Genomic DNA, 569,681 nt, shown 5'->3' with positions numbered 1-569,681 from the left:
GACCGTTCCAAATGCAGATTTAATTAAATTTTAATTTTTAAATAATTGTTTAATTTCATGTACGGTGCCAGCCTACGGTGGGACTGCACCGTGGGGTTGGCATCGATGCGCCGTGAGATGCACCTGGCTGCGATTAACGGCGATAATGGGTTTTTGTAGCCTGGGCTTGATTCGTGCTTTCAGCCATGCAGTCCCGTTCCGCGAACGGACCCGTATAAGGATACGGATGCGCTGCACCTGGTGACGGGTGAGGCGACGTGTCAACAGATCGCGAGGCAAGGGATTGCCGACTAAAAGATTTTTAATGTTTTGTGGCGGGAGTAGGTGTTTTTTTCCCCTCTCCCTCCCATCCCCGCGTGCTTCCTCTTTCACGCGATGGTTTCTTTTTTTTTTATTATTCCATTGCACAACCATCCCTGCAACGGTGATTCAATTTTAATTGATAATTGATCCATTGTCAATTGAGCGGTTTATGCGTGATCGGTTCTTAATGATTCGCGATTGATTTTCAACCCATGCACTCGCGCTTAACACGTTGCAGCTGACATCCTGTTGTATCGGTAGGCTTGCGAAGTAGATCTGGACAAACTATATACCTCTAACCACCCGGGGAAGCTTATCTTCCTCCTGAAGGAGTTCCTAGCGCACGCGGGTTCCCGATTGCCAGTGATTAAATCCCGGGCTATTCCTGGCACCCATCGTACATCGCCCTCCGGCAGTCCAGCAAAGTCCCATCCATTACATTATTGTATTACAATCCGATTGCGCCATTTAGCTGATCGTTCGGTTTATCGTTTGATCGCGCGGGCTGGCCATTTGGGGCCACCGATTCGGGCGGGTAAACTTTCCCCTAGTCATTACGGGCGCCCGCTGGGAAAAACTTTCACGGCGCACAAGTGTCAGCAGAACTTGATACTTTCATTCCAACCCCCCGCTTTGCTGGCGAGAGGGGGAAAATTGTTATTCCGAGAAAATCCACCTCCGCTTCGCTTCCCCGAGGGCCGGGGCAGAAAGTTTAAAAGTATTTCTTTTCCATTCCGATTGTTTGCCCCTCCCACCCCGGTCAGGTTTGGCTTGGACGCGGTGGACGCTACTGACGCGGCCGGTTTTACCTTTCCGCCTCCGAGAGCCCCCGGTCACCTCCGGGGGCTTAGTCGATAATAGAAATTATTTGATTATAATCAGCTTAATTTGATTGGGTAATAATCGTACGTTCTTCGGTCATCCGGGTTCCTGGGGGGACCCGTAAGGCCTTGGAAGTGGGCGGAAAAGTTTTCCCTTTTCCGGCCCTCCAGGAGGCAAGCAATCGGTCAGCTTACGGCACGGCTGGTGATGGGGACGCAAGAGACGATGGAAAGTGTAAGTTTACGAAAGAAATCTACCACCTTGGGCGCCGAAGGAAACGCATTACCGAGAAGGTACCCTAGCTGGGTGGTAGAAAGGACTCCCACGCCGCAAATAACAGTAACCGATCGATCGGTGCCGGCCGGAAAAACCCCGCCCCCATGTTTGCGAGGCGACGGAGGGAAACCGATTTGCATTTAAAAGTATCGGAAACTTCACCAATTGGTGGTTGAATTCAATTAGTGTAATGAACGAATGGGATTGCTTTCCCAGGCTTTACCCTTTTTTCCCGTCACCCGTTACCAAACCCGCCCGCCAACTGGACCGATCCGATCGGCCCCGGTGTGATTGGCCAGCGAGAGCGTTGTGCCAGGGGCTGCGCAGTTTATGCGTTGAGGAATGGGGCGAAAAGTTGGAAAGAATCAAAATTTGATTAGAGAAGGGAAAAGTTGCGCCCGAGATTCCACCATCTCTGGGACGGGAAGGCCAGCTGCTGTCGGGTTGTTGGCTTGAACGGCGAACGGATGCAAATGACAGGACCGGCTTAGGTTTCGCCAAAGTTTAGCCGATGTTTGGGGAAATATCTATCTTCTCTTACAGAAGAGTTTTCCACCGAGCTTGGAAAGAGTTTAATGGGAAACCTATGAAAAATAAAAAATACATGCCACCTTCGGGCGTGGGAAAACCTTATTACGGTGGCATTGATAAATCTGTTCCAAAGAAAATAAAAATACCGCAATGCATGAACTTGAGGAGCGATTTAACTTTACCAATTGGATTTTGAAGGAAATTCCTGAAACCGGAACTGGGTTCGAAACACGAAGCTGTAAAAAACGGGATATTGCTTTATTTTCAACCAACAAGATTGAACGTGATTATCACTCACACTGGAATATTGTTCATCTTTAAAACTATAAAATACTATAATTTTAAGAAATCACTAGATAAAACTAACTCATTAGAGTTTTAAGAACCAAACATTTGACCATTTGATCATCCAAATAAGAATAGTATTTACAATCCGCAAATGTTATTTGCAAAAATTGCTTAACTGAGTATTCTAATTTATATATTTCTTATCTTTTATCAAACATCTTTTGGAGCCCGAGAATATACTTTTGAACAACGAGATAATTATTATATTTAACTTCTTTCATCATGATTATCTTAACATTATTACAGCACCTCTCCATTTTTTCCATTGTTTGGTTTGTTTTGTTTCCGAAAGACAACGTTACTTTGTAGAATACAACATATTCAGTTGATGACCTTGTACACGAATAGATTGATTAATGATTGTGATAACGAAAAAGATCGTCGTAGAGCTTAAATTTGTATAAGATGAAATCCTTACCCATCTCACCCTATCCAGTTACAATCTAAATAATTGCAATCATACGACAAGAGAACAACTTGTAACAACTGCTAAGTGAATCTCAGAAACCACCTTAATCCAATTGCTCGTCTGTGTTTTTGAAAGGAAACTTTTCAAACACAAATGGCTACACGTGCGTGTGATTGATTGCGCGTGTGTTCGAGCACCCTATTGATAGATTCACTTTTCGTTGTTCGTTAAACACGAAAATCAATTCAAATCTCCTGCTTTTTTCCATTTTCCTGGACGCTTACTTCCTACTCTCCGGCAAGACGCGTGGGTGGAAAAAAGATAGGAAAAACAACAGGTAACACGTTTGGCTGGTACCTACCTACCGTTTGCGACTTATCTTAAATCCCGTGGAATTCAATTTCATTCGGCCCCGTCTCCGCGGCCCACACGCCAAGAACCGTAATCCGATCAGGGCGTCCAGGATCTCCGCACTCGTTACACACACTTGCGTACGGAGACCGGCTCAAGTACGCCCGGAGGCGCACATTATTTCGGGGTCTCCGGACCGGCGTCCCGTCGAGGGTAAGGTCGAGAAATCGGCCGCGCCTCGACGCGCACCATACCGATGGCTTGCGGGCACAACCGGCTTCTGGTTGCCCAGCCCCGGCATCGGGGTCGGGTTTTGCTGCGTATGTTTATGTTATGCCTACCCCATCCTCCCGCTCGCTCGCCCCATAAACCCACCTCTCCTACACCGGCGGGACCGTCGTAGAACGCCGTGTTTATGTTTCATTTTCGTATTCTTCCCAGTGTCCCATTCGGCCCGCGGGACACATCGCGACGAGAAGCATCCGCATCGCGCGCGCGCCCCGCGATAATCTTCAAATCTCGTTTTGTGACCTTCGAAGCAGCTCTCGGCTGTTCTCGTTTTGGGAATGGGTTTTTCGGGGGCCTTGCAGTCGATTTTCCTGCGGCGCACATCTACCTCCTCTCCCGAGGTCATGGTGACAGCGCAGGTCGGCGTCCCAGCGCCGACCCACCGCCGAGGTGTTCCAGAATAATATTTAGAATGACGTGAGCGGGCACGCGGCGCTGATGGAAGTTTATCCTTCTCGGGGATAACATTCCGCCCGCGCTGGTGGGAATGGACCTGTAATCGCTTCTATCCGATTCCGGTGCCACTCGAGGCCCGTGAGAGGTATGTTTTCTTAGGGGTGGATGAAAATCGTTTCAGGCACCACGTGGAACCGTGTTTGTGGAAGCGGAATTATTTTCGCTAGATCATTTGCCTCTATGTTCTAAGTAGAAGTAGTGTTGAGATATTGAAATTTAAAGCAAATGAATTTAAACACTTCATTTTCTATAGTTTTTGTTATTAAATGGATCCTAGATGATGAACGATGCTAAAACATTTACTTCCAATATCACTTTTCATGATCATGAACTTTAAATCCTTTGACTTTATACAACACACCAACAGTTTATACTATTTGTACTGTTAATCGTATCCTAAAATAAATCATCACCGTAGGAAAAATCTCCCCTAAACCTCTAGGTAACATCAGCCGCCTTCGATTTGACTACATTCTTTGGGGAATAAAAATTTATCAGACCGTTACCACCTTCACCGATCGCCAAGTTGTTATTCTAGCGTCTCATGCGTGATGCGCGTGTTAACATCTTCATCGTTTCTCCCTTCGACGATTTTCCGAACGGGACGGGAACGGGCTTTTATTCTAACCGATTTTTGAGGAAAACCTCCGTCTGCGTTGGCTAGAATGGGGCCGACGAAAATACCGGAGAAAACCGATTATACTACGTGCTATGCGCTCATCAGACCGAAGGGATGAGTCGTCTTCTGGATGGCTGGTCCCTCTCCTCATCCCTTTTCCGTCCCCCGGACCGGGATTCGGTACGGATTCGATCGTCAAACGACGCATTCAATCACGAGGTGAGACGTTCCGGCCCATCTAGGGTGCCGTGCGGGACACGTTGTACTCCGATTAGCGTGAAATGTTATTAAAATTGTTTACAAGACACAATACACCGCTCGACGGACATGTGCCCGGGTGCTGCTGCACTGGAAGGTTTATCGAAACGACCGAACACCGCAAGGGAAACGGGCAACCATTTCCATCGGCTCCTCGGCCCGTTTTGTGGTGCGACGACGTGCATGACGATACCGGGCAGGATTAGTGTCCAACAGCATGCGAGTACTGTTCGAGACTTGCCTGCGAGTCTCGCTTCTTAGGACGGGAAAAGGGTTGACGGCAACCGAACCGACCGATGATGGTTTCGGGGATTTTCACTTTCGGAAGATGCTCTTAATTGGTCACCACCGAGAAGACGGTGGTTACGGGATGGCAAGAGGGATCAGCTCTATTGCTGGCTTGCGGGAAAATGGGATGGGGTTATTTTTACCACCAGCAATCAGCGGTTCGTAGTGAATCACCAGACACTGATTTGGCGGCGTCCGATCGTTCAGGTTAATATGTGCAATAAATTGTATATCCCTTTAAGCGTAAGGACATTATGCTACAATGTGTTCTGTTGGGAAAATTAAAAGTTTTTGCTGGTAAAATGTATTATTCTATGTAGTCAAACGTGGTTTACATCGTATTTGAAAATTAAATGACTTGCGCATATAGTGACAAAATAATATTTTTTAAAGCATTTTTTTTTCAACAAACATACGGAAGCAATATTTTTTATAATATTTTGTTTGGTGTTTTATTCAAATTTTTCTCAAACTAAACATAAAACTTTTATTTTGTTAACATTTTTTTTATTTCTTATTGATTTGTTTGACATCAAGTAGATTTTAATCAATTGCCTAAGATTTTTCTTTTAAAACCGAGAGTGTATACAGTATTTAATACGTAATTTTACCAAAGAGTTGAGAATTAAAGACTGCTCACTAGTGTAAGTAATTTATATTGTAGACCATTTTACCTGTAAATCTAAATTCATAAATGAAACACAAAACTATATTTACCTGTATAAATGTCTTGTTTGCTATCAATCATTTTAACATACATGCAATCTTAAATCCTTTGAATCTTGCATAAATCTGCAAATAAAACGTAGCATCCAAAAAATTATCGCTTTTGGAAAAATTTTAAGGAATGGGGCCTAAAACTAACCGAAATATCGATACACTCAGCAATTCTAAACTGTATCTTTACTGCAAAATGATGTATTTTTATGATTAACCATAGGATTTCATAATTAAAATACAGCAGCTTATGAAAATCTGACATTAAATATGAATGTTTAAATCTATCCCCGCGACAAGAAACAAAAACCAAACGGTATTCCTTTCAAACCCACCTTCTAAACTTAATTATTCGACACTTCCTTTATATTAGCTTTCAGCAACTCGATTCCCATCCCGAATCAAACCACCAACCCGGATTTACGGGCAGTGACAAAAAGCAGCCTAGAATCCTAATCCTACCGGATCTTGGGAAAATTTGCACCGATCGTGCCACCCTCCGTGTTTGCCGCGCTGAAGTCAAGATAAATGTCAAGCGAGTGTCAGTGGCGAAGGTGCGCGGGCCGAAATGGGCAAAGCAAGAACAGGAGTAAAAATAACACCCCCGGCTTAGTCTTCCGGAAACAGACAAGCGAGAGAGAAAAAAACCCCCATAAACCCCTTAAGCACCATTTTTGCTTTCACTTTCCAAAACGCTTGCTAAAAGGTGGGAAAACCGCCGCATCAATTATTTATTTCGTAATAACACCGATCGCATTGCATAAATTACGCCAATGAATAATAAACAGGTGCGGAGGCCAACGAAGTACAGCAGGGGATTCGGTAGCGGTGAAAATGGAAAGCCCGCACACAGGACCCCACGCTTCGAATCCTAAGACAACGCGACGCGGTCGAAGGATTAGAAAGGTATTCAGGTGGACATCCGGCATTTGGTGTCCGCTGTTTTCGGCGAATTGTCATCCGCCGCGGCGTCAGATCAACAACACCGCACCGGAATGCTGTTTTTCGCACGGTGCCGGCCAAAAAGCTTTCCCCTCTCAGCATCCCCTTGGAACAGAGGGAAATTAGTGCTATCACCCTACTTTTCGACGACTTTCCGCGTGCTCCAAAAGTTCGGGCTTGCTGAGGGCTGAGCAGAATATAAGCTGGGTGAAATAATTTCGCCGCATAAATTAGGCCACCATCCCGAGGGGTCGCACTTTTCGCGGGTGGTGATGATTTGCGCCAACGTGCGCTTTCAAAAGGAAATCGGAAGCAGGACACGCCAGCACGAAATCTTCGAAAAATCCCCAAACGTCAAACGGTAATCTGCTTTTCCAACTCCCTAATGAGCGGCTCAGGGCAGGTATGCGAATGGTTCGGTTGTTCGGCTCGCTGGCTTTCACAAAAGAAGAAAATGGATTAAATCCGGAGGGGTCCGTAGACTTCCAAGTATCTTCCTTGGGCCTGTATTATGTGTATAGGTTAGGGGTTTGCATCGTCTTCAATGGGTTGATTCGATTAATCTTTCATTAATTTTGGCTTTCCCCCGCTCATGTGCTTTGTTATTCGTTGAGGCTTACACATCATTAGTCATAATCATGGGGCCAAAAGTTTGTTTGTTCCTTCACCGGAAAACTCCCACCCCGGAAGGGCTGGTCAGTGAAACAAACCGGTGCTCGATGCCCACCACTCGAGGGGGCTCAAATCGATCGTTTCGGCCTCTGCTTGGCGGAGGAAAAACTGACCCATCGACAAGACAGCATCGATCCATCTTACAGCAGTTCGGAGGAACTGGAAGTGAATCGTTTGCTCTTCTCCACCGGTTTAGCTAGAGAGTATCCTGCTGCGAACCGGTGTAGCATTCGTTCGAAAGCGCACCATTTTAGCATGTTTTTTTCTTCTGCCTTTTGGCATCCTCTTACACTTGAGTGTTAACCTAGAAGCGCATTTGTGTCGAGTGGGAGTTGGCGTCTTGATTTGAAAACTTAATACAAAAAAAGGATAGAAAAATAAAACCCTTACCGAAACAACGCCGTTCCTTCACGAGAAAGTGAAAGAGAGAAAGGTTTTATGTGTAATTTTTCCTCATTTTTTCCATTTTCTAGTTCACTTTCATTTCCATTTGTACTGGGTTTTTTTTGCTGCCTTTCCTCTGGTTACCGATTTTTCCATTTCATCTCTTGCTTTTATCGGTACGATTCCGTTCCTCGGAATAAAGGAAGCTCTTTTTCCACCACCATCGACGGATCACTCCCAGCATCGGTACAGTCAGGGTGCAAAAGGATTGGAGTCCACTTTCGGGCAATGGCCGGTGGCCCAGTTCAGCGCATCGTCCAGCGTTGTTTTTTTTTCTTTTTGTTTGTGTGTATATGTAGGAGCTGGTTCAAAGCACCAAAGATAAAAAGCCGGCACCACAAGCAGCAGATTAGTATCGGTCGGAAGGGAAAATGGTCAATTTACTTGTGCGATGGCTAACCGTCGGTAAAAAGGATAATGGCGGTCGTGTGGTATGCGTGTGTGTGTGTTCATGGATAAAATGGATCGCAAAATTCCAATCACACACCTACACACACACATGCAGGGTGGTCAGAAGCCGACCCGAAACGTTGGTAGTGGGCAGCCGGTGGGGAAAGATTTTCATTTTCCATCTCACAGTAAACAAAACGGGAGCCTTCCTCGCTCGCCCTGCAAAAAAAAAACGAAAACACACCCTTTCACCGCTAGGCTATAGCACCCCGTCCGTGGGAAGGCACACGTACCAACCCACCCGGAGCGCCAGTACGAAGTAATTTCAATGGAACGGATTCCATCTCCGGACTCCGTTGCGGCTCCGATAGTGAACGCTAGCACGCTTTTATCTATCGCGCACTCGGACTTGGGAGATGGAATTTTATTTGAATTTTGATAAGTGAAATGTTGTTCTTCGCCTTTTGCACAGGAAAGCATTCGGGGTAGCGCCAGCACCTGTCTGGGATCGGACCGGACATGGGGCGGTGTGCGTAAGAACTGGACGAAATTGAAACAAACAGAGGCAGGATAGTGGGTTGGGGGGAGAGGGCTTGGGGTTTGCACGTTGGGATTCCTTTCCAGGAGTGAAGCAGTCGGCGATATTGCACTCGTGCGTTGCACTGCGTTTCATGTTTTAGCAAATGCACAACGAGTGCGACGTGTTAATGATGGTCAAAGATCAGCTTAGCTAAATGTTGAAAATTACCTATGTTTATATATATTTTTTCATAATTTTTTAGTGAGAATAAAATGCAGAAAACAGCAAGAGAATCAAGATCAAGATTTTTGTCAATGGATGTTATTTACTGTAAGCATCAACTTCTTAGACATTTTTTTAGCTTAATTTCCTACAATTATTATTCGTTGAAACATTCTTGGGTTAAATATTACTATCTTCCTTAAAAAACAAAATGCTTTTTATATGATTATGATGTTAATCTTATGTTCTTTTTCTTCTAAACAACATTGATTTTGAACAAAACCGTCAGGGTAAAAAAATTAAAATGTTCGAAATCTTCATAGTGAATTGTGGGAATATTGAAACTGTAATAACTGTAAATTAAAATTTTCAAAATTTTCATAGTAAATTGTGGGAATATTGAAACTGTAATAACAATGTATGACCCTATTTGACAAACGTTAAGAGGTTTCCTTAGGTTTTCCAACATTCTTTCTGCTACTAGCAGAAAAATATCATACAATTTCTTGGTAAATTCATGTAAAATTACATTTTTATATAATGGCGCTTCTAATAGATCAAATTTAAAATTCAGATTCTCAAATGTTTCAACTTTTTGAACGCCGGAAAATGTCTAACTACATGTTTACAGCAGTCTGTTCTCAACCGTAAACCGATGTATGATTTCTATCCTGTCGTATTCGTGTATCTGCCCACCATGCTCATTGGACCCGAATAAAACTGATGAGGACTCTGATTGCTCGTCGAGTGTAATGGTTCAATGGCATTGTGCACAGGTGAGACACCACTCAACGGAGGATGAGATCTAAACCGGTAGCAGCCTCACGGGATGCCCAAGAATCTGCTGCCACCGTTTTAGGGCACCGAAGCTGATCATCAAACGCGCACCTTGGCCGGCGAGTTTACGCAATGCACAGCGCTCGCACCGACGATGCATTGTGCAGTGCATGTGGGCTGTTTGCAAAACAGTCCCCCCACGGGCGACACTATTTATTTTCCTTCCACCCACCGGCCGCTGTGCACGCATACACGCAAAAAGAGATAGAAATCTTTTTTGCAATGCTGCTTAGGCGCACTCATGGGAACTCCATTAAAAGTCCTTGATAAAGGCTGCACTTCACGCAGACATCCACATGCAGCACGCAACTGTATAAATGAGATTTTTATCTGATTTCAGTAGATACGGTTCATGATTTTTCTTTCCACAACGCTTGCCGAATACTTTCAATTCAGGATTACCTTTGAACTCGACACGCCAACACATACGAATGACCATAGCAGTGATGCGTTTCTTCGCGAACCCGTTGGGTGTTGAGTAAGGACAGTTTTCCATGCGAGTGTTATATACGGTTCCATTTTACTAAATTGGCCAACCGAAAACGAATTTATTTGAAAAGATTTACGATCAAAAAGAAGTTTTCCTGTGAATGTTTAACATTTCGCCCTACACGTGACATAGGTGTCCACTCTTGCACAGACATATGTCAAAGTACTTTCTGGGAAACGCCACGCATTCGAGATAGGAAGAGAAAATAGGTTTTCATCGAGCAGAAACGATTCGAGTGAGAATGTACTATACACGTACAAAATAAAACACTTCGTTTGAACTGACATTTAACAAATTGTGCAGCTTAATATAGTGACGAACAGAAAGCTCATCGCACCCAGTATTTTTTTACGAATAGCTCTGGGTGCATCACCAGGATCATACGCTGGTAGCAGCATTTCGGGTTGATTTTTACCACCGTACTCCACTGTGCGCAATTGGTTCTAGGAAAACTGCACCGTACCGCACGTAAATGAATGATAAACCCACAGCCGAACACCAGGGAAGCTACTCATCAGAACGGGCAAAGGAAAAAGATACCGCTTTCACCAGCCACCACTTGAGCGTTGGCAGAACTTTATGAACTTATGGATTTTTCGGTTGTTGATAAATAATGTATGGGGAAAAGTTACTCCGAAGCGAAACCCACCTGCACTCACCACCCCCCAGCTAGTGGGGCACAACCGCTGGTGTAAACCAAATGTACGGCACTAAACCATTTTATTGCCTCTCAAGCAGAACGCGAATTTTCCGACGATTTATTTATTGCTCCCCGGCTCGCGGGCCAGCAAGCCGGAACCGGGATGAAAAACACATTTTGCCAAAATATTTCCCAAACCAGGAATGAATGGCAGGCCCGCCGGCTCGGGAAGCTGCACGGGAGGGGTCGAGGCGCTCAAAGGACGTGTTGCTTGTTGCCTGTGTGGGAAGTGTTGGTGAGGAAATGGAAACCAACCAATGGAACTGCTACCGTTGATTTCCGGTCTCCGGTCGAGTACGCGCATACGCGGATGGCGGTGTTGTTTAGCTCTGGAGGTAAGATCATATAAACTTGCGCTCACTCTTTCATAAGTAAGTCGAGCGGTAACCGCGAATTCTATAGGCCGTAAAATAACAATAAAAAAAAATGCCTCGTAAACTCACGTTCGCTCGCATTCGCCCCGGTGTCGATGATTTTATTTGCGTGCCGATGCGAAACCGAACGAATGCGCCCACACGGAGACCCCGTCGGAGGCTGGGGGCGTCTGGGGAGGGGGGTTTAATTGAAATGCTTCAGGTACTCGAGCGCGGCCCTAAAGTGAAAGCCAAACACCACACGAATGTCCGCCCAAATTGGATGACTGATGGTGCGTGGGAGGGAGGGATTCTGCCCCGGGGTAGTGCGTGTATGTGTGTGTGTGTGTGTGTAGACTGTGTGGCACCGCCCTGTGATATCGCAATTAATTTGAGTTTTCGAATGAAATGGAAAGGAAATTGGTGGTCGAATTGGGGAGCAGGTCGGAGAGGTTGGTGGGTGCGCCGGATGGCGGTGGTTTAAAAAGCCGCACGATGTGGTAGCGCGTTTGAATCCATCACAGCGGGGGAGCGGGAAGCTTGGTGGAAAGCCACTCGGAGGTAGCTAAATTTCAAGTATCCTTGTATTCGATTCGAACACCCATCGCCATGTGCACGTTTGACTTCACCCCGAGAGCGCCTGTGAAGGAGCGTATCGGATGGTCTTGAATACGAAGGAACACTAGAACCGACCCCAAAAGCCTGCCTTGCGTTCTTAGCAACAAGCACCCAACGCCCACATTCCCACGGAGCTGAGTCAACGGCTCAAATTAAGAGGCTTTGCCGGCACTGTCGGGGAGCAAAAAGCCCGTACCGGTTTTCAACCGGTTGTTGCGTCCTCAAAAATCATTCGACAGGAAAATCTGTTCCTTTGAGAAAGAAACGATCGCTCGGGCTGGAGGCTCGCTTCCGGAAACCGGAAGCCGGGCAGCTGAGTTGAGCAAATACATGCAGCATTACGGTTAATTATGGATGGGCAACATGTCGATACCGGGAGCGCGTGTGGGTGCGAGGGTCACCGGTACAATTTGATGCCTGAATATTTGATGGCATTTTATTATTCCAGCCCCCGAGCCGGCATGGTCAAAGGTGGTCGGAGTGGTCCGGACCAGACTTCCAGAGATTGTGGTTCTTCGCCTTTTGTGGAATTGTGAGTGTACCTCGTCTTGGCAGCAGTTATGGATGTATTTTGACATTTTTCAGCGATTGTTGGAAAATCGTAACAATTCTTTTCTGTGATACAAAACTTTTCAAATTAAAAAAAAATCTTTTTCTTTTTTATTTTTGGCGTATTTTCCTTTTCTCTTTTTCTTTCTTCTTTCTCTCTCTTTTTTCTTTTTTTTTAGAAGCTACGTAAAATTTAAAAGAAAACCGGTTCTATATCTTCTAATTCGTAAATGAAGTTTAAACATACTCAATGGGAGTTTATCTTTTGCACCAAGGTTCAACAAGGTGTTTATGGAAGTTTTCGAAGTACCATACAGAACTGTCAAATTTATCTGAATATTGTGACACAAAGAAGAGAAACAATTTGTCCAAATTTGCGACACAAATTAGTCACGCATCCTGTAATTCAGGGGTTACAAAAGAGATGTTTTGTAAGGCCTGTGTATCATGTTTAAACCCTCTGCCACGTTGATGTGTAATATCAAATTATTGAAAATGTACCGTAGGTTTTCGTGTTGTGACTCCCTTTTAGTTCAAAAACGATCAAAGTTCGATTAAGAGGGTTGTTATACACGGGTAGTAACTTTTCGATTCGATCATAGAGTGGAGGTTATAAAATGTATAACATTATAACAACTGATGCAAATTAGAAGAAAAAAATTTGTTGTACATCGCCAATCCATTTTTCTAACACACGTTCCACCCCTAATCCGCAGCTGTGACACTGTTCAAAGAAATGTCACAAAAATGTCGAAAAGAGTAATTGTTCATCCCACCGGCGGGTGAAGTAGAGCAAATTTTTCATTCTAATTCCTAGAAGAACACCGCCAACGCTTGAGACACCCGGATCACAGTTTTCCGATCCCACAAATGCTATCGACTGTGGGCTCTCATAGGCGAATGTGCCAAAATGGGCACACCGGCACATGCGATCAATCCCTGTGTGCACGTTCTAGCACACATGAACCATCGATCACATAACCGATTCGGCTTCCGAGAAACCGGTAACCTTTCCAGCGTCCCATCTCCAAGACTCAAATATCCATTTTCTGCCCGACACAGACGAGAACGTTTGTGGATTATTCCGTTTGCAGCGGGTGATATTCGAGTTACGTCCAGACTTCGAGCCTTACAGCTTCTTCCGTTCGGTTAACGTTGCCTTGGCCCCGAGTGGTCCCGAACTTGCCGAACCCATCTGTATTCCGAGCTCGCTCCAAAAACACGTTGGTAATTATAATCTAAATATTTTTATGCTGATAGATTTATTTATTCTCCTTGTTGGCCATATTTTGTTGGCCTACCAGTACACAGCGCAGTTTCCAGCATCTGCCTTACCACCCCCCCCCCCCCCCCCCCCCCCCCTGGCCACCAAGTGAGCGTGCCGGTGTGGACCCTTTTGCGCCCCGGCCTGTTCGTTCGGAAAGGTTGAAAAGGTTCATGGCTTCGTCAACCGTGTTTCCTATTTCCCACCCACACATACACACACACACACACGCATCCTCATGAAACGGCCAGCGGGGCTCGTGCTCGTTCAAAAATAGAGCAGACCCAAACCAAAGCACACGGATCGGTTTTCCCAACGTTTTTCAAGACAAATCACTGTCATAAATAACGAGCACCATCACCACCGCCGAAGAGGCTAACGGCGGACCCAATCTCCGAGGCGTACTAGCCTCTCCGGGCGAGGGTTGGGAAATGTTCGGGGCGGTGCGAGGCAACCGAAGAAAAAATACACAATCCTCGCACGCGGACAAAAAACAGATACCACACGCGCCCCGCCCGGGGTGGAGGTTTTCGTTGCGGGTTTGCCGAATCCGATCCGATCTGATTTGAAACCAAATTTCCCGCGCTGCTCGTCGAAAAGTGAAGGATTCACTTTTTATGGGCACGTCTTCAACAACGATCTTGATGTTCCACCTACGTCCTACGGCACTCCACACTCCCAAGCTGCTTCCAAGGGTTGAGGTTTTCGTCGACTTTTCCAACACCCAAACCACACGCGGGACGTGCTGGAAACACGCGTGAAAATGGATATGGGAACCAATTTGAATACAAATGACATCTGTTAATTAAACACTAATTAGAGCATGCGCTTGGGCCAGGATGGGCCAGGACAGTCGCGGCTAAATGAGTCGACAGTCGGATGGAAAATGCAAATCGTCCACGACCGGCTGCAGCGAGCATCGAAGGGCTGTACGTGGTTTGGTTTTCTTACTCCATCGTTTCTATTCCGGGGCCGCATCTTTCGGTTATTTGTTTGCCCATGCATCCGGGAACGATATTCGATATCCCGCGTGGCCCGAGTGATCGTTCCGACACCCGATGGACGGTGATTCAGCGTGGCAAGAGGTCATAAAATAATTGGTTTTACTTTTGGGAACCTTTTTTTTCCACCACGAAAGCCAAACGACATGGGGTTTGTTTAAAACACGGAACATCGGTCCATCGTTGGCCTGTTCAGCAACACGGACGCGGGTTTGAGGAAAAGCGAATAGGAAGAGGAATGGTAAGGTACGGCAGTAAAAGTTTGTCGATAATTTCCACAACTGCTCTGCTCAACCCACCGAAAACCGGTTCGGCGCGTGGCTCATCTTACGGCGCCCTGAATTTAGGGGGAAGAGAAACGCTGCGGTACCTGCTGTCCGGAGCCAGAAAGGTTAGGAACTGCGCGATCGACCGAAGATCGTATGGTGTAAATTGATTTCCACACATCTCGTAGTTTATGGCACCCTGGAGAAGTATGCAACGATCCAGCAGTTCCATCTCGATCGGTTGTACGGTTGTCCGAGAAGTCATAAATGCAGCAAGCTGCCCCACAGTTGTACCTTAACATACGAGTGGACAGCATGTGTTTGGTTTTAAGTAGCCAACATATGCTAACGAGTTGCCATCTGCCACTGAAAAGGCGTTTCCTTGCCAACAGGCCTTTCCAGCGTCATAACCAGTTGCAGTTGGAAAAATAGCAGCAGTTGGAAAAATAATAAACGCAAATAGAGCATACTGAATATGGTTAAGACAATGGTCAAGAATAAGATATGAAAAATTTCGAATAAAGTTATTAAATCTATGTATGAAGTCGTTAGAATGGTAATGGTATTAAGTTATGCAAATCGAACTTTGTTATTTTACAGAATCTTTTTTATAATCTGTTTGTACACTTTTCATTATTATTTTGAACAAAATAGTTAGTCGTTTTTATATATTTTTAATGTCAAGATAGCTATTCTTGTTTATTCTACACACTACGTCTCACTAATCTTATTACTTTTGTTGTTGCAATTATTCAATTAAAACTAAGATAAAAGTTGCTTTTTGTTAGCTTAAAAGTTAGGTAAAAGAATTTATCATTCTTTAGTTGGATAAAAAAACGTAATCATTGCTTCTTTTGATACTATTTTTTGGTGTAACAGATATTCTGAAGGTAAATTGAAGTAATCAATTCAGGTAAGCAGGCAGCAGGAAAGAGATCCAACCGTCATTTGGAACTATTAATTTGGTAATATTTATTGCCCTTTATTCAATCAAAACTATTTTGAATCCCCTTTTAAATTAATAGTTGTAGGTTATTTACAAAATTAATAGTTCTACCTAATGCTGCCAGGGAAACAATAATTAATACGAATTGTAAAACACGTCAAATAAAACAAAGCTAGGTTCTTGGTCTGCTCAAAACTGTGTAAATAAAATTTGGAAACACATTGTTAATAACAGGAAAGTTAATCTTGTTGGTATAATTTTGCGGGTTTGTTTGAACACATAAATGTTCAACGATATCTTTAAAGCCGTTCGGACATAAAAACACTCAATTCTGTAAAGCCAACGGAATAGTTCGGTGTTCATCCATGGACGAAACACTTTCGAAACAAACATCTTCATTTGATGATGATTTACCTTGTTCTACGGTGCGTTTAATCCATCGTAAACACATAAATTGCCGCCACGATGACGAACGGATACAGAACCCGAAAAACACTTTCGAAACAGTACAACCCAGCCCGACACGATGACCGTCTCATCTTCGTCGCGGCTAGGAATGCAATCGGTACGATAAAAACCATTCGATCGAGAGAACCTCTCTATCCATTCCCTTTGGCCTTTGGCCGATTCTTTGAGTGATCCCCCTCCCAAACGGCTAGATTGATCTCTTGGGATGACGTAGGGGGGATTTGGTTTTTTTTTTTTCATTCGGTTGTTGTGTCCCTTTTTCCTGTCGGTCATAAAAATTCCATGCGACACCGACAATGTGGCGACGATGGCGCGATATCCGATCGGACGGTTGGGCGGCGATAAGACGATTCTAAAAACATGCTTACCCTAAAGTGCGGGCCGAAGGTTCGCCGGGTGGAAAAGCGAGCCCTCTTTTGAGGCCGGATTTTAATTGCTGCTTGATGGCCACCGGGGTATTTGATAATTGACTCCTAAATCAATCCGCCAGCCGTTAAACCACGGCGCTCTAAAACAGTGCTCTTTTTGATGTGGAACCATTTTTTATGAGCATGAGGCATTCTTTTGCGACATCGAACTTCGGTGGCGATGCACTTACGCTTCGAGCTGGGGCGCCGTCTCGTTTTCCGCGAAGCGTTCTGCCCTGCTGCCCAAACTCTGGTCAGCGACTGTGATGAAGAAGTTTTCGATGAGCAGCTTCATTGCATTCCACTTCGGGATGAGATGTGACGTGACATTAATTGATGGTTACTGCGAGGATGAGCTTCGCCTTGAAGTTCCACTTGCTGGCCGACGCTGATTGATCCGGACTGACAATTAGTTTCAATGCAATTTCAACCAACCGCACACCTCGATGGGTGCTGCTACCTGCCGGTGTCACGCTCCATTAGCGATGGCTTTCCACCGTTTGCACCCGCACACGCGCACAATTTATGCGAACGCGCACAAATCATACGCCATCGTGACAATCATAAGGCATCCTGTCGTGGACGGACGAGCTAATAGTTCTCTTCCCACATGGGATGGGAAAATCGAATCATACTCGGCCACCACCACCACCTCCCCTGTCCTCTGCGGTTTCGATCCAACCCCAATGGCCACCCACGTGCAACCACATGGTGTACGTACCGTCGCCTTACATATTTCAGCTTCCGTCGACACCTTCCCCGAACGACCGGGTCCATCCGAGGCAGGTCGTAAATATGCGGCGGATAAACTAGCCTCGCCTGTCGGTTGCGATTGTTTTGTCAGAAAATAAAGCCGGCACCCCGCGGTGAAATGTGAACCCCTTCGTTCGATGGCTGATTGCGTGGTTCGATTTGTTTTGGCTGCCTTGAATGGGGGTTTCGGCCGGTTGTTGATGTTGTTTCGCGCTCGTGCTCCATCCGGCACGTGTGCATCGGATGGGTGTTGATTCGCGGGGCTGCCTTAAAAACCGAGGCTAATGCATCGACCGGATGGGCAATTTCAAGGCATCCTCCACGGGATCCCCAAACGGTTCATAACTCAATCCCTCTCTCGTCCCACCCAATTCGGACAATTTCCAGTCAATACATCATCCACCGGGGGTATCCGGAACATGGAACACTGGAATATGCCTTGTGGAAGGCAGATAAAGCCAAGAAAATGCTACAGCTCCAATGAAATCCTACTCGGATATCCACGCAGCTGTTGCAGTGCAATCGTTGCCTTTCTGAGCCAGTTTTTGTTTATTTAAATCTCACATTTCGGTTCAAGTATCTCATTTCCGGTGAACGTAATGTTTTAACATACTATCACGTCCTTGTTATGCACCATTTCGGAGAATAATAAGCATCGAAAATTGATTTGGATTCACTGATGCGTGAGTTAACGCTTTACACGAAATGCAACGGAATCCAAAACAATGTGTATTTTAAAGACAAAGTCGACTCGCAGGGCATAATTTTATGAAAAATATTTATCTTCTTTATCTTTATTTTTTATACTTATTTTTATATTAATTTTTATCAAGCTAAATTTACTTCATTTCATGAAAAACCTTGACCGAAGTATAAGTAGTAGTATTGAAGTATAAATTATTCCTACCAAGGTTTTGGTGCGTGAAATGGAAAATATCAAACAATTTTCAAAAGTATCTTTACACATACAGAAGCTTCCAAAAGTGAAGGTACAGTAGCTTCCAAAAGTGAAGTGTCGATTTGCTCGTTTAACTCCAATTATGTTGGTCAATCCTCATCGCAGCCGTAAAATTCTACAAGCATATAATAGAGTTAATATGAAACGCTACAAATATGCCTCTAACGATTTTGGCAGTCCGTGCAATGTTTTCCTTGACCAAGGCATATGTAAATAATACGGTAATCCACGACTTATCAATATTATTTCAGATATGAAAGGTCTCTTTCATGCTATCCTCCCATTTAAACCCTTCTTTCCCAATACTCTTCGGACAGTTTCAGTAGCAATTTATCTTCAAATAGTGCCAATAGTACTTTTTGGACTATTATTCTTTCAACATTCGCCAATATTATTCTTTTTCCCCCAGTTCATGGACTATTCTTCATTCTTCATTTGTATTACCATCAGTCGATGACATTCTGGACTGAAGAATGTGTCCGCTCAGCTATGTCACTAACTTTGCGCAGTACAGTGAAATCGTTCGTTTCCTCAATTCAACGCCAGTTTCCTTTCTTGACTCCTCCATTTCGCAACAGAAATGAAAAATCCGGGAAAGTAACGTGTGAAACAAATTTGCAAGCTGTTCTGAACCCTGTATGTCATAATTACCTAAGCCTTGATCAGTGATCTTGTCAAGAAATTCCCTGAGAATCTAAACGCTGTGCCATGACTTTTGTGAGTTCTCAATATGGTGTTTTATGTGGTAATGGCTTAAAACTAAGCCAATTTGATCTATAAAAATCTCGTTAGAGGCTTATTGGAAGCGTTACAAGTTCCTCTATCATACGTTTGTAGAATTTTCCGGCTACGATGAGAATTGGGCAAGATAATTGGGATTGAACGAGCAAATTGACACTGTACCTTTACTTTTGGGAGCAGCTGAGTCTCAGATAACTCAGTGGACTTCGAACATATTTTAGAAATATTAAATCTTGCTGCCTACGTCGCAACATGAAACAACCATCAGGAAAGCACCTTTTGAAACATAAATCTTCAAAAATAAGTTTTATGGAGCACGTGCATTTTATGCTTAGGTTATACATCACTCAAATGGAAGTTGTTGCCATGTATTAATCATCGAGTAACAAATTATAGTCAAGTTAACTAATGAGTGTCGTGAACATATCTTCATCTTAAATCTGGTTGTTCTCACAGTTGTTTCAAGCATACCGTTCTCGTGTACACCTTCGGAACGTTGTTGTGTGCTCGAGCAGTCATCATAAATCGGCTCCAAGTCACCTTTTTTGCTGTTGTCTTTACCTTCCCAACAGACCAGGGTGAAGTCACCCCCCAAAACACGACAAATCACCGAAAACAACCGCTCACTGTCACGGTCGATTGGTCATCCACCACTGGGAGATAATTGAATTACCGATCACACTGCGTAGCACCAGCGAAGAAAAAACCGCGAAAGGAAAACAAAAAACCATCCCCAATCGTGTACGCGGGCATGATTTCACACTTTGATTAGAGCCAGATCGCGACCTTCGTCCGGCGCGAATCGAACCAAAGCGAAAAAAAAATACATGAAAAGGTGAACTCGAAACGCCACTCGAACATAACCCACCCATTGTGTCCACCGAACTCGGTTGCCCTTCGGTCATCGGAAGGCGGTCAAAGTGTCATTCGGATCACGGTGGGATCGGCGGGAAAAGAGGCGGTCCCACGACCCGGTAGCAGCCACCGTGCGCACACAGCATGCGGTCAGTGTCCGGGTGCCCGAAGCTGATCCACTTCACTAAACGCCATCCACTTGACTTATGGTTGCCGCATGATTAATGGACCCACCAGGACTAAAGCCTGCCTTACAAGTGGGCGACACCGGATCGATCTCCCGGATCCGGATCACGGACCGCGATTGTTTAGCATCGACCCTTCCCTTCCGGAGGGGGGCAAGAGAAGACAATGGGTGAATAATAATCGCTTTTGATTGATTAATTATAAAGCCGCGAGCGAGCCAGGTCAGGTCTGACCGGGGGGCGGCCAATCGACCGAAGGCCCCCGAGCCGAATTGGCTCGCACTTCGGTGACTATTAAATTATCTCATCATCTCCCGGACTCTCCCGGTGCAATATTCCTTCCGCTGGCCGACGATCCCATCCGTCTTCCCATCGGCATCGGGTACGACACAAACCATCCGTTCGTTGCAGGTGGCCGAACCCATGGGGTGCCCTACTGACCGCGAACCACCCGGCGGGTCGGCCGATAATCCTGGCGATTACCTCGCTCGCTACGATGCGCTAATCTCGGCCGACAAGGTCTGAAGGTTCCACGGTGAAAAAAGCAATCCGAAGCATTGCCGGAAATCTTCCCACCGTTTCGGGGATGGAATGATTTACATCCTCCCCCCACAAAAGGGAACTATCCGGGAATGGGCTTCGGAACATGGCACGAGGGGACACTCTGGAGATGACTCTCCGTCCAGCCCTCGCCCATGCCGGAGGACGTTACTCCGCCAGCCTGATAAACGGCTTTTCCAGATAGATTAATCAAAAAACGCCTCCATCGTCCGAAGAAAACCCGAAGGCTGCCTGGAGGCAAAATTACAAGTACATTTAGCCCTGTGATCACTTCCACCGGGCTGCAAGCCGACCTCCTGCCTACTCCGGCCCTTCCCTGTGGCTGGCTTCAACTATCTCCGCGTTCATTAATCTACCAGCGCGCTCTCGATATCCCATCGCCCGCAACCGTACCATAACTCATCGTTATTTATTTATCGGGATCTTGTAAACAAGATGTCTTATATGGAAATGCTCCGCACCGCGAGCAAGAGTGCTGCCATCGGGCGCGCACTGCTTCCGGTGGCCGAAAACCGAAACAGCTGGCCAACTTCGTCCCGAAACGGGGTTGGATGGATGCGGTTCCATTTTGGATCCTCCGTTGTTGTTGTTTTCATTTCTTTTGCCTCTTTTTAATCGACGTCGATCAGCTTCAGAGCGGAGTGGAATGGAAGACAACATCTTTGCGACCATGCGACTGGAGAGCATTTGGTCATAATCGGGCTAATGATAAAAACTGACATCGATACCATACGCTAGCGCGTCTTCGTCATGGGAGGGAGTATGCGAACATCTTTCGTGAAATCTTGCCGCACTCCGCATCGCCGGCACCGTGAACGATGGGACCCTTTTTAGCTGATGAACATTGTTTACAGTTTTTCGACATCTTTCTCGACATAGAGAGAGTGTGTGTGTGTGTGTGTTTTTTTTTCTTGTGCTTGATTCCCTTTTTCGGCTTTGTACTCGCTTGCGTTCCCTATCATCAGCATCTAATGTTTCTAGTGCCTGGGTTGAGTCAACAAGCGTCCGGGCTCGGGGGACATGCTGAATCAATAAATCATGAAGCGCAGCCCGACGAGTTGGGGCGACGAGTTTTATCCATCGATTTTAACCTGGTTCTTGTCAGTCGAACACTTTTTCTATCATCTTTTCTTCGCCCCGAAACCCACTCGGATCCCTTTCGCTAGCTGCTGCTCAAAGAACTAGCAATCGGCGGATCGGTGTTTAGGTTAGACGAAGATGCATCTCCCTCGAACGATCCATCTACATGTGAAGACAAGATGGAAGAACGCTTCTGGCGTGCGGAGATCAATGACTGCGACTTGTTTACGGTACGAAATTGGAGTAGCTTACCGCCCCAGGGCGTTCCTTCATTCCAGGTAGAAGGAACAGTTGGCCCGGAGCTGCGGCAGCGCCAAAAATAAACCAACCGTTGGCGTACCTAAAAGTGTACATAAAATTACCGTTTATCGAAATATTATATTCAGGTTGTTCGCCGAACCAAATCACTATCAAACATGAGGTTTGTGTGGCATAGTTTATGCTTGGGAGGGCTATCAATTTCATATCCCATATTTTTGTTTATGTTCTGTGGTAAATCGTGAACAATGTGTGGGACAAATTTGGATAAAATTTAGTTAACTCGTAGGTGCAAATGATTTCTGAATCTCGCCCACTGTTTGTATGACGGTCATACCCTGAGGCGGATTAACGGTTCAAGGGGCCCCAAGCAGCTACGACTTAAAGGTACCAAAAACATATGATACATTCATCACGCAATTTTTATGGCAAAAATTTATAAAATTTCAATTTAGACGAAACCACACAGTAATAATTTTTCCTTAATCTTATTCCGTTGAAAAGTTTTCATTCCCAAAAGACTGATTTTCATAGCCTTATTTAATGCGAAGCCATCAATAACTTTCCAAGTGACTCATTAAACTGCAACTAGTTGTTTTGGTGCTTGTACTTTTTGTAATTGAATATTTTTAAGTCGATTTAAAGTCGGCAATCGTGAAATGTTATAAAAAAGAGAAAGTGAGAATAACGTTAAGCAGAATCAGTATATCTGGAAACGTGCAAGACATTACTTTTGCGCATCCATGTCCATTATCCTTAAACTATTCTGAGAATTTTCTCCATCTTTATTAAAATCTTTACCCTGATCTTTTCAATATGTGTTAGTGCATAAATCTCATATTTTTGCACAAAAAACCACGGCTTTTCTGCATCAAAGCACAATTCAGATAAGTTGGATTACTCTCACATTTTCATTTTCATCATTTAATTTCATTCAAAAGTAAATTCTCAAACTTATGACATATCCGATAAAACAACCAATATTGTCACAAAATAATAAAAATAATTCCAATATTAACATATAAAAAAAGATGGGCCAAAAAGACGTGGCCATTGAAACCTGGGGTTTGCATACCATATGATCCGCCTCTGAGCATATCATATCTCAAGCATTTCAATATATTTTTGTTTGGTTATTTTTGTAACAATCCTCATGCTATTTTGGGGGTAATTTTGCAATAACAGCGTCCCTTAAAAAAATCAACATTATTTCAAAGGAATATCGAAATGTGGCACTTCAAATAAGTTACATTCACACAAGCGATTATTTCTTCGTACAAAACAATCACACAACGTGAAATCTGATATTTTTCATCATTCTTAAATTATTACTCATCGATAGCATTACTCGGGCGGCCAGTTTACAGTAGAGTGGCAGTTCCAAACGCACAAATAGACAACCCGCCGTAACCGATCGGCACATAATGAGCATAAATTGAATTTACTAAAGCCGATACAAACGCGATGATGCGAACACAATTCAAACAGCTTCCATCATATCACATCGCTTCAAACGATTTACCTGTCACATCACATGAATAAGTGCTAATTAACTACGAGTCGTCAGTCGGTGCGCGTCAAAGTTGGGAGAAAAAACTGAGCCCGGGCTCTCACGCTAGCATTTCCATACCAGCATGTTGGAAAGAGTCAAAACCGAAACCGTATTTCATGCCACCAGACGTCTTGCTAGAAGCGGAAGATTCAAATCTAGCCACAATGCGTCCAACAATCGGCGAGCAATTACCAAATGATGCCAATCTAGTTGTCCGGTCCGGTGCCGAAAAAGGTGATGTTGCAATAATAATTGGCCATCATTGTCCCCGGCTACTAGTCCGCTTTTTATCTCGCTGACGAAAAGACGTTAATGTGCTTCCATTGCCTGAGCACGTAAGCTTTTACTCGGGAGATGCTGCTAGCTGATCCGCGATCTACAGATCTTCAGCGCGCAACAATACTCCACGGGATGGACCCCGAGGGGCGGTGGCGATGGGAGGTGGCCTTTTTTCTCACCGCCTCTGCCACCCATTTATCATTCTCGCACCCGGCCCCTTCCGCTGCGAGACATCCCGAGCTATTTATTTTACGGATTAAGCGGCCCTGCCTGTCAGCGGTCGGATTCGATGCTAATGAGCGGCATCGACACCAGCACCAGCGTTGGTCGGTCAAGGGAGGGTGGAGGAAAAAAAACAGCGTTCCCCGAAAAAGAAATGGAGGGCCGGAAGAAGCCCGGAACCTTCCTTTCCATGGCGATGTTTTTCAACACTCTTCAAAACTGAATCCAAACACAGAAAGCCGACTTCGGAAGGCGAGCAAATATGGAATGATTTAAGGTCTTTCCACTGCATTTTTTTTACTCTATCTCTCTTTCTTTCTTCCCTTCCCTCCACCGCCCGGTCCCTTGACGGAACTCTGTTCTGTCTATCCTTGCCCCCGCGTCCGCAAGAGGATGTAATACGCTAATGGTTGTTTGTTTTGGGGGGTACGAGTATTTAATGATTTCCAAACAATTGAATTTGGATAAGCACTGTTTGCCGATGCGGCTGGGAGAAGATTCCGGTAGTTTATCCACTGGTTTCGGGACGATGCCCGGCCCCTGCCCCGTACACTTGCAAACAAACAGTACAGTAGCTAATTGTGGTCACCCTCTTGGCGTCGGGATGACGCCAGCAAACACTTATAGCAAGCGGCGGCAAGCAAAAGTAAACTCGTAAGGTTGAAAAAGTTGACCACGGACGGGTTTAAAAAAAGGCATTCTTCCAACCCAACCGATGAAATCATTTTCCACTCCCATCGCTCGGTTTGCAAATAGAAATGGATCTTGAATGAGGTGTCGAAACCCGTATAATGTACGGCTTGGAAGAAGGTGGCTGTTCACTGGGAAAGGTTAAGCATTGTTCGAATCGGAGTCTGATTTTTTTTAACCTTACCTTTGACGAGTTTATAATTTGACAAACAATGACTCCAAGAACCATTGGGAGATAATTTTTATAAAACACACTATTTTTAAGGCACAAAAACAGTGCACAATGGGTAAGTATAAATATGGCATAAGGTACCACAAAACAAATTTTAATAAAATGATTGCACACATAAATCATACCGGATAACGTGCAAGAAATATGTTGATTAAACTCAGCTTTAACCGCGTGTCGGCGCTCAAAAATAAACCGGCACCAAAAACTAATAAGTCACCGCGGAACGTACGGGCCATGTGTCACGCGGTCGCTTTTCCCATGGGCCACTCTTCCATTCAATAACTTTACTTCACTTCGATAACGGCACGATAAGACACGTTCAACAAGGATCTCGCGCATTCCGCCGGCGAGCGCTGCTCGAACCGCGAAACGGTTGGGCTTTACAAAATCTACCCTTTCGAACGAACATGACGAAAAAAACAGGGAAACAATACAAGGACGAGAAAAGGAAAAACATTCTGGGCTTCGGCAACACATCGCGATGATGAACCCATAAGTCATCCCATTTGGCGCCACGTGCTGGTACTTTGTTCGCTCGCAACGGCGGAAGCTGTACGTAGGATGTCACGATAAATCGTGGTTGCCCATGCCCATTTTCCTGTCTGCCCTGCCATGGACCAGGCCGCGGACCTCGATGGACAGTGCCACACCACAGAGCGCAGCGGGAAAAAGAAAGCTGAAAAAATCGCACGAGGAAACAGAAAGACACACATTGGCCCCAAAACGGGCCTTTGTAAATCGCGTCCCACGAAAATCCACTTCCTGCGAGGCCATTTTCAACTTCAACACGTACCGGAAGCCGGGCAATGCTATCGTTACGCTGAATTATCGTTCGGGATCGCGCAACGTTTCGCGCTTGTTAATATTCCCGCCAACCAGCCGCGATGCGAAGGTCCCTGGACTGGCGTTCGATGTTCCGGGGGTGGTTTGTGTTTGTTTTTTGCTTGTTTTTTCTTCACCCCGACCGTTCCAGCTTTCACTCCATGCTGATGCGGAGCGGGGGGTTTTTTAGCGATTCCTCGTGGGCAGCGTGCGCCTACTCTCCCCCCGGGAACTCGTTCAGTTCGACAATGCCACGATCACGCATCGAAACGCACCGGAGGAAACAGGATGCGTTTTTACTGGCCTCAGCTGCGTTAAATTGCAAATGGCGTGCTCGTTCTTTTTTCGTAAATGGGCAGGGCGTTTTTTCCCTATTTGTTTCGGTACCATTTTGACCCTTTTTTTTAATTTCTGGCCGATTTTGTAATCTTCAAAGGCAAATTGTTTTCCGAACTGTACAAACAACGTCCGCCAAAAAGGGTACGCTTTTAATGAATTCACAATTGTACTCAACTGCACCCGGATGGCAAAATCAATGTTAGTGCTTGCGTTGCCTTTCATTGGATTTAGTTTTTCGCCACGAAGCGGCACAAATTTGCATTCTACGGAAGGTGAATATTGTTTTACATTTTATTTTTGTTTTTGAATACACATTCATAATTGTTTCACTACAACAAAGTTATTTGTTCGGATGAATACATGTGAATGTGTATAAATATGCACAATCATATCAATTTTTCGCATAATTACATAACTGAAATACTAGGAAGTTACTTGGTCTGTTACTGCTAATATATGACTCTTGCAACTGATTTTGCGACACATAATTTTTGAAACCTTTCGTATATTACATCGTTTTTTCAATTCAGAAAAGACAGTACAATATCTAAACCTCCAGTGTTGTTCGGTTGATTGAAATTCATCATCGTTCAATATTGTCGATGCAATTCAACCGTCGGTGAAATACCGCGCACCAATTCGTCGCTTCAACCGTCGGAAGATAGACGTTTGGAGACGCATGTAAAGTGCAACCACCCACGAGGTGATGGTAATGTGAAAAAGGAAAATACGGTGAAGAAAATCTGGAGCACAAAAGCGGAAGCATTACGCCCACCAATCTGCCCAAAACGCTTCTCGAAACGGTGGCACCGAATTCGCCCCCCCCCCCCCAGGCCGTAGACCAATGTAATTCGGCTTGCCCTGGAAAACTGACCGTTCATCAAAAATAGGAACCGTGGGTTCGTTTTTCCTCCGGTTTTCTTTTTTCCCTTTATGTCCTCTCCTCTCGTATGCGGTTTCCGCTACGCTTGATTCACGTCCTAGTCACGTGTGGCCGGCTGGCTTTTTTCTGCTTCTATTTTTATTCGCCTCACGGATATCCAAATGTACATCGCACCCGCCACGCGGCTGGTGTCACGGGTTGGCCCTTTAGCTCGGCGAAAGATGGAAGGCTCCACTGATTGAACGCAACGTGGGATGAAAATGGCAGAAAATTATCGTTTTCCAACCACCGCACGGCGATTTTTTCTCGCTGGTGGTCAACTCGAGGACGCGGGGAAAACCCATGTAACCATTTTCCGACCCTCACCGGACGAGCTAAAACGGCCGCCGAAAAAAAAACCGTTGGCTTGAAAGAGAGCGAGCGGGTAGGTACAAAAAGCCGAATGAAAAGGAAAACAGATGGATGGAAAAAATGGACGACCAACGAAAACTCCTGTGACCGATGATGTCATTAAGGACGCCGGGTGAACGTTCGGCGGGGCCTTTCCGACCGTCCGGTACGTGCGATGTAATCTGTCGCAAATTTTTCGGTTAAATATTTGATAGATTAAATCTAACAACCATCCCCGCCCGCCCGGTTTCACCGGCCGTGTCCCCGAACGTCGGCACCGGACGCACCGAACCAATCAGGAATCATTTATGCTCTCCGGTGGTTGCGTGGGAATTGGGAATACGAATTATGATAAGCATAATGGGGAACCGGGTGTACACGAGACTAACCACCGTCGATGGTCGTTTGAAACGATGGGAAATGTTGTTAGGCTATTCGGTAAAGCGAAACACTGTTTGATGCTTGATAAGTTTCATTCACGTAACTTTCGCCAATTTTCAAACACGCTTTTTATTTTCCCAATCACGTTCGTATTTTCACTTGATTTTTTACCGGGCCTGTTGAACACACTGGCGGTTTCATTAGCAAATCTCTATCAGATTAAATCCGTCTGGGAAGTAGCATTGAGACCCTCTGTTCCTATATCGTAAACCTCACCAAACTCTCGTCTCGTCTCCAACCACAATTTAATTAAATCATGTTGCAAAGTTGTACTTGAATACACACACTCATACACACACTGCTGCAGGCTGATGAGCTTCCCCAGAACAATTTAGTCGCTGTCCATTTCACAATCTCTCGACGGATTTATGGTACGCGCGAGAGCGAACACATTTTGGGAAAGTTGATTTAGATTTAAATTGAAACGGTCCGACAAAGAAAACGATGAAAATAATGCACCTCACTTCACGTCTTTGTTGGGATGGTGTATTTTTTTTTTTTACTTTCTAGGTTACTCAGAAGAAACACATCCCACTCACAAGCCATACATTTCGGGTGCAATGGCTTTGTCTTGCCTGTCCGATTTATCGGAGCGTTCCACAAAGCGAAGGTATCCACCGCCTAGGGGCCTTCTGGGTGTTTTCGGTGAAGACAACACGACATCTTCGGTCGGTTTCGATTTGGCTTTTCTTTGGAACACTGCGCCTCTGGAAAGGCGTCTTATCGAAGCCGTAGTCGGCCCCTGAAGGAACCTCAGCGGCAGAAATGCGAGCAGTATTGAGGACGCGTCCAGCGCACCGGGACGGGTGGAGAAATCGAAGGTAATAGATTTCGCAACAAGATGCTATTCCCAACGCTGGGAATACCGCCGGTAGAAGATTTATTTGACACTGATTAAATCTGGAAGATGGGTTTGTTATTTTGCGCCGAGCCTGGCACGGCTCGGAAGGAGGATCCCTCCCTCGGGGGAAACGCAAAGAACTAGCAGGACCTGCTCGGCCCAGCCCGATCGAAGCCACTCACGGCGTCGCTTTTCCGCCCCGGGCAATCGAATGTGTGTCGGTTTGCGCGGAAGAAAACATGGATGCTAAATCACCGAGGAGTTGAAAACTACTACCGTGCTAGAGTGTTTGTGTCGAACGAAACGCCTGTTATCCGATATCTGTTCGGCCGGGAGAAGAATAAATTTGGTCAGTCTGTGCAGATACGGCGATGATGAAAATAGAAGCGCGAAAATAAACAATACTCTATTATCGATAAACACTTGCTGGAAATAAACATCTGAATCTGATTTCATTTTTCAATCAGCAATATTATTTCATCGCCGATTGAACCGAGCATTCACTATTTATCATGATATTCTTTTTGCAGATCGTATTTTACGGATCTTAGTTAAAAACTGAATGGGCTGTTGTTTTTCTTTGTAAATTTAGTATGAAAATAGTATTCTACCGCTTGAGTGAAAATTAATGAGGCTATTCGAACAACTTTTCGAGGCTTAATATGAACTACATAATTAGTTTGTAATAGAGTATTTCAGCTTTAAATAATGACAAAGCATTCTTTTCATTCCTTTATCTTTTAATTTAGGTAGAATCTTAACGTTTTCTACTTGTTTTCAAACATACCAGGGCTATTGGTATACAATTTGTTTGCATAATAGAAGAAGAAATATGTCTTATTTTTCAAAATAATAAATTTGATAAATTCTACATAAGTTTAACATTAATCAACAGTATTTTTTTCATTTTACTTTACTTTTTCACGATTTTTTGCTTATTTTCCGTGGGTTTTGATTTGGAATAATCGAATCAACCTGAGTTCTATAGGGTTCTTCTTTCTGCTCTATTAAAAATGGCCGATGCTCGTGACAAGTAAATTGTATTGAATTTCAATGCTCCAATTAAATAGTACAACAACCAAAAAATTTTACATCCTACTACAATCAGCCGATTTTGGTTTCCTAGAGCAATTTGCACGCTAAATGAACCAAATTTTATTGGTTTCGGCACTTGGTATAAAGAAGATAAAAAATGCGAGTGAACGAAACCAATAAATGAATGCTTAAAATCGAAATTTTTGGAACATCGCACGGCAAAAGGGGAAACAACTGAGGTGTAATCCATTTGGGGTTTTTCCTCGTATATCCAACAACCGAAAACAGACGCATAAAAATGAATGTGAAAAATCATACTACCTGCCCCACCTCCACACCCGCCGTGCCATGTAATGTACGATATATGCCCGAGCGAAGCCCGCTGGCGTCAGCTGGTGTGCCGAATACGAATAACCGCAGGGATATTAATCCTTGATGTGTAATAAATATTGCAATCATGCATTTTATTGTTCCTTTCGATCCCGAAGCCTTCCCTCGTGGACCTTGCCACAGGTCAAACGTGCCCCGCACGTTCGTTCGCATCGGGATCAGGATAACCGGTTGCCCCTTCCATCCTTTCAGCATTCGGCGGACCGCAAGGGCAGCTTCCGGAGCGACGTTGACCATACTGGGTTGGGTTTGTGTTTGCGTTGGCACCCTGGTTTGGCAGCAATCGCGAATGGCTAAATTAGAAGTATGTCACCAAACAAATGTAGCTAATTATTTTTACGTGACATTTTGTTTGTCGTAAATGAACGTTGGGGTCGGTGTTTATTGGTCACCGTCGCCACCAATTCGACGTTTAGTCCTGATGCAAACGACGACCAATCATACCACACGGAACCAACCCAAAGGGCACCTGTGCACCCGTTTATACTTGTGTGCAAGAGACCATTCACGAATGTTGTGACGGTTGAGCTTTGGCTTTCCAATCATCCATCAAACGTGAGGAACATTATAACCGCAATATCGTTTGGAGAAAAGATCGTTTACATGATTTTACCAGACCCGGTTCGTTCAGTAAAGGGTTCCAAGGGCAACGAGGGCATCATTTGTCCAAAGACAGTCTACAGTCAATCGATCGCAGTTCCACACGGTCTTGATGGTTTCCCCCCAACCAAATGTCCAACGCCCTGATTCCACAAGATAGAGTGGTCCCCGTTTACCGAAATAGATGACATGAAGAGCTACCTGCCTTTCGAAGCTGCGAGCCACGGGTTTATTCGATTGATTAATGGCGAGTATTTAAGCGCAAATAAATCATCGGTTAATTATGAACCCGAGTGCCGCGGGAAAAGGGGGGAGAAAGGCAAAGACCACAGACTAAAGATGATCGCCCGTCATTAATGTGGCCTTCGCGTGGAGTTGCTGTTCGAATAGACTCCGGTGAGCTCGTTTGGTCGTTTCTTCTCGGCAAACAAATTTTTATTAATTGTGCATCTTGTTTTGCCTCACCGAGATAGGTCGATCCGGCCGGCCACATCCGGCTAATGTTCGTTTTTGGGGAAGCGAACACCAAAAACACAAACCGGGCCCAACCATTAGACCACACCGTGACGTCGAACGGAAACCGTAAGTGGCATCGTGCGGAGCCCGAATGAATCAACCCGTGGTTCGGAGTGAAACCCCGATAAGCATCGGGCAAGGATCCGTCTAGACGGGCAGAAGTTTGATGGTGGTCGTGGCGCCAGGCGGCACGGCTATTACTGCCCAGACCCCCGGATATTTTCTACGCGTCTGCTTGACATTCGAAACATCATTCGGGGCCGATCGAGTTGAAGTGCGAGCTCTTCTGCCCAAGCCGCCAGACACATTGGGTGATGGCAAATGTCCTCATCGACATATGCTGCCATGTGCCGGAAGAAATCGTCAGCGAAGGAGAGCGTGCGATAACGGGTTTGTTTATTTACGCCGGAACGATATGTTGCTGGTTTATTTCCTATCTCCCTACCGAGCGCCGAGCGCGTTCGGCATGCTGATGAAGATGTTAATCTGAGCAATATCATCACGTCCGTGACATGCGGATGGCCTACTTGGTGGCATCAAAGTGAAGTCGGCTGGTATGTTTGGTCGAGTGAAGGGAAAGATGGTTTATTTGGATAGGATTTTGAGGAAAAACTTATTAATCATGGTGCTGTAGCAAATCAAAAGCAGCGTTGACCGGGATCTAGGCGACGGTGGAATTTAAATAAGTGATGTTTAGTGAACTCATTCAATCCAATTACACAAACATACATAAGTTTCGGGGTTATTAACATTTTCCTGCTAATACCAACAACCGAATTACCCTTTGTTTCTGGATTTTTTTGAAACCTACTATTCAATATTGCTACGGAGGTTTGAAAGAGCTGAAATGGTTCCAGAACAGACTGAAATATTGTGGATAATCGACAACGGCTACCAAGTCTGCGCAAGTACACCCAACAAACGTATAAACTCTTTTTCAAACAAAAAGAGCATCATTATAACTTTTCAAATCAGTAGAACTAAACTTAGATTACTTTTTAATTTTCCTCCATGAATTTCTTTTGGTACGTTGCTCTGAGGTCTTTTTGAATCGACATTGACTAGCAAAATTTGTTCCTTCATTTAACAAGTTGTTGCAGGTTTCTGGTATTTAACAAACATCAATACAATAACTCCATCATGATATAATCGAACAAAAACGCATATAAATAGTGAGGTTTTATACTTTTCTGCATCTAATAATCTAACTTTGAATTAATTGATCTTTTTTCTTTTTATGTTGCTATTCATATGATATTGTTCTTTCATACCAATTGACAAGCTAAATCACCTTTTACAGTTCATTTCACATTCAAAGATATTGTACTTGTTTGGCTTTGAATCAATTTTATGCACGATAGGTTCTGTTGTAACAAACAATACATATAACTTTTCTTCCTAGTAATTCTTTTGGTATCGCATTGAAAGGTATTCACATCAAGCATGGATTCCGCTAAACATCTGGAAGTATCCTACTATAATATAATGGTAATCAAGTTGAGAGCATGTGCCATTAAGGTTTATCATGCCAAGCAAAAAGTACCACACCTTCCTACTAAAATCCAGAAAACTTATTAAGAATTAAACCTCATGGAACCCCACATCACATGTACAGTCTTTATAAGCTATCACTCCAAGCGGCCGAAGATAATATCACAGATATTTTCCAAGCTGTGTCTAGCTAAAAGCAATGTTATTCAATGCTCAAGCTTTGGGATCCTTGTATTATCCCACAAATGATTCTTATTTGAGGCATGTCAATCGTTCACTTTTGTATCATTTATGTGCTTTTAAATTCTTTTGGGAAACGCCGTACCAACCGGAGTTTTATGGTACAAATTAAATTATGCTTACGTTAATGTGAAACTCTACGGAACATAATCGATGCTTGCTTTTCCGGCACTGCCTACTTCTTTAACGCTGCACTATACGCGCTATCATGAAAAGGTTTCGGCTTTCGTTCTCAACCACTCGGCCAAATTTCCGCTGAAAAGTACTCTTCAGTTTCCGAAAACGCTCATTTGCGTGTACGATTGAGGAAGAAAATCGCTCCAGCTTCACCATGCCGGTGCGTGCTGAAACTCCCCGGACGGCCCGGTAAATCTGTCCCGATAGAACAATTTCAACATCATCGCATCTAATGGAGCTGCTCGTTAGCCGTTATTAGTGCGCTTATCCGTAGTTGTGACGCAACGCAATCAACAACAGTAGGCGGAAAGAAAAATGCGCGTATATGCTGAGCGTCCGAAACGGAGATAACTTGTTTTTTTATTCGGGACTCAAATCAGATTTCATTTTTTTCCCATGTCCACCCACCGCGTGTATGTGTGCGATACTCACAATAATGCGATACTAATGGTCGATACCGCATCGCAGCCTGCGGATAAGCAGGGACCATGTTTAATGAAACATTTATAGGAAAATTTTGTATCGGCCACCTGAAAAGAGGCTCAAACGTGAGACGGGTTTCCTTCCACTCGATGGGCTTTACTTATCACCTTCCGAGAAGGAAAACCCACATCGGCCACACAATCGACCCGATTGAATGTTTGAGCGTCCTGTCGTTAGTGGCACCGAAGTCCAATCAGCATACCACTGGCGATCAATACCGGCGGCTCCACGAAAGGAACAAAGAAAACAAGTACAAACCATTGGAAAACCCTGCGAGGGGGGAAAGAGGAAAAAAGTCCTGCGAAGGTAAAATTTTCAGACAGGAGGAGAAGTTTCTCGGTTTTTTTTGCGAGATAATAGGATTAATTTTTAATACGAAGGAATTATTTTAGGATACGCATCTGAAGCAAAATTTATAAAGCAAAAGTGCCAACCGCACGACCGAAGTCCTGCTGTGGTATTCTAGTAGGGAGGAGGGGAAGAGGAAGTCGAGAGATTGTATTAAAAAAAGGAAAGGATAAAACAAACAGGATGCGATCCGCTCGAAGAGCTCAGGAGCGCTGTCCTTTTTATGGATTTTGCAGCGCTAAGCCCGATGGTCGCCTCGCAAAACCGATTTTCCATTGTAAAGTGACAGTTTCTCTGTGGCTCTCATTATCGGGCCACCCTGCACTACATCCCTATTCCCCATTATTTGCCTTATAACAAGGAACGCTGAGGACAAGAAAGCTCAGCAAAGAAGCCACAGAAATGCTTTCATAATAAAATAATTGAATATTCTGCAGGATCCGGATCGGATCCGGGGCAAAAAAGCTCGGGACCAAAGCCAGCGATCGAAGCAACACTGCCCCAACGGTCGGTTAGCCCCGTTTTGGTCACCCGCCCGGGATCCTTCGGTAGGCAGAGATTATCGAGAAAATTGACCTGTTAACGAGTTTGAAATGTTTTTCGAACGGTGGCGTACCCATTCTAATGAAGGATTATCGTTCGGAGATTGCGGTGCGGGCAACTTTTCAAACACTCGCCTTGCGGACCGACCACCTACTCGTGTCCCGAAAGCGGTCCGATACTTGTTTACTCACCGCACACGTCGAGTGCACGCCGGGCGGGGGACCATAGTCGAGAGCATTTTAAGCAACAACCTAGAGCATTCCGGGCAGGCATCCTCAATGCCATTAAAAAAAATATATATTTATATTACCATGAATCCTTCCGCCGGACAGCCGTTTTCTATTTGTTCAGGATCGGTCGGGAATGCGTCGGGACAAAGTGCGTACGTGGTTTCATGCAGCAGTCCGGCAGGTTCGACCAGACTGAAGCCAACGGAATGGTAAATATAATCTCTTCCTAGCCCAATCTAATCCAATAAGAATATTCCACCCAAGCATCTTTGTGGGGAGTTTATTTTATCCAGATTTAACTGAGCCCGGATTCTCGCCTCCCGTATGCAGCACTGGCAAACCGGATAAAGATATGGGATATTTTTTGTTTTTTTGTTGCTGCTAGTTATTGCGTAGCTGCGTGTTCGGCAGAGCGTAATTTAAATTTTGATGTCTGGATTACGTTTCAGCAAATTAAGTTAATAATGTTTATGTGATGACGACTGTTATCTACGAACCTGAAGGAGCATTTGTAGAAGGCAAACTAAAGAAAGCAATTTATATAAAATGGCAAAAAATTGTAACTTGTATCCAAGTAGGATAATTCAAAAAAAATTTTCAAACACTTCACATTCCACTAATTAAGCGCAAGGATAAAAAATAAATAATGGGTGCTTTTCTTTACATGGTTTTCCTAAGGATTTACTTCGGAGTAATTAAACCTAAGCCATTACAATATTTTTGTTTTGTTAAATTGAACTTTTCATCATTGTTTCTTTTCCAAATATATGCTAAAATTTGTGAGATGTTATCTGTTTTCATTTCGTTGATGTTACTCGTTTCTAATAATGCTTTTTTTGTTGATTTTTTTTGTGGCAGTTATGACTTAATATTCACCCAACCATGGGTGAAAGTTCTCATGAAATGGTAGTAATATTTCTATAACTCATTTTCAAACCAAACCTATCATGTTTCAACAACTTACGTGTGTTGCTGAATACAAATTTAAGGCTTTTACGACGAGAATAAATCTCCGTATCGTGGATTATTTAATTGATTGCTCATGTTAGCTCCACATCAACCGCACAGGTACCGGCCAAGTACCGGTAGCCGATGAAATAAATCACATTGCTTCCCCACGCGGTCCACCACACGGATCCATACCGACTGCACAGCTGCACGTAATTTCAAGTCGGTTTTTCCAATACAAACCCCCGGGGGGCAGGGTGATCCTCAAGCCGCTTTGGAGCGAGCATTCCGAGCGCCCGAAAACTCCGCCGGAACAATCCATGACAAGTTAATTTCTAACAAATCTACGTTCGCAACGCTTCGGCGAAAATGAAAAGTGGCAAACTTTTCCATCCACTGATGCTTCCTTCCTTCGCTCGCTACGTTCCTGCGAGTGAGTATTTCTTCTCATTTCCTGTGGCGTTCCCGGCCCCTCGACATACCTTCCGCATGAAGCTCGACGAGTGCTTGAAGCGTCTTGCTGAGGAGGGCGTTTGCTAGAAGAAAATCGAAAACGGCCAGCAGTACCGTTAAGGAGAGGAAGAATTTCAACTTCTGAAAAGCGTGAAACGGATCGCACAGGACAAGAAGGACGGCGGTGTAGAAACATACCATTGAGAAGAGCGCAAAAAAAGTCACGGAAAGAAAAACGTTTAATATTACTTTTCCAACACTTCAGTCAGTTCACCCCGTTCATCAAGTAGCACACGCTTAGGATGCTGCGTTCGCTTTCGCCATCTGGAAGACTGATTCAGGTTCTGCCAGGGATATATCTCGACCGAAAGCCTTCCGAGGCGGAGGTGCAGGTGAAACGGAACACGGAAAAAACTAGTTAGGCTGAATTGGCCTAACTGCCACAGCGCGCTTCCGTCACCTTTCCGGTAGCGAATCGCTCGCCCGGCGGAGGCCAAACGCGTCGGCGGTGGGACCATTCCGGGAATTCGCACACCGACAGGTTGGTCGGATGCTTTTCAAAGTTTTCGAAAGAATAAACAAACGCCCATCCCCCACCCGACGGTACAGTCTACGATGCCCACAAATCGACCAATGTTATCATTCGTTGTCGACGGGTGGAGGACGGGCGGTGGTGGAGGAAGGAACGGAACCCGCGCCATAGGGACAATGGGAAAACGGAAAAGGGACCGGGACGGCGGCCGAAGAAGCCGTGCGCCATCGGCGGACACACGTCGGAAGCAGTTTGCGAACAACAAACTTTCGAAATAAGCGCAACTGTGAACAACCGGAAGCCCTAAGTTATGGCAGACCATGCGCCTCCATTTCGTTCGGCTGCCAGAAGGCACTGCCGGTGTTGGGTTGGGGATTTTTGGGGGAATTTAAGGGGAGCAATGGGGAATGGGAAGGGACACCAAACAGCAAAAAAAAAACAACAGAAACTAGAAAGACTGTGCCGCTGAGCGTGTCACGAAAATCAGTTCCTTCCGTTTTGGGTTTCTGTTTTCCCTTCGGTACGGGGGCTAGTAAAGCACTACCAGAACGCAGCAACGTTCACTTCCTACCGTTCGTTCGTTCCTTCTCTTGCTAGCTCGACCGCCCGCCGACAGACAAAGGAATATCCAAATCACGGAACAATCAGAGCCGAAGGGAACACGTGAAACTTATGATTGCGTTTGCTGTTATTCAAAGTTTCATTTCGTTCGGACGGTTCCGGTAAACTCTTTCTCTATCCACGAGGTTTTCCTCCGGGAGGGCAACCCTAACGGTCGGCTGGGCCCGTTTTACTCCCGCAGGGTAGTATAGCATTGTTCTGGACCCTCCCGATAGTTCCCGAGAGCGGACACTAGGGCTGCAAATACGCGCGCACCCTTGTTGACCGGGCAGCAAACGCGGGCGGGAAGTGTTAATGCAGCTAATGCTGGCGATAAAGGAACATTCATAACGTTTGATGCGCCTATAAATCACGCAAAATATACAGGCATTATCTTGGCCACTCACTTCACTCCCCTCGGGGTGGCTTTTTTCGCCAGGGCCATCCCCGGGATCAAACCACAACTTGTGGATCGAGGTGGGGCACCGGCATGAGCCCGAGGGCACCCTTTTTCTTGTACCGACCTTGTGTTCTCTGGCGACCTCTGGCGGGTCACGGAAGCCATGCGCCCCTTTTGGGTGCAGCGATGCATCGTGCATTTATTGTTGGGCCGCTTCGTCCTGCTCATAAATTATAACTCGCTTTTCTCGTACGTACGCGCGCCGGCACTCAGTCGGCACTCCGGGGATCCGATGCACCCATTAATGTAGGGCCCACCCGTTTAGTCGTTTCGTCCTTTCCATCTTCGGTAGATCGATCTCGCAGGGCAATGTGTATGTAAGCTCGTTGTTAAGTCGCTGTTTCCCATAGTAGTATTACACTCGCCGAGCCCGATGCTAAGACCATTTGCTTTCGCACAACCTGGTTTACATCACAATTGGACACCCAATACAGTATGGTACCCATATTTGGGCATAACTTCCCGTTCAATTTAAAATGTTATCGTTCAAATAAGGAAATTATTGTATGATCTCACAAAAAACACATTCATGTGTTTGAATGCGTGCAAAACATGTATTATAATTTTTAAACATATAGATTACCAAACACCACGAATCTTTCTGATCATTCTCTTTGGCTGATTATTACAATTAACAGTCCAAATATATTTAGACAACTGTTTGAACAAGGGAAACGAAAGAACGGTGAACATAATTGCATAACTAAAACAAGGTAGATAAAAGATTTAAATTCACAAACCAAAACCAGTTTACTTTGACGATTTCATCAATTTTGATAACCCCGTAACGTATATGAATCCTACAATTTGGGTAAAATATATTTATATTTTTTTGGATATTCTCAGAAAAAAACCACAGAAATATTAAATGTTTAAAAATGCAATATGGAAATAATTTTCTTTATTCAAAACATCGATGGGTTTTAGTTTTTGACCATTTTGATAAAAAACTAAACAAGTTTAATTACAATACAAAACCATTAAAAAGGAAAAGTAAATTGGAGATTTGAAAAAAACCTCAATACTACGTGTAAATTCCAACGATGGTCTTTAAGAAAAACTCCTCATGAAAATGTTACCTTTCAAGAATGAATTCCAATTGATATTTAAGATAGCCGTTGTAGAAGTTATTGATAAATTTAACAAAAATTCGTTGATGATTTATTAAATTTATGGTGCCAAATGCATTTTCTGCTATTCATGTGTCATCAACTGTACGCTCTAATTACCGATTTCATATTTGCCACATATTCGTTGAAAGCAAACTGTCCAGCGGAGCTCACTAGCATTTCGTCTCGATGCAGACTTCCAATCTTGTGATTAAATAGTTCCATAAATTCCGACTCTTTCAGAAAGGAAGCGGGTTTTGCTTTCACCAGCCGCTACGAACTTTTCCAAGTTGACTTTCCCGGCATCATTACCAGGCTTAGATGGTGCCGTTCGCCTGCACTAGAATGCGCTCGATAGAAGTCCTCTCTATTAGGCGCATACCATTATTCCATGAACACATCGCTGGAGCTACGCAACGGTCCGTCCATCCGAACCGACCATCGTTCATATTCGTTTGTCGCCTCCGTGCAGCTTCAAATTGCAAACACTGTCCACCGATGCATCCTTTCTAGCGAAGCACCAGAACACAAGCTCCTATGCATGGTTCGCACTGATGTTGTTCGTTTGGCTCCCGAACTCCTTAAGCTGCAGTTCGGTCCGAAAAAGGCACTAGAGGTGCGCGTCAAGTGTCACCCCGAACGTTCGTTTGAGCGGATTGGGAAAGATTTTTCTTTTCATCCTTCGCCTTAGTGCTCTGGTGCTTGCAAGCAGCAGCTCTTCCGAGGTTCGCCCCATCCGGACGGACAAAAGGAAGGCTTACGCAGTAAACACCAGCGTAACCTACCGGCCCCGTTATACCTTTATCGCGACGACCAACCAAGGCCAAAGAAAGCGGGATTCACCATTCCGGTGCTCCTACGTCACGTCCCCACCGGTCGATGGAAAGCTACTCCGACCAGCCACGGTTCGAGAGCCTCGAGACGAACGGAAAGCATAAATCACAATCAGCGCTCTGCCGTACCGGAGCGCTACCTTGTAACGTGTGATTGGATTTCACGCCGGCCGTATGATTGTGGCCGACGAAAGGCTCTCCGCCGGCTTGGCACGGCGTCCACTGGAGCGTACCGGAGGTTGCGACACGGCTCGGAAACGATTTTCTCCGGCCAGCACCGTAGTTAAGGTTGATTGTTGCGCCCGAAACCGTGCCATTGATCGCACGGAGTTATTTTGCTGGCCATACTCGGTGTGGTCGGTTTTCTGCGCTCGGACAAATTGCTAGCCAAGCAAAGATACGACGGGGCTCGGATGATGATTGTTAGGTTTACCCGTCGCCGGTTGAACAATTCCAACGTAAGGTCCATTGAATAGTCGACATTTTACTTTACCGTTTTTTCCGCTATTTGTACTTTTCGATAGGCCCTAATAGTTTTCAAAGTAATTCTCTACTTTGTTGTGGAACTGTTAAAATATTTTTAACCGATCTGCTTATTCTTTCATTTTAGGACCGCCTTTCGGTTATGTATGCTGGACTTTTTCTATACCTGGATAAATAGACCCTCATCGACGTGGGGTTTTCCGTCAAGCAAGTAATATAAACATTGATGAAAAGTCTTTTCCTAAATGCATCATCAACACTGATGAAAATACTTTAACAAATTAATGGGAACGGAACATTTACTGGAAGAAAATGTATACCAGTGAAACTTAAATCAAATCAAACTATTGGCAAATCAGAAACATCTACATGATAAAAGGTGAACAAGAATAAATATGTGAGGAAATAAAACTGATACGTTAAGATGGAAATTAGCAAAAGCTTGGGCCATTGTCACAGAAAAGATCGTATGTAAATGAAATAAACACGTTGTAAAAAATTAAACCAAAACTTTGATCTTTTTTTTTACTGGAAGATAAAAACTAGCACAACTATTTCAATCCTTATTTTTTTACATCCTGATTCAATAAAAGTAAATGGAAGAAAAATCCAGACGAAGTAAGGCTTTTGAAAATTTTAAAATAATTATGCCTTTTGAGAGCTAAAACTGAAATAATGTACCCTAAAATTAACCGAATGCTATATGATGATTTGTTATTTTTGGCTGCTTAGAGCCTTTTGTGGTATTCTTCAAATTACCTATTTTAACGCATTCTTTGAGTTGTTTGAACAATCAATTTTAATCCATCGTAGGACATGTATTAAAATTTACATTTACTGTCAATCTAGAAGTGATGAATGCTTCTTACCAAAAGTCACCTAGCCCAACCTAATTTCGCTAGAAGAAGGTCTCATCTCCACGTAGCATTAATCGCTCTCAAAATAAATTATGTTTCAATTTAAAACACATCCTCCTTACGCGACTAACGCGAATGCATTTATCAAGCAAGAGGGAACCAATTCGTTCCTGGAAACGATCAAAACACGTAACCATCACTCTCCTCCAGTGTGACGCCTTTGATAGACACTGCTCAAGTTGGGCTCGGGCTTAAATTTCCCGTGCCATAATGGGCTACCGGTGCCTCCCAGCATACTTCAACATTAATGGCTCCGCTGCCCCTCAACACCACCCCTGTCTGCCGGAAAACTCCTAATTTGATTAACGTCACGTCTTAAGCAGCTTTATAATCAATATCGTGTCTATCATCAATGCTCGGTGTCACGTTTCCGGCGCCTCTTCGCTTGGCTCAATTTTCCGTCCCACTCGTAGGTGCTCCCCGACCAACGCCACTTACACAAAACGAGGATCCAATTTATCCGTCGCTTCGGTTGCCTCCGCTTTCTCATCCGGTCGCATCTCTCCGGTAAGCTCGTTTTTCACTGCGAACATCAATCTTTCGGCCAGCGGCCTTCCGGAAGGACATAATCTTCCGTTTAACCTACCGTTTTCCGCACTTGTCACGGGGGTTTTACTTTTACATTTTCCGACACTCGCACGGCACGTGCTTCGCTCGTCGCCGCGCGAAGGTAGCCGTTGGAAAGGCAGCATAGAAAGGACGGGAAAGGAAAGATAAGAAAAAAAAAAATCAACAAAAACTCACCCCGGGCATTTGTCCGGTCCGGCGTCCAAATTGGGCACCGAAGACGATGGCCGAAAGCACCGGCCAAAGCAGGAAAAAAAGAAGATCGAAACCGGCAAAAACTGGCCACCAATCGCTCCTCAACCAACGGTTACAAATGGCAGTCAATTTTTCAGATCACTGATTTTGATTGGGATTTTTCTGCTGAGAGTTGCCCCCGGAGGGATGAATCTCCGTCGGGCACCGTGTGAGAATGCGATCCGCCGGATGGAGCCATGCATCGACGCACACAATTGCGACTGACCGTGCCGCTTCCGAGCGGGAAGTTTTTCCTCCTTCGAGCTGATCGTGGCTTATCGCTAGTTCCGCTGATCCGCCGCTCGAGCAATGGCGAACGGGAGGAAGTTAAAGGCTGGAGCGTGAAGAAGCTTTGCGCCCTACAAACCGCCCAACCGAGCGCAACACTAATCCTGATAAATGCTAATAAATGTTTTAAGGCTTTACGGGCGTGCACAAGAAAAAAACACCAAGGAGGATCTAGTGAAAGCCCACGCGTTCATCCATGGCGATGGATTATTTGCAACGAAAGAAATGATTTCCTTCTTTAAAGCCACTCTGAAAAAGAGAGCTCCGATATCGATAGCATTCTTTAGAATTCGGAGTGAAAATGGCACGCACCGGTCAACTATCGTGTTTCTCAGCGATTCCGTTAATAACGTTTTTAAATTTAAGTATTTAAAACTCACTCTTTTTACCAACAATAGAATTCAAAAAGATTTTTCACACCTGCTCTATTATCTTATCAAAAGCAATATATAAAATAAATACTTATAAATGCATTCACACTCTTGACCACCTTTACAATATATTGGGAAACCAAATTATTTGTCAAGCTTCGCAACTTCTTCTTCTTCTATGCGTAACGACCCCCCGTTAAGGGCTTACGAGACTTGTTTCCCTGTTGTACGTGGATAGTCAGTCCTCTCGTACAGGGGAGGGTCCGGTCTCGGTTGGGATTCGAACCCACGCCGTCGAGGTGGTGAGCCCCGGCGGCGCTCATGGGTCGATTTTCTAACCGGTGCTACCGCTCGGCTGTCGCAAAGGAAGGAAGCTTCGCATCCTTTAGCCCGATTATTGCTGCATAGAAGAAGATTTCATGCCGTTTAAAGAAACACTATTTGACTTCTTACAAGAACGAAATATGGATGATAAACATTTAAATTAGTTGATCATATTTAACCACAGAAATATTTGAAAATAGTATGAAATTTTATTATTTTTATTCTAGTTGTTATGCATGCTACCCAAAAAGCTTGATAGTAATTTCTTTTTGTAAATAAATAATGTAAATAATAAATGAACAGCTATCTGCCTGTTCAAAATGGTAATTTTTAATGCTGTTTGGTACAACTTACTCTAACTACTTAAACATTAGTTTTTAACATCCATGTAGGATTATGTTTATTCATTCAATTCTAATCTTTCCAATACCGAACAAAAAGCTCGATACCAATGAAAATGTTTTCTAAATCATAAAGCTAGGTAGGACCACATCTACCTTAAAGTGATTTGTTCAATGGTGTGCAAATGTCATATTGCTTAAGTCTGGATAATATTTTCTCCAGTAAAACAATTAATTTCGTAGCAATTATCCGTTTTTCGATGCAGGTAGAGTTTTTCGGCTTGGAAAAACCAGCAATCAAAAAAAGCTCTATCACTGAAGTAAATAAAAAAACTTATGTTTGTAATAAAAACTGGTGCATCTAGCGTTCCTCGCAATAACCGTAATAAAATTAAAGTAACACCAGTACTCAGTCTGACGCATTGAGTGGTCGAGTCACTTTTACGACCGAACAACTCTTTGTGGTGCACATTTTATGAAGACGAATGGCACGATCGATCGCGTCCTTGCAACGTTTCCCCCGAGCGCCGTCCACCAGGGTTCATACCCCCGCGCAAACAGTCGAGATTTCTGCCCGAGAGAGCGCATCACATAACGGTAACAGTTATGGCAATGGTAAGACACGGTAATAAGGGATGATTTCGCCTCTCGTTACGACCGTCCCATCACGGTTGGCAGTTAAAACAGCATTTAAACTCCAAGATAGCAGCTGTCAAAACATTTGCTTCGCTTCACCATTTGCAAGCCGAACGCCAATCGGGACCGGTGTGGTGGTCTCCGGCCGTCAAAGACGGATACCCTTCCCTTCTCCTCAGTCGCCATCCGCATGCACCGACCACTGTGCGGCGAATGTCTGGGACCGTCTCCCTCCCACCGTTGTCCGCGTAGCCGACGACGGAAAAGCCGGTCGCACTCGAACAGTTTAGTTCCGTTTTTCGAAAAAGCAACCCGTCCAAAGTGATAGCGCTATGGGGATGGAATAGTTGATAAAGTTGAATATGCAAAGTATTTTATTATTCCTTGTTATTATGCAGTCAAAACTTTTTTTCCCTCTCACGCTAACCAGGGCAACAGCTCTCACACCGGACGCAGGGCGTGATGGTACCAGAGTGTGGCGGCTTCGCGAGGCGGAGACAAACGTTTTTTCGAAAAACTACGTTAGGGACGCGGAATGGCAGAAACAAACCGGACAAAAAAAATGAGCCGCCAAACTGCACCCAAAACGCAGCAAAAGCAGTCACCAAGGAAGAGTTAAAGCCGGCAACATTCGGGCGAGTTTTGGCGCGGGCGGAAAAAGTTCCGCCCGGTTTGCTGCACTTTAATATTTTGCGCCTGCAGAGTGATAGCACATTCCGTACGTTCCATTCGCAGTCAGCGGCTGGGTTGTTAGTTTTTCGGGATGATTTGCGTTTTTCACTGTCCTTTTTTTTTTTACTGCGACAAGCCCTTTCCTTACACTACGCGCCTCCCATGCTTTCCTTCACATTCCCATCACGTTCAAGCATATTCGAAAGCTAAAGTTTTGCAATCATCCTAGGTTTGCAAAAACAAAAAAAGCCAACCGAGAAACTATTCGGGTAGGTGCATATGCATAGCAAAACGCCAGGAGACAAATGTGTGTGTCGAAAGGAACAATAACCGAACGAGAAGTGCCGTAAAGTGAAACGAAACGATTGAGAGCAAAAAATATTTATATATATACGGTACATTGGAAACGCTTTAGTTTTGCGTCGGGAAGACAGTTTTCCGAACACAAAGAACAACGATCCCGGCATGTAACTGTAACGAAATTATACCAGCGGAGGCCACGTATCGCATGTGCAAAGGGAAAAATTAAACCATTTTCATACTCTCCTTTGTACCCATGATAAACGACATGGAAAGTATGCAAGAAAAAGTTTCTACCATGACCCATACGGGGTCGGGGTGATGCATAGCTCAGCATGTGTACGATTTTCTGACCTGGACGTGCATCGTCCGGGTGAAAATCGAAACCCTTTCTGCGATATCGCATTCAGATTGTGTTTGGGAGTTCGTTACAGAAGCGGTAATGCACACCTTTCATGAAATAATTAGGAATACACCAAAAGCAAAATAAGACCCATTTGAATGACACTACATGTACACCTTGTACTACAGATTACATTTCTGAACTGTTAGTTATAGTTAATAGTTTAATGTAAGAAAGAATGTTATTCCACATACAAAAATCGTACATCAAAATGGCAGAATTAGAATATTAAATATACACACACAAAATTCCCGAACAGCAGCATGTGATGTAAGTTGATAAAATGAACAGGATTTTATTTGCTGTGAATTTAGCAATTATTCAGAGATGTTTTGAAGCTTATCTTTTCAACAATATAATAGTGATGGGCTTGAAAAGAATGACTTCGGTATTAATTACAAAGGCTTTTATAAATAAGGCCTATAAATTGCTCTGCATTGAAAAACAAATGTCGCAAATGAATACTCATTCGAAGACAAATGTTTTTTATTTTTTAATAGTACATTAATTTGGAAAAAATGATTCGGAAAAAACCCCAACAGAAAAACTTTTTTGTGTTATCGTAACATTTCGGTAACGTGGTTAGGTACCTTGTCGTGGAATATTATTTTTTAAACTTTTGTTGAAAAATGTGAGGGAAATCACACTGTTTTTGATAGCAATTATTCATATCAAACCATGAGCTACTGCCCAGCATATCCCCGGTTGTCCACCTCTGTTCATGATTAAACTGATGCATCCATTTTGAACTGTTCATGCAAGTCAAAATTCCAAAGTTAATTTCACCATCTAAACAAAGCAGGACATATGTAAAGATCAGCATTCAAAGGAATCTTTACTATTTGTAATATCTGTAACTCGAAATATTCTGTACCCATTAAACACCATCCTAGATGGAAGCTTGTTGCTTGTTGATTGTTTTGTGAGTTATGTCATAAGATTATTCATTAGCATTTGAGTGGAAGTTAAACGATATTTGTCATCATCATAATGGAACAAGCTAAACTGCAGCCTGTCTACATATCGAGCAAGATTGTAGGTGCGTACTTAGCGAAGCACCTCACTCAAAATACCACTTACAATTATTTAAACTCATTCCCCACAAGTCCACGAAACCGCATTTGCAGCATAAAGTGAGCTTACGAAATAGAAATTGCTTCAAAATTGCTTCCATCTGGCTCTATTGGCGGCCACAGTGTAGGGTTTAGCTTCCGCTGGTGCTATTACAAACTTTCCACCATTATTTGTCATCCGAAGGAGCAGATGCAGCACCGTCAACAAGTGACGCTGATGACCCAGTGGGTTCGCACAGGAAAGGAAGCAAAGGCCCGGGGTTGGGTGGGTGCAAATAATCTTAATAATCTCCCAGCAGTTGGAAAAATGAAAAACTACCGCTCCCGATGCAGGAGGGTTCCAAAACACCGCAAAGATGACGCTGCCGTTTGCTGTTTATGAAGTGTTTGACGCAACCTTTCCGCCCTACCCCATTTTCAGCGAACGTGGCTCACCGGATGGCATTGATGCCCGGGTTGGCGTGCAGCACTGCATGCTGCAGCTCCGAACCGAGTGTCTCCGTGTCTGTGTGTGCGTTAAAACGGGGGGGGCAAAGCAAAGCCTGCAAAACGGCAATGCATTCTAAAGCGTCAGCTGTCACCGGCAGGCCTCGGGCAGGTCGGAAAAGCTCCACCCGAGGTGACACCTCACCCACTGTCGCCGGCACGGAGGAAGCCAGCACAGTTGCCACTATCCTACGGCATAAGTTAATGAACACTCGGTCGGTCCGCTCTTCGGCACTCTAATCCCGGCTGCAACGTCGCAGCGCTCGGTTTCTTGCGAACCAAAACCACAACCACAAATAAAAAGGGCGACGCCTAAGGATGCCAGCCCGACCGGTCGAAGACGACAGCAGCAGCAGCACGCAGCGTCTGCACACAGCGTGCTGCCTGCTCGATAAACGCTCGGAACGACAGGATGTCGGTCCCCCTGGCCACCCTAGTGCCTCTCTCTCTCGCTCTCTTGTCCTCATCCAGCCAACAGTATCGCTCGCCAGAAATTGCACCATTAAACAAAATGTCACTACACAATGGTAAACAATATAAGATAAATATAATTTTAAGAACATCATAAACCAAATTACTTCTGTTGTTGTCTCCCGACCGGCTACGATCGTCTGCTTCGACCGCTCGAAGATGGAATCCATTCGTTCCGTGAACCCACGACCCTCGCATTCGATGCCAGCGGCCACGAGCAGCATGAACACAAAGAACCCCAAGAATCCGGCTGCAGAACCGGGATGGAAACCCTCTAGGATGCTTCCTATCGCAGTCAGAGCTAGACTTATGGCATCTTTCCGCTTGCGCGCTGGTGTGGTCGTCGAGTGTGATTGTGTGATTTTGCATGTGCCAAACTGACCTTCGGGGAGTGTTTGCGTGCCTTTGCAGGCCGACGGGTTGTTGGTGTCTTCGACGTTGTCGGGAGCGATCCGGCAGAGGAATCCACCAAAAACCCGGTGGCCGGTCGTGTTGCTCGGGTGCAAATGGTTCGTTTTATGTTGTGCGACACATTCCACCGAGCGGTTGACAATGTGGGGCGCGCTCCTTTTGTCGTCCTGGTGCCCGCTGGACGATTCTAGCTGTAGGTTGGTGCACGATATTCATGTTTTTATTTTATATGGCACCCGGACGCGTTTGACCAGAGGCTTTTAAGCAAGGTCGCTCCGCTAAAGTCACACAAAAACCCATCGCCCATGGCCCATTTTCACGTCGGTGGAGTAAAATTCGAAAATCATCGTCAAAACAGCGGCCCGAAATGGAGGCGCCCAATACTTTACGCGCCTTATCGTGTGCTCATTCAATCGTGAGCGCGTGAGTGGGCGGAAAGCTCTCGGAGAACCTTGCAAAGAAGAAGAAAAGTGTATGGTACAGTCAAACCTGGTTAAAGTGGGCAGCACCTTCAGAGAAACTATGATATCGTAGAACTTCTACAGAATCTAAACAGTGTTTAATACTGATTCCTAGTGTTTTTTTTTTTGAGTAAAATAAAAAGATTGATGCTATAACGCATATTAAAGTAATGGTTTTATAAAAGAAGATGAAAAAAATAATCAATGTTATGTTGTGCACATTTTGAAATATAGACATAATGCCTAAAATTGTATTAGGATTTAATAAAAATGAACATTTTTAAATCTAAATTTACGGGTCCTTTGGGGGTAACAGCCGAAGTTAAATGAAATAGCTTTGAAAATCGGTAAAAGGGTAAATAAGGCCGCGGCCTTCGTTTTTTAGATCATCGCTACACCACGTACGATTTGCGTACGATTTAGCTAAATGTATGCAATATAATTAAATGATATATTAATTCGCGAATTTCGACCTATAACGAATGATCAATTTTTAACCAACTCTATTGCCCTTGTTTCGTTAATAAATTTAAGTTCGTTTCTAGGAATTGCATTTTTAAAATTACGGCATTACAGTTGCCGTTAATACCCACCAGGTACAAAACGATAAAAATATTGACTTTTAAAACCCTACCTATAACTACTTATACTGTGTATCTCTACAATAGTCCAAACGTAGCAGAATGTGTAAATGCACACACACACAAGCACACAGGTGTAGACACCATTCCAACCGGGCTCGAAAACTCAATCAACCACGCATTCGCTTCGGGAAAAGTGCTGTTGTGTAGCGGACTCTACTAGGCTGCTAGGGAAAAATGCCAATGCGAACGTAACCGCGCGGCTCGACCCTGACCCTCTCGGACGCCCACACAGCCGTCACATGGCAAGCATCCGGTGTCTGGAAGGCAACGTTCATAAATCATATTTATATACCGTAAATGATTGAGGAAATAGCTTTCCGTGTTTTTCGTCATCGCGCCGCATACCGGAAACCTGGCGGCCGGTAGTGCACCAGACGGCAGTACCGATGGGAAGATTTTCCAACCAAAGTGGACGGGGTTGGGAAAAAGTGGATGGGGTGTATTTTTTCGCCCTCCCATTTTCACACGTCACCCGGTGCCGATGACGATGATGATGATTTGTCGAACACGGGACCACCTTTAACGCCTCCTACGTGTGCGTTGTTAAGTGACTCAATCTCTGGGTGATTTCACGGCGTACGTTCGAAGAGAAGAAAATAACACAAGACCAAAGCGTTTCCAACATTCCAGTTAGTGTAAGAATGTTTTCTCCCCGTTCAAAACCAGTAAGCAGAAACTTATCAGCCGTCCTGTTAACTGTAACCTGTTCAATGGGTTATAAGAATTTATGCTAATAAAATGTAATAAAAATTTATACCGGCGAAAACTTACCCCCGTGCCATTTTGCCGACGTGCGACGAATGATGGACCGGAGAATCGGGCAGAAACAAGAGGAATAGTTCACCGCGTCGGACCGTAGCGTTCGTGGTCGGGGAAAGTAAATCCAAGTCCACGGGACGGTGAGCGGTGGGATGGGCGGGTCGTGGGATGAAGTGATCGAAATGAAAAATTCATGCCATTCACCACGCAGCGCTGCGAGGGAGTTTTCCAAGCGCCCGGACCTTCGCGGATGGCGTCCGCGCGCAGGAAAGCAGTAGACTACCGAAAACCCGTCAGTTGCGCTGGGAAATGTAAGGAAAACCTGAAGGGAACAAAAAGGACCAGACGCAGAGAAAGCTAGAGAGAAAGTAGGAACGTGCGCCCGGGATCGGTACGGTCGATTTGAGATTGTTTAAACCATACAGGATGCTTTTGCATGAATGAACTTGCCAACGCTCGGAAACTGCACCCGTCCCAGGCGAGGCGAACATCGGTAGTAAAAGTTTATAGCTTCTGCCACGTTTTGCTTTCGGGGGCAAAAAGAAACCTTTGCGAGCGTATTTGTCTTTGTGTTGGATCACCGTCACCACCACACTCTAGGTTTCTGGGTGGCGGCAATCGAAAGGATTACGAACGGTGGAAAATGGCACTACATGAGTGTAGTGATGGAATGTGTGGCACAAATTCGCTACCCAAAAATCAACGACATTCCTGTGGATCAGCGAATGTCAACGGTTGTAAGCCACCCGTAACGGGCTACTTCTTCAACCCGTCTTTGTTTGATCCGTTTTGTCACTTTCGACACTGTTTTTGCGCTCAGTGTTGCGAACGGTGCTGGATTGGTTTTTGTTGTCTTCTTTTTGCATACCGATACTTTTATAAGGAAAAATTCAAAATGTTTTTCTTTTCCAAGCTGGTGTTTATTGACATGGCTAGCGCTATCTCTTCCACCCGATGAACCCTGTGACACTCGATCCTGTAAAGGTTATGTGGAACGGTGATTTAATATTCAACAGTGATCAGCATTGTAATACATCAAGCCAGAATAAGATTTGTTTGAAAACAATTCTTCATTTTTCTATCGGTTTTGCTAGCAAATACATTTAAATAGACAAGCTTTATTTTTATTGATTTGAAAAGCATTTTTCACACGACCATGAAAAAGGATGTGAATACAAAAATGCTTTTAACAGTCGTTGGCAATAGCTCAGTAATGTATTATAATATTTTCGATATCTTCTTATCTTATTCAGTCGAACATTCCAAACAAAAGAAGTAAAATATTCATCTCTACTCAATGGTTCATGGTTAGCAATATTTTAGTAAAATTTTGACTTAATCTATAAACGAAGAATCAATCTTCTAATTTAATTTGCTTATAAACTATTTGATTTATGCTAGTTTAAACTATATGTAGAACAGGATCAATATTTTATTTTAACCAATTTAAGGCCAGGCCGTTCTTTCTGAAAAAAAAAAAAATATTTTATTTTATGAAATAAATGTAATGCAGTTGCCTTTGGTTACATTATCTATCTAATCTTAAAGCATTTAATCCGTTGATGGTGCAATGTCAACGGATTTCAAATCAAAGTATGATAATTTATGATCAAATTCCTTATTCCGACCTAGATGTTGTTGCAATTGAGTAAAAAAATAACAGCATCTTACGGAGGAGGTGTAGGAATCTTTATTGTTTCCAATGGCACCCGGAAGGAATGCAGTTTCACCCACCATCCAACCGTTCTCAGCAGCGTGCGAATGCATTATAAGCTTCCCCAGAACATCTCAGTTCCGTAATGAAATCACCAGCCAAGCACATAAAATATTCAATCCATCTAGCTTAGCTGTAATCGCATTACACGGCTCTGCGGCAGAAGGGCTGGCTGACAAACCTTTCTCTCATTCGGCCCTGGATGGAACCCTTCGACGGGGTGGCAAGCACACGCACGACGACGGGAACAAGACCGATCCTCTTGCATGGCCGGAAGTCGTCCCCCGAAATGAAAGAAAGTTATCATTAAACGAAGCATCGAATCATTGAAATTGACAAATTGAATCTTGCGCAACTGGATAAGCCCCAAGTCCGGATTTCCTGGTGCACCACTTAGGCAAGACATTCGCCTTTACTCGAAATGCAATTTGTTTGCGGCCCGCCTTCCAATACCGCCAGGAATCCGTGGCGCACGAAATGCATATCTTGGTTTCCTCAGCTCGAGGGTAAGGACCAGCTCCAAACAAAAGCAGCCCGGCAAGTTATCGGGGATACGTATTGCAATTTTCGTGCACCCATACGTGGGCTGAGGGAGCTCCTGGGATTTGGTGAGTCTGTATGTGATTGTACCAAACATGTTTGACGGTTCGATGGATGGCAAGCCGAATGAAGCCGGCGAAACCGAAGATTGCAGTTCTTGCAAGTAAAGAACCCCCTCGGAACCGGAGACCACGATGAAGGATACAAAATACCGAATGCCGAAAACTTGGACGCCCTTCCCCGGCCACGCTCGTACCGCCGCACCGTCGATTACTTGATTAGAGTAACGAACTGGAAGCGAAACTCGCATGTTCGCGATGTTTTCGAATGCCGACCACGGAATGCAACGTCTCGTATTTCGGCGGTAGCGCTGGAACCGGCGTGATGGAATCTGAAATCGATAAGCAGTCAGTTACCGATACCAGCAAATACCTCCGACCTCGGTGAAGGTCTTGCGGGAGGGAGGAAAAACGATGAAGCACCCGCGGGACTGAAGGAAGCACAAACCGGAAGTTAAATGGGATTATCGTTTCGCTCGCGATAAGACCGCACGGCTCACGTGTCCCGTGCGAGGGCCTTTGCGAGTTCGGAAGCCCCGGAAACCGGCAAAATGTACACCGGGGGGTTTCGCTCGGAACATGCCCGTGCGATGCTTCATCCGGGAAATATGAGATTTCCAGCGGGACCCATTCGGTAGGGCCGATGGTTTAGCAACTCTGCGCCATTTTTCCTCTCGATAGCCCACGAAGGTAACCCGATCACGTACCGAAATCGCTACCGGGCAACGCCTACGTCACTAAAGGATTAGTTTGGCCCGTCCTTCGCCGTCGGACATTTGGTGAATATGGATTGTTAACGAAGGAAAAATAGGATTGTTATGTTGTGGTAGTTTTTCTCAAGGACCGGGAACATGTTGCCGAAGAAATCGATGATGCTGTACTGGCGAACACATTGTTGGCCACCCGAAACATCCACCAAACGTTCGCTAAATCGTTTATTTCCATTTTATTTTCCTTCGAGTCAATTGTGTAATGTTTTCCGGCTGTTTATCTTCAGCTTTTCACACTTCCGAGTGCTTCCGGCATCCTTGAGCTGGCACGCAACGGTAACCTTTCATGTAATGACTAACCGCACACAAACGGTTGCCGATAAATTTGTCATCTTTTCATCCGCACCGTGAGCGGCGGCACGATTCCATTTCGATTTCCGACCTCAACCACCACCCCCCTGACCCGCAAACCACAAACGGAAAGAAAAATGCATGCCATGCTCGGTGGCAAAAAGAGTAATGCTTTCCCTCTGGCTGGCGATGGCTTGCGTGACAACGGCACCATATAATACTTTTATCTGCCAGGGCACACGATACTCGACTCGTGGACAACGAAAACAGACTCTCCGGCGGAGTGGGGGAGGGTATGATTTCGTGTTCTTTTTTCTTTGCCCGTAAGTTTTCCCCCGTGGTCTAATGCCCAGCTGGCACGCAGCCCAACGGGAGGGATTAAGTTGGCGGCTAAAAAGTTTTCCCCCTGTTCATCAAACACATCAAAGCGAAGCGTGGCGATGATGATAGAAGGGAAAAGAAACACGATCGATTCATGACCACCACGGTTGTTTCCGGTTCAATAAGTTCAATAGCGTTAAGCTGTCGATTGAATAGATATTAGTTACGGCGTTTTGAAATGAAGTTCAATTGGTAACACACTCTTACAATGCAACATTAATTGTTTACTAACATATAAATCTCTAACATTCTCCGTTTCTGACTTAGTGAATTACAAAAAGCATCAGTAAAAAAATTTCAAATTTGTCAACAATTTCTTCATTCAGTTTAACTCGTTGTTTATAGTGAAAACTAAACTACCCGATAGCATCATCTCAATTAGATTTACAAGCACACACACACACACTTTTTACTAGCGAGTTCTCTCTCTTATTGTGTTTCCAATAATTCTCCGAAAAAGCGTAAGGGAAATCAAGTAAGTGTAAGTAAGTGAAATACTAACACGCTAAATGTTGTGAGAAGAACATGTTAGTTTTACAAAACACTTGTGGAATGTTATGCCCCACAAAAACTCTCGACGTTCATAGCATTAAACAAATCACAATCGTTTCTGATTCTCTATTGATCTGTTTTAAATGTGTAAAATAAGTTATTGTTGAAATTAATTTTACAATTTCAATTGAATTTGATATGATAGTGTGTGGTTAACGAAATCTTAACGCTAAGTTATAAGCTAAGTTATAAGTTAGATACTGTGGATCTTTGTAAGTATTTTTTGTTTGCGTTCAACATATCTTAAAAAAACATATTTATGTTGAGTAAACATTCTACGTATCTAAACGTAATAGAGATAGAAACCTGGTAATAAAACCAATAACCTGCTAGCATCGCATTCCGGAACCAGTTAAACAATTTATTAGGAAAACAACTTCATAGATTTACTAAGTATGTTGAACATCGATCGGAAATGCTTCCTCCCTACGAGTAATCAATCAACGCAGAAAGATAAACAAACGGCAATGGAAAATAAATCCCCCCCGGGGTTGATTTTCTCCCATTCTCTTCGCGTTCCCGGAAAAACATTCCTACGTTTGCTGAAACCGTGCTGGAAAAGCGTACGGAAGACGACTTCCAATTAATGAGTTGGTGCATGCCAGTACACTGTATGAGGGTAGGTCTGGCCGTCGAACAGCATCTCTCCACACGGATTAAAGTAGCTGACGACGATGGCAAATTGAAACACACCCTGTTTTCCGTACGCCAACGGAAGCGACGCCGTAGACGACGCAGCGCAGATTGTTTGGCACACATTTTATCCTCCTGATTTGATTACAGATAAATTAACGTGAATCTGCTGGTGCTGATCACTCTTCCGCCCGGTCGTTGTTTCGTCTTTGGCTCCGGGTACCATTCAACCTCCGGCCCAGCCGGTTCAGCTTCCGCTCCGTCAATCAATGCCGCTCGCCAAACTTCAGCTGTGATTGCGCTTTTCCACCCGGTACTTTTTTCAACCTTCTTCCGTCATTCCCTTGGCAACAGTTTCCGGCGTCGGATGGTGATGGCGGTCACTTGTATTCTCTTCCTCCATCCTTTAACCTCCTAGCTTCCTCTTGCGCTCTTTTTTTCTCTTTGGAATAATCTTTGGCCAAGCGAACGCGAACAAGCTTAATTAAATTCGTTTTAACAATAACACTCCCCACTCCTGTGACGGAACGGACAAATAATGTCCGAACGAGCGAAAAAGAATTCTTCAATGGCTCCAGGATAATGGAACAACTCCAACCAATCTCCAAGGGGTGGTTGCAGAGAAATCATACCCTCGAATGAGCAAAAAAACAACCAGCGACACTTTCAACTACCGTTGACGAGCTGAACCGGAACTCGGGACCGGACGTAACCCGGGGCGACCGGGCAACTGTCGCTCCAGCGGTGGCAGCGAGTGGGTGGCAAATAAGCGCCCTGCTCAAGAAATTAACCATTCGGAACTGGCGCTTCCGGGAAAGGAACCGAACCAGACCAGCTGCTGCTCCATCGAACCGTCGATGTGTCCAGTTGCGCTTGACCCACTGCTCCGGGACCGTGACCCTCGACCCCCGATGGCGTTCTCTCTTTCTCTCTCTCACTCTCTTATGCTCTCCCCGGAAATCTTCCCGATCACGGAACACTTCTGATGGGTGGACGAGACGAACGAGCGGCCGGGGCCAACGTACGACGCTTCTCATATTCCCCGCTGGAAAATAATTAGCCAATTTTCCACCCGAGCGGCTTTCTTTCATTGCATCAAATTCAGCAATTTTCATAACAAAAGAAAAGTTTTCCTTTTCATTTCATCGCTTTGTTTGGCGCCCGAATGCGCGTTTCACTATCCTTTCCAGTTCCTCCTCCGACCCCGGTTCTGCGTATGGTTCTTTTTCCTTCCTTTGGAATTTTTGTGTGCTGACCGAATTATAACACTCCGCCGCTGCGAGCCGCATTTGTTCCGCAAATATGTTTCCTCCACTTTCCACGGCACACTGTCGTGTGGCGCGTTCGGTTCGGTTGCGTCGAAATTCCGATGTGTACCCGCTCACTCCGAAGACCGCAATAGGGGCGGTCTGAAAAGGTGGGGTGGAAAAAACGTCACAAAAATTTGCAACAAAAAGTTACCAAATCCCAGCATCGCACAGTGCAAATGGGTGTATGTCGGTGTGTATGTGTGTCTGTTTGTGTGCCCGCGCTGCCCCATGGAGCGTTGACAGTGGCGGCGTTGATTGCGCGAAGGACACCGGCGTGCCCATTCCGGGTGGATGGGAAATGAAATTTAATTTCGGCTTAACGATCGACCAAGATAAATTTGCTGCGCTAATGGCGAAGAATTTCCATCGAAAAATGGCTGGCAGGGGGTGGCTGGACGGCTGGTGGCGGATAAGGATAACATTTCCGCTAAACATACTTTGTTGCGAGCGATGCGGCAGCGACTCGGAAGGGATGAAATGAAGCTTTTTTTTAGCAAACCCCCAGATAAAGCCTATTTTGCCTATCGAAAATGATGCGCTTCATTTCTCGTTCCCAATGCCCGTTCTTTTTGGCCACCGAAAATCAACTATGCAACCGTGCAGTGCGTATGTGTTTGCGTTAGAAACTTGCCATATGCCCGAACCGCTACGGACGGATGAATGCACCGCAATGCATTTCCGAGTTTCCCGGGCCCGGATTTTGACGAACATTTGAGCCAACTAAATCGCATCGGCATAGCAAACTAGGGAGATCGGGCAACTGATGCCGGCTAAACCGAATTGCAGGACGATTAAAACCTTTTAAAGCCTTTTAATTCGATATTTCAATGATAGTCGTTGCACGAATTTCGTATGAAATAATATTTCAGTCCGGAGAATGGAAAGGATATATTTTGATTACCATTTATGAGCTTACCAAGCACGAGCTAATAATCAACCATCGAACTATAATTTGTAACAAACTTTGCTTGTCATGCACTCTATGGGCTTTAGCCTAACTTTTCCGATTGAAGTGTGGATCACTATTCTGCTATGAATGTTTGATATGAAACACTCAATGATGATTTCCAATCACATCTGTGAACTGAGGGAAATTACTACTGGAAAATTTGCAATGAATCCAAACGAGTAGTGATTTTACTTTCAAAAAACATAAATCCACTGATTAATTTTCCCAGATTTTATAATATTTATTTTTTGCTCAAAGGCTTGATTTTATTACTAAAATTTCTTTGAAATGATATAGTTCATATGCAAATAAAAGTGCGTAATGCTAGGCAATGATAAATTGGTTACGTTCTATGCTGTTCCTAGTATTTTACCGAAATATTTTCAAATGAGATTGAAATGATTTTTGTTGATTCATCCATTTAAAAAAAGGTATAGGTTTGCATTGCGTTATTTTTTATTGCAGTACATTTACTTCATTTCGCATATAATGTTTCATGTAAGTTCAGTCGCTTGCTGCGGGCTCCCGAAATATTGGATTGCTGCTTCAACTATTGCTTGTATTGTTATTGCTTGTTGAAACAAAATTTTAATCAAAACTTCAAAACTTCTGTTCTCTGAAACAGATTATTTACAGTTGAACGGCGGTGGGTAATTATTCAATATGTTGTAGGTTGGCGTGCCTAATGATATGGTTTCAAATGCCTCACCTCGGTGCAGATTTTTTGAAAAACGAAACGAACACCCAAACTCACTAATTGATTTAGTTTTTAGAAAACCATACCGAAAAGAAAAAAAATTACCAAATTTATCATTTTTGAACAAGCGTTCACTAACTTACTAAACCACCTACTTCCATATCTAAATCTGATTCAAAACAGAGTGTTTTCACTGTTTCCCACGGCCTCGTCTTTCATACATTGCATTCTATCTAATCCGAACTTTGGTCGTGGTGAATAAACTGAGTTAAATTTAAACGTGGGTAGGATGTTGCCTAAAAAGGATTCTCGAACGAGTGAATGCCAATTTCCACTTCAATTATGAACATCACGACAATGGAAACCAATTTACCTCGGTAGGACTGTATTGTTGAGCGCCCACACGCATACACCACTCCGACGATATCTAATTATCATAATTGATTGAAATTGTAAACTGAAATCGATGGGCACTTTTTGGAATCGGTTTTGAACGCGTTCCGGCGACCAGCTGAAACACACCATGGTGGGGGGGGGGGGGGGGGGGGGGAATCCTGCCATAACGTCGATACCGATGACGTCGATAATGATCATAATGATGCTGCTTATGGCGATTATTACACCAAATTCACTTAACCGCACGGGGAAGTCCGGCCCGGTCGAGTGGGAGTGAATTTTCAATTTTCAAAGCGCAAAAAAAAGAAATCCACTTGGTGGAACGTAAAAATGAACTGCAAACTAAACAAGCCAACCCCGGCGGAGTGGCAGCATATCACCTACATATCGATGCTGGGAACGCTCGTCCATCCCAGCTTCAATCCAAAGCGAATGGTTCTGGTTGTTTTTCCTCCATTGCTTCTCTTTTGCGGTACGCCGAGAGAAAAAAAAGAAAGGATTTGACGCTCCGGTTTTCGGTCTCGGTTGCAGGGCTGACCGTGGCCCTGGCGCGGAAAACCATGCTGCCCTCGTTTGCCAGCATGATTTGACCAAATCATCGACCCAATGCTCGATCACGGCGTCGACGGCCACTTCAAACGGACGACCACGACGACGACGACGTTCGATGTCGATGGTGTGATGATAGCGTTATTATAATGTCATTATTTCGTCGATTCCCTTCGACTTCCCGGGGCCAGTCGTCGAGGGTTGGGTTTTGTTATTTTTTGTTTTTTTTCTTGCTCCATCGTCCAATTACCAACCACCCCCGCTAAAGAGGGTGGCATACGGCGTTTGGAATTTACATAACGAATTGGTTCGTGCCCAAATCGGTTTCGATTGCAGACGGAAATGCGGTGTGGCTTGGGGTGCACAGCCCCACGAAATCGATTCTTAAGCGAGGTGCCGGGGGGTGGGTGATTTCCCACCGATCCTCTTAGCCCCACCGCACCGTACGCGCCACCGTTTACTCGGGTGAGGAAAAACTTTGTCGACGAAAGAAGTTCTGTCATAAATAATTGAGTAAAATGGCTGCGCTTTGGCTCACCGGCGATTGTAATGTTAATGAGCTGATTATGAGAGTGGTTTCCACTGGTTGGCTGGAGTTGGGAGTTGGGAGTTGGGCGTGAAAGAATTTTGAAACCCGTTTCTCACGCCCGAAACGATTGACCACTCAATCAACCTCAACTTAACGAACCGATTGAAGGGTTCGAGTTACATTTTTCAACATTGTCCACCTAACAAACAACATTCCTAGGCGCAAAAAATAAACCAAGAAGAAAAACGCGGACAAGTATGGACTCCACCATTTGGGCTGCTTTTCCTTCACGTGCGCAAGCAGCTTTCCATCAGTACGGATGTACTAACAATGTACTAATTGGTAGCTTACCGGTTGCCGCCTCGATCGATCGCGATAAAGAGCGTTGCATCTCGCCTGAGGAGCGGGGAGGACACTTTATTTAAAGCAGGAACTCCTACCCACTACATGGGTACAGGATTCATCGACGAGGGCCTCTGGCGAGAAAGAGAGAGAGGGAGAGAGAGAGAGAGCGATTTGGAAGGGTTGGTCGAGTACGAAGAGTATCGCCGAACAGACTTCGACCACCGGAAGCCACCACAAAGCGTCATAAATCTGTGCTCACAAATCCACCACCCGTTCCGAAAAAAACCCCCCGAGCGAAGGAAGTGGCTATGGGGAGCGTATGGCGTGGTTGTGGTAGTGCACCGAGATCGAGGGAAACGGGGGGAAAAGTGGAACGCCACCGGCCCAAAACCGGACTCGAACGGCAAAGCAATGCAACAAAGCCAGCTCCGACCCTTTGCCATAAAGCAACGGTCGGGCTTGCGGGAAAATCCCAGACGAGCTGGCCACTATTTACAGGTGCATTTTTCATTCAAGCCGGCCCTTTTTCCCCACCCCTGGCCGGCGGCAGCGATCCCGATGGTCCGAGAGCGATTTTCCGAGTGGGACCTTACACACGTCAGCCTCACTGGTTCGTTTTTCGCGTGCGAGCGTGTTGGTTCCGTTCCGCTCAGTGGTGTTTGCTTACCGGGCCGTTCCCTTTTCCGCAACTCACCCCAGCCTCGTTCCCTTTGGAACCGCAAATAGAAATAATTGTATTTTTCTTACCGCACAAACGCTTTCTACCGGGACTCTCGGTCGGTTTTCACAGTTTTCTTCTCGCTTGCTTTTCCCTCTGCCTCTGGCTGGTGCGAGAGCCCTCTTCTATCCTCTAATGCTACCTTTGCCCCGCTGAAATGGCAAAACGGGGGTGGAAGCTTCAACCGGAAGCCATGTACCTGTAAATACACAAGCCGGACCAAACACGGCTCGGGCGGCACGAATCGGGTGATCGAAAGGCCGTGCATCAGGAAGGACCTGAAAAAAACCGATGGAAAACCCGACGGCACAGGATGGTTCATTCCACACCCGTGCAGCGAGGGTGGAAAGCCGGTCCACTTCCGAGAGCGTGCCGGGAACCATGCGAAAGGATCCGGAGAGCTTTATCACATCGCCAATATTTGCTGACGGAATGAATGAAACCCGCCAGTTCATGCGATATTGCGTTTGGTCAAGCATCTCCGCCGACACGGTACCCGGATGGCCCAGGAAGCCGTGGTCTAGAATGGTCTTCGCTCCCGTTTCAGGCCTTTTATGCCCTCGAGAGAGCCAGCGAAAGGGAGGACACTCTTAAGCGTACCACTGCCAGTACGGACGAAGTGGAAAGCAACGGTTTGACCACCCTGAAGGTAAGCGTGGTGCCTGGTAAATATTGGCCCAGACCAGGAGACAGTGGCATGTGGAGGACGTGACTCACTTTGCACGTCGATCGGGGTTGTTTCTTGAACGTTGGTATTTTTTCTGTTCTTGCTACCTTGAAGGTGGATTGAACAAGATTTTTAACAATTTCCTCACATGCAATTTACTGGTGAGAACTTACCGCCGGCATTTGGCGCCATCGATTACATAGCAGGACCAAACGATGTGCTATACACATACACTATGTATACATACACTATGTATGTATACACTTTACATACAGGTTTGTCAGTTTGCCTACCGTAACCCCGTTTTGGGCCAAGAGATCCTAAAATATTGATGATAGTTTATTTTAAAACTAGCACTCTACCGATGTAACTATCGGCACACCGTTTCCTGCATATGACACACTAGTTGGTCTATAAAGTATTTTGAATGGTTATGAATTATAAAACAATGATTTCCAATAACGTACATGTAAAGGTGGGGCTTTAAAACCTTCACTGTTTTAATGCGGTGAAAGTTACAAGCAGAAATTATTTTTCTCCATTTTACTCTTTTTCCAATCGTCTTTATCTCAATAAGAAAATAAAAATATCATTGCTCACACGAATATCTAATAGGCATTTCAGTAACTAGTAACAGCCATTCTCATCAAGTTAATGTCATAATTGTTTTAGGATAAAATTACTTTCAATAATTTTAGAATATGAAACCAGTAGAGTATTCGAATGTAACATGTATCTTATCATTAATAAAATGACTAAGTTTTTCCTCAATGTTTAACCCGAGCACAATTTTTCGTATTTATTTCAACGGAATACTTGTTCCCATGGTACTTTGATAAAAAGAAGTATGACAATATCAGCTAGAAACTTAAAAAAGATTGATTGCATCTATCAAGATAAATGTTCTAAAGATAAAATAAAACTAATTTATGACCAAATTCCACACGTTAATTACTTTTCATATACACGCTCAGGTAAGAAGGCTTCAAAGCTTCAAAAGAGTATACGTTTAGGTTCAGTGCTTTCAAATGCTGAATTTTTCCTTAAAATGTCTGCAAAAACCAGCCAATGAGAGACAACTTGCCAGAACGACCCACTTTAATTCTGCTCGTCATTTAGCGTCCGCTCCCGGTATGCAAACCTACATCATATTTGCTAGAACAAATGGCTATTTCGACACCATTCCGACATCCGCTTCCGTGACCCACTGTGACGATGGCTTCCTGTCACTTAGCTGACTTGGCTCTTCTTAACCTAGCCATCCACACCTCATTTCGGGTATTATTATTTTTTCAGCTTTATGATCTTCGCCACCGTAAAGCCGCGTCACCTTCGCTCCCCAGAAGGATTCACTTAAATGTCCCCGATTTGCATAGATCAAACGAAAAGTCGGCCCCACCGGGCGACCCGGCCTCAACAGGTTGGCTACACGGTCGGTCCCTTCGAAGGGCAGCACGGTGTGGGCCTGTCGGTTTTCGTCCCACGAACGTCGCCCACATTTCAACCTTCGTTTTGCCATTTTCACCAAAAACCAGCCAATGCGTTGCGAAGTGAGGTTATACCCCATCGTTCGTGTCCTTTTGCTGTCTACCTCTTTTGTTTCGTTGGCACACGGCGGAAAAGGGTCCGGGTGTGACGATTTTGATGATTGCTGGCAACGCTCCTTCGTGGAACTTCCGCCCGGCCGAGGTTAAAAAAGATGGCAAAATGCTGAAACGGTAGAAAAATTTGCAAACAAAACAAGAAAATCCGGACACGAGGTAGCAAAAAGCCTTTTTTAATTGCACCCTCATCACCACGGATCTGTCCGACCGATGGCGATGGCAGAGTGTTGCTTTATTGTGCTCATATTTTTCCGTAACGCGCGCAGGACGTGTGGGCATCTTATGGTGCCGCCCATTTGCGATGTTGTTGATGGCGGACCGTTTTGCTCGGGCCGTGTTTTCCCACACCGTAATTGACTCACCGGGGTCAGTCTTTGGAGCTTTTCCATCATTTGCCATCATTATGACAGCGAATAAAAAATGTGATTTTGTTTTTTTACACAGCGACCATATCGTTTAAATGATGGCGTATTTTGCCTCCGCTCGGTACAACCAAGTTTAAAGGTGAATAAAACCAACAAACAAGCCAGGGCAAATTTGCAATAATTATTGATACAAAATGCACAAATCGCTCGGGGAAATGATTAATAGTAATAACTAACCATCAACAACTGATTGAAACAACACGTAACTCCCAAATTGAAGCCTTACGCGTTTGCTAACAGCTAGAGTTTATCCAATGCCATCAATTTAATCAATGCATTATCAATTAGTTCTTCATTTTACTCATCACAACACATCAAAGAAGATTCACTTAATTGGTATCATCGGTTGTAACATAAAATGTATCGGAACTGGATGATCAGAGTCAAAAATATCGTTTTGTTCGTGGATGCAGCAGCATGGAATTTCATTTACCGTTCAGAAAATATGTAAAACCCTATAAAATTGCTAGAATTCATACAATGCTTGAATTGATAACAAATCGTACGCTTTGTTACATTGCCTTACCCACGCGTTGATTCCTATTCTAATCGAATGAGATTAATTAAATGCCGTTCTTATTTAGTTAACGAACGATTCAAACGGAGGCTACACAAACCACCATCCACACAAAACCAACTGCCAAGATAAACAAAATACCAATCACCAAATGGCTTTCATCGCCGGCAGCAACAGGAATTGCTCCAGCGGGATACGTTCCAATCCGGTTTGGCCGTCTTATTTAAATCTACCGAACCAAAAGCTGGCAAACTGGTTTATAGTATACCTTCCCCCAACGTCCCGCCCGCCCGCGTCAAGGGGCAAAAGTTGTTTAGTTTTTTGAATCGCAACGATTGAAATAATTCGTTCCAGTTTCCCAGCAATGCCACCGGGAGCAATCATCGGGACTCCACTCGGAAAAGCTCACCGGTCATTTCTTCCGGAAGGAAACACAACACTTGTAGCATAGACACACGCCACACATAAACATGGAACTAGTCCTTGCGTGGGAGTGTGGGATTTATTTTTCCCACCGCTATCGAATGCTCGATCGCTGGGTTGACCCCGGAAGAGTCTAAAGTACACCCTGCACGCCGGGATGCGGAAAACCGAGGGCCGAAATGACGCAATGACAGAGCAACAACAGATAACAGCGTGATAGGAAAGGAGTGAAGCAAAAAATAAACCAGACTACGTACAATCGAACAGAACAGATTCATAACAATAACCGTAAACCGGAAAGAAAACCGAACGGAAACACTCCAGAAAAGCCAGCATATTTGATGACCCCGGAGCAATGCCTACCCTTCTTCGCGCGCTTCTTCTTGGCTGCCACGTTCATGTTCGAGAGAGAAGCAAAGTGAGAAACAGAGAGGAAAACATTCGTCGATAGGCAGCCCCCGAGCAGGATAAGTGCTCGTGTGCCCTTTTTCCGCTTTATCGTTTACCATTAGCCCCATAAAAGACTCATTTTCCGAATCGCCCTGGCGCGCCTATTCGGTCCGCTGCCGGGGCCATAAGGAAACCAGCGAAACACACACGCAGACAAAGGGGGGCCGGGTGGAGCATCTCAGCATCGACAGAACAGAAAAGCCTATATGGAAGTGCAGCATCGCCCGAAGAACATGAAAGTCAGCAAAAGCAGCTGGGAACAACTGTTCTGAAAGTGTTCGAATTTTCGATACAACCCCCATTTGCCCGGGGGTCGCACAGAATGGCACGATCTCGGGGAGGGGCGATGGATAGCATGCCCGGACAAGCGGGAAATCAAGCACACGGATGCGGAAGGAAGAGCAAAAATTCTGCAATGCCTCATAGACACGCGCCAGACAATGTTATCGCCGTCTTTCACCCACAATCTAAACCCCGGAAGCTACTAACATTGGTACTAAGGTTATATTTATGCAACGTACACTTGTACATATCCCTTAGCCTATTCCGATTGCTTCCATACGGTGTCGCTCGTTCGGTCATTTTCTCTACCATCCCATCCCCCTCAAAAACCCGAACGCTAACGGTAATGACCCACCAGTGCACTGCAATGATCCAACTTTCGCCTGTCGCCTTCAGTGGAAGACACCCGTAAAGCTATGATCCCTTTAATTTTCCCACCTCAAACGGGGGGGCAGCTGGAAGTAGATGAACGAACCAACCGCCAACGACCAAGGGAGAAAGGTAACCGAATAAGCTTGAGACGATGGTTGGCGGAATAAAGATTCCTTTAACTGTCCACCATGGACCACTCCGCACGTAATGTCGGAACGCCCGGGAACGGGCTGTGCATTAATAATTTGCACCCGTCGAACGTTTTATTACATTTCAAATTATTTCGAATGTGACTTTTGCACCGACGATGTTCTGGCAGAACTCGCACCGCTCGTCTCCTGGTCCCTTTTTTCTGCTTCCGATCTGTCCTCTGCAGCATCTGTAATCCGCAAACTTTTCTTAATTTGCGCCATCCACAGCCACACTCGATTCACGACCTGCAACGGGAGGGTTCGCCTGCATCTGCAGCAAAACCGGCGAGGGTGGGATGAGTTTTTGGTAATAGTGTCACGTACGTGTACGGTTCAGTACTTGATGCTTGTTCCGACCCTCGGCGGGTGGGTGTGGTCGTTAAAGTACTCCGAGTGGCGGTTTACCTTTTTCAAGACCGAAATAGAAAAGTGCGCCCGGGTTAGATTATAAAATTCTCTCAAATGCCAAGGGGAACGAGCTTGAGCCGATCATGATCTTCGATAACCGAGCTATCCTTTGAGGAGCTTAAAAGTAATTTTTAATTCAATGTATGACCACTGAGTCGGCGATGCTACTTAAACCGGACCAGGACCTGCCGATGGACGGCTCGAGATCAACTGAGGGCCGGTGATAAAACTCTTCTCCACGCCCGCCGAACCACACCGTCAATCAGCTGTCCGAGCCCGCACTAACACCTGCCGGCCATTCAAGTGCCTGGCGAATCAGTGGGAGTAGAACTTCCCTAAGTGCCATGGCTTTTGCACCGTTTGCTGTCCACTACAAATCGAACCCAATCCCCAAATCCCTCATCGCAACGATGTGAGTGCTCAATAAAATGCTTCAACCGAAAGCAACTTGAAACCAACTTCTTCGCAGGCCCGTGTCAGCTCGGGATTGTTGGGCGCCCCCGGCTTTTTCCACGGCTGGCCCGCTGATGAGCGATCCCGGGCTCGGCCATGATTGAAAAGGTAGACACGGAGTTTACCGTTTTTCCGACAGGCCGGCCTTTCACTTTCAGCCGCACCGGATCGGCAGCGGTGCAATCGAACGGAAAATGTTCGAACTAGCCGAGCAAGGGTGGATTGGGCAGGACGGGTTGGAGGGGGAGAATTTCCCAGCGATTGGACTCTGGGGATGGCAAACGAGCGAGAAAAATCCCTAGCTACCGTATCGACCCCACTCAACCCAGCCTGCCCTGGGGGTGGGGGTTTTCCGGCAACCATCCTAGTCCATCCCGGGGGCCCGAATAGATCGACCTGTTGTTGTTGTGTGCCTAGCGAACGCCGGCCAGCACCATCGACGCACCATTTATTCGGCCCCTTCGGCTCAACCGGTGGGCCACGGTGAACGATTTATTACATTAATAATGAAACAGAGGAAATCGATTAATGGTCCGCGCCAGCGCCGGGCAGCTTTTTTCGGCCCAAAAGGGAAAAAGGAAATGAGCAAGCACGCATCAGATAATGGTTGCCTGCGCGGAAAACACGCCGTCGGGAAAAAGAATGAAGTGGAACAAACTTACCAACATGATACATTGGCCATTTGACGAGAGAAAGAGAGAGAGCGCTTTGAGCATCCTAGAAAAGGACGAACAACCATCCGTAGAAAAACCGGGACAGTGAGTGTACATGGATCATTAGCGTGATAATTACTCGGAAAACTGTACATACCAATGGTAAAGTAAAATTAAGTAAGCTAATTCTTGTTGGCAAACTTGGCTAGAACTCGTGGAAAGAAAGAGAAACCAGTTTGACTATATTTTTGTTTTCTTATTTCTGCAAACAAGCGGTTGTAGATTTGAATATGTTTCTTTATCAACTTGCAAAATGAAGTTTTACTTATCACCACTATCTCTTTCTCTTTTCTTTCTAATAGATCTGTAAGTTCGGATAAACAAAACACATTTTTAAACATAATCAAATACTGCTGGCACAATCTAAAGTAAACTCAACAAACTTATACGCATTGTGAATCATGAGACAATTCGTATAAGTATTGCATTAAACTAATATGCCTCGTGTATTGAAAACTCAAAGTAATAAATCGTTTGCCTATAAAAATAGTACTTACTGAATAATTATTGACGTAGTACATTGTGCGCAGTGATCGATGTAAATTAACCTTTTCCCTCAAATCGTGCATATTGCCTCATCTTACCGTACAGGAACTGCGCGGTGTTTGGCATACCGATTATCGCCTTCGGCACCGTCTCCGGTGACGATCGAGCCCCAGTGACAGATCAAGTAATTGTCTCGAGTAATTAATTCTCCATTTTCTTTCTCGTCCGTTTCCCATTCGTTCATTCTACCCCCGAGGGAGGAAAAATCCTGTCACGGCCGATATTGCCACGGTTTCTCCCTATCTTTTGCTGACCACTCGCCGCATCCCGCTCGATGTTCGGAAGAGCGATTGCGTTGTGTGTCTAATGGCCCGCGGAAGAAGAAAAAACCCGAACGAGCCAAAGATACCGTCGAGACGTGGGCCAGCTCGAGATTAACACATCTTTTGCATTATGCGATTGTCATAAATCATCCGCACTCAACTTTGTGGAGTCATTTTTCCCAACGTCTCGCGGTGTCGGACGGTTGGCCTCCAATAAGGGGGAACTTGGAGTATTACCGAGCCCTAACGGGGGGGTGAAAAATAAAAAGAATGATAGTCAATGTTCATGGAAAGGTGGGCTGGAGAAAATCTGCATGGAACAGTTGAAACCGGTAGTCTGTACTCCGGAGAAAATTATATCATATTGGATTTGAAAAATTTCATTTTCCCTTCTCATATTATGTGGCTTGAATTAAAATGTCTATTTATGTTAATCTGCGCTGAGATTCATCCGTACAACTGTTTCGCACGAGTGAAGAATCCTTCTAAATCACTGCGCAACCAATCCCCGTGGGATGTACGTGAAAAATAATATCGTACGAATACGAATCCAACTTCGCGCGCTGACCAACGGACTGACAACCTACATCCCCGATGCTTTACTTCGCGAGACAGCAAATCAGATTAGGACGGCGGGAAAATCCCCCCCAAACACACACACACACACACACACACCGGGATGTGAAAATACGTTCGAACTTTGCCGACGCGCTATCTTGTACTCTGCATTCCCAGATGAACCGCTGGTTAGAAGATGAATACTCACCTGCTTCGTACTGCATGCCCGGTCATTCTTTGCCCAAACGATCGAGCGGCTTCCCGGGGACGGGTGCCGGGAAAAACTCGTGCGAACAGAATTAGATTGAGATTTATACCGCAGATTTATCCCGACAACGCCCGGCTTCCCTCTCCCGCGGTTGGGCGGCGTAATCGTTGCAACAAGCGCTCGAACGACGTGTTGCTGCAGGCCGTTTCGGGAAAGGGACTCCCACGTGCCGCATCTCCGACACTGTACTCTCATTCCCTTCCCCGCCCACCAACCCACCGTACGTCACGCACGACCACTCGAACTCGGTGAGGGAAAGAAAATCAAGTTAAAATAAATATTAATCTAAATTTAAATTAAATTGCCTATTGCTGTAACTGGCACGTTTCTTTTCTCCCCCACCCTGGGCCCCTTTTTACCTTCCCCCACACGTTGGGCAATAATGCGTCACCCAGCGCAGGTTGAAGTTGAAACGGAGTTGGCCACCGGATTGCGTGAACAAATTTCAAGTAAAAGTGAAGCGAAAGAAAAAGCAAAACTTTTCAGCTTCCCGCAACCGGTGGCACGGCTCCGGGACTGGGCAGGAATTAAAATCCTGCTCCGCTTTAGCGGTGGTTTTGCTTTTAATTTTCATCCCGTGTTGTTTATGCTACTTCGCTGGAAGCACCGTTCCATCAAAGCCCGCCTAGGTTTACGCATAGTTTTGGTGTCGTTTGTTGGTGTTTCCGAAAGGGCGGGAGTTTACTGAAAACAGTGGCATCGCGGATTCTTCCGCGGATATCAGCGTTCTTAGCGAGTGATTTATCGCTCCGTCTCGTTTGGCTCACTGTGAAGGAAGCGCGCGAAGCAGCAAAACATTAAGACACAAAAAAACAAGCAAAACATTAAGAAACACAGCGCATAACGCGAGAGTGTATGTTGATGTTTTATGAACTAGGGGTTTCCGTGCAATTGCGGAGGCGAACGGGCGTAAAAGAAATCATATTTTGTAATCAAATTGGTTACGCTGTCCGTTTGTGTGTTTTCGTTGAGTTGCCGTTTACATCTGGAGGAAAGAGGTACAACCATAAATACTTCACTACGAGGTTCAAACTTTCTTACGCTTGCGGCGTAATTGTAAAAGGTATTTTTACATCGCTCGAGCGCAAGTTGTTCAAAGCTACAACAATTCTTTATTTCTCGTTTTGCCCCATGTTCAAAGCAAACTTCTACATACATAACAGTCACTTAAACTTTTCTGCACGGAAATAGCACAGTTTATAAAATAAAATTTGTTTCGATTACGATTGAATCACACTGCATCTTCTAAAAGATACAATACTAGAACGAAATACGTTCATCTTTTGCTAATAAGATACGAATAAACAATTAAAGTAAGTATCTTTTCGTAGAACTTTCGCTTTGTTTATTTTGTCTCTCACCAAGACCGGAGGCAAGCTATTTAAAAACATGAAGTAAGCAATTAATTATTTTATCAATTTTTCATGAAAGAAAAGATGTTTTGATTGATCAGTGTAAAGAATAAAATCAAGCGTGAGTGTCTTTTTGTTGATTGCATCTAAACTTTAGTTTTGTTTTGCGACACCTCCATTCCTATTTTTGATCCCTTGAGTTTTTTTTTTTTTTTTTTGTTGTATTGAGTAGCATCTTGAAATCTGTGAGAAAGTATAAATAAAGGGCTTCTTGCAGAGTCGCACCAGAGGGGTTTCAGTTGGTTGCAGAACAGAACTACTCAAAATAATAGAGAATGTTTATGAAACTTATACAACAATTAAATAGCCCAAGGCAAAAGTTATCACGGCCAGTAACATTGATGAGATCACTCGTCCTAGGATAATATGCGCTAAGCGCTCGAATTACAGCATAGGCGATTATATCCTCACAAAAAGGATTTTAATCATATACCATTGACGTCAATGATCGGGACATAACCGCGACTATTGTTCATCAGAATTCATGGTTCAATGAAACCATTCCATCAAACCATGAACCCATACCGATAACTACGCAAATGGCGTAATAAAAAGTTTTCATCTTGCTAGACACTAAATGCATCACTTCTGATATGCAAACCTCCACATTTGCCCACCTGGTAAGATGAAAAACAAACTGCAAATTCATCAACTTTCCAAGTTCATCATCCCGTAGTGACGATGGAACAACTAATAGCCTCGGTTCTATAAATATGAGCCATCTAATTACCACCACAATGTCGTGTTCTTAAGGGCTTTGCCTGATTTGCATGTGGGTCTGCCAAACCGCACCCTTTCGGTTCGAGCAGGAACCACTTAATACCTTAATTCCTACCGGATCTTCACCCATGACGTTGGTCGATAGTGTTCTTCCAACGGGGGCTTTCACCTGCAATGACGCTGAACTGTGAGGTTTCCTTCCTCCGTTAGGGTGAGAATGCGAGTGCCTCAAAACTACCTGCCTACCTTCGTTCCAACGCTCGCGTGGGCTCCCTTTTTCACGACATTTCCCAATCAAACTAACAAGTTCTAGCACCGAACCGCTCGCTTCGGAACTCCACGACCGGAATTGGGAAAAGCTTCTTAGCGCTCCTGAATGGCACCAACTCTGCGGCATCCGAGTAGATGAAATAATACCATTTATTGCTCACAAGCCCATAATTTCGTAGGGCCAAAGTTTTAATTGGTGGGCGCCTGATGGGTGCGAGCCCCCACCACAACACCGAGCTAATTACAGACCAGGGAAGAATCAACCCACCAGCGTTCCCGGGATAGTGTGTGGCCTAGCCTGGATGGCAAGGAGCCAGGAGATGCCAACAGCCCAGTGAAGTCCTTCGAAGCCGAGAAAAAAAAGCGTCGTTCTCTTTCTTTCGATCCAATCGTTTGAGGAATCGAATTAATTTAATTGCTTCCCACGCGTGCACACCTCAGACGGACTGGTTCTAATACTTTCACTTCGATGTTCGCTGGCTGTCAAACCAGCAATGGATGAAAGAAAAAGAATGAAAGTTCGAGGCCAGAAGATCTGGCTTTTACTCGCATGAGTGCCGGTTGCCAGATTACTTTCTCGGCCATACATAAAACTTTTCCCCAACGTCCAACAATATACGAATCGCCGGAAAGAAAGATGGGCCACTTAGGAAAGTGTGGCACTGCGTTTATCCTTTCGCTGGCGTCCGGTAGGAAGTAATTTTCCATAATTCTCCATTCAGCAAAAATTTCCCTCAGCCAATGGAGACTCAATCACCACAAAGCACATTTCCACCCGAGAAAAGTGGCAAAATTGCGAAAGGGATGGGCAGGGAAAAAGTTTCGAACGAAAAGAAAAACATCTGTCAAATGTTTTTGGATCCTTGTTAAAAATGGATGCATTCCTATGTTATTAAATGACTTTTTTTTTGTCATACCATCACGTTTAGTTTGCGCCCGCTTTTACTTTTCTCCTTCCCTTATTTCATCAATATTGGTGCGGAGAGGACGTGGGAAAACGATTGAGTGACAGCATTGTGAACATCTCTGAGACCTTTTCTGTGCATTTTTTTTTCTCTTCGCCTCTACTTATTATATTCCATACTTTTCCAACAGTGCTTGAAAATCCTCAAGAAAGCTGCAATTTCGATTGAGGGGCAAGGAAAACAACACGAAGGCCTCGAGCAGCAACGCTGTCGAAAGGAAGGCGAGAAAACAAAGCCTCGTAGCCGTGTTCCCATTTTTCTGCTGGTGGCCATCGGTGGAAGGAAAATAGCTATTGAGGCGGAAAAAGTTTTTCTTTTTGCCCTGTCGATAAACGATTATAATCAACTGTCTCCGGGAGCAATCGAGAAAGGGGGAGGAAGGGGATTAGAAAAGGGACACACGATAATGACGCAGCTACGAGCTACGAGATGGGATTCGAATCGTATGGCAAGCTCCTGAATTCGTCCACCAGGCGTGAAAGGGGGGGAGTGAAAATAAAAATAAAAATAAAAAAGCGATCACACAACGAGGCCCAAATGGCAAAGACAACGGGACGACGACGACGACGAGACAACAACTTCGGCATGAATTTTCATCGACTTTTCAGCGAGAGGTTGATTTTTATCAATTGATTTTATTACTTGGAGCGTGTGCGTGAACGTGGGGAAATGGAACGGTTGGCAGCTTTTTCGTTCGATCGGTTTTTCTTTTCTTTCAAGACTCCATTTTGCTTTCCAAACTCCCTTTGCTGTAATTTGTGTTTTTTTTCCTCCGTCTTGTTTTGCGCCTCCCCAAACCCCCATCGACCTGACGCGACTGACAACGAAATGTCATTAAAAGGAATGGGTTCGAAAGAGTGCTCCGGGAAAAACATCATCAACATCCATCTCGAGGGTTCATGGGTCGTTAGGCAGAAGTTATTGAAACTGATGTTTGTCGCATGCTGTTTAAGTTGGCCCTTCATGTTCGGTTTCAGATATTCTTTTCCGCAAACCTCCCCGTGCGTTCGGTGCCGAAACGCTCTCGCTCCGAAATGTGTTACGTCGAATCGGCAAACATTCAATCGGGCAAGTTGCGAACGAGCAACCGTTCGATGGACAATCTGGTGGAAACTTTTAATAAGCTGACTTAATAAAATGTTCATTATGATCGGCGATAGAATTGTTTCGTTTTTATTTTATATCTTTCGATCAATCCTCAAAGTTGAACAACTTTTTAAGCCCATTTTGTTAATTGATTGTTGCTCATAGAACGATGGAAGAGGATCAAACACTAACCAAATTTTCCCTTTAATTATCCAGAGGCACTTTAAACGCTATGTATGTGGTTCAAAAACTTACTTCACGCATGAAAAGTAATTAAGAATCTCATACCAGGTCGGTATTTCTGTTGCACTCCAGACAAATGCGAACACACTTTTCTGCACCATTTATTCCACTCTTCCAAGCTGTCCGAGACGTCCCCGGTTCGGAATGAAAAGGAAGCAAAAGACATCTGCACAAAGGTGCCGTTTTCTGTTTGAATGGTAAACAAATTACTGCCAAGCTGTCAGGACGAAATTACTGCCCCGGCTCGCTATTCAAATAGAAAATTATGGAAAAATTTACCACCACAGCTCCATTTTTCCGGAACCGGGTTCGCTGTTCGGTGGGTAAACAATTTTGCTTCCCTCCTCCATTGGAAGCCGTTTCCCCAAAGCCGTCGCCAAACCACAAACACCGGTCCCTTGCCGGTCGACCACAACAATCTGGACGAATTTCTCTTTGTTTGATTAAGTCGTATCCAAGAAAAATACCAATCCCAAAAAATGATGAGATCGGGAAACTCGGAAAAAAGAAAAATTTCTATGCAGGTCCTAACAAAAATGGAGCGCTTTTCCAGCGATTCCCTTAGAGATGGGGGGGGGGGACCCAAACCTTCCAACCACAAACCAGCATCACCGCCCATGCAGCCAAATACGGTCCATGTTTCTTTTGAACGATTTTATTTTCCCTTCTTGTTCGAATAATCGTCCAAATCTGGAAGCAATCAGCTCGCCGCTGGCGATCGGAGAGACGGAAAAGGGAAAAACCGATGACAACCGATGATTGGTCCAAACCGAAGACCTCGGAGACCACCCGGACCAGCCCGGAGCGTTCACTTCCCGCTTCCCCGTCTCCGGGCGGACCGATTTTTCCACCCGGTGGTGACCGGTGATGAAAAATCCATTTTATTCCCTGTTCATTTTATATCTGAATAAACAAACGATCCAACCGCACACACATACACGTGCACAAACACACATACCGTCACCGGCAGACGATCCTACCGTACCTAATCTTCAATCAGGCAGCGGGCGCGTCCCGACGGTGGCTAGATTTCCCGAACGATATCATCGATCGCCACTGGAAACGCGTCCAGCGCAGGCAGAACCCGAACCGGGATGGAATCTTCAATTTTAAATATTTATTTCCACCGATCGCCAAACCAAATCAAACCAAATTTTTCTCCCCGTCGTTATATTTTTTTTTTATTCCGGCGTAAGAAGGTTCACTCTATCTGCCCGGAACAATCGCTTTCGCAGACAGGATGGCGACACGTACGACAAGGTAGGAATGGTAGAGAGTTATCACAAGAGGCTTCTCATTGAAGCATGTTGCCCGGTTTTCCATACCCAATCGACAACAATAACCTGGGGGTCCCTGTCAAGAACGCACCAAGAACCCAGCCTTGAAATGGTAGAGCACACGCAAGGATGCCTGAAATACGTTAACCTCTTTTTTCGCGTCTATGCGCAAACCTTTGGACGCCACCCATATTTTTTCTCGATGCCACCAGAATCGAACCCCGAAAGGATATGTTTTATTGATTATGACAATAATAAACAAACAAAAGGAAACCCTCCAGACGTTCCATCGCTGCGTTGTGTTGTGTGACAAATAAATTCACCCCAAAAACGGGCGCCGTCGGACGGTGCGCTGGGAAACCCGGAAACCCGGGAACGTCAAATCAAACGCCACCCGTTCGTGTACGGGATGCGAAGGCGGCGAAAAAGACAATCCATACTTGACAAACCGGTACCCGTGGCCCGGATGACAGCAATCGTATCCCCGCGCCGGGTGGATCGGAGGACAAAAAGGATTTCCCTTTTTCTTGAACGGGACTCCAGTGGCGTCCCGGTTTCGGGAAGCAACAGAAACGTACACCGGAACAAAACATCACGCGCCCGGCGATGAAAGACGACACCGGGACCCGTGGGACGGCAACAAAGAACGGGGCCATTTTTATGTCGTCCACGGTGGGTGAAATTATTGTGTGAGCACTAGAGTTGTGTCTTATGAAGATTCATTCAAATTGATTCATGCATCTTTGATTATTTGAATCTCAAAACGTTGATGTATCTTTCGAAATATTCATAGATCTTCATGATTCTCTAATTCATGAATCAGAATTCCCAAACTTTTTGACCATGTTACTTTTCTTTAATTTTTAGTTGTTATATAGAAACTGTTTTTAATTTGAATTGAATTTTCTCGTCTGTTACATCTGTTGGTAAAAAAATTGTATAGAAAAATCCTTTGCGTCAAATGAATGAATGAAACTTTAAGGGAAATAAAAACAATGGCTACCAACAAAAAAGAGCTGCCATTCAGAGCATATGGTTTAAAAATTACTTGAAATGAACTAAGACAAATTCGAAAAGATTTATTAGAGCAACAGTATAAGATTAAAAAACTGTTGTGGATAAGCTAAGTAACAAAATACCAGATTAAATCTTCTATTTTGTTGTAACAACAATCATATCTTTGAATTTAGAAACTGTTGTAAGCATGATTAAGAAAAAAAGATCCCACTCATAAGCATGTCTGCCACTGTACCCGTTAGGTGGGCAATGAAATGTTGGCATTCAAACAGATAAAACCGATGATGTCCTGCCTTCACTGCCGATGGGGAAAAATGTTTATGGGGATTTTCGGGGGGAACAAATCAAGCCTTTGAATGGGTCGCACCAAAGGATCCCGGATCCGATTTTTCCATCACTCTTCCCTTGTTGCTTCCTATATCTATTTATTCTTTTTTTTTTTTGTGCATTCGGGATCCCTATCTGATTTCCTCACTACACCGGATTCCACCACTCAAGTCCATCTGTTGGGGGCTGAGGAAGTACCGGGCGCGGGGGGATGAAGCTATGGCAATACGGGAAGATCTTACCACATTGAGTCCTTTGCATAAAGACGTATCCCCTTCGCCGGATGGAGAAATGGGGCTGCGGGGAAGAAGAAAAGCCGATTTTCCCGGAGCCGGGATACGGAGGAACGGAATGATGAACATAATGATAACAGTTGTGTATTGATGTGATGAAGACATCTCGAACGCCCCTTCCACCCCGAGCCCCGAAGTGACTCTACGCGTACCCAAAATCTCATGACGGTTGCGTGTGTGTGTATATGGGTGGGTATATGAATGGTAGGGGCGCAACAGGAACGGGTCAGCCGGGCCGAATACACACATTGCTTGATGTCTTTGACATGTTTTTGAACTCTTTTCGAACTACTCGACCCGACATTTCGGAGCCGGCCCGGTGAAAAGGCCAAATGCGGTCGCTTTCGGTTTTTCGGCAAAACCTTTCGACGTCCAACCCGCCCAAACATCGCTCACGCCGGTTGTTGAGGGATTGTTATTTCAGATAGGTCTATTTGGCAAAAGTGCTGGCCTCCGGTGTCGATGCCGGGGGGAGGTGACGAAGGGCATCGGAAGGGTTGGGGGGAGGTTAAGTAAAATAAATTGGCTTCCGCAAAGGGGCCGGCTGAACTTTTGACGGAAAAGGGATAGACTGGCGTGCGGGTGGGAAACGTTCTGCCAAACTGTTACCTTTAAAATATCTTTCCAATCGAAAACGCCAACCACCCCATTTGTCTGCCCGTGTCGGATCGAATCCGGGACCCGACTGCTTCTTGTTGATTGAGCCGGGCACATGATGGAATGATTCACTTCAACACCTTAGGACAATAAAGCCACGTAATATTTACCTACAGTTCTCTCCCGAGAGTGTTCGTCTAGTTCGAAAAATACATTTTTTTTTTGGTTTGAATTGCAGAGCTGTTCCTGGGACTACGAATTCCATTAATTCCAACAGAGCCTAAAGCTGGTAACGTAGCTCGTTAGGTCACGTTACGACATTAAAAAAACTGTGGGTTCATTTTTATCCGACGTAGTTTGTTTTTATTATCAATATTGCCCATTGGTATGTTTTAAACGAATTGCTTTCACTTTGATATCACGTATTTTATACAAGATAATTTGTTGTTACGTCTAAATATATTGTATTGACAATGAATTTCAACATAAACCTATTTTACAGTTGATAAATGTAAAAGTATAATAAATAAACATTGATAAGATGTTTTCTCGGTGAAATATTGCAGTTTTCACTCACGACCGTTTTTGTTACTAAAAAGAAACATAAGATAAATGTTGATTATTGCAAAGTAAGCAACTCCCGAGATAATTCATATACACATTTTAAAGTTACAAACGTTTCTGCGGAAGTCTTATCATTTCATACTTGCCCGGAGGCTTTTTAACGGTCTTCTTGAAAAATTTCAATTGTTAATTCAGAGGTCAACTTATGGCGTTATTTTGTTTCATCGAATCAATATGAAATTATTTTTTAAATGTTTCTCAATTTGCTTTTTAGGCACACACTATTTTCTGAATTTAAATTTCACATTTTGAAAAAAATGAAATTTCTAAAGCATTCTGATTTGATCGTTTTTGTTTTACACCAAGGCAATACAACCAATTGAATATTTTATATTGTATTTTCATTGAGCGATCCACTCAAATGATTCAATTTAACAGTAAACGCGTGCTCTCGAACTAAATTTAACATTTTAAAGACCAACGCTAGTGTGTGACAGTTTCCACAATTCCATACCGTACCCGGATTCCTCCATCGTCGGCAATCATAATTCCTCAGTCGTAGAAAAAGGAAAACCCCACCACTCGGTAAACAAACAATCCATCGAAAATCCATTGTCAAATCCGCTTTGCGCGTGCAACAATAGCGAAGTGACCGCCGTGGTGAAACAAACTGCCCAAATGAAGGATTGAAATCTTTTCAAATGAAAACCATAATCCTCGATTGCCGAAAGCAAACAACCAAATCACAATGCAACAATCAACGTGCGTAAAGATGGGTGGTGATGTGTGTATGTGTTTGCCACCCGCGGAAGCCAATGGGAGAACGAAACAAACTTGGGCCGACCGAAAATAAAAACGATCGTAAGCCGATACAGGAAAAAGAAAACACAACAATAAACCACATCAATATCGGGGCGGCCATTTCGCTTCAGCGAAAATCAAATGCCAGCGAAGCGGAACGCACCGCCAGAACGGCATCAGTAGGCGCACCCAGAAGAGTTGTGTTCCAAATTGCAAACGAGACCAACGTAAATAAACCACCGGCTAAAGGGAGAAAGGGGTACGGGTGGCATTCCTACTGAGGTGCGCATATCTCCGGTTGCTCCCGCCCACCAACCGCTGCACATCCGCACAAAACCCGTCGGCCGGATGTCGATAGTACTGGTAAACTGCCCACCGGCGGCCGAGGGGTTTGAGCCCTGGGTTTCGGCGGATCCTTCGACCCCGCCGGCAACCCAACTAACGACCACGGTCGATGCTTTCTGTGCAACGGAAAAGTGGCCGTGCAAACAGAGCCTGCATTTTTAAACAAATTTAAATTGCGTGCCACGTTCGCGGGACCGCACCCGGTAGGAGGACGTAGGAGCAGAACGGTGCATCACGGCATGGAAGCTTAATTTTTTCGTCACCCTGTTGGCGATTTTTGTTTTGTTTTGAGTGTGTGTGTTTTTTTTTTTTTGCTACGCCTCTGTTGTTGGAAAAACATTCAACCGTCAGGTGACAGGTGTTTCTCCCACCACGGGAGCGGTGTTTCGGCGATGGCGAAAACAATGGCAACAAATTCGGCTGTCGATTGCAATGGCGCCTGGACGATGATTTTGCAAACCAAAGACTGAATGAGACAGAGAGCTGGAGCGGGGCGGCAGGGTGAGAAACTCGCACAATGAAACGCGGAAAAGCTCGATTCATCATCTGATTGTCCAATCAATTTCAATGACGGGTGCGCCCGGGAACTTCCACGCCAACGGTCTCCCTCGGGAAAAGGCCGCGTGAAACGTTCGCTGCAACTGACAGATTAATGGCGTTCACCAGCCGTTCGGCCCTGATCTGTCAAACTGTAAGGGAACTCAGATGGGCGCTTCCTGCTGCTGCAGGTGCTGCCACATACGGCGCCAGGAAGGTATGCGCCGTTGTTTTTCCTCCATTCCTTTCGAACAACCTCCCGCGGGAGGAAGAAAACACAACGCGGCAGGGGGGGACGGTTCCCCCATCGAAAGGATTCGAACGGACCAGCTTCGTGTTGATATGCCAAGGTGACAATCTGCCGGAGTTATCGGATCGTTCGTTTGCGGCTCCGATGCCGACTGGTGTGAAGTTTGCCAACGGCCGTCAACGATGCACGCACGCGTTTTCCCGCCCCTTTGTAGGCACGAGAAAAGAAAATACTTGAGCGGTACCAAATTTATTCCATGAATTTTAAACAATAACGAAATGTGCCAAATAAATGTTTAAGGACACCCGAGAGCAGCCACCGTTAGTCGGCGAGTTATTAGCATTCCGAGTGTAGCACACCGAACGCCGGTCGGAGCGTACTTCGATAGACCCGTGAATGGGTCCGAAATATTGAACCATTTTATTTTTGTTCTTTTATTTGTGCGTTTGCGTCCGGCTCACGTGCTAAATCCCGTCCCCGTGCTGGTGCGAGATCGAATTAGACGACAAGGAACCCCACCGGACTTTCGATTCGATTCGGGTCAAGGGGAACATCGAAGCCTGACCTAGGCAAGACGGTTTTCTTTCGCCCTTTATCAGCATGGCGAGCAAAAAACAACAACGCTGCGAAGCACTTTCCCTTGCGCGAAGCGTGGGTGGAATTATTTTCTCCCCATTAAACTTGCCCCGGTAGAAATATATGATTGACATTGTAGCCTGAGTGTGCGATTTCTGAACGGGTTGATTTTGTTTTTCATTTTTCGCTTTCCCGTTTTGCAACCGAATCGGCGAGAGCGTTAAAGTAACGTGGGTGAGAAAAGCCGAGCGTGAGCACGCACCGCACGCTTGGTGAGCAGATGAAGTGAGCAGACGCGTGAGAGTGGCCCTACAAGCCAGTGAAGTGAGAAAGTGAATCGATGAAAACAAAATCGATGAAAGAAGGTGAACGTAAGCAACGCGAGGCCTTTTAAAGCACTTGATGCGTAAATTGCACCAGTTTTCTGCCAAGTTATATCGTTATGTTAAAAAGACCAAATATTTTAAGATCGATAAGAATATAAGAAACGGAAAAATGTCTTCATTTGACGCAAATCATGCCCTGTTTTGATTGATCGTAAATTGTTTGATAAAATTTGAAACGTTAAGGAAAAACTTGGTTTCTCTTCATTTTTATAAAGAAAGACACACAGTTTCACTATTTATTATGATTGATAACTGTAATAACAAACACAATAATTTAATTTCATTTCATTCCAACTAACTTTTTGCATGTTTAACTGCGCATTATTCGAGTATTGCCCAATTGTGAGCTAATGAGCGTCTTAATAAATAAAAAAATTATAAATCATTTATATTGAATGAATAACATGAAACGAAAAGTAAATACTTTAAAAACTCCAAGACAATTGCACGGAATGTTGGTTGTTGCCAATATATGTGTCGTAATAGTGCTATTCTCGCTGATTTTTATTATTATAACTTTTTAATCATTGATTATTCTTAAAACAATCAGAAACTGCAGAAAAACTTACAACAGTAATTCGATGCTGATTTTTTGGTAATTCAATCCATAAATGATAAAACTACTGTTTAAAGCTAATAAGCTCTCATTTGCAGACCACGAATCTGTTTAAATTTCTGAAGCACAAAAGATAATCGTTATTAGTATGATGTGTGTTGATTGTCTTGGCTATCCTTCCTTCACGTCGCACGTCTTATAACGAACGATAATAAAATGATAATGCATTTAATCCGGTGACCTTAGCGCCTATAAATGGTAATTTAATTGTGCTCCCTCACCAATCAGCCTGCATCGATTGGGAGCCGAGTCCGGCCGGTGCAAGCTCATCGTAAAGATAAATCCCATCAATTAAAACAGTCCATAATTTACGACCATCCGCGGTGACAGACATTCAAATCGCTCCCCGAAACTGAAGCGCCGATAAGGTGCCGTCTCGCTAGATTGACTCCATATGGAGGGAGGTTAGAGGGTTAAAACAACCGAAAATAAACTCCCTCCCGCTAGCGATTGCTTAGGTTCGTTGACTGAAAGCTCGTGTAATGAAACTCAGGTGATTTCAACGCAGCCACCATTGGCTGGTGATAGAGAAGCTCCCAAATCTCACCAAATGGGGGTAAAAAAACACACGACCGTTAACGTCACTAACGCAACGTGTCCACCGGTGCGCGATGACAGTATCCCGCCGGGAGTCAATTAATAAAATTTAAAACATCATAAAATTGAAGCTTTATTAACCATTTTGTCCCTCTCCCTCTGTTCTCCCCCATGCAATCGTAAAAAAACCCCTTTCGGCAAGTTTCGGTTTTATCGTTCCGCTGTCCACGGGAGGTACGGCTCCCTACCTCGAAAATCAAGTAATGCACACACACACACACACGCTGGCGCACGAATGGTTGCGTTTTACGAGTCCTACCTGCCCGCCCTACCGGGCTCCTTGAGTAGGAACTCCCGCTCGGCCTCAGAATCAGACCCAACCCTTTGTCCCGAATCAAACAACCAGCGAATTGACTGCCTGACTGACTGACCCTTTGCCACACTCACGCCCACCAAACTCACACCCCGGCGGGTTTCCCTTCCTACGGCGACGCCTGTGGGTCGTTGCCGACGATTGGAATGGACTTTGTAGTAATTATGAATGCTCTTAAAATCCATCCAGGTCGAGTCGGCAACTTGTTAATCATCCCGCGGATTAGTTCCGACACAGTGGATGAGCTTTAGGATGAGTTCCGCCCCCCGCTGACCCCAATCCCCGATGGCCCGGTTGTGCGACCATCGCCAGCTCGAGGTTTGTTTCGAGTCCGCGCTCCTTCATTTTCGCTTTCGTTCAGTCAAGGCCCGTCAACCGTCGACCAATTTAGCTTTTAATTTCTCGTCTACAATCCTGACGTCCCGGTTTCCGGCGGTCGGGAGGCCGTGCTTGCGGTAGAGACGTCGTACGGTGTTCGAACAAGTGAGCGAACGGACGATGATTAAGTCGTGGTACCGAGGTAATGAGATGAATCGCCTCTTCGTTCCGCGACGCACCACCAACCGCAAGGGTGGGAAGAAGCACAGAATGGACAGAGAATGTGAGAAACGACCCGGCGACCAGACGACGACATCACGCTTCTTCTAACGATGATCCACACACGCTTTCCAGGCGAGATTCCTCGAGATTATGAATTTCATCCCACCCGTGTCCTCGGCACAGGTCTGCGTCCTTGGCCCTTACCCAGGCCGAGGGTCCACCACCAAGGCGCTAATTCGACGGCGAAGCGATTAACGGACTCACTCGCGGTGACTTGTGAACCAAATCCCACAAAAAGCGCGAACGGAACACAACCCAAAGCCTGGCCCTTCTGTCTGCGCGGGAGATGGGCGGCCTGTCCGTTGCATACTCTGTCATCTTAATCAGCGTCCTAATCACAAGGTTCCGTGCTGCATCTTTCGGATGGTTTCATTTTCATCATTGCTATGGGGATTTACGGTGTGGATAGTGTCGGTGAGGAAGAAGGAAATTCCAACCCAGACGTGCCACATTGAGGTGTAAAAAGGGCATTCCCAAAAAACCGCGCCACGCCACCGAGAGTCACCAAAAACGGCGGTTAAAACTGGACCATTACTTGATGATTATCGTAAGGACGTTAATGACGGCAGCGTTAAGAGGTAGCTGTTTGTGGTCCTCCATCATTGTGCTCGAAAAACGCCGTCAAACTGTGGCTGGTGGCATTGACAGTACGTGATGCAACAACCAGGCTCCCCAACCGATGGCTTACCGGTTGGGTCAAGTGCCATTTGATGTTTTCGGTTCAGCGCGTTAGATTCGAGAAGTGTCGCCCCTTTCGAACGCCATTTTGCATCGAGATGCACACTCCTATCAGGACATCTAGGACTCATCATCGTCACCATATACTACATCAAAACACGCCACAGTAGTGTGGAAGGGTGATTAAAAGCGGACGAAAGAAAAACCCCGCCAACTCGCAACATCACAAGCGCACCTCTAATAGTTCGTGAAAAATCATCCCTGCGCAACGTGGTTGACGGGCGGGGCCAATGTTTCGCATCCAAAATACCGCATCATCAGAGCGCGAAGCCGTGTGCCCCACTCGCGGGTCGGTGCCACGGTTCATTATCACATAAGTGTGAACCACTTTTGCGCGCTGCTTTGGCGCTGCAAACGCCCAGCCACCTGAAGGGTTTCCCCATTTTAGTGGGTGCAGCTTGACGTGGTAGCAAGTGTGGAATTTATGCTACACCACATTTGACACGGTCATTTGCTTAGTGTTCGGAGTGCAGTTGCGGGAAATTATGGTTGGTTCGCGCTACATTGCTGTAATTTTCAATCTCACTCGACAAACTCATTCACACAGAATTAAGTCACACTCGTGGCTTGGGAATGTTCCTTTGCAAAGGTGAGTTGGACTTCAAGAGGTAAAGCCGGTTAAAAACATCCAAGCACACATTTGTGCTATGGATACAATTGAATGTTGTTTCTGTAGCTTTTCAGGAACTGCTTTTCAGTAAGTTGATGGTGAAGCATTTCGAAAACATCAAAAGTTTTCCATTCTAGCTTAAAGATATTCACACGCAGTTTGAGATAGTATTTCATATTACTTATTGTAGAGCGAGTCTTTCTAATGTTTAGTTTGAACATAAACATGAATCGATGCATTACAACAAAAACTTGATTTAAGCACAATTAAATGCATTTGGATAGATCATCAGACAAAAAAACAAAATTTGGTCCTTCATTTTAAGATCTGGTAGATACTTAGATAAGAGAGAGGGATTTTATAGTTCATAGAAAGCGTATCCCAAGGTTTACTCAATTATGTGTTCTATCGACTTAAATTATCATTTTTGGTACACCTCATAATTGGGCAACATTTAGTTTGTTATTTAACACTTGAACAAATGGTAACAGCCAAAACTACGTTGTTTATTTTTTACTTCGTCAAATTCTATGAAATTTAAATAAAATGCCCGGTTCTGAGATATGACTTTAAATTCGGATTTCTAATCTTTATCATAACCTCCAGAAAATCATCAATACATAAACCTGGTCTTAGATATTGAAAATTACCGAAACGCGGCCAACAAACGTTAGTTCTAATGTTAAGGCCAATGCAGTTTTTAAAGTATTCCGGAGAAAAATCTTCATTTTATATTATTTTCGAAAAAGAAAGAAAAATAGAATTATTGTTATTATTATTAGATTTAGAAAAAAAAACTATACGTAATTTTAAAACCGAACTCAGATAATTGGTCAAATTGACAATTGATTTAACTATATCTAGTTTGGATAGTTGTAAATTTAAATAGTACACTACTACGGAAAGGAGCAAAGTTCCATTTTCAACCATACCATGAGATAATACCTTTTTTGCGTTTTAAAACAGTGTATAAAATTTAAAAAACCTTATAGTCGGGGTGGCAATCCAAATTCAGGTCGTTAAAATGTAATGAAAAACAGAAATTAGCAAATAAATATTGTTGATTGATGCTGGTGATTGGGGTCAAAATGGTTCGGTAATTGAACCAAATGTGCATTAGTGCAATAGTCCTCCTTAATTCTTTATGTATGTGCTAATAAAATACAGCATGAAAAATTTTACGAAATCATGATTTAAACGTGAAGCATTAACTTAACACTTAGATAACATAAAAGATTGTCTTTTCTTTTTCTCCACTGGTACATGTTTGACTGCACCCCACTCATAAAACCTTGTAAAATGTGCATCCATAATAAAAAGCAGCATTCTATCAATACGTTTTACACACATCTGTTGAGTTCTTTCATTACGGGCCGTCCTTTTCCGAGCGCTCGGCGCGACAGTGGACGACTCGATAGATTTTTTATAAACCACACCGATGCTGCTCAATTTACTAGTCGAGTAGTTTATCCACCGTGCTTTGCCTGGTGGACCCTGTTGAGCACACAGCTGACGTCACCGGAGTTCGTGGCCGGAACCAGTTTGCTTGTTTAATTAAAAGCGATTGAATGGCCAACCTGCACACGGGGTTGGGACTGCCGACCGGGAATGCAACCGATGAGATGCCCTACCAAACCGGTTTCCAACACCAGTCCCGCTCCCTTACGGGAAAAACGGAAGCGACAAAATTGGTCGCCTTTCTTTTGTGCGCCTTTTTCCGTTCGGACCGAATTGACGATTTTTTTTTATTTCCTATTTTTTATTCCTTCACTCTCTCTCTCTCTCTCTCTATCTCTAGCTCAAACCAAACGGCCAGGTACGGTGAGAAGAGACTGCACCAATATCTTCCACCAATATCAAGTAGATTGCTGCGGCTGGAATGCTTCAACCTTTCTCTTGTTGCTTACCACGACTTGTCTGTGTGCTTTTTTCCGTCTTGTTTGTCGCCACTATCGTCTATTATGTAGCCCTACTGTCCTTCGCCGACCGGAAGCGCACGTACACAAGCGGGATGATCGTTGTGATGGTGTTTCGGGGAAAAAGATGGAGGCGCCCAAAAAGCGACAGTTCGTGAATTGCTTCACTGCACCGGAGGTATCCTAGCGTGGAAAACTCAAAACAGTCCCCCGTGGCTCGAGACTGTCAAAAGGAGGCATGAGGGAACAACAAAGTAGAAAACAAAAATATGGTAAAAAAAATTGATAGAAAACGAAAAATAACTTCCCGTCTAGCAGCAGCAGCATCTTGCAGGCCTTTTCAGCTGCTTGGACTTCAAACACAAGGGCGAATATGAAGAAATTAGGAAACATAATAAATTTAATTAAACTACACAACGTCCATCTTGTGTTTTCCAGCCAACGAAAACCGATGCGGGAGGGCCTGAGCCGGGTAAGTATCGGTCCGATGCGCCATCGCATCTTTTCGATCCTGAAATAACCGTTGCCCTCTTGCGGCGAACTTGCTCCAGGGCCGAAATCTCGGCGACACTCGATAGAGATAGTGCGGCCGGTTGCTAGGAAAACCTTTTCCCGCAAACCGTTGCCAGCCCGCCCGGGACTTAATTGAATACGGATGAAAAGAGCAACTTTTGCCGTGCAGGTCCTACCGATGCCAACCTCCAGCGTTCGATACTAGCGCGATCTGGAACCAGAGGCAGTGTCGTTCCGGTATTTCTCCAATAAATAAACTATCGTCAGCAGAAATATCCAGGCGAAACAGTCGACGATTGGAAGCGACTACGTTTTGCGGGTGGTGAAGGAGGGGGAGCAGCGAGGATGAGCTGGGCGCCTACGGTCTTTTCCTATCATCATTTGTGAGCGGCTTTATTATAAGTTCCGGCGTACCGGCACACTCGGAGTATCGGTCCGTCAGAGTAATGTGCCAGATGTGTGTGTGTATGTGTGTGTTCGATGGATGGCCATACTTTTGCAAAGGATTGTAGTACGCTGTGGACTGTGAAAGAATTAAGACAAGACCGGCTTCTCTCCCTTTGACTCTGGAAAGCCTGAATCCAATCCTATGACGATGAAAAGTTTTACCCTCGAGTTTTCTTTTCTCTTCGCATCTTCTTTTGTGTATTCCTTTTTTTTCTTGTGTGTTCTACCGATCTTTAAGCCGAAAGCACAATACGAGGCCACCGGCCTGCTGATGCTGCTGCCGGGAGTGGCCATAATTAAACTTCGTTCCTCCCGGAAACCATGCTGAAGCAATAGAAGAGTCTGGGCCGCCTGAAAACTACCATCGGATTGAATCGATCCCGCCGCGTCCACCGATCTGCATAGCTCCATCCGACGAACAACAGCAAGGCGCGGGACAGGGGCTACACATACACACAAATCATGGATGAGTGCGAGGGTATGAATAAAGGAACAGGGCGATCGAATTTGGTAGGGTCCGGTAATCCGATTCCGACCATTTGGAGCTTAGTTTCGGTGTATCCTTTTTTTTGCATCAGCATACTCTTTCCCTTTCTCTTTTTCAAGCAAATTTTTTTTAATACATTTTTTCACTCCCTTTAGCCCCCCCCCCCCCCCCCCCCCCCCCCATTTCCGGTCCGGTAAGGATTCACATTGTGAGGGAATTGAGCAAACTTTAATCCCGATAACGGATTGGATACCGAGTCGAACACTATCCCATAGTCCGATACTGTACCCTTTCCCGATGTCGTTTAATTAGAATAGATAACTTAAAGACGGGAAAATCTACAGAAAGGGGGGAGAGAGAGAAAGAAAGAGAGGGACGGAAAAATGGATTCGAAAAAAAATAATAATATACTGTTTTGATACCTTGGACGTCCGAAAATCATGACCACATTGAGCTGCTTTTATTACTGATTAAAAATAACCAATCCGAAAGTATATTTTATTACAATTAATAATCAGGCTTAAGTTCTCGTATGAAGCTCTAGTTTTTCTTTGTGTAAATAAAACGAACATTACAGGGCTTGGAATTGTAAATACGTCAAACTGAAAAGCGAATTTCGAACGGCTTCCCTCCACCAGGCTTCCTGATGGTTTTTGAAAATGATTATGCTTATCTTTCGTCCATCGGTTTCCATGACCGTTACATGAGTGCGTCTCCAATCCATAGAAAACGACCGCAAACGGTGGCATGTACAACAAGCGACGATTAATACAAAAAGTCCCACAGATTACACCACCCATTTCCACGTTATTCGCGTGCATGCTACGCAATGGAGTGGAAACAAAAAGGAAACAGCCAAATAAATACCTTAACCGAACGCAAAAATTGCACCGGAATCGTTCACGGACTCCGGATTACATCCATCGCCGCTCATCTATCAAAACCGTTGGGCTTCCGGCAGGTTGGGCTTCCTACCCTACCAGGGCGTAATGCGCGCCCGCAGTTCATTATGGATCCGGAATGAAGCTTAATTTTCCGGAAACGTATAATAGACAATGGTGCCGCAGCCGAAAGCTCCCTCCCCACCTCCTCGAGAGCCTCTTGAGTGTGGAAAATCTTCTCCCAGTTCGCTCATGCACTTCCGGCCATTGTCTATCCCCTTTTCCATTCCCTCCACATGTGTTTTTGTGTTTGCGTATGTAGGTGGGTGCATCCGAGCGTACTTAAAGCAAACCATTAACACTCGTGTTGTGTAGCACAGTGTCATTATGAGATTTATGATGCGGTTGCACCACACACTTGCATTGGTTTTTCGCCTGCGCATGCATGCGGTGCTGGCTGTTGCCGGTGCACTTTCGGTTTGCTTCTACCGGAACCTACCCATACAGCGGAGTAGGAGCTTAACTCCCTGCTACGGATTCTTCCGAACCAGTCGCAAATGTCGACCACAATCTTTTGGCTCAGTCGTTAAGTCGCTCCGTTCGCTTTTTAAGATCGAATGCAGGCGAAAAGTTTTCGACTCTGTTCGACCGGGACTGGTTTGCAACGCCTGGCAGGGGTTGGCAAGCAAGCTCTGTAATTCCATTTTATTCATGTATCGAGGAACAAATCGCTATCTAGGAACTGCTATTCTATATATTTCTTTTCTATCATATAAATGTTTAGTTGTTCACCGAATATCGTGTTGTTCATTGCATCCATTTATCATTTATTTAACAACCTTGATCGTGAAACAAATTACTATTGGAGGTTTCTTTTAGTAATCAATTGTACATAAAAGTGGTAAAAAGAAATAAAAACAGAAGTAAATAAATTTACTAAAACCTTTCAGGGTTTTCCAGAAGAAAACTATCGTGTTACAAAAAACATTCTTATCGATTCAAAAGCTTTAAATCGATATCAGTTACCAAGCTATCGTGTTACCTGATTTTTTCAACGAACTGCGATCGAAGGTCAAGGAATAAGATCGAATTGAAGTTTTTCGTTTCTAGAGATTTGCAAAACAGATGATGCCCGAAAGTAGCTATCATATGTTTTGGTAGTGTCATAAGTAGTGTCGTAAAAGCAAGTTTGCTAGTAGAACACCAAACACATAACAACACAATGAAATAAAGTTTGATTAAAAAGTGCTTTATGATCAATTTTGAGGGTGAATTATTTGTGCAGTATTTTTTAAATCAAGTAATATGCTATAAATATTATGTAAATCAACGTGCGAGGGCATGTTTGAAAGTAAAATGTCTCAAAAATTTTAATATCGTCATTATCATCAAAACAAAATGGGAAAAATAAAATGTCCGCTTTAATCACCTACACCCAGATTTACACCAAATTTGTTGATAAATTATATGAAGATTCAAACTTAACCATTTAGAATAGTATCTTTAGCGCTTGCTTGCAAGAAAGATTATAGTTAAATTTTGCAAAAATAAATTAAATTTCATCAACATTTGTTTTTGGAATTCAAGCTAACTGAACTACTATACTTTCAGTGACCCTGGCTCAATTTTGGCAAATTATCAATGCAGCCGTTTGCATGAAACGCACTGCGTCACCTATTAATCGATGAACCGGTTGCCCTGATTCCCTGGAAACAGCTGGAGATTTCTAGTGCCAAATTTCAAACGTCTGTCCCGAAACTCCCTCCCTCCCCCGTGCCAGAGGCAAACATCATTAATGCGCCATTTGGAATTTATTACACCCTTCGGGAAGTTCGGGCCCGGACTCGAGTGGCCATCGGGCTCCGAACGGGATCGAGTATGCCAGCATCAGCATCTGGAGTTTGGTAGTGGATTGGAAAAAAAATGGTCAAGGATCTTCACAGCCCAACGGTACAGTTTTGCCGACGAATTCCGGTGACCAGCACCAGCCACCCTTGACCGAGTCGGTCAGCGTGGGACAGGGTCAACCCGGAACCTCATTACCGCCAGCTGTCGCGTGGTCTCATTTATGGCGTGGTCCTTTATTTTATGGTTAAAGTTTGCGCGGGAACCATTTTTGCATCGTCCCGCACCGTACGGTTCACATTCCCGAATTCATCGATTTTCACTCTTGCTCTCCACCTTCGTCCTTCAATCCTTCCCTTTGATGTGTGGCTTTTAGGTGGCGTGCTATAAAAAAGGCGCAATCGGAAGAGCCAAAACAGGGATCCATAATGAAACCAGCCAACGACCCACGAATGGCGGAAAGGATCGCCATTTTTATGTTCTCCATTTGCTCGGCGCATCACGCGTCCAGCTGGAAAGCAGCAGTTGATTTGTCATGACACCGGAAGCGAACTCCGGGTGGCCTTTGTGGAGTTGTGGCTGCACGACCCCTCAACCCCGTCCGCCAATTCCTTTTCCACCATCCGGTAGATGATCGATAATATAAAAAAAAAGAAACGAACGACGTGATTTATTTCCGTCATATTTTTCTTGATGTCTCTTTTTCAGTGTCTACAAAACGAGATTTACTGTCACAATCGGTCAACGATAATGGTGGGAAAATATCTCCGTGTTTGGATATTGTGTATGTGTCACGGCATCAACGCTACCGCCCTGCCACCCTTTGCCCTTGACACCGAAGGTGCCGGCGACGACGACGACGACGACTACAATTCAAAATCCCGGTCACGTGGAATCCATTCGGTGTCATCTTGCGATAAGGATATGTGATTTATACTCTACCCTCCTTCGTATTCGCATCACATTCCCTCGCAACCGGACACGCACCCGTACTGACACGTCCTTCGACACGTTTCGCCAATATAGGCTCCCCTTTCTATCGTGGCGCCTGGTGAAAGCAACACCCAACGGTTTCCACACCATCGGCAACGAACGATGGAGTCGATGAGTTTCCGGGGTTGAGGAGGGGAAGGGAGGTGTCTTCGATGGAAATGCACAATGGAATCCTTATGAAATATCCGATATGAAAATTGATAACTAGCATATTGTTCGCCCGGCGGGTCGGATCGTTTCGTCGTAAAACTTCGTTCAATCCGGCTTTTAATAGGAGAAAGCCAATCAATAATTTTATTCGTAGAAGAGTATATGCGAATTTTTAAAGAAGTTTGAAAATGTATTTCGTCGTTTAATATCATATTTGTGGTATACAATTTATATTTTGAGGTTAACTAATTTGTTCTTGCGGAACGTTCTATTTTTGCATTACATGCGTTACATAAAATACTGGAAAGGTATAATAAATCAAATAAATTAATTTTGATCAACACACTCGTATTTTCTTTTTTAAATAGCATGTTTCATTTCTGTGTGAGTATTGAAATGTTGTTACCAAAGATCGCTATCCGAGTCGATGAAATTTGAAATAGAAATGAAAATAAATTTACATCTGTTGTAATAAAATTCACTGGTCTTTAAGCCACTCTTAAATATTAGCTTGATTCAACCTGTGTTTAATAATTAACTGTGAGTTTTGATATACTTTGCACAACAAAGGTAACTATTTTAATCTAGTTTTGACAAAGTGTCACGATGAAACTGTAACTTCTCAATTGTGAATGTTTGAGCAAAGTACATATCGTTACGCTTTTCACCTTGCGTCGCTAAAACAAATGAGGAGTCATCTCGGCACAAACAAAATCCATCCAAAATCAGTCATTGTCGGAGCTACAACAATACTATGCTACTAGAAACTTTACCAGTAGTTCGAAGCATGAAGCTTCTAAATCAATTAATTTTGGAATGTGTGCACAAAGTTGAGGCAGCAGAGTTTTTTTTTTTGTATAACAATCAAGGTCTAGAAAAAGATGCACCATAAGTCAACATAAGGTTTTCAATTCAATCCACATTCTTTTGCATTGCAAATAGCTTTCGATGGGGATACTATCTTTTAACAGTTCTACCAGATAGTTTTACCTTTTATCGCAGATGCATGTGTACAAGTTGACGATCCTGTACCGGCATGATTGAAAATGGAAAATGATTCGAACAGTAAACACAATGAAAAGGAATCCATCCCCAAAACGTAACCGAATCCCGAATGCGGAACTAAGCGAATTTATCAGTCTCACAGTAACAGCTGCCTTCTTAACAAAATTAATTCCATCTTCTATTGGTCGTTCGGTTGATGGTTGCTCTGCACTGGTTGTCCCAGTGGGATCTCTGTTTGACTGTCAACTCTCCAAGGGGCAGCCCCCTGTAGCCCTGGTGAGATGGTCCTTCCTATCCATCCTTCCAAGCGGCGAAGAAATCACGATAATTGTTTTAGCAAATTCTACTCCATCCCACCGGTTAGCCCACAGCCTCGATGTATCCGGGTGGTGTCCCGATGTGTGTGTGGGCTGCATCGTTCCTGCTGACGGCATCCGGCGCATTAGCAATAGCCCTCCACTGGGACCAAGTGCGTTTCGTTACGACGCTTCTGTATCTTGTGTGTGCTACCCCTAACGAACCGAGATCCGGGAGTTTGCGGACTAACATTCCACCCCGGCACGGGAAGGGAGAGGGCAAGGTTAGAACTGGCCTCGAATGTCTAATGAAATGCTACACGTTCCAACGTAATGGTACACATTCGTACGCAAAACGGACGCTTGTCTGGACTGGGTGGGGTGTAGCGATTACATGGGAACCCCTCACGCTGGAGGACTACAGAGAAAGGAGGGTTCACCTACAGGTACCAGGACCATCCGTGTGCTAGGTGGACCGATTGTCCAGCCATCGGTTGTGGACTGCATTTGCATTTGTTTGCCACAAGCCCGACCAACTTCACTGGACTTCATTCTTGCATTGGAGCTGCCTTGAAGGACTTTCCAAGGGTTGTGCAAACATCCCGAGACTCCTCCAAAACCCAACCCGAGCCAGCCGACCCCGATGCACCTTTCGTCCTTGGCTGGGGGGGGGGGTGGTCGTTGGGCTGCAGAAAATAAAACACGCACATTCACCATCGATACCAACAACCGGCCGGAGAGGGAGAACACTGCCAACCCAAACCCGAAGGACCCGGATTTCAAGAGCAACGGCCCAAGAAGATGAACGGCGTGTAGTAAGCCGGTCATATTCTATCCCAGTCCGTTCCGAGTTGTTTGTCGGTAGATCGGTGCAAATTGATATATTTTACGCAAATGAATCGGGGGAGTTTGCTTGTAAATTTAGATACTACCATTGAGCTGGTATACTTTACTCCGGCCAGCGCTACTCTGGCTTTGTTTGCCCAAGGGGGGGCGGCGTTCGGACGGGACAGGGTGGATGTCGTGCAGTAGGTGTAAAATGGTAAACAGGACACTTGCGATACGGACTCTTTTTGCAACATGTACCCCTTCGTATCGATTGACACCGATGCAATCGAACCGGCAGGTAAGCTTCTTCTTACATCGTCAGGCAGCCAGCTTTCCTAACCATTGCATATCGGGCAAGGAAGTACTTTTTCATACAGAGCTCCAGGTATCCAAGGAGACCGAGTTAACACAGCATGCTACCAGATATCACCATCAAGGGGGCAGATCAAAAATGTAGCAGTGACAAACCGACTTTGGAGCCCAAAAACCGCAAACGCTCCGTACCAGGCGTGGAGTGTAATTTATTTTAGCCACATTTGCCCTCCGGTCGTTTGGCTTCGCCGGAGCACCCGGTGGCAAGACTCACCTTGCGTGACGAGTCATAAATCTTGCTTCTCGACGACTCGCAGCAGCCAGCGCATTTCGAGGAAGTTCCCGTGCCAGATTCTTCCGGCGCCCCCAGCTAGCCAATCAACCCAACCACCATCACGTCGGTACGTCGTCGGTTGGCTCGGCACTTCCCCCCTCGAAAGCCACTCCTCAGCCCGTACCGCTGGAAAGATAAATAAATAAATTGGAAAAGAAGTGATTATTTGTTTTTAATTTTCATGGTTTTAATTACCTCCGCTTCGTGTTCCAGGAAATCTCACAGCAAACCCCGAGTCCTGGTCCTCGTTTGGTCCTTGGCGCGTGATTACCCAGGCCCTCCCATTTTGCCCCCCAGGGTGGTCACGGGCGTGGGTTGTGAACTTCAATATACCAGCCGGGAGTTGCAACTGACAAGACGAAATGGAGAGATAGCGAGAGAGACGAAGAGAAGTGGGAGCCAGCGAAAGAAACAAATCACATGAAAACACTACGAACTCAATCCCAATCATCTCCACCGGGGCACCGAGAGGAGCCACCGGCATCTTCCTTTCCCACCCAGCGGTGATTCATCAGTCGACTCACAGCCCCAACCCTGGCACGACCCCCGCTTCTCGTTGGAAAACACCGAACGCGCGATGCAAACCGGTGATGGTTCGAGAAAACATCACACATCAGTCTCGGAAATTATCCCACATTTCATTAATTTTAATGTGCCCTTTTGCCAAAACTCGCCACACCGGTGCCCGGCTACCGAGGGCTACCGAGGCAGCGTGGGAAACAACCTGTCGCAGGATGGACCAGCAGTTTTTCGGTGGAAATGTCGGTCCCGGTCTCTGGGAAGAGGGTCAACAAAGTTGTGAAACAACGGGACCGGGCACGGAATGTATGTCCAAGTATTGTGTGGATCAGTGCTGCCGAATGGAATTTTCTAGCTGTAATCTAAAAGTTCAAGGAAACCCCGGACCAATTTTATAACGGTACAGTGGAACCATGGTTTCGATAACTTTTCCAGACCTAGTTTTCAGCTGATAAGAGGAAAATCGTAACAATGATTAGGTTTAATGAAAATAAACCGCAGTATTAACGGTGAGTTCTTGTCATGCCGAAAACCGTATGCTCCGATATTAAATTCCTAGGAAAGGTAAGTGAAACAATGTCCAATCAAATGCCACTGTTTGTATTTAATAACTTTTTTGAGTTGCTGTTTACATTCTCCATAAGCGATGACTGACAATATTGCATATTATGATGTACAACAATATACGATTCCATAAAATAAGCGATGTCTATTTCACTTTTATGTGCTAAATATTGAATTTTCTCTATTTTTTGGCAGAATAATAATTTTGTGAAATTTTGTGTACAAATATGTCGAACTACATAATGGATGATACAGGTCAATGCTTTATACGATTTTTCTTTTGAATATCCTTCAATTCAATTGCGATGGGATGTTTTATTCAAACCCAAAATGGATGGGACGTTGATTTTCAGTACTGCTGTTAGTATATTGATTGGAATGGCCCCACCTGATATTTTGTATTCATCATGCCTTCAACACCTAGCGCAATTAAATGACAACTGAGACAACCAGTTGATCTGTGCTGGATATTGAATGTAACTTTCTGGATCGATAATGTGCTTAGTTCATTATTGGTTCGTTATATCCTTTATAGAGCGCTGAAAAGTACTAGAGATTGTTCTGTAAAATTTCCAAACGCTCCAAAACATTTCAAACAGCGTGTATCACAAATACTGCGTATTTACAATTACTTTACTGTCAAAAAATCAAGCAACGCCGTTGGTTTTATTGTTTGCCAAACGAAGAGGTATGTCTAATGCTCGGTTAGCAGTTGTTACGTTTACCCTCGTCGACTTACTTCACGTTACCTTTCTCCCATGTGGTTTCTCTACACTGGACTGCTTTTTTTTAATCTTTACAGCTGCCTCCGTTTTAGCACATTTGTGACAAAATTCCGTTTCACTTACTTTCAGCTACGCCATCTAATTTTAGTGCAAAATTTATTCACATCACCACAGTCAAGCACTTTTCCTTCCTTTTAACTTCGAAATAGATTAACGCAGCAAAACAACACACAAACCAACCGGAAGGTAAAATAAGCAATCCGCAAGGCATCTCTTTGACTCGATGGAATACCGGCTAGCCACAACCGAGCAAAGGTAGTCAACCTTGTGGTGTCCACGGGCAGAAGGCCAGGAAGGATGGAAGGAAAAGCCAAAAACAAAAAATCAACATCACACAAATAACGGAAAATGCACACGGAAAATACATGTGACGGAGCAAGTACGAAGGCTTCCAAACTGGATTTATGCTGCAAAACTATGCAGCCATGAATCTTGCCCGTTTGCTGGCCTTCGTCCTTCCGTCCCGGCATTGGCCTCCCATCAACCAGTGTCGGTCAGCCGTTCACTAATCTTACCCAGCCATGCACTTATCCACTCGCATGGTTCTCCGCCATGTTTGCAGGACGATTCGTATCGGACCAGCAGTGCTTGTGGCGCTAGAATGCTGAGGATTCGTCTTTGGTACCTTTTTTTTTGCCCTTGCTCGATCCGCACCCCACGGCCACCCAAATGACCCGCGCCCGGCCAGAAGGGTCAGGGTGCATTAAATCTTGCTTTTTAATTCCGACGGTGCAGTTGCTTGTCCGGTCCGGCCAGTCGGACTCTCTTCAATCTGCTTCGCTGCCATTATGCGGCACTCGACGCGGTACGCCTCGGACGCAAACGGATGGTGACGTGCTGTCGCCAGCCTGCTTCTGACATGTCGACGGAGGCGAACCCCGTCCCGGGGGCGGGTTTGTTTGCATTTTTAAATGCCCCGCTCGCCCCAATCAGATTTACATTTTTGTCTTTTTTTTTTTACAACCCAACAGAAAAACAGTCACACACTGGATCACTGGCCACAAGTCAGCCGGCGCCGGCCCCGGAGAATCGCACGAAAGGATAGCGTCCGAGGAGGGCCATTCATCTCCGGAGCGATTTGCATGCTCATGCGGACACACTTTTTGGACGCGCACAATCTGCAACATTGTCGTCGTTTACCGAGAATTCACTCCCCTTTTATCCGACTGGGAAAGAGAGAGTAAAAAAACAGTTCACCATAAATTCGTCAACTCAACCAACTTAGACTAAATTCTTGGGCTTTCGGTTGCATTCCGTCCGAAACCGATATCAAATGAAGTCAATGGTTAACGTCCTTTCTTTCCAACTGGTTTGGTTATTTTTTCTCTATTTTTAATTTCCTTTACCCTTTATTGTTTGAATAGAAAGAAATTTGTTTATGTTTTGTACTTACGATTCATAGCAAAATTATCCCTTCATAAGATTTATTCGAAAGCTTCTTTACAGCATAATGACATAAAAATCATGTATAATGTAAGTTTTTTTCAATAAAAAAAACAAATTTTTGCCGAAATAAAACTCAAGTACATTATTTCAAAACAATTCTTGCATTTATTTCTCTGTTAATTTTTTTTATTTTAATGTATGCGTGTTACAACGGATGAAACTTTATATCAAAACTAACCTAAAAAGTGATAATTTTACAAAGCTCACTTTCATAATTAAGATTATCTGGAGGTTTGTTTTGCCTCAAATTTGTCTTGTGCCGGATTTTCAGCGCATTTTCGGTAATGTTAATGCTTTTCGAATAAGTTATTAGGTTTATCGTATTTGTGTATCTAAATAAAACACATATCCAAAAACGTCTCCATGTTCAAACATCCAGAAATTTATGGTACGTACAAATATGGTAATGCAATAAGACATTCTGTTGAGGTCACCATTGCAGAAATCCTCAAAGATAATTGAAGACTTTTTCTCGACTTGATAACTATCGGGCGACTGCGGCCTGGAACGTTGCTGTAACGGACAGATAACTATGTACGTCGAGATTAGGAAAAAACGCTCGGAAAACTCCGCACTTCCCCTGGGATGTGTGTGCTGCTTTCGTGCAGCTCATTAAACTTTCGCTGAATTCATTATAACTTTGCCCTTGGCGTTGCCACAAGTTTTGCCATACAAGATCAGGTGCGTGTGTGTAATTTTTTAACGGGTTTTCCTACCTCAAGTGGAAAGCTGTTCGTTTGGTTAGCTATTCGCGAATTAGTTGGATCAAAGGCCCCGTACCAAGCCTTGTCGTGGGGGGAAATGCGTAATCCGTCGTATACTGCAATGGCAGTTCGGTAGAGTTTATTGCAGTTTTTTCCATTCTATTTCCTTTCTTCTGGTTTTGAAGTTCTATAAAAGGACTTCTTTGAAGTTTTCCTTATCTTTATTCGAAGCATTAGAATTTAAAAAAAAACTTACCCCCAAGCCTTTTGTGACTCACCTTTTCTACGTCACTTGTTGAATTTGTAGATTAATTATGTTCCTTGAAACTAAATTAACTATGGCAATATTTTAGACATTCCGAAACCGTGTTTTACACGACGACATGATCGGTAACAATTCTAAGCTACAACGAAGATAACAATCGTTTCCAAACGACCACCCATTACTATAAATACTCCCATGTCACACTTCAAACCACTTGTTCCGCAACAAATGGTAGATTTGTTGCGAGTTAATGAAATTATTGACAAACTAAACTGGGCTACCATCCACGGGCCGGCACAATACGAACTTCGCTTCACGCCGGCTGCCAACCACCGTATCCCTTTTCCAACCGCTTGGCAAAAGGAAAAACCGTTGTTTTTCTCCGGCAGATACATCCTTTCCCATCAACATGATAAATGAGCTTTAGAAACTTTTCCCGAAACGCATCCCGCATCGCCCGATCGGACGACCCTTCTGTTCGCGTTTCCCATCGGTTCATCTCTTTCACCCTAACTGCCCTTGCTCCCTTCCGGTCGGATGCTGCTGGTCGGTCTCGCCGGGGACGGGCGATAGACAGCCGATACCGGCTTCATCAGCACCCGGTGATGGCAATAAATAAATTTGTAAGCGATTCCATTGCGCTTTTCCTCCACGCTTCGGGTGCACGCAGGATAACAAAAATTAAAAAAAGAGCTCGGGAAAAATACTACAACAATCGTATCGATTATTTATGTGATAGAGAGCAAATTTATTGGGAGCTGTTTTGGCTTTTTTCCTTTCGCACTTTCTCGCTGGGTTTCCGATGATTTTGGTGGTTGTTTTTCCTTCCGACCGCCCGTGCCGTTGTCCGTCTGGGTAACTCCTCCCGATTGATCGACCCCCCCGGCGAAGGCTACCCACCGAAATCGGCAACCTCAACGACGGGTTGGAACCATAAATCGTGCCGCGAAGATTCCGACAACGGCCAAACAATCATCGGAAAGAAGCTCCATAAATTTCCCTCTCGCTGCCAGAGCTGAACACATTTCCGCCTCTCGATCGCGCAATTCGAACAGCGGAACGCATACGTTCCTTATCGGAAGCAAGCGGCGGATGCACTTCACCAGATCTGCCGATGCTCCCTTGCAATACTTTTCCTATAACCATGTGCTAGCTCGAAGAGCCACAACATTTTCATATGTATTTTTTCCTCCATGGACAGGCGGCAAGCAAGGTATTTGAAAACATGTTAAAAAGAGTCTGTGGTTATTTTCCATTTGACACAATTTCTATCCAATGCATTGATAATTCGCACTTCCGGGTGAGAACGAGTTATTTACCCTCTTTAATTGAAAAATTAATGGTAAAATCATACAACTAAAAGAAAAATATTTCCGGCCTGATAAAATGAAACTTTATTCATTTTTCCCTGGAAAACTGATAACCAAAACTCTTGTAGAATATCATAACCCCGGTATATATCAATGCTAAAGCCACATCTTGTGGGACCTGTGAACGAAAACATGTTCTGAAGAACAATTCCACTTGTCCAATTTGAATTGTTTTTCTTATCTATCGAACCAAACATTCAATTATCATTGTTTGATTTTACAAAATAAGAACAAAATATTCATATAAGACCACGACCAAATTCTTAAGAGTTTATGATGACGATGATGATGGGGGGGGTCCGCGACAGCCGAGCGGTAGCGCCGGTTAGAAAAATCAGCCCAGGAGCGCCGGTGCTTTCAACCTCGATGGCGTGGATTCGAATACCAACCGAGACCGGACCCTCCCCTGTACGAGAGGACTGATTATCCACGTACACATAGGGTAAAAGTCTCGTACACCCTTAACCGGGCCGGCATGATCAACAAGGTCACGCTACGCCAAGAAGAAGATGATGATGGTGATAAAGATGGGATGTTGCAACTCGACACATGAAACAAAACAAGTTTATTAGAATGGGTTTTTAAACAGCTTTATAAGGAGAATTGCTAGGAGTCGAACTTTAACTAAGGCACAAAAGAGTAAAGTTCTATACTTACCATTCATATTACGACTTGCTTACCAGAAGTTCTTCAATGATTATAAACAAAGGAAAACAATTAGGCAACATAACGCCTGTACTTCAATTGATTATTTGAAATGAAAAAAGAATGATGTGCTAGCCTAATTCGAAAGCCATTAAAAAATATGTAAATGTGAAACAATTCTGTACGGAAAAGATTTTACATCCTTCATCTTGAACATGAGTATCCTTAATAGACGACTGCAAACACAACTAGAGTTCAGGATAGTAAACCAACCTTGGGCTTTGTTTGAAATGAATGTTGAAAACAATTTAAAGACAGTTCATGTTACTCTAGGTTCAAGAAAACACATTTATATCATGGGGTTATGCTCACCTCACAGTGGTTTGAATGAGGACAATGTGCCTAATTAGTGTTTATTGACAATCGGCCGGCAGCCATGAAGCATTTGTTTAGGAAGGTGCACTTGTACTAACAATAACGTTCAATCTATTTCACTACAACCCTCGGGAATGTATTTACACATACTTTGCTACTCCCGGTTAGTATGCTTTACATACCTTTCAGCATGTTATTTCAGAGATCCCTGTTCCGTCGTCTTAAAGGCAAACATCTGCCCGTTTCGTTATTTGCAATACATCTCCCGAGACTTGTGTGTCGCTCCAGGCTCAAACCAGAATCGTGAAACAATCAGCCGGGCAGCAGCAATAAAATATACAGAACGCATTTCATTAAACATTGGCTATCGTCCCGGGAGGTGACAGGGCAATCGAGCAGTACGGTTTGCCATCCCGGGTGTGCGACCAGACGGACATGTCGGACAGTGATTGATTACAATGCACTTCCATTTGCCGGAAACACTTCGGGAACGCATTCGTCTGCTATGCTTTTACGCCTACCCCGTTTCCGACATCGAACCGCTTCCGTTTCGAACCGCTCTGACACACATACACAGACAAACATTCACTCCAATGTTAGTACTACTTGTTCCGTTATTTATGAAATGGTTTCGAAGATCAAACGAAAATATACACCGTCGTTCTACCACCTGCCCAGGTGATGCTCCCGTGACCCTGTAGACTTCAAGTGACGCCAAATTGCACATTCGTCGCAGCACTTTTGTGCAGTGAATTGATATTTATTCTTATATCTTACGAACTTGGGCAAGCGCTAGTGGCAAGTAATAAATAAATTCAAAAGAACATTGAGTACAAATTCAAGAAGCTGAATGAATAACAAAATATGCAATGCTTGTCCATATTAGATCGAAAATCTTCACAACAAGCTTGAAGATAAAATATGCAATTTCATTTCTAAATTTCCATTGCGCAAAGCTAGCCTTGGGGAACTATCTAATCGTGAATTAATTCGCTATGGGAAAATTACACTGGTTGAAGCTTATGCTGCCAACTGTTTAATATGTGACTGGCAACAAATGGAATCGTTGGTTTGGGAAATATTTTTCATTACAAACGAAACGAGCTCCGCTTCAGTGGATGGATACAGTGGACCAGATATGTTTTCTAGGTATAGTCAAAATATTCAACAGTGATAACATAAGATCTTACTTTTCATTAGGGTGTTACGGTGGCACTAACCAACTCCAATATCCAGGTATTTCATCAACATGAGTTGTAAAGCATGTTTTGTAGCCATAGACAAGTATCAAACAATATATCTAACAAACATTTCTACTCATGTGTAGCCGAAAACTTTTGATTATAACTGTCAACAGTCGGTATCTTTCATCCATCTTACTTGCACTGCAACTAATACTTAGCTTATTCATTAAGTTAGTGTTAAGCGATAAGTTCAGATGGCGTTTACAAGTCCTGTTTTGAGATTCGGAAAGTACATTAAAACACATCCAGTTTGCTGATACTTGTTCCAATTCAGATCAAAACGTCTGGTAAATGCATTTCCGATTCGAACCGCATGCTTCCTTCCGTCCAACAAACGTCGCATTAGAGATTGCCTTGTACTTCCCTCGTTACCTACTTTGATCAACACGGGTCCTTACTGGCCACTTATCGATTTTCGATCGGATTAACCTGCCGGTTCGCTACAGCGCACGGCGACGGTAGATTATTTGTCCGATGGATTCACCGGAAGTGGACCAGCTCTTCCATAAATCATCAAACCCCGGGTACGAAAAATCCACCGAACCGCACGAACGCAAACACAGTCCCACCACACGTTCTCACAAGCTGGGGTTAGCAAGGGAAGGTGGGTGAGCTTCTTCTGTCCTGTTCACTGCCGTCCACCCTTCCGCCCGTTGCCACGCGGTTCAAACCGCGATGCATCGGGCCACCCACGAAAGGCCCGAATGTGACCGGTGTGCCAGTTGTTGACAGATGCGCTCGTAAATGTAACAACAATGTTTACTCAAGAGCTTGTCCAGAATCTTCTGCTTCGCCGGCCACCTACTCCCGCTCCTAGTCGCCATTAACGTCATCCGCCATCGTCATCGTCGTCGTCGTCGTCGTCGCCGACGTCGACGTCGTTGTCGTTGAACCAAACCGCCCGGTGGCAAACCGTTGCCACCAACACTGGACTCATCATTGCCACTATTCCGTCCGTTTATTGGCTCATGAGCCAACCATCAGCCCCATCCCGCCCTCCTCACCGGGTGACGTGAAGGGTTTCGATTCTCCTTCAACGTGCCATAATCCTCCACCACTGAGTGGTTTACTTACCGTTCAATCCGTCGTTCTTACGTCCACGAACCGTGCTCTGTGCCGCAAACACTTACCCCCATTCCTCCGCTCGTGAAAACCCACCCGTCGCTTAAGTCGCTCGGGTTCGAGCGGGCTTCGCTCGGATACTCTGCCAACCGAGCCGTCGCCGACGGTTCCGATTCGATGGCAGCAACACATCGGGCGGACATTTATCGCGCTACACACTGTTGGTCCGTCCGACTTCCGGAGCTGCTCACTAAGAAGTGGCCCAATCGGTGGTCTTACCGTGCGCGGGAAGACCGCAGGAGACTAATTCGAAATAAAGGTGTACGGCCGCGTCCATCTTGCTGGCCGATCTGCATCATTTGCATCCATGGGCGGTGAGCAGGAACCGGTCGAGTGCGGCGAAGGAAGTCGGTTTGCAGTTGCCATATGTGTACGTTAGGCGAACATTTTCCTCTCCAGCAAGGGGCAGGGATGTCGAATTAGATCAATAAATGATCCGAAACGGAAGGATATTCAACGCAACGATGTTGTCAGTTTACCAAATGCATAATTTGAGATATTCAACGAGTAAAATTTTTTTATACATTGTAAGAAGAAAATTTAAGTTTCAATTTTCAACAGAATTGTTCCGTAAGGAAACGAAGTATCGAATAAAAATGCTAAAGTTTGTGAGACTCATAAAAGAAATAAAAATAAAAAGAGAACTGCGGATCCATTAAATGTGAATCTCGTGAATATGTTTAATATACCAACCAGTTTTAGTATTTCGTGTTTATTTAGCATAAGCACGATAAGAAAGTAATATATAAATAAATAAATAAAGATAAAAATAAAGTTTATTGCGGTTTCCAACAGTGGATATCACACTTTTCGAAAAATTCTGTGCCACAATCAACACAAACAACGGCAGTAAAAACTAAGCAACAATTTTGATTTACTTTAGTTGAAAGAAGACAAGATCAAACAACTATCCGTTTAAGTTACCAGAAAGTTACTCTAAGATTTCAGCTATGGATTTTACACTTTTCGAAAATGTTGTGCTACAATCAACACAAAAAAGCAGTAAGAAACAGGTAACAATGTTGTTTTAAACTTGCCTACTTTAGTTAGAAGAAGATAAGATCGAAAAGCTTTTTGTTCAAGTTATAAAAAATTATAGATTTAAAAAAATATATTTATTCTAAGATCTTATATTTTTTTACCTTACATTTGGAAAGAGGAGAAGTTCGGTTCCACTGGTGCTTTCACCTTAAACCGTACCTGAGACACTTTTCCTACCCTTAACCGTACACGGGGGTGCTGCAAGCAAAGCGTATCAGTTTTCCGGTTTATTTCCTTCTCCATCTTTCTCCCGGGAGCGTTCTCCGGCTCGAGAATTTCCGGTGGACCATAGCGTTATGATATTATGCTGTCGTGCACGCTCATGTCTACTGTCCAGTTGGTCCATTTTCACAAACACACATACACATAGCCTATGCTTGGGTACTTCACATGACCACCTGCTAACTTCTCGATTCAAGCGAATGATGATACGACGACGACGACGAACCCATAATCCGGTGACGTATGGGAATATAATGTAAACAGATGAAAACTACATCCGAAGATTAGGTTTTGCGCTTCAGCTGGACGTCCCATAAGGCACGGCATGTTGCCGGAGGGGTTGCAGGAAATATTGGTCGTAAATAAATTTGAGGAAATCATTAAGTAATGGAGAATTTTCGGTATGAAAATTGAAATTGGACACCCGACCGACCGGGGGCTGCCTGGGTAGCTCGTGCAATAGTGTCCACCAGACCGCCGGCGAAGAGGAAAGGACCGACGCTCAAGGAAACGTGGTAGATTGTGTAGAAAATTTTCTCAGATTCAATCGAGACAACCCCACGCCGCCCTCCGCCAATCCACCCGCAAGCCATTCACGCCGGTTTCAGCCATTTGCAAAATTTTAATGGCCATCGGTTGGACTGTTGATTTATCGTCTTACGCCCGAGGATTACCCCTCCTCTCAGCCCTTGCCTCACGGTCACCCGGTGCAACGTGCAAATGCTAATCCCGGGAATTGACGGTGAAAAGTTTCGCACCGGCGGAAAATGCTTTTAGATGATTTTAGATGAGACGTTTAACTTGTCATGCAGCTAGTGGCGATAGTTTGCACGAAAAGATTATGCTTGGCGGTCGGCAGAGCAGATGAGAGATCACTGATCCGCTTCCGGGCGGTTATTGCAGTGGTGCTGTATGCATAATGGCTTATAGTAGCCATTTAGCTGAAACTGTCCTGAGAGGTGGTCGAAGATTAAACTCTTCAACCATTTAAACTGTCGAGTAATCCGATAGGAATTCTAAGACCGCTGGAATGGTGTGCGCTAATTGTTCGGTTTAAGCAGATTATTCAATATAATTTATATAGCTTTTAATAAACTTGTAATATTCATAACATTCTCACTTCATATATAAATGTGGAAACAGCTTATAGAAACCCATTTGTTGACGTTTTGAAATACCAGTCTCTTATCAGTGAAACAAAGTTTCCTAATTCGCATCTAAAACATTTTCGAACGCTAGCAAAACTTCCACACAGCAGGAGTTGAGCGAAGTGAACAGAAATCCTAGACTTTTTACATGGTTTCTTTGAAAACATTTAAACAGCTCCTCAATGTATGATATTAACCAGAATTCACCCGCCTCAGAAGGAATCCATTCAAACACAAACTGGCATAGCAAACGCTGAAAGGTGCGGCAGTGGAATTTCTAAGCAAACAAGGTTCTCGCAAAACCACGCATGCATAAATGGCTGGCGGTGAAGTTCCTACAAGCGTCAGCGCGTATGAACGTTTGCGACCGGCCACCAGAATAAAGGATGTTATGTCAAGAAGCAGCCCGGCCATATTGCGCCATGTTTCTTAACAGGGGGCGGATGAAGTCCTTGCCACAGGCCGGCGTTACCTTCCGATCCGCGGGTTACATAAAAGATGCATGAGTTCACCTACCCGGCGTGCGGTTGGCTGACCCGGCTGCTGTGTGCTGGCCGACGGAAATTTCTCGCTCGGATCGCTCACCAGAAACACGGGCTCCTTCAGCCGGGCCGTCAATTTAATTTGACATCTTTCAAAACCACTACGCAACCTCGCGGTTTGTCGGTCGCCGAAGGGAGTGAATTCGCGGGTTGGCACCGACGTTTGGAAAGCCGGCATTTGCGGATGCACACCTTCTCGCCCGCGCTGCAGAGGCCGGTCCGTCCAAATCCACACAGTACCAGTGGCATCTCACAGGCATCTCCAGTTAATGTCGCACCGCGTGCAGTCTCGCGCGTTTGGCGCACGAAATGACACGTGAAATCCTTCATCCTTTCGACCGGCAGACACACCGGCCGGTCGGTTGGCGTTTCTCTGTCGACGGTTTGACGTTTGATGTGGCTCCCTGAATATGGTGGGAATGGCGGAAGGAATGGGTCAGGTGTGTCCAAGTACCCTCCAGCCAATGTGCGATTCTGTCACCTGCGCTTACATCGCCGGGTCGTGGTTTAGTTCGCTCCGTACCGTACTCTTCCCGTCGACATTATTATAATTTCATCTGTCTGCATTATTCAGATTTCTCCGCTTTTCGATTTGTCAAACAGTCCGACGCTGCGAATGGCTCGCCGTACGAAACCACTGGCACTCATTCGCAGTTGTAGTGCGATCGGTTGATGCGACTTTATGTCGAGATTATACTCTAGAACAGTGATGTCAAACTCGTTTCACCTTGCGGGCCGCATTTCCTCCCGAAATAGGTTCGCGGGCCGCATTTTCTCCCAAAATAGGCTCGCGGGCCAAACCATATAATTGATTGGAGTGATGAAAATATGTTCTTATGAATGTGGTTTTATCTTAACAGTCAATCATGTTTTACATCACATTTTTTCGTATTATATTACTTCTTATAAAATTGAAAAATTTTGAGTAAAAGAGAGGGGTTGTTGCTCAGTCGTTTTCCAAATTTTAACGAATTCAAATCAAGTTTATTGAAATATATGTTGCAGTTCAACACTATTGTGTATTTTGTTAATGATTTTAGAAAAGTAAAGGTATACAATTACAATAGCTAACTTATTGCTCCGCATTTCTTATTTTGTATGGAATGGTCTTGTAGTTCATCGCGTTTGTTTTCTATAAACACTATTTATCCACTTGTCTAGAAAAACCTGTGTAAAACCTTTGCTGCAAAGTTGCATATCACTTTCATATTGAAATTGTTTAAATTGACATTCGTTCAGTTCTCTTGCAATTCGCAGATCGTGAAAAAATTTACATTAAATATATTGGTATTTGCTATAAGCCAATACTCAAGGATCCAAACTTTCGATGTAATGTTTCAAAGGGGTCGCGGGCCGCACCCAATGTTCTTGCGGGCCGCATGTGGCCCGCGGGCCGCATGTTTGACATCCCTGCTCTAGAACTAATGAGGTTTATTTTTGATGTGACAAGTATTTTGTTTGAGAATGTTTATAATCACTACTCCTTTCGAATTAAATTTGTTAACGCTGAATTCAGTTGTTGGAAAGTAGTGTAATAAAAAAACATCAAGAACTGTCTACAATGTCAGGCTACAAGATTAAATCATTTATGAAATTCACTGAAAGGTTTCTTCTGACAACATGGCAAGAGATAGCGATGATTATTACTCATCCCATAACGTCGAACACAGTAATTAATGAGTGCAATTAAGAGCGACAACTTCCTCTTACTTTCTCTGCATTTAATTCACGTCTATTTACTCGCACATCGGAGTAGATTATCGTCGCCAATACCGGGGAACTAATCGTATCCATTTTCCAAAGTGCATTACCCTACTACTCGACGAAACTGCTTCTGCGAACCATCCCCTCCTGGAAACCAATCCTGCCAGATTGACATTTCTTTGATAGCTGTCCTGGTTGGGATGGCGTTTCAGCTGAAGGACCGTTTTTTTCTTTCCGGAACGTGAGCTTTTAGTGAGCTACTAGATTCCCAGTAAGTTGTCCGTAGCTGGTTTGCTGTACAGAGAAACACAAACCATGGAATTCAACCACAACAAGCCTGCAAGGATCTTACGGTGAACTCATACGAACCTGTCGACTGTCAACCGTTATGCGGTAACTGTGACCAATAAGCCCAACATTAATCGCATTTGATGTATCATTTCAACTGAACCAAATGTTATTACTTAGGTTTTATTCCCATTTAATGCTTAGTATTTATCGTTGTACCTTATACAAAATAGAAAATTACTACAACGTTTACCAGGAATATATTATCAATTGGAAGTAATTTATTTAAAGGTCTTAAAATTTAAATTACAACGTGAAAATGTATTAAACTGAATCATTTGAGAAGAATCCTCTGTATTCCAAACTGATAAAAAGAGAATGGTATGAAAAATGGTCATTTTCTTTTGTAAGCCACAAAAAGACTTTATAATCAAACATAAACATATGGAGCATATTCAACTAAACTAAACTTCAGAGGAGATTCAACTAAATTATTCAACTTATGATTATAGCGGTGTTTATTGCAAACAACTAACTTAAACGAAGGGACCCATTTCGACTCATTTAATCGCATTCAACTCTTTACCGAACTCGATGAAAAGTGCATTAGCTGAACTCGACGCATTTACACAGATTATTTGTAATAGCCCATTCAATGGTCGGTTCAAAATCGGTACGATCGTATTGATTTCCCTCGTCCAATTTACATTTTCAACCGAAGAGTTCAAAATTCCTTCCCCCCTAAAATTCGTTGCATTAGTCAAGCGACCTCAGCTCAACTCAACGACGGCGGAGTTCAATCGCCTCCACTGGCCGGCGTAGGATGTCCTTTACCGTTCCACCCCGCATCCAGGAGAGGCCACATTCCGATTCATTAGCTTTCATGGCCCGCCCGGGCGTTCAAGGGAGCTCGCGTTATCCTGCAGCATAACTTTTAATGTCTCGGACGGTCTGAATTGGCCGGGCGGACCAAGCCGTCGGGCTGCTGGCCTCTCCGGTCTCCCCGCCTCCGGTCGTAAATAGTCTTGAGTCATAATTTTCCCAGCAAAACGAAGGAAGAGAGAGCGAGAGAAGGAGCGATCCCAGAGCAGAGCCTGGACACGTACAACTGTAGCTTTAATTAGCAATAAGGACGCACAGTGGGGTCCGCAAGAAGCCAACCGCTTGAGGGCGGTTTTACCGATCGCTGGCTAGCTGATTGGAATCGTTAGGTGAACGAAGGCAAAAGGAAGTACGGGTGGGAGGAAAATGGTGCGCAAAGGCTCACGGTAGGCCCTCCGTTTGATGGTGGGTATCCGTAATGTAAATTTACTTACTTCCACCGGTTGATTTCTTATCGATGGAGAGGGCGTTATCGTTCATTAGCCGAGATTTATAGCGCCCGGGATGTTAAATCAACGAAGCAAACATGAACAACGGCACACAAACAGAGTCTGTATCCGCCGTCGGCCCATCGCCAATCACGCACCGACACACATACACGCGTGCCGTAGAGCTGAGGCAGGCTAGCTGTCTTCCCGGTGGGTTCTTCCACTATGTACGCCAAGCAACCCAGCAACCGGCCAACATCGGCATCATCCCTTCGAGACCTGGCTTGATGCAATCTGTGACCTTTCCTCCCGCGTGTCCGAGACTCCCAACCCGGTCCCGGTCGATGGAGGCGCCCGGTGGCGTTACATGGATTTAATTTCCATTCAATGTTTGATCAATTCTCGCTGGCGGTACACTGCACGCGGCGCTTCCCATGGCTCGCTTTCGTACGGCTCCCGTAGTAACTCGCAGCGAAATGGCCACCGTCTGCGCGTGGCCTCGGTACCGGAATGCACCGAAGGCTGATTTACACTTATCGATTCATTGAGGCAACTGCACCGGCTCGCACATTCGAACCGCTCGATGTGCACTCAATTATCGATGATTTACATGTCAATAGGCGTAATCAAGGTTTGATCAAGCGGGAAGAGAGCTTACCGTTTTAAAGGAAGGAAGCGGCAAGGGACAGGACTGGCAAGGAAGGACGAAGGAAGCTAGAGGTTAACACATGATTAGAAGCTAAACCCATCGCTTGCGCACCATAAATCTCTGGTGGAGGATGTTCTAACTATTTCGCAGAACTAGCGCAGAACCGTAGACATTTTAAACCTCCCACTCCATCTGCTCCACAAGTACACCAAAACTTCGATTTTGAAACAACAAATCTACTAAGAAATCATTTAGTTTTGTGCTTCTTAACAAACATCTTTAGCAAAATGTTAATAATTTTTCTAAAACTTTTTATTCTGCTTTATTCTGTTACGATCGCTCACCCATTGCGGTAGTGCATCGTTTAAAATCAATGCTTTAACACAACCAAACATTGTACAACTTTACACAAACATATGCCGCATTATGTATTTTTAAATGAACAACGCATCGAAACATGTGTAGTAATTTCCCTTTTAGTTGGGATGTTCCTACCTGGATGCTTTCCCATATTGGCAAAGTGTTTCAGAATGGATTTCTTTTTACATAAAAACGTATTATGTTTCTTCCGTATATGGATGGGAAAAGCTGTAGGTTATCTCATTCAAGAACAAAGTTTACATTTGATTCCGAAACTCGTGTTTTACTTACCTTGCCAGATGCGTTAAGGCTTCACATTTCATTACTAATGGCGTATTGGGTTCTCTGGCGGCTGCTAAACAAATTCTTTGTAGACCTGTTTGGCAAAGAATTACTATACCATTTGAAAAACTATTCACTTTCCAATCCCCATGTTGTACCCAGATGACAACTTCCTAGGGTTGTATAATATGAATATGAAACGAAGAAAACAAAAACTTTGCCCTACAAAAATAATTGAAAGTCCCGAACTCTGGAAGTAAAACTCTGAAAATACATCCTAGTGAACACTTCCTAGAAGCATTCCATTTTGCTGACCAGGAAAAATGGAAATATGTAAATAGAACATTCATAACGTTGAAATAGTCAAAAATCGTGAGAAAAGTTTAAAAATTAGAAGGCAAGAAAAACAACCGTTTCAGTTAATGCAACCTCACACATTAACAGTGAGACAAGGTTTACTCAAAAACTTTTGTTTTTCACTCACTTGACTGAAAGTGTGGTGAAATATTCTGTTCAAATTTCAAAAATTGCCCCTAGAGCGTCCTTTGTCCCAAGACAAACTCGATTGTCCCTTATAATTAGCTTTATCGCAAGCCGCCGCCCGGTGGGCCCTATGGAACACTGAGTTTCCACTCACAAACATGAGCACAGGTATTCGATGGGGTTGAACCGCCACATTTCGCTGGAAAATTTCATTACTGGTACGTGGGGTTTTGTACGTAAAGCACAATCGAAGCCGATCTCGGCAGACAATGACGGCGACGACCACGCGGGCACCGACCAAGATGGCATCGATGACGACGGTTCCCCGGGCGAAAGATATTTGATTATCGTAGCCAATATTTCGCTCCGTCGACAATTTCTGCGACGTCATCGGAAGAAACTTTATCCTTCCCTTTTCTACCCACACATTGGCCCCGACAAGTCCGCACCGATTCGCTTTGCGAACGCGAATGAATTCAATTATCCTACGCAGCGGAACATTCCAGCCCTACTCCCCACCGTGCAACAGGACGCCAAAGGTAACATACCGCAGGTACCGGAGGCCACCGAACCAGTCAGCTGTAACAAAATACCCTGGGAAATCATTGATCACGGACCGAAAACGTAATCGGTTTCCATTTTGGTTTCTAATAGCTTCAATAACTGGTCTCCGATCGTCGGGGAATGTTTTCGTGGGCGCGCGCTCGGGAAACACCCAAGACACTGGAATGGTGGAATCTTGTTTGGTTGGAAGATACATTCCTCTCAAAGAAAATGAATGGCAGGTATGAAGAAGCTCCGGAGCGCCGAACAGTCCAAATAGTTTCACCTCTTTTACCGTGCGGCTGGGATGGAATGGATAAAGGTGGCCTCCAGGCAACGAATTACATTCAGTTGAGCATTTCGATTCCTTAGGGCAATAAACAATGGTTCGATTGTGCTTTCATTGTTCGTTTCTAATGCCGGGTTCGATCGGTTGACGTCGACACCAGAATTAAACGTAAAAACTCTGCGAGAAGTCGTCATTCCTACCTAAAACTACTAACTTTGAGCAAAAATATCTTGTTCCTAAATGAATGATCCTAAAGCTGTGAATGTTCGTAAACCGGGTATTTCCAGTTCAAACAAATATTTTTTTAAGAAACCACAATTTTTTCATGAGTTCAGATTGTGAGTGCTAGGTTTATTTTGGTAAATATTGTAGAACTGATCCAAAGCAAGCTGTTATACCAGTTCAATTTTTGATCCAATTTAGCTCAACTTTAATGCAAACTAATGATGGCAAAAACAATGCGCTGGAAATTTTATTAGATTGAAAAGCTTCATAATTATTTATTTTAGAAATTCAGTGCGTTAAGCGACTTAGGAAGCTGATAAATTTTTGAGCGACAAATGCTGCACAAGTGAAATCCGAGAAATAAAATAAAGAAATTATACCTTCCAGACATGCGCTAAACTGGAAAGCTGGAGCAAAAACTAATCCCGGTTGGCAACACGTACGTTGATTGAAAATTAATACGGTCCGCACAGCGCTACCGGCTAGTGTTGAAAAACAGGACCAAAAAACCCGTTTTAATTTTAAAAATGTTAAACCATAAACAAAACAACTGAGCCGGTCCGGGATGAGACCTATGGACTTGGAGGAAATGCCCAACCCAAGCTTTACAAACAAATCATCGCTCGTACAACATCTTCGAAATTTTACTGCTTTGATGATCTTTTCTAAACCCATTCCATTTGAAACTTTTAAAAACACGTTTTGGGTTGTGTTTTAGACCAATTAAGTTTATCATGTATAGAACTTATATTTTATTGCCACAGAGATTTTAATTCCAAGCAAGGAATCCTAAATTGGTAGGAATGAATGGATCATTATAACAGTTACCTAGTCAGTAAAATATTTGAATTCCCAACAGATAAACATAACAGTATATCAATAATACAAACCTAAAAACAACCGCATGCTTAGTTATTGCTACTGCAAACAGATACACATTCAATACAATATCTTTTAAATAATTTCTTCCCATTTTCCATATTCGTTAGCTCAGCATATACCCTATATTTTCAAAGAAACGATAAGACAACCAATTATGGATCACGTAAACCAGATTGTCAAATCGTGTTCGTGTTTTCTCATAGCTTTCGAGTTGATCTGTTGGCAACGGAACAGCAAACTGCAGCATGAGCCAATTTCTTATTGTCTTATTTTTCTTTTGCCCCTCTAAATTTAATTAATACATAACGGCCGAATTTACAGCGTCTAGGACACTTTGTAGCACAATGATCAAATTTTGGAACATAAACGTTGTATTCATCAATTTTCCATTTCAAGAACCAGTTTCTCAAGCTACTTCTATTTGGTTACATTTTTCATATTTTTTTAACTCCCACTTTGTATGCTTTTCTCTTTGCCATATTTATTTCATGACTTTAGGTGTATAATGCTTAAGGAGTAATACAAAGTAATGGTCGCTGAATTACAAATACCAATTATGTTACGCGTGGCACGATCTTAATTAATTTCCTTCGCGTTTTGTTTATTTTCCATGAAGAAGAATACCTCCAGACACGCTGCTCCCTAAGCAATTGGAAAAAAGATCATTTACGCTTGCCTACCTTTCGTCCGAACAGTGTGTGCAAATGCAAAAGCGGTACGAAAAATGGAAATGAAGCCATGAAGCGCTATAAACGGAAAATAGCTTGTTAAAATAAAATTAAAAACATACATAAATAGCATTACCAATTATTGATACCATTGAAACATGTTAAGTAAAAGCGAAAAAACGTGATAATGATGAAAAGTATTCCTAGTAGCTCTAGTAGGCCTTTTGTGATCCGTTAGATTTATAGGGCATCGCTAGGGTTCTAGTCTTGGCTAGCACGTGTCTCGGTTAATTTCACTCATTTCTGTCTTTTACTGAATGCCGGCGTTATGAAAGCCGTGTGGACAGTAAAACAAATGTTTAAAACTTAAACAAAACGAAGCACAAAATTATTGAAAAGGGAAAAAAACGCAAAACAACGAAAGACATTCAAAATATATCACTTTGCTCCTGGAATAGACTATCCTCAAACGCGCTTATTAATCTCGTGTCACCAAATTGTTTTGTTTCTTTAAAATGGATATCGTACCTCCTACTCTACTCGTTTGGCTGGCATCTTCTGTAAATTTACCCCACTTTTGTAACACCTGCGTTTGCATCGTGAAATCCTGCCCATTATACGTTATTAGAAAAAATGGAATAAAGTTGAATGGACTACATTTCCTACCATGCACACTCCTCCTTCGTTTCCTGATTATCGTCTGTTTTCGCTTTCAAACAAACTACCACTTCCTCCCTGCGGAAGGATATCGTTCGAAATCTTACGCTTCTGTTCCCTTCGTTTACGGTCACCACCGGTGCATCAAAAATGCATCCCAAACCCTAGTTTTCCCCCTACATAAAAAACGATCAATTACCTGCCACTAACGGGCTACGATTGGCCCCTATCTTTTTCCTTCCGCTCGCTCGATCTCTCGTTCATCAATCTCTTTGAATCTTAAGCCTACCAAAAGAAATACGTTGGACTGATAGATCCCTCACTGCTGCTTCACACTCTATCGCACGAGAAAAACATCCCATTGCTCAATAACTAAAAAAACCTACCCTGAAACATCCATTGTCTAGATGAAATGTGACCGTCCTATTGAAATCGATCGCTTTTCCGGAGCTCCCGGGAAACCGCATTCAGTTTTACAAGATCTGGATTTTGTCCGTCCGATTAGTACATCATGCACTTTCTTCTACCACAAAAATCTACCACGCACAATACACTCATTACACTGTACCATCTGATCTGTCCGACACTCTGAGAAAAGGTTTCACGATCGTCAAAAGTTCCCACCAGTCCCATCAGCCCATTTCGAACTAAACCCCGCCTTTCACCTCCGTTCCCACCTCCCAATGATTTTGCTGGCCTTTCACTGGTTCCAATCCAAACGCCGGCACGCTATAAGATAAATGCTCTGTACTGCATACGATCACAACATGTCGCTGGAAAGGGGATCGGGATCTCTAGAAGCATGCATTGTGGTCGCGTGGATAGGTGATGGTTGTGATGCCCAAGTAACGGTCTCTATGTGTCGGGCAACGTCTGTGGCCGGGGACTTGCTGGCCGAACTTGCTAAAACGTTTCGTGTGCTTTACTCGATCGATACACGAGTCAGAAACAGTCCTCGTTTCTGTAGCCAGGCGCTAAAAAAAACAAGAGAACAAGTAAAACAAATCATTCATGAATCATCTTCTACCATAATGAAAGAAAGCATATTATTTTGGCGACAATTCCTACCCAATGCCGGCACCGAGCAACAGCGACAAAACATTCGTCAACACGATCGAGTAAAGAAACTCCCGCGAGAACAGGGAGTTCTTTCCGAAGCGCACCTGCCTTATCGAGTAGCCTGCGTGAATCGGTTTGTTGGCATCCTCCTGTCCTGCCGATTGCTTGGGATGTTCGAATTTCCAGTCTCTGTAACGGGAAGGGAAGGATCATGCAAGATTAGTGCCTCCATTCGATTGTGCTTTAAAATGGGATACTTACTTTGGTGGCTGCTGATCTGGTCGACTGCTCCAATCCCACACCCAATCAGTATCTTTGACAATGTCACCATCCTGTATGCGAATTAAAAGAAAATTAAAATTAATTCTGAATTTAAATCGTCTTTCCAGAAACATTCTCGTAAAGATATCGTGGGTAAGTGTCGTAATATTAATTCTATTTTTATTTAAACATATATTCACTCCTCGTAGGCATATAATCTCCAATCACATCGAGCTCAAAACATGTACCCAAACAGCCGCGGGTGGGTGGTATCAAATAAATCCAAAGTGCATTAGCCAGATTGTTGACGTTGCAACAACTCGCTCCACCATCTATCTCGTCCCGCCGGTTGAACGTGACCAGCTAACTTTCCGGATTCCCTTTGCGGTCACCAACTACCCCAGGCACATCTCGGTACGTGCCGCCAATGGAAGTGCATTTACGTAACAGCACAAAAGTCCGGTTAGCAATGTATTGGACGTTTGATAGTGAGATCACATTAACGATATCGACAGCAGAACTGGGATGCGAGACCCAGAGGCGCATTTATTCGACCCATCGTCGGGATCGCACGAAAATACATTGGTTGTTCGTGCGCCCATAGGCTGAGGGCTATTTCGAGTTGGCGAAAAGCGTGCAGAACTTTAAATACCCTATCCGAAAAAACACATTAAGATAAAAAAATAAATGAATAAAAGTTGTATTAGGATACATTAAAAAATGAAATCAAAAATATATTGAGCCATTCCCACATTTATTAGTGGAAGTGAGTGTAAATTTCATTTTGCATTTTCATCTTTTAAATATCAATATGGAAAACATGCCCACGATCATCAACGTAAGAACGTGCAGCAATAAATGCAGAAGCGATAATAATAAAAATATCGCGAAGCTCAACTTCATTCGTATCAGCGATGCGCGTGCATTTTGAGTTCGTGTGTTAGCATTTTCAAGGCAAAACATTTCTAAAACTAACTGGTTTAGGGGGTAGCGTTACTCTCACGGCCGCATCATAGCGAATGACCTTAGAAAAAGAACAAAAGAAATTAATCCGACCGGATGCCACATTTTTTCAAACCCCAAATCTCCTAAACAAGTGTGAGAGATGGGGTGGAGGGTGGGCTAGATGGGGAGAGAAACCTATCACATTACGCCATCTCCGTCGTGTGTTTCGAGTGACATTCGCACGAATCGCAGTAACCGCCACAAGATTGACATAAGATCTTCCCGGAGACTGCTCGGACCGCAAAACACCATTGTATTCGTGGTTCGGGGTCGAGTTGCCGGAGAACCCCGTCGTCTAACTTTCTGCCACCCTACACACCTTGTTGACATAGTTGATGTAGACGTTTCTGAGATCTTCCTCGGTGGCGGCCAGCTCCGTGTTGGGGCTGTTCGGTGGCGATTTGGGACTTCCACGGGGTGTATTTTTGCGCGAACTCGTCAGCGACGCGACCCGGCTCGACTCCTTCGACTCGCGCTGCGCTTCTCGTAGCAGTCTTATGTACTCCTCGACCGACGCGAACGGAAGTGGCGTGGTCCGGTCCGGACTCTTCGCGCCCGCAAGGGCCGACGGGGCGGTGCCCGTTGTTACTATCTGTGTTGCTTGCGGCAAACTGCTGCCCACCATGGACGTTCCATTTTGACTCGTGTTGGACGACAGCTCGATCCAGGATTCTGTGGGGGAGAGTACAGGAAGAATTATAGAAAGATATTAGCAAACTCATCAACATAATTATTTCATGCGTTTTACCGGTGTCGTACCGGTTTCCGTGAATCAGAACATGACGATCCGATCAGATTAGATTCGATCCACCATTTTCTTGCCGATCGAGTGACCTTGAGCAATCCACGACCACGACAGCGTGTCCTCTGATGTACGATTTTTCATCTCTTTCATTTAAATTTATTCATTTTACCGTTTTGTTCGCTTCTACAGTCAAAAGCCACCGCACGTTGGGCGAAGGTCAACTAGTTTCCTATTTTCTTGATTTCTCCACCACCGCCTGGTGGAGTGTGTCCCATCCTATCGTTTTGTGTTACCCCCGGAGGCGAGGATCGCCCATTCTGCCAGTAGGGTGCTCGAAAGGTACATTAATATTTATCACGAACAAACTGCCGTACGCATAATTCGCATGCTAATACACATCACCGAGCTTGGCCATCGTCATCCGATCGTCAGCATACTAGACGCATACTGATGAGCTAGAACACGTCAACCCCTCGCGGGGAGTCGGAACTACCACCCGAAGTGAACAATGGACAGGAAGTGGGAGGGTGGTAACGCGCACCGGAATCAACTCAATATGTTCAATGGAGATGCACCAGAGCGGTTCCGCACATGATGGCGGAAGCAGACTTCCCTCGGACAATAAACACTAGCGGGCATTCAACCGGAATCGGATGTTTTGCACCCACGAGAGTTCTGAACCTGTTACAATATTTTGAGGTGAGAACAAAATAAACACGAAACGATGGGAACTGGCGTTTAAAATTGACAAATCTTAGACTTTGGATACTTCTAAACATTTATTATACCCTTGTATGTAGTAATTCATTTTTCACAGAACTTTAACTAATTCTTTGGATGAATATGGAACGTGACATCTTACTTTTCTATGAAAACCCATCTCATTCCTTTTAAAATCACCTTATTGTTAATGACAATAGTAGGACTTATCATACGACTCATCCGGGAATATCTCGACTGTGCTTTAAATTTAATTAAAACTTTAATTTAACTTTATTTTAATTTAAAAAATGGATAATTTTTTTGTAAAATAAAGCAATTTTAGCATGATACAGTGTGTATCCGAAAACCTTGGAAAATTGTAGAGGATAGCAAGGCACAGTTGTTATCCCCTTCAAGGCTATTCAAAATTGACTAGTGTTTAGATTTATTATTTACCTATAATCCCAAAAGCTACAAACATAAAATTTAAACTATATTGTTTCTACATTTCCCTAGCAAAAGCTAAAACCCCCCACAAACGTTACTTGACCCACTGCCGAAGAAAACGCTTGCTAGGAAAGAACTACATCTATATCAAATGCTTTCCCATTTATGCAGCCCCTTACCAAGCACATCCCACATACAGCGCACATGTTGAAACATCGTGAAGAATGGTGGAACATAAAACCAACACCAACATACGCTTGACGTTTTAGCGCCAAAACATGTCCCACCTATGTAGAGACCCCCTTCGTGCTCCCCATCAAAACCTTGGCTCCCTTCCGTAGTGTTTTGAGCATAAGCAAAAGGTGGAAAACAAACAAGACAAGCCCCTGCCAGGTAGCACAACACATGCGCCAACGCACACATCACCAGCACCCCACATTAGTTTGCTACATTCCAACGCGAAAAGGGAAGCCATGAGTCGCCATTTAACTGCATATATAGGGAGAAAAAAGCTAAATCAAAATGAAGCAAAGCAGGTCCGCTTTGTTTACGTTCGGATCTGATCGAAGCGCCACAAACACGACGCGCCATGTTTCGATGGAGAGGAACGTACGATCGCGCAACGAAAAATAATGCACAGCTGAGGTCTTTCAAACATCAATCTATACCAGAGCCACAAGAAGCTTCATGAGGGTTGAAAAATGGAAAATTCAATGAAAATCAGCCGAAGAGTGTTGGATCGGATTGCGATCGAAGATATGATGCTTCATCGGGGAATCTGTCTGCTGCGTAATAAGGGGTTCATGATGTTCGTTTAAAACTATCACGCGAAATACCACGTCGTACCGAACAAAGCAAACAAACTCGACTAAATAACCCGCGCAGAAACCATTTCCGTTTTTCATTCGCCAGATGGACTAACACATGAACGTCGTGGGATGCGGCAGCTTCGAACGCATTTAATTTAAATGTCACAAGCAGCCTCCACACTTCCAGCGTTAAAGCTGTTTATGGGAGCAGTTAAGGGTCTCGAATGTGGAGCAACACACAAACCAAGAATAAGGCAGCTGAACCTGATGCATCTGGCGTCATCGTCTTTGGGAACATGTTTCTGGAAAGATCGCACCACCATGGAGTTTAATCTATTTTCATCATGGCGTTGGTTCGTAATGACTTTGCCATAAAACTCGTTCTTCCCGTTTTCGTGCAAACAATCAAACAAGTAAAAATCAAACACGAAAAACAGACACCCTTTAGTAGAGCATGTTTGTTTGGATTGAATAATTGTTTGGTCTGATATTATTAATATTTCAAGCTGTGTTTATGCCATCCGCACACATGTGACACAGAGTATTTTTGAAATATAACAATTTAACAGAAAAATGTTTCATTCTCAAGCAATTGTTACAAAGAAGTACTCAAATGGATTATATTACATAGACACTCAAAACGGTGCCCCCGTAGTGAGAAGCAATTTGGGTGACCGATAAAATCATCCCACAAAGAGGAAAGGTACGGCTGAGGCCAAACAAGTACACAGTGGACGTATTGTGCTTTCTAGAATAAATAAATCCTGCTTCATTTTGTTTTGCGATAACGACCCCCGTTTGATTGAAGTGCTGAACCAACACTTTTGACTTTTCTGCAGGTGGTAAGTAGGATGAAGCGAAACAAAAACGAAAGTACGCTCTCATGCTGCCCCAACTGATAAGGACGAGTTTACAATGAAATGAAGCGAAGGAAAAATATTTCTCATCAAAAGCGCACCCTGCAAAGCGCGCCGGAATAAGCACACTCTTGATATTTTAAAACGGTGCAGGCCCATGAAGTGCTAAAAAGCCCTTGACTCATGGCAAAGGCGACGTACGTATGTACGTACTCACAAGGGAACGCTGTTAGTGGGGTCGGTGGAAAATAAATCATGACGGAAATTTGCGACCGTAAATAAACTAAGACACACCAGCAGAAAAGACACCTCGACGACGTCAAACGGCGAGTTGCACCTTTTGACTGACCAATGTGCGCTCCAAAAACATTCCACGCGGACAGGTGAAGCTTTGAAGAAGGAGGCAGCAGCCAGTGCCAGACTCGCCGCTCGGAATGACGTCAATGGCAGCTGCATCATATAATCGCCCGGATCCAGTGCAGGAAGATGCGTACCACGATATAAAAAGGAAAGGGGAGAGGGAAGAGGGAAGGAGCCAGCTGTTGTGTTGCATTTTCCACCCGAAGCAGATCGATCGACCACGAGACAATAACAAACTTCAGACTGGCGATGAGTAGGTGGAATTTCCTTCCGAACACCACTTTTCCAACCGGGAAAACGGAACCGTCGATGGCAAACAAAGAGACCGGACAGGTCTTACTCTATATCTCTGCTCCCCGGTATTGTTGTCTGCGAAGACGTGTGTGTGTGTGTTTCGTGCCGATAAAGTTCAATGGAGTCTTGCGTCCCAGTTTAGCCGAGGTCATCTGGCGGAAGGAGACTGCGCATATCGGTGGCCGATGTCCTTTCCGGTGGTTTCTGCTTTGTCTCAAACGGGAAGATGTTATACCTTTTTGTTTTTAGCACAACACCATTCCTGCATAAGCAGAGCGTACCTTATCGAAATTCTCCGGAACGTGACTTGAATTTTGTCCATTCCATATGTTTCCAATTTGCATAACAAAATATTTGCTCTGCAACTTCTACGTTCGCCATAATCTGACTGAAATATGTATATTCATTACTTTAGTGTAATGTGAAATGAGTAAAAGGATTACAGTTGTTACCAGAACTATTGTCCAACAGATCCATAATTTAACCATGTCTTAAAAGCAGTAATCTATACTGAAACGGCTCAAATGGGTTTTCTTATATCCTTATATACTTTACATTCGACATATGTTACATTTGTATTTCAACTGTTTGATTGATTTTCCAATTCTATCGTTGATTATAAAATTAACAATGAAGTTTATTTTAAATACCAGGTTTTTGTTTGTTTTTTTTTTCAACCTAAATAGTGTTCGTTCAATACTTTGTTCAAGTTATAATTTTAAAAACAAACTTAAGAAGTTTCATCGTTGGTAATAAAAATAGGCAAAAACGTGTACTTTAAATAAAAAAATAAATCAAGAAGTATGAGTAACGTATCAGTAAATGCCTCTTTACTTGAAGATGCAAATTTGAGTTGTGTAATTCGGATTCAGCTTCATGAATCTGCATAACTTTTTGCTCCATTTTTCATTTAGATTCATGAATCTTTTAATGAATGCAAAGATTCAACAATGTTAAAAGTACAGAAAAGTAACGCAACAATTTCTCATACGAGAAGAATTATTGTATCAAATAAACCGTCACAAACTTGTTAAACAGGTATCAACAGACATTAGAGTTAAAGGACCAATAGAGTCTAGTATGGGAACTTTCACTTTCCCATCAAAGAAATACATCAAAAAGACGTAGAGAAAAAACGCCAACTGTCATCTTTAGCGGAGCAGCGACCAAAAATAGACCCTTGGCCAACGTCCACTGCAAAACGAGATGTTTTATTATTATTTTTGTTTTCATCCCAAACCCACCTACCAGAGAAAGCAATGTGTTCGCACGTAACAATCGCGGGTTTACAACCGCCAACAAGAACGTGTTACGAGCAACGCGAGCGATTGGCGTAGGTCAAGAAGCCATTCCACCACCTCCGAGACGCTGCCGGGGCCGTAAAACCCGTTCCTTGTTGCCGGAACAACGGTGACGAGGGCCGCTCAAAAGAGACACGTTCGATTCTAGAACGCTACATGAGTTTTAACACGCGTCGCAGCGCTGTGTTCACCGCAAGTTCAAGGAAATCTAACGACCTGTCCACAGCACTATCGGGGTGGCAAATGCTAGATGCAAAAACCGCGCGCCATTACTGTAACTGGCCGTCGTGGAGTGTGGTCTTTGGTATTTCCACTCTCCTCGATGTATTCGTAACTGGCCGGCCGGTTTGTCACGGCGTCGGACCGTGAGCATGACGACACGAAACGGAACCGGCCACCATGCGGGACAGTGTGTTCGCAGAATACCGCTGCGTGATCATCAAACAGCACCAGGGAGATCGTTATCATATGCCGGCCTAATTGAATCATCGCATCAGTTAGTTGGAGTGTATATGATTGCCTGAACAGAAGCGGAGAGCCCCCACAGGGTGGAAGCACGGAGACATGTGTCCGACAAGTGGCCGTTTAAAATTGTCTCAAAACGCCACTCGGGTATGCCACGGTTTAGACGGGCACAAAATCACTCTCCCTGTCACACCGGAGCGCATGGGACGCGCGATAAGAAGCAAAATGCAATTCCCGCCCGTCGACATAACATTGAACCGGTCGAATCTGGGATAATCCCGCGAGGGAGGACTTTCGTACGAAAATAAACCACACGAGAAGAAGAAACCGAGATCGAGGTGCTACTGGATTTCACTGCATTTAACATGATTCGGTGAAAAATCTGGATGCTGCAAATCAACGGAAACGCTTACTTTCTCCTGACATGCGCTTTTTCTCACCCCAATGAATCTCGATGAACGGAAGCGGTTAATTAACAAACAAGCTTGACTTTGCCGTTTACTAGAAGCAGAAACCACCGGTTTGTGTACAAAATGCGGGTGAAGTTTGACACGCACTATATTCCGTGATTTATACACACCAGTATGCCATCGGTATATTGAGTTTGGAATGATGGATAGGGATCACGTACCTCATACGGTCACACTCGGAAATGAGCCCCGGAAGCAGCCGAGTTCAACAACCCACACACTCTGGCCGGTTAGATGTGGGTTGGATGCAAGAATAAATAAAGACAGAAGCCAAAATGACACCCATAGACCACCACCCACCTCCTCCCATTGGGTGACACCGTCATGCTCAAATGAAATGTAATTGCCGACTGGCGTGTCGCATATTTACTGCGATTTAATCTGGCCGTTATTTAGAGTAAGGTGGGGCAGCATTTAAGATGGTCTAATATACGCGGGAAGAATTATAAAAATGAAAGGTGAAAAAATAATTGAACCAAAATTGAGACTATCAACTGTTAAAGGATTAGTTATTTGAACATGCGATGGAAAAAGCGTTTAACAGCTTGGAAATCAACCCAATTAAATATAAACAAAATAAAACAATGTTGATATTAGATACTGCTACATAGATTAACAATGATGTGTATCATTTTATATGTGTATCAAAAAGTGGACATTTGTTGTCTTATATACAATAAGATAATATACAGGAAGATAGAACAATAGGAGAGGATTGAGCAGTTTTTTTTTTAATCTAATAATATTTTAAATTATTTTACAGTGCAACAATATCCTCAAAATATTTTGAAAATAAATGTATTTTGAAAGTTTTCGGATTGAATAAATATCTATCATTCATCGTACCATCTACCAATGGTAATAGTATTTCATAATAAATATTATATTTAATTAAACGTTTTTTTTTTTCTTCTCAAATAAATCACGTGCTGCACACAACGTGTTGCACCAAAACACTCTATGAAAATGCATACGCAGCTCATTTAGCCGTTCCCTCGCGCCACCAGCAAATCACCGGAAACAAGCTAGCAGAAAAAAGGGCATTCGTGTTGATTGCACTTTTGATCGATTGCCTGCCCGATTAAACCACGCTCGATCGCCCGTGTCGAGGTACAATGGTATGTTTTTGTTTCGATTGCGTGTTTTATATTTGTAGAATCCAAAGCAGATTTCTTCGCTTTTTTTACTTATTCTACTCGTTCTAAAACTTTTAAATTCCACACATGTAGACAAAGAAGCAACAAAAGTGCACATATGGGTGCATCGAGATCGATTTGTAAACAGTAAAGAACGAAGAAGCGAGGTGCAACGGTTCTCTGCTGTGCACCATCTGTGCAACATAGAAATGTAACGTAAGCAATGCTTCTCCACACCACAATCGACATACATTCATGTGTCCACACCCCCTCTTGCTGTTTATGAAATGCTACATTTGTTGACACGATTTCCAAAGTGGAAACATACACCCGAAACGCACGCACACGCGTCTCTACTTCAAACAATTCATCGATAAACAACATACGGTCGGTCCGGCTGCAAATGCCGATGGGGCTTCCAAGTTAAGCCCCTCCCGTCTGTTTCTTTAGATTTTTTTTATCTTCACACTTCCATTTCAAACAACAACGTCAGCAGACATTGCGCGAGATTGCGCTGTACAAGTTTGGAATGTTTGAATATCTTTTTTGGAGCCCTCGATCTCCACCCACTAGCGGAAGAGAAGAAACAAACCTAGCATGAACAACATGGGTGGAAAAAGAGTACTTGCTCCGAAACGAAGCAAGCCCTCCCACTTTTGCGGTTGTAAGAAACCAAATAAGATCTACATCGGCTCACACGCATACAGGCCTAGCTTTCGACCTACGGCGTCGAAAAATAGCATTTTATCAGCCTTTTTGTAGCGACACAATGTTTCGTTTTTTTCCATTCGGGGTCAATTAGCGGGGAGGATTAACCGTGATAACGCGCCAAGATGCAGTGATTTGCGCTGAACAGGCCCGAGCAGACGCAAGCAGAAGCGGTGAATATTTCCTCCAAGTAGATAGTAGGTGGATTTCTTCCGAACCGTCTTATCGCACCTTATTATGAAGTTAAAAAAACAAGAAACAGATTATCAAACACATTTTCGCTGGCTTGCTGTAGAAATCGAGTCAACAATAAAAGGCGCACTGATGATAATAATGTGTGTCGTCTGCTCACATAAAACAACGCTGCTTGCATGTGTTTTCATAAACATACAGCGTCGATGGCCCGGTATTTCCGCGACCGAATGAATTGCGGTAATCGCGCGCAAAACAAACACTTTCTTGCCCATTCGCATTGTTTGGTGTCTAGTGGGATTATAAGACAAGATACATCTAGAGCAGCATCCATGCGCACGGTCGATGGTGACAGTGTGATAACCCATATTTATTTTTTTTACTAGTATTGAGTATTAGAAAAAATATTTTAACACTAACGTTCACTTTTACGATCGCTGTTACTTGTCGCTGAACTTTGGAAACAAATTTACAAGATATGGGAACGAAAGTAAACGGTAGTACAGAATAATTTAAAGTGATAAAGGAAAGGAATTGGAATGGAAAACTGCAACTGATGGAGTGTAACATAAAACAAAATCACAGCAAAGAAAGTAACTCCATTTGGAAGATCGTGTGAAATAATAATCAACTCAAACCCATATTCCAACGAAACATTTCATGTGTAAAACAAAGTCAACTTGAGCAAGCTAATTAAACAATTGTAAATCTTTCAATCGTACAACGTTTTCTATTTTCATATTGAAAAGATGTGTATGACTGAGAGCGATTGATCAACGGTATATCAGCTAAATTGTTAAATTGATCACCGGTATATCAGCTGTTTATGAAAGGTTCTATTACCTTATTGAAACCTCTATCTTTCTCTTAACAAACAATGCGATGAAATATTAATTTGAATACACGTTTAAGATGGTAAAAAAAATTTTTTCTAATACACAAATTGCATGGAAATAGCAGGATGCGAAATTATAGCAATAAACACTACTTAGTTGTCTACTCTTGCAACTAACCGTCGAAAACAGTTGACTTTGGGCTTAACTGTGAGCAACCGTCGTAAACAACAACATCAACAACCTGGAGAGCTGCTGTTGCTTGTCAACAACAAAGGCGGCAAAGATAAGGAGCTTCCACAACACCCGTCAGACGATCGCACGCCACAACAATGACACAACACTCGCGTCATCTGAGTGGTTTGTCACTATTGGCGATGAGTTTGTGTCGCTTGCGGAACAATATTGACTCTGCGCGCTGCACAGACGATCACGCTTTGTAGTGTCAAGTGTGAAAAAAAAAATCCAGCGTTTACCGTACGACATCGTCCCCGTCTGAAGATTCGAATATTTTAGAATATATAATATCGTACCGCAATGTGTGTTAAAATGCAAAGGTCAAGAGGAAGCCTCGACTTCTTTCAGGCTATTCATTGGCTTGGTGTAAACACGCAGCATTCGTTCCATTTCCACCCCGCCGACTAATGACAGCCCGGCTGCCTTGGCCCACCCCGAGGCTTAACACGAACTCCCGCGCTGTCAGTGACCGATACCGGGCGGCTTTAGCGCTCGAAATACCCCGGCAAGACGCCACTGTGCGCGCACCTGATAATGAAAAATGGCGATAATACTGACGAACCGTGCGCGCTGCCGATGACCTACATTTTTCTTTTCCCCCTTGGAAGCATCATCAACGCCGAGACGCAGTTGCACTTGAATGCAATTTGACCGCTGCTGCTGCAGCGCAGAACCGTTGATGGTGGACGTCAACCAGCGACGCGCGACCTCTTATCGTTCGACGCGCTCGAACGGACAAATGCCATTATTTTCGAAGGACCCAGAGTCCAGTCCCGTCCGCTTCCGAGCGAGAAAACCAATAACAACTCATCCGCGACTGATTTACGACCCTGGGCGAACCGTCATCCTCGTCGCACCGGCCACCGTTGTGGCCGGCTTGGAAGCGAAGTGATTGTGAGCGCAGAAAAGGTGTATAATACATGTATATCTCGTCTGCCGGGCGTCGATGCAACAAACCCAGGCTGGTAAACAAGCCGCAACTGCGTCTTAGACACACTACGTGCGACCAATTCCTTTCCACAGTTTGCTTCTCTACGAGATGCTTCTATGGCCAGTCATCCGGAAAGAAGCTGTCGGTAAAACGTCGTTCTTGGAAAAGTACGCATTAGCAAGTACTACCGAGGGTATTGAATAGGGTACGATTGATCATGTTTGCTAGATGAAATGATTTCCGGAATCTAAATTATAAATGAGAGTTTGCAAGAATGTTTATACCTAATGAGAAGTCCCGTGACACAAAGATGAATTTTCGGTTGGCATTATCCATTAGCCAACCGAAAATTATACTTTTAGTCACAACTATAAAATCGATCAAAAAAATCCTACATCAAGTTTGTAAAATAGTTACGGAAAACCAGTGTTGACAAAAAAATATGAAACGTTGGCCATTCGATTATAATCCATAAGCTAGCTATGAAATGTCTAAAATTCAATTAAAAAGATATACAAACCACTGATAGATTGTGGTTTGCAATTTTGATAACATAACTGCCATTTGAATATAGATACAATAATTTGCGGTCCTAATAATTACTTGCTGATCAGAATGCCCACCTTCAGATCAAATCATGATGCGTAGAAACACGATCAGGTAGATCAGACGGTTCGTTCTAGATATCGAGCCCCCTCGAGAGAGCTTCGCAAATACGAGCAAACGTAACGTTCGTGCGGCGCAATCATTACTGCGCAGTCAATCATCGAAATTAAGTTCATTCACCAACGAACACACCACCTACACTCCCACCCCCTGCAACAACCAGGGTAAGCAAATGGGTCAGCTGTAAATTCTCGGGGTGGTGCTGTTTCCGGCAGTCCTTTCCCGAGCGCCATTCTCTAGCGAGTGCGGAAGGGGGTAGTTTGGCGTCGTGGATAAAAATAAAAATGTGCAACTCATCGGCAGCAAGCATTGTAGCGCCTCCCGGGGAGACATGTTAATCGCCCGGCTGCCCGGCTTGTAAACATTCGAAAGGAAGGTGTAGACGACGTTCGTTCAGGAAGAGATCAACAGCTCGCATGAGTCACCGTAAGGAAAACGAAGGCGTTTGATGTGTGTGTTTTTTTTTTAGTTTTCTTCAAGTCATGCCCGCAAACTGCGTTCGCGAACGCATTGCATCAAAATGTAAACACAACGATTTTCCTTTCGCTTACTTCCAACCGCGAAAAAGTTGTGGCGGCAATGAAAAAGATCGCCTCGCGGTCCCATTCTCTTCGTAACTGGCGAGAGCTTGTTTCGCAATACGAACTCCGTTTCCCACAGCTGATGATCCTCAATTTTCGTTCGGCTCTATCGATCGATGGCGGCCATTGTCCATGGTCTGGGCGACCAACTCCACCCCGTGCGTCGTCATCAACATTATCACCCATCATCCGCCCATCACACCACTATCGGGAGGCTGCTGCTGCTTGCGTCCTCTTGCTAGCAAGACGGGGTCTTGTTCTTCTCTTGCCTTATCGCAGCAGGCTTAGCTCTGACCTGATCAAACCACTTTCCCACGTCTAAATTTGTCCGGAACGTTATACTGATCTTACGGGGAGAAAAATAAATGCGAAATCCCAGCAGGCTGACGTGATCAACCGCCGCCTACCGGTAGGCTGGGTGGTGGTGGTGTTAGTGGTTTGTTTCCACGGTTGCATACGTCATGCGCCATCAGTGCCCTCGGGAAGTCTTATCAGCCGACACAACAACGCGCGACCAGCGTTGTCGTGCTAGTCGATCTTTTTCCACTCCGCCAATCCCATTGCAAAACCTAACGAAATTTTCATGGCCTCCGGCACACTTTGAAATCGTTGATGGCTTGGTTTCCTTATCAGGTGGACGGTTTTCGGTACAAATATTGAGGTTTGTATTTAGGGGGAGAATTGTGTGTCCCTCTAGCATAGCGTGAATTTTTCTAAACATATTGCTACAGCTCCCTAGCTGAAAACAAATTTTGCTAGTTTAATTGTTCTCTTTTTCGATATAACTTGGTGATAGGTTTTGCAAAGTTACGAAATAGCAAAACTATACTAAGTTTCACAATCAGCGAAAAAAATCCCAAGCATTCCTGGAACATTTTCGAACCACGTATGATTTTACATTTTGCAAGCTTAAAGTTGCAAAAAATCATAAAATCGCATGATAAGAACATAGCAGGAAAAATCACTTCCGAAAAATGTTCAATGAAAAATATCTAACATTAATGTATTTAAGTTTAAATTTCCAGACTTTATAAGGATTTTATGTATTTAAACTCTTGAAAATAATACTTTTTATACGCATTCTTGCTGCTGCAATTCCATTAGAAATGATTGTTGATAAGAGTTTTTTTCTCTTCTTGATAAGGATTTTTAATGGTTGAAGGACTTCATGGTTATGAATATATTTTCATTAAAAAAAAGGCAAAACAACATGCTACGGACCGGAAAGTACCAAGAAAAAAGACTATCACCAGCCTCGTATTATCAGAATCCGCAGACCTTCTTAGAATTTTTCAATTCTTTATTTCTTTTTCGTTGCAATTATTTGCGAGAATAAAAAAAAACAACATCCAACAGAAAAGCATGTTGAGGCGCACGAAAAGAAAACAACCAGAATAAAACCGATCCGGTTTTGTGGGCTGGTCGGTGGATGCACGGTGGAGCCTTCTGTGCTCGACTTCATGCTCCGAAGCCACCTCGATATTATTGTGGGGCGTGTGTTATGTTATGGATGTTGCGCATGAGAGCGTCGGGCGCAATAATCTACGACGCAATTTATTCCGCATCTTTCGCGCGAGAGACGCACGAACCCCGTTGCGTGGGAAAAGGAAATATTGATTGTGCGTCCAGTGCAGGGGACCGGCACCTAGCCACCAGTAAATTTTGCATTTCCACCGCCTCTACTTACCTCCCAGATCCTCCGCTCCCAGCTTCATGAGCTGGCTGGACGTGGTCATCGGCACCTTGCCGCTGACAGCCGATCCTTTGTCGCCCGATAGATTAATCGTACGGAACATTCTGCAGCCTTCTGCCTCGACTCGATGACTTGAATGGTTTGTTTTGTTTTTCTACTAGATGTTTGACTGCGAACTAATAAATGCACCTCACGAAAACGGCCAACACCCGCTTACAAATTTTCCACTCTTCCTTCTCCGCTAGCTCCCGCACTCGACCTGGTACTGTTTTGTAAACAAAGAACTCGTCGATTCGTACCGCGGCGGCAGCGAATTCGCCCTCGAACAGGCCGCCCGTTTTTCCTCTCACTATCACTCGACGCGAAACCTTCAACGATGCCGTGGATTTCCAAAACTCGAACGTTCAGTCGCGAGCCCAGCAGCGAGCGTTTTCGAATCAACAAAGCAAAATCATACGACGCGCGCACGCACACAACAAACTGAAGCACTGTCGGATGATTGTTTTTCCTCCTTTTTTTTTACAACTCTCCAACGCGCTTCGTCACGTACACATTCCGGGTGGAAAAAAAATAAACAAACTATCCGTTTCGCTCACTCCCACCTACGCCTGCGTTCGGTCGTCTCGCTTGCACCTCACCAAACACTCTCCGTCCGGCGTCAGAGGTGGTGTCTTCTTTGTCCAAGCTACTTGCTGTATGACTCTTCAAATCTTCCGGCTACCAGCTTTGGGGAGAATTTCCGTGCAAATCTACCAATATTTCGCAAAATTCAACGATTTTTTCGAAAAATCATGCACAAATCGTAAACCACACACACACACACACAAACGCACTCTTCTGTATCGATTGCTGCACCACCACTACCGATGGCGACGTGGACGCTTTGTTTACAACGTAATGGCGATGGATTTTTCGTCAGCCACAAACATGGGGCAATAAAAAACGATTCGGAATCCCAACTACGTCACACACCGATGGAGAAAAGAACTTTTGACGCACTTACGTATTTCCACGTAACCTGACTTTACGCTGCTGTGTAGACCAATGACTACCTTACCGTTAAAATGCATCAACAATGGAAACAGCTGGTACTATTTCGCGCACGGAAAAAATACAAAAAAAAAACACAACGCACTTACTTTTCCAACGATCCTGGGTAAATCGGTTTTATCGTTAAATTCAATAACGACCGCTTCCACCGGATACGTGGACCAGAGTTATCGATTGGATAATCTTTAGCGGTGCAAGATTCAGCTGGTGAGAAACAGGAAAGAACTTGTTCGGGAAACTAACCGACTCAATACGTCCATCCACTACGCTGTCCAGCGTTGTTTTGATTCCATTCGACGGTTTGAAATTCAGACGTGCCTACGTGACTGACTGACGTTCGCGTTGCACTTCGAAGTTGCAAAACGAGGTTGTTCAAATAATGAATAAATAATAACAAATAGTATTTCCAACTAACTTGTTATAAACCAAAAAACGCCTATTAGACGGAACTTTTTTAATTAAAATAATTTTACCACATGTGAAACGACATGTTGATCAATAGAAGAAACTACAAGAGGTATAATTTTTCCATTTACAACAATCACCCTGTGCAAGATTTACTTGGTATATTTAGCTTGGCCGATCGATGCTCGTAACATCTATACACCTTCGTCTTTCTGGTATAAAAACGTTGACAGGTGTCAAAGGTGTCTCGCTTGACTGACGAGAGATTGCATAAATTTATTTACTTTTGTCGTACCGCAAAACTTTCTCAACTGCACACCTTTTATTCACAGTTTCTTTCTGTTCAGTGTATCAACGTGAGCAAACATGGTTGTGGGTGCATTCCCGGCCGCCAAACTTGGCGTACTGGCCATGAAACAGATATCTAAACCGATTGCAAACTTGCTAAAAGAGCGTGCGAAAAACAGTCCCTTCTTTCGGAAGTACGTTTGTATGCCTCCGGCTCAGTTTTACAATTGGATGGAGGTAAAGACGAAAATGTGGGCCCTGAACTTGGGCAAGCCTACCACGGTGCCGGTACTGAACGAAGCAATGGCCATAGACCTGGGAGCGAATTTGCTTGGCGAAATTATCATCTTCACTATCGGTGCCGGCTTACTATTGCTGGAATATCAGAGGTAAGTGGGAGGGGATCTTGGAATGCATCGCATCTATAGCATCACTATCTGATCAATTGTAGGCAAGTGAGAAAGGAGGAAAATAAAGAAGAAATGGCCATTCAGGAGAAGCTGGAATTACAGGCTACCATAAATGAGCTAATTTTCCAAGTTCAACGCCAGGACACACAAATTCGAGAAATGGCGCGGGTAGTTGCAGATCTCGGTGGGTGTTTAGTCTGACCTACATATCATCGAAGTTTGCAGGATAATAACGAAATATTGCATCATTTCCACAGAGTCGAAATCCTCCTGGAAACCGAAAATTTTGGACGAACTACCAGGGTTCACGAAGAAAAGTAAAAGTGAACAACCTTTGTATATTCCTGCCATACCGGATGTCGGCTCCAAAGACGGACTCAAAAATAGTGGTAATAGTGGCGTCATTACCAAAGCGCTAGACATTATCGATAACGAAGTTTTTTATAGGGACAGCTCTGCAAGCGAATCAGACGACGAGTTCTCGATAGCACGCAACCAAGGGATAGTCACTCGTAGCTTAAATTACCTATTACAACTCAACTCCATGCCAGCTAACACTAATCCCAAACAAAAGTAGGAAATTTGTTCATTTTTAACGTATTGCGGTTCGTTGAAACTTATTTTCAATGTGCAATACTGCTGTAACATGGTACGTTAAACTATTCCACCTGTTGGTTGGTTGTATTTAAGAAGAGTACAGTTCAACGTTGTGTCATTGCATTTTCACATCGTTTTTTCTCAGACTCAAACGATAACTCCTCTTACTTCTAAAAAAACTCATCTTGAGCGATAATTTTTCAATTATGATAACACATTTCTAATTCGCTCTTTATTATAGCATTCGTTTGAATCCCGTTTTTCTGCTGATGATGCAACATAAAACGCATTTTTACGTACCAAACAATAGTTTGTTCTCTGACAGCTCTGTAGTGCAAACACCACTAATGAGACACATTATAGTTAAAAACGATATAATTTGTGTGATTAAATAACACGCGTTGCAAAGTGAAACAGTAAAATAGTGGAATAGTTTAATGTGTCCTAGGCACAAAGATAACATGTGCTGTATCGTTACAAAGTGATATGTTGCACTATGTATATATTTGTTGAAGAATCTAGTACCAGGATTGAAAGTGGAGAGAAGAGGTAAAGATCAGAACGTGAACAAGCGAAAAATAATAATAAAGACAGTGTAAACAGCAATCGCTTAAATTTTCTCATTGGACAAAACTGTGATTCAGAAAAGATCATTGTCTATTTTTTATTGAGAATATTTATGGACTTATGCACACTTAAACCTACTTTTTTTAGGGTTTTCATTTCAGCCGCGTTCTCACTATTTTCGCTGTACGTGAATGGTTTTTCCTTTTACGAACTGATCCCAACCGAGCTAATGGAGCCTTTGCAGGCGATGGTTCAGTAGGACCTAAAGAATTCGCATCCGAAACATACGGTTCCGCATCATCGCTACCTGCCTCTCCGTTTTGTTGATCGGCCCTCAAACGTTTAATGGCTTTACTGATCTCACTGCTGCCAGTATCATTCTGTTGATTGATGGTAGCGATACTGGGAGTTTCTTTTAGTAGTTCTGCAGCTGGATCGTTTGGATTATCGTTCGTAGTTTTGGAGCTGTGTGCTGATTCAGATACCACTGGTATATCCTTCCTTGGAGCAACGGTTGTTTGGTGCGTTTCTTCGTTGCGCATTAGCAAGAATCGTTTCTGGGCCTGTTGGAGCCGTTCGATCATTTGATGATGCTGTAGAATCTTTTCCAAGCACGGTTCACAAATTGTCTTGGGAAGATCATCATCGGCATTGATCTATATTTGAGATTTTTTTAAAGACCTTTGAGTGAAGTGTCTGTGCATTGTGGGTTTTCTGACTTGGATAAATAGGCCGTACCTGTATCGGGAGATAGTTGTTGATTTTGTTCACCAGATCTAGCTTGGTGCCTCTTACTCCGAAGATGAAAACTACCGAACGTTTCTGTTTTGAGCACAATCGGCAAATAAAACCGGTGACGATGGCATCCTCTAAACTTCCCATGGTTTGAATGATTGCAACATTGATTTAACAATTAAACCTCACCTTTTCTATCGGCCATACGATTGTAAACAAACATATTTATGAACTAGTAATGCAGAGGATGTTTGAAAGCAAGGATCGGCAAGTTTTTGTTGTGACAGGTGATGATATTTACCGAGGTCGATACATCAATATTTTGTGTATGAAAAATTATTAAAAATCCATTTTATTATGAAAAATAAGTGATAGGAACTAAAGCAAGCAATTCAATGCAATCTAATTGAAGGTAAATTTGCTACAATTCCCGTTCCCACCAGTTATCATGAAATTGTTTTCAAGCAACCTTGCTATGAACCTTGTTCAGTGACTTTGACAGCTCTGAAAAGAAATGACACGCCGGTTATAAACGTAATACATGACACGTATTGATAATTGTCATCGAATGGTAAAATTGGGTTGAGTAAAGTGAAACACTGCGCGAAGGGAGTTAAAATAGGCTGAAAAATATAAAATTTCTCGAAAGTAACACGTTAATCCGTGTAAAACACCACCTACTCGCTATCACCTACAACTTTGGGGAGTGAAAAGTTCATCAGAGCCGGTTGTTGCACGTTGTGATCGTGTGTAAAGTCATACCATTTGCATCGGTGTAAAACCCGTAGGAGATTGCGGATATGGCGTCTGTGTCCGAGGGGATGTCGTGTTACACGATAATAAATCCTCCCGAAATCGAGCCGTACAATGAAATGCAACTAAAGCAGGATCTCGGTAAGTTGGCGATGAACCGCTCCATTCGATAGAGCGCTTGGAAATACCACCATGTTTTGGATCATCTTTCAGAGAAGGGCGAAGTGAACGTGAAAATAGAAACGTTGAAAAAAGTGATCCAGCTAATGCTGCAGGGAGAACGGCTACCGAACTTGCTGATGACGATCATTCGGTTCGTGCTTCCGCTGCAAAACCATACCCTCAAGAAGCTGCTGCTGATCTACTGGGAGATTGTCCCGAAAACCTCCGCCGATGGGAAACTACTGCAGGAGATGATACTGGTGTGCGATGCGTACCGGAAGGATCTGCAGCACCCGAACGAGTTTCTTCGCGGCGCCACGTTGCGATTCCTCTGCAAGCTAAAGGAACCGGAGCTGCTCGAACCCCTAATGCCAACCATTCGGACCAGCCTCGAGCACCGCCACTCATACGTTCGACGCAATGCCGTGCTGGCCATTTTCACCATCTACAAGAACTTCGATTGGCTCGTGCCAGATGGTCCGGAGTTGATCGCAAACTTCCTCGACACCCAGCAGGACATGTCGTGCAAGCGAAACGCTTTCCTGATGCTGTTGCATGCCGACCAGGAGCGAGCGCTCAACTATTTGGCCTCCTGTCTCGATCAGGTGAGCAACTTTGGTGACATCCTGCAGCTGGTGATCGTCGAGCTGATCTACAAGGTGTGTCACGCGAATCCGGCCGAGCGGTCGCGTTTCATACGGTGTATCTATAATCTGCTAAACTCGTCCTCGAACGCCGTGCGCTACGAAGCGGCCGGCACGCTCGTCACTCTGTCCACCGCTCCCACGGCAATCAAGGCCGCCGTAAGCTGCTACATCGATCTAATCGTCAAGGAGAGCGATAACAACGTGAAGCTGATCGTGCTCGACCGTTTGATTGCGCTGAAGGAGAATGAAAACATCGAGCGCATCATGCAGGAGCTGGTGATGGACGTGCTGCGTGTCCTCAGTGCCACGGACATCGAGGTACGTCGCAAAACCCTTGCCCTAGCGATGGACCTGGTGTCCTCGCGCAACATCGAAGAGATGGTGCTGGTGCTCAAGAAGGAAGTGTCCAAGACACACAACATCGAGCACGAGGATACGGGCAAGTATCGGCAGCTGCTCGTGCGCACGCTGCACAGTTGTTGCATCAAGTTCCCCGATGTGGCCGCGGCCGTCATTCCGGTGCTGGTTGAATTTTTATCCGACTCGAACGAGCTCGCTGCGGGCGACGTGCTGGTGTTTGTGCGGGAAGCGATTCAGAAATTTTCGCACCTGCAGCCGCTGGTGATCGAAAAGCTGCTGGAAGCGTTCCCGGCGATCAAATCGGCCAAAATTCACCGCACTACGCTGTGGATTCTTGGCGAGTACGCAAACTCGTTGAAGGACATCATGGAAGTGATCGGCGTTGTCAATCGTGCGCTTGGCGAAGTGCCGATAGTTGAGGCCGAGCAGAGCCGTCTCGCGGGCAATGAAACCAGCGAGGAGGAACAAAAACCAGCGGAGGTGGTCAATAACACCAACAAGGTGACTTCCGATGGCACGTACGCCACGCAGAGCGCGTTCAGTGTTGCACCGTAAGTATTGATTTGTTGTTTGTTTAACCAAGTTTAAGAACGTTTGAGGCAATATTTGCAAAAATTTTGTTTAGGTTCATTAAATGATTTAAACTGTATTCTTTATGTTGAATGCTTCTAGGGAATTGTTTCTATGTTTTATGTCTATGTTATACTAATAATAATAAATTTTCCCTTTTCCTCCAGGGTCACCAAAAAGGTGGAACGGCCTCCATTGCGGCAGTACATGATGGATGGCGATTTCTTTGTGGCGGCCACGCTTGCATCGACGCTGACTAAGTTGGCGCTCAAGTTTATCCAGCTGGAGCCAAATGAGAAGAAACAGAATCGTTTGTGCACGTGCGCTATGCTTATCATGAGCTCGATTTTGCACCTCGGCAAGTCCGGCCTGCCGACGAAGGCGATCACGAACGACGACACCGATCGTATCTATCTCTGCCTGAAAACGCTCAGCTTGCGCACACCCGAGGTGGTGGAAATCTTCACCCAAAGCTGCCGGAATGCCCTGGCGCACATGCTTAGCGCGCAAAGCGAAGAGAAGGCTCAGGAGAAGAAGGACAAGCTACAGAAGAACGCGGCCAAAATTCAACCGGACGATCCGATCGCGTTCACACAGCTGGCTAACGGGAAGAACGATCAGCTTGGAGAGAACGTGTTCGAGCTTAGCCTCAATCAGGCGCTCGCGGGTACGAAGAGCACGGCGCTGACCGACATTGCCTCGCCGAACAGCAAACTCAACAAGGTCAATCAGTTGACCGGCTTCTCCGATCCGGTGTACGCGGAGGCCTATGTGCACGTCAATCAGTACGACATCGTGCTGGACGTGTTGATCGTGAACCAGACGAGCGACACGCTGCAGAACTGTACGCTCGAGTTGGCCACGGTCGGTGATCTGAAGCTGGTGGAGAAACCGCACCCAGTCGTGCTGGCTCCGCACGATTTCTGCAACATCAAGGCAAATGTCAAGGTGTCCTCCACGGAGAACGGCATCATTTTCGGCAATATTGGTAAGTGGCATCGGGAAGACTAACATTATCTGTCCTAGCTTTAATGATCTTCTAATCGTTTCTTTACCAGTTTACGACACGACGTTCTCGTCGAATGTGGTCGTACTGAATACGATTCAGATCGACATCATGGACTACATTCTACCGGCCACCTGCACCGACACCGAGTTCCGGACGATGTGGGTCGAGTTCGAGTGGGAGAACAAGGTGTCGGTCAACACGACGCTCACCGACCTGCACGACTACCTGCGGCTGCTGCTGAAGTCGACCAACATGAAGTGCCTCACCCCGGAGAAGGCACTATCGGGCCAGTGTGGATTTATGGCTGCCAATATGTACGCAAGGTAAGTGATCCTGGCGAAGCGATTGGTTTATTCCAAGAAATAATTCTCTGTATCGTTGTCGTTATCTCCCGTACCGTAGATCAATTTTCGGCGAGGATGCTCTGGCCAATCTCAGCATCGAGAAGCCACTGGATCGACCGGACGCACCCGTTACCGGCCACATTAGAATACGCGCCAAAAGTCAGGTAAATATCGCCATTCCATACCGACATTGAACGAACGGTTCCCTAATGAGCATTACTCCATTTTCCTCCACTACCTTCGCAGGGCATGGCACTGAGTTTGGGCGATAAAATAAATCATACGCAAAAGTGCTTGCAGGAGAAATCGGTTGCCGCCTAATGTCGTCATCCCCTGTCGTCAACGCCCGCATTTTAGTATTCTTCTCCCTTGTGGTCACCTTAGCACGACGTACACGTTGAGATACGAGAGAGAGAGAGAAAGTGGAAAAATATCTTCTTTCATATTTCCGCTTACATAGCGAACATTTCCGGATGTGACGCGAGTAGACGGCCTCTGCTAAAGCAGGATGGAACATGAAGCATTCAAAAGATTACGAAAAATTATGCTAGGGGACTTCTTTAGGGGTGCACCGTTTTTCTCCCACAGAAAACAGCAATTTGTTTGCCGCAGCCGGGGTTTCGACATGAGGTATCGAGTCTCCATTCCTATATTTTCTATTTTTTTTTAAATATTAACAGTTATCTATTCGTGTACAGCATTCGATGGGAAGCAGAATGTTGTGGCATGAATACTATCGTATAATAAAAAAAAGAAAATCTGTTTATCCATTATCACTATCTGCTGTGTATGTTTTTTCGGTATTTACCATAGTAGACGCTTTCCGAGTTTGCACATTCGTTTCATCCTCTTAATCATGCCTGTATAAACCCCAGCAGAGCATACTACTTTCCGTTGCCAAACACTGGTACATGTTGTCGAAACGGTTGCTATGGAAATGCAATGGGGCTTCAAACAGTTATCGAACTAATGGTTCTGAAACTCAAAAAAGATAAACAATGAAGGAAAATGATAAAACTATTGCAAGGAAAAGCGACTATGAAGGTAAGTATGCAATTACATTAGATACTACTCGTTTCTCAACGTGGTGCTCCGTGGATTTGCTTCTTTTGCGTTGTTATTTTAGAGGAGGAAGTGATCTCCAACATGTGGGTTCAACTCTTGATCCATTTCAATGTCTACTTCGCCGGAATTTGGATTCTAGTGACAATCATATTTTTAAACTATGAGGTAAATGATCTATGCTACGAGGTAAGCGGCATGAACAGAACGTTAATAATAAAATTATTTTCCCCAGTTCACCAATATTAATGAAATCGAAAAAATACTGTCCATCCTCTCGCTCATCGTCGCAATACCGTTGGAAGTGGTTCGACTCTATCTAGGCTTTACAGGGAACCTTATGAGCGCGGTAATATGACAAAAATGACTCTTATGAGTGCTAGAAGCGACCGCTTCTAAACAAACATTTCCATCCGGCTCGTTTCAGATACCAAGTTTTGCCGGTTTCCTCATACTGTCGTTCCTCATACAACTGCCACTGCAAGTCTATCTGCTGATGGCCACACACACCGTAAAGCACCTGCTACCAACCGTGGTGCAATCGATTGCGACCGGTACACTGGTTCTGCAGATCGGAATAGGAGTTCCAGCGATGCGAAAACTGTCCGCCTTTCGAAGGAAACAGTTCCAGCTGGAACGATGGCATTATATGGGCAAGAATGGTGCAACTGAGCGATCCAATTCAAAATCTGAAAGGGTTGTTGAATAAACTAGCTTTTAGTGGTTTTGCTACAAACCTTGCAAATAAGTTTTAATTATTTACTGACTGTATGATCATGGATTTTAAGCTTTACATTGACAACAACTATGGTATCGTATCGGCTGATCACTGAGTTGGCGGGTTAGTCCGGTTATATTTGCTGCATTATCATAGCCAAAATAAGGCAAAATTAAACTTCGCTGTACATTGTTATATTTAAATATAAATATACTTCCTCTTTATTGCAGTACAAATTCTACGCTTTGTAAGTTCTATGTAAGTCATGCTTCGTGTAGAAATCATTCAGGTGGGTTAAATTTGCTCGGAAACCCTCAAGAAACTCCTTCAACGCCATCAAATTGTCCGCGTTGGTCTCCGTTGTGCCCAGTAGCGACGTTCGACTGGGAACGTACAAATGAAGCAGCTGTATAAATAGAATAAAACGTTTAATTATTTTTCGCTCACAATAAAATTGAAATTTTTTATCAAAGTCTTCTCAAGGCCTGCAACATGAATGCTTCCATACTAGCACTTACACTGTTTTCAGGGCCAATTCGTCGGCATCAAGCTGCTCTTTGTTGGTAGTATGCAGTCAATTGCACGCGCACGGTTTTTGTTTGGTTTCGTTAGGAAGCACTTTGGGTTTGTTAAGTTTAACTTTGCCATTATCGGTAGCAACATTGGCGCGACAACAACGCGACATTTTCTCGTCGCGTCAATGTTGCTACCGATAATGGCAAAGTTAAACTTAATAAGCCCAAACTGGTTCCTAACGATGCCAAACAAAAACCTTGCGCGTGCAATTCACTGCCTACTACCAACAAAGAGCAGCTTGATGCCGACGAATTGGCCCTGAAAACAGTGTATTAGTGGCGCATGGTTCGTTAACCGTCAGCAAATGTAATACGGTCTGGAACCAATTCAACTGACTTAATATGGCTTCTACAGTTGGTCAACAGTATCGTTTTACAGCCCACCCATAACATAACGAACCTCCTGGCACACAAAAGAAGCACACCATTATTATGTGTTTATCGTACGTTGGCACTTTCAACGTATGGTAACGAAAAAACCCCGTCTTATCGAAATTCACACTTCCGAAGGGATTTACCTGAAAGGCTTTCTGGGCTAAAAATCCATGATACGGCAGTAAACACGTTTCGTACGCTTCCCGGAGGTGCGGTTTCACCTGTTCGCTACGCGTTTCATCCGCCAGCATGTTGCGAAAGAACATTTCAATCATTTCAAACGCCCTGTGGGTGAATTACAAAGTGAGTTTGAATGGTTGCCGTAATATTGGGAAAAAATACAACCTACCTTTTGAGCCACAGTAATCCATCGGTCACCGTATCGAACGGAACATCTTTGCCGTTCGCATCTTTAAGAATTAAATCCTCCAAGTACATGAACAATGTTTCATTTTGTTTGAACTTATCAGCAACTTTCTACGAAAAAAATCAAAAGTTTCCGTATCACATGATTTAGAACGTCAACTGCCAGCACAAAGTTTCACACAATGTTACCTGTACATTTTGTCTCATGTCTTTCACGACCGGGGAAAAAAGTTTACCAAAGCATCCTGTGTGTTTAAAAAATATATAGCTTAATCCACTCCATTCCAAAGGCAATCAGGAAATAACACATACTTACCCATGGCATCTATGATCTGATTCGACGCTTCGATGAAGTGTCGGGTGTCTATTTTGTAGCCATTGGTCTCGTCGATCGTTGGAAAGGGTTTCAGCTGGCGGAAGAGGATCTTTGCCTCACAAACGGCTAGGTCGGTTTCGTTTTCGCTACTCATCGTTCGTCACTTTTTATTGAGTGTTTAAAACGCGGCTTCTATTAGCACAACGAACTGAACCAAACAGTCCAAGAACTCACCGGTTACTACGGGAACCACGTCTTCAGGCGCGTCGGAACCGGTCTACGGTAGCGAACTGGTTCGCGCGCTTCTATCTTCGAACGCGATCTTCCGACGACTACAGGTCCAGCGGTAGGTTTGGAATGTTTAATCTTATCAAGCAACACCCTTTTCGCCACTTATCAAAAACAGTTTAGGAGTGCTGGTTGCTTTCGTTATCGCAGGATGCGTGTCCGCGGTACGGGTCACAGTGCCGTCCCTCAGTGTCAAGCACTGCCACCGAGCAGTAATGTGCTATGTGAATCAAGTTTCGAATCGAGCATTGCATATCTGTAAGAATGGTAGATGGGGAGAGTGTTCGGATCAGAATGGTTGATGTAGCATTAAAATCACGATATGGACGCGATAAATCGAAAGTAGGACCTAGCCAGGCGGGAGTCGTACATAAATAAACGAGATAAGATTGCAGGAGGTAACCCCCACCGTTAATTTGCTTAGGTTGCCTTCGTCGGAAAATAATGGATGCAATGGATATGAATCGATATGAATGAAGTGCTCCTATATAATTTTTATGAAATTGTTCGGAACTGCAAGAAACATCAGTATGTTTTAATTATCAAATGAAATGTACCAGATTTTCCTGAAAATTTTTAGCTGGTTTTAGAAATATATTAAGAGATCTGTTGAATAACAAAAAAATGTTATGCTGTGGTATTTTTTGAATTACCTACTATAAATATTCAAGCTTTTATATTTTTTAACATGACTAACATAAATTCTGTTTATTTGAGGATGTTTGATACATTGTTTTATAAAGCATACCCAGCATGACCCACTAGATCGTTGAAATGTTTCAATTTTTCGGATTAATAGGACAATATACTAAGAAATCTTTCCCTCAAAATATACTGATGTATAGTTTTATGGAATTTGTAGTTTAATTGATACTGCTTAGGTCCATTTTTAAAGTGCATCCAACTGCATTCATCGCAAAGAGGGTTCGGTCTACAAATGTTGAAAGTTTCGGAATCGTAAAACTAGCCGGACACTTCGCTTGCGGAAAAGTCCAAAACTTTTGCATCATTCCGTTTGAGGTAAGCCTGACTTCCACCAAGACGATCGGTGAATCGGTGCTGGTAATCGTTCTTGTGCTGTGTGCATAATGCAACATTTCGCTACCGTTATCATCCGGATTAGCAAAACTGTAATTAAACCATCGATGATGGTTCAATGTAACGGCGCTGTTGAGCGCGAAAAAGATTCCGTCGTTACATTTCGATTCCAATCGCTCCCGGAAAACGTCACCCGGTCGCTTCAGCTGCGTAAGCTTACCGGTCGGTCCGTGTGGTCTTGTTTCTATCAGTCGTTTTGGGCCAGTAGCGGCACTCGAACCGACGAACACGTTGTCAATCCCGTCCAGTCCGGTACCCATAATGGAACTGTCTGGTGTGTGACCGAGATCGAATATGTGCCCCATTTCGTGGCAAACCGAGCCAAGGGTTGTGGCGTAACAGCCGCCATACCTACAACGAATCAATCAATTTACTACTGATGTGCGAAATATGACGACGAAGGGGAATTCAAATAATTACGTTCTTCTGTAGTTACTATCGTCCAGAAGTTTATCACAGTCGACTGGCCGCTGGGAAGAAAAGGCATCGCATACAGCCTCGAGCGTAGTGGGCCAGGTGTACAGGCAACCCGTCCCAAACAGGGCTAATCCACCGCCTCCGAGGGCAGCGTGGCCGGTAGTTTTCTTCCGGATGTTCTCGTACGAGTAGTCCCCATCGGAGATTCCTTCGAAGCGTGTACTGCTCAGAAAGGCAACTATTTTAACACGCTTTAAATCGTACTCCCTGCACTGCACTAGCTCGGATGCGAAGTACTGCCATAATTCACCCTCCGTCATGGTGGTCGAGTGTTCCAATTCCAGTGAACTTCGGAACGGTACGCAGGAGGATCCGACGCAGAACGTCTTACGGCCGAAACCATTTTCATGCAGCTTCTCGGCGTACAAACATTGGAGCAGTTCGATGGCAAGTGTTATTTTCCGACAAGCAATAACACTGTCGTTTTCCTTATCCGTGTCGTACGACTGATAGTGACCGGTGTGTCCCGCGCATATGATATATAGTGGCACAACCGTATATCGACTGGACGGTGCTGTGTAGCATAAGGTCAATGATTTTGCCCCAACGCAGTACGCCAAAACTATATCATTTTGACCGACGTGTAATCGTAAAAGTACGCGAAAGTAAACTGGACCAGGGGACTCCCTCTTCACGCCGTCTTCAATAGTGGCCGAATATGAGATTGGTTGATGATGCTGGGAAAATACCTCTAGTTTTGCGTTCGTGCACCGATTGCTAATCTTTCCTTTCACCAGCACAATGGGATGGTGGAATGTTTCAATGTTTTGCACATTTGTTACTTCCAAACAGTGCACCGTCGTTTCACACATTTGAGCTACGAATCGTCCACCGTCGGATGTGGAACGGGTTATGATGACGTCATGGAATGAAATCAGCTGTTCCTTGCCAAAGCTGTCTTGTTTGTTGTGTCGGAGTGAATTTTAATAGTGGTTAGAATAACCATTAAGCGGGTTGTTGTATAGTTTATTTAATCAGAACGTTATAAATTATAAGATGATTGTAAGAAAATTGACATAAAAAGTACGAAAATATTCATTCTGGATAACATCATTCCTCGAACGAACTACGATTGCTGTCAGTTTAACTGACAGTATTTTTCCAATGTGGTGATGACCGTCTTGAAGGAGAATCATATTACGAGCTACCAATCTTTTCACATCGAGAGTAAAAGCACTCGGTTTAAACTCTCGCTCACATGGTTTAAAACCCGGATGTTAACGCCAAACATGGATTTCAATTTCTCCACCGTCCAGTGTTTCTCGTTTTGAAACTATTGTTCTGTAGTAATCTGAGAAAACGTTGCTTCCTATTTTGATCTTTGAAGCGTATCAGGGGTTATCATGAAATCGTCGTTTCGTTTTAGCGGTCGCTAAAGGCGCTCATTCGTCGCTAAGGGTGCTCATTTGTTCATTATAATGAACTTTTAGCGACTGAAATGAACAAATGAGCACCTTTAGCGACCGCTAAAACGAAACGACGATTTCATGATAACCCCTATCATGCGACAACTCCCACACTTGACCATCTCTAGTCGGAGGTGCTTTCGTCACAAAAGGTCGATTGTTTTGAAAAACAGTGGGGATCGAGGTGGCACAGCAAAGTAAAAGGGAAACATTCCACGCCGGACGTAATTACCAGCCGAAGAGCCTTTGCGACAAAATGATTTGAATACTCTCGGTAGGGTAGTGCATTCTGTTTGGTAACAGCGAACAAAAACGAGCGAAAATGAATTTCGGAAGATCGATACGCATCAATAAGTGCGGGTTTGTGATACTGGGCGTGCTATTTACGTGCATACTGTACTATCTGTGGAGCAGTGGAACAAATAACGTCAGCTATACGTTCGGTAAAAATCCGAATGAAATCAACCTACGGAAGCTGTTGATCGGTTCTATTCAGGCCGCCCAGCACGGTGGCTTCGAGGTGGTGGCCGTCTCGAAGTCGCGGGACCTGCACGAACAGAGCAAAGGCAAAACCAAAGAAGGCGCTAACAATCCCGTGACAGATGCCGACTATCGATCGAATTGTGTGATGAAGAACGGGCTACTGCGGATATTTCCCAAGCTGAAGATTATCTCGGAGGAGGACGACCGGCAGGAGCAGTGTGCCGATGTGCAGTTGTTTGATCTCGATCCGACTGTCCTCCACGAGAGCGCTACGGTACCGGATGAGAGGGTTAGCATAGACGATGTGGCCGTGTGGATTGATCCATTAGACGCAACGCAGGAGTACACAGGTAATGACGTTTTCCAGTAGATCAAGTTGATTTAGCCTTTCGAATTGTAGCTCACTTAAATTATCTTATTCTTTTTTAGAACGTCTCCATGAGTACGTGACTACTATGGTTTGTGTAGCAATCAAAGGAGTTCCGACGATCGGCATCATACACAACCCTTTTCTCATGAAAACCACCTGGGCCTGGCGCGACCGGGCTCTATCCGAGTCTCTGCTGAACCTTAAATACGATGCCGACGTTAAACACCCGACTATCATCGTCTCGCGTTCTCATGCCGGCGCCGTAAAGGAACAATCGAAGCAGATATTTGGAGAAAATGCTCAGGTTATAACAGCCGGAGGAGCTGGTAAGTACAAAGCTTCTACAGTTCTGTTCGAATATGAAGACCTTTCACCACCGTTTCCATATTCATTTTTCTAGGGTTCAAAGTGCTCCAAGTGATACAAAACAATGCAACAGCCTACCTACACACGACGCACATAAAGAAATGGGACATATGTGCCGGTGACGCGATACTCGGTTCAATCGGCGGAAGGATGACCGATTTGCACAATGAAAATATCGCGTACCAACGCGACGCACCGCCACTCAATTCAAATGGTCTGTTGGCCACCGCGCTAACGGTTACACACGAAGCGTACATCAAGCGGATAGTGGATAGTAAAGTTTTCATCCCTTAAAAAGCGGAGACGTTATACCCTGCGAGTGAATCGGAAGCCGGATAGTTTTATCATCTATCCGGTATGATTTAGATTAACAACCATTCTTTCCAACGCTTTCGCCTTGTCGAGTGCATCACAAACACGACGAAAGGAAGCGTCAATTACGGGCTCACGTTGTACTGTTTCCATCAGCAATTGTTTTTCGTCGTCAAAAAAGAAGCACAGCTGGTCTCACTTTTCCTTACGGATAGAAGTTTTATTTTTTTCAACTTAAGGCGAACGTTATTTAAATGTAGTCCAATCAGGTTTTATGAGTAGTGGATTCACCTAATTGAATCGTAAATATATGCTAAAAAAGAATATTGCTTTGCACTCGTCGTGGGAATTATTTTTAAGTAGAAACTTTTATCATGTGGAATATAACAACTTAAAATAGACTTTTTCAATTCGAAGACCAAAGAAATTAATTTGAATGTTTTTTTCTTCTGGAGAATAAATTTTCAGGAGTTCTATTTGAAAACAACTTTCATTAGTAAAAATATTTAAATTTATTTGCTTCTTAACTTTACAATCAACAACATTTGTACGCGTGCAGGATCTTATGAACCTATTATTGTAAATAATTTAACAACAAACTGGAATTTTTGACTAGAAAAAGACACCGTGGGTCCAGAATCTCCCATTAGCTTCCGTTAAACCGGTCAATCACAGTGACAATCCAGCCAGCGTACTCACTAACTCGCGTGTAAATTCCGGGAAAGCCTGGCCTGGCGCAACCAATACCCGTCGACACGATACCGATCAGCACGTTATCGCTCGTCACTAGCGGCCCACCAGAATCAGCCCAGCACGCATCAACCCCTCCCGTACCCTTCCCTGCGCACAGCTGCGTACGCGCGATCGTGCGCGATCGGTTCCCACGCCGGTACATACTTTCGCACTCCTCGTTGGGGAACACATCAACCACGGCGCGCTGCAGAGTGTCCGCTTTGTCGCCGAGATTACGATTTTCCTGCTGCCAACCCCAGCCTGCAACGACGGCCGTCCGTCCTTCAACACGGGCCGATGCGTCCGCACCGCTCGACAAGCAAATCGGACGCACGGTGGGCGTAAAATCGATCCGTTGAGTCATTTCCAGCAGCGCAATGTCGTTCGACGGCTTGTTGCACACATAGCCCGGATGTGGCACGATCGTCCGCAGGCCCATCTCGTACGCACCGTCCCCACCGAGGGCACGATCGATCCGATTTCCGGCAAACTCCGACATGCGGTACAGCCCAAGCACCGCCCGTATCTGGTTCGCCCGGAGCACCTTGTTGACTGCACTGTAGGGGAAGGAGAAATGAACCACCATCAAGGGAACTGAAGTTAAAAATGCACCGGCCTCATACTCACCTGCATACACAGTGACCCGCCGTTAGCAGCCAACGATCGTTGACGATCGACGCTCCGCAGTAGTGACCACCGCGTTTGGTAAGGCTGGCGATGTAGGTAATTTGACCCCGGCTCGAGTCTAATCCACCGACGATCCGTTGTTGCTGCTGACCACCGCACGGAACCGACGATACTAATAATCCCCGTGCGCGATGTTCCGAAGCACCGTGAAAGTGAAGCGGCGAGGAAAAGGAAAAATTAACCGATGCTCAGAGAAACAAAACGAGATGCGCGATTCAAACTTACGACTTATCTGCCCTTCAATGTTCGTCAGCTGGCTGAGGGTCAACACAACCGACGCCAGGCACCACCGCATCTGGACGGCCACGAGCATGGTGTCTCAGGTTAGCAACGTTCCAATCAAACGGCAAAAGATATGCGTGTCCCGAGCCCAGCCGTGTCTTAATGGCTGCGCTGGTAATGCTCAACTCGCATTTATCATTCGACGCCGAGCACATTTTATACGAACCCACCAAACCCGGGCGCGCGTAAAAGCCATACACACAAAAGAACCGCCAAACAGATCGACAGAAATTCTTCACCAAAGGCGCGCAAGTAGGCGCGGATGATGCAGAACGGATACGCGACAAGGATCGACAGCTACGACGCGCGCGCGCGCTCGCGTATCTTCTTTTCCCGATCATCGAAGCAAGCCGATTGTTTGCTTCCGATGCGTGCGTATGTGTTCCATCCGCGCTGCCATGTGCGTCGCCCCCATGGGGCGGTAACGAGCGAGCGGGAACGCTGGATGTTTTCGAGCGCTTTGCCCGGTACGCGTCACCTTCGCCGGTGTCAACGATTGATTAGTAGCCGGCATCGGGGGGTGGATGGCAGCGTAGTGTACACCGCGTGCATCGGATACCATCTTCCCCGCGGAATCCAAACTCGCACACTACTCGCGTGATGATTTGCTCTCGCGACGCGGATATTGTTTAGCCTGTTTAACCGAACGCGCCGCACGTGCTTAGTAGTAGTTAGCACACACGGGACACTATACTCCGTCGCATGCCGTTCGCGGGAAATGACCCCATGACAAAGATCGAACGAACGAAATGCATCCTCTAGCGTGAACCCGATGAGTAATCCGTTCAGCGGAGAATGTGTTTCCTTCTGTTATTTTTGCACACCCACCCTTCATCCAAGCAACCGCTGGTGCAGATGGGTACGGCATCTTTTATGGTGCGTCCAACTTAGATCGGCGTGATCGGTGGTTCCACGTGCGTTGCCACAGGGGGATCGATGACGGTTGCATATACTGCATAGGATCGTAATCAGCGGAAGTTGCATTGCATCCAGTGCGAGGGTTATTCTCGTTGCGTTGCGTTTTGTGTACAAATCGTTCAAACAAGCCCGTTGAAGGTTTCCCGCGGTGTGATTTCGTGACAAGTGTTGCCCAGGATAAGAAGTCGTGCAATCGCTCAGCTTGGTAAGAAGTCAATGGCCACGACCACCCCCGCTCTTTCTTCCTCCGCTCCCGGGCTACGCTTTGACCGACGATATCTAAGTCAAAAATTCGCCACCAAAAGTCCACCCACCCCCGAGGTGGGGCGAGGTCATCGCTCTAAACGGATGACCATATTTGCACTACGGTGGTTTACCCACGGTTCCGACGTGGGGAACAAGAAATTTACTGCGTGTTTAACCACCGCGATGGATCGGTTCATGGGCACACCAAACAAAAAAAGCCATCGTACACGAGATTCCTAGATGACCCTCCCGGATGTCGATGACCGGTTAACCGAAATGTCGCCACTGGCGAGGGTTCGGGTTTCTCGCTAAATAGAAATGAAAATAAATCAACGCAATATTTTGGTAGCTCAAAGCGAAAGATGCATACTGGCCGTGGTGAACCTGTTCCGGGCCTGCAGTTTGATGACCTTAATATTTATATTTATGTTGGGTATTATCTAAAAAAAGAGTATTTTTTCCATCGCGTCAGTAGTGAACATTTTTATGGTTTGTAATTCTACCACATCGTTAATTTTTGAGACAAGTTGTTCAAAATCATTCAAATATAACTTGTATGTTGCCTTACTATTTTGTGTTCACTTATCACATAATATTCTATCCATCTACGAATGGAAGACGAAACAATAAATAAAAATATTGGACTATGGGATCAAGCTGAATTTAAATAGGTTGTTTTCCACAAAATCTTATTCTTCTAGTTGCAGTTAGTTGGATTAAACGTTCACCTTGTTTTTTTTTATAGACGAAACACAATTTATCCACCTTCACGACTGCCTTCCGCAAAAAGTGAGGTGCGTATTCTAGTGGGAAATTATGGACCATTACGATAGTGATGTAATTGAACAGTTTGCGACGGTACAAGTGTTTGGGTCGATACAAAAATCGTTCGTCGTTCTTCTATTGCTTTCGGTTGGCGAAACAAATACTCGTCATTCAGCTTCGACACTCCTTTTTATCCTTGTCGATTGCTAGTTCCGAAGGTGTTTTCTATCGGCGAGCGATTCCCGAGCCCTATAGGACGAAGGTCAACGCACGTGGCTAGCATAAACCTGCTGGCTTCCGTGTCGGGAACCAATTCAATACAGTTGCGTACCATAACAGTGCGTGCCATTATTGTGGCAAACAACTGATAAAATGGATGTTTAACTTGCTTCGAAAAATAAATCCTTAGTTCAGATTTGGCACAATCATTAGATTTCCCTAGACGTCTTCTTAACGATAAAGGTTGCTTAAACTAGATCAAATCGTTCCAAACAAATGGCGGTACCATGGAGATAAGACTGACTGTATGCGAACTGATGCAAAGAAAACACAACTCGAAGCTGAAACAATCACCCCGATTGTGACTTGCTTCGCGGCAAACCCTTTCAAGTGTAAGGTCGCCAACCACGTGTAGAGTTTATAAAGTTGGCTTGTGCACATCCAGCAGCGTCCAACATGCCCGATTGTCTATCACCTCAGCGACACTTCGGTATAACGATGTAATGGTTTCCGTATTGCCGATATCTAATACCACCAATTAGCCATTCCACATGCAACAAAGATTATAATCGTTTTGCCCGCAGTCCTTCCCTTCACATTGAAGTAACATCCGGAATTATTTCTGAGTTTACACGCGTATCTCTAACACCATTCCATTGCAAGATGTTGGTTGTTTCTTGTGTTTCAATCGAAAGCGGCAATTTTAAATGAACCACAAATATGATGCAAATTTGTTCTTAAAGTACCCATATTTTTCTACGATTATATCTACCTGGCACTATATATTTTTTCGCATCACTTTCAGACATAACGCAACAAAAATTTGATACAAAAGTACGAATGTAAAAAAAACGTTTTACGAACTATAGTATGATATTTTATAGTGCGAAGACGGTTAAAGACGATGGTATGTTTTTACCTACGGTTTAATTTCCTTAGAGACACTGCTGATTATTCCTATTTTGTACGAAGCTCTCTCTTTGTTTCACTTTAACAATACGAAAATACGCTTCCAAAATGTCTACTAAAAACTGTGATAAGTTCAAAAGATTGAATATCACCTACCACCTACAACCAAAAATTCTGCTATACTAAGAACAACTGAAAACTTGTGCTTTCCTCCAAGTGAGGCGAAAACGTTCGCCAACTTCTGACTTTAATTATCCACAGACTACTAAATCACAAAAACTGCTGCCCGGCTCCTCGAAGATCACATCAGCTCAATGAACCCGGTAGAGACGTCGATTGGCAGCAGAGGTAACGTTTGTGTGATCGCGATCGATCATGCATTGTTTTGCTTCTGCCACGAGAAGAGCGTCACTGCACGTGACTTCCAACCGTTGGTTTTGCACTAGAAACCCTCCCTCGCCATCCAAATCCCGCGCGCACGCAGTCACGTGGCGTACAATGGGTGCACCGAACTTGCGCGCCAACGTCTGATGATGCGCTGAATTGAGGGTAGTTTTGACGACGACAAACAACGGGGATTCGGAGCGTCGAGCGGGCCGGGAAGAATGCGATGAATTTATTATTTCACAACGCACTTCCTTTCCCGCGAACTCTTCGCTCGAGCCAGCAGACCAACATTTCTTCGCGCTAAGCGGCATCTCTCCTTTCAACGACCCACCCACCAACCCACCCAGGTTTAAACTTCAAGCGCGCCGAGAAGTTCAAGGTGGCACCAGGCAAGTTCGGTGCATTGACATTGTACCCTGCTGCTTCGTACCAGTTTCGTACGCTGCTGTAGCAGTGTCCACCGGGCGGTTCCACAACAGACAGGCTTGTGACAGCTGACTCTTCTGCCTCGAAAAAGGGTTTGACGAGAGATAAGTGGAGTGGTTCTTTCCTGCCATGCTGCCGCTCCGCTCCTGAGATGGCAGTAATTATTTTTCATCTCATTTCTAGAATGTATACAGTTGCAAAAAACGCAGAACAATAAAACCGTACATTAGCATACCATTATGCTCGCCCTATAATACATAAACTCAGACAAAGACTCCGGAAAGCACCACGGAACGGTACGCCTCATCGTGACGCATCACACACTCCGACATGGTGGTGGCTCGTTAAAATTCACGTGCTTTTGAGTCATGCGTACTGTTAATGGCCTAACGGTGCTCCGGCATCGGGTGTTTTGTTTCGTGAACAAAATTAAAATTTAAAATAAGTGCAATTTAAACTGCATACGAAACGCCACCAAACCGAAAAGTAAACGTAAATTGGCTATGCTAGTATGTACTACTTATATTGATAATTATTTCCGGTATGTTTCTAGTCACCATCAAAACGTTATTAGAATACAACGAAACCTAAGAACAAACATCAACACAACTCGGTTAAAAAAAAAAAGAAAAAAAATTACACGAGTTAATAGAATGTACCAAATAGAGCCACTTTTCAACAATAATTATATTTTATTTTACAAAATACTGATTTCTGGGTTCTTGGTAAAATCTTGGGTAAAACAATTGCATGCTATTGCTTGATTCCATGAAAGATGTACACACCAAGGCCGACCAAGGACGAAAGGGATATTTTGAAAGGTACGTCTTCTTTAAAATAAAGATTATGATCACAAAAACAGAAAAAATAATGGTATGAAATAGAGAAAACATGAATAAGAATGTTTTGCTAAAAGTTACAATAAACTACACACTCACAACTTTAGGTCCATTATAATCATTTTATTTTTACAGGATACTTGAAATACATTTTTAAAAAGTATTAACCGTAATACAGTTTCAATTAATCTGCAGCTAGTTTATACGCATTGGTTTTTTTTCTTCTGGTTGGATTATCAATTTTGAATTAGTATCTGTTATTTGTTTGAAAATTTGCTCTTATACGAAATATACCAAAAAAGCTTTTTTTGTCTCTTATCCCTTCCTCCCACCCTTGTAGATGCATGCGATGCGAATGTGTCCGGGTGTATTTTGTAAGTGTGTTGTGAAATGTGAAAGCGAGTGCGCTGTGTGTTATCTTCTACCCGTGCACTATATTTGGAATAGAAGAAACACAAACATATTTGCAGCAATGAAGCAACCAATTCACCAAACGACGTAAAAAGCGAACGCTGAAGAATTGGGAGATGATTGCGTCGGGATAATGGTCAGATCTCCCTCAAATCCAACATTTTTATGTACAAACGTTAGCAGTTATTGCCACCGCACACACCCAAGTCACAGTCGCCATAGAAACGATCGCGGTAACGCTTTCCATGATGTAAGTTTTTCATGTTCTCGTCCTTGTTTTAAACATTTGACGACATCACATCATGAGGAAAATGACGTGAAACTCAAACCCGAACAGGACAATGCAATATAACAAAACCAACAACTTATCATGATCGATAAAGCTCCTAATTTAATTAAATCGTTTCGTGTTCAAATTGTTCAATTTTGATATTAATACAAATTACAGCAAGTTAAAAAAATTTAATATTTTACATAACATTACAATTGAACGAAGAATAAGAACTCGCATCACATTGATCACTTGGTTTTGGGTGCAATTTGTCTATGCAACATTATATGCATAAAGTGTTCTTGTGTTGGTTGGTTATCCTTGTCTAATGTTTTGGCCGTTTTTTTGTCGTGTGTGTTCATTGAACTCTTGTTCATTTATGTTTTTATACTTTCGAGCACGGTCGTTCCTCTCGTCGGACGCGTCCATTTTTAGCAAAAATTGAACTTTGAAAGCAAGAAACAAGAACAATCGCACTGAGTGCATATAAATTATTAAAACTAGTTCAATATACATACAACAAACCACACTACTATTGTATTGTATAATGTGAAAGGAATAAAATAAGTTCCACCATAGTTCTTCTACGAAGAATCAGATGGTTTACAGCTTTCCTCTTTTCGGGTCTTGTTATCATTTTTTTAGCAGCAACAAGAGTCAACGTTAGAAATGCTTGTTTGTTGCTGTCGTATGTGCCGTTTCTTGTTTGCGTGAGACGATCCGTTAGAATATCTTCCCGATGTGTTCTTGTGTTCTGTACGAATGTACTTGTGTGTGTATGAGCGTGTGTTTTTTCCTATTTACAATTTTTCGAATTCATTTACGCTAAGAGTAATTTTCTTTGTAGCCAAACTTAACTAGATAACATTTCGTAAACTTTTGCATTTTTTATGTTTTGTTTCTTCGTCATTCCTGTTGTCGACCATCTTTCCCCCATAATTGTTCAATTCTTCTCTTCATATACCCTTTTCTCTTTTAATGGTAGTTGCGTTTTGTTTTTCCATCTATTTTCCTTTCCTGTGCCTTCGTTCACTTTTGCCAATTCTATTGAGAAGAGTGTTGGTTTATGCGTAGCTTCGTTAGTTATATTGAGTAAGCGCGGAAAGACAAATCAGTAGAAAACATCGCCAAAACCTATATCAAAGAGAGGACGCTACTGCTACTGCTTAGCAAGAGGCGCTGCGTTTACTTACTGTATAATTGTTTGCTGCTGTTCAGAATTAATGGTAATAGTTTGGAGTTTTGCCTTCCTTTTTATTCGTTTTATACACACGTAGAGTTTTTTTTATTAAAGAGACAACAAGAGATGGTATGACTGCGTTTTCCCTTTACTTGTTCGCTTTTAGTGCCGATAGAGGATCGCTAGGTATTAAGAGATGTAGTTTGCTTTATCTAATGTTGGGTGTTTTCGTCTGTTCTTTTGTTCGGTTCCACTACTCTTTGCCTGTTTCATTGTTTTCTTTTCCTGCGTTTTGTTTTTTTAAATGCCACCTCTAACGTATCACGTCTTATACTTGCATCGAATGTTTCTGGACACATTTTATCTGAATTTGCAATATTTGTATCTATTCAGTTCCATTAGGAGCAACAACGGATCAACAGATAATATCGTCTTGAGGCAATAAGGAGTGCAGCTCCCCTCAGCCCCGTCGCCACCCCCTTAGGCTAGCCCACGACTAGGTGCACGACTGCACCACCGGTTCAATTACATGCGGATTGGGTTCTTGAGGGGATTGAAGTAAACGACTAGCAAACATTAGTTGTGGGTGCAGATTATGACCGGTTACTGGAAGATGTTGGTTGGTTGGTGCATTAATTGTTGTTCTACACAAAAGTGTGGTACTGTGAGGCAGAAGGTAACTTCTGTAAGGATCGGAAGAAATAATCACCCCAGTCCGGATAGAGCATCGCTATCAACATTGCTGCGAACTTATAACACATGTGCAAACATCACGAACTGTTCAACGAGCCACATCCAGCGTGGATGAGATAGATTGTTGCTATTGCTAGGTTTACTTCAACACAACTATCACACCTCCATCTGACACAATTTCCATCGATAGTAACAACATTGAAGAACGAAGAAAACTGTAAACAACATCCCATGCGGGGAGACAGTTACACTTTAAAATTGCTTTAATTTTGTTAAATGTTCCGCCATCGAAGCGTTCACATTGGAAAACGAAATATGCTGCGACCCTTCCGGAAAAAGGCGTGCGTTTCGACGCTTAACTTCCGCGATCGACTATCGATCTCGGCATGCAGCTCCGAAGAAAATGAACCTCTAAGTATTCCACCACTTATCCTGCCACTCCATTACCTTGTTCTAACTTTTTGTTGTCCCTTGCCTGTGTTCTGTATAACATTCCCTTCACATTGAACTCATCACCTACGCTCATGGCGAACCGATGGAGTAGTTGTTCGTGTTGGAATTGCCTATCGCCTCGCTGCTCCTACCATTATCCTGTGCTTCTATCGCTTTTGCGGATCCTTTTTCTCCTTCCATTTGGTTTCATTTTCTACCCTTCCCTCTCCTTGTTCACTTGTGTTTTGCTTCTCGTGTATTGTATTATCACAATTGTTTATTATTGCTGATGAATCTAGTCAATCAACGTCATTAGTTCAAACATAATAATGAGTGTATATACTTGAACGCGTGTGTTCTGTGTTCAGTGTTCTGTCGCTGTCTGTAAGCCCAACAGTATTTTGGTATATGATAAAGTTTGTTCGTTACTTGGACTGCTACACATATCCTTGGATTAATGCGTTTTTTTTTTCTTTTGTTTATCAATCAAGCCTCTTTGATCGGTAGGACACCGCAATAATATTGCAATCATCATCATCATTTTGTCAGCATCGTACGTAGGACGTGTTGTTTCTTCCATTTGCTCACTAAGCTACTCCCTTTGCTTCACTTCTTAAGGTGATGCTTTTGGTTTAAATGCTCCATATGCTTGCCAATGTATTTGCTTGCTTTGTAATACACGTTTCGCCTTCGGGTGAGTGTTGCTCTTTTGCTTCTTTTCAATCTCAATTAACATTCCTAACTCATGTTTATCATCATATTCCGTTTGATTGCGTTCACACCGTTCGCTTGATATGATATTATCGCTTCCATTGCACATTTACTTGCTTTCGAGAGGCTAAGTAAATAATGTATCATTTATAATGTATAATAAGTTTGTATATTTATATTTAAAGTACGTTTGTCTTTTAATGTAAGGTAATTTTCTTGTTTTTTTAAATATCCCAACCGCCGCTGAATGTTCGGGGGGGATTGCTGTGGATTAGGTTACTGCTGGTGGCCTGTTTTCGGTACGTCGTATTCCCTTATGTGTCGCTTTTGTTTTGTTTTCTGTTCGTTTCGTGATCATTTCATTGAGATTGATGCTAGGTAGGAGATTGAAATTGAACCGGTGCATTCAAAGGTGTCGCGAGAAAAAAAAATCAAACACACTCGATTTTCTTCCCTCGATTTTAAATCCAAACCGATGCTCCCGGGTTAAGTGGAAATGGATCATCTACAGCTAACGCTCTGCTCGTAACCGGCACGTACCGGTGGTGCTGAAATTCTACGTTTGAGTGCTGGCTATTCATCGCCAATGCTAGAAATGCCAATAAGAACTATCGCAACGAGAGCTACCCAGAAAATGGCCAAACTATCTCTTGGCGGGCACCGAATGAGTAAACTCCAAGCATAGCGAAACTATTTATTTTTCGTTACCAAGTACCTTCTAGGGCGTACATCCTGCGGAAGCGGATGTCCTTGCATATTAAAGCCTTTTTCATCGGTCGCTTCGATTATCTGTCACCAGTAAAACAATGTGGGTCACAGTTTTAAAACAACTCACATCTTGTCGTTAGAACCTCCACCAAACATCATTAAGCAGCAAGCATTGTCACTAACACTGCCTAGAAATTAGGCCAGCGGTGGGGAATGAGAGAACAATTTCTAAAAAAAACACATCGGGTCGTTTCAAATAAATTAGCTGTAGTACTAGTAAAAGGCGCCTATCAGCTAGTTTGCAATAACATGTTGCTGCCCTGCAGTTTCACAATACACACACATATCGAACCTGCTGATCGAACTTTCCAGTGAGACACACAGAGAGAGTATTAGCAAATAGAATAGGGCGGGTAGTTAGAGTAGTTGGTTATTGGTAAGCACTGTAAGGACCATCGAATGTTACGTTAAAATCGACCCCAAGACGTTTCCGTCCAGTAAGGTTTGTTGTTTTCCGTTCTTTTCTTCCCGCAGAGTAGATTGTTCGCAAAGAAATTTCTTTTCATAATTGAAACACATTCCTATGCGTCTTCTGCGAGTCCTTCACATAAAGCAACGTTCTGTGTGTTGTTTAACATCAGCTCTAACTCCAACCAAGGAAGTGTTTGCGTAATAGCGATGTCAGCCTCTTTCATATTTTGGTTAGTGGCGGTTTTGTAAAACGTTCGTTTTGGTTTGTTACAAACATGTTGCTTTTGCTCTTTCTCTCTGTCTCGGTGGGGAAGAAAAGCAAACCACGCCACTTTGATACCTTTAACCAACGAACAAAACGAAACGTTTGGTATGCATGCGGGAAAAGGATGTTCAACACGCGTCGATATACCGCTTCTTGCTACTTTTTTTCGGCTGCCCACAATCTGTAGTTAAACCCTAAACGCTACGCTACCTTTATTGGATTAAAATGCACCACAGCAAACGTGCGGAAACTGGAACAATCAACCAGAGAGCTATCTTAGCACGCCTCGGCTGCTCATCGATTTGTTTTCTCTTTGTTTGCACCATCTTTTTTAAACTTTTTCTTTTTTCTTCACCCACCGGAAAAGCGTTCCTTACGCGAACAAAGAGGAAAGAAGATTTTTTTTTCCTATCCTACGTTGACAAACAAAATACCAACTTTACGGTACAATACAGGATGAAAGGTGCGAAAGTGTGAGCCTCATTGCACTGTACAGTCTTTTGACTAGCTCACAGTTAAGAACGACAAAAAAAGACAGGATACTTTGGTCCCGGTAGCCTGAAATGTGAAACGAAGCCTACTCAGCATTCAAAAAGAGAAGTGTTAAAAAAAGAATGTCGAAAGTGATGAACTGTCGCAGCAGATGAAAATGGTTAACCTTTGGTTTTGTTCACGCAAAAGAACAACTCGTCCCATTGCTGAAGGACGAGGAAACGAATCTACGAAGTAAAGAACCGCACAACCCAATGAAACCTAAGCTTATCGTTGTAACATTTTCACCGCTCTATCACTGGCGCGTCGTCGTCTATGGTTTGCGTAATGTATTCGGGATTGTTGCTTTCCTCTTGTATTGCGCATCGATTTGTAAATGGCCAGCAGTGTTTTGCAATTAATTCGCTAGCTTCGTGCGAAACTCATTCTCGTCGGTTTGTTAAATGCGAAGCAGTCTAGTCGACACTTGAAATTACCTCCACCTCTGGTATGGTATGTATATTCCGTAATTGTATATGCAGTATGTCTTCTCCTGCGTTCTCCCTTCCGACATGCTCAACTCAATTTAGGTGGATCTCGATCAATGATGTTTTGCATTGCTCACTTTGTTAGTCGCGTTCGGCCCGTGCTCTGCCTTCAAAAATGCCTACGTTCAGCCAACATGAGGACCCGGAACAAATTATACGGCCGTTCTGCTATCGTCACTGTTTCATGCTGCACTATTGCCATACGGTGGTCTGCCAGCTGCCCGAGCCGTCACATAGCGTCTGCGAAAGCGTACCATCTTACTTGAGCAGATCGTGAGCTCGTTCGTTAGCTGATGCTATCCTGGTGGCGTTGGAATCTCCCTATGGATGTTAACATTGTATAAAATAAGGTTATTCATGTAGGGTTAATCCCGGAAAAGGGTGACTGGCTATTCATCATCGGGTGTGGAGAAGTTGGAAAAGATGTGAAGTATTTGAAAAGAAAATGCATATTTGTTTGTTTCAAATAGACTTTGTATACAGGTAACTTATATATAGAGCATAGAATAGAAAAGTATAAAAATATGTTGCTGCAGGTAAGAAAAATAAAAAAAAAACTAGCAGGCAATTATGCAACAATTTAAAAATTCTTTTCTCGGCCAATGTAATTTTTCTCAAACAAAACATCCTAATATTGTTTTATCCATCATATAATTGCCTACAATTGTTTATCGTTACATTCGGCAAATTTGCAGTGAAGAAAAACGAATTGAAGAGAAAGGTTGGGAAAAGTTTAGAATATAGGAATTATAATTGAACAAAATTCAAATAAAAGCAGTGATCAGATTATTTTTCTTTTACGTAAACATCGGCTTTATTTTTTATGTTTTTGTGTGAGTAATTTTTCTGTTCTATAGATTCAGCAGAGTAATATAATATCACATCCTACGTGTATAAGAACATGTTTGCATAAAAAATACGTTTAATTAATAAATATAGTCCATAACACGCATTAATAGTAGTTTTTAGAAACTAATGATAAAAATACATATATAAATATGAGTAGAAATAGGAAAAACGTAACTACCAACTTACATTTTCGATTTTGCTCGTTTCGTAATCCGAAATGGAGGAAGTAAAAATAATAACGATAACCATACAAGTATATGTATATATATGTATAATTAGGTGTGTATATTATATATATGCACGGATATATATATACTCGGTACCCATTTTATTTGAGAAGTGAGTGCGCTTTTTCATTAGCCGCCTTTATCCTGTCCTCATTGGATGCGCCCTAGATCGTTGGAAGAGTATCAAAATATAACAATCATGTCACATGCATAAACATAAACAAAAAGGGGTTTTCGTAAAGGTAAGATATATCTATATGAACTAGGAAAAGAAAAAGAGCACTTGGTTTTCAATCAGATTATTCGTTGAAACTGAGAGCGCGCGAAAGGATTGTGAAACTAGAACTGAACTCTTGAACGAACACAGAAAAATTTTGCTTGCTCAAAACGCAATAAAAAGAAGCGCGCAAATGCGCTCGTTGGGGATTGTTTGGTAGTTAACAAAATAAACCAATTCGAGCAGATGGAGGATGGTATGAGATGGTTAAAAAAATAGTGTACTAAAAACCGCACTTTTTGTAGCCGTGAACTTTAAACCTACATTATAAATTTGAAAAGGGTATAAATTACAACAAAATTCAAATGGGCAAGAAAAAGAGCACAATAATGACTTCAATCATCTGGAAACGTCTAACAGCCATGTTTTTCCAAACAAAATTGTTTGTTAACAATTAACAATTGACTGTAGTTATTAATCTTGACGAAGTCTGCACATTAGAAAAAAATCGATTATTATCGCTTTTAAGCAAGATCAGCACAAACTGTTCAGCTACGTCAAGACCAAATGTAAATTTTAAAATCTAACAGAACATTTTCAAAAAGCGTAGCTCAAAGGTTTAACGAGATCGTCCAACAAACGTTGCGGACATTTCACGCACGCGCACTGCAGAGAAGCTCATTCGTTCATAAAACACTCTGAAAGCATTAGCGTAGAGAAGCATCAAATTTTGTACACCATAGTTTAGGTTGGAATCAGAAAGTCGTTGCATTATATTGCTGATGACGATCTGCGAAGATAAATCCATCGATAACGAAAGGATCGCATAAAGCAAGAACCAGCGCGGCTGCAAAGCGCAAAGAAAACATTGAACATCAACATAAACAGAACCATATATGTAAGAATAAACAAGAAAATTATACGAATTGACATCGTCCGGTCTTGCAGGCTCTAATCTGTATCTCTGTTTCTGCGGAAGTATCTCCTGGGAATTCGGTTATTCTGTAGTTTTCATCGATATTCATGTTGTATGGCAACGAGCGTAGAGCAACTTACTTATCAACATTGGCACATTCACATATATAGATATTTGAAAAAAAAACAGTCGACTCTACCTACCAAACGGGTATGGGTCACAACTTAAATACTTACTCCCAGCACGCATTGGTTTTCCAACAATAGGGTTTGATAAGAAAAATCACAATACTCTACCGTTTAGTGACGACGGCGGATCGGCTGGGATCGGGCACTTTTGGCAGTGGAAAGCCGTTGCGCCGCAGAATTTGATATTGTCCTGGCTTACAGCTCAACGCGCAATGAAAAGCTTAAGCAAACACCATGGTCAAGCAATTTTGCTTGCACAATGTAATCGAATGAACGTACGCCGCTCGGTTTGTAAATTAACGATACAAACAAAAGAGGTAGGCCAATTGCTTAACAAAAATTGATTTCAAATTCTTGTAGAATGGAACCATAATTTGGAATGTAACATACGAACTGATGCAAATGCGGCCCAAATGGGAACTGAAGAAAACGAACCGAAAAAAGCCAGTCACCGCCAGTCAAATTCTACAGCGTTCACTTTCGCTAGCACATCCTTTCAGGCAGCGGTTGTATCTACGCTTATTTGTTGACAGATTCTTCAAGTGGAACGGTTAAACAAGACTCTCCACAGTCGGTGGGAATGCGAGAGATACACGTCATGCCTACATGTAACGGTTACACGCCGACATACTGCGTTGGTACAATTAGGACATGTTCAAGAGCAACACAATCAACTAACGAACATGGATAGCAAAAGATAGAGGCGAAATAGAAAATAAAAGCAAAGGAAAAATACAGAGAGTGGGATAACGAGAGGCATAAATCGGCTGGGATGAACCGCGTATAGTATTAACTCTTCGCGAAAGCAAGAACTTAAACAAGCCATAGAATAAAATCATAAAACATCTAGTGACCATCAACGGCTTTTGCAGTATTCTTTTGAATGCCTAACGGCCCAATATTTTGCCAATTAATTATTGGAACTCAATCATTTGCTTTGGATTTGGAAGAAAAATTCATATTGAATGCCAGAAAATAAAATAACATGACTCAAAATGGGAGGGAATAAAAAAAAAAAAGATTGTACAAATTTAGTGGCATCCAATGGGAACAAATATTCCAATTCAATCTAATATGGAATAAAAATTATGATTAAAAATTTTCAATAAATTTTCTCATCAATTTAAACACCAAATAATGACGCCAAACAACTATGAAACGTTGTTGGGTTCATGAAGGATTAAGGTGCTCGCATGGTTCAAACGTTCCATTCGTTCGTCGAACACAGAACTATTCGCCTGAAACGGAACAATGCGTTGCAATGTGTGCAAAGCTCTAAAAATAACACACTACAAGGATGCTTCTATGCATCGTGGCAGTAACGAACCTACGACAGAAAAAAAGACACAGAGGCAGACAGAGCGACAGAGTGTGTAATTGGTAGACGGAAAGTAAAAAACTTATATAAATCACGTTAAAGGATAAAATTAAACGATAGATACACACACAGAGAGGTAGAGCGGTATCTCTAAAGAAGGACAATCTTGTTTGTGTGTTACTTGTGGACATATTCAGAGTGGAGGGGAGGAAAAAAATCTGCTTTGTTATCGTGTGTTTTAACAGCAACCAGACACAATAGAAAATACATCTAGACCACAACAACGCGATCCAACGCTAGAACACAGACAGTTCTCCTCTAACGTACAACAGACGAAAACAGATAGAAAGATAGAGACATTACGATCGGGAAAGAAGGAAGGAAATCGTCAGGAAAACTAGTAGTTGAAAGACAAAGTAAGGAAAGAGAGAAACATCAGTTCGGGTTCCTCCAACCGAAAACCGAGTGGAAAACAAACGATAAAAACTAGAGTGCGCAAGCAAAATGGCTGCAAGATTATGTTATGTCATTTTTATGTATGTTTTCTTATTGTTTGGCACTTGTTCTGTGGTAACTAGCTAGTTATTCCGTTTATTGTTCGACTTGGAACAAACGAACAAACCGAACACAAATACCAAAAACGAGTAATGGTGAAAAACGAATGTATGTTTTAACGATGTAATAATCTGATCAAAAAACTAAGAAAGACTATTTGGCTAATATAGTAAGAAGGGTGTTTGAGGAGTTGTTTCGTTGTTTCGTTTCGTTTTATTTTTCCTCTTCTCCCTCCATCCCTTCCACTCCAGTTTTGCAGGGAACAGACAAAGCAGAGAAGATGAAGAAACAAAACAAACGATCGCTCAAAGTCGCCAAACGAGCGCCACAAAACAGGGACATTCGGGTACGACTGGTCAAAGGCAAATAGCAAACGCTACCGACACCGTTGGCCAGTAGTGCATCCAAATGATCTGTCCTACAGCCTGGTGGCTACGAGAGAAAGCGAACGGAACGAAGCGAAACAGGACACGTACCTTGCGATTGATTCTGTCGATCTGTCGGTTCTGATTCTCGAGCTCGGAGCCCATATCGAGCGCCATGTTTCGCAGATTGCCAATCATCGTGTTCACCTGGCCCATGTTCTCCTCCATCTCGTCCTCTCGGGCATCATTTGTGATCCTGTGGGTGAGAGTACGGAACAGCTTGTAGCCAGTGCAGACAGGACACCCAATACACCCAATGTTGTCATGGTCTTATCTTCGGTTTTCATTTCTCTTGCAGCATTTACTTACCTTCCAATGTAGCCGGCCTGCGGACCCAAACCGTTGCGATCGTCCATGACTCGCTGGGGCTGATTGTTGACTACCTTTCCGTCATCGTTGCCCTTCCAGGTACCGTCGTCCTCTTTGAAGGATGCGCTTCTGCAAAAAACCGACACGAATGAAACAAAACGGTTAGGTCGGGCACCACTAATGCAAGTCCCGGACGCCACGTCTTGACTTACTTGTTGCACGGCAAGACACAGATACCGCAGCATTTTTCCATGCCGCTCAGATTTTTCTCCGCCTCACGCATGTCGGCGTTAATCTGGTCCATGCCCTCCTCGATCCGATCCAGTTGCTCTGCGCGTTATTACACGTTGTTACGTTGTTGGGTTGATAAGTTGATGTTCATTTTCGTGTTTTTAATTAAGGAGTAAAGAGGTGGGTCGTGAACACAACACAACATAACGGGGAACATTGTGTGTGAGCACAGGGAAGGGCAAAGAGATGAAAAAATATAGGCCAATTAAATATGGATAGTATGGCAAGTTAAATGGTACGATGAACGAATTCGCTATCAACAATTCGGTGATCAGTGAGGTCCTTTTTTATGTAAAGGCATGACATAAGAGTTGTGTGTTATGAACGAGGATTCTGGAGGTGGTGGTCGAAGGCGTTCGAAGGGGTGATAGTGAATTACAGCGAGTGGATGGCGGTTCAGTTGGTTGTGTTTGAGAGGGTGTATTGAAGGAATTAATGCGAACCAGTGGTCGTGTGAACACAGTACTTCGAAACGGTGCATTCAATCATACGAAAGGACATACGAAATCCAAACACAGGTATCGATAGATGTAACTGTTTCTGCAGATAGGGGGTGGATTACAAAAGAGCATGTGTGTACATGGAAGGTTTTGGAAGGGTAACGATATACTGAACGAACAAATAAACTGGTAGAGGAATCAAACGTGATAGCGGTAGAAATAGTAGTAGTAAAGGTGTAGGGTAGGTAGTAGTATTAGAATAAGGCTATGTAGTAGCAGTAATAGTAATAAGTAGTGGAAGACAAAGTAGAGTAACATTTTCTGTATGTCATGCAAAGTTCTACCATATCTGGGTAACGAAACCAACGGATAAAAGTAATGAATAAACAACTGGATTTCAAAAGGTATCCAAACTTTTTTGGTAAAGAAAAGTAAATTAACCAGAACAAAAATGGAACCAGCAAAACGCTAGAGGCGCTCCGGCGAGCAGGGGAATTTAAAACTTCACACATCACTTAAAGGCAAAACGTTCGAAGGTCTGAAACATAACGATCGGTACAGAACAGATGGGGTCAAAATATAAGATAAAGAAGAAGGCTGGATAACTACTTTAGCTTGTTAAAGTTCTCATGATCCATGATCTGAATACAAGCAACTTAAAATCACCACAAAATTTCAAAAAAAGAAGAACAAATAAAAATTATGTGCCAATATACCAATTGTTAAAAGATCAGATTCACATAACCACAAGTTTAAAATCTGAATTTTTAACGAGTTGTTTTTGATTTGAAAAAGCATAATTGATCATCATATAAAACAAAACAAGATAATAAATTTTAAAAACTTGCGTAAGTCTATATAAGTCAAGTCATAAGAAAATAATAAAAAGCTTCTTTGGAGCAATGGTCGGTACAATCTCGTAGACTAGTTCCATCATTTATATAAAAAATAAATACGCTACCAAAGGTAAAATTAAAAACTTATCACAAAACACAAGAACCACTAAACAAAACTGAAAAAAAAACACGAAACGAGTGTGGCTGGCTTCACAGCTTCTTGTACTCTCGCGAAACACATCAAACGAAAAATGAAGATAATTGGTAACAGTATTAAATATATATCTATATAAAATATTTTGTTGAACCATCATTGTCTTCATTGTTTTTTTTTTAATATACCTGTTTGTTGTGGTGTTTTATTGATGCAGATGCAGAGAGTTTAGAGTGATTAGTGCTGTGCTCATTGGTACGTTTGTTTGTTTCCGATTGGTAGGTTCTTGTAAGTATGTTTAGTGGGTGAATCATCGTTAGTTTAGCTTGGTAAGTTGGTTCGCTGGTTTTTCTTGTTGATTTGTGATATTTTCCTTGCTAGGTTTATATCTGTGCTCAGCTTATCAGCTCGTTTGCCTTTTGTTTGTTTTTTTGTGCTTTCCACTACATTTTGCCTTTAAGTCGCCATTGGTTCTAAGGTGTGATACCGGTAGCATAACAGAAAAAAAATCCGTCAGCTGCGGCCAAGACAAGGGGATGTTTTAAATGCATTTGAAAGAAAAGCGAGTGACGACCGGCTGTTAGTTTCAGTTTTCTCCTGTTGCATGTATCGTAAGCCTATCTTGTTAGCGAGCAAACTTGTTAGGTTTGGTTGCAGTTGTGTGTATATTTTATTTTATTTGTTATTGTTATTGGTTGGATTTTGCTATCTCAACAGTGGATAAATCTTACCTCCTTGTTCATCCAGCATTACGATGGTTCGCATTCCCACCTCAGTGCTCTAGATCAGAAAATATCACAAATATCATCTTAGCATTGCATTCACGTACTACGGCGGTCCGTCTCTAAGACGACCCTTACGAGATAGCTTAAAATTATCCCTGCAGCGCACTCAAGGGTGCATATTAACTTTTACCACTCTCCGGGCCACGCAAAGGCAGTACTACCGAACCGTTGTCGATTGAATCATCGATCCAGTCATGTCAGTCGGATAGCCCTAGCGTTCAAATGGCACTTATGAAGTGTATACTCGTGATGCGATATCGGTTACTAAATATCAGCGATACATTATCTATTAAAAATACATTCTTGAATAACCCTTCCGCAATATTAAATAATCTTTGTCGTTTTAGCACGCTTTACGATCTTCGATTTACGCTTAACCATATAAAACATCTCCGATCCGTCTTTGAGCATTGAGCACGATGTCACAGTTCAATTATACACTCTTTTTGTCTTAAAATTTAAGTTCGTTTCATTAGCACAACACACCACAGGAACACTCACGGTAACGAGAAAATAAAACAACCGTAAACGGAGCCCAAAAATCAATGGGACAAAGGTGTTAAACCGAACTAAAGAAGTAGTCCAAACAGTACACAACGAATATAAAGCGAATCTACGCACGAATGGAAGCAATAAACCCAACAAAAGACAAAAGTAACAAGTTAACATGTTATCACAACTCAAAACCCAACTAAGACTATCACAAAAATGTAACCAACCAAAGGAAAAATAGAAAGAAAAACAAGTAATACAGAGAACTAAAATGTTTGAAAGGACGGAAAAAAGCAGGGAGACTGAAGGGAAAATGTGCATCATAAATTGGGTAGAGAGTTAGAAGCCGCTAAGCTAAGCTTAAATTAGCAAACGGAAGATGAAGGTGCAAGAGAAAATAGTTATGAAAGAATTAGACGAAGAAGTACAACTAGCGAAAAACCTAGTGAAAGCTACATTAAGCGGTAGGTGGTGCGGTATAGATTTGTTCAGTGTCGGGAGCACTAGTATCGGAAGAATGGATGAACTAGAAACGGGAGTAAGTAGATCATGAACGAAACAGTGTGCTGTCGTAATAACGATTGACTTATCCTGTCAACCACGCAAAAGTAGAATGTACTTTGGTCAGGTACTTGGGAACCAAAATGCATGCTGATATACGATGAAACACTTTAGTTTCACTTGTCAATCAGATCGTAAGGTTGGTTCTTAACTGAAAAGTTGGATAGTTTTATTTAACAGAGTAAAAAATATGGCAGAACCCGTGTGCGGCGGATTTGCGGAAAATGTGCGAAAATGTAACTTAATTACTATTGTACATATGTACAATGATAAACGAAATCACAACAGTTCTGCGGACATTGTTTAAACAAAGAGTATAACTAACGGTGATTAATGTATGCTAACCTAATGCTTTTTCAATGTTTTGCAAACTGGTTCATGATAAAGAATAAAAAAACAGCGGTTCAAAAAAAAAATGAAACCCATGTTGGGTAGGTTGGAGTTTTATGGGTAAAGTGTAATTGATCGAATTGTTTTGAGTGTAGATGAATAAACTAACAAAAACCAATGTAAATATTACGGTGGTACTTGTATACAACGTAACGGAAAATATATTCATGTCTGTCAGTATGTGTTTTTTTTTTCGATGAATACAATAGTTGATAAGGTAGAATTATGTGTCCAATGATATGATGACTCACCTCCCTGATCGTCAAGGGCCACCAGGGTTCGAATCCCGGCTTCCTTGCTCTATTTTTATATGGCGGCATTTGGAATAATCAGTAATAAGTGTAATTTGTTAATTGTTCTGCGTATACTGTAGTGCTTGGCGTATTAGTAGCGGTTGGCGTTTGAGAAGGGTTCGGTGCGTATTGCATGTTGAGTTGTAATTAAATAATACAGTTTTACCGCGCATCAGGGATAGATCGATTGTGTGTAGATTATGCCAGCGCTTGTGACGCATATGTACACCCAAGACCAAACAAACAAGTAGTACTGTTGGTTAACCGATTAGATTAGCATATTTTGTTTGGCTTGTCGATATCAAACGCAAATGGACGTTTCACGGTATGGCTTTACATTGTTGAATTGTTGCATTAAGTTCGCTACCGAAATTGTATCATTTTGTTTCCAGTAAGCAGTGGTAGTTTTTTTCGATTTGTAGTAGCAAAGTTGTAATATTTCTTGCAAAACTAATGACCAAAACTTAAACAAAACGCCTAATGTTACCAACTAAAACTACTTAAAATTTGGTTTACATTTTATGTTACAAACAAGTGACTTGTTGAAAAGAATCTTGTGTAAACACTTTATCGCAATTAATAATCTCTGAGACGGCACAGTTTGAATTTATATTGAGTGCTGCTCCATTGTTGTATTCCTTGTTTATGTAATGGTGTTATCTGTTCGAACAGTCCACAAACTGCAATAGATGTTACTGTAGACACTGCGTACGCACTAGAGAACCAATACGTTATAGGAACTAAAACACATCAAAATCTTAAAAAAATTGCATTTTTTTTTTTTTTTTTGTAGAAGTAACACATCTGACACCAAGTTCACAATAGAGACAATAAACTAATGGATCAATTACAAAAAACTAATGGATTAATAAGATCAACAGTATTATATGGATTTAGATAATTTAGCTTTTAGATATTTGTAGATAAATTTGAAATGCAAAATAATATTTTTGCACAAAGATACAACTTTTATTGGAAAACATTTGACGTTGACATTCAGTTGCAACTTCTACTCTGCGATCTTTAAATTTTGATTACAGAATCCATGCTCCTGAAGGGGGTTTAATGATTAAAATATGTTCGCGGTAGGAATAAGAGGAATATAGAAAAAATATACTATTTTGTTAGTATAATTGTTTTACCTTTAGGTTAAACAGATAGGCAAACATTTGATACAATATACTATCGGTTGATACTTTTTCTTTTCGTTAGCAGGTGTTGTTATAATAACACCATAACAATGTTTTCCGTTTAAAACCATCACTCATTATTCAAAGTTGAAAGAAAGGATACAGTGGACATTCATGCAACACACGATTGTGTAACGAAAGTACGCTAGAGCAGTAGCAGTATTTACTAGTTAGAAGGAATAATAAAAACAGTTCTAGTGAAAAGTAACCAAATTTGTTGGAAAATTGAAAAAAGAAATAAAAGTACTATTTTTAGTTTTATTTTGGATACCAATGTCGGCCGGGAGAATTTTTAACAGAAGGCGACATTGATCGTGATAAGACTGTAAGATTGTACGCTCGAATGTTTGGTAGGTCATAGGCATGCAACATTGATCGGGACATACAGATACACGCAGCCTCAACGTAAAATAAGAGAATACAAAAACATTGAAATAAACCACAAAAGGCTATACAAATGAAACATATGAACCTCAACATGGACAAATACAGGAGTAGTGACAACAGATCCCTGCTGCTCAACATTTAATCATTCTTAAGCTACCAAATCATGGCCTTGGCTAACAAATGCTGCTTGACCTATATGAATGAAATAGATCCTTTTAACCTAATTAACTTTATTCTGCTTACAAAACAAGGGAAACCCCGTTCAACGATCGGTACTATAGAAACAAAAACCAGACATTCGTTTTTGAAAACAGTTTCTGTTGGACAACATTCATACATTCAAAAGATCGAGATTTAAAAATTCAAAATAAACTGAAATATATATCATCATCTTATTGATAACTATAAACAGTGCATTTTTACGCGTTGCGAAACGTATATTGTAAAAGTGATGCTATGGAAGAGGGTACACCCGTTCAACAAAATTTGAAAATAATTGTTTGGACAAGCTTGGAATCAATAAGCAAAAAATTGACATGACCTCGTTAGAGCAGCTCTAGTCCTTCAACAATGTAGATTAAACCGATCGCGTGACCGATCAGATGATCATTAGCAACTTATGAATCAATAACTTAACGCTCACTAGAACTAGTAGAAAAATGAAAAGGTAAACAACAAACAAAATGTTCCAACAAGGGCTTTCATGAACCGCTACTCATTGCTTTAAAATATTGTTGGTCTATATAGGAATTTCATTTTTTGCTCAGGTTCGATACAAACTTTTATTTTAAATATCTTCTATACCTCTTCGCATCCATAAAGCTGGGATAGGGCGCGGGGCATTCTTTAAGCCCTTCATTTCTTATACTTTCGCTAATTAACCCTTAACGATCATATCCTCAAGCGTTGCCACTATTCTCAGCATTAGAGTTAAAAACCGGCTAGTGCCAAAAAGAAGTGCATTTTGTCTTACCTCCTCACATAGCGCCAGCATGCGCCGGGTACTGTCCAGGGACTACACGAGCAGCAGGCGGCACATGAAATGATGTCCCCGCAGAGACCACATGGAGAGAGAGAAAGAGAGAACGGTTACTGAATTGATCACAGATTAGCTGGTCCTGGTTCATACCTCATCGACGACCTGCTGCTGCTTAATTTGGATCTCCTGTAGCTCGGTTTTGGGCACGGCTGGGCCATTTTCCGCGGGTGCTGGAGCCGGCATTCTGCAAAAAATAAATTGAAAGGGCGTTTTCGTAGAGTACGTTTAGGAATCAGGTAACCGATTTGCCTAATGTTTGTTATTTACTATTCCTTACAAATATTATTCCTCGATTATGTATTTGTTCGTTAATGGATAGATTAATGTTCTACCTTTTTTACCGTAATTTCTATGAAATTTTCAATATCTTTCTACAAATAATAAAAAAATATGTGAATACGATTAGTTCTCCTGTCTTTTATTCTTATTTTTTTCTCATAGAATAATGGCTATTGAACAAATGAGCAAGTGAGTGAAGAACAAAGACTCTTAGTATGAAATGACCGAATGAATGATTTAAAAATCCCTCAATACTCTTGGAGAAACCCCATAATTTATTGATAATAGTTATTAACATAGTTTAAAGAACAATACTATGTAATCCATACATTATGGGGCAAGGATCGGTTAAAAATCGGACAAGCGTCAGCAAATCTCCCCGAAGCTGTCGGGGTGTCGTCTTTGGTGCGTACTCCCAAAAAATCAATATCAAAAGGTTGATACGGTGAAAAACAACAACTGGAAGGGCTGATTTGAGTATGCGCCAAGCATCTTTTTTATCTGTGCGGCGGCGGTGTTGCTTCGGTCTCATTCTCGCGCCCACACACTAAACGGTGTCATCCGCGAACGCGCTTACTGCGGGTTTCTTCCGTACCGCTGTCTTGAGAGTTTTTCGACGGGAGCCTGCATGAAAAAGGACATTAATTTGGGATCCGCTGGAGGTCGCCGAGATCCTCCGTATTGTAGGTCAGACGCACCCCGTAGTGGGGTGGGAGATGGAAAGTTGGGCCTGAACCGTTCCCATTTTCAATTCCCTCAAACCGACTGGCTCTTCCTTAGACTTGACCCTGAAACGGTATCCCTGCACACATGTAGGTATGTGCCATGTTCGCGTAGTTCTGCGCCCCAACATGCATGCGCCCAGAAAGGGCGTAGCACAACATCTAGACTACTTCATCGCAGCGCCTTTCGTTGTTATGGCTGCTGGGAAAGCATCGAGCCACGGCAAAGATATGACTTCATCATTCATTGAATCATCTCAACGGGGCCAGGTGGCGTCCTTGCCGCTGAGTCATCTATGTACATCACAATTATCACCGAAATGGTCACACTCCGTGCGGCGCACTACATCGACTAAGTTGGAGGCTTCTGAATCGATTTTTCTCGACATGGGTCACACAATTTCACTTCAATGTTCGCAAACGAGTTTTTCCACTTCTTCACAACTGAGAAACTATGAATTACCTGTTTTAGTTTGGGATTTCTGGGTACAGCAGAAGCGTTGAAGAATTTACAAGATGCTTCGAGGAGCGTTCGAGACGATCTTACTGAAAAAGTTTGACGCAGACACAATACGGAATCCGAACTGAACACGAATTTTCACTTCACGACACTGGACAGCTAAAACCAAAGTCGCGCTAGCGCTAAGGTCAAAGCATGTAGAACAAATTCAATATTTTACAGAAACGTCAGCGATTCAAGAAATTTATTTGATTTGTTTTTAGTCGGTTGAAAAACCCAAATTGAGAAAAAAGTGGTGTGTTAAATAATGGCTTGACATATTGTATTTACAAACTTTATTTTCTTTTGGAACATCCAACAGATGGTTTTTATAATTTATATCTGAGGTTTGTTTTACAATTTTCATATACAGCTCCTATGTGCTTCTAGTCAAATATTTCTTCTTGTGATACATGGCCCAAAGCCTCTACAAACTATGCTATACTATTTCTTCTTGTGGTAGATAACCTTGCAAAATTGAGGGATAAATTTATTGAAAACTATTAATACTAAATAATAACACCTGATTTGTAATGTTTGTCAAGCATTGCTGTACAATACTGTAGCAACCTTGGGTATTTGAAGATTGAACCCGCTAGTATAACTGTAATTCCTAGCACCAGATATCTGACAGCCTGTGAAAATTTGTTGTGTTTTGATGTTCAGTTGATCAGCGAATCCTGTCCGACGCGGTCTACTGAAACGGCGAAATGAGTGAAAACGACGGCATACACATAGAATACGCGGATGAGAATGAATTAATTCGCGAATTCCGACGCCACATGAGCGATCCCGAAACGAGAGAAAAGGCTGCAAACTATCTGTACGAGTCCCTTGTGGATGAAGCCATCCTGGGAGTTGTCTACGAAGTGCATCATGCAAACAAGACAGGCTGTAGTGCCGCAGTGGAGGGCGAAGCCGAGGATAGCAAACCATACACGATCGTAGATCTCCCGGACATGGACGTATTCGGCTCTTCAAACACCAAAAAAGCGATCGACTGCCATTGTCCGAACTGCAATCGCATTGTGGCCGCATCTAGATTTGCTCCACATCTGGAGAAGTGCATGGGTACGCGAAGGGGGGGACAGCTAGCCGATAGCCCCATTTTGATAACCCTTTTTTAATGTTACAGGCATGGGTAGAAATTCGTCGCGTATAGCTAGTAGACGCATTGCAAACACGCGTGATGTGGGAAGTGGTAACTATTTTGGCGGTGACGAGGACGATGAAGATGATGCCGACTGGTCGGGTGAAAAGCGGAAAAAGAAGATCTCGCAAGTTCGCACCAATGGGAGTAAGAAAAATGGAAAAACCTCATGAAAGTAGGCGTCCGTACGGGGTTGCTAGTTGATGTTCCTGGACTGGTGGAGCTTGGATGAAGATGGAATGGATATATAGACTTGACGGTCGGTTTCTGGTGTATAGATACAGAATGTGTTCAGAGAGGATGTGGAACGAGCGAGAATGAATAGCATCATCAACCCCTACGATGTGCGAAAGATACTATTACTTTATAAAAAGAAATGGGGAAACATTCGCCACTTTCGAAGAAATGCCTTTGCACATGCAACTGCGGAGCTGCAATTTGCTAGAATACAACAACTACTCGACGAAACATGACGAAAGTCACGGTTTAGTTTATAGTAATGGTAGCAAATGTTGCCAAGTAACATATAAGAAAATTAACATAATTAGCGATCGACTGTACCAACCCCTATGTATGTACATTAATGTAACCTTATTATTGAATCAACGGCAGGGTGGTAAATTAACACTGCTTCCGAAAATGTGTATATTCGTCTAGTTTCTAGTAAAGTCTGAATAAAACAAGAATATTCAATTTAGAATTACTGTCGCAAACAAACCATGAACATTTGCTTTATGCTTGCGTACATCTTCCTCGGTGCGAAATCTGTTTTCTTACCGAAGACGAGTAGTGTACGCAAATAAACACACCCCTGGCCATATGATCAGCATTAGGGCCCAGTCCAGTCTTTATTTACATAAAGAAAATTCGTCATTCATTAGACGGAACGCACGCATGGCAATTCCGACTCACACCACAGCAGTAAATTAATATACGAAAGTTATGTGTGTTTATTTTTGCCGATCAACCACGCCAGATGGGGTAGCGAGAGTCAAACAGAGAAACTCGAAAACCGCGGAGTAGTACGTGTTGTTTACTTTTTGTTTTGTTTTATTTCTTTTCATCTGTCCCGTTCCCTTTCAAACAAATCCGCGTATGCGCCGTTTCTCGCGGCTCTAGAGCTCTTTCGCTTGCGGCGTTCTCGCGACGCAATCGTCTCTCCCAACGCTCTACGGCGTGGGCGATCGACGGCAGAGGCACGTTTCAGTGTGTCGCTTCATTTCCTCCAGCACTGTTGGTATCCATCACGGCTTGCTGCTGCACGTTCAACTGCCGCGGTTGAACGTAGTCCGATCGAGAGGATCGTTACTATGGCTTCGCTGACGCACGATTTTTAATATTAAGAAAAACATTTTGTTTCGCTGCGTCCGATAGTGCACTATTGCTGCTTAGAAGCATCCTTTTCCCTGGTCCAAAAAGCATATCTCAAACATCCAGTTTAGTTGTGTTTTATCGGTCGCTGGTACCGTATCGTGGTTCCCGAGCACATGATTCACGCGAACGTGCACGTACGATGTTGCTTTATGATGAGATCATAACTAACTCGCTGAAGCATACGCAATGAGGTAATGCGTTATTTCTAAGTCACAGTGGAATTCGTAACGTAAATCCGCGCGATTCAAGGACGGAAGGTTTTTAATTTATTCATGGTGTCGTCGGCCCTGTTTATTCTCGCGGTCCAGTAGCAGGCTGTGAAATGTGTGTTCATCAAAACGCCGTATCAAAGTTTACGGAGCAGTGCAAGGCGACGGCATAGCAGTACAATTATTATTTTAAGCTATCTTAAACAATTCGTTAGATGAAATCATGACCGTGCTTTTATCGTACCATCGAATAGTGGAGAAAGAACCCTCGCAAGTGAATCCACGGTGGAAAAGTAAGTCCTAAGATAGTGGGGTAAGTTGTTGGCGAAAGTTCTTTATCTTATCATCATTTGTATCACAGCATGCACCGTCGTCTCGTTGCTCGCCATTGTTTCCTCATGTGTCGTAGTCAGTTTTAGCCTGCATGGGCTTATTGCAGAGTATAAACACAACTGTTTGCTTGAGGCGCATCTGAAGTTCATTCCTAAACCCAACCTTCCACCGGGAAATACCACGGAGCCAAAGCCAATCATTCAATGTAAGTAAAATATATTGTGCATTTATTCCACCAAACGAAGCACCTGCTAAAATGTAGAAAATACCAACAGATGGAATCGACGAGTACTGGAGCAACTGGAGCAGTGGTGCTTACTGTGAAACACTTAAGAACATGCCCTTGTTCCAAGGAATATGCTGCACGATATGGCTAGCCATTTTCCTGATGCATGGACCTGGCGGGTACGTATAATCCACACTGATACCTTCCGACGAGAAGCCATGGAAACGACCGTTTTATGTTGCCTTTTGGTTTTCTTTTACGGACTCGGTTACAGAATTCTTCCCCAGCCCTGGCGTATAGTATTTCCATCGTTGATATTTTTCCTTGGCTGTCTGGCAACGTCCCTTACAACGGCCAGCTTCATTACGCGAGGACTAAACCAGCTATGTGCAGAGTTTCAAAAGGTTGAGTCCTTGCGTGGGCTTGATTGTGGACGGCTCGTAGTGTACTTTGCGCTCTCGAAAGAAAGCACCTCGCTAGTGCAAGTAGATAAGAATTTTTTCTTAACACTAATCTTTCCCTGGGTTTGGTTCGGAGCCACCTGTTTGGGTTTTTTTGTGATCTTACTGCGAATCATTCTGATGGTGGATTTCCAGCTCTTACGCGTGGTGATATCGAAACATGGAGATCGGAAATTCAAAGGTTGGTCCCAATATTCCACGGTAATACCTAGCGGTGTACTTTAAATGTTATCTAATTTTTTTTTTCTAGATCTTCCAGAAGTGAAGTTAGCGAGTTATTCAGATTCGGAATGTTTAGATGATTGACTGTTGGAAAATAAAAAAATAAGATTGGAGGATTTGGCTTCATCGTTTGTATGGATAGTATGTTTAGGGGTCAAATAGGTTAATACATGTGTTAAATAAGTGAATATTTAGCGTCTAATAAGTAGATTTTACAACTTTTTAATTTTTTTCATTAACGTATGAATAAATATGCCATACACTTATTCCTAGCGATGCTCATGTTATTGAAGTTTAAATTATCGGTAAAAGAGTATTCACATATGTGTTTTATTGTCAAACAGGTATTTTTGGTCCTTTTTCATCGATATCGCAATTTTTCCCCCGCGAGTTTAATTTAGTACTGATTGAGGGTATTATGATTGGAAGCGCGGAAACGATAAACTTCTCGACGCTGGCCCATACAAAAGGTAAACAACACTTTGAAAAAAGCGAAAAAATGGCTGGGCGTCTCGACGATCCAAAACGACGCCACCTGCGTGTCGAGACGATGCGCGGATACGAAACGACGCGCGTCGTTATCGTCGAGCAGTTTCAAGCACCTCCTGGTCGATGGATCTCTATAGACCGTATGTGTCCGAAGCATATGTGGGTTCTATGGATCTTGGTATTTACCAAGAACATGATAATTCAGGATGCACTTTTCATATCACCGTTGTGTTTAGACAAGTCACTTTGATTTATTTAGCCATTTAGCCATAGTATAAAACACACCAATAACTCGATCGTTTTGAAAATTGATTAAAAATCAAAGTGCTCGAAACTTGTTAAAAACTATATATTTATATACCTTGAAATACTTGTATAAATACCCAGGTTGCTATTCGAGCAAATATGCGGAAACTTTCGAGCAATAACGCGGAACTGGATCATAATACCCTCAGATGTTAAAGCCTGTTTTAAAACCACCGATTCGAATCAAATAAGTGCACTCATGAATAAAGCAATAGTAAAACAGTTACTAATCGACGTGGGAATTTAAATCCTTAACTTGAATTAGAAACTCAAAATAATTAACGAATAAGTAAAAGAGACAATCTACACTTAAGCTTACTTAATCTCCTATACGAGACATAACTTATTTGCACAGTTTCAAGCGAGCTAATTTACTCTTTTACTTACCCATTCATTCTTTAAGGATTGGAGACCCTATGCATGATTCTAATCTCACTCGCAGTATGCACATCACTACTTCCAATGACACCGGCTGTCACTAGAAATGTCGATCCAAAACAAAGTTATTTTGACCTCCTTTTGTGATGGAAGAATCAGTTTAATTACTCATTCAAACGATGAAACCACCAGGTAACAATTGCTAGTAAATCACGTCGTTAGTAATCGTGGTCGTCTGTTTTCCGTGGTGCATTGGTAGACGCTGTCAAGCCCTATCAGTGGTCGTTCATTATCTTTAACCATGCCCGTGCACTCGGCACGTAGGTGTGATTGTTTGTTTTATCTTCAACTCGTTGACTGTTGCTTGAAGTGCCAATATTTTACTCGTCCTACATTTACTGTACCGATGGGATAATGAAACTATTCGCGCTCCATGCCATGGTGAATGTACATTTCCCAGTGGGCTTTCGCAGTCGTTAGCATCAACATCATCTCGGGCAACGAGCGAACGCTTTACACTACTACCACACTCCGGTGTTTCGATCGATCTCTGCGGTACTTACACTTAAAAGGGTTTGGAGCATATCGTGCCTCAGGCGGCATCTTGGGATAAACACAAGCACAAGACGTTTGGCAAAAGTGAAAGTACCGATCTGTGGATAGTCCAGGTGTTTCAATAAAGCTGCTGTTTTAATACCATCTTGTGCCCTCGCTGGTGGCAGTGTCAAATGGGCCACGCGTACACTTCGTCTTTGGCAAGGAAATATAGAAAACTATCCTAATATTCAGTTGATCGTCGTGAAGGTGTGAAAAAAAGTGTCGCCTACCGCATGTTAAATTTGTATTACTCAATAGAGAAAGGTGATTGCAAACATTCGTTGAATAATGGACATTCATGGTGATCTTAAGTGTTGTTAATTTACGTTTCCAATGTGATCGATGATCTTACGCATTTTACTTTAGGGCCATTCAGCTGGCACTGTTGTTAATAATATTTGCCGGAGTAGAACAACTTTTTATCGAGTCAAAATTGTTTCAGCTCCACGCCACAATGACGTACAACCTAGATGAGCTTAAGAAGCGGTCCGTCGTGTCGGGCACCTCTCACAACTTAAACAGCAATCTCAAACCCTCACCGAAGCATGAGAAAGTTACGGAAGCATCGAAGAAAATCACCGAAATTACCCGAACCCATCCAACGGCGTACGTGGTGTTCGCTTCCCTGCTGCTCGATCTGCTGGCGTTCACGATGATACTCCCTCTGCTTCCGTCCCTGCTAGAGTATTACCGCAAGAATGACAATCAGTTGTACGGCTATCTGGCCAACAGTATTAAGCAGTTCCAGGTGTGGATCGGTGCCCCGGAGCGCTTCACGAGCGTCCTGTTTGGCGGTGCGCTCGGGTCCATGTTTAGCTTTCTGCAGTTTCTAAGCAGCCCCATCGTTGGTGCTCTTTCCGATATCTACGGTCGGAAACCGTTGATGTTGCTGTGTGCGGTAAGTTTCAAGGAAAATCAAATAACTATTGCGCTTGTTGCATTCATCGGTAATACTTCAACTTGTACCCCTTTTTTTGCAGACGGGTATCGCTGCATCCTATGGACTGTGGGCGTACTCGGAGTCGTTTCTTCTCTTCGTGATAGCCCGCTTCGTCGGTGGCATAAGCAAGGGTAACGTTTCACTCTGCATGGCCGTCATAACGGACGTATCGAACCAACAGAATCGAGGCAAAGCGATGGCCCTGGTTGGGATTGCCTTTTCGCTTGGGTTCATCGCCGGTCCAATGATCGGTGCCATGTTTTCACGGTACTCGGACAAAACCGGCACGCTATGGTTTTTCGCGCCGGCCATGTTCGCGATGATGCTGGCCGTAGCCGACATCCTGTTTCTGGCATTATGCCTTAAAGAAACCCTACCGAAGGAAAAGCGGTCGACGAAAATCATCAATTCGCTTTCGCACGCACTCGATCATATCAGTATTAGAGCACTGTTTCGATTCTCGGCGGTGGAAAACCTACCGCAGAAGGACGTGCGTTCCCTACGAAGCCTTGGAGTTACGTACTTCCTCTATCTATTTCTGTACTCCGGCCTAGAGTTTACAGTTACGTTTCTGATGTACCACAAATTTAGCTACACCTCGATCGATCAGGCAAAAATGTTCCTTACCACAGGTGAGCACGCAAAGCTTCGATCTTTTTTGTCCCATATTTTAACCCGAATGTCTTTTTGGTAGGCGTATTGATGGCATTACTTCAGGGATCGGTTGTGCGCCGGCTTCCGGATCGGCTAGTGAAGAAGTCGGCCGTATTTGGCCTATACTTAATCATTCCCGCCTTTGTTACCGTCGGTCTAGCAGAATCATCACCGGTTCTTTATTTAGGCATGAGTTTATTCGCAATCTGTAAGTATTTCTTCCCGTTTGCTTGTCAGGCCGGGCGATTGATGTACTTTTTTTGTACCTTTAGCGACTGCGTTCGTGGTCACATGTATGACGACAATCACCTCAAAGTATGGCGACTTTCACCAGAAGGGTACGGTGCTAGGAGTGTTTCGGTCGCTAGGAGCACTGGCTCGGGCCGTTGGACCAATCGTTGCTTCCATTGCGTTCTGGAGCGTTGGTGCCCGCATCACCTACATTGCCGGCGGATTGCTCCTACTGTGGCCCGCCCTGATGTTGCAGTACTTACAGCTCTAGCTTCCTTCATCCCACCGTGCAATTTTGTTGTATTCCATCAATTCGTTTTTTCTGTATACATTATACACGTATTTATATACAAAAGTCCATGTTGATATTTTGTACATCAGTATTTACTCCACTTTGGATGCGTTTATTTGTCTTTCCGATTTTCACACGAAGTATTCGTGAATAGAATGAATAATAAAATAGAGATATGAATATCTACTTTTCGAACGTTGTTTTTGAATTCCATATATATAACCTGTTATCCTAAAAAGGGATTTAATCCGTAGATATAAAAAATATTCTTTAAAACAAGATACACATTCGATACTGATAGAGTATTTGGAATGTTCATAGATTGGCGGATGTCGTTCGGTTTACTTTCAATAAGTGGAAACATGCTAAACATTGAGTATCATTCCGTAACATGACGTGTGAGTATCTTAGTAGGGGATTATTTATCCATGTTTGGTGTGTTATATTTTTGGTACACACGCCCCAACGAGCGATCGGGTTGATATGTTACGGTCAGCTAATGCAATATGATCGGCTGGCCATTAAAATCGCAACAACAAGGAGTATTGCGTCAAACCGTGCCAGGATGGATCCTGAACAAATACCGTCCTCTTCGATCATATGATCAATACACCGGCAGCGTCCGTGCAGACAGCTCGTATCGGGATCGATGCAGTTTTCGTTCACTTCGCAGATTCCATTCAGGTGCACCGATGAAACACATTTCTGGGGAGAGAAATGGATAGAAAAAGTATTAAAAAGAAGTTACAAGCAACGTACAAATTTAGGACGCACGTATCCCGCCTCATGAAAACGGCTGGCACAGGTGCAACGGCCAGCAGTGATCCCATCCGTTCCAGTCGTGATGCGACACTGTGAATAGGGAATGTTGTACATGCACTGAATGCTTTCCTCGCAGAGATCGTAGATCCTACTGGCAACTGTGAGAAGAAATGGGCACAGAATTAGATGAAGGGTGCAAACTGCCAAGTTGCAAAGCTTACTCGGTAAACATCGGTTCCGGTTCTCGTTGAGCACGTGGCTGACCCGGCACGTACAACTCTCCTGGGCGCAGCGTGAATTGTCCGTTACGCATTCCTCATCGCGAAAGCATTGGTCGCCCAGCTTGGCATCGTGCAAGCACCGGTTCCGGTCGGTGTTCGGATGCTTGCCTGGTGTACACACGCAGATTCCGTCTCGGCAGTACGTATCGTTGCCGATACAGTTGTTTGTCAGCCGGCAGTATTCGCCAAGGTAGTTTGTCTTGTAGCAACGCTTCTCACGCTCGACGTAGTGGGCACCTTCGCGGCACTGGCAGGAGTTGTCCCGGCATTCCGAGTCCGTGCTGAGCGTGTAATGGCACTGATCGTTGTGCAGGCAGTAGTCCCCTATGTCCGTGGCCGCTGCAAACCAAATTTGTAAACGAACGGTCGCATCAGAAATGGTAACACGTATCGATTCGAAATCTTATGGAAGTTGTTCTCGAACCGAAACTCATGCCTAAACTATGCATGGATGCAGCGTTACCTCGCAAACACCGGCGCGTGTTATTACTGTCTGTCACGGCAAAGTAGCCGGCCATGCACGAACAGACGCCATACTCGTGGACCGTATTGTACCGCTCGCAGTACGCTTGCACCGGACATTGGTCGTCCGTCCGACACACGTTGGCCGTCCCTGTTTGGATTCCGTCGGATTTTGTTTAAGATGTTAATTGAACATTGGATTACATCGACCGGTATACATCTATTACATTTCCTGTTAAGAGTGCATCATTCGTGTATTGTTTATAGTTTATTCGTTTATAATGAACACGTGACCTAATCGCGGTTTTTTAAATCTCTTACCAATGATGGGTAGAGATACTGAGAATCCAGCCCAAGAAGTATTAAACGATGAGAAAAATATTTCTAATACCTCTGCATTTGAAATTTTCTTTGACTCGCTTATGATGTATTCCTGAATGAACTTTAAGTAGGATCCCAATTTATTTGAGTATTATTTAATCTGGCTTTATTTAACAAGTTGATCTGGTTTTATGTATACAAAGCTTTTATTATGGCATTAGTCGAACTATCTATTATTTATATTTTTATTAAATTTATGTTTGTAAAATTCATAATAAGAAAAGTAATGAAACAATATTGATTGAATGTTTTGAATTTACTGAAAAAAATGGGTTCGGTTTTATTGAGTTGCCATTACTTTTATATTTTTGTAGTATACATATTTACAAACATTCCATAATTTAAATCTTTGATGTTTTCTATGACTTTTACTAGATTATAGGAACGGGTCTTATTTTCGAGAGATTCCTAGCGAATCGAATTGCGTTTCGATTAGACACAAGCAACGGCCGTTGGTAGCTATTGTTTTGAAATGGGTTTAAAATATGCGCGAAACCCTCATCCTAATGCACGTAGCTGGAAGCGTGATGTTGTTATGTCGATGAAGCAACATAAAGCCGTTTGCGCTGTACAATCTGTTTGTTTGTGTACAACTTCGAATTGCTCTTAGCCTCGATTCGATGCTGTGGCTACATAGCTACCTCTAAGTTGTTTTTCTTTATCGTCTTCTCTTTCGACTTGCTCGCCTGTATGCCTTTGCAATGTATCATTCCGTTCTAATTTCCCTTTTTGGAGATTCGAATTCGATCATTTTCATACATCATACTGCTACTGTGTGCATCATCCGGGTATACTCATCGGTCGTGAACACACGGTACGGTTATGTAAATCGGGAATAATGAAACTCGGATTCCGCTACCTCCCGCCCCTTCTTTCCACCACAGTTTCGCGGGGTGCCCCTGCCCTTCTATTATAACAGCCGCGTCGCGATATCTCAGCTGAAAAACTAGCTGAAACGGAAGTACGTGAAGGCCATTTGCGTGTGCGGTACACACCTTAAAGTGCATGCGGGCGTAGCCGGGGTTGGGTACCTCCGTTCGACGGGGGTTTTTGGGATAAACCGTGCCCCGTTTCTGTTGGATGGATGTTTTACTACGCATAAGATATGCCTTTTGCAGGGCTAGACCATATGTGTCGGTGTGTTCGGTTACGTTTGAAGTGGCATCTTTCGATGCCGTGAAAAAGAGCTGAAAGTTATCGTATGCTTCACAAAACAACCTAAAACAGTTTGTAATGAGCAGAATCAAGAGAAAGAACTGTTTTAAATAAAAAATCCATCAATTATCATTTAAAAATTCGTGAATGGACAAGGCTAGTTAAGGATCGCTGACGATCGTTTCGGCAATGACAAATTTTTAATGTGAAACATTTAATATCTTTTCTGCTTCAAAGTCATCCCGTCAACAGCAATAATTGAAAGGCATTTCGAGTAATGATACCATCGTATTTTGACAATATGAATCGTATTTTATCGGACAAGCATATGAAATAAAACAACAAGCCAGCCAATCGATGTCCCTCGTAATCTTGACAAAACAGACACACACACAGAGAAAAAACGGAACGGGCTGCGAAGAAGCAATTTTCAATCAGTTCGGTATCGATCGCCTTAATTTTATAGTCGAACTAGCCACTCAATTTCTTCCGAAGTGCCAATCCGTAATGATGAATGCACACCACGCATCAAATCGGCCACCGATAACACGCCCTCACCCTTGGCATAATTTGTGGCATTTTCCTCGTTTCAACGCTGCGCAATCGGGTTCGAGTGTAGCGAATACGATTGATCGATTTGTCTGCGGTAATTGTGGCCACACTTCCCGAGCACACCTGTTCCTGTTTTCAGGAGATTTCTGAGACGCACCACCGAAATGCGCCACCGTGATCGCTCGATCACGTGGCTAGTCGTAATTTGGAGGTCATTCATTTGTATCTAAACGGGTTTCCTTTACATCTTTCCGTGCAGCGCACTGCAGCAGTTAGAACAAACTCCAAAAATGTTACCGGATATCGATTAGCACAACAATCACGTGCATGACGGTTATTTTGGCACATTTGTTTGAATTAATCGCACACCACTTACGTCGTATGAATGTTTGACACTGCACACCCCTTCCGATGGAGGAGACGAGCATGAGGAGCCCGGTCACTGCTAGCCACCGCAACAACCACCTCCAGCACCACCACCACCACCGCCACCGTTCCGTTTTCGATGACGGCGGCGGACGGGCTGGGGCACTTCCGGGACGCTTGTTCGCGTACACTCGTCGATCGTTTGCGCACGTCATGATGCGTTGCTCGTTCCGTACCGTCCACAGGGGCTACACCGTCGTGCTACGGCGTGGTAAGACCGCACGAAACCGACAACATTACACCGCGAACTCGTATAGCACACTGATCTACATTTTCTCTCTGTGAGCCCCTCCGAGGGCGGCATGGCGTCTGTGTGTTGCCCGGTGGCCGCTGACGCTGTGGGGTGGTGGAAGAATTAAAAAACAAAAAAATAGAAGATGGAAAAACGAACCCCAAACAACAATGGATCGCGATGGAATTGCGCGGTGGTCAGTCTTGCTGCAGTGTTTTCCACCCGAAACCCCCATCCCTGCGCTTGCTATTTCGTTTCATGAAGCTCGCCCACACTATGGGTGCGAGTGGTGGACACATTGGTTTGTCGTTGGAAATTTAGCAACAGATATTTCAATGTGTTTTTTTTTCGATTAGAAAAATCCCGGTCTCATCATTTGCATTTTAAAATCAAACTTATAAAATAACGAGAAATGAAGTATATTTTAAACTACCATAGTACCATATTTGGGACTTTTTTTTAATTTTTTTTTATTTAAGAGATTTTGCGCCTTAAGGGCGACATTCATCTCTATCTTAAATCAGGTTTACATTTTTGGGAAAGGTTTGGAATCATGGGGTAGTTTAAACTTATTAGTAAATGGAACTGGCCTTTGTCAATTTTTTGCAGAGTAGGTTAGAATAGCGCAAATACGCAACAATTCATGCTGAATCACTGCTCTCCATTGTTGATTTTTTAACTCTAAAGCACTTTTTAAAGCAAAATTTGGGAAAACCTTGAAACCCCTGTTTTTTTTCAACATTTTGTACCAAATGTTCGCCACTATTGAGTACATAAGACGTGTCTAAACAAATAAGTCTACCATTTACATTGGTTGCTCCATCATTGTTTAATTTAGAACGAATAGCATTACTGATTTTAGCAATTAGAGTATCAACTTGACGCATTCTCAATCAAAAAGCAATTTCTTAGATTACTTTAGAACAAATAAAAAGGAAAAGTACCAGCACCAAATCTGGAACCCAGTTTAAAGGGCGACAGAAACAGTATAGACGAAATCTTGTAAAACAAATTCACCTCTAAACAGCCCATAGTGGTTGTTGCTGGTTGATCTTACGAAGACGAGGGAAACGAGATTTCACGGTGCAATCAATTGCCAATTACGGTGCTGCGGGGCTTGGTCCAAGAAAAGCTCAGCTCCGAAAAAAAATTTACCTCCCCAATCCATGCTGATACATGCGGATTTGGGACTTTGACCTCACTTCTCCTCCATCTGCCCTCCTTCCGTTAACGCCCGTAAGGGTTGTTTGGGTATGTACTCAATCTCATCGTCTTTTCAAGCTCAAAAAAAAAACCATGGACCACCTCATTCCCGCAGTATACCATTGTTTTCGTAGATGATAGAGAGGGAAAACAGCCGATTCAAACAAAAAAATAAAAATTGGATTTTATGTTTTTAAGAGAGGGAGAGAAAGAGAAAGAGAGAGTGAGACGGTAGTTTGTGGCCACTGTCGGTATGAATTCAAGTTTCCAAACGGAAGCTGGATGATGTTAAATTAAAATAAAAAACAATATTAGCATATATTGCGTAATCCGTAGTGGTGCTAATGCTTTTATAGCGCAAAAAGTGAACGGACATTTTTCCAACAGAAACTTTACGGGGAGGAAACCGGTAACAAATGTTTAGTAACCGCAAACGACGCGTTTGACCAACCATTTACAATCGTTGGCTCACGGGAAGGGAAAACAGTGAAAATCACGTTAATTATTCGACAATTCACACGCTTACCACCAGGGTTTTATGTTGTTTCTGGTGGGTAATGTTTTTTTTCTGCAATTTTCGTACGAAGACAACCGTAACCCAAGTCCGCAAGACATAATAGTAAAAGATATTTTCCATCTAAACGACCATAAAGAAAGTGCACGCGCTGCCGGAGATTAGTGCTCGGATAGTTTGCAATTTTACGCTAATTGAGCTGCCATTAGACTAATTTATCTTTTTACCACTGTTTCGGTGAAGTCTATACCGATGGTTAGCGTGTTACTATTATCGCTAAATACTAACCGAAACTTTCGACACTCACCTTTGGCCAGATGATCGATCTACCGATGGCACGGGGCATAGTATAAGGCAAGAATCTTGCCATTAGAGAAGGGTGGATAAATAGGTCTCATCGACATGTTCGATTCCGGTGAACAAGCCACCAAGTCCCAATCGGGGGCCAATCATTCATTGTAGCTATTTATGAAATTCGATTAAATTCCTCACCCCGATTGGATGACCCCCGGAACCCCAAAACGCGGGCGAACTTTTGTGGAAGACCCTTGAGTGGATGATCGAACTATACTGCCATACCGTGAGATGGATGCGGTGGGCCAAGTGGAACTGTTGGCAGAGGGGGTGTGTAAGTAAATAAATAAACAAAAGCGTACAAAACAATAACATCCATGAAGCAAATGGGCCATTCGAACTACCAGCGAACTATCCTATCCGGAACCGTTTTGGGTAGCACGGAAAACCGCAATCCGATTTATCAACGAGCCGATGATTATGATAAGCGTGCCTTGATAGCATCATCATTTTTCGTAAATCGAAACCCATTTCGAATGATAGGAGGTCGCCGGGGGGCGCATCCGGTCGTCGGAAGGGTGACCAAGCCCATCGTCACCTGGTGATTGCAATCAATTAGTTCAGCGTCCATGTTCGAATGAGTTGAACTCATTTGTTATTTGTTCCAATTTGCGCGTTTTCCTTGCTTGCCAAAAAAGCAAAACTCGGAATCATACCATAGATTTTTTTTCCCTGAAGTTAAGCAACACCAATCAAGCTATCTGATAATTTTTCGAACCCTTAAGGGCATTATATAGGCTAAAAAAAGAATACACTGTTGAAACAATTTCAGTTTGGCAATTGTTTATATGATTAAATCGAGTTTTTATGTAAACCTACTACAAACATATATTTCTTCTTCTTGGCGTAACGACCTCTTGGTCATGCCTGCCCCGTTAAGGGCTTACGAGACTTGTTTCTCTGTTGTACGTGGATAGTCAGTCCTCTCGTACAGAGGAGGGTCCGGTATCGGTTGGGATTCGTACCCACGCCGTCGAAGTGGTGAGCCCCGGCGCTCATGGGCCGATTTTCTAACCGGCGCTAACCATATATAACATAACATATAATTATAAACAAATAATTGAATTTTTACACAACAAATGTCTATAATAAAACCATTCAGTTTGTCAAATAAACGTGTTTTTAAATAAATGAAGGCTGTAATAGCTTTCACAATTTATGCTACCCAATTTTTTTTTTTAAATTTAAAGAGGAATCTTCATTTGTTGCAAGGGATTGTTTTTCGTCAGGATTTTTCTTTGGAAGGCTTTAAGCATTATAAGCGATAACAAGACCGCGGTTTGTAAATTTATACTACTAAAACTACGATGTATGTGATGTCTTTCTGAAAAACAAAACAAATTTGTATGGCTTGGCCTTGTTAATTAAAATATTGTTTGATGTAGAATCAAATACTAAATACCATCGAATACCGACTATGTATTAACCTTCGTTTTTACAAAACACATTCTCATAATTTTTTTGGCCGAAAAAAATTCCGGTTCGTTTTCGCGTACATCGCGTTCCTTTAAAGGTTCTAAACCGATAACGATCAAAATTACCAATTATAAATTTCGCCTCAGCCAGACTTTGTCCTCCTGATTGGCTGGAACGATGATGACAATCAACACTGGTGCGCAGTCTATTGTGATTGTATATAGACCCACTTCTTGCGCTAAAAGGCGAATGTTTTACGCGAACACGTGCGCGCCAGCACATGTGGGAAACGATTGTTGTGAAATGAGAAACGGTCATCAAACACCTCCAACCAGACCGTGCGCTTATCAACGAAGTCGCTAAAGACCAACCGCGGACCGCTGTGAATCATTATCCATTTACACGAAAATCAAACCATTAGTCCAGCGTTATCGCGACCCCCGACTCCGGCGAATCGTCGAATCGAGGCCCCAGTTTGATTAGGCGGCTGATACCGAATGACATTCGCCAACCAATAAGTGGTGATTTATTAAACAAGCGTTGGTGGGTTTGGAGGTGGGAGTGGGGGGCGATGACGTTTAGTGCGGCCAATTATCGATCAAAGGTCGCAAGTGTATTTAGACCGGGGGGCCGGCGACTTCGAGACATCGTGGATCCCCCTTTTGGGAGGTGTGCATGGCGTTGTATTGGGGAAGGTATCCTCAGTTTCCTGGAATTAATTTCTGATCTCATTAATTTCCTGACTAATTGTTAAATTTATTTTTTCTATTTATTCCGATTTTATTACACCTTCAAACTAAAAGCTAACAAAATTATTAAAAAAATCAAAATTATTACATTAATAAAACATTTCGAGTGTCTTAGCCTATATTTGAGGTATTAGTTGACCGACGACATAACACTTAACTAACACAAAGGTCCAAGTATTCATACAGCAGCAGCCTTGCTCTACTTTGTACTACACAACATTTATAGGCGACGTCGGTTCCCCGTCCACGTCGTTCTCCTGTTCCTCGCTCGAGCCATCATCCGGTTCCGAATAGTTGTCCGAGCTCTTGCAATCATAATCCACCGAAGACCGGCGCGTGGAGTGATTGGACGACCGAGCAAATTGTCCACCCTCGGGGATTTCGTCGTCGTAGCCATCGGAGGAATATTTGTGTGCCCGACCGGACCCAGTGGTACCACATCCACCGACCTCGGTTGGAGCTTTGGCCGGATCCCCATGGCTGTGCGGTGAACCGAGCCCCTCCGATGACTGGCAGCCATTGTTTGCCCGACGCCACTTGGCGCGTCGATTTTGGAACCATGTTTTCACCTGGAGGTGCACAAAAAAAAAAAAGACTTTCAGCATCCTTTTATCATGAAAGTAGTAAGATAAGGATTAATGTGATGCTCTGTACCTGTCGATCGCTGAGCTTCAGCTGGATCGCCAGATTCCGCCGATCTTCCGGTGAGAGATACTTGTGGTTGGAGAACCGCTTCTCCAAGCTTTGCGTCTGCTGTGGCGTGAACCGGACCTGGCCACCCTTGCGTTTCGAACCGCAACCGGGAAGTAGGTAGCTGTACGGATGGGGGTAGAACGGCCAAACACGAGGGGAAGCTGTGGAAGATGGGATCAAATGCACATCGTCAACTATCGAGGAATGGGGAGGATAATATTAAAAACAATACAAAGCCTACTTCGACGCCAAAAGTTTTTGATAGCAGAATATCCCTCAACAATAACAGAGAGATTTTCGTAGAATCCTAAAGAAAATTCGCTTCGTTTAATTCCCAAAGGGGCAGCAAGACAATTGGAACAAATATAGCACCATTTCCTGTGCCGAATTCGTAACGAACCAGAGAAGGACTCGCTGGCCGTTGGCGAGCTCTTCACGGGTTTGAATGTTTATCTTTTCTATCAACCTCTGCAATGATCCTGAGGATGGGTGGAATTGATTTAATTTGTATCAATTATTCCGGGAAAGAACTCTATTGGGCAAGAACTCGCAACGCAGCGCCGTAGGCGCCCGGAACTGTGGAAGCAACTTCAACACGTCAAACACGCCATACACACAAGCTCACGATGCGGTTGGCCATCGATCGACTCCTTCCGCCTGCAGTTCCGGACGCTTGTTTGCTTTGTCGACCGATACGTTCGACGATAAACAGCCGGCCAAGAAGATTAACCCACACACGGGAGCCGGCTCGGTTGGCGGGAGAGCTGCGGGTCGGGGCCTGTTTGCCCGGTGGCAACAAAATCACTGTTCATTTAGGGTGCAATTTTCGCTAATCGAGTGAAACGATAAAGCCAAACAGGTCGCAGTGCCGCGGGCCCATCAACATAGCGATACTGTGTATTTTTATCTCGTCCATGCGGAAACGTCCGCTCGAAACCGTGAGGACACAGTGTCACAGCATACCGAGCGGGTGGGAAAAAGGTAGGAATACACAGTTCGGTTTCGGCCTATGACACGGCCGTTATCTATGGCTTTGAGGTGTTTGAGCCACATGACAGCGGCCGTGATTACCCAAAGTGATGGTGAAACAACTTATTACCTTAACGTATGAGAAATTGGCTGCAAATCCATTGCTCTTTAGAAAAACACTGAAATACTAAATTCCGTGGGAGAATCCAACTTTTTCTTGAAATTAATTGACATGCTAAGCAAATTTTGCATTTTTTGCAAATAAAAAAAAAATAAATAAATAATTAAATTAGTTTTCTTTATTGCAACATAAGTTTTCAAAATTACCACAAAATCTGGTGCTTTAAGGAATTTGAGGAACCATTAGAGACATGTTCGCCTTTGTAAATTAAACTTTTATTTGGGTGTCCGTTTCTAATGATTCATTTGAAAAGTCCAACGTATATCCCGTAGATACTCTAAGATTTATTTACACCGTGGACCGACAATCGAGGGCTTGAAATGAATTAGCAAACTTAGTGCAGCAGCAGTGAGTTACCACTCTAATAAATGTGGCCGTTTTCATAAAAACTTATCAATGCACACAAATGTTAGAGGTAGAATACAAATTAACGAATAATGAAAGGTCGAAAGGGGACTTTTCGATAACTCCAAATTCTTCTTGAACTTGTACTTTCCCACGTGATACCATTATACGTTCAACAAATCCGTCGTGGCTGTGCCATGTTTTTGCAGCCCGTGTACTGTGCAAATCTCCGTATTGGCGTAATCCAGCTGTGATTTTGGCAGGCCTTACACACTACATGCACATTATTTTTATCACACCTTTCGATGGCTGATACCGATGAAGGTGAGCGAATGTCAAATTGATAATCGTTTGTCAATCAAACAGTGATTACGCGGTATCGTCGCATCGGTCACTTCACACGCGTGCTGGTGAACCCACGGACGATGATGTATGTGCGATGTGATCGAATGCCGCTAGCGTCTCCCGGGATGATTAAGGCAACCGAAAACGTCTGACAACGCCATGATAAGCACATACAGCCCGGTTCGCGGGTGTCGGTCGGCTCGGGGACGCAAAGTTTGCTCAAAGAGGCAACCCTTAATCCCCGATAGCGGAAGGATGGAGTCAGCACTGGCACTGGCACTAGGTGATAGATAAACTACGAGCCTTTTACTTTACCTCTCGGAACGGTGGCGTTTTCCAGCCATTACAATGGTGGTATTAGAGAATGTTGGTTAAAAAAATAAAATAACATCATATATCCACACTCAATTGGGTAACCTTCACCAACACCTTTTTGGGTACTATGTTTGCCAGCCAGAACACCTCCGGCTCCGATCTATGACGGGTATATAGATTTTTTGGGGTGAAACAATTAAGTGCGTAACAAAATTCGGTCGGTCTGTGATTGGAAATCCGACGCCTGTCTGCCGTATACCGCCCAGACTTTATCAGTGATTTTTGGGTAAGAGTTGCTCATCATTCAGCGGGCCGAATTGTTGAGCTGGTCGATCGATGATGACACGATAAATTCTTCCACCCAAGAGTGTACTTCAACCCGAACGGTTTTTTTTACTCAACCTATTCCATATAGGGAAACGCGTATAGTAGGACCCCGTGTGTGATCTATGATAAGATGAACGACACTTAATCCCGCGAGTTCGATTGGCGGCTCCAGTGTGCCGAGTTCACCCTCTCACGCACAACGGGATACATCGGGAAAATGAGTCTTGTACCGTTTTATTACAGCAGTGTCTCAAAGGCTTTCGAACGATTGGGGCGATGCAGTGTCGCGCTTATTTGAGGTTGGGATTTAGCTCTGGCGCCATCAACCTTTATTTAATTTACCATCAAACCCCTTCTGCGCGTTGAAGATCGATTTCGAGTCGGTCGGCGCAAAAGAGATAGAAAAAAGAATAGTTGACCGTCAGTGGCGTCAGTGGCAGCAGACAGGGCTCTGTTTGCATATGCGTTTGCTTACACTGTTGTAATACAACCATCAGCGATCCTCCGGATCCCTGCCTCTTCGTGAGCTACTGAACTCGTGCGTGTATCAATATACGGACCCGAAACCCCGAACTAAGATTGTCCCCGATCGGGTAATCTTTTTATGGTTCACCAAATGTTTAATGATGCTTAGTCGAACTTCGTATCGAGCCCATGGCACTAAGGACGGCCGGTTGTCCTATGCAATCGACAAACAGCATAATACTGGCGGCGCCAGTCTGATCAGGTGAATAGGGTCTGACAAGGCAAACCCCACACAACACATATGCATGTAAATCGAATATCAACTTGAAATAATCGTACTTCTATGCAATATGATTGAATCGTAAATGATGCTAAAATAATGCCTATACGTACAAAAGTGGAGGCGCTAACCGTACATTGTTCAAAATGTATACGTTTAGTCGTATATTTTCTAAGTCGGCAACATATACGACTTACGATCTACATCAGCCGTACATTGTTCGTATATCTATACGTATGCATAAAGAAAATCGTATTACATTCTTAATCGGCATCATATGCAACAAAGAATATACATTGCTCGTACATTGTCTATGCATACTGCGATTCCGATTCGAAATATACTAATATGAGATTCAATTTATTCAACTTAATACGACTTCGTGTTGTGTGGGACAGCATTGAACCGCTTGTATGCAGATGATGCGATCGGGCTAGACTCGCTAGGATATTTCTATGTATGATATCTTGTTAATTCGACGAGAAAATCTATTGATCGTCCAATTATCCAAAGTTATAATTCACGCCACTTTATGCGCTATGACTTTTTCAATAAGCTAAAAAATCAAAATGCATACTTTTTCTTATATAAAAGTATTTATTGTTGACAACAAGGAGACGATGGAAGGGAAACTAATTGTGTTAGAATGCGATCAACTCATTTAAATTAGTTTATAAAGTTCATGTTAGCGACATTTTTGTAGATCTTATTATTTTGGTAAAAAGTTAAAAAAATCCCTTCATTCTGCTCAATTTGCCTAGATGATTGCTTATGACATATTTTTTAAATACTTATTTGTGTTTTATTTTAAAGCAACTGTAACAATGTTAGGTTATTTCGTATAAAAATATGGTGTAATTACTTCCTGATTTGAGATTATTATACTCTTTAATTTTTTTATGTGTGTAAATTAACCTTTACACTAGTTTCTTCAGACTGTCCCTCAACCGTTGTAGGGTCAATTTAATATGACAAGTTAAAATCTAAAAATTAACAATTAACCACCAGTTTCAACCAATGGCAAGAAGAATATTTGTTTTTGTTTAATACTTCACAATTTGCTGTTGCTGTATTAACAATTAACAAAGAGCAAGACGTACAAGAATTCCTGCAGTCTATAGGAGAAAACATATGGAGTTTCCCGGATTGTTGGGACTTCCATCACGCCGTCCAACGGAAGCGGGCAACCTCTCCTTGCTGTCACAAATCAAGTGTCCGCCATTGAATGCTTGATCCGCCTCCCGGAACCGAGCTTCCCCGGGTCGCTCTCTTCTCAAACGGTAGCCCGGCCATCCGTTATCACCAACATCGTCACCGTGCAAATAACAACAACAACCCATATATTGCGTCCCCATGATCACCCGAGAACCGGAGGCAGCCGCGATAGCGCCGTAAATCAATTGGCAGCTCGATTAGTCGGCGGAACGGGTACGGTTGCATTAATAAATCTTGCAGGTGAAAGATTACTCGTTCGATTCCTCGTTGGCGGCACCTTTCATCTCCGGGGGCCGAGTACAAAGTTAATTCGGCTCCGATTGCCCCATTCGCGCGTCGGCGCTTCCTCCCGGTGCAAAGCGGTGGTTCCCGTGGCCCGAGGGATTAGGCACCAGCGGTCGCTGCGCCGCTCCGAGCACGGAACTTTGATAGGCATTCATATTCCCAGGATGTCTTTCGGGAGCGCAGCGGAGCCTTTGCCCCATTTGCCCCAACTCCTGGCTTGCATGGCCCTTTTACGCCTGTTTTGGACACGAATCTCGTGCCGAGAACACATTTGCTCACGCCGATAAGAGGGCATAAGGGGCATTATCGAATCGCTTTGATCGTTGCTTTTACGACAGGCTTTTCGCCCTTTATTTAGGTCCCCGAACGCCTGCTAGAAAGCTCATTGAGCTGATTTGGCAAAATAAGTGTGTGTTGTGCTTTTTTTCTTCGCTTTCCGTAGGGTTTTAATCGATACACCGCAATTTCTAAATTTAATCACCTCACGTTTGCGAAATACTTGCGAACGACGAATCATCATCCTTTGCGGAATGCTGAATCATTCGCCGGGGGCTGTTAATACCGCTTGCCAATTGAAGCACAGTAGGCGGTTTTGCGGGGTACTTTCGATTCCAATTGTTATTTTTCTACGTCGAATTCAACTATACCTGTTGTTTCTCATGGCTTTAGAATTACATCACCGTTACAAACCATCGTCTTTAAGCCGATAGATTTTATCACTAACAGCTCATCTAAATTAACATACGGAATTGAAGCTCAGTGCTCAGTGCTCAGTGCTCAAAACTATACGTCACTTTACGTACTTGCCAAAAATTTAAATAAAATCTTCCATACATATGAGCTGAAGAGTTGTTCTGACAGAGCCAAAGACATGTAGGAGTTTAACTTAATTCAACAAAACTGTTAAAAATCAGTCTCTTGATTTTTATCGCGGGATCAATATGATACGTTTCAACAAAGTTTTGGCCCGGGGTTAAAAAGGGTTCATCACGCCGCGAAATGCTGTATAACAATTTGTTTTTCAAAAATTGATAAAAAAAAGGAAAATTTCTCTGGTTCTGGATAATGTTTTTCTAGTAAAATTAATGCTATAACAAACACGTACAAGCTCAATCATTATCATTTTCTTTTACGGAAGGAACCGGTTGTGGGCGAAATTCGAGCACAAACCGACGGGAATATGCCATTCTGATCATGGACCAATTTCTGAGAGGCGTATGGGAAAAGATATCGCAAGCATATTAAAATTTCATGAAAAGTACGAATCTGCCATTTATTGAGGTTTTTTCCCTAACAGAAAACTTTTAGCGATGTAAAATTGTGTTCAAGTCCATCCGGAAAACTTTAATTTTTTACGATGATTTATTATTGTTTTCCGATACCTGCTTTAAGAAAACAACGGATACAACACATTATAAGCGCATCCTACCTTTGTGCAACACGGACGCATAGTGCTCGAGATAGGCGGCATTAAGGGGGCTAAACGTCGGAACACCGAACTGTAGCGGAATCGGGATGACGTTCTTGGAAAAGTCCAGCAATCCGGGATACATGGCAGTCGGTTTTTTCGGCGACTCCGCACGTGGTGTGCCGTGTGTGGAAGATTGAGGTGGGGGTCCGGTGAGCCCCAGGGGGCTGTGTTGGGCCATGCTGGGTGAGGGCGACGAGTGACTGCGTGGCCCTACCGGACTAAGGTCGGCCGGTACGGTTTGACCCGCCAGCGATCCATAGTTGGTGGTTCCGATGTTAACCGACGAACTCCCGCCTGGCTCCGGAAGTCCTGGATGCGCTGGGCTGGCGGGACTGTTTGGGGACGCATGCCGCATTCCGTGCTGGTACAGCCGGTTCTGCTCCACACGCTGATGGTGCAGGATATCGTCGATACGGAAGGAAGATTTTCGCTTCGATGATCCCATTTTCATTTTCTCTTGCCGGGTTTGCAACTAGACTTGGTCTTATTATATCCTCGTATATGCACTACCTAGTATTCACTACCAATCATTAGAACACTTTCGCTGAGTTGCCTTATTCAGATCCTTATTGCACTATCCTATTATACACCCCAGTCGCACTTCTAGACACTAGCACACTTCTCATAGGGGATATCGGCGGAAAGCACACAGAAACTCAATCAAATCAACAACGATATGCAACTGATACACCATGCACCGGCAAGTATAGAAGTTCGAGCTTCGTTCGCGGCAGCCCAACTTGTGACTAACGCGCTTTATCAATCCGGCCCATTATATGTACATTAAATACGGTTTATTAGAATTCGATTTCGAATTTCGATTTCTGATTGATAACGCTGCGCTAGTGGTGGGGCGGCTCATGTGGTTGATAAAACCAACCGATTTTAGCCGCATAGCCCCGAAAATGCAAAAGAGAGATGGCAACGGGTCGAGTGACCAGGATGGATGGACATACCGACACCCCTCGGAACGTTCCAAATGGATAGGACCGCTCGTTTCAAGGTATCTGCCTTTTTTTCGGTGTTACCCTTTTTTCCTGGAAACATTCTCTTTCTTTTGAATGATCATGGTGAGTTAGGTGTTTTTTTTTCTTGGGGGAGAATGTGCCTTAGCAGTTACCATTTCCATGTTCCAGGAGGCGGTAAATCGGAAAAGTCACCCCTCGTATCCTAGTTTTTTTGGGGATGGGAAAGGTTAGAGCTGCCAAAAAGCAATCTGAACGTGTTGTAATCAGTTCCTATCGTTTGACAACTAGCGATCGCCATTTCGATCACAAAACGCAAATGACAAAATTTCCTAATTCTGATTTTGCTATGATTGAGAATGTTCTTAAACTTTTTTTTAATTGTGTATTATTTAGAAATTTGTGTACTCAAAAATACATAATCAGGTTTTTATGCTGGTCACAAAAGCCATTGTTAAAATATAACTTTTACAAACAACAAAAATTTTAAATCATTGTGTTATTTTCAAAACGTAATAAAATCTTCTTCAAAATAAAATCTTCTCAATAGTATCGTTATACGATGCGATTCCCCGAATAGCTGGCGCAGATTCCGATGCAACCTCAGAACACACGTGTTTGATAGACGTATTGATCTTGCAGTCGGTGTCCGATCGCGATTCCAGATGTTATGAGAACACAACAATGTTGATCAAGAAAATTGTTTCGTTGCTTGCTCGGGTATGTTTACTTAGCAAACGAGACGGACGAAGCCGCCAAGGAGCTGCCTGCGCGTCGGTAGTACACCTTTCCGTTACTTTTTCTGTCTTCGGACCTTTTGGACGCTCGAGACGAAAGATTGAAAATGATAACGCAACGCTCAGACGCCGGCGGTTTAATTTAAACATCGTGTTCGGCGGAATTACGCGCGAGATTGTGCAGTCGAATGCTTTGTTGTTCGATTTAGTAACGGAATAAACAAATAATGTAGAATTATCATTCGGTTGTTTTCTTTTCCGAGCGATGGTAAACAACAATCCGAACGGAGATGACGGCTTGAGGTTTGTGGCCCGGAAAAGGAAAATTTGTTACCGGCGAGCTGTCGATACAGAACTGGCAAAAGTTGCGCCATTTGAGATCGAGCCAAATCTGGTTGGAAGTTATGCGCAAAGAAGTAATTTTATAATAAAGATATTTAACATATTATGTTATAAATATTATGTTACAAATGTTTGAGATGTTTCGTAAAACTTGATGATGAATTTATACTTACTGTTTTAAATTTTATTATTACTTTAATATTCATACTTTTCTGACATGTCACTACTTTTACAAAGACTTTCTTTATTAGTTGGCATATTTGAGAGAACTTTTAGCAAACATTTTAAAACTTATATAAGTAAATTATAATTATATGGCATAAATAGGGTATTTTAATTCATGATTTGCAGGAGTCGTCTATGAACCACAACACACGGACACGTTATCCTACTGTAATGTATAAGAAAATCTGTTAACCTGAACCATGGAATGTTTTGAACCAACTTCTCAATACTGGTAGCCATAAAAAGTAAGTAAATTTTACAAAATACAAATATCACGATTGGTAATACTCCAAACTTCAAAACATATTAATCAATCCATACTTAACGACATTGAATATACATGTCGTTCAATGTCATTCGTTTGGATCGATTACTTACCCACTTGATCGAAAATAGAACACAAAAATTGATTACATTTTCACTGATGGTATTTGTTACTTTCTTGAGAAATAAAATTTTACCCCGAAGGCTCAACTGCTGATGCAATTGATCTTACTTGTTGCTCCTGGAGTGATCGCCATTCCCAAGATTACCGTCGATCACCCGTCGGTTCGTCGAAGAGATCTCAACCGCGTGCAGCGCGGATCATCGTCCAGCACGCCACTCACGCACGAATATATACTCCTTGTGCAAACAGAATGTGACACAAAATCAATTAGCTGAAGATAAATAAATAAATACGCAACCAGCATCCCTAGAAGGCCCCAAGCGGGCCCTCCGGAGTAGCGGACCTTACCAATTCCACGATGGAACGGCTTCGGCTGCCCAAGGAAACCGCCCATTGGGAATGTCAGAAGGGAGGACAACACCCTGCTGCAAGCTCGATATGGATGTTTTCATTTCGAATGGGTTTCCCCGATCGTGGTTGGAGGTTTTGGGAATGGTTTTTCGTCGCGTGAATGCTTTGCTTCACATTTTTTGTCGTTGCATGCCTTCCCCAGCTCTGTCACACTTTCCAGATGGTTCGGCTCTCGGGACGACAAGGACCGTTGCTGGCCGAGGGAGGGTGTAATACCGTTTCGGATGTTGTTTTATGTTGCGGGTGAAAAGGAAAATAAATAGATCTGTACGAGAGACGTGACCCGACGGTAGTGAGACGCTTCGAATCGAACGGGTTGGAAATAGAACCATTGGTAAATTTTTATGGCAAGAAATATGAATTCCTTCGCTTTACTGTCAACGTTTGTAATCGCGTGCTACCGAGGGCTACAAATCGGCTATGGTTACAAGTTTGGGAGATTTTACAACTGTGTCCTGTGGTTTGCCAAAATATCCTAGAATGAAAATTCGTCGAATGTATCATAGTGATGAAATGTTTTTTTTTGTCATTTATATGTTGTTTGTTTTTGAGTTTGAGGCCGCTTTCCATTTCTTTAATCTGATTTCTTTTTAAAATATTACATTTTAAAACTCTTCGAAAACGAAGAAAAATCGTTCATCCTTCTCTAGCTGCCATACACAAAAATAAAAAAATAAAATTCCTAAGGAGGACATCTTAAAAGCAAAAATTTAGCATTCAAATGAGTTTGCCTCCGATATTGTATCGAAGGATTGCTGGTGACGAAATACACGATGACTTGTGCTCCAATGAATCGATTCGTTGCTAATCCGTACTCTACCCTAACTTGTTTGAATTTACTTTCAAATGCTACCAAATGTTGGGGGATCTAGGGAGGAGAAAGCGGATTAGAAACAGAAAGCCAAACACGCACGCAGCAAACAGATCGCGCCAGCGAGTGTGTTCCATGGCGCGGCAAGTTCGACAGCTACTCGTGTCAGTCAGGTTTTGGGGGTAAACATTTTTATTCCGTCAGTTCAGTTTAAGGTCGAAAAAATATCCATTAGCCGTTACTGGAAACCGCAGTGTCAATAGGCTGTGTCGTAATCGATACCGTTAATAGAATAATCATAGCCGAAAATCCGTGCCCAGGCCAGTGTAGTGTGTTGACACAGGGTACTGCCGACACGACCATCACCAACACCATCAGCAGCAGTAGCACGTTTGGCTGACTGGTGGATTATCGGCCGTTTACGAAAGATAGAAGATAATTCATAGCGGCTTATAATTTGGAACCGCCCGTCCTTGATTGAGCAACGAGTAGCAAGGAGATGAACGAGGATTGTTTGATAGATATCATCGTGATTGAGTTTGAATTTCCGAATCGAATCATGTATGCTACTTTTCTGTTGCTTGCGAACCACGATTACGATACCAACGAGAAAACACAAACCAGTAAAGAAAAAGAAGAGAAAAGAAACGGAATGGAAGGTGATGTCTATAGTTCAACATGCTCAGTGTCACAATCCAAGGGAAATACTTATACGCACGACCCGAAAAAAGATCAACTACCAAAACGGTAACATAAGGATCAAATAGTTCCGACACTTGAAAAAGTTCCGCCACATTGGAGACCACACAGAAGGACAAACGTTCTGGTACAACGGAACTAAACTATCAACTTTTTCTTTGCATTTTCTATTATCCCTTTCTGTCGCTCTTGAAGCTTAATGCTATCCATTCCATTATTCTCGGCTGGTGCGAGGGTGTATATCGGCGATGGTGAAGGCAAACAAATATCGTCGTTGTTTTCCCAGGTTGTTCGCTGGATCGAATTACGGTCAACATCTGCGTATCCCGTCGTGGGTCGAAGTGATATCCTCTCGCCAAGGGAAGGTTATCGAACGGCCGTTTGACATGGGAGGAAAGGAAAACCTGTCACAGCGCGGGAAGAAACTAAAAACATATCCATATATTCCCCGGTAATTGCTGGCAAGAAGTAACCATAATGCGCATACCGTATCTTTGTGGGTAGCAAGAGAATTAAGGTTATCTATTCTACTTGCATCCGCGTGCTTGATAGGAAACACGCTGTTGGAAAACGACACTCCACCATCGAAGCACAATGGCCGCCGTATCACAGCTGCAGCCAATCCGAGCGCTCGGGAACGCCCCTTTTTCAAATGATGTTGATATCTCTGCTAAATGGCTTGTATATGGCAAAATAGTTACGTTTTTAATATTCTTTTATGACCCTCTTTGTTTCCCAGACCCTCTTTGAATCCTTCTAGCTCCAATTGAAAATAGGATTTTTCACAACCTGCGATTTGTCTCGTTCAAGGTCATCAAACCGGTAATCGAGCACACAGTTTTGAAGTACATCTTCGAAACGGAAGAGTGGAATAAAGATCCGGCTACTTCGGTAGACTTCATAAAGTCTAATTAAATTTCGATAGCGGCTAACTTGCAAGGTGTTGGATTTTGAGATTAAAGGTTTAATTGTCTTAACTCGGGGTATTTTAGATTGCAAAGAAAAGTACAGACAAGACAAGACGTACCAAGTGTGTCTTGATAGATAACGAAGCGGAGTGTGCTATATCTATTATTTTACGTAGGGCTAACCAATATGACATCATGACATACAACTCAGTCTTCACTAAGCCGGTTTCTATTAAGAGATTCAAATAACGCTGACATATGCAAAATTGACTTTCGATTGACCCTTCATAAAGGACATCTTCTTTCAAAGTGCTCAATTTTGGCATAACCCTACGATCATTTTCTTTTTTATAAATATAACCTGTTGTTTCTAATCGGGAAACACAACACTCATTCTAGGTAACCTAGGAATTTAAATTTGTTAAAATATTTATATGTTGTTTATTGTTCAATGTCATTCAGTTAATGGCTATCACCAGCGTGGAATGTGTTTATTGATTGGTAAGCCATCGGAATTAAATTTGCTATCTACCGTAGAATAATGGCGTAGGGCCCACCATAAACGAAACTAGGTGCTGGTGGCCAGTCGAATGTGTGTTGAACATGAAGGGCTTATATCGACGATAAACCTTCGTTTGCCTAGCGGACCTAGATACGGTAAAACTGGCCGGGTCGAACTAGGCTGTGCTAAAAAAAAAATAACAACCACTCAAAAAGAAGACATCCAAGCAAAGGCCGGCAGGAGCGATAGATAGGACACCATCAGTGGCCGAACGAACAAATAGAGACTCGCCCCGATAACACCCATTCCCGGCGCGGATTAGTGGACCGGATTTGGGGTGTATATTTGACAATACTCGTGTACTCAATCAATACTTGTGCAGTTGCCTTCCCGTTCTATCCACTTCCCCTCCTCACAGTCCCTCCGTCACCGGTGGAGCGATGATTAGTTCCCCCTTCCACGCAGGCCTTATCCAAGGCTAGGTGGCACCGTTTGACGTAGTAGCACCGTACAAGCTGTTGCCGGAATCGGGCTCTCGTTTGGGTATCTATTTATATTGTAAAATATCTTATCGAAAGCCGCCCTGTCCGCGTATCTGCCCATCCCGAGGTTCTCGTTTGCGTGAAGTGTCCGTTTCGCTGCGCCCGGTATAATCCGGCACAATCCGATCCCTCCCTTCTTTGCCGCGCCGATGTCCGACCCAATGGAAAACTGTTAATCAGGCGCATTAGCGCAATCGCCGGGGAGCAGTATGTGCGTTCGGTGCGGTGATTTCTCGAGCAAAACGGTGAAATCAAACGTGATTCGGCAGTCTGGGGGTTTGATGGGTAGATATCCACTTTTTTAATCCATCGGTTGGTAGGATATTACACGCCATTGTTTGTGAACAGGCCGAGAGAGCACCGATAAGGACGGGGGTCTGCTATCGGGCGCATTGTGGTATTTGTTTGTTGTATCTTTTTTATAATTATTGTTTTTCAATCAATGATTACTTTGTTATATTGATTTATAACATTAAAGGTAAAAATAATCATGTTGATTAATAATTATTAAATTCAATTTACAAGAAGACTTTCCACGTTAACCGCCACTTCCAATTAATTTTGTAAATTATTAATGCTGCAGATTTGCTATCGTAATATCTGCAAATTAATGATAGACTTCTATTATCATTTCCATTTTTCTTTCATCGAATGATGAACTTCTCATTTTTATATTTGTATTTATTTGCCGCATCAAATATCCTTAACTCCATCCAAAAATACCGTCGCATCTAAAATAATACAACTTGTTTCATTTTATTTTCTAGTTGTTTCACTAAAGCATCCTCGTGGAGTAAAGCGTTTGATTTTTGGTTTTTTGTATACACATGATATCTGCAAATTAATAATAGACTTCTATTATCATTTACATTTTTCTTTCATCGAATGATGAACTTCTCATTTTTATATTTGTATTTATTTGCCGCATCAAATATCCTTAACTCCATGCAAAAATACCGTCGCATCTAAAATAGTACAACTTGTTTTATTTTATTTTCTAGTTGTTTCACTAAAGCCTCCTCCTGGGGTAAAGCGTTTGATTTTTGGTTTTTTGTATACACATGAAATGCGTTACATTAGTCTAGTATAAACAGTTCATCTGTGCTTGTGAGCACTATAATGTATCATTTAAATTGACTACTTCCAAACCAAAGGGACCAATTGAAAGCAATCCGTGATGTTGAAGTGTTAATATGATCATGAAGAAAGCGGTCTTTTTCTTCCCTCTGTTGTTATCCACTTCTCGATTATTTTATGTATGAAATAGCGACAGGGAAAAGCGATGTATCCGGTTAAGTATATAATAAGCTGGTTATGTTCAACGGAATGGCTGTATCCAACGCTGGCGAGTCTCTCGGTAGGTTGTTTATTTACCGGTATCAGTGCCAGTGTTTCCTTGCGCCATGTAACATATCGTCTTCTCTGTAGCATCATCTGCTATTTCGGGGGCGGAGTGAGATGAGTTCGGGCTGCTTCGCGATGTCAGGGAGATGCATGATTTCAGATCGGTATCTCTGCTTCAGTTGCGTTTCCGTTCCCGTGCGGTAAAGTTGGAAGCTGCTAGCTCTCTGTGTGGCTGTGTGCATCTGAGGCGTTATTGCTGGATGGGACTGAAGCAGTCATCACGAATTGGTGATCTCTAGCTGCATCTTCTGGAAGCAATCAGTCGGTTAAGGATATGAGTAGTGGAACGGGTGGTGGAAGAGCCAGTAATAGTAGGGCTTGTGGTGGCTCCTCGAGTACGGCAAGTGGATCTGTGGGTGGTGTTAGTGGTGGTAGTGGTGGTGGTGGTGGATCCAATTTCCGGGTGCCAAAGTGTGCCCGCTGCCGAAACCACGGAGTCATATCGGGACTGCGTGGTCACAAGAAGCTGTGCACGTACCGGAACTGTCGGTGCGCCAAGTGTGAGCTTATACTTTCCCGCCAGAAGATTATGGCGGCTCAGGTAGGTCGGAGCAGGGAATGGAAACCGTTACGTTAGATTGCAACTAAGTTCCAGTGAATGATGCTAATGCGAAATGTTCAATTGGTTGCATTTTTTTTTATTTTATTTTGATGAAATTTAAAGAGTGGTTCTAACGTCATAGAATAGAAATAGGATTCTAGCCTTCGCTAAAACATGCATTATTACTCCAACACAACATTTTAACATATGATTTTTGAGATGCTAAACTAAATTCAAGATTCCATCGAATCATTTATTAGAACACTTATTACTATTAGACATTACAAAAAATAAGGCGATAAAATTAAACAAAACGCAACACCGAAATCAGAACTAAAAAATGGATTTTATGGAACAAAATAGTTGTAAATAATGAAGATTGTATGAACTATATACAATATCCGTAATACCTTCTTTTTTAGTATAAGTCCACGATTACTCTAGCGAGTGTTGCTACAAAAAAAAATAATCTAACTAACCAGATACGCATGTAGAAAAAATTACAGAAGAACGGAAATTCCAAAAAGGTTCAGCATCTCGAAAAAAATATTGTAATCAAATCAATATTCTGGAAGTGGGATGAATGAAGATAAAATAATGCAAAAAAAAAGCACAAGATCTAGAAAAAATGATAATTGCACAACGAAATGTTTGCAGCAACATAAATAGATGCATGCGAAAACGAAAAAATCACGGTGAAGTAAATGTAAAACTATGGCACTTTCTAAAAGTCGCTTCACATTGGTTGGATACGAATGTAAAATTTATTCCGAAAAAGGGTACTACAGTTTTAAACTTATTCGTTTGAATGCATGGATGGAAATAATACTTTTGCGTTTTATAATCTAGTTTTTATTTCGTGTTACTCATAGAATTTCTAGCATATAATCAGAACAGTGGCTACCAAATAATTTGCCCATAACACATAAATCAGCAAAAAACAGAAGCTAATTTGAGATGAAAACAATTCCTTTATTCATTCATTCTCGCGCAGGTTGCCCTCAAAAGACAACAGGCAGTCGAAGATGCGATTGCATTGCGCTTGGCCTCCACCGAAACAGGAACACAGCTGGAGGCACTACCTCCGGGCAAAATTTACGGCATGACCGTCACAGAACCGTGTCCCTCCCCATCGCCAACGTCGTCCACGGCATCGGTTGATGTCACTTCATCGACTTCCTCGGACGGGGCTGCCGGATTCGATTTGACCGAGGATAGCTTGCGTTTGAACAAGCCAAAAGGTAATTTAGTCGAATACGCCGAGGTAAAATCAATGCATTTTTCCCATTCAATTTTCCTTCCTTCAGAAGTCACAAGTATAGCGGTCTCCCAAAATGCATTGGATATGTTGGCAAAACTGTTTCCCCATCGAAAACGATCCGTGCTTGAGCTTATCCTAAAGCGCTGCGATTCTGATCTTCTGAGGGCGATCGAGCAGTGCAGTCAAACGCAGAACACCAGCGCCTTCAAGCCACCAACAATGAATCCACCGTCTACTCCCACCACCAGCACCCAAATGGTAGTTCTTAATTTAATAAACTTATCTTTAAACCCGGATTGAGTACAAGTGGTTCTATTTCCCTGCAGGTACAACCACCGGTTACCCCGAACACATATTCCCCGTTCATCGCGTATCCAAAGTGGTTGCTGCCTATGTCTATACCGGTCTCATTTAGTCACATTGCGCCGAATCTAGCGCCACGCTGTACCCTGCCCAACTGCGTCATGTGTGTTCACCATCCGTTGTAATGTTATCCGTTGTTATGCTTATGATAAATGTAACTAATCAATTGGTGCAATTAATTTGGAAATAAAAAAAACCAAAGATACGAGAAAATTTGCCTTAGTTAAAAACAAAAATGTGGAACGTGTGATTCTTACAAATTTTGTTCCCATCTTCTCCTGTTTATATTCAAAAAAAATGAACCTACTTACCAGTCAAGCGTTTTCTTTTTTAGGAGTGACAAAAATTGATTGCGCTTCTCAAAATACGATGAAAAATTAGGTGAAAACTATCTAGTTTTAAAATAAAATAAAATTACTTTTAAATCGCTACCGTTTTTTTTAAATAAACGCTTCACCCATCAGCTAGTAAATCAAAAATAACTCTTGACAGACATACAGTAGATATCCGACATACGCGGTACTCGACATACGCGGATTCGGAGATACGCGGTTTTCAAAATTTGACAGTAGATTGGGTTTATAACAACGATGTAAATTCCTGAGATGTACAACCACACTAATAAGTATGTAAATTACAATTTGCATAACTTACGATTTTACGAAGCGTTTATTTCGTTTATTGCAATTTATTTTAATCGAACACGTATGCATTGCATTCATATTAACGGACAAAATTTTTTTTTATATTCTATGATACATGTACACAAGAACGTGATCTCGTAGCTCCTACTATAAGCTATGTGTCAAGCAATATTCGAGATACGCGGATTTCTCTGGTCCCCATTATCCGCGTAAGTCGGATACCGACTGTAATTTTAAAAGAATTACAAAAACATATCTTTTTCTCCTCTGTTTGCTACAGTGTTTAATAAAATAAGGGATTTTGATGCATACATGTATTGAAAGATGAAAGTCCTTGGATTCTGGTAAAAAAATAGATAGAAAATCTCCACCCGGTTGACAGAAATTGACATTGTTGCTGGTACTATGTAGTTCCAGCAAGAGTCCCAGCAATCTGCCATGGAAAAACTTGCTGGTACTACATGACAGCTGCAAAAAATTTGAATTTTTGTCAACCGGGCATACCATATCAAATAGTTTATTATTTTATATTGAAGAATTGGTTTCAAAATATTTCCACTATTATTCTGTGAGTGAAATCTAAAAAAGAAAGGTCAATAGTACACCCGAAAATTGAACCACCTAACGGATTTTTGTTGATAATTTAAATCTGTTGTCAAAATGCAGCGTTCCAAATCCGACCTCCTTCCCTGACTGACGTTGTGCTCAAATGAAATGTCTCGACGTTTACTCCTATCTAACCTTGTTCGTAAATGTAACTTTGGTCGAATCGTACGATTGTCGAAGTTTGCAGCGAGCAAACCAGTCGGAATTTGAACGTCGATGGATCGTAATGGGTAGCTAGTCAGAGGAACGAATTTCGGCCTGGTGTGTCCGCTGTTTAAGTGTTTATTTGAAACACCATTTTCATCATCTTACACCACACAATATATATCCCGTCTCGGAGTGAGCAAACCGTCGTCGTTGGGAAAGGGAAGCTGTGATTCGGGCTTACAGTCGCGCGGATACCGGTGGCACAGCGGAGCAGCAAAACAGTCAACCATCTTCCCCTCGAACCCTTCCCCGCACCGAGCAGGAAAGGACCCCACAATCCCAAAATTGTAGCGCCCTCCGTTTTGCCAGCATCACATACACACAACCCCTTCGCAGCTGATTCTTCAGTGCTACGGCAGGCTGTTTTGACGTGATCCGTGCGCCTACCTGCTAACACGGCGCTTTTCTTCCGGCCAGAGACTCCGACCCGACCATCGATTATCCGCCGGCGGTCCTCAGTGGGCGGCTGCAGTGTAAAATAGTGGAGCGACATTGGAAAGTTCCGGCAGCAGCAGCTGCAAACTCCCGCAGCGCGGCGTGAGTGAGTAGGACCGAGCGTGTGTCCAGAGTACGCGGGAGTGCCTTCGCCATCATCCGGCATCCCCAGCAACGATGGTCGAACGCATTGTTGAGGAGAATTGCGACGTGAATTCCGGTGAGTATGGAATGGCTTGTTTTCTTTACACGGTGGCATGCAGGATGGGCAGGAAGATGGGGATTCTTAATTTTCGATGCCGGTATTGATGACCAGGCAGTGAACCAGCGAAAAGAAAATAGTCTTATTCTACGCCATGGTGGTACAATCGGGCCAGTTTCGGTGCGGTGATGATTATGGAGCTGTATATTTAGTTCTTTTGCTTTCGTATCGCCTCGCCGCGTTCAATTAACAGCGCCACTACGGCAATGAAAATTGTTGAAGATAAAGAAGAAACTACCTGCTTGCTTACATACAGTCACCACGGAACGGCAGTAGATAGAGAAAGAGGAGCGGGTTGACATGAAGACGCAAGAAGCGGTGGTAAGAACATGTTTTTTATATTACAATTCAGTGCGACTTATTCGTCGTCGCTGATTTGTATTCGACTTTCGAACGACATTTTGGAATACATTTCCTCATTGTCCAGTCACACAGCCGGCTTACGGTAGCGAAACACCCACCTGAATCCACACGGCCCCTGTTGTTTTCTACATGGATTGGATGAATAAAATCCATTTTACTACTTGTTGCCCCCTCTGGTCCGTGAGAAAGAGATTCTTCTTCATCAAGCGAACAAAAACATCGCCAGGCCAGCCAACCCAACCTTTGAACGGGTTTTTCGTCCCTTTGTGTACCCTAGCGAGTGCATCATGTTGCTTTTTTCCACCCCAGTTGGTCAGGCAAAAAGGATTCCCGAACGGTTGGGACAGTTTTCCTTCCCAAAAACGACCGTTGCTAGAATTGCGTTTCGGTGCGCACGTATGCACTTTTTTGTGGTCTGTTTTTTTTTCTTCCTGTCTCTTTCTGTCCTTTCTCGTTGCCGGCCATATGCCTCACTTCTTCTCGTTCGTACCCACAGCAGTTGCCCTAAGGTACACACACATCCACCAGCGCCCAGTGTTGCTACACGATCCGCTGCGTATGGTGTAGTGCGATTGTGGCACCTGCGTTCACGGTATATTAAACGCAGGTTGTGTACGACGCACTTTTGACATACCGGAGAGACTATCCGACTCCGGCGTAAATGGGAAGGACGGTTCTTGGCAAGCTTCCAAAAAGCGTTTGACGATTTTATTTTATCCACTGTTGGATCGTGCATGTTAGAAACAAGAAATATCGGGTGGTACATTGCTTTTCGTCAATGAAACTCTGTTTTTTTTAGAGGCATCGTTTGCCAAGGTACGTAAAACCAAAGGTTGTGCACTACGTTTTGGTTAGCGAAGTGGAACAGTGTGTTGATGTTGTGCGAGATAGACAGCGCACACACTTGCGCAGCTGCCAACGAACTCGCTTCACACGACCAACACGAGCAGCGCCGCCTGCTGCCGCAGGAAATGGGGATGATGTTTTTGTGATGAAGAATGTTGAAGGGAATGAAAATGAAAGATAGAAGCGCCTGCGTGTGGGAAGTGGTGTGTGGTCGGAAGCCAGCGGCAGTGGGGCAGTATGGTTCGATCCGGTGAATGCGTTTACCAACACAGAGCGCTCGGTCGGTTCGTCGTTCGCTGTCACGCACAAACACGAGCACCCGGCCCCGTTGTACGGATAGAAATGGTGCGACCGTGGTGTGCTTCGACGACGAATCGCCAAATTTAACACGCAATAGGCACCGATCTCCACGATGCGGACCCAAAACACGTTGCCGTGGATCTTTGCCTCCTCCATTCAGCTTTATAGAACCTAACCTCCTCTCACCAGATAGAAAAAAAAAACTGCTGACAGGGATCTGAGGATGGATACATTTCGGCGTCATTTGCGGGAAGAAACATTCTTTTGCGTATCCCATGTCGTGTAACCGACAAAAATGGCTCCGATTTATTGTTGTTTTGGCCAACACGCCGGATGCGACGATACGCACGTTACAAAAACCGGCCTCGGTCGGCCAATCCTCCTGCCTTCTTTCTCTTTTAGTTTTTGTTTTTGGCCAGCATTAAACAGGCTAACCAAACGATGGCCCCATGCCGGCCAACGGAACTCCACCGGCACAGAATAATCGGTGACGGATGGCTGACGATGACGCGCCCGTCGCACAACATCAGTATCAAAATAATAACAAGAATAATCAGGCCGCCATTGCACGCAGGGGGCGGCGTAGTTTGAGGGTTGTTTTTGTTGTGCGAATTTACGCGAGCCCAAAAACATTATCGATTCTCCCCCGGGCGCAGTACTCCATCGCCTATTCCTGCCATCTCATTGGCCCCAACGACTGATGGTGGCCGGCTGCTTGTGGACCGGTTTTCTGTGTACCTTTACTTTACAGGAACGTTCAAACGCGAAAAGCACGTTGTTTTTCGGCACACCGGTCGAAAGTAAGCGGCGTACGAGAAGATGACCTCGAACACATCATCGTGTATATGAATGTGTGCGGCTCCCCCTCACCCACTCACCCGCCCAGTATGCGATGATGAGTGGCCGGAGGTGGATAAGGAAGAAAATATTTCAAAAAATAAGCCGTGCATATGTACGCCACGAAAATGACGTCTCGCGCACATCTCGGTCCGAGAGGATGAGATGATGGCGAACCGGGAATGCAGGCAGGGGGTAGATGGGCTGAAGCAGAGGGTATTGCACGGCGGAGATGTTGAGGATGATTACGATGGCCAAATATATTTGTAGCACGTTTTTGTTGTTGTCGCCGGCGCAGCAGCAACAACACAGCATCATGGTGCGGCAAGGGACCGCGAACGGTGTGTGGTACACTGTGTGGTGCATAAATAACTCGACCGATATATACATCTTCCTTGTTGATCTTATTAGCGAGCAAGTGAAAAAAAAACTCTGAGTCGTCGCTCGAGGAGCGTAATTCCCGGCAAAACGGTGTCGTGGGTGTCCGGCGATTGACGGGAGAGACACTTTAAGGAAATTTCCTCATAATCATCCAAGTAAGTCTTGCCCTCGGTTTCGTCATCTCATGCTTTTCGAACGGAACCGGAAGGTGAAGAAAGAGAGTTTGGTTGGTGTATTATGACGCTGAGCAACGTTTTTTCCCCGAAACAAACCGCGCCGGACCGCGGTCTGAGTTCACGAAGATGGGTTGTCTGGCGAAAAACAAGCGCGTAGAATGCAACTGCATATCCGCGACGAGAGAGGTTCATAGTCCTTTAAATATGGCCGAAAATAGGCTACAGAGACGACCGTCACTGCTGGCAAAGGTGCTGTTTTTGTGGGTGCAGTTTGACAATGTCGAAGAAGTGTTGGGGAATGGATTGACGTTTGCAATAAGCCGGTTAGGGAAAATGTATCCTTTTTATGCCCACCTGTAAAACAATATAAGATAAACTGCTTTGAACATATCCTTCGACGACATGTAATGTAAACTACCTGAAACAAGTGCTGGTCTTTTTGTGTTTAAGGATTATTTTAAAACTGGTCTGCTTTTTCCTACCACTTTCGGATTGTCGGGGGTCGTGCGCGGTGTTGCGTAGTAGGGACCAGTATTTGTAATAGGGCAAGTATCCTTTTTAGAAAAAGCTAAAAGAACCCTGTTGTCGATCAGGCTCAGCACAAGCTTTGACGATTAGCTTGAAACCAGCTTGTGCAACATTAGTGAATGGGGGCGTCCAAGCACCCCAGTTTTGAGTTCAAGTTCACGATTGCAAATTAAATGTTCATACCCGTTACCACTTCGCTTTGAATGGCTTTGAATCTTAGTAACCAAAGTCTCGCCGACGAAAATAGGTAAACATGTTAAATCTATAGTGAACAATGAACTTAAAGGAGAGCCTCACAGGGACGGTGCTTGTCGATCGTGAGAAATTGGGAGCTGAAACATTTGATAATCCATCCGCAGTATCCAACATTTCTGTACGCTTTAATTCGAATGGTTTATTATTCTCGTTCTTCGTTTTAGATTCAACCATCCACAAATCCGAAGTCGCACGGTACAGCACCGAGGAGGTGTCGGGAAATGAATCGACCGAGGCACGCATGCTTTCCGAAGCCGAACGACAGGCGGACTTCAACCGGCACAAGGAGGAGATGAAGCGCAAGCGGCGCCGAAAGAAACGCGCCAGTTCTTCGATGCAGTCGTCATGTTTTCAAGGTAAGTGCATTGGAAGGCATCGCGCACGGTGGCGCTGCTTGCTGTGCTGTGGCTCCTTCGCTCGCACGGCATCATCGGCTGGCGTTGCCCTTCTTTTTCTCCCTTCCTCGCTCCCTCGCGCCGTGTACTTTCAATATGTCGTCTCCCCCCGTCGCCGACCTTCCCGTCTCCTCCGAGAGAGGTGGCACGCAACGCCACGCTTCGCTGCTCGAATGCCGGTGCCCTCCCTCTTAACAAGGTGTGCGCACAGTTGTGGAGCAACGGGTGTGACTGAGGGTACGGGGAGAGGCAGCCAGTTTAAGATCTGATTCGTGAAACTAGTGCCTCACTTTGCACCCACCGAGAACTGCCATGGCGTTTGCGAAGCGAACATTCCGACGATCGAATGTTCTGCTACTGTCTGCTAGTAGACGTCAATTTTCCGACGATTGCATTGAATGTCTAATCATCTCGAATGTCGTTAAATGATTCAAATGTGAATTGATACGAACGTAAGTTTAAGATCATAAAAAGAACCTCTGCGTTGTTCCGCAGAAATGCGGGTTACAGGTTAACGTTACTTTGAATGTGGTCAATTTAGCTTTTTTTTTTTTACGGCAAATTGTTAAGATGATTCAACTCTCAATTAAAATTATTGAAAATTTCAACCCTTCCATCTGAGCTTAACGTGATTCAATCTCAAATCTAACTTGCTCCGGCAAACGGCGGCAGGGTGCTTAGCGCATATGCAGGTGTGAAAAAAGCCTGTTTCATTTGACTTCTACTTCGGAATGAGTAACTCTCGGGCGCGATCATCCCACACACGTATCCGCGATCCGCGGGAGCGAGTAGGAATTTGCTCTTTTAGAGCATGGATTGCATTTTTCAATCGTGGGAGTGAATTAGTTCGGAATGTGATAAAGAAAACATGGGTTAACAAACAAAAAAAAAAAATCACTACAATCAGCAGCAAAAAAAACTTAATTAACTGCAAAAGGTGTTAACAATTGTCTCTAACATGTTTTCGTTTGCCACCCTGCTATTTTATCTTTTCTCTCCGTAGAGTTGTACAAGCTAACTGGCGAAGTGCTGGGCGAGGGTGCGTACGCCTCGGTGCAGACCTGCATCAACATCTACACCGAGCTGGAGTACGCGGTGAAGATCATCGACAAGATACCGGGGCACGCGCGGGCCCGTGTCTTCCGCGAGGTGGAAACGTTCCACCACTGCCAGGGGCACCCGAACATCTTGCAGCTGTTAGAATTTTTCGAGGATGAGGAAAAGTTTTATCTAGTGTTCGAGAAGATCAACGGCGGGCCGCTGCTGACGCGCATCCAGGAGAACGTCTGCTTCTCCGAGTACGACGCGGCGCAGATCATCAAGGAGATCGCGTCCGGGCTGGACTTCCTGCACAAGAAGGGCATCGCGCACCGGGACCTGAAGCCGGAGAACATCCTGTGCGTCTACCCGGACAAGCTCTGCCCGATCAAGATCTGCGACTTCGATCTCGGCTCGGGGATCAAGTTCACCACCAACATCTCATCTCCGACCGCCACACCGCAGCTACTGACACCGGTAGGTTTCGGATTGAATTCGGGCTTAGACGGCCAAAGAGGGCCAAAGAGAGACAGGACCAGAGAGCAAGCGGTAAACGACGGGGGGGTTTAATGTTGATCCGGTGTACTGACTGTGAACCGTTTGTTGTTGTTTTCGTTTCCGCTTATCACCTTATAAGCAAGGAGATTATCTTTTTTTATGTTTTCTTCAGTGCTTTCTCGGGGAGACCGTGCGCACATGCGTCTCGTCTCTCTCTGTACAAACGGTACAAATGTGCGATAAGAGTGACTAAAGTTGTCTCAATGTTTTCCCTTTTTTCTATATTTTGATTTTATGGGTCAACATCCATATCACACTTACTTCAATAACAGTCCGCTTTACTTCCCTAACTCCCCTGCCTATTCGTCTTTGCATCGTGTCGGTAGAAATTAAATGAACTGGCGAAGATAGCGAACCTCCTCTCCTCCGGTTCCTTTCCCCGCGTACCACCCCATCCGCGAGCATCTTCTTGTCACTGTATGAGGCGGGTGTCCATATGCGGAGCCGTCGTGTGTGTTCGCAGATGATAAAACGCGATCCTCCCAATGGTTCACAATCCGCCGCCACATTACTACGCTCCTCTTCCCGGGGCTTTAGACTCTCGCAAAATGGTAGTGGTTGCTTCCCACATCCAGCCCGCACTGTCCTTGTCAAGGCGCGCCTAGGAATAGCTTCCTCATCGCGATAAGCGACAGAAAAGGGGGTAATTGATTTTGTCGTCGACTGCCTCGCGTCTGGGCAACGTAGGAGGGGGTCACACCAAAGAGGAGAAGCAGCGGGAGGGTTTTGGTTTGGTTTTGACCGGTGTATTGACCTTCTTCTTTGCAGCAGCTCCGATTTGCGATTTGTTGTACCGTCGTTGCTTACACATATAGTCTTATCGATGTGATAAAATGTGCTGCCAGCGGTGAGGCCAGCTCCCGAATACCGTACAATTTGCCTAATTAATGGAAAAGTTCGCCACTGCCCAACTTGTGGTAGAATAGATGATGCGTAGAATTATAGCTCATATAGGCATTCAATAATGTAATTTTAACTGGCAGTATATTTTTCGTAGATTATGACAACATTGAAAACTGTGCTCGACAACAATTTTAAACATACTTTATAACACATCCATTTGCTACATATATATAATCTAATAGATTATTGGATGCAAATTTAAAATGGAGACATTTATGCATATGCCAAACATTTATTTGTTAAGTAGTGAAACTCTTGTCATACGTGTCCATGTTTCATTCGATTTACCTTTTAGTGAAATAGAAAAAGTTAAAAAAAATTGCAGAGGAGAAGAAGATCGTGCGAAGATCAACGGCTTGTTGGAATGGAAGTCGCACTTTGCACAAAAAGGTGTGAAGTGGTGACGATACCGGGTTGTTTTTGTTTGCTCGAGGAAATATCGCCGGTTTCGAGAAGGGTGGTTATTTTTTCTTTTCTTTTTTTAATCTCCTACCGTTGCTTGACCTCATCATCCCCCTGTGTGGATTGCGATAAGAATGGGTTGTGTGATAATGGGGGAAAATATAGTTTCAATATAGAAGGACGTTTGCGGTGGATCATAACTAAACCACCACCATCCAATCAATCGGTGGTGTTTATTGTTGAACGAAGCTAGTGAAAGTGTTTTAGTTTGCGGTCATTGTGATCGATCATGTTTGCAGATATGGGAACTTGGAGTGGGTTCATTTCGCTCGCTTTTGTCGATTTGTATTACGTTTAATGTTAAGCACAACATGGAACTCCTAATTCTAACTTTCGCTTACTATTGGCATCTCATAGGTTGGAAGTGCCGAGTTTATGGCACCGGAGGTTGTCGATCTGTTCGTCGGTGAATCGAACTACTACGACAAGCGGTGCGATCTGTGGTCGCTGGGCGTGATTGCCTACATTCTGTTGTGCGGTTATCCGCCATTCTCGGGCAACTGCGAGCAGGACTGTGGGTGGAACCGGGGAGAAAACTGTCGCACCTGCCAGGAGCTGCTGTTCGAATCGATCCAGGAGGGACGCTTCTGCTTCCCGGACAGCGAGTGGATGGACGTAAGCGAGGAGGCGAAGGATCTGATCCGGGGGCTGCTAGTGAAGGAGGCCCCGAAGCGGCTGAGCGCCACGGCCGTGCTGGAGCATCCGTGGATTCGCATCACAGACGACACGGTCTGCCTAGTCGGTGGCATTAACTCCGACGTGAACAAGGAGAAGCAGCGTCGTCGGGTGCTGAAGACGCCGGGGGTCATTCGAAGGTAAGGCCGTTAAGCCCGTTAAGCCCGTTAAGCTTGCCATAAAGATTGTGGTCCAGTTTTTGCGGAACGCTCGTTAATTTCCTTTCTTTGCTGTGCCCTCTTGTTTTTTTAGGAACCAGTCCGCCCTGGAATTGTCCCACTTTGCCGAATCGGCCATGGCGGTTAAGCGCGTCATAATGCAGCACTTTTCCATGCGCTACGACTACATGACGAAGGAGCGCCCGAACATCTATCAGCCGTCGTACAACGGAGGAGCGCCAGTCGCTGGAGAAGAAGTGTCCCTCTCGGTGCAGCGAAGCGAGCCCGCCCCGAACCTGGTGGCGGACAATGCGGAAACGATGACGAAGAAGAACAATATTGTGGTGGATGGGTTCGCCACGGCGCGAACCGAATCCAACGGAGTCTGTGATGAAGATGTTGTGAACGAGCAGTGTGAGAAGAAGAAGAAAGTGACGGAACAGCAGCATGACGAAGGTGGCGAGGAGGACGTGACTCAGTCAAACGGCGGCGACATGGGTCGCAATAGCAGCTACCAAAATATTTCCATCGATCGTCAGAACGGGAAGGTGTCGCCGCTGCCGCCGGCGGCGTCCGTTGTGATTACCGTCACCGAAGCTGCCGACGTTAACACCGCCGACACCGGTGTTGCTGCCCAGGCAGTGGTGGTGCCGATAGTAGAGCAGACGTCTTCCGGTGTTAACGGTGCTGGCATCACTAACGGTGACGGTCGCCGAGAGCAGGAACAGGTGAATCTTCTGGTTGGCGGTAGTGACAAAGGATTGCAAAATTCCGATTCATCGACCGCGACCGGCATTGTTGGTGGTGGTACCGATCCGATTGTGGTGGTGGTCAAAGAGCAGGAGCGACGACCTACGGTTGGCGGGATGATTAAGAATGGCGGCAATCATTCGCCTCCATCCTCCACTCATTCGTCACCAGCTCGTTCTTCGGTGCTGCGATCGAAGGATATGATCGAGACCGGCAACAACAAGCGCATCGGAGGTGGAGATATTCCGCCCGAAGCCAGCTGGCGCTATCGGGGCAACGGTACACTCTCGAACGGTGAACATAACCGGTCGCAGTACACACCCTCGTCGACTGTCGCTGGGGCGAGCTACAAAGGTGGCCGCAGTGGTCACTATCATTCGCATCCTCAGCAGCAGCAGCAGCAGCACCACCATCATGGAGGAGCTGGTGGAGCCGGTATCGGTGGTAGTTACCATCACCACAATCACCACCACCACCATCATCACCATAGCAACCATCATTCGCATCCGCCGGCGTCATCAGCAACTTCGTACCGATACCATAATAATGGTGGTGGCCATTACAGCTACCTTTCGCACGGTGGTGGCGGTGGAGGTGGTGCTGCCTCCTCTCCCGGTGGCCATTACCATAACAACAACTACAACAGTAGCAACAGCAACAACATGAGTGGTGGCTCCAGGTATGGACGCCTGCTGCGAAACAACAATAACCACGAATCGTCCGACAGTATTGATATCCGTCACTCGGTGTCGATCAAGTCGCAGAGATCGCAGTTCCATCATCACAACAACCACCAGGGACAGCAGCATGTGCCACCTCACCATCATCACCACAGCCATCATCATCAGCATAACGGTGGTGTTGGTGGTGGTGCTGGTGGTCAGCAGCAGCATTATCCGTTGCAGTCGTCAGCATCGCTGTCGTCCTGGCGCAACAATGCCAACGCCAACCAGCACCACCAGCATCGGTACGACGATGGGCTGGAGGACGCCGACGGTTACCACCACCGGTACATTAACAACAACAACAACAATGGCAACGGCAGTCATTTCGGCGGCGCCAAGGTCGGCAACAACGGCAACACAACTAACTTTAACCACCATCAGTACAACAATCGCGGAGGAACCAATAATAGTAGCATTAGTAACAACGCTGGCAATCTTAGCAATAGCGGCGGAAGTAGTTCCCTTCATCCAGGTAGGATGAACAATGGCAATGGCCATCCAAGTCAGTACCAGCCGCAGCAGCAGCAGCAACAGCATCACTATGGTGGTAATAATGTTGGCAACCATTACAACATCAACGGCGTTGGTGGTCATTACAATAATAACCACTACGGCGGCGCCGGTGCTGGTGAGCACCACCGGTACGGTAATGGAGGCGGTGGGCTACCGGTAAAACCCTTGCCATACCGTGCGGTCTATCCGCAGAAGCAGCAGCAGCAAACCTACACTCGCTATCCGACATCGTCATCAGCGACGTATCGTGGTGGCGCTGGGCAGCAGCGTGCCTCGATCGACGCTGTCGACGGAGGAGGAGCAGCAGGTGCCAGACGAGCTAGCGATGGCCAGCATCAACAGTTGCTGCAGCAGCAGTCACCACCGCAGCAACCGCCGCAAATGCAGCAGCAGCAGCAGCAGCAGCACAGTAGGAGTAATATAAACTGTGATCAAAGTAATGTGAATAGATATAAGCTATATCATGGAAACTCGACCACGATCGTGAGCGCCCTCAAGCGGGAAACGCGCAACGGCTACCAGATGATGGTCGGTGACTTCGGTCAGCTGAACCTCGGCCCAGGCAGTAGTGCCGACGCTACCGACGATCCGCGCTACCATCTGGTGCTCGAGAAGGCGGAAGGTGTCGTCGACGGCGAGGAGGATGCATCTCGCTACCTGCAGTATCAACTGCAGCAGCAGCAGCAACAACAGCAAAATCAGCAGGGGCAACATCATCAGGGTCACTACTATCGGCATGCTTCCGACGGTGGGCAAATGGAACCGATCGAATCCATCGACGAAGCGGTCTACAGTAGCAGCACGGGAAGCAGTGCCAGCAGCCACAGTGGCAACAGCGTCGTTCATGGCAACGTGACGACTACCACCGCCCGACTGAATGGATGCAACGGTGGCGGTGCACCGGGTGAAGCTGTCGCGATGGCCGCTGCCATCGCCGCCGGTATGGGGCTTCCGGTGGGTCTGTCGCCACCGAACGAAAGCCTCCTGATGCAACGTCGGCTTTCGTTGCGTTCGCGCAGCCTCTCGGGATGTGGTGATGCGTCACCGCTAGCGGCAACGGCCGCCCCGCTGGCCATTCCGCAAGCGCCGTACTCCTGCCGGAAGGGGTTCCAGTACGAGCTGATGATGGATGATCAGAACCAGCAGCAGCAGAAACCGGGGCAGGACGACGAAGATCTGTCATCGCCGGAGCAACAGCAGTCCCCCGCTGACACCATTCAGATCTTTGCCGGAGCAGTGAAGGCGCCGACGACGGTGGTTCCGGAGCGCCGGCTGATGTCCGGTGGGTACTACCGCCATCCGCAGCCGGCGTACGTATCTGCGACGACGCCCACATCCAGCACCCTCACCACCATTACCACGCAGAGTGGCTGATGAGCGGTCCAGAACAACGTCACATGAACAAGGTGGACACAATTGGCGGGGGCACTAGTGTCCAAACAGATCTCTTCAGCTCTTGTTGCCATGTTGGGCCTGGCGATCACCAGTGGCTCCTCCATCGCGTGCGATATATACCACCCACCATCACCGCAGGTCCGATGCGTCATTAAATTAATGGATAATGTTTTCCAGGCAATAGTAGTATCCAGTTCCAGCTCAGTTTTTCGTTTTCTTTTCGGCGAAAAACTACCCGATTTGTTTGCCTGTTCGATGTTCGATCCTTTCGTTGTATATCGAAGCGTGGAGCTGGTTAAGGTGTGATCGGCTATCGGCATCATAATTGTTTTGACCAGCCCATCTTTTAGTTAGTCTACCTCAATTGAATGTGTTTGAAGTTTTGCATATTGATTTTTTTTTTGCATAAAATCATTACACTTGGCTTCCATTCGATGATTGGATATCGATCAAATTTGTTTTGATAGCGTCGACTAGATAGGACAGAGAGAACATGTTCAAAACAACGCCACTTTGCCAGGGCAAATCGGAATCGCATTTTCTAACCGCGCAGGATGTGGTGGATTGATCACTCAATTCAATTTATTTAGTCGGTAGCCGAAGGGGGTTGAAGTTGAAAAACATGAACCGACTGGGATGGCACCATAAGGGACATTCTTTTAGCGTGTAACGTCGAGAGCGGGAGAGATAGGAGCGAAGAGCATGAAGAAAAAAACCGGGAGAACATTGTTTACAGATAGAGATGTATTTTTCTTTTTCTTTACTGTGCGTAGCTGATTGTATTGTATTTTTGCTCTATGAGATACCTTTTTTTCTAACTTTTCATTACATTAAAATTTACTGTAATTTCTTTTTTTTTTAATTTGTCTGTAATTTTGATTTTTTTTGTTTGAACTTTCAAACTTACCGAAGTAGAGGTACACCACTAACTTGGCCTTGCTGTCGGCAGCAGCGACAGGCAGTAGAAGGAAACTATATGGGGAAACTAACAGAATAGACGATCTTTTCGTGCACCACTGTGCAGCAATAATAATTGGTAAAAATGAAATTGTTAAGATAATGAAAGGCGATTGGAATGAAGAAAATATATATCAGTTATTTTTTCACTTATCACAAGCTCTTGGAAGCGAAGTGCTCTCAGTTGCTCAGGAAATGGCATACGTCGAACGTTGCGTTCAAAAGTTCTGGAAAAACTGTGCGGAACTATGACAAGCTTATTTGTCTTCGAAAGGATGGAGGAAACATTCCGTATCCTCCAGACGAGTCCAGAAAACAAACTGTCGAAAAAACAGCGATCTTTCTCGTTTGTTGTTAAACGTATTAATGACGATAATAATCCGTTCTCATTTCTGGCACCTTTTTCGTTTCTTCTTCGATAAGCTTTCTTATTTAGTTGTGAAACGATGAAGTTGCATCTTTGTGAAACACAACACACAACCACCAACCTACCTTTGCGAGATTGTAAGTCAAGAAGAAGAGATGCAAATGCGGTCAGAACAATTAGCACTTCACAAAGAGATTCGGAGCACTTGGCACGCACACACGAATGCCCTCCGCTAAGAAACTAGAACCTCCTACCGTCATTTACTTCGTTGATTAGTCGTTGTTACATTTGAGAGAGGCTCCTGTTTCCAGCCCGATGGCAGGAGTCGTGAACCAGTGAACCGTTGTTTTGTTTTAAAACCAGAACCCAGAAGTGGGAAAATCAATCTAAAACACAAGTAACTAAGATTAGATGATAAGAGCGATTTCTAACGAGGTGTTTTTAATGAAGGAGAGGTGAGAAAAAAACACACACACAACAAAGAATATTCGTCCTACAAAACGAGAACTAAACACGCTAAGAAGCTTATTCACGTAAACAAGTGAATATCACCCAACACCACTCACCACTAGCCGGTTAATTGCAGACGAGAAAATGGATGTACTGATTTTGAAAATTTATGATATTTGCCTTTTTTTAAATCATTTTTCTTTAACCAGTAATCAAATCATACGACACAATGTTTTCTTCATGTCTTTAGTTTTTACCGTGGTCTGTGCAGGATGGATGATCTGATTCTTTCGTACTATTGTTTTTCAGTTAAGTCAAAGAAGACAAGCCTTCCTAAGACCCACAGGGCCGTGTCTGTGGCTATACACGGGTAGGCGGGAAGCGGTCTATGCATTTGTAGTTCAGTTGAATTGTGTTGCTTGAAATTAACCTACCATCGCCACTCGCGCAGGCGTTTATTCTAAACCCGGGAAAAAAAACATACAAAAGAGCAAGGCAATCATCGTCTTTACCGAGTGACCCCCTCCCTCCCCCTTTCGCCCATTGGGGTCGTCGGAGCAGCAAGATGACGGGCGGAGAGGAGTGGTTACTGTAACAATGTATTGTGCACGGAAATTACAAAACATACAATAGAGACACCATTGTAGGGGATTAAGGCGAATAAAACAAATTAAAATGGTAAATTATTCACCGGTAGTCAAAGTCCCAAAGGAACGAACGAACGAATGATCGGTGAGCCGAAAAAATGATGTGGATGAAAAGAAAAGTAATTAGAACGACATACTAATGCCGTGACCGTGACGTTGAGAAGCAATACATTATACGAACATTTACGAAGGAGGAAAAGAAAACTCGTAGTCTCTAGCAACTAACGGATGATTCACAATCTCTTTTTTCCCGACCGTTTGTGGCAAGGTAATACTTGCAGTGTACAACATCCGGGGATGTAAAGGGAAGAAGGCGTGGATATTCGAGTGTGGGGGAAAGGCCATAACTATTCGATCCTTTAGCCCCGTTGGTCACAACCACACACACACACACACACGGGACACACGTAAATCCAGATAAACAATTTTGCTATTTTGTTCCGTTTTGTTCTTGCGTGTTTTTGGTGAAGAAATGTGAAGAAAGATAATGATGATGGAGTGGGATGCCCGCTTAGGGGTGTTTAGAAGAAGCTCTGAGGGTGGGGACGATGGTGATATGCTTTAAGAAAGCATAGCCACAACATAAAAGACTGGTTAAAAAAAAAAATACACGATAAAACACTACTCAACACACAATTGCGCATGGATGATTCCTTTGGGCTGAGGCTTTGAACCGGCAGCCAACAGTTGGTTGTGGAGTATAAACCCACCATACACTATCGGTAGGTGGCCTTTATGTTGCCGGTGTGACTTCACGTCATCACGTGCGCTCCAACACTGTTGTGCTGCCGGGAATGGATGCAGAGGAGAGAACGAGCCAAGCGAACGTCAGCGAGATGGACAATATTATTTTTCGATTTGTGCAAAACAAAACAAACACATTTAACAGCATAACACACAACCCAATTTATTATAGAGAAGTGTTATTGCATTGGTTGAAAAAAAAGAATAAGAAAAACAACGTACAACTCCACCCTTCAGGCGATATCATTTGACCTGTTCTGTTCTTCGCACTATCCAAGAGTGGAATGTAAAAAAAAAATAACATCAACAGTATAGCAAAGTAGAAAATGTTACGAAAACCTAAACGCTATTGGAATGAAGAAAGTATTGGAAAACAACGAAAATGAAACTCAATCAAGGATACAAGCTGGAACACACCGGTCGAAATGGATCGTATTGGGAAAAACTAACAGCTCAACCACCGTGAGTGAGAAGGTGCAGAGAGAAAGAAAAGAGGAAGAAGGCGAAGGAGACGCTACCAGGAGCTAACAGTAACTTTTAAGAACGATCGTTAGATTCAGGAAAAAAAGCTCCATGAAAACAACACACAATTTAACTACAGGAAGGCCAAACGTCGTTGAGTGAAAACTGAACGAAGAAGAAAAAAAACCCACACAGTTAAACAAAGGTACAATACTCCAGCAACTGGGGAACATAAGAAAACAAAACAAAAAAACTTGTGAACTCTATGCGTTTAATCATATTTCGGGGAAAAACAGAGAGCACACTACTCAGAACCCGTATTATTACCCTCCATTGGAAGCTGAGTAATGGAAGTGAAAAAGCAACACTGAAAATCAAGAAGAAACCAACAAAAAACAATACTGAGTACAGAGAGCAGGATTGCAAGAAAAAAAATATATATATATTTTTACTGAATTATAAAACCTAACACAAAAAAATAAAACCAAAAAAATGTGAAAAAGTAAAAGTGATCAATCTACACACAAAAAAAGTCAACAAAGAAACAAAGCAAGCAAGCAAAAGCACTATTTACTTATGCTAGTAAGAAGAGACAGAAAGTGCGCGATAGAGAAGAGAGGAAAAGGTGGAAAGATTAACCACAACCAGATCATCAGAGAAAGAAGAGGAGAGAACTTGGAAGAATTCTTTCGAATGGTTGGGAATTTAGAGGTTGGGAGGCAAATCTGTTTACATTTGTTATCCACACTAGCAACCTCGCTTGTTGCCATAATTAATAACTGCTTCCATCCCTCTGTTGGCGGGATTGGGAATACCACAACCTAACTTTTCCATTTTAAGAGGAAACTGTTTTTTGTCTGTTTAACTACTTTTTTTACGATTATTTTAACATGTACTTGAACTGAATATGAGAACGTTACACTTGGGAAGCGAAAGAGGTGGATCGTGGGAGAAACGGGGAAGCGGATGAATGGAGAGATAGCAGTCGGTTGGTTGGTAAGAAGAATAAATTTAGCGCCACGTGCTAATAGTACTATTCCTCATTATACCTGAATTTCTTTGCGAAGAAATGTTTTGAGCATTCTGTTACACGAAACAAACAAATAAAATATAACGAGAAAACGATTTGCGTGCCCCGCCGACAACGGTAACTACATAAAAACCCATTTACCCCCGAACCGTTACCGACCGGCCACGTGGAAACGATCGAAAACGAAAGAAAAAGCTAATAAGAGGGAAGTTTGGAGAAAGTAAAAGAAAATAACACACACATACAAACACATAAATTCCAATTTAATATGTGGAAATGTAGAGCAGAAGGACAAACATTGGTTAGGATGCTGTCCGGTAGGACACCGTATCGACAAGAAACGAACGTAAACACAAGAAAAAGAAAACCCAAAAAAGCGTAACGAAAACGAAACGGATAACGCAAGAAAACAAGTCTTACTTATTCTCTGTTGACAGTAAGTACTGAAATAAACATTTTGTATATTTTTCTTATGGAAAGTAACAAATAATCCTTGGGCCGTGTTTGTTTCATTTTGTGCAGCTCAACTCGACATTTTCGTACGAAAATCGGGCTTCTCCTGTCAGCTTAAGTACCGATTTTTATGAAGGTGCAGATTTGCTTGGAACTGTTATCCGAAACAATGTAAGACTCTTCTGGAAATCACAAAGCTATATGTTATTTATAATGTGACGTTATCAACGACCATTAGAAATTTGTAACAACAAACATGAAGATCAAAATAACATGCAGAACACACTTCTTATTTTAATTATTTTTCACAAATTTGGTAGACTTTCCATACACACATTACATCAGATTATCTTAGACGATTCTCAAAATGAAACCTTTTTAGCCTAGGTTTTAGTTACTTATGGGCGAATTACTGACCAATTTGATGATTTGAATATTTTTACGGACGGTTATACACACAACGTGGCTTGGTTGCAGCAGGGTTATCAATACGAGGAGTAAGTTGTTTGTTTCTTTCCAAGAATTTAGAATATAATTTTATGAATGTACAATATAATTTTTAACCAATATACCTGAACTTTTCAGAGTTTTTTTAGCATGATCATTTTTTCTCATTAAAAGTCGACGTTGTTATAGCGGCCGAAACCTAGCGGATAGTGGAATTATTTTTATTTCCATACGATCGAAAAATATTAAAATTATTTGTTTATTGTTTTTCTAATAATTAATTCATTTAAAAAGTCACCATGAAAATGGTAAGACGGTGTGTTTTTTTAAAATAATATCATGAATCTAGGCTTCATGACGTTCTTGAATTAAAATATTTTAAATGGAAATCAAAACCTAAAATGGAACGATTTGTAAGCGGAATTTTCATTGAAGAGCGATTTTCTAAATCCAAGCATGTTTTACTAATCACATAAGCATGTTTACACATTGTCCTAGGCAACCATCCAGCTGCTTCGCCACGTGCGTCATAAATGCCTTGATCCGGTGGAAGCATCATTTATCTGATGGCTAATAATTCCGAAAACACAAAACCCGCCGATGTACGCTGATAATGGGATCCTTAAAAGTAGTTCAAATCAAACGGCCCTCGGTGCGGAATGGCGACCACTTTCGGTTCGTGACCACATTCGCCGTTGCAAGTTCCGCTTCGGCCGAAACGTGTAACGTTGGCACAGTTTGCTCGCGGCGTTTTCAAGTGCCCTGTGGATGCGCACGTGAGCAAGATGCGTGGTTTGGTCAGTTCGGTATGTGAAAATTTTCGCCAGCCATAGCGCTCCTCTCGCTCGCTCGCTTGTTTTTTTTTTGCGATCTATAACGGTCAATTTGAATACGAAAAAAGGGGTTGCACGTGGTACGTGCGCTGCATCGTACCAGGCGGTGGTGGCGTTTCGATTATTATTGTTTGCCCGTTTGAGGCCATTGGCCGGGGACACAAAATCGAACTGAACCCGGAGCGTAGTGGTTCGGTCGGTGTTGGTGACGGAAACTACCCGATTTACGCATGCAAAGCATGCGTGACACGCGCTCACGTTGCGCATTCTTCGCGGTCTACGCAGCCCATATAGCGTCTGAATGCGTTCCGTTTCGGTCTGGCTGGTAGGTTGGTTGGTTGAGCTGGGGGACGGGTTTTCGCAGTTCGGGCGGAAGGGAAATATTTGGAGAAATTTCTCTTTCTTTTCGACGCGAGAACACTGCGCACGTGCCTTATGTTTGCCGTTAATAGAAGGGGGAGAGATGAATTGTGGAGCTAATAAAGTCACAAACACACAAAAATGATAATAAGCCTCTTTGGCGGAAGGTAAGCCAACTGTGACAGTAGGTTTTTCGTTGTTTATGAAAAGCGACTGATCAATTGAACCGGAGCAGTGTGTGTTGAGATGCAGATTCTCCTTTCTTCCGCCTCTCCCTCTCTGGTGGCGTTGGGGGAAACATAAAAGAAAACGAAAATGTCGTCCAAATATTCGCCGTGGAACAATGGCGGCTGGAGAAAGCGAGATAGCTCCACCGTTGAAGAGCTAGCGACTTTGTTGACGACAAAGTCTTGAGTGTTCCGGGAGGGAAAGAAACCCTCACTTCAAGGGAAGGGACCCGCACACGGAGGGCACTGTGAGTGAAGTGGAACTTTTGTTTTTTAGCCACCATTGGCGGTCGAGCGGCCGTCAGTCAAGTGAGTGATCCTGAACGGCGCGGATGCCGAGGAGATTCGACATTGTGCCGGAAGTGTAGTGTATAGTGTCCGGTTAGTGTGGCTCAGGTTAGCCTCGTGCAGTTCTGGTGTGATTCAAAATAGAACGTTGGTCGTGAAATTTGAGCACCGGGCAAAGCTGTGTGTGTTGCAATGTGGAAAATAGTGCTGATCGCCGCGCTGGCCATCGGTGGTCGGTGCCGGGCGGAGCCGGAGGATGAGGCGAAAAACTCCAAGGACTCATATCTTGCCGCGTTGAGAAACTCGCAGAAAATAAATGCCGTACCTTACAAAGGTAAGGAAGAAAGTTTGACTTCAATTCCTGGCCGTCATTTGCTGAATGTTAAGCAAAGACTTCTTCGATAACACAGCAGAACCCTGAATCACTTAGAATCTATGGAAAACCTTTTTCTTCAATCATTCGGAGTCTCTTTTATCTCAAATCAACACATTTTTTCTAACTATTATAAGAAACTTTCATTTTTAATTTTCAAAACACATTGTACCGATTGTTTGATAAAAACCATACATTATAAAATTTCTGAAAACATACTTTTATTACTGTTACAAGCATCAAAGCACTTTGTGATTACGTGTGGCCTGACTTTCGGGTCAATTTTCTTTTGTCAAAGTTAAGGCATATTTTTGTGGACGCAAATCTGCTTCTAAACGAACATTGCTGATATTTTCTCCGAAACTGCTTCGTGCCATGGTTTTAAAAATAAGAGCATAGAACAAATCGTGATAAACTTTATTAAGGGTGCATTATGATTTCAACAACGAAGAAACTATATGATTTTCAAATATGTGAGCTTTATTCTTCCCCGATTAGTTTTATTGTAGAAGAAATGTGCCAACGAGAATGTACTAATACGACAATTCAATTTTTTCAAAGCTAATCGAATGTATTTTCATTGTTGAAATAAGGGATAACAACTTTTTATGAAGTGTCGTGAAAGCTCAAGTAATTAATTGAAAAAGTTCAACTAACTCATTTCGTCCAATAATTACCCAACTCACTTAAAGTTTGTTGTATATGTACGAATACTATGCATCGATTTTTAACTCTTATCCAAGAACAATTCTAATTTTTAAAAATAAACTATAATAAAACTAATACTTCATTTTTCCATGTAAATTTTCTAAACATTCATTCTTCCTACGAGACTTTTGCTAAACTAGAGAGATTTTAAAATCGAGCATGTTTTTAATTTCAAAATTTAGTTTAAACGGGTTAAAATATGGCAATTATGAATGTTCAAATTCGAATAGCTAGGGGTCAATGAGGTCGATTGCAGATTGTTTAAATTATTTGATAAATGCCGTAGATCAACCTTACTTTGTGTCATGTAATGTGTTAAATATCTTGCTTTCATATTTCATATTTATTATTATTTATTTTAACTAATCCAGGTACACCGATCCGGATATCCCGGGGCGACTACAACGTCGTACCATCCAGCTCCTACGACTACAGTCTCCCGGCGGCCAACTACGGGCCTCCGACGTCCACCGGCAACGAACTCTACCAGCCGGCACCGCACAAGGAGTACGGACCTCCGCCCAAGCCCATCTACGGTCCGCCGAAGCCGATCTACGGGCCACCGCATCCCCCGCCACCGCCACCGCATGGCCCCGTCAGCCACGGCATGCCGTACTTCAGTCCGGAAAATTGGCTGCTCAGTAAGCTCAAGTTCAAGTTCGACCTGTTCACCGTGGCCAAGATACTGCTCAAGCTGGTGATTTTCAAGAAGATCGTCAAGTTCATCGCCCTGCTCTGCCTGCTGTTCTTCATTCCCACGCTGAAGCCGTCCGGCGGTGGTGGCGGAAGCCACAGCGACGAGAGCAGCGAGGAGGAACGACGCCGGTCGTACGATTTGCAGTGTGAGTGTTTCAACGGGACACAAATCTGTGGGTTTCGGAGGCAGTTTGCTTTCTTCCGCATCAATCGATCAACTCGATTCGATGTCGTAATATGCATTCGACGCACGTACCAAAAGAGAAATGGAAGGCCTGGTTTCATTTACGATACAGCACTAAGGGAGTTAAAGTAAACTAGCGTTGGCCAGCGCATGACGGGTTGAAGATAATTTATGTTGCCTTAGTGGGGGCCATATTTTATGCAAAGATATTGCAGGCTAAATAGGTATAGGATAAGCATACCCAAAAACGTTTTAGATATTTTCGAAAGTTGAAAAACAACCGAATTTATGGATAGCTTTGATGGCAGAAGATTTGTCTTATTTATACTAATTAAAAAACTAACATTTTTTCGCTACACAAAATTACCGTTAATTTTTCTCCGTTTTATATTCGAATGATTGATTTACTTCATCCACTGATGAGTAAAAAACGATCTAAACAACTCATCTATTTAATTACTTAAAACAACAACAACAACTCGTAATTATTGGTTTTTAGATATTTCAAAAACGTTTCAAAGTAGGTCGTGGATTTGACAGTTACAAAATCTGGCAATTGTTTTCCGAAACTAAACGTTTCCATTTGAAAGCGGTTCATAAATTATGAATAGCAAGAAATGTAATTTCAAAGTTTTTTAATCATAACATTAAGTGAAGAAAAACATGGTAACATATGCTCCTTTCATTCCTTTTGCACTTCCAGTCGACTACCAGCGAAGGCTCGGCGAGGTGACTGAATTCGCGCTGACCGCCCTGGAGGCCTTCACCGTTGACAATGCTCTTTATTGCCCGGAGGAAAACCTGCTGTCATGCCGCTTCAAGCGAATGTTCGACGTGGTCGATGAGTCGTATCCCGTGTCAAAGTAAGGCATCATACCTCTAAACTGGCTTTGGCTCTACTTTACTGACTGACGCTTCCTCCATTTTCCAGGATCTACTCCATTTACCTTCCACCGGTGGAATCGGAAGCGGACAACTCTACCGGGGGAAAGTCCTCGGAGGAGCAAACTATAGACCGTGCTGATGCCAACGTGGGGCAGGAGGTGGAAGAGAATTAGACAATTAGAATTAAGTACGGAGCAAATACGGAGGAGCTTCACGGACTGGTTTTCACTGCATAGGGCTTAACATTCCTAGTCTCGTTGTTTGGATAGTTGTTGTCCGGATGGCGCTCGAAACTCCTCAATGCGTACTGCAGTAAATAAATTATTTATTTAATTATTTTGTACAATAAATTTACCCTTTCCTTGTGTTGGTGTCTGATCTAATGTTAAGAGAACTCTTTCCATAAAAAATGCTAAAGGGATTTTATTACGAAGCACAAGTTTTTGGAAGTGAACGACCATGCGCCCCCATTATTCCGTAAGATCCTTGTAACTGGCTGTTACGTGTATTAGCTGCACGTTGTACGTAAAAGAATGGTCGATTCTAGAGATTTTATGTATATTTTTAATTAATAAGAAAACACATCGCTGGTCTAGAAAATGCCACCATGCGCGATTATTTGGAATAGTTAGCCTTCAACTCCATAACAATGAGGTCATCAAATGTTTTCGAATCAAATCACAAGACTACCATTTTTAATAAAAAAATGCTCTATCGCATTTTAAATAAATCAATCAAGCACCAATTTACAATTTTATTTATGTATGGTGAACTTTTCGTCGCGTTGCTCAGCATCAAAGACTCAACGTACTCATGGTGTATGGCGCGATGCCCATCTTTTGCTTCAGTTTCTTCAGAAACTGTGTGGCCGATTTGTCATGGCTACGGTTTTCCAGTGCGGTTACCGACGAAGACTCTGTAGAAGGGGGACAGAGAATGAAAGTCAGGATTAAACACTTGAATCAATTCAGTCGCACAAAGCACCAACTAACCGATCGTGAACGGAAGGCTGAGCGGAATGGTGACGGAGGGAATCTCATGTGTTTCGCTGGCGTCACGCACCACCGGGATGGCGTCGAGGCGAAGGAAACACTCGCCGATGTGTTTCTGGTTCAGACCAAGCAGCTCCGACACTTTCACGTTCAGCATGAGAAGTGTATCCTTGACGGAATGTTGAACTGGATTGATTTTCCTGCAACGACATCGGATGTTGAATGTTATAGCTCAACCAGAACCGGTTTTAAATAGGCGCATACTACTTACAGTGTGAACGATTCGTTGTAAGTGGGGGAGAAATTCTTCGACTTGGTTTTCGTCTTCAGCTCGGGCAACGCCGGCGGTCCGAAACGATCGGGCGGTAGGACGTTGATCTTGACGTAGCTATCGCAAGAGTGCTTGTAGTCTTTCGGCAACCGCAGCTGCTCTGCCCGCAGCACCTTGATATGAAGGCCGTCCGGCTGGAACCAGCAGCGCACGGTCAGCAGCCCATTTTCCGGCTCCTCCAGGGCTTCCTGCTGCCGGCACCGTTCCAGGTAGTAGCGATGGATGAGCTCGGCCGTGGTGCAGCTGAAGGTATCCAGCCGTTCCGCGATCGACGAAGACTCGATCGTATCACCGAGCGTGCCGAAGTAGTGTGTGGTCAGCAGCGTGAAGCAGTCGCGTAGTCGCTGGAACGCACCAAGGGATTCCTTTTTCTGCCACAAGCAAAAGAAAGAAGGGAAGCATAGTCAATTAGAGTAAAGTAGACAATTGATAAGTTTGACGATTGGGCAGATTCTGATTTTAAAACTCTCCGAACTGAACAAAAGCTTATGGAAAACACTTGAAGACAATTGCTTCAACGAGTGAAAATAAAATTTAACAAAATTATATAACCAAAAATGAAAAATATACAGTCGAACGGGAAAATGGAGCGTTCACTTAAAAGAGAATTGGTTTGTCCTACACAATTCAAGGAAACATTGACAAATGCAATCTTTTAAATGTACTTTTGAAGCAACCTGTCCAACCAAAATACAAGTCGGGTCACAGCTATTTCCTGCTCGGCCATTGTTGTGGCAGTTAGTTTGAAAAGTGTTTACAAACATACTTCCAGTATGTGGAAAATCTTCGTAAAAATCTCTTAAACGAAATACACTGTACCCATAAAGTCAGTACAAGAACAGTCAGGCAAGAACAGAAACAAATGTTTTAAAAAAGTTAAAACGAGAGATTCTTGTTGTTACTATACAAAACTGCTCGATGTTTGTTTCACGCTAGGAAGTTTTTGAAAAGATTTCTCCAATTCGCCAAACGGGCGATTTTTTGCTTGTTACATGGTGTGCTGCGACCTCTTTTTTCATTGATCTTGCATGGTATGCTGGATCTTTTTTTTTATTGATGTTGAGATTTACCATTTGTTACCCAACAGTCAAGCTGAATGAATTTACACGATGCTGTTCAGCAATACTAACGATGGATAAAATGGGGTATTTTCGCATTCTGAAACTATAAAACACCCTATTTTTAAGAAATTGAACTTCATGCTACTGCGTCTAGTAGAACAACGATTCATCAAACCACACTTGATACTTCGTTCGATGCTGGTATTATATAATGTCCCCAAATCCCTTATAAAAGTCCCTGACCAAAAACACCTCCGCAAATCACGGAATCTCGGTAGAAATTCTGTTCGACAATAAAAAAAACTTACCTCTAATAGTTTTTTGATAATCTCTTTCAACGTCGGCTCGATCGTCGTCCATAGTTCCTTTTCGACCGCGTGCAGATCCGCTTCGGTCAGCTCAGCCTTAACCAGCGCAGCTGACTGTATGATCCAGTGTTTTAGCCGCTGAAGTTGTTCCGTTGCCGACACATTAGACGTTCGGCTCGAAAAAAAACCTCCAACACCGTTGCCTGTGGAGGTGGTAGTCACCGTTCCGCCTGCGGTCGTTGCGATAGAGATCGACACATCCGCACTGCCCACTAGCAGTCGGCACATCGTCTGCACGATGTGGTCAGCTATAAACCGGACGCACTTTTCACGCCAACGCCCCAATCCATCGATTGGAAGCATCTCCTCGTCCAGAATTTCCTGCAATGAAGTCTTACGGCCTGGGGTGCCAGAAACATTATCCGAGGCTGTGCCCTCGCTTCCAGCGTTCGTCCGTGGCGTGCTGTAACCGAGTTCTTTCGGTAGCCGGGTCAGACATTCGATGAGTGTGGTCACATTCGATACAACCATAAGCGAACGGGTGAGCGTGTCTAGCTCGGCACCGTTGAGTTCCCCCTTGATGGTACTCGTCGTCGTACCGTCCAAAGTTTTCACCTTCAACATCAGCCGGTCGGCATAGAAAATGCAGCAACTGCAGATATCCTGTCGATGGGATAAGATGATAAGATTAGCTTTGGGTGGAAGGGAAAGCTTATTTAAAAAAAAACATGCTAAAACAAATACCCACACCAATGCTTCGCTTGAGAAACTTTCTCATTTCCTCCTTATCCGGCCAGTCCAGCTGGTCCCAGAAGATTTTAATCTGTTGCACAATCTCCAGTATTTCACCGGTGGACGACGAATGCTTCCGATCCGGCACGACCTTACGTAGATCATCCTCCTCGAGCACGGTCACGACCCGCGAGAACGTCTTGATCGAGAACACGTCCAGATAGTACACGATGCCCCCGCGGAACCACTGGTGAAATTCGAGGATGCCCGGGTTGTGCGCCTTCTGCACGACCTCATCCGCCTGTCGGAGAAACAGCTTCAGTATTAGGTACAGCTCGAACACGGTTGAGCTCATGTCGAGGCTCTCCATCTCGGCGCGCCGCTCGAGCTGGTCCATGCGGAGCGTTAGCTTCTTGAACCCGTTGCAGATCGTCTGCACAATCGGCCGGAAGTGTGATACGATGCGGGCCTCGTGTTGGTTGCAGATCTCTCGGCTGTAATCGATGCCCATCACGCTACAAGCAAAATGAAAAGTCAGTCAATCGTAAATTGATAGCGCCATTCGCAGGGCAAGTTACTCACTCCTTGAACACGCCATCGTAGTACGTTTGTGCCCGGAGCAGATCCGCCTGGAGCACCGACACGAACTTGATCAGCGATCGCAGCTTGTCCTCGTTCGTCTGATTGCCCTCGATCGCGGTCGACAGTGAAGACTCGAACCAGGTCTTTGTCCCGAGCTGGACCGCCAGGACCGTTGCTTTTTTCATGGTGGAATGTTTCGTACAGTCGAGCGACACCCGCTTCAGGTTCCTGCAGAAGACAAGCAGTCAGTTGGACATTATCGCAAACGAAAGATGATAACGACGCCTTTCGACATTCGTCGATGTCGCGTTGTAGTTTAATGTCTTCTTCTTGTGCGATATGACTGATTGCAAATTAATAGACTTTGATCTCATATGTTTTTGCATGGATTACTTAAAATGTGTGTAAAGCTTTGAGTTCCATTACCTCACGGTTTCTTCGTCGAACAGGTTCACGCCCTTCTTGGTCGCCAGCTGGTCCGCCTTAGCGAGCAGATGCAGCACGGAGCTGACCGTCTTGACGATATCCTTGTCACCGGCCATCCGTCGCCGCATCTTCACCACGATCGAGAGGCAGGAAGGTAACAGGCGGCGCGTACCCTCCCAGAAGCGCTCCCGCTCCTCGTCCGTGGTCAGCACGGTGTCGTAGCAGGCGATCAGCTTATCCAGCACACCCTCCAGCAGGCCGATCGAGAGCGAGTAGGTCGGATGCACCTGCGTGTAGACGAACCAGGCGACCAGCGTCTGCTCGTTGGCGTTCAGGTTCGCACACTTGGTGTACTGCTGCAGGATCGACTCGCCCTCGTTCGTGAGCTTGCCGGCCCACCAGTAGCGGGCGACACTCGAGCTGCGCAGCTCGTACTCGAGGAACAGCCGCAGCATCTGCTCGTACTCGCGCTTGGCCGTTTCCTTCGGCACCTTGGAGGTGAAGAAGAACTTCACCTTGATCGTACCCTGCGGGTCCTGTTTTCTCTTCTTGGACAGGTTGTACCAAGAGACGAGTCCCGTGGACGTTATCGACTGTGGGTGTATAGAGAGTGATAAACATTGAACAATATATCGTTGAAAATATATCGTGTTGTACACGGTGAAGCTTTGCGTTAGAGCTGTTTGCGACATAAAGCTAACCTACCGAAAAGAAGGCTTGTTTTAGCATAAGTAAGTAAGAAAAACAAGCAGAAGCTAACGAAAGAAGACGTATGAGGGAGCAATACTATTTTTAATGAGTCATTTCATCCTAATACACAGAAAACTTTAAAAACAAGCAGTACAAAACAAGCGCTGTACTTGTTACGTTGCTAACACTTGGTTATCACTGGGAAAGCTGATGTAAATCATTGAGTGGTAAATTCTACAGGGGACTTTTGAAACTGGGAAAGAAGAATTATTTGATAAAATTTAATCAGAAATGGTGGGTCTAAGTTACGTGATTCATTTTAACAGAAAATTAACTAACGTAAAGTAATTAGACTTGTGTAATTCTGATTCAGATCCATAAATCGTTTAATGAGAATTTCATGAATCCCAAAATTTCCTTGCTGTTAAAAGAACAGAAAAGTAAAGCCCAAAAAATTCATGAAAGAATGATGAAGATTCGCGAAAGGTTCATGAAAAATTCATAAACATTCATTAAGATTTCGAAAGATTTACCAAGATTCAAATCGCAAAAGGTGAATGAATTAATCTCAATAAATCTTAGATGAAGAACACTAGAATAGAATACAAATTGGGAGTTGGGTTGTGAAAAATAAATGTTTCGAACCATTGACACACGAGGATGGAATTATTGAGAATCAGCACAAACTCATTTCATTTCTGTAAATGTTTTTCGTGCGGATGAAATTAATTACCTCCAACGGGATGCTTGCCCGGCCTATCCTTTTGCACTGCGATGCCACTGGTTTGAAGAAGAACAGCAGGTACTTCCGGGCGATCCGTAACGAGCGTTGCAGTTTGCTCGGGTTCCCGGAGCTGTCGTACACCTCGATCAGCAGTGTTTCCTTCGTGTCCTGTTTGACGGCACTGTTGAAAACAAAATGACCAACTGATTTCTGGTTCGAATCCAAACTCCAAACGATCCTCGACTGCAAAATCTAAAGGCTACCTACACCGGAAACTGTTGATTCCAGGACGGATTGAGCGTGTTTGCGATCGTCGCCGTTCGGTGCGTTTCGCGCGGCTTCTCCTGCAGGTACACGATCACAAACGCATTCGGAAGCTGCTCGGGAACGACGTCCACTTGGGGTTTGCTGTTGAGTTTCGCCTCCAAAACCTCCACCCGTAGATAGATGTCCTGAGCCAGCATCGATTCGACACGCTGCTCCAGCTGAGCACGCCGGTTGTCGTCGAAACCGAACACTTCTTGGGTGTACGATTGGAGCGTCTTTTCCGTGACCTTTTTCTGCCGATCGATAATGTTGCCCTGTTTGATTTCGTGCAGTATCTTCTCGTATAGCACATCGAGCTGGAGAAGGAATGAAAGCGAACAAAGTGAATTTGGTAAGAAGTGAATTTTACAATCGATTAACTGTTTCATTTCAGGAAAGGTTGACTTATTCCATCTATTTTTGAAGGCGTATACAAATTATTATCAATTTGAAATAAGTGTCTAAATAAAGCAACTATAAATCCCAGATTTCAAGCTGCAAAAAAATATTTATAACGATGCACGTAAAAGTTCTATCATCAGACTAACGCCACCTACTCATTGATTTTATAAAAATGCGCATCGATATAACAAATGGTCAGTCAACTAACATTGTCAACTTACATTGTTCTCCAATCAAGTCCTGTTGTTTTTAAAAACATGTTCGATAGTTTGTTATGCACTTCTGAGTCACTATCGACCCTTCGACTTACATTTGAGAGACTCAGTACTCAAAAAGTGTACAACTTGTTATCCCAAACTTTTTTATTGCTACCGAACAATGTGTATAATAATGATGGATGCCAGGTTTTAACAGTTTTAAAACATCGAGAGTCAATGCCAGATATCTATGACGCTTACGTCATTACAACTTATTCGCGAACATGTTCGCATCATTTACTTTACATCTTTAAATTAGACCGCTGATAACTCCGTCCATCAGTCGTCACTTGCTTCTCACACCATCGATAGTCCATTAGCCGCACACCTCGGTGCCATGTTGAGGAGATTATTTTGTTTTTTTTTCAATCTCGCATTCCACGATCAAATTCAGGGAGGGGTTGGGAGAAAGAACTGAAATGAATAATTATTCTGCCTACTTCGATAGCTTTACCACATTAGCCCTGTCGAGAATGATGAGAAATAGCTCTCTGACCACGGGCGAATCGAAACAGATGTTGTGTCTGTTCACATGTTACACGCGGTCAACGATTAGTCGGTGGTCGAGGACGGATAGGGTCAAGCTGGCGTTTAAAAGGCCGGTCGCCAGTGTCACTTGTGTCTTTGGGTATGACATGTGGTTACATACGTCGCAACAAACAACACAAACATATCCAGGGACTGCGGTGACTTTCAGGGATTTCCGCGTACACCATTTTCCCCAAGCCTTCGGTATGATTTGTTCGGTGAGAGAAAAGAAAAACCATTTGACACAGATGAGTAGGTCGTATGTCTGGTATGGAATAACTCTCCAAGAGGGGGGTTTCCATTATTTCATCTCGTACGATCGTACATTTTCACTGTCCATCATTGGGTGTTGTATTTCGCAGACCCAGTGCAACTGTTCTTAGACTCCACCACACATGCCAAGGACGGCACGGAGAGGCATAAAAATAGCATTGCGAACGCGCTGACGCCTGCACTATAACAAGCGATAAATAACATTAAACAATTATCAACCAGCTCATGTGGGGCACAAACGTTCGCCTACGATTGCGCCGTCGGCTGCAAAGTTGCAACTTTCTTCGACAGCTGCACCGTGTATCTACTCGTTCTACGAGATTAAACAATTCTGATTTCGCCCGTCCGGTCGATCTTGCTTGAAACGCGAAAAAGAACATGATTAAAAGGCAGCAAGCGAAATGGAACAACTTCCGCAATTCAATCTTACGCCCTCCAATGGGGTGTCCGCGTTGAGCTCATTCGTCCACTTAAGATTTGCATTTATTCGCCTTCGAGTTGAATTTTGCCTTAATTGCGTCTTCGACCATCCTAACCGTGGTGCGGGGGAATTACCCTAAGATTTCCCGGGTTGTGAAGTTTTGGTGCACTTTTTTTCTTGTGCAGCACATGACTCACGTAGCCGTTTGCGAACATAATTGGAGCACGAACTAAGTGACCCTTTACCGCGTCAGTACATCCCCAGCGTCATTCAGTGATGCATCTTGAGAGTCACCTCGGAAATTCTCACAAAGGAGGGCTACCTAACAATCGATCACCTTCTTACGCCCAAACATCTTATCTCCGATCGATGGTCGTTGACGGAAGCACGTCAATGTTTGGTGCTAATTATGGATCACACGATCGCATAGCGTTGCACCAAACTCAACCAAAAACCCAAACCATTTGGGCCATTACTGTCAATTTCTAACGGCTACACTTGAGTGCCGAATGGATCGATAGAACCATGTCACGGCATTTTTCGGCAGCCAGTGTGGCGCAGTGATCTTCGTCGAAAAATGTCTTTAAAAATAGTCCTTCACTTGGAAGGAACATTGTGGGGGCCGCTGTTTTGCGGAACTGGCGGAGGTTACGCTAAGCCTTGTGCTTCTTGCTTGTGACTGCGAGTTTTTCCGTTTTAAACCTACCCGGCCGTTAGCGATTCTGGGTCGTTAATTGCTAATACGATGTTGCGAATTACTTCGTTAAGATTCCGGATCTATATCTTTCTGTCCGTTCCGCACTCTTCCTCTCCTTCATAATTGCGTCCGTTTGATTTAGATGTCTTCGTAACCGATCTATATCCCATCACACTCGTGCACGTTCCTTAGGTTCTGCCAGTGCGGATCGCTTAGGAATCCTCCCTGATTCCGCCATAAAACAAAGTACGGACTGCAAAAAACAAAAGCCGGTACACCACCACAACCCGACCAAGTATCTCTCTCGCGAACTAGATGTGGTCGCGGGTCGGTTATTTATGGAAACACAAAGAAACACCATTCACCAGCTGGGTCGAACCAACGCACACCGCAGTGCAGCGCAATCTTTTGCCACTGGCGTAAGGGAATTGTGCCCCCCTCATGACCCCCTTCTTACATACCGCTACCACTTACTTCACTTTCGGTTGCAACTGATTGAACCCGGCCCGATGGAACTCCGTTCGCGACGTTCGTCTTCGGAGCTCCCCAGGCGGTAACCGGAGGCGACTGGGCTGCTGTTGATGATGATGATGCTGGGGTAACCGAAGAACCAGCCTTCGCCGCATCACCTAGCCCCCGGGTCGAGGCGGGCGGGGAGTCCGATTCTTCGCCGTGCGGTTGGACGGGTTTGTTTACTTGAAGCAGAAACGCGTCCGATCGCTGCTTGAGCAGGGTGCCGAACTTTTCGAAAAAATGCTTCCGCTTCACTTGTTTACTGTGGATTAGAAAGAAAGAAGGAGGAAAAACAAGGGGTGAAAAAGACTTGCTGGTCAGAAACGGCGTGTTAACTGGTTCGATGGCGTCCAATTCTGTACGATAAAGAAACCACCATTGCACTAAAAACTAAATTTATAGACGGCCACTTAAAGGGTACGAAATGGGCAGCTTTCGGTAAGCAAACACAAAATAAACACATCTAACAACGGCCGAGTTCGTAAATCATGAGGATGACCGCGTGGTTGGGAAGCGGCATGGCGCGTGGGACATGATTGATTGAATTGTTTGATGAACGACACAGGTTTGGAAAATAGTGCTTCGAATTACCCAACTTGTATCGTCGATCTGCCGTAACAAATGTGATAAAACAAAGTAGTAAATTAAATACGTAAAATTGAAAATAGCATCTGGGATCTTGCGAGAAAATTTGGCAATGCCATCAGTACAGTTTCGTCGTAAGAGTACTTAAAATATGTAGTATGATGCTAGGAGTCGATAGGACAACTATAAACCTATTCATCTCAAACATTCCACGTAATGAAAAAAAATGCATGACACAATATACAAAATCTTGCTAAAAATTGCTAAGCTGAGAACAATCATTATATGACTCGTTGTGTAGCTATTTTTGTAATTTTTGAAAGATTATTACTCTAACATGAAGTATAAAGTAAACATTTAAAAATAGAGTCACGAGCATATTTATGTTACTAATATTTACCAGTACACTGCTCGTCTGATCGGCTTCCAATTTATATTTATAAATTTAAAGCAGTAAAACAAGGTTAACCAGTTCCACAAGACACGTGTTTGATGTGCATCGCCTTGGCAACCAAAAATCGGATTATCAATCATAGACCATCAATGTTGGTGCACAGTGGATTATCCTACCGAAAAGCGATCCTAGCTCGAACTCCCAACCGGTTTTTCTAACCCTTACGCCCTGCTAAGCAACTTTGTCCAGCCTCTGGTGGCAGCCACACATACAATTAGAAAAGTTGTGAATATGTGTATAATTTAAAAACAGGTTTCTCGCGAGGCTTGTTACAGTCTGCCCCCATAAGCCATAAATAAAAATTATGCACAAGCGTAATACGCAAGGGGCAGGAAATGTCAGTAACTCTAGCACCGTTGTGGACGACCTTAGAGCTGTCGGTGCCGGCATGCAATCAGTATGCAGATAAAAGAGAAGGTTTGGAACGAAGCGATTCTCCTAAGGAACTGATTCGTGACAGTGAATTTCTCTCGCCCTATTCCGGGAGCCAGCGTCTTGATAAGCATCGACGATCGTCGATCGTGCGACCGACTGTCGTCATTAGATCACCTTACCGTCAATTATCAAACGGTAATTACCGGGGGCATTTCAAAGGGAAACCCGGGAAATTATGTCACCCAACGCGCCCCGCTCTGGTGAGTGTTTACTCCACTTGACCAAACTACCACCAGGTGGATAATCAGGCCGGCCGCACAAAACCCGGTGATGAAATGTCGGAAAACCATGGATCATCGTGGTGAAAGGTCACTGTGGGGATTTTGAGCAAACGGCACGAGTACGGCTGGGAAAGTAAATATTTACCTTCCGGTTGGAAATCGGCTCATAATGTGTGCCGGGTCGTTTACCAGGTGTGCGTGTGCTTAAGGTATACACGTTGTTGATATTTAGAGAGCAATGGCATCTTGTGAATTACGAAATTCAACTCATCACACCGCGACTGGTTCTATATCGAAGTCAAGAGTAAGAAATATCGTCATGATAGACATTAATTTTGAAGAATTAAATTTCACCTCATTCGATGTCCTTTTAAGAAAAAATAATTTGATTCTTAATTTTTATTTTATATTTTTATATAATTTTTATATTACGCCTTTATTTCAGTAACATTTTGAATGTTATTTTAAAGGCTTGTTGATCAACGAAAAAGAAACCACTTTGTAAGATATTCTTGGCCTTATTGCAATGTATTACATGCCCTATTTTTTTTCTCAAATATAAATTCGACAATGAAATTCTTTCATGAAGTAGTTTTTAATCGAACATGCTTAATTTTTAAATAAACACTTTTTTTCGTACGTATATTTATCATTTCAACAATAAGGCTGGTGAAATAAGTATTTATGATAGTGAGCTATTGTAAACTAATGTGCTCAAAGTTAACGTTTTAAGGAAAACGGTCAATAAATGACTAACTTGATCACTTATGAAAGCAAATGCCATTAAAATTTCATTTTGTAAGTGCATTCAAACCAACGTACCAATAATATGAAAAGTAATAAGTGTGCCTTAAGGTTTGTCTAACAGTACCCATCCACCTAGGCTAACACCCACTCTAGCTAATGGGTCTGGAATTTCTCGGTCAGTTACCGCCTATCACACGCCCAATTAACGCACGTTGCCTTGGTGTGTACCGTGCCGACATGCCCATTCCGCCAGGTGATTCATTCGGTCAACCGGTTTTTTTTTCTAACTTCCTCCAAAACCTTCAACTTGTGTTGACGACGGAACCACTTAGCAGATTTCTCCCAAAATTTACTCAACGCTCGCCTTTCGTGTTTCGAGGCTATCAAGGGGGTTTACGCACGCAAGTGTCGGTTTGTGCAACTGACAACGCCACTGACTCGTTATCCGGGGGTGGGTCAAATGCAGAACTATGGGTATTTATTTAGCGCCATTACACTGTGGTTTACTGCTCTTATCATCCGTATCGGTATCCGGTTGTGAACCAGTTAGGCCGCACTCCACAAATGAAAAATGCCCCAAGATACAAATGTAGTATCGCGTAGAATAGCGTGAGATTGTGAGTGACCGTTGCGATCATTGTACAGCATCACATCACATATCGCCGACAAGTCTGTGCCGAAACCCGCATTCAAATCATTGTTACGCAAGGTTGAGCGGGAGGAGATGATGCTAACGATTATGGCGCCGCAACGATGCCTGGCGTCTTATTAAAATTCAACCGGCCGGAAAGGTGCTGACGAACGCAAACCAGACTCAACGCGCCGGCCGGCCGGTTGGCCAACTGACGTCGGTACGGAATCTATCGATCTGATCGCTTCATTTGGGATGTACGATTTTATTGTTTGCAAGATGCAAAATCGTGCCAAGATGCGTGTTCGATCGATCGGGTTTAGTATGATGTGAAAAACGTGCGCAATAAAATCGAATATTTTTTTTTTTTAAACCCGTTCGTCCAGTTGAAACATGTTGCCACGTAACTCAATTGTAACGTTCAGTACAGCCTCACACCTTATCACTATTCACATGCAATAAGTAAAAATTACGTAGCTTTAGGAAAGATTGATGAAATAAAGGGTCCCTCGAGTACTTCTGATAATCCTTACCGCGCATATACGTTTACAACAATGCTTTTTTATCTGCAAGTGCATTTGAGGGCCAACAAATATTTTTATACAGAACCTTTCTTGTACTTCTCGAAAGGAAACAAAACTGCCTGGAACGATAATAAATCCTTGCTCAAGAACCCACGTATCTTGCCACGTGTGTTACTGTCAATTTAAAGTACCGGTTGACCGCGGCAATGTAGCTTTTTTATGCAAAAACCTTAAAACCTGTTTCGATCACACACGCCGATTCAGCACTTATAACGACGGCCGCTCTCCGATGCTGTTTTATCGTTTCTTGGGTCACCCTCTTGCATAACCATGCAAACATCCTTCGTGCTTTTCAGCTTCCCTTCCGCACTCGTCACCACCACGGTGTCAACTTTTACTTTTCCGCCAACGCATCAGCTTTTGGGGCGATGCTCGGTTTGTGAAATCTGAACATCGGACCAGAACAGTCTGAGGTGAATCGAAATGTCACCACCGTACGTGGGGGTTTGCCGGTTTTACACGGGGCAGGTATTACAAATTCAACTTCTTTGCAGTTTTCAAACATCCACCTCGTTCGTCTGCTCCTAGTGAGGGATACGTATCGTTTGTATTTTGATTTCAACGCTCTGAATTGAGGACCACATGATGAAACATTGCGCTCAGTCAATCGACGTCAGCCAATTTGTTACCGGTTTTCAAACAAATACGCTTGAGCAAACGGGAAAAAATATTTAGAATATGTTAATCAGATTATTAACTACTTGTATTTTAAAATAATGTAATTAATCTCGCTTTCTACCATGTAAGACAGTTGCCCAACAAGTGTGGTAGTGTACAAGTAGTGAAAAATCTAAAAATCCATCTGAGGTATTGAAAAGACCACCTAAGGACTATGTTTTTCGTAAATAATGCAGAAGCCTTTGATAAAGTGGAAAAATACAGAAAATGTTGTTGTGCTATAAAGCTTATTCTTGTATCGAACATTCCCCGCGTAGGTTTTTCCAGTATGTTTTTTGAAACATCATTTCAGCACGTTATGGCACAAAAAAGCTTTCGATTTTACTTTCACTATACAAACAAGCGAAAGTCGTGCAAAGGGAATAGGTGCCCCGCAACATTTTATCGAAAGGGAAATTGTAATGAAGAACTTCACACTGCCTTCCGAAAAACACCCGTGAACGATCTACAACGCGGTCCACATTCTGATACTTGCAAACAAAACCAAACAAAAACAAGAAGAAAGTAAAACGATGGGGTCGAAAACATGGCAAGAATTTCCCGCTTTCCCACCAGCTCGCCACCCGTTTGCTTACCCGTTTGCTCCGACAGAACTACCGTTCGGGATCATCGCACCACCACCGGCTTTCGTGCCATTGCTGGCCACAACTCCACGGCCCACCGACCCCGGTGGCCCTTTGTCCGTCACCCGCGTCGCATCATTCGCCACTGACATTTCGACCATTATTTCTGCGCTTTCTTGGATGGTTTGGATTTTACTTTTTTATTCGCTCACTGCACTGCTCCTTGTTGACGGATTGCTTGCGGTATTGGTGCTGTGGCCGGTATTTTCACTTGCACCGGGAAACATCGAACCGCACCGTGCGGCAATTGGCGAATCCTATTTTTACAAGATCCGCGTCAACGATCATCCAACCGATCGCAATCACGTAATCGGGAACGGGATTTTCTTAGGGACACTTTACTTTTATCACCTTCTGGTGGTTATTGCTGCACCAACTTCACCACCACCACCACTTGCAACACTTGATTGTTTTTTTCCCTTCACTTCGACGCGTCACTTACGGGAGAGGAAATCTCGTAACAGGAAATCTTATCTAGAAACAAGATTTTATTACTTCGCACCATTCACGTTGGAACTCTTTGTTGGACAGCGCAAAGGCCAAGAAGTAAGCCCGTACCTGTATTCTTGAGACGCACGACCTTCGAATATCCGAGGGGCTCAAATTAAATCCCCTGCCATCCGCTTTTAACCGTATCCTACCACCGGACAACGCTACACCAGAAGAGCTATTCTATTTTCTTATGTTCTTCCTGTAAGTCACTTTTCTTTTTGTTTTATTATCTTCACCTCGCTTGCTTGCTTGACGTTGTGTTTTCTTGGTTACTTGCGTGTCTTTTTTTTTTAGAAAGACCCCGCCGGAAGGCACGCACTTCACCAAGTAATTCAGCTAAGCACAAAGCGCTACAGCAACACTCCGATCACGACGTTCGCGTACGCACCGCGGCAAGATCTTCGTGCAGCCATCCCTCGCGGAAGCTCAAACGAGTCTGACCTGCGAACCGCTTCGTACAACAATCGCAAGCGGTTCGAGATTCGATCGCGGCCGGTACACATGAGAGGGACAGAGAGCGTGTGGACCGGTACAGATCGTGCTCGACACGGCGACGTTTCACTTTTGCCGGCTACTGAAATGGATGGGTATGCAGTTGAGAGAATTTTTAATTTAATTTTTATTGTATTCCCGGTTGACAGAAATTGACATTGTTGCTGGTACTATGTAGTTCCAGCAAGAGTCCCAGCAATCTGCCATGGAAAAACTTGCTGGTACTACATGACAGCTGCAAAAAATTTGAATTTTTGTCAACCGGGTTCTTATTAATCTTTAAATCTTTATTTCAATTTAAATGTACGTTTCAATCGAACGAACATGCTGCGTGTTCTAAAACCCTGCTAGAGTTATACCAAAGCTTCTCATATTTTCCATACGTACTCTTTACACCCCTCTTCATCTGTTAGTGCGCTACATTTTTACGCTTTTACTTAATCTCTGTTGGCAAAAAAACACCTGTCCCCGCTTGGCGATTTCGAGTAAATCGTCCTAAAAAACGTCTTACGTGAAACAAACATCGAGTAGTTTTGTATGGTAAGTATACTTAAGTTCTATAGAACGATTGCTCGAAAACGTGGTACATTTGATTCACCCCCATACAAAAAGTAGAACGTTTGTTCGTGCGTAGGACGTTTTTTAGGGCGATATTTCGAGCTGCCGGGTCAAGGACAGGTAGCGAGGGCAACCTAGGTCCCGAGTTAGTCAGGAGAGGAGTTGAAACCTAGGTACAGAGTAGGAACCAGGACCCCGTTGCCAAAGGATAACGGGAATTACCTGGCCGGGCAACGGGGGGTCAAAGTACTGGCGGAAACCGGCCCTGCGAAAAGCACTGACCACCGCAAGCAGTTTAGACGAAATTAGTAGCAATGGAGAACGCGAAGGCACACCACAACATTTTCGTAAAACAAAAGTTGGCGCAACTTACACTGTACCCATAAAGTCAGTACACAGCAGGCTAAACCAGCTACAAAAGCCATTTACTTTGTAAGGAACCCATGTTTTAAAAAAGTAAAAATGAGGGATTGTTTCTGGCACTATCCTCTTCATTTTGATGTAATTTGGCCGCGATACGACTTTGGGTTTCCGAGATATGGTCAAAATAGTGCCACAACACCCTAAACACGCACCAAAAAAGTGAGTACACAGCAGAATGTTTCATCATGTTTTGTATTGTAGTTTGATTTTGCCTGGTATTTTGGTGGTTGTTTGAAGTTTTATGACATAAAATGAGAACGTTCTAATCAATTCATCAATGGTTGATAACAAATTCACTTATTTTTAGGCCCAAAATGGCCAGAAACTGACCTCCTTTGCAGAAGAGGTTTGATATCATCCGATTACATAAAAATGAAGGAAAACGGTACAATAAAGTAGCTATTTTATTGAACTGGAACATAAATACGGTAGTAAGAGTGGTTTAGCGATGTGAAATGGTTAGCCTTCTTGAAAATTTATCAAGAATCGATCATTTTACCGTCATACTGAATCGGATGAAGCGCATGATTGAGACGATTGTGGCTGCTGGGCCCAAAACAAGTGGCCAAACTGGTGGACAATATTTCATTAGAGGTATGGCCTATCAATCAGTGTTGAATCTATTCAAAAATCATGCACAAATTCAACTTAAAAGCATACAATCAACGTAAGAATTCTCGCAATGGAGCATCACCGCTGGCGATGTGATTAGACTCAAAAAAAAAACTAAATAAACAATTCCCTCGGGTTCTCAGAACAATGCAAGTAAAGAGCAAGAGTAAATTGACTATTTTTCGAAGGGATGGTAACATAAAAGTGTGGAGAAAACCCACGGTAGAACTGAATCCCGCTATACGCTAAATACCAAGGTGAAGGCGTCATAGTATGGGGCTGTATGGGTGCAAGAGGGGTAGGGAATCGGCAAATTATAAAAGCCAAATTGATCAGTATGTTAGCATAGATCTCATACACTATTGTTAACACTGTTTTGGCCACTAATATTGCGCCCAGCAGCCACAATCGTCTCAATCATGCGCCACATCCGGTTCGATAAGACGGTAAAACTATCGTTTCTCGATCAAATTGCAACACCGTCCTCGTTTTTCCGTTGCTAAACCACTCTAGCTACTGTTGTTTGGTTTATATTGAGTAAAATAGCATCTTCATACTAACTTGTTGCTACATTTTCGAACAATTGGATGATATCAAACCTCTTCTGCAAAGGAGTTCCGCTTCTGGCCATTTTGGGCCAAAAAAGAAGTGAATTTGTTATCAATCACAGTTGAACTGAATTAAAACGTTCTCATTTTATGTCATAAAACTTCAAACAACCACCAAAATACCAGGCAAAATCAAACTACAATACAAAACATGATGAAACATTCTGCTGTGTACTCACTTTTTTGGTGCGTGTTTAGGGTGTTGTGGCACTATTTTGACCATATCTCGGAAACCCAAAGTCGTATCGCGGCCAAATTACATCAAAATGAAGAGGATAGTGCCAGAAACAATCCCTCATTTTTACTTTTTTAATACATCGGTTCCTTACAAAGTAAATGTCCTTTGTAGCTGGTTTAGCCTGCTGTGTACTGACTTTATGGGTACAGTGTATTACATCGACAACCCTTAACCTTCAGATCTACAACCGCCTACCTGGGTAAGTTTTGCCCTTTTATTTTGCAATTACTTCGAATTGAACACTTATATCGACTCGAAATTCCTGGAATGCCTCAAACAATATGTTTTCTGTCATTCTGCCGAAAACCGACTTTTTATTTTTATTCTAAGTATTTTTTTACACCATTTTTCGATTTATACCCCTTAAATCTACAACCGCCTACCCAGGTAAGTCATACGTTTTGTACGAGAGTTTATATTTTTCTGTACCAAGACAAACCACAAGTAGATGAGAGGAGGTGCCCCTCGGGTTTTTCTTTTTATATTTATATTGAAAACAATCCTAATTTATCCAAGACACACTATGAAAGACTGTTTTACTCCTCGAACTCATCGAACAATTAGTAATGAGATAAACTCGAAGACGATCTACAAATATTCAAATTATGCTACATTTTGGACCACACAGCGGCAACAAAAGCATTCTAGGTAAACTTTCATCATTTTCTACACAAAATAATAATTTATTAATTGCAAGAAAATTATGATGCAAAGGGTTGAATTGAATACAAAAGAAACTGTTATCGTTTGAAACAAAACGATCGAATTTATGTATATGAGCTAAGTTTTAAAATGTCAAGGCTTAAATATCAGATGTAACAATGTATAATGAAGAATTTCCTCCAGATATGCCACTGAATTTACTGAGGAACATGAATATTTCCAAAACGTAAAATTTAAAAGAAACATATTTCTAAATCTATGAAATTTCAATTTATAAGCAAAAATGTTGAAAGGCACCAAGAAGTTAATTCACCAGAAACTAAAGAAGTATAAACAAACACAATTATTTATTGAAAATGTATGGTTTACAGAGTTGGCGTTCGTAGATCTGTGGGATAAAATATATTTGAATGAAAAAATTACGTACTTATCGAATATTTAATATTATTATTTGAATGGGATATGTTAGAAAACATTCTTAAGTATCATTACTGAAAATTTCAACTCACTACGGCATCTAGAACAAAAGATATAAGCTTTAATCACAGCAAGATGCAAACCCCCATACAAAACGTATGGCCTACCCGGGTAGGCGGTCGTATGTTAACGTAGGTATTTTTGGTCGTGGACCTGAAGGTTAACGTCACGCCTCCATCCTATAATCGATCCAATGCTATGCTATTATCGCCAATGGGCGTTGACCTTCGCATATACCTCGCAATCAAACTGTTTCCATCGCACAAAGGCTTGTCGCCATCGCCGTAAAAATGCCGCCATCGCAATAAACGGATTGGCCATCGTATTGCATGGATTCGCAACGATTGGATGTATTTTATTTATTGTGTGATCCCTTTACTTAGTAAAATATTTATCTCTTTATCGCTATCTTATGGTTTTCTTGTAATTCTTAATTCGGTTTTCGTTGGATTTTTGAATTGAGCTGAAAAAAGCTAAACTGACGGAGCGAATGTTAATGCTTAAAAGCCTTTTCTTCACAAATATTTGAATTCCATTTAGATTTTTACGATGATGATTGATTTAGCAATTGTGTGATTGTAACGAAATAGTGAGAGCCATCCGATATACTGTAGATGCTGGCTCAAGGTGATGCTCAAGTAGAGTCTATCGGAGCCGGATACGTGCTAAGAAAGCAGGCATTAAAACGATCCATCGAGGAAACCATCCTGCATCAGGATTGTCGCCAGGATGCAGTCGGTGATAAAGATGTAAAGATTAGCAAGTATCTGGAACTGTTACTTGACTAATTTACATATGTTGAAATAAATTGCTATTGTGGGATCTGATACAAATACACATACCATTATTTTTTCACTTCGAAACATGTTTTGGGATCGTTACCACAAAGTAATAATTTTAAACAGAAGTTGGGTTTCCAGCTGTATTTTCATTCGAAAGATACGTTTATATTCGTATAACCGTGCATATCATCGTTGATTTTTCTCCATCCTCCTCTAGTGTGGCAGAAAAACAATTATAAATATAAAAATCCGTGCTGTTCTCCAATTCAGTTTGCCTATTTATTGGCCCATTTTCTGTTTCAATTTTTTGATGAAATCTTTAGCCTGCTTATCACCCTGACGGAACTCGAGTGCCCGAAGACAATCAATGTCTGTAAAGAGAAGGTGAGAATTAAAAAAAACACTGTTATAATATGTATGGGTGTTAATTGCCATAGTCGAACAGTGCCTACCCGTTCTATACGGTCGCGTTAGGACGAGATGCTTCTGTTCGATTTTTCCCGTGTCCTCCGAAACGTCCGCGATGTCGTTGAAACCCAGATAGCATTCAGCTAGATACTGGTTCGACATACCGAACAGATCCTTATCCTTGATGCTGAACATGATGAGTGCATTCGGAATGGCACGCTGTTCAGGGGTGAACGTTCTAAAAGAAAAAGGAAAGACTCTATTAGATATTTGTCCTGACCTTCGGGGCGTCTGTCACCGATCACACTTACATCACAAACTTCTCGTCGAATAGTGGGAACAGTGTTTTGGTTTGGCACTGCGTTTTCGGTTTGGCCACACCGATAAAACGCTCCTCCGGAAGGAAGTGTACACGTACAAACGGATCACACAATCCATTGCCATCCATCGGTTTCAGGTTGCGAGCATTCACGATCTCAAGCTCTAGTACGTTTCCCTTGAAGAAGCACTGCACCGTCAGCATGCCATAGGTCAAAGGTAACGCATCGTTCCGGTTCTGTTCCTGCAGCCTATCTAAGTAATACTGGTGTATGAGATCGGTTGTTTCGTACCCATGCAACTGCAGCAGACGCTCGATGTGGGCCAGCGTTTCCTTGTCCGCCGCAGTTTCCGATTCGCGGTTTTCAGCCGTCTTGAAGTTGGCGACCATCAGGTGGAGCGTATCACGTAGGTTCGCGAAGAAGGCAGGTGGTCGCCGTTTCTAAAAACATAAAGAATGGACCGTGTCAGCAGCCAAACGTTACGAGAACTAACCAGTATCTATACTTACGTCCAAATTGCTTTGAATAAGATCGTACAGCACCGTCGTCAGTTCGGCCCAGATTGCGTCCAGTACACGCTCAAAGTTAACCTCATTTAGCTCCCCGTTCAGTACACTTAGCGACTCTTCCATGTACAGCATCAACCGATCGAGTGAATTAGAGTCCTGCTGCAGCAGCTCGGCACCTTCGACCAGGAATCGACGCATCGCAGGGGCCATCTTGCGCGCCAACTTCTCCACCAAATCTAGGATCTTGTTCTTCTCCGTGTCGATTGCGTTGTCTAGTACGGCCCGTAGTGTGTCCTTACAGCGTTCAGCTTCCAGGTTGCTTTGCACGTCGCCAAGTTTAGACAATATATCGTCAACACCGAGTTCGGTGGCGAACGGTTTCAGGCTCTGACGAATGTAGTCAATGTTGTTGATGGCAAGGCACCATTCCTGCGTAACCTCGAACTTTTTCTCGTACACGTTTTCTACCTCACCGAGGGTTTCCACCCTTGTAGACATTTGATCGGCGTAGAAGACACAGCAACGGCATATGTCCTACGAATACAAAGGAACCAAAAGGCATTCAAAACACTACTTTTTTCTTTCCCCGAAGTTCATACTATTGTTTTGTCCTTACGTCAACAATTTTTGCGACGAAAATGTACGCCCCTTCGACATCCGGCCAGGCTAGCTGCTGCCAGAATATTTTGATCTGATAGAAGATGGCCAAGGTGTCGACGGCCGAAGATGAATATTTCACCGTTTCATCGACAGGCTGCAGTTTGTCCAACTCTATCGCCTTCTTTATACGTATGAGCGCCTTGTAGACAGCAATGTCCAGCCAGTGCGTTACACCGACCGTGAACCACCGATGGTATTCGTCGATTGCAAAGTTACTCTCGTCCGGACAGAGCGCGGATCCAAGCGTACAGAATCGCTTCAGCACCAGGTACAGCTCGAACAGCGTCGTGCCCATATTAATGTCTTCATACTCGATCAAACCACTGTTGCTTCCACGGATCGGACCAGCTTCCGGAAGCTCGATGCGCTTCAGCTTACGACAGATGTCCTCGACCGTAGGTTTGATAAGTTCCGCCAGCTTCAACTCGTACGAAATGTAAAGCTCTTTCGTGTAGGCAAAATGCATGATTCTGAAAGAACGATAAATGTTAGTTCTATGTCTACTACCCAAGGGTGGAAGAGAAATCTTCACTTTGGTTGCTTACTGTTGAAAGGTTGTGTCGAAGTGCTCGATGGACTTTTGGATGTCCGATCGGACCAGCTGGATGATCTTAATCAAGTTCTGTAGCCGATCCTCGTCCGAACCCGACTGCAGGAAATGGCTTTCCTTGATCCCGTGAAAAAAGTCCTCCGCTCCGGACACGACCGCACTTGCCAGTGCCTCGCGAATGTCCCAGTTCGGTTCGGAGCGATCCATCCGCCGGATCCACCCGTAAATATCCACCGGGAACAGGTCGGTTCCTTCTGGTGGTTCGAGCAGTGCCACTTTGGCGATGATGCTCAGCGCTCCAGCGAGCGTCTTGAGGGCCATCTTGTCTCCTGTGTTTTTCTTGCGAAGCTTTCGTACCACCGAAAAGCATGACGGAAGCAGCTTCTTCGTTGCCTCCCAGAAGCCCCGCCGTTCCTCTTCCGAGACTGCATGCGTCTGGATCGGGCTGACCAGCTTCTCGAGGAGCGTGTCGAAAAGTACGAACGATAGCGGATGATCATGGTGTATGGCGGTGAACACGGACCACTGGATGAAAGCTTCCGTCGTCGAGGAAAGTCCGCTCTGGGCCGAGTGCTGTGTGAGGATCGCCTCGCCCTGGATCGTGAACTTGCCCGACCACCAGTACGGTGCCACCTTGGACGATTCCAGCTCGTGCAACAGCAGTATGCGCAGCAAATGCCGATGCTCCTGAGCCGCCACCTGACTGTTTTTCTCCGAACTGAAATTCAGCCTGACGCGAAGCGTTCCCTGCCGCCGTACTTTGTTCTTTTTGTCCAGATTATACCACATCAGCATTCCGGATGCTGGTATCGACTGAAACAAAAAAGTAAACGATTGGTTAGACATTTTGCATTATGTTTAAAATTTAAATGAGTCGCGACTACCTTCAGCGGAATGCTAGTACGACCGATCAGTTCGTTGTCGTGTTTTCCGGTCGATGCGGTCAGGGCAATCTCTTTCATGAGCTTCTTAAATCCTCGAACACCCTTCACATCGCAGAATTTGCTCATTTTCTCCTTGACCGTTTCAGCCGCATCGAAGTCCCAGACTTCCACGATGAGGTTTGCATCGTTTGCTTCTTCAGCAATGGGTCTAAGGAAAGTAAACATAAATTTGAATTAACGAGAAAATGAAGGGCAGGCGACTAATTATCTTAAACATCTTTTAACTGTTGGTAGAATCCTCTACGAAATAGAAACATTTTCCATGAATCACTAGAGCCCGTTTTTTCCGGATTTTAATTTTCCACTCCGGCTAAATGGCAGTTTTGAAATATATTTTTTGATAAATGTATATGGCTTAGATTAAGTTACTCCCATATTTCAAAAACCAAGGGAAAATGACGGGTAGCTTACTTCAATTTGTTGGTTTTTCTGTAACGTTATTATACGAAATTATAAGATCTTTAAAAACTTTTGACATGGTATTTGAACAATCCAAAACAATCAAAATGATGCTCCAAAGAGAAAAGAAGAAAGTGTTTATATTTAATTTCATTTACTACACTATGCTTTCGCACCGTAAAAAACCATCTCGTAAACATGATAGTTAACGACACAATTTGGCTGGCGTGAAAATGTGAGAGTTTTATGCAATTCGTAAACAGTCCGCTTTCTCCCACTCTGTCGACCTATTAAAAGGGCAACGTGGAGACGTCCTTCACACCCTCGACGGCTACAACACTGAAGCCGGTGACGATCACCACTTTTGAATATACTCACAGTGAAAAATGTTCCTCCCACACCGGATTGAGCGTTGCCGCCTTGACCGAGGTGTTGTAGCGGTGATTGGGATTCGAGGCAATGTACATCGTGACGAACGGGTCGGACAGGCCGTTCGAGTCCTTCGGTTCGAGGTCCTTCGCCTCCACGATTTCCACGTTCAGCCGGATCTCGGGCGCTTCCTTACTGCGAGCTGCCTGCAATATCTCCTGGTGCTTTTCGTCCGACATCTTGAACGCTTCCTGGATGTAGGGGAACAGTACGTCCACGCTGAGCTCCTCATCTTCACAGCCGATGTTGTGGAGGTTTTCGTACAGAATTTCCTCGTACAGCTCCTCGATCTACGGGTGCGAAGATAGAAGGAAGATTCAATCAACGTCACACAAGGAGTGGACGGAATCCAGGGACTTAAAAAGCGCATGCATAGAAACACAACACACATATCACAAGAGAGATCACATCAAAATTACAGTCATCGAATGGACAATCTTGCTGGCCTGCTGTTCAATTTCCTCCTTCCGGACTCCTCGAAACGGATGGTACGGTAAGCGCCCGGGCCGAAGTGTCCCGGAAGCGGACGCGCCAGATCCTCCGACACTGTACGGATTTTCCGAAGCCCTCCGGACTGCACCCGCACTGCTACCCTCGCGTTCCGAGTGGCGACGAGCGATCGGTTTCTCCCGGCGATCTAAACTCCGAAAGGACTTGGTCAGCCGGAGCGTACCGAACTTGAGGTTAAACTTTTTGTTGCCACTCAATCCACCGCCATTTAGCAGACGCGGTAAGGAGTAGGTACTCATGGTTTTGGTCGAATCGATGATCTTGGCTTTCGTCCCACGCACAGAAAGGGTTGCCAGGGCTCTGGAATCCAGAGCTACACAGCTGAAGCGATCGTTTGGAACCGGGGTTTTCTTTGGGAGTAAGAACTATAAATCAGTCGAGTCGATACAGATGTTCCAAACTAGAATGGAGCGTACACAACCGAGGACTATTACATAAAACTATCACGTACTCCAATCTGGTAGACTTGTGTATTTTACCGTTTTCACCGACACTCATAATGGTTTAATTTTTGATCATTTTGCGTTCGTCGCGGAGGATAATTTTCACACCAAAACGCAAGTAAATTAACCTCCAACGCACAACCAGTTTGTGTGTGTTTTGGGTTTTTTTTTCGTTTTCAAATGCTTTGAAGTATCTTTTCGCACAAGATCACCACCGCCACAACCGTTTGTACACCTCCACGAAATTTGAGTATTTTATTTTTACATTCCCACTAGATTCTAGAGAGCCTGGCGCAAAATGATTTGTTCTATTTTCATAACACCGTGCAGAAGAACGGCAACGAAACGATGATAATATATATTTCTCGCTCGCGAACCGCACGGTTTTGAATGGACCGGATCTATTTCGCGCTTGAACCGGGATTGATTTTGTGCAACGTCCGGTACACACTAACATCTGCATTCGTGCACTAGTTTCACAATATTATCGAACCGTCCGTTAAAACCCACGGGCACAACAATTTCCCGGACGGGTGCACGGGCACCCTCCACCCGGATCGAAATGGTAAGGATATCCGGCTCCTGTGGCGGAACTTTCGAATGAGCGGACGATCGCGTTGTCGTTTACCGCACGGGTACCGCGGTACTGTTCGGGACTAAGCTAAATTAAATCGTCCATCCTCGTAGAGCTTGAAGATGCTCTCGTCCCGCTACGGAAAGGATGGTCGAGACCGAGAGTAAAAACACCACGGACACGGAGAGTAGGAGAGCCGAGGAAGTAGTTAGCAGAAAGCCAAAAAAAAATCGCAACCAAAGGAAAGAAGGAGATCTACACGCAACGTTTCCGAACGGATGCGATTCGATTCGTCATTGACGAAGATATAAATAAGCGCTCTGCTAGGCGCGCTGACCTGCGCAGGAAAAAAGCCGCACTCCGACTGGTACTGCGATGGCCGCGCCACGGTTAGTTTGCCTGGCCGGCTAACGATGTGCCGATGCGGTCGTTGGAGATCCTCCGGCATCCCCCGTTGCTCTCCATTTGCCGTAGTGGAGCATACCAAGTGATCCGTTGCGGCGAGTCTGGGTTGCATGTTGGAGTAGGTTAGGGAACGGTTTCATCTTCATCATCGGCAGCCGCGGCTCTCTCGCCCATCGGGGGTTGCCGGGGGTAGAACCCAGACTGGATATATCTTCGTCGCCAAGGCGGAGGAATTCGGACACTTAAACATGTTTAAAACAAAAGCAAACCATTACGCCTCAATCATGGCATCGTTCGTTCGGTTCTCCAAATAGAACGGAAACCGATCAGACACGGGTCGAGCGTAGGCATTTGCGCTAGCACGTTGGTTTATTTACTAAAAACCAATGGTCGTTAATGGGGTGGGCAGGCAAATAAATAATCGACGGTGTTGGATGTTCCATTGGGACTGCACTTTCTGGGGTGGGTTGTGCACATGCTGTGCGAGCATAATGGTGTATATTATCAAACAAATTAATACTAAACGGTGATAGTTTTGGAACATCGTGAACATGCTTGAACAAAATAGGATTACCCGATAAACTTAATTAATTAATTAGTAAACAATTTATTTAAAAAATCTTTCAAGTGCTTACCACAATTTCGTACAACCTATAATTTCAAGTAATAACGTCGAACTAGTAGCATAAATCCAATTCAATGACAGATGGGAGGAGCAAGAACTCCTTATGAAAGAGAACCGAATGAAAAACAGCCGTTACCCTTGGGACCTTGTGAAAATATCAAGGTTAATAGAGTGATCATGCTGCCAACTTAACGAAATCAGTGTCACCATACTCAACGGGAATGAAAAAGCCCCCGTACAACATAGCACGTGCTCGTATTTATAGACGAAACGGAGAGCAAATTACAGAAAAAGAATCCTATGGCATCATCGCAGACGTTATGTGACGTAATATGCAGAAACATGCTGGCGTCGGAGCATGTTTAAAAGCAACACTCAGTGGAGGAGAGGGTACAACTATGCTTACACTCCACCCGACCCTGTCTGCCTCACTCCGGGTGCGGGGAGGAGGTTGGATCAGGCAGATTCCTCGGAGGGATCGTCCGGTTCCGTTTCATTTTTGTCTGTGACTTTTGGCGAAAACTGAACTTCTGTTCGAATTCTGGATGCTGTAGTTACTCTACAGATTGATCGGCAAAACGTTTTTAAACCAGAAGTATTTCATACAAAACAAATCAACCAAAGAGCCGATGCAGGTTTCACCCGATAAGCCCCAAACCCCCAAACCCCCCCCTTATTTTGCTTACCAGCTCATTATTTCACTGGTGGTATCGTCGTCGTAGAAGGCGTAAAAACACACCAATTAAACATCGTAACCAAAAAGCATGGTTCTTCGGCATTATATTCATTCGAAACATTCGTTTACATCCGATGTATCGTGCATTACATTTATGATTTTACGTTCTTTAGTCTGTCACATCCACGAATATAAATAGACAAGTTACACTGCCCCCATCTAGGCTGAGCTCGAATTCTTTCTGTCCGTCGACTACTGGCTCATTTTCTGTTTCAATCTTTTGATGAAATCTTTAGCCTGCTTATCACCCTGACGGATCTCGAGGGCCCGCAAGCAATCGATATCTGCAAAGAGTAGGTGAGAATTGATTAACACTGAACAAATGGCCGTTAGTTTCTAGCATTTACCCATTCTTTGCGGTCGCGTTAGGATGAGATGTTTTTGTTCGATTTTTCCCGTGTCCTCCGAAATGTCCGCGATATCGTCGAAGCTTAGATAACACTCGGCTAGATACTGGTTCGACATACCGAACAGATCCTTATCTTTGATGCTGAACATGATGAGTGCATTCGGAATGGAACGCTGCTCCGGGGTGAAGGTTCTAAAGAAGAATACGCACATAGAAGATTTTTGTTATAGAGCGTCCTCTAGCCGATTTCCGTAGCATAATACTTACACCACAAACTTCTCATCGAACAGGGGGAACAGTGTTTTGCTATGGCACTGCGTTTTCGGTTTGGCCACCCCTACGAAACGCTCCTCCGGCAGGAAATGCACGCGCACGAAAGGATCACACGAACCATTCCCGTCCATCGGTTTCAGGTTACGTGCATTCACGATCTCTAGCTCAAGCACGTCCCCCCTAAAGAAGCACTGTACCGTCAGCATGCCGTAGGCCGCGGATGATGCATCGCTGTGGTTTTGCTCCTCTAGCCTATCTAAGTAATACTGGTGTATGAGATCAGTCGTTTCTAATCCGTGCAACTGCAACAAGCGCTCAATGTTGGCCAACGTTTCCTTGTCCGCCGCAGTTTCCGATTCCCGATTTTCAGTCGTCTTGAAACTGGCAATCATCAGATGGAGCGTATCACGTAGGTTTGCGAAGAAGGCAGGTGGTCGCCGTTTCTGAAAGCATAGGGAACGGTCCATGTCATAAACCGCCAAACGTTTACGAGAATCAACGAATATCTACTTACGTCCAAATTGCTCTGAATAAGATCGTGTAGTAGCGTCGTCAGTTCGGCCCAGATCGCGTCAAGCACACGCTCAAAGTTGATCTCATTTAACTCCCCGTTCAGTATACTTAGCGACTCCTCCATATACTGCATCAACCGATCGAGTGCATTAGAGTCCTGCTGCAGCTGCTCAGCCCCGTCGATCAGCAATAGACGCATCACAGGAGCCATTTTGCGCGCCAACTTCTCCACCAGATCGAGAATTTTGTTCTTCTCCGTGTCGATCGCGTTGTCTAGTACGGCCTGGAGCGTTTCCTTACAGCGTTCAGCTTCCAGGCTACTCTGCACACCGCCAAGTTGGGACAGGATGTCGTCCATACCGAGTTCGGTGGCGAACGGTTTTAGCCTCAGGCGGATGTAGTCAATGTTATTGATGGCAAGGCACCATTCCTGCGTTATCTCGAACTTTTTCTCAAACACATTCGCCACCATGCCCAGGTTTTCCACACGGGCAGACACTTGATCGGCGTAGAAGACACAGCATCGACAGATATCCTAGCCATTGTTAAGACAAAAAAAAAACAAACAAATTTAAGCCTTTTTAAAACTTTCGTCCTTTCATCTCCAGAAGATAATCATGTTTTGTCCTTACGTCAACAATTTTTGCCACAAAGATGTATGCCCCTTCGACATCCGGCCAGGCTAGCTGCTGCCAGAATATTTTGATCTGATGAAAAATGTCCAGAGTATCGACGGCCGAAGACGAGAACTTCACCGTCTCGTCGACAGGCTGCAGTTTGTCCAACTCTATCGCCTTCTTTATACGTATGAGCGCCTTGTAGACAGCAATATCCAGCCAGTGCGTTACACCGACCGTGAACCACCGATGGTATTCGTCGATTGCAAAGTTACTCTCGTCCGGACAGAGCGCGGATCCAAGCGTACAGAATCGCTTCAGCACCAAGTAAAGCTCGAACAGCGTCGTGCCCATATTGATGTCTTCGTACTCGATCAAACCACTGTTGCTCCCACGGATAGGACCAGCTTCCGGAAGCGCGATGCGCTTTAGTTTACGACAGACGTCCTCGACCGTAGGTTTGATAAGTTCCGCCAGCTTCAACTCGTACGAAATGTAAAGCTCTTTCGTGTAGGCAAAATGCATGATTCTGAAAGAACGATAAATGTTAGTTCTATGTCTATCCATGAATGGCAGAAAAATCCGGATGCTTACTGTTGAAAGGTCGAGTCGAAGTACTCGATCGACTTTTGAATGTCCGATCGGACCAGCTGGATGATTTTGATCAAGTTCTGCAACCGATCCTCGTCCGTTCCCGACTGCAGGAAATGGCTTTCCTTGATCCCCTCGAAAAAGTCCTCCGCTCCGGACACGACCGCACTTGCCAGTGCCTCGCGGATATCGCAGTTCGGTTCGGAGCGATCCATCCGTCGGATCCACCGGTACATCTCCACCGGGAAGAGGTCGGTTCCTTCTGGTGGTTCGAGCATCGCCACTTTGGCGATGATATTCAACACTCCAGCGAGCGTCTTGAGGGCCATCTTATCTCCTGTGTTCTTCTTGCGAAGCTTTCGCACCGCTGAAAAGCATGATGGAAGCAGCTTCTTCGTTGCCTCCCAGAAGCCCCGCTGTTCCTCTTCCGAGACTGCATGCGTCTGGATCGGGTTGACCAGCTTCTCGAGGAGCGTGTCGAAAAGTACGAACGATAGCGGATGATCATGGTGTATGGCGGTGAACACGGACCACTGGATGAAAGCTTCCGTCGTCGAGGAAAGTCCGCTCTGGGCCGAGTGCTGTGTGAGGATCGCCTCGCCCTGGATCGTGAACTTGCCCGACCACCAGTACGGTGCCACCTTGGACGATTCCAGCTCGTGCAACAGCAGTATGCGCAGCAAATGCCGATGCTCCTGAGCCGCCACCTGACTGTTTTTCTCCGAACTGAAATTCAGCCTGACGCGAAGCGTTCCCTGCCGCCGTACCTTGTTCTTTTTGTCCAGATTATACCACATCAGCATCCCGGATGCTGGTATCGACTGAAACAAAAAGTAGACGATTGGTAACACACTCTTGCTTTCGGCGTAAAATTTATGTTACCTTCAGCGGTATGCTAGCACGACCGATCAGTTCGTTGTCGTGCTTTCCACTCGACGCGGTTGATGCAATTTCTTTCATAAGTTTCCGGAGCCCACGGACGCCTTTCACTTCGAAGAGTTTGTTCATTTTTTCTTTTACTGTTTCGGCCGGGTCGAAATCCCAGACTTCCACGATGAGGTTTGCATCGTTTGTATTTTCAGTAATGGGTCTAAGGGGAATAAAGTGTTTTATGTGAATGCAAATTAAGAAAGAAATCTGCAACAAAAAGATCTCAAAAGATTGATTGCCACTTTCCAACTCTACAATTTTCATCACTATCACATAATTTGACCCAACACTTTTGAATATACTCACAGTGAAAAATGTTCCTCCCACACCGGATTGAGCGTTGCCGCCTTGACCGAGGTGTTGTAGCGGTGATTGGGATTCGAGGCAATGTACATCGTGACGAACGGGTCGGATAGGCCGTTCGAGTCCTTCGGTTCGAGGTCCTTCGCCTCCACGATTTCCACGTTCAGCCGGATCTCGGGCGCTTTCTTGTTGTTCGCAGCCTCCAACATTTCCTGGTGCTTTTCGTCCGACATCTTAAACGCTTCCTGGATGTAGGGGAACAATACGTCCACGTTGAGTTCCTCATCTTCACAGCCGATGTTGTGGAGGTTTTCGAATAGGATTTCTTCATACAACTCCTCGATCTAAACGGGTGAAGAGCAAAGGAAACATGCTTTTGGACTGGTTCTTCTGGGCTGGGTCTCCCGCGCTGAGTCTCCTGGACGTTTCAACACGGAAGCCCATATACATTTAGCCTGCTATGCTAAGTGCGAAGGGGAAAAGTTTTTACGACATTCATACTTACATTCCAACCGAACGCATCATCGATAAACTCGGCCTGTTTCTCCTGCTGATCTTCGGAGTCACTTTCGTCCAGCAACGTCTCAGTGCCGCTGTCTTCCGCTTCGACTACGGGTGGCAGGTCAGAAGAAGAGGGATCGGTCGGTTCCGCCTCGTCTTCGTCCGCCAGCGGTGCTAGCTTGGTCCGGATACTCTCATCGTTCTGCATCGACTTTTGGCGCAGGATAGAGCCAAACTTTTCGAAAAAACTGTCATCTGTGTTTTGGATGCTGTAGGACGCGAAGGGAAAACGTCGACACAGTATGGAGTATTATTAAAAAATAAAAAATCAATGTTCAGACGGATTTATTATTCTTCTCTTTTTTCATTTATACGAAGAAGGAAGATTAGTTTCGTGTTTATAAATTTAGTATAGTTAACAAAGAGAACCATCGGGACATTCAAGACTCATTACTTGATTGTCCACTGCAACGTGCACACCTTAAAGTTAGCACATGTTCAATAATGGATAAAATAAACAGATGTTGGTTTTTTGTTATTTTAAGCATTTTATTTCACATAGCATTGAATGGTTACAACAGTTTGGTTTACATATACACTGAATTTCTTAACTCTAGCACTGGTAATTTCTTTTCCAACGCGAGTGGAAGACGTTAAATGGAGTTATCGTTAATGCATAATGCAGTTATTGCAATGGCGGCTTATTGTGCACATTTTAATATCGTGTGTCGATATCGGGTTGACTAGCGAGGGCTGGCGGCACCTTCCGTCGCGCACCGATGCCGTTTTTTACTGCAAATTTCCGTAGCAAAGATACTTGATGTAGACATACTCGTCAATACCGTGGCGTGAACCTTCGCGCCCGATACCCGATTCTTTGATGCCTCCGAAGGCGGCCTCAGTCGCCGAGATGAGCCCCTCGTTGATGCCGATCATACCCGTCTCGAGTTCTCGCGCCACCCGGAACACCTGGTTCAGATCGTTGGAGAAGAAGTACCCGGCTAACCCGCGGCGTGTCCCGTTGGCGATGGTAAGAGCTTCCGCTTCGGTTTTGAAGCGCACTACGGACACGACCGGTCCGAACACCTCCTCGTTGTAGAGCAGCATGTTGTCCCGCAGGTCCGTGACCACCGTTGGTTCGTAGTAGAGTGGACCTAGATCGGGGCGAGCACGACCACCACAACGTACTGTGGCACCCTTTTCCACTGCATCTCGCACGAACCGGTCCACCTTGGCCAGCTGCGCCTCGTTAATGAGTGGACCAATCTGAATGCCTTCTTTGGCGCCGTCACCAATGGCCAATTTTCCAATGCGCTCAATTAGTTGCTCCACGAACTTATCGTGCACTTCGTCCTCGATTAGGAACCGGTTGGCGGAGATGCACGTTTGACCGCAGTTGCGGAACTTGGAGTTCATGGCCCCGGTCAGCGCCTTGTCTAGGTCTGCCGTGCGGAACACTATGAACGGAGCGTTTCCGCCAAGTTCCAGCCCGATGCGCTTCACCCCATCGGCGCACTGGCGGTAAAGAAGTTTGCCAACTTCGGTCGAGCCGGTAAATGAAATCGCCGCAACCTTATCGCTCGTGCACAGCAGCTGTCCAATTTCGGGCGCGTACTTTCGGCTGCTCGTTATCACATTGATAACGCCCTTCGGGAAGCCGGCTTCCTCGGCGAGGCGGGCTAATGCGAGTGCCGTGAGTGGTGTGTCTTCGGCCGGTTTGATAACGACCGTGCAGCCGGCAGCTATAGCGGCGGCGGCCTTGCGCGTGATCATTGCGTGAGGGAAGTTCCACGGAGTGATCAACCCGGCTACTCCAACCGGATTGCGCGTAAGCATGATTTGCCGATTAGCGACGGGCGATGGAACAATCTCGCCATAGATCCGGCGCGCCTCCTCGGCGAACCACTCGACGAAGGAGTTTCCGTAGGTGATCTCACCGAGAGATTCTACCAGTGGTTTCCCCGATTCGGCCGTCATAATACTGGCGATCTCTTGTCGGTTCTTCTCCATGAGGGCGTACCAGTTCTAGAAAAAGAAACAACAGGGGAGAAATCAACAATCACCCTTAATTGAAACTAATATGCTCTTCAATTGATTGGCTGCACCGGCCGTAACCACCAACCTTCAGCAGGGCCGCCCTCTCCTTGGCGGTACTATTGTGCCAGCCCTTTTCGTAGAACGCATCGTACGCTGCGTCAATGGCCAGCTGCACATCATCCCGGGTCATATCCGGCACTACTCCCAGCACCTGCCCATTGGCCGGATTCTGCACCTCGAACGTGGCTCCGGAACGAGCTCCCACCCAGCGCCCGTTCACGTACGCTTGGCTCTGCCGTAGCGGATTGTTATGCATCGCTCTGATCGGTGTCTGGTAGTTCACACTTAAACGGGATCCGACTGATGCTGCTGTGCCGCAGTACCACTTGCCACCGTGCCGAAGCAAAACTGAGCGAATCATCGTCGCGAAGCCCGGTCAAAAAGACGTCGTCCGGTTATCTAACAAATTTAAGTGCGACGCTGATAGCAAACCAAAGCGCAAAAAATTGACGAGCAATCCGACGATGATTAGCACGAACAGCACTTCGCGAAGACTAGTCGGTCCACTGGCGAGCAAACACGCGGACGATACGCCTTTCTCCGACCCGTCCGTTCCGTCGTTTGCTACCCAAAACCAAAACACAAGTATCGATCTCACAGCTCAGGCTGTCAGTTTTTGTTTTTCCACTGACAGCAGCATGTACACTGGCGCACGCGCGTTTATCACACACAGTCGAAGGGCTCATTTGGAATCACATTTGCATCCCTTTTTGAAAGCTTTCGGTAGGCAGTTTTCGTTCATTTCAATATAATACACATATCGTCGAATGGATAAGTTATAAACAGATTTTAAGTCACAAGTTTTGATTAAGGAAAACATGTTTATAAAATATTTACACCAATTAAAAAAATTAATGAAAATGTTTGGACCACGCTGGTATGCATGCAACGGTCGATCGCCACGTGATAAGGGAAAAATCTGATAGTAGATAGCACAGCTATAATGTACTTTCCGTTATATCTACACTCCACATCGCACAGATCTTTTACTATGTTTGTGGACCACCCAATGGAAGTAAGTATAGTGAGACATCACAACTACACGTCGTCGTCGATGTTAGTATGCTTGCAGTCTCCCGCGCAATCATCTGATCTCGTTGGGGAGCCTGAAGAAGCACGTACAGAGGAAACGTGGTTGGGTGTGTAGGTTGGGAAAAAACTGCCGGTTTGTTGCGAATAGTAAAACGATCAATCGTCGTTGATCGCAAGGTACCGTAGACGAGACGCGATGTTACGGTTGACGTACGGAAATTATCAATTTACAAGGGCTTGCCAAGGGCTAGGTACAGATTGTTTGGAATTTAATATGTGGCGTCTTAAAATGAGTTGGAAATTGAAAACAGAATGCAAACGTTTTCGTAAAAGCAAAACACTGCACTGCGCATGTCTACTTGATGACATACCCGAACTGATGGGAACACGAACACCCGAGTGATTCACTTCGTTTCAATCGAATAACGAAAACACATTCTATATTATTGCCATTTTTATAACAACATTAACTGTGCTGTTCAGTGTTCTTCCAAGGTTGGTCGGAAATTACGAAAATTAAAAGTTCTTAAGATAATAATTAGAACAAATGACCGTTTTGCGCACGTGAGTGGGAAGTGAAATCGCATCGTCAAGGTAGAATCGAACTGTTTCACAATTCTGCGGCATTTGCATATCGGAGGCACGGTTGTGGGTTTTCACAAATGAATTGACAGTTTAGCACATTCAAAAGCCTAGCAACGCGCCAGTAGGAAGCTGGCAAAAATTTACTTAACACTGGCTTTTTACCCCCTTTTTCTAAATTGACACCTCAATACGTACATGGACTGGTGCTCGTTCGGTGGATTCTGCTTTTGCTCCTGAATCTTCTCGTAAAAGCCTTTCCACATCGCCTCCTCGTCCATCCTGATGCTGTCGAGTTTCGATGCACACTGGAGACACTTGGCTATGATAAACTGGCACGTTTACAGCGTTTGCAAGAAGTTCTAGTGAGTCAGTTCTTTTTTCGTAGTCTGTTTTTTTCTTCTTCTCACAACACAGGCGCCCTAGGAGAACCATATTTTCGATTAAGCGATTGTTTACGAAACGAAACGAAGAGAGTAAACTGGTTATATCGTGGCGACAATAATGGCAATTTTCGCCTATTGAAGTTTTCCGACAAATTTCTGCAAATAACGTACCCAGACGAGTATTAATTCTGAAATCGCTTGTTCTAATTAATAAACATGTTGTTCCTTTATCATACATTTTACATTTTCTTAATGAATAAAACTAACGTTAAATTACAGGTCGTTTAAAAAATCTAGACTCTAACTATCTATCCAGAAAAATGTAAAACGAACGATCGTATCTAAACACAACTGGTTTGCGAAGTCCAGACGACATTAAAAAAAAAATAACGCTTGGGCTGTAGCGAGTAAAAGAACCAGCTTTGATCTTTTCCTAGTTATCGTTATTGCTTTTTGCTTTGGTAAGGCATACGATAACATGTCTTACTGAAATGCCTTCTTTTAACACACATAAAGTTAAGCTTTAGGCAATAGTATAACCTTTACTGTTGCTACTGTTTAAATACTGTTTGAGTACTTTAAAACGCTTAACAAAATCTACCACATTTTATCAAAGGAAATAAAAAATATCCAAGTTTCTGGTTAATGGATTAAAATTATTCAAGAGCTAAAATAAGATTTATTACTCAATTTTAACGTACGGTGTGTTTTCGCTATGTTGGTCACAGTTCTAGTTCGCGTTTAATACACAATGTTTGCAAATTGCTCTAAAATGAAATGCGTGCTCAAACGCTACCCAAACCACCCCCCCCCCCAACCCCCCTCCCCCGGTTCTTTCTGATTAAGATGCAAAGATGTTGACTGCAATTATTAAATTGCACTGTTCCTTTCCCTCTCCCCAGGGGTTTGTGATACGGAATAACTCATCGTTAAACAATTCCCCAGCGTTCCGTGATGTTGGCTTACTAATCCCAGCGGCAGCAAAGGGCATCCACTGAGTGGTACAGTAATACTTAGTGATGTCATCACTGTGTCACGGGTAAAGAACCAGCGCCAGTTACAATGGCAGTGCCTTGTGTGAGACCATCGAAAATAGAAAAAAAATACACCGCAAGACAACCTTGCGAATGTTCACTTCGCTTCCTCCAGCCTCCAACTGAAATTCGACGGAATGTTACCCAGCACATGGGCGTGAGACAAACAAGGGCATGGTTGGAATCGACCGAGGTTCCATTAGCACATTGTGGCTGGAATCGACATCACCGCTGTTCCGGTGCACCGGCAGCAAACTCTTGAAGCGTGACGCCAATTTCTTTTCCTGTGTTTGTTGCTTTATACAGAGTGACTCAAAATATTCCGGACAAACGGAACGAACAGGTTTGGTTTAGCCACAAGTAATTTGGGAATGATTCACCATTTGTGGAAAAGATGAGCGAAAAGTAAACCAAGGGGATCAGACATCTTCACAACTTAAGATTTTTCGATGACGATTGACCTCCTTTGAATATTAAATAAAAAATAAATAAAAGTTTAAAAATGTGTGTTATCAATTACCGTCCGGGATCCAACGGAATACATTGTTCCATTTTTGGCAACCGCCAGTTAAATGAATTGATCAAAGATTGATCGTCGATCATTCTCAATCTAATAGAAACGGTACTTGCTGTAGTGAGCAAAACAATGGAAACATCAACGATTTAAAAAAAAGACATATAAAATATACGCAAACAATGTATAATAATAAGCAATTGCATCGCACTTTCACAGATAAGACTCTTCTCTATCGTCTGTGACCTACGCACCTTGATGCACTTTAAAGATGGGCTTTGATGGACGGCAGCCAAGTGGTGTGACCATCTGCCCTACTTTTTCATTGCGAAATGCCTGGATTTACGAAGGTCTTATGGAAGAAATCCCGCACACAACAACAGCATCCATTTACGATGACCAAAGCAGATCAATCATGATACTAGGCACACATACGCTTGGATGATCCGGTATGGCCTCAAGATTGTAGTGTAATATTAAGAGGAAATATAATCTAGTGGGCGGTTGGAGAAGTCGTCGAAGTCGTGAAGTTTCTGCTAAGGCGATTAAGTCGAAATTTATTCACGATATTTAACATTCTTCTTCTTCTTCTTCTTCTTCTTGGCGTAACCTTGGCCCACGCCGTCGAGGTGGTGAGCCTTGGCGCTCATGGGCCGATTTTTTAACCGGCGCTACCGCTCGGCTGTCGCGGACCCGGAGCTTAAGCTATTGTGAGCATTTTCCATCTTCTTTAATAAAATGTCCACACTGATCTCTTTAATTTACGTCTGTGCATCAATATCGTATTTTAACTTAAAAAAATACGGCACTTGTTTTGCATCAAAACACAATTCAGATAATCATTCTGCTGGATCATTCTGACATTTTCATATTCTTGATTTACTTTCATTCAAAAGTAAATTCATAACCTCATCACACATTTGATAAACAAGTAACTATGTTGTAAAATAATAAAAATAATTCCAATGTTAAAACAAAAAAAAATGGGCCAAAAAGGACGGGGCTCTTGAAACTTAGGGGGCCCCAAGCAACTGCTTAGTTTGCTTACCCTATGATCCGCGTCCGGCTGTTGGACTAGTTTTATCAGAAATTTGTCGGAAACTTTATCAAGGGGGCCAGTATTGAAAGATGGTCGTTCGTTCTCTGAAACGCGAAGGTTAATCTTACTTGAAATTCGTAAATTTCACTGTGCTTTCTCTTGCAGCTTGGTTTCGGTTAATTTTACTCGCAATGTATGTTGACGTAAGCGCTTCAACCGTACACCTTTCGCCGGATTTTGACGCAAGGCTATAAAACTGCAACGGTGCTGTGTGGGTCACACACCGTATCAAATGTAACTTGTTTGGGGGAACACTTGTGTATATTCGTTAAGGCACGATTAACTGAAGTTATGAACGACTTTGAAGATCTTCTCGAGCAAACACTTGAAGTGATTCACTTCCACTTCACACTGCGCGACCGGACTTTCAGTGACGTACACAAATTTACGGGTTTACTCGCACCTCATACACGGCAAACTTTTGGCAGCGAAACGTTCACACAAACATGCCAATTATGGATCTGCAGATCAGCAACAACCGATCCGATCTACAAGCGCTTGGCAGGGGACGACGACGGGCAAACCTTACAGCCTCACTGCCAACCAACCAACCAGCCAGCTGCTCAATTCAACCGCTCTGTCGGATGCAACGACATCAACTGAACGGCGCATGTTCCGAAAGTACGATCGCGACCTAGCCTCTGCGCCAAAGCGCCGACGGAACCGTTCCTCACAAATACATACTGCCCGCCAACTATGGACGCGAAAAAGGCAATCCCTCTGAACGCACGATCGCGTACGCGTCCCTACAGTCGGACACAACAATACGTGGGAGATCGCGTTTACTCGAATCAAACTGGAAGGTATGCTGGCAGAGATTTGAGGGTTGAGGGTATTATGATTGGGAGCGCGGAAACGATAAACTTCTCGACGCTGGCCCATACAAAAGGTAAACAACACTTTGAAAAAAGCGAAAAAATGGCTGGGCGTCTCGACGATCCAAAACGACGCCACCTGCGTGTCGAGACGATGCGCGGATACGAAACGACGCGCGTCGTTATCGTCGAGCAGTTTCAAGCACCTCCTGGTCGATGGATCTCTATAGACCGTATGTGTCCGAAGCATATGTGGGTTCTATGGATCTTGGTATTTACCAAGAACATGATAATTCAGGATGCACTTTTCATATCAACGTTGTGTTTAGACAAGTCACTTTGATTTATTTAGCCATTTAGCCATAGTATAAACACACCAATAACTCGATCGTTTTGAAAATTGATTAAAAATCAAAGTGCTCCAAACTTGTTAAAAACTATATATTTATATACCTTGAAATACTTGTATAAATACCCAGGTTGCTATTCGACCAACTATGCGGAAACTTTCGAGCAATAACGCGGAACTGGATCATAATACCCTCAGGTATTACCCTCAGGTATTATGATCCAGTTCCGCGTTATTGCTCGAAAGTTTCCGCATATTTGCTCGAATAGCAACCTGGGTATTTATATATATAATACCCTCAGGTATTATGATCCAGTTCCGCGTTATTGCTCGAAAGTTTCCGCATATTTGCTCGAATAGCAACCTGGGTATTTATACAAGTATTTCAAGGTATATAAATATATAGTTTTTAACAAGTTTCGAGCACTTTGATTTTTAATCAATTTTCAAAACGATCGAGTTATTGGTGTGTTTTATACTATGGCTAAATGGCTAAATAAATCAAAGTGACTTGTCTAAACACAACGGTGATATGAAAAGTGCATCCTGAATTATCATGTTCTTGGTAAATACCAAGATCCATAGAACCCACATATGCTTCGGACACCTACGGTCTATAGAGATCCATCGACCAGGAGGTGCTTGAAACTGCTCGACGATAACGACGCGCGTCGTTTCGTATCCGCGCATCGTCTCGACACGCAGGTGGCGTCGTTTTGGATCGTCGAGACGCCCAGCCATTTTTCCGCTTTTTTCAAAGTGTTGTTTACCTTTTGTATGGGCCAGCGTCGAGAAGTTTATCGTTTCCGCGCTTCCAATCATAATACCCTCAATTGTTTGAATGTGTTTAATGTTTTATTCAATTGTTTATATCTTTTTTCTTGCTTCAGGGAGTTTTGTTTTGTTTACAAATGAAATCCCAAACGTGGCCGGTTTTTAAAAGAACAAACCTATATGGCACACAACGTGCTAATTGAATCCCATTCTTATGGGAACGCACAGAGTTAATTATTCATGGTGAAAAAACTACCGAACGCAGTGGATTTTAATTTAACCTGGGTTAAAAATCCACCTTCAAAAACTGCGTGAGAAGAAGATGGGGAATTCCCTTCACGATCATCCAGCTAATGCACACTTCACCTGCAATGTATGTGCAGCGCCGACTCACAATGGCGAACTCATTAGAACTGAAAATACTGAATGGAAACTGATAGTAAAGCTGACGGTCGGTGTAACGCATTTAATGGAACAGGTGATTTGAATCTACTTTCCAACCGAGATAACGATCGACCGACCGATGACACCTCAAGGACCCAAAGGCACAGCTTTGAGAATACTTAAACAGATAATTGGAACATTATGTTTACGGCAACTTCAAAAAGACAGAAAAAAACTAACTTCAAGACCCTTTGCACGTGTTCGACGATTGTTCCCAAAGGGTCACGCGTAAAGCCAGCCGAGAACGTAAAAAAAGAAACCCGTATTTTTCGGAGGTCATTTCACTGCCGGTGCTTCCCATAGGTTGATTTATGCAGTGTAACGTAGACTAACGAAAAAAGGTAGCGTGATCGTTACGTAGGCCATTTTTAGAGGAAGCCTACAAACCTCGTATAAAAAAAGTCCAACTTAAATCGTCTACACAGCACCGATGACGCATTCCTATTGCTTATTATGGCGGTACGGAACGCATCAGTACGCGCGTTTTACTTAGGCGAACTTAAAACCTTCGTCGTCGTCGTCGTCGTCGTTGTCGTCGTCTAAAGAGGAGATTGCTAGCAAAGTAGCTAGTACGATTATGGATACAACATAAGCTCACGACAACCGTGAACCACTCTGATAAGGCGTATTTTTCACTGATGGTTCCGCTTCCTTTCGGCCCAAAGAAGGGAGGTATCTAGTTTTATATTGAATATAACGGATTTTATGATGATAGCTAGGAAATTAACGCATTTATGAAAAACTGTAAGCTCTGCTTATAGTATTTCATTTCTCATTCTTTCATGAGAGAATCGTAAATCGTAAATATGTTATCGTAAAATAGAATACATCACTAAAATAGACTAACTTCTGTCGTAAGCTAAATGAAATTAAATTTAAAAATTCGAAGATACTAAAATGTGTTTATCTTTTGTCGATAATGATTAATTATAAACCTAACTTTGCAGCAAGAAATTTAATAAGTATATCAACTATAAAAAAAACCACGTTCGATGGATCTTTTTGAAAACTGTCTTCTTAGCACACACTTGTTATCGGATTTATTATCAAGTGTTTCACGTTGCACTACCAAGTGATGCAGACATGCATTAAAATATTTAAGAAACCGGGTTTTCCAGAAGACTGTCTGGCTGAGGCCAATGTAACAACCGGCTTTTGATCCTCCTGTGGTGATTCATTTTGGAGTGAACGAGTTAGCAAAGATTTGCAATTCCAAACACACTGGACCAGACGAGTCTTCTTACCAACACCAGCTACGCCTAGGGTAAAATGGTTAATTATGCTGGCAAGGTCGCGATTTGCGCAGCTCGCGAGACACCGAAAGGGGGAAACCACTATGCGGAAACAATGCCCTTTTACCGGCTTTCGCGTTGCTTTCTGGCAAGTGTGTTAGTACGATCGCGAATTCGCACACTGCTGTGCAATTTCCGCAATAGACAAGTTCAAAAGCCGACATTTATGACGTCATGGAACTCGATTCTTAGCGAAGGGCTTTACAGTAAGCAACGGGTGTCAAGTGGACGAGACCAGCAAAAGGCGAAAGGCATTTTTACAAACACATAAATTTGAATATATTTCAAATTTGGAAACTCTGCTAGTTATCACTCTTTTACGTGATATACGATGTACATTAATCACCAAACACTTCTCCTGCTCACAGACGCGACTGGAGGGCAGCGGACCTTTACGAAAGTTTTATTTTTAAATTCCATTCATCATAGCTGCGAGTATTGAAATTCACTTTAGCCACTTTTTTATTGTATATTATTTTTATTAGTATTATTTTTAAAAATCGAACAGAACTTTACAATATAAATTTGGTAAACTGCAGTGACTATTGCAACTGGCACCAAACTTTAAATAATCAAAACAACATACCAATGATCATTAATGGTTTATACATTTGCATTGAGCGAAAATAAATTAAGATGCAACAATCAGACTTTTCCTTTCATTGCACCAATTTACCCCTGCTTTTAAAAACAACCCTTGGAGTAAAATGAAAATCCGTGCCCGAAACACACAAAGAAAACCGGGGACGCATGGTTGGATTTTTCACATTTCCGCGTGCTATCCGTCTGCTGCCAGCAATGCGTCGCTCCAATTTGGAGGTCATATGCTGCGATGCGCTACGCTTCGTTGAAGAGAAAAATCTAAAAATGGAACTTATTTGGAATGTTTTGTTGCTGCTCACACTTTAAAATTTAAAAACGGGGGGGAAAAGAGCGTGTTGTACGCTGGAAATGAACATTTAGTACGTTTCGAAAAGTATCGCGTGGTATGCCTACCGAAACGCTAGCCAAAGCGGTGTGTTCGGTGGAGTTTGTTAAGCAAAATTTTAGATAAAACCAATGTATCAGGTTTCACTGTCACATCACGTTTGATAACCGATTTTTTGAGACGGATTATTGCCAATGTGCATAAAGAACACTATTACTTATGCTCTGTTATTGTTACTACGCAACTTGGAAGTGGTTAAAAACTCACTTTTTTATGTTTTAGGTGACACTTTTACACTACGAATCATTTATGCTTTACGAATGGGCTTTGTGTTTTCATGACTGATTGACAGATACATTTTTAGAGTTTTCAAGAATAGTTATTGAAGAAAGCCGGTACTTACCTTCGGTCTTTGCTTTGGCCAGGCTTGGCCTGCTTGGGACGTATCTTGCGCAGCATGCCGAAGTATTTCTGCCAGGCGCTTTCCTCCTCGTCGTCGTACCGGTACGTGAAGAAGCTACCGCCTCCGCTGGTAAGGAAAGTGTTCGTCCTTCGGGCACGTCCGTTTCGTGCACGAGCCGTCTCTGTTCCGTGCCGTCCAAACAACCGATCGGACCACTGGCGCTGATCAGGCTTCGGGCGGGCTCGCTGTTGCTGCTGGTGCTGCTTCTGCTGGCCAAGCTCGTTCAGACAGTTTTCACTTTTGCTCCAATCGCCGACTCGACCGGCTCCACTCGAAGTCCGATGGCCAATGCTGAATAGGTTTTGTATGCTTCCGCTCCACCGACCAAAAGTGCTAGTCGTCGTCGACGGTGGGGCATTCAAAAAATTCGGCGATCGATCCGAGTTCGGCTTATTTTTAGCGCGCAGCACACTCGAACTTTGCCACTTACTGCTCGGTTGAACACGGATGGCTGGAGTTTTTCCACCAGCAGTCACCGAGTTGCGCTCCTCAGCGCTCACACGAGACTCCCGGCGTCCGTGCATTCTAGCGTTAGGATCCTCGTCACTTCCCGTGCTGATCTTGCGCAAGCCGTCCTGGTCGCTCCGGTAGAGGATGGAATTGGAGTCGATGGCTTCCAGCACCGTGGAGCTGCCCGCGTCGAAACTACGCCGCTCGTAATGTTCGAGCTGGTTGGCCACCTGCGAGTAGTAGCTGAGGGCTCTGCGGTTGAATTCGTTCTCGTTTTCATCACCGTCGTCCTCCAAGCGCCCCGGTGGCCAGTTCTGTTCGTGCGTGAGAGATCACCAAGATAAGTCAGTTAGAACGCATCCTTGCATGATCGGAATGTCAGTTCGCGTGCCTAACCCTGGGTTGTGCGACTTTCGTGGTTTGAGTAGTGAGAAGAACGGTCATAGCATGGATTCTACTAAAAACTGGTAAGCTACGGGCAAAAGCTTGTTTTTAAGGAAATTAATTTATAGAAGCAAAAGTCGGTTTGGTCCGTAGAATTTGACTTTTTAGAACCATCAAAGAAATTGCTCCCCTATGATGCGCCAAGTACAATGCGCAGAAAAGTTTAGCGATTTATGAAGTAGGATTAAATCGATAAAAACCTGAAGGATTTCGAATCGGACCGTGAGGAAACTTAATTGCCTGCAGGATAAAGAATGGGGCAATGTTGGAAACCCCTATTGGAATAATTTACCAATTAGGTTTAAAAGCGTTATTCTCTAGGCTCTATGTTTAAAAGCGTTCGTCTAAAACTATAAATATTTTTTGTTGTAGTAGTAAACTATGGTGAATGAAAATACAAAAATTCTGCCTGATCTGACGACTCACGACTATGAAACTGCAGTGCGTACTTACCCTAAAATGTTCCGCTGGCATCGTTTGGCGCTTATTGTAGTAAGGAGTATACATTTTATAGTTGAGCGGATTGCGAGCATCACTGTTTATGCCTAGTACCAGGCAGGAAGATTGAGAGGCCCGATCTTCGGCCAGATCCTGAGGGCTAATCTTGCCCTGCGCCATTCCATACCGGCGCCTCGGTGGTACCCTAGGCTCCACACCATCGTCCACTTCCGCCACCGTACCCATTCCATTGGAGATGTGTACATTCAGTGCCACATTGCCGTAGATGGCACCCATTTTGCGTCCCCGCTGTGGTACCCGAGGTCTCCGTAATTCTGGAACCGATCCCGAGCGGTCGTATTCAATCGAGTTTGGCATAGACACGGTTTTATCATCCTCTTTGCTTTGATTGAATGTGTGTGATCTTGGCCGGAACGCTCCATCGCCGTCTCGGACGTCCGCGGTAGCAAATAGATTGGTCTTCCGGAATAGTGCCTGCGGAGGTAACGCACGCGCCCCAATGGCATCAACGCGACCACTCCGTCGATGGCGGATAGGGAAATGATGGCTACGGCGGAAGTTTGGCGATCCCGACGCCTCGTCCAGCTCGTCGTCCATGAACGGTATTTGGTTAACGATTAGGTTGGTCTGGTAGATAGGATTGGCGGGATGGCAACAACAGCAGGCGTATCCGTCGGACCTGTTGGAGATGAAATAAGGAATGGTCAATCTTATAGTGGGCTTATCTCTGTTGACAAGTTGTGTTTGTCTCAGCAGCGGCTATCTAATTCTACAGTTATGTGACTCTATTTACTTAGATTCAGTACTTTAAAAAACAATGACACAGATAGTTTGAAAATTTCAGTAATTTTTACCTAGAATATAACTCTAGGAACTAACTAACTTAAGGAAATTTCCTTTCACTTCATTTCAATTTTGTTTTGTAATCTTAGTGCAACATTTCTTTCAACACGAATGGGATCGACATCATAGTTAATAGAAGTTTGTGTAACTACACTATATGTTTTCTCATGTACTTTAAACCATGTTGACTATGGACTGCATCCCAAAAACATATTCAAAAATTATGTTAACGATGTAGCAACTTATTCTTTTTTGTATTATGGCATTGTCTATGATAATGCTAGCAAAAAGGTTCGGTAAAGTGCACGCATAGCTTCGCATATCATTGCGATAAAAATAGTTTGCTCTGAGTCATTTCTTTGCCTTTCGTCATTATACTTTGAAGGACGATAGAATTTCTTATCAGCAACCCAGCGTAACCTTGTTGCTTTTGGGACGGTTTGGTGAAACGGATGTGTCATTAAATAAAGCTGAAAGAGTCTCAAAACGGAATTATGACTGCTTTTATTATGCCAAGAAACAAATCTTATGAGAGAGTAGCATGATAAACGCAACATGTGCAGATGTTTAATGCTTGCGAATAATAAAATACCGCTAACTCGTTGATGCACGCTTGACTCGCCTATCAAGCGCACGGATTGGACGGTTCTTCACAGCTGCACATGGGGGATTCATAAGCATAGCAGGGAGAAATATTAAAAAATCCCCTCGTTAACGGCTGTTGATAAAACGCTGGTAAAGAACATTTTTAAGAAAAGAAGGGATCGGACATCAAACCATACAAACTCCCATACCATACAAACGAAAAAAAAAAATCATTACCTCTTGAAAATGTATGCGTGCATCTCAGATAATAAGCTACAATGATACCGGTCCATTAGTAAACGAAGGACTTTCAAAGTGTAGCGTGAAATAGTCGTTGAAGCAAGAACAAATGTATTCAAGATATGCGCTTATGTAGGAGCAAACAAGTAAAATTAAGTTCGTGGACCGTAGTCATTACAAAACCCAGGAAACGGATTTCCTCAAAAATTTTGCATTGAGAAAATGACCAGCACAAAAGAGTGAAAACTGGATTCTCTGCCCAATGAAAGGTTTTCCAATTCATTACTCGAATAACACGTGCACCCAGCCATGATTGCAGGAATTTTAAACGGTCATTGGGTAAACTTTTAACGATCATTAAAAACTTAACACCATAACTATGCATTTGATGCTGCAGAATTTACCTGGGCACTTCACTAAATTTAAAGGAAAATCTGCAAGATCCGATTATGTCGATTACCTGCTACTGCACAATTTCTTTCATTCAAGAAAACTGGGGATTCTATCCATTTAAAACGAAATCAGGCACGTTAGGTAATGTTCCGGTCACAGTCTTGAAACTTAAAACCCCCTCCAAACAAATATCCTTTCACCACCGTTTGATAACATAATCAATCCATTCAATTCATAATGCGGCACAACAAATCACATTACTTACAAATTTCTTTTTAAAACACAATTTTAGGTATATTTTCAGTTCTTAAAAAAACGAAGCATCGGTGAAACCAACAATTTGATAGTTTATAATGTATCCTTCTTTCACACGCAGCTTTGACTAGCATTTTTATTATACACATATGTTTGATCCACATACTAAACATTATGCTTACAATATTGCCAATTTCCTCTTCTCTAATACCTTGCACAAACACGATTTGAAACACAAACCAAACTTAGAGCCAAGGAAAACCAAACCACCCAAAAACACCCTTCACAAACAGCATGTTTTTCGAAACGCCAACAATTTCCGTTACGGCCCAATGCCTTCGCAAAGCCTGTCGCTTCTTTCGATCGTGGTGCAGAACTGAACATAAAGTTTGTCTTTCTCACCCCCGGTTGGGTTCGATTGCAGACAGTTTTTCCCTACTGGGCGAACTGACAATGGTGAAACAATTGATGCGACGCCATTAGCCAGCATTTTTCTGGTGCAGTCGGTGCGTGGTAAAGATAATAAAAAAATATAAAAAATACCAACCCCGTCGTCCCACGACCGCCAAAAGACAAGTTCAATGGCAATGGCTGTGCGCGACCAGGTTTACTCCCTGCGAGCACTGGAAACGTGCACTTCGAGGTGGCTGAGTTTATAGCAGAAAGTTCAACAACTTTCAACTGACTGATAGCGTTTTGTCGCCTGGTTGCAGAAGGTTGATTCATAGGGGATAATTGAGTATGTTAAAGTTTGTAGTTTAGGGCTTCGGGGTGTTAATTTCTGTAGCGATTTCATTGTTTTTATGATGCAATAGCTTACGAAATTTATTTCATCAAAACATTCGTGTTCAATTTGTATTTCAAATCAAATCTAATATAATACCATGGTAAACACCCTTAACAATACATTGGAAACTATCTTTCGACACCATCAATCGTAAAAATATAATCTTCTTTTTGACGAAAAAGTATGAGCCAACTCTCATAGAATGTAGCTAACAGACTAAAATTAAATCGGAGATACAGAACTAGGCCAGCTTGACGAGGGACGTCAGTCTAAGACCGCTTATTGGTTACAACGTCACGGTTACAACACCTTGTAAACCATTTTGATAGATACCATTTGATATAATCTAATATTCTCATTAAACCATCTCTATATGGCCGGCCTAACGTTTGGGTAAATCAGAGTTGAAATTCGCCAACTTACCTGTTGCGATGCATACCAGGATGATGACTGTGGAGCGGTAGCAAATCGTCGCACTGAACCGATTTATCCTGAAACTGGCGCTCGTCCAAGCTGACCAACGGAAGGCCAGCTTCGTCGGTCCCTGCTACCTCTAGCCCGCAGCATGGCGCTGAGCCAGTCTTGTCTCTCTTCGATTTGCCACCCACGAGTAGGCCACTCTTTTTCAGCCACTGGGGCGCACTAATTTTTTTCGTACTTTTTTTCTTCATTTTTGCGGCCTCCCCGTTGATATCATCGCCCAGAATCGGCGCATCCATGGCGCCGTCCTGCTGCGATCGATTTGTACTTTTCATTGCTGAAAACTTACATTACCTCGGAAGAATACTTGAGTGCGACAAAAAAAAAACAACATTGAATATTGCGAACAATTCGATGCCAAAAACAAATTTACATTCTAGTAACCGCTGCCTACTAAGATAGCTCATATGCTTCATTACTACGGTCGCCTTATGCTAAAGAGTTTCGTAATAAAGAACTCGTGAATCAATCATCGTAACGTTCCATATCTGATACACCGGCAGAAATATGAAGGAAGCATGGCTCGGTGGAATTCGCCGTTAAATTCTATGACTCATGTTGTTTATGCGCCTGTTTGAGAGACAGTACGTCCTCGGGAAAACTAAGGCCCACGAGGGAGCGTGGTGATGATGGCAAAGCGTGTCGGAAAGTTACGTTACTGGAAGAAGTTTGCCATTCTGGAATCGATTTTTATTCCCATTCCAATCCCATCCGATGCCGCGAACCGCTTCTTCGGCCAAGGTTGATCGACGGTCGCACGCAATCGATTAGCTTCCTGTGCTATTGAGGGTCGGTTAGCATGACGCATGTTATTATCCGATAATTTGATTACATTTTCGGTTTAACTAAAAAAAATGTTAAAAGGATTGGTGTTTGAAATTGTGACACATTTAACTCAATATGAAATAAGATAGTTTCGGTATAATTGCAGTGGATAAGTAAAAGTTTCAGTCGATTTAATCTGAAAATTTAAACAATCACAAGTTGCACAACGACAAATTATCGAATAACAAATGTTCTACTGGAATGCAAAGGTTAGTTTACACTTGCGAATACGGACTTTATCTTAACGATTGCTATGTGTAATCATCGCTTTCCCTTTCTAGAGCAAGGCAACCGGTAATAAACAAACACACTTTTTCTTGCACTCCCTAACGTTATACCCCATTCCGATCGCAAAATGTTTTCACGAAACAAATCACTTTGGATTACCAGTTCTACAGAAAACAAACCGCCAACTGGAATATAAACCACCTCACAGCCACAGTCGGTCGCTTTATTCACAATTGTACGGTTAATGCATTAAAATGGCATGCTCGCACAAGCGTCGTCCCAACGCGATCACTTCACAATGACACCGAATTGTTGTACGCCCCAGCATTTGGAGACGATTGTTCCCGGCGAAGTCGGTTCGGTAGGGCGGCCAGCGTCACGATTACCGGAATGTTTTAGGTTGCCGTAAGTTTGCTGCACCATGTAAAAGTTACATCACGCTTTACGAAAGATGGTTTTAGGTTGGTTGTGCACCTAGTGAAACATATACAATAACTATCAGCTAATGATAACAAAATCTTGTCTTGACTAAAATGAACCACTATGGTTTGCCTTAGTAAAACACGCAATCACAACACGTGCTGGGTTGATGACGAAGGTGTGCAGGGCTTTCAAATGCGATTTGATAGCAAACTCCAGGTAAACAAACTCGTTCGTCACCTGCCACAATCACGGGGACAACATAACTGGGCACTGTTTTGCGAATGGGACTATTTTTGACAATTCTGCAAACACCGCGCAAGAAAGCACGAACGACCGACGCGAGATAGATACTGCGAGTGACACTCTAGTTGACAAGACGCGGCCAAGTTTTAAGATCGCGACTCGTAACAGCGCGTGTTTGTTGGATGGAAAAGATAAAACTACGCTGATTTGCTCCTGTGTTATTCTCGTTCGCTCCAACGACGTTACCGGTGAAGTGCGGATATTTCCATTCCATGATACCACTTGTCGGGCGGATGACACATCCCGCGAGCGAAAGTGATGCCGCGTTCGCAGAACTTATCCGATCCCGAAAGATACCACAAAATTGGCTTAATTGAACTTCGGAACTGAACTTAATTAACCGGGACGCTCCGGTGGGATACGTGGATGTGTACGGGACGCGTGTGAGATGAACACCCAACTAACCAAACACTGACCGAGAATTTCCGTACCGGAGGCCGAGCAGACTGCAGCTGCTGTCATGTCTAGCAGCGTTTCCGAGAACCACGACGCCGACGACGATGCACCGCGGGTAAGTTCTTTACGGTCCACTGTCTGGCAGTGTTCTGAATCGTGTGCACTGTTTTGCCTTTCACGCTAGGAGGCAGAAACAATCCACCTGCTGCCACTACTAGTGCTGGCCAGCTAGTCTTCTCTGTCCTCTGTCGCGCGGGAAAACCATCCCGAAGCGCCGACAGAACCGTGACGGTGTGTATCTGCGGCTACTCTGACCCGTGCACACTAGCAAAGCATTAGCGCTACTTGCGGGTATCCTTCCTTCTCGCCGTCGCGCGAGCATGGGCTTTCGGCCCCACCCTCCCGGATACCCCACGGTCACAGTGAATCAGGTGGCAAGCCAAGCGAAACATGGGGGCGAAACATAACACACTGTTGTGTTACGCCACCACCCTATCGGACGCTTCGCTCTGTGCGTCGCCGTACCGATACGCTATTCTACGCGTTGTTATGGCAACAAAACAATAGACATACACCGCGAGCCGTAAATCGGATCGGACGACGCTCGGTTGTGCTTGTGAGTGGGGTTTTATTATTTGGTTTGTTCTTGTCGTTTCGAAGCACGATTCTGCGCCATCTTTCGTTACTCACGCGAGCCCAGCCGGTGTGTGTGTTCGAACGTCGGGAAAATGTCCAAGACACATCCCCGCCAAAGCCATCGATCTCCTCCCACCGACCCGGTCTCGGTGTCACGGATAGCGCTGGCCGGAAATGGGCACTTGCTTTTCCACCGCGAATGGCCCACCGACGCCATCGCCAACGAACCGTGACACGGTTCAAGCAACCACGCCAATAGGGCGTAGGAAAAGAGAGAAAATTAACCGATGGGGTTTGAACTCTACAACAACCACCATCCCATCCTGTGCCTCATTTGGGGGCATTTAATCGGAGCCCCTTTTTCATTTCTATCACGAGTTGAATTTTGTAGTGAACGAAACTTCCCGCCGAATACTCCAAATTTTGGTGCTTTTTCGTTTTTGCTGTCACGTCAGGGTTTTGAAAAATGCATCGTACATTCGGCCGGAAATGGGGAAACAGTCGTGCGTTGCCTATAACGCGTGTGTGTGATAAATAAATTAGTGGACGACACGTTGCGATGCGTGCGGTGCTCTATTCGTAACGCATTAAAGATTAACTTGTATGTGCATTGAGCATGCAACATTTGTCCAATTAACGAATCTTCTTTTTGAAATGTATTTAGGTTCTGTTAGTCACGTTCAGTCAGTTAGGTACGTATAGGACACAATAGTTTTTCAGTAAGTTTTTTTTAAATTGTTCTATACTTGTTTCTATCAGTTTATGTACGATATTGCCTAAATGCCTTTATAAAAGCGGTATAGCTAGCTACAGATGTAGAATTCCATGCTGTATCGACAATTTATTATGATCACTTACCCACATGGTGCCACATCCGGTGAGCGATTAGAGTCATTCGCTGGCGATCCATCTTCGCACAATGTTTTAACATTATTAAACGTCTTCTGTCCTCTGTGATTGTCATGACATCGAGAACTATTGAACCATTTATTGCATGCACGACAAATCTTCTTTATTAGGCAATCGTAATTGCACGCCAAACCAAAAAATCTATTGCTAAAAAATACATCGCAAGTCATATATATGCAACTTCTTCAACTCAGTTGCTTAGCAAATGATGAGCATTGTGCGTCATGACGCTCGTGGAGGCCGTCAGCGTGGGGTACGTCTTGAGTCGCTGCAGCTCGAGCATGGTGCCGAGCTCAAGAATTTGCGTGTGCTGAGCCTGCACCAACCGGACCAACCGGGCGCGCTCGACAATCGCAGCCATTCGATCCTGGGTCGCTTTCTGTTCCGTTTGCTCCAGCTCAGTATCGCGCTGCAGGTGCTGCTCAGTTACGTCAATGTTCAACGCTCGCGTTTGTTGGTCTAGGGCCTTGTTTTCCCTACGCTTGGTATTGATACGCTGCTCGATGTCTTCCAGAGATTTTTTTCTACAAAAGGAAACATATCAAGTGGGTCAAGTGGATCAAGTCGTACATCACCTTCGAACAAGTACATACAGTTCCTGTAACATTTCCTCCTCGTTCTGTATAGCGTTACGTATCTTCTTCTCCAGCGCCACCTGGCTCAAGTCTTCCGTCCGTCGCATACCTTTCATCTTCAGCCAGCTCTGCACCTCCTTGGTGATCTTGCATTTCTCGACCGTAGCCAGCTGATCGCGGAGATCGCGCAGTTGAAGCTTGAGCGCCCGATGCTCCCACTCTTGGTAAATGATCTTGCGCCGGAACATGGCGGCGTTAACCATAGCGTTTAGCTTTTTCGAGCCCGCCCGCCGTATGATGGCATTGATGTCCTCCACGTCACTACGATGTATTAGAACGCACCGTTCAAAATCGCTTTCCCGGCCAGTCTGTTGTATCTCGATCCAGCCACGTTTCATAACCAACTGCACCGTACGATTGGTGGCATCTTCAAACTGTAGGAAGGCAAATGGTAGTGGTGACAAAGCCCAGCTGTTGACGAACGTAATGGGATACCTTTTCATGCCGAAGCTGTTCCAGATTTTGCTCGATACTTGTGAGAATATTTCGTTTGCTGGTTATTTCACGCTGGAACGCTCCAATCGCTGCTTCCGCGTCCGACAGCATCAATTCACAACTTTTCAGCTAAATACCAAGAAATACGTTAAAGATAATGATAGATCATACTAATGATTGACCCCACCTACCCTGAACTCGCTTTCGATCTTTATGCGACGCATTTTGATCAAAGTCTGCCACAAACTGCCGTCCATCCCTGCCGGACAATTTGACTGCTGATCGAGCGTTTCGCAGTGCGTCAGATAGTCCAAACATTCCTTCGGAAGTAGTAAATTCCCGTGGGTTCCTGCTGTTTTCTTTGCGACGATTCGTTTGGCTAGGTCCTGAAACACCGACACCGTAACGATGGAGCGCAGCTGAGTTTTGGGTCTTCTTCTGCATGATATTATAGAAAGATGTGTTTTTCTGTTTATAAAACCCCTTAAAGTTCAGATAAAGGCAAGATCCTACTTAAATATCTTATACGCTTGATCAACCAATGCCGATTGGGCGGTGTCGGAGAAGTTGATTTTGAATTGTTTGTCCAGTAAACGATCCTTTCCTCGGAGCGTTTCGTAGGTGTTCCGATAGTCAGCCACTTTTTCCTGGAACTCGTTCATCACATCCGTCAGCTGATCGATGTATTTAGCCGTTTGGTCGATTTGTTCCCGCAGTCGATTGCCACTAGCATCGTATATTAGACGGGCATGGTTGTACAACATCGCGCGGAGGATACGCATCTCTTCCTGCCGGATGGCCGACTCAATTATGATCTTTTCAAGCGTCAGCTTCGCCACAGAAGTATTGAACCGCTTGATCTGCTGGTCGAGACTGACAGCGAGCTCCTGTAGTTCTGCCTGCAACATCTTGCGGTAGCGCATCCGTTCTTGGTATAACGTTTTACTCTGTTCCTCGTATTCCTGAACCTCGCGGATGTCCGTCTCATTGTAGTGCTGGGGTTCTTTACCAATTTCCTATAAGAATCGAATAGAAACAACATCCAGAAAACATTCCCCTCGGTCACAATACTTTCTACTCTCATACCAAACACTGTGGTAGTGGCAGGCTCTTCTTAATCTCGTCCTCCCAGCGATGCTCCAGGACACCGTCCATCATGGTCACAAGGGCTCGATCCTTAAAGTCGTCAGCAAGAAACTCCTGGAGCCGTCGCTCTCGCTCCAATCGGTCCAATTCCATCAACCGTTCCACACTAGGACTAACAAAGGGCGCCACGGGTATCTCGGAGTCTTCCGTATGAATGATAGTTTCGGGACGCTCGTCCGCTTCGAAGACCGGATCGTCGATATGCTCCACCTCGAACGTGCTTCGATCCGCCATCATTTTTGCCAGCAAAACTAGCTCGTCCTGAACGTAGCGTACCCTTCGATTCCGCTTCAACACCAGGTCCATTTCTTCCTGTTTCAGGGTTTTGATCTCTTCAAACTTGTTATTGAACAAATTCCTTAGTTTTTCGATTTCCATCTACCAATAGGACGATAAGCATATTATTCAAACATTGTTAATAGCCGAAACATTTGATCTTAAAAGACTTACATCTCCACAAATGCGTTCGAAGCATAGCTGCTCAAACGTTACGACTTCTAGCTGATCGAAGCGTAATGAGTAAGGCTGGAAGAACCGATGCGTGGTCGTACCTGAGAGAGAATAGGATTTCTTAATGGACGCGCGGGCCAAGTTATCCAGCACGTTCCCATAGTCTGGATCACGGTTCAGGATTGATTCCAGCTGATAAGTTGGTGTCGGTTTCCACGGGAGCAATGCATCATGGCTCGCATTCAGTTCCGTCTCCCGGTACACGCACACTTTGTTCAAATACTGCTTGTACTGGCTGTCGGGCAGCATGGCGTAATTTTCCACAAAGGCACGCTTGAACATCGCCCTGTTGTATGACAAAAAAACATTCAAAAGATCTTAGTCTACTAGCATTTATTAACTATAGGCGGCCTATACCTTATTTTCCACGGTTTTTTACTCATCGTCATCCAACAGTTTTCTATCAGTTTTTCATTAATCTCCCCCTGGGAGCCAATAAATTGCTGCAATCGTTTACGTTCGTTATTTTTGCTTTCATTTGCCTACAACCGTTGAACGAGAGTGGTTAATGGTCACTGTCTTAAGTACATCCATGAAACAATGCAACATTCAGCTTACTTTCTGGGTCAACTTTTCAGTCGCTTCCGCGTTCAGGTTAAACACCTGAAGTGGAAACCGTTCCTCCAGGGGAGCCTTTTCATTTCGATCCAACAGCCGGCTGATCTGCCTCTTGATCTCAGCAAACTCCTCGAATATTGCTGCATGTTCCGGTTCGTAGACTTTTCCCTTGACTGCACGCCGCTCCATTTCTCGCTTCTCAATCCATGGTACCATTGTCGGAGAACTGCCGGTTGGTGGTTCCCGTTCATCCTCCTCAATGGACGCGTCAGACTTAGATAGATAGTCCAACATCTTTGATTCTCGTTGTGAAGATTTGGTGATCGAATGCGGGAACGCTTGCATCAATTTCGAAACAATCAGCAATCCGTTGTGGCAGAGGATGGACAAGAACCTAGGGAAGTATATGACATGTATAATGGTTCATAAACTCGGGCCCTATTCCTACCAAACCCTTACTCATTTTTGTGATCCAGTGAAACCTGTCTGATGCCTCCATTAAACCGTCCATTGAAGTTCATCGTGCAAATGGCGTTTACACTTGCTCCAGATTCATCGTACAATGCAATTTTTCCATCCATCGACCATACGTACAGAAACCGCTCGTCTACGCAAAGCTCCAGATGCTGCGCAGACTGAGGCGTCACCACCGACTTCAGCGTGAGAACAGTGAGGGCTCCCTCTGAACGATAAATCTCCAGCAAATCGATAACATTGCACTGTGCCCGATGGGCATAAAAAAGGAACGCCGTTTGGCAACATTTTGGAACGATTTGTGTGTAACGTTTCGGTAACAGCAACCGTGTTCGTTTGGTCTCTTCACTATGGTGCTGTTTGACAGTAAATTCGATCTCCTCAAATCTGATGCTGTGCAAGTCCTCCATTGGCTGTACGAGCAGAGCTTCCTCATTGCTACACCAGAAGAAAACATTTGCTGCCTGTCGTAGTCCATCGAAAACCTGCAGCACATGCAGCTGACAGTCCACCGAAACTTCCACGATCGCCACATTTCCGGTTTGATCCACGGCGGCAAAGTAGCTACAGTCCACAACGGCGAACGTCACCGATACAAGCGGATGGCGGGAAAGGTACAGCTGGGAGGCTAACTTCGCTTGCCCTTGCCGGTCCGCTACGATCAGCTGGAGAACGCCGGATTCAGATCCTACCACCATACACGGCATCTGCGGATGATGTGCAATGCACTGCAGATTACCGACACTTATGGAACACCCGGTCGCTCCAGTCTCGAGCGACAGCACCCGGACACTTCCGGTCGGTTTAATGGCTACAGTTTGACCTGGAAGCGTGGAACAAGTACAGCAGAAACCGTAACCGACGTCCAGGTCTTTCACGATACGAAACTCCACATTCCGAACGTCGCCATCCAGGGAGGTACGCATGATTGCCCCATCGACCGTGACACCCAAAAGCCCTTCCGAGCTGGAGAAGTGCAGCAGTTGACTGTATGGAGCATCCGGTTGGGTGGACCACACCTGGTTCCAGGTGCCTTTTTGCTTCTTGTAAAAGTTCACCTGACCGTCTGAAGCACTAGCAAAAAGCCCGCCTTTGCAGTAGAAAATGAACGGAATGTAGTCGGTGCTGGATGGGACCACGTTGCATGTGTCTATGGTTTGGCCTATTAGTCCAGAGGAGGGAGATACCTAGAGATAATGGAGGTAATGATAAATAATAAAGGATATCCTTTTGTAATGTGTCCGTTTCGTGCAACTTACGATGGTAATCTTAGCCTTTTGATTAATGATGGCCAAATTTCCATCGATCAGGAAGGTTATGCATAGCGGCAGCTCGTCCTTTTCCATCGCCAACTGTACGGTGCGCTCGATCAGTCTACCAATGCGTATATTTCCGTGTACCTCCCAAAGTTTTAGTTCTGATTTACGAGGTGCATACTGGCATACGGCAAAGGTGGTAGAAGGGCTGCACACAAGTCGCTGCTGGTCAGAGAAAATACCGGTAGCTTTCTTGCACAGTAGCTCCTTGCTCCGCCACGCGTACACCTCAAGCGTATAATCCGGAACACCAGTTAAGGCCACCAGAAGCTCGCTTTCCGAAAAGCATAAAGCGATATAGGAACGTTCCGTTTGATCTGCAGTCGATTAAGGCGATACGATTATGTTACAGTCCGTGATGATAGGTGTTTCCTTCGTCAGTTCAAAGCCTCACTTACCACCTTCAAGAATTGATAGCACTGCGTTTGCCGGGTATGAGATAAGCACTAGCCGTGGATTAACACATCGTTCGGCAAACGCTAGTACAGGAAAAAGCTTATGCCCGGTCAGACAGGCCACTCCATTACCGGTCTGGGCACTGTCGGCAATATAGTACGACTTTTGCGACGTCTTGAGATTAACAAAAAGGATGTGACCTCCTAATCCGAAGGCTACTGCAACGTTGCCGACAACACACGCCATTTCTACCGTACCGGGTACCATCCACCTGCGAGTTTATAAATAGAGTTTACACAACAAATCATTACAGCCGTGGAAGATACTAAAAGTTAAACTTACTGCACTTTCGTTCGAATATTGTTGTCCATTTTCTAAGAGAGACAATACTGAAAGTCTGCAAAAAATAGTGTTCACTTCACAATGAATGAAATTGAGCTACTTCGTAAACAACGATATGGTATATGCTCGATAAATTGCCAGGTAACCAATGGTTGCTAGGCCCGGTATCCTTGTTGAATCGTCAAAGATAAACAGGCAAGGCTAAATTGTTTTAACCTAGCTTTTGAAACTTTTTGTTAGTCCTTGAATTTTGATATAAACGATATGCTTATACAAAACTATAATCTTTCCAAAAAACATATAAGGTTTTTGTGTATAAATCCACTCACAAATACATCATAAAAGCATTTACTTTATTATATAATACAATTAAAGTACAAAATAAACATGAACGGGCACGTGGTGCTCTCCAACATACATTCGTAAATTAAATGCACCGACGCAAAATCTGCGCCTCATTTTCCAGTACAAAATACCCAACCGAAATATTCAGCGTGGAGTGTCTGCTGCAGGAACGCAACGGGTCGTGTTTTCAGTTCTCTTCCTTGATTTTGCCCAGCAGTGCGTCGCACGTTTTCTTCGCGTCACCAAGCAGCATCGATGTGTTCGGTTTGTAGAAGATCGGATTGTCCACGGCCGCGTAGCCGACGCCAAGGGAACGTTTCATAACAACCACCTGGAAGAGACGAGTAAAAGAGCATCGATTAATAAAGGTAGAGGGGTTGGATCCTTTTTAGGTACATACCTGATCTGCCTTCCAAACGCGCAGCACCGGCATGCCGGCGATGATCGAGTTCGGGTCATCCTCAGCCGCACTGTTCACCGTATCGTTCGCACCAATCACCAACACCAGATCCGTTTCGCTGAAGTCGTCATTGATTTCCTCCATCTCGAGCACATCGTCGTACGGGACACCTGCCTCGGCAAGCAGCACATTCAACTGACCCGGCATGCGTCCTGCTACTGGATGGATACCGAAACGGACCTTCTTGCCGCGCGACTTCAGCAAGTTTACCATCTCCGCAATCGGGTACTGCGCCTTGGCCACGCACAATCCGTATCCGGGCGTGATGATGATGTTCTTCGAGTTGCGGATCATATCTACCACACCATCCACATTTACCTCGGTGTGCGTGCCAACGATTTCGGCCGGTTTGCCACCGGCAGTCGAGGTCGTTCCGTACCCGCCGAGGATTACGTTCGGCAGCGAGCGGTTCATCGCCTTGCACATAATGTACGATAGGATCGCACCGGACGATCCGATCAGTGCGCCCACGATCGTCATAAGGTTGTTATTCAGCATGAAACCCTCGGCACACAGTGCCCAACCAGAGTACGAATTGAGTACGGTGATAACGACCGGCATGTCGGCGCCACCAATGGCCGCCGTCAGCGTAACACCCATCGCCGTCGACATGGCAGCGGTCGCTCCGAGCAGTCCCAGTCCACCGGCCATCGACGGCTCGAGATAGAAAGCACCCATGGCAGCAAGATTGCCCGCCAGCAGGCCACCGTTGATCCAGTGACGACCGGGCAGCAGCAGTGGCGAAGAGTTAAGTACACCCTGCAACTTGCCGTACGCCACAAGCGAACCACTAAAGGTCACACCTCCAATGTACGTGCCAAGGAACAGAGCCGTCTTGAGCACGTTAGCTGCCGGGTCGGTGGCCAGCGTGGGGAAATCGTGCATGTACGTGGCGACGCACGTAAGCACGGCAGCCGCACCGACGAGACTGTGGAATGCCGCAACCAACTGAGGCAGATCAGTGATCTGGATACGCTTGGCAATAATCGACCCTAGCAGACCACCGAGACCGGCCACGCCGCCCATCTGCATCAACACCTCCGTGCTTGGCGCCATGTACCCCAGGGTAGCCGCAATACCTCCGGTAACTCCCATCATACCGAGCGCATTGCCAAGCCGGGAAGTTTTCTGGGACGAAAGGCCCACGAGCGCGCCAATGCAGCACAAGCTCGACGCCAGGTATGCCATTTGGTGAATCTCGGGAAGATTCTGCAGTGCACCCATGCCGTATCCGCCGAGGAACAGTGCGGCTGGAATGCCGTACAGGTAGTTGTGCTCTGGCGGATCGGTCGGGCGTTTGAACATGTCCAGCATCCGCTGGGTTACCAGGAAACCACCGAAGATGTTGACGAACGAGATGAGGGCCGCACTAGCGGCAAGCGTTTCTATGGTGTTGGACGGCATTACTCCACCACCCATGAGCAGGAGCCCACCGACGGCCGTTATTCCCGAAATGGCGTTGGTGACGGACATGAGGGGCGAATGAAGGGCAGGAGTCACACCCCACACCGTATGGTAGCCGACAATACCGGACATGGCGAACGTGGTCATCATGGTCGTAAAGGCCGGATTTGGCGACACAGCTCCAAGCGCTAGCAGCGTTCCCAACCCGCCCGTGTAGGCCATGCTGCTTTTCAGCGTATCGTTGAAGGGGTTCGGTGGGATGGCATCCGGTTTCACTACCGCGGCGCCAGTTGCGGCCACCGATGGTGGTGGTTTCGCCGATACGGCAATAACCGGTGGGGGCCACATGAGATTGCCGTTCTGCAGGACGATACTGCCCCGGACCACCTCATCCTCGAGGTTGATGTTGAAGTGATCCTTCTCGCCCATCGACAGCAGGAACTTGGAAATGTTGTTCGCGTAGAGGGTGGAACTTTGCGTTGGCAGGCGGCTAGGGAAGTCGGTCAAACCGACATGTACCACATCGTGCACGGTACGGATCTCACCCGCCACAGTCGTTTCAACGTTTCCACCGGCCTCCGCGGCCAGATCAACGATTACGCTGCCCGGTTTCATCGATTTCACCATTTCCTCAGTGATCAGCCTAAAACGGAAAAGCAAAGGGATTCAGAGGAGAGAACAATGGCTTATAATAAGCTTGTTATTTATAGATAGAAAAATTAGTTCAACAGATTAACTAATTTCATCACACTCGGGACATCTGATGATACCACCAAAAGAATATTGGGAGTCTCGGATGAACTAAGTGACGGAAATGATAGGAAATAGGAAAGAACAATACAGTGCAACTTACAGTGGTGCCTTTTTGCCCGGAATCAGGGCTGTTGTGATAATCACGTCAACCTCCTTGCACTGCTTCGCAAACAGCGCCATCTCGGCCTCGATGAACTCCTTGCTCATTTCCTTACTGTATCCGCCGGCCGTCGAGCCGTCCTCTTCGATGTTGATGGTCAGAAACTCGGCACCCATACTCTCCACCTGCTCCTTCACGGCCGGCCGTGTGTCAAATGCACGCACGATGGCACCCATACCACGGGCCTGCCCACAAGCTGCCAAACCAGCCACGCCACCACCGATCACGAGGATCTTCGCCGGTGGTACCTTACCGGCGGCCGTAATCTGACCGGTGAAAAAGCGTGGAAAGTGATTGGCCGCCTCAATGACGGCTCGGTAGCCGGAAATGTTCGCCATCGAGGAGAGTGCATCAAACACTTGGGCACGGGATATACGGGGGATGGCATCCATGGCTGGTGGAAGAGGAAATCCGGGGATAAAATAAAAGAGTTCCGCAAACCAGCGAAGCTAAGATCCATTTGAGCGAACTCACCGAAAGCGTTTATCTTCCGCTGGGCGAGTTTATCGATCAGTTCCTTGTTCTGCGCAGGGTAGAGGAACGAAACCAACGTCGATGCTTCTCGTAACTGTGGAATCTCGATCTCAGCGGGTTGACGCACTTTCAGGACAATATCTGCAACCAAAGCGATTATTATTATTATTTTTTTCCTATTCATCGTGCCGTTCAGCACCCTACTTACCCGTCTGAAATGCTGCCCGGCCATCCACGATGTTGGCCCCGGCGGCTTCGTAGTCTGCATCGCGGAATTTTGCGGCGAAACCAGCGCCACTTTCAACCTGCACCTTGAAACCTTTCTTGATTAAAGTTCCGGCAACTACGGGCGTTACGGAGACTCTGGAAAATTAGAAACATAGCGAACACAAGATTAGTGTATGTTAGATAATCCAGTCAAATTTTACAATAACTATCATTGAGTTAACATTCATTAAGTGGTAAACTTTAATAAGAAAAATGAGTACAGTTTATTTATTGATGGATGAAATGGCCTGCGGGAGATTAAAAAATCAAACATCATGAAGCAACATTTTTAAAACACCATATTTATGTGTCCAGACATAAGCTATAAACATTAAATATAGTGTTTTTTGGGATTGCAAAATATAGTCTCAACCCTTAAAAGGACAATTTAGTTTGAAAAGACACCACATGGCACGAGCTAGTAATTGTATTTTAATCCAAAAATTAATGGCAAATCGTTCACAGCATTGAAAAATTTTCTTGTAGTTGAATGTAATGCTTTTTTAAATCAAAAGTAATTCTTAAATGCTTCTCTGTTAGAAAACTATCAACAAAAAAGTTCAAAGTAATAGAAATATCTTCGATACTCTTGCTAACAATAATCAAACTAGAGATATATAATAAGATTAATTTTAATAAAATAACGTGTAAACAAACAGCTAGCTTACTGAAGCGCTCATGTAGAGTCCTACCTTTTCTCGTTGGTCCACCTTTCTTTCGGTACTCCGATAACCAGATTCTTGTACGGGATGCCTTTGACGGCCGTGGTTGGTTTGCCATCTTTTTGCAAAAGTTTGACACTACCTAAAAACAGACGAGAGTGCAATTGCAATCAAACCCGCGCTCAAAGCGTATCGCAAGCCTCACCGTACCGGAGAAGAGTCGCAGAGGATGCACCGGTTTCGCTACATGCAGCAGTGCATCTCCCTGCTGACAGCACAGCCGCAGCAATCCGCGTGTCATAGTGTGCGTTGTCGCTCGATCGTCGCCGCCTTCGCTGTACCGTCGTCGGTTTCCTCACCCCTCGACTTGGTGATCTTTCTCCGATTGCCCTTGTGTGCTATTTGCCCCCTACGGTACGCTCTTTCGACACAATCTCTTGATCGAGCCTTATCAATCTAGCACGGTGAAGTTGGAGAAGAAGAAGAATGTGTAAAAAATTTGATAATGCAACTGCACCTTCATGTTCCTGTATGTCACAGCGTAATATTCACCTAAAACTAACTTCAACCGGTACCGGAAGCGGCAAAAGATGAAAACAAATTGTACAAAACGGTACGAATTAAAATGAAACGCGTGTAACACCAACACAATTCTGCAAATAAATTCACGGCACACGCTTGCCAAAATCGCACTAGCGCGCACGTATTCCGCGGTGGGAATAGAAGATGCAAAGTAACGAGAAAAAAAAAACAGAACAAAGATAAGCACTCCTCGTAGCACTTCACCGACCGCAGACGGGACTTTCGGAGTGGTCCCGGATGCACGCTAGCTCGAAAGGATGACAGCACGCGACGGACAGCGACGGTCGACTAACATCCGGATGGCTCGGGCCGGCACACGGTACCCGCGCGGTCACGCAACTCCCGGATCGAATCTGCTCTTTGCCGTGAGCCATCAAGAGAGCTCCAGAGAGTGCCGGAGCGTGGAAGGATCTGGTGCATCTGTTGGGGCTTGTAGTGAGCTGAAACGGAGACGCCGAGATTACTCCCGCGTAAACAACGGTGGTGGAGCACCGTGACATATCAACACCCGCGGATGGTTGGAGAGCTTCACAATATAGTGAGAACAGCCGGCTTCGAACAGATAGATGAGAAGTCTCCCTCGAGAAAGGTTTGTTATTCGCGCCACCAACACACCACCGGCCGGAGACTATGCCGGCCGAGGGGAAACGTTGACCTCCTTCAACTCCCGCACTACCGGGCACCCCACGACCGGTGCATCAAGAGACGCGGTCCCGCCATGCTAACATGCCACGCACCGCGACGGGAACCGTGCGGATCGATTTAAAGTAAACAGCGAAAAAGAAAAACAATCCCCTCCAAAAACAGACGCAGATGAAAGTAAAGAAAAAATGAAAAATGACTTAAACTCAACGAGGGGTTCATATTTTACTCGAATGATGTGAATATAATTAAAATATATTTATTACAACCCTATACTGTACTGGATTATGGGCATCACAGCACCAATCGTGAAGGAGAATTTTTTTTTAAATTAATCCTAACACACAGACACACGCGCAAATATTCTCTGCCAGCATCCAGTCTATTTGCCAGCTCAAGTTTTTAATCCCGCCTTTCAGATACGCACGTCAACTAAACGCGTATTGCGCCGTACTTTTTTCGGTCGCCACTTCGGTGGAGCTAAAAAAACAAACAAACGACCGTATTTATCATTTATCAGCATGTGTTTACGATGCTAATTCACGTTGCGGGAAGAATACGGCAGTACGTTAGTTGACTTGGGTCAGATGGATGCAATTTGCCAAGTGTTGGTTGCACAGGCCCGGTTCGATCCTGGGGTTACATCGATCAGTAACATTCCGTCCGATGCCAAACTGGTTCTAGACATCATAGGAAGGTCAACATGTCGCTGATAACGAGACGTGGTAGTTGGAGCGACCCATTTTCGTTTTCAAGCATTCCTGTTTTCTTGTTTTTTAGCATTTGATAAGCTTTGCAAACCTTGTTGGGCTTTATAGACTTTTTCTTTTTAAATTATACACATTAAAAAATTAAACAAACAACATCCAACAGATTGTGGTTTTTGACATACCCATTTTGCTTAGCTTCTGGTCAAAAGTAGATTGTAATAGCAACTAAAAAATTTGGCAAAAAATATGATCATACATAGCTGATCAAGCTCGCATAAGGGCTATGAATAGAATTTGTTAATGTTTACGTCAGCACACAACGGTGGTTCAAGCGCTCCGATATGGAATTATACTTCTTCAACGAAACTCTCGATCTATTTTGGTATCTCCAGCATCGAAAATCTGCTCTTCAAGGCGGGAAAAGTAAATTGAACTTCTTATTAAGTCTTGTGCAATGCCGAAATAAAGTTAAAGGTAAAATACTATCGTTGAATTAATGAAGGATAGGAACATTTATAATCCTTTCAATCTAAATGCTTCTTTAAAACTTAAGAGAAGGTCCCCCGCAGCATAACTCCATAAAAGGAAAATGTGTTATTCTTCCCAGACAATCTTATCGAATTAACTCAAAATCTAAGGGCTTACTTTATCAACTCGTTAGTCTTGGTTACAAATTTGATTGAGTACATTTCATTCCGGGACTTGCGTAAGCCGAGACGTTATCGGCGCTCTGCGGCCCACAGTTGATTGTTTTGTGGATACAGCAGCAAATGCTGGCCAAATACCCAAACAGAACAAATGCTGTCGCGAAGATAACACACATCACAGTTGGGCTAAAAGACCAAACAAAAGTGAAACGTAAGTGATGCCAACTCGGTTACGTAAAGTCGCAGAACGATACTTTTTTTTCGTTATCAAAAAATGCCACATCTTGCTTTTCATTATCGTTGATTGCAAGCAGTGGGACCCCGTGTGATAATGACCCATACGTGTAATCTATCGCACGGTCATGACCACCCAGGACGCTCTGCAACTCTTATCGGTAGCAATCTCCGAAACGACCAAAATAAAAACAACTCAAACAATCCTTTTTCGCAAGTGGTTAGGTAACGCGACGGTGGCGCTGGGTTGTTGTCCCGATTTCGACCGTAGACAAACAACCCATCCAGGCTCGCGGAACAATCGTTGCTCCAGATAAAGAAAACAACTGTGACCAAGTGACACCACCACCCACAGTGCCTTGATGTTTCTTATTATCGTTCCCGTTTTAGGGAAGCCAGCAGGAATTTTCACTAGTGGGGCTTCCAGCCTGCCTGCTATCTTTCGGTTTAGATATGATGGTCGTTGGTTAACTATCATCATACAAACAACATTTGGGCTCCCTTGGCTATCGTACATTGAACTCTATATCACATTAGAGGAATTTATTGAGCAGAAGATGAAAGAGAGAAATAGTGAGAAATATTTAAAATTGTGTAAATATATGTATGGTAAATGATTTCATTTCACATTTTTCAATCAATTATCTTAAAATTTGTACAAAAAATAATAGAAATACTGAGTATCTTTATTAAACAACATCTTCAGCGGTTCAGAGTATAGATTCATGCATCGACAACATATTCCAAATTTCCCATAATCTGTCACTTTCCCTTATCGAGGCGGTACACAACCTTATCGGCACTCGTCGCAGCTCAAGTGGTATTGACCAAAACTCTCACCCTAAGCCAACTCGGAACCTTATGAACTAGCCATATGGAGCCATCGATTACAGCTGTAATTGCTATTTGCATTCATTCCTCTTGAGAGTGCACTGGGAACGCAAGTTTGTATTGTTTGTTTATCTACTCTTAAAATTGGGTTCACCACGTGATTTCGGTTTCTAGAAAGGAGTAAGGCCACTTCTATGCTAAATTGGAAGCCGGCAAATGTCATAAGCAAAAAACATAACCGCGCATCTTGATGGCCTTGAAAACTCAAATCAAGCCTCCAGTTTTGAAACTTGAAAAACTGGAAACCGATACGCCTTGAGAATAATGAGAACATAACAACAAAAAAACACATTCTGAACGACCCCTTCTGATCGATTTACGGATGGCAGCGGATGCCTGCACTGTTGGTTGTAGATTTAGTGAAGTTATTAAATCTAAAATTGTAAGATTTCTTAATATAGTATGAACATGCAACATAACAATTGAGCGAGTGGGGAAATAATAATATTTCAATTTAAAATTCACAATTAAATCTCGTCACAGAATATAGGGAATTATACAAATTGTGCAAAACTGCTATGAAATTATTTAAAGTAAAGCTGATGCGTCTCGTTTTAGAAGCTGTTTAATCACCCGAGTGATGATTGCACAGAAAAAGATCCCATAGTGTCATATCGCCCCGACGAGCCTCCGCGATCCGTTTAGCGAATTCAAGTCACGCCAGAAAACCGAAGGAATGCGCAGGGACACGCTCGTCGGGCCAGTTTGCGCTCGAAAGCTGACACCACGATTATACGGAAACTCATACTACAATCATTTTTTCAACCAGTATATAGTGAAGAGTTGCGGAAGAAAAATAAACCCGCATCGTACATGTTGCTTTCACATTGTTTTTGAAACTCCTCCCGCAAGGAACCGCCGGCCACGCGTCTAGATATCGGGATGCGTGTATAATAAACCAACTATCTCTACCACACAGATTTAGCGCTAAAAATAATCGGAATTTGGTTAAACTTCCCGGTGTTCCGTTCGAATTACTCGCGAAATTTATAACTAGAAACATCATCGTGGTTTTGCGAGTTGAAGAAGTGACATCTTCGCGTTTGCTAAGTTCATACTCCACGGAGGCCTCAGGTTTGCCCCAAATTTCACTGTTCCAAGAAGAAAGGTGCTGGGCGGGTGAGGACTTCACCTTATCACATGAGCGCTGAAGTGTACGTGAGACCCCGTGTCCCTGTTCCGAGATGATAAGCATAATGGGGTGAAAAGTCACGATCACTTGGTCCCACATGACCACCGAGAAAACCAGTTCGGTTCTCGGTAAACCTGTTCCATAGCTTACGTGTCCTGAGGGATGTGTTTCTTGAGGTCAATGAAAGAACAACCACCTGGATGATGAGTAGACATACTTATTTGATACATGATACACACGAAAGATTTAAATCATTGATTTTTCTAAAAAAAAGAAGAAGGGAAGTTTTCTTCAAAGAATGCGAACTGTACTATACGTTCAACTGAAAAATCAATCATTCTTTTTATAAAATTCAATAAGTTTCGCTTTTACTGCTTTAGAACACCTTTTTCATTCTTTTTTGGCTATTACTTTTAATGATTCATACCTACGGCGGTCTTGATCATAATCATGTATTTTACACGCACAGGATTTTAACGATAGTCCATAACGCACAGCACGCGGGACGAAACAAGGGTACCAAATGTCCCGGACCGGCGAAACGCACACCCGCAGGGCAAGATGCATGTAACCCGAACACTTTGCACATCTAAACGCGGCCATTGCCATTGGTGGCTGGGAGGCCGGATTTGCCGCCAAGCCTGTAATCGGTAGCGATGGAGCTAAAAATAACAGCAAAAAACCCAAACCATACCCTTGCACCTTCCACCTGGTACAACCGCTGCCAACGATCTTCCTCTTTAACTCCCAACGTCCCGAACGAACGAGAAGAGGGGAATGTGAACAACGTTTATTATGACGGAGAGAAGCGGAGTGGTTTTTTCTGCATTTTTTCTTTATTCGCGAAAAACGCTAACCAACGACAGAATGATGATGGCGTTGATACCGGCGTTTTACGCCTACGGCCGCATTTTCGCCGGGTTGCTGCGATCTCCGTTTTATGCGCCATTTAATTCTCACTGGCTCTCACAGTGTCTCACAGATTACGTTACGGCGAGCGAATGCAACAGGCATCATCTCGCTGTGCCGTGTGCCGGCTTATCATGGCAGGGGGGATCAATTATTTTTTACTCACGATTCTCTGAATACGCGATTTAACTCGCGGGGAAATTGCACTCACATTTACTCTCGCACTCTCTATTTCTCTTGAACCACGAATGCGTTCGCTCATCGTCACCGGGGGGCTTCTTGTGCCGGGAACATAGAACTGATCCCGTCCGGTGGTACACTCCGGTACAGACTGTCGTCGAGGTAACACCGCTGCTGGCAGGCTCCAACTTCCGGTACCAGGTCGATTAAAGTTTTTTTCTAACAGTGTTTCCGGCAACCGCGTGTGTTGTACTGCCGTTTTTGTGCATTTTCTTCGGAGCAAGTGCCGAGTGTCGTGTAATTGGTGTGTTTTTGTTTTGCCTTTCTCCTGTCAAAACCCGTGTAATACCGGTTCTGTGCGTTCTGTAATTTTTCCCTTTCACTAGCCGTGTAAGTACGAGTTAAAAAAAAAAATACACTCGTCGCGCAGAGCATCCTTATCAGCTTCAATGGAACTGATAATATTCGCTGCAAGAAATGTTCGGGGGTCAAGTAACAAATTCCAATTTTGAGCTTGTGTCTATTTTTTTTCTCTTTCGGCTTGTAGAAAGTGAACGTCAAACGAAACGATGGCTCGTCTGCTAGCTCGTCTCTATAAAGCGGCCCCCACGCAAAGTGGCTCGTCGTCGCTCCTTCCGGCGGTGTCAATGGCAACGACGCGATCTCGCAGTAAGTAGGCTTTGCTGCACGTACGCTGTGTGCGTATCCTTCCATCTCATCGATATTATTAACTCACCATCTCGATTCACTAAGTGAATGCTCACTGCTCACGATCCTCCTGATGCACGCCGAAACACGGATAGCACGATGCAATTGCCCTTTTTTCTTCGTTTCATTTTCGTAATGATGCTATTCTCCAGAGGCGTGCCTGCGCGACCATGACCTGCTTAAACACTGTCAGCGTAATTACTTTCGTCTGGGCATGTTATTCGTAAAACGGTTTCTTCGTCATTGGATGGAATATTTTCCGATGATCTTGTCGTTTTTCTGTTCCAATCTGTTACTGCACTTTGAAGTCGCGCACAAACGAAGGCCTCCAGCTACTGACGGCACCGATTGATATTTCCTGTCGTTATTTACCATTCAGCTTTGATTCGTTGTATAAACAATTTTAAAAGTTTTGTTTGAAAATTCGCTTCCCCGGTTGCAAACGTTGGGGAAAGGTCTTTTTTCCCCTACAAAAATGATAATCATTATCTGATACTTTTGTATACAGTGAGAAAACGAAATGCTCGGAAAGGTCCAAAGTGTGCACGGTGTAAAGTTTACATGCAGTTCCTGCAATGTTGTCTCGTTCGTGTGCCTTATCGCGCTGACCTACATGGTTAGACGGTTCCGGTTGGTAAACATATGGTAATATTCATTGCATCATATTTGCAGTTTTTCCAACGAGGATCACACTAAAGAAAAATAATCGCCAATGAATTGCAAAGAATGTCTGCCTTGTCTAAAATTAATTGTATCCTGTATACGATTCTCGCAAAACTCTTTTATTCCAGGCACCGATACGCGCATTCAAGCCGTCAAGCCTGTGGTCGAGATGGACGGCGACGAAATGACCCGCATCATCTGGCAGTTCATCAAGGAAAAATTGATCTTCCCCTACGTGAAGGTAACGCTATTATGGCGCCGTACACCACCATGGGGACACATTTTCTACCATTTGAATAATTCATTCAACAGGTCGAGGCACTTTACTATGATCTAGGCCTACCGTACCGGGATCAAACCAACGATCAGGTGACGATCGATGCAGCGCACGCTATGCTCAAGCACAACGTTGGCATCAAGTGTGCAACGATCACGCCCGACGAGCAGCGCGTCGAGGAGTTCAAGCTGAAGAAGATGTGGCTGAGTCCGAACGGCACGATCCGTAACATTCTCGGCGGTACGGTGTTCCGCGAGCCGATCATTTGCAACAACATTCCCCGCATCGTGCCCGGCTGGACGAAACCGATCGTTATCGGTCGCCATGCGCACGGCGACCAGTACAAAGCGCAGGACTACGTCGTGCGCAACCCTGGCACAGTGAAGCTGGTGTACAACGGGGATGACGGCAGCTCGGAAGAAATTTTGGTGTACAAGTACAAGGCGCCCGGTGTGGCACTAGCCATGTACAATACGGACGAATCGATCAGCGACTTTGCGCACTCCTCGTTCCAGGTGGCCCTGGCCAAGGGCTGGCCGCTATACCTGTCCACCAAGAACACGATTCTCAAGCGTTATGATGGTCGTTTTAAGGACATTTTCCAGGATATTTATGAAAAGTACGTACCCGAGAGAACGATTTGCGGAAGATGAAAGAAATGTTGAATCACATTCTGCTTTCTTGTTGCCCACGCCAGGAACTACAAGAAGCAATTTGAAGACGCCAAGATCTGGTACGAACACCGGCTGATCGATGATATGGTGGCGCAGGCGCTTAAATCGTCCGGTGAGTTTGTGTGGGCCTGCAAAAACTACGACGGTGACGTGCAGTCGGACATCGTTGCCCAGGGCTACGGTTCGCTCGGTCTGATGACGTCGGTGCTGGTGTGTCCCGACGGCAAAACGATCGAATCGGAGGCTGCCCATGGTACCGTTACGCGTCATTATCGGTAAGCGAAACGAAACTTACGTAAAACAGAGACCTAAATGTAAAATTTAATTTAACCTGCGCTCCTTTAGTGAACACCAAAAGGGACGCCCCACCTCCACGAATCCGATTGCGTCGATCTTCGCGTGGACGCGCGGCTTAGAGCATCGCGCCAAGCTTGACAACACTCCAGATCTGGGCCGGTTTGCCCTGGCTCTCGAAAAGGCTTGCGTCGATACGGTCGAGTCGGGCAAGATGACCAAGGACTTGGCCTTGTGCATTCACGGTTCGCGCAATCTGAAAGACAGCATGTACCTGAACACGCAGGATTTCCTGGAGGCCATCTCGGAGCAGCTGGAGCGTTCGTGGAAAAAGTAATCGTCCCTTTTCTGTCAGCGTGCGAACTAAGTGTTTCTCCTTAACATATTTTGTATCATATAAATAAAACACACGATTCCGATAAAATAATACTCACCCGAAGAACAGTCGAATTCGAACGCTCTAACTACACGGGCTAAAAATATCAAAAGTAAAATTTTATTCGATTAATTACATGTAACACTAGCGTATGCCACCACACGCGGAAGAAATTACGGAAGTGAGGCCCGATTTTCCTTCGCATTGTCAACGGTTTTGGACGAAGATTTAACCGCCGGTGATGAAGATCCTGATTTTGACATTTCACTCGCTTTCTTCGCCAACGGTTTCCGACCAACAGGAAGCGCTCCTTTGCGGGGAATTTTTCGACCCAGCTTAACGGTGAAATTTGATCCCGTTTTGCTGCCCGTGCTTCGGTTGTTGTTGTTGCTGCTGGTGCTACTGTTCCCACTACCGTTTCCCTCACCCGCCCGCCCACCGCTGCTCTTACCGTTACCGAGCAGTTTTATCGCTTTCGCACCGTCCTTCGGTACGCCGGGCAGTTCAAGTTTCTCCACCATTATTCGACGGTTACGAAATGCTGGAAGCTGATGGATGCGTTTGATGATATCGACTGGAACCGGTGGTTTGAAACAAACGTAGCCCACCCGTTGGTGGGGAATCTGATCGAGCGCAACAATGTCGCCGAACGGTTGGAAAAAGATTCGTAGTGCGTTATTCGAAAGCTCTGCAACGGTGAGTTAAAAGTATACCGTATATTTGAAATTTCTGGTATTTTGATGGCAACCAAAACTTACCCTCAGGGTTGCAATACTTTTGGTAAGCCATCTGAACGGACAGGAGACGTTCTTTGAATATGCTTCGTTTCAACCCCTTGGCAGCAGCGAGTGCCTCGGCACGTCTTCGGAAGCGTATTTGACAGTTGACCGACCGCAGCTCCCCATACTCAGCGTCCGTGAGCACGAGCGTCCCGTCGGGAAGTTCCATGCGTATCGAACGGATTGGTCCAAATACCTTGAAGTGTTGCCAAACGTCCTGGCGCGTCGTCGTCGGTAAGACGTTATCAACATAAACACAGTTCTCCGTCCCTGGATCGGTAAAACCAAATAAAATAGTTATATTAAAAACCTCAGGATTGAAAACAACAATCATTTCTAGTGCCCAGTACCTGCCAACGAAGGGTCCACAACTGGCTTTGCAACAAAGTTGCCCTCCGTTTTCACCGCGCAAGCATTCTGTGCACTCTCGGAGGAGTCGAATTCTATCGTGCAGCACAGGTACTGCTCGCTTTCGTAGGGTTGCCTTGCTTGTTGACCAATTATATTTCGCCCCCCTCGTGTACTGAGCTGTATGGAAAGGACGGTACCGAACGGCTGGAAGAGTTGATAGATCTCGGACTTTTTCGTACCGCCAGGAATGTTGCTCGCGAAGACACTTTTTTTCACTGTAGATAGAACGAATGCAAATTTACGTTCCATGGGGCGGATGCAATCCGGTCTTGCCGGCATACTTACTGTGCTTCAGGAAATGTTCATCGCCCTCGCACATTTCCCCATTGGCGAAGTAGACCTTTTTCACGCTTTCCTGTTTCACCGATGGTTCGATCGAGTCGTACGTAAACAAGAAGAACCGTTTCAAGGCTTTGTTTTTAATGTCCACCTTTTTGAGCATCGCTAACACACTCTGCCGTGTTTGGCGCTTGGAGGCTGCAATACCAGTTACATCGGGTTTTTCACTGCCGGTGGACATGGCTAAAATCGGATCGATTCACTATCACGAAACTAACTGTCCAGTCAACGGCCCAGGCATGGGTACACAAATGTTAGATAAATAAAAGTAAACAACACATATCTTGGTGTCAACATTTCTGTTCGACGTACAAGGAGAGCCACTGCTAGGTGGCTTCTACCATATCCTTCGCTGGCCAGCGGAAACCCCGTTGATCCTATGAGGTATATTGCGGATGGTGGTTTTAGGGTTTCAAAATATGTAAACTATGGACTACAAGATTACTTCTGCATGATAGCGAATTTATCGAGTGCTAAATCAAATTCCATAACTGCCTAATTTATAGTCCTGTAAGAAGCTGTCAAACTTGGTGCTGAATGTAAATGACGTGCTGAATAGAATGTCAGGAGAATGTCACGTTGAAACTAGCACATGTGTTTTTAATTCATAGCATTACCATCGTTTTGTCGGACACATGTTTATTCGTATCTAAGCAAAAGATCCCTTCTAAAATGAAGGTAAAAGCCCAACAAACCAACTTTGCTGATGTCGGAGTCGTGGAAGCATCCAAGGCTATCAAAAAGGAGAAAACGAAGACTAAATCTAAGAAGGACAGTGGTGTTTTAGCTGCAGCAAATTCTGTAGCGGCAGTGAAACTAAAGGAAACAAATAAATATCAAACGGGTGAAGCACAGTCGCCTAAGAAAATCAACGGTGAAAATAGCCAATTCTCAAAAACAGAAAACTCCACTGGAACATTGCAACCGGTTAAAAGACATAAGAAAAAAGATGCAAAGAGATTAGCTAGAGCTCAAGCAGCTGCTAACAATACGACTAAAACCGACAAGGAGCCTTTGGCAACCACCCAAGCCAAAACTGAAGTCGAAGAGAAAACAGAAAAGAAGGGTAAGACATGGGCAAGACTGGAGTTCAGAGATTGGTGATTAATTTTATTTTCTTTATTCATTTGTAGCTAGAGCAGGATCGGAATGCACAATTTTTATTGGGAACTTACCACCAACTACTACCGAGAAATTGGTTCGAAATTTGTTCAAAAAGTATGGACCAATTTTGGCGGTGCGGTTCCGAACAAATACTGGGGCATACGTTGTTCGCAAGGAATTGAAACATGCGACAGCAATCAACTGCTATGTTCGGTTTGCGAGAAAGGAACATATGAGCAAGGCCTGCGAAATGGATGGGCATACTGTCGAGCAAAATCGCATCCGCGTTACCCCCCAAGATGTAAAGCCGCTGGGTTCTGTGGCTTCTACCATATTTGTTGGAAATTTGCGTGCAGGTAATTAAAGTATTTTGTAAATCGTTATTTTTTTCAAAGCCTAATCCCCTCGTATTGTGTGATTGCTTCGCAGGTACCACGGACACTGAGTTGTATGATTTCTTTAGCACCGTTGGTGAAATCGAATACGTGCGACAGATTGCAAATCGATATGTCGCTTATGTCTGCTTCAAGAAGGGGGTTTCACTCAAGAAGGCCTTCAAGTTGGACCAGCAAAAGTTGAACAACAGACCGATAAGAGTCCAGCAAGTAGATCCAAAAATAACCAACATAAAACGTAACAAAAAGGGTCACCTGGTGAAGAAAAACCGGCTGCCGACTGATCAAACGACTAGCAAAGACGGGGGTACAAAACCCACTAAAGATTTTCACGGACAGGTAGTGAATGAAAGTGCCAAGAAAAAGAAGAAGAAATCTTTATCGAAAAGTGCAAAGGCTAAGAGGAACATCTCTGAGAAGCTGAAGGCGGCCATGAACGTTGGGAAGAAGTAAGGTGGAAAGAATGGGATTTGTTGTAAAAACCAACATCGTCCATAAGAAAGGCACATAAGCCAACGATGGCATTGCAGTTTAAAGATGCTTATTATGTTGCGACTGCACCATAAGTTGTAAGTTCTACATTTTCCTACGCAATAAAATCGTAAACCGAGAAGTCTTGTTCGTATTTCGTATAAAAGTCGGATTTGTTGTTGGAGTTGTGATACGAGAGCATAAGAAAAACTAAGATAAATTCGTTCCTCGGTAGGACAAATAAGGACATCAAGCTGAACGTGGTGATGTTGTATGATATCACTAACACTACCAACATCATCTGTCATACACAGAGCGTGGAGGATTTTATTTGTTTACGTTTTCTCAAAATTGAACCACAGATGCGGAACTGTCATCGCAGTTTGCAAAAGAGTGCAGAACGTGATGCATCGCGTAGATGCTACAAAGGAAACTGCAGCCCCGAATACTAAACCTGCACCAACACTAAACAGTAGTACAGCGGTGAGAACCAGTGAGATTAAGTGTGCTGTGCCTTTTGGTGGTATCTTTTTTATTTATTTTGTGTCTACCAAGCGCCATGTAGGGATAGCAATGGTCACGCCCGCAGGCGCCTGCACGTATGTAGTAAGATTGGGGCGTATTTTGCGTTGGGCACCGATTGCAGCGTGGAGTGCTGAGAGGGTGGGAGTTGGTGCATGAAGACGCGATGGCCATCAATGGACAAAAGCCGTCAGTGTCTGATGAGTAAGGGCGTCTGGCATCTTTTCCCGTGTGCGTGCGAACACGATGGAGCAGCATTTGATGAACGTCCATTGAAGCTTATCCGCGCGGAGGTGTTGCAGCGCGCCTGACCGCGCGAGGGATGGAGAACGAGCGGAACGGCGACGCACGCGAAGTTATCTGCTGGCTATACAAGACGTGATCCATGGGGGATGTACGAACGAGCGCAAAAAAGAAGAAGGGGATTTCCGATCGTGACGGTTGAGTAGGCCGTGGTACGCCATATGTCGTTGCCTTCGCAACCGCGATCCGCCAACACGTTGGTGACGTTCCCGCACGCTTCCGTCCCGACAAAAGCGAATGCAATAAAACCTTCTGCTCGCCCCCTTGTCTGCTACCCTGTCTGCTAGCGTTTCGAGTCTCTGCTGCCCCCCGTCCCTTTTGACCATCGAGTACTGATGGGGAGAACTAGCGCTTTCTCCTTCGCGTCACCGTCGTCTCCACCGTCCGGATGGGGTTGGTGAGATCATACTTGACTTCCGTCATCGCAGCGTGTCCCCGCGGAGAGCGCACGGTGTTGCGGCCATCAGCTCTCGGTGTGTGCTCTTTCCGCAGAACTGAATCACGCGCAAAGGCGCTCCCGCCGGTTAGCACCGTGAACCGCGCGGTTCTCGCTCAGTCGTTTCTCGGAGTTTACCTCGTGGAAGCGCCCCAGCGGGTTCGTTCACTTGTATCGGGCCGTGAATGGTGGCGCCGGGTGTCGCGCGGACTTTGGCGGATTCTGGTTCTTGCGAATTGGGTTAGTTTGCGTTTCACGCCCGTCGTCGATGGCACGACATTGCTCGGCCACAGTCGATCTGTACCGGTAAAATCCCTTTTGCTCGGTTGTGTGGTCACCGTGTTCTAATGTGTTTGTGTCTGTAGTGGCCAGGAGTGACGAATGCAGTATGGACAACTCTAACAGGGTTGCTCTTTTTCTTCAAATGATATCTAGCAGACAGCTGTGGAACATAATTGAAAAAGTGTTTCATATAGAAAATGGGAGATGAAATACTTCATCTTACGTCCATAAGAGGATCACAATCCACGCAGTCCACGGTCACAATCGAAACGCAACGGCCAAGCCCAGAAAGGAATAAAAAGAAGTTGCTCATGCTAAAAATACTTGCCTACGCATATAATGTGGCCGCGGTACGCGATGATACGTACGTGGTGCTGCCGCTGCCGCTGCCCGCCTACCTTTTGCCTTGCCGGATCCAAAACCCACCCACCTGCCTACTCAGTCGACACCCCGATGGGGGTTGTTGTTTTTGTTTCCCGCTACACACGAATACCAAAGGAATTGAAATACGAATTTGTCAAAAAAAAGTTTCCCTTCTACCCCTCTCTCCCTCCCGTGGTACCTGTGTGGGCGAAGACGCGCGCCAAGGGTACAGTGCGTGCGTGCTCGATCGTGTGTGTATTCGTGTCCCTTCCACCCCAAGACGCGACAGCGAGGTTAAAAAAGCAAGTAAACGTCTTGGTTATCTTCTCGCTGTGGTTCAGCGGAGCGGGCAAGGTGAACGTAAACATCTTCGCAACCACCAGTGCAATCTTTATCACTGATTGTGCTGGACACGATTGACATGCTCCGGAAGGCGCGTATTGGAAAGTTCTGTTCCATTATGTTGATTGATCAGTTGTTACAAATGCATTCCTCATGAAAAAACTAAACTCTGTTGACGATCGTCGGAATAGTAGTGAGGCATGTCGGTGAGAGCGTGAGCATGAGCTAGCAGAGTTGTGAGCTGGAGCGAGGACTACTATTTTCGTACGAAAGGATACTCGCGTTGTCGGTAACGAAATTACTATTTCCACTGCGCTCTGGGAGCACGTTTTCGAATCATCCTTTCCATCATCTGGCGATTTTTCGGCGGAATCCGGTTACAGGTCCTCTAGTTGAATGTACCGATTTCAGTTGGAAGTTTAAGTACGATGATGCTAGAAACATCCCGTAAAGTTTGACGTCATCCAAATGTTTGTTAAAATTTAAACTTTTTCTCTAAGTTTATTTGCAACTTACCAACGAAAAGCATCCAAATTCGAAAAACTCGTGGTGCAATCGAGGAAAAAATGATTCGCGCACCGGAAGTTACTACCAGTAGGGACTCCATGTCGTGAAAAATGGAACCCGTTCGCATCACATTGTTGGAATCTTTGGTTTTTAATGGCGTGTTACGACGAATTTCACGGTTCCTTTGATCGTGTGTATGTGAAGGAAAATGCGTTTCTCTTTCTCTCCTCTCGCATTTTCTCTCTCGCTCTCTCGCTTTGTCGCCGGAAAATTGTGATCAGCAGCCGCCCCATCTCGGCTGGCTGTTCGAGAGGGCCACATCGGCAGTGAAAAGTAAGCGTGCGACAGTGCAAGAGCCCATCACGAACCGTGCACTGCTGCTGTCCGAGAAGCTGGTCGGAAGATGTGAGTTGAAGCAAAAGATTAAAAACAGACACTCACACACATTAAAGTGAACTCACGCCCGTCCGTATTCGGCGGTTCAGGAAATCGGGAAAACCATTTTCCGTCGCGTTTATTTTTGGAAAATGCTGTTCTCGCGCTTTGGGTGTGATGTGTGTGCTGCGTTCGAGCGCCGTACGACTCTGGGTTCTGCTTGTTCGTAGGGTTTATTCGTGTCGTGTCACTGAAGGAATTGACACACGAGAGTTGTGAGCATCGCGTGTTTTCTACTACCCCAATCACTTTCTTTTTTTAACGTTTTTATTTTATGTGCTCTATGGTGCTAGCAGTAGCAATAAAAGGAATATAGCAAAAACTGATAGAAAAACTGAAGAAAAAATTCGTTGAAAAAAATTGGTACCGCTAGTGCTACTTCGAAAGGGACGTATCGCACTAATCGGCAGCGTAAAAGTTGTGTATGTATATATATGTGTTAATGTGTGTGTTTGTGTGTCTGTGTAGGTATATATGTAGTGTGCATCGGAATGCTTGTGTAGGCGGTGCACCGTCCTCTCGATGAACGGTACGGCGGGTGTCCTTCCCATCGCTAATGGGGTTCGTTGGTATGTCGGAGCAAGAAAATCAACTACCGCCACCGAAAAGAAGAGCAAAAAACGTGAGATGAAAAGTGACAAATAAACAAAAAAGAAAAAAAAGGTGAAAGATCGGCGAGAAGTCGAGTGTGGAAAAACAAAAGTTCCTCCCAACTAGTTACCACCTAGAGGCAGAACGGTTGGTAGTTGCTTCTACTGAAGGTGCGGCGCACGGAAATCACCACACCCCGGGCGGACAAAGTAGGCCGCGGATGCGGATGGGAGGAAGTTCGTGACAAACCAAGGTGTTGGTGAACACAGGAAGCTGCACGTGGTTCCTTTGATTTGACACTTATGCTTTGTGCAGAAACTCTGGTATGTATCCGTTATCCGTGCCCAAGGACCCGAGGCATCGTTCACCTGCGCCGTTTGTCTCGTTACCCTTTACCGGTGGGAATTATCCTGTTGACGGCTTTATCAACACTCCCAGAGGGTGTAAGTCTCTTGGGTCGTGTTTTCTTTCTATTAATTCACGTGAGAACCACAAACGATTAACCTCTTGTAAAGTAGATAGTGGAGTGTGATGCAATGCACACGTTTAATGTCCTTGCGCCAAAAATAAGGGAACCTTTTGTGTAATATTTCTGCTGACAGGAATGTACAAGGGAGGAAAGGATAACTTTCTGTGTTAGATTAATTAAACAATATCAGAAAATAGGCCACAGTTTTGCTGCTTCATCTTTGAAACTGCTTGATATGACTTATTGGAGCTGAAAAATTAACTGTTCCAATGGTTGCTAGTCAAGATACTTTTAGCTAGCAATTAAAATTTCTTCACATTTCTACGAAGATGTCCAGTTTCTTTCATGCATTATAGATATGTCCACTGCAGCTCTAGAACATGCCTATTTAAAAAAGAATTGCTATACGAAACAATGACTTCGGAAAAAAACTTCTCGAATCTATCAAATGTTACGTCCCTTGTAATTCAGTAGTAGGACTGCTGGAAAACCAGATATAAGAAGGAAGAAGCACTATTACCAAAATCGACGTCGTCCTCTCAATGTCGAGGACTCGGAACGGAAGTAGAATATTGCCATTCGGTTTGGCCCGGAGTCTCGGGGATTTGTTAGCCCCGGGACTCGAAACGCCCCTTGTGTACAGTGCCCCCTTAACGGGGGCTCCATAATTGAGTCGGGCGCGTCCGTTTCCGAATCAACACCCGCGCGACACCCTGTCCGACTGGGAGGCTTTCCGTTAGGTCGTAAACTTGTGCCCTTTGGCACACCATTTTTCCTTTCTGTAGACGTTGTGGGGCATTTTTTTTTTGGTTCCACTTCTGGTGGTTGAATGTGCAAACTGCTTCTACCAGTCTACAGTGAGCCAACAAGAGGTGGCGGGGGGCAGGTGGGTGAGTGGGTGAGTTTAGTTCATTTGAATAATTTGTCCTTGATAGTGTAGTGCATTTCATTGGAATGGTCGATGGGAGCGATGCCATGTCTTGCACCCTCCCCCGCTCCCAGGCCGACGGGACGGATGCGAAAACCCAATTAAAAGATGAAACTTTTCTGGCTCCATCCTTACGTCGTCTCGAGAGTAAGTTTATTTGACGCTAACAGACTGGTTTTATGGGATGCTGACATGAGTTTTATGTACTTTCGGATCCGTTCGCAACGAGCGAGGAAACTGTGACAATTTTTTTTGTATGCCCTTTGGATAACTTTTATCGAGGCGAAATGAGAGTGTTGATAATTTGTATCTTCGAACGAGTGGAACTATAAACAATTAGCAAAGAGTAATTAGTTTTAATGGAATTTTCATTGCTTGCTAGCAGGATACGCTTCTGTCGTGAAATATGGTAGGCATTTGAGTTAGAATATCTTTTACTATATCACAAAACAATTGAAAAGTTACAGTTTATTATCAGCGCAAGTGAAGATTTGAACCATATTTGGTTATTTCAATTGGATTTTATATAAATGACTAACTTGACGCTCCGGCGAGGCTCTGTTTAGAAGGGGTTCAGAAAATAATTATGTTTTTATTTTGTTCCATGCTTTCAAGTTATGCTTTGACCCTTTCCGACTAAACTTTATTTGAAACACTTCTAGGAAGCACCGGTCGACATCCAGTTCGGGACATACATTTCGATTGTATGATATTTAAGTGTTTTGAGAGGTGTATTATAATAGTACATTTAATAGTAACAATAACGGAATATTTAAAATGATTAATATTTCATCGATTTCCCCGTCCTATGTAAACCCTGATGTATTACTTTTGATGACCTTGACATATGTCGCTGTCATTGGATTACAGTAGTGGTCAGCATTTCATACATATGCGCATTGTGGGTTATTATTATTATTGTTAGTACCGTGTATGAGTCTATATTTGGGATAATATTAATGGAAACCACGAAATTGCTGCGATTATTTATTATTTTACGAAAAAACTACCGATAGTTGTAGATAATCTTTGGTTTGTGCAACACAATGAGAGATTTTGTGCATTTTTATGATGCTAATTTTTGTTAAACACTGTATAGATCTTTCATGTTGGTTTGGTTTGAGAATATAATAGATTTACACAAAAATCTGATGTCCATTGACAATAAGTAAATATATTCAAGGCCAGTTATAGGATTTTTTAAACCTTCTAATTTTTGTTATCTGCAGTACCTAGCAAAGATTGTAATTCTTTTTAAAGCAGTCGTAAAAGCCAATGACGATGGTTAAATTTTTTTTTTTCCAAATAACTTGCATCCAATTTTAAGGAGCTTATCAATATGAATAAAATTTTCCAAACTAATCTACCTTCAAGAAGAAGAATGGACCTACGCTTGAACATACACTTTAGAGTTTATTTATTTAGTTGTACTTTTTCTTTGAGCATACTGGTCGGAAAGTCGTCTCGCCTCCATTTCGACCGGGATTGCAGTTCTAGCTGAGTAGGGTTAATGTTTAATGAACCGATGAATAGTGGCTGCCATGTGTAAATATTCATACATATGTGAAATTCATCTGCAGAATAGAGATAACACAAGCTCCATCATGTACCTCGGTACGCTGAATTATGTACGAAATCGAACTAAGTGCAGTTCAAATATAGCATTCCGTCTTGGCACCTTCCGACGAAATAAGGTGCTGCCCGGTGTGCATAGCGCGCACACCTAAAACTGTCTAATTTTTGCACCAACCCGGGAGCAGTGCTGGGACACCGCGCCAGCGATCACTGGAACTTGCTAATTATAAACATCTTCGGGCGTTCGAATTCATTTTCACGCTGCGAAAGTTGTAACTGGGAAAATCCCCGGTGTCGGTGTCCCGTCCGGGAGGCTGATAACATATCGAAGGCGAACCGGGCTAGAATAAATTAACACCTACCCATGCTATCGAATCGATATCGTGCTACCACCGGAACGGACCGATCCCTTTTGAAGGGTGGGTCTGCCTTGAGTGGTGCCACTTTTCCGAAGGATAACGAGAATACGATGTGCCCTCCGCAGTTCGTGCTCCTGTCGCGATGGATGGGACGGTTCCGTCGATGTCGATCCGTCATTATGTACTCGAGAAAACCAATTCCCGTTCATAGCGGGTCCACCTCCGGCCCGGAACTCTCGTTCCCGTTCGTTGGCGAATTCGTGCCTTATCGCTGCCGTGCCTGAGGGAAACCGCCGTTACCGGGACGATCCTGGTACCATTTTCTTCGGCTTGTTTTTTGCTGTGTAAACGTTGGGTAGGGCCGGACAAGATAGTCTAGCTTTGATGGCCAGTCGTGCTCACGTGTGTGTAGTGTTCTTTCGATGAAGGTTTCTTAGTTACGTTTTCGGGTTCCAGAATTTTGTATTTCGAAATGTATTTAAGCGTTTCCCTTTTGCTCGAGAGTTTCTGGATGCTGTATGTTGGGTTTATTGTTTTTTTAATCATTCCTAAGTTTATTGAAGGCAAAATTGGTTTCGCTATTTGGTTGACGTTGAACGTATTGGAATCGATCTTTTCATTATTGAATTCGCTCGTAATCGGTTCAAATGATTGATTTCACTTTTGGCTAAGAGGCCACCATGTTTTACCATCTATGCTCGATTTGTTTTATGGCTTTTGATTGCATTTTCCTTTCCTTCGCATTCATATGCAAATGCTGAGCTTACACCAAATTGCAAAAAAAGTTCCTTCGGTTGGCACAGACCAAACAAATCTGGAACAGCGCTCTTTCAACGATAGCATAAAAAGAACGCGAACACCTGTTCCTTGATCATACTACTACTTCCTTTATCATACATACCGGGAAAGGATTAGGGAGAGTGTGTGCCGTATGTGTATGTGGGTGCACACACTAATCTTGCAGTATGTGCAGCATAGCCCAGAAGCATTTCCGTGGAAATCGCTGGCTGAGGAGTGGTTGGAATGCTTACATTGGCGCTCTACTACTTATAAGAGCTGTGCTATGATTGGGAAATGTATATGCGGGTAGTAAAATACCTTCTACCGCCTTTCAGTATTTTCTTTTCATCGGCTTCAACTCTGGCTCTGGATCGGTTTCCCTATAGTGCTCGGGGAAATTTATTTTGGGGTTTTTTTCTTTCATTGCGTTTCCTATCCCTTTCCGTATCATGATGAATAAGCGAGTTGATCGTGTCCAATTAAATAGATGTCTGTTCATGTGTCGCTACCAAATCATTATGCACTACTGAATTTATTAGTCTGAATACAATTTTTAGCAAATATAAACTTCTTGCATAATCAAACTTAATTTTCTATCCCATAAGAAAATTGAGCAGAAGTTAATTGTAATTATGTTGATTCAATTATCGTTTATCTCATGTATTTACCATCAGCGCACGCTGATTCAGTGTTCATGTGCATGTTTCACATTTTATCTTGATCACCACAGTATATCCTGCTCACCACTAGCATTCTCTCTTGCCTTTTAACCGAATTCCTCGCACGCGAATGTTCCCACTGCTACAAACTGTGTCCACCGTTTTGGCAGCCAACAACAACGCGACACTAGAGAGAAGAAAAGCACGCTTACACATACACACACACATACAAACTCAATCCCATTCTGGCGCACACAGCCTCCCCCACCACCGGTGGTGGGGGTGGGGGTGGAATTTGCAACGCGTGTTTTTGCGTGGGACGCAAACAGTCTCTCGAATGGCGAGCGAAATCTCCCCGACCCGGATTGACTTTGGCGGTTGTCCCTCGTGTTGCTTGCGGGCCCCGGGCTTGGCTCGTGTTGCCGTATCATCGGGGATGCTTATTCTTACTTTCCCTACCCGGGCTGGCGGCCTGCGTTCCTATCGTGGATGGTTCGTGTTTGTTTGTTTTGCGATGGCTGGCTTGGCCTTGGCTAAATCTTCGCGTTCTGGAAATATTTAACGCCGCGATTCTCTTCCGATCCACCGGCGCTCTGGGGTATACCAGTGGCAAAGGGTGGGACAGCGAGTAGTCCCATCTCCGGGGTGGTGGTGTTTGCAATTTCTTCGCTTCCATCCAGCAGCTCGATCTGTTGGATGCTGTTCCTTCGTTTCGTTTTATTTTTTTTTTTCAAATTTCCAAACATCCACACCAAACGGAAGCTTCAAAAAGAGTCTTACGGACATTTTCCTACCATCTACAGCAAGCAACCAGCATCGAACTGCCTGTCTGGGGGTTCCCCGGGGGGAGAAATTTCTCACTTTTCAAATCGTCCAATCTGGGTGATAAAGAACCTATTTACATTAAATTGATTACCTCGCAGCAGATGCCGGAGGGACGAAGCAGTAATTAAAATCATGATCATAAATTATTTGCAATCATTTACTGCGACAGTGTGGATGCTATGAAACGTTATGGACACAGGGATCGGTGGGTTTTGGATATTTGGCGTTTGTTATGTAACCTAAACCAAACCTTATGAGGAGTGAACCAAATCGAATTTGGTCGCACTAATAATATATGTAAAGAAAGTGATAATACCTGGATTTTTGCGCCTGAAAAAAATGAGTTCGATACAAAACTAGAAGAAAGTAAACAATTGATAATGAAATGGCTTAAAACGGATTATTACGGCTGAAGCAATACGATTAGTTGCAAGCAATACGGCTGAAGCAATACAAAGTACGACCGATCAATACACTAAGCGGTATACGTTATACCTATTGATGTATGTATGATCGATAGTTATCAGTATTGATAGGTATCAGTTTGACTATTTTAAAATTGAAACCATGTCTATTCACTACAATAAACAATTTGAATAAGATCTTGATCAAAAGAATAAAACATAAAACCATGACACAAAGTGCTGCACAAAATCGCTTAGATTCCGTTTGAAGGTCAAATTAAACCTTGAAGCTGTCGAGAGAGTCTTCAACTGTTTTAAGACGCAATTGATCGTTCGTGAACGTTCATGATATTCATTCCAAGGAATTAAGCAAAATAAAGCGCACCGATTCCTCTTCCGTGCGGCACGTTGGAGTTGCTCCATAGTTCGCTGGTGCAAGCTGTTGTTCCGCTGAGGGTTTCTTTCGGTTTACCGTTTTTCGGCCCGTTGTTTCGCACAAAAGCGCTGATACACAGCTGACCACGGAAAGCGCCACCACCGTCATCACCATTAGAGTGGATGCTGAAGCGTGAAAAGGCTGCCGGTTTCGTTGCGCGTAAAGTAACTTTCATGTGATACTACGCATCACTAATGACATCGACATTGGGCTCCGTGCCAGGCCGGCCGGGGAAAAAGGGTGATCGGAGTCTGCCGAGGTGGCCAGTGAACAGCTGCTCCGCACCGAAAGGTTGATTGGGGTCCCACCCGTCCGCCACAACCGCACGCAGGGTGAGGAAAAGTGTTGTTGAAGTCATTATGCAATCGAGAGTGTTTTTTCCCCGGTTATTGTTTTGTTCTCGCCATACTCGCCTGGCATCACCGTCATCATTGGATTCGTGATTAAACCGAGACGTGTGTGTGTGTGTGTAAAATCAATAGAGGAATTCCCTTTACCTACTTGCGTCGCAAATTATCTAATGTGTTTCATTCTCTTTTCACTGGAGTACTTAATTTAATCATATCATAAAGAATGATTGATTTTTATTTCAGTTTATAATGTTTTAGTATTGTTTTCGATGTAATTTCTAAATTGACTCAAAAATGTTAATATACTTTATTAATATGTATTAATAGGTTAACTGTTTCATTGTGGCTTAAATTCCGTTAAATATCGTTTGAATTAAAAAGAAATGCAATGTTGTTTTATTACACTTACAAATGGTAATAGTTTCCCGCTTGAATAACTAGAATTAAACTGTTAGTGCAGTTAGTTAGGGAATAATTCACTCCGTTGAAGAGAATGATGTCGCTGGGATGTCTTTTATTCTCTCGAAATAATTTGAAATCCATTTCGGTTCGTAACTTTTCGACGGCTTGAAAATTACTGTCCAAACTTTTTCAATCACTGAGTGACCACATTTTGTTGTACTGCGTTTGTGTGTGTGTGTGTATGGTTGCAAACAATTTCAAACATTTCACACTTGAGCTACCCAAATCCGATTCACGGTATTGTGGAGGAATGATTATGTGGTTTCCACCGAAACCCCCTTTCGAGTTGAGTGTATTCGTTATTAGGTTTTTCTAGACGTGAGAAGTCTGACGTCAGTCCAACGGAGGTTCGTTCCAATGGAGGCGCCTGGTGTATCTTGTTTTGACAGTTACGTTATTGTTGCGGTCGTCGGTCGTTGAGTGAGGAAGGTTTATGTTTTACTTTCGTTAATACTAGTTTACCTACTGCTGGCGTTCGAATGAAACAATATTAAATAGCTTAAAGTTTCGCTGTCAAAAGTGGTCCATTGTTGTGGCTTGATCGTGATCGAGTTTTACAACAAAAATCGGTCCTGACAGTAAAGCGACATCGCGCAAAACACTCGCACACCACCAAACTGGGGTTTGAGATTTAATTATATTTCAATCAAGGTTACGTTGTAACTACCATTCGAGGAACGGAGGCAAATGCAATCACAGTAAAAACAAGAAACAATTGGGGCATTTTTAATCGCACTTCCTAGAGAAAATCCCCCCGACGATATAACACGAGCAGCTGAGTGGTATGTCGTTCTTAGTTTTTCATCGCACATATAAAAATCTTCAAAAACACCTTCGATGGTTCGAACGTTCAAGGCACGTTTTAGGTGCAGCGGTGTTCGTTACGATCGTGATCGACGTTGCGTGTACGCTTACGTGTGTGAGTGTTTTTGTGTGTTGACGTGGAAGAGCATTTTCCACTGCCTTGTGATCGGCTCGAAAATATTTCCCCGTGTGTTTGCGTCTCCGCCGTGATCTCGCGGTATTTGTTTCATCTCATGCTTTGTATATCTTTTCCCAAAACACCTAACTGTACTTGTTGATCTCTCAGTTGAGCGATCATGTACGTAAATTTCCTCCATAAAAATCGGCACTTCCCAAAGTTGACCGACCCGGTGACATGTTTTCCACGCAGATCCTCCCTCTCTTGGTGTTGCGTTTTGAAATAGGAAAATATAGAGAGTCGAGAGAGGAAAACGATGTGTGTATGCGTGTGTGCGTTTCTGTACGTTTATACTACTCGACTATTGGATGGTCGGGACATTAACACCGCACACGAAAATTGGTCGCTCACCGCGGAAATCGTCGTCGTTGGATCGCGTAGTTTGTAAAATTGCCCGATGGCGCTCGCCTCTTCAAAGCCGACGACGTCGTCGCCACGGGCGAATGTGTGCTAGCGCAGTGAACTTTTTTCCGTGTCATTATCATTTGCAGAGGTTGTTTTATCTTTGTTTTTTTTCCTTTTTCGTTGTTTATCGTGCAAACCATCTTCGATTCAGGGCAAGTTTGTTTTCCGTAATTACCCGTTGAAACGGTTTTTTTTTCAAATCATTTTTACACTCCATCGTCCAATGATCGTGCGCTTATGGTGGACATTTTCCTCGCCTCCTTTCCATCCCAGCGGAAGGTTTCCTTCCACTGCCGGGTAGATTTATACGTGGTTATAAAAGTAGTTTTTCGTTCGGCTAAAACCCTTTTCGAACCGTTTCCGTGCAGTAAAAGAAGACCCCCGTTTTCCTCGGGTGGATATGGGACGGGAACACATCGTCCACATCGTGGTTGGTGTCTCAAAATGGCCGACTGTGTGCCGCCGTGTGTTTGTTGTCGCCGTTTGCTGCAAAATCTATGGATCTAACCGCTATTTCTTTTTTCTTCTTAATTTTTCGTGTGTGTCTATCGGCCGGTTATTATGTAGCTTAGTGTTCGCTAGTTTGCCAGCACATATTGCCCTCCACTGATTCGCTTTTTTGGTGGTAGTTCAGTATAAATCCCCCCGTCCGGTTGTGGTGTGTTGGTTGGTCCAACATGTCTTCATTGTGCATGTTCACTCTGCCTGGGGGGGGGATGGAGGAAAAGAATCATTTTCCCGACCATCGGGAAAAGGTCTTCACTTGAGGGATTTTCACTGCGCCTGAATGGAATTTAGCGTGCGTCTCTGGTGTGCGTTTGGTGCGGCGACGTTAGGCACCAAAACCAAAACGCATGTATCGGACGTGCAAAAGTCGTGCAGAGCCGGCGCCCACCACCATAATGCGGACGAAGTGTCGCGCAGCGAAGACGAAGGGACACGCAAAGCAGGCTGGCCCAAGGCAGAAACGCAGCGGACGACAAATTGGAGACACAACACGGCACAGACACCGTCGCCCCAAACGGCCACGCAAAAGCTTCGACCGAAAGGCGATGAAACCGATCTATTTATACCGTACTTAGTAACACCAGCCTCCACCCGTATCCACTGCACCACCACCATCAGCATCGATGTCATGCCGTTGTGTCGTACGTACGGCCACATTCGGCGCCGCCATCGTCTCCGGGTCACACCCCATGGCTCTTTTTCTTCCGTTCCCTCTTCTTACCAGTAGAGTCACGCGGCGAATTCGAATGCCAAAAACCCCCACAAACGACCAAATGGATGGAAGCGCACATTCGAACCGGCATGGACAGGGCCACACAAAAACACATACACACACACAGTGGCTGCGGTCGTAATTCTCAATCCTATTTTGGGGCCAGCCGGTTGGAAAAAAGACACATTTCAATCGGCACATGGATATGATAATCCGGCACCGCAATCACCCGGCCATCGGGAGGATGTGTCCCCTGTCTAACCGAATATTTGATCGATCCTGCGAATCGTGTTTTAGTTCGAGTGTCTTCTTATCTGCTGGGGACGACTTCTGAATGATCTTCTTCAGCATGGTGGTTAACGACTTCTGGTGGTAGATTGGTGGGCCCGGCTCGTAGTTCGACTGGAGTGGCATAACGGGTTGCCAACTATCGATAAAATACCGATAAAAGTGGCCGCAAGTTGAAGAGCTTTCGTTGTTCAAGTCGCCGTCAACCTTGGCTGACGACAGCAGGGCAACGATCGAAGAGCATCCTCGTTTCCATTCGGACGTACCACATACGCAGAAGGACGATTCGGATTCCACCGAAGGGATCGTACTCCGGTCACGTTAAAAGAAAGGAGAACCTACCCAGAAGGTGTCTGCACAGGGTTCAGAGAACACCAACTTTTAATTAGATCTTTAAACGATACAAATTCTAATACATTCCAAAGGAATATAAACCTATTTTCCATCAACTTCAACAAGATTTAATGGTGTACAATCCATCGATTAAGTTTGTAAAGTTAAAAAAGCATCATCAGAAAAATATCTCGTGTCTGGAAAAGTGAAAACTCGGCGGCGTGGCAGTTAGAGACATTTTTGGGATGATCGATACATTACTTGTGTATAAATTGTGAGTGTTTCGCTTCGACATAGGAAATTTGCTTGAATGTGGACGAGTTAAAGCCAACAGACGAAAAAACGGCAATGAGTTATACGTTATTCTTTTCGGAACACAGTCATCATTGTCATCATCATAATTTTTCTTCCATAATTAGTTTGAGAATCTCCTGAGGCGCAGCTATACTTTTAAATCGCCCATTTTGTCGAGCTTTTCGTGTTGTCGCGTTAAAATAAGTGATACCTTAAGTTTATCCTAAATTTAATGTTTTTATTACCAATTTTTATAGTCCTAGCTGGACCCCCAAAAGTAGCCTATATTGCAGTAATTTATTTACTTCCTTTGATGCAAATGATCTAAGATGAGGATGAAATTTGGCCCAATGTGGTCTAGTTCAGGTTAACCAGGACGAAAGTGTGCCAACCATCTTGAATTGGATCCTTTTAAAACTTTCTTGCCTGTGTTGTTACACTTCGATCGAAGTATTTCATTTGCTATTTTCAATCAATGTTTCCGACCTCTTCCCACGGATGGCATAAAGTAAAGTTCTGTACTCCTGTAATACTACAAGTACTCCATATTATGGTGTATATATCGATTGAACTATAACATTTTTTCATTGCAAAACGATGCAACTACAAACGTTCGAAAAGATATTATAGCGATCAACATAGATATCGTCACAAAAATGGTAATTTAAAGATAAGATGCAAATTTGTTTGCAAAGTATAATTGGGAAAGAATGAATGAATGGTGTGTAGAATTGTTTCTATAATATAGATCATAAGAGAATAGTTAATTTTTCGATCTAAAAAAAATCTATGCTATGAAAAATTAGGCATTTCTCTTACTTCTGAAATTATGTAAATCTATAAAAATGTCCATAATTTATATCATATTTTAACGACGTTCTTTTTTTCTCATCCTCAGAGATCAACGTTGCAATAAATCTCACCCATCCTCTGTAGTATATAACCAATCATTCAAGAGTGTCTCTGTGTAGGCGGTGTGTAGTGTGCTAGTGTGCGTGCGTGTATGTGCCGGCGGAAGAGTGTATTTATGAAAAGCAACAAAAACCACGCTTCAGTCTTCCTCGACGGAGACGGGAAACTCCTCGATCGAGTGGTTTGTTTCAGTTCAAGCTGAAGTCCCTCCGCGCCACGTTTCTACGGCCGCGCAGTGCCCGAGGCAGCCGGGTAGGACAACTGGAATCAGTTGTTCCCGAACGACGCAACACTAGTGATAGCGAGTGGATTGTGTAGCTATAAAAAAGGTGGGGGGGCAAACAAAAACAAAACATTGCGCACAGAAGGAAAATAAAACGGAGCGGATTTATAGGAGGATATAATAAAATAGTTTATAAAGCAAAAACAACATGGTGATAGGAGAGCAGGTGGAGGGCGGCGAGGCGATGCCGCCCTCGCCCCAACAGTACCCGCCCCAGAAGGCCACGATAGAGAACATCATGAGCGGCATAGAGAACACCGGTACCGTGAAGATGAACAATCACAGGAAAAAACTTCGCCAGAGGTCAGTATACGGGTGGGGTGGGTGTGTAGGGGGAGGGGGAGGATTGGGTTTGCAAAGCAGGAAAAGTTTGCTTCGTGCTCAACACCCAAAAGATAGAACAAAAAATATGAACCGACTTTCCCCGGCTCGGAGAATCACTTTGATTGGGCAAATTGAGGTTTAATTCAATTTTTATTTGTTTGTTTGTGGGTTGCCCTTTTTTCATTCAATCTTGGTTTTCTTCTCTTTTTTTCTTGCACGAATGTGGTCCATTTTCCCGACTACGGCGCCGACGATGACGATGATGATGGCCTTGCTCCACACCCAGATTCGACATCATCAAAAAGCTCGGCCAGGGCACGTACGGCAAGGTGCAGCTCGGCATCAACAAGGAAACCGGCCAGGAGGTGGCCATCAAAACCATCAAGAAGAGCAAAATCGAAACGGAAGCTGATCTCATTCGGATACGGCGGGAGGTGCAGATTATGAGCTCCGTGCAGCATCCCAACATAATACACATTTACGAAGGTATGTCACTACCCCCGTCGTCGTCCCACCCATCCCGGGATTGATGAGGAGGCATGTTGTCCAGTGTGTTTCGAAGCGTGTATTGCAAAGAGGATCGCAGTCGGACATCGGGCGGGGTAACGTTCCATTTTTCCTTCATCCCTTATTGTGACCTACGGACGCTACTCCACGACGGAGGTCACCGGGAATGGTTGGAGGCCACCCTTAGATTTGAGGTCGCCCAATAGATGCCATGGTGTCGAGGTCGCAGACGTGAAGGCTGCGGAGATAAAAGATAATTAGTTTTGTATAGGACGCTTGCGCTCGGTCGGTAGTCGACCTGATCTTTCTAATGTGTCGACATGTGTGTGGGTGTATGTGCAAGATAGAGAGGGAGAGAAAAAGGATCCAAGATTGGTCCAACTATGATTAAATGATAACGAAATGGGGAACCTCGACCCAATTCATTTCAGTTCAGTACCCCCACATCCCCGGAACACCGAAAGACTGTCGTGATTTGATTAAAACACCCCCCCCCCCCCCGGCATAAGCGCAACGTGATAGCGGATGAGAAAAATGGCCCAGTTCGGTTGGTTCGGTCGGTACTGGTCTTGGGTTACGGAAAATTAGGCGAATAGCGCTGTGATAATCAGAATCGATGGTAATTAGAATATGCTAATCGCACCGTTTGTTGCCATGGTGACATAATTCAGCCATTTCGTAGAGGCTGGTTGGGTTTGGCTGCCATTGGAATGGATTATACCGCATCACAAGGGGGATGAATTTAAAGCGATATTTAATGTGCGTGTTTCAACAGCAATTGTGTCATATTTAATTCAATGAGGTCAACACTTTTGTTTTTTGTGTTTGTGCGAGACAAATATACTGAAAGGTTGTTTCGTTTTGTTTTTGCCAACGTATTAAACACTAAGGGACACGCTCCCTAGGAGCCGTTGATGGACTTTCTGTAAATTTCGGGCGTCTCATCAAACGATTACACGTCATTGTAGTGTAGTGTAGTGGAGTAAAAAAAATCGAAACAATTAGCAAAGCTAGTCGGCAACGACAATCGGGAGAAGTATGGCCTACTAGACAGATTAAACCGAAATACTTCTGAAGAAGTACTAGCACTACGAGAAAAAGAGAAAAAATAGGGACTTTGATTGGAGAGAAAACCGGGTGCGACAGAGACAGTTTGATGATTGATCAAACTGAAAAAAGAGAAGCAAATTAACATGGAGGTCCATTTTCTAAACGCTTGTATCACTTCTGCCTTATATTTTTAATACACATATCGACAAATTCCCGTAAAATTTCGGTTTTTCTGCAGTAAAACGAGCCTCCGTTTGAATTAAACCGTCATATTTTCTGACTCTTCCTCTATTCTCGTTGGCAGTATTTGAAAACCGTGAGAAAATGGTACTAGTCATGGAGTTCGCGGCCGGCGGCGAACTGTACGATTACCTCTCCGAGCGGAAGGTGCTGGCGGAGGAGGAGGCACGACGCATCTTCCGCCAGGTGGCCACGGCCATCTACTACTGTCACAAGCACAAAATTTGCCACCGCGATCTGAAGCTGGAGAACATCCTGTTGGACGAGAATGGCAACGCGAAGATTGCTGACTTCGGACTGTCGAACGTGTTTGACGAGCAGCGGTTGCTGGCCACCTTCTGTGGCTCTCCGCTGTACGCCTCGCCGGAGATCGTGAAGGGGACACCGTATCTGGGGCCGGAGGTGGACTGTTGGTCGCTGGGCGTGCTACTCTACACCCTCGTGTACGGTGCGATGCCCTTCGATGGGGCGAACTTCAAGCGGCTGGTGAAGCAGATCAGCCAGGGTGATTATTTTGAGCCGAAGAAACCGTCCCGGGCGTCACCACTGATCCGTGAAATGCTGACCGTGTGTCCGCGACAGCGTGCCAATATCGAGCAAATCTGCAACCACTGGTGGGTGAACGAGGGCTACGATGAGTCCTGTCTCGATCTGGCGGAGGAGCTGGCAAACCAGACACCGGTCCGGTTGGATGTCCTGCTGTCGCTGGCACCACCCTCGGTCACGGCCGACCAGCTACTCGTCGGCAACGGACAGGACGAGGCTAAGGCGAAGGATCGCATCCAGCGAAGCCACTCGGTTGGTTCGATCGTCGACATGGGTGGAACGGAGGCGGAACGGCGAATACTGGATATGGTGGCGGCGGGCGGTGAAGCTGCCCTTATGCCATCGCCGACGCGCACCATCACACCGGCCGAAGCAACGGCGGGCAGTCCGGCACAGACGAAGCGGAAGCTTGAGACGACGGTTTCGACTGAGAATGCTACCGGCGCGGTAAAGAAGAAGGACAGGGCGGATCCGTCGCCTTCACAGCCGCGCATTCCGGAGGTGATGGACATGGAGGAAGAGGAGCAGCAGGGAGCCAAGGAGGCTGAGCTGGAGCAGCCCGTGGAGACGCAGAAGACAAGTGAAGCGCAGCCAGCAGCGGAAGAAGCTGTTGGACAGCAGGAACCGATTCGTTCCACCGAAGCCCCTAGTGGCAAGCTGGTCGAGGCGACTGACGTGCTGGAGGATTTGCAGAACCTCGAAAACATGTGTGATGAGTTGCTACTAGAGGCAGCCGCCCAACCGCATCAATCCAAAGCTCAAGCAGTACAATCAACAACGAAAGTCGATCCATCCTCCGAGCCACCACCACCGGTCAGTGCCAATGGAACATCGGCGTCGGCTGCAAGCACTCCCACATCCGAAGCACCCGTCAAAACTGTCTCGAGTGTTCGAGCGAAGCTGGAGAAGTTGGAGAAGGCTGGTGATAACAGCGAGTCGAAGCCAGCGTCGTCAGCTATACCGGCCGTTCGGAAGGTATTTGGCAAGAACAAAACCACCGATCTATCCTCGGCCATCAATGAGGTGAACACACAACATCCGGTCGGGTCCGCCCATCGGTCGGCCAGCAGCGGCGTCGAGCGCAAGAGCAGCCTGCCAGACGAAAGTCTCGCTCGAACGGCCGAACGGCGAAAGTCACGCATCCTCGAGACTGCGGAGAAGTTCCAGGCCATGAACCAACATCAGCAGCAGCAGCCGGCCGGGTCGGACAAGTTCAAGAAATTTGTGCTCCCAGGCGGAGGCGTGCCGACGGTGGGTAACTATAAGAAGGAGTTCGAACGAAAGACTGGCCTCAGCAACTCGGCCACCTTCACCAAGCCTCCACCGTCTGCATCTACACTGGTGGACGCTCAGCAGCGGAAATTACACGAACCGGAACTTCAGCCGGAGGCCACTCCACCCCCGACGTCCGGGCCGATCAAGAGCATTTCGGGCTTCCAGCAGTCCCACGACGACTGTCGGTCAACGGAGTCCCCTTCGCTGACCACCAGTGGCAAATCGGACGACGAGGTGAAGGAAAGCGACTCGAAGAGCTCGGTCGGTAGCTTCTCGCTCGAGGATGCCCGGCGTTCGATGGAAAACTCGATCGCTATGCTTAGTCGAGCTAAAACGAGCGACACAAGCGCACCGACAACGCCCACCATCGATCAGCTGTGCGCCCGCACGGAGAGCGTTTCAATGATGGAGGACAACGAGCGCGAGCGGAAGCTTAAGAACGCACGGGAAATCATTGGCAACGCCATCCCGATCGGGCGGCTGCGTAAGCCACCGATGCCGTTCGGGGCCAACGGCCGCTCGACGACTGGCACGCTCGGCATCAACAAACCCATCGAGACAATGTCCATCCCGAGAAGTGAGTATTTTGTACGACTGTGTTGTTGTGTGGTTGTTTCAAAAAATCTTCTCTTACGTTTAATTATCAGAAGTGTTGTTCGGTAGCATCCCGAGCACGCCGCGAGATGAGACGAAAACTTCACACGCCGAAATCACACTGAAATCTGCCACGCTTCCCCGACGAAAGCTGTCCAACAAGCCCCTCGAGCTGCTGGGAGATGCACAGACAAAGGTAAGTACTGCATAGTTATGCCTGTATTTTTTTTTATACAAACTAGGTAAAACGGCCCGGTTACACGGCCCAGTTACAGGGCCCGTTTACAGGGCCAGGTTACAGTGCCCGTTTACAGGTCCCAGTTACAGGGCCCGTTTACATGGCCCGGTTACATGGCCCGGTAACACGGCCCGTTTGCAGGGCCCGGTAAACGGCGGTAACACGTCCCGTTTACATGGCCCGGTTACAGGGCCCGGTAAAACGGCCCGGTTACAGGGCCCGGTAACATGGCCCGTTTGCAGGGCCCGGTAACACGGCCCTTTTACATGGCCCGGTTACATTGCCCATTTACAGGACCCGTTTACAGGACCCGCTTACAGAGCCAGGTAACCCGGCCAATTTACAGGACACCGTTACATGGCCTGGTAACACGGCCCGTTTTCAGGGTCCGGTAACACGGCCCGTTTGCAGGGCCCGGTAATACGGCCCGTTTACAGGGCCCGGTTAAAGTCCCGTTTACTGGGCCCAACCTTATGGAAGTAGTTTTATGATTAATTTTATTCTGCGTTGGTTATTTTCATCTCGTTGCCACCTTTCCCAATAGTAAATGCAATGTTCGATTCGAAATTGTCCCCAAAATCACGAAAACGTTTCATTTCCTTTTGTATGCCCAGAGAAAACGGAAACTATTTTAGTAAGATGGTGCAAACAGTATTACGCATACGGTACATGGGGTACACGGTGGTGCAAACATTTTTACGCATACGGTATTTGGTTTCCCTTAGCAACCGGCTAGCGGTTAAGGGGAAATTTCTACGCTGTAAAGGGGAACCTAACGCGTCAGCACAGTCCATCTCACTTTCGCCCTCCCATCGCTCGCTCACTTCTCGCTATTGCTATCTAATGCCATCGTTACCTCTAAGCGTAATTTTAGAGTGGACTAGGTAAAACGGCCCGGTTACACGGCCCACTTGCAGAACCCGTTTACATGGCCCGGTTACAGGGCCCGGTAAAACGGCCCGGTTACAGGGCCCGGTAACACGGCCCGTTTGCAGGGCTCGGTAACACGGCCCGTTTACATGGCCCGGTTACATTGCCCATTTACAGGACCCGTTTACAGGACCTGTTTACATGACCCGTTTACATGACACGGTAACACGGTCCGTTTACAGGACACGGTTGCAGAATCCATTTACATGGCCCGGTGACACGGCCCGTTAACAGGACCCGTTTACAGAGCCAGGTATCCCGGCCAATTTACAGGACACCGTTACATGGCCTGGTAACACGGCCCGGTAACACGGCCCGTTTTCAGGGCCCGGTAACATGGCCCGTTTTCAGGGCCCGGTAATACGGCCCGTTTACAGGGCCCGGTTAAAGTCCCGTTTACTGTGCTCAACCTTATGGAAGTAGTTTTATTATTAATTTTATTCTGCGTTGGTTATTTTCATCTCGTTGCCACCTTTCCCAAGAGTAAATGCAATGTTCGATTCGAAATTGTCACCAAAATCACGAAAACGTTTCATTTCCTTTTGTATGCCCAGAGAAAACGGAAGCTATTTTACTACGATGGTGCAAACATTATTACGCATACGGTAAATGGGGTACACGGTGGTGCAAACATTATCACGCATACGGTATTTGGTTTCCCTTAGCAACAGCATAGCGGTTAAGGGGAAATTTCTACGCTGTAAAGGGGAACCTGACGCGTCAGCACAGTGCATCTCATTTTCGCCCTCCCATCGCTCGCTCACTTCTCGCTATTGCTATCTAATGCCATCGTTACGTCTAACTGTAATTTTAGAGTGGATTGTCGAAGCACATCCTCAAAAATCCATGGAAAAAGACAAGGTGGACTGATAACCGCACTCATTATGATAGATAAAATTAAAAAATATATTTCTTTTATCGGTTGTCTCCTACGTCAGGCCGAACAACGCATGCAGCCGTCAGTTCAACCGCCCGTTGCCTTCCCGCCGATGCGTTTCTCAACCGAAGTGCAGCACCAGATGCCGGACCTTCGCAGTGCCCCGATCGGACGCGAGCTTCCGCCCGCCTTCGCCCCGATGGCCCACCAGCACCAGCAGCATCTGCACCAGCGTGCAAACAGCCTGGAACCTCAGGGCCGGGACCAGCAAGGGTCTTCGGCATTCGCGGCAGCGCAGCAGCAAAAGCCACCCGCATACCAGCGCACCATGTCCGGTGCTGGCTACGGTGCTGGTTACGGCGGTGTGACTTCATCGAACGTCCCATCACGAGCCGGCACCCTATCCCGCCAGTCGACCAACGATTCGAACGACTCGGACAACACCATCTCGCAGGGACCGATTTCCACGAACGCTTCCGGCATCATGTCGGCGGGCACGATCAGCAACAGTGGCAGCACGACGATGCCGATCAAGAAGAGCCCACGGGAGTATATTATCCCGATCGCGGTCGAGGGCGGTGGATTCGTGACGCCACGTGCCAACAGTTTGGAACCGTCCGAGTCAAACATGTCCGCCGCTACGAACGCGAGTGGCGCTGCCGCTGCCGGAGCAGGCTTCGGAATGAAACCACGCATCGGTCGCCCACGTCGACTAGGGTAATTATCGCATCTGTTACCTAATTTTAATGTGAAACCAAAGGTCAAACCCAAATATCTCTATCAAAACTCTTTTCTTGATACTGATGCTTTTTTTTTATACTTGATTTGTTTTTGGTCAACCAAACCAAAAGGGTCTCAAAGGGGAGTTCAATTCATCATTTTGATGATTTAAATCACAAATCCCTTTTTCTTTCGTCCCCGCTTAGTTCGCTACTAATGGAAAACGAAGGCGAAGGTGGAGATGCATCACCTTTCCCACGACTGAACCGACATACCTCGTTGGGACGTGAAAGCGATTCCGAGGAACCGAAATTCAACACGATGCATCGTTTAAGGTACGTAGGATAGAAGGAGTTCACGCTGGCCACACGGCCAGTTCAGTCCAATGCATCGATTCAATTTCATTCTTCTCGCTTTGTCCCGCTTTCGCTTCCACAGGAGCTCGCGACCATCGAAACGTGGTACGGTGGACCCGAACGATTCGGCCAGCTCTGGTGAAGAGGACGACGACGACGGCTTCGAAATTTTGACTGCCGAAAATCTCTTCTCCACGCTTCTTTCTCGGGTGAGTGCCGGGAAAAAGACATAGATGCATTTAAACTAACACCGATCGATTTCATGTGTCATTATCTCCTTTCCACCGCCTAGGTTCGTGCCCTTACCAATCGTCTCAACGTAAACGATGTCAATTCGCCGCGATTCCCAGCGTCACGGTTCATGAACAATCTGCGTCAAACGCAGGCCCCCTTCTGGCATCAGGATCCATTCGGAAGGTATGTATTGGGTTAGCATATTGCCATGCACCACCGCTATTTAAAGGATCCCCACAAGACTGCAATTTATGGCGATTTAGCTTAGTTACCTTATTTAGGGCGATAGGTCTTACAATCTGTGTAGGTACTCTGTGTATATACTTATACGTTTTACTTGTTTTGATTTAAGGAAAACAAATAATAGCAAACCAACAACCAAGTCTTTTTCATTTCGTTTCAATTTGACTTACTTATTAACAGTTTATCGGACAGAATTCTTCATTGTGAATTTAATGTATCAACTATTCTGTTCTAATAATTTGTTCACGTTTGTCCACATTTAAAATTATCAGTTTGAATGTTCGATACTATTCACTTTAAGATAGTTTATAGTAAATCAATTGCATTATTCAGTTCGAAATATAAGTCATTATGGTTCATGTTCTTTTTATTGTCTTGCTCTTTTGCATAAGTTATCCCGAAGTGGTAAAATATGTTTTTCTTCTGTCTTCCCATCGGCGCAGGCACATGAACGAAGGCCACGGGGCCAACGCCGCCTGGCGGCATAGCATGTCGCGGGATCTGAGCACGGACATCGATTCAATGTTTTCGCGCAGCGGAGCCACACTTCCAAGAGGTGAATATCGTAGCTTTTTTTAAGTAGGTGTCGTCACCCATAGGGTTTTTGTTTCTATCACTTTACGATATTACTATTGCTCCTATTGCCATTTACTTTACTCGTGACTGAGTGCTGCGCCAGCTGTTCACGGAATGATAACATAAGCTCGTTTTACAATGATATTTTTACTCATGTGTTTCCCTACCGTTTTTTGTTTACTTTTGCACCTTTCACTTTATTTTTGTTGATCGATACCGCTACAACTCTGAAGAAGCAAAGAATCGCTTTAAATTTTTACTTTGATGCTCTGAGCTCCCTTCTCCCCACCCCCTCTCGATGAACCTTCCCCGAGGTTGAATGTGCGTACCGTGGCCTTTAACGGTGTTGGGGGCCAATTGCAACAATGGCCGAGGACAACAACAGCAGCACGAATTTACTGATAAGAGTAATTGAAATTTAAAGAGCACCAATTAACTGATAAGAGTAATTGAATTTAAAGAGAAATAGTCTATCTCAGCCTGTTGCTGTTTTCATTTGATTTCAACCCATTAAGAGAAGTTTGCCAGACCACAGAAAATATCTAAAAGATTTAAAACGATAAGTGAACTTAGAACTATCATTCATTCAACAAGTGAAGTGCGGTCGTTGCCTTCATGCGCCAAACCATGCTTCCATGTGTTCAATGATCATCTCTTTGGTGTGCTCTAGGGCTTTTGATGGTTGTAGAGGTGTATACCTTTCTTTTTAAAACATGCATTATATTCCTTATGTACTCGACTGGCTTGCAAAGCGCGTACTCGATTGAAGGTAGCTATTTTTGTTTTCTATTTTTCAATTTCTCTAGTTATTATATATTCACTATTACGTTTGCGACTATTACAATCACTGGTTCATTGCATACACACAACTGATCCAAGAAGAACAAAAACTCAAAACAAACCATGCATAACCCAAAACCTTTATAGAGGTAAACGGAGCGTTTTTTTTTTAATTTTTGTGGCTCCTCAGTAATGCCTTCTTCCGCGACCGAACTAATTGGCAAAGCAATTCACACTTTTACACGACATCGAATAGAATGTTTGGATTGAGCGTAGTCCCGTAGCGTGTTCGTTCTTGTTTTGGTTTTTGGTATTGTATTGCGTATATTTATATAAATATATAATATATAATATATATATCTTACAATCGGACACGAGAAAAAAGGAAAAGAAAAATGTTCCAACCCGTATCGGTGGCTGATGAATAAAAAAAAATATGATGGCACGAGATAAGCAAAGAAACAGTAGAACAATCAATTTTTATAAACTTTTAAGGGTGCTGATATGAAAAATGAGGTGACTAAAGAAGCTGCTTAGCTGTCTACCGTAGATAACAACGAATCAAATGATGCGCAAAACATGTCAATTAAATAAAGTTACGTTTTTCTTTCTCAAAAACAAAAGCTGTATTCGAATTTTAAAAGCAATAATCCGTATTCTTTTTCTCTCACCCAATGCCTCTGCAAGTCAATCCAAAATATTTGTTTAGTTATCCTCTCAAACTTGTCGTTCCTTGCCAAACGTGACGAGAGAGATTCATTTTAGTTTATTAACGTTTTTAGCTAAAATAGTTTCTTTTTCAAATTGAATAAAAACAATTATCTCTCTCGTTTTTTTTTTCGCTGAAGAAGTTTATGTTTCGACTATATATTCAATCAGTGCTCTTCTAAACAAAACCGCAAACGATCGATCATGGTGGAAACATTGTTCTTTTCGTTTTCGTAACAATCACCGCACAAACTCCGCGAGAGAGATGGTTAAAGTTTGCAGAGCCAAAGAACTGCATTGCACACATCAATGGCAAATAATTATATAAAACATATAAACATAATTCGAAAAAATGTTAGCCACGCAATTCTACCACATAACAACAAAAGAAACCCGTCAGAAAAATTGAGAGGTTTACTAAAGGAATATTTTTGGTTGATTGTACAAAACACTCCAAGGTTGTCCGAAAGAAGCCCGATCTTTCTTAGCTCGAGCTGGCATGGCAGTCGTCGATTCGATCGACGTTGTGCCAGTTTTCTTCTTCTCTGTCAAACTTTAACCATCTATCAATGTTCGTCCTTAGAGCGAGTGTGTGTGTCTTTTTGTGTATGTGTGTAAACTTATATTATTGAGTGCATTTTTTTATGAGCTTAAAATCATTTATGTTTGCGTTTTAATAATTTTCTGTATTTTCCATATTATTGGGTAAAATTTTTAAAGAGCTTTCATTTCGTCCTTGATTTGTTTTGGCCTGTTTAATTTGTGTGGAAGATGCATAACAAATCATAGGAACTAATTAGAGATATTCAAAAAATATATTTGGTAATAGGTTACCAATAATCGTTTAAACGCGCTGTAAATTTGTGATTGTAAAACTAGCGAAGTAGTAAGTCGCTGGTGCGCAAAGAATACAGAAATGTACTCCTGTTTTAACCAGGCTTTTATGAAAAGAAATTGAGTTTTAAGCAATTGGACATGAAAAACAAATGTATTCAAAAGACTTATACTTGTACCTTAAGAAATTGAAAGTGCCATGAACGTAATTTACAGATCACAATTAACAAAAAATATCGATACTGGTGCATTTGGACATGGGGAGAAAAATTCTTGTTTCTTACCATTGTGGAGGCATCATTGCGATTTCACGGCTTCATAATTCATTATTCTTACAAAAAAAACATAAAAAGGAATCTCGCTGCGATAAGCATACAAAAATAATAACACTGCCGCAACATTGTGGAACATTTCTGTATTCACGTTCGAGTCTCATTTCGGGAACATTATGTTGTACTACTTTCCCGTTTCATTGTCGTTTCATACGCTCGAGCATGATGGCCTCACGGTTCTGTCCCGTCTGTTATGTTGACCGTTTTCTCAATGTTCAGTTTTCTTCTTTCTTCGCCTTTGCATTAAACAGCAGCGGCTATAGAAGGCCAATCTTGTATGCACCTGTAACTGAGCAATGTCTGTCTGTGTTTAAGATTTCCTTTCATTATAATTTCATTGTCGTTTTCGGTTGTCAGTCCATTCCATGCTCATTGTTGCGTGTTATTCTTTTTTTTATGTGATTGCAGTGGGATTCCGCGTTACGTTATCTCATGTACCAAAAACCAGTACGAGTAGTAGTTCCCACACAGTCTCGACTCCACCCGCAACCCTAGCTTCTAGTACAACTTCAGCAACGAATTCTTCTACCACCAACAACAAGAACAACAACAACAACAACAACCAGAACAACAATACCATCACTATCAATACTAGCAAGTCCAGTTCTTCCTCCAAGAACAACAGCAACACAGCAACAACAGGCACTCCGCCGGGCGACAACATTTGATCGTCCCGATGGCGCTTTCGATCGTGAAGCGTATGAGAAGAACGTTAGAACAAGGATAACGAGTCAAAAACATGGCGAAGAACAGCCTCCACTGTTGTAGAATAGCCCAACAGTCATAGTCCGTATACCTCTTAACTGTGCCTATACGATGCCTCTTTGCCACACTAACGCACCAAATAGCAAGTAGTTTTTATGTTTCTCGTTCAGCGACGATCCAACTTTTGATCGGCTGGAATGAAATAGAGTTATCATTTGTTTGAAACACGACAAGGAATTTTAGAGTAGGAAGCTTTTTGGATAAAGGAGTAAAACGAAACAAGCTAAATGGAACAGACAATTGGGAAGCCAGGATTGAATAACCATCGTGACCTCTGAAAATAATTCGACAAACGAATGAAGTAATGAAGTGCTGTTATTGTTGCTTGCTATCTTCTCCATCACTGAACTGCTTATACTACCAAAACTGGCCGCATTGGCAAGGATAAAACGCAATCTAAAACCCCAAAGCGAAACAAAAATGTTAGAAAACGATCGCACTCACCGAGCTACACACAAAAACAACACTCTACTCACACACCGATCGTTCGATCACACGAAGGTGATATGTTGTCAATGCATGCGTTAACATGTGTTTCTTTTAAAAAAATTCTTTTTACGTTTCGTCCCCCCCCCTCCTAGTTTCTATTCCTTTTTGATATATACTAACAAAACTGTTTATCGCTGAACAAATAAACCGGCAAGTACTTAAGTAACTTCCACCAGTTTTCTGATACATGGATCTTTGTAGTCTTTCATGTTTGTAACAGGTCTTTTCTCACAACCAATAGCCTTTATGTAGGGACGTTTGTTTGATGTGTGCAAAACGAAAAAAAAAAAATAGTTTACCATCGAGTAAGTAACACCTTGTTTCGTAACGACTTTTTTTAAACATATTATTTTACGTTATTGAAAGTGATAATAAAATGGAAACAAAAAGCAGTGAAGAAAACACACTTTTTTTAAGGGTACTACCGTACGCAACCCCACGCGTTAAGATCCGCAGGGATTCTGTTTATTCCGAAATAGGTTGTAGTGATTGTTTTTACATAATTGCTTATCTCAATGGTTATATTATTGCTTTGATTTTTAATTCCTGTTTGTTTTCGATGTTTTGTAGCGTTTGATAATTTTTGCATGCAAGTTTATGTTTGTGTTTGAAAGTACTACTATTTGCTTCTCTGACCAGCAAAGATCGTAAGCTACAGGTGCACCGTTAAAGGACGAATCGATTTTTAAGAAATTGATCTGAAAACTTCGCTGTGCACAAACTACGTTTCCTTAATAAAGCACCGCGGGTAGGCAAATGGTTTTATTTCGAATGGAAATATACCTTCACGCAGGCGTGGTAAGTATGAATTTAAATTCGCCACGGTCTCGTTCTCGCAACAGTTTCAGTTCGAAAGGACCCGTGGTGTGTAGTGTACGATAACACCAGCATAGATCATCATCAATCATCATATAGCTGAATCATGTTTAATGTCACATCGTGCTCATGATTTCCTTCCACTTCCCCGCCACCAATTCCAAGTATGTGAGCCTTTCTCCGCTGTCCCATCCACTACGGTGCTGGTGCTCCGTTTTTATTAAAAAGTTTTTATGCATTCACCTTCCCGGATGTCGCAAAATATGAATCGGACAGAGATAAACGATAGAAGATCAGTAATGAAAGATTGTGCTAGCAATACCCACATTTTTCGCTCCCAGATTATGACTGTGCGTTGGCGATCCCGTTCTGGCCCACTTGAACTAATAGTGTGCTGGTCTCCTTTAGCAGCTCTGCCGGGAGAGCGCTGTGTGACATTCAGAGATCGCATGTTGTGTTCTCTCGCAGCAGTGCAGTAGAACGAGAGTACTTCTTCAGTACTCATAGCAAACGTTAAAACAGAATGCAGTCCTACTCTTACTCCTATCAAGGATTATCAAATTGGTACTCGGACATCGCGATTCTGTTCACTGCAAAGCAAAACGAGTTGCGCCAGATCCTGCAGTAACAGGCAGTGTATTTCTACTCCTTCCTTAAGTTTGATAATGATTATAACACTCCGACTCAACTAACTTAATGACAATTTTCATATAAAAGAATCATTCCTGTTTTCTCTGTTCAATACGTAAAAGTATAAAATAAATTAAAAGAAAAAATAAATTTTCAAAACAAAAGTTTTTCCCTAAACGTACTAAAAAATAAAAAAATAATATATGTTAAATGACATATGCATTTATGTATCAGTTTTTCGTTTTTGTCGTTATTCGCATAGCATCGTAGATGGCGATCGAACTGAGAGCAATCTCGATGTAATGCGAATAACGATAAAGACGAAAAACTGATACATAAATGCATATGTCATTTAACATATATCATTTTTTTATTTTTTAGTACGTTTAGGGAAAAACTTTTGTTTTGAAAATTTATTTTTTCTTTTAATTTATTTTTGTTCTCCACCCCCGACGAGAATCCATCCGAGATGTGTTTGCTGCTTTGGTGAGGCAAAATTTGTGTATCCTCTCATTCCTTACTTTCGATTGATGACGATCATCATCCTTCCTTCGCTCCATCGGTCTTCCCTTTTCTACCTGGATGCTGACGCTCGACGATTTGATCTGATCGTATTGGAAACAAACAAACCAAAAACACATGATAAAATCCTTATCTTACATTTTGGCTATTGCAAAATTTGTCGATTTCCCGTTTGCGAACTGTATTCGTTTTTTCTTTCTCTCTTTCTCTTTCTCTCACTCTCTACTTCTCTCCTTCCAACGCTCGCGATCCTGGTCGATCCTTACTCGAAATGGCTGCCTTCCTACATACTTCCGTCTTTTCTCTCTACCTCTCACCCGCTTTCTCTCTATCTCTCTCCCTCTCTCTTTGTCCATTCTGTGTTCCTCCTGTTCCATACATCCATCTCTTCCAGGCACTAGATCCAAAACACAAAATAACCATGTAACGAACAGTAGTAATAACAGCAGCATCAGCAACCAAACCTACCACCACCACCACCATCACCACCATCAGCAACAACAACCACAACAACAGCAACCACCACCACCTCCACCGCCGCCAAACAGCAGCAACAACAGCATCCGTAGTAGTTATAACAATAGGTATAGCTATCATCCGCACTCATCATCTAACCATCTTCCCCCGTCCACCACCACCACCACCAACAACAACAACAACAACAACAACAACACCGCCGCCTCATCCTCCTCCTTCTACAAGGATCTGGCATCCTTGGCCGCGTACGGCGCCTACAACGGGGGTGAGAGTAAGGACGCCAGCTCCAGTGCGCTGGGGGTTGGAGGAAGAAGAAGTAGTGTCGAAGGCGAGGGAACGGGTTTCGTGGCAAGCGGTACCAATGGTGCGAGCCACCAGCCAGACGAAGCGGACGGTGCCGGCAACGGCACGACGGAGGAAAATCTGGATCTGCGCGATCTCGATCTGTCGCAGTTGCGTCTGTCGAAGCGTGACCTAGAGACCCTGTCCAGCATCACGCCGGCGCTATCACAGCGCGTCCAGGAGCAGCTGCTGGCTCAGCTACCTCCGCAACAGGCTCGCAAGCTCTCGCGTACCCTCTCGATCCAGAACAGCGGAGGGTCGTCACTGGCATCGGCCAACCAGCGACTCTACCGGCGAAGCTACAGCAACAGTTCCGGCAGCAGATCGGTCGATGCGACCGACTACGGTGTTGGTGGTTGGAGTGCGTCCGGAGGAGGGGGCCGGCGTGGTGGAAGCCAACCGCGGGACATCCTATCGCCACCACCGGCGTACCAGAGTACGACACCGCTGTACGAGAAGTACGCTCCGTACGGTTCGTCCAGCATTCCCAGCGATGTCTCCGGTATGTCTGCGTACGAGGCGAGAAAGTCGGCCTCACCACACACACTGTCGACACGTGCACTAGGATCCACCACCACCAACTCCATGACCACAACAACAACATCAACAACAACAACACCATCACCACACCGCTTCAGTCCGGCGGCGGAGGGTCTTGCTCCAACGCAGAAGCGTCTGTCACGCTTCCTTCGGCCCGACTTTTTCGATCCACCGAAGGAAGAACGACCACAACACCACCTCGAAGAGTCTGCATCTGGGGCGATGGAGAATGGCTCGGACTCCACCTCACCGCTCGTTACGATGCGCGAGGGAAGCGCCAGCGGACGAGCACGCCGGGAGAAGCTGGCGAACGATACGATCACCGATCGGTTGAGCTACTTCCTGGAGAAGTACAAAAAATCGGACGCAGACGAGGAGTTCGGTGGAGTTCGTGCGCACCGGCGAAGTCTTTCGCGTTCCCGCGAAATGGAAGACCCAGCGGCAAGATCGGAGCAGTACCGGTCGGCGGCGGAAACACTCTCGCTGCTGCAGGAGCAGCTACAGGATCTGACCAACATGACGTCGCTTACGGCACAGATGGCACAGCTGAAGAATGCCGGTGCAGGTGAAGAAATGCCGCCACCTTCGATTCCACCGTCGGAGTGTAGTGTGCCGGGATGCCCAGATTGTGGTGGAACGCAGCCGGACGATAGTACCATCCCGGCAGTCACGGAAGTCACAGCTTCCACCATGGATGGTGCACCAACGCCGACTGAAGTCGTGGCTCCAGCGTCTATAGAACCGAAGCCTACAACGAAGAAGATTGTCAAGGTTAAAAAGGTGAAGATAGTGAAGAAGGTGGTTGCCGGCGGAAGCACAGGAACCAGTGAAACCGCCACGCCCAATGGCGTGGAATCCAGCACTCCTACGGTCGTGGTAAAGAAGGTGAAAAAAGTGGAACAACAGCCAGATGTAGCCACCCAACCGCGTCCAGCTGCAGCCAGTACAGTATCGGCGGAGAAGCAGAAGAAAGAGTCCAAGTTGATACGCCCGAAATCGTATCCCTGCAAGGAACCGGGACAGGACACCACCAAGCTATCCGTTGCGGGAGACATTTCCCTCGAGGCACCGATGTCGAACGCTTCCGAAGCAAAGGAACTACCGGCTGACCAACAATCGACAAGCTTGGTCGCTGCCGAGTTTCCCGCCGTTACTAGTGCGGGAACTCCTTCGAACGCCGTCAGCAAAATCGCTCGTCCAAAGAGTTTCCCTTCGTCAAAGCTGACTCCTCCGAAAGATCTAAAGTTACCAAAGTCACCCACATCCGAAGGAGGTCCAGTCGTGAAAGAGGATTCTGGTACCGGAGCGACATCTCAGCCGTCGGAGGATATCAAATCGAACGGAACTGGCTCGACGGCAGTGGAAGCATCGTCGGGAAGCACAACCACCAGTCCGCCGAAGAAGGTGAAAAAGGTTATACGGATCGTGAAGAAGGTTTCCAAAGCGTCGACTTCCGAAACCAACGGCAAAGTGACCAGCGTAGTGTCCTCCGTCGAAACTGCCCCGGGGAAAACAACGAAGGAGGGTTCAGTGGCGAAGGAAGTGACCGGTAAAACGGTCACTATCAAGGAACCCCCGACGGTTAACTCTGAAGCGGTGACCACCACTTCGGCGGCGAAGGAAAAATCGAAATCGCCAGAAAAGAAACCCAAGCAGGGCTTTCTGGCCAGCATTGGGCAGAAGTTTGAAAAGTTCCGGGACACCAGCAAGAGCAACAAGGAGAAGAAGGCAGCCGCTGCGGCGGCCGCTGCCGCAACAGCAGCCATTGAGGCGGCCTCCGCCGAAGCCCTTCTCCCCGATACAGCTGTACCGGCGATGGTTCCGGGAAGCTCCTCCGTGATGGAAGTGACCTCCAACACACCGGATGTTATAGGGTCGAAGCAAGCGGCGGATCAATCGGTGCCGCTGAAGAAGGAGAAGAAAAAGAGCAAGAGTGTCACCAACGCAACGCTCTTGCCGGACGACGCTCCGATGGGCGAGAAAGGTTCGACGCGCAAGTCGCGCATCGACTCGGTGATACGGAACCTGCGCGAACTGTCGACGGGGCCGCGCGTGCCCGAGTTGACCGAATCGAAGCTGATCAAGCGGGCCGTCAGCGTGGAGGAGATGCCGGGCACGTTCAACCGGTGTGGCGTCACCAAGGTACTGGGGCTTTTTAGGAAAATTGAGAAAGATTCACGCAATAACCGTCTTCTTAATACCAAGTCGTCTAGCCACATCGTGATGGGTGGTCGGTCGGACGATGGCCCGACTTCCCCGCGCCGTCCCGATATGCCCGACCTGATGCAGCCGATCGAGCGCGACGTTCACAGGCTGCGGGAGGTCGCCGAACTGCAGCCGTCGAAATCATCGGCCGGATCTGGTTCGGTGGTCCGCCAGAAGGCGTACGGTGGTGCCCGTAGTGACACCGTGCTACCCCAGTACCCGACCACCGCCGGGAGCACACTCTCCAACGGGGATGGCGGTGGTGACGGTGAGCAGCGTAAGTTTAGGGTGGCACCGCCCGGTGCCCGCCCGTCTTCGATATCGCAGATACCGGTTAAGTATGGCTATCCCGGTTGCGAGAAAGATTGCCAAACGCCGCCACCCCATGGTGGTAGCGAGGGTGAAAACGCCGGTGAGACTGGTGGCAGGCCCGGCCGGAAGCAGCCGAACAGCAGTGCTCCTTCCCGCGAAGAACCGGACCGAAGGGGCCGGGCCCGTGCGCTGACGATCGATCTCGAGCAGGCCGTACACTCGGCGACGGAAAAACTGAAGCGCCTGCAGCGGGCGAACAGCTGTAATCACCACAGTAGCAACATACCGACAACACAACAACAACAACAGCACCCCTACCACCAGAATTCCCACCATGCCAACAATAATTACATCAGCAATCCTAGTAGCAATAGTCTAGCACTAGCAAATAAGGCTTGCGTGAACAACAACACCACCACCACCACTACCACCGGTTACACTAGCAACACACCAACCGCAGCATCGGTTGCTACGATGGGTAATGGAGGTAGCAGCAATAATAACTATAGCTACCCCCCGCCGTTACCCTGCGAGATGACACTAGGGTCAACGGGCGGTACGACGGCTTCGTCAGGATATAATAGCATGAGCAACAACAACAACAACAACAACAACCACGAAAATAATATCAATCTCTACTGCACACTGACACCGTCGTACGATAGCATCACCAACTACTCCTCTGGTTCGCGAAGTAGTCCGTACGACGACAACTCGTCCAGCACGTTCCTTTCGCCGTCGGAGGAACGCGAGCTGTACTTTGACAGCTGGTCGGTGTGCTCGGACGAGCTGCTCGGTGGCCACCCGATGCACGCGTCCGTGTCACCGGCGTCGTCGTCGTCCGTGTCCCGGCGCCAATCGCGGCTACTAACCACCCCCCAACTGACCTCTGTCTCCCCAGTAGATCCGGACACGGAGAGCGTCATCGAGCGGATCCGACGTAAGAGCTTCTACACGCGTTTCAACGAGAAGAAACCGGCCAAACGAGCCTCGGCGAGTAACCTGTTGGGTACGAATGGTAGTGGACCGCAGGCGACCGCATCAGCTAGCAAGGACGGTGGAAGCTACGGGTACTACGGTGCAGGCGGTGGTGCGACCAGTAGTAGCAGCTTCACACGCGAGAAATCACTTACGCGAGGTGGATCCTCGTCCTACCTGCTGCGGTCCTCGTCAAAGGACCCCTACGGCGGTGGCGGTAAGTACGACGGGTATGCCACGGTTGGTCGCAGTGGCGATCATCTCCACAGTCACCACAATCGCTACGCCACGATGGTGAACCTGAGTAAATCGAACCGAAGCGTGCGCCAGCTGCGTCAGAGTAGCCTGGACGTTCCCCTGGCAACGGGCGGCGGCCAGGACTATCACCAGCTGGCAAACCATCACCACCACCACCTACTACACCATCACCATCACTACCATCCGGTTCAGCAAGCGTCCGCTACGACTGCTTCGTCGCTGTTGTCACGAACCGGTTCGCGGCGGCTCCTCGACCGAGCGACCGACGACGATCCGCTGACCGATGGTTTCAACTACAACAACAATCTCCACCTCCACCGCCACAACAGTAACATCATCAACAACAACAACAACAACAACAACAACAACAACAACAGCCAACACCACAAGTACACACGCAACACATACTACGAAGGCACTCCGTCGTCGTCGTCGGCGGCGGCGGCGTACGGGGCGTCCTACACACCGAAGCGTCGTTCGTCGTTCGTGGGCGGCGGTGGAGTCGGTGGCGCCGCTTCCTCATCCTGCTACGGCACTAATATAGCTTCGTCCTCTTCGTCGATCGCGCTAGATCTGCTCAAGGATAGGGACAATCGCGCGGACGGCGGCAACCACGGATCGGCAACGGCTTCCTCCTCCTCGTCGACTACGCTGTCCGCGTCGGATAACTACGGTGCTGGTGCTGGTGCTGGTGGAGGTAGCGGTGGAAGCAGCAGTGGTGGTGCAACAACCAGTGGAGCGCCACCGCGAACGATCCGGGCGTATGAGGCGCGCAGCAGCTCGCTCCTGACACCAACGGCATTGCGCGACGCAGGACGCTACGGTGGCCGGTACGATAGTGGAACACTAACCAAGTAAGTATTATCCTGACAGCGGGCCGCATGTTCGCGTCCCGTTCATTCTCTGTGTGAATATGTATATGTCCAGTCATGGTTGGGCCAAAATGTTTGATGAGTGCACGGCTATCCTTTTTGGGATCGACAAAACATTTTATTTTGAGCTTTTCACCAAACTCTTTTTAGTCAAACCAAATCATCTCACCGGTTTTTGGGCAGAACTTCTACAAACCGACAAACCTAGGCAAATGTCTGAGATAAAGCAATTAGTAGATTAGGTATTTCGTTTCCTAGTCGCAAGTGTAAACAAAAACCTGTTCATATTTCAGTTTAGTTGAAAGAATTCTTAAATAGTGGTGCGAAATCCAATGCTATATACAATAGAAAATTCTTTACGAATTAGATCCTTATGCAATGCGAGTTTCTTCCTACACATTCCTTCTTCTTCAGGCTACAAATGTGTTCTAATATCTTTCGAGTTCTTTGTAATGGAAACCTGCTTGCATCTAGTTCATTATGTTTCCGGTCAGGGTCAGAATAACTTTCTAGTTTTCGACCGCCTTTACGAACGCCGTTTGTGTTCTACGGTACGAGGCATACCTTGCTGTTTTTTTAATAGTGTTGTTGCTTGTAAATTTAACCAAATGTAAATGTTCAAACGGATGTGTAACTAAAGGTTAAATCAATTCTCTTGTTCACTGTTCCCCGATATCTTCGGAAAGTCTATAAAACTACTTGAACGAATTAACGCAATTTTCGTTACCGCAAACATCCTAGCAACGCAGTGCAACTAATCAAAAGCCGACTCTATTCCCTCTTGCTCCGGTGCACTACCTCCACCGCTGGCAACACGCGTGGCCAATCGCACCATCGTCACACCGACGCCCGATTGTGAAGCCATTCCGCCAGCCCATCCCCCCACCGTCACCGTACTGCCCTTTACCGGAACTTTATGCTTTCCCTGCCGCTAGGATGATCGCGGTCGGGCTTTTCCTAATCTGCCTGCTTCTAGCCTGCCTTCCTATCGGCTTTCTTTTCCCCAAAGCGGCCTCGCAACCGTGAGGTAAAGTAGACTACGCTGCAATAGTAATAACTGTCTTCAAAGAACGAAACATTTAGCAAGCCCCCATCTGCTTGGTTTAATCCTGGCTTTTGCGTGTAATTTCATTCTCCTGCACTATCCTCGTGCCTGCCATGTTCTAATCAAATCGTGACGTTTTCCCCTTTTCGCAGAAACTACCGAACTAGAACGTCGTCCACGTCGAAGACTATGGATGCATAAACCATGAAGCGTTGTATGGCACCGGAAAATGGTTTGCCCCAAACAAACCTTTTTAAAACGGTCTTCGAAGAAGGGTTAATTCCATGAGGAAGCAAAGCTTGGCATCTACACGGAGACCTCTCGCAGCGGGTGTAGACAGTGTTTGTGGTATATAAGTCACAAACCAACACCAAACGGAGAAAAAAAAAATCGGTAAAACAACTGTTTTCAAATAAAGTTACAGACTAGAAAAAATTGCATTTAGCCTATTAGCGAGAAGGAACCATAACTACTAGAAATGAATGATTGTACCAAGCTCACACCACTAGAAGCCAAATAATAAATTATTTTGAAAGAAGTTGACAACGAGGAAGAACAGTACAGAAAATCAAAAGAATGAATGCGAGTGAGAAGAGAATTGAAGATTGATTAAAATGAGGAAACGAGGTGTAATGAGTGAGAAGATTAAGCATAGAAGGATTTAGACAATTTTAAAACGTATCGTATTTTAACAAACAGTTACCCCAATTCTCATTGCCATTGTGTGTCCTTAAACGCAGAAAGTACGGTGTGATCTCGTCAGATCGCCAACCGGCTACGTACTGTTAACGATAGGTTCACTCTACAGTACCGTATTTCGTTCGGAACAGCAGTGCACAAACCAAACCAAGCGAAACCGCCCCCACCAGAAAGAAACTAAAACTGAATCGTTCACAATCTCGCCATACAATCACCATGCGTCTCCATGATGTATCGTCCATGCCGCTTACTATGTGTAGATTCAGGGATTGCAAGAATTCGTCCGTTTACCATCAATCAAACGATCTAGTTTACTGAGGGCTATCGAGTTTTTCGACACCTACTAGATCATATTTTTGACAAAAAATCCATATCCATTAAAAAATCAAAAGCAAATGGAACTAAGATCCGTCTGCTAAGAAAGGGTACGATTGAGTCTGCGCATCACCACCGTTCAGAGTGGTGAATCCTGTGTCATGCCAATGCGGATACCGTATCTTTTTACATATCTTTCTTTTTATTCACCAGTTTTTTTTATTTTACAACGTAAATCCCTCTTGGAAAATACCTTAGGTGCCATGCACTCTGAATCACTGTACGGTATGGATTTATTCATTGATTAATATGTTTATTTCGTTTTCTGGTTACCGGTGGTTGCATGGCGGAATATTTCTAGCTTGATTTTGGTGTGCGAATGCCAGCAGATCGTTCAGAATGATTTTGACCATAATTGTGTGCCATTAAAAAGGGGTTGTAGGAAGTCGACGGAACAAAAGATTGACAAGAAACACCAGGTGTTGAATGTGGAGGGAAAGCATTCACATCGCATAATATAGGAAAGGAACCAAATTAAAAGCATAAAACTACGAGTCGCCAAAATAAATTGAGGGTTAACGCAGTGCGGGTACGGTTGCGAGTATAGTAGAATGGTTGCAAACAGGGTTAGTTGTTGTAAGTTTTGTTAAACCATAACTCATCTTTTACTATGACATATTTTTCTCGTGAGCAATTGCATGTGTTGATGGATCATCCATAGTTTTTAATCGAAATTTGTTCAGGAATTTGTTCAATTTCTTTTCTTGGACGGACGGGACGCTGAATTCAGCTGAATTTACTGAACTTCCTCAAGATGTTACATGATGATCCAATCCCACCATCACTTCCAGTAGGAGACCAAGTTTGTTATGGCAATAACCGGGATAGTTAAAGTAGCATTAGAGAAAGTGATCGAATCGGACGGGGGAAGAAACCATAACTAATCAATCAGACGAAAAACCCCAGGCCCCAGAAACAGGAGTAGTAGTTGTTTTACGTTGAACATACTGTGATTTTAAAGAGAAAAGCAAAACGAAAGAAAACATCAATAAAACTCCTCCGCTGATCAGGCTTGGATCGGTTTTTGGGCGGCGAATGGTTGGCGTTTCTAGAAATATTACCGTATACCGATACCGTCTCTCGGAGGCGAAGGTTTTTTTTACATGTTCTCCATTGATCCTTGAGATCGATAAAGGGGTTTTTGGTAGGAAGCAATAATGAATTATAGACTGTGTGGCCATTAACAACCGAAGCGAAGGAAGATCGATGTTACTCGCATGAATAAAAATGCCAAAGTGTTGAGGTGTCGACAAAAACGGATGAAGTAGAAACAAAACGTTGCCAAAGTATGAGGGAAAACAATCAAGAGCAATCCAACAGTTGGAGCAGCTTATGTCATTCACGATTTAAACACTCCAAGTCCGTTGTATGGGGAGAAGCAGGGGGAAACTGAACGGCAAATGGCAAATTTGGAATGAAAATAAAACTAATAAAATTGACTACTTGGAGAACTCCGTACAGGAACGTAGCGCATGAAGAAATGCTGTTCAATGGTAGCAATATCGAACAAAGTTTGAAAAATAAACTAGACTGGAAATTTCGAACATTACTGATAATTGTTTATCTTGATTATTGTTTATTGATTATTTGTCTGACATAGGCAGTCCTGACAACTTAAGAGTAACTTATCGATATTTTACAATTTTCACTTAACACAACGTAACAATGTCGGTCAGAAACACTAATCTCAACTTTTTCCTTTTCAAATATTGACATTTACTTTTACTTTTTTAAACCGAGAAAAAAGAGAACAACTTGCCTTTGCGTAACATTTGATGTAACAATCGCTAGTGCATTAAAGGACAACAAGTAAAAGAAACAAACATTCTAGAAAAAAACATTCATGTTATACATGAATCACAAGACAATCAACGCTCGTTGCTTACCCCAAAAAGACGCTCACAGTTTCATTTTGTACGTCGGAAGAAATGGCACGTGTCGGGTCCACTTCCACCTGGAAATAAAAAGCGATAGATTATTGTCTGATATACTTTAGTTTTTGGTGGCTCACCGGCGCATGAGACCCATGCCGTACGGGAAGTCGAAGGTGTTTTTCGCAATTGCGCTACCTTCACCGGCTCGTTCGTCGTCCCCGGGATGCGACGCTTCCAGGGTCATCTCTTGCGACCACGCCACCAGTCCCCGTTCCTCCGGTGTGCCCGGTATGAGATTGTCCAGCGCACAGCCGAGCACCCCCCCGACGAGAATGGTCGTCCCAAGCAGGACGGAGAGCGTCGAGTCGACCGTTTCGTTACCGGTCTGGATAGCGCCCGGATGCTCCTGCAGCCAGAGGCACAGGACGAGTGGAAAGAAGAACGAAACACCCAGGATGTAGAGGTTGCGGGCGGACCGAAGGTCCACGTACTGCAGGGCGGCCAGCCCGAACGCCGTGATCATACCGAACATGACGCAAAAGATGCCACCAACCACCGGATCCGGAATCATGATGAACGCGGCGCCGAACTTGTTCAGCACACCCTGGAGTATCATGATGAGGGCGGCCCACTGAATGACCCGTCGGCTGCCCACCTTCGTCACGCCGATCGCACCGACATTCTCGCCGAACGTGTTGGTCCCATTGCCCGAACCCCAGAGGCCGGCCAGCATCGTGCCGAGTCCCTCGATTCCGATACCACGGTTGATGGCGTGCAGGGGCGGTGGCGGTGCGGCACACATCTGCGCGATCGTCGGATAGTAGCTGATCGATTCGACCGTGCACGCGATCACACCAGCCAGCATGCCGAGGACACCCGCCAGCGACACGGTCGGAAGCCCGAACTGGCCCGGATACGGCACTCGGAACCACTCGGCGTCCTGCAGGACACGCAGCCGTACGTCGGTGCGGGCGGGATGGCCCTCGGGGAAGACGCCGGTTGCTGTGAGAATGGCACATACCGTCCACATGATGGCGATCGTGAGCAGCACCGGGAAGAGCTTGAACAGTGGAAACCAGCACACGCGCAACCCAACACCCTTCCGGTAGGCGAGCCCCGGAAACTGCACGTTGCACATGACCTGCGAGAAGAGCGTCAGCATCGCGGTGGTCCCGACGGCGATGCCCCACTGCTTGGAGGCCGTTTCGCTCGCGTGCCCAAACAGCGTGATACCGACCAGCGCCACCGTCGGGACGATGGTGAGCGGAGTGATGAGGCGCAACAGCTTGCCAACCAGCCCGCTGAAGCCGAGCACTATCTGCGACACGGCCGCAACGGCGATCGCACCGGACAGCTCGCGCATGCGGACCTGCCACAGCTCGGTGCGCTCGGAGTCGCTCATTGCGTCCAGCGCCTCGGCCGGTGGACATTTCCACTGGGGCAGATTGAGGATGGCTAGTGTTGGTACGAGGAAGGAGATGGTGCCGCCCTGCACGATCGGTAGCCGGCAGCCCCAGGTCGCCTGCAGGTAGGTGATCAGCCCGGTCACAAAGATCATGGTAGAGATGATGGTGCCCCGGGCTGGATCCTCGTCCCGCATGCAAAGTGCCGGCGTGAGGATGAACGGAATCGACACAATCGCACCGATCATGGTGAGGTAGTGCTGTGGTAAGAAATGAACAAAAATACAGGCCAGTGTAGAGTTTTAGTTAACTAATCTAAGTCATATTTTTTAACACATTCTATACCACCATGAGCCTTCAAGTAAGCCTGTGTGTGCAACAAAAAGAAACCACGTTTCCATTACCGCTAAAAAACTGAAATGTGGGAAATTATCATTTAACAGAGCAAAAAAAAACAAGTGTAAAATATCGAAAACTGCAAATTCAAATATAAACGGTTGCAGAACTTTATTGTACACTCTCTCTCTCTTTTGAAAAAAGCAGTAACTCACATGGACATCAAAATGATCTATAGCTGGTAGCATAATTTCGACAATTAACAATGGAGCTGGAACATGATAAGTCTGGTATATGCCATTCGTTAGTCTCACCTGCAGCGCCATCATGATACAGAAATACCACGGCGGATTGTCGTCTATGCCGTAGTTAATGTCGCTCCCACGTGCTTTTGGTAGTTTCTGCGTTTGTTCCGAAGTCTCCATTTCGATCAGCCACTCGAACTAAATGTCACTGAACAATCAATCTGCTATCAATGCATCTGTACTTGCAATGAACTTCAATGAACGATACGGCTCTAACTGGTTGCAGCTAAGGGCAGGAATTAGTGTCTATTAGCACGAACCCTTGGGGTTAGGTAAGAAAGTAAACGTTCGATCTCAATGATTCTACACGCGCACAAACTGCAACCAAGTTTCAAACTGCTCTCCTACAAAACTCACATAAAACCAATCCCGGATAAAATCCGGCAGTTTCTGTACGACAAAGTGATGTGTATGTCCTGCGCGTGCATACCCAACTAACGTGTGCCGTTCGAGGTTTCCCCGAGGTACTTGGCACTGGAACACAATATGCATCCAACACCTTTTCCCTTCATTTATCTTTCTCTGTATATCCCACCGACTCCGTTAGATGCGGAATGCTACAGTATTTTACACACTTTTATGAATGCTTCGTCGTAAAAGTAAAGGGAACTGTCAATAGCACGGATCAAGTGCTATTTCCAGCTCGTTTGCCACCTTATCAACCGGTCTGGTCTAGTTTGCCATTCCTAACCCCCCTGCAGTCACGGACAATCTCACTAGGTATAGTCACTTCCATGCGACACTTCCTGGTCACCGTTGCTCGTCGTTCGTTTATTTTTTAATTGCCCGGAGGTTATTTTCCATTACAGAATGTGTACCAAGCTAGATAGGACCGCATTATCCAAAGTGTTCGCCGCCGATGTTCCACAGTAGAAACACAATTCGGCTATCGGTAGCCGTGGGGACAGCGTTGACGATGAACGATGAAAGGAAACTAGCGAATCGCGGTATTACGCTTTTTCATCAACATCAATTGGCTTGTGATTGAAATTCTAATTCAATCATTCCATTGTATACTGGTAAGAAATACATACTGCTTGTTATGATCGTACACCAGGTCACCGCAAACACCATCCATTTTCTTTCTCCATTCTTCCCTCAATAAATACCCCAAATGTCTAGTAGAAACCTGAATTAGCATACTAGCAACTAATTGGCGACAATAAAAATAGGAAGTTTGATCAAATAAAAAAAAAATGTTCAATGAAAAACAATACGAATTTTATATTGGATTTATTGTTTTGAGCTTTTAGTTCGTGAAAGGAAATGAAATGCAAGTAGTAGAATCAGTCACGACATGTTGTTGGATTGTTTGCGATCGGTGGTGATTTAAAACTTACTACATCGTCAGCCAACCTAACACCTAGAAAGATTTGGAATGAAGACGCTTATCATGAGAAGCTAAGGGAAAAGAGAGGAAGCCAGGCAGAAGATAGTAATCACCAGGCTCAGGGTGAAAGGGGGAATGGGTGGTCTTTATGGTAGTTGAGCTGCTGTTGAACCAAAGCTTACCAAAACATGTTAAACATTAGCGCAAATATAGATTTCTTGTGGTAAATTGTACAAGTATATACATATATAGATGTATTTATTGATCTTTTCATGTACATTATAATTCATTATTGTAGCAGAACAGAATGCACGTAACATTCCAAGAGTAATAAACTTAAAAGAAATGATACGTCGAGAAAGTACAATCCGTTACACAGTAGGCTAAAGTGGATGATACGAAACGTACGTGATACGATACGAAACGTACGTGATACGATACGAAACGTACATACGTTGATTCTTTCATCTCGTTTACGAGATGAGAAATGAGAAATCATAGCAAAAGACATTTCAAGCTGCATGTGAACATGTACGAAAGAAAAATAAGAACAAATTTAGGCACTAAAACTAATAGTTACATTTAAAAATGGATGACAAAGTACTTCAATAGCTGGAGTTCGTTTTCATCTTTTTGTTCCGTCGTGCTCCGAGCCCGTTATTGTTATTGTTCACGACTTCATCGACGTCGGAACTGTCGGATTCGCGGGAGCTATCATTGAGACTGAGGCCGAGATCAGCACCATCGACAAAGTTGCCCGTTGCACGAGCCTGTTCGAGATGGCGAACTATGGAAGGAGAAAAAGAATGAATATTATTACTTTTAAAAAATCAAACGTAATAAAACCGTATCCCAGGAGGAACTTCTTACTTTGGGTTTCGAGCTGATTGTTCTGCCGGCGCAGATCGTCGATATCTTGCTGATGCGAATTGTTCTTCCGCCGCATAAACTGAATGTACTCGGCTGCTTTTTTCAGTATTTGCGCTCGACTAGCCTGTGTGGTATGTGGGAAAACATGAATGGGAATGAATATACATATTCAAGGTCATGGTCATATTGCCCAATTCCTACCTTTTCGCCCTGCAGCGATGGCACCGAGTCCCGGAGCGAAGTGAAACTGTCCTTGATGTGATCGCGTCGCTTCCTTTCGAGGGCATTGTGATGGGCCCGTTTTTCTGCCTGTTTTGGATGGATCAATCACGTTAGAATGTCTCTCAGTTGCTGCAAAATGACGTCAAGAATTACCTGCGAGTAGAAATGACCACCACCGATGCGCGACTGAGACTTGGTGTTGTCGGAATCATCGCCATCCTGGAAGAGTATGAGTATGCAACATTTGAATACAGGCATAAACTTAGGTTCCTAAGTGTTCCTTACGTCGCTCTCTATGTCGATGTCCCGGTCGTCATCGCTCATCATATTGTCGTACCACTCGCTAGTGCTTAGCTTCCGGCCTTGATTTTCCTCGTGCAAGCGCATCCACGGGCTGTTACTATCAACGATACTTCTAAAGGCGGCAGGCGAGCTGATTGGTACGGATACATGAATACGGGTAGAAAATTATCCCTCGGTATTTACCGCATTTTACTTGCAATATGCAGAATTGTTGGGTACCAACAAAAACAAAACGTTCGCTGCATGTTTACACTTACCCAAGCGCATAAATCAATACTGTACCACAGTTGCGTCTACCGGGAGTCACTTTTTCCGGCACGTGAACTGGGGTTGGGGTAGAATGCGTGTATGCAAATTTCGCTGTTTATCTTAAAAATCGATCAAAAGGACACGGAAAACTCTGCGTAGTAAGTTATTTTCACGAAGATCACTGTCTCGCTGCATGAGCAATTGACATATTTACGTAAACGCATGGAATCCTTGACAGTAGCAGGGTTCAATCGACTGAAATATTTTCACCGGGTAATTGATAAACCGCCCGAACAGAATGTTTTTCCTCGAGAAAACGGTTATTTTTTACATTGTTTTTCGTGAGAAATATCACATTTCATGTTTATTACTCCGGGATGATAGCCGAAATTAATTGCAGAAATATTCTTCAAAAATCCTCAGTTTTTTAGTTTATATCTTTTGCTGATAGAGGCGCCATCATCTTTTGTCACATTTTCAAATAACTGTCATGTTGCACGGATTAAATAACGGAGCCCAGGCGTCGAACAACATCAAAGCAACGAAGCACAGGAAAGATAGATACCGCATACTAACCAGAGATAAGCAGAGCACAGAAAGCTATGAAACTGCTAGCAGTGTAACTTGAAAAGAAGGAAGTGATTTATGAAAAGCAGGTTAATATGGCAGGATCAACGTCTGGCGTTTTGATTTCCGATTTGGTAAACAAGGACGAACTATACACCATCGTTGTTAGTGAGCTCCGGCAACACGGCATCAAATATCGGAAGGAAAAAGGCTCAAAAGGGGCGCACGTAAGTTTTGAGAGGCTTTGGTTTGCGCCGAAAGTTGCGTAAACGATGGATAACTGCAATTTCTTCGCACTTATGGTTCAACAGGAAAAAGCCAAATGCAAGCGTATCTTCAATGCGCCCTTGCATACGCTAGAGCTCACGGATGCGCTTCTAGCGAACGGTGGAATCGTACAGATCCCATTGTTCGTTTCGGACGCCTGCCAATATATTTTGGACCATGTCGATACGGAAGGGTTATTCCGGAAGGCCGGATCATCAAAGCGGCAGCAAGACATAAGGGTAAGTAATACTACTTGGTCTAAGCTTATTTGAGCAAAACAAAAAAAAAACAATGACATGCTCCTATTCTTCATTCCCATTGCAGACCAGTGTAGAATCCGGGAAACCGCTGGGAAGATCGCACCACGTTATCGATGTTGCGAATATCGTGAAAACATTTTTCCGAGATTTGCCCGAACCACTACTCCCATGTGGTAACGTGCAGGAAGCACTCATCCGATGTCTACTCGGTTCGAGCAAGGAGCAAAGGGTGCACAAACTATTGCTGACTTGCCTTTTGCTACCTCCGTTGACACTGAATACATTGGCATACTTCATGCAGTTTCTGCACACCGTCTCGAAGCATTCGACCCAAAACAGGATGACGGTGGAAAATTTGGCCATCATTCTTACGCCAAATATTATGCCCATAGCGGAAATGGTACAGCAGCGATTAACCAGCCACGTTACGGTCGTCCAGTTGCTGATTGAACATTCCCACGAAATTGGCCGCATTCCGGAGACGATTCTGCGTCAGCTAAAGGACGATACAAGCAGTAACCAGAGCGTTCTGGTGGGTGGCGATAAGAAGAAAAAAAAACGACGCAGTGGTTCGCTGACGCGTATGTTCAACGGATTCAAAAAGATAGTCGGTGCAATCGGCTCGTCGGAGAATCTGGACAAAACGGACGAAATTTGCGAAAACGATCCGACGCTACCGGTCGGTACACCGTGCCTCAGTAAATCGGCCAAGAAGCGAAAGGTTACCGAGGGGATTGCTTTTAGTGCGAAGAAGAAGTAGGTATTAACTCTCAGTTGCGTTGAACAACTCGACATTATCCTTTTTTTCTTTCTATATTTACAGGAAAGAAGTAACTTCTTTCCTGCCTGATAACCAAGAGCTCTTGCCATGTACACCGACGGTAGTAATAAAGTAAGTTTGGATGGATTATAACTTGTCCTTGCGAACATCTTCTGACACATATCTTTTCTATTCCAGGGAGGCAAAGAAAAGCCGGTTGAGTCTAGGTGGCAGCAAAAAGCCAAGTAAAATGGTCCATCGGTTACTACCGAGCGGCTCGATACCGTCAATCGCCGAGGGTAAGCCGATGGAACGTCGGTGGAGTGTGGTCGGTGCACCCTGGGGACGAAAGAAGCAAAGTCGTGCAAAAATGGATGATAAGGTCTATACTGATACGGGCGCTAAGACCGAGGACGAACTTGAGCTGTCTGATTCAGCAGGGAAATCTATACATGCGGTTGGTGGTCGTATGTCACCAGTGGTGTCTATGCCCTGTCTCACCACTGCCGACGAGCTGTTCGCACCGACCATTCCAACGAAGAAGGGTGATATGAGTATCGCGGTTAGTTCGACTAGCCAGCAGCAGCTGACCGACCCGCACGATGAAGCGGATGGAGGCTTCCTGAAGATTCGTCGCAGTGAGTATGAAGCGATTAAAAAACGTGTTTCGGACATCGAGACGAGAATATCGCAGGAATTTTGTCACCTGGTCGGACGGGAGGATGTACTGCTGGATAACGTAGAGGACAAATATCGGCAAACGTTGGAGCAGACGGAACCCATCGAGGCCACCTGTTCGACAACGGACCAGCTGGCGAAGAGATTGAGCAGGGAGCTTAAGATCCGGGCGAGTGGTGAACAGAAGATGATCCGTTCGCCGAGTGCCCGGAAAATTGGAACAATCCGTCGACGTAGTCGGGAGGCAGTCCGGCTTTCTCGTAACCAATCTTGGCACATTGGTAGTACAAGCGGTAGGGAGGTGCAAGGCAATAGCACCGGTAGCGGAGTTGGTGGTGCTGGGACCGTGGATCTATCTTTCTATCCCAAGCCGGGAGTTCTTAAGCGAGGCCGGCCGAATACGGTGCAGAGTGGTTTGAGAGCTCCATCGGAATCAAATTCAGATGAAAAAGTTGAACAGAAGAAATCCCCAGTAAAAGTAATAACGCCTACTATGACCAGCGGAAACTTTACCGACGAGGAAAAGGAAGAAAAATGGGTCAATGCTGAAAGCTACTTTGATACACACAACGTAACGGTCGATAGTAGCTCAACAATGATGGACTCGACCGCCGAATTCCTTACTCCCAAAGTATTACTGGAAGATTATTTCAAAACGCCTGATACGCAGCAACCATCTCGAAGATTATCCTTGCGTTCGTCCACAAAGCAACACACGCCTGCTTTCTACACTCCCTCTCCGTTTGTGACAAGGATTGAAGTAAACTCTCCGCTTATTAAAACACCAATGCTTCCCCCTGTGGTGCCGCCACGCACCAGAATGACACCAGCGCGGACACCGAAGCTTCCACCACGCACCCCAATCAGTGCCAGTTTAAGGTATCCGGAGGCTGTAAACTTGCTTGCAAAAGCGCACATAACACCGTTGCAGGAGGAGAGTGGCCGAGCATCAATCGCCCGTATTCGTAGTCAAAACGCCGGCATGGTGATGGCGAAGGCGAAACTCTTCGATGGGCTCGTTACGAATGCGGTGCAGGACCAGCAGCACCAGAGTAGTGGATCATCAAAACGCATCACCCCAACCAACGTAAACCGTCGTCAGAGTGCCAAGTTTCGGTCGACAGCAGTGTCCGTGCCAGCGGCAGTCGTTTCGCCACGGCCAAAGGAAGGTTCGGTTCCGCGTAATTCCTCTGTGCACGTACGACAGGTACAGAAGCTACGATCGACGACGGCCCATACCGGTAGCCCACGAAAATCGACGCCACGCAAACGAGCCTTCACCAAGTCGGCGCACGGGGGTGGCATCAATCGGAGGGAAAAATTACGACAAGCTTCTAGGGGTGCAGCGTCCTCGACAACGACGGTCTCATCGAAGGTACTTAGCTCCCCGCGTATCATTCGTCGGATACAGGAAAACGTACAAGAGCAGCTTTCCACTGCCAGTGTGAGCGCGTGCCTATCGCCTAGCTTGAAGGACATTAACAGTCGGTCGACAGCAGCAGGTCAGTGTAATAAAGGTAATTTCAACGCGTCGACGACGACACCGCACATTCGAAAACAGTTGCTCCGGAACTCACCGAGGCGCATCCTTGCTGCAACACCGGGCCGCGACAATCGGTTGGCGCACGGTGACCGATATCTTACTCCCATGAAGGCGACCCCAATGTCCCGCTTTGCTCTCGCTACAGAAACTACCGGTTACGAAGAAAGCCCCGAAAGGACACCTCAATCACGCGCTGCTGCCCTCGCCCGTCAGCAACAGCAGCAGCGTCGATCTATTAGTGCCAGTTCCGTGTTACGGGCGTAATAAGTAATAGTTTGTAAAATTTTCGAAAAATTATTAGATCTTTCTTTTTTGCATATATGACTCAATACAATAGAGAAGGTAATTGAACAAAAAATTTAGTTTTGATTTATTCCTGGAATATGCTCACCGGGCGTAGGCACAATAGCATTTGATCAGTAGTTCCGTTTTACGTAAAAAAATAGAGTTTTTCAGTTAATCTTCCTCCGAAAAGAAAAGCTCCAACAGATCAGTCTTGGTCAACTGTTCACCCTCCAGTCGTTGAGGATTTTTCCACCGGATCAGCGTCGGAATGACGGAAAGATGCGTGTTTTTATCCTTGCGGAAGGGATTGTTCATGTCTTTCCATCTGTACGAGAAAACACAAACGGTCACAGTGAATATTCGAATTACTAAGCGGCACCGAAACGATTTACTTACGTGGGCCTATCGCCGACATCTACGTAAATGAAGTGCGATTCTTTGGGGGCCGAAGATGCGACGGCGTTTTCGATAAAAGGAGCCGCTGGGAGGGGAGGAATAAGTATTTGAGCCGGGACATCGATTATTATTACTAAGTGTGCTATCCATACCTTCCACGCAATCGCTACACCAGCTTTCCCCATTATCCATTTTGGCGCCCGTAAACAGAACATTGATCGGTGAACCATTGCCGTTAAAATCCTTCATGAATGCAACGAACGCATCGTATCCAGCAACGTAGTGTTTGTTCACCATGATTGAAAAGCAATATTTTCACGTGATATGCAGATTCGTTATAAAACAGATCGCTCGCCCGTGGAATGCACTGCACTGTTAGGTGTCCGTTTGAAGGGCTTAATATATTATCTATTCTGGCTATTGAAACCTAGTTGCCAGCCGTATGATAACCGCTATCAACGCACAATGGGGACTCGTCAAACGAATTCGCGGTGACGCTTGCTTGCAAAGGATTTCCGTTTTATTTTTACCATAGACCGGCTGGCAGAAATGCATTGTTTACGATGAGTTTAACAGTGGTGGACGTATATGTTTGGTAGTCCGTATTTCGAGTCATAATGCGAGCAAAAGGAAATTAAAAATATTCATTGTTGATGTTCAGAGATGCATGTTTGAAATGGGTAAGTAGTTTTCGAAAGCATCTTATTTGTGGCAGAGAAAACTTGAAATGAAAAAGGATAATTCAATGAAAGGCTGTTTCTTGTAATTACCTTAGGCTTATCTCAATGTGATACCCGACCAAGATAACTGGAACCCTATTGGTCATTGTAGTGACCTTGCAATCGACTCAATTTTTTGACAGCTGACGGAAAATTGTGGTGTTTACGTGTACTTTAAGAATTGCAGTACAAAATAAGAATTACACTCTTTCTCGAGCGGATTGGCAAATTTTGTCCGCGTCTACAACTCTAGAAAGTCCTCGTCTTTGTGGCACCGGCCACGGCTCGTTTGATGGGAGAAAAGCCCAACAGTGAAAGGGTAGAGAAAAACCGCAACTTGTCGAGCCCCGCCGTATCCGAAACGGAATCGAATGTACTGCACGGGAGGTGGTGGTGAGGAAAGTCGTAGTAGAAGTAGTAGCACCAACAACAATATCAGTAGGTGTGGAGGGCAGTGGTGCAATCGGGGCTCAGAATTCATCGGCGATCGCCGTACCATCGTCAGGTGCATCGTGTAGTGTCAGTGCATCAAGAGACAGAGAGGAAAGAGAGGGAGGCAGGGACACGTCGGTAGAAAGGTTCTTCCGTTTCACCGTGCACGGTGTCGTGTTTTGGGTGGCAAGATTAACATTTTCTTCGAAAGTATCAGCCAGCTGGCTGAAAATTGCGTGAAGATGCGTACACTCGGCCTTTCGGTGATCAGCATGCTGCTGACGGGGCTGGTGATCGGCAATGCCTACTATCAGAAGAAACAATTCTACCCGTCGGTGGTGTACATCACCAAGTCCAACCCGAGCATGGCCGTGAGTAATCCGTGAACCTTAGCCGCCCGTCACGCATGGTCGCATGGCAGTGCAGAGTTTTGATTTCCCGCTTTTGGTTCTTCTCTCTTCCACGAAGGTCATCTACATCCAATCGCTGGTGCTGGTGCTGATGTTGGGCAAGCTGATGAAGAAAATCTTCCTCGGTACGTTGCGGGCGGCCGAGTTCGAGCACCTGATGGAACGGTTCTGGTACGCGCTGACGGAGACGTGTCTCGCGTTCACCGTGTTTCGGGATGACTTCAATCCGAAGTTTGTGGCACTGTTTACGGTGCTGCTGTTTCTGAAATCCTTCCACTGGTTGGCGGAGGACCGTGTCGATTACGTGAGTGCAGCATATAATCACAGAAGGCGTAGCAGATGGTCGTGTGGAAATAAATATTCCTTTGCCTGCTTTTAGATGGAGAGAAGCCCAGTGATAGGATGGCTGTTTCACGTGCGGGTCGCAGGGTTACTGCTCTGCCTTGGCCTGTTCGACTACGAGCTGATCTCGTACGCGTACCAGTCGACCATTTCCAAGGGCGTCACGGTGCAGCTCGTATTTGGCTTCGAGTACGCCATCCTAATGACGATGGTCATCAATACGGCCATCAAGTACATTTTCCATGCGGCAGAACTGCGCTCGGACACGCCGTGGGAAAACAAGGCCGTCTTTCTGCTGTACACCGAGCTGATCATCGGTTTCACGCGCGTCGTACTGTACGTGGTGTTTGTGATTCTGATGGTGAAAATATTCACCCTGCCCATGTTCGCCTTCCGGCCAATGTACTACACGATGCGGTAGGTTGATTATATTTTAGCACCAGCAATCAGCCATCGGTAATCCGTTCGGTTACTTATCTTATCAATGTGCCTTTGTTTCTCCCACTGCGGTTTGCTCTTGCCACTATTTTCGGGTTTCAGTAATTTCAAGAAAGCCCTCAACGACGTCATTCTTTCGCGGCGTGCCATACGCAACATGAACACTCTGTATCCGGACGCGACGCCCGAGGAGCTGCAGATGTCGGACAACATCTGCATCATCTGTCGGGAGGATATGGTGAGCAACTCGAAGAAGCTTCCGTGCGGCCACATCTTCCACACGGCATGCCTGCGCTCGTGGTTCCAACGGCAACAGACGTGCCCCACCTGCCGGCTAAACATTCTACGTACGCCGATCACCGCGGCCACCACCGCAGCCAATCCGGCGCCGAATAACAATACCAACGATGGCTCGAATGGGGCTGCTGGTGCCGTAACTGACGCTAGCCGCCCCACGACCGGTGTCGCCGGTGCGGGTGGTGCGGCCGGTGCAAATGCCACCGGTTCTCCGTTGCCAAATGGTAAGTTGTGGGATTTACGTTGCTATGTATTTTTCGGTAACAAAATGGATTCGTTCCCTCTGATGTGGTATGAGAATTGACTTAAAGAAGTTTTTTGTTTTTCGTCGACTGGTTGTCGCTGCTGATAACGCAAAAAACATGTTATCTATGCTCTGGTTCAAGTCGGTCGTTTTTGGCTGACTCTCTTTGTACATGCTAAAATGGGTTATCTCTGCCACGAATACATCGCTATGGATAATCCATATAGCAATTCGGTGTATTAGCATATACTTGTATATATTAATCTTTTTTTATTTTTTCTTTTAATTTCTAATGCCTACGGTATTCCATGAAAAAATCTAATTGTTGAATTTAAAAGAAATATTGCGTGCTGAAGGTTTTTTTTGTCTTTGATCGTATTGATTTAATTATTTTTCATTGACAACAAATGAACTATCGTTCCTGATCTTACATTGTTCACTTCAGGCATGGCACCGTCAGCGACGAATGCTTTACCGCTCTTCCCCGGTGCACCGTTGATGCTTCCTCCGTTTCCCTTCGTGGGAATGCCACCGTACACGATGCCGCTTCCGCCGGTGCCACCCTCGCTGGATACGCTGACCGATGAAGAGGTACGTGCGATGGAGGGAACCGAACGGCGCCACATCGAAGAGCGCATCAAGCACCTAAGGAACATACGTACCCTGCTGGACGCATCGGTGGCGCTGATGAACCAGTACGCTGCCATCACGGCCCGTCTGCCACCGGAAGCCGTCTCCCATCTGCAGGCACCACCACCACCATCACTACCGGGGCAACCAAGCACAGTCATCCCTTCCACGACCACGGTGCCCCTGACGGCGGTGCCTATGGTTCCCGGTGAGCCTTCACCGTCAACTTCGGCGGCCATACTCAACACCGGTACAGCCGTAGTGGATCCAACTCCCGCGGCCATGAATGTGGCGGACGGGACGACTACGCCCGGCAGCCCGAAAAGGGCCAGTAACGATGGCAGTAATAAGAGTAGTAATCTTATTAGTGATAGTAATAGCAGTATAGTAACGAACGCCAGCTCCGGCAAAGCTACTAGTCTGGCAAAGCTGGAGGATCTAGGACCGATCAGCAGCGACGAGGATGATGCGACGGTGAAGCTAAAAAAGGAACCCCTTCCGAGCACGAGCAAGGCATTCCTCATCACGCCCGATCAGTTGCTCGATGGGGACAGCAGCACTGAAGGTGCGATTAGCAGCAGCACCATCACCACGGCAACGACGAGGCCGAGCACAGTGAATGGCACCGGTGGTCTGTCCGTCAATCGGCCGGAAAGCTCCGCCATGAGCGAATTGCGCCGAAGGAGGTTGGAAAAGTTTGCCACCCAACCGTCGTCAGCAGGATCGGATAGTCAGTGAGGGGAGCCCCTAGGGGGCGATATGGGTGAAGAGACCCATTGAAAAGTCTCCCACTGTCGGTGCACATACGCGGAAAAGATTCTATAAAAACATGCCAACACACCGAACGATTCTTCAAAACGCTAAGCGCAGAAACATATTCCTGGGGCCAACCAGCAGCAGACAGCAGGTATGAGAAACAGTTTGGAAACATTTTAGGGCACCAAGTTCCTCACTCCCTCCTGGCTGAAAAGACATTCATGGCAACAAAACCATCAAAAAAATCTTCAATTGGTGTTACATTATTATACAAATAGGACCTACAAGAACATAGCTTTTCTCGCTTCCAGCCAGTAATGGAATGTGGCGCAAAACGACACAAACGAAACAAAAAAACACGACTGTACCGTTTAGAAAAGCATTACAAAACATGCTAAAAGAGTACAGAGTATGATTCGTCCCCGGGTAGAGCTACTCTGCTTTTCTTTTGCAGTTATTTTTAATTTTAAATGCTTTGTAAACACAAAACAACTCCGTACAACACAGCAAGCTTCGATATATTGCCTACCGTTTGCTTCTGTTTATCTGTTTCCTTTTTTTTGTAGAATAATATATTATAGACTTCTTTCTGTAATTTTTAGTGAAATGGTATGCTTATTTTCCCGTGTGTTTTGTTGACGATGCATTTGTTATGTTTTGGTTTCCAAATCCGCCGCGTCGTTCATTTAGACTTTTCTTTGTTTGACCAAACATCAGTGGCTTTGGTATATGGCGCTCCGATCGGTACCGACAACTTGAACGAAACGTGAGTGATTTTTGACGCAAACGAGGAAATAAGTTTATAACGATGATAGAGGGTGATTTTTGACGCAAACGAGGAAATAAGTTTATAACATGATTACATGTGAAGCGGTTCTAAGGAGCGAAGAAAAAAAAACTATATACATTATGTACGTAGAAAAGGGGGATAGGGAGAAAAAGAAAGGCAATAGGTAAGAATGGATGAATGCAAGGTTGAAAGTTCGAACATGAAAGTGAGAGAAAAAAATGTATGAAAATATGGGTAATTTACGTTAAAAGAAAGGAAAAGAATATATTAACAAAATTATTGAACACATGCAAGCAACATTACAACTGTGAGCATGAAGTGATGATGAACGACGGTCCTTTTGCAAGTAATGGTCAATGGCATAACGCAAATCAATCAGCTACACACCGGTACGGATGTTAGTTAGTTAGAGTACGTGATATAGAAACCATTTTCCGTTCCTCCAGCGGAGGAGGACGACGAGTGCTTTCGGGGTTTCTCAGCGGTAATCGGGAGTCAAACAAGAAAAATGAAATGGTAAGAGAGGGCAAACGCCACAAAAATGAGGAATAACACAACTGGTTGTTGGTAGGATCAAAGTTCTAAAGCCGTTTGGGCAGAGGTCGGGAAGAAACGGCGATTACAGCTGACGTAAACAGGCAAGAATCAAGAATTTCTTGATAGAAACAATTAAATTAACGAGAAAAAAATACTGCTGCTAAATCGATACGGTCAACTATTGGAAGGTTAATGTAATGTAAATAAATACCATATTATTGTACTGTGAAAACTAAAATAATAAAGGAAAAGCAACAACACACAAAAAAAAATATTATAAACCCACATGCAACAAATTTGTTTGAATAATGAATCTATCCTGAAAAGATAAAGTTTTCGAAAGGCAAATTTACAATCCGATTTCAAACCTGGTCAGAATAGCCTGGCCTTCCTGCTGTTAGTGTTAAAGGTGTATTTTCTGGTGGCCTGAGACAACTTTAACCATCTATTGAGGGTATTTTAATTGGGAGCGCGGAAACGATACGAACTGTCAGATTTCTCGTCGCGGTCCCATACAAAAGGTAAACAACACCTTTGAAAAAAGCGAAAAAATGGCTAGCCGCGTCGTTTCGTTTCCGCGCAACGTCTCGACACGTAGGTGGCGTCGTTATGGATCGTCGAGACGGCCAGCCATTTTTTCGCTTTTTTTCAAAGTGTTGTTTACCTTTTGTATGGGGCAGTGTCGAGAAGTGTATCGTTTCCGCGCTCCCAATTGTAATACCCTCATATATTTTCTCAAAAATAAATTAAATCTGCGTTTTGTAGTTATACAGCTATATTTGTATTTATGATTATTTTATCCAACCATAATGGCAAACGGAAACGTAAACCGCACTATAATTCTCCGCCCTAGCAGCTTTCGGCACTTAACATAAAAGTTGTGTGTGTAAATAATTCAGTGGAATGAAAAGAGATCAACGAAAACCCTATATTCCGGCCGAGTGCTCTATCCATTTGTGACACTCCTGTAGGAACCCGTGTGGCTTCTAGAATGCGTAGTTGGCAGCACTTGCGCAAACAGATTTGCCTGTTTTATCATCGTGCGCCATGTGACCCGATTCGGTTCGGATGCTATCGTCTCGAGAAAAAAAAACAGACGGGAATGAAGAATAAACAAACAAATGTCTCATCCGAGCGATCCGTTACCGGGGAACTTAGATCGTTGGCAAATGGTGATCGGACCGAAGAAATAGGTTCTTCTGCGGGACGCGTGATTCCTGGGTACCGGGCAGCTGCGGCAGAGACGTGTTGGACGTCTTCGGCTTCAAGTCCCGGGTGCCGTTTTGCTTCTGCTCCAGCGTGATCGTCTGTTCGATCTCCTTCTGCTTGCTGATGTAGTCCTCAAAGTACGGGTGCGTCGCCAGCCGCTCGCAGGACCAACGCTTCGAAGGATCTTTATCGAGACATTTCTACCAAGAAGATAGCGAGGTAAAGCGGGTTAAGTCGAGTGGAAAACACTTTATTTGGGGAGGAGTGAAGGGAACCTTCAGTTCAACTTACCTTCAAGAAATCCATCATCAGTGGATTGGCTAAGGTACGTGACGGCATTTTTGCTTCCAATGTTTCCAGCGTTGGCGGAACGGGAAGAGTTATACCCTAAGTAGGCCGGAAGATTATGGAAGTACAAGAAAAAAAAAGTTCGTTAACATTATCTAACCATTTCCACAAAGATCTCCACTCGACTAACCGAAGGAACGCTTACCTTAAAGAATTCATTCTGATTGAAGATGGCCAGATGCCGAGGTAGTAGATCGCCGAGCGTACGCCGGATCAGGTAAAGCTGATCGACGTCGGACCGTCCGGGCCAGAGGGCATCTCCGCGGACCAGCTCGGCAAACACACAGCCGATGGCCCACACGTCCACCGGTGTCCCGTACTGTGTGTCGCCCACCAGCAGTTCGGGGGCCCGGTACCACCGGGTGGCCACATAGTCTGTATAGTTTTCGCCAGGACCTGCAATGAAGAGCGCAATTAAAAGACTAATTCTGCTTCGATTCTGGAATTTCCACAGCCTACTTACTGAGCATCCGGGCAAATCCAAAGTCGCACAGCTTCACCTGACCCTGTGCGGTGAGCAGGATGTTTTCCGGCTTGATGTCCCGGTGCAGACAGCCCTGCTTGTGACAGTAGGCGACCCCCTGGATCGTTTGATACGTGATCTGCTTGGTGAGGTTGTCCGGGCAACCCTGGGCAAAGTGAATACATTTTGTGTTATAAATCTGAAGCAATTACACTCTCTCGATTCGCATGTGTACTTATGACTAACATAAGAATTAACTAATCTGCATTATTTAAAATCTCAATTATGATATGAAAAATGTACAAAAGATTAACTAAAATGTACAAATCGACTCTTGGCAATGAAATTTATCAAAAACACTGCATCGTAAAAAATGTGTGTTTTTTTTTTAAATTATTAACTAGAAGAAACTGGAGAACAAGGTACACTAGGTAGAGCCAAATTAAAACATCACACATCTCTTTTTGGCGCTGCTTTCTTGCTTTAACCCTCATCATTTAAATCCTAATCACACATTTTGTTCAGTGATTTTTTTTTAAATACCTATATTAAGCCACGATTCGTTATAAATGAAATTTATTTTATGGTTAAATAATTTAATGCCGGAAAAAAGATTAGTTTAACCAAGTCGAATAAATTACTGATATAAAACACTTCCATACGGTACGAAAAGAACTGGTAGTGCGAAATCATGAGGTATATTGTCAATTAAACTATAAACGAACTTATATTGTATCAGACAATTTAACTAATTAAAATATTTCAAAAAAAGAATTCCTCACAGAGGTTAACTGGTTATTTACAACATTCGTTTTAATACATTTCAAGCAAGCTTTTGAATATTTGCCAATTAAAGCTGATTTTAGTATTTCTGCAACTTCTTATACATTTTTTTTTCTTATTAAAAATATGTAAAAGGACTGATTGTATTAAAATGCAAAAAATTATCAAAGAAAATTGGTTAATTGGTTTCTTACTATTGACCAAACATTCTAATTTCATGCTGAAATCTAAATCATAGAAAAAATTAAAATAAAACAAAATTGAACTTTTTACACATACACTACATATGGAATAGCTTTTTTTTTTTGAAAGGCGATTGCCGTTTGATAGACTATGTAGAGAATATTGGTAAAAAATAGGCAGCATCACACCAGAACAAAGGCGACTTGAAAAAGGTTTGTCAGGTTTGTTCAAGCTTATTGAATAAAGTTCAAGTTAAAAAAATGCAAGCTCATTAAAATTCTTCCTCTAAATAAATTTGATCAACATACTACAATCGTAAAACAAATAGAAGTACAATCCACAAAACTCACAAAGAAGCTAAAAACTATCTCGAACTTTTACATTTTGCAAGTTAATTGACATTCTGTCTGCCTTGGAGCTACTTCATGAACTGCCTCAGGGTCGGTACATCGATTTTTGCAGCACCGTGTCGAATACTTAATAGGCGAATAGGTCCTTGAACGACTAGCAACTATGGTTTTATCTGTTACACTTCTGTTCGCAGAAGTATACTTGGCTGTTTTTTTTCTCTTACCTCCGGATGTCGCTCCAGTTCATGCAGTACGGTGTGCTCGCAGAACTCGAATACCAGGTGCAGGCGGCGCTTCCGTCGGAACACCTCCAGCAGGCAGACGAGGTTCGGGTGCTTCAGGTTCTTCAGCAGCCGGATCTCGCGCAGCGCTATCTTCCGGATGGCCGGATCGTCCTCCGACTCGACGAACCGCTTGACCGCCACCAGCGAGCCCGTCTCCCGGTCGCGACACTTGTACACCACACCGTACGAGCCCTCGCCCAGCCGGCTCAGCTTCTCGTACCGGTCCATCCTACTGCTGCCCCGTGATCTGGAAAAGAGCGTCGACAGGACGAACATGCCGCCGTAAGTGATGGTGGCGAGCGGTGGCACTGTTTTGCTTGACGGTTCGGATGCCGGACTGTGGCCACAACGATCGTCGGTAACGCCGTGATGGAAGATCGTACGCGAGCGGACGACGGCGAATGTTCCCTGGAACATTCTCCAACGTGAACTGAAACGCCGTGACCGTTGTCCAGCTCGGTTGAGCGGCCGATTTTCCTACCTTTAGGTTTTTCTTTTTCATTTCGGGAGGGGGTACGTAAAAAGGGGGGTAGGGACGGACCACACACTTTGTAGTCGCGTTGCTGTATGGGTCCTGCAGAAATGAAATTATCGCCTGACCGGTCTAACTTTTCCCAAACTTTTTCTACGAATTGGTGACTGGGGAAGAGATGGTGAAGCCCTTTCTCCTACCTCTACTCTTTTACTCACCCACCGTCGGGTGACGCATCGGTAACGTAACCACAGGATGGAGCAAGGGAGATATGGCAAGGCTGAAGCCATCCTTGTTCATCCTCCACGAATCCTTCACATCGTGCGAGTCCTTCGAGTAGCAAGTACGAGTCCTTGGCTGGACGGACCCCAACCGAGGGGCCGTTGGACCCTTCAATGTCAGGGAGCGAGTAAAGGGTATGGATATGAAAAAAAACCTAACAATCCACAATCACCATCCACCGCCCGCCTCAACTCTAGTTCCGAGGGAAGGAACCTCTGCTCTACATCGTCCCTTGAAAATCCTTCTATCCGTAACGATGGATTTGTGGTGTGATAAGTAGTGGACCTCTGTGTTCGCCCCTGCGAGCGAAACACTTGGAACGCAAAACAAAATCGATACCCGGGTACTGGTGTGTGTGTGTTGTGAAAACGGTTTCTTCTTGTAATATTCTGCAGTTACACCTAAGACCATCGTTTCGCTTCGTCCGACCCTAAGGCGGAATGTCCTTCGATTCGTTCGTGTTACGGCACGATATATACATTTTTCGGTGTGACCAAAAAACCTTCCATTCCACACTCTCCACCATCCGCCCCAAAAGTCCGTTTCAGAGGCACCGTTTTCGTCATCGATCTCGAGTGTGTCGTCACCAACTGCTCGAAGATTTGAGACTGCTTGTGACGCAGGATAGGTGGCCATGTCTTACCTTTCCTGTATGGCTTTGATAACTCCTTCCGCTTTCGACTCGCCGGATGTCCATCTGAAGGGTAGATTGCTACAAGGAGAAAAAGAAATGGCGAGAGAATCGAACAAAGAAAATGAATTATTTAAAGTATTCTAGTACGATGAGACGTTTCTGGAAGGAGGTTCAACAGCACGCGAAGTGTCTGGGGAAGGTCTTTGTTTCGGTTGCTTTATTAAAGATACAAGGGAAGGACATTGAAGAAATTTCTAGACGGAAACGATATTTCCTAGCCCAACAATTAAGCCACCCGCGTAGAATTTGTAAAATGCATTTTTGTCCAGCAGGACCAAGATCGGTAAAAAGAGATCTGGCATACCGTGCAAAGAGGGAAAACCCGCGTCGGAACTTTATTTACCTTTTCATGAAATATTTGTGTAAAACAGAAAATTTAATATATTTTATAGTTTTAACTGAACAAATAATTCAGGCGTTGAGTGGAAGGTTGCCGTGAGAAAGGCCTTCACGCTTGATTGGGGCCATATCATGACGACCAACAGGATCCATATCTCATAACTACCGAGGAGGAGATGATGAAGGAGAGAAGAAGATCTCCTACATAATGCAAGAATGTTTGTAAACACTTTTCAAACCAACTGTCAAAACAATGGCGGTGCAGAAAATAGCTTTGCATCGACCTCTCTTTCTCTTCAGCAGGATTATCAAAATTTTTATTCCAGGGAAATAGCCAAAAAGTACAGAATTGTAGAAATTGCTTGTTTAACCCCTTCACAGTCTCAGTGTTTTTTTTAGATTTTTTGTGATTTAGTTCAGTGCTGTGTTAAATTTTGTTCAATTTAATCAATTAGTATCGCATAAATGAGTTAAAATGTACAAACATGTATTAAAAACAAAAAACTGTGAAGGGATTAATTTCCTAATATCCTTTGAACAAACTTTTTTTCCTTCATTTTAGATGATATTTTATGACAAAACCCGTAACTAGACAACCTATAAATCTATCACTCCATCAACGTTAATAATTTATTTAATTCGTCCGTCACCAAACCACGCCACAGACCGAAACATCGTCGATAGCACCCTTCGGAAAACTTTACTCATCACGCGACGGGAAAACTTTTGAATCCAACAACTGCCCTCGTCTTACAGGCACGTATTCATTTTCAGGGTATTTTTCCCTTTTCAAAAGGGAGGGAACAGGCGCAATGATTATTAGTATCGGTAATGAATGATAACCGGCACGACAAACTAGAAGTGGAACACTGGCCCAGTCGAGCAGGGAATCGCTAGACTGTACCGAACGCCTCCACACTTCAAAGGACGGGCCTTTTGGGTTGACCTTTCGCCTTTTGAGCCAACAGTCTTCCAGCGTAGTTGAAATGCTTTCCCGTGTGTTGCTCTAGCTGTACAAACGCAAAAAAGAATTTTCTCCCGTCGCGCCCCATGAGGCTCATGCAGGCCTTCTGCAAGCGTTCTGAAGTTTTAGCGTGTAAGGTCAAAAGTTGAAACTGCCGTTAAGACGTTCGTGAAGGAAGGGGGTCCGAAGAAAAGGAATCGTGCAAAAGGAAGTGGACTGTTGCATCGCCTTTCGGTTGAAGCTCAGGATAGTTAGCCGTTTAAGTGTGTGCCAGTGTGATCCGGATGTAAAACGGAACCACCAGAAGGAGGTGAATCCTTCGTTCCTGGCAAAATCGAGAAGGGAGGCAGTCGTTTTCGCACTAACGGTTGCATTGAGGTCGATCATTAGCAGGTTTCGAAGGGGATATTATAAGGCCATCAAGAGGCAAGGTTGTTTACGGTCTAGATCCAGAACAAGGATTGAAGGAGTTATTTAAGAAAATTGTAACATTCATCAGTCTGGGATAAATTAGGCAAACGAATAAAATCTTTCTTCGTGCACTGAAACTGAAACTGTTGAAATTTAGCAAACTTTTTGAAAATAATTTAAATCTTTTGTAATGAAAATGTAAATTGAACAACATATCATTTTTGGTTTCTTAAAAATGTGGGTGTATATTTTGGAAAAAAAAATTGAGTTGAATGAAACTAATTAACTGCCAATTATGTTCATCAAATCATGAAATATCAAATTGTATTACCATTGTTTTTAAGTAATTCAAATTTGTCATTCTTTGCTTATTTTCTAGCAAAGTGTTGTAGATAATAGGTTCTTACTGTGGTGTAAATGCAAGTATAAACAATCCATTTTGAGGTGTTTTGAGGTGCCTCGTAAAACCTATACTTTAGTAACATTATGGCCTTATCACACTGATCACCAATGGTGGCATTGGTAAAGCCACTATACTGTGACCCGATTTGGAGTCTATAACTTTCTGCAATTCTTAAAACACTCAGCTACAAAGGTTGCAATAATGGTTTCGTGCGTTCCGGATATGAGCCATGGCACCATTGACAAATTTGGTTCGCTCATTAGTTGTTGCCTACACATCAATCAAATCTAGAACATGCATGGAGTCCCCGGGCCGTCTCGGTGAATCATTGGCGGCAATATCATATTACTCAACGCTTATTGAGAATTATGTTTCAATACAAATAAAATGCAATTGATGAACAGCTTTAACTATGTTAATGTTGTTTTCTGAGAATTTTGGCGGTTCAACTTACAGAGAACAAGCCTTACTGCTGCCGTTTTCTTCGATTGCCGGAGATCCGGATTCCAAAGTGTCTGAGTAATCTTGAGCATGTACCGCGCGTCTTAAGTCGCCTAGTGCTATCAGCTAGCACAAGCCGGATAATTTTTGTGTAATTTGTTGTTTGCGGCATGTGCAATACATCATGCTCCTGCCAATGGCGAGATTTGATTCGACGCTGGTGATTAGTGCAATGTTCCATTTTTGATGTTTTGAGATAAGAAATGATGTTCTGCCTTGAGGGTTTGATATATAACGAATTGAGAATCGGGTACTGTGTCATAGACGGTCCCATTCAGTTATTCAATTCAAACGTGAAACTCCCAAACTGCAAGCAAAATGTACGCCACCTTTACCTTCATTGTCGCCCTGCTAGTGGTCACCCCGTTTGTGGCCGGAACTCCGATGAGGGCACTTCCGGTGCCACTGCAGTCCAGCTTGGGCGCGCAGAAGAATATGGACATCCACATACCGGAGGGTGCCACCTCGGTGTCGGCGGAAACGATCAACAACCTGGCCATCGTGATTGCGGAAACCGTCTACATCATGTCGGACGGATCCGTCGTGCCGGAAACTCCTACCACGACCGGCGTTCCCCAAATAACCACTACGCCAGCCAACGGGGGCCAGGGATCGACCACAATCCTCACACCACCTCCTTTCCCCGGCCGAAAGTAGGTTCCCGTGTGATGGTGCAGCTGGAACATACAACGCTGGTAAACGCTGTTCGGAAGCAAGGAATCGATTTTGACCCGTTCCCATCGCACCAACACGTGCTTGCTGACTGGATGGCGGTTGAACGATTTGTTTTTCCAAACACACAACAAAATAAACACTGAAAAGCGTGCACTTTCGAATGTGCGACGTGTGCAAACAAAGCGTTCTTCACTCCACTGAATTTCACTTTCAATGTTGTTCAATAGTAGGCTTTGGCGTATGATGGTGATTTTTTGAACGAACGAATTCTTTGCCTGTCCTTTCCGGTCTATTGAACCACGACGATACGACGGGGTACCGGTGGTGTAGAATAATAAATAACCCGCTTATCCTTAACCTCCTCCCAGCCCGGTACTTTTCGCTCTGCCTTCTCCTCCACTCTCTCCTCAGAGTAGTTCCGAGGCTCCGAACCATGGCAGTTTATTTTCTCTCGCGCCGTGAAAAGCGAACACCAGCGAAAATGTCGTGGCGCGGAGTTCAAAGCACTCCATCCTGCTGCGTCCTCATTATCCTTAGCTACGCTGCAAGCGTCCAATATCTAGTCCCTGTCCCCCCAACACGGGCGACATTAGCAACAAAACCGAAACGAAAAAGCACGAATCAAACGAAACGTGGGTTGCAGCAGGAAAGAAGCGGTAGAAAGTATAGCAAAACGTTGAAAAATGGAAGGAAAAAGGTTTCAGCATAATTCGAGCTGTTTTGCGGGTAAACAACAAACGCCGTCGTAAGCCGTACGGAAATACAGCACATCTACATTGGATCAATCCTGGGAGTCCTCTTTATTTTTGTTCGGTTTTGACGGAACTATTGGTCGCCAGCATTGGATCGATTGCAAAATTTCCTGTCGGTTCTATTATTGTCGGTTGATCTATTCGACTTTGGTTGGAAAGTAATTTTTCTTCTTTTAAAGAAAACAAAAAACATATCCTTCCTTGACAATTTCCCTCCATGAAGTATGTAGATATCAAAGGAGTCGGGAAAACTGGAATATACAATTCATCATTTTTTTACATCATATGATTACGACGGTTCGCCGCAGTAGACGGATGGAAATGGAAAATGGTTCCGATGCATTCGGGATACATAAGTGAAACGACGGGAATAATGGGGTTTGGAATTATCGTGGTGAAGCTGGAAATTACCTGCGTGGTAGTAGCGGTAGATGATTACCAAACAACCACAACCGTTTCTCCCCGAACCATTTGTCCATACGGACCGCCACGTTGGTATCGGTTGTGAGTGGCTGTGGGTTGTTTCTGCTCCTTTGAACTTCCAGTATTAGCTCCCGGTGGTGACGTTGGATACGCAGCCTTACTTGTAACAAATGACTCCTTTCGAAACGTAGAATGCACGGGCGGTAATGAGAAGGATCTTTATGTCCTTTTTGAATTTCTTTGTATTCACTACTTTATACACACTTTTTCACTAAATACGATCGTTGGTGGTAATTACGCATCACTGTTAACACTAGCACCGCCCGATAGAGCCAAGCAACCAAGTTTTGATCCAATAGTTAGCCATCGGATAGACCTCTAGAGTCACGAGGATATCTTCTTAGCGCTTCGAGATGTTCGTCGAACCGCAAACCGCAAACAACTCCTGAGAAGTCGCCTTGCAAAGCAGGACTCGAATCGGGTGAAAATCGATCGCCTATAACCCGATACGCTGGTGAGGCCGGGAGGATCCCATTCCGCGATGGCAAAACCACTCTCTCGACTAGTTTTCACTCGTCCGCTCTCTATCCGACACCGGTCGCAAGGATACCGGAACAAAATGGACATTTACTGGACCTGCAACAACAGAAGATGACCACAACATTTGCACGTTTTCTTGCCACACGACTTGACCGCGCAGCGGATACTTCTTTTTGTTTCGTCCTTTCTTTTCTTAGAGGACAGCGGCACGGCTTCGAGCCCAACTGTCCTACCACTGCACGCGCCAGCTCACGAACCGAAATCCGTGTGTGCGCCGCGGGACGGAAACACAACCTCTACACGCTCACTGTGCTGCGGCCACCATGGTAACGGTGAAAAACAAAACAAATTTGTTGGGTGTTTCGTTGATTCATTCGGTTGGTAGGATATGCGCGTGTTTGCGCGGCCTCTCTTGCGCTCCCATCGATTCAGTAGGCCGAGACGTTGGTAAAAGCTTTTCCATCCAGACCCCTTGGAGTTCCGTTTTGTTTCACGGTGCCGATGAGCAACTTGCAGCACGTAGACACGGTGGGTGCATGGTTGTGCAAGCAGCTGTAACTATTGTTTGGGGAAGATTCTGCTGTAGTCGTAAACCTTCTACATGTAACCTCGCAATACGTTGAGTCATCGTGGATCGCTTGAATCGAATTAAATTTGGGGGTAAGAAAAACGGCTCAAATCACTGGATCGCTTTCTTTTCTAAACGAGGGATTAAAAAGAAGAAGTCTGCATATACCTTGACCTTTTTGTCTTTACATATGTTGCCTAAAAATCCAATTCCAAATCAATTCCGATGAACGACATCCATCTTTGTGAGGCAGTGTATCTTATCGCCTCTTTCTACTGGTAATTTTAAAATGCAGTAAAAAAAACCGTTGAGCACTACAGCACAACAAGGTTACTTGATTGCTCATTCGAAAGGTTATACCAAACAATCTGGCCCCGGTTTTCGTTCAAATCGTTCGAAGCTACCCAGCGAACGGCGGAAAATCGAGCAGTTTTTTGCCTTTTTCTTTCGGACCCCCCGATGTCCGCTTAACGGGGGTTCAGATTACACGCACACAACGTTGAGTCAGAGGTGGCACGCACACCAAGCGCGCCAAGCGATTCTCACCAATGCGTCTTTTTCTACTATTTTGTCGTCATGTTGTCTCGATCTCGAAGTCAGTGCAATAATCACACTGGGCTATTTGTCAGTTGTCGATGCCCGTGATTTAACATCCAATATTAACCTAGGAGGAATGGACATCGTTTTCCATGACGTTCAATTCTCTCTCCAATCACGGCGCACGATTTTGCTCCACTCAGGTGTGAGCACGGATTCGCTGTTCGTAGTCGATGATATGAATGGTGTATGTGTTCGATGCATGCATGGGAATTGTTTTGATTGCGGAGTGAAATTGCGTGAAGCTAATGGAATGAAATTGCATGCATGAAACTAAGTAATTTCTTTATTTGTCGTGTTACTTCTTCTTCTACTTTGTTTTTTGTACATTTTAAAGCCTTTCCCATAGTAAATTTAGCCAAAGAAAGCACGCTACTGTGGCGCTTCTAGTGGCGTCAGCCAGAAACTAATATTTTTAGTAGTATAAGTAACTAGTAACAATGAAGTTGTGAAAGTTTCAGACCTGTGCTTTTGTTTTTCGCTAAATGCCGTAAAATGGAAATTGAACGACCAAAAATAAATCCGCACAAATAACTGGAGCGCTGGTGGACAGATTGACAAGGCCTGGAATCCATAATAAAAGCAAAAACAAAATTCAAGTATTTTTCTTTTGTACAGTTACTCGGGGTCCACACTGCAGCGCGACGTCCCGTTTCAAAAGTAGCCCAGTTTCGGCAGAACAATCGCGCAAGCCAAGCGCGACAGAGGTAGGAGAGTATGTGGAAATATGCATCTCATTGGGGCTCAAACTCGGCTAAAATTTTTTTATTGAATTTTGAGGTAGTAATGCATGATATTTGTTTCGCTACGTATTTTATGCACCCTGAGTGAGTTTGGCGCTTCCACGTTTGAAATTCACTGAGAAAACGAACTTAAACAAACAACGACGATATTTTGGCCCACCCTAGGAAGTATATATTTCCACATCATCTCCTACTTGTTGAAGAGCAGTTTGTTTACGTTTCGGCACCCGAAAAAACTTTGATGAAAATATCAATTAAAACGGAGTTTGATAACTGAATTACATTTGTGAAGCTTAAAAATAAGTAGTAAGAATATTGCTCGTTCCCAGCCAGCAATATCTGTCAATTTTTGGTGACGGTCCGCAATCGGGTCTAACGGAAGCACGAAAGACCGTCAATCCAAGCCGATGGGTGCACGCACACATGTAAACACCTGCTTCACGCACACATAAGCAGTAGAGGCAGCCATTTTTTTATTTTATTATTATTCAATTTATGTCAATAATAAATTCATAATTTCAATGCATATATTCGTTTATTTCAATAAATATACATTGAATTTCAAATAACAACAATTACAATTACAATACAGTTGGTCCCCGCAGTACGCGAATGTTTGGGACCGAACGCAATAGCGTATATCGAATTTTCGCGTATTGCGGATTTCCTCTGCCATATCGTTTATACCTCATATTGAAGAGTTGACACTGAGAGGGAACCGCTTATTTAACATATCTTTTATCCAAATAACTAATAAGTGTTCCATTTTTTATATTGCATAGTTATATCTCTGTTAAAAAATGCATATTAAAAACTTCATTCTACCAAAACAAAGTAAAATTGACTAATCAGAACTCGAGCAACGCTATGAGCTGTCAGTTTTAAAAAATCGCGTATTGCGAATTCGCGTATATCGAGTATCGCGTACTGCGGGGGCCAACTGTATTACTATTCGTTACGGTAACAATACGTTTACACTTAAGATGTCCATCCTGTCTCCGTGTAAAATCCGGGAGATGCCTTTTCCATCGACTGTACCGCTCTGCGTCCGGATCAGCTCAGCGTCAGAATGCCGGGATGATTCGGGGTATGACTTCTTGGCTGCATCTGTTGAGAGGCCTCTTGCTCAGCACAGCGCCAGAATGCTGGGATATGTGATACGGACGATGCATTCTCTATCGGCTGCAGCGGTTGAGAGTCATCCGGGACAGCTCAGCGCCAAAGAACAGCTGCCGGCAGCTGCCTTCCAAAACACAAACAGCAAACGCGGCTGTTCATTATTCCATCTGCTTCACATATATAACACTACTGATCACGAAAAGAACACTAAATCACATATTTAAAATTGAAATTACTCAGAAACATGTTTAGTCGATCACAATTCACAACGCAAAGGTGGGCAAATATGGCGTCTCGTGTAATGCCCATATCGAAAGCTCCTCTTGCACTGAATTCATCGCCGTCCCATGCATACATTCAAACATCGACAGTCCGCTTGCGGCGGGGATTTTCCTTCTACTCGCCCTCGCCTATGTTTTTGACAGATATTGCTGGCTGGGTTTTGTTCGCGTTTGTGATTCGGTTTGTTTACGTTTTGTGCAGCTGTCGGTTTGTTTTCGTTTCGAATTGACATTTGACAAGAGCTATCGCGACGTCGCATTTTTCGCTGTTTCTACACTAGCGCGATTTGTGCGACATTTTTTTTTGTATGGAGTTCAGCCGCCTGTCAGGCGACGTCGCGTTTTGTGACGGGACGTCGCGCTGTAGTGTGGACCCCGAGTTATACTCGATGGATGGATTATGATTTTGCTTGATGGGTTTGCCAGCCATTGCATAACTCCAGACACTACCATGGAAAAATATACTGACTACCCGCTAGGCAGCTCGAAATATCGTTCTCAAAACGTCCTCCGCGCGAACAAACGTCCTCCATTTTTGTATGGGGATGAAACAAAAGGAGGACGTTTTTCGAGCAATCGTTCTCCTTGTCCTCCTCACCATACAAAACTGCTCGATGTTTGTGTCATGGAGGACGTTTTTGAGGACGATTTGGTCGAAATTGCCTAGCGGGTATGCGACGAGGATTGCACTCCATACCGCACACCTCAAACCTCATACTGGCACCAACCTGAAAAATCATTGCTGTGAACAACCAACCTTGGTTTGGTGGTGAAACGTCAAATCATTTTCCATCATGCTACCTGAGAATGCAATTACCTCGTGCTCGTTTGTCAGCGTACAGCAAAAAAAAACAAAAACAACAAATGTGAGTAATAAAGGAAGTTTGTATGCGGCGGGTTGTGCTTCCTGCGGTTTGTGCAACGATAAAAAAGGAATAGTGTCGAAGAATTTGTGCATAAAAAACGGATAAGGTGGCTGGCGGTTTTCCGGAAACACTTGCTCAGGGCGGTGCGTAAAATGCGGTAAGTCGGACAAACGATGCAGTGACCTTTGGGAACATTGTCGTGTTGATAGAGGGTGGCCTGGTGCCTAGCGAGTCTGTGACATTTTAAGGTTGTTCGGTGGTGTTCTAGAAAATTAAATCACAATTTCACTCGGTGCAGTCGCTTTGCATACTTGCTTGTTTTTCTTTACCTAAAGTCATATGAAGAGTTGCAGACAGTATTTTTGATGGTTGAGATACACACTACCTGACTGTTTTTGGCAAAATTAAATCGGACGCATTCGGACCTTATATCGCTCTTCTTCTTCCTTCCACCCACTTGCGCGGGAATGCTGCCATGTGTTCCTGTTTACTAATACTCTCGATTTTGGAAACGTTAGAAACTCCTACACTAAAATTGGGGAGTTGGCAAAAATTAAGATACTGTTAGTATTACGGTTGTTTCCATGGTTCCCAGCCAGCAGCGCTCGTGGATCAGTCACGACGAAGAGGAAACGAACGACGCATATCGACGGGGGACAGAAACGGCGCAATGCCCTACATTTGGCAATTTTCTCTATCCCACAGACGCGTTCGTGTTTCGGTTCATCTAATCATCGGCTGGCATAAATGGCGAATTTCGAAACGGTCCGGAACGGGAATGGTATACTGTAGCATAGTGCTATTGGAAGGGTAGCATGAGATGGTCATTTTCGGCCAACGGGATTCTCTTACTCGTAGCGTCGCTTTACACACCCCACAGCGATGGGCCGTTCGTAGAAACAGCTGATGCTGCGAGCGGAAAGGGAAGGATTGATGGATGTGTTTTTTCGGTCGCTTGAATTTGATAGCTTCGGCGCAAATAACCAATTGCCGTTGAACGCAATGGAGCAGCAATGCGGTATATTTTCCCATTGCAGGGCTACGCTTACGAGGGCCTCTGGCCACCAAAAATGTCGATGTTAAAATTAAACAAGAATCACACTCCACTGAAGGACACTCTCCGGGAGGCGATACTCGACGCGCACAACGGACCGTCGACGGCTGCCCTTCGTGCGACACTGTACTTGTGCAACTACAAATAAAGCTATGCATATAGACCGTACACGCATCAATGAACTTCTTAGCAAACGAAAACGGCCTTCCTTCTGGCCAAATGCTTCCAACAGTAGAAGCGGCCGGTTGTGTGGTAAGCGCTTCCCACCGCAATCTAGTTAACCGTTCCGTGCCTGCTATGTTGGCTCTAAGCAAAACATTAACGAAGGCAAAAAATGACACCAGCTCAAACATGTTCTGATATTTGTCAATGGAATAGATAAGACTGATTGGGGCAGCAAAGTCGGTGAACTGTCCTATCGGGTGCCTCCGGACGATACAAACCTAAAATTCCTAGCAGATGATGTAATGTGTTAGCACTTTTTAAGGCTGGTCGGTTGTTCGTGGCACATAATGCCACTTGCCATCGTGCATCAGGTAGATAGTGGTGGCTTATACCTGGCGTCTCCTTTCTAGTTTGCTTTGTTCTTTTTACACCCTTTGAGGAATTTCGAATTTTGATCACCACCAGAAGATTTACATCGACCGGCTGGCGATGTCAAAGAGAGAGATAGAGCTCATGGCGCCAACACGTACCCATTAACAACCGGATACTGGTCGCGAAAAGTCCGTCACCGGAACCAAACGAGCAGGGCAAACAAACAAGAACGAGTAAGGCATTGCTTTCTTTTGAGCAAAACAACAAAAAAATACATACTTGCTTATTCGATCCGTTGGTATGGTAAGGTGAGGTGCAAATCTTTTCTCGAACTGGGCCAGAAGTTGTAAAATCAGTTCAATCGCATCGTAGAAAGAAGATTCAGAAAAAAGCTCAGTATATCTTCCGTAAATCTAAGAGATGAAATCTTTTCCTACAATAATAAGAAGCTGTAAGAGTTGAAATTTACCATAGAAAAGCCGTTTTAAACTAAACATAATTTAGAAAGACTAAAAGCTATTGGGTATAAAAAGACGAAAAATTTAACTTGAGACACTTTTTTAAGACCAAGATTAACTGTAATAACTTGGAGATATGATCATTAATTGCTAGCTAATTCGTTTTGTGGTAAATTATGCTGAACGAATTTTTAGTTTGATTCTACGTCCATCCAACCATTAAAAGGGTAAGAGGAATATAACTTTACTCTTCGGAAGCTGTTTTAAATCCCATACAACTGAGTCGTTTATCGCTTCATCAACTGCTCGATGATATTCTTCAAAAGGATTAACAAACGGTGTTCGGATTTTTGTTAACTCGGCGTTCAGACGGAACAAATCCGACACTCACTGACTGCAAACATTTTGCGCAGAAAACCGATCGAGTATAAGGGAAAGAACTCACAGATGAAATAAATTATTATTTTCTTTTTCAACTGTCTGTTTTCGTACCCCCTGAACCACACGAATCACTTGGCAAGAATGCATTCTTCAACCATGCTGGAAGATTTCACCATTCAGTTAATCGCGATTCACGAACGAAGAAGGCGTAGAAAAAGCTCACCCGAAATCTGAATCAAGCATGCGAGAGAACGCCTGTGGGGCTGGTCGTGCTTCTAGCTCGTAGATGGTATTTGGTGTTGTTGCCAAGAGCAGCTTTGTGCTGTCCGTTCGTTGATCCGCTGGTGTTGCTGCTAGTGCTGCCAGCCGCTGCTTGTGGTGCTGATCATAGTAGGTTGAATGGTTCGAAGCGACCCCACCAACGGAAATCGTAAGATTCCTTCAGCGACGTGTGCGCGAGACCGGCTCCAGTTTGCTGCACCCGATTGCCCGGTACCGGGGTCCAGTACGTGGTGACTGCTTTGTAGCCGGCAAAGCCGGTGGGGGTTGAACGTCACACGAGTCGCTGCATGCCCCACCCTGACCAGGTGCTGTCCGCACGCACCGCTAAGCATGCCGCGACTCAGTTCAGTTTCTGCGCTGGTACGGAGAGGAAGCCATGAACCGATTCGCCGGTTAGCGTTCTCGCACACACCACATAGTCGCAATATCACGTCGCCAACGATACGAAGTTGTGCGTGCAGTGTTTCGTTTAATGGTTTTATTTTTTCCCGCGACTTCACGCCCGCACAAGCAACGTGCGAATTCAGCTGTGCACCAGTGGAGCGTATCCTTTTGCTTGGAGGTTTCGTTTGAATTGAGGAAGCGACGATCTTTGGCAGTCGCCAGCTGCTAGGTGAGACTACTTGGATGGTACTCGGATGAGTCACGCTCACAAAACAAAAATATGTAAAAATCAACTATGCGTGAAGTCAACCGCGTTGGATCATTTCCTCTCACCTGCTCCGAACAATCGGTAGTGTTGGATTTTTAGTTTCTGGCCAAACTCAAAACAAACAATAACAACCAATATAAGGCAATTGGACATCCCTGAAACCACGCTTCGTGCGCTTTTCGTTACGTTGTTTGGTTTTACGAATTTTTCACCTGGAGAAAATAATGAAATTTGCTCATATCCTCTACTTGATTTTCCATTCCAGTGTATCGTGACGAACGCGGACCCTATACCGCCACAGCTCGGGAACGGAACACAAGAAAGCCGTAAAAGTTCATCGGTCGGAAGTTGCGCTGCAAAAAGAAAATTATCTATCGGCAGAGTTTTCTCCCTGCGGGTGCGAAACGCGAGAACGCATCGACCGTTTATGCCTCGAGCGTTTTGTTTTCCACGGTTTCACATCCCCACCGAGGTGGTCAGTACAACCCAATCGCTCGGCCGGGAGTGAGCGAGAACCACCGACCTCAAGGGAAACACCACGAGCATTGAGCTCGAGCGAGATTAGTTCACAAAGTGACAACAACAAACCCCCCACCAGCTACCTTCCCCGGCCGTTCGGTTTGCGGGAGTAAGACAGGAACGAGACGTCGGGTTGTTTTGCCGTTTCCCGGAGCCGTTTCCGAGCCACGGCCGCGATCTCGCGATCGCGAACCCGATCTCAATTCGAGCTACTTTCTCTTTTCGAGCTTTCGAGTGCGCGCGCGCGGTTCCATCGTCACATCGATCGTCGCATCGATCGTGCGCACATCGCGAGGAGATCAGATCATCGCGCTCCATTCATTGCATCACCAGCGTCGATACATCGGACGTGTAGGGTTACGATTACGAGCCGCACAGTAGTGGAGAAGACAGGGCGTACTTTAGTTCGGCGTAGTGTTTGTTTTTTTAATTAAATATATATACACCTCTTCGGTCGCGCGAGTAGTGCGCTCCCGATATATCTCGATCGTGTGCTGCCGTGCGGTGAATGAGCTTGTTTGGCTTACGACGAGTCTGTGCCAGCGCGTGCCATCCGTCCGTCCGCGCAAGAGGTCCGGCTCCTCATCGATATAGTTGTTATTCGGTTGCCCTTAAGGGAGTAAAGAGAAAAACTCAACCCAACGGTAAACGGGACAAACTTCCGACGATCGCGGTGTAAAACACTAGTGTGGAATTTGAAAGTAAAACCGTGTGGCCAAGAGGAAAGGAAAACGTCGCAAAATGAGCGCGTTCAGTTCGTTGGCGTTTTCCGCGGTGGAAATCACCAACCTGCTCCCGCTGACGGCAGTGATCGTGTGCATCGGGGCCACGATCATGTTTCTGATCAAGTAAGTACCCGCCTGCGTGAAAGTGTTTCCAACCACCCGTTCCCGTGTTCGGTTTTCCCGGCGGTTTCACTTTCCTCAGACCCCCCGGAAAGGGAAACACGGAACCTTGACTGTGAGATGGCAAACGTTGGAGATCAGATAGAAACAATCCACAAGACGGGAGAGGATTTTTGTATGTGCTTGCGTGTGTGTCAGCGGTGATTATAAAGAAAGCGAAAGTTTAGGAAGATCACTAAAAGGAATATCTTTCGAGGAGAATATTGTTGATTGGGTTTGTTTTATGTCCATCAAAGGAACGTGAGCTGATCGCCACGGTTTATGGTTCCTCGAACGATGCGATGAGCCCTTACTATGTTTTATTGGATGATTTCGGTCATTTGGAAGGTCTAGGACGCCAGGGCGTGTTGTGTACCGTTAGCCCGATAGGTATAGTATCGTAAATTCATCAATCCTTTCCGATTTCCGACAGTTTCTCAAGGGTTGATAGAAAAGGGTTTGTTTGAGACCTTTTCGAACCCTCTTCGTGACTACAAAATACCCTCTCCTTCTTCTTGATCCGTCGCATTTGATTTCATTCTTCCGCTACAGATCCCTCTACTCGATCGTGGTATTCAGGTTTGATTGGTTTTTGGTGATTCTCTGATCGCCCCGAAATGTATTTCGGAGGCATCTTTCATACGTTCGGGTGGCGCTGGAAACCGGTTGGTGTTTCTTGTTTTTCAAACCCCGAAATTTCCAACCAGAACCAGAATGTCAGAATGTTCTCTACGGTACGCAAGCGTGTCTCGCGGGCGCCAACGCGATCATCGCAAAGATGTTCTCGGTCGGCCGAAAAACAGCTGGACCTAACCGGGCCGTGCAGTTTCTTACGCCGCCGCCCACAGCGGGTGCGCATGTTCCTCGTCCACCGTCCCGCCGGTGACATCAACCACCGGCTTTTCGATCCAACAACAACAACGAAGATCGGACGCCGACGATCGTTGGCGCGATGTTGCTGCCATCGAAGAACAGAACGGTATTATTGACGTGTTTTTTGTTCGGCCCCTCACATTTCGTTTCCCTTTCCCGTATCAGAGTTGGTGATGTTTTGAACCTTGGCTCGACTTCGCATCCGTTTGAGCAGATGGAGGAAAAAACTCGGGAGAAAAAAGAAAAGAAAAACCGATATCAACCAACCGATTGTAATGCACGGAAGTAGTGGACAGGTTCGCTAGCAGCTTAGCATATACGGGAGGGTTATAAAATTTCGATATGTTTCCAACCACCACAGCACAGGGCATTTGGTTGATAGTTTATTCTTTTTTCTGTTTCCTAATCCGGATCATTATAAATATTGTGACAGACAGCAAAACCTGAACTCTGTTCGCGATAGTTAGAGCTATTAAATCGATTAAGTTTATATTTTGTTCAAATCCATGTAGAATTTGGGCACTTTGTTGGTTTTCTCTGCTATACCACTGCTTAAGCCCAGGAGTTAAGCATATTTCGACATAGATGTGTATGGAAGTCAAGTTTAGACTAGTCTGTTGGTTGCATACGCGAATTTTACAAAAAAAAAAGAGGTGAAAGATTAATGTAAACAAGTTAATTATGCATAATCAAGTCGAAATCCGGCTTTAACCAGTAAGAAATACTGGAAAATTCCTCTTAGCTCGCTCCGCATGAGAACTAACACTAGTTCTGTTCGAATGACTGTGAAATTCCGTTAGAGTTCATGTTTATACTATACGAAGAGCTTCGGTATTTTCGATTTAAAGTTTCTATTATGGCATGGAATTGGCAACTGACTCGATATTGAAAACAAGAATCATCCGCTGAGAATATGGGATTGATGATAGAAAAATCAAAATTAAAATTAGCAATATTACCTTCAGTTCAGGCACGGGTATGTTATTCTTCCTTCTCATCATTCCTTAGTTCTGTTTTTAAATTTATTTATTTACTTATTCATTTATTTTAATCGAGTTCGTTGTCATCGCGAAACTTAAGATGTAGACGGATGCAGTCGATTGAAACATGCTAATATGTGGCTGATACATTCTCAATTGACTCTGGCTATAATCGTCTGAAGGAGGAAGTCGAAACCATCTCACCTTCTTATCGTTGTACAACTGGAGCCGGTTAAATGGGATGGGGACTGGAGGGCCTTCTACGCCGAATAAACGGTTTAACCTCTACTCTTTAACGACCGACGACTAACTAAATATATGTTATACCTTCGGTCTTTTTGTCTTCATTTGCTTACTCCCCAGTTTATGTTTACTCCAATGCAAAACAGTTCTGATAACGAGAAGCCAAATGGTAGTCGGTTTAGGTTTGTCTCACGAAAACTATTTCTGGTCGACCGGTGACTTATTTGACCGCATCATCTACATGTGCGTCCCACAAAAATGGTCGGGTCCAAAATTTATTTTTATGCATGATATTTCTTATCGAAGCCTTTTCCTAATTTTATAACCTTTTCTCGAACGACGGCCAATCCAATATTTTCACATTGGGGTCTGAACGATCAGCATATTTTTTTCCATTCTCGCACATTTGGAATAGATGGTAATATTAACCAGAACCACGGTAGGGTTTGCTAAAATTCTGCAAAACAGAATTAATTTTTAAGGAAACGTCCATCTTATCGCCCGGCCATCTTCGCCATGCAAATTACGCACAACGGGTGCGATAAGACAGCACTTATCCTCCGTTTTGATGTTTTTTTTTCTTTTGGCCCAACCTACCCATCCCGATCGTGATCGTGTGCTGGACTGCGAAACTACCGCTGCTGGCGTCCTTGAAAAAATTGTCCCCAAGCGGTAATGTTCCATTTCGGTTTCATTATCGCCCTTCCGCCGCCGCTAATCATCCCTCGTCCCTGTTCACAACTCTCGCTTACGAACAACGCACCCTTACCCACACGGCTTCCGCTCGCTATCTCGCTCGCATCCTCGGCTTTGTTGGGCCGGCATACGGCATGCGGTCGCTTGGCTTTGAAACCGTGGGTAGCATAAATTAACTTCCAACACCCTTGCATCGTGGTGCGGGCCGCCCCCCCACACCAGCCGGGGCCGGCGGCAGAAGAGGTGCGTTTGGAGGAATCGTTGGCGGGCCCGAACGCGTGCTGGGTTGACACTGACAGCTAGACGACATTCGCACAGCGCACGCACAAGCTTATGCTGCTGACCATGCGACTAAGATGTTCCGATTTGGCGTCTAACCGGCGTTTTTAGTTTCATTATCATCGTTATCCCCGACCTGCGACAGTGCGTCCGATCGCACAATGGGCCAAACGGTGGACGATGAGTTTCAAATGAGTGAACCAAGTATAGTTAAACCAATCTATTCAGTAGTAAGAACTTAAAAATGTTGTTGATACTTGATTACGAGATTGAACTGTAACTAAGAACGGTATCGTCACAAGTCTTGCATGTTTAATTTGTAAATAGTTATCAACGGGTAAACTTAACATAGGGCCCAAGCAACCGTGCAGCTCCTCCGATTGATCCCACTGTGCGACCGGTTGCTCGACTCTCCTTTTCGGTTGCGGTAGGGATTTTATCCGCGTAACAATGAGAAGCACCGCAATATTAAAGCGTCACATACCGTACGGCTGTTCGTGCCCATAAAAGTGTAACAGGATCGCGACATGTTGGACATGAGCATGGCAAGACAAAGGAAATGTGGGGGTAGCAGGGCCCGCGGACGGTTCGTTCGTGTATGTTTAAAAATGGTCCACCGGACGACTTGTCTTCCGCATGACGATCCGACAGCCGAGGAGACCAGCGAAGCTCCCACAATAGAGGATTATAAGGCATAGTGGGGAGTGGACCTTGCGTGATACAGACAGGTTGAAACATTGTCTACCGAGTGCTGGGGTTGCTGGAAGTTTTAAATTTACCCTCCAGCTAAACCTGCTTTTGATTGCCCGCTTTGGCATTAGAATACCATAATGATGGTAAATTAATCGTACTACAGGCGATGGATTGAAATGGTTCGGATCGGGAAGGTAGGTTGAGTTTTTGGACATTCCCAGTTTGGACTCGAATTGATTGGTAGGTCTGGTTGTCGTTTGTTAGGAAATTCCTTCAACTAAGGCTCGTGTTTCGGTATCGCCAGAGGTATTTCTAGTTTGGGCAGCGTTTTATGTTATTACTTCCGGAAGCTGACAAATATTTTTCATAGAACGGTTTGGCTTTTGCAGTTACACTTCAGTTCAAAATTATTTTCTTCGATTTTTTTTCGTTTATCAAATGTAGGCACTTTCTTTTAAGGTGAGTTTTTTAGTTCTACTTCGTTTCGATGTCAAGTATACGAACTCCCTTTTGAAGCTCAGATAATAAGGTTCTTCTGCATAAGATAGGGGCGCCTTAGCTCTTAACCTCAATAGAGTTATCGGAAATTCACATTTTGTTTGTGCATAAAGAAACAATAGGGAATAAAAACACTTGAACATTGAATTGGGGGAAAATCAACTCCTCTTAAAAAATGTTCCACGAGATATGTTCCACCGTGTGCAGCTGTGGAACTCTTAACCTACTGCTAGAAACTCTGCAAATACCCAACCATTTCCCATCGTTTTCGGTGGCCCACATCGAGCAGGTCTCACAACGATTGCTATCGCAAACAGATAGTAATCAAACCGCGTACATTCCTTCGGGTACCGAAACACGTGTGAGCTGCAACCTTCCTTCCAAGGCCGAAAGAAATTAAAATGAGAATAAAAACTGGCCGAACTAAACTACTTGCGTGCAATTGGTTCGGGGGCCTTCGTCGACCGGCGAAGTGGTGATCTCCAATTGTGCTCTCCGAGACGGTCGAGATCAACTTCTTCGTCCGAGGCTGGGCGCCAGGTGGAGGAGGGCAGGGGGGGATGGTTTGGGAGGAGGCTGTATGCGCGATTTGGCGAGGCAAAATGCCGAACCGACCCAAGTAGTTGTTGAAGCTGCGGCGTTGTAGTAGAGCCAACGCGCGCAAGTAGGTAAAAAGGTAAATAAAATAACAACAAAACGCACACCACGCAAACCGTCGCGATCATCAGCCTTGACTTGGTTTTTAAACCGGTGTTGTGCCGTTGTTTGCCGATTTGTGTTTTTTTTGTCTTTCATTTATCTTGTTGGTTCGTTTTTTTTTTTGCTTTTATTGTTCGTAGCGTTCCCTCATGATCGCACACTGCCCTAGACTTCTTTTAACTGCAACTTTTGAGACAGACGAGAACCGTTGCTCGGCATCCCATGACCGCATGACGGGGGCACATACGCCGAGGGTGGGTAGTGGTGGTGTAGAAGTGTGATGACTCGTTACAAGCACGGTGGTGATGCGGGGTTGATCGACAATTGGTTCGCGGGTTGGCGGCGGCAATTGGTTGATCGCATGAATCATTAGCACACCATCATGTGGAGGATGATTGGAGTTTGGCGTTTGGGCCGCTCGGGGCCAAACGCGGGGTCGATGACAGGCCAGCACATACCAGAATTGCCACACCAGCCCGCGAGGTCCACGCGGGGACGAAACGGAGTGTGGCGTGCGTTGCAGTTTGGCCGTTTGTTTTCGCCACCGTTGCATTTTTCCCTTGCACCACTGCCCCTAGAAGGGATGCTGCACATCACCGTCCCGGACCGGCTTTCGTCCTCCGTTACAACCACCCCATATTCGGCTCACGTGGCTCACGTAGGCACTCCTGGGCTGCTGGGACCAGATCTTGGCTCGGTACTTGCGGTGAGTCTCATCGGTAGCGTCACCGGAGACCGTGGAGTTGATTTGATTTTCCTTTCTGCTTCGCAATCTTTCGCCTTAAGATCGGTCCGCCGTTCTCATCGCCGATGGCTATCCCCTTCTTCCACACGGACGGATGGCAGTTGTTGTGCAGACTGATGTGAAGCAATCGATGTCTGTGTCGCTCGGGCCGTGTCCTCTCGTCGCCCCGGGAGATCCCCAGATCTTGCTGTTGGCACGATCAATTACGGCAAGCGCCACATGAAGTCGAGTCTCGCGGCGGCAAGTACGGTTCGGTAAACAGTGCTGAGGGACGCGCGACGGAGATCCAGATGGCCGCCAGGTCGCACCTGAACCCGAGGGTGGGGCACACGGTAGAGACATGGTGTGCATTTCGTCTCCGCCGCTCGAGGACAAGCTCCAGCGAGGTGGAGTCTGTAGAAGAAAGGGCTTGAGAACACCGTTGCCGAGCTGGAGGAGAGCGGATAGAAACACAAATGCAGACGTGTGCAGCCCTGAGCGTGGCAGGTCGTCGCCGTCGTCATCGGCCATGGTTGGTTGTGGACCTTCTTTAACGGTTCTTCCACTTGCGCACGGCTTGATCGCGACGCGACGGTGACGACGATCGGAAGAGAGCCGTTCCGAACTCCAATCCCTCCGGCAGCATCGCGGTATCCACAGTTCTCTCCGTCTCCATCTCTCTATCTCTCTCCCTTTCTCCCTGTCGGTTCCTTCACGGTTCACACCGCGGGCCACCCTCATGCTGCACCGTACAGCTTGTCACATCTTTTGCCTTCTTTTTCTTTCTTTTTTGCCTCACTCAAACATGTACAATTCCAGGGCCGCCGTGATACTCCGGGTGCAGGCCGATGACGTTTTGAGGCCGTCGAACGTAGCGCAGCAGAACCACAACGTGCACGTACCGCGGCTGAAAATGACCCGGGTCCACATACCGTTCACATTTCGGCTGCTCGACGCGGGAAACAATTCCTTCGATGGTAAGTTATTTTGCTTCTCGTCTTTTTCCGATGTCCTTCCAGGGTTGGCTCGCCGGTTCGCCAGGTGTGTCAATTGCAGCAACAATTCGTAGGATTCTTGAAGTATCCTCCGAAAGAATGGGAGGGTCTGGGAAAGGAGGATGGTGCTTAGTTCTAACCAATCTGTTCCGACTCGATCAACTCAGCTGGGGTGGAACATGTACACCGCATCAAAGAACGTTCACGGTTGGCTTTAAACCGTCAAAATCAATCGAATTTTTATTGGGGCAATATAATTGAGGGGTGCGTTTGATAATTGAAATTCAAACTTAAGTTCACGCTATCATAAAACACATGCTCGTGTTTTGTTGACCGGTACCGAGAAAGAAAGGCAAAGTGAATGGTAAAACCAATTTAGCTTTTGCTCTTTACTAGAACTTTTGGTGCAATTCACTTAATATTCCTTAATGTGGTGTGTGGCGCGCACGTTGCGAAGTGCGGAATATTTTAACGCACGCCAACCCCGTAAACCGTGGAGAATAGTTTTTCGACAGCGTGAAAGTGAATGTGCGCCAAAAACGTTCTCCCGGTGTGTACCGTCCTTGGAACCGTTTGTTTGAAGCTAAGCGAACTTAAACTTAAACCCAAAAAGCTGGTCTGGTTGACGGTAAGGAATCGAGAGCGCGATTTGGTCACAGGAATGTGGCCCATCGATAGCGGCGGGCATAAGATTCGTTTTAAATATCATCAATCATCCGATGGGTGTTTGATAGTTTTGCACGACTTTGGAGTTTTTAATTTCGTCGAGAAATTTGAATTTAAATCTGCCATTCGTCTAAAAATATGTTGAACCAAGTTTGACCCGAATATATCCTAAAAGGTGTTTGATTTATTAAAAGTCATCCCATTTGGCGAATTGCCTTGGAGATTCGGAGAACCCTAATGTTTTAATCGGTACAGTAAAACGAATCGTACCCAGCGTAGGCAAACCTGGATCGTAAGTTTCAACGGATGTGGTTTTTATTCATTTTAGGAAGTAAAATAGGTTCCGAGGAAGTAGGAATTTCTTATAAATTCTATTTTTTTATAAATTGATTGGTCACAGGTACAGATACTAGTGCAAAGACTGGCTCCAACCATAGCCGTAATGTTTATGCATTTGGTAGATTGGTAGATATTTTATCAACGATGAGCTAGTGTACAACTTAATCCCCTAAAATTATACAAAACCCTCAAAATTATGATCATCCAAAACAAACGTCGTTAACATAATTATTCAAATGTATAAGAGGTCTTATTGGAAAAGTAAAGGTATTCCTATTTTTGTACTAGTTCAACGATAACTTAGTGTCTTTCTTAAAAACTTCTTTTCAAACAAAATTTATTCACCAAAATTTATCAAACATGTGTAAATTGGTTTGGTTAAAAAAAGTGTAAATAAAATAATGATTTTGTTTAAATAATGTGTAATAACAGATTTTTACAAGTTCGAAAGATTTTAAGAATTTCGCCAAGCTTTCACGGTAGAGCTTTGCACACGTCCTTAAACGTGTTGATTTTTCAAATGACCATCAAAGATAGCTTTTGATATTATAATCAATTTGATCTGTGATTATTGCAAATAATAAAATCTAATGTTTACATTCATCATCCCTATTTGGGTAGTAGAGTAACATTCAATCGTAGCCCCGGAACGACGGTTGTGTGCAAGCATAAATTGCATTCGAAGTTTCACAACAATATTGTGATAATCACAAAAGAAGAATTTATTCTGGAAGATGTGTAAATATTTAGATCAACGGTGACGGAAAAGTTTAAACACAAATTCATACCCGTGCTAATGGGTCGATCACACATTCGTTTTTTACTGCCCTGTCCGCCCTTCCGAAAGCCGTGTCCGAGAATGCGGACCACGTCCGTGATGGGGCTTTGTTGATGAAATGCCACACATTTAGCACATTTTGAACTTTCACGGATTTCGCAAATTCGTCAATGTGTAACATTCAGAACCAGCGTAGATTTTTATTTTTGGGTTGGACTCCAAAAGAGGACAGACGACGGGGTGGAGGAGATTTTTTTCCGGTTTTACTCTAACGCCATGGCTGCGCCAGTTCGTTGCGCCGAATGTGTTTTGAATATAAACGCGTTTTGATTAGAACCACCCTCCCAGATAAGAGGTTCCTGGAAGTCGATGTAGTGTTGGTCGGTGTGGCGCGCGTCTTTGTTGTATGCACGTACGTTTGCGCGCCAGATCGTGCCTGGTCAGCACCACAACCAAGTTTCATCTCCCGTACGGGGAGTCGGGTTTCAAGAGCATTACTCGGGGCCCGATAGATTAACGGTGTCCGTGGAGAGGTTTCTTGGCTGTCCGCCGTTAGGTTTAAGTGCAGTGACAAGGCCACCGGATGGAAGGTAACGATCGTTAAACTCTCGTTGCGCAGGCGAACCAACGTATGAAGTACGACAGGGAAAGCCAGTTGTGCTAGTAGAGGCCGTTTTTGCCCATTCCCAATAATGTGATCGCAAATGAAATGTGTCCAGAGGCGGCAGCATTTGCAAGCGAACATTAGAAGCAATGGTGCCCTTTACGAGAGCTCATCAACTCGAAGACCTTGCAAGCGCTGCTGGCCGATGACGATTGCTAACCTAACCTTAGCCTCGTCCGCCGGGTGCATGGGGTGATGAACGGCGCGGTCTCATTGTAAACAAGCGGCAACATGTGCCACAAATTACTGTTGTCCAACTTCAACCTCCTGCTCGAGTCGATGGTGGTTGATCCACTGTCGATTTCTAACCTGCTCATGCACCCAGCTGAAGTTTCTCCCCCCCGGAGGCTGCGCTGGAAATAACCTTTCTTCCTGAGATCTCAAGCACGACAACATCCACTCGCCGGCAGCTTTGAGTCATCAGATAAATACGGCCGGAACCCTGCCGTCCCGGTTGATAAATGGCCCCAACGGCACCGTCGGGGAGCGTGCCGCAACTAATTGCAACATCTCAAGCGTTATTTAGCGCGAACCAGAACGGGGGTGGCGAAGATTATTCGCACCGAAAGGCGGGTGGGTGAGGTGGTGGTGCGCTAAGTTGTCATTCCAGTTTTTGAGCTTAGAACCGCGCGAACGAGCGAATCTACGTGACCGGCATCACGTGAGAAGTTCTACGGCTTAGAACCGGCGACTTTCCGGTGACTAAGGTGACTCTTGGCATTTTTGACCTGCGCGTATTTCGAAATAGGGATACCCATTAGCGGACCAGCTGGTCTTGCGATGTCGGCCGGACAAAGGTGAAGCCGGTACCGGTGGGGTCGCATTTGCAAACTTGCTCAAGGTACCGCTTACACTTGCAAAGCAAACGTCAGGTCAAGTCGCAAAGGTGGCCCCGTGACGAGGCCGCGGATAGAGCATTGCGAAAGCAGGGCGGAAGAACGTTCCCCCTCTTCGCCGATCGACGATGGTCGATTCAAGTTCCAGCTCCTCAATGGCGCGTGCAAACTTCCTCATAACCGTCATCTTAAACAATCTTCCGGCTTTTGTAGCGTACCCGTCTATAAACACACCGTCTAATTCATTTGTTTTCTTCATGTTCACCACTTCCAGAGGTTCGTCTAGCGGTGTCCAGCCAGGTGAGGTACTCGCTGCAGGCGTTCTGGGGCGTTTCGATCCGGGAGCTGCACGTCTCGCTGTGGCGCACCTGGAACGATCTGCGGAAGGCGTCGAGCTCGCTCATCGTCGACTCCAGCTACTGTCAGCAACTGGCAACTAACGTAAGGTCTGACTTCACTCTTGATTCCGCCATCCTATGTGCTATGTGCCCGATGTTTACTATTATTTTTCTTGTTTAAGATTTTCGACCAAGCGTGTTCCGCGCGGGTTCTTGGTGGTTGGAACGCGAGCGCCTTTTCGTGGTGGATGATAGTAGGTGTTGGCTAGTTGGGCAGACCACGCAATGCATTTTATCGTTCACAGAGCGGCTGACTAGTTTTTCCTATTTTGGCCCCGCCGAACCGGACGGAATGTGAAATGTCATCTAGCTAATTATTTCGATTAGTGTGTCGTTCGTCGTTCAGAAAAGCTGCCCAAGCGAAACGCCCATGCTCCGTTGTAGTTCTTTAGCGTGTGGTCAAAAAACCAGTTTTGTTCCCCACACCAAAGGGAGGGCAACAACAACATCGATAAAGAATAATGTCGAAAATTAAATTCTTTCGAAAAATGTGCGACAAAGAATCGACGAAACCGTCGAACCGCCGCTCGCGTTAGGTCGAACCGCGGAGGATCTGATGGAGAGTAAAAGAACGCCCCAAAACGTGCCAGTGTAGTGGCGGGGGGAGGGGAAAGTAATCTAACGCGAGCGCCACCAGAACCTGCCGGAACCAGTTGGCAAGTTTATTTTTAAAGCTTGACTCGTTGAGGTGTTGCCACAAACAAACACGCAAACTTTATTACCGTTCCAGAAGTGAATGCCCTTTTCAGTTATTGTTGAACTTATCCTTTTTTTTTCGATATTTTTCCTTTCTCCATGGCCGAATCAAAACAACACCCCGCGCCCGAATTTTCCCCACCCACCGGCAACAGATGCTGTCAGCCGCACTCGGAACACATAATCGCGCTACAGTCCCCGAAGCCACCGCTGATCTTGGGCGCTCCCCCGCGGTTGGCCTACCCACTGGTGGTGTTTATGATTCGCGAAACCGAACCGGACGAGCTGCTGCATCCCGATGAGACGGTAAGTGGTAGTGGGTCGGGCTATGGGACGACATTGTATGGTAGGCAACCCACGATCAAACGATCAAGAAGAAGCATCCTTGGATTTGCGTACGTGACTGTTAAAGCGTGGCTTCAGAATCGAACCATCCGGGTTCGAGGAAAGTTAGGTTTTGTTAGAAGTTAGCACTATTTCTCCAAAAAAGGGTTCCCGAGGATCTCTTTTGCATATTATTTGATTGCCTGCTACCGTATTGTCAGTGCTGATCCGGATTAATTGTTCATGATCCATGTATCAAGGCAGAGGCGGATTAAGCGTTGTAAGGGCCACACGTAGCTATAAATTAAGGGTCCCAAAAACAATTTAAATTTAATTCAAACTGCACATTTTTAATAAGGAATCAAATTTAAATTAAACTACAACTTGCTTAATGTTATTCCATTGAAAAGTTTTCATTGCCAAAAGTGTGGCTTAGTGCACGCGAACCCATACATAACTTTCCAGGATAGTCATTTTCCACGAATACCATTTTCTATGTACCAAATTGGCAAGTGTTCAATCTTATACATTTTTGCCTAAAAACCACGGTACCTTTTCTGCATCAAACATAATTCATGATAAATTGGACCATTTTCGCATTATAGTGTTCTTCATTTACATTCATTCATGAACGTAAATTCATAAATTCATCACGCATTTAATGAAACAAGCAAGTTTGTTACAAAATAATAAAAATAATTCCAACATTAAAATTTAGTAAAACATGGGCTAAAAGGAAGGGACTCTTGAAAACTAGAGGGCCTAAAGCAGCTGCTTATTTTGGACATGAAAGGAACTCAAGTGCCTCATTATTTGTCTTGCTGTATGAAAATCTTTACTTCTAAGCATACAACAGAATCGTTGCAGTTACTAAGCTAGTAAAGCTTTCTTTTTATTGCTTTGTTTATTTCTTTATGTTTAAGTTCCTCCGTTATTGTCATCTGTTGTTGGGTTATTGAATTAAAATTGACCGAGAGGGAATTATTTCACCGGAGCTGAGATTATCCTCTAGTATCAGATGAAGGATCGACGCTGTCACACAACACCGATGATTACGTTACGCATTGGTGGCATCCCGGCCGCCGATTGTGCTGGTGTTTATTGATCTTTCCGTTCCGTAAATTGTGTATGTCTTCCCAATCTTTCTCCTTTCCCCGATTACATCTGGGCCGGTGTGCATAAATTAACGGTTAAGTAATACCAGCTCCCAGTGCCCGAGCCTTACGTGGTGGTTTCCCTTTCCGTCGACCTGTTCTCGGAAATGCCACCGCTTGTGGCTGTCGTGTGCAAAAATCAATAGTCGGCCAATAGTGTCCTAGATTTGGGGATTTATTTTATTTACCTGTTTTTTTTTCTCATCGATGTGTTGCTTTCGTGGCGTGGAATAACACTTTTTGGGGGATGCGCACGGCAGGAGAGTGTTACGTAACAATGATGGTTTGTTTCCTCATTTTCATATACAAATACTCCAGGTTTGGGACGAAGGGAGGGAAGGGAAGGCGTCTCCAAACACGGGGGGCTGGCGGGATCCTGCTAGTCGTCAAATTTGCAAAAACCACGTATGGGGGTGATTTATTTTTTTCTTCCTTCCTCCTTCCCGCGCTTGGTCGTCGTCGCGCGCAGAAGAAGATGATCTGTGTCATACGGCCACGGCGGAAGATGACTCTCACCACCGCCAGCGCCGCCGCTGGCTCGGGTCTGAATAAATATGTTTTTATGTAAATAGATCCCCAAATGTGGCCGCGCGCAAGCACGCGAAAACGCTGGACGCCGGTCGTACCGTTTGCCAGGTTTGTTGGGTACGCGGAAGTAGGAAACCGGGCAGAGCGCCATGGGAGAGATTTTACGATCGGCACATTTCTTTTTGCGTAATCGTGTACCCGTTGTGTCACGACGATCGCGGATTTCGGCCGCGTGACGGTAGCATCATCCTACCATCCCGTGACACAATGACCCTTTTTGTTGTTGTGTGCTCCGGGAACCTTAAACCTTTCATCGGGTTTATGAGAAAGGTAAACCAAAAAGATGTGATTGTAAATGAATTGATTTTCGACTCCTTCATCTGCTGGTCTCTTCTCACGGCAAATTCCAACGTGTTTTTTATTCAGTTTTAGCTCTCGATCGCAGCTGTGTCGACTGTGACCGAATGATTAATTGCTTACGGATAAAGCAGCCAAAATAGGTCATCGCTCTGTCATCCGACTGGCCTCCCCCGTCCCCGCCGGCTGCTCAATCAAATCCTCTTTCTCTCCGGGGCCCGAGCCTTGTGGAAAGCGGAATGGTAGCACAAATACTCCCCGGGAAAGCGACCCCAACGGCGGGCCCCAACAGGCGAGAAGAAAGAAACCGTCAATCAACGTGAAAGTTTCTCCCTTAGGGAAAGTTCATCTGGTGGTCCGCAAAGTACACCCGGGTGCACACCACCGATGGCCGGCCAGCCTCGGTGTCCTACAAACACCGCCGACAGAAAACTGGGAAAACGCGCCGAAGATCACCACGCCAGGGCCCGGTTGTACACTTTGCAAAACATGCTCGCCTGGCCGTGCAAATTGATGACGCACCGACACACGCGTCGCTGTCGGTGCTGATTGTGACGATGATTATGGTACGATCCGGGGGCGGTTGATGAGCGCCCTGAAAAGCGGAGAGTCCGGGAGCTCTCCCAATCATCGGCACGTCCTCGGGATGGACTTTCACTCGCCGCATACGACCGGATTGCGGTCCCGCAGGTCAACAAGTATGTTTTGTTGTGCTCAAATCCCGGTACCGCAGGATTCACCTCATGACACGCTGCGTTTGCGATCGGTTTCACTTTCTCTCTGCGTACGTCCCGCGACTACCGGAGGAACCGTGTTCGTGGAACCGTCTTGAAAAACGAAATTGTGCTTGGGGATTTTGTGATTTTTTTTTCTTCAACCTTTCTTTTACTCTTTTCATTCAAATCGATTGCTTTAACACGGATCGTTGGGTAATAACCACTTCCTCAGCCCCCCAAATGTACTTAGTCAGTAAGATCCGGGCACGGGAGAGAAGCAATAATTCGTCGCGCAATCTTGTCGCGAGCGTAAATGAAAGTCGGAAACAACAAAAACCCCAACCCGTGTTGCGTGTGCCAAAGAAAGTACCGCCTCACTTCATCTCAACAACATGGGCAACATGCAAACGGGTGATGCATGCTGGTTTTTCTTTCTGCCTCCTAATTTCACCATAATTTTGGAGCTGCTTTCAAGGGGCGCAAATAAAAAAAAACATGAAATCAAGGCCCACACTCTCGTACGTACCTGTAATGATGTTATAATATTCTGCAGAGTGGCATCAAAAGGTTGCTGTCTGCTCCCTCCCTCCCTCCCTTCGCGGCAACCGTCAGAGGTTGTGTGAGCATCATGCGTACGTCACAGATCGGTTAACCGGTTTGTTGTACGAGCGTCCCACTCGACAACCGCCGGCTACAGATTTCAAGCGGCGGAAACGTTACGTTCATAACCATCGTCGTCGTGCTTTGAATGCGCGAATATGGGGGCAGAGATCACCGGGCGGGGGTTGTGCCCACTGCCCGCTGAGAGGGTGTGCTTTTCGATTTGTGTGTTTGTGATTATTTTTATTTTTCTATGGCCGAATTGTTTGGGTGGTGTTGTTGGTTTGTTTGCCGCCACACAGAATGGGTCGCAAAATTCAATCTCTACTTTTGTGTGCGCCATCCTTCGGAATCCTGTACCAGATCAGATTAACTGCGCCGGGAGACCCCCGCGGGAGCATTAGTCTTGGCTGCGAAAGGGTCCACGGTTCAGGATGTAACCGGATTTGGATCTGGCTGTCGGCGAGGACCAGTCGCTACCACAGTTAATCAATCGTTCAGTGTGCGGTTCGATAAAACTCTCGCCATGTTTGTTCACCAGGCGAACCAGCCCCGTCCGGTTGACGTCAAAGAGATAAGAAGATCACAGTTGGTGTCGCTCCGATCAGAATATCGAACGGTGGTCTCGTTACACTGAGAATGGGAAACGAGCTAGAGCTGAAAATGTCATACCATTATTGTGGGCAAACCCAGCATGTGAGTTTTAATAAAATATAACATCTTATAGTTCATTCCATTGTTTGCAATAGATTCCTTTACCGAAAATTAAAATTCAAGAAGTAAAAAAATAGGGGGTCATTCCACAACACGTTCGGCTGATAAAGGAAATAATTTCAGCCATAAAAAAGTAAAGCTCAACATTACAACTAATTGACTTCCCTATGGCAATCATAAAAGTGCCAAACAGAAAATGCAATTAAAGTACAGCACGCAGTTCGTTTCTATTAAAAAGTTGCCAGCTTTGTTCAACGTGCATGGCATTTTGCACCAAAGCGATTTGTTTTTTTTTTCACACGGAACTAATGTTTTATACCAATGGGCAGGAATCGTAAAACTGGAACCATTTAATACACATAAAGTTGTCACCTGGTCTTTTCGGGAGCCTTAGGTTTATTTATGTCCGAGGTTGTAAAATAAAATATCTCAACAATAAAACTTTTAAGCGAAATAGGTATAAAAATCGTATAATGTATTATGTTGAAAAAAATATCTAAAAAGTATCTGAATGCTTTAGGCGAGATAGGAGGAATATTGTTACACACGTATTCTACCTGTGGTTTGTCTTTAGCTTTAGCGGTGTTTGCGACATACGATCTATTGGTTTTGCAGGATGGTTTCATACTTTAATTTTTCATGCGTGTTTTTTTTACTTCTCCCCCACACAGGTGATTCTGGTGAATGTCGTCCACCTGCGTGACCCCGTCTGCCCGCTACCGACGTCGATTCTGGCGCAGTATCTGAAGCAAGCGAGCGGTCAACTGTCTTGTCTGAAGGTGAGTGGGAAAACGCTGGTAATTCTCGTGCCTCCGCTCATGGGGCTGAGGCTAACGGGCACGTAAGCCGTGTGCTGTCTCGGATGCTGTAAGAACTGGAAGTGATACTGCTGCTAGGCGTGAACCTCGGGGTAGCGTTCGCGAAAAAAAAAGAAACCACCACCGTACGCTCCTCAAGAAGCCGTTCGAACCGGGCAACTACAATGGGTTCAGAAACCCTCGCCTAAAGCCCTCGCTTCGCTCTCTGCTCTCCTATGACCCCTTTGCTGAGCGTTATTAATTGGCTAGCGGAATTTCGGTTAGAACAAACACGCGCGGTATGTGTCGGTTGCACAATCGCACCAGAGTTGACCAGACTCGCGTAGAGCAGACTCGACCTTCACCGTTCGATTCACCTCCACAGACCGCGGCACCGCGTGTCGATAGTCTTATGTGGCCAACCACAGAGCGATGGTAACTTACCTCGTCAGCTAAGAGATCAGGCTTAGACGGTAGATTATCGCTTCTGTACGGGATCGGGGTACGTGCACTGATGAGGGATGGTTAAATCGTGAGAAGAGATTCATTAAAAACTTCCGTGCCAGATCAGCTTTGTGTAGGTGACATTTTCTGTTCACGAGCAGCGGGCTGCCAACCAGAAAGTGCAGTCCTATCGCATACATGGCTAGCGAAACTATGCTTCCAAGTTAAAGCGCATGGATGGGTGAGTACTAGGCCTGATGCTCGCTGCTATCCGCGCCTTTCGCCACTTCGGTGCGTGAAGACGGACACCGGACGGCAGGTACCGGGCTGAATAGACTGGACGAAAGCTGACTGGTTTTATTTACACCGAGCCGTGCAGTTGAATGTGCCGTAAATGTGGCAGATAAATGAACTCGTTGCTGGCGGTAACTACTATACACCGAAATACCGGTTTACTACCACCATGAGGCTCCATCAGTAGGGTGCCATGCTGTTTGTTTTTTTTTTTTGTATCTTGTTTTCGATCACCCCCGGCCAGTGTCACTTTATCTATTTATTCGCCCGCGAGCCTTTGGTATAAGAGGCTTGCTGTGCACGGTCGGTTCGCACGGTTCATTAACGGCGGATGGAGACGGTTTTTTAGGCAAGCCGTGACAAGGAACAGCTCTCCTCTTGCACACACACACACCCACCCTTGGACCACTCCTCGAAAGGATTGGAAAAACGATTGGCCAACCATCAGCAACGTGGTCACGAAAAACGCACAAGTCGCGGGTGCGCAACTCGCGAAAGGAAATCGAATGGTAGAACCACTTCGATTCTGGTTCTTCGGTCGATTGCGTTACCGAAGGTCACAGTGGTCGGTTCGGAGCGAAAATTGTTGAAGAAACTGCATGAAATGAAACACCAATCCGGCTGGAAACGGATCGGGGGAGCCATAAGGAAGAAACTAATTTCTCCACTATGGCAATGCTATGTGTTCATCTGGTTCTTTCATCTTCTTTGTTTGTAAAACTGCAGATATAAAGATTGTTAATGATTTAATAATGTAAAAAAGTTTGTGTTGGTAAATACCGTATTTTCGAAAGGAAGAATTACACAATTACATTGTATGTATATATATATGAGATCAATTGGTATAATGTGTGATAAAAGATGAATTTCTGGCACACTTTTATTAAAAAAATGAAAAATACGATTTAATGGTAAATTTATCGAATGAAGTTCCGACTTTTTTTTTAAATGGGGAATTTTTTGGGTGAAAAGTATATTCCACTTGTAATGTATTTTCCATTTTTGCAACTAACCATTCTGGTACTTTTTTTTTCGTTTCCTTTACAGCAACTGTACCTGGCCACCGGTGATCCGATGACGGCGGACGAAGGAAGTGGCGGACCAACGGCAACCAGTGCTGGAGGATCGAACAATGGTGGTGCCGGTGGTAGTGGTGGCAGTAGCGGAGCAAGCAGTGGTGTCCCGACCGGAACACTTTCACTCGCCGAACCGGTGGCCTGTGCCGGGAACAACGAGCCGCTGCTCTGTTCCGACTCGGCACCCCGGGACTGCCCGGTCGGAGAGCAACTGTGCGTCGTGTGCCATTACTTCCCACTGTCCCGTGCGCTGCTTCCGTGCCGACATACGTGCATCTGTGCAGTTTGTTTCTGTAAGTTGGTCCTAAGGTCGACGCTATCCAACTTTTCGAAATCTAATTGAACAGCCGACATGCAAAAACACACGTTTCTTTTAACATTCCCTAACATCGATTTGTTATGCAATTGTGGCCTCTTAAAGCAAACCACCATACATAATTAGTTCCTATTTACATTTTGTACAATAGACACTCACCCCCTTTTTGTGTGTGTATCGATGCTAATCGCGAGTAATGAGTAAGCCCCTTGTTGGCCCTTTTCCTAAGCATCACGGTGTGTGCTTAACGTGTGACCTTTTTACCAGCTCAATTTCAACGGATTGAAGGTCGAGACCTCCGCCTTGCCTAGACCTCTACGCACTTCAATTTACCGTTTCGTTTGCGTTTTCGCTCTTTCTGCTCACACTCTTTCCTTTCGCTTTTCCCTTTTTTTCCCCCTCTCTTACTCCCCACCTCCCAAACAGCCAAACTGGACCGGTGTCCAATGTGTCGTGCAACAATTACGAGCTACTTCTGTATACGAAACGAGGAATATCTACCGGCTAATACGACAAACGAGCTTAAGGTCAACAGCAAACCGAAAGGAACCGTTCACTGGCTGGACGCACTGAACGATCGGTTAACCGATTTTCTCGGCTTTCGGTGAAGCCCGCCGTAGGAGACGGCGAAATTGCAAACGATACGGTGGGGCAGGTTCCGGAATGGATGTCGGCGAGAGGAGAACGTCTGGTAGGGGTTGGTTTGGATGGATGCTGTTAAATTTTACTATCCGCGTCGCCGCAGTGCCCTCGCCCCAACCACTATGGTTTCTGTGTAAGCAGGAGATCGTCTGCATCTCAATCCCGCCTCGATCGCCGATGAGTGTCTTCCGCTTCAATTCCTCAAGATGACTTCATAGGAGACACTGCTCCTCAACACTCGCCGATGGAAGGAAAAACATTTAATTATGAAATATATTATTACTCGCTAAGTATTAGATAACTGTCGGTGCAATGTTCGCACATGTGGAGGTACCGTACCGTTGCGTTGTGCCGTTCGAAAGGAAGAAGGTTTATTTTATCGAAACTCAAGACAACCGGAGATGATCGGTCGAACTACTAACGGGAGGGTAGAACTTTATCGGTTCAAATTGTCCTTTTTCATTTGATGTGTTTAAGAAAACTATTGAACAGTTTCGAAGAGGATTATTTCTTTAGCTGTGATTTTTAAAATGAGACCGTAAGTGATGTGTTACAAAAAGGGAGAAAAAAATATGAATGAAGCAGAAGAAAGGGAAATCTTTATCCACGGATGACTGATTTGTGTTTTAAATAAAGAGAAATAATAAGCTGTGAATCGAACTTCTACGTGATATATATTTTGGTTGCGTCAATATACATCCGAAACGCATATTTTGTACTATTTGGGCCGTGAATTGTCCTTTAAAACTGGATAGAGATATTCCACAAAACGAAGAGGTTGCAATTTTCTTTCGTTGATCCTGTAAAATTAGTTCCAAACACATAATGAACAGTTTTGTATTATTTTCGATTGGTTTATACTGTCCATATTTAAATTAAAAAAAAATAATTAATTAATTAATAAAAATGCAGTAAAACATCATCGAATACTCTAAATTTTTTAAATTACATTTGTAAACAATTGTTTACCGTGCAATTCAAACATCTATCGTCTCACTATACTGAAGAGTGAAGGGCTCCTTCCACGACGCGAGTATGGTAGTGAGTATGGTAGTGAGTATGATGATTGACAGGTGCTCCGACACTCATCATACTCACCAGGCACCCATTTTCATACTCACTACCATACTCACCATTCCCGGCATCGCCGGGAGTATGGCTGATACGCAGGTGACTGTCAAATGACAGAAACCTGGCATGACATCTGCAAGCATACTGTAAACGGGGTTGAATACCTAAACATAGAGTTGCGTGTAGTCTTTTCGGTCATACGTCCTACGATTTTAGTGAAATATTCAACAATGTTTGAAAATAAATGTTCTGTTGTTCAAATCTACTAATCGAATGAAATCGAGTCGTTCTATATGATACAAATGATGCGTTAAGATTGATAGATTTTTTTTTGCGAGATTAATTTTACGCACATTCGTATCATTGTACATCCGTGGAAAGAATAAAACAAAGTATGTTTACAGTAAGTATTAGATATGCATGCAACCAAAAACTTTGTTTTACGTTCAATACAACTAAGGTATTATTTTATCAAAGAAAATTAGTATTTTACTCCAAAATTGTTTCCAATGTGTCAACAACCAACAGCTCCAACGAAAACATGCCGTCAATTCCCATTTCATTTCCCAAAAATTCTGAGAACTGGCTTCGCGAACATTACTGTGTACTTTTTCAGTTCAGGTTTGTCTTTCAAGCTGTGTAGTTTCAAGTAAGTCAGAAAGTTATTTTTGTAATTAATGAAGTGAAAAAGAGTAGTTTTTAATTTGTGCAATTACAGGCCGCAAAATCCATCAGGTCGATTAAAATGGGTGAGAGCAGTGTGTCTAAACGAAAACCTAACCAAAAAGTAAGCGACGAACGGCTTGGAAAGAATGAAGTATAGTTAGTGAACTTTTTCTTTTTTAGACGATTGTCATGAGCGATGAAGAAGCTCTTATCTTTATAGATAAAGTAAAGCTTTATCCAGCAATATGGGATACAAAGTCAGCGGATTATAAAAACCTACAAAAAAAGACAGACGCATGGAACACCGTTTCGGCCTCTGGGTGTTATTCAGTGGAAGAATTGAAAAGCAAGTGGAAGTCCCTGCGTGGAACTTATAGAAAGTTGCGATCTGTCTATAAGAACAGTATGGTTACTGGCTCGGGTAAAGTAATGTTGTGTGCTCTGTTTAAGTATAACCTAACATCATGTATTATACTTTCCAGCCCGCACCGATGTTGAAAGGCCAAGTTGGTTCGCCTATGAAGCCTTGGAGTTTTCAGATCCACAAGAGGCGGATAGCGAGGACATTGGTGTGAGTATAAGTTCATAATCGTAATGGCAATTGCCCTAGGTTTTGCATCGCTGTAGTTGACGTATTACGCCAAGTTCCTTCTACTACTTGACCCTCCACAACCCTGTCTGTCAACTCTGATGGCGAATAAGTATTTTGTGAATCCCTTTTTCGCAGAAAATTATGCAAGCATACAGTTGCTAGCACAATTTTCTTCGCAACATCAGGGGTTTGTAACATAGGGCGGGAATATACGCGGAATGCTGAATTCCAAAGGCATTCTCTACCGTTCGCCGAGCACGAGAATGGCGATAGTTAAACTCTCGCTCAGGAGATCCGGTAGGATGCGTTCCGCTGAAAGGCCTAATACAATACGACGAAAAAGCAAAAGCTTTGTCTCCAAGCAGCATATATGGAACGTTGATGGCGTAGGGAACCCTCAAAACAGCCGGCTCAGGAATATTTAGTGTATTATTCTCAAATTTATGATAAATTTGAGTATGCTTCCATACACCGCCATCTGACATCCTGCCTGGACAGCCGACATCAGCATATAGGAAATTGTAGTCCGCGTCAACAATAGCCATTAGTACAACACTATAAAAGTGTTTATAGTTGAAATATTCGGAGCCACTGTTTTTCGGTGCTTGAATTCGCACGTGCTTTCCGTCAATGGCCCCGATGGCGTGAGGAAAATTCCATTTCAGCTCAAATTGATTGGAGACACGTAACCAGTCTTCTCTAGTAGACGGTATCTGTAAAGAAAAGGAAAGCAGAGATAGTTCGAATGAGCACATACTATACATTTTAGCATTTCTTCTTGTGAATAACATTTTTTCAAATTTTGTTTACAGATGCCAGATGTATCATCACACATCTCAAATACACATGAAATAGATCATCCATATTTCCTAGGCGCCGCACCAGCTGCAGACGAAGCTCACCAATCACGAACACCAACATCACCTGCTTTAGGTAACACCATAACCACGCATGATTTTGGTTATAACTCTAATAACTCCACAACTCCCCTCGCAGATCCTTCTATCCAACCAGTCCCAGAGCCACGTGCCAAGTCGTCAAGAAAAAGGCGCCTAAGCCCAGATGACTTAGACGTCGAGATATCTGGAGTCTTAAAAGAACTTAACGACACAGTCAGATCCTTGGCACCCCCTGCTAGAGATATCGGCAGGTATTTAAATGATACGATAAACGCTGTTGAACCAGATATAGCCGGTGATCTTGTAATAGAAGTGGAACAAGCCATAACCAGGGCAAACATTAGGAACCAAAACAAAAAACGAAAAATTACTATAGACAAAGGTACTAACACTTAATAGGTTAATGAGGTATTTAGGCGTGGTGTTTTCTTGCGCAACACTGAACCATGTGTATCTCCAAGTCTTAATATTTAGGTTAATATATAATTAGTTTTATCTTTTTTGAATTTTGTTTTGAGTTCGATAGTAGTAGCGTATACCGGCTAAATTATTTTGAAAAGTAAATGTACTTATGGAATGGATTTAAACAATTGTACTGTATCCCTTCCCTCTTACCTTCACATGATGTCCTAGAACCTCGATGAGGCAAGCACAAACTTCAGGAACAATTCGGGCTATAGTTGTAACGGACACCTGCAAAAGCAGTTGCAATTAAAAGAATAATTCAATTTTCTACATTGTAAACCAAATTTTAACTCGAACCAGTTGTTACAAATTATATGAAATTTTATTACGCACCTTGAAAAAAAATTGCAAACTTGTGTAGGAGTCTCCGGTAGCCAAATACTTTAACGTTATAGCTAATCGTACCCGTGGTTCGATTGGCTCGCGCATGTTAGTAGTTTGCCGTATTATCCGCGGACTAACTAGCGATAATATGAAGTCGAAATCCACTTTCGACATCCGGATAAACTGGACAACTGTTTGATCTATTCTGTTCTCCAAAATAGTGGATAGATATAGATCGTCATTCACCCGGCATAAAAAGATGTCGTTCATCCACATACGATGACGACGTCTGTGGTTTTCTAGCCGGTCGCGTTCCCGGCGCATTCTTCGCAACACCTGCAGGCGAGCTAAATTACTGATAGTCAGTAGCAGTTGTTGCCTTACATCCATGATAATGTACGTAGTTTTCGCTTTTAAACTATCCAGAGTATGTAACAATACAAACAAAATTAAACTGGATCACGGTCCACGGGCTTTCAAGCTTGGCGTACATACACTCTTGTGCAGTATTTTAGCACATGCTAAATTTGAAGATCAATGCCGTACCAAAGCTTTGTTGTACATATTTAACGGGCATAACCAAAAGGTTTTTGATCATTTTCTTTCTTAATAATCACAACAAACATCAATTTTGGAAAAATAAAGATTATTTAAGGGAGGAATGTACAACTTGGCAGATTTATCCAACGATGAATATTAGTAACATGTGCTTAATAAATCACCCACACTGTAGCTTTCTTTGTCGGCTTCATCAGCTGGTGCGCCATCTGTCAACAGATACCATACCATACTCACCTGGCTTCGTCCACACGGAAGCATACTCACCCATATACCCCGCTAGGCGAGGTCGCATGCAAGTTGTCCTCCACTTGTGTCATCAGGCCTCGGGCCTGGGTAAAGGGAGGACGTTTTTATATGGGAGCTTGCACGCGGTAGAACGATGGAGGACGTTCGAGCAGTCAAATAAAAAAGCAAATGGGGATGTGTGCGTGCATCCAGTGGCCCAGAAATTGTAGCTGTGTGAGTATGCTCGGAGGAGTTTAGTTGTATTTGTGATACCTACCCATGTATGTTTAATGCTAACGAATTTCTTTCGAATTGAAAGGCAACCTCGGTTCATACCTGAAATTGTTTCTTCAACGTAAAGAGTCGCTTTATTCTAAAACGAATTGTACCACTTCTACACATCCTGGCAAGATCCTCCATTATTCTTAATGCGTTTTTCACTTGCTCACGTTTGTTTACGCCGGCATACGAGAAAGAATGCTTTCGGCCCCACGGGACCGACGTAGCGCTTAACGTGTTAACACAATAATAATCTCACTTTAAAATGGGTCCGCTTTTACACTACGTATGAATAGTTTTCACTAAATTTTTATCTTACCAATTCCAATGTCTGTTGTCGCTGAATCTTCCGGAACATTCGCTGAACCCTTCTTCTCCAACAATTCTGATTCCACTTCCACTCTAACTCCACCAGAAAGCGAAGACGATGCCATTCCTCAACAGTTGCGCGTAGATCATCTAAAATATAGTGTTGTCGTTAGTACGACTTGCTCTTGACTGAAATATGGGCGCCTACCTGAACTTGTCAAATTTTCGCCGGATCGTCGAGCAATTCTCGCATCAACACAAGTAAAACACACGAGTGTACAGATACGGGTCACCATGTTTCACACACCACGTTGGATCGAAGCGGTACGTTCATTACACAGAAGAGGAAGATAGCAAAAAATAGCCTAGGCGTGTAAGGGAGAAAGCATGCACCAAGTCTTGTACACAACATCCAAAGTATAGGTCAGGGGTGGTTGCGGATCGAGGAAAGTACTCGAAATCGCCTAGCGGGACGGTGCGCGTTTTTGACATCTGTCAAAAACTCACTACTAGAAATCCGGCCCATACTCGCTGTGTGGAAACGGTCCTTGAGAATTTTCTTTTGTGAGCTCTGATTTCTCATCTCACTTGTCATATGGCAACAAGGTGACTAGATACATGGTTTAAATCTATGTACCTTGTACGAAACCGGCAGAAAACGCGAAAAATAGTAAACATTGCGGAACATCAACATTACGTTTGTTTCTTTGTGTCCACCTTTTTGTTGCGATGAAAATGTTTGATGTAAGCTAGTGAAACGGTTGCTTGAATGGGTAATTGTGAATTGCGTTTTCCTCCTTTTTAGCCGGCCTGGTTAAAGAAGCCTCCGCCGATCGTGGATGATACCGAGGACGAGGAGCGGGCATATATTCTCGAGCCAAAGATTCCACTGCACGAGCCCAAACCAACATTTTGCCCACGTCATCCTACAGTAGAGCATCTGTACGACATTCCCAGTGCCCCCATCTGCACTCGCATCGTACCGGAGCGATGCACGGAAACGGGAAAAGTGTTGGATTTCATCGAAGCGCAGGTGCAGAATGCCGGTTCGAATGCTAAAAACTCCATGTCACTGCAGCGCGAACCGACCGAGTCGCTCGATTCGGCACGCGGCTCGGCCTCGAACTTTCCGTTCTGGCCCGGTGGGTTTGATGAGCCCGAAACCGTGCTGGCAAAGCTGCAGAGAAGCGATAGTCCTATGTTTGAGATGAACCTGAAGACGTGCCCCCCGGGATTTTCGAACGGAATTGAGTTTTCCCAAAGCCGCACACAGGGTGGCTACAATCCGGGTGGTACCGGGGTTGTCGATCTACTGTCGGCGATCGACGATGACGATGGATTCGAGCTACTATCGGAGGATCAAAAGAAAAATGCCGCTATCGTCGGGTCGGCGAAAGATACTGTTGGCGTGCCAAAGGCCACCCCTATGACGTTGGAAGATGAGAGTCTTCTGGTGGTGGAAAAGGAACGTTCCGTGGATCAGGTGCTTAAAATTGGGGCACTTAACCTGAATCGCAGCGCTCAGTCGGCCGAGTGGGCCGAAATGCTCGACATCTCAAAGCCGGTCGACGATTTCTACGTGAAAGTACCAGTAATGGCCCATCGGTTTCCGTTCGAGCTGGACATATTCCAAAAGCAAGCAATCCTGAAGCTAGAAGAGCACAGCCACGTTTTCGTAGCAGCACACACATCCGCGGGAAAGACGGCTGTGGCGGAGTATGCGATCGGTCTCTCAAAGAAACACATGACCAAGAGCATCTACACGTCGCCAATTAAGGCGCTGTCGAATCAAAAGTATCGCGACTTTAAGGCTACCTTTCAGGATGTGGGGCTCATCACGGGCGACATACAGATCGATCCAACCGCATCTTGCCTTATCATGACGACGGAGATCCTCCGCTCGATGCTGTACTGTGGCAGTGACATAACGCGTGACCTCGAGTACGTCATCTTCGACGAGGTACACTACATCACCGACTCCGACCGCGGTCATGTTTGGGAGGAGGTGCTAATCCTGCTACCGGACCACGTGTGTATCGTAATGTTGAGCGCCACCGTACCAAACACATTGGAGTTCGCCAACTGGGTGGGCAAGACGAAGAAGAAACGCGTGTACGTGGTAAGCACGGCCAAGCGGCCCGTTCCGCTCGAGCACTATCTGTATACCGGGTTTGGGGGAAAATCCAAGAACGACTCGTTCCTGATCGTCAACGAGCACAGCCAGTTCGTGGGCGAAGGTTTCGCAAAGGCCAAGGAAAGCATCGAGGCAAAGTCGAATGTTCATCAGCGCCCGGGCAAGTATTCCCAGCGACAGGAGCAGACACTATGGGTTGGACTGATCGACCACCTGCAGAAGAAGGAGAAACTTCCAGTGGTGGCGTTTACACTCTCGCGAAACCGATGCGACAACAATGCCGAAGCGCTTTCGTCCTGCGACCTTACGACGGCTCGGGAGAAGTACGCCATCACGAACTTCTTCCAGCAGTGCCTACAGCGGCTTATTCCGGCCGACCGGGTGCTTCCACAAGTACTACAGATCCAGCATTGCCTCGAGCGGGGCATCGGCGTGCATCACAGTGGCATCCTGCCCATCCTCAAGGAGATCGTGGAGATGCTGTTCGCCCGTGGTCTCGTGAAGATACTGTTCGCCACGGAAACGTTCGCCATGGGCGTCAATATGCCGGCCCGCACGGTCATCTTCGACAGTACGCGTAAGTTCGACGGGTCATCGATGCGCACGCTGCAACCGTCCGAGTACACGCAGATGGCAGGTCGTGCCGGTCGCCGAGGCCTCGATAAGACCGGTACGGTGATGATAATTTGCAAGCGTGACCTACCGAGTGAGTTGGAACTGCGCACGATGATCCTGGGCAAACCTGTCCGACTGGAGTCACAGTTTCGGTTAACGTACGCGATGATACTGTACCTGCTGCGGGTGGAGCTTGTGACAGTGGAGAACATGATGCTCCACAGCTTCCGCGAGTTTGGCAAACGGCAGCAGATGCCGCAGAGTAAGCTCGAGCTGAGCAAGGTGGAGGAGAAGGTATCTGCGCTGAGCAAACTTGGCGATCATCTGAAACCTCTGTGTCAGTTTTACGATGCGGCGCGAGAGTATATCGATATTTGGCATCAGCTGGTGGTACGTTGCACAGCAATCCCTATGCGGTGCTAAATATTCTTCTTTAAACTTTCATAAGCCTTCTTTTCACCATTTCAGCCGCACCAACTATGTCAACAAAAAGTGCTTAACGACATCAAACCGGGCCGGGTGCTGATCGTAACGGACAAAGATCACTACAACAAGTTAGCGGTCGTGCTGTCGATCTCACTGCAGTCGTACCGAGAGGCGAAACTGTCCGTGCTAGTGCTCGATCATCAAACTACATCTACGAATCAGCCAAATCCTATGGAACAACCGACACCAGCCCTCGATCGTGGTCCCCTTTGGCACCGAATGCTAGCCCTCGCGGCGCACTATCAGTGCTTCGTTCCCGGTGGATTCGGTGGCCATCGGGTGCTTCCGATCGGGCTCGTCAACGTGATGGCCGTCACGAAGCACATCGTGCGTTGCGACGAACGGAAAATACTGCAAAACTGGGAAACCCGCCAAATACCGCGCTTCCGCGATACGCCTCCCTCACCGGCCACACTGCAGGCCGTGGCCACGCTGAACGAAATAAACACCATGGTCCTATCGTTCGGTGGTCCGTACTCACTCGAATCGATCACACTCGAGTGCAAACTGGAACAGCTCGATCTCTCGAAGGCACTGTCGGCAGCCGGGTTGCACGTGTCCCAGTATACACCGTACACGAACATTGCCAACTTCGAGCACGAGTTTGCGATCGTGTACGATCGGAAGCAACTAGAGCGCAAGCTGGACGATCTGAAGTTTCAGGTGTCGTACGAGAGTTTATCGCTCTATCCGGACTACTGTCGGAAGCTACAGGTGCTACAGGAGCTGAACTACATCGGTGAAATGCAGCAAGGTATGAATGAAATAGTTAAGTCACATGCGTGTTTTTCTTGTTAATAATTATATAAAGAGTTATTACGTTTATTACATTGTTTTCACGCCGGACTCTTGTGAGCCGAACTTTTTCTTATAAACGTTTAAATGCTAAGCGAAGGATACTATGACTACAATGTCGTTTACTAACTAACTTAGCCTACTATGTTCACCATTCATTCATTCATTCAATCCTTTAGTCGCGATAAAAGGGCGCGTGGCGTGTGAGATGGGACAGAATGAACTGATGATAACGGAGCTGGTGATGCGCAACATATTGACCGATCTTCAACCGGCGGAAATTGCTGCTCTTCTCTCGAGTCTGGTGTTTCAGGCTAAAACAGAAAACGACCCGAAGCTGACAGAAACACTGAAAACGGTAGCTAAACCAAAAACGATAAATAAAATACACTATTGATTCACTTTCTCGGTTTTTTTCGCCATACTTTCAGGGTGTCGCACAGTTCAAGGAGGTGGAAAATGATATTCAGCGCGTCGAACGGCAGCACGGTGTGACCGATGCGCCCCGCAAGGAGGAGCTTAACTTCGGCCTGGTGGAGGTCGTGTACGAGTGGGCTTGCAATAAGCCGTTCGCCGAAATTATGGTCCTCACCGACGTCAAGGAGGGAATCATCGTGCGGTGCATTCAGCAGCTGAACGAAACGCTGTGCAATGTGAAAGACGCGGCCCGTATTATTGGTGACCCGGTGCTGCACATTAAGATGGAGGAAGCATCGAATGCCATCAAGCGAGACATTGTGTTTGCCGCCAGTTTGTACACTTCCGGTACGCCAATCGTTATTGGGGAGGTTTCAGGCCCGGTCTGAGTTTATAACCAACGCCACCGAGAGTCCCCATAGACTGACTATCCATGTACGCAAAGGTAAAAAGTCTGGTAATCTTTCTGGCGCTATCGTTGTTTTTAATAAATGCTTTAAGGCATACAATGGCAAAGAAATGTGTGAGAAGTTATATTTTAAAAGTATTTTATTGAATATATAATGGAATACAATGCAACCGATTCGTTTTAGTTTACCTATAAATTTCGAGTCCAAACCAAGCTCATCTAAAGTGTCCTCTGTTCCGGTATGAAATTGTTTTGAACCGGTGCCGCCCCACCCGTCGCAGATGCACTGTTCGTGTCTTCGCTGATACATGTCCATTGCGCCTCATTGGTTTCCTTCCACAGGCTCACCTTGTTGTCCCCACCGGACACACCGAGAATGTTACCGGTGAGCGACCAGCTGACATTCCATACGACGTCGTCAAAGTTGTTCAATACCGTCGGCTGCCAGCTTACTAGATCGTCGCTCGTCCAAATCACCACCCGGCGGTCCTGGGAGCAGCTTGCAATCTGATGTCGCGGCATGCCGACACTTGGAGCCCACGCCACGTCCCGCACCCAGTCCGAGTGCAACTCTAGTCGCTTTTCCTCCTCCCACCGGTCACCTTCTTCCTTCCAGATCTTCACCGCATTATCGCAGCCACCCGAAACGAGCCGCTTGACGGCTAGGTTCGTTTTGTTCGGGCGCTGATCGAACGCCGGTTCCGGAACGGTTGCCGGGCACCAGCTGACCGTATTGCAGCCGATGGTGTGCGCGTTCGGGATCTTCTTGCAATCCCACGTGCCGGATTCCACGTTGGCCGTCAAGATCGAGATGGACCCGTCGGAGCTACCACAGGCCAGCACCAGCCCGTACTCGGCCGGAGCCCACGCAACCGAGTTGACGGAGGAATCGTGATTGCTGTACTCGTACCACTTCGTCCAGTCGCCCGGCCCGGCTTCCTTCCACACTATCACTTTGCGATCGTAGGAGCAGGACGCCAGTACGTTTCCATAACGGGGATGGCCCCAGGCCACCTGCCAAACTGGCCCACCGTGGCCCTTCAGATCAGCGGCAAGTGTTTGGGCACCGTTTTTGATGTCGAAGATTTTCACCGAGTTATCCGACGAACAGGTGGCGAGCCGCAGGCCGTAGTAATCCACGTCCGCACAGTGGATCATGTCCTCGTGTCCGGTATCGATGGTGTTTAGCACTGATACCATTTTTGTGGTGCGAGAAATCGAGTTAATAAATGCAAAATAAAACCTCCGCACGATAACTACTGAGTTTCCAACTTTTCGTCAGTGTTGTTTGACGTGGAGAAAAACTAGTGTTGGCAGAATCGGGATTCGGAAGATTCAAAGATTCGATCCCTAGAGGGATACCAAAGATTCGAATCCCATTTGATGGATTCTATAGATTTGGATCCCATCTGACAGATTCTAAAGATTTGATTCGATGATTCGAATCAGATTTGATTGTTCTGGGTCTCCATTTGTTTCGATTCTGACTTGTTCCTAAACTGTTTGAATCGACTCACAAATATTTTGAGTCGAATTAGTCACATAACTAGTCGATCTAGAGACAATGTTATTGATTAAAGTTTACTCAAATCGAGCGCTAGGTAGAATGGTTTATTGCACATAGATTGAGTTTTTTGCGCGATTTGCAAGTTAGGCTCTAGAAAAATTCCTGGAACCTATTTTTGACAAAGAAATACAGTAGAATGTCCATTATCCGAGTTGTTCTACCCAACCAAACCCATTTAGCCCGCGGAGTGACAATGGTTCAGATCAGGACCAGACCATTATTACCGGATTTTGAATAAGGCTGGTGTCAGTGCTTTACCGCGTCAGGTTTTGACAGGCGAAAATGTATGGGATTTGACAGCTGCAAGCTTCGCACGGATCGGATGGACGCATCCGATTTTATCTGTCAACAAAGTTGGACTTTATAAACTCGGAGTTGTGGTTTTCATCTAAGAAAAATAATAAAATTCATTTAATCGTCTTAGAATTTGAAAAATTACAGAGAAATTGGCGGACCTATCGTTCGACAAAACATCATGTGACAAAGCACTGACACCAGCCTAAAACTATCACACAAAATTGATAATCTTCTTAAGACAAGTCTTAACATGTACACTATAACACTGCAGTGTTATATACAAAAATAACTGTGCCCGATTTTAAATCCTCGAAGCGAAGAACATCGTTTCCTTACGAGAATAGATTTTCATGATCAACAGAACTACTAACACGTGTGGCACGTTTTTATTTCGGAAAAGCGAGTTGTGATTTGATGGGGATTCAGATTTGGATAAACAATTTCCAGACCAACATTGTTTTCTTTATATAATGATTTGGTTAACACCGTCAGCTATCAATGATTGATAGTGTGGTGAAGCCCGCCAGTGCTGCTTAAGGGACCTGATCTTGTTCCTTCCATACAACGGTTCCAAGCAATCACCTCGAAAGGTAAATCGCCGAGTCCCCCAAGGTTAACGATGCACCACTTTCCGGAGTGTAAGAGGGTGTTTCTGCTCTGTTTGTAGTTCACACCGCCAATTACCATTGGTTGAGAATGTGGTGCCACTATCAGAGCCCCGCTACACGACCCGAAAACTCAAAAACTGTTGACATATGTATGTTGGCATGAATGTACTGTTCATAGAAGCGTCAAATGACAGGAGAAATGTCAAACCGCGATGGTGACAAGGGTGAACCTCTATATGTATGAACTTTGACCATCTGAATAAAAGCACGGCGAACGCTCGGCTCAGTGTCAGTCGTTTGTGTATCAGCCATAAAAGATAACACGCTGGTGTATTTCGTTCAAAGTTCAACAGGTTATGGGCCCAGGTGAAATGGCGGATACGCAACGGTTTATGGTGCCTAAGTTGACCAATCAAAACTACCAAACGTGGAAGTTTAAAATGCAAATGCTCCTCGAGCGTGATGAGCTTTGGTGCACAATTGGCGAAGCAAAGCCGGAACCAGAGACACCGGTATGGAAGCAGAAAGATTCGAGAGCACGTGCAACGATTGGGCTGTGTGTCGACGATAGCCAAGTTGGGCTAGTGCGTGACGCAACGTCTGCAAAAGACGCATGGGATGCCATAAAAGGGTACCATGAAGCGGGATCAGAAGTGTACCTGCTAAAGCGGCTGACGCGCTTAGAATTAGCAGAAGGCGGGGACATAGAGAATCATCTACAAACGTTCTCTAACTTGGTCCAACAAATCGCTGATTTAGGAGAGCCAATACCCAGAAAATGGCAAATAGCGATGTTGCTATGTTCGTTACCGGAATCATACGATCCGTTAACTACCGCATTGGAACAGATTTCCACCAATAATTTAACCCTAGAGTTGGTGAAGAGCAAACTTCTAGCCGAAGGAGAAAAACGACGTGAACGTTCGGGAACAAGTTCGGCAGAAGGCAAAGTGTTTCAAGTGACGACGAAGAACAAAGTGAACAGGAACAAACCAAGTGTAGTGTGCTTTCATTGTGGCAAAGCCGGCCACATGAAAAGAAACTGTCGTTTGCTTAACAGAACAATGCAGGAAGCAAAACACAATTCCGCGAAAGTGACGGTGAGTGACGAAGGACCGGTGGCTTGGACTGCAAGCAAAGGCCTACCAGGAAACTGGTATATAGACAGTGGTGCGTCGCGGCATATGACGAATGATCCAACGTTCTTTGAAATTAAAGTGAATTGTGCGGAAAGTAGTGTCACACTGGCCGATGGAAGCAAGGCGAAAATTGAAGGTGTTGGGTCAGGAACCCTAGTATGCGTGACAAAAGATGGCGAACAATTGGCCATAAAAGTTAGCGATGTACTTTATGTGCCCACACTGGAAAGTGGCTTAATATCGGTGAGCTGCCTGGTGAAGAAGGGCATGCGAGTAATTTTCGAAGAAAATCATTGTCTTATCGAACAAGGAAGGCGAGTTATAGCTGTGGCAAATAAACTCGGAAGTCTTTATCACCTGTGTATCATCGGCGAAAATGCGTTGGTGAGTAGAACATCACCAAATCATTGTCTACATTTATGGCATAGACGGCTTGGTCATCGAGACCCACAAGTAATAAAGACATTATTCGGCGATAAGGCGAAGTTGGAAGAACTGAACATGACAAATGTCTGCACGAGTTGTATAGAAGGGAAGATGGCCCGATCCCCATTCAGAAGAACAAACAAAAGAAGTGAAAACAAGCTGGACATTGTTCACACGGACGTGTGTGGTCCGTTTCCTCACACACCGAGTGGTCACCGTTACTTCATCACATTTATAGATGATCATTCGAGAATGGCGTTCGTTTACCTTATGCGACAGAAGTCAGATGCTAGTGAAATTATTCAGAATTTCGTGGCCTTCTGCAAGACACAATTCGGGAAAACACCCAAGGCCATACGATCAGACAATGGTGGTGAGTACACCGGAAAGGCGCTGCAAAAGTTCTTCAAAGAGCAAGGTATTATGAGTCAACTAACAGTGCCATACTCGCCTCAGCAAAATGGCGTCGCTGAGAGGAAAAACAGATCACTTCAAGAAATGGCATTGTGTATGTTACAAGATGCACGTTTAGAAAGCAAATATTGGGGAGAAGCAGTACTTACTGCAGCATATACCCAGAATCGACTACCATCGAAAATAATCGGAATGTCATCTTTTGAAAAATGGTTCGGTAGAAAGCCATCCTACAACCATTTCAAAGTGTTTGGATGCGAAGCATGGGTTCAAATACCTAAAGAAAAGCGTGGAAAAATGGAACCCAAGGCAAAGCAACTAAGATTCGTCGGATATTCCATCCAAGAAAAGGCATACAGGCTTGTAGATACTAGCACGGACCGCATTGTGATTAGTCGTGACGTCGTATTCAACGAAGCATCGTGCGAGCAAGGTGATAGTGTTGATGTTGATGAAATTATACTCGACGTTGATCCTGATCGATACAAACATGATGATGTCGATGAAGAAAGCAACCCGATCAACGTGCAGGAGGAGAATTTTGATACAGCGGAAGAAAACGAGCATTACTCATCGGGCTCAGAAGACCTAGACCAGCCGGTTGCCGATCCATTAACACAGCGATCGACAAGAGGTAAACCACCAGCTAAATTTACCGACTATTTTTTAGGTTTGGTAAGAACAAGTGTGGATGAACCAGCGTCGTACAACGAAGCCATAACATCCGTGGAAAAGGACAGGTGGATGGAGGCTATCGAAGATGAGTTCCGATCCCTGGAAGCCAACAACACGTGGGAGCTAACGTATCCACCCGAGAACAGCAACATTATCGGATGTAAATGGGTTTTTAAGAAAAAGTTGGACGCGAATGGAAATGTTGATCGATATAAGGCAAGACTTGTAGCGCAAGGTTTCGGGCAAAGGAAAGGATTTGATTACGAAGAAGTTACTGCACCTGTAGCAAATCAGTGCACATTAAGACTCTTGTTGACAATAGCAGGGCACAAGAAGTTTTACGTTAAACATCTAGACGTCAAGACTGCGTATTTGTACGGTGTGTTAGATGAAACCATTTATATGCGACAACCACAGGGATACTCAAAGAAAGGCAAGGAAGGTTTAGTGTGTCGCCTGAACAAGAGCATGTATGGACTAAAACAGGCCGCAAGGGTCTGGTACCAAACAATATTGGGAATACTTGAACAGAACGGATTCAAACAATGTAAAGCGGACACATGTCTCTTCAAGATGGAACGTAAGCATGATATACTATATTTGTTAATATATGTAGACGACATGATCATTGCAGGAAGTAGTGAAGAATTAATCGAGAGCGTGGTTAAAATTATCAGTAAAACACTACAAGTCTCATCCTTAGGAGACATAAATTGGTTTCTGGGGATGCGAGTGATAAAAAATAAGGACGGATTTTATAGCTTGATACAAGATAGTTTCATACGAACAGTTGCAAAACGTTTCGGTTTGGATCAAGCAAAGGTTTCCAAGTACCCTATGGATCCAGATCATTTCAATAATAGGCTGAAGAGTGAGGGTATGAAAAACAATGATGATTACCAAAGGCTTGTAGGAAGTCTACTTTATTTAGCAACACACACACGCCCGGATATAGCAGTAGCTACAAACATATTAAGCAGATATGTAAGCAACCCTACAGAATCCGATTGGTTGGAAGCGAAAAGAGTAGTGCGTTATTTACTATTTACAATCGACAATGCGTTGAAATTAGGAAGCCAGAATGAAAAACTTGTGCTTGTAGGATATAGCGACGCTGACTGGGCTGGAGATACCAGTGACAGGAAATCTTGTAGCGGATACCTATACCGCTTAGGAGGAGGCACAGTCAGTTGGTCGAGTAGAAAACAGACTTGCGTTTCGATGTCTACAATGGAAGCCGAATACGTAGCTCTATCTGAGGCAGGACAGCAAGCGGTTTGGTTGCGTAGGCTATTGGAGGAAATGGATGTAAAACAAAGAGAAGCAACCATTATTAACGAAGATAATCGTGCGTGCATTGAATTTACTTTGTCAGGTCATGAAAAGAGAAAGTCAAAGCACATAGATATGAAATATCATTATACTAGAGATCTTTGTAACACGAAAGTTATCGAATTAAAGTATTGTGCTTCTGAAGCAATGCTAGCCGACATATTAACCAAACCACTAGGGGCACAAAAGATTAAAGAACTCTCGATAGGACTCGGTATTAGCAAGTTAGTAACGGAATGAACATTAGATTCATGAGGAGGAGTGTTGACATATGTATGTTGGCATGAATGTACTGTTCATAGAAGCGTCAAATGACAGGAGAAATGTCAAACCGCGATGGTGACAAGGGTGAACCTCTATATGTATGAACTTTGACCATCTGAATAAAAGCACGGCGAACGCTCGGCTCAGTGTCAGTCGTTTGTGTATCAGCCATAAAAGATAACACGCTGGTGTATTTCGTTCAAAGTTCAACAAAAACTTCTCGGCGAGAAGAGGGGAACAACCGAGAAGTTTACGTCAAAAACTTTTCAGCTCCGTGAGCTGAAAACTGCACCCGAGAAGTTTTTGGCAGCTAACCGAAAACTCAAATGCGTCAGAAGAAGAAGACGAAAAAGAAATAAATGTAAACATAACAAATCTCAAAAACAAAATAAACGAACATATGGTGATAAATTTACGTGTTTCTTTTGTAGTTACGGTTAGTTAATATTTTGTTATTTTATAGCTAGAATATCAATTATAAATTCACTATAGATCAGGGGTTCGCAAAGTCCGGCCCACCAACTGATTCCAAAATATAAAAGTTTCAAAAAGTTTAATGATAAAGATTAAAATATTTTATTTTACCACTTTTTATGTAACTTGAGAACATCAAAATCTTCCTTCTTCATGCGAAGAAAGTTAATTATAGTTTCATTTGCTTGCTCTGCTACAGTATTGTCCAGCAAACGGTTGCCATCTTCTTGCCTCCGCACAATACGCCTGTTGCGTTGTTGCAAGTTTTGTTGACATATGTATGTTGGCATGAATGTACTGTTCATAGAAGTGTCAAATGACAGGAGAAATGTCAAACCGCGATGGTGACAAGGGTGCACCTCTATATGTATGAACTTTGACCATCTGAATAAAAGCACGGCGAACGCTCGGCTCAGTGTCAGTCGTTTGTGTATCAGCCATAAAGGATAACACGCTGGTGTATTTCGTTCAAAGTTCAACAGGTTATGGGCCCAGGTGAAATGGCGGATACGCAACGGTTTATGGTGCCTAAGTTGACCAATCAAAACTACCAAACGTGGAAGTTTAAAATGCAAATGCTCCTCGAGCGTGATGAGCTTTGGTGCACAATTGGCGAAGCAAAGCCGGAACCAGAGACGCCGGTATGGAAGCAGAAAGATTCGAGAGCACGTGCAACGATTGGGCTGTGTGTCGACGATAGCCAAGTTGGGCTAGTGCGTGACGCAACGTCTGCAAAAGACGCGTGGGATGCCATAAAAGGGTACCATGAAGCGGGATCAGAAGTGTACCTGCTAAAGCGGCTGACGCGCTTAGAATTAGCAGAAGGCGGGGACATAGAGAATCATTTACAAACGTTCTCTAACTTGGTCCAACAAATCGCTGATTTAGGAGAGCCAATACCCAGAAAATGGCAAATAGCGATGTTGCTATGTTCGTTACCGGAATCATACGATCCGTTAACTACCGCATTGGAACAGATTTCCACCAATAATTTATCCCTAGAGTTGGTGAAGAGCAAACTTCTAGCCGAAGGAGAAAAACGACGTGAACGTTCGGGAATAAGTTCGGCAGAAGGCAAAGTGTTTCAAGTGACGACGAAGAACAAAGTGAATAGGAACAAACCAAGTGTAGTGTGCTTTCATTGTGGCAAAGCCGGCCACATGAAAAGAAACTGTCGTTTGCTTAACAGAACAATGCAGGAAGCAAAACACAATTCCGCGAAAGTGACGGTGAGTGACGAAGGACCAGTGGCTTGGACTGCAAGCAAAGGCCTACCAGGAAACTGGTATATAGACAGTGGTGCGTCGCGGCATATGACGAATGATCCAACGTTCTTTGAAATTAAAGTGAATTGTGCGGAAAGTAGTGTCACACTGGCCGATGGAAGCAAGGCGAAAATTGAAGGTGTTGGATCAGGAACCCTAGTATGCGTGACAAAAGATGGCGAACAATTGGCCATAAAAGTTAGCGATGTACTTTATGTGCCCACACTGGAAAGTGGCTTAATATCGGTGAGCTGCCTAGTGAAGAAGGGCATGCGAGTAATTTTCGAAGAAAATCGTTGTCTTATTGAACAAGGAAGGCGAGTTATAGCTGTGGCAACAAAACTCGGAAGTCTTTATCACCTGTGTATCATCGGCGAAAATGCGTTGGTGAGTAGAACATCACCAAATCATTGTCTACATTTATGGCATAGACGGCTTGGTCATCGAGACCCACAAGTAATAAAGACATTATTCGGCGATAAGGCGAAGTTGGAAGAACTGAACATGACAAATGTCTGCACGAGTTGTATAGAAGGGAAGATGGCCCGATCCCCATTCAGAAGAACAAACAAAAGAAGTGAAAACAAGTTGGACATTGTTCACACGGACGTGTGTGGTCCGTTTCCTCACACACCGAGTGGTCACCGTTACTTCATCACATTTATAGATGATCATTCGAGAATGGCGTTCGTTTACCTTATGCGACAGAAGTCAGATGCTAGTGAAATTATTCAGAATTTCGTGGCCTTCTGCAAGACACAATTCGGGAAAACACCCAAGGCCATACGATCAGACAATGGTGGTGAGTACACCGGAAAGGTGCTGCAAAAGTTCTTCAAAGAGCAAGGTATTATGAGTCAACTAACAGTGCCATACTCGCCTCAGCAAAATGGCGTCGCTGAGAGGAAAAACAGATCACTTCAAGAAATGGCATTGTGTATGTTACAAGATGCACGTTTAGAAAGTAAATATTGGGGAGAAGCAGTACTTACTGCAGCATATACCCAGAATCGACTACCATCGAAAATAATCGGAATGTCACCTTTTGAAAAATGGTTCGGTAGAAAGCCATCCTACAACCATTTCAAAGTGTTTGGATGCGAAGCATGGGTTCAAATACCTAAAGAAAAGCGTGGAAAAATGGAACCCAAGGCAAAGCAACTAAGATTCGTCGGATATTCCATCCAAGAAAAGGCATACAGGCTTGTAGATACTAGCACGGACCGCATTGTGATTAGTCGTGACGTCGTATTCAACGAAGCATCGTGCGAGCAAGGTGATAGTGTTGATGTTGATGAAATTATACTCGACGTTGATCCTGATCGATACAAACATGATGATGTCGATGAAGAAAGCAACCCGATCAACGTGCAGGAGGAGAATTTTGATACAGCGGAAGAAAACGAGCATTACTCATCAGGCTCAGAAGACCTAGACCAGCCGGTTGCCGATCCATTAACACAGCGATCGACAAGAGGTAAACCACCAGCTAAATTTACCGACTATTTTTTAGGTTTGGTAAGAACAAGTGTGGATGAGCCAGCGTCGTACAACGAAGCCATAACATCCGTGGAAAAGGACAGGTGGATGGAGGCTATCGAAGATGAGTTCCGATCCCTAGAAGCCAACAACACGTGGGAGCTAACGTATCCACCCGAGAACAGCAACATTATCGGATGTAAATGGGTTTTTTAAGAAAAAATTGGACGCGAATGGAAATGTTGATCGATATAAGGCAAGACTTGTAGCGCAAGGCTTCGGGCAAAGGAAAGGATTTGATTACGAAGAAGTTACTGCACCTGTAGCAAATCAGTGCACATTAAGACTCTTGTAGACAATAGCAGGACAGCAAGCGGTTTGGTTGCGTAGGCTATTGGAGGAAATGGATGTAAAACAAAGAGAAGCAACCATTATTAACGAAGATAATCGTGCGTGCATTGAATTTACTTTGTCAGGTCATGAAAAGAGAAAGTCAAAGCACATAGATATGAAATATCATTATACTCAAGATCTTTGTAACACGAAAGTTATCGAATTAAAGTATTGTGCTTCTGAAGCAATGCTAGCCGACATATTAACCAAACCACTAGGAGCACAAAAGATTAAAGAACTCTCGATAGGACTCGGTATTAGCAAGTTAGTAACGGAATGAACATTAGATTCATGAGGAGGAGTGTTGACATATGTATGTTGGCATGAATGTACTGTTCATAGAAGTGTCAAATGACAGGAGAAATGTCAAACCGCGATGGTGACAAGGGTGCACCTCTATATGTATGAACTTTGACCATCTGAATAAAAGCACGGCGAACGCTCGGCTCAGTGTCAGTCGTTTGTGTATCAGCCATAAAGGATAACACGCTGGTGTATTTCGTTCAAAGTTCAACAAGTTTTGGGTACTCAACTCGATGACCCGCGATAGGGTAGTTAGCCACACTTCAACAGATTATCCATCTTTTACTTTTTGTGTGAATTGAAATAAGATCTTGTTTGCTTTGAAGGAAGATTTTTGAGTTAACTGAAAAATCAAAAACAAAAACCTCGTTGCGCCGCAAAGTTTTTGAGTTTGCGGCTCGTGTAGCGTGGCTCACAGAATTGGTACCACAAAACGCGGCTACACGAACCGAAAAGATTTTGACGTAAACTTATACGGTTTTTGAGTTCTCGGTTGGAGTTTTCGGTTCGTGTAGCGGCCCGGTCAAGAACAGAAAGGGACCCAACTACAGCGAGATATGTAGATTCTGCTAGTTCTTTTCGTACAACCATGACCACCAATTGTCCTCATTTACGCGCGCGTGTCTCAAAACTATGTAGACTCATTCATTCTATTTAGTTAAATAAGGTAATAAAAATGAAAAGTCCCTGTTCTTTTTTTTTACTCATCATCATCATAATCGAAGACCATGATGAAAAATGCAATACTACGGGCTCAAAAACTACAACATTTACTAAATACATTGCAAGCACAGCGTCAGACAACCCGCTTCACGTATACGGCGCATAGGCGTTTGAACTCCCTAAGATTTCGCGCTTGTTTAATCTCTCTCGGCATCCTGTTGCACCATTGTACTCCTTTGAAAAACAACGAATTTCGGGCGTTTCCAGACAGTTAGCCCGGAAGTCTTGGCTCATCGGCATTACGAGTGTGATACCGATGGACGTCAGTCCCAACTACTATCCTTTCCTCTAAATACGTTGGTAGGGGAAGGTGGGGCAAGACGCGCCGGTGGGGCAAGATGCCCCGGCCTGTTTTACGCTGAATTAAGCCATTTAAAAATAATTTAAGTAATAGAATATGTTCATCAACGTATCTACTACAGCCTATGTAAATTTCACTGCACGAAATAACCATTTCAAAAAGAAAACGAGAAAAAACCAAATTGACTCTAAATGATCTAATATTTTGTCACTTTTATGTAAGGTATGGCATGCTTTGATATTATATTTTTTAAACATCGAGGCCTTCTTTTACTACCTGATAATGGTATTTAACGAATACCGAAGAGAAACTGTTTTAAAATTCTCAAAATTTTGAATAAATTACATAAAACGGACGATCCTCAGAGTGGGGCAAGATGCGCCGGCCTAGGTGGGGCAAGACGCCCTAGCATTCCAAATGTAAACAATGGGGCAGGACGCACCATCAAAACAAGAGCAAGTCGCACGGTGCCTCCATTATCACCGCATTGTTGATTTAAATAAGTCTAATATTAAACATGCCATGTGAGTTTCATAAGAAACGAATAGTTTTTAGTTCTTCATATGAAATTTGTGTTAATTTTTTATGATGTTCAACTGTGTTTTCAAACCACAGATCATCTGGATTACAAAGCGTCAAATTTTGACTCTGTCAGATGTGCTACCTGCAAGGTTGATGTAATTGTAAAGGTTGTACTAAGGCGGTTTGTATAAAAGGCCAAAAACAGATCCGTGAAAATATTCAATAATTGTTCGGAATTCAGCAACGAATTTATACCCAAACTGTCTTTTGAATGGTACACCACAAAATTCAATCCAATGTGGGTTACATGGGCTCAGTATCGGACTGTTTACTAGTGCCTCTGCATAGACTATCCTTTCAACAAGCAACCTTGCCATCTCCTGTCTGTTTTAGGCCATCTTGCCCCATGTTTACGTAGTGGCGCGTCCTGCCCCACCGGTTGGGCCATCTTGCCCCACTATTGTCAACGGAGCTAAAAATTGAAAGGCCCTTCGAAAATCTTATTTAATATGAAATTGATTAGTTTGATATAGTGTTTGATATTTTCCATACATAAACAAGATGTTTATTTATCTTACTATGAAAATTAGAGACTTTTTAATGAAAGGAATGGAAGAAAATAATGTTTTTCGCTTAAGGGGCGCGTCCTGCCCCACCTTACCTTACTAGGCCTTTCAAAATTTTTGCACAGCACAAAGACTACAGTTCCAAAGGACCACTATCCGCTGCTTGGACTGTTCCGACTGTTTCTGGGATTGGGATTCGGATTTGGGGATTTGGTTTACCCACCACTACGAACGAAACTGCGCGCCAAACAGACATCAACAAGCTTCAAAAACCTTGGTCACAACTGTAAATACAGGGTCCGCAGTCATACAATGGCAGGCCCCAACCGGTACAGGGATTCATGAACGTGCTAGGGGGATTGCCTGTACCGGTAGAGGGATATCCGCGGGCATATAATTGCAAACCGCGGTGGCTGAGGGGAATCAAGCTGGCGTATTGTTGCGATTGTCAACCGGTCGCAAAATAGTAGGTATCTGGCAACCGTGCATGATTCAAATGTGTCGCACAAATGACCGTTAGATGGCGTGCTAAACAACTAATCGAACACGTTGAAAGGAAATATCAAATTTAGTTTTTGATATAATATTTTTTCCGTAAATACTAAATACGAAATTTCATTTGAACGTAGTTTTTCGTCGTTTTTACTTGAAATCTAACGGTTACTCATGCGATACATTTGAGTGTGCGGTGCACAGCACCGCTCATGCACGGTTGCCAGATACCTACTATTTTGCGACCGGTTGACAATCGCAACAATACGCCAGCTTGATTCCCCTCAGCCACCGCGGTTTGCAATTATATGCCCGCGGATATCCCTCTACCGGTACAGGCAATCCCCCTAGCACGTTCATGAATCCCTGTACCGGTTGGGGCCTGCCATTGTATGGCTGCGGACCCTGTAATGGCTAAAGCAACTAATTTCTCAATAACTTTTTAGTGGTTGGGCCAATTTTTGCGCCAGACCCCTCAAATGAAAGGTCTTTGAAAGACACATAATTCTCTGTAGCAAAGACTCTTCCGTGATTCTTAGTTTATGAAATTCGGAGGCGTAGGTGCAGAAACCTTGGTTGGTATTTTCTACTGAAATAACAAATTTGTTAATAACTTTACAACTGCTGAAGCGATTTGTACATGTGACCCCTTAAATGAAAGGTCTGCTCAAGACACACAACTTTGCGTAACAATAGATCATTCTATATTTTTTAGTTTTTGAGAAAGTTTATTTTTTGAAAAGCTTCGGAAATCTACCGGTTCGACCGGAACAAGGTAGTCAATACTTCGAATAGCCATTTAGGCAAAAAATTGCCAATTTGTTAATAACTTTCCCGATTGCGAATCTCTCTCTCGAAGAGAGATTTTGCGATTTTGCGAGAGAATTTTCAATTCTCTTTTCTCTCTCAAATTGGCGCATAGTGGTGGGAAGTTTCCTCGGAACTGAAATGAAACAGCTCCCTCTGGGAGCGGATAGCGATAGCGATCCAGATGGTCCTGGGGACCATTCACAAGCTCGATTTAGCCTTTGGATCAATTCAACCATTGATTGTACAATTGTTAAAGTAACAAATAATATGAAAAATCGGTAAATTTGATAGGCACGCAGGATATGACGAATTGGGACTCGGATTCGAAGATCCGGATCCCAGAATGGATTTGCATCGAAAGATTCTGGGATCACAGGGATTCAGTTTCCCCACCACTAAGAAAAACACTGCACTGACAGTGCTGTCAGTGAGCGTTTATGATGAAATTGACAGCAGAGTGGCTATGTCCCGCGGACTCGCGTGGAGGACATACCCGGCTTTTTTATGCTGGCAGTTTCAAGTTTGAGTGTTTAAAATAAATAAAATTGTGAAATGTATCAATCAATTTGAAATCTTAACAGGTCCGATCAGAATACATGGACAATCTTGAGGCTTTTATCACATTTGAAAGGGAAAACAGAGTTTAACATAAATACAGTACAACTTGAGCCATGTGTAGCATGCACAGCTAGCAAAACATTTAAAAAATATTTAAAGATTGTTTCAGCTTACTTTAACATATTCAAATTATTTGATTCGATTATCACATTTTTAAGTCTGGGATCAAGAATAATGAAGCTAATAATGCTTTCCCCTGCAGTAATTTGTGTACTTTCGTTGAATATAATAAAAAAATAACCATTTTGTCCCATTCACAGTATATTTTTATTAGACAGACATATATTTTATTGGAATATTATTGTGTTTCAATGGTTTATTGTCAACAACATATCGACGAACATACTCATGTGAGGAGAACGAATTTGTTTAAATTAATCTGATTTCATTGCACTGCCACCACGGCGCAGGGTACCTTCTTAGCCAAGGTGCGGCCAAACTAGTAAAACAAATAACGATTCAATCATATAGCGCCTGGAATGAGGTCGATTGACGATAAAGGATTTGTTTTGAACACAAACGCTTACGGAAACTAAGAAAAAAAAACTACAAATACAAATTTAAATGGTAAAGGTATCCTGCACTGCAGCCGAAATAACATTTATCGCCGTGCTGGCGGTTATCTAATACAACAACGAACAATTCGGTACACATCTAGATAAATAGTATATAGAGAGGAGCGTTCGCTGTGGAAAGAAATCAATCGACACATGTTGCGATTGTGGCGCGTTGGAGGGTTAGGCTGGGAGACAGAGATTGCCGAAATTGTACACTCCAGACGTTCGATCGTCGATACGCTATTGTCGCGAAGACCCGTGAAGAGTTTGAGCTAAAGTTGTGGAACGGAAACCACCACCATTGTCATGTCCAAGGGTGTGTGAGTGTTTGTATCCGCTGCAGCTTTAGTTGGCAACGGCGGCAATCTGCGGGCAGTTCGGTATCTGGCAGATGACTTCGGCCGCACAGCTTGAGGACGCCGTCGGCGCCGATCCCTTGGTGCGGGACTCGAAGCGATCGAACAGTAGCGGCTTGCGGCAGAAGGCGCACTCGGCCGGGCATTGGTTACCGCCCAGCGGCATACCAAGCTCCTGCCAGACCACCTTCATGTCCCGAACCATCTCGTCCATCATGGGGCGCGTGTGGTGAGGCGTCGGAGCCAGCCGTAGCTTCTCCTCACCACGTGCCACCGTTGGATAGTTGATGGCCTGCACGTAGTGTCCGAAGCGCTGAATCATTCGATCCGACACATCGGTGCACTGACGCGGATTGCCAATCTTCACCGGTATAATATGGCTCGGGGTGTGCTCCACCGGGAAGCCCTCCTCCTGTAGCCGCCGACGAAGGTAGCGCACGTTATCCTGATGGCGAGACCGCAGCTCCCGACCCTCGTCGGATGCCAGAATCTCGATCGCCTTCAGTGCCCCGCACAGGACCGTCGGTGGAAGCGACGTGGTGAAGATGAAACCGGCCGCGTACGAACGAATCATATCGACCAGCAGCTCCGTTCCGGCGATATAGCCACCGACGTTACCGAACGCTTTCCCGAGCGTCCCCGAGATGATGTCCATGTTATGCAGTTGGCCCTCGCGTTCACCAATGCCTGCGCCGTGCTCTCCGTAAAGGCCGACCGCGTGCACTTCGTCCACGAACGTGAGTGCCCCGTACTCGTGCGCGATTTCGCACAGCTCCTCCAACGGGCACACGGCACCGGTCATGGAATGCACCGTTTCAAATGCAACGATCTTCGGCAGCGAACGATCGACCTTCTCTAGCAGCTCGCGTAAGTGCGCCGGGTCGTTGTGGCGGAAGATGTGCTTCGGAACGCCACTGTTCCGAATACCCTGGATCATCGACGCGTGGTTACCCGCGTCGGAAAAGATGTGGCACCCGGGCAGTGCCTTGGCAAGCGTAAATAGTGTCGAATCGTTTGCCACGAAACAGGAAGTGAACAGCAGCGCACTCTCCTTCTTGTGCAGCTGGGCCAGCCGCTTTTCGAGGTTCTCATGGTTCATTGAGTTGCCCGAGATGTTGCGCGTACCACCCGCACCCGTGCCGTACGTCTCGAGTGCGTCCGCGACCGCTCGCTTTACCTCCGGATGACACGACATGCCGAGGTAATCGTTAGAGCACCACACCGTGATCGGTCGCTCACCCCACGAGTACTCGAGGGCACGCGGGAACTGACCTTCGGCGGCCAAACGGTTCACCTTCTTGAACACCCGGTACGAGTGGTCCTTCTTCTTGCGGAGGATTTGCTCGTGGAAGAAATCTTCGTACGCGAACGTACGCTCCGTCGGCACTTCGACACTTTCCACACCCAGCTTCTTCACGTGCGGTCCGGCCGTGCTCAGGAACGGACACTTCTTCGACCCTTCCACCGACGATTGTTGCGCCGGTTCGGGCTTCGGTTGCGAGCTCAAATTACGACGCGATTGCGCACTACTCAGCTCGGTACCCTTCGCCTCCTTTCCTACCATCGAACCAGTTTCAGCTCCCGGGGCAGCGCTTCCGGTTCCTTGCGATCCTTGCAGCGTCGAGATGGTACGCTGCACCACCGGACACTGCGCGCCGTACGTCTTGAGCAGGGTAGGCGCATAGTTGCGCACGTAGCTCGTGCTGAGGCGAGTCAGGAATGGGCAAGGCATCTTCTTAATGCTGCTTACCGTGCGTGCGAAGAACAAGGAAGTGTTGACGTTTAAGAGCTGTAGAAAAAGGAGCAAACCGGGAGAAAGAAGATCAGAGAGATTAATTTATGACGCAAAACGTAACGCAATTCAGTATCGTTGACATTCATACTGCTTATTTATCATAAATTTATTTCATTTCCTACGGGAATGGCACTATCTTTACCGGTACTGATATGTAATGCATGACTAAGACCTTTCAACGGTTCACCGAATTGAAAATCAATTTGTTAAAATAAACGCACAAACACCGTCCATCCAAGAGCAATCTGTCGTCAAGTAACCACCTTTTGCCCTGTCGTGAAGGTGCCGTTGCCAAGCAAAACATTTCGAATTGCAAATCACACTGAAGAAATAGAAAGAGGAAAACCGTCACACGTTTGGGGTCGCCAGTTCTGTCGACCGCGTTCGATGCGCTACTTTGCATAGTACGGACTCCGTGCGGTCAAGGTGATCCTCACCCACCGTCCCGACAGACTACGTGGTTCTTGAAGAGTTTTGTAGACGTATTACCAATATGGATCTATTCAGATGCAATGAATAAGCATTTTTTAATGCTTTTGAAATCATCCGTTATAAAACACTCTGTTGCAATATTCATTTCGCCCAAAAAAAACCATGGCTAACTTGATTTATCTGTGGTGCGATCAATAATGATTCAAATCGTCCTAAAATCGCAGTTAAGAGTTGATATTCAGATAGGCCTCTCAACACAACAAAAAGTGAGTTTAGTATACGGACCAGGGAGAGTAATTACCCTCATTTGATTATCTAGATGCATTTAAAAAACATAGTATATTAAAAGTATATCATTGCACACAAACAATGAGAATATGCCACATTCTGTTCCATCAACTCTTCTGGAACCTAATTACTGAATCATCAAAAAGCGGCTTTTAAAGGTACTAACGAACGGTATTTCAAACATTATAGAGCACACGACCAACCTGAATCATTTTGGGTGTTTCTATTCAACCACTGAAGCTACAGAAGAAAATCGAGAAATAACGAGATATTTCAAGACAATCCTTGCCGTCGAATGTGCGACCCAAAGATCAATCACGCGTAACCGGTTGGTGGCGAAGGAAACCTACGGCAATAGCCTTCTTTTAACGGCGGTCCCTCCACGGTTCAGTTGCGCGAGTTCACTTTCTCGCGCCTTGAGTCCTGTCGTAATCTCAAATTACGCTGCTAGACGTGGAACAATAAATCAGTGATGCTGGTTAAACACCCGCTTGCTTTTGCGTACACTGACACTGGATTAACAAAAATTGAAACCGGAAATCGGCGTAAGGTATGATTGATCGAACTAGAATTCACTCAAGTCCATATCCACTTGTCAGCTCCTTGGGAGGTCTTCGATCGCTACGATCCACGATCGTACGAAACTGGCGATGAGGTAACGTTTCACTACATATGCACACTAACACACGCGTGGGTAGGTTGGGGTAATTCTTCGTCGTTCAGGGGTTGAAGTGAAACTTTCAAATCAACCGTTCACGTTAGCCCAGGGGTCCTGCACGTCTAGACGCGGCCAGGTATCGGGCAACAGTAGCAGTGCAAGTACAAATTGGAGTCACACGAACCCAAATGCGAAATCCACCTCCAAGCGTTTCTTAGCGAACGGGGCTAAGGTTTTTATGTGGAGAACTTAGCGCACGCCAACACTAAACCGAGGCCACCGAAAGCCGACGATTTAAGACACTACCGGGGCTACGCGAAAACGTTTTGCCAACGGGCAGAGAGCGACAGAGCCTGCAAAGTGCCACGTGGAAGATAGATCTCTGGTTCCTCAAAAGGACTACCAATCGCCTACAAGATTCTGCTACGGACACTGATCCACAAGCGGGCTCGGTACACTTTGACCAACGGCACAGCCTGACGCGACCGTTTTATACACCTAGACAATCTCTACAGCTACCGATTGTGTCTGATGATTTGTGTTGCTGAAGTTATTCGGTATTCGGTATTCGGTATTCGAGTATATGATTCCGTTTAATCTCTCCGGCAGGTACCATTGCGGATGCGGTTGCGCCATCGGATCACAAAAACAAAACTTCCTTGCGAGGCGGGATAAGGACATGCTGCAGCTTGGACAGTAGCGCGCAAATGACCGACGGGTAAGTGTCGGAGTCAGGTAGTGATAGCCACCCTCTATCACACCCTACCGTCTGGTGCAAACCGTCTGAGGTCATGATCCTGGGGGAACCAGTATCAAAGACACAAATCCCGTGCTGCACGCAACCGAAGACGGACCTTTAAAAAATGCGATCAAGTCAAACAAAAAGGTCTTGTAGCCGATTAATTGCCGGAGGCCACACGAATGGACACTAGAATAAATTATGACGCGCCTCTAACGCGATCGAAGATTATTAATAAAATGGAATAGTCAAAGGGAGGCCCCGCTTGACCGACACGGACGGTTCATGTTTCGAACTAATTCTTCATCAAACATTTCAATCATGTTTCGTGACACGTTTGAAACAATCGCGTGTTAGTTCTGTATCGGTAACAATCATTCCCGTGATCGGATAAGAAGATACCGGATCTTCCTCCTTCCCACAACGGAGTATTTTTTCGATCTCTTACGCGGCTTCAAATAAACAGCTGTGCCAATTGAACCAGTACTTCTACATTCAGCTAATTTTTGGTTTCTTTTCCAACGTGCCTAAGGATTGTCGGGAGAGTTCCGTCCCAGGCGATAACAACATCTCCATTTTGATTAAACAGTACACGTTTGTTTTTTATTTAAACAACCTGGTTGCCAACCACGGTACACGCCTATGTCTCAATAGACTTTCTTTAAGGCGGACGACAAGCTAATGTTTCTTACAAATGAGGCTTTTCGTGAGCCTATCACCTTCGATCATTTCTATTTTTGCCTTTCCTTTCCCGTACGTTTGTTTCCTTGAGTGTTTACGTTTGAACTTGAATTAAAAAAATTTCATAATATTAGATATTCCAGCGGGAAAGCTGATAACCTATGCCAATTGGAATTTGTATGCAACACCTAGAGAACGACCAAAAATTTAGCATTATTTTCCAAACATACTATCACAACCATGTTAATTTCTACAAATAGCCAGTGCGTTGCCAGCAAGTGTGGGTCAAATATGGAATTAATCAAACCGATATCGCTTCGTCATGCCACACAAACACGCGCTGGCGGTTCGTGGAGATAAGTTAAATTTTATTCACGAGCAGCAGCAACAGCAATCACGAGGAATCGTAAAATAGCTAACTCATCAATTCTGCAACCCGTCCGTTGAGTCATGCACACACTTCCTCCTTGTTTTTCCCCTTCCCCACCATTGAAGGTGCTAGTTCGGAGGAATCGAACGACGTGTGGTTTAAACGCAAGTAAACACTTATGTCTTTCCTCAAGGACGGCTGCAAGGAGCGGAAGTTAAATGATAGAGGAAAAAAGTCTTCAAGATAGTGGGAACGAAAAACCAGGCAAGAAAATGTACTGAAAACTTTTGCATGAATTAAATAACCAACAGTTTAACAGTGAAGGGCAGAGAATTAAGAACAAACAAGGCAATGTTTGGATTTAAAAAAATATTATAAAATAGAACAACAACTGTTCACTATTTTATATACAATATACAATACAGGCGGCTCCTTATTGAAGCCATCGAAATGCTGTGCAGAATATTGTGTCACAATTTCAAGACGTTTGGTGTTCACAATTCACACAAAAAGATGTAATCATACACCAAGCATATTTTGGTAATGCCTGACCCTGGCCAGTCAGGTCATCTGGACAGGCCCAAAATATGTGACACGTCTGTCTGTACGCTACCGACGTCGTTTATTTGGGTGACAACATTTAACAACATTTCAAACGTACACTGATACCCAGGGTAGTGTAAAGCAAAATATTTGTGTTGTTCCATTGCAACTTTTTGTAATGATTACAGCATGACAAAAGAAACAAAAAAGGATGAAAGCCACAATCAATGTCTGGCACGGTTTGTTGCTGCAATTCTTGCACAACACGTGTCTGAATATGGGAGGTACTGCATATCGCAGAAGTCAGCCAAAAGGTCGGCCTAGATAGGGGTGGCCAACAGCTACCTCAATGCAAAACATCTTAGCTCGTCCTGGCGAACTTTCTTATTAAAAACTTGCCTATCGGAATCGTCCAATGTGAGTGGACTAATTGGTGGGCTCTGCTTTTCGTACCAATTTCTATCGATTGGCAAATATTTGTCCAAACATCCTGTTAACAGGGCGGGCGTAGGTACAATCAACCGTTGTAACGCCCTTTGCTGCCTGTTGTGATCAAAACCGCCGAACAGTCGAAAAATGTATTATCATTCTTCGTCTTCAACTGCTACTTACATGTCGCTTTTGAAACGTTTGCTTCTCGAGGACTGGGGAAAGCCCTGTTGGTTCCGTGATGGATGTTACTTTTCTTGGCGCACTGAACACTGAACAACCTTCTTCGGCGGGCGTCTTTCGGGGTGCAAAGTGGCCCCAACAGGGGATGCGAAGAGGTAAACTTTCGTTTCTACAACCTACTTCTTTGCGGCGACGTTCATCAACGGTTTTCTCGCGCTGTTGCTGTGGGTCTGGTGTTGCGTCTGGAGTTTTTAACGCAGATCTGTTGCCAGTCAGACTCGGATGGAAGCTCGCTGCGGACTGTCTCGTCGGGTTCGTGCCTCGTCGACACCTAGGGGGTATCGAAAACCCTTTTCCGCGCGGACCACGTTGTTGGTGGTGTTGGTCCAACTCGCGCTTGGTTTTGGAGTTGGGTCGTGATTTGAATAGGCGCGAGCGAAAGGCATAAAAAGAGGGGGGTACAAGTGTGCGTCTCCCCATTGAAATGCCTCGTGCCTCTGTGGCAGTTGATAAGTTGCCTAATCCCCCCAAAACTGGTCATGAGGGTGACAAACAATACTTTTACGGGTTGTGTACCAACCAATGAGATGGGCAAAATAGAGAGTTCTATTTTTTCAGTTAATGAAAATGATAACTATGCCAGCCAAAGTGATAAGGCAGTAAGAAATAGGAAGCAAAATCATTGATCAAAGTTCTTTGGAAATGTGGGAGCGTATTATTTTTCCATATACTATGACTTACGGGGCACACGCTCAATAAAAGTAAGCAAAAATGGCTATCGTACCATGACAATTTTTTTTTATGTCCAAGACGATACCACTTACTCCCGCATCCCGCGCGGTTGGCTCGGAATCCGAAAGGGGACGATAATAAATACGAAACTTTCCTTTTTTGATTTTATATGACCAGACGAGATTTTCCGGTCGGCGCCGGTGTCACGACGAAGTCGAAGCATGAGTGTGTGTCGTTGTTTATCTCCTTTAACATGTTTCTTTTTACTTATTTTGTACAGTGTCCAGTGGCTGCTAATCGTGACTTGCCGCAAAACCGCACGCAACCATCCGTTGGTACTGATTACATCAGTGTGTATTTTGCGGGAGGAACGTAAACGAAACATGGGGTGGATATCGCATATGGTAGATCGTGACCACGTTCCCGGCTGGTGTGGGATAAAGCTACAGATTAAAGCCATAAAGCATAGAGATATCGACGAATATGCAAACAAACGCTTGCGGTCTTTGGAGTATGGGAAAGAATTAATCGTAATTAATTTCAATCATGCCAATGTACAAATTCCAACGCTTTTTCTGAACCTTTGCAATGCGCAAAGGGTAGGATTGCTGTGCCACAGGGTCACAACTTTAGCAGTAACGACAATCTAGTAACTTTCAAGGCCAGCCATGTAGATAAGTGCTGCTAATCCTTGGCGACAGATGTTTGGACCATTAACCAGTTCGGACTGGTATGGTTAGCAAAAGTCTTGTTCACCAGACAGTCGAAAGCGAGTTGGCTAGAAGGACAATCTCGTTGAGGTCACTGTGGCTGTAACAAACGAGAAACGGTGAACATAATGGAGCAGGACAGCATAACTGCATCACGTGCCGTTCATCGGGGCTCCCAATGTTGGTCAAGCAGCGATAGTAATGATTTTAACGAACCTCTTGTTAGTCACCGATATCCGTGGTGTGGGTGAAGGATGCTAATTTTACACCTTGTTGAACGTACGTTGGCGTTTGTCCAAAACATTATGCAATCCATGCATCGCAATGAACAGGCACAGAATGCCAGGCCTTATATCACAACACATCTTTTTGTATGATTTTCACTATCTTCATCCAAAGAATATCCTTTTGCGCCAATAGATTGCCGTATTCATAAGCAAAATGATCGATTTTGTAGGGGAAACATTGCAACATGAAATGTGTGCCATTGCATAATGGCATGAAGGCTGGAAAGGTCCACCTTGTGCTCATTCATTTAGCTTATGTATCCAAAGTTTATCGTAAACTTGTGGGTTGAGTTTGATTTAACACTACTCACCTGGAATACTCTTGGGGACTAAAAGTCTCCTGCTTCGAGGTTTTATTCGACTTTTCACTTACAATCACTTGGGTAGAACACGTTCGTTTTCACTGTTTCGAGTGTCTGCTGCTCCAAGGATTATCAGGAATTACCAAAAACAACTGTTAAACTGTGACTAGAGTTCCTACATGCTGCAGCACCTGTAGGTGCAATGGTTTTCGTGTGGGAACGGGAAGCACTTAGTTCGTGGAAATAAAATAGTTATAACAACAATTACTTGTCGAGTTGTGTATGTATTGTTGTACAGTCTTTAATTTTAAGGGGATTTTGTTGATCTACATTTTTAAACCAGTATGATGTTAAAATGAAAAAATGGATAAGTGTAACGTTGGACTTATTTAGTCAGTTCTTTTGAACAAGACTCATGGATCATCACACGTCCGCGTCATCCATTTTGACAGTTGATTTGTTGAGTTAGCGATGTGTATATGTTGATGTACCCGGACGCTCGGGAGCTGTTCAATTAAAGGCAGGAACAATGTTAATATAATAACCAAAACTATCCAAAAACCATGCGCGGAGGTTGTGTTCTGTGTTGTTATGAAATTATCTTTTTTGTGTTAGTTAACCGAAAGGGAAATGTAAACAAATATATGATTTTCACTCTTTGCTGGGTGCACCGGTCGACTGCAAAGATCGGAGCGAACCTAGTAAATGTAGGTGGGAACTCTAGGGCAGCATCTAGAACCGAAACGAACATAGAAAGAGTTGCGTGCATTTCGATTGAATTCGTCGAGTAGCTGTACTGTTTGTACGGGGGACGTAGACAACTGTTCTACCGCAATTCTTTTCGTTCGAGTGGTGCGGGTCGAAAGTGATCGTATCCCGCTGCGGGCCACATTCCGATCGGCGTTGCGAAGTGGTAGCCCGAGGAGTTGAAATCTTCATTGAAAATTACACTCCTGCATCTCTACCGCCGCTGCTCCCACAACCCCCCGTGTCGAACACCAACGGCAGCAGACACCGACGACGAAAAGGTTGGAGCAGCGCAACAAAGACCTAAACAGCCGCAACTGCAATCGGACTGTCCCACTCGGACCCATATGGTTTGCGCCCCAATTTCACTGCGACCGTGTGCCCCGTGACCAACACCATCATGAAAATAGCACCTGAGGCGTAGTGTTTTTCCACCAGTGCAGTGACGCGGGGGTGCCGACCACCCACCTCCGCGCTCCTCCGTTCCGGCGAAATTCAGTGAAATTCTGTACAGTTCATGCAAACAGCAACCTGCTGCAAGAATTGCACTTATCATTCGACAAGCAGGCTCTGAATGAAGAGCTTTCATGCACCCATCTTCTGATGGACCGCTGACGATGGGTGCATGTTTGCATGTGTGCACGGGAGCAATGTTTTTGTTTTGATTTTTCCGACATTCCGTCCGCAAATCGTCGCGGAAGCTTGCTTTGGAATGCTTTAGAGACATTTGCCCCTGCCATCCCGGGGATAGGCAACAGTGTTGGACAGAAAGTGGACGGTGTTTACGATTCGAACAGGTCGCTGTCGTACCGGTTATTTTGTCAGTTGGACGGAAGAGGAAGCAATGAACACACATCGCCCACACCAGCACGGTCACGGCGGTGGTGGCGGTGGGGTTGGTGGTGCAATGCCAAATCTTCGCTTCGAAGAAGATAAGCTGTCCTGGGAGAACGCCATCCGAGCGTACAATGCAAATGATCCGCTGGACCTTTGGTTCAACTACATCAACTGGTACGAACAGAACCGGGCGTACGATCGCGTGGACAATCTGCGCTCGATTCTGGAGAAATGTTTGACGCTTTATCAAGACAACGAGAGCTTCAAGCAGGACGTACGGATGGTAAAACTATGGTTGAAATACGTAAGTAGCTAGGAACAGCGTAATTGGACAAGACATGTCCCCTTAACTACTCTCTTTTGCTTTTAGATCGACATGCAACAGACGGCGGGCAGCTACTACCAGATGCTGTACAAGAAGAACATCGGCACACAGTGCGCCTGTTTCTACATCGCATGGGCGCACTATTACGATGCGATTAACGGGTTCAAGCAAGCAGAATCCATATACAATCTGGGAATGCAGATGAAGGCACGTCCGATGGAAGAACTGCTGGAAGCCCAGCGAAACTTTCGCCAATCGCTAGCCGATCGGAGCTTGTACAGTGATTCGATGCCGAAAAAACGATCTGCCAGTACGCTGCAGGTGGAGCAAAGGCAGCAGATCGTGTCGCACAGCCCACCGCAGAAAAAGTTGAAACATGAGACCTCCGGCGTAGTCGAATATCAATACACGGAACAAGCGAATTCTCAGGTTCACACCCAGGCTCCGGCAATCCACCCAGCGAATGGTACCCTTACTTCGGAGGTTCCTCAAGCAGCACCCAGCACGAGTGGTGCTGGTGCATCGTCCTATGTAAACCACGCTTACTATCACCAGCAGCGAACCACGCAGCATGCTATCGCGCAGCAGCCAGTACATCAACAACAGGTGGCCCACACGTCCACTAACACTTCAAGTATGTCGGTCCAGGGCCAACAACCGTACTACGCAAAGCAACACAATGGTATCTTCTACCCGAGTAATGGGCAGCACAACGGATATCAACAGCCAATTGAGACTACCGTACAGACCTCTCTGCCCTCTGTCGCACCGCCAGTTGTTGGCTCCAATCATAATCAACTCCCGCATGATGTCGAGCCGTCCGCCCAAGAAACTTACGATTCCTCGCAACAGCACGTACCATATCAGCAAACCGAGGACAGCACTCGATTGGAAGAACCATGTGGCGAACCACCGGTCGATGCGAATGACAGTCTGGACGATAGCTTAATTGAATGTAATCTCAATAATTCTGCCTACGTTATTACAGCCTCGTTAAGCTACGTGTACGACGACAGTCTGGGCGAGTATACGCTTGGTGAAACGACAGGCCAGCCAACGATAGTAGAAGCATGTGATCCGCCACCGCAGGCTGCAACGGAGGAAACATCGCACCCCAGCGATGGAGGCATCCGACTGCCAGCGAACTTTGTCCGTGAGGCAAAATCCAACCACGAAACCTGGGACGTCCCGCTATGTCTGGAGGAACCGTACGATCCGAAGCGACGCTGCTGCTACCCGAAGCGGCTGGTATATCCGGACCTGCATGCCGATCGACCGACCATGGAGTTTTCGCTGGAGGAAATTCGAGCACAGCGATGGCACGCTCGTAGACGCCAAGAGCAGGAAACACAACTATCGGAGGCAAAGGAAAAAGTTGCGCAAAGACAAGTGCAAATGAAATATCCTCAGCAGCAGCAGCAACAGCAGCCACGAATTTATCAACAGCAATATCCGAGCTCGTCCGGTCACCAGCAGACGCACAATCAGCATGGACATTCCGGGCAGCCAGAACTACCAAACTACCAGCAGCAACATCAACAGCAGCATCAGCAGCATCAGCAGCAGCAGCAGCAGCAGCAGCATCAGCAGCATCAGCAGCAGCAGCAGCAGCAGCAGCAGCAGCAGCCGATGCGCCAGGGTTCGATTCAGCATACTAGTAATTTCTACCATCAGCAACAGCAGCAGCCGCACGGCCCTTACCATGGCTACAATGGATATAACGGTTCCCCTGGTAGCGGTCAGATAGTTTCCCAAACAATGCCCCAGCCTCCCGTGCAGACGAACCAATTAATGCAGACCCAGACTTATCAACAGTCTGCAGGTTTGTATCATCAAACGGTAATACAAAATCATGGTCAACATCATTCACCAGTACAGCAGCAGCACCACCAACCGCAGCATCAGCATATGCACCATCAGCAGCAGCATCATAATCATCATCAACATCAGCAGCCGCAGCAGCAGCACCACTCTCCGGTTCCAGCATCACAGTTGAGTTCCCCGACACCGACGACTGCGAATGCCGTGCAACCATATCCACACTCGCATCAACAGCAATACGCATCGCCTCTGTGCCACTCGCCTATGCATTCGCCTCCAATGCCATACCATCAACAGCCAGCCCAACGGCAATACGATGGATATAGCAATAGTAGTAACCAAAACTATGCTAGGCAGCATCATCATCAGCAGCAGCAGCAGCAACAACAGCATCAGAGACCTCCTGGTGCTGGCTCATCAGCTCCGCAGCCCCATCCGCACCGAAACTCGTACCAAACGGTGGCGGCGAATGTGCCCCCCTACGAAACTAATGTTTCCCACAGCCCGGCACACGGTCAGCATGTACAGCCGATGCTGGCGGGAGGATCGAACCATCAAAACTATGCGATAACCTCGCAGTCACCGATCGTGAGCAACAACAATACCGCTCCGCATGTATACGCAACCGTGGTCAACAATCACCAGCATCATGTTCATGTTCATCAGCAGCAGCAAAATCAGCGGTACCAGCAAGACGGAAGCTTGGAAGTTTCTTTGCAGCAGTCTCATCATGGCAATGTTCAGCAGAAACAGCAGCACGTTTCGCATACGCAATTCCATCCGCAGCAACAGCAGCACCAGCAGCACCAGCAGTACAATCATGCGCCTGAGCAGACGAAAGTGCAACAGGAGTATCATACGCAACACCACGTCCCACATGGGCACGTACAGAAGCAACAAGTAGTGGTGGTGCACCAGACGAGAGTGGATGAAACCCTTCAACAACAAGCCCATCATCATCATCATCCAAACCAGCAGCAGCAGCAGCAGCAGCAGCAGCAGCAGCAATGCTTGTCAACAGCTGTGCCACAGCAGACGTTCTTCGGACATCAACAACCATCTGCTGCCGGTGCAAGTGAAGGTAACCAATTGCACGATGTTAATGGCGGGTCAAACTCGGCATATCCCCCCAGCCAAGGGCACGCTCAACAGCAGCAGCAGCAGCAGCATCGTCACCACCACAACAATAATAACAACAATAATGGTAAATACAATTCCAACGACTGTGATGATATCGAGGAGCAGATCGAAGCGTCGACGATACGCTTTTCTACCCCGACGGAGAATGGGACCAGCAAGAGCAAGACGATTACGATCAAATTCAAGAAGGAGAAAGCGTCGGGCGTCGGTTCGCCGTTGGCCACTACCGGAAGTGAAGGGTCCGTCCGAAGTCCCTACCAGAACACGGACCACCAGCAGCAACAGTATTCGATCGGAGGCGAAAGTATTGTGGCGGGTAAAAAGCACGTCAAGCACATGTCGAAGGAAGAAGCTGGTATGGGAGCAAGGAAAGGCAAGGCAGTGTCTGCGGGTGGGAAAGGTGCTTGTCGATCGAAGCACACGAAGAAGAAGAGCCACGCCGCGGATGCGGAGGACGATGACGATGTGTCACTTGTGCATCTGCTTTCGCGTTCGGTCGATGGGGAGAAGGACGAAGATTCGTCTTTTTCGGTGCAATCGGTGCCGGTAGGGTGTGGTGGTTCGGCGGGTTCTTCGTCATCGGCGAAGAAGAGTAAAATATCCAAGCGCTCGAATTCGAAGAAAACGGTGGCGAAAGCGAGGCGCCCCGAACGGTACGAGCTGGAGGAGGAGTATCAGGTGGAAGACGATGCCGACGAGGACGGCGATGAGGACGGAGTGGATGCCGCCTATGCGGACGACGAGGATGAGGACGACGATGACGAGGACAACGAGGAAGACGATGGCGTGCAGGATGATGATTACTATGAGGAGGAAGAGGAAGATGAAGAGGACGAGGAGGTGCACGATAACGACGAGGACGATGAGGATGACGAGGAAGAAGAGGAAGAGTTCTACGGTGTGGAAGAGGAGGAAGAATCCAGCATTGAAGATGGCATGTCAGGGCGGGTTGTTAAGAACGGCCGCCGTGGTAGTGGTGCTAGCAGGGGAGTGGGAGGAGAACCTACGAAGCGAATCGTCCGTCCAGACGAGGACGACTCGTCGTATCAGTCGAATTCGGAGTTCAACACGTCATTCAGCAACATTTCCTTCGCCGGCGACAACAGTAACGGTCCTTTCCAGTACGGAAGCGGTGGTGGCGGCGGCGGCGGAGGTGGAGGTGGTGGCAGTGGCAGTGGGGCTGGAGGTGGTGGAAGTGGTGGGGGTGGTGCTGGTGGTGGAGGAAGTGGAAGGGGTAGTGCCTGCTCGACGCCAATCCGTCGAACGCAGACTTCGTCCATGGGAGGCTTCTCGAAAACGTCCACTCCGGTCGGTTCGTTTCGGTACCTTAGGAAGCATGAATCGAACCTATCGAACCTGGGCCAGAACGAGGACTCGATGAACTCGACCGTCGTGGAGAGTAGCTTCTTCCAGGCGGGCGAGCACGATGAAGAGGCCCAGCGACGCCGGCTCGAGAAGGCGCTGGCCACGATCGAGACGCACCTGGCGCGGCCTTTCATCGATCCTTTCAACAGCGAGCTGTGCCGGGCGTTCCTGACCAAGGTAGACTTTCCGGCGCGGGGCCGCGAGCCGTCCGACGAGGAGCACCCGTACTGCATCACGCACGCCAACCTGCCGAAGCTGGTCAAGGGCCAGACGACGAATCTAGGCGGGACAGCCTACAGCGTGGAGAAAGAGGTGGGCCGCGGTTCATACGGTTCTGTGTTCCGGGCGGTTAACACCCAGACGGGGGCCGTCGTGGCGATCAAGTATCAGAAGCCGGCCAACACCTGGGAGCTGTACATTTGCACGGAGGTGAAAAAACGCTTGACTAACGATGTCATGGTAAGAGATGCAGCATATTCTAGCAGCAGGTCCTTCCTTTATTTAAGGCTCACGTACCCTTTTTTCAGCTCCCGGGGTTCATGGATATCTGTGACGCCGTCATTGCCCCAAATGCGAGCGTGCTCGTGTCGGAGTTTTCACAATACGGATCTCTGCTGGACATTAACAACAAAATCCGCACGGCGACAACCAAGGTAGTCTAAGCAAACAAATCTAAGCAAGCTCCGCTACCATTTGGTGTGAAGCAATAACTACACAAACTTTCCTAGCAACCTATCTAGCAAGCAAGTCGATGATGTTAATTTCCCTGTCCTTAATTTCCTCCAGGTAATGCACGAATCTCTGGTGATGCACTTCAGCTGTCAAATTCTGTCAATCGTAGAGTATCTGCACGCCTGCAACATCATCCATGCGGACATCAAGCCGGATAATTTCCTGTTAATGAAGATGTGAGTATCGCTATACAAACTCCGCTAACTGAGTGGTTCCATTAGACAGTACGATTGAGCGAAGTGAACACGTAAGCGAGATGCAAACAATTTCGACAATTTCGACCTTGAGCTTAGATAGCAATAGCAAAAGTGAACGAGCGAAGCGAGCACGTAAGCGAGATGCACAATTTCGACAATTTCGACGTTCCGGTTTTCCCACGCACTTTCCCCAGGTTTCCCCAGGCGCTATACTTTTGCTAAGGATACTATGGATGCAGGATGGTAGGGGAAATTTTTCTTGCACTGAACGAGTTTTTGGTAGTCGATGGTTACTTCGTCGAAATAAAACAAAACAAAACGTGAACGTGCTACACTATTTCATTGAAAGTTTCCAATACGAAGGAAATGAAACGTTTTCGAGATTTAAGGGTACGGGCCCTGCAACCGGGACCTGTCAACGGTCCTACTTACCGGGCCCTAAAAACGGGCTGTATTACCGGGCCATGTAAAAGGGACCTGTCAACGGGCCGACTTACCGGGCTCTGTAAACTAAGTCCTGTAACTGGGCAGTGCAACCGGGCCCTGTAAATTGGCCGTGTTACCGGGCCCTGTAAACGGGCACTGTAACCTGGCCCTGTAAACGGGACCTGTAAACGGGACCTGTCAACGGGCCCTGTATCCGGGACCTGTAAACGGGCCCACTTACCGGGCCCTGTAAACGGGTCCTGTAACTGGCCCGTGTAACCGGGCCGTTTTACCTAGTTTTTTTAAATTCTAAATAAATCGGGATGTAGGATTCGAACTTCTGAAGTAGAGTGTTCGGCACTCGTGGTCGATAGGAGCTGATATTGAGGAAAGTGCAGTTGATTTGTCTCTGGATGATTTTCGTCTGATTGAAGAAATTGTCATAGGAACAACCGATTGTTAAACGTAAAACCATTAACAACATCGTGGTGATTTGATAATTTTCTATCGATTCTCTATCTCATTTGTTTTATATTAGTCCATCTCGCGATCTGGAAGCACCAACGATTCGACTGATTGATTTCGGCTGTGCCATCGACATGAATTTCTTTGAACCAAAGCGACAATTTAAGAAGGTACCGTTTGTCGTGGGAACTATACAGCATTTTTATAGTTTAGAAAACTTACTGATCTCTATCTGTTGCGCTTAGGTTATTCAAACGGATGGCTTCACCTGTATCGAGATGCAAGAGGGTCGTCCGTGGTCCTTCCAGACGGATCTGTTCTGCGTGGCCGGGACGATCCACGTGATGCTGTTCGGCGAGTACATGCAGATTGTGAAAAAATACGAATGGGACATCAAGCAGAAGCTGCCCAGGTAATTTTGCTACTATATCTCTATCGAGTATGGTGTTCGTGACCTTGCTGCATTCGTGCCGATTGATTTACATGTACCTACGGAGAATTAATTTCTCGTTTTCCTTTTGTACAGGTATTTGAAAAAGCACGTCTGGACGGAGGTCTTCCAGAAACTGCTTAACATTAAGGACATTGATCATATGCCGAGTCTGCCGAAGCTGCGCGAGCTGATCAACAGCGAGGCGTACAAAATGGACTCCGAGCTTACGAAGCACATCCGTACGCTATCGAATCTGCTAAAGAGTCGATAGACGGGGGTGTGGGAACCCAAGAAGCATGCGTTCAATTTAATATGCGCTCCACAACCGCGGCACATGCAAGTAGTACAAGTGGTAAGGATAAAATTCTCCATTTCGCCCCCGTCGTAAAGACATTAGCGATTTGTAAAGCGTTTTAAGGACAGACGAGTAGGATAGCACTATCTACCCTTAATCGATTAGGAGAAGGCGTCGTGTCTTTAGATGAAGAATTATTGTAAAGGGGTGTATATTCCAAAGATTTAGTTTGTTTTCCCTGCATAGTGTGTTCCTTCTAAACCATACTCTCTCTCTCTATCTTGCTGCTTTCTGCAGCTTTCATCTCATAGGTTGCAATTAGGGATATGTATGATTATATTAGACAATTATCGACCCATTTTTCATGTCCATCCATACCGGCCCGGAAAGCCCAGGGCGCACTGTCTTGATTTCGAAAAAATAGTTGGGAAATAATTTTTTCTGTGCACTTTTATTTAGTTTGATCGTTTAGCGTCAATCTTTAGAATCGATTGTGCGTGTCCAATACGCAATCAAACGGCAATTTAGGAATTTAGCTATCCTAGTGCTACCCGTATCCTTTCATCCTTCGGATTTCTGATCATTATTCTGCACGTTCGATCTTAAATTATCGACCTACTTGTCGTGACTGTAAATAACTGACGTCAGAAAAGAACTACTATTAGAATAGTTTAATGCAATAAATTCTAGCGATTGCGAGAAATCAACTGTGCACATCCTATTTGTATGATTGTTGCGTGCCTGTGTATCTGTGTGTGTGTGTGGGTGTGTGTACATGTTTGGTTTGTTGAATAAATAAGGTGGTAACAAAAGTAGGCGACTTAAGAATGCAAAAAAAGAACAAAAACAAACGGACTGACCGGTTGCCGGTGGTGTTCTAGCGAACCCTCAAAACCGTTTTGCAAACTCCAAAGGACATACGGGATTTGTTTTCGTCGGCACGGCCAGCGGAGAGTTTCGTGCAGTTCAACGTTGTGTTCTCGTCTCATAAACTGCCGACTGACTAGGAAATACGAATAAAGCTTGGAGGCCTCAACTGCGCGCGTGAGAAGAACAAACGGTAGAAAGTTTACCGTGCGCCGGTAAGAAAAGTCGACAAGAACCGAAATACCGAAGTTATAGACAGAGGCAATCCGGGGTAGTTGAATACTATGATGATGGTGGGGTGGGGATGATAATAGACGTGAGAGATAGCGCGCAGCAGATAATGGATGGATGGGTATGGCTATTAAAGGAATAAGCGAGTGATAATGTTGTAGTAATGCAAAGAGTTATATAAAATCAACCGATGGTGAGATCGACGATGTAATCAATAAAAGTATGGAGCAAATCGTAACGCAACGCCGAATTTGATTGAACAGTGTTGAAAGAAAAAGAAATTTTCGAAGCAAGCAAAGAGAAAACACCGATATTGCTGTACCGTTTATGTCAAATGACACTCACTTTATTACAGACAACAGTACTATAGTCCTTAAACACTCCCAGTTTCTTTACCCCCTACCCGCAGGACATCAGAAAGGGGTTTACACACTACAACGATGTATATAAACGTGTATATAGATAGATAAATACGGATTAGGAATTTCATTGTTTCGTCGGCATTTCGCGATCAAGAGCTAACAATAGCAATAGAGAGGGGTATTGCAAATAATGAATAGAATAACACCGAAGCTAATTTAAGAAAAGAAGAATGTATAAGATAAAATTTCTAATAAAAAGCAACAGTAATAATCATTCTCACACGACCATCTAATATTTTATATTGAATTGAGAATGAGGGTTTGAGTAGCGCGAAAGTAACTTGTAAAATGTACGGAATGCGTGAGCGTTTCTAACCATCCCTTTGGGCCCTTAAGAACTAACGTTAGAGTACCTTGTTTTTCGCTTTGATCGTACGTCAAATGAAGTTTCGTTTCGTGTGCATGTTTAAGCGTGTCTTAACTTAATCGAAGCAGTTCAGGCGTAACCTCGTATAGCAACCACAAACTCCTTCTGCTAAAGGGGAGATTTTTTTAAATTATTACGCAGAAAGCCTGTTTAACAGATATGCATGCCATCTCTCATGTTTTTTGTAGTTAGTTAGTTAGTTTGTTTGATCGTGGGCTTTTCAGTTCCTTAAAGGAATCACTATGTTTTACATCTTATGGCCTGGCGAAAGTGGTCCTCGATCACGGATGGTATAGATTTTTCCTCCCCGTTTTCCCTAACAACGGGTGGACACTAGTACTTATATTATTGTAAGCGACAGTCGTTGCATTTAAGTTGTGCCTACACATTGAAACCTACATGGTAAATTCTGTGCGACGCTATTGTTTTGTAACTCTAGTTCGTGTGTCATTGGGAGGCCCCCTATCGGGAACAGGCGGAAAACGGGTGTTGATGATATCGAGACCATTAGAGGAAGATTGATGACCGCCATCGCCTATTCGTTTTGCCTTTTACCCGTCGTCCAAAAAATCCCTGAATGTACTCCGGAATGTCGTTCGCCGTATTGCGTACCTTTCCCCGAGTAACGACGCCTACTCGGGCTCGCTGTTGTTTCTGCTTATCTGTTGGTCCGACAACGCGTTTGTCATCATGCTGTTTGTGTAGGACGCGATGTTGTCGATATTATGATGATGATGGGCACAAAACGTGGTAGCTCGGAAATGTTCCCGCATGAGTCACACTCAATGGCGGGCGACTAGCGCCAGAACTTGTTGAACAGATCCATAAACGAGTCGTAGATCATGAACGTGATCGCAACATCCAGACAGACGCGACTGAGACGCGGCACGGTGCCCTTGTAGAAGGCGGCCGGGCCCTCGTTGCGCCAGATCTGCATCGCGCAGTCCATGGTGTTCTTGTACTTGGCCGCTTCCAAACCCTGCATGCGCGTCTTCACTACGTCGATCGGTGTATTACCGAACACGGACGCGGCCCCGGCGACGGCACCGAATGCACCGACCACCATCTTTGGTACCGGCTTCGACTGGTCGCCTCCCTTGTACACGTCCTTGAGCGATTCCATGACGTAGAAGCGGATCGCTTGGTTTGAGCCCTGCTTCATGATAGTCGCCGTTAGCCCCTTGTACACCCCGGACAGGCCCTCCTGGCGCACGATCATGCCGACACCGTGGAAAAATCCCTTGAACTTGGGCGTCGCACTGCGCTGGTCGTTGATGAACTTCACCTTGACCGTCTCCATCGGCGTGACGGCCAGGATTGCTTCGGCCACACCGGCACCCAGGCCCGCCAGCAGCTTGCCGGATGTGCTCAGCTGCCCGTTAGGCTCCATCAGTCGACCCTTGAGGCTCTCGAATGCCCCGAATCTACAAATAGAGAGAGGTAAACAGTCATTTGCTGTAAACACACACCACTACCTTAACACGTTAAGCGCTACGCGCAAATTGTACTACTTCCCGTTCTGCCAGCGATTCGTAGAAACGCCGGCCTACCCAACGGGCTCTGTCGGCCCGAGCAGACCGACGCCGGCTTACGGGGAAGAACACTGTCGGCCCCACGGGGCCGACGTAGCGCTTAACGTGTTAACTATTGACACCATACCTCACGGCCGACTTTGGGATGGAACCGTAGAGCAGCACACTGAGACCACGGTACAATCCGAGGACGCCGTTTGTTTTGACCGTCTTCTTCACGCAATCCATGATGCCGTTGTACTGCTTGGTCGCACCCTTCTCGTCCAACTGCAGCTGCGTCTTGACGTACTCCGTCGGGAAGGTGATGCAGATCTCGATACCACCTGTGATGCCACCAGCTACGATACCCTTCAGTCCCTTGGCACCGGGAGCGGCCGCGGCGGCCCCATGCTGCTCCATCCATGGCCTCCACCCGAACGGATTACGGAATTGACCAGCAGCGGGGGTGGATCCTAGCGGTGAAATTCCTAACCGGTCCATGCTGATGATGTGTGTTCGTGCTTTGAAACCTTTTTCGTTTAGTTTGGCAAATCTACTTCCTGTCCAACACTGACTGGGAATGGCCACTGCTCCTAACTATGGCAGTACGGAATGTTACGTTTCTTTTCGACGCGGGAAGTAAAGTAGCAGAATAACTTCGATGTTTTCTCGTCACTGCATCTCAATTCGCGTTGGCGCTGCAAAAAGAAGAAATAACGATGGTTAAACAAATTATTTTAGCTACCTATTGCGTTTGTTTCATCGCAGCAACCAGGTTGGGCAATACAACTGCAAAAATGTGCCACCGTAAACATTGATCAGACTTTCAAATGGAGGGTACACCATTTTTGTTTATATGTTCAGAAACTACACTGATCGAATACACCATACAAAGTTATTAAATAGAATGATATATTTTCGTTTATAACAAAAGCTTATATACCACTAAAACAAAGTTGAAAACACTATAAAATCCTGGTTTTACCGCAAGCATTTTCCAAAATATAAAACTCACAGGACTCACATAGTATTTAAAAAAAAGATAGGATGTTAGGATGTTTTAAATGCTTAGTTGGTGCCGAAATTTTAGTCTACGAGCGCAACTTCGTATTAAACATCGCTCTTATTTACAATGGAAGGATTTGTTGCTATTAATTTGAATAAACATTCTAAGGAAAATTTAATAGGTTTACTATGCCATCGATAAGAGTTTGTTCAATTTTTCAATTTGAGAATGTTCCATGCTTCGAAAAGCAGCAAAAATATACTCACATAATACATGTGTATATATATATATTTTTTTTTTTGAAGTATAACAAAAATGCACTGTGTATAATGCACAACAAAAGTATGATGCAAAATCATTCTTATCTCGATCGTCGATTGAAACCTTCGTTGCAAACCTTCACTCTCATTCACAAGTATGTTGTTCATTTTAATGTTTGTTATGAATGGGGCCTTCTTGTCTCCATCTAGAGCAAGGTCGACATCCGACTTTTAATGATTTTCATGATTTATTGCACGTGAAACTTTTGGGAAAACCCAAAATTCGAACTGCATTTGACGCGTTGAATAATAATTATAGCAGCAAAGTTGAAGTCTTATAATAAGGTATTTCGACTGCAGTCTTTCAGTCATTCTGTAAAACAAACACCATTGTATCTCTTGGTTGCGAAAAATGCAAAAACAACCACCCCCAATTGCAAAAAATATGTTGTTTTACTGCTACGTCAAGTGCAAACGCAAATGTTTGTACCGTCGTCTGGCACGCTTATGCTGCATGACATGAAAATTTGAATGAGAAAAACAGGCACTGTTTGGATTCTACTCGAGCTGCGCACTGAGGGAGTGCAAAGCAGATACGGAAAGATGAAGCCACGATTCGGTTGGTGGCCTGATACTCTTGTCTTATCGCGCGGGACCATAAGCATGCGCGGTCCTGGCCCTGTCTAGCAACACGGGAGATGGCCAACGTCTGATGATTCCCATGAATTCGATCGAACTATACAAGTGCGTCCGAAGCCGGGCAGCAACAGAAACATTTCAAATGGTTTACAAGACGATGCCACCTACCCAAGACAAGTAGTTGTGAAGTGGAAATAAAATCATTAAATTCTTCGATAACAGCTTCAAATGCTTTCTATTAGCACCAACTTAGCAACTTTCGCCAAGTGTGTCCTCAAACACATTCCAGTGGTGTTAACGAGGTCGAAACATGTATCCACCCTCCCTCGGGGAAAAGGTTTTGGGTTTGTGGTCCGACCGGCTTGGACAATAATCGACAAAGGCAAAACAAAATATCCCTTCCCTAAGCATAAACCGTAAGCAACATTCTGGCGCCTGTCTGAACACTGGACTTTTAACGTTGTCATGGGGACTGTTGTCGAGTGTTCTGGTGCGTATTGTGAATAGGGTGTAATGGGCCAACCGCCGAAAGTCAATCAACCGCTGCACCCTTGAACTTGAACCGGACGACCAAATTTTGCTCGCGCGACGACGACATTCGACGCCGATGGCAATTTCATTCGCGTAGTCGAAATCGGCCGATGGAATACGTTCGCACTCGCACCACGAAAAACGTAAACCGGTTCCAATAGGTAATTATATAATGCTGGTCGTGGTTTGGGACAGCCGGTATGGAAGGCATTCCAAAGTTTTCCAAATGCGGTCATCATCACTCGAACCGCTATGAACTGTAATCGGGCTGCAATAGCTGTGCGCTTATCAGTGATGCTCGACGAGTAGCGTATGACGAGGAGGGCTCACGTCGTACGACTGATAGCGCGCGAGGAAGCGTGGGCTGCGGCACGGCAGATGCGTGTTCCAGGTCCGATAGAGGTCAGACAGTCTACAGCTGGGACGGCGAAGGGTAATGCTTAGAGCTTGTAAGGGAGACACGCCGGAGTTGGACAGCTCAGCCGGATGAGACACGATCAATCTTTCACCTTGACTTGCACTTTCCTCCAACATCTAGCTGAGTACAACTACTCCAGCGCGCACCGACTTCTATATGTTGCCAGGGGAAACGGGTGTGCCATGTTTCCCGGCACATGAGCATGCGAAACGTTGAAGTTAACGCTTTTTGCCAATTGTGATGACTTTGCGTTAACATTCGCATACGCCATTTCTGACGTCATTGTGGTGGATTGCTTTTTTACTCGGGTGATATTTGCTTTTCCATTCAGTCGAACATTGCCTCTACCATTTAAACCAGCCTGGAAGTGAGGTTTGTTGGTGACCGGGACAAAAAAAAAACAAATCTCGCCGTTCTCTGTTGTGTCCACAAATGCACTACAACGGGTCGTTATGCAATGCGTGAGTATTTTTGTACAACGCTGGTGGCACACTTTCACGTCGATCGTGAACGCCGAACTCACGTTGATCCCCTCCAGCCCCAGATGGTTGAACCGTGCTTGCGCAAACCGCAACTGCCCAACCTTTGCGGACGAAATTTTGGACGGCTTTGTGTCTAGTGAACCATGGTACACTGAAAGCCCTTCGAGAGTCAGTTTGGTTGCCTTTTTCTAAGGGTTCGGCAAGGTTGAATCACAAGCAGCACCTACCGGGGAGGACGAGCGGATTAAGCCAGTGTGCTTGCTGGTTCACGACACCACACTCCGAACTGTTGCCCGTGCGCGCGCGCGATTCGAACTACTGCGTGGAACTGACTTTATCGTTCGAAGTGGCGCGGGGTGGCGAACGAACCTCAATGACGAAGCTCTGGACAGTGCACATTGGTTGCTATGTAGGTTGACCAACCACTGTAAATTGCTTTTCAAATTTTCTATAGAACAATTTAGCAAGTATTTTTTGTAGCAAAACATATTTTTGTTTGGTTTCATATTAGAACCATATCGAAATTTATACATATTTAAACTTAATCTTAAATTTAAACAATCTATGTCTCAAAACTTTTTTGGATGGAATTTTCGACATCCCCACGAACCAGTTTAGGCTTTTCCAAAAAAAAAAATGGGTTTGGCTGTTTCAAATAAATAAGATTTCATTTTGAATGAAAATATGTTTTTAAGTGTTTTTGTTTCAGTTCATAGGAGGCTCGTTCCATTATAAATTTTATACTGAACGAACATACTTCATCTGTTGTTCGCACGGATGTGCCCATAGTGCATGCGTACCGGGTCGTCTCGTGTTTGGCGCGTTGGAATATTATGGTAATCTCCAATATGGTTGTGGGACCGGCAGCGATCGCGATCGCATTTGCACGGTACTTCTGTACAGGGGTGTTTAGCAAAGATGAAGGTAAGAAGTAAGGGGAGGTTTCTTTCCTAACCGTGGATTTGTGCTCGGCCCTAGTGTGAGCTTTCTGTTGGAGGGCATATCGATTGCGGAATCGCAACGCGAGGTGCACGTGCACTGTTCATACATTCGGACGGTGGAAGACCGAAGTTCGATTTTAAAAGACTTATTCGAGTACACAGGAAAATCCATCATTCTGAAATATTTAACTAAAGAAAAGAAATCGTTGGTTGTTTTTGTCCATCCAACATAATCGGATGTGGTTTGTAATAATTGAAATAAATTCTTGGACCCTCTGTCAATGCGGGCTCTATCAATTCGGCCCCCAACTCCTTGCGTTTAACCGTGTGTTCATGTGACATAAGTAGTTGAATTTTATTTTTATTTTATAGTCTAAAAATTTAGCCCAAATCCTGTTAAGTATAATTCTAATCATAAAATGATATATTCGATTTCAAGTCGCAATACTATCATTATCAAATAACAGAACGATGAAATTTAGATTAAACTTGAATATTTAACATCCAATTCAAAATGCATTAAATGCAATTCTGGAGCTCGTTGAACCCCGCTCGCCCTTATATAACAACATTTGTAGGGTTCCACAAAAGCAAAACAATCCAACGACCAAAACATTGCTTCTATGCACATAATTATGTTATCGATTTTCTAGTCTTCTGTCTCTCGACCGGTTTAAGTGGGATTTTTTTTACAGTAATGAGATTGAATTTATGGTTTATTTACTGGTGGAAATGTAAAAACCAACCTAGATGGAAGGAATATCTGACCGTACATTGCTGCCAAACGAATCTCGGACGCACGGTTTCTACGCACTATTTTCCTTTGCTGCACTTTCGCTTGTGGTTCGCATTTGTTTAGGAATCTTTATCAGTCATCACTTATCCGCAGTCTTCGTAAACACTTCGCATTGACCGGCCAGCAGCGTTAACCATTAATCACGACACTAGAGAATGGAAGCTTAAACCGATTCGTTACCGAGCTGCACTGCTACTGATAATACTCGAACTCACAATTATGTAATTTCTCCGGCGCCAGCGAGTTCGTCTGCAGAAGCACAAGACATGCAACTTTCGTGTGCGTCTTCTCCATATCGCGACGGAAACTGACTGGCGCAGTCAGTAGGATCGAGTAGGTAAACAAATGCTGGCCGTCTAAATAATGGTCAACATAGCTTTTTTGTATCTATCTTTTTATTCCCTTAACCGAATTGTACGAATAATCCCTCAAATGAAAGGGGTTTCTGAGACTAACACTTTGTTTAAGAAAACATCCTCATCTACGCCTTCTATTTTGTTAGAAAATAAAGTTTACGGGAAATCTTTTCCCCTGACTTCTATTTCCCGATTCAACGACCTTCACGAAGCCTGGAGATAGCGCCCTCTAGCTGTCACAATTGAAATCGGTTTGAAAATAACCGTTTTTATTTAAAACTCGACTGATGATCACCGCAGGTTATTATCAAAGAAAACACAAGCATGGTTAAAGACAAGAAAATTCAAACGCTTTTCTTTTTTTGTACTGCATTTATTTGTACATTTTCTAGGTTAGGCAGTGTTTTGCTTGATGGCCCCTGTGTGGACAAAATAAACGAAAGCTATCGAAAAACAATGTATGTAAAACAAAATCTACGACTTAAGTATTGAACAATGTAACAAAGGAGAATGATAGCACAGAAGAAGCAAAATAACCAAAGAAAAGACAACATATAATTTTATAATAAATCGTTAACGCTTGGTCTTTCTTTATTTTTAGTCTTTCGTTTTTAGCAACAAAACAAAACTGATTATGATTTTAAATCATAGTAAACAACCGAAAACATAATATTATCGTTATTGTTATGTTTGCGCATACCCTACACACGTATGCTTCTCGCTACATATTGGTTAATTCGAACGACCTAGGTGATGTATTACAGCACACGGACGAACCGTGATATCTTCCTCTGTTGTTTTCTGTATGACCCCCGCCCCCCCGGGGGGTTGGTCGCAGTGATGTGACGTGTGTTTCACATGACTTTTTGTAGTTTTCTAAAACACGCTCATTCAAAAAGACTAAGCGCGCTCCTCCTCCTTCTCCGTCAACTGTATGTAAATGCAAATGATGCTGGAAATGTTTCGTCCCGATGGTAAAGCGGTCGGTGTCCTGGATGATCGATCCCTCTCACTGCTTGGGTGCGGTACGCCGCCGTTCGGGCTTAGATGGCCTTGTAGTATCGGACGCACTTGGCGTTTCCGGCGGTCATGGTGGCAGTCAGATCGGTAGCGGTGAATTCGCGCACGATGGTGGTCGGCTTCTCGCCCTTCTGCTCGTGGATCAGCTTGTTGCCCTCGAGGGTGCACACCGACTTGACCATGCGGCCATCGACGGTTTCCTCGTCGAACTCCTCGCCGAGCTTGAACTTGATGGTGGTGTTCTTGAAGGTGGACAGCGTGTTGAACGTGTACTCGTCGCCGTTCTTCACCAGCTCCACCGTCGGCGAGATGCTGTTGCCAAGCTTGCGCAGCACAATGCCGACACCTGGTAAGTAATGGGATGGGAAAAAGAAAAGGCTCATTAAGATTGTGCAATACTTATCGGAAAGTTAATGTAAATAAACAACAACGTTGTGATACACTCACTCACACAGTAAGAGGTAACGGAATATTCCCTGAACGCTTATCTGTTCAGCCAAAGGTAAGGAACAACTTTGAATCGGTCGGATGCGGTTGGATGTGTGCGGTCTTTATCGGGTAATTACGATTTACTGATGTACGACTTAGGGGTGCCTCATGTTGTATAGAATAGAACAATAAATGCCATCGTTCAGTCATCATTACGTTCATTGCAATTCTCGTGTGACTAATATGCTTTCCCGTGATTCATGAAAGCAAACAAGTTATTCGAGTGGAGCTCCAAACCTAGCATCGATTTGACCTTTGAAGCAGCATAAAGATCAAACTTTCCTCCCACTGTTATCAACAGCTGAACACAGCTAATCTTTCCGGTCCACCACCACGTTGGTTCCGGGTCGCGTGTTGGCTAGTGCGCAACTAATTCGAGTAGCCGGGGGTAGCAGCAAGTGGACTTGCCTAGTTACTTCACCGTTGGTGCAGGAGTCGAAGTCCAGAACAAAATCGTTGCCTGCCAATGATAAAATTACAAACCCCTGGGCGTAACCCCGTCGATCGCGTGCAACACTGCTAGAGGACAATTTAATGCGCGGCAACACGATTGACCGTCGGACAGCGGAAGTGGTTTCTAGCTTAGAGTCAGCTCACTGTCAGTACTAGCTGTCGGGTTTTGCGCGTAAAGAACTATGTACTTACTAAACTGCATCTACTTACAACGCGCATGAAAAGGTGCCACCTTTTGCAGAACTAAACCAGTCCTCTTACGATCATAATGCATAATGCATAATACATTTCAGTTCTCTTGGAATAAGCTCTTAATGTGGATTTATCTTTTTACGAAACTCCTCTCTTCTCAGGGTTAGTCATTTAGTGCATATTAAGTAAGTGCCTTATTGGTAATCAAATGTTTAAGTTAAACGATCGTCAGTGATCGCCTGCGTGCCGCTTTACTGTAGTGCTAGTTCTGAATGCAAATTATGAATATTGTAAAATCATCTGACAAAACGCAAAAATAATGTATATTCTAAAAAAAACTTATAACCATTATGTCGAAAGGGCAATTTCGTATTGTAAAGCATAAAAAATACTGAATTGTATCTCTTTCTCTCCTACGCACAAAATGAAACAGGTGAGGAAGTAAAATTTGTCCACTTCATAGTTAATATGCATCCCTCGTTTCTTTACCAAATGGTCACAAATGGAAACAACGCATAAGTCAACCCACCAACCAAAATAGGCGTACGGAAACTCAACGAATGTATTAAAAAGCAAATAACAATTGAGATGCGGTTGAGTTTGTAAAAATACTTTACACATTTAAAGCAGCCGGAGTGTTAACAGTTAACGGCGTAACTGTTACACAACAACGCCCATGAGGTAACGATTCCGATCTTATGACCGTGTTTTCTTATCAGACCACTGATAACGTTTTGTTGTGCTGCACCTTACGAGATCCTCCCCCGGCACATCCGTACTGCATCCAGATCAATAGCATTACGTTGCAAGTAAGGGGGCGGCAGAAGGAATAATCGGGTAGATTAGGAGTGTTTTTTCCTGGTTGATTATCAATCGGTCGGATGGTTTCTGCAGCGATAAGCATCGGTACCCTACCCCTGGGAGGGCAGAAGAATGTTCAAAGGTCCGTTTCTGATTACTCTGGACGTTGTACATTTGGGTGGGGACTTTATAATCGCTCAAATCCCAAGATTGCGTTTTCTTCCGACAATAATCTCCTTGTGGGGCCTAAACCAGGCTGAAGGTGCTAGTAGCCGTTCACATGTGGATGGTTTATCAGTATGATATTAATAGAATATTTGACACACAAACATACACACTAACCACGATTAATGCTTCTGACTGCAATCTCCGCGCGATATATATGGTGGCTTATCGTTATTTATATTTGTAATTAATGTTCAACTCACAAATAACAACTAACAGAAGGGGGCATGATGTTGACAGAAAATATCTAAATACCAACCCCGTACTGTAGCTCGATTTGTTCCCTTGCTTGGTGTGTCTTATCGTTTATCAGCTCACGCCCAAATAAATCCTCCTACGGGCACAAACGGACATTGATGTCGTCGTTTACCACCCCAATGTGAAGGAAAGCATTTTGTAGTACCATGTGTGAGGAAGGTTTAAATTTTAAATTCCAACTTAAACTATCATTCAAATGTTGAGGTTTTATATTTTAAATCGAACCCCTCAGGAAATCCTTATCTATATCATGTCTCTCCAGTGTGTTCTTCAATTCGAGACTCACTCTTTTACATACATTAATAATATTTATCGATTAGCAAACCATTCTCCTACTGTCCCCTACGGGTAACCCTTTGGCTTCTTCTTCAAGCCGACGTTTTTTTTCACGTTAATTTAATCGTTGTCAGTTTCCCTCCCATTCCTGCTCAATGGTTTCGGTAATTTGAAACGACGCGTAAACCTTGATATAATTATGCAACGAATTGCGTACTTACGGCGTTCCCGACGTGTCGAGGGGCTAGGTCGAATGCTTCCCCATCGCTAACGATCTATCTGGCCTAACCTACAGGTAGGTTGGTGGTGGTATTAGTTTTTTTTACAATTCGTCCGAGTGAACAGCTTACATTAAAGGGTCTGACAGATGCGTTAAGCGCAATTACGCTTGTATAGTACGGTAAAATAAAATACTTGAGCGAATGGGTCACACACAAAATGGTCGCAGTGCAAAAGGGAGGATTAAATGAGTTTTACGGCTAGCTGATACTACGGATATGCTAACCGAGACTAACGATGATATTCTGTTATCCTGTTATCTTCTGTCTGGCTTTCATAATCAGTCGCCTTAAGAGTTCCATTTTCTCTGCTGCTTACGACGATGAGTATTACCATCCACCGAGTGGTTGGTCAGTTGGTCCTTCCCGAGAGGTCGCTTATAATGGTACCGAACCAACGACGGACACATAACACAAAGCGAAGATGTGGCCCGTGTGTAAATGAGATAATATAATGGATTCTTGATTCAATTATGCTGCCCTCTCTTCTTTAACCAATTGAACCTGCTCAACCTCCTCCCCGGTGTCCGGACCACCCTTTTCTTCTTGCCCAACCCGGTCAATATGTATCGTGCACTGTGATTTCACTCTCCCTTTTTCAACGGCCCGCGCTATTACCACATCGAATTGAAAAAGGAGACGACGTTTGATAAGTGTCAACTTCGGTAGCATGGGAAAATGTTACCACCCGGGCAGTGCTGGACGCACTTCAAGCGAAGCCGATGGTCACGCCAGACCAGTAGCAGTTCGATGATCAGATGATGATGACCGGAATGCACCAAAGAAACCACACAAATAGTGGCCGGTTAAGTTGTTGGATTGATATTAATTAATTGACAATGGCTTTGACGTTCGGTCTTGGTCTTTTCCCACTGAGCGGACAAATGCGGGTAGAAAAGAAGTCCACTTAGCTCCGTCGATCATGTCCGGGTACTTGCGTAAACACGGCATTTACTTATTCACACACTTTCAGCGTCTCCGGATGTGCCTGTCTGGTATTTAAATGACTTTTAACTGGAGACATAATTCCGTTAGAATGTGCTTCCTTCTTTTTCCTTTAGGGAAGTTTTGGTTCAGCAATTATCAGCTCTTGTTAACCCAATCAACGGAATGTGGTTCGCTAAAATTTGCAATTTGAGGAAACATGAGGTGGAATCACATACGGATTTGTTTAAATTTAATGATGGTTAAAAATCAAGATCGCCCATTTTCATAGACCTAGGTGCTGCCTGGGTAGTTTGGTAGTTCATAGTTTGCCTTTTTAGTTTGTTACCAGTAAAAGCGGTTTCATTTCGTAACACGAAAAAAATATGTCGTGTTTGTACTCCTTACTCGATACACGAGTAACATAAGCATAGCGACAAACACAGCACTCCATACCCCCATGTTATCACCGAAGTAAAAAATACTACTTACAACGTTTACCGTTTTCGACGGCGTTTGTTAAGCAATATTTATAGTTAGTTGAGTCAGGAGAAAAGCGCAAGCAACACAGCGCAGAAGTGAAGTTTGTGAGGTAAAAAATTTGAATGATCAAAAAAACTGGGAAGATGATAATATCTTTAAATATTTCGCAGCAAGAATGAAGCTGGCCACCCATGGACCCCTGGTTGTAGTTGGTTTTAGCACGCACATGTCCGGCGTAAAAAAGTATGTCATGAAGAAACGAAGAGGCATGTCACACCCCTGGCCGGCCAGCATGTCAACGACACGAGTGTAACACTGTATTGTTGTTTGCCGGAGGGACAGGGTATTGACCTGAAATATTGTATCATTTGCCGCCTAGGAGTTGGGCGTATGTTGATAATGGGAAGCACTTGTAATGCTTGCCGAAGGCAGTCTCAACGCCATCGGAACGAAGATGGTGTACGTGGCCCCGCGAAAAACGTGTGTGTTTATAGAAATGCAACAGTAGTGATGTCTTCGTTTCCGGCGAGATGCCGCGTCTTCAAACTGGTGCACCTGCGCGGTGCAGTGAAGGAGTGGAGCGGTGGAAGTGAGATACCGCGCCGCAAAACTGGATTGTTTAGATAGTCTGCCTAACAGCGTTTAAAAATATAACCTGCTGAGAGGTATGGCATGCCGCATCAGAGGAATTTATCGGAGGCACAAATTCCAGGAATTGCAGCTCTGTTTAACGTTCGCAAAAGTATACAAAGGAGCAGGGAAAGAGAATGTTACAGACGGATATGTTCAGCACATTTTCTTCTTCCTCTCGAACACATCATCCAAGCCGGCATCAGTTTTCAGCGCAAACGCGTGTATCGTACGATTGGACGAGGCTCCCTGCCTGACGCGTGGTTGCTACGATGGAGTGAAAAAATGGTACAGTGAACATGGTGCGATGGTTTCAATCTCGTTTCACAGCCGCACGTAGGAGGCACCAGATAAATTGTCCTCATTACTGATTTGCGGTAATCGTAAGTAAAAAATGTTACACACATTTTTCAACTATGGGAAATAGTTTTCCTTCTCACAATAATTAGCATCTTAACTGCACAGTTCCAGCTTCCTTTCTTCACTATTGTTATCCTGAATGTTTTTATTCAGCCGGCTGCTAATTTTCTATCACACCACAAACTTACCGAGTGCCTTCATGTAGTCATCGAATCCCTCCGACTTCTCCATCTTGTACTTCTTTCCTTCGAAAACGGCCATTGCGATCTTAGAGGTATGTACGGGTGTTCAAAGGGACGAGAATGCGATACACAACCACTCGGTTTACCGGATTTTAGCAAACTGCACGCTAGACCGGCGTCGCATTGCGTTTTTATAGCTGCACGCCGGGCGGCTCTAAAGACACTGACAGCAGTGTTGCCTGTACGGTCCAAACAATCACCATTGATCAAGGTTAATTGAACAAACTTCAAACACCTTGGTCACGATTTGAAATAACGACAGAAATTGCCAATTTGTACAACTTTGTACAAAAAAAGGATAATTGTGGATGAAATGACATGGAGATGCAGAACTTAAAATAACTCAAGCTGCAAATGAATAATAACTTTATGGTTGTTGACCTGATTTGGAGATGTAATTCTTTAAATAAAAGGTCTCTTTCAAGACGGACATCATTGTTCAAAGGAAGATTTTTCCATTTTTTCTAGTGTTTTAGAAAACTTTGTGAGTGGGAAAGAGACAAAACTACTTTCAGTGGAAAGGTTCGTCAAAGACACTAACCGGACGCACGTTTTTAGCGTTTCAACTGGTTATATGGCCCCGAAGGATTTACGCGATTTGTAGATTTATGGTTCCGGCCAACCTTATCGCTTGTATCAAGTGACGCTGTGCGATACTATCTAATCCAGTTGCTAGATAATATCCATTGGAAAATAAAAAGGAGAAGAAATAAAAAAATCCTCATTTTGGTGCATCAAGATCAAGAGTTTACAATCGCCGTCAAACTAATCATGTACGGTGGACTTTGCTCGGAATTATTGTAGATAGGAACACGAGTACGCTTATGCGTTGAGCAATGCGTTTTCTTGATTCGGTATGCTACACTCAAACCAAAACAGAAACGTGTTCAAAACAATAGTCATAATACGATTGAGTTTATAAACCTCTTTTTAAAATAATCTCTATGATTTGTAGCAAATTTAATATATGTACCAAAGCCAAATACTACGAGTAGTTAAATATAGCAAGGAAGCTCTATAATTTATACACGTATGTTTGGAATCATTATTTCATTAGGCTCGTAATTCATTAGGCAAACCTGTGCATGAAGATGAATTGATACAACTAATTCAGTTGTATATTATTCAAAAGTAAAATTATTTATTTTTAATTTTCTTCTTATTTGAATAGGAGTAGAATATCTTATTCTTTGTAAGATTATTGTATTAAAAATCAATCATACAAAAATAAAACATTACATTCAGCAATGCCCAAAAATTATCTCTTAGAACAATTTCAAATCAAGACACACACATTACACATTCCTATTCATTGTAGTCAGTGGCGGATTTAACGGAGGGAGAATTTAGCGGCCGGGGGAGCCCCGAGCTTGCAAGGGGCCCCGAACCTTCAGCGGCCAAGTTTGTAAAATTTATACTTAAACAAATAATCGATAGAATTCATTAATTTGCTCTTATGATCGACAAGTAATAAATGGTAACTGGTCAATAGTGCATTTTACTGTATCCTATAAAAGTTAATGCTAAGAACCATAATAAAATAAAGACAGTTTGGTCCGGTATATAATCAGAGTTGAAGAGTAACAGAAGATAAAATTTTTATAGTTTATTAATTGTAAACAAGCATGTATTTGCATCAAAACAACAAAATTTTGGAATATATCAAGCATAAGAATAAAATAATGCGAATGAAAAACTTAAACAATTTCAATGTAAGCAATGCGTTTGTTCTGCATACCATTTTTAATAAAAATTCTTTATTGCATAAGACTTGTTATACAACATATAGATAGAACTTCGAGGAGTCAGCCAGAAAACTTTTTGATGATAAAATAATATCTAACATTGATTTTATTGAAAAGCATATAAACAAGACGAACATCTGTTACTTTTTACGGTAGTGCGGGGGCCCCATTCATTTTACCGCTTAGGGCCCCCAAGAGTGTAAATCCGCCACTGATTGTAGTTGAGAAAAACGTAAACTGTTTTCAGTCTAACCAAATATGTTTTATCAAAGACGACTTGGAGGAAATCTTTAATGAGGATTAATCATACAAATGCCTTATTTTAAATTTATGCTATAAAACAACCGAGAAGTGCAATATGTTCAAAAGTGTTTTCATTTATGGCACCGCACGCTCATAAAGCAACTAACCAATTCCTTTAAATTTTCCGTTGTTTTCGTCAGCTTGGTATTTTCCGGTAATCTGAGCTATCAATGTAAAGTCGCTCAACGTTTCAGCTCTTCTCAACGTAACCGTAAGGACTCCGATCTAATTTGTCATTCATGTTTGCCCAGAACTGATGAATAATGTATTTGATCGGTCGAGGTTATAAATACTGTATCCGGAATCGTTGGCAATCATCCTTTCTGCGACGCCGGAACAATATAAGGAGTCTAAAAATAAGTTTCCAAAAATATATCCGGAAGATGCCCTCCGTCCTTGCTATGCTGAGGCTGAGAGCGAGGCTGGGCAATCGGATATATTGCTTGCACGGTTGAACGCCTTTACTCCCATTCATATCTTATCCCCTCTCGCACTGAGCGCCGTTTGCCCTCGCGGGCTGCTGTCGGTACGCCAAGTCAGAAGTGTGCCCATTATCGGATGCCCTTTGGCCGGTTGCCCAAGGTGTGGTAGGTTGGCACGGGTAGGGCTTATCGATTTTTTCGTTCGGATTCACCTGCATTGGCTGAAGGGTAAGTTGCCGTTCGATTCTTCTGAGCGGCTTTGATCCGATAAGAAAATCCTAGCCACCACCCGTAGAGGTTGAGATAAGATGATAAGCCATAGGGCCAGCCAGTTCCAGTTCGGGACCGACACTTCGGTGAGCATTAGGAATGTCTCATGGGAGTTTTCGTTTTTTTGTTTATCATGTTCTGCTAAAGAACGAAAAAAAGGCTCCCTATAATATCCTCGATGGAAGTGTGGCACAGAAACGTAATCCCAAGGAAACTAAAATGGGCAAACACTCAAAGTTTTATGCACCTAGTTGTTTTTGTTGCTGTTGTTGACCGCACCATGACCTTCTGTTGATGGCTTTAGGCATACACTTCGCGTGGGAATATTTTTTCCCCATTGGAAACTTTTCTTCGCGCGATGAAAAAGTTTCCACACACTTGATAATGATACCATTCAGGGATGTAAAATGAAGGAATGAAGGAACGCAGAGCCGAGGGGTTTGACGTTGTAGCACAGCTGGACTGGAAAAGGTGTACGAAAAGTCAGGTCAAGTAAACAATCGCGCCCAAACAAACCACCCGTTTCGCTATGGACGATATAATATGGTGCCATTGCGAGGACCGCAAGGTGCAGCAAACATCAGCAACGACAACATCTGGGATACAAAGTGCTGACTGTACATCGACTTGCGCTCTAGGGCAGGTTCCTTGTTAGGTCAAAGGGTTAGGGTTTGTTGAAAACTTCTGGCATATACCCTTCGGTTGATGGTTGGCATTCCTAGGGTTTTGTCCCGTTTGTGCTTTCCAAACGGACAACATAGCCTCGGAACGGACTTTTGAATTCACCTTTTGCTTAGCACAAGATGGACGAAAAAAAACCCATATCCAAATCCGTTGAAGAGATTGGGAATTGTACCTTCGTTGGGTCCGCCGAGGGGTGGGTGGGTGTATAGGTAGTAAAATGTATCCGCCCTTGTCCTCCCACCTAAATGTTTGAGTTTGAAAGGAATGAAGCTTACGCGCTGGATGATGGTTCAAGAATCGCTTGAAGTAAACAGAATAAGAAACAGAATTAAGATCATAAAACCATCCTAATAGAATCCTTGAATAGATCATTCTACCGACATAATTTCTAAAAAAAAAATGATTATCATAATTTTGAATTTTTTTATAAAACAACCGTGAATGAGATAACATCGATCATCATCAAACATACGCCATGAACCAAAAACAACTTAGCAAAACACTGACAAGAGCGCTACTATTATTATTGAATCTTACAAGACCTTTCTGAAGTAGTTGCGGCCTCATATTTTTATTTGAACTTCAGTTTGATTCCATGTATTTTATTTTTTGTTATCTCAAAATGGTCCTTTTGTTGATAATTTCCCATAAATTTTGTACTGTAGAATTGAGCTATTGATTGCAAATAGTGATAATGTAGAATTTCTGCAATTGAAATTTACGGAAAGTCTTAAAACTTCAAATAACACGGAACGTGTTTATTACATAAACGTACACATACACATAATGTCTTGAGAACTGTATATTTATGTCACGTCGGTCTGATTTTTCTTGGTTGAAAAAAGTGTGTTTATCTCTTGTTATTGTAATCTTATTATTTATTTTCAATGCAGAAAGGAAACCAAAGGATTATTAGCGATCCTTTATCAGATTGTTATCATTAAACTTATTTTTGTTTAGTTTATTTTGCAACAGTTTCCTCTACATGCGCGAGGATTACGGAGCGAACGTGAAAAGGGTGAAAAAGTTTCGAAAAAAACACACCATACACACACAAACCAGGAAGAACGTTAACCGAAGTGGAAAAACGTACCACCCCATTATCACGCAGCGCCGAGTACCCAGCGGTAGTAACCCGTACGTACGAGTCGGAGTTTTTCCACCGAATGATGCCATAAAATATGTAAACAGTGGTGCTTTATTTCCTGTCTGGGACCGTTCCAGGACCAACCTCAAAAGGTTCACCATCGCCGTCATCGTTGTTGTTGTTCTTTTCTACCTATGTAATTCTCTCTTCGACATCCGCACCACCCACACACACACACACACTGGGCACCGGGCACCAGGCGTCTCCTCTTTCCCAATGATGCCAATGGATGGCGCTAGGTCCACAACATAGTCCCTCCGGGAAGAGGGGGGAGGGAATAAGGCCCACCTGGGTTCTTCGAAAACTTCCAACCGCTCCCCACCGCCCTACCACTCCCACACAACATACACTTTTCCTCGCCACTCGGTCCACGATCGGACTGTCGAAGCATTTCCTTCTTTCCATCACTTGCTCTCTCGGCAACGATTTTCACGTTTTCCTCCGCTCTCTCGCTCGCACTCTACCAAGCTTCTCCAATGTTTTGCCAGACGACTGGTCGCGCTTGTCGTGCTCCTTTTTGCATTGGTATATGTAGGCCAAAAGTGCATCCGTGTGTAGCCGAAGTCTCGGGCGAGCGTGCAATGTGTCTCGTGACCTACCAAACAAAAGCGAACCATCGTTCGCGGAGTGAGCGGACGGGAGGTCGGAACCGGAATGCACCAGCTCAGGGGAGACGGAGAAGGTGGAGAAGGGCTTTTTCCGACGTTTCGCGAACTGTTAGGGAATTTTCCCCTTGCCGAACCACAGTCTTCTCCGAAAGGATCCGAACTGAGTTTTGAGTTCGGGTGTTCGAAAATCCGTTCGGTGTTTCGAAACGGCGAGACGTCGCCTTTGAACGACTTCATCTTGAGCACATTGTAACGGTCGAAGTGAATTCCCGCGCTTTCTGGAGTATGAACCCCCTCGACGGTCGTTTCGATAGGCATATTGATTGGAGCAGCTTCGAGCACGAGCTCCTTCCTACCAACGTCTCAAACAAATTTTTTCTCTGTGTATGATCTTGAGTTTCCCTTAATCTGAAGTGGAACGACCTAGCTAGTGTTGGGGGTGGAAGGTTCTTTGGAAATGGAATAGGGAACTGGTAGAAGAGCTGAACTTTATGACCTGACGCTTTCTCTTTTTTCCACTGGATTACAGCGGGGATTTTTCTAATGAACGTGAAACCTTGAAATTTAAAGGCTTCCCCCATCGATTCCCGTGTTGGCCACTATTAATAAAAATTGTGCTGTATTTCCTCAACCAGGAGGAGAAAGGTAATCAATATCCATATGTTTCGTATTTACCTACTTGATCCTCAAAAGCAAGCAACGTTTAACCAGCAGTGTTAAAAATACATAAACATAAAAATTGTTTGTAAAAGTTTTTACACGGGGTGTAGAAATATGCATTGTGGAAAAGTATTTGAAACATTACATTAATGATTCAATGTTTTGTGGGAGTAGTATTTAATGTTTTGTGTCTTAAATTGATGGAAAAATAAACAAAAGTAGTGTGTGCTCTATAAATATGTAAATGTAGATAATAGAATATAAAACAAATTTTGATTAAACCTAGCATCTGAATTAGTTATTCCTATTTTCATTTGTTTGGTTTTGTTCTTTAAACCTGTTTATATACGACGAGGAAAAAATATAATACATATTACATTTTCAATGCTTTTGTTAAAGTTGTTAGATGTCTTTGAATATTTTAAATACGAATCCAATAAAAGTGTAAATACTACCCTCAGAAGAGATGAAGATATGAGAAATCTAGGGATATTTTAAAATGTCGCCGTTTAAAGAGCATATTTATTAATTCGAAAATTGTTCATCACTTTTCCATTTCAACTCTACCTTGTGTTGTAAAATGTTCCGTGCTCCTAAAGCGACGTATCTTAAGCACGAACCTGCACGATTTATCCAACAACTGCTTTTTTCCTGGCTCAAGAAATGCACATTTGAAAACATTTCGCCTGATCATTTCAAGGACGAAATGGGGAATTGAATTCCCCCCCTCCCCCTCCCCCGCGCCCAAATCATCCTTCTTGCAAAGGAGCTTTCGGGGTGCGAGAGGGTGTGGGCAAAGGCCAGGGGGTGAGGGACTGCGGCATCGTTCGCGGATGTCGTTTGAGTTACAGACCGAGCAGGCTTCAGTGGCATGTTTTCACCTTCACCTAATTTCTGGTCGCGTTTTTCACGTGCACCCCGCCGTTACTTCTCGCACCTCTCCGCTCGGGCCCGCTATTCCCCTTTCAACTCAAGCCCTTCACGGGAAAGGGAAAAAGGTGCATGAACCTTCTGTGTGTGTTCTTTCCATGAGAGGGAGATAGAGCTAGAAGAGCCTTCCCATAGCGAACACAGAGCAGGATGCAATGGGGAAACCAAATCCATTCGCTTTCGAACAGGTAGAGAGGATTCCGCCGAGCGTTGCCCAGCATGTGCTTCGGTGAAGTGGTCGACCGGGAGCTTGTCCCGGTAGTCGATGGGGCACGTTTAGCCTTTGTGGACGGCTGGAATGAGGGGGGTGTTGGATGCGGGAGTATAAACCTCGGTATCTGGAGCACATCCATTCCTGAGATATGGGAGCCTTTTCGGGCTCGGCTGGTGAAGCAAGCACGAAGCCAGGATGAACGAAGCAAGGAGTTTGCAGGTGCACAAAAGAGAGAAAGAGAGAAAGAGAGAAAGAGAGAGAGAGAGAGAGAGAGAGAGAGAGAGAGAGAGAGCAAGAGACATGGGAGGAAGCGAGAAAAAATATCGGACGAACCCGTTTTTCCACGTGCAGGAGATTTATGGAGCAGTTGCTTCGGCGCTGCACACGTGTGAAAAACAAGGAAAGAGCGAACGAAAGAGACACGGCACGCGGGAAACGGGCGACGGAAACGGTCGTAATCCCGAACGGAGCACTAGAGCAGGACACAAAAGGGAACCGGACGGAAGTTCGAAATTCGAAAATTGCGCACGCAGTTGTAGGTTTTTGAACTCTTCGCCCCAGCACCGGGGAGGCAGGGCTGTTGGACGGAAAGCGGGGAGGTTCGGCGGGAACTGGCCCTTTCCGGGGCCGAGGGGATGTTCTGTTGTTGGATGGTTGGACCAAACATCGTCCGTAACGAAAACAAAAAAAAATAGAATGCACAGGAGAAAGGGAAACATTCCAACCATCCTTTCCCGCCTTGCCATCGTCAACAGCTGCGAGCGGTTGATGCTTTTCCGCGTGGTTCTTCGGGCTCGGCGTGTACTGCACGGGCGCTTCGGGTGAATCGGGGAAAGCCGAGGGGCTTCCGAGTGCACCGCCGTCACCAGTTTGGGCCGTGGCGGGCTACGGTCGGGCAAAGGCAGCGGCAGAAGCAACAGCAACATCGCCCAAGAAGGACACACCAGTGAGCATCGGAAAGCGCGCCGGAACTAGCGGCAGAGCAGCACGGCAATACGTTCGTCGGGGGTTCATCAAGCCGATCGGGTGCATAGGCACGGTTGTGCAAGTGCAACGCGGACAGAAGAGGTGCAACACCGTACGGCGCTACGAGGAAAAGGCTGCCGCCGGCGGGGAGGCGCTGGTACCGAGAGCCCTGGAGTGCCGCTGGAGGCCTCAGGATCCCCGCTTCACCAAAAAAGGCTCGAGGCTCCCCCAAAAAATCCCGAAAGCCCAATCGGGATCGGAATCAGGATCGGGTCCGGATCGGGTCCGTTTCGTCGTGATCTTTTGTGGGGACAGGCGAGGGACGAGGCGCGTTGTGAGCCCCCAAACCCAACGAGGCGTGGAGAAGGCAGGCGCGGGCTTTTATTCCGGGACGGGCGTGCAGCCTAGACGTCGACGACGACGGGGTCCTCACTAAGACTACGGCTGCGAGGGTGACCGTATCGTCGTCGTTGTCGTTTGTTGCGAGTCAGAGAGATCGGATCGGTGCTGGTGGTGCTGGACCTCGCCACTCCCACTGTGGTGGCACACTGGTGCACTGGTGTCTCAGCTGACGACTATCCCGTGTGCATTGCTTGCCCCCGCTCCCCTTGGGCCCAGGCCACTGCGCGCTTTGGAGTTTGTTTGTGTGGTCACAGGTTAGTCGGTGCGTTCCACCGGACGTGCTGGTCAGTTACGTCCAGTCCCTTGCCATCGTCACATCGCTCACCGAAGCAACGGCAGAAGAACGGAAGAACCAGCTGCACCCTCAGCAGCAGGTGTTGCGGAACCGGAATTACAGACGTTGTCCGTGGAGTTCTGGAAGATTGGAACCGACGTCTCCGAAACAACCAACACCTAAGAGTTACCGAGGCTCGGTGGTAGGTGGGACACAAACACACATCGCACATCCTCCTGCCAGCCTCCGATGGCTGCAGGCTGGCATGCCGCAGAAAATAGGTCAAAACTAGGCCAAACCGTGCCATCGCGAGGAACCGAACCGAGCTCATGCAACTGGCGCGGACCCTTTTTTGCTGCAGAATCGCCCCCACAAGCATTCGGTGTTAAGTGTATGCGTGTCTGTATGTGTGTGTATGTGTATAGTTCTTTTAGGCTGCTATTTTCCGTTCCTTCCCACGAGGACACATATTTGAAGAACTCCAGCCTGGTTATCCACGAGCAGAATCCTCCGTGTGGCTCACAATCGGTGTTTGGTGTTCTGAGGTGCTTCTGAGTTCTGAAATGGTTACTAACGCGTGCGATATCTGTTGTCGAGCTAGTTTTGCTGTTCGTTCGTCAGTGTACTGGTGATTGTTTCGTGTCCCTATATCAATGTGTGTTACGCGCGCGGAAAGAGTTTCGAGGTTTTCGCGATCCTCGACCGTTTGGTGCTGCAGAAATTGAGCCTTCGAGCGAAGAGAACGAATTAACTTAGTGGATCACGGCTTATGTGCGAAACGGAGAGTGTTGAACAAAAATTTCGGCTAGGTGTGTGTCTGTGTGTGAGCGGTTTTTGAGGGACTCCCTCCCGGGCGGTGTGTTACCGTGTTTGTCCGGAGGGTGAGCGTTTAAGATGAACCTCGGAAGGTCCGGAGCTCCGGAGCGGTTCGCGGATCGATCGCAGCGTACCCTCGCCGTGGCGTCGATCAGTGGCACTTGCAGGCCAGTCCCTGCCCGCAAGTTCCGTGCCCAGCTGTGAAGCGGCCCAGTCCAGTCCTTCGCCCACCGAAACAAACAGGTCGATGCGCTTCCCGTGCCCCTCGTGGTCGTTGCTGCAGGTTGCCGCGGTGTGCGGTGGTGCATGAGAGAGGAAGTGCCCTTGCCCTATTACCCGTACCCGCTGCCCGCCGGCCCGATGGAGCTGGGAGGGGAAGTGTTTACGATGGGCCTCGCCCTCAAGCTGCAGAAGGTGCCCCCGGGGTCGACGGTCGACTTCAGCGACTTCCGCCGGGAAAACTCCAACACGGCCGCCTTCGTCAGCGACTGGGATAGCTATCAGGTGAGTTCGCTCGTCCTGGGAGAGCAGCGGAGAGGAAAGAAAAAAAACGCACCTCAGTCGGAACCCGCTCCATCTGCATTCCGCCTCACGGTGCAAACGAAATAAAATGGTCAATAAAAAAATATGCCAGCATTATGGTGACCCCATTCTCGACATCTTAGCCTAGCGGTGGTGGGGGTTTGGCGGGGAGGAAGTGGTAGTACGGTTTATGCATTATTATCCGTTTATTGATTGAAAATTATTATCGACATCTACATACGCATTCCAATGCACCTGGACCGGATGCAGTTAAAACGGGGTCGACTCGTTTGGAGTGAATACCAAGCCGTGCGCATGTATACGTTTCGTGTCCTGTATGTGTGTGTATGTATGTATGTGTGTTTGTGTATCCTGTGTGCTTCGAGCGTTGAGCGTAACGTGTTTGTTTGGACCAACCGAGCAAGCAATCACAGGCGAAACACGGATATATGCCGGACGCCCACATCGGTACTACGGTAGGGCTCGGGGTTCGAACGATGCTGGCCTCCCATATGCGGCTGGTCTCGGTCTGGGGCAGCTCATCAAGGGAATGCCCCACCTTTTATGATTGAAACGCCAGGTGAAGTTGATGAATGTGGGACTGGATTTTTATGCACTCATATGCCACCGATAGCTACAGCTTGCTGGTTTACAGCTGTACAAGTGTAGATGTTTGTGTATGTGTATGTGTTTCTGGGAGGGGGTGGGAAGGTTGTAATGATGGTGTACAGCGAAACCTCAGCCCGGCCATCGCATGGCCGGAGTGCTGGAACTGACTCCGATGATTTGTATTTTCACTATCTCTTTCGATGACCCGCGTCTCACCGCCGTCTCACCAGATGGTTTCACCGATCAATCAGGTGTGAAAATGGGAAAATACTAGTTCTTTTTCTTGTGTTTGTAGCTAAATAACAGTAACCCTGCGCCGATTTTCGGGCCAACTATGCTGTGCTCGAGATACGACTGTTTGAATGATGAACATTTTATATTCGAAAGTAGACAAACTAACGATATGTGGGCATGTGAGTTGCAAAATACCGTATTTTTCCGTGTATAACGACCCCTTTTTAGTTCAACAAAGGCCAAAGTCAGATTAAAGGAGTCGTTATACACGGGTAGTAATTTTTCGATTCTAGCTTTATAGCTTACCGGTCGATTTACATTTGGACGTTTCGAGACTTTCTTAACAACTTTGTGTATGACAGGTTTGTTGACAACTGATTGATTTTTTACTGATTCTTGGTATTCGCCTTCAAAATCACGCAATTTAAGCAACAAGCAAAGAGAATTTCGTATAAATTCAGTTTGAAGTTAAAAGTGATTGAATACGCAAAGTGAATGGAAATCTTGCGGCATAGAAGCATTTTGGATCACGTCTAAGCAGATCAACGATCATACAGTGAAGGTCTTTAAAACAGGATTACAATTGTTAAAATAGGTGAAAATAGAAAAAGTGTTTTTTTTTCATCAACATTGAATAATTTTTAAGAGAGTTCTTTATGCACGGAAAAATATGGTACATATTTAAAACAGATTTCTAGCACAGTCTATTTAGAATTTTAAGTTTTATCGTATAGCTAATACCCCGGCAGCCGAGCGGTAGCGCCGGTTAGAAAATCGGCCCATGATCTCAACCACCTCGACGACGTGGGTTCGAATCTCAACCGAGACCGGACCCTCCCCTGTACGAGAGGACTGACTATCCACGTACAACAGGGAAACAAGTCTCGTAAGCCCTTAACGGGCAGGCATGACTTAAGAGGTCGTTACGCCAAGAAGAAGAAGAAGAAGATTCTCTTTGATCATGGTTGAGGACGGTTACTTCAAGGTTACGAAGCCGCACATAAAAATTGTTTTTGAATGATTAATGCAATTTGTTATTGGTAAACTGTAGCCAGAGCAGTTTTTCTGGGGAACTTTCGAAAACTAATGTTGGTACAGTTAAGTATTTTTTACGAAAAGAATCATGTTGCATTTGTGTACGATTTTCAACCATTAATTAAATAGTAGCACGAATGTGGCTTAACAAATAAAAACAAACGCCAACTTTAGGTTTCGAGCAGTACGCCAAGCACGTGACGAAAATCGTTGAAGTAAACGTGAAAAATCCCCGCACTCACTCTGTGGTCTCGCAGTTGCACAAGTTACTGCCGAATCAAGCACAAACCGCAAAAGCATCGGTGAATAAATAAATGCCATTAAAAACTTCCACGGGCGTCTTTCGCCGTTGCGGGCCAACGAATGGGCGTCTTTAAGTCTCAGACCAACCATTTTCACCTACCTGTCGCCATTACCTACCTCGGCCCGGGGAAAACACACGGCCGTACACCGTTTCGAAGGGGGTGGGGTGGCGGAGGGGGGGGGGGGAGGGAGGAGAACTGAGCTGCGTCGGTGTGAGTGTGAGTGAGTTCACTCCGAAAGTCCATTTGTAAAAGAGACAGCAAATCGGTGGGAAGGCAAAAGGGATGACTCAATGTGTACGCGTGTGTGTGTGTGTGGGGCCTATCCTGGAGGGACGCGCAGGCAAAACCGACGAAATTAGGTCACCGCTAATTGGAATGTAGTTTTCCGTCTTGAAGGACATTTGGGTTGTGATTTGCCCATCGCGCTGCTTTTCCGATTACATTCCGGTGGCGTTTCTTGCCAGCCCTTCCCTTGGTTCCCCAGTTCCGGGGCCCATACGATTTTCCTATCCGCGATTTTCCTGTCCTTTCCGGGAAGTGGGAGAATTTTTCCCCCTCTCAGGTAAGGGTAGGAAGCAGTCGAAAGCGAAAGGATGGAGAAGGGGGGGAAGTGGTAAGCGAGCGAAGAATTGTACCACCAAGGCGCCAAGAATAGGTCCGTAAACAGCCGTGCAGCGGTGCCGAGCCGGAAGCGGACGGAGCAGAATTGATGTTGCTGTTGTTGCCGAGCAGCGATTATTATTTCCGCTGGGAAGTCGTACAGATTTCCTGCAGCGATACGGCACCGATGATGTGCCACATCACTAACACACGGGCACGGCCGGCCAACGGTGGCGGTGAGGCAGGGGCGGGCGGCTCGGTACGTCGATTAGTCGATGGCAACGGTACGGGTTTATCCCGGGTTTTGTGGGGCGCACTCTTGGGACGCAATAAATGATCGAACGGGAAGGATATTTTTATGCGCCCGATGGAATGTACGTCGATCAATTGTCCGCGCTACGCTGGGAGTTCCGTAAAGCATGATTAATTTGTTGTCCTTTCAAACGAAGAGACGAAGCCAAACAAAGACAAAACAGAAAGAGGGTTGATGCGGATAGCAACCGTAAAACTCTTGCATCATTTGGGTTGCTCTAATATGTTATGTCTTTACCAAGAGGGAATAGCAAAAGGAAAACTGTTATCGCGGGTAGAAGTTATCCAACAGTATCATTGTTTCAGAACTAATTTTTAATTCAACATTATTTATTCATTTCACTTTCTTTGATTAGTAAAAATCTCAAATTCACGAAAGAGATCATTATTCCTAGGTATTGTATCAAAAACATATTCATATAATTTAACGAAACAATCAGGTATCAGGATGTTTTTGAATCAAATTGTATTTCAAACCATACTACAACGGGTGTTATCATGTTGATGTTATGTTATTTCAAGCCCATTTGCTAATGCCTACCGTTTTTACTGCTACAATTCTTATTTGTTTACTATTTGTCTTAGGTGCTATCATAGTTTAATAACTGCTGTATCATCCATCCATTTTAGGTAAACGATACTGCTTGACTAGTAAACATCACGCAGGTAGCTAAAATCGCGCTAGGAATAACTAGTGCAAAGATATATAAAATATGAATGCACCTGAACTTGGCAGCGAAAGTCGAGGCGTAACAATCGATCGACGACGTTGAGACGACGGTGACGACGGAGTGACGTGGTTCGGACTCGTAGCTTGATTTATTCATGGTCGACGGAAACCACGAAGCTTTGAACTACGCAATCGTTCCCTGGCATTGGAAACGGATTTCGCCGAATGCTACGATAAAGTAGTAGGAATTGGGGAGCTGGGGTATAGTTCTGCGGAAAACTTTTCGACACCGCAGTGACACGGTTCAAGATTTTCCGTAAGTGGAAAACAACATTTAGCGATGCGTTTGGCCGTCGGCATATAGGGAAGCCGCGACGTAACCATGGCTGGTTACGTAATCGTTACCTGACGGTAAAAATCGTGCCAGGGCGCGTCAAACGTCAAAGAAGTAACACACGCACACACACACATACATATGAAAACTGTTTATCCCCTTCTCATTTACTGCTTCGCGCTTTTCCGGGCGGAAAACTCCACGAGTTTGAGACAGAGCGCGAAAAACGAAGCCAAAACGGTTCCCATGGTGGATGTCTGTCAATTACCGGAAATGCAGACCGATTCACCTAGCAAAGCTAACGATACATCAAGGATTCTTCATGCAACTCCACACTGAAACGGTGGCCATCAGTCGATCTGCCCGAATGGAGCAGCTAGGCGATGAGAAAACTGCTCGAAACGAACGAATTGTGTTTGCTCTGGTTTACCACATGGGGTAGATTTTTCGTTTGAAATATTTTCATTTGCCAGGTTGACTAAAAATCCTTCCTTCCAACTTCACTCTGCCGGTACTCTTTCCATCTTATCTGCTATTTCCGGAACTTCAGGCACTTCGAGCAAATAGTTTGTTTAGCCTTGAAGGGGTAAGATAACCTCAAGGCAAGTTGGTGGAATGAAGTGTTCAAGCGATAGTAAAACGTGAAAGATTTCTTAGAAGTTACTATCATAAACATTGAAATTGAATTATTGCTGCTGCATGTAGGCGAAATGTGCCTCAATTTTTGCAACATAAATTCAACAACGTCCCAAAATATCACTACCATTGTAGCATTTCGGTTCGCAAACGATCGTGGGCTGTTTCGCTCACGCGTCGGGAAGCATAATTACTGCTCCAATCCAGACGATAATTGAACGACTACCGATAAATCACTCTCCAAAGCCTTCGGATCCGCTTTAGGGGTATTATTGAAATTTAAAATTCAGCAATCATCACCAACCGATACGGAAGCATGGCTGAATGTGTGCCGGTGGTTTCATTTCTTTCCCATCACCGTGGGGCGGAATGCTTTTCACCCTAAACGGAAGCAAGAAACTGCAAAGAGCGCTCCTAGTCCGGAGCGTTGCATTGCCTTGCAGCAGCGAAGAATTCGATCGAATCGGTCACAAATCGGTTTCGATCGGTCGTACAACCCTCAGGATGCATCCCCCACTGTGGTGTGGGAGATGACATGTGAACGGAGGGAATGGGGTGGAAAGGTATTGATGGGAGAATTATGCAAAATTTATGCGGCATCATTCGCATTGCGGGCTGTCCGCTGAGGCGCTGCGGCGTCGGTCACGAGGAATTCGTGTGCAGAAAATCGGCCACAACTCGACGGAGGCCAAAGAAAGGAAATAAGGAAATAAGGTAGGATACGGCGGGGTACTGAGATACCGAAGAAATGATAGAGAGGATGAGCGGTCATTGGGAAAGAAGAAAAGGAAAGCGACGAGATGCAGTACGGAAAAGTATTGCAAATGCCTCGGTTTCGTCTTCGTTGTTTTTTGCGTGCAACCACAATGTTGATCGAACTTGCCGAAGTACTTTAACACATTATCGATCTTCATTCCGGCAGCAGAACCACGGTAGAATAATGATTCGTTAGTTATTTGTTTCGAGGCTCAGCGAACAGGCTTCCATGGCAGACGGCGCTAGCCCAAGGGAAGATGGCCGATTTTATCGCGCAAAAAGCGTGCTTGCTTCAAAGTTTGTTCGAATCGACTTCTTCGGTTAAATGAAGGATTGTAATCGAGCTCTCAGCACCATACACTTTCGGAAGCTACATTGTAAGTTGAAGTAAGGGGGGAGAGGCGTTTGAGCGAGCTGAAATTGTTCGAATGGACGCAAGAGATAAATTGTCCGCGATAAGTGCTATGTGTCGCAGAACCCAACCTAGTGGATAGTAATGAGCTACTGCTGTACTTCCTAGGTTTGCAAGCATGATTACTATCGATTTCATTGAAAGCAATTGGCAGTTGGCAGTAGTTGTAGTTTTGAACTTTTTAGATTTTTTCGATCTAGTACCATCAACCCTGGAGGAAACAATGTGACAAACGCCATTGATGTTATCCAATCTTATGTACTTAATATCACATCCAAAATCACACTATCGGTCATAAATTTAGTTGAGTTAACTTAAGTAATGTTAACTTTACTTCCAGTAAATAATGTATGTTAATGTTAAACGAAGTTAGTGTGATATGAGACTTTGCGTTTTGACGTTTAATATGTTCGTTATTTTACGTAGCAATTGTTAACAAAAGTGTTTTACACAATTCAATTAATATGGTTCTATTAATTCTAATCAACAACAGATAAGCAACGATATATAAAAATGTTTCCTTTTAATCTAAATGATCGAACTGTTTAGCTCTTTCAAAGCTGGTTTATTCCAGATGTTGTTACTAATCATTATTTTTTTATTTTAAAATTATGTGACAAAAAGTTTTGAATTTGATTCAAGTTTTAATTGTTCATTGGAATAAAAATATAAGTGAAGTACATCAATTGATTATTCTTTTTGAAGATCAATATTAATAGCTTCTGTATTAAAAATTTGATAGTGAGAGTAGAAATATTATTATCATTATCAGCCTATAAATATTACGAATATTTGAACGGTTGAACTATCTCCGTTTAATAATTTTCGTGCTGCTTTACTTTTGCGATGTTTTCGAAGTTTGATGTTTTTTTCGGCTTGAACCTTGTTTGACGTTTGAATAGTCCAACATTGACACTCGTGGGATAGGTTTCGATATTTCTGTTTTTAATTTAAAAACTATAGTTTCCAGTAACAACAACCACTTTTCAATGGGCTTGTGTTTTAGCATCTTCTGGCAAGCGAACTTTTATAACGCGCTCCAAGCAATCAAGTTCGCCAGCCTGCACTCGAGCGATGGCAAACAAATTTAAATTTTTATCCGGCATCCATTCGATCTGTTTTGATGGCGCTGGACGACCGTGGAACCGGTAAAAGTTTTATCCAATCTGCGAATGGGTAGCCCTTCGTTCAGCAGAGCAGTTTTCGTGTCCGAGCGTGGAAACCGATGAGGGAGGTGAGCGGCAAACTTTTCACAAACGAAACCGAGTAAATCAAAGCCCGTCCGCTTTACGTTCGCTTTTCCGATTCCGTTCCCAGACTCGAACACAGACACGGCAAACGGAGCGTCGCTATGGACGACGGGTGATTTTATTTCCCGTAAGAAGCTTTCTGTGACGGTTATCCGTACTTGGGCACGAGTTTTGCCCGTTCGCCGGACGTTACAACTGCCAACCCGAATTGCCAGAAGCCGGCGCTGGCCGACCTTGACTGTGAAATGTTAGCTTCTCCACTGCCGGGGGGTTTTCTTTTCCTCGCCTCCCTTCCCGGCAAACGATCACGTCACGATCGCGTTGGTTCGAGACGAGGGGTTTTAATCCATCACAGGACATTCGCGCAGCATAGTGGAACGAACGACGGATGCAGTTTCATATCCGCTCTTCCGACGACGTTTCAATCGCTTTTCGCTGGCGTAAAATGTTGCACAAAGTTTACTTGCCAATGCGACTGACAGCGAACCGAACGGTTGTGCTTGGTACACCAGGAGAAAGGGGCGGAGGGCGTTGTGCTCCACGTCGTTGAAATGAAATTTTTCTCCTAAAGCTGCCGAACCGACCGTCACTTAAGTGGAAAACTATAAAAAAGTAAAGTCGAGCTTTTTCAAAATAGTAAAAATGGGTTTAACTACAAACAAATAACAAACTGGTGCCTCTCGAAACGGATATTCTTAGCCTGCCAAAAAGATCACACACATACACACTCGCGCGCAAATCACCGAGTGGGAAGTAGAATCTTACTGTAAATGATTTATAGGATTGTCCTAAAACGACTTTTCCTGCTCGACCCTCATTTCCCATTTCCCGGACGTACGGTGGGGGTGTTGCTCTACCGATGGGATTCCAAATCTAATTTTAGCCCGTTTTTTACCTCTCCACCGGTGTGCATGGGTTTGTGTGTCTGTTGAACCAACTGCTCGATTATATGCCCGCTTGTTCGTGACGGATTTCACTGATGTTTTTTCTTTCTTTTCCCTCATTTTCTCTTCTATTCTTCCGGCTCACTTCCGGTACAGGGCGCGGATGTCGGTGGCAACGAGACGGCCGGGCCGTTCGAGGAGTACGAACTGTTCTACCGGCACTCGTACACGATGACCGCCGTCTACTGCGTCGCGTACTTCATCGTCTTCATCGTGGGGCTGGTCGGAAACAGTTTCGTCATTGCGGTCGTCTTCCGCGCACCCCGGATGCGAACGGTTACGAATTTTTTCATCGTCAATCTGGCGGTGGCCGATGTGTTAGTGATAGTGTTCTGTCTGCCAGCGACGCTGATGAGCAACATATTTGTCCGTAAGTATATTAGACAAAGGCTAAACTTCTTTGCCATCTTTGAAATCTGAACTTTTTGTTTAGTGAAGCTGCATCAGGTGTTACTAACGCGTTTGGACGGTTGAGACTATTACAATATTATTTCAATGTCACCACAAATTTCCTTCGCATCCACATTTTAGAAACCGTTACTACAGCTCGTTAAAAAAAAACTAGTAATGCATAAAGCAAACTTGAAACGAGTTTAATTATATTTAGTAAGCTGTTTTGGCTTCTATTTGAAACATTTACTACTTAAAAATTATTTTGAAAGTCATGTTTGAGTAAATTTTAAGGCTCAAACTAGCATTCATACAAATGTTACAAGTCAATTTGTATAAAACCACTATGTCACAAAAATTTAATTAACTAATCAATGATCGTACAAACCGAACTATTAACTCTTTTCATTCAAGTTACTTAACTTTTTTAATTCAAGTAGTCTGCACCCTAAATAAAGTCCAGGGATAAAAAGGCCTTTTGTTAGACATGCCCTATTGGTTTTAAAAATAAGTTTATGCTATTTACTAGTTTGAAGTGATGCAAATCTGGCTGCAGAATACTAAACAGGTAGTTTTTCTTCTATAATAATTCAAGTTGGGGGTGCCCATGGCGCAGCGGTAGCGCAAGGAAACACCACGCCACAGGTGTGGGATCGAATCTCGAGTCAGGCACCCTCCGGTATTACGAACGGCTGACCACCGATCTATAATATACCGTCTTTCGGTCACACAAACTCTCTTCGGAGAGAGGCCTTGTCCCACTAGGGGATGTCGTGCCACAAAAAAAAAAAAAATAAATAACTCAAGTTATTTCAAAAGTCAAAAGTTGTAGCATAGTTACCATCCTATTCAATAAAAACAATCACTTTTAATCGTCTTCAAGCATTATTCAATCAATTATTGAAGCCATCGATGCACTGCAACATGTTTGCACCCTAATAGATATTCGTTCCCTTTTTTCCCCGAAGGAGCGTTTGGGAAAATGGAGAATAACAGACGAATAAACGTTCCTTTCCGTGGTCGGTTCCATATTGCTAGCGAATAGTGCGCGGTGCTGCTGCTCCAGGCAACGATTCACGTCGACCACGTACAACCGATCGCTAATCACCATTGCAATATATGCACTCATCTAATTGGTTTCCATGGTCCAGCTCCGCGGGCCAATATTGACTCGGGCCGATGCTCGATCGATCGATAAAGTGCACCAGATATGGCTAGTGTCCCGTTTTTGCCTCAAAGGCGGAGTTCAAGTTATTTCTTGTTCCTGTATGTTTGTTCTCAATAAGGTACACACCGGCTTGGCAGCTTGGCTTGGTGAATAATATTTTCATTTTTCCCGATAAGCGCCAACTTACCCGAACGGAGTTTTAAGCCGCCATCAGGCTTGGGCTTTCGGATAGGGGGAGTTGTAGGAGTTTTGCTTTCAATAATCCGCAAGCCGTTGTTATAGTTACAGGGAGCGTGGAGTCCGTCGAGAGAAAGCACTAAGCGAACATTTTCTGTTGTTGTTGGGGAAATTTGTTCGTGTGTTTGCTTCGCTTGGAGAAAGTTTTGGTTTATTTTTGCTTAAACTATTTGTACCACTTGTGAAGCATGATCCTCCCAACAATCAAACAGTAATTTTCATTGCTGTCGAAAATTCGTTGCAAAAACCTTTTTTTTAAGCAATAAACTACATTCCTTTCAAACATTTTGTATGAATCATGCTCTAGTTTCAAGTAGCCAATAAATGAAAAAGTTGATAAAGAACAGGAATTAGATTGCAGTACAAAGCAAATAATGTTAATCCCGATTTTATTAAATAATTTTATCAACATAATGGAGGCGCATGGTTGTTCAAGTCATTGCTGGATGGAGACGCCTGGTGGTTTGTACATTTAAAAAAAGAACTACATCACTGAGGAGTGAAATACACATATTTTAAAATGAGGACAAATTCAGATTGCCTATACATCAACCTTCCAATAAGTAACCTAAACCAGCATCTCCGTCCGACCTTCAGCTTCGTGAATAAAAAGAATAACAATGCCACAAAATCCATTACAGTTGGGCATCTGGTGATTGGGGAAAAAACTTCAACGGCCTGATGGGATGCACTTGCGGAAAACTCATTTGCCTTCAGTACCGCTCGTTTGTGGTGCCCTTTTAGACTTTCGTTTGATTTACGGTACGGAGTAAAAAGTTGGAAACTTTTCCGGGAGCAAAAAAAAAAAACGTAAGCAACAAAAAAATAAAACAAAAACTGGTCCAAAATTGAAACTTTTGCAACTTCACACACGCGGCCAGTGGACCTCTGCCATTGCCACACATGGTAAGCAGTTCCGGGGTACTGTTCCGTGTCACTGCTGCTGATGGTGATTTCTGTGGACAACGCATTGACGTTAGAAAACAATTTGAACGCTGTCATTGCAACCAATTAAAAAGACATTAAATTCACTGACTCAGCTCCCCCCAGGCTAACCTCAAATTTCGCACATCCCTGTCGGAGGGGAAGAAAAATAGTTTCACTAATCCAACACTACCCCGCTTCCAGCTCGAGACGGTCGGGTACAAAAACTAATTAAATTCTATAAATCAGTGTCTGTCTGGTGTTTGCCCTTCAGACGCAAGCAAATTTGTTGGGCTTGATGGGTGTTTTTTCCGGATGTAAAGTTTTTTTGGGGTTTTGTTTAGTTTCCAAAATTTGGAAAGCGTGATATCCTCGTTTAGCGAACGGTCTACTGTTTTGTCGTGCCTAAACGATGTGCATTTCACGTTTTGAATAAATTTTCTTTTTCCTCAACAGGAACAACAGGATAGTTGAGGGACCATTACATTGTGAAATGTATCCGATAAATCACTTCGCTCTTTTCCCCCGACTGGATTTTATTACATAGAACTATCATAAATATCTCTGTGTATTTTTCCATGCTTTCAGTTTAATTTAACTATCTATCTAACTCCTAGAATATGGTCTATTAGGTCGGTTGTTTTAACAGAAATCGATTTTAATTTATTTGATTAATCATCCGTAAAGATTTTTTTTGTATTCCATTTAAATTTTTTCTGTTATAGAATTGTATTTTATATCGGGTTTATTTGGCAAACCAATAGAAAAGGTGTAAATATTCATTCCAACTATCAATGATGAAAATGATGAGTAATAAAAGCATTCCATTATGTTTCCAATACATTGTTTATAATCTTTGCCCCAAGCAAACGTGATGAACGTCTTCTAAATATTGTTAACATGGTTAAATCATATTTAATCTTGCTTCTATCGGCCAAGAGAAATCTTCTCCATCAAGCTTACCTGCACGAAAAGGTGGAAGTACAATTTTCAAACGATAAATTGTAGATTGCTGTCGGAACGCATGCGATGCACCGAATTCGATTTCCTCCACTCAATGCGACGGAAGGTCAATAGAAAGCAGAAATCAAGTTCAGCCAAGGTGATACCCGACAACGGTATAAATATGTCAAACAACCAAAGTACATATGCATCTATTGGATCCCAGAGTGCAAATTTCCTTTTCAGAAGCTGTCTTGAGTTTTTTTTTTAACGATATGGAATGAATTTTCAGAGCCAGTCTTGAACTTACACCTAACTCCAACACCTCGGTTTCACAGCTGCGGATTACATTGGAAAGTTGGAAAACAATGGCTCTCATTGTAGTTTGTGCAAGCATATTTGTAGCATGGCGAGCATTAGCTATGTAATTATTCGTTGAAAAAAGTTAAAATACAACATACTTTCAACAAGGAAAAAGCGCTAGTAGGGCACAAGAGGAACTCAAGCAAATATTCAACCTAAGGTATCAGGATTCTAAGAGGCCAAATAAGTTTCCATAGCTAACCACTAAAATAAATTGAGAGCCACTGATTGAATCAACTTTCTTCCCCCTTCGACCGGAGTATCGCTTTTCGTCATCCAATGTAGCTTATTCACCTTTGCAATACGACGAATTCGTGAATAGACAACCAACTGAATATCTGCACCAACTTCGTGCGACTCAAGTGTATCTTGGTGCATATTTGTATTCTATCGGTAACGAATGTGTACGCTGCTACCAACAATACACCAACAATGAGGACTGACATGTATGTCAGAAAACTTTATTCGACGTTTGTTTGGCGCGAAATTTAATCTTTGGAAAATACAAACTTTGGAATTTCATACATATCAACTGCCTTTACTTACATGAAACTTATGAAGTCTGCAATATGCTTTGGTCATTATACTGAACATTAAACAGGAGAAGAAAGGAGAAGAGTATATACCGAACATTGATTGGTTTTGTTTGTTTCTGTCGTATAGAGAAACAGTTAGGCATAGTGAAATTAAAGAAATTGAAGGATGATCCACCCTTTGATAACATATAAAGTGTTTTGTGATTTTAAAATTTAAGAAATAGTACAGATTTGTTGAAAACCTGCTTTGCAGAAATTTTAGCCTTAACGACTTTGTCGTAGATAAGATATTTTGTTTTGCTATCCGATCGACTTATTCGTGTTCGTCAAAAAACGAGCTTAATCACTACTCTTGACTACCTTGAAAAACTATCCAATAACTGCGGAATTGTGGACACAAGAAGTGATTATATATTTTTAACCGCTTCCATGTGCAAAGCAGTCATCATAGTCATCCGTCATGCAATGGACGATTTGTCCTCGCTTTCCCAAGGCTTTGATGTGTATTGAATCGTAGGGCTAGCGTTCACCGGTTTTCGGTTCGTTCGTCCGGGAATCGACTTTCGGGATTCGACACAGCCATAATTAGTCGCTGCGATGCGAGCTTCCAACGGTATCGAACGCTTTGTCAGTCGGCCCCAGTTTGCTATTTGATTCATCCTCCTGGACGCCATGTGTGTTTGTGTTTGGCTGTTGGGTGATTTTTAGCCATTGCCATTATCATCCCCCTTCCCCTCAGAACGTAGGAGGGATTTAACTATCGAATTAATACGAAAAAGTTTCCACAGTCTAGTGAGCGATTTTTCATTGCATTCTCGAACCATTAATCTCACTCGTCGTTGAAGTGGGTGCATTCTAGAATTGGTTTGCTGTTGGGATTGTTTTTAAATCCTTTTAGCGTCTGCATACCGCCCACACTTAGAGCTAGTCTTGTTTCGCAGGAACAAGAAATGCTTTCTCCTATAGAACGATTTCCGTTACAAATGATGGCCGCGATTTGTAATGCCACACGCGAACCTTCGACGGTGTTGAAGGTGTATGTGGTTGTTGCAATGATTTAACTTTCCCTCCATCCTGTGAGTGTGCTTTTCTTTTGCGCACTAAACTCCGAGCGATTGGACGCGCGCCCCACGTATTACAATGGTGGCCGTTTAAGGGAGCTCCGCTTTGTTTTGCAGATCGATCGACCACAACCGGTCGCTTGGGATGGGCGGTGGAGAATGCACCAATCCTTTATTGGTGTTGCGGTTCTGGTGCTACCCATCCCATTGTTCGGCCGACACCGAAGCCACCACAATCCGTTACCAACTGGCTAACTACTGTTACGCACTGGAACCCGGACCGGAAGCGGATCGGAAATGGGTGCTCCTGTTCCGGTTGGACCATCACTCGGAACCGCACAAACAGCTAACGCACTTCGATGGGCGCAATTAATGGACTAACCGGCTGAATCGATTGATGTTGCCTCCGCTCGTGGGAGGAAGTTTAGAGTATGGTGTCGTTTTCGTTTTCGGCTTTCTTTTCCAATGGCGATTACGGCACGGAACTGCGCCGCGCCGGCGTCGGTTGAGTGTGGTTGGAAAATAGGCAAAACCGCTTTGCTCGTCACTCGACCGACTCGGTAATGGAGGACATTCTACTCGGCACATTGCGGCGTGGTCAGCCACCGGGCTCTGGCAAATCCGCAAGGTGTATAACAAACAGCGTATAGAAATATGCACTAATCGTGTAAGTAGATTTGTCGGTCGGGCGCTAGTTTTTCGAACAGAATCCTTTCTATCGGAGGTTCGCGGTTCTAGTTGCGGAACGCACCGTCTTACAGGAGGTAAATCCTTCCTATTCGTGTTTAAGGAACGCTGGCGCAATATGCTCCACATGATAAACATTTTTACAGGGCTTTCGAATACTTTTAAAAAGTTTGCAAAATCTAAACCTCATCGAAACAGTTGTCATCGAAACATCGTTTAATAATACCAAATTTAACACAAGGGAATCACAAAAATTGACAAAGTAGTTTTACGGCCAACCAATTAACCAACGTACCGAACCAATTAATAAACGTACCGCAAACAAACGGATCCTAACCTGCATGATCCAAGTATAGAGATGTTCGAGTTTGCGTTTTGAGAAAAGATTGTAGTGGAGAATGTTAGGAATTGTACCAACAATAAATATTAAATATCAAAACTATATAATGTACCTGGCCTTGCATAGTTTAGCTAATCGTTTCTCCTACGCTAGTACAACCGATATTACAACACAAATAAGGGTGTTGAGGATAGGTTTTCAAGTTCGTGATCCCATTGTAGTGCTCTGGTTCTCCCTACACCGAGCTGCAAAGGGGGTTCATAAGTCCCGCATGGGCGTGTATGTGGTTTTGGCTTCGAACACCGTTCTCGGAAAGTACCGCTGTCAGGGAGCTGGGTTTGGCGGAACGTTGTACGGAAACGGGAAACAAATATGGAAATTATTTTCCGGTCAACGCACCAGCAGGAAGCTGGCTGCAAAAATGGCTCTGACCAACCACAGATGAAGGATTTGCTTTCTCAAAATTTTACAGTTTATTTCGAACGGATAATGCACAAATAGGCTTCGTATATTACGTTGCAAACAGTTCGTCGAGGGAATGTCTACTTTTGACGAGAATTGGTTTAGAAACGAACAAAACCGCATAGAAAGGAGAGTGTGGAAAGTTTGCATCTGAAAGCATTGTGCAAAAAAAAAGCAAGCTGCTAAATCAATGTGTGCATGTTTGTATGCATTCTGGCAGATTGATACGCTGCAGGTAAATATGCTATTTTTATTGCAGTAATGAAAATTTCATTGTTCCCGCGTCTGTTGTTATGGTAATAAGCTGTCACTATCACTTACCGCTGATGAGTGAACAAAGTAACTCGGATGATGTAAGTATGTTCCAATTTTCAAGGTACTGTAAAATTGGAACATACTTACATCATCCGCCCAATAGGTTAATTTTATGAACATGTTTTTTTATTACATAACTGACACGGCATAAACAGGGGCATTGAAAAGTGCTAGAGTTTAATTTAGATGAACCGTAACGGTTTAGAAAAGAAGAAAATAAATAGTTACATAAATTTCGTAATCGAAAAATTATTTTAGTACTTTGTTAAAATGTTTGTTATATTGAAACAAAGTTTCCTAGTGGATAATATTTCTTTTAAATTTGTTGTAAATAATTAAATAAATCAGTTCCCCTAAAAACCCGGGACACTAAGTTAGTGAGTAGTCCTTTACCTTTCCATTTATTTTTGGATTATAAATAAAGTTGGCGTAAACTTGAACCAGACTGGAAGTCATTCCCGGTAAATTCCAAAGATCTGCCATGTCTTCGGGTAGCGAGAGCTTTCCAACAACCATTCGATACGCTTTAAGCTCTTAATGTTGTAGTGCAACCGGTTTTATTTTTTTAGTCTGCAGTGAAACGTGTCATGCGATTGAATTGTGTGATGTCGTTAGATAACACTCGGAGTTTGTGACGTGTTGTTAACTCACCGAGAGTAGAGACCTTCGGTTGACCGCTTCGGTTGATCCCATAGAATACTGCATCAGATTTCGACACATTAGTAGACCATTATAAATCGCTGTCGTAAAGCAGGATCGAGCTCGGATTACGTTCCCTATCGCTACGGGCTACGGGAGTGCTAAAACCCAGCATCTGATGGATGGAACTAACCAATCGTTTATGGCTAGCTTTAATGTTAAATATTCAAACTTACAGGGAACATGCGAGGATGTGTCCTCATTCGCTTTGTTGAAGAAAAAACAAAAAAAACGCGAATTAACGGTTACGTCGAGTTAGGAGATTCCCTTGCAGCACTACTATGCTGGCGAACTTCAACGATTCCCTAACGTTTAGATAAAAAGGCTTGCTAACGTATTAGGAAGCATCACGAGTGGGTCGTTTTAGTGTTCCTCGTTCGCTGGTGAACTCTTATTCCCTCCCTTCCACTGCCGGGAATCTCTTCAAACTGTAAGCCTGAGGTGTCCTTGTTCACTTTGGACCTTATCATCCAGCCGCGCGATGCGGGTGCTATAGGAACGAGCTATCTTATAGGTACCCTACCGGGCCTTCACTGTCAAATCCATTAGCTGGTATGTCCATTTTGGGGAATTTTTTTTCTGATGATTTTTGTCGCTTGCCACGAACCAGTGAAGGGAGGATTTTTCCGTACGGCCAACCTTCCAGCTCAGGCTTAGGCCAGGTTGGATGACAGTTTGGAGAGTGGACTGGAAAAAAATGCATTCATTCGGATAAGCGATAACGATAGCGAGCGCTGCAGCCATTTTGCCGGGATTTTGTTAACACGTTGAAGCATGGCTGTTGTTTATGTTTGTGGGTTTTTTTACTTTGTGCTCAACCCGCTGAATTCCGGTCTTTTATGTCGGCGTTTGCATTCCGCTTTGTGCAACGCTGGCCGAGTAAATTAGATTAAGTAAGAACAAAGTGAGACTTAAGGATTGTGCTATGGATGTTGGCTGCTCGTTCAGCCTCGTGACATACACTTTAGGTAGACCTCAATGTCGCTTCTTCTAATAGTGGATGGATTTTGCTGTTCGCTTTTATGGTAACACTCTTCCTTGTTTGTACATTAGGATCCGTTGAAGACTGTTTCACATTGCTGATAAAAGAAAACCCATATGACGATTTATTGTGGTGGTGATTACGATTTCTCGAAGATATTCATCGTTAGTACAGCCCATGTTTAGCACACTTGAGGCTCCGTCGCGCCTTTCATTATGCAATAGTCAATCCATCCGTCGCAAAGCGGCCACTGTAGAACCAATAACGTTCAGTTCATGTATGATTTTAATCTTTTTCCCATCAATTCTTTTCAAACATAAGGTCCAAGCGTTAAAAAAAATTATTTTTTTCTGTCTCGGTATAAAAACTTATTCTCTCTCACGAACTCTGTGTGCACAACGATTGTATCTGAAGAGAAATAAGGGCAAAGGACCAAGCATTTAATACTGAAAATAAAGTGAATAGTTTTGAGTGGGGTTGTGAAGTAAAGGGTTTTGTTTTTAAAGAAGCTACTAGGGGATCGAACATGGGAGATAATTTCAACGTTCACCTTAACTATACCTAGTCTTTGACCGTTTCCCAGTGTTTCGGAAAAATGATACAAATACAAATAGGAGTCAAAAGTAACTAGTCATACAACTTCGGTAGACCAAACTTTTACCAAAATATAACCCATTTCCAACGCAACTGTTGCAGTGGCGATGTGAAGTGCAGTTTGCAAAACTGCTCTCGGATGTTTTCGAGGTGTTAAAAGCGGCATTCCACAAATGGAACTTTCTAAGCACCGCTCGGATCGTGCTCCAAAGGAAAAGGGTGAGCGTGCTGTCCTGAAAGGTGGGGCACGTTGTATGCATGGGTGCATCGAAAGGCACCGGATCAACGGACACGATGTACCAATGTTTGTTACATTGTTCCACCCACGGACACCCGCCCATCGCTGCCGCACGCCCACAGTGTCATCGCATGGACTGGAACGTGCCCGGTCGCGCTTCCGGTTGGAGGGCCAACCAATAGTTGCCTTCATGGATGTCGACCGCGCGCCGCGCAGCATTAAATCTCGACAAACGTTCCGTGTGACCACCGGGCGGGCGGGCTAAGGAACCCTGAACTGTGGTGTCGTGGCGGAAGTCCGGCAGTGCACTGGATCACCGGAGCCGGTGAGCGCCCTTTGGCACGTGTCGGACGTGCCAGGGAAGCGAAACACGCTGATGGCGATAAAAGCCACGATAGTGCATCTTGGCACCGGACATCGGAAGAAGGCATTCCAGCATCGAAATCGCCGCGACCATTTGCTATGATTTGTGGTTCCCACGTAGCGGTCGGCACGGCAATCGCCCTGCATGCTCCGATGTTCCGGGAGGGATGGATTAACAGATGCTACAAGACAGCAACATCAGCCCGCTGTACATACGTGAGTGGCCAAGTTGACACATTTGTACGCCTTTGCAGTGGCTATCATCGCCGCACGAGGACGAAGGAGCTGGGAAGACATTTGCATCCGGTCATTCCGATTGGCCATTCCGGTTGGTTTGCCATTGTTTGACGGTGGCGCACGAAATGAACAGTCCGAGCAGTGCTGGTCATGCCGGCCCGGAGACAGCATTTTTACATCGAGTGCCTCCCACTTGACTCGATGGCACTGAAATACCGACACGGGTGGTAGCCCGTCCTGTCCGGTGTAGTCCTCCTCCCGACGAGTGCCCTCTAGGCCACTTGAGCATGAGCATGGTCGATGTATCGCAACAGGACTCACATCACTTCTTCGCCCCCGCCCGGGTTTGTTGTGCACCGTGTCATGTCGTGTCCGCTAGCCGGAATGGTGCCGGGCGTGTTGTGATAGGAGGAGAACGGCAGAAACAAATTATTGTCAACATCTCTCATTGCCATCCAGTGGGCAATCCTCATGTTGACCGTTTTGTGTGCGATATGTTAAAGGCGAATTGTCTCGTTCCGTAGGGGAAACACTTGTGCGATTTGATTGATGATGGAATTGCTGCTGGAAGTAGAATCTAATCTACGGTGGTAATGTTTACGTCTTTTATTGTCCATTTTTTATTTTGACAATTTCCATAGCATAACGTTTTTTAAATATTTCGAAGCATAAAAGGAATTTAATTGGTTCACGGCCAAATGTAATCACTTCATATTTTGGAGTATAAACAGCGATAATTTAAGCTAAGACATTCCGACAAACATCTAAAACTCCACACAAGCAGCACCAAAGCGATCTTTGATAACGGTGAAACTGTAAGTCGGCTATAAATAAGTAACCCTATTACAGATACCCACATTTTGCGATACCCACAAGATTGGGAAACGACGCGTTAGTCTTGTGTTTAAGGTAGTACACTACTATGACTACAACATACCAAATATTTCTGATGACTTCAACTCAGTATAAAATCACACATTTATGCAATTTTGAATTTTCCTCATTTTCATACGCTTTCTTTTCGAAATCATTCGCATCCGAAGGTGAAATGAATCGCTGTACTATGTGTGGCAAGGGATAATTTCGTTCCATCGACCTTGCTGTACGTAATAATGATTGCAACTATGGAGCCATCGTCTGGACGGCGCCAAAGGAAAGCGCCGTACAAGGAGTCGACACCGTTCACCAAATCAAACTCAAGTACACTGGCCCTCTTCTGGAACGAGGTGGAAAATTTGATGTCTACATAGAAAGCGACTTAAGAGAAAGTATAAACTGCTAGAGTTCTTTTCTATTCATTGACCATAGGTCAGGTGTGAATGCTCAAACGATAAGTCGAAAACCTTTTCAATTAATTTTTAGCAGTTGCACTGTTGAAAAATAAAATATTTAAATTTTATTCTTTGGTTGGTTTAGATCAAAAGTACAAATAAACTTCAGACAACTGAGAAAACTGAATTTTCTTCCTTGTTTATACCGTCAAGTAAGTGAGTTAATGGTATCAAGTAAGGGAATTAATGGTGAATTTATGGTATTGATCACTTAAATGTGACGTGGATTGCATCAAAATAAAAAGAACAGCTAACTATTCCACTATTACTGGATGTTGAAGAATTCTGACGTAACTGATTTTTTAATTACCTCACGTTAAATAACACAGTTACATATCAAATCAATCGAACAGATGTAATTGTGTAAACTAAATTAAGCTTGGCGATTCAAAATAAACAAACCAATTTTAAATGGCCATCACGCATTAAAACAGGCTGCAACTGTATCAACGTAGTCGCACAAGTGTGGTGGCCCAAGCTGTTGCAAAAAGTCCTTTTATTTGCCATTTCATAATCGAGCGCGTTCCGAGGAAAGCGTCCGTGTAGCAAATCCATGGCAAAACCAACAAAAAAAAAAACTCCGTTTCGAGCGCGCAACATCCATTGCATAATCGTTACGCTTGCAGTTCAGCACAAACACACTCCAACGGACCAGCGGGTGCCGCTCCGGAAAAAAACGGTCCGGCTGATCCTTCGAGCCCCGCCGCATGGCAGCAAATCCGCAGGAAAATCCATTCCAATTAGGCAACGATTGACGCTTTATTAGAATCGCTCCGAAACGCTCCGGAATCGTCGAGCTCCGGTGCATCCAAGGATGCGTTTCGATAGCGGTTCTGGCCCGTCCTGGTAGTGGTGGGCTGCTGGCTTCGCTTTTCTTCGCTTCGTTTTATTTGTGCCACGTTCCAGCGCTATCGCTGGGTCTTTTCCGTTGCCATCGCAGGTTTCCATGATGTTTTCCCTGCCTTTGCACTCATGCCTTCCATCCATGGCTCCTATGGTAAGGTGAAGCTCATACCGGTTGCCAGGCGGTCGGTCCGTCATCGGTCATTATTATTCGGGTTTCGATTCTGTGGCTCGAGGTTTTTTGTCCGTGTGTATGTGTTCCGGTGTGGGGTTGATAAATCCCATTTCGTTGCCGGACACATCGGGTTGCACGTAGCCCGTACCCGCACATCGAACCTGAATACGGGTTAGAAAAGGACAGAGACAGAGAGTACGTTTCCGAATGCGTGAAAAGGGAGCGAAGAGAGCAAAGAGAGCTTTAACTCCAGTGGAATATCAACCATTTCGGGCACAGGACGGTAACGGTTAGTCGGCAGACCGGAAGTGAAGACAGTGCGTGGGTGAAACGGGACGGCATGCTCTGGGCCACAGAGAGTGAGCGGCGAACGGAGAGAAGGTTTGCTGGTCATGTACGTTGCCGAAAGAAAAAAAGGAAAATTTTTGCAAACAAGCCGAAGAAAAACGCCAGAAAAAAGTGCAACCCTAATAAGAGACTGTGCGCGAGAGAGTACGCGTCGCGGAGTGTTAGAAAGAGAAAGGAAAAAAGGGGTATACATCGGGCGGAAGTGGCGAGCGTATCCTTGTAGGAAGGTTCTTGCACCGAGCGCCGACTTTAAACTAGGTCGAACGGTCAATAAACCATGTACTACTACTACTACTACCACTAGTGCTGGTGCTACCTGGTCATGGCCGTTGCTTCGGGTGCACAAATGGTGGGCGCGAACTTTCCGTTTTCCCGGAAGGTACGCTGACTGCGACTGCGAGTTCGATGCTGACGATGACGGCGATGATGGTACGCCAGGACGTGGGTACCGTTGGAGCACGTTCGATCAGTGCCGGAAGTGGACGACTCGCAGGAGCTCGTCAGGTCACCGGAAGGAACCCGGTGGCGTTAGCTCTGTTCAACGGCAGGGCCAACCGTGGAGCTTTCTGTCCCAAGTCGACGAAGGGAAGAAGCGGGAAAAGGGTTCGTCGAGAGGGCGAAGAATCGTGGTCCATTTTCTTCAGAAGGGATAAGTTTCCTTTATTTTATTGCCAATTCCCACGCTTTTGCACCTGTCTTGCTTTGGGTGGTGGAGAGAAGGAGAGAGAGTGTGGGGGTGGGGGGGGGGGGGGGTGAATCAATATTTTTATAGTATTTGTTTTCGTCGCTGGTTTGGAAGAAATCGGTGGTAGGATCTCGTTGAAACAGGTCGAGGTATCTGTAACGAGGCGGTTATCCGAGCGGGCGCGAAGGTGAACCCGACCGAGTGCGTCGTCGTCTGTCACGCGAGTATTCCCCAACAGGACACTTGGTAGTCCGATGGTTTCGGAATCAACGGGTTCCGTCCGGGCCGTGACTGGCCGACGCCGGAGAAAACCACGCTTGATGACGAAATCTTCAAGTTAAGGCAAATCCCCGGGGAACCCGGTCCGCAGCGCGACACGCCGCTGACGGAGAGGAATTCCAACGGATTTTCCTTAACCTTCTAGACGATTGGAGGGATCGAACTTGTCGAAGTTTCGAAGTTCCGTCCGAGCCGTAACTGGCCGACGTCGGAGAGAAGCCTTCGAGTTTTCTCTAAGTTCGGTTAAGGAATAGAACTTGTCTAATTTTCAAAGTTCCGTCCGACCCGTGACTGGCCGACGTCGGAGAGAAACCTTCGAAAATTTTCTAAGTTCCGTCCGAGCCGTGACTGGCCGACGTCGGAGAGAAGCCTTCAAAAATTCTCTAAGTCTTGGAAACTTACCGGTCCGCAGCGCGACATGCCGCTAACGGAGAAGTGATCAAGCGTAAGGAGGTTGGGAGTGAGGAGCCTAGTTTCGGATTATTGGAACAGCGAATGAAATTCGTCAGTCCTCAAGTGTCGGTTGAAAAATAACTGATTTATTAAAAGTTTCAAGCGCTTATATACTAAAACGCTTCTTATCCTCTAACGATCGTAAGCGAGATGGAGGATCTCGTTCTAACAAGCGAGAATTTTGTGCTTAGTTTGTTATCTCGCGAGTCCTGAATTTTACGGTCTTATCCTATCCTCGCTTTCGTTGCGTTCGCGTCGTTGCGTGGGTCCTAACGGGGTGCGTTCCTTGCGCTACGATTACGCAACGCATGCGCACATGCGTCGGCCGTTGCGTAATGTTTATTTATCCCACGCATCGCCTTAGACTCTTGGTACCGATGCGTCGTGTCCTTTTCCTTTTCATGTTTATTTAGGACCACGATCGCGATCGTTACCGAAAGTTTACATGTAAATTCGTTCTTTGCCTTTCTTGGGCGCGCCCGTTGGCGCGCAACAGCGGTAATCGCTGTTTTCTTCTATTCTCGCGTTCTTCGCGTTATCCTAAACTAACAAACGTCGCAAGTACGGTCTCGTTCGTACTTGACCTAAATTCCTTTTAGCGCGCAAGTTTTTGACTAATCTTGAGGGTTTCTCCTATCATAAAATATAAAAAATTTGTATCCGGTACGGACGTTCCATTTCGTCCTGACCTTCAAAAACCGTAAGGTTTTCCTTTTCCCTATCTTCGTTCGTTCGGTCGAGACGAACGAATGAAACACATCGTCCGTTCGTTACAGTATCTGTGTACGCGCCAGAATGCGATCCCTGCGACGTGCGTTGAGCTGTCCGTGGAAAAACCCGTGGCCACGGTCCATTGGCCCTCGACACGCCATCGATGGAGGAGGGGCTGGTTGGAAGAAATCGATGGAAATCCTTACAACCAGGCCAGCAAACGGTGAACCCACCCGTTTGACACGTTCGTTTGCTTAATACCATCAAATGGTCACCAGCACAAACATACAAACATGGCCCTGTTTCGATACGAACCAATCACGCTTTGATGCTACGATATGATCGGGCGTTGACGTGTCTTTTAAGCTGTAAAAGTAAAATAGCTGTAAAAGTAAAATAGTAACTAAAATAGCTCACAAACGGACGAACTCCGAGATCATCCTTGCGCGTCTGCGTGTCTATGATTTGTTCGCGTTTGGTGTGATTCTTTGGTTTTTAAAAGCGGAGTTTTGACATCCCAATGTTGGACAACGACCTTTTGGTATACTGGGAGAGAATGAGTTATTTTGTTAAAACTTTTTCTCGTTTGAAAGTTTTTATAAATTACAACAGCATCATTGGAATACTGAGTTTTTAGCTTTATTTTTCAGCCTAAACGTTTTAGAAGTCTTAATGAACGTTAACAAGTTGAGGTCGATAGTTTAAGGTATATTATTGTGTAATGCTAGTTGAATATTAATCATATTCTTTGACATAGATATACATTTTTAAGGAGGATGGCGTTTAAAAAACTAATCGATGTTATATTCTTTCAAACCTATATTTATGTATATTTGCACGAAGTTGTTGGACGAAGGGAAGAGTGTATAAATAAATCAAAATTCGGTAAAACATACCAAATAAATATTCCAAGTAATAAGTAAGCTAAATAGTATTAAAAATGAACGTAGTACGCCGAATAAAAGTTGAGAGTTAACTAAGTTAACTAAATATAAGTTTTGCAAAACATAGCTAAACATAAAACTAAAGTCAGCGTTCGAGTGATAAGTAGTAGTAATGGAATAGTTTTGTAGTTTTCTGAGTTTAATCTTTCCGTTCGATGTTAATGTTAACATGTTAAAATCATCTTTCAGTAAAAAACGTTCTCAATTGCGTAGCTTAGATTTGGCGACATATAAAACACACCAATAATGTCGTTCTATGACATACGGGCTGGTAATTTTTACCACCTTTTGTTGAGTGTTTATGTGTTATCTGCATTATTTGCACCTCATTCGAGATTATGTGCACCGGAGTTGTCCCCGATTTGCTGCCCTGCCTAAAGATGAGTTGTAGAACCCCTACTGGAGGCTTACGGTGGTGCAGGTGTCGGTGAACGTATGTGCGTGTGTGGGCAGTTGTTTTTCTTTCCTTCTCTCCAGTTTTCTCATGCCGTGTCACATTTTTCACACCCGAATGCAACCATTCCCCCATCGGGGCTCACGTGACAGTGAGGCTCTGTGAACCAATTCCGCTTGGCTACACCGATTCGGTCAACCTTGACATAGTTTTCGAGGTCCGTGCGGAAAGAGCAACGGGTACCCTGCGGCCAATGGGCAGGTGTTTGGTCAGGAAAAGCCCCCCCCCCCCCTCGTACACACACACACATACACACGTTATTGTGCCAGCGAAAACGGCTCGCTCGAAACTGGGCCAGTAATGATGTGTTCGGGCGAGACTGCTCTTCGGCGCACGGCGTACGCCACGTATTCGGTAGCAAAGCGCGGCTGAGCGAATCGGCACTCGAAAAACCAACTCCAATGCACCTTGGGCACCCCCGGACGGCGTAGTGTGAAATATTTGCCTATTTATCAATACGTTCACACCTCCGGCCGTTAATGGCTTCGGGGGAGTTTTGTTTTCATTCCTACCCCGAGAACCGGAAGGAGCCCGCATATTGGCGCTCGCAGGAGTCTTCCGGAAGTCTCTGTGGAGCTATAAATAGTGATTCAACTTTAGCAATGCCGTCGGTGGCACGTACTTGCTCCGGTAATGCCCGACCCCCGCTTCAATCGCTCGGTTTCGCTCGGAATCGGGCTGGAACTACACTCGCCGAACTTTCCCACTTTCCAGGTCGCATAATACCGCCTTGGCGTGCTTGGCGCATCCATCATCGTCGAGCGTGGAGTGGGAGGTGGGAGCACCGATGGGAGTACTTGGAGTACCCTGGAGTGCCATGGCCTAATACCTGGCCTAACGTGACAGATGGTCTGTTTTACTCTTGGCTCGTGGCGGAACGCCGTGCGAATGGGCAATGTGGGGCGAAAAGGGAAAGAAAAACACACAGCCTCCTTAAGTGTTGGCCCGAACACAGTCTATCTGTGCTTGCACCAGGCACCGACATCGTCGTCGCCGGCGAGGTGTTACAAAAATGGCAAACTTTTCCTATAAAATGTCTCTAACGCCACGAACGGTCTCTACGGAACTGCGAAGAGTTGGTAAAAATAAAACAGGTGAAAATGTGCTCGGGAAAATCAAGTGCCAGCGAAGCAGAGCAGCCCGAAGCCCCATCACTTGCGTTGGATTCCTTTGGCAAGCCGAGCAAAGCCAGCGACTAGGAAGTTGTCTACGATTATGATCCTTTTTATCGGTGCAGGTGCAGCTGGCAGACGGAACCGCATTCGTGGGCCTTTGAACGTCGGCCAAATGCTCGCTCATGTGTTCACCTGTAGCCCCCCCGGGGGGACGATGCACTTTGATGGTGAACATCCCGTTCCCGGTGGGAATCCCTCTAAAGATGGTTGATAAATTAATAGCGTTGAATAAATCGCCCCCTGCCGGTGCTGGTTGCCGGAAGGCTCAATGGGGTTGAAGCTTAATGCTGGAAGCTGGCGACCGAGCCGGGTGATAAGAGTGCCTCCGAAAAAGGAGAATACGGAAAGCATTCGTTTGTCGGAACCGGCAAGCGACGAACCCGGAAATGGAGGGGAATGGGTGGTATTTTCAGACACGAAATGACCTGACTTCCACCATGCATGTGTCGGTATTGGCGGGGTTCGTTTTTTCCGAGCATTCTTTCACACTCGATGGTGTGGGCAGGGGTTCGATTCATCTGCCGATGACGATGGGGGCTGCTTTGCATCGAGATATTTTTCTACAATGTTTAATCTTTCACCGAGACGTTTTTCTTTAGCGTCTTCCTGAGAGGAAGCCTCGGAGCGCACCGGTATCGGTGAGTTTCTGTTTCGTTGTCCCGTTACGGTGCAGCTTCCAACTGCCGTTTGCTTTATCCTTTACCCACCATTCCATCCCCGCTCTTTGATTGAGTTGTCAATAATCGATTTTCAACCGAATGCCTCCGGGCGACTCGACCGTTTTCTTCTGAAGAAGACGTGCCCGTCCGGATGCAGACGGTTTGCAGCAGAAAAAACTGCATCGACATCGTTGCATCGAACTCTCTTGCGCTAGGAAAGGAGGAACGAGGGGGTTAGGGAAACCATAATTGCTCAACTCAATTTCGGTGCTCCTGATTATGTTGATTTATTCCGCACTTGGTATTGATTTTGTGCTCGCCTACTGCTCGCTGGTGGCTTGTGGCTTGTGCGAGAAAGTATGCGTCCTCGGGATCTTTCGAATATTTACGATTATAAAATAAATCCCCTTCGCTAACCTGAATTAATTCAGCTAAATTGGTTACGTCCAATATATTATGCCGATTAACAAATATTTATGTATTAAAACAACATTTTAAGAAGTGTATAAACTAGAGTTGCGTAATTCAAATTCTGATTCATAAATCTGAACTATTCTTTGCGTTTTAGAGATTCATGAATCTTTTGATGAGGGATTCATAAATCCCAAAGATATCAACCGATGAAAAGTGATAAGCCAAAAATGGTCAGAAGGACCCCCTGTTTTTGGTCACATGATCCACGCCAATGAAATAATCGTGGAGATTCGTGACAAGATTCATGAAGATTTATTTAGTTTTCGAAAGATTAATTAAGGTTTGAAGATTCAAAATGCCAAAAGGTCAAATCGCCAAAAGATTTATTTAGCACAAGACTAGATAAACCTTAAATGACTAAAAACAATAAAATTGCTGAATACAATAAAACCTAAGTTTTACTATTACGAATTGGAAAAACATATTAAAACATTATGAAGAAAATGTATGAATGTGTAAAAAAAATTAAATGCTATAGGCTTTCCCGTCATTTTTGGAAAAAAACATAACATTTTATTCGATGAATAGGAGCACGGTATTGCATGGTTCTGCATACACTCAAATACTCCTCACACATTAAAGTTGCTTTCGAAAGTAATATCCATCGCAAGGAGTTTGATCCAATTAAAAAACAAAATATGAAGCTCATTAAACAATGTTAGCTAGGTCCGCGTGTAGCAATTTCAGGCAAATTCCGTAAAGATGAATATTTCCCGAGGAAAAGTTTTTCAGCTCGAGCATTTCGGGCAGACACGGGATTCCACGGGAAAAGAAAACAATTTTTGCCGGCCTAAAAGAAACCGTTGCGGTCCCCCGTCGTAGCAGGAAATACATAATAACCCGATGAAAAAGGGAAACTCTTCTTCATCCCACAAACTGCGCGGTGTTCGATACTGTGACGAGCGTGTACTTGTGATTTGCTTGTGAGTGGGTGTTCACGACGGGGAAAATCATGGCGACGGCGTCGGGCGTGGGACAAATTTGTCTAGGAAAACTTTCACCCACCGCTATGTGCGTTAGCGAACCGATGATTTTCCCATCCGTTACCATCATCAAGGAGTAAAGTTTGGTCTGCTTCCGGGGGAAGTCGCTCGGTAAAGTTGCGATCCCGCGCTTTCTCCCCAACATTGCCTGCCATTTTGCCTTCCATTGCTCTGCGGGAACATGTCTATTAGTCAATCAATCGATCCCTCCAACTCTCGCCTCCGGACTGGCGCGTTCCAATCCATCCGTCTTCTGCCAGAGTAGATGATATCACACCGAAGTCGTTAAACGGCGCTGGTTTCCGCCATGTATTGCCCCATTTACACCGGCGGGTTGTGTAGAGCAGTAAATCGAGTTTTGTTGGCCATTTTGCTGTAGAATAGTAGACAGATAAAAGATCATGAAAGTCACACGCTGTGATATCGGTGCTGAGAGCCGATCATGTTCGTGCGTGAATATGATTGGAGACTCGTTCCATTATCGTGGAGCTGTTGTCCGTAAAGTTGATCACCGACCGGTGAACTATTATCGATATAAAATTAATTTACAAATATTCAGAATCTAAGGCATACCTAGTACAGTAGTACGATCGAGATGGAATATTCAATAACTGATAAACTTCCATTAATTAAACTTATACACATAAAACTGCCTTATGGAAATGAGGTTAAGAAAAGACGATTGCGGTATGGTTTTATGCCGCTAGAGTAAAATAAAATATTTCGATACATCAGACACTACCAATATTCAGCGTACGGCGGCATAGTCAAGTGCCTCTTAGTGCCAGCGTACTGCGGCATAGTCAAGTGCCAGCCAAAAGCTTCCGGTTCTTTCCGGAGCATCCGGATTGACAGTTATCATAACGCCATTCGTTGCTTCACGCGTCGCGATAAAAAATGAAAGCAATCTTTCATCGGCCGTCCAGGAAATGGGCGCAGGGGCTAGGGAAAACGGTGAACGTGTTACGTGCAGTAAACACTGATTATCCTCGTTACGTTCGCGCTTCGCCTGCCGGATTACGGATCTTTGAGAGTCGGACGGGTTGCCCCGTCGGATCCTTCCGATGGTATTATTTGTAGTAGCGTGTTTGTTTGTGCATCTCGTATTTTTTCTCCTGAAATGAGAGGGAAAAAAACTAGGAACGCCGGAGGAAGAAGGGTCATGAGGACGGTTCCACTCCTTGGAACCCCACAACCTGTTGGGAGCGTGTTTCCTTTCCAAAAAGACACATAAACAGAATAAAAGGGAAAATAACACAGATACAAACTCGGTGCGTTGTGCAACAGAATCCGATGCCTATCCTGGTGAACGGGGAGGGAAAAGGTTCCGATCGGAAACAACATCATCATCATCATCATCATCGACTCCATTGGGTTCGATATTATTATCCGCTTACGCTGCTTCGCTTTCGACGTCGTCACAAGACGTCGTTTGCAAAAAGAGCAACTAGGCAGAAAGGACAAGAAACATAAATAGAAATAGAATATCATGCTTGCCGCCCGACAATCGTATTAGGAAACAACAATCGCAAAGCCGTCGAACGGAAGAGCGCTCGGGTAATACAAGACGTTTGTGAGATGACGCTTGCTTGTGTCCGCAGTGAGAAGCTGAGCCAGCAAAATGGTGCGAGAAGAAAATCGCCGTCGACTTTGGGACCGGTTTCGATATCAGGAGGAAAACTGAAAGCAGAAGTACCAATCTACGCAGGGGAAAACAGAGTCAAAGAACCCATAAACGAGAACTTTCTTACTAGATGAATGAGAAAAATGAATGTAAATATCCTTCTTTTCGTACGTGTCAGGACTCAAGCTAAACTTTATCACTTAATTTTCGCAAAAGAATGTTTAGGCTGGAACGCGTGTGCTTGATATTTTTACATGTTATTTTTTCGTAGTGAACAATCCAGAAAAAATCATAAATTCTTTCTTTCTCTTCAAATACATGGGTTGTTTTAACCAAGTTTAATGACTCTGATCATTTTCTACTTTAGTTTTAAGTTTGACTTTCCACGATTTGGTATTTGTTTCAAACAAAACTCATTTTGTTTTGAAATATTCTTGTTACATGCAAAAGTTTTCAAAAATCTATTACCGACTTTAGAACAAAAACATGCAATTGTTGGCTTTCGTATTTTTGCTTCAAAAGTATGTTGAAAAACTATAAAACAGAAAATAAATCGAGCTTTTCGAATAATCATTTAAAACAAAATAGAAGTGAATTAAGAAAAATCTTCAACATAGTCAATTCTAATATTGGCCATAATATACATAAGTACTAGAAATAACTAATTAATGTGTCACTGAATATTTTGAATTTGTCCACCATATTCTTTACAAATGAAAAAAGTTCAACAATTTAAATTGTTGAAATGCATTCAAACACATTTTGAAACGTAATATGTTTTGAAACTTTTGAAAAAGCTTAGTCAAAATACTTACAATAAAGAGAATGTTCATTTTACAACCGGTGTCACCTAAATCGGTTGCTGAGTCATTTATTTTTGCCAGTTAATATAATAAAGTATAGGAAAAATGAGGTGAAAATGACAATATTGGCAGTTTTTATAAAACCTCTTTTGGACTTTGTTGATTGAATGACAGATACAAGTTTCGACCATCATGTCAATTCAACCCCTGTTCCACGTGATTGCAAAGCCTAACGATATCAGTATTGGAAGGTCGCGCAATGATGACTTGCGTTTTTGAACATTTTCTAGACGAAGAAAACCGATTCGTTCCGTATCGGTTCCAAAATTTCATTTGTAACCCAAGAGATTTTTCGGTGGCTTAGATTTCGATTAGTGTTTTTAGGTGACTTAGATTTCGATTCCGTTCGCAATATTGTAATTCGACACTCCGTCACATCGAAGTGCACTGAAAGGCCAGGTTGTATTCAATTTCACCTGAAGTAGGCTATCTTTTCTTTCAATAAAAGACATTCGTTACAATAAGGTTGGAGTTAAGCAGATCCTTAAAGGGCGTGGATCCACTTCATCCTGCGGTTGAAGATTAAGGTCTAACGCACGGAAAGTTACTGACGACTGAAGTATATTCACGGTTTGGGGCTCTGAAAAGGAGTACGGAGCACAAGACATATAAATTTGGGTCTCACTCCAGTGCACCATCGTTCCGGAATTCGGCAGTAATGCGGGCTAATCTGGTACAGGCAGGCCCGTTTCTCTGCTGAATGTGTGCACGTGTGCGTGTGTGTGTGTGTTTACGGTTTCGCGAAACGGATGAGGCGAAATACAATGCGGCTCCGTGCGAGATTTTTCCACCATCATCGTCTTTTGCGATCCATTTTCCTCTTCCCTGGCACGCATAAGCACAACCACTTTTCCTTTTATAAGGGTAATTTTTTCCGCTTCACTGCTTTTCACACTGCTGCAGGTTCGCTTTAAGTGACATTTTCTTTGCCATCATTGCCATCCGGGAAAAAAACACCAATCTCAAAGTGCCTGCGAAGATGGCTTGCTCAAGCGGGAGGACATCGCGAGCGAAAAACAACAAAGACAAGCAGAAGGGATAAAAGACAGAAGACGCTATCTGCCTTTAAGCCACCGGTTGGGACGGAGGGTTCCCGGAAACGAAATGCGAAAGAAAATCAATTCGGATATGAGTGGGAATAAAATAAATAGGTCATCGCAAAGCCTCCCTGGACCAACCTCCTCAGCCCGGGGGTGGCTTTCTGTACATAAGGTGGGTGCTTTGGGGTCGGGAGCGGTCGAGAAAGCACACAGACATACCGCGCGGACGAGAAACACACACGCACAGGCGCGGGAAAACTGGAGCTCGGCAGTGCTCGGCGCGCTTTCCCAAAACGAGCCCAAAGGGAGAATGAACTTTTGGTCTTACCGTGGCCATGTTAAGTCCTACTTGGATATGTGTGTGTGTGCGTGTGAATGTGAGTTCAGCAGGGAAGATGTAGCGGTGGATGTCGAAATGAGATAAACGGGAAAGAAAGTTTTTCCGGAAGCGATGGCAAATGATGGAAAAGTCCCCCAGACTCCGGGAAACAGAGGATTGGCAGCTTTCTCAACCAATGTTCAACAGTTCATTTGATGTTGGTCCAGCGCTCTGCCTGTGCCAGACGTTAACAGGTTGCATATCAATGGTCGCAATCATTCCGACCCATCGCTGCCTTTTCCGACCAACGGCTTCTTTTCTTTCTTCGCTAGCCAATACACTTTGACCAGCCGGTTCTGGGAACAAGGGGGCATGTTTGCTCGATATGCGATAATTAAAACGGCTCCAGCGGTTTCCGATGCCGGGTTTGCTTGCTTACCACACGTATGGGCGTATCTTCCTTGCCGGCGGCCATTCTTCGGAAAGGTCCAAGTTCAAATTACCAGTCTGGTTTCCGTTTCCCAAGTATTCGAAGCATACGAGCTATCATGGATTGCCACGTTTGTAGATCGGTTAGTTGTTGTCTATAGGAGTTGTTCAAGTACATCGATGTAAGTAATATGTTTCCTACTATTAACTTTGTTTTGCGTTCAGGAAATTATGAAATTAATCACATTTATTCCACGAAAAGTCTTTTCCTTAAATATTTTGCATCAATGTACGAATCTCACCTCTGTAAACTTATTTAATTTCTAAACAGAACTTTTCCGCATGCACGTTCGAAGCCAAATTCAATAGGTACGGTCACACGAGACGAACCCTGCTCGAATTTGGACGCTCGGCGAACCTTTTGTTGAATGTGTTAGTGAATCGAGCAGAGTTCGCGAACCTTTTTCGAGCAGAAAAGGTTCACCGATTTTGGTGGATAGCACGAACCTTTGCCGCGAACCTTTTTGACGTTCCGTTCGATTTCCCCATTGGTTTACAATGCTTACTTTGATTTATTCTTACCAACTATCAATGAAACTAGATCAAAGATTCGTTACGTGTGAACGCTAAAAGGTTCGGCGAACCTTTTTTTGGCATTCGTTTATAATAGTGTGCGAAAGGTTCGCCATCAAAGATTCGTCTCGTGTGACCGTACCTAATGTCTTATATATCAAGCGGTTCATTTCACCACTTTCGTTCTGCTATTCACCAATTAACAAGTGGACTGCCAAGCGTTTTTAGCACACTTTTTTTGTACACTCTTTTTTAATTAAATTTATTTATATAATGTATAATACCGACGGTTTTTTAAGACTAAGCAAAGACTGACCTTCTCAAAGAATTTGTTTTTAATATTACTATAATTTTTATGCTGCATTATCATTTACTTATGGGACAAACACATTTAGAGCTAATGGCAGCTGGCTATCAAACAAAAACAAAAAAAAAATAGCCATGCCAGTCAACGTGTTAAACGTGAGCTTTTCGTCTAAAATCAATCGAAACAAAATTAGAAAACATCTAATATAAAACTAGTAAACCACATAATGCTATAAATCTAATTGTTTTCAAAGAATTGATATTTGTTTAGTTTAATTGCTGTTTGACTGGTGTTCTTAATTGTTAAGTTTCGATTAAGAATGTCTTACACTTGTAAACTATTCGCAAGACACGGGAAAACAATTTGCAAGACTTTGTTTTGCCATTTGAGTGCAGAAGTCATGGTTTATTTTTTCACAAATTGAATATCGTGTCCGATATCTACAGTATTCCAGTGGCCTTTCAATTTACGCCCCTCCAACCACTGATTTCACCGACCGGGGCATGTTGGTGGCGCGACCGGAAATGGAAAATACCGCTCCCACGGCAGAGTGAGACATCCGTGGCAGTAGCTTAATCTCATTTATTACCCATTTCACTGTAGCTTTGTCCGCGCCACGCGCTTCTTCCAAGCCCTCCTTCCGTCACGAGATGGGAAGCAAATAAAGAAAACTATTGTCACACCGATTGGACAATGGTTCTGGATTTGTGTTCCGCTTTCCCGGTGGCAATCCTTAAACGCCTCACGTACGCAACGCACCCCGGCTAGATGCTCCATTGGAGTTCCGGTGGTGCCCGACGACGTGGTGTAACATCGGACGCTAGCACTTCCGCCCGACGTGACCAAACTCCGAGACGACTCCGGTCGTACACGCTTTCACTGCCGCTGCTGCTGCGGGAAAAGGGCGGAAGTCCAGGATTAGGGTGGGCTGCAGCCGTCTATATTCTACCACACCTTCCCTACCGTTTCGCACCGCTGTGTTAGCCGTAAGATCGTGGGACAGTGACAGGGACAGGTCGTCTTCTGGGTCAGTCACCGATGTTCGAAACCACAGTTCGAAAAACATCGGTTTGTTTAAAGTTTGCTCGTTTGTTTTCCAACTCTTTGCTTTTTCCTTTTGGCCTGGGATTGAGACGAAATAAACAAAGACAAAAAACAAAACCCATCATCGATGGAGAGGTTCCGATTAGCTATGCGAAAAACCACAAAACAATGCGCCCGAACTTTGGCTTTCACTTAGCGCCCTACGACATAGGACGCTGGACAGTGGGCACGCAGACACTCGTGTGTGAGAGTGCGTTCGGGCATGTCCATGTGTCTCCCGGGTGATACGTCCCATCACGCGCTCCCGGGGTCGGCGCTACCCTTCGGAAAACTTCCGGGTCCGGGCGTCTGAGCCCGTCTGTAGCGCAAAAAGTCGTCGAGCGGTTGAACCCATAAATTTCCCTGCCCAGACAGCCCGACGGCCCGACGAGCGAAACCAGGCCAAACGCACACCAGCGCACGTGTCGGTGTGTGCGGGCGTGTGGGTCAATAGAACGGCTCGGCGAACCTGCCGAACCGAACGCGGATGCACCTTCCCGACCGACAATGGACCGGATCATATGCAGGCGACGGCTGCATTCCGAATCACAGCCGAACATGTGCCTTCAACAGGGAGCGTGCGAGCGAAGAAACGGGCTGGGAGGGTGGAGGTTTCCATTTTCCGCTCTCGCGAGAGTGCCGAGCTTCGAGAGCTTTAGCGAGCCGAGCTCGAATTCCGTTCGAAAGGATGCAACGAGAAAGGGTAAGTTGTTGTACACCGTTTCCCCAATTTTCCCCATTTTCACCTGGGCGGGGAAAACTCCGAAAACGGCTGTTCGAAAAACCGACACGCGTTCGGAAATCGAAAAGTTCCTGCTGCACTGCTCGGCACGCGTTCGCGAACATTTCCAGCACCTTTCAAGCAACTTTTTCCGTGTTCTAGCGAGTGGTCGGAAAAGCTTCCATACATAAGAAACGCATGCATGAACGCATAATGCAAACTTACGCCCTGCAAAGATACACAAATGCATCGCGGGAACAAACTTTCGGCTGTGGGTCATCCAACTTTTTGTATCCTTCAGAATCGCTTCCGGGGACTTCCGGGCTCCGCGAGTACGGATGGGGGTGTTTGACCTGGTTTTTCACCAACGTGCACCAAGTTCGAAAGGGGACGAAGAGAGCGTAAAGGTGGTGAGTGGATTGCGCGGAGAATACCTGGGAAAATGTAGCTTTTGGCTGTGCGTGCCGTTTTTATGCCTTTTGTGGGAAAGTAATTTTGAAGAGAGTGAGTAACTCGAAACGATATCTATCTCTAAGGATAGACATCGATTTTGTGGGCAATATGTTCAATATTCGAAAGTTTGAAACTTTTTTAGTTGCTCGTAAATATCACATAAGAATGTTGGTTGAATGTCCGAAGATACAGAAGCAAGTTTTACTTCTTCCTTATTTTTTACTGTTTGACTTTTATGTCGGCTGTCACTGTAATTCTGTGTTGCTTTTAAAAAAGTTCATTATGACAAACTTGTATTCAAATTCTAGGCAATATATTACACGTGAAAGTTATGTTAAATATTTCTTTTTTACCTTTAGGGTTTTTGGTTCAATGCTTCTGAAGAACCAAACTCCGTACTTTTGCAATATACCAACAACTATACATTTAGAGATGTAATGGCTCCGTTTCAGTTTGCATCCGAGCACATCATTTTGGTGTGCTGTCAACGCTGTCACCAGACACGCACCACAGACTACTGGATACAAAAACAAATATCAAATGGAAAGTAAACAAATTTCACAGGGCGCGTTCTTATAAAGATTGAAAAAGAATTACAGGGTTTTTCAGTTGATATCATAACAGTAGCAGTATTTATTCTAACTGCAGCACATGATATTCCAACAGTACCAGTTGATTTCATAACGCAATCATGTTTATTATAACTGTGTCAGTTGAAATCAGAATCGTAGCAGTTGATATTATAAAGTTGGTATGGCAGGTCGAGGGATGTACGTAACTAACAAGTATAAACGTATATCGCATGAATGAAACGCCAAAGTTGATTTACATAGCAGGTGAATTCATCTCGCATGAATCGCTTTAATTTCATTACAAAACGAAAGGAATTTTTAAACAAGCAGTGCTGATTAATTTTCATGTTGACTGCATGTCATTTTTTACTTATTTTTGTGAGCAGTTTCGTTCCAATGAAATCGAAGAGCTTCATTCGTTATGAACCCACCTGCTATGTAGATCAACCGTGTGCTTTCATTCGTGCGATATACGTTTACACTCGCCTGTTGCGTACTTCGCTCAAGCTGCTGTACCAGGAGGATTATAATATCAACTGCTACGATTCTGATTTCAACTGACACAGTTATAATAAACATGATTGCGTTATGAAATCAACTGGTACTGTTGGAATATCATGTGCTGCAGTTAGAATAAATACTGCTACTGTTATAATATCAACTGAAAAACCCTGTATCAAACAGGGCGGCCAGATACAGAGGAACTAGCGCAAACGCACCGGTCGCAAAGCGTTGCGACGCCGTGAATTGTGCGGCCGTCAAAGTGCCGTCAATTTCGAACCAAATATTTATCAAACCATAATTAGTCAAAAAGAATATTAGAAAATTAATGTATCCCAACTGAATTGCATTTGTTATTGTAGAAGTTAACGGATGATCCAAAGAAACTCCGTTTAAGCTCGCAAAATTTACATGGTCTTTATGCTCATAAAAAGTTTTAAGAAGTGCTAAACATCAATTTCACATTGATTTGCCACCCAAATAAATGTTGAAAGTTCTTCATATGACTTCATGCCACATTTTAAACAGAAAAAAAATATCTGAAATCAATCCGTTACACAATTCAATTTTTTAAGTCTACATTGTTCAGCCTTCAAGGTTAGTACTTATTATTGAATAAAAAAAAGTGTAACCTTATGCACTAGCTCCAAAGGGTTCATTCTGTGGAGATCGATAGTTATTAAGTGATAAACATAATGGTCATAAACAGTCGGTTTCCTTAACGTTTCCCAAGAGATGAACAAACATAATCAGATTGATTCTTCTTTCATCATTCGATCAGACAGATTTGAATATGTTTTAATTTATTATTCTAACCATTTTGAAAGGGTTCACAAAAGCAACAGTAGTAGCTGTAAACATTGAAACTGCAACACTGCATGATGATTAAGATCTTGTCTTTCGGGGATTCCAAATTTTTGCACCATTCTACTACTTTAATTCCGTATGCTGCTGGCTGTTGTTTCGTGCCCTCTTTCTGGATTCTCGGGCTAGCAAACAATGCCTACTTATTATACTCACCTAATGTATGTAATGTGTAATGTTTAAACTCAATAAAACTTCCAAATATGAACGTAACAATAAAAGCGCCTGGAAACCAAATCATACTATGTTTGTTTATATCACCGATAAACCTTATATCACGACCACATTGGCTGCCAATCAGGATGTTTTTACCGTCTCCACAGTGGAAAGTCCGTTTGAATACAGCAGGAAATTTGTTTGAATTAAATTCTGTCCCTTAAAGCACTTGAACTTCTAAGATTCTTCTTCTTCTTCTTAGTCTGCGAGGATTTACACCAGTACGGCTGTTGAATCCAGCTTCCTGGGCCTTCGCCAGCAAATCTGGTGATGTAGACCTCTAAGGGTTAAGGACCGGCAACTAAGGCCATATGTCCCAACATCTAAGGTTTAGCGGTTTGTTTTTAAAGTAACATGAACCCACTGAAGAATATATATTCACGCAACTGGGGATGTAAACGATACAAAACAACAAAACAAAACAAAAAAAAATCCTTGAACACCTTCAAACTTGCGCTAATATTCGCCAACCCACAGTAGAATGGGTTTATGCGTTCGCACGACATCCGTTTAAACGGTAAAAGGTCCGTTATCATTTTTCAACCCACAGATCACACGTGAACGTGACATTTTCATTCTATTTTGCACGGACAATCAACCTACCCCCTTCATATTCCTCTCCATCACCGAGGGTTTCCCGAAGATACCGATCAGATATTAATGGTTCAATTCTTTGCGCGCGGTTACAGCAGATCGTTATCCCCCGGCGTAATCCCTCGCAAATGAGTTTGCCCAGCGTTCGGTGTTGTTTGAGTTGAGTTGCCATCGGACACATGGGCGTATGTGTACGTGTGTCTGTGCGGGTGATTGAAACAATCGAATCCTGGCTGATGGCAACCATAAACGAATGGCGACGTGGAGAAAGGCGAGAGCAAACCTCTCAGCTTCTTTCCGCGTTCGCCCCAAGGTTGGATAAGCGACAAGCGCGCTAGGGAAGTATGTCAAGATGCAGTTCGGAGCATAATGGACGACGTACTTAAATGCTTTCGTAGTCGGCGATGACGCCGCAACCGCCCGCGCCATTTGGTGGGTAATTTAATTTCGTCGCCCGGACTCATCCCCGGGGGGTGGCTCGTCATCTTCGCCTCGCATCGATGAGGACCTTCTCGAACCGCACAGGGGGCGGGCATGTGCGAACCGCCACGTGCAGAAGTGTTTGGTGAAGTACTTTCGCCCACATACACACACACACACTCACATACACATGGCCAAACATTCGACACACATTAAACTCCAAACACATATCCGATCGAGCGATTTTCAAACAAGAAGAAAACAAAACCCGCAAAGAAAGATGGCTCCCATCTCCATCTCGGGCCACTTCTTGGCGGTGGGCGGTGGATTTCGATTTATGACTTCCATGTGCCGATATTGAACGGAACCGGTGCCACCTCGTCGCCCTACCGCGGTACCGCCTTGTCGTCACGTACTTTTTCAACCAATCTCTTTGGGCGAATTTTCCAAGCATCATCGCATCGTTAAGAGATCCTTAGCAACCTACTACCTCTCTTCCTTACCGTCCCGGCTTAGATGCCTCCGACCCTGGCAGTAGTCTTCGTAGAGCGAGCGGAAGCATGGGAAAAGCAGCATACGACCCGCGATGCTGCGCTCGATTGAACGATCCAGCACAGGCCGAAACTCTCTGACAAAATTGCCCTTGGGAAAATCGTGGCCCGCGGGCCAACTTGTGCCCGCTGGAAATGGTTTGTCAGAGCCGTTGCTAAACTGATCAACTATTGATGCCCCTCAAGCGCTGCGCCCGTACCTCGTCACACGTCATCGGCGATTGCATAAGACGAATGGTAAATATTTGCGCACACGCCATACACTTTAAGAAAACCCGGTTCATACGATACCGATAAAAGTGGTGGAAAACTCTAAACCAACCTTCCCTGGAAGGCATTTGGCTTTAATCCCTGCTGGATCAAACCCGATGGCGCGAGCATCTTTTTCTCGTTCTCTGGCACGACAAAAAGTTCCATTTCCCCAGCGACGCGACCCTCGGGGATGGAGGAAAGGATTTTTGATACAATGTTTATTTATCCTCATACTACCGGGGGGGTTCCTGTAACCTTGCACTAAGCGGCTTTTTCCTCAAAGCCAACCATAACTGCTTGCTCGCTTGATCTCCCATCGGAACCACTTTCAAATCCACTACAACCCGCGTTGGGGGGGCTTTTGTGAGAATCATCTAAATTAATGTAATTAAATTATACTTACCAACTGTGCCGCAGTCCACTCAACCAGGGCTTTTTGATGGGAACATTTCTTTTGACCAATTCCACCGAACGTCACCGTTTGACATTCGCTCCAAAAACGGGCTCACCTTTATACAGCGTCAGCGACCTTTTCGTCCCTCACTCCTTCCCTCTCTCCCTCCTTCGATATCATCTGAGAGAGCCCATTACGGAAAGAAGTGGCCGAGAATTGTTCTAATTGGAATTGATTATCCTTGAGCGGCTTCTCGGCCATTTCTTGCCTATGACCCGGGGGCGGGCGCGAGGCCCAAGAATTTGGGAGAGCAAGGGAGAGAGTGTAATGAATATTCATGAGTCCTCGTGGCCACCGGGATCCGGGTGGAAGTGGCCGTGGCCATGGGAAGTTGGATGGCAATTCTGGAAATCAAGGTTCCGCACCGGTTCCGGAGAGGGTGCGCAGCGAAGGCGGGTAATTTTTACCGCGGTGGACTGGTAGGAGGAAATTCGTGGCCCGCAATAAATGAATTCCTTGCCCGGGACTCCGTGCTCTGCCGGGAGGGTGATGTAGTTGGATGAATTTCGAAAAATCTTATTCAATTGTCCTTCCGGCGTTGATGACATTCTGTTATGTGCCTTTTTACCCAGGATGATGACCATTGAATCGCTGATATTGACAATTTTTAGAGCCGGTAGGTTAGTTCAAAAGTGTAGTAAGAAATTGAATGTTTTATTCAATCTCACATCGAAAGCAAGGGTTAATTAGTTGGTTACAGCTATTTTTGAACAACAAAACCTGGTCTTAATACATTGTAATGCCGAAAAGCATTGAATATATAACTTGCGATTATAAGAAAGCATCTCGAATAGTTATTAGTTTACATTATGCGTAAAGCAACGGTGGGCAAATTATTGCAAATCTATTTTTCACTCACACGCTGACCGAAAAACACATTTTCAAATTTTGACAATTGACTGACTAACTGACAGCATTTACCGTTTGCAAAGGATGTTTTGCGCTTCATGTAAACTAAGCATTATCATGCTTAGTACCTCTCTGCTATTTGTTTTGTAGTTAAACACTAAAATCAACATTGTCTGCGCTTTCGTTTGAATCGGCTCCCAAATTGTAACGTTAACACGAAACGAAAAAAAGCGATATTTTCGCGTGTATTTTCAGTCTTTTGTACCTCGTGTAAACTAAACATGAGTGTATGAAATTTAGTTGTTAGTGATGATGTATAATATTTACACATTTAGATGAATTCATTACCTTTCTGATGTTCGTTTACTCTCAAAGACGCAAAATTACACTGAATGCATCCGACTTTATTTGCATCGGCTCTACAATGGACAAACATTAGAAAACAAGTCACAGCGAACTATACATGACGTAACGTTCCTTGATTCTGAAATTTGTCTAGAACTAGGATATGATCTTTCGTCAGAAAGCTACGATCGATTTGAAAAAAAAAATCGGTTATTGGCCTGTTATGGAATGTAATTTGCCTTTATAGTCAAATATATGCTAATTGACAAGTTTGAGTGTCTGAAATATTTGAACAAATTTCATGAGACCGTTTATAACTTTGCTTCGGAAATACTGTAGGCACTTGACAACAAGTGACGACTTTCTTGTATCATTGCAAACATATCTCCTATTTACCTGATTTTAAGTACGCACTTATAAAATATTGACATTATTGATAATCCTAACATTATCAAAATTTTATGGCTATACTATAAGACTTCCTTAATTCTTAACGCAAGCTTAACGAAGCTATTCTAAACCGTCATTTCAAAATATTGCAGGATTGCAATAAAGCAGAATTTTCAATGTTCCTGTTTGGTATGTTCAAGCTATTAGCTGAAACCTCGAGGGAAGGGACTTACATAGTCGCCGCCTTTGACGTTAGTTTTCCTTCGGGACTCGTCGGATTTCTCCATACGGAAGCGTTGCATTGCTAGCGCGGTAGCAACAGAAAAGAAGGGTTTTTCTTACTGCTCGTGTTGATCATGCGACCGAAGGCTTGAAAAAGTAAGTGCAGCAAAGCGAGGGCCTTTCCCGAGTCCAATGGTTTTGATCCATCCTCCGATGGGTGAACCACGGCTAACTGTAGGAGGCTAACGAGGAAATGGAATTCTTCTCGGCACACGAGAAACAATGGTCTGAAACGACGCCCAGGCCAAATGCACCCTTAATTGAACGCTCACGTCCGCAGGCTCCAGAAAAGAAATCCAATAGGATGTGAGTCATTACGATGGCGGTACCAAATGGTCCGCTTGGAGTTAAGTGACAAAAGCAGCGACTACATCGCTAGACCCCGGCTAGGCGATGGGAAAAGGCGACGATAATTGTAATTGCTGCACTTTTGCTCCCACAAATTTGATTTATCACCCCGGTCGCAGCAAGATTGATTAATCACTCAACACATGACGAGCATAGGACGAAGGTGAAGGAAGGAAATTTGAGGAGAGGCCTGTGGCTTGCGTCTCTTAACTTTTTCTTTGCTGGAAGCCCTTCTTTTAACCAGAGCTTCACGGGATGATTTTCACGTGATCAGTTGTTTGGAGGGCCCATGTTGGTCCTGCAGTCTACGAACCTGAACTGACTAAGATCGAAATAAAGTAAAGTAAAGTAAAATCTTAAATTTATGCACTTATTTCTATGACGTTTCGTGATTTATGTCGTTGTTCAAGTGACCCTTAAGATCCTGAAGTATGTTGTAACTGTGTTAACATAAGAACAGTGTATGATTGTTGCACGTCATTCATTCACGCTTCAGAATATTTAATATCTGACACATTTCAAGGCCAAACAGATGAATGGATGCGGGTCATCACCGCATAACTCCATACTCTTACCAAAACGGAGTCTTAGGAACCACCCCGTCAGCCTCTCCCAACTCGGCGGACACAACAAAACAACGACCCAGCCAACGATGAAGTAAAGCGTACCGTTGGGAAAACGGTTCGGGCTCAGTGCCGGCGCCATTGTTCGCCGAATGTTGGATGGCGCTTTGTGCTAGTTTCGGTTCAATTTGCCTAAAAGCACGTGTGTCGCTGTGATAAGAACAGGAGCTTTTTAATCACGAAAAAACGTCGTACGATTGTTGTCCCATTCGTTACTTGTTGGCTTGTGTTTAGGTAGAGATTTTCCCGAGTATGTCAAGGGAATCGGCCGTTCTTTCAACGCAAAACCAGTCGGGACAGGTGCAGAGTACCTAAAAAATTCGAATGCATCAAAAGATGATGGAATATTTTTTGCGGTAAAATTGTTAAGTAAAGTATGTTAAATTGAAGAAAAAACTACTAAACCCTCTGGAAAAACTGCGTCCACGAATAAATGTTTAGGTCATAAAGAAAATGAGAAAGGTCTGGGTTATCGTGAGCACAAATATTTTCCAAAAGTGAAGGCCGTTTTAATTGATATAAATTATCAGTAACATTTTTATAACGCATATCCTTTCCATTCGTTCAAACCACATCCCAATAGAAAAAGAGTTTTCTGACATGAAACTTTCTTCGTAATCTTTGCTAAACGCTTTTTAAAACTATTCTATATGCTGACAGGCAGACTTTCATCAAAAATTTGTGAAAAAATCTTTTTAATGTGTCAAAGTTTACAACTCATTTGCCATCTTGGAATGTTTGTAAGATCTTCACTACATGGTCAAGGTCAGGGTCGGCACCATGCAAACAAATAATAGAGTTTAAATAGTCCCTACCCGACATCTAAATATGTTACTAAGACGATAAGATATCAGACAAAGATCAAAAAGAGCGAAGCTGTTCAGTGAGTGTGAATCATCCAGCAGAATGTCTGTAGCGGTCGAATGAAATCCCACAGGAAGCTGCTCATGCTGCATGGCTTGCCATTGGCGTGTCCCAAGAAAAGGCAAACTTCAAGACCATTCCACCCATACGGTTCGAGTTCCGCCCTGGTCCGATCCTACTCGCTCAAATGAGCCATCAGCCACGAGCTCATGCCAAACTGCGTCACTGCGTCTGCCGGTGAGGGCTTTGACGTTTTCGGGCCATTCTGTGGCTGACGGCTAGCGGGCGGAATCCAAGACATTCGGGCGATGCACCGGGGATTCTGGGCTTGTGGAGCCCTTTGTCGACGCAAATCATACCCACGCAAAACGCTCGAGAACGAGAATGTACGTTACGGCATGCACGGGATGCACGGTCGGACGTCCGTGGCTGCCGTTGGTCCGGGCGAATGTGCCGGTAAGCCGGTCCAGTATGGCCTGCAATTGCATTGCAGTAGAAATTCAAGTTTCAGCCGCAGATCTCGGCAGATCAACGACAATGACGAACATATTAGATGCACCGCGTGGGCGGAGTAGAGCCTCTTGATAATTATGCAAAGGACCAACCCCGTTTCCCCCCGGGGCACGGGTGTGTGTGGGTGTATGCGTTTTTGTATATATATTGTGGCATTGCGGTCCCCGGAGCGTGGAAGATGACGTTAATGACTTAACGCCGACCCAACGACCGACGTGGCGTTGTACAGGCTCGAAGGTTGGGACGCTAATGAGGCCTCCGCATCCTGACTGGTAAAGTGTGTGTGTGGAAAAAAGAGAGAGATTAAACAAAGAAAACAAATATGAAAAGGGCACGCACGCTTTCCCCAACTCTCTGCACAGCTTCTTGCGAGTGCCTCTTTGGTACTTCTTTCTATTTTTCGTTCGTTGTGTGTAATTGCATTAGGATTCGCACGGTCGGGGCCGCTACTGAATCGCCCTGCGCCCATTGACACTCATCCCACCTAGCGGTTCTTCTGCAGACGGTGCCGCTATTGAATAGGCTTTTGTGCCTATCCAGCAAAAGCCGCAGCTAAGATTGTGTCCTTTGACATTTGCACAAATTAATGCATTGCAGACTTTAAAGCACAAGGTTAACCTGTTGAAAGCGTTTCGGCAAGCTTTGCTCTTGTTTTGCACAACATAGGCTATTGTCACCTTTTTTGAATCGACTGCCACGCAGTTTTAGTACATTTTTAGTACAACCATTTTTGATAAAACATGGTTAGAAATTTTTCGTACCAACAGTTTGCGCATATAAAGCAAAGACTGTACTATATTTAATTTTTTATATGTGTTTGGAGTAATTTATTACATGTTGCGACTTAATTTTGAAACAATTTGCTTTGTTCAATAGTTTGATAAATTGCGAAAGTACTTCTCACGTGTTGTTTGAATATCTCAATAGAATGCCAGCAGCAAACAAACTTAGATTTCCCTCGACAAACGTTGTCGTGCCTCCCATGTTTATTATTATCATATTCACTCGCATAGCTATATGCATTTGGTAACTCGTTGCGCAGCACATATCAAATCTAATCTAACTTTCACAGGAACCGCAGAAAAGCATATTTCGGAACTGTCCAACACCGTCTCTTCCCCAATCGCAGTTCTTTGGCCATATATAGACGGCCTAGCTCATCAGTTTCCTTCTCTTCTCTTTTCTTTCCATATTCATCTCGCGTGGCATCGCCTTTCTCGGGGCAGCGTGGATGCTCGGATGGTTGATGTGCAAAACCGTACCTTACATACAGGGAGTCTCCGTGGCCGCGTCCGTCTACAGTCTGATAGCGGTTTCGCTAGATCGGTAAGTACCGGGTGGGAAGAGGAACGTACCGTGGAGAACCCGCCGAAGGGTATGTTCGCGCCTTTCAGCTGACTTTCGGCACAGTTTCAACAACCGAAGCTGTAGCCGTTGCATAATAAAGCCTCCCGCTTCCTGTGTGTGTGCGTAAAACACCAGGCACCTCCATCGTGACTCGCACGCTTCCCATTACCATAGAGCGAATCGTCATCCAGCGTGAAGGTGTGTCTCGGTAAGACGGGATGTGTGTGTGTATGTGTGTATATGGAAGCGTGTTCATTGCGTCAAACAATCGCATTCTCAGCAAGGCATAAGCGGGAAAGAATTTCTCTTCGAACTCCACCGGGTGAAATTAATGCTGCCCGGGTGCGTGGAGATGAATGCTAATTTGAACATATATTTCATCGGCACGGTTCAGCGGAGCACCACGAGAAAACCAGACCGGCCTTCAGCCCGACAGGTGCCCTTGTTTTCGGTGGGCCAACCGAGCATCTGCGAACGTTCGAACGGATTCTGTTCGAGGTCGGCCCGAGCGGAAGGGCGCTGGGGTAATCTGTTGCATGTGCGATTGGATGTAAAATCGACCGTGTCGGAGCAAGGGAGGAGCTGAAAGGCCACCTAGACTTCTGACCGATCCGACATGTTTGCTCCATTGTGCTCTAGCATGAAGCTAGCTCAATCCGGAGAAGCTAATACATGCATATTCATTTCGGACAGCTCCAATTCCGATTGCCGGCCATCGATTTGCTTGTTGCTTGGGGATTGGAGTTGATGATGAGAAAAGCTACTACTATCGAGTTGGGATCAGTGGAAGAAAGTTGAGTGGTTTTTTACATTATTGAATTAGACGACGCTGAGGTCGAATGCATACCTGTGGGAATAAAATTACTCACCTGAGAGTTAGAAAACGTTCGGCCACTGCTTGCGAATTCGTACTGAGTCAGGCGAAAGTGCACGCGCCAGAGGGAAATCGTCCGCTCGGCATATTTGGCCAATTCTTGCATATGGTCCAAAAAGAGCCTCTTCGAAGAGTCCATGATTTCGCTAATTCCATATGATTGTAGGTTAACAATTTCATCGGGTGATTCCATCTCAACCATCCTCCATCTTTATTAGACAACTATTATTTTTTCCTTTACATGCTCTCTAAGTTGTTTTGCTACTAATTTCGATTAATATTGGTGCAAGTGAGTTTTCCTTCTTTACAACGTCAGCGTAATGAATGGTATCTTAGCCTGTGGTTGTGCACTTTCAACACTCGATCTGGCACAAGTTCCCTGAGAACTGAAACCAAAGGATCGCGTTATCTAGGACGACTTACTTTATCGTTGGTATTTTATTTACTAACAATCTGAGTTGAACGGATAACGTCCAACCAACGCGGGAGCTGCAGCGCAAATAACGATTAGAAATGGCTTCCCGCGCCGCTGATTGCGTTAGTATGCACATAGCGCGAATAAAAATTGAGCTACTGATAGAGCGAGGACTGATACTAAAAAGATTACTCACTCTAAACAGCTAAGCTACCAATTCTAACATGTAACCACGAGTCCTAATTTTCACAATACCATCTGTAGAAAAATAAATAAAATCTTCATTCAAAGTTATGTTGGCATATGTTGCACATGATAGACACATTTGCAAAATGACGTTTTAGGCTTAGTAAAACAAAATATTATATATTCTTTGTAATTTTCGACACAAATTGCAAATACGAGTCGTTCGCTTCGTGAACCAATGTTGAGTGTAGTGTTTCAGCAAAATCTCGTATTTTACCTTTAACCCTTCACTTCTCCGCCCTTTCTCCCTCCATTGCTGACAATCTGGCGGTCAACGCCAGTGGCATGATACCGCCATCCGTAAATGGCTCTCTAAATTATGCTTTATTTGTGTAATTATAGCCCTGGCGTCACGGGTTATCTTGACGCCACCGTTCAACCACCAATCTGTTAGGAAATGCCGGAGATATCGAACGTTTTTATTGCAAATTTGCCAACGGGTCGCAACGGTATGCGTGGCGGTATGTTGTCTCGCTTTCAATCGACCGATTATACGGTTGATTAAATTCTACTTTGTGGAACGAACGCGGTGGCGATGAAAATGATAGTGATGATGAAGTGTACCGGCTGATACGAGGGTTATCGTTGCGCATTATTTTTTCACAGGAAAAAAATATGGCTCAATTTGGCATATGTGTTAATTACTTCATCGAAGATGATACTCTTGGATTTTTTAAAAATATTATTATATCGAGAGCATAACACCACCTTATGTATCCGCAATAATTGCTTCTAGAAGGATGAAGTGGTGTTAGAAACGGGAGGTGACGTTACTGCTATGTTTTCATCAATTTAAACGTTTCCATCATGTGGAAAATGTGAATATTTATTTTATAAACGAGAACTTTCATAAGCACACTATTTATAATCCTCAGATGATGGATTTTGTAGTCTACAATAAGCGCAATTAGCTTGAGCCAGTCTACTCGTTATGAAGCAAGCACACTACCCATCGCTTCAGCAGGAAAATCATATTAACTAGATACTTATCGGTTAATTACCGTAATCCTCCACAACAAACCGTAAACGATTACATGGCCCTTGCGTTCATGCGACCTAAAGCCGTTGGTTTAGATCGCAAAAAAATACAAGGCTCACAATCTAAATAGCGCGCGCCTCCGCACCAGGAATTCAATCAGGCCAATCAATTTCAGCGTAATATTACAAAATGTCTCTAATTCTCCGCCTCGCTGGAGCACACCGTCCGGAAAAGGACGGAACTTTGGAAAAGGGAGAAATGGGGAGCATAATGTACGAAACGACCGAAGCCCCAGCACCTTCGAAGTGCACCCGATGGCACGTCGGGTTGGCTTCCACACGCGTTGCGATATTAAGCCAATTACGGGATTTTAATCGATCGACAAAATTGGCCACGCCTCGCCAACGCGAGTGTATCGGCGAGCTTGCCGGAAAGCGCGGTACGAAGGAGTGATGATCGGATCGAACGCTTGCAGTAGATTGGGTTACGACAACCGGGGCTTGTGCGCAATGGGACGAGAGGTGGGAAATTAAGTTTTCCGGAAAACCGGAAAATAGGGTTTGCTGCCACGAACGTGATACAAAGGCGTCAGAATGGAATTTATAGTGTTACATATTCGATTTCACGAAGCACTCGATCCTATTTGGCAACTTTTCCAATATTGTATCTAAAGTAATGAATATTAAAATGCGATGCTTGTTTAAATATATGTATGCTTACTTTTTGAATGTTCTGGTGATTATGTTAGTTCAGTAAACGACCTAAATCGCTCGCAAAGCAAGAAGTACCCCACATAGAATATATCTGTTGAATTATTCTATTTCTATGCACAAATTTTGCACACTGCCAGATAAATCCAACAAACCATTTTGCCGGTTCTAAAAACACACCACACTAACAGTCTAATATTTGAATTGAGATAGTTGTTTGCCACTAGTTTTGCAATGGATTTGATTTGATTGCTATACGTGTGTTCCCCGTCGCGGACATTTCCAATGTCCAAGAACTTAAGGAACAAAACGATCGTTAGAACACTGTGTTCATTCTCATTACTGTGATCATTAAGAATGCCTCAAACGAGTTAAACTCGCTTGCTGCACAAAACCAAACTTCTCGTTTCACGTGGAGCGAAATCCCCCAGTCTGCAACCACCGTTGAAATAATCATTAGCATTGGCGCCACTATATCCATTATTACTCAAAACCCTATTAAAAAGGCGTGCAAACGGCTACAATCGTTGGTATGTGCTTAATGTAGCTTTGCAACGCAAATTGAAACGCCAATCGCATTTTGCGTGCGGCTTCGTGCGTGAAAAGCTATCACAGTGCGGGCGCTTTTCAATTGTCGACACCTGCCAGGATATGGCATCGTTAGAATAGGCCATAATAGAGGGGTTCGTTTTTAATTACGCTACCCAGCATCGTGTCTTCAGGAGTAATAATGTTGCTACACACCATGGCACTTATTCATACACTTTTGATGCACTGTAAAAACAAATTGAAAATATTATAAGAAGGCAACGTTAAAAACATGTGGTATTAGTTATGGTGCAACTTATGATCTAAAAGAGAACTAACTTAAATGAAATGAAGTGTACTTTACATAAGACGTTAGAAATAAGAGTTTTACCCATTCTTTGTGCAAAGGTGCAAACTGTTCTCTTAACACTGACATTCAGGAAAATATTGGAAAATAGTGTTTTTCATACAGCTATAGATTCTTGTACTATCATGTTTGTTTCAGGTAATATTTATCCAATTAAGACAAATTCGAAATTAAAAATGAAAAACCGCCAGCGAAAATCTTGTGATTCATTGCAATCAGCGCAAAGTTCGTTTTTCTTTCACACGCTTCTTCTTCACAATGTTCACTCGTATGCCTTTAGTGTAATGTGTTTTATGGAACTGCCACTACAAGCTTCACTCTGTACTACCCCGCTTGCAATGGGTCGATGCAAAAGAAGGGGAGGAACAGAAGCCAACACCTTGCATCACGTAAATCCATGCATAAAATTGGCCATCTTGATGCTGCATCAACAACAGCAATCAAAATCTGTGCAACTCGCGCCCAGCATCCGGATAGGGATTCATGGTAACCTTTGTTTTCGGATTTCAATTCACGTGAATTCAAACTCATGCAGCGCTGTGATTGAATATTCGACCAACCAACCGGGGAACGGAAGTCGGCAATCGTGGGATTGGATGAAGCTCACCTTGAACTCTGCTCGACTGGAAACGCACATTCTTGCGCAGTTGTTTTTGTAATCAGAAGTACAGAAATAGCTCGTTTCACGCTTGCACAACAACCACTTCTTGATACGACGTTTCATACACAATGATTTTTTTTCCTCATGCTTTACACACATATCAAGCTGATAGCAACCATTTTCTTGCTCATTAGACGCTAGTTCATTTTATAAGCTAACCTAACGTAAAATCAACTGCCTTAAACCAAATACTAGTTGAAATCAAGTCTGAAGAACATTAAAATATGTCACAAATTACTTTGTTCACAATTCCGTCTTTGCACAAGATGCTAAATCCTCATCTTCTAAAAAGTTGGTGCCGTTTACCGTCAAGTGCTTGGAAAGCTTATGCCAAGTAAAGATGGCCAAGCCTTTGAAAACTTAACCAAGGTCTAGGCTCAATATTAGGAAAACGTGCGTTCCAACGGTTGATTTTAACACTTTTACTGTCAATAACCCTCATACATGCAGTGACAGGCAATTCAGAACTCCCCAAGAAACTCATAAATTATTGCACAAATATAGTAGTGGGCTGTAGCAGTTGTTGAAAATTACCCTTAGGGAAGCTTAGTGGATTTGTAATTGGTTTTAAAACAAGTATTAATATTTGTTTCATAAAAAAATTTTATCAAAAATTATGTACTAAAACACGTTCTAAAAATGGTTGGCAGTCAACGTGTTAAAATGAAAAATCACCAAAACAGACGACGAGCTAGGGCCACTCTCCACACAAACGCAACCTCAGCCGTCGACTCAAAGTGAATGCGCTACACCTCTTCGGCACGAAGCGAACCCAAAATTTCATCACTCTAGTCTGTTGACGCTGCCCAAAGGGCCCTCTGCAAGACACTGCCATTTATGGCACCCGCCCCGAACGAAACCTTAGCGGTGTGTGAGTATTGCACAGGCGTGCGTTCACCTGGAGTGACTCGAACGAGTGTGCCCTTCGAAGCTCGCGGTGAGGTGCAGAAGGAAGGAGGTATGACGAAAAATTAATCACGCTACGGATCGGAGGGCTCAGCGCGCATGTTGATCTGCGCCGAAGGGCAATCCATCTCGTATCAGAGGCTCGCTTTGACAGTGGAAAGATTTGAAGGGCCTCGAGCGGATCGTGGCTTTCGGCCGAAAGATTAGCTCCGTTCCGGCCGGATCGATGGAAATGGGTCACGAAGAGCCTCCATTACGTGCGCAGTGCGTGTTTCATGCGTTAAAGAATTGCAGCCTTTCGTCACAATTCGGTTTGATGCTGCCGTTCGTCGCCTGATCGCTTATTGAAATCGTTTTTGACGTTCTTCCTACGCGCTGTTGTTGTTGTTGTGCGGATTGCATCTAATTCTTCGGGACGGTGTCAAGGTCAACCAGTCGCCGTTGGGTAACCATCTTCGTCCATTGGGTCTCGGTAGGCTAGAAAGGGGGGGAATTAGGGTGTGGGCTTTTCAGTTGGTATTCAAGTTTAGCCGTCTATAAATCATATTACTTAAATTCTGCGTCAACCAAATTTTAATGTAGTGCAATCAATGAAAGGTGAGGCCATACATTGTATCATTAATTATAAAGCTACTCGAATCATAACTTAGAAGAAACGCATGATGAATGAGGAGTCAAACATGAAATCGCAATATGTTGATCTTCTTCTGGTTCTATAGAATACTTCTTTTATTTCCCATTGCCGTATGCTTTACAACAAAGAGACAATTTTGTTTTTTTTTTAAACTTATATGCTGTTAAGTTCATATCAAAGGTCTGTTATCTTCTTGTAAGAACAATAAGATTTGAAAAGAAAAATGAGAAAACTAACCAAACTAAATTAAAATCAAAACATCAAATAGATTCATGTCATATTTTTCGAAACCGTATCGTTTTTGGGCTTAACAATACCTGTTCAATCTTCAACAATAAGATAAACTCATGTACTCAAACATGTTTTTCAACATGAAATCGAATTTGGGACAACATATTTTCTAGCTGTAGCCAAATGAACCGTAATCAATCAGTTATTTTCTTATGTTAAGGTTAAATTCTGAATTTTAATTATGTTAACCAAACATCTTTAGATGTGTATGGAGACCGAAATCTCGTACCAGAATAAATAAATAATAATTGAAAAATTACAACAAACCCTTCAACGACCTGGTAAGCTTGTCACAAAATAAACCTGCCTAAAATTTTTCAAATGTTATATATACCTATATAAAGTAATAATAACACGCTGAATATTCGGTAATATATACGTACAGGTAGGAACCGGGAGGAAAATAACGTTGCTTACCTATAAATGTACCAACATGTTACTAGATATGCAGGTAATAATCATAGTTAAAGCTTTTTCGCACTCATTCAAAGATTCACAGATGATTCAAACAATTTTAAATTTTATTAATCATAAATGAAAAACTCCAAGAAGCGCATTTCATATCATATCATAAAGCTCTCATAAGCTCACCGAAAGATATATCGTTTAGTTCACTTCAAAGAAGTAAATGTAAAACGTTAACAGATCCGTTTTGGCACCCCAAGGGCGCCTTCCTGCTTTAAAACCAGCAGCTGGCAACGACTCAATTTTCAAGTGCAAGGGTTTCATTAAAATCGCCATACGCCAGTGTTTTTCTACTGCTGTAAATTATTTTGCATTTTCCTGCGACTGGGCCCCCCGCCAACGCTGCATACCAACGCACACGAACGCGTGTCCCTAATAATTGCGAAAAAAAAAATATCCAGAACTGGGGACAATAGTGAGATGTACCCACCGTATCCAAGACGTCCCTGAAGACGCAGCCAGGGCGTACCGGGATGGAATAAGTATAATTGAAAAGCTCGGGCAAGCTGGCATAATGAACCAGTCATGACTATGAATATGCATTAGTCAGCCGGTTAAGAGATAGAGTGATAAAGAAAGAGCGATTTAGAGAGAGAAAAAAAGGAAAAAAGAGAGAGAGCGGGTGAGCGGCTGAGCAGGAGAAAGTAGCAAGATGGATGGCGTGCCACATCGCTGCGACTCACAAAGAAAAGGCATTGCAGTGCATTAAACGCAGCTCAAGATCACAGCTTCCGGTAGCGGGCGGTCCCTAAAAGGTGTTGCGGTGTGGGCTGGCTATTGTTTTGTAGTTGCTGCGTGTTTGTTGCTGGGTGTTTGTTGCTGGGTGTTTGTTGCCGTCACCATTGGTGTCCATCACGCCAGTTCGCTGGACTTGTAAAGGTGCACGAAAGGTTGTGACTTTTCCCGGTCTGACCCGGGACCTTGGAGGGAATGCACTTCTCCTGAATGCATAAAACGAAAGCACAAAGAAACCCGCGTGGCCTTGACGAGGGCCACTTTTGCACGACGGTGTTAGGTAGGTGATGGATGGATACAAAGATTTTCAACATCTGAAGACTGGCATCCTTCAGCTGAAGAGGATTGGCTTGCCGGCGTCATTCGCCAGCCCGGGATGAAAAGTGACATTTCCGTTCGACAGCCCAATCCGGGTTTCCCTCCGACCCCAGGGGATACACAAGCTGGTGCAGTTCCCGCGTGCTGAACGGAATGCTACAGGATCGAATGTGCAGCTGCATTTAGGTTGCCAGATTCGAGCTCTCTCTTCGTCGCCTTCCGCGCTGCTTCCGTGCTGTGGCCGTGTGCTGATGAATAAACAAATGTATAAGTACCGCTTTGGCGAGATCTTTGTGCAACTTTTCTCCCGAACGAAGAAAGAAGGTGACATTTTCCCTCCCCAAACACGCAACTCTGCGCGAGGCGAAAGTAATTGGAGCAATTGTAAGTGATGGCAAAGGTTGGCAAATAAAAGAAAAGAGCAAAGCAAGGCAGCGTTAAAATTCACCATAGAAACTTTGTGGTACCACCGGCGACAACTCTCCCACCCTTCCACTCCGACATTTCCACCCGGCACCCAGAGAAAAGTTTCAAGTTAGTACCGGTAAAAGTTGCCTTTCAGTTGCCGCGACTGTTTAGACTTTTGCTTCACATTTCGCACGGCTGGTAATTGAATATTGCCAGCTCTGTGCGCACCACCAGCGCTCAGGTATTATGAAAATGGCAGATGATTTAGCGAACAAAAGAAAATAATATTATAAACGGGTGAAATTAACTCAAACCCGAAACGAACCGAACCGTTTAAAACTGTCTCTGGCGGCGAACGAACCTAATTTGTCCGACGGTTAGGTTCAACTGTCTCCGGTTTTGGAGGACTAATTATTGCGACAGTGGGCTAACAGCCGGGAATCGAGACAACACCATGTTTGGGTCGGGTAATGCCCTAATTTGTTGTCGAAACATCAACGCCAAGCGCTTCAGTAATCTATTGAGATATCTATCGTTTGCTTCCGCCTCATTCTGGCCGGTCCTGCTTCAAGTGAAATGTTAAACAAACGAAGGATTAATTGGCACAATATATTAACACTTCCGTAGCCTGGAAAAGTCACTCGTACTTCCTTCTTGGTTTTGATTATTCATATGATTTATGACAGTTTTTGGGGATTATTATATGGCCTTTAGGAAATCTAAACTTATTTCAAGATCAAGTCGACCTAATGTCAAAGTGTACGCTGAATTTAGCATCGATAAAAGAATAAAATCGCGTGAATTATTTTTTCTTAAAGCTGATGACATTATTTTTCGATTACCTTTCCGCTTTGGACAAATGATACTCAAGAAAATTATGTAATTCTGTTTACTAAGCAGTTTTGAAGTTTGTTTTCTTCTAAAAGTGGCCCATTAATAACCATCATTCTATAAGCAATATTAACTCACCATCAAAGTACAACGTTATCCTGAAAGTTAAGCTGTTTTAAATGAAACCCATGGCACGTGGAAAAGACTTAAAGTCAACAGTTTATCCACCCCTTACAGTGGTAAAGGGTGGGAAGGGCGCTTCCTAATAATGTTTCCTAGCTGATTAGTGATTCAATCGCTTATGTTATCAACGGCACAATGGTTAGCCGCATGCTCCGGTCGGAAAGTGTTCGCAGTTAAGCACCAAACACTTGTCAACCCGGATGCACCAGTTACATTTCTCTTTTGCGCCCCTAGTGGCGACGCGTTCTGTCGTACTTAGTGGTCTAAGAAGGCTTACAACACTTCACAGAATGTGAAACGAACGCGAGCGGTTGGCCGGGACAGGATAATACTGATTTAGCGTCACAGCATCCGGATGACTTTCGTGGCCACCTCGTAAACCGTTGCGCAAAGCACTCGAAAGAAAATTTCCTGCACCGTGAAGCGGTCCTCTGTAATACTTCGCCAGTGACATTGAATTGCAAGGATGTCCCACCCTGCCGGTCCTTTCTATGGCTCCATTTTGTCCGAAAAGAAGCGCCCCTACCGTTGTTGGCTTTTCCAAGTACTGCCGCAACTACTTACCAATAGATTTTCTCACCGTTTCGCGATGAAGTTGGGGTAGTTTCCCCGATTCTGGGGGTATTTTGAACCTCCCAAGAGCATCCTAGTGTGTGTAGGCGCTTCGAATCGCCAAGGACGAAAAAGTTGCGTTGCTCAAACTCAAGCAACCAAGCCGACCTTGATAAGACTGGTTGGGCTTTAGGGTTTTTCTTTTTTACGCTTCCGAAGGTGATTCTGGTTGACAGTTCTTCTCCTTGGCGTGTGTTAAAAATAGTCTTAATTATAATTTGTCGCCATGCGCTACTAGGAGCGTCGATGCAGTGGGGTTTTCTCGCCAGGCACTTGACACCCGTCCAACTCGACGGGTCGATGAAGAAATTGTAAAAGATTTATGATCCGAACCGTGAAGATCAACTGCAACGAACGGCCCGCTCAGGGGCGGGAAGGGCAGGACAACGGACGGACGAGCTGGAATATGTGTCCTTTCCAAAGTGTTGGGAAAACTTCTTCATCTTTGTCAAGTTGCTCTACGACGGTGATAGTTTTACGCGAACCTCGCAAAACCCTTCTTCGTTTCTGTAAGCATGGGAGTATGTGTGTGTGTATAGGTATGTGTTTATGAGGGTATGGCAAGTGGTCGTATATTTAAGACCAGATCCACCACGTACTGTTTTTCTTCCGCAGGTGCACCAAAAGAGCTTCTTGATAACTTAAAGAAAGCTGAGGCAAAATGTGAAACCTTAAACAATTGATAACTCTCAGTTCGTTCCCGGAAAACTTCATCAAATTTTATTGATACAAAAACAACAATCCAGCATTTGAATTTTTAATATTACCAAAGCTGTGGTTTTCTGAATTAAATTTGAATTATGTACACAAACAAATACTTTAATGAAATTCTCATCTACTTACATTAAGAATACAATTCAGATAAAACTGTGTAGGTTCATTTTGTCCTACTTTTCCTTGTTTATGGTGGTTTAAGTCAAACAGATGGCGCTTATAATTCTTTCACTATCCCTCTAAAAAAATCCCGACACGTTGCATTTAACTTTTTGGAAATATAATCATTTAAAGATACATCAAGAAAAGCTAGAAAACAAAAAAAAAACATTGAGCAAAACTGGTAGATCAAAAATCCATCGCAAGCGCAATGGTTGCATGCCCATCCTGTCGGGGTGGACAGAATTAGCATAAATCTAAACGAAATATCACAGAATTAGAGTAGAGAAAAGCTACAAACGACGTCGTCATAGAAAAAGTGAAAAAAACACGCAAGGAAACAGTCGCTGGTGGAAAAGTAAGCTTGAAGAGCACAAGTCCATGTGCTTACCTAAACTGAGAAGAAAAGCTCATTCACTTACGCCGAAACGGTGCGCTCGACGATACGAAACGAGAGAATCTGCTACGAAAAACAAATTCTTAAAGGAAATAATTCAATGCCAACGCGTTGCTTGGCATGCGACGCTGACAAAGCGCTCAATCCTGACATACCCGACCCTTGGGGTTCGACCGAGAGGAAAATCGAGCCAGCCATGGCGGCAAAACTCGTTCGGTGACCACCGTAGCCCCAGGCAACGGTTGCGATGGACCCGGTGCACTACGATGATTAAATTTAGTTCCAATATTAAATTTGTAATATAGTTCGCATTTTGGTTGCAAGTTTTCCGGTCGCCCATTTGCTTGACGTACCGAATTGCAGGTGGAAAAGTCCAAGCCACTGCGCCAGAGGGAACTATGGAAAATGTTTAAGCCAGCCTTTACTCCAGTATGTTACTTAGTCAGTGACTTCGGAATCGCCATAAAACAGGTTGTAAGAACCATTTGAGGAAAAAGTTGAATTTCTTCGAATGTGAATATGTCTAGGATTCGACAATTGACCCATGATCGATTAGTGACGGTTGGTTTGCAAGAACATGAGTTTTGGAACAGATTTTACACCTGCTGGATTTTCTCCGACAGTCGATTCGAGTCGAGTTTGTTCTTCTGGAAAATTGCGTTTTTCAAAATCTTGTGAACAGATAGAGTTAGAAATATTTTTAGTAGATCTGCAAGATCTGTCTTACATAAGGATCTTATCTACTATCAAACTGTACAAGTAGTGAACGGTTTCTTCAAACAGCATTCCGACAATTTCCGCTATGTTATCTTATTTTTATGGTTTCTTGCATTACTTTGAGCTAAGAGTGAGTAGATTTACATTAATTTAACTCAAACTGCCAAGCTCTATTATGCAACTATGTTGTTTCATTGCGATAAAAAAGGTCAACTTCAAACCAGCTGTAAGTTGAACTGTTTGACTTACATACACATACAGGCTACATGTTTAGAAAAACGAATGCAGTAAATATTTTCAAACTCAAACAAATCAAACAATCAAACTCTGCACAGGTCAATAAAACTTGATTGATTTTTGTTAGTACAATCGATCTTGATTAGATAAATGAATATTTCATATGTTTTTCTCTTTCTGTGCGTATTTTGAAATACAAACTAACACAAAACGTAGGTCAAAACTTGAAACTATGATTCTCATACCTTACACATATTTTTTTTTTAATTTCAGGTAAGTTCCCGTCATTTCGCAGCTGAGCAGGTTATTTACATTTCCGTAAGCATATTGATTTAAGGAAAACTAAATCCAATCAGCTCGAACTTTGTACGATGGGGAGCCACTTTACAAACGTCTGGCATGCGGGGCACGAATGCAATCATCGGCATTCAGCCCTCTTCAGTAAATTAAAAAATAAATGAATTCCACGCCCTTGAAACATCCCATCCGGGTCGGTTTATATACCAGTGCGGGGGCGAATGGACAAGTAAATTGAAATCGAAAATAATAAGAGAGCGGCAGCGTAGGACGAAGATGTTCCCACCGTGGCATTCAATCGGTGCAGCGATGTGCAAACGAATACTGCGGCCAACCACCGGTGGTCACTTTCCACTCTGTTCGTCGATCGCCGGTAGCTTTCCTGGCGCTGCCCGGGAAGCGACCATTTTTATCGCGGCAAAACCATCGACAATTAAGAAAATCGAATCAACGCCACTTGGAAACGCATTTGTACGCGACCGCCCGGCAAACAACGCCGGATGCCGGTGCAGCACACGAATCAGAGATGGATGCGGTCGCTGCACGCCGCCGATAGGATGTCGAACTGCCAGTGCTTTCTCGCCGCACCAGCGAGTCCTTGAACTTGAAAAGACGCTTGTCCACCAGCTTGGGGAACGGCCATCGGCGTGGGAAACTATTAGGCAACGCCAGGCGAAGGAATTTTCCACCGCCGTCCGCGGTGGGGGCTCCGATCGGAGCTGCGAGAGCTGCGCGTGCCATTACGCGACGAACTTGAACATTTTTCAAATCACGACCACGCGAAGCGCGCGTGTCCGACGCCGGAGAAATTCAATATCGCGTCCACGGCACGGAATGCTCCGGCCGGCTGGTAGAAATTCCTCCGCCCTCCTTTCGCGATCCCGCGCCGCAGTACTTCGCTTTTCAAGGTCGCCGGAAGCGAACGGCTGACCACATCCCGGGACCAATTTTCCAACCAGTTGAGCGGTAACAATTTCCGCTTCCGGACGTCCGATAAGCACATTATTTACGTCCTCCGGGGCTGCCAGGGCTTTACGCACAAGAGGGCACGTAAGTCACGCAGCTTCACGCGGTCGGTTCGCGGTCGCGACTATTTATGAGGATTTCCATTATCCTTCTCCGCTCCGTAGTCAGTTGTTGTTTTCTACTCGTGTACACTTCTTTTTCACAGCCACCGGCATTCGCAAGGTCAATCTCGACCGAATCCGTGCCGCGTTGACAAACTGCTGTGCGGGAAAACTGTTTAGCTTTTCCTTGCGCCCGTTCCTTTCGCTGGTGGTGATTATTGGAGCCGCGCTTATTTATCTTCCTCTTGGTAGACTATTCCCTCCCCCCGATCGCCGCATTGCTGCCACCGGTAGAAAACTTCGGTCCTGATGTTGGACCACCGGGAAATCACTTACTTAGCGGGTGGAATAGTTTAGTGGCCGCGCGCGATAACGTCGTCGTTGCATTCGAACGGCCATATTGATGAGGTTGGATCGAGCAAAACACTTCTGCCAATATTTCATGAGCTCGTTTAGATCCGACGGACAAGAAGGAACAGTAGAAATCCGTCTTGAAATGCATTATGCAGAAGCTGTTATGTGAAAGAAGACATTGCAATTGCAAAGGTGGGATTATTACATCATATGTTGTTCCTCGTTTCTACGTTTTATTTAGAATTCGATTTGAGATATTTTCTTCCAGCTAGGCACTATACTTTTCCTTCTCTAAAGATAAATCGTTGTTTGATAAGATTTGTCTAATGTTTGAAATGTAAAGAATTTGAGCAGCTATTATTATCTAAATTGAATATTGTAGTGTTAAAGGGTTTGTGCAGTTGACACAGAACTGACACTTTTTGTTCGGTATGTGACATGAACAACTCCACAATTTTGTAGCTCATTTTCATTTGGTTCATAACTAAATCAGCATCAGTCAGCAGAACTGCATAGCAGATCGTGCATCGACTTTTTATGTTCATTTTAATATGTTAATTTAATACTGCTCCGATATGCGATGAATTTTGACAGTCAATTTATTTCTTAATTTGTGTAACAATATTAAGATAATCTGGCAGTATTGGAAGTATAAAACGTAACGATATCGAAACTAAAGCGCCGTTGGAAGATACCCGATCGATGTTACCTATTTTTTACCGAAATTTGGCGATACCTTGATAAATTTAACAGTGCTATAATGAGAGTTAGTAACTAGTTTTTGAAGTTCGCTAGATGCGTTGAGACCTTCATTCCTACACATTCATATCCCTTATTTTTTAAAAATCTGGACTCTTTTAGGACAACATCGTTACGTTTACCAATGTGCGGCTATTTGTTTCTGATAACTTATATAATAACATTGTCATAACTGACAAAAATATTTCAATATTGCTACGTAAACGAGAGCAATAATTTTCGGAAATTTACTGCAAAAACTTGGCACGCACGCTGTGCATGGTATAAAGCTTCTAAAATTCTAACGTCAACCATTGAAAGAAATGTTAAAAGTTTTTTAATATGATTATGTATTAAACATTTCAATTAAGATATTAATATTTTTAATTTCCTAATTTGCGAGCAACTAAAACAAAAACTAGTTTTTAAAGAGCAAATTCGATCTGAAGGGCTTCCTCCAAAATCTTCGAAACAGTCAAAAAATTCGACCAAACACCAGACCTACCGTTTAATTTCCCACCGAACTTTGAAAACCCCACCGCGTACAGATTTTCCGCATATTTGTTCCCCGCCTGTCCCGGTCCGAGCAGGCGACAAAATCAATCTTCTGGGCGTGAAGAAGATTGATGACATTCGCTGCAACGTATCCGACGGGATTTTTTCCGTCAGTTTCCTTCGGCACGCGTGTCACTCCGGTTGGAATAAAACGCAAAGCGCACACGTGCATCGCATTCCCGAACACGTGCACATTCCTTCGCGTGCAATATTGCAGCAAGCGTCGAACGGAACGGCGGAGTGTGTTGAGGCGTGTAAAGTTTCCGGTATACCCGTCGATGCTGGATGCCGGAAAGTGTTAAAAATGACCGATAAAATCCGGCTGCCGCAGGTGAGTTGGCACATTGTTTTCCAGGTATGCGCGCTAATATGCACCGATGCCACAAACGCAGTTTTGAACGAAGGAATGGCTCGTTTTGCACCATGCCGATGCTCGTACTCTTGCATCTCGGTTGTTTTTCTCATTGATTTTTAATTCCACCATTTGGTGGATGGAAGGCGCCTGGAGCCCGAACACGATCTAATTAGATTGCAGATTGTGTTCAAATTGCTACACGTATTTTCTCTTCCATCCTTTTGCATCACTTCTGATTTGGAGAAACAAAGCAGAGACGATCGCTTGCGAAGATCCCTACCAAGTCGCACCACCCAGCCGCATCCTGCTGGCGATGCGTTTTTTCCTGTCAGTTTTCACTTTCAAATATTGTCATTTCTTCATCCCATCGTCGCGGAAGGGGGAAACGCAAAGACCCAGGCAAAGTTGTTGGTTTTGGTTCGTTTTTTTTTGCGTAAAGTCATCTTTTCTTTGTCACTATTATCCCGCTTGTTATCGTGTCCGTTATACTGCGGAATCGTATCATGTTTCAGCGCTTTTTTTCGAAAGCAACTGCTGGCTGGATCATGTTGAAAGGCACGAGGATGAAACGCAGAAAACAAAAACATGCACACTCACACACAAATCTACGTCTTAAAAGTGGAACATCTTGAGCATCAAGTAGGCAAATACGAAAACGTAAAGAAACGAAAGCTCCAACTTCAAGCACATCAACAACGGCACCTCCGCGTTCATAAAGGAGAGCTGAAGAGCCAAAGAACTTGATAACAGTTTTCGCTTGCACAAGAAGTCATTGTTTTTATTTTTTTCTATTATCTTCTATTTGTTCTCGTCTTGAGAATGTGCTCCACCCACCCTGGTGTCTCTATTTCTTATCATACCATTACGGTATGTTCGAAAAAAAAAAGCAAGAACCATTCTGGAACGGCATCTTCTAGGGTGCGTCCGTCAACACGGCACTCCGGACCGTTGGATGCAGCTGGATGCAATCATGGAATCACTCTATCATTCCTGTCATGCACCGTTGCGACGAGAAATGTGATCGTCTCTCCCTCCCTACCCACGCTTATACCGCTTCGTCAAGATGATGCGACCGAAATTTTTTAAGTTACATCAAGAAGGACAATTTTTCCAGCCCTTCCATGTACTTATTTCCTATGTTCAGAGAGACATTGGAAGTTTTCCAATACAAACTCGTAACTCAAGTGGGCGATTTCGGTTACGTTACAAAAAGCTGCAGGCTCAGGAATGCTTCTGGTAAGAGATAAAAGATTTGTGACCAACCATCTGTCAGCTTTCTGGTAAATTTGGCCCTGTAGCTATTTACGCAGTACACAAAAACTGGAACGGTAAGTTTTTCACATTTTTCTTTTATTTTTTCATTACTTCATTGAACAACTTCTCGCCAGTTGGTCAAATATTAATCTTGTTACTCTTCTCGTTATTCATTGAGAGCATTGATTATTTTAAGTGCGTTTGTTATTGAAGGTTCAACAACAGGTAGTTTTATTTTAGCTTAAATTCACCATACATTATCAGACCACCAACACGAGTTCACTATAGAAGGTTTATGGATTCTTGAATCCATAAGAGAAATTCAATGTTAAAATTGTTTTGAATATCTTCAAATAAAGGCTATGTCAAATCTACTGTATTCATCATAAACTAAATAATTTGAATTATCAGTGGCGTTTAAATTTCGCGTTGGTTCCAGACAAAACGGAGGAAAAGTAATGAAACGTAGGATATCTAACAAATCGAAAAAAATTACATATAATGACTATAGCTAAACAATCGAAAAATGCAATGGAAATGGCTCTGTTACTACTTTTTATACTTTTACGATAGATATTTTCTAATAATAATGACTTCCTCGTACGCAAAACTTAGGTAGTTTACTTTGCAATTTCTTGGCGATTTACTTAACAACTTTCCACGTCTGAAAACATTTACCCAACTTAGGTTTGTCATATAAGTTTAATGACAACGTAAATAATTTTTCGGTGTAAAATTTAGTTACATATGTTGGTCCCATAAACCTTTCACTTATTTTAATTCCTGAGAAACATCATAAAACATTTTGGTGAAATCAATCCCAAAAGGAGAGATGTGAACTTTACTGCAAACTGTGAAACAAAAAAAACTATAAAGATGACGCCATTCTGAAACTCAATTTATTGCCTTACTTCATAAATGATAAATTTACGGCAATGAAAAAGTAACCAGCTCCTGCTGGGTTTATTTAAAGAGATGTGTGCCCACCCTCTGCGCTCTGCTGTCCGCCAAGACGCCGAAGACGAATTGTGCCGGCAAAAGGTTACATCTTCATTAGTTCGTATCAGCTGGCTGCCAGCTTGGAAACCGGACCCTTTCCGGGAAGAACAGGCAAAGAAAGTCTAATAAAATTGGTGAAAAGCTTTGACTGAAGGGCTCGGAGTTTTCCCGCCGGCACAGGTGCAGTTGACATTCATTAAAGCAATCACCCAAGATGCACACGATGTGCACTCAAATGACTCCCACCGGGAAATGATTTTCCACCGCATCGGAAGATAGCGAAGTAGTGGGTAAGGGAGCAAAGTTGAGTATTAACACCGGTGAAGGTGCTTCACAGCTGCCATGGTGAGGCAGGAAAAACTAAGGTTTCCCGTCTTCGGCACAATTTGATCCCGGGGCTCACCTTAACAACCGGTTGTTGGAAGACGTACGGACCGGTGCGCCGTTGGTAACGAGGCTCGATGTTCCGCAAGCCGCAATAATAAAGTTCAAGGACTTTGCGGTTCGTCGAGACAAACGTCCGCTTAAGGTCCCTCGGAGGCGGTCGTCCCACAAAATGTTATGCCGTTTTAATTTGATCACTTTGCAAATCAGCGAAAGCGCCCGGTGTGTTGGTTTTCTGGTCCACATTAACTTCCTATACAATTCTACCACCTTCCTAGATCACGGAACAGCCGCTCGTAGCTACTTCCTAATCTGACGACTTGCGTGTGTTGAAAGCATTTGCTCCGAGTAAGGGAAGGTAACCTGCGCTGCACTGGATCTAATTAAAAATTACATACCGGAAACGGCTAATCACAGGCATCCATTCGGTGCGTGAAACTGGTTGACATTGATCCGAGCCGGCCAGATCGATCGTTTAGTCGCCCGACTCACGGAACGATCCTTTCGCACGGTAACGCGATGGGAAAGTCGGCAGAAATCAACTGCATGGACAACTTGGCAAACGTCTTCGAAACGGAACGGGTCACCATAACCGAAACTATAAAAAAAAAACTACCTAATGGGCGATCGTTACGGTTATGATCATTTGGTGGGATAATTCGATAATCAACCGAGCTCAATTTTATTCCAATTTAGGCACGAAGGGAGTGTTTAATGTGCAAAGAGAGAGTAGGAACTTGTCTAAGAAATAATTATTCTAAATGGCACATCCAATGGCAGCTGAATATTTTGTTTATTACACACCGTATTTCATATTAACATGCATTTGAACGAGACTTTACTGTAACGAAATACGAAAAATGCGGGTTTTATCTCGTTATTGTTTTTTTTTAGTTTTGTTTAATCAAAAACTAACTGGTGTATTTTTCATAAATAATCGTTAACGTATTCTTTAACGTATTATCTATCCTTTAAAAACACCATGATCATAGAAGGTTCCTTGATAAAGAGTTGGTGTTGTTATACCATAACACTTTGGCTTGAATCATTACGCTTTAAATAGTGTTTCAAGTATGCAAAACCTACTGTAAGCACAATCGCAAACAATAAAACATAGCTTCTATATACGTACCATTGTTTATCCACTACTACAAGCCTTTGATTTAATAAGACACTGCTTAATAAAACATCGCGTAGCGCTGTAATCAATTATGCCTTTCAACTAGCTCCACTCCGGCAGAGATCGTCGTGTCTTCTTTCATTTTTAATTTAACAACCAGCCCGGGATAGTGTAAATTTTCTCAGCCATGCCTTTGAAGCAACAGCTTGCGCTGAATGGAAAGAGGAAAGAAGGCAAACGGAAAAGAAAGACATACATTTTCGCACCGCACAAGACAGGCGAAGGAAGTGAAGTGAAAGAAAAACAACCCGCTTCAGCGGAGCAATTAGATCCGGACGGAAACAATGTTTCACACCACGGGGCTGAGTTCAAAGGATGTCAGAAGCCCCTCCGACCGCTCTCCAACCCCCGCCCACCCGTGGGTCCACTTCCGGGCCAGGTCCACCACTTTTCCTTCTCTCTTGTGGCGAGATGCCCGAGTGCAATGAAATAATTACTGGTGCGAAACAGCGTCCCAGCGGGGAATCTTATGACGCACCCTTCCCCACTAACCTTCCTTCGGTTGGAGAAAACCTTCCGATTTCGTCACACACAAGTTTCGAACCAAGAGTGGCGAACCGCAGCCTTGCATCGGATGGCCAAGGTTTGCGGGCGCATCAGGAGACTCTGCAGTTGGTTGCCAGCGTTGGACAGAGTGCGTCCAACAATGACGGGACAATCCTGCCGCTCCATTTCCACCCTCCCAGAGGCCCTGTTCCACAGGTGGTCGTGTTCGAGTTTCATATATCGCTCGCATGACGCTTCAGATGAAGTCGCATCGGGCCGCTTTCGATGGTCGGAAAAAGAGCTGTTCCCTACCGACGAATAATTTTCGCACAAAAGCTACAATATACTCCGTCCCCTACACGCTGATGAGCTCCTTGAAATAGGACACCCTGGAATGGCTACAATGTCAATACAAGGCAGCTGGACAATCCAACAAATCTGTTCGTCCGTTCTTCCAGCGTCGTGTCCTTCTATTCAAGTGGCAGAAAATCGGTTACCGCACAGCCAAGTCCAGCTTTTCCATTATAACTCCTCAGCGCGTCCAATGAACCATTTGGAAAGCCTTTCATTCCGTCCTTTCTCCCTCCATCTCCACCATCTGGCTCTCGAATGCCCACATGTTAACGATCGCAACACTGCAGAGACTTTTCAAGTTCAATATCAAAACGCTTCCTTTTCTACATCGTCTCCTAGGTCTACAGGCTGACCGGAGTTTTTTATTATTTTGTCCCCGTGGTGTGACGGTAAATTGCATCCTCCAGCAATTGGACACACAAACACCACTCTTTGTCACACTCCAGAGAGGAGTCGGTTTTGTCCCATCGCGTTCCGGAATAAAATAGCGAAGCACGGGGCAGCATGCCGGCACTAAACAAAACGATCTTTTTCGTACAGAAATATCTGGAAAAATCAATATTTTCAGATACAACCACACTTGAGCATTTTAACCAACTGGATAAAAAAGATGCATTTTCAAAACTGGTAAAATTATGTTGTTTTCCCAAACATTAATCTAAAACTTAATTCCGTTATTCCTTCTGCTATTTAAAAACAAAATGGCTAAAAGTGTACGTATTATCTCGGTGCTTTTATTAAAGTTTGTCTTACATAATTAAAAGTAAATAACATTTTTAATTTTTAGGTTAAAAACTATTTGTTGTTGTTTTTAATGTTGTGAGTAAATTAATTTTCCTTTTTACGAATTAAGTATGTTAAGCATGGTTTTTCGTTTATAACGAAGAAAGACGATATTGCCCATGGTTTCTCTATAATGTATTCCCCCGAACAGTCACGTTAACGACTATACCATTCCTTTCCAGCCACTCCCTCCCCCTCCTCTTCCCCCTTTTTTTTATCCACACTCCCTTCGGCCGACGCGAACTGATACGGAATGCCGGTTGATGGTGATGATGGGCCGGTTTTTGGGTGGTGGAAAAACGTTCGCTCCCTGTGGGCTCGTTTTCTTGTTCACATTTATTTATATCTCTTGCTTGCCAGCCACACCACACCCTTGCTCGCTGTCCCAATCACCAGCTGCTGTCAGATGTATCCTTAGCGGATGGTGGTGCTATTCTTTTTCTTATTCCCGATAAAAGCGTCCCAGTGAGTATCGACTACAGAAACGGACCGAAAGTGGTGGAAATAAAACGTTCGGATTGCAATGCAATAGTTTCCTTTTTTTACCATTCTAACTCCCCCCCCTCCTCTTAAAAACTTTCCAGCTTCTATTTTGCTATGGGGCAGTAAAGCCAGGGAAATGGGGAAATTATTCTTGCTCCCGGCGCTTCGTTACAAGTTGTGTGTTTTTCCTTCGCTCACCGGCGTTGATAGGGATGATGAGGAATGCGGGGAACGTTGGCCGTAGGACTTTGGAGCGGTGCGCATCGGGCTCCTGGGAGACACAGTCGTTATGCATTTGATTTGTCACCGGTTACGACGAGCACAAATAAACAGTGTTCCGATCCCGCAACACGACGGGGCGCATTTTTCCGGTTTTCCCTCTAGGCGAAAAAAAAAGAATCCGTGATACATTTTTTAGCTTCTTCTCAGCCCGACACAAGCGACTGTAAGGATTGCCACTCCGATCGAGGTGGTGAACGAGACGCAATCTCATGTCGATTTCCCAAGCAAGCAATCGCATGGCCGGCTGTTGTGACGGATGTGTTGGTTGGGGTTGGTGGAAAATGATAGTGAACACTCGAATCGATTCCGTTCGCTGCTCGATGGTGGATAAAACGGTCGTGCTTAAGTGTGCCCATCCTTGGAGGTCCTTGCAGCCCGATTGACATGCCATCTCACACCTTCTTTCACGCTTGCTCTCCCTTTAAGTTGGTAATGTTTTTTTACGATATCTTTCACCCGTTGGAATGCATGTTTCTACAGCGAGGGATGTTTTCAGGAAAAATCTCTACCATTTTTTCCCCTGAGTAAAGCCGTTTGATGTGAATAGAGCTGGGAAAATAACTTATCTTTAATGTGACTTATGATTGTGGTTGGGAAAATTGCAATTTTATTTGATGTAAGGAAAATTTAATGGAACAACAATATCCAATAACTACATTAAAATTTTAAAAATTGTAACATTCCTGTAACAGAGGAGGATTTTAAATACAAATGAAAATATACAATTCCCATACGGAATTTAAATTGAAAACTATTTTTATCATCCTGATTGATGTTCTATTAATGGAATGATACACTTTGCTGTCTTTATTAAAAGTACTTAACTCTGTACTACTTTTACTGGTCAAAACAAAACTGAATGGTTTTAAAATCCTAATTATACTAATTATATATTTATTCTATATAATTATACTAATCTTTTTAAACATTCTTAACTAATCAGCTATGCATAGATGAACATACTTGCTCTTAGGCTGATCATGTTCACAAAAAGCTTTACTATAATGTATTTCCATATTTTCCTACATTTATGTAGTGTTTTAGACTTTGACCCTAATTCGTTACAAACCTAACATATAAAACATAGGCTACCGATTTTTGTTTTATAATTAAAGTTAACTGAACGCGAAAATTAACATGTTTGTAGGATGCCAGACAAGGAAAGCAGTTTCAACGATAGGTGTAGAAAAGTCTAACTGAAATATTTCACATTCCTCTAAAAGATAACAAACATACGAAGGACGATTTGTCCTACAATGAAATCAAACGATGGTATCTTTTTCCTATTCATTTTGTGAATTAATTTGTTTTTCACTCCGATATCCACTCCGCAAGAGGTCTCACCCGTCGTTAATTTCCGATCGATATCAGTTGGTCAATTAATTGGTCAATCGAGTACGGTAGTTGACGCCCTTCAACTAACTGACGCCCGGGAATGCAATTGGCAAACTGTGGATTGGATCGATGAAGTAGTACATGAGCAATTTTAACTCCATTACGATTTCCATCGGAAGTATTTTATTTTTATTTGCTTCATTCCAATCACCACGTTTTCTTTCGATTGGCAGCAGATGTGACTTGATTCAACTATTTTACAATTAAACATCTTGAATTGTTCTACTATCCGTTCGCAATAAAATACATTTTTCTCTAAAATACATATAATTCTCTTAAACTTATTTTTTCGAAAGCAAACTTTTACTTATTTCGTGTATTTTCTCATAATGTATCATAAAATTATATTTACCAGCAGCCGATGCGAATAAACCTTTTCGAATAGCATCGGGTTTCATATGGAGCTACTTCCGTGTACCAACTTTGCTCCTTGTTTCAATAGAAACTGTTCAAAGTCACATAATAACTTTTGCAATATTTATTTTGTTTCGCCTGCTCCTGGTGTCGATCGATGAGTGGATCTCGGGAATTTACGTGTTTGATCTACTGTTTGTGCAGTCACCATTCTTCGAACTGGACGGGACATTCTCTAAAGTTTGCATACGATGCCATTAGTATGTATACTGACAGGAAATAGAGCAAAAAGGTCCATAAGGAAGAAAATACTTCGAACATGATGCAACAACATGGGCGTGTTACAAATCGAGAAACAAGATTTGTAGAGCAAAGTTTACCCAACGATGGATGATGGGACGATAGCGTTGGTGGTTCAAAACAAACATGATTGGTCGGGATTGGATGTGGAGATTTCAACATTTTAGCTTGTGAGCGTGCACGATAAAAAATTTTTTTAAATCAATAAATACTCCCAAGTTACACATCAGCTTTTTTCCCTTCGTCGCGTGATTAATGAAACTACGCAGGAAAACTTTAATCCAAAGCTATACGGGATCGCTTACGTTGGTAGAGGTTGGTTGGCTTGGTTACGTGTTCCGTGCGACTAAATCTTCAATCATCAGCCGTGTCGGAACGATCCAAACAAACCGTCAGCAACAGATTTGAAGATGTCTAGTGGCAACACAAGGGTGGAAGAGAAAACGCCAGTCATCAATCGTCAAGGTCGTCGGGAGTGTTCGTGCCTCTACCGGGCGATGAGACGGAACGGAAGACTAGGTCGTTTGGCTACAATCGAGCTAAACATCAAAATTCCGTGCTAACGGAATATGAAAACAATTAAAACAAACGGCAACGAAAATCAGGCAAAAAAACAAAAAAAGTGAATTAAACTCTAAATCGTGCAGCAGTCCAAGGTATGGGAAGGTTTGTCTAAGCAACACGGACAAGTTGCCCTTGGAATGAAACCAAGTCAATGGGATGCAGTCAAAGACTATAGTATTCACCACCCGGAACCGGAAACGTTCGCTGAATGGCAGCAGTGTTATAACGTCGTATCGATTTTAACACTCACAATTACCTCACAATTGCCGAACACATCTCAAATCTGTTTTACTCCTTGGTGCCTCGTGATTGACCCTATCAGCAAAACAGTCTACCAGTTTTAAATTTTATAACACCAAGTTGAAGGTGTTTTGCTTGCCTGAACAACAGTTTTGATGGTAAGTCCCTCCACATACCCCTAGACACGTGTTTGTACTTTGTAAAAATATCGAGTTTAGACCAGTTGGTTGACCAGTTAACGTAAACTTAGCACCAACCACTAGGCACATATTTCGTCCTAGAAATGTATAAATAAGAGCGCAATAAATCAACTCTCTATTTGGGTTTGGGTAACTATTTGTCGCGTCCGAAACAACGATCCGAAATTTCGCGCTAGATCAACACGTTTGAAAAGGTCGAAGATCTCTTAAGATATTAAATAATCCACTGTTTTTAAAATCTACTGCACCATAGGAATAATGCTAACCCATTGCGATAGAGAAAACTATCCTTAAATGTAAAATATTGAAGATTAGCTAGCGTTTTGATTGTACAAAAGAAAAAAAATAAGCTTACGTACACTACATGCGTTACTTATGAGTATAACAACTTTGTAATAGACCAACACGAGTTGGGGCTCAGGAAATCTGCAAAACCAATCGATCAAGCGTTAAATCTTAGTGAAACAAAAAAAAACTCCTCGAATCTCGCTGTTCAAGAGCTAAAGACTGTAAAAAACACCTCATCGATCTTGCAGCCTACGACCCGACTATGTCCGTTTGCAATCGTCAACACCGAGCCTGCATTCATCTTGTTAATTGAATTAAAAATTCTAACACACTCCATCTTTGCCCTGGCTTCCTCGCTCCCTCATACCACAGTGCGGCTGCTCATGAACTTGTACATACCGGATGACACCTGGCCGACTCCCCGGCGACTGCCCGTCGTCCTGCATGGGATCTTAAGTCACGACGTCGGCGTCTGCGAAAGCGAAAGCCCTCGCTGTTGCATAACTAACGTGCTGCATGTGCATCGCATGCGTTTGCATGTGTGCGTCTGAGTTGATCGTTGTCGCCGTCGTTACTGCAATCGGAGTGGCAATTGCGAACGACGGCTCACGCTGCTTTACGATTATGGCCGTAATAATATTCTCGGCGAGCTGATTTGCGGTGTTTTCATTGCCAGCTATCACAGCCTCGTCTGAGGCGAGCAGTGTATGTGTGGGTCTGTCGTCGGCTCCATTTTTGGGGAACCGTCCGATCGACCCTGGACTCCGGTTGCGATAAAAACACAAATCTGCCCTCCGGCAACCTGCCATAAAAGAGGCTCAGGGAAGTGATGAGCATGTGACGCCGCCGGATGACAGGTGACCGAACCGCGATCGTCGACATCGCAGCCCCAAGGTCACAAGGTCACACGAAAGTGTCTCCGAAGGCAGACGGTTGCGATTGCGAGCGGCGGGCAAGAAAACAAGTGCGTCGCAAGGAGGAACGGGCAATAACGATAAGGAAACCCAAGGACGACCGCGAAGAATGACACGAAGTGCTCCGGTTTGTGCACGCACTGCACTTTTAGACGCCACGGCGAGTGAGTGAATGATGCTGTCATTACGGTAATGAGATACCGGGACGCACACTAGATCGAGATCACTTCTTCGCGTGTTTTATGTGTGTCGGGCCGGTGCGCAACCTTCCGCCTTCAAGGGCTGCCGTAACTCAATCCATCGTCGGAAAGGCCGCGAAACCAAGGCGCACCAGATATCGAAGTCACCGCAGCCAGGATCAAACCCCTCTGTACCAGTTTGCAAGTCCCCAACTGCGAGGACCGGACCAAACCAGATCGCGACCCAAAGTCCGGAGGTTGGCTGAAGTTTCAAAATGAGTCCACTCGGATCAGATATAGCCGGCGTGCGGCAGCCTTCCTCGCACAACACACATAGAGAAATAAAGTGTCGCAAATCATCGCGAAATCCAGCATCACGCGGGCATCAACGAGGGGTTTCTTTTTTGTAACACCACCCGAACCCCTACGCGCTCTGCTTAACTCCTTCGCTGCTGCGTGGCGACCCCATGCGGTCCGTGTGGCCCTGGAAGTGGACAGCGGAGGGGAGGGAGGTCGTTTAGTGTGGTGGCATTTACATGATGTTCTCATGTTGCAGGTTCGAGAGGCATCGAGAAGCATCACCAGCGCTTGTGCAGCCCTTGCGAACGAAGGGTCTCTAGCCTCCGTCGTCGCAGATCTTTTGGGGCCGATGATGAAGGTTCCAGAGGGCATCGCTAGGCGTGACCACTTGCACCTCGGAAGGATCGCACGTGTATTACCGTGTGCGAGTTTATAAACAAACCTTTTCCGCGCTGCACCGCTTTGAACAGGCTCGTTGGCAAACATATTTGTTTCGATGTTTATTATGTTTATGCAACGCTAATGAAGACTTCCCCTTCGAAACGGTGCTGGTTTCGGGTTGCTTTCTTCCTACCCCTGCTACCCAAACCCCTTTCAGCACACGTGCAATCCGAACGAACGGCCGGGATTCTCAACAACCGTCCAGTGATGCTGGCCTAATTGGAATGTTTTGCAAACGGCCAATGTTTGTTCGTGTTCGGTGGGATTTTTATTGATTTCGGTCGTCAAACGGGTCACGTTTTACACACGCTTCTGTCGAACCAAGCGCCCTCCCAAACAGGCATCTTGCAGAACCTACTCGGATGTGTTCATCGTTTGCGCCATGCAACTGGGAAAAATGCAACCGCTTATGCAAATAGCCGATGCTGATCGATCGATATGTCGATACGGTCGCGGTTAATTCTGTGTTCGTGTGTGTTTTCCTTTTTTCCATTCAATCACCCCGCATGAAAACCACACGCCGGAAGATCAGAACGTTGCATACTGTTACAAGCATGATTGTCGTTGGCTTTACGCTTGTTCGAAGATTGTGAAATTCATGTTTCGTAATTGAACTTTTCTTAGCACTTTTGCAAAATGCTGTTCTAAAGGATTAACAATAAATTTAACACGTTCAAAAATCGTTAGATTATGTTACATAAGTATTTACCTATCGCAAAACTATAATATATACGAGGTAAGATAAATGAAGTACTCAAATGGATGGTATCAAAACCGGGTAATGTTGTTGATGGATTAAAAAGAAAAATTAATCAGGACAAAATATAAAAAATAGCCTCATAAAAAGGGTCTCGCTAGATTGTTTGAATTAGTTTAACTTGTTTTGTTGATTTTCCACTAAGTGTTACCATACAGTTTTGACCAAGTTTAAATTTAGGTAAAATGAAAAGATTTATGTTTTGTTTTCAACAACTAATTTTGAGTTGGATATATTTAAATCAGCAATCTATTTAAATCATCTTGGATATAAAACACAAGTTTGCTTCGCTAGAAAAATAATTGTAATATTAAGTAGAATAATAATAGTATGGACAATAAAAGCAATTGAATGATGATCATACAGTACCAGTTGATATATAGGAATTTTATCCTCCAGACGGCATGAGAACTGAGTGAGAATGTTTTCGTCAAAATTAAGCCTTTCGCGCCATGAGTATATTTTTTTTCTCAACGATTCATATTTCTTTCAATGTAAATCACCTGACCGGCTGAAGTTCTTAGTGCAAAACCTGAACTAACTCAGGTGTCATTTTTAACACCTAGACGACCTCTCAAAATTCACGAGCGGTGCAAAATGCATGGATCTGTGTCAGGATTACTCCGCTGGCTCCCTAAAACTAGACCCCCGGAGACCACTTACTTAAAAATAGCCCAACAAAAACATAACAAACCCACATCGTTATCGAGCCTGTAGATCATTTGTAAATTAGCTTCTGGCAGCACGCAGACGGCCCTTGGTCGCGCTTCTGCTGCTTTGGATTCTGAACACCAGCGAGCAAAATAAAACCAAACTCGACTGGCCCAAACCGCCTGCAAATAGGATTGGAAGAAGTGGACGAAATGAGGAGGAAAAAACCATCGACCGGCCCGCGAATACCGGATAGCCCTCGGTTCGGAGCGCGTTGGCCGGGTTTGACAAGAGGAAAACATTGAAACGTTCACGCGCACATTCCCTCTCCTTCGCTGTGTTCGCTCCCCGCTGCCCACCGTGTCCATAAGTTGCACTTACATTTGACCTCACCAGCCAGCATCAACAACCTGCCTACTTCTCCACCAACCAACCCACCAGTCACTCTGTCACATACACACAGCGCATACTTCCGCTTCGCCGGCTTCAATATCATTTTCAATAACCGCCATGCATTTTTTGTGATGCTAGTGCGTACCCGCTTGCACCGCATCTCACCGACAACTCGCTGACTCACGTGATGACGCCTCCAATAGCGTCGCGCTCTGTCGGAACCCCATGGAGCATCGCTGAAAAAAACAACAACAAAAAAGGTCACGAGTTCACGCTGCAAGGGACCTTCCCGTTCATCCTCCAAAGATCCCGCCGTGGCCAATTAATAGCTCAGCGTTGCAGTAACGCTCGTTGGTGGTGGACAACGGGGCGACGAGCGGCACGCGGTTAAGATTGAGTTCTTATGATCGGGCGCATAAATTACCATAGTTCAAGGTCATCGCATCGTGTGCACGCGTATATGTGTGTCGTTATTTTATGCTCACCTGAGACATTCGATCGGTAGGAGGTATCGACGAACGAGTTCACCAACCAGACCTATTAGGATGCCAAACAAAGAATTTATCAAACACGAGTTAAAAGGTTTTGTAGAAACTTGCAAGCTACATTGTTGTATATTCTCTACCCTCATGCTTTGTCAAAATTCTGCGCAGATTTCTAATGTCATGACTTTACCAAGTAACTATTACTTTAACTGCAGTGAAGGACCTTTTGTCCCCTTATTTTGTACGATGACAAAATGTGTCAATCATTTTTTAGTTTTCATTATTATTTCAACTCTTTCAGTTTATATTCATTCTTTTTTACAGCACTTTATTATTCAATTTAAACCATGGTATGACATGGGATTTTGATTATTCTTCTGAAATAAAATGTCGCTGTATCAAAGATCTCCCTGTGGAGGAATGGAATGAAAACGAATGTAAGAAATCAAAGTTTTACAACACTTAAAATGCTTACACAAAGCAATAAATACTTTCAAACTCTTATTACTCATTTTGTTGAAGATGAAAACACACTCACCGACAAATATACTTGTTAAAAAACTGATGCAGCATATGCCCATCAGAGAGATGATTACTTTAGTTTTGCATAAACATCCCGTGAAACTAGCAAGATGATCAAAAATCCCCAAAAGAACGCCAAAAATAAAAAATAAATGGTCAGTTACGGGGCCTACGAAAAAACACAAAAACAAATCATATTTATTTCCTGCGATTAAAATTCAATCATTTCGCGCCCTGCTGCACAAAAAATCACAAAATACGATATGCCTGCCTCTGATCGCCACCGAGCGGAATCACTAAACGCGTCGAATTGTACGCAGTACAACAAAAATAAAGGACGGGAATTAACGGCCACTTATACATAAAATTAATCGCTCAATTATTCCCGCACCGTGCACATTGTGCGTCGGTCCGTGTTACAAAATGCAGGCTCGTCCATATGTTGTTAAAAAACCGGACCGTAACAGCCCAATACAATGTTGCCCACCTTCACTATTCAAAACAAAAAATAAACCGATACACACGCCCTCCTCCCATGCATGGTGGTAAAAGACAACAAACGTCCCAACCGTCCTTCCCGCACCCTCCAAAAACCCATCATTTATCCTCATCCCCCGCAAGCTGCTCGATTTACAATAAAATGATCGTTTTGCGAGTTGTGGACAGTTTAAATTGTTTATGCTTTTTAATCATTTCCCTGCAGCAGACGGTACTACCGGCTCAGTTTGGGATCGGTTTTCATGGGCCGTTTATGTTTGTGCACGAGTACCTCACCTCTCCCCTCCCCATCCCCTCCCGCATTTCTCCTTCACCTTTGCACAACGATTCCTGCACGGGCCTGTTGGCGGTTGTGTTCGAATTAATGTGCGTGACACATTTACGCCAGATTGCCTAGGCAGGTGTTAAATTACAGTAAAATTTGTGGAAATAAAGGCACCAAAAGGTCATACGTTTGTTTACCCGGCAAGGCCGTGCGGGGTGCGCGAGGGGTGGATGGTTGCTCATGTTATTGCCGGAAACTAGCGCAATAATCGCAAACGGCTGCTGGATCTCGTTCATGTTGCACTACCGCTACTAGCAGGAGTATGGGTTCTCAAACCATCTCTTAAATTCTTCAACAAAGTTTTCAGTTGAAATTAACCAAACGATCATTTAACTCTGTTTTAGTTTTTAGCTAAGAAAAGTTGCCGTTTTTGCAATATGGTAATGTCTAAGTAGAATTGTGATAAGTTTTATCAGCTGTTGTGAGCCCAAAATATTTTGTATATTAAAATTATTGTAGATACTCATACTTGGTTTATTCACATATTGCACCGCGTGTAATGGTATAACCAACAAATAGTTGGTTTATTCGGTTATTGTACCGCGTGTAGTGAACGTTTCCTTCATAAACTTATAGAACATAGATTACCATAAAACTTGGTAAAGAAACACAGCAATACAAAACATGTAAGTTGGAAAAGAAACATCTTTACACTCTATAAATTGGAAAAAATAACATAAATGATAATTGAAACAACTCATAAAAAGTTCGATTTATACATTATTCCACATTTTAAAAAATTATAACATATATTTAGCTAAAAGGACTACAGACTGAAAGTTTTCCACTATTTGTAGATATTAAGTTAAAGTATCGAAATTCAGAATATTTTATGCTTATCCCTCCATGAATATTGCCCCATGGTTGATGGTTTCCTAGTTTGGATCAACATGAAATATACTTTTCAAGGGTATTTAACCTATCAGTAAAATATGCAAACCGACCGACTCCACAGCATAGCTCCGTCCGAAACTCTTATGCCCCAGTCGCTAGCGGCAATCATGAGTACGATCGCAAATCTTGGAACACCTTGAACACTCGGCATAAGATTTGTTTTTGCGATCTTTTACGATGCCCGCAAGCCCCAAATCGTACGCGGGCCTGTTTGTCAAGGATCTCCCAGCGCTTCCGCCAGCTCCCTAGTTCCGGAGAGGGATCAATTTGGCCCGAAAAGGGGGAAAAAAGTACAAAATCGCAGGAAGGTTCGAAAGCCAATAAAAATGACGAGCCCAAGTCGGTGGGCAGCAAACGAATAAAAGAAAAATCCACACTCAACGTCGGACCCTCCATGACCTCGCCAAGAGCGAGGCACTCTTGCTCAATGCTGTCTGCTCGTTGGAGAGCATAGCTAATTCGGTGCGATCGGATGCTGCATGCGCGCTGGCCATTTATGATCATGGATGATCACTAATTGGACAAGACACATGGTGATCGGTTGCCCACTTGTCGCGATACTCGAGAATCACCACTCGGAAGCTCGCTGGAGAAGTCTGCGGGGCGCCAGTAACACGTGATGCCAGCCCGTGAAACCGAGGGCATCCAAAAATAACTCAAAACTTGCGATAAGACGATTAATAGTTACTGGATTGAACTGGATTTACCGGTGATACGACAAAAAAGGCTGGAACAACAAAACAGAAGGAAACCTGCCGAACCTACACTACAAACAATCACTCGTCACGCGGTCGAACAACTTCCCAGTGTCAAGCCGCTGTCGGTGGGACTTCTTGAACACGCTCCCGGGGCCTTGTAACGCCCGGGCACCATCAAAAAGCAGGGCTGAACGTTTGACGAACTAGAAACCGAACCTCGTCGATAGATTCGCCGCCCTGATAGCCGCGAAATAAGCGGTGATGGCGTCAAGAGCAATAAAAATTATAAACCACACCAAACAACACACAAACACACACACGCCATAGACATCGCGCACCGTTTAAAACACGTTTCGGTGCGGACACTTGGTGCCCCGGCAGCAATCAATCAGCTGACTTGCCGACGAATCGACGATCGAACCGCACGCACGCTTGACTGGTTTTCTTGGCGTTGCAGTTTCAGTCGTTTTGCTTCAGTCTCAGCAAGCAAAGGGCTTCCCCTCAACGCTAGGGCGTCTCGGATGCTGCGCGGTGCTGCTGGTACTTTGTGCGTTGGCTATGGCAACCCTACACTTAATGAGCTATTGCGTTGATTATTATGATTGAACCCTGCCTGGCAGCGCGCCCAGAGCGGCAATCGGTTGCCACGATACGCTATCTCCATTACTCGACGATGTCGATTTTCACCTACACTTTATAGTGCATGCAATTTGAGTGATGAAGTTTCTGCCTTTTTCTGCATCCACACTTCAACCGACTGCAGGCGCAATACATTCTGAACTGTTCGGTGCACGTCCGGCCAACTGGCGAAGCGTATCGGAGATAAATTATGTTTTGATGGGATTCCTTTCTGCGAAAAATAATTTCATTTTACCGATGCGAACTCCAAACTATTTCGCTTCATTTTTCTTCCGGAAATTCACAGTTCAGAGGTGCTCGTAACTTTGTTGGAGTGGGGTCAACACGCACGACTTACGGAAAGATTAAAAATATTTATTATTAGATTTCACATTTCGATATTTCAATATATTGAAGCACTCATAATGTTCAAACCGTATGTTGAAATGTTTTGATAGCCGTCATGGGTGTGCTTTGCTTGGTTTATGTAAACCAAATGTACCAACCTAAACTGTTGAAACTTGTTCGAATATGTGCTTTTTGATTTCTCTCTGAGGTCTGATTCAACCAGTAGAATTAGAAAAGTATATATATTTTGAACAGTTTTAATCGATACTCGATACGCGCAACAAACATATACTTTATGGAAATTAATTAATACAAAATCATGATCTTCTGCGTCATTCATCCTAGCCATGTTTTAATGCAAGTTAACCGTTGCAGTTTTTTCTTGCTTCGCGAAAGATATTTATGTGCTAAAGTTATTTTTCCGCCTACCTTACTACGACTTAATTTTCTACTTTGACCTCTGAACAGTACCGCTAGTCGAGACGTAAAAAAAATCCAGAACCAGAAAAGACACCTAACATTAATTGAGTATCTTACAATCGCCGTTCACCAAACGTCGAAACAGAACTGCCTCGTACAGTTGTGTCGTAATTTTTATGGTTTTTAGAACCCATCGGCAGCGGCGTTCGTTGGTTGTGCTATATAACTTCGGCTATTAGGAAACCATTACCTCGTCGCAGATGAATTAATGGAACTGATTAAAAAAACATCAACCATCTAAGCCCGCGTTAAAAAGAACGCGGAAACGAGACCGATCCCTTCCACCACGTGTGTCTCGCTGGCGTGCGTTCGTGCGTGCGTGCGTTCTCAGGTTAGGTCGTGAGTGGAAGCGTGAGTAGCGTGAGAGTAAACGAAGGGAAAGAACGCAAAGCGAACACAAACTTTGCGCAGGTCGTGGCTGTCGCTAGCGATTCTAGAGGTTTTAGCGTTTCCTCCTCGTGAACATGACATGACAGAGACCAACCTGGGGACCGGACACCTGCAGACATCAGACCCGCGAACATCACGACGTGACTTACCACAGGCAGCTTGCCCAGATCGATTGAGCAACAGACGAGATGACAGGCTCTACGGATCGGCGAGGTCCTCCGAGTACACTCCTTTTCGGACGGCCCTCGATGGGGCCAAGGAGGGCACCCGTACCAACTACACGTAGACAGCCACAAACCCCATTACCGTATGACACGAAGCGAGATGGCGCGAAAACATTGAACAAGAACGTTTCTGATCCACGGTGACTACGATGGATTGTTAGCACGTTCCGGGGAGGAGGAGTGAGCTGTTGGAGCAAGTATTGGAATGGTGGGAAGGTTTATGATGTTGCGGATATGTCGCGCCTGAGACGAACCCTGGCACTAAAGGGCCGGTACTGCTGGGAGCAGAAGGTAGAAGGCGCGAACTTGAGCCTCATGCGATCGTTTTCCGAGCCATCCGCACGACAGCCGACCGAGAGGAGGCGGCGTGCGAGGAGCCCGGACGAGAGCGTCGTCCGGAGTCAAAGGTGGAAGGGGCACGAAGCAGAAGTTCAACTCCGGCAAGGCTTGTTCGTTCATTTTTCTGTCTAAAGTTGTCGATCGAGGGGCTCGATCGCAGTCAACAACAGAATGAGTCTATATGGAAGAGTGGAGCAGAGTTGGAGGGAGTGAAATACACCGACTTCAGTGAGTGAGCTTAAACTCTACGGCAGACTCGTTTTCATCCGTCTCACCCTTTTTCTGTTTCTCTCCCGTTCTCTCACACGCACCTGCCATCTGGGTCTCCTCGGACGGTGAGGCTGCGCTCGAGAATGGTGCGGTGTCCTCCACAAGGCTCTAGCGTTTGGAGACCCGTGGGCTCCACGAGCGGGAGTCGATGGAGTTGAGTATAAAAGCTCGCCGCCCGGCCCGAAACAGCGTCAGTCAATTGTTGTGTGTTGTGCTACTACACTTCCAGTGTTACTTCCAAAGTTCTTCTTGCGTAAAGCAAACCCAAACCCAACCCAAAACCGCCAAAATGTTCAAGCTGGTGCGTAGTCGGTTCTATTTCCGGTTGGAAGAGGTGATTTCCCGGGCCTCTTTCGTGCCAGTCGATGGCCAAGTCCCGGGAAGGATCTTCCAGCCAATATCTGCTCGATTCGGGAGCCTGATCTTACGAGTGATCCTTCTCTTCGTTCGTTATAGTTCGTTCTTGCCTGCGTCCTGGCTGTCGCTGCCGCCGCCCCAGGAGTCGTGCTGGCCCCGACCGTCGTGCACGCTGCCCCGGTCGTTCACGCCGCCCCCGTTGCCGTGAGCCACTCCTCGTCGTAAGTGTCCCGAGATGGTGCGAGGAACTTCCGAGAACTGCCTGGCAGCGGTTCCTCGCACCGCTTCCAATCGAGTACATCCGATTTGCTAACCCTCGGTACCCTCCCACTACCCTCCACCATCTCCCCTACTCCCGCAGGCACGTCGTGCACCACGCCCCGGTCGTCAAGACCGTCGCCGTCCACCACTCGGCTCCGGTCGTTGCCGTCCACCACGCCCCGGTCGTTAAGGCTGTCCCGGTCGTCCACCACGCCCCGGTCGTCCACAAGACCGTCGTGCACTCGGCCCCGCTCGTCCACGCCGTCCACGCCCCGGTCGTCCACTCCGTCCACCCGGTCCCGGTCGTCCACAAGAGCGTCGTCCACGCCAGCCCGGTCCTCCTCCACCACTAAGGGGTCGATGCACCTCACCGTGCACCATCCTGCGTTCTCAGAACATAAAAAAGGACCAACCAAACCACCGTTAAAACTACAGGAACAACTTTTTCTACAAACTCGAGTCACCCTTCCACCCAAGCACTCACACACACACACACGACACACATTCATCCCATGCGGTGGTTAGTGTAAATATATGTAGAGTTCAACAAGAAACGGGCCCCCGAGAAGCCCGCACCGGAACTGTCTTTCATCAAACGAACAGAATTTGAGTCAATCAAGAGCTATGAACGAATCAATACAACTTTGTTGAAAAAGTTAACCTAAAGTGTAATTCTAATATCTGAGAGAAATGAATCCTGAGGATCTTAAGATCAAAAATGTGGATGTGTTCCAGTGAAATCAAAGCTTCACTTCAATCAAAAAATCTGGTATACAAGGTTCTTCCTCTATTGGTCCTCCACTTGTCCTCACACAACAAGGGAAACGAGTACAATTTGTCCAAGTAAAGTACGGGTTGGTAATTAATTACATTAACATATAATAACATCTCTATGTCAACGCCTTTTATTCCCTGCACCCGGCTCATTCCTGAGTTCCCCGCGGTGGTTCACCAATACTTTGATCGGGTGCACTTTGGCACGTTCCGTCCAGCACTTGAGGCGCGTGACGGCCAAACAGGATACCATTTTAATGTGCTAACTCTCCCCTCGTCGTCGTAAAACAAATGACGCTGCACAATAAAGTCCACCGCGGTGGATTATTGCATTACCAAGCCGTGTCCTGGGGCGCCGTAAAAACTGATTCTGAGTCATGTAAAGATTTAGCTACGGATATCCGTCACATCATCTTCACTTTTCACACACACACACACACACACACCTCCGTGCAACCACAATACTGCGACTTTAATAGCGACGAAACGATGTTATGGCCACCCACCGTATCGCTGGCGGATCGATCTCGATAGATCTCGATAGAACGATAAATTTCTGTCTTTCAGCACGCCTGCATTATGCAACGGGTAGCAAATCAAGTTCAATAAACATATTTCATGGCACCATGTAACGCGTTCCGTCGCGTGCCCATCCGTGCATGGCACGTCCACGGGGTCCACGGGGAGCAAGCTGGTACGTCAACGTTTGGTCAGAACGTTGTTATGCGCGTGTGTATGTGTAAGTGTGGGAAGGAATCCAACCAAGAATAACTTCTTCCCGCTCAAGCGTACCGGAATGTCGGGCCACAAATGTCGAGCTTTCCAGTGACTGATGAAAATGCAGTGCTGCAGAAAACGTGGACGACGGAGCACCGGTTGTTCGTGGGGAAACTAGACGAGAAAAGCATCTGGAAAATGTTGCCCATCCAATGGTGGAGACTCCCTACTCTTCCATCCTCCAACGCCAGTCTCCCTGTGCATGAAGGATTCACTACGCAAATGCAAACGAATTGGCAGACGATCGCATTTGTCACACGCGCCCAGACCTACACATGCACACACCCGTGTCCTTATGCATGCATTTTTATTAGCAGTCCCCGATGGTAGCGCCGTGGCGCGTTCTTCGATTGACGGGGGTTTTCCTCCCGATGTTTGCCGGATACGGAACGTGTCGGGAGTATTTATATAAACATATTTTATCGTGGTTAGTTCAACGTTCCACAGCGGAAGAATATCTCGTTCGGATCCGGAGGGCAAAGATCAGTGTACCTCATCAAAGGGAGGCAAAGCGTCGCTCGTAATATGTGATGGGAGAAAGGAATACTTAATCGAAGCATACAATACACTGACCCTCTCACGTATGCGTTCCTGTGAAAATGGTGAAGATAAAGTGCGGTGTGGCTTTAAGTTTGAGAAAAAAATTCGCAGTCCTTTTGATGAAATTTCTCGGAAAACACAAGTCTTTATCATTTTATTTGTCGACCAATTGAATATATTGTACTAATCTTCTTTTAGTGAAATTTAATGATTTTCACTTTAAAACAATGAACATTTTTGTTCGTTTTAAACCCAATGCTGATAATGCAATTTTTATTATTTTGTTAATTGATAATTCTTGTAAATAGTGAAACTGGTTTATTATATATATCCTTCAGATTGGCTGGTTGCTCAAAGACTAACTGATATGTTCGGGGTGTGCTTCTTTTATAGACAGCTTTCTAGATTGCTTTGATATCACCCCCTCTCAATCCGACATTCCTATTTTTTTCACTAAACATTTGAATTGGGTAGGGTCGAGAGATTTCGTAAATAAGTCTGCTAACTGATCACGAGTACCGATAGCTTCAACACTTAATTTTCCTTTTTCTATTAAATCTCTAATGAAGTGGTGTTTCACATCTATATGCTACACATCTAGTATCTACATCCGACCCTCAATCTGCATCAGCATAGCCTACAAGTGTTTCATCATTACTATTCTTGTGAAACTCTAGGCCAAGAGATTTAGTTCCGTTCAAATATCGTACAACTCGCTTTAGAACGATCCAATGTGTCGTGTCGTCTCTCTTTGTTAATTTCTGGAACATTCATTATAGATGAGTCTCTGGCAGAATATACCTTGAAATCTGAGAAATAGCCAGGTACTTGAAGCTTCCTTTCACTGCGCCTTAGCTGGTTACCATATTCTAATTCCATCTCATGTTCTTCCGATGAACAACATTCTTCGCCATCATCCAAATTTACATTCACCACTTCTTCATCCGGTATTGGTTCAACAACTGCAACGACTTCCCCCTCTTGCTTCGATGTTTCTAGGTTTGATTCCGTCAAATATTCCGCAAGCAAATCTTCTGTATTGATAAACACTTTTCTGTCTTGCTTGTCGAAACTATGAACTGCCTTGTTTTTGTTCGTGTCTATACTGTACGGAAAACAGGATTCGTCGAACCTTACATTTCGAGCGATGACCACTTTTCTTTTTCGACGATTCCAAAGGCGGATCCATTAGGAGCGTAACCAATCATTATACTCGTAACTTCCTCACTCTTGTCGTCCAACTTTTTTCGCAATTGAGTAGGAATCCACGCATACGCCTTACATCCAAAAATCCGTAGTTTTGACAAGTTTGGTTTCTCTCCAAACCAACATTCCGCCGGCGTTTTTTCTTCCGATATTGCTGCCGTTGGACTGCGGTTCATTAAATACACCGCTGTTGTAGCTGCTTCATACCACATCGATTTCGGCATCGAAGCATCTATCATCATAGTTCTTACTTTTTCCATCAATGTACGGTTAAAACGCCCAGCCACTCCATTCTGCTGAGGTGTGTATGCAACTGTAGACTCAATTTGTATACCTTTTTGCCGATAAAATTCTCGTTGCGCAATCGAGCCATATTCCCGACCTTGATCCACAGTCAGCTTTGATATTTTTGATCCAAATTGTGCGGTAACAAGTGCTTCATACTCCTTGAACTTTTCAAATACTTCCGATTTGTTCTTTAATGGATAGATCATCGCGAAGTGTGTTTTGTCATCAATGAACGACACATAGTACCTAGTCCCATCCCATGCTGGTGGATTGATAGGTCCGCACACATCTGAATGAATTCGTTCCAGAATTCGATTTGCTCTCGGTCGTGTTCCATGGAAAGTTTCGCGGCACTGCTTACCCTTTGCACAAGCGTAGCAAAATTCGCTTCTTCCTGGTTCGAACTTCACTCCCGTTACCAAATTCTTGCGCATAATTTTGTTCATTCCATCTTGGCTTAAATTGGCCCTAGACGACGATGCCATATGTTATTTTCTAGTTTGTTACACATGTTGGCAGTATGTCTGTCCACTCCGAGTACAAGTTCATACATGTTTCCTTTCACTGGCGCTGTAGCGATAATTTCATTATTCATTTTAATCACAGCTTGCTTCTTTCGGAACAAAACTTCTGCTCCTCCATCCGTTAACTTTTTTACGGATAATAAATTGTCGCGAAGGTCTTTTACATATAAAACATCACGAAAGTTCAATGGTACACCTTTTTTGCTAATGCCTTTAATTTCGTCAATTTCATGTGCTATTATATCAGTATCATCTTTGGCCACACTCAAAGATACTGGTGACGACAATTTCTTCACCAAGTCGAAAAATATCTTTCGATTTACCAAATGGTCACTCGCTCCGGAGTCCAATTTGAAATTGATGAAATTTTTCCCGTTCGTCTTAGTAGCCAAATCTTTTGCTAGCATGAAGCTGCAACCTTTATACTGAGTAGCAACATGACTTTTTCTCTTTCGGCAGTTCTTCTTCATGTGTCCTACCTGACCACAGTTGTGGCATTTTCCGTTAAATTTTCCAGCACGTTTGCTTCTAAACGATTTGTTCCCGGCAAACGCCATAGGTTTAACCTCATCCATACCGTTCTGACTGGCCACAGATTTTCTAGCGAAGGTTTCGCTTAATCTTGCCCACATATCCTTGGCGGTTCTCTGGTCCTGGACCACTTCTAGAACTTCATCTGCTAGGAATCCGACGATATAATTTTTTGCTCTGCGATCTGCTTCCGTGAACAATTTTGCACTAGCCGCCTCTGATGGCACATTTTCGTTGAGCGTTTGCAACACACCAGCCGCATCCAAGAACATCTTTACACGGAAACTCCAGTTTCCGTACCCGGGACCACCAGAATATTGTGGAATCCCGCGCGCAGCGTCTTTGTGGGTGCCCATAACCTCTTGTAAATAGTGAAACTGGTTTATTATATATATCCTTCAGATTGACTGGTTGCTCAAAGACTAACTGATATGTTCGGGGTGTGCTTCTTTTATAGACAGCTTTCTAGATTGCTTTGATATCAATAATCATTTTGTTTATTTTTTTTAATTTTGACATACAAAAGAAAAAATTCTACAACGATCGTTTGTAATAATTATAACCACTTTTTATTTATCCATTAAATAAGAACCACTGTTTCTTAACGTTTTAAACACATCATAGTTTTTCACTCTTCCGTAATTGTTAGCAGCCGCACCGCGTCGACCCAGCGGCTAGCAGAGAGCGATGGACCGACTGACACTCTCACTGACAGGAGGCTGTCAGTGGAGAAGTGTCCTGCGATGTAAAGAGGTGAAAAGGAGATCTCTTCTGATCGGCATCTCGAGCGGAGCGGACGCGTCGTCGTGACGGTCCGCCAGTTTTAATCTGTTATTAGTATCTTGTATTTTTAATGTGTTTATTATAATAAAGTTATTGTTTTATCACAAAACACAAAAGTGGCGACGAGGTAGAGAGACGATTGTACGCGGCAAATGAAAAAAAGGCGCACGGCACGTTGTTAAGTAAAGAGGTCAACGGTCGCGCATTACAAAAGTGCAATGGAGGCGCATCGTGAGCAGCAGCCATCGCGCGAGGTTAATGGCTCACATCGGCAAGCTGATCCTGAATCAAGCTGGATTCAGGAAATCTTCAAACAGCAGCGGGAAGCTATGCAGCAGCAGCAGCAAGCGTTCCTGAACCAGCAGGAGAAATTGGTGACGGAACTTTTTGCGGTTTTAAAAGCTAAAGAGCCGACGGACACGGCGAGAACGATCGAGTCTTTAGCGAACAACATTAAAGAATTCCAGTTCGACCGGGAAGATCGCGTAACCTTTACCGGATGGTACAGCAGGTACGAGGATTTATTCGAAAAGGACACGGAGGGGTTGGACGACGCCGCTCGTGTCAGGTTGTTACTGAGAAAGTTAGGACTGGCCGAGCATGAAAAATACGCAAGCCATGTGCTACCGGCAAAACCAAACGAATTCGATTTTAAAACCACGGTGGAAAAGTTGAAAAAGTTATTTGGTTCCCCAACGTCGAAGATTGAAAAATGTTTCCGTTGTTTGAATCTGCAAAAGCTACCAGATGAAGATTTTGTAATGTATTCGTGCCGAGTTAACAGAGCCGTTATCGAGTCCACAATGAACGGGATGTCGGAAGAAGAGCTGAAATGTCTAGTGTTCGTGTGTGGGTTGAAAGAGGAGTCCCACACAGAGACACGCATCCGGCTACTAAGCTGCCTGGAAGAAAGGAGAGTGCTTACCCTGGCCCAGATGACCGATGAATGCAAGCGTTTGGTCAGCTTAAAGCGTGACACCGCTATGATAGCTAAATCGGAGAAAAGTATTGCGGTTGTGCGAGACCTGAATTATAAATCAAAATTTTCCAGACCGCAAGAGAAAAAAGTAAAATGTTGGCTTTGTGGTGGAGGGCATTTCGCGCAAAATTGTCCGAAGAAGTCCCACAAATGCCAAAGATGCCACGTTATAGGGCATAAAGAAGGTTTTTGTGCATCAGCCCAAAGATGGCGCAATAAACGAAAGCAATCCATTAAAACGGTTCTAGTGAACACAGTGTACAGTGGCCGTCGTGGCCATGTAAATGTGATATTAGATCACACACCAGTGTCGATGATGGTGGACACGGGCGCTGAAATTAGTATCATTTCAAGAGATGTATGGTGCAACATGGGCAGGCCGACGCTGTGGCCGACTGGAATAAATGCCAGGTCAGCGTCCGGTAATTTGGTACAAATATTGGGTGAATTTAAATGTGCAGTTACGATTGGACGTCACCAGCAGCAGTGCCTAATAAGAGTTGCGAGTTGCAATCTGCTTTTGTTGGGAACGGACATAATGGACAAATTTGGTCTATGGGATGTCCCATTATCATCGATCTGCAACCAGATAAATGTTGTGCAGGATGCAGTTGCAAGTTTGAAAATATCGTTCCCGACACTCTTCGCACCGAAGCTTGGGTGTTGCGTTAAGGCAAAGATTAGTTTGGTCCTGAAGGAAGGAGTCAGTGCAATATTTCGTCCGAAGAGGCCAGTGGCTTATGCCATGCGACAAGCAGTGGAAGGAGAGTTGCATCGTTTGGAGAGTGAAGGTATCATCACTCCCGTCGAGTATTCTGAATGGGCGGCACCAATAGTTGTCGTACGGAAGGCGAATGGAACCATCAGAATTTGTGGTGATTACTCGACTGGTTTAAATGAAGCACTGATGTCACACCAATACCCGTTACCGCTGCCGGAGGAAATATTCGCTAATCTAAGCACCTGCTCTATTTTCAGCCAGTTAGATCTTTCCGATGCCTTTCTACAGGTAGAAGTGGCAGAGCAGAGTCGCGAGCTACTCACGGTTAATACACACCGCGGTTTATATAGGTATAACCGTTTGCCCCCAGGAGTAAAGGCAGCCCCAGGAGCTTTTCAACAGCTCATCGATACAATGCTGGCGGGGCTAGAAGGAGTAGCTGCGTACATGGACGATATTGTGATCGGAGGAAACACTGTGGATGCTCATGATCGGAATTTACGAGCGGTATTGCAGAGGCTTCAAGAATACGGATTTACGATAAGGCCAAGTAAGTGCAGCTTTAATCAGTCCCAAATAAGATACTTGGGTCATATTCTAGATGAAAAAGGATTGCGTCCGGACCCTGATAAAATAATGGCTATTACAAAACTTCAACCACCGACGGATGTATCAGGAGTGCGTTCCTTTTTGGGAGCTATTAACTTCTACGGCAAATTCGTTCGTAACATGCGGATGTTACGTCAGCCACTTGATGATCTTCTCAAGGAGGGTACTGCGTTCCAGTGGACTCAAAAATGTCAACATGCGTTTGAGCAGTTCAAGAAAATATTATCTTCAGATCTGCTGTTGACCCACTACAACCCGAAGCTTGAGATTATTGTGTCAGCAGATGCATCATCATTTGGAGTAGGAGCTACTATTGCCCATAAGTTCCCAGATGGCACCCTTAAAGTAGTTCAACATGCTTCGCGGGCATTGACAGCTGCAGAACAGAGATACAGTCAACCTGATCGTGAAGGACTTGCCATTATTTATGCTGTAACCAAATTTCATCGAATGATATTCGGCAGACATTTCCGGTTACAAACGGACCACCAACCACTTCTTCGGATATTTGGCAGTAAAAAAGGGATTCCAGTTTACACTGCGAATAGACTGCAAAGATTTGCATTGACATTACTTCTCTATGATTTTGACATAGAATATGTCCCTACAGAGAAGTTTGGAAATGCAGATGTATTATCCCGGCTAATAGACAGACATGAGAAGCCAGAAGAAGATTTCATCATCGCGAGCATGGAGTTGGAAAACGATATGGAAGCCCTAGTGAAGAATGCAGCGACGTTCTTACCGCTGTCATTCAATGATGTCGTTCGTGAGACTAGAAAGGATCCTGTACTTCGGTTAGTGCATGATTACGTCCAGAATGGGTGGCCAGCCAAAGTGGAAGGACAAGAGCTAGGAAGGTTCTTTGTAAGACGCGAGTCCCTTTCAACAGCGGAAAATTGCATCATTTTTGGAGAACGTCTAGTAATACCGGCATCGCAACGTCACAAGGTATTACAAATGATGCATATTGGGCACCCTGGAATTGAGAGGATGAAAGGAATAGCCAGAAGCTATGTTTATTGGCCACAAATCGATGCTGACATAGAGAGAATGGTTAAAACATGTAAATCATGTCTCTCTGTCGCAAAATCACCAGCGCATAGTACTCCAGTACAATGGCCAACGACTAGTGTGCCATGGCAGCGAATACACATAGATTATGCTGGTCCGATTGAAGGGGTATACTTTTTACTGGCCATAGATTCCTACTCGAAATGGCCTGAAATTGTACCAACTACACGTATTTCTGCTGCTGCAACTGTGGAGATTTTACGAGGATTGTGCTCCCGCCTCGGTATGCCGAGCTGTATTGTGAGTGACAACGGGAGGCAATTTACCAGTTCAGAGTTTGCGGATTTCTGCAATAGCAACGGGATTGAACACATCAGAATTGCACCGTACCACCCGCAGTCAAACGGGCAGGCAGAACGTTTTGTCGACACATTCAAGAGAGCGCTTAAGAAAATTAAGGAGGGGAAGAGGACGTTACAAGAAGCTCTAGACGTGTTTTTGCTTACATATAGGAGTACGCCCCATAAGCTTTTGCAAGAACATAAATCACCGGCAGAGTTGATGTTCGGGCGTAGAATACGTACGTGCCTCGAGCTACTCAGAATACCTCCAAAGCCTAAGCCTGGTTGTGATCAAACCCATCATAGAAGACGTTATAACATTGGTGACCTTGTATATGCCAAGGAGTACAAGCAGAACACGTGGAAATGGATCGCTGGAGAGATTGAACAACGTGTAGGAAAGGTGATGTACAAAATTTTGAAATCAACTGGTGGAAAGCAGGTTTCACACATTAACCAGTTGAGACCGCGATTAGCCGATAGCAGCAAACTTCTTGAGCAAAACCGAGATAGTCAGCAACCTTCGATGGCTTTGGATATATTGCTAGAGGCCTGGGACCTCAATGAATCCAAAACAGCGCTACCATGCACCCGTGATATTGAGCAACCTGTGATAGTTCCTGGTAGGGAATCGTCATCGTCATCACCGGCAACGTCGTCGTCATCATCATCATCACCGTCGTCACCGTCATTATCGTCGTCTCCTTGTGTGTTAACGTCTTCGTTTTCGTCCTCAGTGTCATCCCATTCTCGCCCACCAGAAGAATGTCCTGAAACACCGAGGTCCGCTAACTCCCCAGGATTTGCAACGGCAGATAGTAGATCACCATCTCCGGTACGGACGCTACGCCGATCTTCGCGAGTCCGAAGGCCGCCGCTGTGGATGGACCAGTATCGGCAGAATTAAAGAGGGGGGATGTTAGCAGCCGCACCGCGTCGACCCAGCGGCTAGCAGAGAGCGATGGACCGACTGACACTCTCACTGACAGGAGGCTGTCAGTGGAGAAGTGTCCTGCGATGTAAAGAGGTGAAAAGGAGATCTCTTCTGATCGGCATCTCGAGCGGAGCGGACGCGTCGTCGTGACGGTCCGCCAGTTTTAATCTGTTATTAGTATCTTGTATTTTTAATGTGTTTATTATAATAAAGTTATTGTTTTATCACAAAACACAAAAGTAATTTTCTGACCGTATCTTCAAAGTATTGTTTTACATAAGTAGGTTCCAACAGTTAACAACTAGATTTATACTCTTGTGATACATTACTTGTTTCTGAGTGCCTTTAAAAATATTTTATGGTAAAACTGGGAGCTTTTGAGAAGGTTCACTTTCAAAACTTATGATGTCTACTACACAAATTGATTGAATCAATCTGTAACTAGTGGTATAGAAATAGAGAACAATTCTAATTATCTTCAAAATAAATTAAAAAATTCAAAATAATTCAATAGCTTCCAGCTCCTTTTCCTTTTCGTAGAAGCTCATAATTTATAAATTTCCTTGTACTTCCGCATGTTTCACTTTTTACCAATGTTAAATTTCCTAGCACTTGACACTACCGCCCAAGCCGACGCCATGATTGTAACTGTTGGGAAAAATTTACGCGACCATCGTTATTTAATACATTCCAGTGTGGCGAGAGTTTCCTTTCGCCTTTTTTTACCTCCTTCATATTAACCCACAAACTACGATGCGAAAAACCAACTTTACCAATGAGTTTCGGCCGCTTCTGCCCTCCAGTCCCGCAGACTGATTCCTTCCGAGTGATGGCGACTTTTCCCAACAATTCCACATGAAAACGGCCGCAAGCGTAACGAGTATGTCTCACCCAGAAGCCCCAAGGGCAGGCAGGGTTGCGCTCGGATGCATCGCTAGTTCACATTTTCGGAACTTTCCTCCCCGCCACGTCACCACGTGGTGAGCTCTAGCGCCGCCAATGGGACCGACGGGGCTCAGCCGCTTTTTCCGATCCTGGAGAAATTTTCCAAAGTTAGTTAAATTTTCTCACCCAAAAACCCCGGCAAGAGCCAGAAGCACACCACCGTAACCGACCGTGTTGTTTTGTTTCCAAACCATTCCACTGAGCATGTGTGTGTGGGTGTGGGAGTGATGGACATCGGAACTAGTTGCCACCGATGCCACAATGACACCGCATTGTTTGGGGTAGAGAACTCGCTTCCTCTCGGTTAACGTGCACACACAGACACACACACACACACGAGCCCCATCAGATGGACAATGTGGTACCGGTTCCGGTTTCTACGGTACCGCGACGGAGTCCTCTTTCTTGGAAGAAACCTTCCGGCGCACTATGAAAATGGACGCAATGAAACATTCAAGCAGCGTGAAATATGTCGCGAAATCATTCAAATAGAGAGACTTCAATTGCCCCCACCTGTAACAATCTCGTCCTACCCGATGGCAATAGTTGCAACAACCTAATTAACCTCCGACAACCGCAGTGGATTCATAAAAGTTAAATGTATTCGTTCACATCATATGGAAGGAGGTGAGAAAACAAGTGAGTAGTGAAAAACTAAAGAGAGTATGACCACAAGCTTTTCCGCAACCCTCGGCCGATTCCCGCCGAAATCCACCTTCAACGGTTCGTTCTATATCAATTTGACGTAATGTCAGACGGAAAGGTTAAAGGGAACACCGGTTGCAAGGCGCATATTTAAGAGCACGGAAAACTTAAAACAGCGTGCGATAAATAGAGCTAGGGAATGGAAGGATCAGGTTGTTGTTATGCTGTTTACTTGTTTCGTGCCAAACCACATCCAACAAGCTTGTTGCCTACCCTTGCGCACTGTGGTTTGCATTTCCACCTTGCAAATTGTGGCCAGCCGGAGATTGTAGTGGTTTTCCGCATGGCTGCCGTGTGTTTGTGTGTAAGTGACCTTTAACCTTTTGCACACCGGCCAGTAGATCCCGCTCGGTTCCGAATTGCGACCGAGACCGACCGAGTGCTGCAGCGTACGAAAACGGGATGCACTTCAGGTCGGAGCACTCGAAATTCATTGCGCTCCAGCGTTCCAAAGGCGAACTCTGGCAGCTGCATGCCATTGGAGTAGGGATACTTCAACCCTCGCCGCAGGCCTGCTATCCACCCCGCCCCCTGTGCATCTCGGATGGTTCACGATCTCTATTGACGATGAACGGTCCTGCTTCCTGCAGGGAAAGCACTCTACGCCTGGGTTTCGGTAGCTCACGTCGCGATTTGCATCTGTGCACGTCACGGTTGTGCATAACGATAGCATAACCACGACGTCGTTTTTCATTACGATGCGGAGTATGGATGGGGTTAGGAATACTGTGTGCTGGTACCAGCATTCATCAATAGGGACATCCCGAAAATGGTTGCTAAAAATAACCAACCTCTCCATGGCGAGCGAGTGAGTGAGAAAAGCGCCTACACAACACGAAGTCGTATTAAGTTGAATAAATCGAATCTCATATTAGTATATTTCGAATCGGATTCGCATTATGCATAAACAATGTACGAGCAATGTTTATTCTTTGTTGCATATGATGCCGATTAAGAATGTAATACGATTTTCTTTATGCATACGTATAGATGAACGAACCATGTACGGCTGATGTATATCGTAAGTCGTATATGATGCCAACTTAGAAAATATGCGACTAAACATATACATTTTGAACAATGTACGGTTAGCGCCTCCACTTTTGTACGTATAGGCATTATTTTTGCATCATTTACGATTCAATCATATTGCATAGAAGTACGATTATTTCAAGTTGATATTCGATTTACATGCATACGTGTTGTGTGGGCGGGTACACTTTTGGAACCTCGCAAAGGGCAAGGAACTACTTCCAATAGCGTACGTCTACCACTGCACCGGTGCTGTGGAAAACTCGAATGGATGTCTCACGACACGAAACGCCAAACCACTAAACGGTTCATTATGACGTAGTTCAGTAGTAATGGTAATAGAAGTAGTAGCAGTTTACGGGATCTCAACTCCTGCCCGGAACGCAAAGTAATATACGGTTAAAAGTAACGCCCGGTGAAGCCGAAAGGGCCCTTCTTACATAAGAGTTTCAGTGAAACAGGACTACGTTTTAAGGTGATTAGGAACAACGTGGCGCTACCGGTTAAGCTACACACATTGGATCGTACAGTCGATGGTTTCGAAAAGATTTAGTCGCACTCTCGATGGCTAGTGGTACGCTTTGTTGAATGGGTTGCTTGTGCCTTCTTCCTCGATGTTAGAGTGCACTTGCTAGCTCGGTCGAGTGTACATGAACCAACGCTCATCTTTCGTTATATTATGAAGTACTCACTGGTAGTAAGTGTCCACTCCCATAATTGCATACCAGTCACCAAAATCCCATACCAATGTAGAAAGTACCGGTCGTACCAAAAATCAGGTATTATGAACCATTGAATGCCATCCATTTGAATTTTAAAAGTCAAAAACAGAAAATCTTCCTACAAGAGCCGATCGTCCTCTGTACGAAAAACTCCATTTTACGATGTTGTAAGCTGAGAAAAAGATCTGAAGATCTATGCACATCGCAAACATATTAAAAACTATCCTTTTTAACTTCATAAACCGAACCTGATATAAGTTAATCTTGTATCGTAACTTTATGCAAATTTTGAGATGAAAGTGGCTTCTAGAATTGGTTAAAAATCATTAACCCTCGAAGAATAGATTACTTCAAAGGGAACAAACTAAGGCTTGGTTCATTTAGAAATGGGGCAGTTTGTTTGAATGATAGCGGAGCCCTCCCGTGCACAAAAATGGACAATTTTTACACCGTTTGGTGACAAAAGTATATACTTTAGTTGGTCAAATTTTCACGCAATTTAGTTATTCCTGGTCCAAGATATTTTGACATGCAAGAGGAGAAGCGAAAACTAATTGTGCACAACTATCTGCAGAATCTATCAGTGTCATCTCGGGAGCTAGCAAAACGGTTAAGTTTGTTAAATCGACCGTCGCGTGAGTGATTAAAAAGTACAAGAAAAAACAGACGGCTGCCCGGAAGGTGCAAACTGAGCGATGGAGTGGAACCGTGAATCGTCAATTGCGAGTGTTACAAAGTAACACTGGCCGACGACTTTTAAACTAGATTGGTATCCACGCGGTAGTGGAATCGAGTAGTAAACAATAGTGACAGGCAGTGACAGGCAGGGTTTATAGAGTAAGAGAGGTCAAAGAAACACTCCTTAACTGCTTACCTTGGTTGGGCGAAATTTCGCCCGATCAAGATGCGCGCATGATGGCCCCGATGGGCATTTTGAAAATGAACCGGCCATCGCGAAACGGCCATCGCGATACGGAGAGTATAAATATAAGATACGAAGGGAAGCGGTTCCTTTTCTTGATTCGACTGTGAAGATAGCCCGAATAAACACCGCGTTTTTTAAAACGCTTGCAACACAAAGTAGCGTTGTTAATATACGGTTGGGGGCATCGTTCACATTTTTTAAAAAACGCGCGTAGTGGTTCCCGTTGAACGGGATAAGTAATAAGGAAACCCGCGAGTGTTTTCCGTCGAACGGGAGGTGATAAGTTCACGCGATTGAGTCGCGACTACACCCAGGAACATTCGCCGTTCGAGGTAAACGCGATTGAGTCGCATAGTGACCAGAAGGATCATTCGCGGATCGTGTTACAAACCTACGAGAAAAGTGATGTTCCGTCCAGTGGCCCCGCGCACCGAGGAGCTCGTTGGTACAGGGCAGGAGCAGCATCCGCCCGCCACCGAGAGGCCACCAAGCAGGAGAAGTGTGCAGCCGGCCACTTCGGACCCGTTGGCCAGCTCAACGATCATGCGGCCCGCCACGGAAAGGCCAACGTCAAGAGGGTCATCCGTGAGCGAAGTGGACGAGTTAGTGCGGAGAGCTCGGTACGCCAAGCGTGAGCTAGCGGCCGTGATGAAGGAGCTTGGCGACATCGTCATTGACTCAGCGTCGTCTATCGCGGATGAGCTCGACGACGAATACAGAGCGATGGATGTTGAATGTGAAAATGCGCGCGCGCGAAGCGCGCCAGGCGAGCATGGCGGCATACTGGAGAAAGTGCGCCATCACGAACAGATCCGCCATCGCGGTTTAAGTGCTGCAGCCGCACACTCCAATGTAGCGCTGGAAGCGGAATTCAAACGGATCGACGAGCAGTGTGAGCAACGAATGCTCGAAGAAAAATTGCGCGTCATAGAGGAGTGCGAAAAGCGTCGGCAGGAGGAAAAACGACGCCTACTTCACGCCTCACTCCGGCAGTCTACGCGCGTCACTGCGAGGCAGCCGGAACCAGCAGTGAACGGAAGCCACTCCGAAAGCTTCGAGCTGCTGAACCAAAGCCAACTTTCGGCAAGAAAGTGCACGAGCCGAGAGTTGCCAACGTTCTCCGGGGACCCGCAGGAGTGGTCGGTGTTTATTGCCAACTATAAACACTCTACGGCCATCTGCGGGTACACCAACGAGGAGAACTTACTTCGACTTCAGCAGTGCCTTAAGGGGAAGGCACGGGACGCCGTGGAAAGTTGCTTATACCATCCGTCAAGCGTACCGGAGGCAATCGACATCCTGACAGAGTGCTATGGCCGCCCGGAGCTCATTGTGGAGTCGTTGATGACCAAAATTCGACGGATGCCACCACCAAAGGACGACCGATTTGACACCCTGGTCGATTACGGTGTCGCGGTCAGGAACCTGTGTGCGGCGATGAAGAGCTGCGGTCTACAGGAGTATCTCAGCGGAGGATCGCTGTTGAACGAGCTGGTGGAGAAGCTGCCACCGACGGTGAGGCTGAACTGGTTTTACCAACGGAACATCAACGGGGGGGCAACACTGTTGGCCTTCAACGATTGGATGAAGGAGCTAGTCAGCGCAGCTTGCCAGGGTGTTAAGCCAATCTCCCGGGACTTACAACGCGAAGGTGGTGGTCGCTCAGGCCACCCGCGTAAGTACGCTAACGTAAACGTCCATGTCTCAGGTCAGTCTGCAGAGCCCGTCACCGAGAATCATGGGGAACCCTGTTCCGGGTGTTCAGGGAAGTGTTCCAGTCTGGCAGAGTGCGGCAAATTTCTCGGCATGGACGTCAATTCGAGATGGCGGTACATCAAGACCCACGCCGTGTGCAGAACCTGCCTGAAGAAACATCCGCGTTTCTGTCGTGTGGATGTGTTGTGCGGTGTGAACGGGTGTAACCGACGGCACAACAAGCTGCTCCACGACGAGGATTTTGTACGAGAACGCCAGTCAGGAAGAGCCGCCGAGAAAACGATGAGCTGCAACCTCCACGCTGGTCCGTATGATGGTGTGCTCCTCAAATACATCCCGGTGACGCTGCACGGAAAGGGCAGAACCATCAATACGCTCGCACTGTTGGATGACGGTTCGACGGCGACCTTTATGGACCACTCGTTGGTGGAAGAGCTGGGTCTTGTCGGACAACCCCGTCCGCTCTGTATCTCCTGGACGGGAAACCAAGGACGTCGAGAGGAGCAATCGGTTCGGACAACAAGGCTCTAAAGAGGTAAAGATGGCATCGGTAAATGCCCACATCTGTCCGTGTAACAAAGAAAGAGATGATAGAATAAACATGGCATTGAAAGACTACTTCACGCTAGAGTCACTTGGAATATACCGACCGACTACAAGTTTACGTTCGCGGGATGAGGAACGCGCGCTGATGTTGCTTGGAACCAGCGTTCACTTAAAGGATAATCGCTATGAGGCTGGTCTGCTGTGGAAGTACGAGGATGTTAAGTTACCTGATAGCCGAGCAATGGCCCTAAAACGACACGAGTGTCTCGAAAGAAAATTGCGAAGAGATCCCGACCTGGCTAAAGCAATGCACAACAAGATCGTGGAGTACGAGCAGAAAGGGTACGTCAGAAAGCTCACTCCCGAGGAGCAGGTTACTCGAACGCCAAACGACTGGTACCTGCCGATCTTCCCGGTGACCAATCCGAATAAGCCTGGGAAGATTCGAGTAGTGTTCGATGCGGCGGCAAAGGCGAACGGAGTAAGCCTAAACTCCATGCTACTCACCGGCCCGGACCAATTGGTGAGTCTACTCATGGTCCTGTTTAAGTTCAGAGAGTACAAGGTGGCAGTGACGGGAGATATCCGCGAGATGTTCTTCCAGGTAGACATGAACCCTCGCGACCAGCGCAGCCAAATGTTCTTATGGAACGACGGGAAACTCGGTAGCGACCCACAGCATTACGTACTACAAGTGATGACATTCGGTGCCGCGTGTTCACCCAGCACCGCGCACTACGTCAAGAACGTAAATGCGGAAAGGTTCGAGGCTACACTACCCAAAGCTGTGGAGTGTATAAAGTACGAGCATTACGTGGACGACATGCTCGCGAGCGTAGAAACAGAGCAAGAAGCCATAAATCTAGCCCGTGACGTCCAGTATATACACTCCCAAGGCGGGTTTGAGATACGGAATTGGCTGTCCAATTCCACCATGGTGAAAATATTATTGAATGGCAACGAGAACAACGGAGTGGACATTCCTGTCGAGAGCGAAATGTCAACGGAAAAGGTCCTTGGAATGTGGTGGAACACAGCGACGGACGTGTTCACGTTTAAAATATTCCCGAGGTACGATCCACGAGTGCTGCTTGGTGAGCGAGCACCTACGAAGAGGATAGTACTAAAAACGCTTATGGCAATTTATGATCCCTTGGGGCTAATAGGAAACTTCCTCATGTATCTGAAGATACTTCTACAGGAGTTTTGGCGCGCTAAGAGCCCATGGGATGACGAGGTTATCGGACACCTCGCCGTTAAGTGGCAAATCTGGGTAACCGCGTTGCCCAATGTTCAAAGAGTCAGCGTCCCAAGGTGTTATCGGAGTAAGACGACGGCCAACGCAGAAAGAGTAGAGCTCCACATGTTCTGCGACGCCAGTGAAAATGGGGCATCAGCCGTCGCCTACCTACGATTCGAGGAAAACGGTGTGATCGAGTGCGCCCTAGTAGGCTCAAAGACGAAGGTGGCCCCTATTACGTTCGTTTCCATCCCACGACTCGAACTTCAGGCCGCAGTCATAGGTGCCCGCTTAGCAGGGACGATACAGTTATCCCACCGAATTGCTATAACTCACCGATTCCTCTGGACGGATTCGCGCACCGTTATGAGTTGGTTGCTATCCGACCATCGCCGATACAGCCAGTTCGTGGCAGTTAGGGTCAGTGAGCTACTAGATACTACAAACCCGGAAGAGTGGAACTGGCTATCTACACGGCTCAACGTAGCGGATGAAGGAACAAAATGGCAAAAGCCACCAGACCTCAGCCCCTCGAGTAGGTGGTTCCGTGGGCCTGATTTCCTATGGGAACCAAAGGATCAGTGGCCCATAGTCGAACAAAAACCCGGAGAGACAAGCGAGGAGATTCGACATAGCCTGCTACATCACACAGTCACGACGCCAAATATCGAGTTCACCAGATTCTCAAAGTGGCAACGGCTACTAAGGGCGGTAGCTTATGTATACCGCTTTTTGGGAAATTGCAGGAAGGGCATAGCCAAAGAGCATAAACAACTTGATAGCCTGACGCATGAAGAGCTGGAGCGTGCAGAAAACGCAATTTATCGAGATGTACAAAGATCTGAGTATGCCGACGAGATACATGTACTCAGCAGTAAAGAATGTGTGAAGCATCCTTGGAAGCGACCACTGCAGAAATCGAGCCCGCTGTATAAGCTAAGCCCGATGCTGGATGTGAATGGAGTGCTACGCATCAAAGGCAGGATCGAGAAATGTGTATGGGTCGGCGAGGATACCAAGCGCCCCATAATTCTCCCCCGACGGCACTACGTCACTGAACTGCTGATTAACAGTTACCACAGCAAGTACAAGCACGCCAATCACCAAACAGTCGTCAATGAGGTCCGCCTTAAGTATCACATCCCGCAGCTCAAGGCCACGTACAACCAGGTAAGGCACCGATGCCAATACTGCAAGGTAAAGTGTACGCTCCCTCAAAACCCCGCAATGGGAAATCTGCCGCCCCAGCGACTAGCAGCATTTCAGCGACCGTTCTCGTACACCGGAATTGACTACTTCGGTCCGATGCTAGTCTCAGTGGGGAGAAGAGCTGAAAAACGGTGGGGAGTCATATTTACGTGCCTGACAACGCGAGGGATCCACATCGAAATTGCACATAGCCTCTCTACAGATTCCTGCATATTTGCGATCCGCAACTTTATCACGAGGAAGGGAATGCCTCTCGAGTTCATCAGTGATCGAGGCACAAACTTCGTAGGAGCCTCACGTGAGCTACGGGAAGCGATGGCAGCAGTGGATCAAGAGCGCCTGATGACAGAATTCGTCCAACCTACAACGAAATGGATTTTTAATCCACCTGCTGCGCCACATTTCGGAGGATCATGGGAACGACTGGTACAATCAATTAAGAAAACGCTTACCAAACTGGCCCTTCCACATAACCCGTCCGACGAGCTGCTACGAGCTAGTTTGAGTGAAGTGGAGTTGATTGTAAACTCGCGACCGTTGACAGACGTACCAGTTGAAGATGAAGCCGAAGCCCCACTAACTCCCAATCACTTCATTTTAGGGAGTTCCAACGGTAGTAAACCAGCAGTGCCATTTGACGACACGCCGCCGTCGCTCCGGAGGTCATGGAAGTCAGCACAACAGTTCGCAGATCTTTTCTGGAATAGATGGGTTACCGAGTACTTACCCCATCTGACGAGGAGGACTAAATGGCACAAATCCACTAAACCAATTGAGGAGGGAGACTTAGTCCTCGTAGCGGATACAAACAACCCTCGGAACAGCTGGCCACGGGGGCACGTGATAAAAACATACCGATCCGCGGATGGGCAAGTACGACGCGTGCAAGTTAAAACTTTGAGCGGAATAATCGAACGGCCGGCCGTCAATATCGCTGTGTTAGATGTCGGCCAGAAACAGGGGTAGGCCACTTCACGTAGCATACCGGTGGGGAGAATGTTACAAAGTAACACTGGCCGACGACTTTTAAACTAGATTGGTATCCACGCGGTAGTGGAATCGAGTAGTAAACAATAGTGACAGGCAGTGACAGGCAGGGTTTATAGAGTAAGAGAGGTCAAAGAAACACTCCTTAACTGCTTACCTTGGTTGGGCGAAATTTCGCCCGATCAAGATGCGCGCATGATGGCCCCGATGGGCATTTTGAAAATGAACCGGCCATCGCGAAACGGCCATCGCGATACGGAGAGTATAAATATAAGATACGAAGGGAAGCGGTTCCTTTTCTTGATTCGACTGTGAAGATAGCCCGAATAAACACCGCGTTTTTTAAAACGCTTGCAACACAAAGTAGCGTTGTTAATATACGGTTGGGGGCATCGTTCACAGCGAGTGAGAGCCATTTGGAAAATCCAAGCTAACCCAAATATCTCGGACTATAATTTGGCCAAAAATCTTAACGCCGACCGCTCTTCCGAACGGCAAATCCAACTTCAAGAAGGCTTTAAGTGTTTTCGAGTTAGTAAACATCCAAATTGAAACTTAAAACAAAAAACAATGGTCAAAAACCCGGCTCGGAAGCTGTACGATCAGGTGCCGACCAAACCGCATGGTTGCATTTTCATGGACGATGAAACCAACGTGAAAGCTGATTTAAGTATTCATGGATGAAAAAAAAACATAAAATTCGTGATTCACAGTACAGTCGATGGTTAACGTTTACGGACGCAACACTATTCGTGATACGTTTTGAACCAAGAATGTATTTAAACAATCAAAATAATGTGTAATAATTTTGCCAGCCAAATAAAACTTTATCGCGAACAAGCCATAAAAATATTAACGATTCCGCTGGTACGATCGACTCATGAGTTTGCCTTGTTACCAAATCCATTCCACGCAGGTTCCTCGCCATCTGGTGGCCACTGAAGCTGCAGATCACGAAGCGGCGGGCCCGGTTCATGATCGTGTGCATCTGGATCATCGCGCTCGGTTCGACCGTACCGTGGGCGCTGTTCTTCGAGCTCGTCCCGATCATCCCGGAGGCGCCCGACATCAAGCTGTGCGTCGAAGTGTGGCCACCCGGCACGGACGGGGCGCTCTACTTTCTGCTAGCGAATCTTGTTGCCTGTTATCTGCTGCCGATGACGCTTATCACCATCTGCTACATCCTGATCTGGATCAAGGTAGGCTCTGGATGGCGCACTCGTGCGTTCGCGCTGCTTTAGCTTCATCATTTTTGATACCCCCTCCGTTCGGCAGGTCTGGCGCCGCTCGATTCCAGGCGACTCCAAGGACGCCCAGATGGACCGGATGCAGCAGAAGTCCAAAATCAAAGTTGTTAAAATGCTTGTTGTCGTTGTTATACTGTTTGTCCTCTCCTGGTTACCTCTGTACGTTATCTTCGCCCGCATCAAGCTGGGCGGTGCACTCGAGAGCAGCGAGGAGGAGCTGCTGCAGATCGCGACCCCGATCGCGCAGTGGCTCGGCGCGTCCAACTCCTGCATCAATCCGATCTTGTACGCGTTCTTCAACAAGAAGTACCGCAAGGGCTTTGCGGCGATCATCCGGTCGCGCAAGTGCTGCGGCAGACTGCGGTAAGGAGTTGCGAGCCCCCGAGCGCCACTGGTGTTGTTTGAAACTGACTCATTTGTTGTTCTCTTCAGGTACTACGAAACTGTCGCCATTGCGTCCTCGTCGACCAGTACGCGCAAATCGTCGCATTATCACAACGGCAGCAAGCGGGCCGGCGGCAGTCCGTCGGTCAAGTCGGCCGACGTGGTGTCGTACATCTATGAGGAGAAGGGCGGCCGGAAGCATCATGCCATCTCCAAACAGAACAGCGACCTCTCGCGGCACATGCTGCTCAAGCAGGACAGCAGCATCTCGCGCCAGTCGCTGCTGCTCAAGCAGGACAGTGTGGCATCCCGATCAGGTGCGATCTCCGTCGCTCGATTCTCACCATCGCCCGAGCACTAACTTTCCCTCTTCCGATGTCTATCCTTCTTCCCCCTCGCTAGCGATCCTGTATCGGCAGGATAGTGACAACTCGAGGCAGATGCTGCTCAAGCAGGACAGCAATGGGTCGCGGGACATGCTGTCGAAGCAGTGCTCCGCCTCGGACTCGATCTCGCGCCAGGACTCGCAGATATCCTACATCGATCCACCGCGCAAGGGCATCCTGTGCAAGCAGGACACGCAGATCTCGTACATCGAGCACAGCAACGGTGGCGTAGGCGTCGGCGGCGTCCTGGGAACCCCCGCCAGTAAGAAGTACTCGGCGTCCCTGTCCTCCCAGGACAGCGTGCTCTCGATCATCGAGCACAAGCGCCACAAGCTGGTCAAGCAGGACTCGATCTTCTCGTTCAACGAGCCCAAATCAGGTAAGCTGCTGCCCGCTTCGTGGCGAGTGCGCGGCGGACGGCGCCCACCACCATCCCAGAAACATCCTGCTCGAACTCACCCTCCCGCACGTCCGGCTGCACGCCACCATGCACGAACGCACGCATGCACGCACCCAATCACCTCGCCCATCCCGACCGCCAACAGCCACTGTTGCGCGTCGGCCATTTTGTGCGCAGTTGGGCCCCTGGAGGGGGGCGCCAGTCGCCCGGTCGGGTCAGATCCGCGGGGTCCGGTGGACGTGAAGCTCAATGTAAACACCAATGCTGATGACGTTGTTGATGTTAATGTTGATGATGATGATGATGATGATGATAATGATGATATGAATGTCGATGTCGATATGAATGCGAATGTCAATGTTAGTGTTAGCGATAGCATAACTGATAACTGCATCCCCGCACCGTACCCACCTGCACCTCCACCAACACCCACACCACTCACACCACCACCACCACCGCATGCCATTGTAGTTGGAAGATCCCCCCGGGCGCGATACGCGGGATCGCTGGGTGTCATATCAGAGTCGCACGCCACCCATTTCCCACGCAGCAGCGCCGCTGACAGTAGTAGCTGTGCCGCTATTAGTAGGCCCGAACTTAGCTTAGGTAGTGTGCACGACCGTAGTGCATGCAGCGCATGTATCCTCCAGCAAGCACCGGCCGCGCGGACCCAAGAGCGGCGTCGGCGGCGCTGGTTCCCCTTCGGCGGCACACGCTGGTCGTCACCCGTCGGCGAGGAACGGCGGCACCAGCACCATCATCAGCACCACCACCACCAGCACCGACCGCAGTGCCACCCGGCGGCCACTAGCGAACTGAGCGCCACTAATCCGCCCCATCCGTTGTTGTTCTTGCTAATTGTAGTGTACGAGAGTGCGACGCCGGCCCCGTTCAAGCGGCACCAGCTGGTGAAGCAGCACTCGGTGATCTCGTTCGCCGACCAGCGGCGGGGCGGCAGCCTCACCAAGCAGGACTCCGTCACCACCATCCACCGGGCGGGCAATGGCGAGGGCCCGTACATATCGTCCATCCTGAAGAAGACCGACTCGCAGTGCAGCTCCGCGTCGCCGGTGCGCAAAAACATTGGCTTTTTCGAAGGCTAATGTGCGAGACGGAGGAGGTAGCTTACGTTCTATGAGAAGAACACGTAGATATAGGGCAGAGCGGGTCGTTTGCAATAAGGGAAACCAACTGGAAAGCAACATTCGCACCATGCAATAACGCACAAAACCCAAATGGGCAACAGGCAAGCATCACACCGAGGTTTTTCGGGTAAAATCCCTCTGATTTTTTTTTCCGTTTCGCACCTTTTTTCCTCCTACAGCACTTTTTGTGAATCCTCGAGGTTGGAAAATTGCTAATTTATTTTCTAATGTATACGAGAGATGAAAATTATTCTATGGCA

At 44.6% G+C, this 569,681-nt stretch overlaps 41 protein-coding genes and 1 pseudogene across 50 annotated transcripts; 19 read left to right on the top strand and 23 right to left on the bottom strand.

Annotated features, from left to right (window-relative positions):
- Positions 1–112,587: 112,587 nt before the first annotated feature.
- On the bottom strand, positions 112,588–130,563 carry LOC131261179 (BCL2/adenovirus E1B 19 kDa protein-interacting protein 3). Its single transcript, XM_058263129.1, has 5 exons — positions 129,465–130,563; positions 116,363–116,715; positions 115,039–115,109; positions 114,787–114,966; positions 112,588–114,692 (listed from the first exon to the last, which is right to left on the bottom strand). Exons 1-5 carry the CDS (start codon positions 129,571–129,573, stop codon positions 114,641–114,643), a joined length of 765 nt encoding a protein of 254 aa, XP_058119112.1. The 5' UTR covers positions 129,574–130,563; the 3' UTR covers positions 112,588–114,640.
- A 637-nt stretch (positions 130,564–131,200) lies between these two features.
- LOC131272591 (putative OPA3-like protein CG13603) lies at positions 131,201–132,821 on the top strand. The gene is made up of 3 exons (XM_058274395.1): positions 131,201–131,602; positions 131,665–131,807; positions 131,881–132,821. The coding sequence occupies exons 1-3, from the start codon at positions 131,292–131,294 to the stop codon at positions 132,198–132,200; spliced, it is 774 nt and encodes a 257-aa protein (XP_058130378.1). The 5' UTR covers positions 131,201–131,291; the 3' UTR covers positions 132,201–132,821.
- Positions 132,822–132,876: 55 nt separating this feature from the next.
- Positions 132,877–133,739, bottom strand: LOC131258760 (uncharacterized). The gene is made up of 2 exons (XM_058260139.1): positions 133,526–133,739; positions 132,877–133,443 (listed from the first exon to the last, which is right to left on the bottom strand). Exons 1-2 carry the CDS (start codon positions 133,667–133,669, stop codon positions 132,940–132,942), a joined length of 648 nt encoding a protein of 215 aa, XP_058116122.1. The 5' UTR covers positions 133,670–133,739; the 3' UTR covers positions 132,877–132,939.
- A 461-nt stretch (positions 133,740–134,200) lies between these two features.
- LOC131271184 (coatomer subunit beta) lies at positions 134,201–138,131 on the top strand. Its single transcript, XM_058272579.1, has 6 exons — positions 134,201–134,416; positions 134,489–135,995; positions 136,182–137,002; positions 137,073–137,346; positions 137,426–137,531; positions 137,614–138,131. The coding sequence occupies exons 1-6, from the start codon at positions 134,323–134,325 to the stop codon at positions 137,686–137,688; spliced, it is 2,877 nt and encodes a 958-aa protein (XP_058128562.1). The 5' UTR covers positions 134,201–134,322; the 3' UTR covers positions 137,689–138,131.
- A 234-nt stretch (positions 138,132–138,365) lies between these two features.
- Positions 138,366–139,138, top strand: LOC131262073 (transmembrane protein 17A-like). The gene is made up of 4 exons (XM_058263993.1): positions 138,366–138,411; positions 138,494–138,597; positions 138,665–138,778; positions 138,857–139,138. The coding sequence occupies exons 1-4, from the start codon at positions 138,366–138,368 to the stop codon at positions 139,136–139,138; spliced, it is 546 nt and encodes a 181-aa protein (XP_058119976.1).
- A 207-nt stretch (positions 139,139–139,345) lies between these two features.
- Positions 139,346–143,472, bottom strand: LOC131272363 (uncharacterized). Its single transcript, XM_058274075.1, has 6 exons — positions 143,332–143,472; positions 140,780–141,323; positions 140,653–140,708; positions 140,447–140,574; positions 140,241–140,382; positions 139,346–139,553 (listed from the first exon to the last, which is right to left on the bottom strand). The coding sequence occupies exons 2-6, from the start codon at positions 140,931–140,933 to the stop codon at positions 139,386–139,388; spliced, it is 648 nt and encodes a 215-aa protein (XP_058130058.1). The 5' UTR covers positions 140,934–141,323; positions 143,332–143,472; the 3' UTR covers positions 139,346–139,385.
- On the bottom strand, positions 141,794–143,486 carry LOC131272362 (uncharacterized). Its single transcript, XM_058274074.1, has 2 exons — positions 142,586–143,486; positions 141,794–142,516 (listed from the first exon to the last, which is right to left on the bottom strand). The coding sequence occupies exons 1-2, from the start codon at positions 143,452–143,454 to the stop codon at positions 141,931–141,933; spliced, it is 1,455 nt and encodes a 484-aa protein (XP_058130057.1). The 5' UTR covers positions 143,455–143,486; the 3' UTR covers positions 141,794–141,930.
- A 749-nt stretch (positions 143,487–144,235) lies between these two features.
- LOC131272328 (putative inositol monophosphatase 3) lies at positions 144,236–146,004 on the top strand. Its single transcript, XM_058274027.1, has 3 exons — positions 144,236–144,881; positions 144,961–145,227; positions 145,302–146,004. Exons 1-3 carry the CDS (start codon positions 144,371–144,373, stop codon positions 145,559–145,561), a joined length of 1,038 nt encoding a protein of 345 aa, XP_058130010.1. The 5' UTR covers positions 144,236–144,370; the 3' UTR covers positions 145,562–146,004.
- A 221-nt stretch (positions 146,005–146,225) lies between these two features.
- LOC131262064 (transmembrane protease serine 9) lies at positions 146,226–147,311 on the bottom strand. The gene is made up of 3 exons (XM_058263981.1): positions 147,224–147,311; positions 146,939–147,110; positions 146,226–146,868 (listed from the first exon to the last, which is right to left on the bottom strand). The coding sequence occupies exons 1-3, from the start codon at positions 147,309–147,311 to the stop codon at positions 146,226–146,228; spliced, it is 903 nt and encodes a 300-aa protein (XP_058119964.1).
- A 4,786-nt stretch (positions 147,312–152,097) lies between these two features.
- On the bottom strand, positions 152,098–171,614 carry LOC131260418 (synaptosomal-associated protein 25). 3 transcript variants are annotated; one of them, XR_009178157.1, is made up of 9 exons: positions 171,477–171,614; positions 170,103–170,196; positions 169,947–169,988; positions 165,607–165,655; positions 163,367–163,484; positions 163,155–163,283; positions 162,897–163,041; positions 159,186–159,390; positions 152,098–158,471 (listed from the first exon to the last, which is right to left on the bottom strand). XR_009178157.1 is itself a non-coding variant. In XM_058262132.1 (8 exons), exons 2-8 carry the CDS (start codon positions 170,193–170,195, stop codon positions 158,409–158,411), a joined length of 639 nt encoding a protein of 212 aa, XP_058118115.1. In that variant the 5' UTR covers position 170,196; positions 171,477–171,614; the 3' UTR covers positions 152,098–158,408. The 3 variants fall into 3 exon arrangements, 2 of the variants coding, with proteins under 2 accessions (XP_058118115.1, XP_058118114.1); XM_058262132.1 differs by lacking the exons at positions 159,186–159,390; positions 165,607–165,655 and adding an exon at positions 167,355–167,403; XM_058262131.1 differs by lacking the exon at positions 159,186–159,390.
- Positions 171,615–172,194: 580 nt separating this feature from the next.
- On the top strand, positions 172,195–173,366 carry LOC131272813 (SAGA-associated factor 11 homolog). The gene is made up of 2 exons (XM_058274673.1): positions 172,195–172,583; positions 172,648–173,366. Exons 1-2 carry the CDS (start codon positions 172,223–172,225, stop codon positions 172,833–172,835), a joined length of 549 nt encoding a protein of 182 aa, XP_058130656.1. The 5' UTR covers positions 172,195–172,222; the 3' UTR covers positions 172,836–173,366.
- Positions 173,367–173,900: 534 nt separating this feature from the next.
- LOC131258843 (uncharacterized) lies at positions 173,901–175,747 on the top strand. Its single transcript, XM_058260232.1, has 5 exons — positions 173,901–174,538; positions 174,607–174,783; positions 174,854–174,983; positions 175,079–175,446; positions 175,516–175,747. The coding sequence occupies exons 1-5, from the start codon at positions 174,469–174,471 to the stop codon at positions 175,569–175,571; spliced, it is 801 nt and encodes a 266-aa protein (XP_058116215.1). The 5' UTR covers positions 173,901–174,468; the 3' UTR covers positions 175,572–175,747.
- A 1,056-nt stretch (positions 175,748–176,803) lies between these two features.
- LOC131272552 (major facilitator superfamily domain-containing protein 10) lies at positions 176,804–179,560 on the top strand. Of its 3 annotated transcripts, none has more exons than XM_058274314.1 (5): positions 176,804–176,852; positions 177,700–178,155; positions 178,238–178,829; positions 178,892–179,059; positions 179,124–179,560. In XM_058274314.1, exons 2-5 carry the CDS (start codon positions 177,712–177,714, stop codon positions 179,351–179,353), a joined length of 1,434 nt encoding a protein of 477 aa, XP_058130297.1. In that variant the 5' UTR covers positions 176,804–176,852; positions 177,700–177,711; the 3' UTR covers positions 179,354–179,560. The 3 variants fall into 3 exon arrangements, with proteins under 3 accessions (XP_058130297.1, XP_058130299.1, XP_058130298.1); XM_058274316.1 differs by lacking the exon at positions 176,804–176,852 and adding an exon at positions 177,450–177,464; XM_058274315.1 differs by lacking the exon at positions 176,804–176,852 and adding an exon at positions 177,458–177,521.
- A 306-nt stretch (positions 179,561–179,866) lies between these two features.
- LOC131262054 (neurogenic locus Notch protein-like) lies at positions 179,867–183,697 on the bottom strand (annotated as a pseudogene).
- A 4,373-nt stretch (positions 183,698–188,070) lies between these two features.
- On the bottom strand, positions 188,071–195,203 carry LOC131262045 (hematopoietically-expressed homeobox protein HHEX homolog). The gene is made up of 3 exons (XM_058263958.1): positions 194,711–195,203; positions 188,516–188,715; positions 188,071–188,430 (listed from the first exon to the last, which is right to left on the bottom strand). The coding sequence occupies exons 1-3, from the start codon at positions 195,201–195,203 to the stop codon at positions 188,071–188,073; spliced, it is 1,053 nt and encodes a 350-aa protein (XP_058119941.1).
- A 7,757-nt stretch (positions 195,204–202,960) lies between these two features.
- On the top strand, positions 202,961–204,976 carry LOC131259777 (doublesex- and mab-3-related transcription factor dmd-4). Its single transcript, XM_058261364.1, has 4 exons — positions 202,961–203,227; positions 204,222–204,468; positions 204,535–204,746; positions 204,815–204,976. Exons 1-4 carry the CDS (start codon positions 202,961–202,963, stop codon positions 204,974–204,976), a joined length of 888 nt encoding a protein of 295 aa, XP_058117347.1.
- A 1,342-nt stretch (positions 204,977–206,318) lies between these two features.
- LOC131259776 (filaggrin-2) lies at positions 206,319–221,791 on the top strand. Its single transcript, XM_058261362.1, has 5 exons — positions 206,319–206,963; positions 210,856–211,047; positions 212,090–212,601; positions 214,405–214,862; positions 214,975–221,791. Exons 1-5 carry the CDS (start codon positions 206,921–206,923, stop codon positions 218,240–218,242), a joined length of 4,473 nt encoding a protein of 1,490 aa, XP_058117345.1. The 5' UTR covers positions 206,319–206,920; the 3' UTR covers positions 218,243–221,791.
- A 3,929-nt stretch (positions 221,792–225,720) lies between these two features.
- LOC131262036 (uncharacterized) lies at positions 225,721–228,547 on the top strand. The gene is made up of 4 exons (XM_058263947.1): positions 225,721–225,862; positions 226,981–227,451; positions 228,193–228,352; positions 228,421–228,547. The coding sequence occupies exons 1-4, from the start codon at positions 225,721–225,723 to the stop codon at positions 228,545–228,547; spliced, it is 900 nt and encodes a 299-aa protein (XP_058119930.1).
- Positions 228,548–229,108: 561 nt separating this feature from the next.
- LOC131262029 (protein unc-13 homolog 4B-like) lies at positions 229,109–242,676 on the bottom strand. Its single transcript, XM_058263933.1, has 11 exons — positions 242,528–242,676; positions 237,579–237,879; positions 234,488–234,843; positions 234,230–234,401; positions 232,807–233,399; positions 232,381–232,608; positions 231,815–232,313; positions 231,067–231,729; positions 229,638–230,068; positions 229,367–229,566; positions 229,109–229,290 (listed from the first exon to the last, which is right to left on the bottom strand). The coding sequence occupies exons 1-11, from the start codon at positions 242,674–242,676 to the stop codon at positions 229,169–229,171; spliced, it is 3,714 nt and encodes a 1,237-aa protein (XP_058119916.1). The 3' UTR covers positions 229,109–229,168.
- A 5,400-nt stretch (positions 242,677–248,076) lies between these two features.
- On the bottom strand, positions 248,077–263,504 carry LOC131262021 (uncharacterized). The gene is made up of 19 exons (XM_058263921.1): positions 263,419–263,504; positions 259,514–259,778; positions 259,012–259,352; positions 258,658–258,865; positions 257,779–258,596; positions 257,200–257,713; positions 256,569–257,102; positions 256,049–256,497; positions 255,780–255,973; positions 255,629–255,716; positions 252,559–252,949; positions 252,089–252,429; positions 251,252–251,459; positions 250,363–251,180; positions 249,774–250,287; positions 249,158–249,691; positions 248,640–249,088; positions 248,373–248,566; positions 248,077–248,291 (listed from the first exon to the last, which is right to left on the bottom strand). Exons 1-19 carry the CDS (start codon positions 263,499–263,501, stop codon positions 248,200–248,202), a joined length of 7,035 nt encoding a protein of 2,344 aa, XP_058119904.1. The 5' UTR covers positions 263,502–263,504; the 3' UTR covers positions 248,077–248,199.
- Positions 260,060–262,164, bottom strand: LOC131260487 (succinate-semialdehyde dehydrogenase [NADP(+)] GabD). The gene is made up of 2 exons (XM_058262225.1): positions 261,632–262,164; positions 260,060–261,534 (listed from the first exon to the last, which is right to left on the bottom strand). Exons 1-2 carry the CDS (start codon positions 261,965–261,967, stop codon positions 260,299–260,301), a joined length of 1,572 nt encoding a protein of 523 aa, XP_058118208.1. The 5' UTR covers positions 261,968–262,164; the 3' UTR covers positions 260,060–260,298.
- Positions 263,505–280,164: 16,660 nt separating the features above from the next.
- Positions 280,165–285,815, bottom strand: LOC131262012 (cilia- and flagella-associated protein 43). The gene is made up of 13 exons (XM_058263908.1): positions 285,787–285,815; positions 285,447–285,715; positions 284,992–285,365; positions 283,718–284,919; positions 283,259–283,652; positions 283,058–283,182; positions 282,641–282,986; positions 282,131–282,568; positions 281,558–282,060; positions 281,236–281,482; positions 281,045–281,173; positions 280,568–280,983; positions 280,165–280,498 (listed from the first exon to the last, which is right to left on the bottom strand). The coding sequence occupies exons 1-13, from the start codon at positions 285,813–285,815 to the stop codon at positions 280,165–280,167; spliced, it is 4,806 nt and encodes a 1,601-aa protein (XP_058119891.1).
- Positions 285,816–286,118: 303 nt separating this feature from the next.
- Positions 286,119–291,150, bottom strand: LOC131260741 (NAD(P) transhydrogenase, mitochondrial-like). Of its 2 annotated transcripts, none has more exons than XM_058262547.1 (8): positions 290,864–291,150; positions 290,522–290,767; positions 290,342–290,453; positions 289,591–289,745; positions 289,383–289,523; positions 288,849–289,302; positions 286,532–288,638; positions 286,119–286,462 (listed from the first exon to the last, which is right to left on the bottom strand). In XM_058262547.1, exons 2-8 carry the CDS (start codon positions 290,610–290,612, stop codon positions 286,319–286,321), a joined length of 3,204 nt encoding a protein of 1,067 aa, XP_058118530.1. In that variant the 5' UTR covers positions 290,613–290,767; positions 290,864–291,150; the 3' UTR covers positions 286,119–286,318. The 2 variants fall into 2 exon arrangements, with proteins under 2 accessions (XP_058118530.1, XP_058118529.1); XM_058262546.1 differs by having other exon boundaries at positions 291,102–291,117.
- Positions 291,151–296,388: 5,238 nt separating this feature from the next.
- LOC131260647 (isocitrate dehydrogenase [NADP], mitochondrial-like) lies at positions 296,389–299,310 on the top strand. The gene is made up of 6 exons (XM_058262426.1): positions 296,389–296,628; positions 296,786–296,907; positions 297,738–297,850; positions 297,922–298,505; positions 298,584–298,835; positions 298,906–299,310. Exons 2-6 carry the CDS (start codon positions 296,808–296,810, stop codon positions 299,189–299,191), a joined length of 1,335 nt encoding a protein of 444 aa, XP_058118409.1. The 5' UTR covers positions 296,389–296,628; positions 296,786–296,807; the 3' UTR covers positions 299,192–299,310.
- A 15-nt stretch (positions 299,311–299,325) lies between these two features.
- LOC131260648 (uncharacterized) lies at positions 299,326–300,997 on the bottom strand. The gene is made up of 4 exons (XM_058262427.1): positions 300,706–300,997; positions 300,360–300,635; positions 299,989–300,279; positions 299,326–299,918 (listed from the first exon to the last, which is right to left on the bottom strand). Exons 1-4 carry the CDS (start codon positions 300,938–300,940, stop codon positions 299,404–299,406), a joined length of 1,317 nt encoding a protein of 438 aa, XP_058118410.1. The 5' UTR covers positions 300,941–300,997; the 3' UTR covers positions 299,326–299,403.
- Positions 300,998–301,377: 380 nt separating this feature from the next.
- LOC131272135 (RNA-binding protein 34-like) lies at positions 301,378–302,871 on the top strand. Of its 2 annotated transcripts, XM_058273777.1 has the most exons (4): positions 301,378–301,554; positions 301,612–301,825; positions 301,893–302,219; positions 302,293–302,871. In XM_058273777.1, the coding sequence occupies exons 1-4, from the start codon at positions 301,432–301,434 to the stop codon at positions 302,709–302,711; spliced, it is 1,083 nt and encodes a 360-aa protein (XP_058129760.1). In that variant the 5' UTR covers positions 301,378–301,431; the 3' UTR covers positions 302,712–302,871. The 2 variants fall into 2 exon arrangements, with proteins under 2 accessions (XP_058129760.1, XP_058129759.1); XM_058273776.1 differs by having other exon boundaries at positions 301,378–301,825.
- Positions 302,872–318,426: 15,555 nt separating this feature from the next.
- On the top strand, positions 318,427–339,902 carry LOC131262003 (serine-rich adhesin for platelets). Its single transcript, XM_058263897.1, has 15 exons — positions 318,427–318,776; positions 319,084–319,283; positions 320,659–322,992; positions 323,063–323,205; positions 325,116–325,771; positions 325,981–326,109; positions 326,213–326,339; positions 326,423–326,547; positions 327,000–327,163; positions 330,246–330,491; positions 331,885–331,889; positions 333,762–334,426; positions 334,517–336,188; positions 336,300–339,025; positions 339,785–339,902. Exons 1-15 carry the CDS (start codon positions 318,622–318,624, stop codon positions 339,900–339,902), a joined length of 9,465 nt encoding a protein of 3,154 aa, XP_058119880.1. The 5' UTR covers positions 318,427–318,621.
- A 3,000-nt stretch (positions 339,903–342,902) lies between these two features.
- On the bottom strand, positions 342,903–345,200 carry LOC131261993 (solute carrier family 23 member 2). Its single transcript, XM_058263885.1, has 4 exons — positions 345,090–345,200; positions 343,174–344,699; positions 343,049–343,116; positions 342,903–342,949 (listed from the first exon to the last, which is right to left on the bottom strand). The coding sequence occupies exons 1-3, from the start codon at positions 345,198–345,200 to the stop codon at positions 343,062–343,064; spliced, it is 1,692 nt and encodes a 563-aa protein (XP_058119868.1). The 3' UTR covers positions 342,903–342,949; positions 343,049–343,061.
- Positions 345,201–346,946: 1,746 nt separating this feature from the next.
- On the bottom strand, positions 346,947–348,260 carry LOC131272814 (protein max). 2 transcript variants are annotated; one of them, XM_058274674.1, is made up of 6 exons: positions 348,063–348,260; positions 347,788–347,935; positions 347,656–347,721; positions 347,482–347,589; positions 347,281–347,404; positions 346,947–347,197 (listed from the first exon to the last, which is right to left on the bottom strand). In XM_058274674.1, the coding sequence occupies exons 2-6, from the start codon at positions 347,887–347,889 to the stop codon at positions 347,016–347,018; spliced, it is 582 nt and encodes a 193-aa protein (XP_058130657.1). In that variant the 5' UTR covers positions 347,890–347,935; positions 348,063–348,260; the 3' UTR covers positions 346,947–347,015. The 2 variants fall into 2 exon arrangements, with proteins under 2 accessions (XP_058130657.1, XP_058130658.1); XM_058274675.1 differs by lacking the exon at positions 348,063–348,260 and having other exon boundaries at positions 347,788–347,954.
- Positions 348,261–348,586: 326 nt separating this feature from the next.
- LOC131260812 (uncharacterized) lies at positions 348,587–352,505 on the top strand. 2 transcript variants are annotated; one of them, XM_058262640.1, is made up of 6 exons: positions 348,587–348,848; positions 348,933–349,127; positions 349,213–349,904; positions 349,972–350,040; positions 350,107–351,641; positions 351,726–352,505. In XM_058262640.1, exons 1-6 carry the CDS (start codon positions 348,717–348,719, stop codon positions 352,391–352,393), a joined length of 3,291 nt encoding a protein of 1,096 aa, XP_058118623.1. In that variant the 5' UTR covers positions 348,587–348,716; the 3' UTR covers positions 352,394–352,505. The 2 variants fall into 2 exon arrangements, with proteins under 2 accessions (XP_058118623.1, XP_058118622.1); XM_058262639.1 differs by having other exon boundaries at positions 350,107–352,505.
- LOC131260813 (thioredoxin domain-containing protein 17-like) lies at positions 352,476–353,336 on the bottom strand. Its single transcript, XM_058262641.1, has 3 exons — positions 352,963–353,336; positions 352,811–352,895; positions 352,476–352,739 (listed from the first exon to the last, which is right to left on the bottom strand). The coding sequence occupies exons 1-3, from the start codon at positions 353,105–353,107 to the stop codon at positions 352,586–352,588; spliced, it is 384 nt and encodes a 127-aa protein (XP_058118624.1). The 5' UTR covers positions 353,108–353,336; the 3' UTR covers positions 352,476–352,585.
- Positions 353,337–353,711: 375 nt separating this feature from the next.
- On the top strand, positions 353,712–357,593 carry LOC131261078 (E3 ubiquitin-protein ligase HRD1-like). The gene is made up of 5 exons (XM_058262982.1): positions 353,712–354,332; positions 354,430–354,675; positions 354,751–355,130; positions 355,254–355,672; positions 356,138–357,593. Exons 1-5 carry the CDS (start codon positions 354,204–354,206, stop codon positions 357,058–357,060), a joined length of 2,097 nt encoding a protein of 698 aa, XP_058118965.1. The 5' UTR covers positions 353,712–354,203; the 3' UTR covers positions 357,061–357,593.
- A 1,966-nt stretch (positions 357,594–359,559) lies between these two features.
- Positions 359,560–367,997, bottom strand: LOC131258895 (cyclin-dependent kinase-like 4). Its single transcript, XM_058260289.1, has 7 exons — positions 367,930–367,997; positions 363,423–363,491; positions 361,966–362,272; positions 360,426–360,591; positions 360,108–360,358; positions 359,906–360,001; positions 359,560–359,814 (listed from the first exon to the last, which is right to left on the bottom strand). The coding sequence occupies exons 1-7, from the start codon at positions 367,995–367,997 to the stop codon at positions 359,560–359,562; spliced, it is 1,212 nt and encodes a 403-aa protein (XP_058116272.1).
- A 4,664-nt stretch (positions 367,998–372,661) lies between these two features.
- On the top strand, positions 372,662–397,101 carry LOC131271693 (cell growth regulator with RING finger domain protein 1-like). 2 transcript variants are annotated; one of them, XM_058273203.1, is made up of 7 exons: positions 372,662–372,812; positions 383,927–384,084; positions 387,660–387,831; positions 388,635–388,785; positions 393,544–393,651; positions 395,455–395,776; positions 396,226–397,101. In XM_058273203.1, the coding sequence occupies exons 1-7, from the start codon at positions 372,808–372,810 to the stop codon at positions 396,405–396,407; spliced, it is 1,098 nt and encodes a 365-aa protein (XP_058129186.1). In that variant the 5' UTR covers positions 372,662–372,807; the 3' UTR covers positions 396,408–397,101. The 2 variants fall into 2 exon arrangements, with proteins under 2 accessions (XP_058129186.1, XP_058129185.1); XM_058273202.1 differs by lacking the exon at positions 372,662–372,812 and adding an exon at positions 376,488–377,386.
- A 1,954-nt stretch (positions 397,102–399,055) lies between these two features.
- Positions 399,056–401,957, bottom strand: LOC131261983 (uncharacterized). The gene is made up of 5 exons (XM_058263873.1): positions 401,843–401,957; positions 400,468–400,595; positions 400,285–400,362; positions 399,241–399,483; positions 399,056–399,091 (listed from the first exon to the last, which is right to left on the bottom strand). Exons 1-5 carry the CDS (start codon positions 401,955–401,957, stop codon positions 399,056–399,058), a joined length of 600 nt encoding a protein of 199 aa, XP_058119856.1.
- A 610-nt stretch (positions 401,958–402,567) lies between these two features.
- Positions 402,568–406,856, top strand: LOC131261976 (superkiller complex protein 2). Its single transcript, XM_058263861.1, has 5 exons — positions 402,568–402,576; positions 402,638–404,971; positions 405,050–405,821; positions 406,042–406,220; positions 406,294–406,856. The coding sequence occupies exons 1-5, from the start codon at positions 402,568–402,570 to the stop codon at positions 406,666–406,668; spliced, it is 3,669 nt and encodes a 1,222-aa protein (XP_058119844.1). The 3' UTR covers positions 406,669–406,856.
- Positions 406,797–466,679, bottom strand: LOC131259314 (protein SEC13 homolog). The gene is made up of 2 exons (XM_058260772.1): positions 466,670–466,679; positions 406,797–407,944 (listed from the first exon to the last, which is right to left on the bottom strand). The coding sequence occupies exon 2, from the start codon at positions 407,886–407,888 to the stop codon at positions 406,908–406,910; it is 981 nt and encodes a 326-aa protein (XP_058116755.1). The 5' UTR covers positions 407,889–407,944; positions 466,670–466,679; the 3' UTR covers positions 406,797–406,907.
- LOC131259311 (5-aminolevulinate synthase, erythroid-specific, mitochondrial) lies at positions 421,611–430,549 on the bottom strand. Its single transcript, XM_058260768.1, has 2 exons — positions 430,428–430,549; positions 421,611–424,058 (listed from the first exon to the last, which is right to left on the bottom strand). Exon 2 carries the CDS (start codon positions 423,999–424,001, stop codon positions 422,259–422,261), a length of 1,743 nt encoding a protein of 580 aa, XP_058116751.1. The 5' UTR covers positions 424,002–424,058; positions 430,428–430,549; the 3' UTR covers positions 421,611–422,258.
- LOC131261965 (uncharacterized) lies at positions 431,237–440,653 on the top strand. Its single transcript, XM_058263850.1, has 9 exons — positions 431,237–432,306; positions 432,373–435,029; positions 435,282–436,513; positions 436,574–437,112; positions 437,181–437,309; positions 437,440–437,561; positions 438,547–438,643; positions 438,719–438,885; positions 439,000–440,653. The coding sequence occupies exons 1-9, from the start codon at positions 432,010–432,012 to the stop codon at positions 439,175–439,177; spliced, it is 5,418 nt and encodes a 1,805-aa protein (XP_058119833.1). The 5' UTR covers positions 431,237–432,009; the 3' UTR covers positions 439,178–440,653.
- On the bottom strand, positions 441,369–447,964 carry LOC131259313 (putative tricarboxylate transport protein, mitochondrial). The gene is made up of 4 exons (XM_058260771.1): positions 447,888–447,964; positions 447,623–447,834; positions 442,748–443,297; positions 441,369–442,512 (listed from the first exon to the last, which is right to left on the bottom strand). Exons 3-4 carry the CDS (start codon positions 443,098–443,100, stop codon positions 441,885–441,887), a joined length of 981 nt encoding a protein of 326 aa, XP_058116754.1. The 5' UTR covers positions 443,101–443,297; positions 447,623–447,834; positions 447,888–447,964; the 3' UTR covers positions 441,369–441,884.
- LOC131259315 (probable fatty acid-binding protein) lies at positions 448,584–454,757 on the bottom strand. Its single transcript, XM_058260773.1, has 2 exons — positions 454,606–454,757; positions 448,584–449,394 (listed from the first exon to the last, which is right to left on the bottom strand). The coding sequence occupies exons 1-2, from the start codon at positions 454,676–454,678 to the stop codon at positions 449,072–449,074; spliced, it is 396 nt and encodes a 131-aa protein (XP_058116756.1). The 5' UTR covers positions 454,679–454,757; the 3' UTR covers positions 448,584–449,071.
- LOC131259312 (neuropeptide SIFamide receptor-like) lies at positions 464,464–569,379 on the top strand. Its single transcript, XM_058260769.1, has 8 exons — positions 464,464–464,604; positions 472,816–473,089; positions 510,048–510,147; positions 566,776–567,058; positions 567,135–567,469; positions 567,539–567,807; positions 567,893–568,255; positions 569,141–569,379. Exons 1-8 carry the CDS (start codon positions 464,488–464,490, stop codon positions 569,377–569,379), a joined length of 1,980 nt encoding a protein of 659 aa, XP_058116752.1. The 5' UTR covers positions 464,464–464,487.
- Positions 569,380–569,681: the final 302 nt, after the last annotated feature.

This window comes from Anopheles coustani, chromosome 3 (genome assembly GCF_943734705.1).
Source record: "Anopheles coustani chromosome 3, idAnoCousDA_361_x.2, whole genome shotgun sequence".
Taxonomy (NCBI): Eukaryota; Metazoa; Arthropoda; class Insecta; order Diptera; family Culicidae; genus Anopheles; species Anopheles coustani.
Note: the sequence above shows the minus strand (reverse complement) of the source record. Positions and strands in the feature narration are given on the sequence as shown.

Excerpts from the sequence above, each read along its gene's own strand:
- LOC131260418 (XM_058262132.1), bottom strand. The coding sequence starts at position 170,195 with ATGCCGGCTCCAGCACCCGCGGAAAATGGCCCAGCCGTGCCCAAAACC. Across the intron at positions 163,485-167,354 it reads GGCCCTTGACGATCAGGGAG|AGCAACTGGATCGGATCGAG; the intron begins GTGAGTCATCAT and ends AATAACGCGCAG. Across the intron at positions 163,042-163,154 it reads CAGGCCGGCTACATTGGAAG|GATCACAAATGATGCCCGAG; the intron begins GTAAGTAAATGC and ends TCTCACCCACAG.
- LOC131260813 (XM_058262641.1), bottom strand. The coding sequence starts at position 353,107 with ATGGTGAACAAACACTACGTTGCTGGATACGATGCGTTCGTTGCATTC. Across the intron at positions 352,896-352,962 it reads GTGTAGCGATTGCGTGGAAG|CGGCTCCTTTTATCGAAAAC; the intron begins GTATGGATAGCA and ends CTCCCCTCCCAG. Across the intron at positions 352,740-352,810 it reads GATGTCGGCGATAGGCCCAC|ATGGAAAGACATGAACAATC; the intron begins GTAAGTAAATCG and ends TTTCTCGTACAG.
- LOC131259313 (XM_058260771.1), bottom strand. The coding sequence starts at position 443,100 with ATGGACCGGTTAGGAATTTCACCGCTAGGATCCACCCCCGCTGCTGGT. Across the intron at positions 442,513-442,747 it reads ATCCCAAAGTCGGCCGTGAG|ATTCGGGGCATTCGAGAGCC; the intron begins GTATGGTGTCAA and ends CTCTATTTGTAG.
- LOC131258760 (XM_058260139.1), bottom strand. The coding sequence starts at position 133,669 with ATGGGAAGTTTAGAGGATGCCATCGTCACCGGTTTTATTTGCCGATTG. Across the intron at positions 133,444-133,525 it reads ACAACTATCTCCCGATACAG|ATCAATGCCGATGATGATCT; the intron begins GTACGGCCTATT and ends TCTCAAATATAG.
- LOC131259315 (XM_058260773.1), bottom strand. The coding sequence starts at position 454,678 with ATGGCCGTTTTCGAAGGAAAGAAGTACAAGATGGAGAAGTCGGAGGGA. Across the intron at positions 449,395-454,605 it reads TGACTACATGAAGGCACTCG|GTGTCGGCATTGTGCTGCGC; the intron begins GTAAGTTTGTGG and ends ATTACTTACCAG.
- LOC131271693 (XM_058273202.1), top strand. The coding sequence starts at position 377,280 with ATGAGCGCGTTCAGTTCGTTGGCGTTTTCCGCGGTGGAAATCACCAAC. Across the intron at positions 387,832-388,634 it reads CAACTGGCAACTAACGTAAG|ATGCTGTCAGCCGCACTCGG; the intron begins GTCTGACTTCAC and ends CACCGGCAACAG. Across the intron at positions 395,777-396,225 it reads CATCTGTGCAGTTTGTTTCT|CCAAACTGGACCGGTGTCCA; the intron begins GTAAGTTGGTCC and ends CCTCCCAAACAG.
- LOC131261078 (XM_058262982.1), top strand. The coding sequence starts at position 354,204 with ATGCGTACACTCGGCCTTTCGGTGATCAGCATGCTGCTGACGGGGCTG. Across the intron at positions 355,131-355,253 it reads CCAATGTACTACACGATGCG|TAATTTCAAGAAAGCCCTCA; the intron begins GTAGGTTGATTA and ends TTCGGGTTTCAG. Across the intron at positions 355,673-356,137 it reads CGGTTCTCCGTTGCCAAATG|GCATGGCACCGTCAGCGACG; the intron begins GTAAGTTGTGGG and ends TGTTCACTTCAG.
- LOC131262045 (XM_058263958.1), bottom strand. The coding sequence starts at position 195,203 with ATGAAAATGGGATCATCGAAGCGAAAATCTTCCTTCCGTATCGACGAT. Across the intron at positions 188,716-194,710 it reads TGCGTCCGTGTTGCACAAAG|CTTCCCCTCGTGTTTGGCCG; the intron begins GTAGGATGCGCT and ends CATCTTCCACAG. Across the intron at positions 188,431-188,515 it reads TGAAGCTCAGCGATCGACAG|GTGAAAACATGGTTCCAAAA; the intron begins GTACAGAGCATC and ends GTGCACCTCCAG.
- LOC131260647 (XM_058262426.1), top strand. The coding sequence starts at position 296,808 with ATGGCTCGTCTGCTAGCTCGTCTCTATAAAGCGGCCCCCACGCAAAGT. Across the intron at positions 298,506-298,583 it reads TTCCAGGATATTTATGAAAA|GAACTACAAGAAGCAATTTG; the intron begins GTACGTACCCGA and ends TGCCCACGCCAG. Across the intron at positions 298,836-298,905 it reads ACCGTTACGCGTCATTATCG|TGAACACCAAAAGGGACGCC; the intron begins GTAAGCGAAACG and ends GCGCTCCTTTAG.
- LOC131259776 (XM_058261362.1), top strand. The coding sequence starts at position 206,921 with ATGGTCGAACGCATTGTTGAGGAGAATTGCGACGTGAATTCCG. Across the intron at positions 212,602-214,404 it reads CACCGCAGCTACTGACACCG|GTTGGAAGTGCCGAGTTTAT; the intron begins GTAGGTTTCGGA and ends GGCATCTCATAG. Across the intron at positions 214,863-214,974 it reads ACGCCGGGGGTCATTCGAAG|GAACCAGTCCGCCCTGGAAT; the intron begins GTAAGGCCGTTA and ends TTGTTTTTTTAG.
- LOC131262064 (XM_058263981.1), bottom strand. The coding sequence starts at position 147,311 with ATGCTCGTGGCCGTCCAGATGCGGTGGTGCCTGGCGTCGGTTGTGTTG. Across the intron at positions 147,111-147,223 it reads CATTGAAGGGCAGATAAGTC|TATCGTCGGTTCCGTGCGGT; the intron begins GTAAGTTTGAAT and ends GGGGATTATTAG. Across the intron at positions 146,869-146,938 it reads GCGGGTCACTGTGTATGCAG|TGCAGTCAACAAGGTGCTCC; the intron begins GTGAGTATGAGG and ends CTTCCCCTACAG.
- LOC131272363 (XM_058274075.1), bottom strand. The coding sequence starts at position 140,933 with ATGAGTAGCGAAAACGAAACCGACCTAGCCGTTTGTGAGGCAAAGATC. Across the intron at positions 140,709-140,779 it reads TCAGATCATAGATGCCATGG|GATGCTTTGGTAAACTTTTT; the intron begins GTAAGTATGTGT and ends TTAAACACACAG. Across the intron at positions 140,383-140,446 it reads GGATTACTGTGGCTCAAAAG|GGCGTTTGAAATGATTGAAA; the intron begins GTAGGTTGTATT and ends ATTCACCCACAG.
- LOC131262012 (XM_058263908.1), bottom strand. The coding sequence starts at position 285,815 with ATGGACAACAATATTCGAACGAAAGTGCA. Across the intron at positions 285,716-285,786 it reads AATATTCGAACGAAAGTGCA|GTGGATGGTACCCGGTACGG; the intron begins GTAAGTTTAACT and ends ATAAACTCGCAG. Across the intron at positions 283,183-283,258 it reads CTGAAAAGTTGACCCAGAAA|GCAAATGAAAGCAAAAATAA; the intron begins GTAAGCTGAATG and ends CAACGGTTGTAG.
- LOC131272591 (XM_058274395.1), top strand. The coding sequence starts at position 131,292 with ATGGTTGTGGGTGCATTCCCGGCCGCCAAACTTGGCGTACTGGCCATG. Across the intron at positions 131,603-131,664 it reads CTATTGCTGGAATATCAGAG|GCAAGTGAGAAAGGAGGAAA; the intron begins GTAAGTGGGAGG and ends GATCAATTGTAG. Across the intron at positions 131,808-131,880 it reads GCGGGTAGTTGCAGATCTCG|AGTCGAAATCCTCCTGGAAA; the intron begins GTGGGTGTTTAG and ends TCATTTCCACAG.
- LOC131262003 (XM_058263897.1), top strand. The coding sequence starts at position 318,622 with ATGGTGATAGGAGAGCAGGTGGAGGGCGGCGAGGCGATGCCGCCCTCG. Across the intron at positions 318,777-319,083 it reads AGGAAAAAACTTCGCCAGAG|ATTCGACATCATCAAAAAGC; the intron begins GTCAGTATACGG and ends CTCCACACCCAG. Across the intron at positions 319,284-320,658 it reads CATAATACACATTTACGAAG|TATTTGAAAACCGTGAGAAA; the intron begins GTATGTCACTAC and ends TCTCGTTGGCAG.
- LOC131272328 (XM_058274027.1), top strand. The coding sequence starts at position 144,371 with ATGAATTTCGGAAGATCGATACGCATCAATAAGTGCGGGTTTGTGATA. Across the intron at positions 144,882-144,960 it reads CGCAACGCAGGAGTACACAG|AACGTCTCCATGAGTACGTG; the intron begins GTAATGACGTTT and ends ATTCTTTTTTAG. Across the intron at positions 145,228-145,301 it reads TATAACAGCCGGAGGAGCTG|GGTTCAAAGTGCTCCAAGTG; the intron begins GTAAGTACAAAG and ends TCATTTTTCTAG.
- LOC131262021 (XM_058263921.1), bottom strand. The coding sequence starts at position 263,501 with ATGGACGAGGAGGCGATGTGGAAAGGCTTTTACGAGAAGATTCAGGAG. Across the intron at positions 259,353-259,513 it reads ATGATGCGTTCGGTTGGAAT|ATCGAGGAGTTGTATGAAGA; the intron begins GTAAGTATGAAT and ends TCACCCGTTTAG. Across the intron at positions 248,292-248,372 it reads AACGCGACCGTATAGAACGG|ACATTGATTGTCTTCGGGCA; the intron begins GTAGGCACTGTT and ends TTCTCTTTACAG.
- LOC131259312 (XM_058260769.1), top strand. The coding sequence starts at position 464,488 with ATGGGCCTCGCCCTCAAGCTGCAGAAGGTGCCCCCGGGGTCGACGGTC. Across the intron at positions 567,059-567,134 it reads ACATCCTGATCTGGATCAAG|GTCTGGCGCCGCTCGATTCC; the intron begins GTAGGCTCTGGA and ends TCCGTTCGGCAG. Across the intron at positions 568,256-569,140 it reads GTTCAACGAGCCCAAATCAG|TGTACGAGAGTGCGACGCCG; the intron begins GTAAGCTGCTGC and ends TGCTAATTGTAG.
- LOC131271184 (XM_058272579.1), top strand. The coding sequence starts at position 134,323 with ATGGCGTCTGTGTCCGAGGGGATGTCGTGTTACACGATAATAAATCCT. Across the intron at positions 137,003-137,072 it reads CATCATTTTCGGCAATATTG|TTTACGACACGACGTTCTCG; the intron begins GTAAGTGGCATC and ends TTTCTTTACCAG. Across the intron at positions 137,532-137,613 it reads GAATACGCGCCAAAAGTCAG|GGCATGGCACTGAGTTTGGG; the intron begins GTAAATATCGCC and ends CTACCTTCGCAG.
- LOC131260487 (XM_058262225.1), bottom strand. The coding sequence starts at position 261,967 with ATGATTCGCTCAGTTTTGCTTCGGCACGGTGGCAAGTGGTACTGCGGC. Across the intron at positions 261,535-261,631 it reads AGAGGGCGGCCCTGCTGAAG|AACTGGTACGCCCTCATGGA; the intron begins GTTGGTGGTTAC and ends TTCTTTTTCTAG.
- LOC131262036 (XM_058263947.1), top strand. The coding sequence starts at position 225,721 with ATGTGGAAAATAGTGCTGATCGCCGCGCTGGCCATCGGTGGTCGGTGC. Across the intron at positions 227,452-228,192 it reads CCGGTCGTACGATTTGCAGT|TCGACTACCAGCGAAGGCTC; the intron begins GTGAGTGTTTCA and ends TTGCACTTCCAG. Across the intron at positions 228,353-228,420 it reads GAGTCGTATCCCGTGTCAAA|GATCTACTCCATTTACCTTC; the intron begins GTAAGGCATCAT and ends TCCATTTTCCAG.
- LOC131258895 (XM_058260289.1), bottom strand. The coding sequence starts at position 367,997 with ATGGACAAATGGTTCGGGGAGAAACGGTTGTGGTTGTTTGGTAATCAT. Across the intron at positions 360,592-361,965 it reads AACTGGAGCGACATCCGGAG|GGTTGCCCGGACAACCTCAC; the intron begins GTAAGAGAAAAA and ends CACTTTGCCCAG. Across the intron at positions 360,002-360,107 it reads ATCAGAATGAATTCTTTAAG|GGTATAACTCTTCCCGTTCC; the intron begins GTAAGCGTTCCT and ends CGGCCTACTTAG.
- LOC131272813 (XM_058274673.1), top strand. The coding sequence starts at position 172,223 with ATGAGTGAAAACGACGGCATACACATAGAATACGCGGATGAGAATGAA. Across the intron at positions 172,584-172,647 it reads ACATCTGGAGAAGTGCATGG|GCATGGGTAGAAATTCGTCG; the intron begins GTACGCGAAGGG and ends TTAATGTTACAG.
- LOC131260648 (XM_058262427.1), bottom strand. The coding sequence starts at position 300,940 with ATGTCCACCGGCAGTGAAAAACCCGATGTAACTGGTATTGCAGCCTCC. Across the intron at positions 300,636-300,705 it reads TGAACATTTCCTGAAGCACA|TGAAAAAAAGTGTCTTCGCG; the intron begins GTAAGTATGCCG and ends TTCTATCTACAG. Across the intron at positions 300,280-300,359 it reads TGTGGACCCTTCGTTGGCAG|GGACGGAGAACTGTGTTTAT; the intron begins GTACTGGGCACT and ends TTACCGATCCAG.
- LOC131260741 (XM_058262547.1), bottom strand. The coding sequence starts at position 290,612 with ATGACACGCGGATTGCTGCGGCTGTGCTGTCAGCAGGGAGATGCACTG. Across the intron at positions 290,454-290,521 it reads TCCTCTGCGACTCTTCTCCG|GTAGTGTCAAACTTTTGCAA; the intron begins GTACGGTGAGGC and ends GTCTGTTTTTAG. Across the intron at positions 289,524-289,590 it reads CCGGGCAGCATTTCAGACGG|ATATTGTCCTGAAAGTGCGT; the intron begins GTAAGTAGGGTG and ends CTTTGGTTGCAG.
- LOC131261179 (XM_058263129.1), bottom strand. The coding sequence starts at position 129,573 with ATGTTCCGTACGATTAATCTATCGGGCGACAAAGGATCGGCTGTCAGC. Across the intron at positions 116,716-129,464 it reads GGGAGCGGAGGATCTGGGAG|AATCCTGGATCGAGCTGTCG; the intron begins GTAAGTAGAGGC and ends TCTCCCCCACAG. Across the intron at positions 114,967-115,038 it reads CCAGATCAGCAGCCACCAAA|AGACTGGAAATTCGAACATC; the intron begins GTAAGTATCCCA and ends TTCCCGTTACAG.
- LOC131260812 (XM_058262639.1), top strand. The coding sequence starts at position 348,717 with ATGGCAGGATCAACGTCTGGCGTTTTGATTTCCGATTTGGTAAACAAG. Across the intron at positions 349,905-349,971 it reads GCTTTTAGTGCGAAGAAGAA|GAAAGAAGTAACTTCTTTCC; the intron begins GTAGGTATTAAC and ends CTATATTTACAG. Across the intron at positions 350,041-350,106 it reads ACACCGACGGTAGTAATAAA|GGAGGCAAAGAAAAGCCGGT; the intron begins GTAAGTTTGGAT and ends TTTCTATTCCAG.
- LOC131261993 (XM_058263885.1), bottom strand. The coding sequence starts at position 345,200 with ATGGAGACTTCGGAACAAACGCAGAAACTACCAAAAGCACGTGGGAGC. Across the intron at positions 344,700-345,089 it reads GTATCATGATGGCGCTGCAG|CACTACCTCACCATGATCGG; the intron begins GTGAGACTAACG and ends TTCTTACCACAG. Across the intron at positions 343,117-343,173 it reads GGCATGGGTCTCATGCGCCG|GTGGAAGTGGACCCGACACG; the intron begins GTGAGCCACCAA and ends TTTTATTTCCAG.
- LOC131259311 (XM_058260768.1), bottom strand. The coding sequence starts at position 424,001 with ATGCCTTGCCCATTCCTGACTCGCCTCAGCACGAGCTACGTGCGCAAC.
- LOC131261965 (XM_058263850.1), top strand. The coding sequence starts at position 432,010 with ATGAACACACATCGCCCACACCAGCACGGTCACGGCGGTGGTGGCGGT. Across the intron at positions 432,307-432,372 it reads TAAAACTATGGTTGAAATAC|ATCGACATGCAACAGACGGC; the intron begins GTAAGTAGCTAG and ends TTTTGCTTTTAG. Across the intron at positions 436,514-436,573 it reads TGGTGCTGGTGGTGGAGGAA|GCTTCTCGAAAACGTCCACT; the intron begins GTGGAAGGGGTA and ends CGTCCATGGGAG.
- LOC131261976 (XM_058263861.1), top strand. Across the intron at positions 404,972-405,049 it reads ATATTTGGCATCAGCTGGTG|CCGCACCAACTATGTCAACA; the intron begins GTACGTTGCACA and ends TCACCATTTCAG. Across the intron at positions 405,822-406,041 it reads CATCGGTGAAATGCAGCAAG|TCGCGATAAAAGGGCGCGTG; the intron begins GTATGAATGAAA and ends TCAATCCTTTAG.
- LOC131261983 (XM_058263873.1), bottom strand. The coding sequence starts at position 401,957 with ATGGCATCGTCTTCGCTTTCTGGTGGAGTTAGAGTGGAAGTGGAATCA. Across the intron at positions 400,596-401,842 it reads GACAACAGACATTGGAATTG|TTAGTCCGCGGATAATACGG; the intron begins GTAAGATAAAAA and ends TATTATCGCTAG. Across the intron at positions 399,092-399,240 it reads GCAGGATGTCAGATGGCGGT|GCCTTTCAGCGGAACGCATC; the intron begins GTATGGAAGCAT and ends GTATTGTATTAG.
- LOC131259777 (XM_058261364.1), top strand. The coding sequence starts at position 202,961 with ATGAGTAGTGGAACGGGTGGTGGAAGAGCCAGTAATAGTAGGGCTTGT. Across the intron at positions 203,228-204,221 it reads AGAAGATTATGGCGGCTCAG|GTTGCCCTCAAAAGACAACA; the intron begins GTAGGTCGGAGC and ends ATTCTCGCGCAG. Across the intron at positions 204,469-204,534 it reads GCGTTTGAACAAGCCAAAAG|AAGTCACAAGTATAGCGGTC; the intron begins GTAATTTAGTCG and ends TCCTTCCTTCAG.
- LOC131272362 (XM_058274074.1), bottom strand. The coding sequence starts at position 143,454 with ATGTGTGAAACGACGGTGCACTGTTTGGAAGTAACAAATGTGCAAAAC. Across the intron at positions 142,517-142,585 it reads GATAGTAACTACAGAAGAAC|GTATGGCGGCTGTTACGCCA; the intron begins GTAATTATTTGA and ends GATTCGTTGTAG.
- LOC131272135 (XM_058273776.1), top strand. The coding sequence starts at position 301,432 with ATGAAGGTAAAAGCCCAACAAACCAACTTTGCTGATGTCGGAGTCGTG. Across the intron at positions 301,826-301,892 it reads AGAGAAAACAGAAAAGAAGG|CTAGAGCAGGATCGGAATGC; the intron begins GTAAGACATGGG and ends ATTCATTTGTAG. Across the intron at positions 302,220-302,292 it reads TGTTGGAAATTTGCGTGCAG|GTACCACGGACACTGAGTTG; the intron begins GTAATTAAAGTA and ends ATTGCTTCGCAG.
- LOC131259314 (XM_058260772.1), bottom strand. The coding sequence starts at position 407,888 with ATGGTATCAGTGCTAAACACCATCGATACCGGACACGAGGACATGATC.
- LOC131262073 (XM_058263993.1), top strand. The coding sequence starts at position 138,366 with ATGAAGGAAAATGATAAAACTATTGCAAGGAAAAGCGACTATGAAG. Across the intron at positions 138,412-138,493 it reads AAGGAAAAGCGACTATGAAG|AGGAGGAAGTGATCTCCAAC; the intron begins GTAAGTATGCAA and ends TTGTTATTTTAG. Across the intron at positions 138,598-138,664 it reads TCATATTTTTAAACTATGAG|TTCACCAATATTAATGAAAT; the intron begins GTAAATGATCTA and ends TATTTTCCCCAG.
- LOC131262029 (XM_058263933.1), bottom strand. The coding sequence starts at position 242,676 with ATGGTCGAAATGTCAGTGGCGAATGATGCGACGCGGGTGACGGACAAA. Across the intron at positions 234,402-234,487 it reads TGGAATCAACAGTTTCCGGT|TGCCGTCAAACAGGACACGA; the intron begins GTAGGTAGCCTT and ends TGTTTTCAACAG. Across the intron at positions 229,567-229,637 it reads TACAACGAATCGTTCACACT|GAAAATCAATCCAGTTCAAC; the intron begins GTAAGTAGTATG and ends ATGTCGTTGCAG.
- LOC131272552 (XM_058274314.1), top strand. The coding sequence starts at position 177,712 with ATGACGTACAACCTAGATGAGCTTAAGAAGCGGTCCGTCGTGTCGGGC. Across the intron at positions 178,156-178,237 it reads CGTTGATGTTGCTGTGTGCG|ACGGGTATCGCTGCATCCTA; the intron begins GTAAGTTTCAAG and ends CTTTTTTTGCAG. Across the intron at positions 179,060-179,123 it reads CATGAGTTTATTCGCAATCT|CGACTGCGTTCGTGGTCACA; the intron begins GTAAGTATTTCT and ends TTGTACCTTTAG.
- LOC131272814 (XM_058274674.1), bottom strand. The coding sequence starts at position 347,889 with ATGCGCTTGCACGAGGAAAATCAAGGCCGGAAGCTAAGCACTAGCGAG. Across the intron at positions 347,722-347,787 it reads ACATCGACATAGAGAGCGAC|GATGGCGATGATTCCGACAA; the intron begins GTAAGGAACACT and ends ATACTCTTCCAG. Across the intron at positions 347,590-347,655 it reads GTGGTCATTTCTACTCGCAG|GCAGAAAAACGGGCCCATCA; the intron begins GTAATTCTTGAC and ends CATCCAAAACAG.
- LOC131258843 (XM_058260232.1), top strand. The coding sequence starts at position 174,469 with ATGACCGTGCTTTTATCGTACCATCGAATAGTGGAGAAAGAACCCTCG. Across the intron at positions 174,539-174,606 it reads AGTGAATCCACGGTGGAAAA|CATGCACCGTCGTCTCGTTG; the intron begins GTAAGTCCTAAG and ends TTTGTATCACAG. Across the intron at positions 174,784-174,853 it reads GCCAAAGCCAATCATTCAAT|ATGGAATCGACGAGTACTGG; the intron begins GTAAGTAAAATA and ends AAATACCAACAG.